Here is a 511452-nt window from a genome sequence, read left to right as displayed (position 1 = left end):
TTTGGGAGGCATATATGATTTGTTTTGATTAGTTGCTATTTATAGGGCAAAACCTTTCACCTGTAAGAGGATTCCTTAGAGATGAGCAACTAAGTAATATTTTCCAGTAGATTCTAGAAGGAGTTAGGAAGCATCAAATAATGTATAATGGGAAACGTAATGTTTTCAGATATTTGCAAAACAAAGGGTGCTTTGCAATGCTGTAAAGAGTCAAAGGGTGGGTTCCACAGTTGAGAAGTTGGAGCTGTGAAGAACCAAGAGGCCCATTCGATGTGGCAAGCTTGCGGGATCAGGGCAAAACATCTGCGTAATCTGGTCAGCCCACTGGTTGGCCCAGGGACGCTTCCGAGAAGGCTTGCTTGCAGGGTTTGATGAAGATGCCGAGAGCAGTTGGTCCCACTATTCTAATGGGTCAAAGCATCTTCGCAGACCTTCTAGTCCGATCAGATACAGAGGGGTCCAGCGAGATGACAGCGGGCTCAGAGTGCCAAACCTTCCAACGAGTTACCAGCGGTTCCTCGACTCGGCTTCTTAGTTTCAGGATACTTGGATCCTATCCTAGGTTCAGTGAGAACTCAAGAGATCGACCTGCTGTGGGTGTTTGGGGCCTTGTCTTATCCAGAATCCCCTTCGCGCCAAAATGAAGAGGACCCAATGGGAAATCTGCTCACATACAGGCCCACCAGATGTGGACCATTCACGGACCATGGTGGTCCCAGTCATTCCCAGCACACCAGTCTCTCTGGCACCCAGGATGTGTATTGGAACATGGGGAAGGTAAAGGGACAAGATGGCCAAAAGGCAGGACAAAGAACCTTGTGGCCTGGCCATTTTGGTGCCAGGCCACCTTCGTTTGCCAACCGCAGTAAATGCAGTTTGCATGGTAAGAAAGGGTTAAAAATATGCGAAAAGATAAGCTGCCACCAGCCCTGTCCAAGCGCATATGTACTTCTAACAATAAAATCCTTTGAGGGAGTCTAGGGCCTTTGGAAGCGAAAGGTACTGTAAGGTACTTTGTGCACTTGTAACATGTTGCAGAAAAGTTGCAACATAGGAAAGGAGTAATGGAAACAACGTCTCCCAGTACTGACTGTCTTTAAGGGCATGTCAGTTTCCCCATAACAAAGTGAGCGAGAACCCAGGGGAGTGCAGCAGAAGGCTGTGCTCCACTGCCAAAAGTCAGGCTATGCTTGTCAGGCAACAGCAGAAAGTTGGGGGGTACACAACTGAAGGGAAAATGACACATAAATGGGAAACTTTCCCAACACTGTGCACATTATCCCAGTATTACGGGGATATTACGGGCAGCGGAGACGCCGGTAAATTCCCATTCCATGGAATCCCATAGGACTCTGTGGGATGGAAGTGCTGGAATTTCTGGCACTGGCAGTACCGGTGCTGGTGATTCCACCATTTCTTTGCCAGTAGGGGCCTGATATACCGGTAATATCCAATTTCATCATTTCAAACTGATTGTATGGTACATCGGGCTGAATTAGGCCCGACCAATCGATCGATTAGAAACTATCAAATTGGGTAATCACCAGCAAACATGGGGGGCGGGGGTTTGTGATGGCCTTTGGCGGTCCCCTGTTTCCAGAGGTTTGGAGGTGGGGGACGGGAAAGAAAAGGAAGAAAAGCGGACCCTGCAGAATCGGATTCGACCCACATAGGAGGGACAGAACTGACACTGCATTGTCAGAAGAAAAGCAGACATCAAAAAGGTAAGTAGGGGGTGGGTGGAGAGGGTGTGGGGGGTTGCAGTTTTGCCAGAATTGGGCACTGTAAAATTGCCTTTGGGGCAAAATTGACCACGGTCAATTCGGCCGCAAAGAATTCTGCCACGGCCAAATCGTATACATCTGATATACCGGCCGGTCAGGTCAGGTCAATCCTAGTCCAATCCTAGTCAAGGGGAAGCTTCTGTGGTGAGGATATATGATCAGATGCAACAGTTCTATGGTAACAGAGCGAGCTAGTTTGCAGAGGATCTGACTTTCCCTGCCTCTATCTGTGAGAGTAAGTTAGTAGCATGTAGTGGAGAACTAGACCAGTGAAATATGAGGGGCGGCTGGGGGGTTAAGGGTTTTGCACTGGCGGCTGAAGCGGGGTCAGGAGAATAAGGAGAGCATTTTGGTAGGCCGCTGGACACCCAGATCTGACTGTTGTTGTAAATTCCTGTCATTAAGAGGTGGGTTCTGAGTTCTGTAGATCAGGACTAGCCCCTCCGTGATAAGATAAGGGTGGGAGGATCACCAAGGAGTTAGAACAGAAGGTCGATTGATAGCTGCAAAGTGACTACATATATAGGTGTGCATAGAGGGAGTAAAGCTGAGGACATGGCAGAATGCATGGGACTAATCCCCTAATCCCCTAATACCAAAATGGAGTTCTGCTTATTCGAAAGGAGCCACTGTGTCTGCTGTGCAGAAGAAGAGTTCAAGGATTAGACTGGGATGCAAGTGGGTCACTTGTGCCTCGGGCGCTGTGACCACTAGGCCATGCACCAAGCAATATCCAGTGGACTGCGCAAGAAGGGTCACTAAGTCCGGTGCATGGCCAAAAGCGATGCCAGGGTTACAGGACATGGTCAGGGAGAATCACTGTTCAGGAGGGATGGCAGAAGCAAATGCTGAGCATGTACACTTATTTTATTATTTAAAAAATTACTATAATTCACTAAAGACACTTGGTTAAATAAGAATAATGTTAAGCTTCTGTTATAAAAAAAAACTTTGAAATCTTATGAAAATTCTTTAGTTGGGGACAATATAGTTACAATGCAAAATCTAAACAAGAGTGAAATTCACTGATTAGGGTTCCCAAAGCACACATAAGGGACTGAACCCCCATGTCCTGCACAGCTCATGGCATCAGACATGACATTTTAGATGACATCACTAATGCTATCATCAATACTATAACTGATATGACAACATGAGTGCCCTGAGGGGAAAGGATAGTGACCCTGTGTTCAAGGTATTGCTTACACCGTTTCCCAGGCACAGCTGTTTGGCATGGCCGGCAGGGTGCTTCAGTTAGGCTCACTGTGCCTGCAGGAGGGCATGGCTGAGGGTAACGCCGTGTGTGACGTCACGAGCTGTACATGGCCTGGGCCATTTATGGTTACACTGCTAACCATAGCTGGCGAATTTCTGTTTTTTTTTTAAGTTTTGCATTGTAGCAACAGCATCCCTTCAGTTAAAGCTTTTCCCAGAATATACATACCAAAAGACGCATGTACATACACATACACGTATATACTCACTGAAAAAAAGCTGGTTAAGGTACTCACAGAAAAAAACCTTAGGTTGAAGAGAGATTAAGGTTACAATGAAAAACAGTCACACCCCACCATGCACTGCTGTTGACGTCAAAGATGAAGTCACAGACGACGGCATTAATTACATCACTGGTGAACTCACATATGACAACACAGATGACACCTATGTGGGAATGCCCACGGGTACAGAGTGCAACCATGCACCGCCCCCCCCCCCCCAGCCCCCCATAACAAATTGCATGAAATACGTCGAAGAAACTGCAACACTCATACCCCTGGGCAGGAATAGTTCCCATAGTGGATGGTTGCAGTCAATTACCTCAGGCGCAGCTCATTGAGAGCATGGTCGCAGGCCATTCCCTGGGCATGCTGTACCAGGGGACTTTGGGGCATGAATGCTGGGCACGCTCTAATGAGGTCATACCCACAAGAAAGACTTCAAAATTGTTGTTGCGGGCACATCTGCTTCATCATTAAGAAAATGTTTCATTCTATTACCTTTCTCCGATAAATGAGGGGAAACAATTGTACACTTTTCATTCAAAGCTCCGGCGATTAGCTCAGGGACAATGTGCTCGCTGTCGCAGAGCAACACAGGTTCGATCCCCGGTTCCGCGCTGAGAAATCTCTGGGTATTAAGTGTGTTATAAATAACCAATTGTAATTGCCAATAATGCGCGCATGCGCACTTGACAAAAGCAGGTGCAAGCACATTCACAAACAGAAAGTAATCAGTAATCCACGCAGAAGAACACAAAGGCTGACAGATATTTAGATGGATAACAGCGACGTGGAATTAAAACAAATAAGCTGTCCGGAAGCTGCTTTTTTCGGCGAAGGAGAAGAAGCGGAACTGCAGAAAAGGGAAGCAGGATGTTGCCTTGAATGTTATTAAAGTGAATGAGGAAATAAAACACTAGTCGATCCTGTTCGGCACAGTCTACGGTCACTGTAACAGGAACTGCGGGGTAAAGTTTCCAACGAACAGAGGAAGTGTACTTAAAATCGAAAGAGAAGAGAAGTATGGGAGTGGCGAGGAAGAAAGGAAGGCTGTGGAGACAAGTGGAAAATGTGCAGAACACAGAGACAAAGATATAGTAGAAAACAGCAACAATAACAAGGTAGACAAGTAAAGGCAACTAAAAAAGGAAAACAGTTGTAGCATGAAAAGCATGACTAAGAGAAAAGGCACAGAGGAGGAAAATAACAAATGATAACAACAGGGTAGACTCAAGGGACCACCTGGGGTGTGATCTTGGGCTGCGCGCTCGGTGTATATTCAAACTGTAGCCATTTTATGAAGGTGTTATAAAATATGTGGAGATATTCAGAAGTTCATAATGCAACCCCACTTGTAGGCGCGCAGCTTCATTGAGTTTACCGGGCTGAAGACCCTCCCCCCCAAATGTTAGCTATGGGGCGTGGCTTCCATGCCCTTTAACATTTGAAAGGACCAGGAACATGCTTCTGGGAGTATTTTGTTTCTTCGAGGCAAGTCTACTATCTGCTCGGCTCGGATAATTATAATGATAATGATGTGTTATTTATATAGCGCCTTAATCCAAAGCGCTTTACAGAGCACAAATGAAGCACTGCCCGTTTCCCCAGTCACAATCCCCCCTGAGACACACAGGCTGGGTCCCGCAGCCTGTGCCGTAATGCACATCATCAGCAGCAGAGCCTTTCTTATGCATGATGGTGAATTTCAACTGAAAGACCACCAGTCACCTTGCACATCTGTGACAGGTAAAGCGAGCAACACAATAAAGCACCCTTTGAACATGTGTTCATACCCATAAGGTCTAAAAGCTTGATATGCTAAAAAGTAAAGTTTGCTTTGATGTCCTTAGTTGAATGTTCTTAAAACCATATATAACAACACGCTGGAGGTTTGTGAAGAATCTCCAAACCTAAGTGAGTTTATGAGACATTCTATTGTGTGTCTTAAAGTGCTGAAAATAAAGTGGGTAAATAGATATTTTGTCTTTTGCATCTTATAGTTTTCCATTCAGGATGTGGAAAATAAAGGTACATTGATATTATTTTGGCCCAACATGCTGCTATAAGAATTTACATGTTGTCATGATGCTTTGCTATGCAATTTGTGTATTTTGCAAGTAAACTCTATAGGACAGTATTGTAGGTCTTGACACCCAAAACTTAAAGATTTGTTCGAAGTAAAGCGTGGAAGAAGGTGGCTGTGCCCAAATTGAATAGCGGGTTAAAATCGACGCTTTACTGTTTAGCGTAAGTGTCTGATCCCGGGCAAATAATGTAATCTCATCCTGAATTCAACTGCAAAAATTGTAGTGCTTAGAAGTGATTATGTTTAACCCTTACAATAGGATAATTTTAATAAGTGTAAGGACAAATTGGTGTACCATGGTGCTCCTCTGCTAGTGGCTCCAATAATGTCACATAGAATTGCCTTATCGCTGCACTGGCTCTCCCACAGTCTCGTAACACTTGATTTGACAGGCAGACATAGTCTCATCAGCCAGTCAGTGCACCAGAGATTCTAGTATAGCGGACTAACTGTGGTAGGACCAGCATTGCATTATCTCCCCTGTTGCTCCCAGCCACTGAAGGTGCCTGGGCCGCCCAGAGTACTGCCCTACACTCTGCAATGTCCTGTTATGCTATGATTTTGAGTCTTTCATTGCACACCATCTGCCATTTTCACCCTTTCTAGGACCTTCAGGATCTGCAAGAAGTAGGTGTTTTCAGACTTAAAGGATCGGATTAACTGATTGTAACATTGAAGCTGCACTAGAATGGTCTCATTACAATGCGTAAAGAAGTTCGATGCCCCTACACAAGTAAGTTTGCCACCCCTCCACCGTCTCTGAAGTTAGCGCCTGTCCCAACATTTAAAGGGTTAGCCCGGCCTACATTTTAGCCTATGTGCACACCTGGATGTGCACACTTACATTTTGTTAAGCAGAGAGTCCCCTCCCATCACCAGTTAGCCCCCCACCATCCCGAAATGTAGGTCTCGTTTTGCCCCTGCCCATTTGTACCTGCTGTTTAGCAGGATGGGAGCCAACGCGGCAAATAAGCATGCCCAGTTCTGAGAATGGACAGAGCCACTGGTAAACAAATTCATATTGCTCAGGGAAACGACGAGGATAGAAGGAGCTGGCCGGGCATTGCTTTACCTCTCCCCCACTCTCCAGGGTGCAATAGCCTGCCTGAAGCCAAGATGGGTCTGCCGGCGAAACCTATCCGCCAGCAAGTTCCTTGCACGTTCAGAGAGGTGTAAAGGGACTAGCAACTGTTTAACCACTGGATGAAGGAGGAGTGAGGCACTCTATATGGGTCTAGAATTGAGATTCTGCCATACAGGGTGCGGTCAACATTAACTTCCAATAAGCTTACCGTAACTGTTCCTGAAATGGCAGGTTCTCGGCCGCCCGTGGAGCTCAGGGCTCCCTATATCCGCGCAAAGCCGTCCAGCTATCGATGCTTAGGGTCGTGGAAACGTCCAGAAGCACATTACACAAATGAAGGGCATTTTAAAGAAATGGCATGAACTCCCTTAAATTCTCCCTATCCCTTGCACAAAGGTTTCGATAACTATACTCCAAAATCCGAACCCAGTCAAATGCGGGCAAGTTTAAGAAACACAATTAAAACTCTCTTTTTCTGGGTTACACCTAATTGATTAGTTTGCAGGGCATCAATATAAATGCTAAATTAGTATTAATATTATTATTATGATTATTATCAATGTGTTATGTTGACCATCAGATTTAATGGAATAACACCAGGGGTGTTGATAAATCTGGAAAAGATCCGGGGCTACGCTAATTTTGGGACTGGGGGCTAGCTACAGCCTTTTTGGTTGTAAACCCTGAGCTTCTATCCGGGGCTACAACCAAAAGACCCCGGGCTATAGCCCCCTCAGCGCCCCACGCCCCCTGGCAACAACGCCTCTAATGAAAAGAGATTTATAAAAAAAGATGTAATCCCTCGGCCCCGTAAATCCCTTGGACCACCGGTTCGATATAAGCTTGAATAACGTGACATGGTATTTGCCTTCCCTTATCGCCAATCATTATATTCTTTGAATGCCCTTATGCCAGTGAATAGGAGATTGGGATTTCTAATAAATCTCGGCTCCTTGCATCGGGTCTCCCCGAGTCGAGCGCGCAGGTGCTAGTGAGCACATCTAACCTGCATAGAATATGCACGTGATGCCTGGCGTGCATGGGGGCCTGCTTGCGTGTGGTGGATTGCTATGGCACAAACCTAGCGGGCACGTGAACGAGCACGGCACAGGGGGCAGCGAATCCTGTGGAAACGCTGTGGGGACATCACATGATCGCGGGAGCGTGTTCTCGCGAGATCTCGCGAGACGGGATCTCGCGAGCCCACGCTCCACGGGAAAACGTTACTGCTTCAGAGTTGGCGCTCGGCCAGCTGAAGCGGTCACAGAGGAGCACTGCTCCTGATTACAGGATAAGAGGCAGTGAGTGACAGAACTCACACCACAGCTTCTAGGGCGTAACACCACAGCCACAGGAGGCTTCATGGGGGCCCTAGAAGTCTACAGCATGCCACCGGTGAGCACAACCTTTCCACAGTGAATCAACTGGGAAAGCACAGGACTTGATCGCAATGAACTGTAAGTAAGCGCCCAGAATCACCAGGCCACCTTAGAGCCTTTCTCCCTGTTGTCAGTCAATAAAGACTGTTAGAAACCCTACAGCGTCCTGTCATCTATTTAGGCCACAACATAACTGGCGACGAGGATACCAGAAGTCCCACGGACCCACCATGCAAGGCGCCACACCACCCCCTGCGTTTCTCCCCTTGCCAGGGACACCAGCAATTCCTTGGATGCAATGGGAACCCCTTTTTTCCACATACTTGTAAGCAGTGGGCGGCACGCGATATGCCCCCATCAGGAAGAGGGCGATGCTGTTAAATGCGTTAGGGGTTGAAGGTCAGCGCATCTTTGCCGGCCTTAAAGAAATACCTGCGGCCGACGATGACGTCGAAGACGACGATGTTTACAAAGAAGCGACTCGTCGCATCATGAAGAGATTCACCAATAAGGAGAACATTGTACTGCACAGGCTGAGATTCTACACTCGCAAACAGGAAGGGAGCGAACCCATGGATGACTACATCACCAGGATGAGGGAACTCGCTTCTCTTTGCGCCTTTGGAGAAAATGCAGAACAGGTTATCTGCGACATGCTCGTTGTCCACACCAACTCTAGGAAAGTACAGGGCAAACTCATCCAAGAAAAGGAGGTCACCCTCGATAAAGCCATCCAGATTGCCAGGGCAGAGGAAGAAACCTCCAGCAGACGCAAGTAGGCGGGAAGTCACCTGCCTGTGCCCGAAATGGCGGCGCTGCAATGGAGAGGTCGCAGAGACAAGCATTCCCGCGACGGCCCCAAAGACAAAAGTCCCAGGAAAAAGGAGGCACCGAAATGTTACAGATGCGCCAGCTCCAAGCACATGGCGAACGACCGCGACTGCCCCGCCAGGAATAAGGAGTGCTCCAAGTGCGGACGCATTGGTCACGTGGCTCTGGCATGCATGTGGCGGGAGAAAACTGTTTCCCGTGTTGGCGGTGACTGCACCTCAACTGACGACGATGAACTACAGGACAGACCCATGGTTGTCATGGTCAATGCCCCCCATGCCAGAAGAGAAAAGCCCCACTGCACCATTAAAGTGGACGGAATGGAAACGCGCGTCATGGCTGATTCGGGATCCGACCTCACCATTCTGCCCATCAACACGTACAAGGAGATGATGGGACAAGAAAAAGTGGAGATTAGATCAACCAGGCAAAAACCGACCGTGTTTGGAGGGGCAACGGTCGACCTGTTGGGCTACATCAAGGCCCGGACCGATTTTAAAGGGAGGTCTACCACCACCAAAGTGTATTTTTCACCCAAAGGTCCAGCCGTGCTGGGGTGGGATGACCAACACAAACTCAGCATGAAGCTAGATCCCAGCACTCCGGACCAGGTGCTCATGATCTCATCAGGAGCAGCGCAAAACTACAAGGAGATCTTTCCAAACCTGTTTTCCGAGAATCTGGGAAAAGTCAAAAACTTTGTCCACAAGATTCGGCTGAAACCCAACGCCACCCCAGTCAAGCACAAAGTAAGGGCAGTACCTGCCACCGCAAGACCAGCTTTGGACGCCCACTTGAGGAAGATGGTCGAAGAAGGAACCATTGAAACCGTAGAATCCTCAGAGTGGCTGAGTCCGGTAGTATTAGTAAAGAAAAAGTCCAGCAACGACCTCAGGATCTGCATCGACCTGAGAAGCCTGAACTTGGAGGTGATCACGGATATCTTCCCACTCCCCAGCATCAATGAGATTGTCCTCATGATGAAGGAGGCGGCCATTTTCTCGAAGCTGGACATGCGTGATGCCTATCACCAGATTCCTCTACACAAGTCCTCCCACCCCCTGACGGCGTTCATCACTCCTTTTGGCACCTTCCAATACACCCGCATGCCTTTCGGGTTATCGTCCGCAGCATCCGCATTCCAGAGGATGATGAACTCCCTGCTTAAAGGCCTCACCAATGTCTCATTCTTCCAGGATGACATCCTGCTGTACGCCAAAGACAACGAGACCCATGACAAGGCACTCAAGTTAGTCCTGAGCAGACTTCAGGAGGAAGGCATTCACCTACGCCATGAAAAGTGTGTCTTCGGGGTGAACAAGGTAGAATATCTTGGGTACTGCATCTCGAGTGATGGGGTAAGCCCCAAGAAGAACCTCATGGAGGCCATTACAAAAGCACCGGCGCCGATGTCCAGAGAGGAACTACGCTCATTCTTGGGCCTAGCCGAGTACTATGCCAAATTCGTCCCCAGGTTCTCGGAGACCACGTCTCCCATTAGGGAGCTCCTGAAGAAGGGGGCAGCGTACTCTTGGGGCCCAGAACAGGATGAGGCTTTCGGCGAAATCAAGAAAAGGATTCTACATGCGCCGTGTCTTAAACCATACAACCCTGAATGGGACACCTACATCACCACTGACGCCAGCGCATACGGCCTAGGGGCCACCTTGACCCAGAAGAAGGGCGACACTGAGAACATTGTGGCGTTTGCATCCAAGGCACTATCCTCATCCGAGAAGAATTACTCTACGGTAGAGAAAGAGATGTTGGCATGCGCCTGGGCCGCCGACTATTTCAGATCATACGTATGGGGGACAAGATTCAAGTTGATCACCGATCACAAACCCCTAATTCACATGTTGAGCCCGGGCGGCACCAAGACGGCCACCCCCAGACTGGCCAGGATCGCCGCAAAGCTCCAAGAGTACACATATGAGATACAACACATTGCGGGCTGGAAAAATGCACAAGCGGACTGCATGTCCAGGCTCCTGAACCAAAGCGCCCCCGGCACCACATTCCTGGAAGACGAATATGTCGTTGCTTCCATCGGCGACTTGAGGAACGTCGAGTACATGGAAATGAGCGAGCGCCACTGGCAGGAAGAGTTCGAGCAGGACTACGCCCTAAGGCACGTAAGCACCTGGGTTCGAAATGGATGGCCCAACGAGAGAGCGATCCCCGAAGGCCTTCGTCCCTACTGGAAGGTGAACGAAGAAATCACTGCCATGAACGGTCTCATTCTCAGAGGTGATCAAGTCATCCCACCCAGCGGAATCCGCAAAGTCATACTGTGCAGAGCACACTCGGGCCATTTAGGGTGCAACATGACCAGACGAAGGATACGCGATGAATACTGGTGGCCAGGCATGGACCAGGACGTACGGCAGATGGTCGATAGGTGCCATGAATGCTCAAACAGCGACAAGCGCCTAGCCGTGAGGCAAGCCCCCATGCTGCCCACCGAAGTCCCGAAAGGGGTGTGGCGAAAACTGGGGCTGGATTTCATAGGGCCGCTGGATAACATGCCCCCAGAGCACAGGTACGGGATAGTCATGGTCGACTATTTTTCCAAATGGGTGGAAGCTGACTTCACCCCAGACATCACCACAGGAACAGTCATTGAAACACTCACCGCCATATTCCAGCGGGAGGGCCTGCCCGAAGAACTCGTCACGGACAACGGAGTCCAGCTAGTCTCCAGAGAAATGGAAACATTTCTCAAGCTCAACAACATCAAACAGCGAAAAGCAAGTCTATACCACCCACAGGCAAATGGCCTAGTCGAGCGGGCAAACCGCTTCATCAAGGGGGCGCTACAACTGGCTCACGCCTCGGGCCTGGACCCATACAAGACAGTCAAAGAAGCCGTAGCGGCCCACCGTCTCACCCCCAACGCCGTCAGAGGTGTTTCACCTTTCCATCTGCTGAGGGGGAGAAGGGCAGCATCCTCACTGGTACCACCATGGCTCCAGCAAGTGAGGGCCGACGAAGACGTTGACATGGATGACATAACGTGCCGCATGCAGCGCAACAAAGAAGCAATGAAAGCACAGGGGGATTTGCGCCGAGCCGCTCGACACACACAAGTCAACAAAGGGGATCTGGTGAAGATACGACTTCCCCACAAGGACACCTCCACTGGTTCCAGATACAGCAGTCCCATAGAAGTCACGGAGAGAGGGACAAACCACATCTGCACCAGCAATGGCAAGAGATGGAATCTAGAAAGGGTAGCCATGTACCGCAGGAAAGAAGACACTGTACACTCGCAAGGAGACACTGGAGGAGATCAAGTCTGCCAAGAGTCATACGAGAACCATCACCTCCCGAGTAGAGATACCATAGAGCCGCACCATCACAACGACTTCGCAAGCCCCATTCCCCCATCAACACCCAGGGAATCACAGCAAAGAGCTGGACAAAGAGAACCTGAATCACCAGCACCCTCCCAAAGACACTTCATCGATCCAGCTCCATACCCCGATCCTGGCAGGCCCCAGAGAGAGAGAAGGAAACCCAGGAAATATGCGGACTTCATCATGGAGTGACCACCCATCCTTTTTCCCAGCAAAGGAGGTGTGTGGGGACATCACATGATCGCGGGAGCGTGTTCTCGCGAGATCTCGCGAGACGGGATCTCGCGAGCCCACGCTCCGCGGGAAAACGTTCCCGCTTCAGAGTTGGCTCTCGGCCAGCTGAAGCGGTCACAGAGGAGCGCTGCTCCTGATTACAGGATAAGAGGCAGTGAGTGACAGAACTCACACCACAGCTTCTAGGGCGTAACACCACAGCCACAGGAGGCTTCATGGGGGCCCTAGAAGTCTACAGCGTGCCACCGGTGAGCACAACCTTTCCACAGTGAATCAACTGGGAAAGCACAGGACTTGATCGCAATGAACTGTAAGTAAGCGCCCAGAATCACCAGGCCACCTTAGAGCCTTTCTCCCTGTTGTCAGTCAATAAAGACTGTTAGAATCCCTACAGCGTCCTGTCATCTATTTAGGCCACAACAAACGCCCTCTGAAAAACAGATTTCTAACTTTTTTCTGATTAACAACGATCCCAAAAATATTGACCAGAGTAAGAAGGGTTAAAGGGCTGAAATGAACTTTAGGGAACGGTGGCGGGTAAAAAGCAGACTGGTGGTACGCAGGTCACGCGGATACGTGTCCTCCCAGTGGGCTAAAGAGGGAAACACCTAACAAAATGACAACAGATCATTTCGCATGAACCCATTTAGGGGTGGGGGGCAAAGTATTAGAAGGAGGGAAGGCAGAATCCGAGACTCAGCATCACGGCTCTCGAAAGAGCAGAGTTCCCCTCACTCCCGGAAGTGCCGGATAGTGGGCGCCAGTCTGACGTGCATTGATGAGTTATTCCAGAGTCTGGTGGCCTAGTCGGAGAAGGCCTCTCTTCTAGTTTTCTCCCTCTTGCATTTCCTCTTTTCGTCCCTGGTGATCTTGTGGCTTTTCACTCAGTATTGGTCTAGAGAGATGGAAACCTTTCGGCCAGGAAGGAGGGAGCATTCGCTGGCCCTGCTTAGCAGCTGCTTCAGGAAGTAGAGAGGTAACCAGCGCATTTCCTTCAGGGTGGGGTGATGTGGTTGAATTTCTTCTGGTGTGTAATGAAGCAGGCTGCGATTTGCTGCCCAGCTTCCTTATGTGGAGGCTGGGACACCTGCAGGGAGTGAGTAGCTACCATATACGTCAAAATACACACGCCAGCTATCACGAGTAATAACCAACCAAAATATCTATTGCATTTCTTTATTTATTTATTGTTTGCTTGTTAAGCGCTTATACAGGAAATACATTCTGTTTCACAGTGTAACCAAATCGTCAACAGGTGCTTAGTTATTAGGGACATCGTTCAAGGTTGCCTGCTACCCCGGCCGATAACCATGGTACCCCTGGCACTGCCCCTGCAATCCCTGCAAGACAGTGACAGTTGCTGCTGGCCCATTCACTCAGTGTCCAAAAGTGATATATTTCAGGCCAGCGTGTTTCAAACACATGTGGCCTGAAATAAACAGCTATGATTCTGATAGCTTCATAGTGTGTGTTTCTTCTATTCAAAGTTATGAATGCTTTAGCCACTAACTAGTGCTGATACAGAGCAGAAGTGTGAGCTGCGCTGACCTGCACTAGCGCCTAGCATGGCCTCTTCAGGATTATAATTCTTTAGGGAGATGCTTTAGTTTGTATAATATGTGTGTGGGGGGCGGGGGGCAGATTGCTTAACTGTCACTTTGCATATATATGCAAACTGTGCAAAGCACTTGCCATGGTGTGAATGAATACATTTGATAAATTACCCTCTTGGAAAGAAAATGGCTCAGTGAGTTCAGACCTTGCTGCTAGCCATTATTCAGCATGTTACCAGCCTCAGTTTGCATCCCAGCAGGTCTGACTCAGTCGCTCATCCGTCCGATGTTTAAACATGAAGTGCCATTCTTTTGAGAACTGTTATTTACAGCGTCACGAAATGGAAAACATATGCTGGGAAGTGCGCCATAGAAAAAGAAAGAATCTCGCTTCTATGCAGATGTATCTTATATTGTCAGGTTTATTGAGCCTGTGGTTTGGTGCTTTGCAAATCAGCCTTATAAATACAGATAACTGGCTCTGCTTTTGGCAAACTACCATTCTGAAGGAACCGCTGTATGTTGGTCTAAAACCAAATCTAGTATGGGAGGAACTGTGGAGTTCCGGCAACCTCTGAGACTTTGAAACAAGGGCTCTGGGGCTACAATTCCAGCTTCTTCACTTTATCAAATTGTGTGACCCTGGCCAAACCATTTTATCTCAAATTAGATCTTCAACAAGTGACTCCTTGTTGGCATGCACACAAAAAAAAAACAATCTGAACTATTTACACTTGAAATGCACCAGTGTCACCCCCAAAACCAAACAACATCCACCTATCTCAAATCCCACCCGATAACCTGCCCAGCTCCACCTTTGACATCAAATTGACACTAATGGTTTGCCCATTGGCACAAGGCGTTGCCTGGGCAAATAAGGCTACATTTGGCATATGATGGAAGCACCTGGGTATTTTAGGCTATGCCTTATATAGGATGATTCCTCCTGGCATATCAAGCTTTACCTGGCATAAAATGGCAGTAGTTGGGTCATTCAGGCTGCACACAGCAATTGCTACCAACACTTAGGTACTGAAGCAGTGCATTGCATATGATGACTGTAGCTGATTGTAATGAAGTACCAGCCTGGCTATGTGGATCGCTGGGAGAGTGGTTCATGGCGTTGGGTGATACGCCCCAGCTAGTTGAGGTTCGGCCTGAGGATAGAATGGGGAAGATACCTGGGTCACTCAACCTGGGTGCGCGTCACTTGGCAGGGGTCATTCAATGAGACACCATCAGTCCCCTCGTGCTAAGAGAGGGACCCCAAAAACCTCCTCTCATGCCCCTAATCTAATATATAAAGCTGAATGTATGTATGTGTGTATGTTTGTCCAGCTATACAAATCCACACTGTTGAACCCACATCTACCACATTTTGCAGGGATTCCTCTTTTGTCTGGGGCAAGACCGTAGTCTATGTTTGGATGCAAAAATCTTATATGCAAAAAAAAATGTGGATGTGTGTGTATGTTTGTCCGGCTATACAAAGCCTCACCGGTGAATCCACTGCTACCAAATTTTACATGGATTCCTCATTTGTCTGGGGCAAGATTATAGTCTATGTCTGGATGCAAAAAATGTACTCCGTAGACACCCTCATTTACTGATGCTCACCTCGATTCACTACAGTCAGTACTAGAAGGAGGCAAAATCTGGAAAAGTGTCTGAAACAAAATGTTTGTTGTGTTGGTTATTCCTTTGAAATGTATTACTACTGTGTACAGTGCGAAAGAGTTTATTAAAGCATTTTTAAAGGGAAGTAAAAAAAATGTACTTTTTTTATCATGCAACTCCAAATATGGGAAATGGCAAGTTTACAGTTTACTTAAATTCATTCACGAGAAGAGAGCACAATCAATCTTTCTTGGACATTTTCTCAAATGTGCTGAAGCCATTAAGTGTCTGAAACATAACGCACAAAAAACGAACATCGCTTGGAAAGCTCCATCTGATGCAAAGCGAAAATCTATATCAAGAGCTTCTGAAACACAACAAACAGCAGCACGACTTGCCGACCAGAGGACAAGAGCAACTTTCTCCAGGGCAAATGAGATGCCAAAGCAAACTGAAGCAAGATTACCGACAAGAGAACAAGAGCAACATCCTCCAGGGCACACAAAACACCACTCGATCAGGACACAGGCAACGCCGGGGACCCCAGCTAGTAACTTTATAAAGGCGATTTGTATGACCCACGACAGAGAGCACCACTTTTCATGGGGCCTGTCAGGATCATGGATCTACTGACTCATTCATTCCAATTGGTGGACCTGCCTAAAAAGTCAGTAAATCTGCAATCATGTGAATCGCGTGCAAACTAAACAAGGAACTAGGAAATAGCCTGGGAAACATCCTTAGACCTTTGAAAGTGTGTGTACGTGTCCCAAACGTTAACAGAGCCTCCCACGGGCACAGACAGTTCTACCTGAGTCAGCATACGTACATACCAATTCCAAAATGGCCACCAGGCTTCTTATAGATTTAGGCTGGCCTCTCAACCTCATTCTGACCAGAAGGGAGCCAGGGGACACAACCAATCACAGGCCCACCCTGGTTCAGGAGTACAGGTGCCGAGATTCAGCAAGAGTTACACACATGGGAGAAGAGATCTCCCAATACAAGCCAGGAAGCCCAGTCCAGCAGTGTGGGTTGCAGGAGCAAGAGGCTCAAACTAAGGTAAGGTTGGAGAATGGAAAGTAACTGAGACAGTCTTGGCTGGATTGACTTTGGCAGTGACTGGAGAGTGGATAGAGGGAGAGAAGAAGGGGACTGGAGAGGTGCGGAGTGCTGAAGAGGTGGCAGGAAGAGAGAGGAAGAGGTGGCTTCTACAGAAGAGTTGGAGGTGCTAAGGTTAGAATGGGAGTCTCTGGTGGTAGTGACAGGAGTTGAGGAAGTGGTAGCAGACAAGGAAAAGGTGGGTGCGGAGGTAGTGAGACCTCAGTGGTAGGGGCAATTGTGAGCAACGCATAGAGGGTGAGACGAGTGGAAGGAGGTGATAACATCAGAAATGAAGGAGGTGGTAGTGGGAACAGGAGTGGCAGAGGTTATGGGTGATAAGGAGAAGGTGATTAAGGAAGAGGTAATATCAGAAGGGTGGTGCGATCAAGAGAGAAGGGAGCAGTGACAGAAAAGGCTAAAGATGGTAGAGAGGAGGTGGTGGCGAACAGAGCAACTTAGGTAGTAGGGATGAGGGGTGAAATGGACAACAGACCAAGGCAGTACAGAGGTGCTAGTAGCAACAAGGACAGCTAAAAGCCATAGCGAGGAGTTGGTGGCAAGAAGATCAGTGCAAGATGGTAATGATGAGGTGTTCACAAGAATAGGATCAAAGCGTGGCGGAAGACAGGAGGATGTGGCGGCGATGAGATCATCACAAGGTGGATTAGAGTAGGTGGTTGCGATAAGAACAGGCAAGAAGATACAGACAAGGTGCGTGGCAGGAAAGACAGCTTCAAGTGCTAGAGGGCAGCCAGTAGTGAACGGAACAGGCCAAGGTGGCAGTGAGGAGAGGGACAAGTGGAAGGAGGTAGGAGTTAGGGAAGAAGTTGGAGGGGAGTCTTCTCCAGATGAGAAGTCCTGGAGTGAAGAGTATCAGAGCAAGAAGAACAAATATTACAGCTTGGCATTTGGGGATGGGGAGGAAGAAAACGAGGTAGAAGAGTTGAAGTATTGCGACGGGAGGTGGAGGAGAAAGCAGAGATCCTTCCAGTTGAGAGGATAGCATCAAGGGAAGGGGTGTGTGGAGGTCTGTGGCTGGTGTAGGAGTGCCTGTGAGAATGGTGGCTGGCTCAGACTATGTGTGGCCCTGTGTGACTGGAGCTGGTGATGTCATATATGGCTGGTGGTATGTTGAGTATAGGATGCCAGCATGGGTCAGTGAAGGTTCCTGGAATGACAGGTGAAAGATCAGCTCCCAGTGTATGGATGTGCCAGAGGAACTCTACCCATATACTTACCTGTCACCTATTCCACTACAATAAAGAGTGACTTGAACCCTACCTTGTGCCTCTGGTCTGGTCTATGGAGTCATTACCTTTCAGCAATTGCACTAAGGCTCCAGGAAGGCCCATGCTATAGGAGGAGGTTCCAGCCAAAGCTAAGATGCTTAATATTCGCTCAGAGGGGGACTGCGAGGGAACAAGAGGCTCTCTAGAAGCAATGGGGAGTGATCCTTCCCTCTCCAGGCTGATCCCTACACATCTTTGGAGAGACCTGGAAAGCCTAGCAAGACATAACAGGCTTCATTAGACACGGGGTACAGGGCCCCAGAAAGCCTGTGTCTAGGCCCAGTTGAGCAAAAACAAAGAGAATTCGTTCAGGAACCCTGTGAATCCGCAATGGCAGACGAGGGGGAGGCAGGACAAGCTCCCATGAATGCTAAAGACCTCGGCATTGGTTACAGGGGCACAAAGTCCACGTCGCCCAGACCAAGAGGAAGATTTATTTCAGAAGGGCATCCTATTCTGCTATTTCTTTGGGAAGATCCATAGTTATATATTTGAGTTAGTCCACCACTCTATACAACCTCTAATAATAGTACTGATTTTAGAGTGCATGGTCTTGGCAGCTTTGTTGACCCCATGGGTCCGCTATGTAACACCAGCATACAAGACTTAACATGTCATAAGGTGGGTACAGGAGGCTGCACTTATTATATTGTGGTGGTATATGATGCAGCATTTATGATATAATGACCATATCTAGCAAATAATGACAGAAACTGGCGTTAGAACGCATTAACTGGCTAGATGCGTGTCAACAGGCATGTAAAGGCAGTTCCCCAAGTCTATCACGTTTCTGCTTGGTGAGTCTTTGGCATATCATTACTATAACCATGGCATATCGAGGCAGGAGCCATGTTGCTATATGGCTGGCAACTAAAACAGCCTTTTAGCCTTTGTTAGTACTGTTTGACTAATTTTTGTATATTCCCCCTGGCACGTGACGTCACTGTCGGTGATACCTGTTATGTAATCTATTGAGGCACAGCGGTCATCTCTCTTACTGTGATGTGATTGGGGTCAACAGCCGCGTGGAATCACTTCTGGTATCCTTGGCGTTTCTGTGTATGGAAGACCCTGCAAAATATCAGTGCCATTGTTCACTTGGTGATCCAGAGAGGGTCGGCAGGAGAAGGGGGAGAACCACGGCAGCAAACTATGGCTTCAGGACACCCAGTCCATTCTTCAAGTCTACGAGCATCAGAGAGTGGCGGGCAAGCCATGTGTTAAATAGAGTGACAGTTCACGCGGTTGCACATTATCAGTGATAGTTGGTGTGCTTCTTTAAGATGCATAACATGCATATCTCCAATCACACTTATCACAGGGAGTGCTTGCGCACATACGTGCAGTCACAACAACCATTGATTGCTTTTCTAGTAATCACGTTTTTTTGCTTAGGGTTTTGTGGGAAGAAATCTCTTATTTTGTCGCCCTGAGCAGGTACCAAGATCAGACATTTCCACAGCAATCTATGCTGGGAGTTGGGGCTGCGAATGGTTGTGTTTCTTCCCGAACAACATTATGTCAGGGTGCCCCAACGGTATGCAAGAGGGTGCAGTTGATGCCAGAATGGTAGGACTTCTTAACATGGAACACGGCCGACAAGTTCTGGATTATCTCAGCCTAGACCTAACCCTACCAATTTACCCATGTAAAAAGCCTCCCTTCTGAACCTTTATACTAGTGACACCACTCTTAAACAATGAGGTGCCATTTGTGGTACACTGTATAGTACTCCGTCCTCCGTACACAGTCATTGTTTTCCAGAAAGAGAGACTATGGGCCTCATTACACGGTAGGCGGTAACCATGGCGCTATAAGCGCCATGGTTGCCACCGGTATTTTACCGTGTCCGCCTTGGTGGATGGCAGAATTACCGCCCTACTCCAAGGTGAGCGGGGGCGGTAATTCCCCATTCACCAAGGCACTTCCCCATTCCCATTTTTGCCCCCATAGGGCATAATGGGAATGGGGAAGGCGCTAATTATGGTATCGTAAATTGCGGTACCGTAATTAGCACCGAGGTCCCTTTGCGGCACCCTACTTTAACGGCTGGTAAAACCAGCCGTTAAGGTCGGGTCCCACAAAGGGTACTCGTAGTAAGGCGCTAAGGGTTTACCGGTACCGGTGCCCTTACCAGTACTGGTAAACCCTTACCGCCTAATGTGTAATGAGGCCCTATATAAATTGTGTGTCTGCAGGGAGTTGATTGGTAGGCTCACCGAACCTGCTCATTTTGCTCCAAGTCGACACCTTTTAGAAAAGAAGTGGTAGACATGAAATAAATCTTTCCTTCTCTTTTAGCTACACCCATCCCTCATTCTTGATAACAGCCGAGACCACTGTAAAAGATGTACCCAAACCAGGGCCCAAATATTTTCAAGCATGCTTGTGACACTGGGGGCGGGAAGTTCCCCTCCAATACTGCCACCACCCACAGCTGCTCCCCAGTGTCAACACATTTGCGGTTAAACTACAGCAAGCACCTCATTGGGGTTGATGGATGTTCTGGCTATCATTACTTCAATCAATCTGAGTCTGAGACAATAAGTGCTGGGCTCAAAAATAAGTGCCAGGGCTGTGCCCTGGCAAACACCCCCACAAATTAAGCACTAGTTCAAATGCCCCAAAAAAGGAAGAAACATTCCAAAGAATCAAACTATCCAGTTTATTCCTATCCACCTCCGGGGTATTGTGGTTTCTGCAACCATTTTGAGAACGCTGGATTATTGCAATTCCACGTCATTGGCTCAGCCAAAATTTCTGATCCAGCGTCTGCAAGTGCTGGAGAACTCTGCGGCACGTTTTGCAGCGGGTCTCCCCAAATTCGCTACACTGCCTACATTGGCTCCCTGTAGGGGCAGGGATTATATTTAGACTATGTGTATTGTTCACAGAGAATGCTACTGTTGGGATGATCTCCCGGGGGTCAGCAGGGCTGTCCGCGGACCTCTGGGGGTCGGGAGGCCCCAACTCCTCCCGCAGTCCCCAATGAGTATGAGACACACGCAAGAGCAAGGCGTTACTGCTGTTTATTAGAAACGGCAGGGACAGGTTCTGGGTTCCAAAGTCATCTGGGAACACATCTCACAAGAGTGGGCTCGCAGGCCCCTTTTCAGCATGTGTGACGCTTTATCGTGCGTCACCTGGGAAACTTCCCCCAAAACAGAATGCCACCTTGGGTTGGCTCCCCGTGTAATAGGGTTAGTATAGGAACATATAGGTAAGTTATTGGTTGGTGGAGAAGAGGTCAGGTGGTACGCTTGGGCCGTCCCTAGAAATGGTTACACCACAAATGCTACATGGAACAGGTTAGTGATTGGCTAGGTTGTAGTGCCGTCAGTGGTTAGCCCCCCGTTCCCTGATTGGTGTTATCTGCAAGCCCCCAAGCCTGGGACCGTCGTTGTTCCCAGCTCTCAGTGTACCTGATGTTAGAAACAATGTATGACTATGTGTCAGCGGAGGACAATGGTCAGGTCTGCCATTAGCTGCAGGAGTGCTTCTTCTCACCGCCATCAGTGTCCAATTTGTCACTTTATTGTTGCAGTATGTGTCCCAAACGTGAGACCCCAGAGTTTCCCTGGTCCTTGGTACTTGGCACTGCATCAGGTCGGCTTGGTCACGTGTGGTGAGGCCATGGCTGGAGCAGAATTATGAGCACTTGATTTGTATTTCGGCTCTGAGGGGCGGTTAGCCGCAGCAGGTGTAATATTGGCTCTAGGCGCGTGGCGTGTAAGTTGCAACTTCGTGGCCTTGGCTGTGAGGCCCTCGTCAGGGTTTGTTTTGCATGATCAGCACTTTGCAGCTCCGTCCGAGCTGCTCTTGGCCTGTGGCTTTTGGGTTTGCGGCCTACTCTGGGGCTGAGGACTACGTTGGCCTGATCCATGAGAGACGGCATATGGTTCACAACACGGGGGTCACGGTGAGCAGCAGGGGTCCTTATACATGAGTGCCTTATGTTGTTGTGGTTATAGTAGCGATGAAGCATTTGCAAGCATGTACACGAGCTTTTCTTGCTTCTTGCGTTTCTGCAGTGTTGTAACTTAGCCTATGTGAAAAATAACAACGATGCATCAGCGTGTGTAAACGGTCCGTTACGTCATGGTAGTGAGTATGTTCTTCGTGTGAGATTGGTGTGGGTCTGACCAGTTGTGCATGGTGGCACGTGTTACCGTCCGTCGGCTATGTCGTCATGGCATCTCTAACGATGGTGACTTTCATTGCTGCTGCGTTAATCGACTTGATCCATATGGTGTATGTCAGCTTGGCCAGAGGTCCCAGCGTGTGGCTTGACTGACGGGCAGTTTCCCTGGCCACGTGGGGCATGGCCATGGTAGATGTTGACGTCTGGGGCATCTGTGAGCAGGTCGAATTCCTCTCGTGGTGGGTGCTTAGGCCGTGACGATCTAGGCCATGGTCTGGCTGAGAATCGGCGGAAGGAGACGACCCATTTTCCCTCTTCAGTCCCCCCTCTGGTCGACTTGTCGACCACAAAATTATCCACTCTCTTTTCTCCTCTTACTCCCCATACCTTTGTTATTCCCGCGAAGTGTCCGTATCTGTCCACATGGTCTTCAAAAGACCAATACTTATAAACACATCCACTCCTAAAAGCAGCCATTCCTAAAATCACACATCCTGCTACTATTTTGAGGCCGTCTGATAACCAAGATGGCATCTAGGACCAGATGTATGAAAACCAGCTCCCGTCCTTCTTCACTCCTTTTGCTTCATCTTCCATCTTGGCGTGCATCTGGGCAAGCTGTGGTACTGCCTCTGATAATGTACTGTTATCTTCATCATTGGCATGGATAAATGTGCAGTACATATCTATTTTGTAGGGCCACCATTCGTATTGCTCTCAGTTCTTCTTTTATTGCATTGAATCCGTTCACTGTGGAGTTGATTGTCAGCATGAGCTCCCACCTTGTTATCTTCAACCATTTGGCATTGGCGTATGCCTGTACTCCGGGATGTATGATGGAGGAGAAGAACATTACTGCTCTGCTGAATAACCTGTGTGCTGGTGGAATGTCACTCAGGGCTGTCTCCGATTTTCCCCACAGGTAGTTTCCTGTCAGTGGTTCTCCTTGTCTCTTCACTCTGGAAAGGCGTACTGTGTTGTTCCCTTGTTTCCCTCCTACCATCTTCAGTGATCTTCTCCTTCTTTTATTTCCTTTGTCCATTTTCAGGAAACTTTCCAAGTTAACGTGCTTCTGTGGTACCACCAGTGATGGTACGTTGATGTGTACCATAGTGCATACTCCATCCCACATTGGCGGCAGGCTGTTATATGCTCTTGCTCCACAGGCCCAGTAGTGATTCATTAGTACAGCTGTTCTTGCACCCCCCTCAGGAATCTTCACTATTCTCTTGCATCCTTCATTTGTTCCAGCGTCTATATCTCCGTCATGCTGGTAACACAGTGTTGGTGCTGTCAGTGGGAGTATTGTTATTGGTTCCTCTTCTTTATCTAACCACATCACCAGTGCAGCACTCTTCGTCCATTCTTTATAGCACTTGTCATTTTCTTCTTGCACTTTCACCATGGGTGACTTTGCCAATGTCAGCATCTTGCTTCCCGCAACTCTGTCCACCCATCCATCCTTTGTGAGCACCTTCCCATATATCAGTATCAAGGGTCTTTCCCAGCATCCTGGTTCACCGGCAACCTCTTTTGCATACCACTCGCATGGTAGGTAATCCAGTGTTACGTCTTACGTTTCTCCTTTTTGTGGTCCTTCTGCTATATACTTGAGTCCTTTCGTCTGTTGCCAGGAATCATCGTACATGGGGAGTGTTTTAATGAAGTTGTTCTCATATGGGTATGTCGATCTTGATTTCCACCGGAGTGTCGCCTTTTGCCCTTGGAACTTTCCTCTCATTTGGAATAATTCTAAGTATAGCAAGCATTCAGCAGTTGTTGCAGGCACTTCTGTGGCCACAAATGTTCTGGAAGCACTCATGGCGTAGGGGATCAATGAACACACATAGCAGTTGTCCATTGTCGTATCCTTACCAATTCTCGACATGTGTTTATACCACATGTTGTTGGACACGTGTGCAGATTCTGTGAGATATGTGTTCACCCCATTTACATCATTAGACATGCTACGCTTGTTCCTCTTAATGTTTTGCACCATACTAGTTGTACCACCGGACTCAGTGCTCCTTGCGGGCATTTGGGGGGAAATATTAGTAGTGGGAACTGCAGCCACATAGAAAGCATAGTATGCCTGCCAGACAGTGGCAGTAATCTGGCCAGTGGTGAAAAATATTGTGAGCATTTTAATTACAGTTGCTAATACCACTGGCATTTCCACTCTTACCTTTTCTGCGATCCTCCAGCTACTGTAGATGATATAGGTGCCTGCCTGAAAATTTCTGAAGGTATGCGTCATTTTGTTAGTATTGTTTAGTTAAGCCCTGCGTATTAGGTAATCGTTCAATGCTCAGGCGAAAAGCTCTTCCCACGCTTTCCTTAACATCCTAACTCGTAGGGCTGGTAGTGCTTCGTGGAGGTGTGGAAATGATTGAGTAATAATTATAAGAAATGTGTTATAGTATACACAAATCCTTCTTCTTTTTAAGTATTTTGGTCTTTTTATAACATATACAAACTGATGTGATAGTGCTTCTGGGGTGTTGTCGTCTGCGAGCAGCATTTAGCCCGGGGCAGTGACTCTGTTTCTGTTTTATATATATGCTTTGCTTTTACTGCAACCACAATAACAATACGCAATTCCTGCATGTGCGAGACAAAAAGAAGAGAGCATGCACTTGTTTACACAGTGTGGTGTATATTACAGATACTTTTGTCAAAATCTTTTAATGGCTGGTGGGTAGGGAGTGTTTACTTAATGCTAAGTCGATTTGTTTTGTTGGGACCTTGTTATCATGGGATGGCCTATAGGGCGTTGATCATTAGTGTCTTTTGGGGCATTTTGATCTTGAGTTGTGGCTATTCCTGGTGTCGCTGCTGAAGCGTTGGCCCTTTAGCTGAGGATAGGGGGGGCAGTGCTTTGCAGGTCTTGATGTCGTGCAAGTGAGTCCAGGCCTCTTTGCCCCTGAGCTTCACTGCCCTGGGGGCTACTTTTTCAACCAGATAGGGGCCTGTGAACCACGTTCGCCGAAAGTTCTTTAATAAAACTGCATCTCCTTCTTTTACTGTCCACTGTGTTGTCTCTTCTTGTTCCTCGTTAGTGGCTTCTCCTTGTTGATCGTTCTTCAACCCTCCTTGTGTCCGTTTAAACTGTTGAGAGATAAAAGCAGCACTAGTAACCAAAGAAGAGACATATTCATGCATTTCATTACCAAACACATTACTAGTTGATTGGCAATGAGTTGTGGCCCTTGATGGTGGTGTGAGTGGGAGGTGCATTTGGTGTCCAGTCACCACCTCATGGGGTGTGAGGTGGTGATCTGATCCTGGTCTATTCCTCAGTTCAAACAAAGCCAAGGGGAGGCAGTACAGCCAACTCTTTTTGGTTGTTTGCTTAATTTTTGCTATTTCTTCTATTAGGAGGCTGTTGAGGCATTCGCATACGCCATTTGCTTAAGGGTGGTACGCACATGCAAACTTATGCTTGATCCCTAAGAGAGTGGTTATATGTTGGAACAGTTTGTTAGCGAAATGAGGGCCATTGTCTGACCGTAATACTTCGCACAACCCCGACCCTGGGAAAACCTCCCTCACCAGGAATTTTGCTGCTCTAAATGCATCAGCATGAGAGCATGGACCGGCCTCGATCCATCGTGAAAATGGGCACACCACTACAATCATGTATCTGTAGCCTTGACATACATTGATCATGTCAACGTAGTCAATGTGAAGGTGCAGGAAGGGTCCTTCAGGCTGGGGTATGGTACCTTTGATCACTTGCAGCGTGTGACCGGCTGTGAATTGCTGGCACGTAAGGCAATTACTGATGAAATTAGTGACATGTGAGTTTAACTCAGGACAGAACCAGTTTCCTTTATTCATGCTGCAATTACCTCTTTCCCTGTGTGTGTGGGATGGTGCAATTGTGTCAGAGCTATTTTTAACAGTGCTAGGGGCATCACTACTTTCCTGTGTTGTTCTGGCGCCATAGTGCATCTGTGGAAGCCATGGTACACCCTCTTTTCACCCACAGTTCCTTTTCTGCCATTGGTGCTGCTGCCTGCAGTTCCATGACCTGTGTTTCTGGGATGTGTGTATACCCATCCTTCATCAGCATTTGTCTTACCCCCCTTTTGTTTTTGTTTTTCTGGGAGTGTCCATATTTCACCAACGTATGCGGCATGCTTAGCATGTGCATCAGCTGCTTCGTTACCCCTTGATATTGGGTCGTCACCATTGGTGTGAGCATGACACTTCACGAGTGCTACCTCTTCTGGGTAATTCATTACTTCAATTCATTTGGCCAATAGTAGAGCATGTTGTACTGGTGTACCATCAGCTCTCCAAAATCTTCTCCTTTCCAATTTTATTAATCGTGAGTGTACTGTTGATGTTACATAAGCACTATCTGAGTAAATTGTTATTCTTTTGTCATTATCTTCTTCTAGGGCCAAGATAAGGTCTACCAGCTCTGCTGCTTGGGCTGAGTAGTGTTAGGGCAGTTTAACACATTTGACCGGAACGAATGTCCAATCGTCCCCGAGCCGTACTACGGCTGCACCTGTTCTTCTTATTCCATCACTCTGGTCAATAGTTGATGACCCATCTATATACATAACCTCACCCCCCCCCTTATACATTCTCGTCCATTTTCCTTGCTCTTGAGTAATTTTAAATAGCTTCCGAGCAATCATGTGAGTATTGTCCATTTACTGCTTCCTTTGCTATAAATCGTGCTGGGTTTACATTAGTGCATCTCACACTGTCAGTTCTGACCTAGACAGAATAATCTCATACCCTGATGCTCTTTGTGTTGTCAGTGTTGATTTTGGTTTTGTCAATATTGCAAAGAGGGCATGTTCTACATACAAAGTAGTTTGGCATCCCATTGTAATCGAAGATGATTTTTCCACTGCAAATGCTGCCGCTGCTAGGCTTTGTTCGCATGGGAAATGTAACATCATTACAGGGTCTAAATGGCCACTGTAAAAGGCCACTGGCTTGTGTCCCATGCTAGTCTTTTGAGTCAGTACTGCTTTCATTACTGCTGAGTCACAATGTGAAAAGATGTAAAAGAAAATTTGATAGTTGGGGGTGGCCAGTACTGGTGCAGTTGAAATAGCATTTTTCAATTCATTGAATGCATCTGTCATTTCTCATGTCCATTCCAATTTCCTTTGTCCCCTCTGTGCCTCTCTTGAGTGCCTCGAGTAGTGGTCCTATGTATGAACTGTAGTCAAAGACCCATGCCCTGCAGTAGATGCATAGACCAAGGAACGGCTGTAGTTCTCTCACTGTTTGCAGCTGTGGTGTGTTATGTATTGCTAGTGCTCTTTGTGGTGCAATGTTCCTTCCTTTTTGTGAAATGATCTGTCCAATGTAAAGTACTTGCTCTTGGCATTACTGCAGTTTCTCCTTATCTACCTTGTATCCTTTCTCAGCTAAGACTGTGAGCATTTTGACTGAGTCACTCCTACACTTTTCCTCAGTTGTGCTGCATATTATAATATCGTCAACATATTGCAGCACCGTGCTTTCCATCTCTACGTTGGCCAGATCCATTTGTATTACCCTGTTAAAGATTGATGGTGACTCACAGTACCCCTGTGGCAACCTAGTGTGTTTCCACTTTGTGTTGCAGTATGTGAAGCTGGTTAAGTCTTGCGAATGAGGGTGCAATGGGATGGAGAAGAAGGTGAACCGGGACGCCTCCGCTGGAATTCCACACAGTATAGTTGCTGGGTTGGCTGCAACAGGGTACTCTGCTTCCACAATGTGGTTGAGAGGCCATAAATCTTGGATGAAACGCCAGGAACCCCCTTTTGCCTCACATACTGGGTACACTGCCGTGTTGCATGGTGACTCCGATGGTACTAGTATTCCTCTTTCTATTAGGGCTGATATAGTCTCATATATCCCCTCATCAGCTTCTTTTGATAGTGGGTATTGTTTCTCCCTGGGCAGCATTGCACCTTTCTTTAGCTTTATTTGCACACCTCCAATGCTCTTTATGCAACCCACGTCATAGGGACTAGTTGTCCATAACGATGCGGGTACTGCAGCTAAGTCTTCCTCCTAAAATGGTACCTTGGTAGGGCAGGGCACCTCCAGTGCCATTGCCATTTTTTGAGCTACGTCTTTGAGTGTTACCCTCAGCCAAATATACACACTCATGTCAAGCACCATTTCCCCATCTCCTTTGTCATCAGAGAACAGTTCCTCATCTGATACCAGTGCAAGCCTGCATCCTTCTGCCAATGCTATCACTGCTCGCCATGCCTTCCCTTCCCCATCCTGGGCGTGTACTGCAATGTAGTCTTGCTTCGCAACAATACCCTCCACGTCCACTGATATTATTACCCCTTCCTTTTCGTCAGTGCGTCCTCTATTCCCGGTAGACACACTATTGCCATGTCTGTCCCGTATTGGAAGAGGTCCCCGTCCACTGGCTCGGCCCTTGTTACCTTCTTTTCACAATAAGCCTGTAGTATGCGTCGGGCTGTGAGCATATTTATGCCTGGTGTGGAGCACACTATTCCCTTGTCAGTAAAAGAGATAGTTATTATCAACCTGCTCATGATCTCTCTTCCAAGAATATTTACTGGTGATTGTTTTGATTATAATAATGGTAGAGATAAGTCGTGCTCCCCAACAGATAAGGAGATGTAATCAGTAAAAGGGACCAGCCCTTTAGCCCCAGAGAATCCTTGAGTGTGCATGGCATCGCCTGACAAATTAAACTTCCCTTTCCTTATGCAAGACATAGTTTCACCTGTGTCTACTAGAATGGAAAATGTTTTGTCACCTATCACCACCTTTATGTGTGGTTCCTCCACAGGGTTAGGTGTTACCGATAGGATGGGACACAGCAAGGGCGTCTGTGGGCTGTCCTATTGGGGGTACAGTGATTGTCTGTTCCCTGTTTATGGGTTGTGGCCCAGTATTGTTACCCTCCCCAGATGTGTTTGTTGTATTGGTTCCTCTGCGGGTTGTGGGGTACTGTCCTGTATCTGTGTTGGTTTTTGTGCAGTCTGAACGTGTTGTTGTTGTGTCATCGTCATCTGTTGTTGTGCGTGCTGCTTTGCCGGTTGATGTTGCTGTGTGTATTAAAGTTGTGGCGGCATTGGTTGTTGCTGTATTTGATTTTGTGCCATCTGTTGTTTCGGTGTCTGTTGGTAATACTGTTGTCCCCCATTGTATCCTTGTTGCCCCTGCTCTCCCCATCCGGCTTGTGCCGGTCTTGCCCTGCATGTGCGTGATACGTGCCCTACCACTCCGCAAGTCCAGCATGTTGAAGGCTCTCGTGCTCACCATGGGTATCCCCCAGTGCTGTGTGAGTACCCTTGATGTCCATGTGTGTTGTACCCTCGGAACCCTCCCCCCTAGTTGTTGTGCTGTTGGCCCGAATCCCCGCCCTCTTATTGCCCCACCTCTTCCTCTATAGTTGTTAATTTGGCCGTTTCCCATTTTTGTGTATCCACCCCCCACTTGAGGAGCATAGGAGTGTTGTGCTTTATATGGTGGTGGCAGTGGCATTTGTTGTGTAGTTACGTGTGCTGGTTGTATTTGTTGTGCTACTGAGTGCTGTTGTATCGCGTCTGCTGCTTGTACTGCTTGTATGGGTCCTGTTATTAGTGCACCCTCCATCTAATATTTGGACAGTTTCTTTTGTACCAACTTCGCCTCCTCTGCTTTCCTATCTTCTTCCTTTTGCTTCATCTTCTCCTGCCACAACCTATAGTGGTGCACTATTGTTAGCTGAATTTCTGGCCATGCCTTTGCTTCATTCCCACTAATTTCTTTAATTGTCTTTGTACCAGCTCTGGGAGGCCTTGTATAGTATGTGGTAAAAAATTGCTAGCGTTTTGTCCCACGGTTCCCGCGTTTCCAAGCGCCACTTCTCTTGAATTTCTTGGATGTAATTGACAGGGTCCTCATTCTCACGCATCTTACGTGATGTTATTGCTCCTATGTCTGACGTGTCTGGGTATTGTACCCTGAGGGCTTGCCATAATGCGTGTCTGTAGTTTGCAAATGGTGCCCCATCATGTGATGTGTCGTTAATGGTCACCCCTGGAAATCCTGCCCTTTTCCAGATGTCATCTGCTGCGTCACCCAATAAAGAAATGAACAACCCCTTTACATCGACCACTGCTAGCTTTAGTCCAGCAGTTTGTTTCTCCATTTCGTATATCCATTTCCCAGCCCCTCCACTCAATGATGGCAATCTACAATTAATGTTCTCTTTATCTGCGTGCTTCCATGGAACGTACTGTGGCCTTTCCCCCCCACTCTCTAGTAATGACATTTCCGTGTACTCTCTTACCTCCCCTGGTGTGCGTCTGCACAGTGTTATATGTATGTATTCGTTATCCTCCTCTGTGTCAGAAAGTTCCTTGATAAAGTCAGTAAGGTGTTGTGTAAGCCTACTCTCTCCTTCTGCCCCAAGCCCCTTCCGCTTACCTACCTTGTCCTTGTTATGTTGTGTTGTCAATTCCTCCATTCTTTGTCCTGGGAGGTCCCTAAGCCTATTCACATATGGCGTGGGTTGTGCCGGTGGTGTGAGTGGGCGCTGTGCCCTTTCTCCTTGTTGTCTCTTGCTCACCCTTTTTCCCTCGCCCCCATCCTGTGTCCTGCATTCCCATGACGACCCACAGTCCGTGCGTGTTATGTATAGTTTACTCGCCCTTCTCCACTTCCCTCGCTTTGTCCTTCGGAAAATCCTTCTTCTTCCTCACTGCAGAACCCATCTGAGAAGGCCAACCGTGAAGTTATGCTTTTCCCTCCTACTGTTACCGTGTCTAGATCTATGTCAGCGTACTCACCTGTCTTTTCCGTGTCCCCTTGTGTTTGTGCCATTGGCGCTTCCTCTGTGTTCTTCGCCTGCATCTTATTCCCGTGTGCCTTGTTTGATCCTCCTATTTCCGTGCTTCCCTCGTCCTTTGCCTCCGCTCTTGCCCTGCTAAGTTTGTTCATTATTGCGTTAGTTACCTACTTGAGTGCCTTGAAATCTCTATCCTTTTCATACCACACCCCACCCTCTTTTTCCAGTAAACTCTCTAATATCCTCTCTTCCTCATACTTACATGCGCTTTCTGCTATAATCATTCTCTTCCACAGCATCATCTCCCTGTCGTTCTCTTCTCATTCCTCTTCTTTCATCCTAAGTTCCCGCTGCTCCATGCGTGCTACCCTTTCCGCAATTCCCCTTAAGTGGTCCTCCTCCTTCTTCTTCGTTTCTATCTCCTGCTTGTTTAACTCTGCTCTACCACTCTTTCCTCCCGTGCTCTTCTTCTGTTTCTCACGTTCCTCCTGCTCCAGTTGCTTGATCAGTACACTCCGTGCCTCCCTCAATTCTGCTAGCTTTTCCTCCAGCATCACCTCCTCTGCACTTGTCATCTTCCTCTCTTCTGTGTTAACTACCGCGCACCTTCCATGTGCTCCTCCGTCCTCCTCCTTTTCTACCCTTATAATTGCCTCTTCCTCCTCTTCTGTTAGTTTCCCCCGTAGTTTCAGCAACACTTGGGCAGCTATCCATTCGTCTGGTCCTACATCAGCAATGTTTACATGCGTCTTCTGTGCACTTCCCGCGTTTACCTATGCGTGCGCGGCTGCGGTGTTCCCCACACCCCTCGCCTTTGGGTAGCTATCTGTTGGTGCGTATGGTGGCGGGCTAAATGTAGGGTTTGAATACCCTTCTGCAGCTGTCAACTGTGACCGCGCTGTCTCTCTAAATTCTGTTACTGGGTACAGCCCTTCCGTTTCCTTAGTTATGGGCGTCTCACCTTCCCCTTCCTTTTTAACCTCTGTTACTGGGTATGACCCTTCCGATTCTTCTTCACTTTCCTCCGCGTTGGCAGGTGCTGGGGGCGCGCTACACCTCCCCCCTTCCTCCCCTTCTCCCCCTTCACTCCCTGCACTATAAACATCCCCGTTACCCCAGGTATGCATCCCTGGAACAGCTTCCAGAGATTGAAAACTTCTAGGTGGTTCATTAGTGTGACAGCCCGGAGGGTGTACACGACCCACAATCACCCAGAAAAGGGGAAGGGGAGACCCCAGGGCCCGCAGAAACCGGGGAAAGGGTACTACACGAAGCACACATAGAGGGAGAATGGTGGGGCCAGCCTAACGAAAACTCAGTTCCCGCCATATATACAGAAAAGGAGCTGCCCGAACCGAGGTGGGGAAGGCCTGTGGAGAAGCCAGTCCCTGTGGTATCCAGGGAAGCAGGAGTACCCACGGGTAGAGAGCATAATGAAACCTAACAGCCGCTGCGCTGTCAGATAGCCATTCCGCGATTGTTCGATCGAACATGCAGATACAGAGTCCCCGGCAACAAGAATAGGACGGCAGGCAGCCTTCGGTCAACAACGGCCTGCAGAACGGACCCGGACCAACACGAAGGAAAGAGGAGGGATGAACCTCCATGCTACTACGGAGATGCAGTTCCGCAGCCGGACAACGTGCGTTTAGACTTGCAACCTGGCCGCGGGAATGCGGGAAGCGAACCGCTATGCGGTGGCGTGGCACACGTGTCAAACTACAACAAACAACGATTACCTAATCATCCCCAATTCCCCCAAGAACCCCAGAGACAAAACCAGACCCCCTTACCTCTCTTCACTTACCTGGGCAGCGTGGTTGCATCCAAGGAAACAGAGGCAGGAGGACCGGTGGGAGGACACCTGACGCCATGTCCTCAGGGAAAAGGGGGCAGGGCCTGGGGCGGTTCTTGTAGACTAGAGGAGGAAGCAGAACATGATTGGACAGTGGAAGGCTGCCTATATAAACAGCCAGAAGGGTTGAGGAAAGGTGTTCACCTTTGCTCTTATTGCAGAACCGACCAGACGTGGAGTCAGGAGCTACAGGGAGCACCTGGGAGTATGAAGACTAGGAGGAAAAGACTCGCCAGAGGTCCATACATTGTGTCCTACAAGCAAGCAGAGGAAAACATTGCTCAACAGGAAGGAAAGAAAGGAAGATCTCTGCAAGGAAAAACTTTGTGTTAGTTACAATCCTGTCAACCTTATTAAGTCTGAATAAAGACCAGCTTTATTTCATTTCAAAACCGCATGACAGTCTCATTGTCACAAATTATCTTCTTTCCTTTATATGTGTTATGAAGATATGCTAGGAGAGAGTATTGAGTGTACATATCAAAGCTGCCATTGGGCGGCCATGGTATCCGTATCTTATTATCTGTTACTTGTGTCCATTCAATACTATACTTTACTATTTTTTCTCTATGTGGAGGTAGCGTAGCGCATATGTGTTGGAGTGGTGTAGTTAGCGGGTTCCTGTACCCTGCCCCCATTCCATTGTGCACAGACATTCTTAAAACCTTTACTTTCTAAGTACCACCATTACCTGGCCAGGTAAACTGGGGTCTTCCGACTTTCCGCTGCAAAGAAAACAATGGTGTTACAATACTTTTGCACCGGGCGCCACCACCCTCTTTTATTTTGCTACAGTTTGCCTTCCTTATGCTCCTTTCCTTAGTGTTAGGGTCCCCTTTGACCTGTGGCGCGTGAAGCCCCCTTCGGCTTCGCGTCCAGCGCGGCATGCTGTTTTAATCCGCCTCGCCTTCCTTGCACCGCCGCTACCCTGCGTGCCTTCAGTCGTTACCTCAGCTCCTCCCCCTTTTCTCTTCTCTTTCCACCACCAACAGGTTCCCTGTTCTCCCGTTTTCCCTCCCGCTGTTTCTTTTCTACCACCTCCCGTAGCCGCCCCTGGATAAAGGTAGGCTGCCGTTCTATGTGTGCGGCCGCCTCCCCCTTTCACCCCACCTTTCACCGCGATTCAAAATCTCTGAGTAATCCTATGCAACTCTATGGGTGACGTCACCAGGCCTAGGACAGTTGGATACAGGTACGTACGAATACACACGAAAATAACATGCGTGCTGTTTTACAATGTTTCCCACAATCCCCACAGCTGTTATTATAGTAAACTGCACATGCTGTGTCGCCTCGCGTATGATATACTCCCGCACTGGGGAGCTTAACCAGTCCACTATCTTCTGTGCCGAAAAACAATCAAGCTATCTCGCAAGGAATACGTCATCTATTCACCGAGCTAAAACACTCGACCAACAGGAATCCTCATCTACTCATCGATCAAAAACACCAACTCGTAGGAATGCCACACCCCCCTCTTCACAGGTGCCCACGATCAAAGCCAATCAGTGCGATTCACCAGTCATATGTGGGAGCCTTAGGCCCCACCCTACGCACTCTGCAATGCTATACAAGGTGGCCCTTGTGCCTGCCCCGCAATACTTTTCATGTCAACCGCCGCTCAATCGTCAAAATCTTTCTGAACACCCTTTAAATCCACCCACCACCCTCGTTACAGTTCCTCCCGCCACCCGCACAATTTTGCATTGCTGGTTGCGCGTGTCATACTCACATCGGCTTTCGCCTGCCGGTGCCGCTCGGCTGCGGTGTACTCCTCCCAATCTACTCATCACCTCCCCTCGTCTGGACCACATCTGGACACTCGCCAACCACGGGCGGGATACTTCTCAAATCGGCTCCCGACAGCCACTCTCCGGATTGCGCTGTCCAGTCCTCTCGCAGTTCCGCAATGGTCCTGTAGTCCTCCAAAGGACCGCTGTGCCGGGCCACCTTGGCGCAGGCTGTGCTTCCCTCTTGCCTCACCCTCAGTATCTCAGAAGTGCTTCCAACTTGTCGGGGTGATCTCAATGGGGTCGGCAGGGCCATCCACGGACATCCGGGGGTAGGAAGGCCCCAAATCCTCCTGCAGTCCCCAACGAATATGAGACACACGCAAGAGCAAGGCATTACTGCTGTTTATTAGAAACGGCATGGACAGGTTCTGGGATCCTAGGGCATCCGTGAACACATCTCACAAGAGTGGGCTTGCAGGCCCCTTTTCAGCATGTGTGACGCTTCATTGTGCGTCACCTGGGAAACTACCCCCAAAAGCTAACGCCACCTCGGGTTGGCTCCCCGAGTAATAGGGTTAGTAAAGGAACATATAGGTAAGTTATTGGTTGGTGGAGAAGAGGTCAGGTGGTACGCTTGGGTCATCCCTAGAAATGGTTACACCACAAATGCTACATGGAACAGGTTAGTGATTGGCTAGGTTGTAGTGCCGTCAGTGGTTAGCCCCCCGTGCCCTGATTGGTTCATCCGCAAGCCCCCAAGCCAGGGACCATCGTTGTTCCCAGCTCGCAGTGTACCTGATGTCAGAAACAATGTGTGACTATGTGTCAGCGGAGGACAATGGTCAGGTCTGCCATTAGCTGCAGGAGCGCTTCTTCTCACCGCCATAAGTGTCCAATTTGTCACTTCATTGTTGCAGTATGTGTCCCAAACGTGAGACCCCAGAGTTTCCCTGTTCCATGGTACTCGGCACTGCATCAGGTCGGCTTGGTCACGTGTGGTGAGGCCGTGGCTGGAGCAGAATTATGAGCATATGATTTGTATTTCGGCTGTGAGGGGTGGTTAGCCGCAGCAGGTGTAACCTTGGCTCGGGGCGCGTGGCGTGTAAGTTGCAACTTCGTGGCCTTGGCTGTGAGGCCCTCGTCAGGGTTTGTTTTGCATGATCAGCCCTTTGCAGCTCCGTCTGAGCTGCTCTGGGCCTGTGGCTTTTGAGTTTGCTGCGTACTCTGGCGCTGAGGCCTACGTTGGCCTGATCCATGAGAGGCAGAATATGGTTCACAACAGGGGGGTCGCGGTGAGCGGCAGGGGTCCTTATACATGAGTGCCTTATGTTGTCCTGGTTTTAGTAGCGATGAAGCATTTGCAAGCATGTACACAAGCTCTTCTTGCGTCTTGCGTTTCTGCGGTGTTGTAGCTTAGCCTATGTGAAAAATACCAACGATGCATCAGTGTGTGTAAACGGTCCGTTACATCATGGTAGTGGGTATGTTCTTTGTGTGAAATTGGTGTGGGTCTGACCAGTTGTGCATGGTGGCACGTGTGTTACCGTCAGTCGGCTATGTCGTCATGGCATCTCTAACGATGGTGACTTTCATTGCTGCTGCGTTAGTCGAGTTGATCCATATGGTCTATGTCAGCTTCGCCAGAGGTCCCAGCATGTGGCTTGTCTGACGGGCAGTTTCCCTGGCCAGGTGGGGTGTGGCCACGGTAGATGTTGACGTCTCGGGCATCTGTGAGCGGGTCGAATTCCTCTCGTGGTGGGTGCTTAGGCCGTGACGATCTAGGCCATGGTCTGGCTGAGAATCGGGGGAAGGGGACGTCCCATTTTCCCTCTTCTCTACGGTACGGGAGCTTGTTACTTACATGAAAAACTGATAAAATATGGTCCGTCCAGGCAGCTTCCCTTGGCTAATGTTGCCCGGACCACTGTGGGTGGGAGAACCTTCTCTGTGCCCACTCCCACCAGGTGAAATTCTCTGCCATACTCCTTGTGCGCCACCACTGATCATCTAGCGTTCAGGAGAGCGCTGAAGATGTTTCTATTTCATTAACTGAGTGGTAATCTTTCCCTTTCGGTGAAACTAGCCTCTTATGGACTTGTTCTCTTCTATTCCTCACTGTCGGCTACCCCAGCGCCAAGATACCCTCGGGTCGAAGCTGCGCTCTACAAGTCCCAGATTCATTCATTCATTCATTCATTCATTCAATCAAAGACTAAGTAACCAGACACTGCCTAAACATGAAAAACTCTAACCACATAACATTGAGCACTCCATTCATTCTAGGCCAGACACACAGAAACCTATATGATCCTGTGCGCCAAACCCAAAACCTAAATCCGCCAAGACAAGTCCAATCTGCCTGGTTAAATTCAGACGGGACAAGATTTGAAGCAATGCCATCAAGTTACAAGGCCTCACCACTGGAATGTGTTGGACCACCACCAAGAGCCTTCCCTAGCCTCGCTGCCTCAAGAAGCACTTGAAAATGGCACTCCTCCATACCGCCTCTGTATGAGACCAGGCCTTAGGACATGAAAGATCCCTCCCATCATCCAATCATGTCAAGGAACAACATCAACGAGATCAACCCGACTGGCATAAATGTGATCAAGATTGACACAACAAATCAATGTATTCTATAACAGGGTAAACGTATTACATTAGACATACTCTATCCAGTGCCAAGAATCGAGCTCGTTGCTCTAACCCTGAGATTGTGTTTAGAAAAGAGATCCTGAGGAAGGCCAGTATCCCTGCTGTGGTGGGAGGCCCTGATGCGCAATAGTTGAAGGTTTCCTGCAACTTTAACTTCATTGTTCACAGAGAAAACCTCCTTATTCGGTTGCAATGGGGCTTATAGAACTTGTAGGTATTCATCCCATTATCCACCCTGACAAGAATAAAGTCATTTTGAAACATATCACTTGTCATGCGTTCTGAAGATAGACATATATGGTGGGTACATGAGATCAACCAAACCTGACCAAAAGATCCAACCCAAGCCATTCCGTTCCAAGAAGGGACGATTTGTCAGGAACTTGGATAGGGCTACCAACCCCACCAGAGCTGCCACTAAAGCAGATGGGTAGGATTTATGGAGTGCCGAGAAACGCACAATACCACCAAAGTGAGGAGTACTAAGACAGACCAGCTTAACAATCACTGACTCTTTGGGAACATATGGAAGAATGAATAGTCCAAAATCAGGTCTGGCAAGCAAACTGTCAATAGATGTAGTGCAGTCATCTTCAAACGTTTTCATGACAAGCCCTCCTTGAGAATACATTTGGAAATTGGGTCCCCTAATCATTAATGTTATTGGATGAGCGAAGGACACAGTTTTCAAGAGACCACCTCCAGCCACCCATTATCACATGGGGTATATGTGAGCAGGAAGCATACACAGTTACCAGGTATCCACACCCTCATAGATACCTCTCGACCGTGAGTCTCCAAGGAGAGTGAACAGTGGATGGTCTCATGAGTTCAATATCAGGCATTTGTTTTGGTAGTACAGTTAGTCCAACAAACATCTTCTGTCCTTGTGTATCCCTCAGTTTCTGTCTCTGTCTCCTGTTCTGTCCCTCCTTTCTGTTATGTGCATCCCACTTATTCCATCATATTGTGTCCCTTGCATTCTGTCTCCCCCACATAGTCTGTCTCTTCCTCCTAGTCTGTCTCTCCCGCCTTGTCTGTCCTATTCTATCTCTCACTCAGTCTGCCACTACTTCCTAGTCTACCCTATTTAGACTTTTCCTCATAGTCTTTCTCTCCCTCCTAGTCTGTGTCTCCCTCCTTGTATGTCCTATTCTGTCCTCCCATCCTGGTCTGTCTCTTCCTCCTAGTCTGTCTCTCCCTCCTAGTCTGCCTTATTCTGTCTCTCCATCCATGTCTGTCCTATTCTGTCGCTCCATCCTGTTTTGTGTCCCCCTTTTATCGTGTCCTAGTCTATACCTCACATTCTGTCTCACTCCCTATTATTTCTCTCACTCCTAGTCTAGCGCTCCCTCCTAGTCTGTCTCTCACTCCTAATCTGCTTCTTTAATTAATTATTTTTAAAATTTAATTTCAATTTAAATTTAAATTTAATTAATTATTTGTCAGCCTCACAATGTTGCAAAAGCAGTAAATAGGGACATTGGAGCAAGTCCACTTCTTTGGGACTTTTTGTAATTATTCAGCTTGATTTCATCCAAATAACCAAATGCTGTGTGTTTGAATATATATTCGTTTTTGTAGACATTTGATGAGGATGGGTACAATCTTACCACTGCAGGAAGGCAAATACAAAGACAGTGGTGATAACACTAATCAATGTCATTGTTCCAAGATTTGGAGTGCTGGTAACTATAAAAACCAATAAAGGGTTACACAATTTACAAGGCAAATTGTTAACATGGAAGTACTGCTTTACAGATTCAGCAAATGCTCAACTGCCCACACCATCCACAGTCAGTGGGGCAGTGGAACAACAAAATCGGACCCTGAAAAACAAACTGTATAAAAGATGTACTGAGAGAAACCTAAGATGTCTAGATGAGCTTCCATCAGCTCCTATGAGCATGCAAAGTATGTGTAACTAACCAGAAAACAGGTCTAAGCCCACATGAAATACTCATGGATCATCCAATGCACCTTCACCCGTCACCATCGCTAGCTTTAACGCGAACAATCACCTAGCTGATGATATAATCCTGAACTATTACCAGGTACTAGTGGCATGTGTCAGATCTATCCCTTCACATGTCACGGAAGCAATGCCAAAGGACCCAGAACTGTCATTCACTGGCACTCAGACAGTGGGCCTATGTAAAGGTACATCAGCGAAAGACTGCCGGAACACCAGGCAGGAAGGGCCGGGCCTGTGCCAGGTTCTGCTCACCATGAGCCTTGCTATTAAGTGCCAAGGACCACCAACCTGGATACATGAATCACACTGTAGGAGGACAGAGGGGCTAAGGGTGCTCAGCCTTCTACTGATCGCTAGTGCTACATTTGTATTTCTATTGTTTATTATTTAACCAGGTGCGATGTCTGAATGCGACAATGCAAGTGAATGTCTTAAACCATTTGAACAATGAGCAAAGACTCCTCTTAAAAGAAATTGCTGAAATGGCAATACAGCGGACGCGGCGACATCAACAGATATGCAAAGCTGTCTGCCATGAAAAGAAACTGTAGAGTTGTTGCTTAGCAAGTGGGACTACAGGTATGTTGCGACGTGGACTTGTGGAGCACATTACATACTAGGCTTTATTCCCACTGGAGGTCAGTGTGTGGTGGGGCAAGTTTCTCCGGAATGTTTCACCCTTCATAACTGGGTTTCCAAGGATGATTATCAAAACATGATTCCTAAACCTACTCCTAACCTGCCTGGATCTGTCCCACCTAAAGTCCCTACCATTACCACTTACTGTTTCTCACATCTCAATAGTATATGAAGATGGAATTAAGTGGCCTAGGCCTTCTCATGTGAATAACCTGATGATGTATTGTACCAACACTTTATATTTTGAAGACCAGGGAAAGAAGTACATTGGCTAATCCAAAGGCTCACCAATGGTAAGGTAGAAACAAGGATGTGTGTCATAATGACAAATGTACCTTTTCCGAAACTCATCATCTTGCCGCTCCCTCTCTGAAGGGGTAGATGTGATAGCAACCCCCAGCTACTGTGAAATGGATGATGAAGAAGGACGTTGCTCTAGATTTCACCAAATACAATTACCCCTACGGGGAAGTGACCGAATTTATTTGATTGAAAATGGTAGGTAATGTGGTATATGTATAGTGTATAATAACTGGGGTGTCGGGTAAGGGTATACATTAGGATAGGGAGGGATAAGAGGAGGTTCAGGGGATCTCCTGCGCATTATACAAAAAAAGTCAAAAAAGTAAAAAGTGATTCTCGTTTTAGGTTAAATAAATTTGGTCACTTCTCCATTAGGTAAAATATTTTCGGAAAAAATATTGAACATCGAAAGAGGGGCCCTATTATTTTTTGATAACTCACCTAATGCACAACAGCACTTCTACAGAAATGGTGTGTTACAACAAACTTAGAGTATCTTGCATTGAAATGCTGCCAGCTTCTAATGTGACTTGCACGCCGTTTCAATATTCACTTTCCCATTTGTTGAGTGCAACATATTTACAGACTCTTACTACCGTAGTGACCCAACAAATGTGGTATGCGTCACTAACCACAGAAGATGAGGTGCAGCAAAGATGGACCATACTGGGTGCTTCCCTAGGGATGGTCAAGATGTCCCTACCCGTGTCCGTGTTCCACATAGCATCGCAGCATCTCATTTTCCCAATTGTTCAAATGGTTCAGCTATTGTCCTAGACCAACAGAGCATGGGTTTCCACAAGAAGGAGGAGATATTTAGATGTGCATTTGTGTGATGATGCTAACACTGCTGCTACATCGCAGAATATTTGCAAATGGTTATTACAGGATGAAAAGTTAGGACAGTTAGAAAAAACAACAGGCTTTATAACAGGAGCATCATTGACTAGTATTGACACGGTTTTCGGTGAACTGCAAACTAACTATCTTTGATCTAAGTAGAAAGAGTAAATACCCGCTAATGAACTTGGTTGTGAATATCACATTCACAGGCGATCCATTAAAATTGGACCTGGCTTGCTCATAAGGGCAGGGCTTTCCAATTGACCAGCTGAAAACTATCCATCATGACATCGAGCACCAAGCCAGGTCAATGGCTCCCATGAAAGACCCTGGAGTATGGCATGATCTGTGGCCACGGCGATCCCTCTAAAGGTTCTCTTTATGGCATTGCAAGTGCTCACAGTGCTCATTCTAAACTCACAGACAAGTCCAGGGGAAAAGGGACCCCACTTACCCACTGCCACTGGCCACTGCCAGGCCCCTTGGGAGGATGCTGATGGGGTTGGTCGTTCGTTGTGACGTTTGCAAAATAACGATTCCTGGACCAAGATGGTCTTTCATAAGTGGTCAAGAAATAACATCTGGTTAAGAGTAGAAAACCTCTACCAGTAGTGGGAGATGGAAGCTCCACAGCTGCAATGTATGAATTAACTTAGCCCAGGTTAGATAGTAACGGTCAGTGATATGGTATGATGGGAAGGAACAGGCAGATGGGCCTCCTTAGATGAAAAGGAATTGTTTAGTGCAAGTGGTAGCGGCATAATGGTAAATGCAAATATTACATTGGATGTTAATTTGACACTGAACACCAGATTCAGAGAGCAGGCCATTTACTGGTGAGCTCACGAAGATCAATAAGTAAGTATAAGCTATGACATCCCATTTAATATGACCACACTGGGACCCAAGTGTTTCCAAAATGTGCTTGCTCTCCTACCACAAATAGAGAATATTTCAGACCTACTAAATCAGACACATGTGCTATAGACTACACATGACACAATTTCCAGACAGCATGCAGAATTATTTATTTTAATTTAATGTTATTGTTTTTTTGTAACGTGGCTAATACCGTTCCTGATTTTGGTTTATACGCGTGGATCCGGGATTCGAACCTCTGTTGCTCTGCCCACTCTATGTGCACCAAGTGATATCCTGTGTTTTGCTACCAAGGCGAATTGTCAGCCTCAACATTCCCTATGGGCCATTTGTTAATAGCAATATTATTGTTCTGTTTTGTGATGCATTGCTGTTGTTGCAATTGCTGCCATACACAGAATTTCATGCATAGTCATGGTAATGCAAATCCGCCAGAATATGTAGAAATGCAAAGATTCCATGATAATAAACAGAATTAACCAAGTATTGGAGATGGGGTAGAAGCACTGATTAATACTCCGTTTTACGATATTATTCGCAAAACTAGGTGTAGGCAGGGTCAGGAAATCAAAGGTCAGTCCATTTTCACCTGGCCAGGGACAGAGGAATAACTTTGTAAACACTGAGGGATAAAGGACATGAAAAGTGAGTTATGATTGTGGAAGCAGAAAGTTATATGAACATATGAACAGCCATTATATGAGTAGACATAGTTATTGGAACTGGGCAGGCCCATAAGGCATAAGAGTATGGGAGGATGTACAGCACCTGATCAAATGGAGCAAGGAAGAGATGTTTAGCTGCCCAGATAAGGAAATAATGGGTAAGGTCGGGAAAACAAAGAGATGTCTAGTTCCATAAATGATTCCACTGTTAGTCAAAGGCACTAAAAGTATAAAAGGGGGCTACTTTACTTGCTCAGGGTTTCATTTAGACAGTGGGACTGTCGGATTGTTTCTTTGCATTGCAATGAAAGTAAACTGACTCTGTCCCAATTGCAAAACTTTAAATTGCAGAGAGATTGTTGGCTGCTTTCGACTTCAGGAACCCACATGCAACCCATCAACAAAGACTAAAAACGGACAGGCGACCAACATGGAATCAAACAAATAATACCATAAACCTTTAATGAAAGGCCTTTCAATATGCAGGTGGCTCATACTACCTCATTCCTGCTGGGCACTCAGTCTACTTCTCTCCCCACCACTTTCACCTCATGTGTTCTACTCTTCTAACCAACTAGCCTACTCCCCTCTAAAATCAACCACCTCACACTGCACGTATAAATCACCTACAGAAGGCCGCCACATGCCATGCTGATTCTACTTAAACATTAATTGAGTGACAACTGGTCTGTCCTTCATAGTCCTATTTCAATCCCCACATTAAGAGGTAACACTACCCAGAACATGTTTCCTTTGATCTTAGGTTCTCCCATCCAGTTAAAATTTTCCGAAGAGTCACCTTCAAACCCAAAGCACCCATCAACACAACTGACTAATAACAGCCCTCCCTATTTTCTTGCAGAGCCATGCACAATGAGACCAACAACATGACAGACAGAAAGACACTAGAGAAGACAACTGTACTTTAACATGCCTTAACTTAACTTGCATTTGGTCACTAATGACCATGTATCTCCTATATAAATAACATATGGTCACTATGGGGCACTTTGCCATCTATTTGACTTGTTTTTGGTAGCTAGTGAGCCCCTATATCCTGTTTAAATTGCATATGATCACTAGCAGACCGATATCTACTACTTGAATTGCATTCGGTCTCTGGCAACCCATCCTTGCCATTTCAGACCCCTTGCCCTACTGCACACTCTGTTAGCCCTTCCCTTCATACTTGGTTCTCCCCCATTCATTTACTACATATTGCATCAGTCACACCCCATTCGGTTAATTAGCACTCTTCCAACCCTTCACTCACTACCTCTGGCTCCTCTCCCCCTTGACAATCCCCCATATGCACCCACTCTCCCAACTTTCCTATCGCGTCCCTCCTTTTCAACCCAGTAAAAGGCACCCAGGCTGATCAAACAATAACTTAGTTTTCAATTTCCTCGCTTTGGACTCTGACATCCATAACAAATACTTTTCATGGTAACAGCATCTTCTGATGAATGGTACCGGATTCGGTCTGCAGTTTCCCTCAATTAATTTCCCCTCTTGACAATGTTTCCACTGTGGGCTTGGGAGGCAGACCAAAATGGGGAAGGCCGTCTGAGAGACCCCAGGCAGAGCCACAGTTTTGGGACAGAGATTGACAGACGTGGTGAGGGTGCATTGTGTAGGTAGGCAGACTGGGTCCCCCCTCTGGCAATAACAGGCAGATTACACTGTAGAGTGCGAGCAACAACGATTCACTAACAACTTTGTTCAGGTAACAGATTTATTACGGCAGAGAAGTAAACGTATTACTAGCAAAGTGCATTAGGCACACCAGATAGAGAGGAGCGAGAGAAGAAAGAATGGGCAGCTGGGGTGCAACACAGATGCACAGGGAGCGAGAAAATAGCCGGTGGGAAGATAGTGGGAGAGGGGAGAAAAGGTGTTGGTAGAGACGGTGAGGGCTAATAGATGGGGGGAGCCCTGGGTCCAGGGAGGACAGACAACAGTCCCCAGGGGAAGGTGAAGAAAGAGAGAGAGAAAAAGAGAAACAGAAGACGAGAGAAAAGGAAAGAAAGAGAACGAGAAAGAAAGAGGAAGAAGAAAGAGAAACAGAGAGAAGGGGAAAGAGAGGGACAGGGTCAGAGACGGCCGGGAGGCTCACTTGTGTCAAAATAGAGCAGGTTGGGGGGAAAGGAGAACAAGGGGAGGGAAAGGGGAGAAGGGTAAGGCCAGACAGGGAGAACGGTACCTACTTAAGGGCCTCCACAGCTTCTCTGCCCCACCCATATGTCCAGCACACCACTGCCAGCAACCAAAAAGCAAGTCCCAGGTCCTCTCGCCACACGCTTATAAGGCTGTCACTCCCCGTGCAGAGCCCGCCCACATCCACTATGGACACCGCTGCTTCCAGGGTCCAAGGAGGCAGGGTGTCAGGAAGGGACGGGAAATCACAGGGTATAGGGCAGGCTGTTACAGGGGAGGGGAGGAAGTTCTCAGGAAGAGATGAAAGGGCCAGCCCTTGGCGCAGATTACCCTGGCTGTAAAGCTGACAGCTGTTGCATGGGCTGGGAACAAGTTTCGTTTTCAGTGAGGGTTAGCCGGGTTTAGTAGAGAATGGAGTCCCTTTGGGTAGGAGCATGGCTGGAGTTCCACAACCCCCACACATATTCATATTTATATGCAGTGCAGGGGACACAGAGTGGACTAAACACAATAGCAGGAACTCAAAACAGGTCACATATCAAGGCAGGGTCACACACACATGCACACAGAGACTAAAGACACAATGGGCCTCATTACAAGTTGGGCGATAATACTGCGGAAATTCCATCATATGGATTTACTGTTACAACGTGGTGGCCAATGGAATTACCATCGTATTACTACCTGTCAGAGGGAGGCGCACACATACCATTGACGGTAACAGTAAATCCGTCTGGTGGAATTGCCACTGAAACCGGTTCGCCAACGGTAATTCCGTCCATATGTGGTGTAATAACCGTACAGCAGGTCACTTGACACAAATTCTGCCGGCGGAATTAACGTAAGCGGAAATAACATTATTGCCGGAATGGGAAGCGTGTCGGCGGTCATCTTGAATCAATCCGATCTGAATCCACTACTTCCTCTAGCCATCCACAGCAACAGGATAGAGGAACCATTTCCCAGGACAGATCAAAAGGCAAGAAAGTCCAAATTCAGTAAGGGAGAGCTGCAGGTCCTCGCTGATGAAGTAGTGAGCCATTCAGATTAATTGTACGGCACCCACCACCGCAAAGCATCAGGGCAGTGAAGTCAGCCCTTTGGGCTTCCATCAGCCAGAAGGTGACAGCAGTGGGCATGGGCCACCGGGATGTGGAAGACTGTCGCAAGCAATGGAACGACCTTAGGGTCAGGGTGCACAGCCTCCTCTCACAACACTGACAGGAGTCACTGGCCACAGAAGGTGGCACCACAGAGTCCCTTGCCATGACCCCATGGAAGGAAAAGGCCAGCTCCATCCTCAACATGGAGGCAATCAAGGGAGTTGGTTCAGCGGAGGCTGGTGCCAGCAGCCAGGAACAAGCAGGTGAGTTTGAAACCCCCCCGACAATGCACAGGGCAAATGACCAACCAAGTTATGTGTCCCTTAGCTCAGATGGGCCCAATGGACAACGTAAGATGCTAGCCCATAGCCATAAACTAACAGCACCCAATGTGTATCCACACAGAGTCAGTTGCAGGCATGGGTGATCCAGCCAGTTGCCAGGGGCACTGTATCATCCACAGAGACAAGCCAGCGGCAAGGGGGTGCGCAGAATATCATTATTCCAGGTGCAATGCCAAAGCCAAGAGAGGCAACAGTTTCACCTCACTGATGATGCCCAACAAGGCTGAAACACGTGTATGGGGTTACTGATGGTACTCTTGTTCAGAGGAGAATTGCCTAGCATTTCGGTGCTGGACTGCCCCTGGGCAGGACAAAGACTGATATGAGGGGAAATTTCTTCTCTGTGAAAAGGACAGTGAGCTAAAGACTTGGTAGAGTCTCTCCCAGGGGTTATTCACCCAAGAACAGGTCATTGGGCTGTGTTCGTGCTGGTAGAGAGATTCCCAGACCCCCCTTTGTTTGCAATGCCAAAGCCAATGCTGTGACTGCATGCAGAGGTGGGCCTTACACTGTGCTCGAAATCATACACAACAGTATGAATTTGCATGTGCAGCAGCCATGTGTGCTGGGAAAGGTCAAGTGCCAAAGTGGACCCCCAGCCCAGCTGTATAGACAGGCCAGCTTGGCAGCAGAAGGGGCAAAGAGCACCTATGATGGAGTATGCACCCTCAGCAGCGACTATACCCACCATGCTGTGGTCATATGCATTGGCCCATGAACAGCCATAGCCCTCTGTCTACATGTGTGGGATGTCACTCCGCCAATTAGCAGGTGTGACTAGCAAGCCAATGTACAGGTATGCATGATGGCTGAAAGCATGTCAACGGTTCCCCTACAGCGTTGCAGCTGACTCAGGAGGAAGAGGAGGAGGAGGGGAAAGGCCCATCTTCATCCCATGGCCGGGCCTCCAGGGGGAAACCATCTACTACCACCCCTGATGGTAAGGGCAGGCGACAGAGACCCATGCAGGACCAGGGTCAAGCAGCACCAAACCTGCCAGTGCCAGCGCAGGCACTGCACCCATTGCCAGTGATGGGCACACAGCCACAGGGACTGCACCCCTGGAACCTCAAACTGCCCCCAAACGGCTGGTCGATGTGAACATGATGGGTGAGATAGCTACTGGCAGGCATGCAGGAAGGAGGCACTGTGGTTCTGGCCACCCAACAGGTCCTAGGAAGACCTCATGTCACCTGAGCAGGACAGCCAGCATCAATGGCGTCAGAGGCAGGTATAGGAGGGTGAATCAGACTTCAGGTCCTATAGGTCATGGTGCTTCTCCACCAGTCCTCCCCATAGCCCTCAATCCATTCTCTGTGCCACACTGGATGACACATTGTTGAGGAGGCTTGAGGCAATGAAACAACGCTAGGTGCAGCTGGAGGCTCTTGCTGACACGCAGGTCAACCACCTCCAGGCCATCCGGGACTGTATCCAGGGTGCCACACACAGGATTGTGTGGGCCATGGACTGTGACCAACGTCAGGTGGCTACATCATCTGCCGCCTGGACTGTCTATGGGCAGAGAGTACAGGAATTAACTGAAGGCATCTAGCCTTTGCTGAGGCCATGCAGGCAAACATGCAACACATACGGGGGAGAGGGTCTGAGAAAACCTGTTCCGTCACCCCCACAGAGGGTTCGTTGCTCAGCACTCGAGGAGCCACTCAGGATGCATTCGAGCCCCAAAGGTGCCTTGTACGCCAGTAAGGGGAAGAGGCCATGCAAAAGACTTGACATTTGGAGACAGGCATATGGGTGAGTTGGGGGTGGTGTTGGGGGGTGGGGAATGGGTGTCTTAAGGATGGCATGGTGCTATGGGGTGGGGATGTGTGTGTTTGGGATGGTGTTGTTGGGAAGGGGTGGGTGTGTTGGGGATGGTGTTGTGGGGCGAGGGTGGGTGTGTTGGGGATGGTGTTGTGGGGAGGGGGTGGGTGTGTTGAGGATGGTGTTGTGGGGTGGGGGTGGGTGTGGTGGGGATAATGTTGTGGGGAAGGGGTGGGTGTGTTCGGGATGGTGTTGTGGGGAAGGGGTGTTTGTGTTGGGATGGTGTTGTGGGGTGGGGGTGGGTTTGTTGGGGATCGTGTTGTGGGGAGGGGTCAGGTGTTTTTGGGGATGGTGTGTGTGTGGTGGGGATGGTGTTGTGAGGAGGAGGGTGGTTGTGTTGGGGATGGTGTTGTGGGAAGGAGAAGCGGGGTGTGTCTGCATATTTGCATATTAAACATGAGTTCACACGAAGCAGTGCAAGGGCATACATGTTTGTGTTCAGGTGATTTTATATTTGTGTGTCAGTATTTACATTGGTGCATAAAATGTGGTAAGTAAAGGTTTCAGAAAAAATTGTCCATTAGTTCCTGAGAGACCATTCATCTGTCACGGATCTCTCCCTGCACACCAATTGCCTGTGCTTTGCCCACAGGAAGTGTGTCCGCCTCATCAGGGGTGGTATGTCCACCTCAGGGGGTAGAGGAACATTCCTCCTGAGTCACACAGTGTGCAGCATGGCACAGGCAAGCACAATTTTCCCCACCTTCTCAGGCCCATACATAAGTGCATCTCCAGTCCAGATTGCGGAAACGGGTCTTCAAGAGGCCGAAGGGCTGCTCTATACAGAGCCTGGTCTGTGCGTGAGCCTCATTGTAGGCAACCTCCTGTGGCGTCTGGGGATTCTGCATAGGTGTCATGAGCCACAGTAGCTGGGGGTATCCAGAGTCACCTGCAACGACAAATGTCAAAGGTGCAAGTCACAGGGAATTGCGTATGTGTTGCCATTGACTACATTATGTAAATGGACATTATGTGCATGCATTCCAGCTTACATCGCACTACATGTCTCGCAATCACTGTACTTGTATGTGGCATCAATTACTATTTGCATTGTCGTGTCACCCCATGCACCCAGGTCACTTCAGCAGTAGACGTATTCTGGGTCTGTGATTGTAATGGCATCATGCCATATTGCCCGTTTTGGTCCTGTGTGTTGCTCTCATGCATGTGCCCTGACTGGAGTTTAGTTGTACCTCAGCATGATTATGTCTACTGCGTCTGTGGCATGATGGTGTCGCATTTCTGTGTACATGGCTTGACTACTGCCAGTGTTAAATATTGTTGATTATACTTGGGGTTTTGTTTCGGTAACAGCTATTTGACCCAGCTACCTATATTACACTCCTGTTGGTCTGGTGTCGCGCTAGTGTGTTGTTTTAGGGAAGGACCAATCCCCTCCTTCCCTTGGTTACAAGGTAAAAATGGTCGATACACACTTTGACTGCGCCACCTCCGTTGTTACTTGAAAGAAATGGTCATTCTCAAATTGGTAATGTTGGAGCAAGTTTATTAATGGTTGGCTCCCTTTGTCAATTAATTGTAGTTGACACGTGTTTCAGCCTCTCAAGGGCCTTTTTCAAAACAGAAAACTTATTTGAGGGCAAATTACTTGCTAAATCATGCTATCCATCGAAATTTCATCTCACAAAAAAGTCATGGGTTAATCCCTTTGTTGTCAGCGTTCTGCCAGTGTTCCTCGCATCGGTGTGTAACTGTTGGACCATTTCTTTCAAGTAACAACGGAGGTGGCGCAGTCAAAGTGTGTATCGACCATTTTTACTGCCAGTGTTACCTTTCATTGGTGCTGTGTTGCACTTTGTGGATCAATGTATAGGGATGCGCTATGTTGCATTGTGGTACCTGGAGTCATGTGTATGTTGGTAGGCTGTTTGAAAAAAGTGTGTTCACGTAATCATTGGTATCATGTCCTAGTCCTGTGGGTTGTAGGCTGTCATCCGTGCGGTGAGATGTCAGGTCATGCATGTACACAAGCTAGTTTGAACCCATCTACCTTGCACTGATTATTTAGATTGATTCATATCTACGCAAAGCTTATTTAAATCCAATGTGATTTTATTGGTGTTAGGCAAGTGGTCATACAACTTATGACCACTTGTCTAACACCAATAAAATCACATTGGGTTTAAATAAGCTTTTTGTAGATACCAATCAATCTAAATAATCAGCGCAAGGTACTCGGGTTCAAACTAGCTTACGATTCGAAAAAAGAGGTGTGGGCAGCGCCTCTACCCACCCGTGACCATACAGCTAGAACGTAACCTTTAACTAAAGCAAGTAAACAATGGATTGAAGCACAAGAGGAATTTTAGACCTAGTACCCAATTGTTCTACATGCATGTACACAACATGCATATTTCTGTAGTTGGTATGCACACCTCTTCACATTACTATTCTGTGATGCAGCAAAATTGCAATTGTGTGTCAGCACTTGTACTCACCCACAATCCACATCCATTGACCTCTGTGCCTCTCTCTGCCTCTCTCTGTATCTTGGCAGTGTACTATTGCGCATGACTAAGGTGCTATGGGTGGATCCCGGGAAGCGGGCAGAGCAGTGTGTAATGTGGAGGTCGGGATCGCAGTTGACCTGGATGTTAAGGGAGTGGAAGTGCTTCCTGTTTTGGTACAGCTCCTCATGTGCTCCGGGGGCCACCAATGCCACATGGGTACAGACTAGCACACCAATGACATTTGGCATGTGCGCCACAGCATAGAACTGTGCCTTCATGGCATGTACCTGTGCCGGGGTGCTGGGCAGGGAGATGTACCTGGACACATGGCGCAGGAGGGCATCCAGAACCTGTCCAAGCACAATGGAGAATGTGGGCTGTGCAATGCTGTGCAGCATGGCCACAGAGTGCTGGAAGGTGCCAGAACCCAGGAATTGCAGGATGGACACTAGCTTCAGCAGCAGGGGCACAGCTAATCTGATATTCATTCTGCTCTCTAGGTCCACCTGGATTAGGGTGAGCAGCTCACCTATGGTGTCCCAATTCAGCCAGCAAAGTGTTAACAGCTGGGTGCCTGAGCAGATGCATGTCCCATTCACCAATAGTGAGTGGCAGCATGGTGTTTGGAAGTGAGTCTGGGGAAGGTGTGTGCCTTATGTACCCTTCTTGGGTGGATTGGGCGCACCTGTGGCTTCATTTCTGACACCTGTCTGCATTTACCTTCAGGTGGCGATAACTGCGCTGTGTTTTGGGTGGTATTGCCGCCCGATTTCAACGGTATTACTGTTGTATCCCAACTCGTAATACAACAGTAATACCATTCTGGAATTTCAACGGTATTGCCGTGGATGGTAATACCGTCAATGGATTTTCAGCTGACTGTATTACTGTTGACGGTATTACCACCAACAGTATTACTGTTGACTTGTGATTTGGGGATAAGGTAAATGTGGTAGTAATTCTGTTACCGCAACTTTTACTGTATACTGCCCAATTTGAAATGAGGTCCAATGTCTGCTATCCATACAGTGCAGGAACACAGGGTAAAAACATGAATCGCACAATATCTCATCCCTGTAAAAGTTCTATACAGAAGGGTTGAAACAGATGGGAACAGCGCATACAAATCCCCTGAAGAAGTTCCAACAATCAGAGCGACTGACCCATTGGAATGAAACATGTTGGGTTGCATAAACAGCCCCAGTTAAGAGGATGCTTATTAAACTCACATTAGTCAAATGTGCGTTGTCTAAAACCTAGAAAATCAAAGAAAAAAAAGAAGACAACTATTACAGTTTGAAACATATTTTCCGCTGTTACAATACATTGTTTGAGAAACATTTCCAACTATTTTGTGATTAACAAAAACAAAATATGTTATGGTTTATTAAGCACAAGTCACTTTGGGGTGCACAGAACGCAGTCTTTTTAACAAATTATTGTCCTATGTTTATGTGATAATAAATTGACTCCGTTATTTACATTAAGCAGAGTACAAATTAAATTATTTTGACTCTGTCAGTACTTTATCAATCATTTATATGTTATACGTGTGTTCCTACTTATCATAATCAAGCCCCAACAAAGGACCCTCTAAGTGTGTTATAAATGTCCTGTTTGCCAGGAGCCAAGCAGCTACAGAGATCATAAAGTAACAGTACAAAACGCAGTGAGCAGGCAATGTTGGAACCAAGTACAGTGAAGCGGCAACGCTGTAACCAACTACAGAGTGTCCGGGCTTCTATCATGGTCAAACTACAAACACAGGAGTACACGGAAGCACTTGGCAGAAATAAACCACAAGCACAGGAAATGCAGTCAGGGCTTGTCATAAACAGCACAGAAACTGTAGTCAGGGGTGAGTGTGTAGATCCACAGGCATGGAAAAGGAAATATGTAGCCACATACAGTGCAAGATGAAATATACATTTGGGAAAATGAAAAGTCACGCAATACATTGGTAGAATACACAATACAGAAAGCCTACAGTAGACAACATGTGAGCTATATGTGAAACACAAGGTAAAGCTGTCAGGGGTCTGCACGTGGAAACTGCCATTTCCACACCACCATGGTACAAATCAACATGGACCAAGCTGAGGTCAGGCGTGCCCACTCTCTTGTTCACGTGTTCAGGATGCAGCTGAGTGGTCTGCCCTGGTGCATTTTCTCCCTGTCTGCCCGCTGGGTGCCTGATGTTTTTGGTATACCGCCACAGGGTCTAATAATGTTAGCAAGACTTTCAGCTGTTATGTTCTCTTCAGGATACCACCCAGGGGCACCATACCTTACAGGGTCACATTGACCAACTTAAAGTGCCTGAAGATGCCTTAAGGGGTGGGAGGTGTAAGTGTAGGCCACCCACGACAATGCCCTGCTTTAGTGCTGAGTTAGGTCTGGGTGGGACGCAGGCTCCACCATGTCCCTCGCCTTCGCGCAGCATTGTGGCGGGTGATAGAACTGGGCCCTGTGACCACTGCATCCCCCAATCAAGGCACAGGCAGTGACTGTCATTCCGTCTCACATTCCAACCTTGACACCTGTACTAGTCTGAGGTACTCACATCTCCCAAAGATGATAATATGCTGCAGTGCTTAGCTCCCCAACTCCATCTGGATTGCGCAAACAAATATATTCATTCCTGAACTTTTGTGATGGCCATGGACTGCCCCTAAATCGATCCAATACAAAGTCTATGATCTTTAGGCCACCTAGAAGTAAGGATGTGAAGTTAAAGATCCAGACTGAGGAAACCATCATTGATCAGGTCACATCTATTGACTACTTGGGTTTGACGCTTACGGACACAGGAAATTGGCTGTCGCAGGTTGAGAAAGCCAGCTTCACATTAGGCAGATATTGTTTGGCCATCATAAGGGCCCTGAGAGCACATGTATGGGGACCCTTAGAGGTATGAGCCCATGTTAGGACTAAAACATTAGAAAATGCTGAGAATTCCTTCCTAAAACCAAAAATCAGAAACTTCAGGGGATACATCATCGACCCATGAAGAAACAGGTATCGGGTACATTGGAAGGTTGGTGGCTTCCAGACCTCTGTTCCATTGGATCAGAATTTGGAGTTCTCCTTCTTTGGGCAAGTGTAGGAAGGTTATGCAGGATGTTTTGGGGCAGGAGGGGGAATGGGCCTTCCTTGGTGCGGGCATGTGGGAAATCTCTTAATGGAGCTAGGTTGTAAGCAGCTTTGGATAAACCCACACAAGATCACCTTAAGGGATATACATAGCCTAAGGCAAGCAATCCAACAGAAGACCCAGGATGATGCTATCACCCTGGCACAGAGTTCCCCTTTGCTAGGCCTATATTGGGATTGTAAATCATTCATTGGCTATAAGCAGTACCTGGATAATCCCGGATCTGGGCTAGCGAGGGCACTCATTGTCAGAACCAGATGCGGAAACTTACCCTTGGTTTCGCAAACTCACTATTGTGGTTTGACATCTGCAGATCAATGTCCCCACTACGTAGATGTTTGAGAAACTGAGTTGCATTTTTTCATAGTCTGCCCGAGAAATATTATTATAAGGCGACAATTACGAAGACCCTTCTCTATCGGAGCTAACATTCGTAGCGCTGCAGACGCCTTAGCGGCCTGAAAATAAACTGAAAATGAGGCTTTTAATTTAGCTGTGATAAATTATATATTTAGATCATGGTTAATTAATAAAAGGGGGATGTAACAGTATGCAACGTCAATACAGTATTCTCTAAAAGACTCATAATTCCCACCAGTATCCTGTGGTTTTGATGTTTGAACATTATTATTCTAATGCTCTTTTAGGAATTCCATGTTGGAACATTATTCTGGCAAAAAGCACTACTCACTTTACATATTTGATGGTTATTAATCCTAATACAGCTAATGTAAAACAATTTGTCAACTTTTTTTGGTTAACTGCCTAACTTCTTATGAAACCTGATATTTTAAAATGTACCTTACGCTTCTGAATATTTTGTAATTATCTCTCAATAGTTTAGATATACTTGAGCTTTCAAACGTATTGATTCAGTCATCCGGGCAAAATGTGCTTTCATTAATTGTTGGATCGTCTGACGTTTTTTACTGTATATGTATTTTGAGCCTTTGAAACTCGATTTTTTTCATTTGTACTTAATGGCTGATGCCGAATAAAGTGTATTGCTTGATTGATTGATAATACCCCAAAAGACTGCCACATACCGAAGGTCGTTGTATTGCAATGCTTAAATTGCATGGATGGGTTGTTTTATGCTTGCACATAGTTGCAAACAGGTCCCTGCCAAGCAATTTTAGTCATTTGAGCTACGAAATGCAGAAATAAGGTTTAGAGAGCAGGCAAAATTAGCTTATTTTTTTCCCTTCACAGTGCAAATTGAGTAAATGCTGCCTGCCATTTACGAGTGGCAGGCTACATTTACTATGGATTTCTATGGAATCATGTATACAGTAGGTCAAACCGTAAATATTTGTTTTACGAGGGGTCTGTGACATAATAATGGTAATACCACAGTTAAACAACAAAAGTGACAGACTTCCTCTTTCTCCTGGATTTCTATTGCTATTGACACTGCAATAACTGACGACAAAGTTGGCTCTGATGTCGATCCCCGCAACAACACACCAAACACCCAGAACAAATGTTTGTTACAATTTATACTTTTACAATTTATATTTTATAGGGGAAGCCCACCCGCGATGGGGTCTACCTCAAGGTGTTTAGGCCTTGAAACGCAGTGCGTCGACACAACAATAGTTGTCTTCAATCCTTGGACAAATAGGAAATGGGATCATGGAAAATAATCTCTCCTGCAGAGACTAAAGAGAGTAAAGGCATTAAACTGAAACACAGTATAGTGTGAGATAGAGTGACCAAAAAGTGAACTATCAAGTGAATGTCACATTGAATATGTATTGCTCGCTATCAGACCATTTAAAAACAAACGTATGATGTTGTTTGCCTCACTTTTCGCTGCTCTGTATATAGATGTTCAAAAAACAAGTGAATATCTGTCAAATAGTTCTGTTGGGTAACAACCGTACCTGTGGTAAAAAGGCTGAGTGAGCCACATCCTATGGTTTTCTTGTCCGTTGGTGACTAACCAAAATGAGCATGCTTTTCGCGCCTTGAAACACTTGTGTATAGGCGCGTTACAAATGCCATATCATATCATATATCATATGCTGAATGTATGCATAGATATGGAATGTATGAGACAGCACATGCCTCCTTTAACATGATCAGATTCTCCAAAGGAGAGGAATGTGGTGACGAAATAAAATAGTGATTTTGGAAAAAGGCGTAAATTGTAACAAACATTTGTTCTGGGACTCTGTGTGGTGTGTTGTTGTGGGGGTGGACATCAGAGCCGACTTTGTCCTCAGCTAGTGCGGTGTCATAGCATTAGAAATACAGGAGAAAGAGGAAGTCTGTGGGCCTCATTTCGAGTGCGGCGGTAAGGGGTTAATGGCGCCGGTAAGGGTGCCGGTGCCGTTATTTGCACCTGCATGAAAACGTCCTTCTGGCGTAAGTGCTTGCGCATTTCTATGGCAGAGAGGATAAGGGTGGGGAAAACAGCCGTTCCATTCCATTCTGCCTGTCTGTCACACAAATGTATGAAAATGTGGAGTAGATTAAAAATCATGTGTAAAATGTGTCTGCATGCCTTTGTAAGCAAGATTTTCACTCTACTCCAACAAGAACATGACCCCCGCTATATTTGTTCCAGTGGAACTAACATTAGGTTGCATCCTGGCATTCCCCTATATTTTGTGTTTCAAACGTCAACCCTGTTGTTTGCTAATGAGGCAGACACCCGGCAAACCTCCAGCAATTACTATATTCTAGCAATGTCCATCTTAGCTACTGCTAGAGCCAGGACTAAATACATCTTGCACTGTGTGCAGGTCAGGTAACCCCATATTCCACAAGTGCTAGTTTCAGGTTTAGGTCCATATGCCAACCCAGAACCCAAATAACCTCATCACAAATAGCTCTCCAATAGTCTTGGAGCATAGGACAGCACCAGATCACGTGAGGGAACAATCCTGTTGTTAATCCTAGATTTTGGAAGCAAGGCATTGTCCCTCCTGCACATCCTACTGAGTCTTTTGGGGAATCATAAAGCCTGTGTAGGATTTTGAATTGGATCAGTCTTAGCCTGGCATTTATCACAATTTCTTGTAGCGTACAAAACGCCTCTGTCCCACCCGTTTCGTTTAGTAGCCCCAGGTCCTCATCTCACCAGGCTTGATGCTTAGGGGGCCCATTATATCAGTGGCTAGGACCTTATACATTGTATACATTTGCTTGGTAAGAATTGCGGCATCCACTACATTCATGCCAAAACATCTAGGCCTCATGTTCACCAAATGCAGGACTTGAGAAGGTTACTGGTGGCCTCAAATGGACGAGGATGTGGAAAAAGCAGATGGTGAGTGCAATGAGTGCCACACCAATGACAAGATGCTGCACACCATGGAAGCACTATAACAGAACGTGGAATCCCTGAACTAACCATGCAATAAAGAAGGACTCCATTTTAGAGGCCCTCTGGATCAGATGGATCCTTGCAGCCGCTATTGTGTTGTTTTGGTGGATTATCTTTCCAAGTGGTTAGAACTTCACTTTGTCTATCATATAACCACCAGAAGGGGAATTGTAATCTAAAGAGCCCGTTTCAGAAGGGAGGATATTCCAAAAGAGTTAGCGACTGATAATGGAGTTTAGCTGATACCACACAAAATGACAGCCTTTTTAAGGACCATGCTAGTTAAGGCTGTCCTATATCATCATCAATCCAACCGGCAAGTGGAACGAGCCAACATGTAGCAGCAGCATTATAGAAAACCCCACACTGACCGCCATGGAAGCAGTGACAGTCCACAGATTGACACCCAACCCTGTTACAGGGGTCCCACCATTACAAGGAATGAGGTGGGAGGAAGACGCACTCCAGCTTGATTCTGTTCTGGTTGCCTGATATCAGAGAGAACACCAATGTCGCTGGAGAGTAAATATTGTGGTGGATAAAGGATATGCAAGTCATGCAAATACACCTTTATGATGAAAAACGTGCAATTAAAACCACTGACCTGTATCGTTTGGGCCAGAGCGATATTGAACCACAAGAGCAGAAAGGCCCTTTTGAGAAAAAGTCAACAGTTACAGGTGCTTAGAGTAGGAAGGAACTACTTCCTCACAAACAACAGAAGTCCAGGAAAATTGAAAGGCTAGCCCTCTACACAAGGAAGACCCCCACTGACCAAGCAGACATGAGGCAATACAATAAAAGCAAACCAGTACAAGGTCATGTTGATGGGAACATAAGAGACTCCATTGTGGAAGAGGCTACATAAAGTGAGGGTTGTGATCCCAGAATGTAAACCTCCTCATCAGAGATCAGAAGAGCCCTGGAGTGAGAGAGCTGAGCATTCCCATAGAGGAGTCAAAGAAGTAGAACTTTACCAACCCAATCCATCCATAAGAAATGCTACGACGCTCGAGACGAGAGAGAAGAATCCCATAGAGGCTCAAAGACTATGAATGTGACAATATTTTTCTGTTTTTTTGTGTGAAAGAGAGGTATGTAGGTTCAGACTTGTTCAGCTACTGCATCTGTGTCGCATTAGGAATGACACAGAGCCATGGGAAATAAGCAATGTGCATGCAAAGACTGGCATTCCGACACAGAGCAAAAGGGTGGCCGCTGCTAGTCTGTGCCCACATAAAACACCTTTAATCTTCATTGCAACAAACCTGTAGTAGCTCAAATAAAACACCTTGCTGGCACTACTTCTCCTCATGCTTCAATCTCCTGGTACCCACCTTTAAAGGCGGAGCGGAGTGGTTGGCGGGGCAGCCTGTACTTCTGCTGTTGTTCGGTGGGGAGGAGGAGCCCAGCTTATAAGCAGCATTAGCGGCTTTAAGTGCCTTCCTCAGCCAGTCAGTGGAGCAGAGCGATTGGGGGGGGGCAGGCTATTCGCCTGCCGTTGTTCGGTGGGGAGGAGGAGACTGAAGTGCCTTCCCCAGCCAGACTGTGGAGCGGAGATCTCTGGCGGGACAGTCTGTTCTCCTGCTGTTGTTCGGTGGGTAGGATGATCCCTGCTCGCAAGCAGCATCAGCTGCTTTAGGTGCCCTCCCCACCCACACTGCAGAGTGGTTGACAGTGCAGGCTGTTCTCCTGGTATTGTTTGGTGGGGAGGAAGAGCCTGGCTCGTCATCAGCATCAGCTGCTTTAAGTGCCTTCCCCAGCAAGACCGTGAAGCAGAGCAGCTGGCGGGAAAGGCTGTTTTCCTGCTGTTCCCCGGCTGTTGCAGAGATGGACTAACTCCCTGCCAAGTGGCTTTGTTCCCTGTTGCAATCAGATGCTGAGCAAAGTAACTTGGGGATGTGCAGCAGCAGCTTACTTGGCTGTCTAAGTGGATCTGCTCCGCACATTCCTGGTATACTCGGATAGACGTCTGTGTAGCACCAGAATCCAAGGGATTGGGGTTGTTTGATCGTTTGACCCGCCTCCAATTTTAGGGAAGCGGCCGATACCCCTGCACCCCTGAAATCACAAAATACCAAACATGAAGAGCGGGGGACACCCCCGCGACCCCTGCTTTCCCGGCTCGGTATTTTGCAAAGTATGTGGGCAAAGTGCCCCGCAGGCCAAATCACCCATGCCAAAAACAATCAAATGGGTCAGTAGATCAAACATTCTCAGTCAGATAGGCTAATTCCACTCCAAGCACCAGCTGCTTCAAGCACCTCCGCATACCGCATAGCTGGTTTCCTACTGTTCATCGGCCATTGGCTGGCTGGGTCAACTCTCTGCCAAGTGGCCTTTTCTCCTGATTACTGATGAGGCACAGAGCCAAATTAACTTTCGATCGCAGCTGCAGTTTGCCCACTTGTTAGCCTGGATGTACATCTGATACTTTTAACACCATTGGGCAGCTGTTCAGGTTTGTCAGCGTCTTTGTGCTTTCCAGTCACCCACCTGGGTAATTGTTCACCTTGTCTCCTTTAAAGTAATGCTTTCAATATATGGGTGTGGAAGGGGGGTGTGTTAGAGTATGGTCACCCCTAAAACATCAGGTGTTCCTTCCTACCCTTACTCTTATGGACGTTTATATTGGGACAACTGGTCAACTCCTAATATTTGATCATTTTAGGGTTTTCCATATCTGATGCTCATATTTTAAATAACTTTTTTAACTTTTATAATCGTTTTAATATTGGTTTTCTCGATTGCATTACCTGTTAGCAAATACATGCTATATATTCTACAATGTCCAAAAGAAAGACTGCAACTTCTCCTTCTCCTAGCAAGGCGGTCAAGCGCACTGCAGCCTTAATCAACTGTCTCGATGATGTTAACTACTTCACCAGTGAAAAAGAGGCATTATTTATTTATTTATTATTATTATTAATGTGATACAGTTTTATACAAATGTAGAAAACTTTACACATAATTACATCACACAGTTGAAATATAAAATTATTGAAAAAATTATTAACAAATTATTAAATTCACTGGGGGTCAGGGGAAGGAAGCCAGTCTCCCAGTTTGCGGTTTAAATGCAATGAACAGTTCTAATTGTGTCATCCATGATAATCCAGAGGTTAACCTTATCTCGGTTTGTGAGGAGGGTGACATGGATTAACTAAAAAATAACTCAGCATACGTGCGACCATTGGGTAGTTCTAGTCACCCGCCAAACGCTAATAATGGGGTCAAGGGTGAAGCTCCTAAGGCTAGTCCTTCAGACAGAAAAGAATATGTCAGCTATAATGGCCAATCTGCAGTTAATAGGTCTACTTGTAATAAAGAAAATAGAAAAGATCCCTTAGCTAAATCTAAGGTACCCAAGAATGATACGCCAGATGGTGGCCGCAACTATCTCATTCCAATAATTCACAATTTCACAAACGAACCAAACTCCCCTACTAACACAGGGGTTAGTGAGGGGAACCAATCAGGCCCATATGTGGCCAATCAATTATCCATGGAGATTAGTACCTGTAACATACCAGTTTCAAAGAGGTTTGAGGTCCTTGGCATCGATATGACAAACAAAGCTATTAGTGCAAAAAGTCTGCTCTCTGAACCTAATTTGCTTGCCACAAATCCCTCAATTAAAAGGGGTATTCCAGCTGATCAGCAGAATAAGATAAATACGAATCCTGTTCGAAATAATCTAGAAACCCCACCTTCTGTTGCAGTAGGCAAAGGCGTAGAGAACCTAATGTGCAAGTGTGTGGGGGTGGATATTGTAGAGGACCTCGCTCCCCCTCCCTGTAATTGTACTGAGTCTTTAACAGGGGAGCTGGGAATGCTTACAAATGTGGTTCTTGCACTACAGAGAGGAGTGACTGCTATAAGGCATGAATTATCTTTTATACACACCAATGTATTTATTGGTTATCATCCCAAAGATTCCAAAACAATTAGGCACTTTCCTGGTTTTTCATCCGATAAGCATGCCCCCGAAACATCTTGGGAGGTAAGGGCAAAGGGGATCTATCGTTCACCTAACAAATGCTTGATATCTGAGAAGGTTGCCACGGCTAAAGACGTACATACTGCGAATAAACCCCCACCTGTAAAGCAGTCAAATAAACCCAGGCACCAGCGTTCCTCCCCCATGCAATTTTATATACATGGTTAATGTGCCTAGACAAAGCAGCGGTTCATGTGAAAATGGGGATTCACTCAAGAATAAGTGCATCCATTGGTTGAGGGATAAAAGAGGGTGTCTATCCCATCTCGACCTGCGATAAACACCAGCCCACTTCTGCATCAAGATTTGACTACATTCGACTAGTCGTCATCAATGAACTGACAAGGGGGTAGGAGGCTTGTTCACAGGGTTCAGGACCTATCCTCCAAGTAGCAGCACAATTTAATTGAGAGCTCAGCCATTACAAAGGTGCAGTGGAACTAACTATAGCCAACTAGGGACACCTGATATTCAATCTTATAGTACCATTCCCTCCAGGATCGACACTGACTCTAGACCTAGTATTGATCTGAGCACCCCAAGTGTTGGCTTATCATGCAGTAGTGACCTTGATGACATTGATTGACTTCAAAGGGACTGGGTGGAGGGTGGCCCCAGCCTTGGTATGAGCATCAATGCCACCCATGCACAGCAAAAGATAGGCATTCTGTCCTGGAATATTGCTGGCCTCCAGAAGCATGTGATCGATTATTCATGGTGTGACTTCATCTGGGATCTCCAGATCGTCTATTTCCAGGAGACCTGGACCGTGAAGCTAGAGTGCATTCAGGGGTATGCATTGTATAGGACTTCAGCTACAAAGGGCAAGATAGGAAGACCTAGTGGGAGGTTAGCCACCTGGATAGATGCACCCCTCAATTCTGTGGTTCAGGTGAATGGCACACATTCTAATGACTTACAACAAATATGCATACACTTGAAGGGAAGTTTTGAGCTATTATTATCTAATCTGTATAATTTTTTTATTTTTTTTATTTGAAAGAATCTTCAGTTTGAACGCAAGATTCAAACTTTTGTTTCAAAAGAAAGAGACAACAAGAAAACAAAAAGGAAAGAAAACTCCACAAGCCCTCTAGAAAACCAGCACGAAAACTAATCAAAAGTATTAAGCATCTGCTTTCAAAGTCACGTCAAGATAATTCACAATTGCGCACACAACTTTTATATTATTTCCAGAGATGATCCTAGCCCACCACCCATCCACATCTTCATCCAAGGGAGCAAACTTTCCAAGGTGCAGGGAGCGTTGGCTGACTATCTGTTTGTACTCGATTATCAGATGTTTAGATGTTTCAGTAGCCAGTCCACAGAAGCGGCAAAGGTTATCTTTTATAGATTTATCATTTCTTTGCCAAAGAATTTCTCTGGTTTTTAGGATATTCGCCCGAAACCTAAGAAATTGCTCTCCATGATGACGAGATGAACAATGTAGTAAGTAGCGTGCTGGTTCATTTAGTTTCCTGTGATCGCCTCCAACGAGTTTTGTTGATTTCAGCTTTTGTCGTGATTCATTGTTGACTATCCAGGCCCAATTTTCGAATTTCTTTTTGGCAAGCTGCGGGCGATTTAGAAGATCTTGATTATTTATGTCTGCAGCCGTTAAGGATGCCAGTAACTTGCGAAACCATGTATTCAGTAAGTTTTGGTTGTTTGGAAAATATTAATTGGCAAAGATTTTATATGCCGGTGCCGGTGATTTTAGGGCCATTTTACGCATCGTGGCAATTGAATTCCACACCACTCTGGTGTGCAGTGAGTTTATGGCTAGTTCATGTCTCAGGATAGCCATCGATGTTGATTGTGGCAACCTCAGTACTTTTCGTCAGAAGCGACCTTCCAGTACATGCCATGTTTGCTCACTTATATTCCACCTGGCCTCAGCCCCGAAGGTTATTACTGGTACCACTTTTTGTAGGTAGAATTTAAGGACAGGTTCCAGAGAAAACTTTCCATAGTTCCTGTTGATTTTTGCTCCTTGCAGAGCGAGCTTCATCATTTTTGATGTTAATTCATCAACCCATTGCTGTTCACGGATGGAGTTGTTGAATTGGATCCCTACGTATCTTATGGAATCGACAGAAGAGATGTTGGATTCGGCGATTTTCCACCTAAACGCTTTCTATTTCTTGCTTTTTACATTTCCAATTGACACAATTTTTGTTTTTGAAGTGTTTATTGTCAATTCGTTTAGGACCATGTACTTTTGTAGACTCACTAGAAGGTGCTGAAGCCCAATTTGGGTTCTGTCCATCAGCACCAAATCATCCGCATAGATGATACATTTAATTGGGATTTGGTTTATCGTGGGTGAAAAGCAAGGAACCTGATCGAGATAGTTTGGGAGATAATCCAGAAATAGTTTGAATAGATCCGCAGCAAGCAGGCATCCTTGTTTGACACCTTTATGTGTCAAGATGGTGTTGGATAGCAGACCACTGTTGTTTAATCGGACTTTGATTGATGTATGGTCGTGAAGTGCAATGATCGGTTGAAGGATGGATGCCGGACAACACCATTTTGACAGTTTAGCCCATAGTAGGCTGCGGTTCACACCATCGAAAGCCTGTTTCATGTCAATAAATGCAAAGTGGATTTTTCCATTTTTCTTTAGAGTTTCTAGTTTTAAGATCGTCAAGATTAACAGGTTTACATCGACTCCAACACCCTTCGTGAAGCCTGTTTGCCATATGTCAGTAATCTGAGAAATGTCTGCCCACTTTACAAGTTTAACACGCAAACTAGACCCAAAGATTTTTCCAATCGTGTCCAAAAGGGCAATTGGGCGATAGTTATTCGGATCATCCCAACTGCCCCTTTTGTGAATTGGTACCACTATGGTGGTCTTCCACAATTCAGGCAATTTTTACGACAAGCAAATTTTCATGAACAAGTTTTCAATAAAATCTGCCCACTGACTTGGATGTTTTTTTAGATCTACATTTGAAATCAGATCTGGACCGGCTGCGCGCGAGATCTTTAAAGCATTAATAGCTCATATAATATCATCTTGCGCCATCTGAACGTCCCACTGAGTGTCAACGGCACTGATCGTTGACAGAGCCGTTGTTTCAGATTTCTGAAAAACCAAGGAAAAGTGCGTGTACCATACGTCTCCTGGAATGGTTTTTATAATATTCGGAGTACATTTAAAGAGGTCCATATTCAAAATCTTCCAAATATCACGTGTATTCCTTGTCATAAGTAGGCGTAACATATGTTCAGCACGATCTTGATCGATGATAATGGCATGAGACCTCGCCCAGTTTCGATAGGTTGCGTGTCTTGCTTTTATGTCTTCATGAACTTCCACTCTTGGGAGGTGTTTTCTTATTTCTCTCAGGTCTTTACGCAAGGCCTTTTTAGCTTCATATAACACCTTGCTGTATATGTGTCTGTGGGACCGCCCAAGGTGCCTTGAGGAATTTCCAACAGTGGTGAAGTCTGTCAACAGTGGGATATAATCAGTACCTTGAGAGGCTTGCGTATTCATTAGCTTCATCCCAAGGCCTTGGATCTGGTTTCCATTTAGTCAAAGATGATTTCCTCTACAGTTTGTTTCCAAAGCGACCTTAGTAGGGCTACTGGGCGGATTCATGACCGTCATGAAACAAAGTTGTAAAAGACTGTGATCGCTGTATTTCATTTTCTTTATTTGTAAGTCAACAATCTTTGTTTCAAGGTTACTAGATACCCATATGTAGTCAAGGATACTGGCCCTCATTACGACCCTTGCGGAAATCGGAAAACGATGGCGGAAATGCAATACCGCCATCGAATAGCGCTCGGTGCGACTATGACCCGTCACCGCAAAGTACGAAGCCATTAGCGACACCGTAGTGAACGCCAACGCTAACTGCACCAAGCACGCGCGCGCGCGCCATGCGAAACCGCAAACACCACCATGGCGCAAGGGTACGCCAATTCCGACCCTAGCGGACATGTACCTAACGCCATCAGGCATGGCGTAATGTACCATTCCGCCATGGTGAGAAGTACGGCATCGCGAATCAACCGTAAACGGCCCCACTGAGTGCCTGTACACCGCTCCCTGCCCACAAAGTACAACTCCCCGTAGGTGCAATGAAGTCACAATGCAACCAGTGAAATGTACAAGTCACCCATGCATGGCAACGAACAAAAGAAACACAAGAGGGGCCAATGGGAGCTGCAGGGCACAGATGGCACGAATACAGAAGCCATCCCAATGGACATGACCACAGTCCCCCACCAAGAAACGCACGCAAACACAGGCACCTGTGACCAGCAATATTCCGAGAATCACATCATTCCACCAGTCCACCTGGCTGACCGGCATCTGTTACACAAAACCCAATCCCCCGCCCCTGAGCATGACAACATTCAAACTGTCATATTGGCAGCCCCCATCCCTGACCTCACGGGCTTAGTAGGCAAACGCGCCCAGTACAGTACCACGCAACTAAACTCCGAAGCTGGAACCCAATGCAGATCTCCTCACAATACATCGCCCCCCAAATAGGCATATGCCACATCACTTGCAAAGAAAAACGCTACACGGGCCAAATCAGAATAGAAATTTAATGCACATCAAAGTCACCAAGCCCATACAGCCATCAGGCCATGAACTCCAAAACACTAAGCACCATTGTGGGCTGCATCCGCAAGAAATGACCAGCCACTACTTGTGTGTCGCCCTGTTCCCTCATGGTACACAGAGCCACATTCACGTACGAAAAGGCAACATGGAAGCGCACAGAACCGCAGGGCCGTCCCAATGGGGAGGCACTAGTCCAGCTGAAAGGCCGAAATGTTGCTCCGAGCCACCAGTACTGCGTAAGGGCATGTGGGCCATTGGCGATCGTCCCATAAGATCGTAATGCTGCTCCACTGATTAACACGAAGCAGCAGGTGTCGGGAGTAAAAGCCATCTGCAGGAGTGGCATACAGATGGCAGTGGCAAAAGGGGAGGAGATACCTGTCAACCAAAAGAAAAGAAAAAGAACAGAATGGCCATCAGAACCACATTCCAACAACTCACTTCAATGATCACACGAAATCCACAGCCATATGCATGCTAGCCCACTCCAAAGGATCATCACCACCCCAAAACCACTTGCGACTCATAACCATCTATATCGAGGTGCAAACACCATCACAAACGAGTGTACCTGTGCATGCGTCTGTCAAAACAGAATCCATCAGATGGGAATGTTAACATGCATGGACACAAGTGTCTGAGGGCGCGTCGAGACAGGGAGGGCTCAACAAGGCCAGATAGACGATGGTCCCACTATGGCAGCCCTGCATCACATAGCGTAGGGGAGGCGGATAGATCCCAAGAAGCCCTGTACATGGCAAACTCTGTATCAAATCACCTGCCCATGCATCCATTCATCATTCCCTCATCCCGGGATCAAAACGCCTGAATAATTACTCACATAACATTAGAAACATCCATTGAGTCTGTGCGTTATGCAGCCTGCAAAATCCACAGTGCCCCAGCCCGTAATTCCAGTGTAGTGAAGTAACATGTATTTGGGAACGTCCGGCCTCATCGCCCACGTAGCAATTGCGCATCCCAAACTATTCATATCAATCATTGCTTCCTCGCCATGGGCCCTGTCTCAAGGACATTGAACAATAGAACGTTATATTTGCAGTCAGACCTGTGGGCATCTCCTCGCCGCTAGCTGGAAACCGAAAGCGCCGCCCTTCGAATTCCTCATTTGCAACATCACGCCGAAAAGGCATCTGTGGCCGTTTGAAATCACTAATTATTCCATCGAGTGCGGCTGTGTGTGAAAATGGCAACTGCCTTCACCCACAAATGGGACGCCCCGCCCGTCGTTGCAACTCGGTACAGTGATGCATGAGGGCCCACCGTTACTCGAGTACTACGTTCCACTGACCCTTCACAAGTCTGTTCGCGACTGCACAGATAGTATGTGCAACAATGGGACCACAGCAGAATGAACATGTCAACCAATGTTACACGGCCATCGGGTACAAATACATGATTGCAATAGCAAGATGCCATTCCCCGATTTGCAGCGTTGTGCGCGGGACGTGCTCGGCCAAAGGGGAGAGCAGTTTGCACAGGTGGAATGAATCACCACAGGTGGAGGCCATACAGCCTGAAAACACATAAATTGCACAGCCAGTCTCCTCCCACAACCACACCGAAATGCTACCGGCAGGACTCGCGATGTTGGCCCTGGGGGACCTGATAGCACTGCAACTACTCCAACTCCAAGAAGAAGACGAACACCAACTACAACCGGCCGCACGGAGGAGACGCAGGAGGAGGAGGAGGCCAAGGCAGGGCCAGCAAGGGCCGCCAGCACAGCCACTACCACCACGCAGGCAGCCCGCAATCCCACGCCTCCGAGCACATCCGTTCGACCTCACTGCTGAGCAGATCCACACCCTCTACCGTTTGGACCGGGACACCATAGCCGCCATTGTGGACATGACACAGGCTGACCTTGTCAGCATGATAGATAGCCCAACCGCCATCCCACCCCTACTGAAGGTGGTGTCTGTACTCCACTTCCTGGCCACAGGCACCTACCAGCACACAGTCGGACAGTTGCATGGCATTTCTCAGCCACTGTTCTCACGGACACTATTTCAAGTGCTCGATGCCCTCCTGCAGCACGCAGACGACTACATCTCTCTACCACGCTCGGAGCAGGAAATTACCAACACAAAAGTGGGATTCCATGCACTTGCCGGCATACCGGGTTGCATTGGTGCCATCGACTGCACCCATGTGGAATTGGTCGTCCCACATGCCATGGAGGCCCAGTACCGCAACCGAAAACAATTTCATTCCCTGAATGTACAGATGGTGTGTGACTCCAACAGGATCATTACACATTGTTGTGCCCGATTCCCTGGATCAACCCATGATTCTATGGTCTTGAGGAACTCTACAATACCACGCTACATGGAGCAACACGCAGGGAACAGATCCTGGCTACTCGGTGAGTCTCATTACATGCATGATTATGTGGGGTATGTGATTTGGCAATGACCTGGCAGGAAGGGGCGGGGGTGTGCGTACGTAGCAATGGCATTCCACATCATACGTTTCTCGTCCACATACAGGTGATGCTGGATATCCACTGAAGAGATGGCTCCTCACACCAGTCCGGAACCCACGGGACCAGCATGAGGAGGACTACAACCATGCCCACTCACGTACCCGTGTAGTCATTGAACAGGCATTCGGCCTACTGAAGACTCGTTTCCGCTGCCTCAGCAGGTCTGGCGGGGCACTCCTGTACCGCCATGAGAAGGTTGCAAAGATGGTCATGGCATGTGTCATGCTCCACAACATGTGCGTACGTAGAAATGTGCCCATGCCCCCTGACGCAGAACTGCAAGCACCTGATGATGGTCATGATGAGGGTGGGGATGTGGCAGCACCTCATGGAGTATGCGAGGCACCGGAGGCCCGTGACATTCGTCAGCATCTCATTGATGTATGCTTCTAGCACTCACGCCTGGTGGCTGATACATGGACACGGGACTCGTGGCACTGTGTGTGTCTGGGACATGCACAATATGGACTGTACGCCTATGATGGCCTAGTACACAAAGATCAATGTCCACACATCTCATTGGTTGATCGTGCACTTTTTATGGCATATGTGATGTCATGTTGAACACCCTATCGACCCGCCACCCAAGTGAGCCCAACACACCCCCTCCACCCTCCTACCTCCCCCCCGAACACCAGTGTCCAAAGATGCTCATTGTCAGTGGGCTGTCGCTATTGCAAGCCCCCTCTGCGGGTATCAGGGGGACCCCTGCCTGTGGAGCGCAGGTTCCTTCCAGATCTACGTTGGGGGCTGCCCTGGACGGAACTTGCAACGGATGATGTGTCTGCCTGCTCACGTCCATGCATGTCCCTAAGGGTTTGCGAGAGCTCAGTGAGCACACGGCGCACTGCGGCAAGTTCGGCACATACGTCTTTGGACGTCGCATGCAGTTCCCCCCTCAGGCTCTCGGTGCTTCTCTCCATTTGGACTCTCAGGCTCTCGGTGCTACTCTCCATTTGGACTCTCAGGCTCTCGGTGCTACTCTCCATTTGGACTCTCAGGCTCTCGGTGCTACTCTCCATTTGTGCCCTTAGCGTCTCTGTACCTCTCTCCATTTCTGCCCTAAGTGTCTCAGTTGATGTTTCTATGTCTGCCTTAGTGCCCCCACATTCATCGGCATGGTCCTTGAGGAGTGTGGCCAGTTGCTGCTGTTGTACGATTACCTGGTCGAGGGACTGTTGCCTCTGCTGGGCCATGGCCATTTGCGGGGGTGTCACAGAGGGGCTGTTGTCCTCATGTTGCCTTGCCACAGGGCTTGTGGGGGATGGCCAGTCGTCGTCTTGTGGGTGCCCCTGCGTGGTATCCTCATGTTGTACGGGATGGGACAGACAGGGGGATTGGGACAGGTCATGGATGGATCTGACTTCGACATCCCCGTTTTCTGTGTCCGAGCATGCTGCCATCAATGGGGTGTCACCTATGGTGCTGCTGCCACCAGAGGCAGTGCCTTCTGTGGCATCCATTGGGGGGACCTGTGGTGGTGGTGTTGTGGGCAGGCTGGCTGCTGGGGTGCCTGTTGATGTTCCCTCCTCTGTGCTGCAACCTGATTTGTGCTGCTGCCGTGTCTTGATGCGTGCAGCTGAGGTGGAGGGTCTCTGGCCGTTGGTCTTGGCCCTCTTTGCAGGTGTGCTGGTAGGGGTGTCCTGTAGCTCGTCGTTTGGATCGGACCCTGTGGTGGAGTAAAGGAGGGCGAGGGTTATTGATGGGTCTGTGGGAATTGGAATGGCATTGTATCACATGCATTGGGGTGGTACCTGAGGGTGATTTGGGTCGGGTCCTTGGAGGTGCTTTGATTTGTGTGTGGAGTGAGGGTGCAGTTGTTTGGCAGCCTGCAGTTTGGGTGTGCCTGCTGCACGTGTAGTGCGTGTATTAGGGGTTTTTAATTATTTATGTATTTATTGTGGGTTTTAACGTGCGCTATCAGGCCGATGTGTGTGGACGTTCTCCTGGACATGTGTTTCTGTTGCACTATGTGGACGCATGGTACTTCACATGGATGGACTGTGTGGATTTGGCATTGTTTTATCTGGCCCACCTACCTGAATCTTCGGATGTCTGCACTCCTTTCTCCATCCCTCCGACTCCCTCTATGCTCTCCATTCCGATGGTGGCGGCACAGATTTCTTCCCAGGGGGTCAACTTGATGGGTGATTCAGGACCTCCCCCGGTGGCTGTGGCAATGTTGCGGTTGGCAGAGAGTATGCTGCGGACGCGTATCCGCAGGTCGTCCCATCGCTTGCGGCATTGCTGTGGGGTGCGGGGTGCGGTCCCCACCGCACTTACCCGCTGTGCCACCAGAGCCCATATGGTCTTCTTGTTTGCGAGTGCCGTTCTGGTCATTTGCGTGGAGAAGACGACGGCAGCATTCTCCTGGAGGGTCTCTGTTAGCACGGTGAGTTCCTCACGGGAGAAGTGGACCTGCCGCTTGCGGTCGCACGCTTTCTTCGCTACTTTTCCCATTTGTCTTGGTTTCGCTAGGGTGGGTGACGGGTTGGGGTGTGTTTCAGGGTAGTGATTTTAGTGGTTGTGTGGTTTTAGTGGTTTTATAGGTGTACGCCGGGATGTTTCCCGTTCCGGGCCCATGTTTTAACTTCCGTTTCCGTATATTTCCGGTCACCGTACTTTCCGGTAGGCGCACACTGCGGTGACCGCTAAGAGGGGTGGCGGTATTGCACCTAGGGCGCCGTACGGCGGCGGTGTGGGCCGTTTTGGGGTCATTTCCGCCATCGCGGACTTTGCACTTCCGCCGTGGCGTGGTGCTCGTGCCCGATGGGTCGGAATGGGCCGCACTTTGCTCCTTCGTGCAATGGCGGAAACGCTATTTACGCTGTGGCGCTCCGGTCAGTCACTTTCCGCAAGGGTCGTAATGAGGGCCACTATGTGTTATATCACGATGCCAAGTTGGCTTAGCGGGAACGTCTCCTTTTGTTGTACCGTTTAGCATGGATAAGTCACGCAAGCTCATGGCAGTCTGCCATCTTTGTCCTCTTTCTTCGATCACGTCATTCAGCAGTCGCTGATACGTTTGCAAGTAATGGTCAAACTGGAACCAGGTGCAATTCAGGTCTCCACAGCAAATAACTGGCAAGTTGTTATGAGCTAGCATGGCATCGTCTATTAGCTGTGTGATTGCAGTTATAAAGACATCTGTGCTGATCCTTGCTGGGTTCCAGTAGCCGTTTATGATCAGTAAGTGCTTCCTGGCTAATAGACTTTTTTCCATTGTGTGCATGAGGGTACCTTGCACATAAGGGTTAGGATTTACTAACACAGGAACAGACCATGTTTGTGTTATTCTCACCATTGTTATTAGGCCTGAGCTTGGACGACCTTTAGCATTTTTTTCCGCAGGATTTAATAGGATGGTAAAACCGTCACACGTAGGCGGTTTGACGAGCCATGTTTCCTGTAGACATATGATGAAAACACTTTTCAAGGGGATTTCAAAGACATTGAATAAGTGTTTAAAATCGCGTGTGTTCCATGATAAAAATAGAAGTGGATATTCAGTATTGGTCAGTCATGGCTAATGCTGATTCCGAAGCTGATTTTGATTAGATTTTCTGGCCGGTACGTTTTTTTGCAGAGTTTGTTCATATCTTGGGTTCTTGGTGACACTCATCGACTGCCTTAACGCGGCATAATCGACAGGTTTCGTATGTCGCTTGTTTCCTTCTTTTGGTTTTTCTGTTTGAGAAGGTTCATCCTGCTCAGGTTCAGACGAGATTTCAAAACCAAAGAACAACAGCTCATCGCTGGCCCTCAAGAGAGTGCTACGTACACTAGCTGAATTGATATGCAGGAGCACCTGATCCGAAGAATTTTCTGTAGCATATTCAACAATCCATATGTCGTCTGATTCAATTGTTCGTAGCGATGGCACACATTTGAATAATTTCATGATGTTCGCTCGGTTGAGATTTACTTCAGCGTCATCACTTTGGATGTTTTGTAAGCGTAGTTTGCGGTGACCAAGTACTCCTTTAATGAGTTTATTTTCATGCCCCCTCGTTTTGAAGTGAACGCGCTGATTTCGTTGATTTGCGGTAAGTTTCGGGCTCAACTGCGGTTCAACCTCAGACACTAGGTTTGCCTTTACAAAGTCTGCACTGGTGGTTTGGTGGTTCTCAGCCAAGGGTTTCATTGCATTTGCTGACCCGTTGTTTGGCTTCTGAGCATGGGCTTGAATAGGATCCAGAAAATTGCGACTTGACGCACTAGAGGTATCTTGATCGTCCTGGATCGAGTAAGTGGATAGATCGCGTAGGTTGATTGAAGTGGATGCAATTGTGGTGATACTTGTCTCAGAATCAGAGATTCTTCTTCTTCGTTTTCGGGTCGGTTTTTGTTTCTCTTGAATAGAGTGAACCTGGGTGGTCTTATTTGATGCAGGATCTGGCTGTTTCTTTTTATGGCCGTCATTGCGTTTAAATAAACTTAGTTTTGGCGGAGTGGATACATTTCTTATAAATGTCCTGGTCTTTGAGGGTCCAGCCAGTTTGGGTTTCTTTATCAATTTACCACTTGCATTTTTTCCAGATGTTTTAGTTGTATCCGTGTGTAAGGTAATTGAGGTTGATTTTGCCGTACCAGTGAAGATGCCGAAGGATGAAAACTGGATTCCGGGTACAGCAATTTTTGGTTGGGTATCATCCTGAGAGCTTTCAGTACTAACCATAGTGATTCCGTCATCATGAGAATGGTTTCTTGGGACAGCCCGGCATTTTTCCTTTTCGTTGGTGTGTTCCAGGTCCAGGGAGTTTTGCGATGGATTTGCTCCTGCTACTGTGGTGGTTTTTTTAGTTTTGTGTCAGGAGTCCATCATATCCACATTTGTCCAACTGGCAGTATCCATCAAGGAAAGAGTCTGATCCGACGAGGTCCGAGCAGTCTGCTTATTAGGAACTGTTGTGTCGATTTGCGCAGTGCATATGCCGTCGCAGCCACGGGAGACAGAACAGTGGCACTTTCTCATAAGCTTGAAAGCTTCTAGCAAGCCGACGACCAATTTATCGTATTGGCAACTGCTTCGAGTGGCCACGTCGCATTGCTTTAGTTGCCATGCTGCAGTGCGCTCGGCCTCTGTGAGTATTTTCTCTTTTAGGAACGTATTGGATCTTTCAGTTCGATCCATTTTCTGGGTTAAATTCAATAACATTGCACCTTGATCCTGAATCCGTTCACTTAGGGCTTCATAAAGTTTCACAAAAGGTATCATCGCCAAGGAAGAAGCCGCCAAAACATTTTTATGGATTTGCATGGCCGCAGCTAAGGAAAGACTGGCCTTAGAGGTTGGATGTCTGGTGTTTTCTGCACCATTTGCCGAGAGACTTGAAGAGTCATCGATTTGTGCGTGGGATTCAACTGTATGGCCGTTTTTCCTGCCGACACGAGTCCTTTAGCATTATTACTTTTCCTTGTGGGCGCCAGCGGCGTGCTTGTGTTTGACTTGGCGAGCTCGAGAATTTGGTGCGGCAGAGTAGTTTTTAAAGGATTCATTAATGCCGTATGCGTGTATTTAGGATTGCCTTTTTCTAGACATGGTGAAGCACATGAGCCCAGCACTTTCGGGGCAGTATGATGAAGTGAAGAGTTTTGATATTGTTCCTTAACTGGTGTAATCTGGGGTTTGTATGTAGAATCTCGGATTCGAAGATTACCATCAGCATGCAAGATGGAATTTGCCGATGACATCGATGTGGTGCTCGCAACTGGCAGCATGCCGCCACAGCTGTTTTTTCCATGTAGCGTATCAGCAAGTATGCTATGCATAATTGTTTCATCTGGTGGTAGTTCTGACATATTAAAGGTTTTTCTTGCAGATTTATCAAGACTGTTTCTGCTGGACGTGGCATGGTAGCGTATGACCTTATCCCCTTGAGTTGCCAAACCCTCATGAGTAGCGTGAAATTGAATCCGATGATATTTATTCGTGGGAGCACTTGGAGGCTCTTGTATACTTCTCATCTGATCAGATGTCACCTCAGAGTTACTTGGAGGAACGCTCAGCCCACCTATTTTCTGAGCGAATTCTAACTCCATTAAAGGACAGTCAACTTGGCGGGTGGCTGGAGGTTGGTCCTGTTCTGAATGCTCATGCATGATTGCCTGTGTACTATTTGGGCTTTTCAAGCTTGTCGATATGGTTTGATCGGGTTCATTAGAGGTGGATGCAACATTTGATGCTGCCATCAGATCTGCATCCGTAATCTCAAATGGAGAATAGAACAGCTCCGGAGTCACAGGACTGGGGATGTTCTTTCATAACTCGCAAATCGATTGTGAGACAGGTTCTAAGTTATTTAACGATAGCAATGGTTTTTGTAGTGGTACTATCGCAAATAGTAAGACAGGCTGTTCACTGTCGATCAGGGACCTGGGATCATTGCTGCATATTATGTAAGGTGGTGGGTTATTATTGGACTCGGCCTCAGTCAGTTCAGTGATGCCGCTGCTGCATTCAGTAGAGGGAGGCGGGTCAATGTTGTACACGGCCTCAGTCAATTCCGTCAGTTCAGCGAGACCGCTGCTGCATTCAATAGAGGGAGGCGGGTCAACATTGGTCGTGGCCTCAGATGGGTCTGCGAGGGGACTACAGGCCGGTCTGTCCACGGCCTCATTTGCCGCATCAGGCTCATCAGCCTCATTTGACATAACCGCCGTAGCCAGCAACTGGCCGGCAGGATTGTTCGTCGGCAAGACAACAATTAGTTTGCTTACCTTTCCATCAGTGGTTGCAGCCTTATTCAAGGCTGTCCAAGGATTCAGCATGCAGCGCTGTTGCAATGTTTTGTGGCGGGTCTGGGGGCCTGTTTTCTTGTTCCTGGTGTCCGCCATGAATCCGACCTGGATCGGACTGGGGCAGACTGGGAACTCAGTGCCGAACTCCGCCCTGCGCTCCGCGCCTACAGTCACTTTAAGTAGGCAACACAAACGCAGGACTTCAAAACAAACACGTTGTGCAGCTCCTCAGTGAAAACGCACAGTGAGACTGGGGCAGACTGGGAACTCTGTGCCGAACTCCTCTGGGGCAGACCAGGTGTTAGGAAAGATTTCCATTTTATGTGCAATTTTCACCTCCAGTTGTGAACCCCCCAACTTTTTTCTGATTCTGAACACCATAGTCTGACTTTTCCAGAGAAGCACAGCCTTCACCTGCACTCCTCTGGGCTTTCACTCACTTTTTATGGGGAAACTGACATGCTCTTAAGACAGTCAGTACTGGGAGACTTTGTTTCTCTTAGTTCTTGGCAATGTTGCAACTTTTCTGCAACATGTTAAAAGTGCACAACATACATTCCATTATAGTGCACATGGGACTTCCTGTCATTTCTAAAGGCCCTAGTAACTCTCGAAGGTTATTTTAGGAGACGTGCAGGTGTGCCTTGGACAGGGCTGGTGGCAGCTTATCTTTTCGTATATTTTTAACCCTTTCTTGCCAGGTAAACCGCGATTACCGTGTTTGGCACGGTTAGGTGGCCTGGCTCCAAAATGGCCACGCCACGAGGTTCTTTGTCCTGTGCTTTGGCCATCTTGCCCCTTCAACTTCCCCAGGTCGAGCTGACCTGGGTCAGTCCTTACTTGGTCATGCATTTTCCCACGAAGCACCAAGCTTTCACAGGCTTCTGCATGCCATTTTTGGGGACCCCCAGGATGCAGGCTGGAACGTCTCATTCCAATACACATCCTGGGTGTCAGAGAGTCTGGAGTGCTCTGAATGCCTGGATCCACAGTGGTCCATGATTGGTCCACGCATGGTGTGCTTGTATGTGAGCAGATCTCCCATTGGGTCCTCTTTGTTTTGGCGCGAAGGAGATTCTGGATAAGAGAAGGCTCCAAACACCAATGCCATGTCGATCTCTGGAGTTCTCACTGAAGGAAGGATAGGATCCATGTATCCTGAAACTTAGAAGCCAAGTCGAAGAACCGCTGGTGACCCGCTGGAATGTGTGTTACCTTGAGCCTGCTGTCATCCCGCTGGACCCCTCTGCATCTGATCATCCTAGAACGTCTGCGAAGACGCTTCGACCCATTGGAATAGTGGAATCAACTATTCTCGGCACCTTCATCTTAACCTGCAAGTAAGCCTTTTCGGATATGTCCCTGGGCCATCCAGTGGACTGACGAGCTTGCACAGATGTTTTGCCCTGAGACCGCTGCCGTTTGGAGGAGGCCCTTGAAACTTGGCATATTGCAAGGTGCTCTGTGTTCACAGCACTCTCACATTGAATTTCGTACACTTGGCGTTGCCAGGTCTGGAGTAAAGTGAGTGCGCCCAAACCGGAGCATACATGGCTGCTGTGTCGCCCAGCCGTGGTGACGAAATTTGCAAGTTCCAGCGAAACTGGCCTGATCCATCCACCAGGAGCAGAGAAATCATCACTGTCTCGTGGGGGAATCAATGCTGTATCTTCATCACTGAAAGCCGCAGAGGCGCGAAATTGCTGCAGTCGAACCTGCAACCAGAGTGGACTCGACAGCCGAAGTTTGGTCCGGAGTGTGTCAGACACTGGTGAGTAATAGCAACCCTTGCCGGTGGCCCCTAACGCATCCATCAATTTTTACGCACAAGTGGCCCCTGGGGGCCCCTCTCCTTTCCACTAGCAAACTATTCCCAACTCTTGGAATCGACTCTTCCCTTAAGTGGAGGCCCTCAGCGAATAGTGGGAACCTATTCTGCATCACCTCACCTATCTTTCTGAGCTGCTACAGCCCCTACAGAAGACCCTCCTTTGCCCATTTGAACTACCGTATGCGTAAACCTTGCAAGTACATTTGAGCATTAGGCTCCCCTCGTTTTAGGGATTGGACTGCCTTTCAGTTAGGACTGTGTTTGATGCAGAAGGGCCTAAAGACTATTTGCACTGCAGGTTTCCTTCCCTGTTTAGGTTGTGGACCTATTGGTGTATTCACCCTTTAGACCCTATTTGTCTTGTATATATAGGATTGTGTTGGTTTGATAGTATTGCTGTGATTTTTCTACGGTGTGTTGAATTGCAAAGGCCTTGGAATAAATGTATTTGTATTTTTGATATATATGTACACGCCTGTCTGGGAGTGATTTGTAAGTGTCCTTTACTCTGTGTGCTCATTGAGGTCTTTCAGTCACCCTCACCCCTCCTGAGACCTAGTCTTGACCGCCGCCATAGCTACCTTGATTGGGGTCAGAGTTCAGAAATCCATCTTAACAAATTGGTGTACAGCAGTGGGATAGGACTGAAGGTATCCAGTGTTGCACACTAGTAAAGGCATTTCAGATTACCCCAACCCAGACCACATAGTGAACTTTCTAGTGATAACTATAAAAGGCCATAAACCTATCTATCAAAATGGAAACAAGTACCTTGTTAACCTTCAATGCTTTCAAATCAGAAACACTGAGAAAGATGTGTACTGAGAGAGGTTTACCTGCTCAAGATACAAAAATGGAAATGATCCAGAAAATCATGGAGTGGCACGAGATGCAACTCTGTGCCATAGCTTCTGATTGAGGTGCAGAAGGAGGTGGGGCTGTTCCCACTGATAGAACTGACAGTTCTGTCCCTGCCCTCATTCATGGTGCCCATGAGGACTTAGATGAGTTTATGTCCAATGCTTCCTCTGCAAATTCTGATGCTGGGGCTATGTTGGAATTCAAGAAGCATGAGCTGCTGTTTAGGCAGAAGGAGCTTGAATTTAACATGGCTAAACTGAACGTAGAGCAGGCAGAAAAGCAGAAGGACAGGGATCCCCAGTTGGAGTTGACCAAGCTTCAAGTTTCAAATGGATCAAAGGGGACTGGACATAGGTCTGCGTCGTCCTCTCATCCAAGGTTTCCTAAAGATCTGCTCAGTGTGTATGATGAAAATAATGACATTATGGACTGGTTGAATGCATTTGGGTATGCATGTGAAGTGCAAGAGTTTGACTATGCTCATAGGATTGCATGGTTGCTCAGCAGACTACCCCATTCTGGCTGCAGTGCTATTATGGAAATGTCAAAAACTGAAAGAACAGATTTCGCAATGTTGAAGCCAACTCTCATCTTAAAGTTTGGGAAGACTCCTGCCCAATACTTAAAGAGGTTCAGAGAGTATGAAAAGAAAGAAGGAAGTACATGCGTGTCATATGTAACTGATTCCTTAAAGAACTTCACTGGCTGGGTTGAAGGCTATAAGGTCTCCACCTTTGAGGGTATATGTCTTGTCATGCTTGAACATATTTTTGCATCTTGTTCCCCTGAGCTTAAGCAGCACTTGGCAGATTCAAAGGAGTTAGATCCTAAGAAACTGGCCATAGCAGCAGATTTGTGGGTGTCACACAGAGTGTCCCCTAAGGACAAGACTCATCCTGGTAAGCAGGGGGGGGGCAAAGATAAGGAGGGTGGGGGATCTGATAAAATGTCCTCCCATAAGAGCCACAAAAATACATTTAAGGATAAGTCACAAGAGAACTCACAGGGTAGTGGAGGTTATCCTCCAAAACAGAACTCTAGTTACAGTAAGCATCCCTATGTCCCAAGACCCAGGGGATCTTGTGTGGCTTGTGGAGCCCGTGACCATGTGAAGGGAGACCCCAGTTGTAAGGTCAAAACCTTGGGGGTCCACTCTGCTAATCTGGCCTTCTCCTCCTATGAGGAAGAACAGATTACAGGGGCATCCTTCTCCTCAGACTCCTTCCCCAGTGGTATAGATTCTGAGGTCGTTTTAGTTTCCCTGGGTTCTTGGGAGCCTAAAGTCTCAGCGGCTTATGCTAGGATTCCAGACAATACCAAGCACTACTTTAAGGACAGTGTGCTGATTAATGGAGAAGATACTCCTGCCCTTAGGGATAGTGGGTGCAGCAGAACTGTAGTGGATTCTACCTTGGTAGACTGAAAGGAAGTTGCCAGAGCTCCACCGTTACCCACTAGGTTAGCTGATGGCCCACATCTCAAGTTCCCAGTTATACCTGTAAATCTTACTATAAGTGGTATAGCAGTCAAGATTCCAGTGAGCATTCAGAGAGGCGTCCCATGGAAGGTCTTGCTGGGAAATTATCTCAGAGCTTTAGGGCTTGTGGGAGATACAGCAGAGAGACCCTGCACAAAGTCACAAACCAGGGCTGCACTGGCCAAGACCACTGCTTTGCCCAAGCCAAAGGGGAAACCCAAGGCTAAAGGAATCAGGAAAGGCAGAAGAGGGAAAGAGAATATTCCCCCTGACTCACCTACCACTGAGGTGAAGGTAGTTGGTCAAACACCTGGACCTGACGGGGTAGAGGTGTGACCTGAAATATTTGATCCCAAAGACCATCCTGAACTAAAAGACTTGTTAGTAGAAGGTGGTCCTGACTGGGATGAATTCAGTAAGGGCCAACATGAATGCCCATCTCTGGAAGGCCTAAGGAGACAGGCCTGCTCCCAGATGGAGGGTGCACCTCCTGGGAAGCATAGGATTTATTGGGAAGGTGGGCGCCTCTATAGTGAGCCTACAGAGACTACAGAAGGAGACCATAGGAGGTTGGTGGTCCCCCTTGCTGTAAGGCCCTTCCTCCTGCAGCTGGCGCATGAAGTGCCCCTTGCTGGTCACCTTGGCATCAAGAGAACCAAGCAAAGTTTATCCATGCATTTTTACTGGCCCAAGATGGGGGTGCAAGTAGAAGGTCACTGCAGGAGTTGTACCACCTGCCAGTTATCTGGTAAGAGTGGTACAACAATCCAGGCTCCATTGGTACCAATCCTTGTTGTGGGGTACCATTTGAGAGGGTAGGGATCAACATTGTTGGTCCCCTTGACCCCCAAACATCCTCAGGCAATAGGTTTATCCTGGTGCTGGTCGACCATGCAACCAGGTATCCTGAGGCCATCCCATTGCAGACTGTGACTGCCAAGTCATTTGCAAAAGCTTTACTTGGCATATTTACTAGGGTTGGCTTCCATAACGAAGATGTGTCTGATAGGGGTAGCAACTTTATGTCAAAGTACATTTAGGCCATGTAGAAGGAATGTGGTGTCACCTATAGGTTTTCATCCGCATACCACCCACAAACCACTGGTCTAGTGGAAAGGTTTAATAGAATCTTAAAAAGCATGATGGGGCTCTGGAAGAGCCCCAAAGAAGGAAATGGGATCTTCTATTACCATGCTTACTGTTTGCCTACAGAGAGGTACCTCAGCAGGGTGTTGGCTTCAGCCCCTTCAAGCTTCTGTTTGGTCACCCTGTAAGGGGACCCTTGGCAATAGTCAAGGAAGGATGGGAGATGCCCACTCCCCCCCCCACACACTACCAATGTAGTAGACTATGTACTAGGGCTCAGAAAGAAAATGGTACTCCTGATGGGTCTGGCTAGTGAGAAACTGAAGGCAGGGCAAGTACTGGTGAAACATTGGTATGACCAGAAGGCTTCCCTCATCAATTTCACACTGGGTCAGCAAGTCCTGATCATGAATCCTATAAGGCCTAGAGCTTTGCAGGACAAATGGTCAGGCCCTTACACAGTGGTGGGGTCACTGGGAGAGGTCAACTAGTGGACCTTGGAAGGGCTGGACAAGCTCCAAAAGTCTTTCATGTAAATAGACTGAAGGCTTTCATCCCAAGAGTTGGAATAGCTGCACTGCTTTTGGCTTCAGATGTTGAGGAAGAGGAGTCAGAACCTCTCCCTCACCTGTTCCAGGACAGTCCTTCAGACCGCTCCATTGAGGGTGTCCAAATGGCCTCTCACCTGACTACTGATCAACAGGCAGAGGTGAAAGGTTTGCTGAGGCAATGATCCCCCTTTTTCTCACAGTCTCCTGGTTTGACACCTTGGTGCAAACATAACATTGACACAGGAGACAGTGTACCTACCAAAAGTAGGGGGTACAGGATGTCAGACAAAGTAAGGTCTTACATTAAGACAGAGGTCAACAAGATGTTGGATCTTTGGGTGATTGAGCCCTCCAGTAGTCCTTGGTCCAGCCCTGTGGTTTTGGTTCCAATGGCAGGTTCCTCTGAACTGAGGTTTTGTGTCGATTACAGGGCTCTGAATCCTGTCACCAAGACAGTTGCACACCCCTTGCCTAGAACAGATGAGCTGGTGGATACCTTGGGTGCCTCCAAGTACCTCAGCACATTTGACCACACTGCAGGCTATTGGCAAATAGCCCTTGCAGAACATGCCAAGGAGATGACAGCTTTCTCCACACCAGAGGGTCTTTACCAGTTCAGGGTAATGCCTTTTGGGTTGAAGAATGCCTCTTCCTCTTACCAGAGTCTTGTGAATCATGTCCTTAATGGGCTGGATGAATTCTGTCTTGCATATCTGGATGATATAGCAGTTTACAGTAGCAGCTGGGAGAATCATGTGAAACATCTCAAGATTGTGTTGCAGGCTCTTCAGAAGGCCCACTTGACCATAAAGGCCAGTAAGTGCCAGATTGGACAAGGATTAGTGGTCTACCTTGGACATGAAGTAGGTGGAGGGAGGATACAGCCTCTACCCAGTAAAGGACAAGCAGTACAAGACTGGCCTACCCCCACTATTCAGACCCAAGCGAGAGCCTTTTTAGTACTCACTGGGTATTACAGAAACTTCATGGCAGTCTATGGCACCACAGCTGCCCCTCTGACTGCTCTCACCACTCCTAAGAAACCCAAGAAGGTAACTTGGACTGAAGAGTGTGAGAAGTCCTTCAATGGCTTAAATGACTCCTTGTGCCAGGCCCCTGTTCTCAGGGCCCCTGATTACCAAAGACATTTTATTGTGCAGACAGATGCCTCTGACACTGGGATAGGAGCTGTACTATCACAAGTAGATGAGAAGGGTAAAGAACACCCTATTGGCTTCATTAGTCACCAGCTTAAGGACAGAGAGCTCAGATGGTCCACAATAGAGAAAGAATGTGTCTCTGTTGTGTGGGCCATAAGGAAGCTGAGGCCCTACCTCTATGGCACCCTCTTCACTGTGCTAACTGACCATAAGCCCTTAAAGTGGCTAATGAACATGAAGGGAGAGAATCCAAAGTTGCTCAGGTGGTCCATAAGCCTTCAAGGCTTTGACTTCACTATCGAGCATAGGCCAGGTGTCCAACATGGTAATGCTGATGGGTTGTACAGAATGTTAAATCGACTTGAACATGAGACTCATCCAGGGGTGGATTAATTCCCCCCGTCCTTGGTCTGGGAGGGGCGAGTGTTAGGAAGGATTTCCATTTTATGTGTAATTTTCCCTCTAGTTGTGAACCCCCAAACTTTTTGCTGATTCTGAACACCATAGTCTGACTTTGCCAGAGGAGCACAGCCTCCTTCTGCACTCCTCTGGGCTTTTCGCTCACTTGTTATGGGGAAACTGACATGCCCTTAAAACAGTCAGTACTGGGAGACTTTGTTTCCCCTAGTCCTTGTCAATGTTGCAACTGTTCTGCAACATGTTGCAAGTGTACATCATACCTTCCAGTATAGTGCATTTGGGTCTTCCTGTCATTTCTAAAGACTGTAGTAACTCTCAAAGGATTGTTTAGGAGAAGTGCAGGTGTGCCTTGGACAGGGCTGGTGGCAGCTTATTTTTTCGTATATTTTTAACCCTTTCTTGCCCGGTAAACCGTGATTACCGTGTTTGGCACGGTTAGGTGGCCTGGCTCTGAAATGGCCACACCACAAGGTTCTTTGTCCTGTCCTTTGGCCATCTTGCCCCTTCTCCTTCCCCAGGTCGAGTTCCAGTGAGGCGCCAAGCTTTCGCGGGCTTCTGCATGCCTTGTGTGCGCGCCCCCAGGGAGTAGGCTGGAACTTCTCGTTCCAATACACATCCTGGGTGCCAGAAAGTCTGGAGTGCTGTGAATGCCTGGGACCACTGTGGTCCATGATTAGTCCACATATGGTTTGCTTGTATGTGAGCAGATCTCCCATTGGGTCCTTTTCATTTTGGCGCAAAGGAGATTCTAGATAAGAGAAGTCTCCAAACACCCATGCCATGTCAATATCTGGAGTTCTCACTCAATGAAAGATAGGATCCAAGTATCCTGAAACTAAGAAGCCGAGTCGAGGAATTGCTGGTGAGCCGCTGGAAGGTTTGGCACCCTGAGCCCGCTGTCATCCCGCTGGACCCCTCTGCATCTGATCGTCCTAGAAGGTCTGCGAAGACACTTCAACCCATTGGAATAGTGGGATCAGCTATTCTCACCACCTTCATCTAAACCTGCAAGTAAGCCTTTTAGGAAGTGTCCTTGGGCCATCCAGTGGCCTGACCAGCTTGTGCAGACGTTTTGCCCTGAGACCGCCACTGTTTCGAGGAGGTCCTTGAAACTTGGCACATCGCAAGCTCTGTGTTCACGGCACTCTCACACTGGATTTCGGAAACTTGGCATTCCCAGGTCTGGCGTAAAGTGAGTGCGCCCGAACCAGAGTACACGTGGTTGCCATGTCGCCCAGCTGTGGTGACGAACTTTGCAAGCTCATTGTGGCTGTGGTCCTCTGTGCCCTGAAGCCTGCTGCAGTGGAACTGGCCTGATCCATCAACCAGGAGTGGAAAAATCACACCTGTCCCATTGGGGAATCAACCCTGTATCTTCGTCGCTGAAAGCAGCAGAGCCGTGAAATTGCTGCAGTCGAACCTGTGACCGAAGTGGACTTGTCAGCCGAAGTTTGGTCCGAAGTGCGCTGGCCACTGGTGAGTAATAGCAACCCTTGCCGGTGGCCCCTAGTGCATCTATCCATTTGTACGCACAAGTGGCCCCTGGGGTCCTCTCTCCTTTCCACTGCTAGTACGAACTAGCAAACTATTCCCAACTCTTGGAATCGACTCTCCCCTCAAGTGGAGGCCCTCCTCGAATAGTGGGAACCTACTCTGCATCACCTCACCTACAGCCCCTACAAAAGACCCTACTTTGCCCATTTGAACTACCGCGTGCGTAAACCTCTAAAGTACATCTGAGCATTAGTCTCCTCTCATTTTAGGGATTGGACTGCCTTTCCGTTAGGACTGTGTTTGATGCAGAAGGGCCTAAAGACTACTTGCACTGCCTGTTTCCTTTCCTTTTTAGGTTGTGGACCCACTGGTGCATTCACCCTTTAGACCCCATTGGTCTTGTGTATATGTGTATAGATAGGATTGTGTTGGTTTGATAGTATTGCTGTGATTTTTCTACTGTGTGTTGAATTGCAAAGGCCTTGGAATAAATGTATTTGTATTTGTGATATATATATACTCCTGTCAGGAGTGATTTGTAAGTGTCCTTTACTCTGTGTGCTCATTGAGGTCTTTTAGTCACCTTCACCCCTCCTGAGACCTAGTCTTGACCGCCGCCATAGCTACCTTGATTGGTCTGGCTTGTCCAGAAGGTTACCCTGTTCCAAAAATCTAGGCTGGCCTTCTGAACCTCCGCCCACCAGGTCAGAGTTCAGAAATCCATCTTAACACCAGCTATGGTGTACCAAACGGGAAGAACTCTAGTAATATCGACTACATCCTTGTTAGCCTTGATACCTGGGAGAGGGCACATGATTTTAATAAAGTACTACTTCGTATAGACAGTGATCATCAACCACTGAATCTTGTGCTATAAATATTTGAGTGCGGAAGTGCCAGAAATACAAACACTGGATCTGTACCAACATCTTTGGCTGGTCACTCGAGATGAATGGGATCGCAGTGATAAAGAGGAATCACTGCCAAGCCTATACTGGGAGATTTTACCCCTACTGGAAAAAGTTGTATATGATTGCAACCTTGGCAAGGGGAAAGTAATAAAGGCGTACAAGGATATAGTAGTTAAGCTTATCCCATTTATAAGCAAATCATGTTGTCTGACTGCCAGGAGGGTTACCCAAAAAAACATGTAGTTTGATGAGGAATGCACACTGGCAAAACAGCACCTCTTAAGTTGGATCAAGGATACTATTTGTTGTTGTACGAATGATGCATTATTTGCGAGAAGAAATTACAAACAAATCATTGTAGTAAAAAAGGAAAAGTATAAAACAAAGGCAAGTGGTATGATCTCATCAATGCTACTCTTACTGGTGATACGGTCAAATTTTGGAAGCTGGTAGCCTTTGGGGTATTCGGCGATTGCAAAATTCAGTTGGGAAACGGGAATGGTTTGATTACTATAAAGGACTATGTAGTGAAAGAAGGATATTTCCTGTCTTAAATAAAGGTATGCCCCACAACGGACTCCCAAACGAGCGCCTGGTGCTTAATTTTACGGACGTGACGGCAGCCGACTCAAAGTAGCAAATAAGCACCTAGTCCCGGCCGTATTCCTGATTTACCGAAGTCGTTTTTTTTTACTGATGGTATCTCCGCGAGTAATGTACCAGACTCCTGGAGAAAGGCAGAGATTATTCCGATCTATAAGAAGGGGGAGTGCAATGGCAGCCAATTTCCACCCAAAATCCCTATTGGACGCAACAGGGAAAATATTTGCCAGAGCATTATTAGAATACCTCAAAGAGCGGGTTGTTACAAACAACCAGAACAGCCATCTTCAAGCATGGTTCAAAGCTAGGGTCAGTACAATTGACCAAATATTTAGACTTTATTTATTGGTAGAAAAATATGTTGCGTTAGGCAAAAGGAAATTGTACATTGTATTTATTTATCTTCAAAAAGCGTTTGATGAAGTCATGCAGCAAAAACTTTGAGATGGATTGGCAAGTCAGCAGGTCTTAATGCCCTTACTTATTGCAATTGGATCGGTGTCCAGTCAAAGTTTCGAAATAATAGTTTTGAATGACAAAAGTTCCGAAACAAAAGTTTCGACAAAAAAAAATAGTTTTGAATGTATTTTTTTAATATTAAAGGGTTTATTTTAAGTTTGTATAGTAAAATAAGTGTTTTTTTAAAAAAAACAGGTTTGGGGAAAATACATTTCTTTTAAAAAATGTGAAACTTTTATTTTCGAAACTTTTGTGTCGGAACTTTTGTCATTCGAAACTGTGACTGTCGAAACAGTCACTATGAACCATTGGATCCCTGCATTGCAAAAATGAGGCAATAGTGAGATGGAGCTTAGGTGGGGCGGTTACGGCACCCTTTGGGGTACAAAAAGGATTACGCTTGGGCTGTGTCCTGGTGCCCACCTTTTTAATCTTTACATAAACGGTGCCATAGATACCCGATTGTCACATATGGGTGATGCGCATTCGCTAGCCGCAGACTCATATCCTGCATTGTTCTTCACTGATGATGCCGCCTTGACTTCCCTGACTCCATCTGGGCTGAGGAAGCAGCATGATTTATTCTCTGCTTTTTGTAAAACCCATGGCCTATTGATCAATTGTGCTAAAACTAAGTGCATGGTGTTGAAAACAGGAAGAAGCCAGCACTGTAACTTATCCTTATGCATTATTGGTTACCCCATAGATCAGGTTTGCTCGTTTGAGTATTTGGGCACTAGGTACACAGAAGCAAGTTTTTGGGTCCAGCAGCTTTTTGTAATCCAATCTAACATTAAGTAGATATAGTCTGACTACAGCAAGACCCATGAAGGAACATGGAAATGGTGCCTAAGGCCTGCCCTAAATAAATACAAACTCCACGCTCGCCATGCTGTGCTTTCCGATGATGAACTCTGGGAATAAAGCGCCACCAAATCGCTGGAAGTCAATTAGAAGACATTTTTGAAAAGTGTATTGAATTTACCAAGGAGCACTGCTAGTATCCGGCTTCATGAGGAAATGGGCCTTGCCTACATATGTCACGAAATAGCGATGAACCCCCTACTTTAGGGTAACAGTCTACACTACAGGGAAGCCATGCAGGGTGTGCTTTTACACAATGGAGGGAGCAGCTTGCCACTATTGAAGCATGCCAAAGAGCTATTATGTGACCTGGGCTTTTCCAGAATATGGTTGCAACCTTCTGAACTAGATCGACTAACTAAGACTGCCTTTCTCACAGAATACAGACAGGCGGATCTCGAAAGTGTTCTCTGCCAGAGTTCGAGTTCCCACTGGGATTGTACAGTGAGCCTCACCTAGATTGAGTTAAACCCCCTGATGGCACGTGGCCGTCTTGCATGTGCTGCCCATGCACAGCAATGGCGTGTGCACACTTCAGATAGTTGCCCGTTGTTTGCATGTGAGGGAGTTTGAGATTCATTTCTTATTGGTCCTTCCTATATATCCAAACTTGAGAAGGCTGCTGGCAAAGCCTAGATATATTGAAGCTAGGATTTGCAAAGCACTGGCTGCTATTGCGCCCTGTAAAAGAACCCAACATTTTGCTCGACTCGGCTGTATTATCATAGCCTCGTGCTTGGATCCTCAGGAAAAAATAATCGGATAATGCTATTTAATATCTTATTTCTGATTAAACCACTGAAACAGCATTCTATCATTTCTTTTAAAATCCTTAGAACTTAGTATTTGGTGACTTTATAGTGTTGTCAAAGTCTATGTATGTCGCATGCAGTTCATTTCTAACACATGTGCAATCGATGTGTTCCTCCAGCTTTGGTGACTGTGATGACCATCATGTCTACTGTATGAGTTTTGACTATGATGTGTTCATAATTATTGTTTTATAGTAAATCCCATTGTAAATATTGGTAGCCACCAATTGTTCTTATAAAGTTGATTATATTGTGGTGTGATTAACTTTCATGGCATGCGCCTTAGCAAAGTATCAATGATGAGGATGAAAGGGGGATACTCTATCGTCCTGGTTCTACCTTTATTTGTATTTTCTTGCTACTGTGGCAATTACGTTGCCTGGCTCTTATCCTCCTGCAGGTTTCTTTGCTCTGTGTGCCTGCCCCCTTCCATGCCAAACGACTGTATTTGCAGAGCACTGCAAACACCCTGTTAGTTTGTCAATCCGTTCTTCCCGATGTCACTTCCCTTCCTTGTGTTTTCCAGCCATTGACAGACACGCTTCGATTCTATGTTCTGATCCCAGGTCATTGCAGCACCCTCTTGATTCTCTGTTCTGATCCTGGGTCATTGCAGAACCCTCTCGATTCTCTGTTCTGATCCCGGGTCATTGCAGCACCCGCTCGCTTCTCTGTTCTGATCCCAGGTCATTGCAACACCCACTCGATTCTCTGATCCCAGGCCATTGCAGCACCCTCACGATTCTCTGTCCTGATTCCAGGTCATTGCAGCACCCTCTCGATTCTCTCGTCATTGCAGCACCGTCTCAATTCTCTTTTCTGATCCCAGGTCATTGCAGCACCCTCTCGATTCTCTGTTCTGATCCCGGGTCATTGGAGCACCCTCTCGCTTCTCTGTTCTGATCCCAGGCCATTGCTGCACCCTCTCGATTCTCTGTCCTGATTCCAGGTCATTGCAGCACCCTCTCAATTCTCTCGTCATTGCAGCACCCTCTCGATTCTCTGTTCTGATCCTGGTCATTGCAGCACCCTCTCGATTCTCTCTTCTGATCCCAGGTCATTGCAGCACCCACTCGATTCTCTGATCCCAGGTCATTGCAGCACCCTCTCGATTCTCTGTCCTGATCCCAGGTCATTGCAGCACCCACTCGATTCTCCGTTCAGATCCCAGGTCATTGCAGCACCCTCTCGATTCTCTGATCATTGCAGCACTCTCTCGATTCTCTGTCCTGATCCCGGGTCATTGCAGCACCCTCTCAATTCTCTGTTCTGATCCCAGGTCATTGCAGCACCCTCTCGATTCTCTGTTCTGATCCCAGGTCATTGCAGCACCCACTCGGTTCTCTGATCCCAAGCCATTGCAGCACCCTCTCGATTCTCTGTCCTGATTCCATGTTATTGTAGCACCCTCTCGATTCTCTGGTCATTGCAGCACCCTCTCGATTCTCTGTTCTGACCTCGGGTCATTGCAGCACCTTCTCGATTCTCTGTTCTGATACCAGGTCATTGCAGCAACATCTTGATTCTCTGTTCTGATCCCGGGTCATTGCAGCACCCTCTCGCTTCTCTGTTCTGATCCCAGGTCATTGCAGCACCCACTCGATTCTCTGATCCCAGGTCATTGCAGCACCATCTGGATTCTCTGTTCTGATCCCAGGTCATTGCAGCACCCACTTGATTCTCCGTTCAGATCTCCGGTCATTGCAGCACCCTCTCGATTCTGTGGTCATAGCAGCACCCTCTCGATTCTCTGTTCTGATCCTGGGTCTTTGCAGCACCCTCTCAATTCTCTGTTCTGATCCCGGGTCATTGCAGCACCCACTCGATTTTCTTACCCCAGGTCATTGCAGCACCCTCTTGATTCTCTGTTCTGATCGCAGGTCATTGCAGCAGCCTCTCGATACTCTGTTCTGATCCCGGATCATTGCAGCACCCTCTCGATTTTCTGTTCTGATCCCGGGTCATTGCAGCACCCTCTCAGTTTTCTGTTCTGATCCCAGGTCACTGCATTACCCTCTTGATTCTCTGTTCTGATCCCGGGTCATTGCAGCACCCTCTCGATTCTCTGTTATGATCCCGGGTCATTGCAGCACCCTCTTGCTTCTCTGTTCTGATCCCAGGTCATTGCAACACCCACTCGATTCTCTGATCCCAGGCCATTTCAGCACCCTCTCGATTCTCTGTTCTGATACCAGGTCATTGCAGCACCCTCATGATTCTCTGTTCTGATCCCGGGTCATTGCAGCACCCTCTCGATTCTCTGTTCTGATTCTGGGTCATTGCAGCCCCTCTCGCTTCTCTGTTCTGATCCCAGGGCATTGCAGCACCCACTCGATTCTCTGATCCCAGGTCATTGCAGCACCATCTCGATTCTCTGTCCTGATCCCAGGTCCTTGCAGCACCCTCTCAATTCTCTGTTCTGATCCCGGGTCATTGCAGCACCCTCTCGATTCTCTGTTCTGACCCCGTGTCATTGCAGCACCTTCTCGATTCTCTGTTCTGATACCAGGTCATTGCAGCACCCTCTTGATTCCCTGTTCTGACCCCGGGTCATTGCAGCACCCTCTCGATTCTCTGTTCTGATCCTGGGTCATTGCAGCAATCTCTCGATTCTCTCTTCTGATCCCAGGTCATTGCAGCACACACTCGATTCTCTGATCCCAGGTCATTGCAGCACCCTCTCGATTCTCTGTCCTGATCCCAGGTCATTGCAGCACCCACTCGATTCTCCGTTCAGATCCCAGGTCATTGCAGCACCCTCTCGATTCTTTGGTCATTGCAGCACTCTCTCGATTCTCTGTTCTGATCCCAGGTCATTGCAGCACCCCCTCGATTCTCTGTTCTGATCCGAGGTCATTGCAGCACCCACTCGGTTCTCTGATCCCAGGCCATTGCAGCACCCTCTCGATTCTCTGTCCTGATTCCATGTCATTGTAGCACCCTCTCGATTCTCTGGTCATTGCAGCACCCTCTCGATTCTCTGTTCTGACCTCAGGTCATTGCAGCACCTTCTCGATTCTCTGTTCTGATACCAGGTCATTGCAGCAACCTCTTGATTCTCTGTTCTGATCCCGGGTCATTGCAGCACCCTCTCGCTTCTCTGTTCTGATCCCAGGTCATTGCAGCACCCACTCGATTCTCTGATCCCAGGTCATTGCAGCACCATCTCGATTCTCTGTCCTGATCCCAGGTCATTGCAGCACCCACTTGATTCTCCGTTCAGATCTCCGGTCATTGCAGCACCCTCTTGATTCTCTGTTCTGATCGCAGGTCATTGCAGCAGCCTCTCGATACTCTGTTCTGATCCCGGATCATTGCAGCACCCTCTCGATTTTCTGTTCTGATCCCGGGTCATTGCAGCACCCTCTCAGTTTTCTGTTCTGATCCCAGGTCACTGCATTACCCTCTTGATTCTCTGTTCTGATCCCGGGTCATTGCAGCACCCTCTCGATTCTCTGTTATGATCCCGGGTCATTGCAGCACCCTCTTGCTTCTCTGTTCTGATCCCAGGTCATTGCAACACCCACTCGATTCTCTGATCCCAGGCCATTGCAGCACCCTCTCGATTCTCTGTCCTGATTCCAGGTCATTGCAGCACCCTCTCGATTCTCTCGTCATTGCAGCACCCTCTCGATTCTCTGTTCTGACCCCGTGTCATTGCAGCACCTTCTCGATTCTCTGTTCTGATACCAGGTCATTGCAGCACCCTCATGATTCTCTGTTCTGATCCCGGGTCATTGCAGCACCCTCTCGATTCTCTGTTCTGATTCTGGGTCATTGCAGCCCCTCTCGCTTCTCTGTTCTGATCCCAGGTCATTGCAGCACCCACTCGATTCTCTGATCCCAGGTCATTGCAGCACCATCTCGATTCTCTGTCCTGATCCCAGGTCCTTGCAGCACCCTCTCAATTCTCTGTTCTGATCCCGGGTCATTGCAGCACCCTCTCGATTCTCTGTTCTGATCCCAGGTTATTGCAGCAAACTCTCAATCCTCTGTTCTGATTCCGGGTCATTGCAGCACCCTCTCGATTTTCTGCTCTGATTCCGGGTCATTGCAGCACCCTCTCGATTCTCTGTTCTGACCCCGTGTCATTGCAGCACCTTCTCGATTCTCTGTTCTGATACCAGGTCATTGCAGCACCCTCTTGATTCTCTGTTCTGACCCCGGGTCATTGCAGCACCCTCTCGATTCTCTGTTCTGATCCTGGGTCATTGCAGCACCCTCTCGATTCTCTCTTCTGATCCCAGGTCATTGCAGCACACACTCGATTCTCTGATCCCAGGTCATTGCAGCACCCTCTCGATTCTCTGTCCTGATCCCAGGTCATTGCAGCACCCACTCGATTCTCCGTTCAGATCCCAGGTCATTGCAGCACCCTCTCGATTCTTTGGTCATTGCAGCACTCTCTCGATTCTCTGTTCTGATCCCGGGTCATTGCAGCACCCTCTCAATTCTCTGTTCTGATCCCAGGTCATTGCAGCACCCCCTCGATTCTCTGTTCTGATCCGAGGTCATTGCAGCACCCACTCGGTTCTCTGATCCCAGGCCATTGCAGCACCCTCTCGATTCTCTGTCCTGATTCCATGTCATTGTAGCACCCTCTCGATTCTCTGGTCATTGCAGCACCCTCTCGATTCTCTGTTCTGACCTCGGGTCATTGCAGCACCTTCTCGATTCTCTGTTCTGTTACCAGGTCATTGCAGCAACCTCTTGATTCTCTGTTCTGATCCCAGGTCATTGCAGCACCCACTCGATTCTCTGATCCCAGGTCATTGCAGCACCATCTCGATTCTCTGTCCTGATCCCAGGTCATTGCAGCACCCACTTGATTCTCCGTTCAGATCTCCGGTCATTGCAGCACCCTCTTGATTCTCTGTTCTGATCGCAGGTCATTGCAGCAGCCTCTCGATACTCTGTTCTGATCACGGATCATTGCAGCACCCTCTCGATTTTCTGTTCTGATCCCGGGTCATTGCAGCACCCTCTCAGTTTTCTGTTCTGATCCCAGGTCACTGCATTACCCTCTTGATTCTCTGTTCTGATCCCGGGTCATTGCAGCACCCTCTCGATTCTCTGTTATGATCCCGGGTCATTGCAGCACCCTCTTGCTTCTCTGTTCTGATCCCAGGTCATTGCAACACCCACTCGATTCTCTGATCCCAGGCCATTGCAGCACCCTCTCGATTCTCTCGTCATTGCAGCACCCTCTCGATTCTCTGTTCTGACCCCGTGTCATTGCAGCACCTTCTCGATTCTCTGTTCTGATACCAGGTCATTGCAGCACCCTCATGATTCTCTGTTCTGATCCCGGGTCATTGCAGCACCCTCTCGATTCTCTGTTCTGATTCTGGGTCATTGCAGCCCCTCTCGCTTCTCTGTTCTGATCCCAGGTCATTGCAGCACCCACTCGATTCTCTGATCCCAGGTCATTGCAGCACCATCTCGATTCTCTGTCCTGATCCCAGGTCCTTGCAGCACCCTCTCAATTCTCTGTTCTGATCCCGGGTCATTGCAGCACCCTCTCGATTCTCTGTTCTGATCCCAGGTTATTGCAGCAAACTCTCAATCCTCTGTTCTGATTCCGGGTCATTGCAGCACCCTCTCGATTTTCTGCTCTGATTCCGGGTCATTGCAGCACCCTCTCGATTCTCTGTTCTGACCCCGTGTCATTGCAGCACCTTCTCGATTCTCTGTTCTGATACCAGGTCATTGCAGCACCCTCTTGATTCTCTGTTCTGACCCCGGGTCATTGCAGCACCCTCTCGATTCTCTGTTCTGATCCTGGGTCATTGCAGCACCCTCTCGATTCTCTCTTCTGATCCAAGGTCATTGCAGCACACACTCGATTCTCTGATCCCAGGTCATTGCAGCACCCTCTCGATTCTCTGTCCTGATCCCAGGTCATTGCAGCACCCACTCGATTCTCCGTTCAGATCCCAGGTCATTGCAGCACCCTCTCGATTCTTTGGTCATTGCAGCACTCTCTCGATTCTCTGTTCTGATCCCGGGTCATTGCAGCACCCTCTCAATTCTCTGTTCTGATCCCAGGTCATTGCAGCACCCCCTCGATTCTCTGTTCTGATCCGAGGTCATTGCAGCACCCACTCGGTTCTCTGATCCCAGGCCATTGCAGCACCCTCTCGATTCTCTGTCCTGATTCCATGTCATTGTAGCACCCTCTCGATTCTCTGGTCATTGCAGCACCCTCTCGATTCTCTGTTCTGACCTCGGGTCATTGCAGCACCTTCTCGATTCTCTGTTCTGATACCAGGTCATTGCAGCAACCTCTTGATTCTCTGTTCTGATCCCGGGTCATTGCAGCACCCTCTCACTTCTCTGTTCTGATCCCAGGTCATTGCAGCACCCACTCGATTCTCTGATCCCAGGTCATTGCAGCACCATCTCGATTCTCTGTCCTGATCCCAGGTCATTGCAGCACCCACTTGATTCTCCGTTCAGATCTCCGGTCATTGCAGCACCCTCTCGATTCTGTGGTCATTGCAGCACCCTCTCGATTCTCTGTTCTGATCCCGGGTCTTTGCAGCACCCTCTCAATTCTCTGTTCTGATCCCGGGTCATTGCAGCACCCACTCGATTTTCTTATCCCAGGTCATTGCAGCACCCTCTTGATTCTCTGTTCTGATCCCAGGTTATTTCAGAAGCCTCTCGATTCTCTGTTCTGACCTCGGGTCATTGCAGCACCTTCTCGATTCTCTGTTCTGATACCAGGTCATTGCAGCAACCTCTTGATTCTCTGTTCTGATCCCGGGTCATTGCAGCACCCTCTCACTTCTCTGTTCTGATCCCAGGTCATTGCAGCACCCACTCGATTCTCTGATCCCAGGTCATTGCAGCACCATCTCGATTCTCTGTCCTGATCCCAGGTCATTGCAGCACCCACTTGATTCTCCGTTCAGATCTCCGGTCATTGCAGCACCCTCTCGATTCTGTGGTCATTGCAGCACCCTCTCGATTCTCTGTTCTGATCCCGGGTCTTTGCAGCACCCTCTCAATTCTCTGTTCTGATCCCGGGTCATTGCAGCACCCACTCGATTTTCTTATCCCAGGTCATTGCAGCACCCTCTTGATTCTCTGTTCTGATCCCAGGTTATTTCAGAAGCCTCTCGATACTCTGTTCTGATCCCGGATCATTGCAGCACCCTCTCGATTCTCCGTTCTGATCCCAGGTCATTGTAGCACCCTCTCGATTTTCTGTTCTGATCCCGGGTCATTGCAGCACCCTCTCAGTTTTCTGTTCTGATCCCAGGTCACTGCAGCACCCTCTTGATTCTCTGTTCTGATCCCGGGTCATTGCAGCACCCTCTCGATTCTCTGTTCTGATCCCGGGTCATTGCAGCACCCTCTCGCTTCTCTGTTCTAATCCCAGGTCATTGCAACACCCACTCGATTCTCTGATCCCAGGCCATTGCAGCACCCTCTCGATTCTCTGTCCTGATTCCAGGTCTTTGCAGCACCCTCTCAATTCTCTGTTCTGATCCCGGGTCATTGCAGCACCCACTCGATTTTCTTATCCCAGGTCATTGCAGCACCCTCTTGATTCTCTGTTCTGATCCCAGGTTATTTCAGAAGCCTCTCGATACTCTGTTCTGATCCCGGATCATTGCAGCACCCTCTCGATTCTCCGTTCTGATCCCAGGTCATTGTAGCACCCTCTCGATTTTCTGTTCTGATCCCGGGTCATTGCAGCACCCTCTCAGTTTTCTGTTCTGATCCCAGGTCACTGCAGCACCCTCTTGATTCTCTGTTCTGATCCCGGGTCATTGCAGCACCCTCTCGATTCTCTGTTCTGATCCCGGGTCATTGCAGCACCCTCTCGCTTCTCTGTTCTAATCCCAGGTCATTGCAACACCCACTCGATTCTCTGATCCCAGGCCATTGCAGCACCCTCTCGATTCTCTGTCCTGATTCCAGGTCATTGCAGCACCCTCTCGATTCTCTCGTCATTGCAGCACCCTCTCGATTCTCTGTTCTGATCCCGGGTCATTGCAGCACCCTCTCGCTTCTCTGTTCTGATCCCAGGCCATTGCAGCACACACTCGATTCTCTGATCCCAGGCCATTGCAGCACCCTCTCGATTCTCTGTCCTGATTCCAGGTCATTGCAGCACCCTCTCGATTCTCTCGTCATCGCAGCACCCTCTCGATTCTCTGTTCTGATCCCGGGTCATTGCAGCACCCTCTCGCTTCTCTGTTCTGATCCCAGGCCATTGCAGCACACACTCGATTCTCTGATCCCAGGTCATTGCAGCACCCTCTCGATTCTCTGTCCTGATCCCAGGTCATTGCAGCACCCACTCGATTCTCCGTTCAGATCCCAGGTCATTGCAGCACCCTCTCGATTCTTTGGTCATTGCAGCACTCTCTCGATTCTCTGTTCTGATCCCGGGTCATTGCAGCACCCTCTCAATTCTCTGTTCTGATCCCAGGTCATTGCAGCACCCCCTCGATTCTCTGTTCTGATCCGAGGTCATTGCAGCACCCACTCGGTTCTCTGATCCCAGGCCATTGCAGCACCCTCTCGATTCTCTGTCCTGATTCCATGTCATTGTAGCACCCTCTCGATTCTCTGGTCATTGCAGCACCCTCTCGATTCTCTGTTCTGACCTCGGGTCATTGCAGCACCTTCTCGATTCTCTGTTCTGATACCAGGTCATTGCAGCAACCTCTTGATTCTCTGTTCTGATCCCAGGTCATTGCAGCACCCTCTCGCTTCTCTGTTCTGATCCCAGGTCATTGCAGCACCCACTCGATTCTCTGATCCCAGGTCATTGCAGCACCATCTCGATTCTCTGTCCTGATCCCAGGTCATTGCAGCACCCACTTGATTCTCCGTTCAGATCTCCGGTCATTGCAGCACCCTCTCGATTCTGTGGTCATTGCAGCACCCTCTCGCTTCTCTGTTCTGATCCCAGGTCATTGCAGCACCCACTCGATTCTCTGATCCCAGGTCATTGCAGCACCATCTCGATTCTCTGTCCTGATCCCAGGTCATTGCAGCACCCACTTGATTCTCCGTTCAGATCTCCGGTCATTGCAGCACCCTCTCGATTCTTTGGTCATTGCAGCACTCTCTCGATTCTCTGTTCTGATCCCGGGTCATTGCAGCACCCTCTCAACTCTCTGTTCTGATCCCAGGTCATTGCAGCACCCCCTCGATTCTCTGTTCTGATCCGAGGTCATTGCAGCACCCACTCGGTTCTCTGATCCCAGGCCATTGCAGCACCCTCTCGATTCTCTGTCCTGATTCCATGTCATTGTAGCACCCTCTCGATTCTCTGGTCATTGCAGCACCCTCTCGATTCTCTGTTCTGACCTCGGGTCATTGCAGCACCTTCTCGATTCTCTGTTCTGATACCAGGTCATTGCAGCAACCTCTTGATTCTCTGTTCTGATCCCAGGTCATTGCAGCACCCACTCGATTCTCTGATCCCAGGTCATTGCAGCACCATCTCGATTCTCTGTCCTGATCCCAGGTCATTGCAGCACCCACTTGATTCTCCGTTCAGATCTCCGGTCATTGCAGCACCCTCTTGATTCTCTGTTCTGATCGCAGGTCATTGCAGCAGCCTCTCGATACTCTGTTCTGATCCCGGATCATTGCAGCACCCTCTCGATTTTCTGTTCTGATCCCGGGTCATTGCAGCACCCTCTCAGTTTTCTGTTCTGATCCCAGGTCACTGCATTACCCTCTTGATTCTCTGTTCTGATCCCGGGTCATTGCAGCACCCTCTCGATTCTCTGTTATGATCCCGGGTCATTGCAGCACCCTCTTGCTTCTCTGTTCTGATCCCAGGTCATTGCAACACCCACTCGAATCTCTGATCCCAGGCCATTGCAGCACCCTCTCGATTCTCTGTCCTGATTCCAGGTCATTGCAGCACCCTCTCGATTCTCTCGTCATTGCAGCACCCTCTCGATTCTCTGTTCTGACCCCGTGTCATTGCAGCACCTTCTCGATTCTCTGTTCTGATACCAGGTCATTGCAGCACCCTCATGATTCTCTGTTCTGATCCCGGGTCATTGCAGCACCCTCTCGATTCTCTGTTCTGATTCTGGGTCATTGCAGCCCCTCTCGCTTCTCTGTTCTGATCCCAGGTCATTGCAGCACCCACTCGATTCTCTGATCCCAGGTCATTGCAGCACCATCTCGATTCTCTGTCCTGATCCCAGGTCCTTGCAGCACCCTCTCAATTCTCTGTTCTGATCCCGGGTCATTGCAGCACCCTCTCGATTCTCTGTTCTGATCCCAGGTTATTGCAGCAAACTCTCAATCCTCTGTTCTGATTCCGGGTCATTGCAGCACCCTCTCGATTTTCTGCTCTGATTCCGGGTCATTGCAGCACCCTCTCGATTCTCTGTTCTGACCCCGTGTCATTGCAGCACCTTCTCGATTCTCTGTTCTGATACCAGGTCATTGCAGCACCCTCTTGATTCTCTGTTCTGACCCCGGGTCATTGCAGCACCCTCTCGATTCTCTGTTCTGATCCTGGGTCATTGCAGCACCCTCTCGATTCTCTCTTCTGATCCAAGGTCATTGCAGCACACACTCGATTCTCTGATCCCAGGTCATTGCAGCACCCTCTCGATTCTCTGTCCTGATCCCAGGTCATTGCAGCACCCACTCGATTCTCCGTTCAGATCCCAGGTCATTGCAGCACCCTCTCGATTCTTTGGTCATTGCAGCACTCTCTCGATTCTCTGTTCTGATCCCGGGTCATTGCAGCACCCTCTCAATTCTGTGTTCTGATCCCAGGTCATTGCAGCACCCCCTCGATTCTCTGTTCTGATCCGAGGTCATTGCAGCACCCACTCGGTTCTCTGATCCCAGGCCATTGCAGCACCCTCTCGATTCTCTGTCCTGATTCCATGTCATTGTAGCACCCTCTTGATTCTCTGGTCATTGCAGCACCCTCTCGATTCTCTGTTCTGACCTCGGGTCATTGCAGCACCTTCTCGATTCTCTGTTCTGATACCAGGTCATTGCAGCAACCTCTTGATTCTCTGTTCTGATCCCGGGTCATTGCAGCACCCTCTCACTTCTCTGTTCTGATCCCAGGTCATTGCAGCACCCACTCGATTCTCTGATCCCAGGTCATTGCAGCACCATCTCGATTCTCTGTCCTGATCCCAGGTCATTGCAGCACCCACTTGATTCTCCGTTCAGATCTCCGGTCATTGCAGCACCCTCTCGATTCTGTGGTCATTGCAGCACCCTCTCGATTCTCTGTTCTGATCCCGGGTCTTTGCAGCACCCTCTCAATTCTCTGTTCTGATCCCGGGTCATTGCAGCACCCACTCGATTTTCGTATCCCAGGTCATTGCAGCACCCTCTTGATTCTCTGTTCTGATCCCAGGTTATTTCAGCAGCCTCTCGATACTCTGTTCTGATCCCGGATCATTGCAGCACCCTCTCGATTCTCCGTTCTGATCCCAGGTCATTGTAGCACCCTCTCGATTTTCTGTTCTGATCCCGGGTCATTGCAGCACCCTCTCAGTTTTCTGTTCTGATCCCAGGTCACTGCAGCACCCTCTTGATTCTCTGTTCTGATCCCGGGTCATTGCAGCACCCTCTCGATTCTCTGTTCTGATCCCGGGTCATTGCAGCACCCTCTCGCTTCTCTGTTCTAATCCCAGGTCATTGCAACACCCACTCGATTCTCTGATCCCAGGCCATTGCAGCACCCTCTCGATTCTCTGTCCTGATTCCAGGTCATTGCAGCACCCTCTCGATTCTCTCGTCATTGCAGCACCCTCTCGATTCTCTGTTCTGATCCCGGGTCATTGCAGCACCCTCTCGCTTCTCTGTTCTGATCCCAGGCCATTGCAGCACACACTCGATTCTCTGATCCCAGGTCATTGCAGCACCCTCTCGATTCTCTGTCCTGATCCCAGGTCATTGCAGCACCCACTCGATTCTCCGTTCAGATCCCAGGTCATTGCAGCACCCTCTCGATTCTTTGATCATTGCAGCACTCTCTTGATTCTCTGTTCTGATCCCGGGTCATTGCAGCACCCTCTCAATTCTCTGTTCTGATCCCAGGTCATTGCAGCACCCCCTCGATTCTCTGTTCTGATCCGAGGTCATTGCAGCACCCACTCGGTTCTCTGATCCCAGGCCATTGCAGCACCCTCTCCATTCTCTGTCCTGATTCCATGTCATTGTAGCACCCTCTCGATTCTCTGGTCATTGCAGCACCCTCTCGATTCTCTGTTCTGACCCCGGGTCATTGCAGCACCTTCTCGATTCTCTGTTCTGATACCAGGTCATTGCAGCAACCTCTTGATTCTCTGTTCTGATCCCAGGTCATTGCAGCACCCTCTCGCTTCTCTGTTCTGATCCCAGGTCATTGCAGCACCCACTCGATTCTCTGATCCCAGGTCATTGCAGCACCATCTCGATTCTCTGTCCTGATCCCAGGTCATTGCAGCACCCACTTGATTCTCCGTTCAGATCTCCGGTCATTGCAGCACCCTCTCGATTCTGTGGTCATTGCAGCACCCTCTCGATTCCCTGTTCTGATCCCGGGTCTTTGCAGCACCCTCTCAATTCTCTGTTCTGATCCCAGGTCATTGCAGCACCCACTCGATTTTCTTATCCCAGGTCATTGCAGCACCCTCTTGATTCTCTGTTCTGATCCCAGGTTATTGCAGCAGCCTCTCGATACTCTGTTCTGATCCCGGATCATTGCAGCACCCTCTCGATTTTCCGTTCTGATCCCAGGTCATTGTAGCACCCTCTCGATTTTCTGTTCTGATCCCGGGTCATTGCAGCACCCTCTCAGTTTTCTGTTCTGATCCCAGGTAACTGCAGCACCCTCTTGATTCTCTGTTCTGATCCCGGGTCATTGCAGCAACCTCTTGATTCTCTGTTCTGATCCCAGGTCATTGCAGCACCCTCTCGCTTCTCTGTTCTAATCCCAGGTCATTGCAACACCCACTCGATTCTCTGATCCCAGGCCATTGCAGCACCCTCTCGATTCTCTGTCCTGATTCCAGGTCATTGCAGCACCCTCTCGATTCTCTCGTCATTGCAGCACCCTCTCGATTCTCTGTTCTGATCCCGGGTCATTGCAGCACCCTCTCGATTCTCTGTTCTGATCCCGAGTCATTGCAGCACCCTCTCGCTTCTCTGTTCTGATCCCAGGCCATTGTTGCACCCTCTCGATTCTCTGTCCTGATTCCAGGTCATTGCAACACCCACTCGATTCTCTGATCCCAGGCCATTGCAGCACCCTCTCGATTCTCTGTCCTGATTCCAGGTCATTGCAGCACCCTCTCGATTCTCTCGTCATTGCAGCACCCTCTCGATTCTCTGTTCTGATCCCGGGTCATTGCAGCACCCTCTCGATTCTCTCTTCTGATCCCAGGTCATTGCAGCACCCACTCGATTCTCTGATCCCAGGTCATTGCAGCACCCTCTCGATTCTCTGTCCTGATCCCAGGTCATTGCAGCACCCACTCAGTTCTCCGTTCAGTTCCCGGGTCATTGCAAGACCCTCTCGATTCTCTGGTCATTGCAGCACTCTCTCGATTCTCTGTTCTGATCCCGGGTCATTGCAGCACCCTCTCAATTCTCTGTTCTGATCCCAGGTCATTGCAGCACCCTCTCGATTCTCTGTTCTGATTCCATGTCATTGTAGCACCCTCTCGATTTTCTGTTCTGATCCCGGGTCATTGCAGCACCCTCTCAGTTTTCTGTTCTGATCCCAGGTCACTGCAGCACCCTCTTGATTCTCTGTTCTGATCCCGGGTCATTGCAGCACCCTCTCGATTCTCTGTTCTGATCCCGGGTCATTGCAGCACCCTCTCGCTTCTCTGTTCTAATCCCAGGTCATTGCAACACCCACTCGATTCTCTGATCCCAGGCCTTTGCAGCACCCTCTCGATTCTCTGTCCTGATTCCAGGTCATTGCAGCACCCTCTCGATTCTCTCGTCATTGCAGCACCCTCTCGATTCTCTATTCTGATCCCGGGTCATTGCAGCACCCTCTCGATTCTCTGTTCTGATCCCGGGTCATTGCAGCACCCTCTCGCTTCTCTGTTCTGATCCCAGGCCATTGCTGCACCCTCTCGATTCTCTGTCCTGATTCCAGGTCATTTCAACACCCACTCGATTCTCTGATCCCAGGCCATTGCAGCACCCTCTCGATTCTCTGTCCTGATTCCAGGTCATTGCAGCACCCTCTCGATTCTCTCGTCATTGCAGCACCCTCTCGATTCTCTGTTCTGATCCCGGGTCATTGCAGCACCCTCTCGATTCTCTCTTCTGATCCCAGGTCATTGCAGCACCCACTCGATTCTCTGATCCCAGGTCATTGCAGCACCCTCTCGATTCTCTGTCCTGATCCCAGGTCATTGCAGCACCCACTCAATTCTCCGTTCAGTTCCCGGGTCATTGCAAGACCCTCTCGATTCTCTGGTCATTGCAGCACTCTCTCGATTCTCTGTTCTGATCCCGGGTCATTGCAGCACCCTCTCAATTCTCTGTTCTGATCCCAGGTCATTGCAGCACCCTCTCGATTCTCTGTTCTGATTCCATGTCATTGTAGCACCCTCTCGATTCTCTGGTCATTGCAGCACCCTCTCGATTCTCTGTTCTGACCTCGGGTCATTGCAGCACCTTCTCGATTCTCTGTTCTGATACCGGGTCATTGCAGCAACCTCTTGATTCTCTGTTCTGATCCCGGGTCATTGCAGCACCCTCTCGCTTCTCTGTTCTGATCCCAGGTCATTGCAGCACCCACTCGATTCTCTGATCCCAGGTCATTGCAGCACCATCTCGATTCTCTGTTCTGATCCCGGGTCATTGCAGCACCCTCTCGCTTCTCTGTTCTAATCCCAGGTCATTGCAACACCCACTCGATTCTCTGATCCCAGGCCATTGCAGCACCCTCTCGATTCTCTGTCCTGATTCCAGGTCATTGCAGCACCCTCTCGATTCTCTCGTCATTGCAGCACCCTCTCGATTCTCTGTTCTGATCCCGGGTCATTGCAGCACCCTCTCGATTCTCTGTTCTGATCCCGGGTCATTGCAGCACCCTCTCGCTTCTCTGTTCTGATCCCAGGCCATTGCTGCACCCTCTCGATTCTCTGTCCTGATTCCAGGTCATTGCAACACCCACTCGATTCTCTGATCCCAGGCCATTGCAGCACCCTCTCGATTCTCTGTCCTGATTCCAGGTCATTGCAGCACCCTCTCGATTCTCTCGTCATTACAGCACCCTCTCGATTCTCTGTTCTGATCCCGGGTCATTGCAGCACCCTCTCGATTCTCTCTTCTGATCCCACGTCATTGCAGCACCCACTCGATTCTCTGATCCCAGGTCATTGCAGCACCCTCTCGATTCTCTGTCTTGATCCCAGGTCATTGCAGCACCCACTCAATTCTCCGTTCAGTTCCCGGGTCATTGCAAGACCCTCTCGATTCTCTGGTCATTGCAGCACTCTCTCGATTCTCTGTTCTGATCCCGGGTCATTGCAGCACCCTCTCAATTCTCTGTTCTGATCCCAGGTCATTGCAGCACCCTCTCGATTCCCTGTTCTGATTCCATGTCATTGTAGCACCCTCTCGATTCTCTGGTCATTGCAGCACCCTCTCGATTCTCTGTTCTGACCTCGGGTCATTGCAGCACCTTCTCGATTCTCTGTTCTGATACCGGGTCATTGCAGCAACCTCTTGATTCTCTGTTCTGATCCCGGGTCATTGCAGCACCCTCTCGCTTCTCTGTTCTGATCCCAGGTCATTGCAGCACCCACTCGATTCTCTGATCCCAGGTCATTGCAGCACCATCTCGATTCTCTGTCCTGATCCCAGGTCCTTGCAGCACCCACTTGATTCTCCGTTCAGATCTCCGGTCATTGCAGCACCCTCTCGATTCTGTGGTCATTGCAGCACCCTCTCGATTCTCTGTTCTGATCCCGGGTCTTTGCAGCACCCTCTCTATTCTCTGTTCTGATCCCGGGTCATTGCAGCACCCACTCGATTTTCTTACCCCAGGTCATTGCAGCACCCTCTTGATTCTCTTTTCTGATCCCAGGTCATTGCAGCACCCTCTCGATTCTCTGTTCGGATCCCAGGTCATTGTAGCACCCTCTCGATTTTCTGTTCTGATCCTGGGTCATTGCAGCACCCTCTCAGTTTTCTGTTCTGATCCCAGGTCACTGCAGTACCCTCTTGATCCTCTGTTCTGAACCCGGGTCATTGCAGCGCCCTCTCGATTCTCTGTTCTGATCCCGGGTCATTGCAGCACCCTCTCGCTTCTCTGTTCTGATCCCAGGTCATTGCAACACCCACTCGATTCTCTGATCCCAGGCCATTGCAGCACCCTCTCGATTCTCTGTCCTGATTCCAGGTCATTGCAGCACCCTCTCGATTCTCTCGTCATTGCAGCACCCTCTCGATTCTCTGTTCTGATCCCGGGTCATTGCAGCACCCTCTTGATTCTCTCTTCTGATCCCAGGTCATTGCAGCACCCACTCGATTCTCTGATCCCAGGTCATTGCAGCACCCTCTCGATTCTCTGTCCTGATCCCAGGTCATTGCAGCACCCACTCGATTCTCCGTTCAGATCCCATGTCATTGCAGCACCCTCTCAATTCTCTGGTCATTGCAGCACTCTCTCGATTCTCTGTTCTGATCCCGGGTCATTGCAGCACCCTCTCAATTCTCTGTTCTGATCCCAGGTCATTGCAGCACCCTCTAGATTCTCTGTTCTGATCCCAGGTCATTGCAGCACCCTCTCGCTTCTCTGTTCTGATCCCAGGTCATTGCAGCACCCACTCAATTCTCTTATCCCAGGTCATTGCAGCACCCTCTCAATTCTCTGTTCTGATCCCGGGTGATTGCAGCACCCTCTCGATTCTCTGTTCTGATCCCAGGTCATTGCAGCAGCCTCTCAATTCTCTGTTCTGATCCCGGGTGATTGCAGCACCATCTCGATTCTCTGTCCTGATCCCAGGTCATTGCAGCACCCACTTGATTCTCCTTTCAGATCCCAGGTCATTGCAGCACCCACTCGATTCTCTGATCCCAGGTCATTGCAGCACCATCTCGATTCTCTGTCCTGATCCCAGGTCCTTGCAGCACCCACTTGATTCTCCGTTCAGATCTCCGGTCATTGCAGCACCCTCTCGATTCTGTGGTCATTGCAGCACCCTCTCGATTCTCTGTTCTGATCCCGGGTCTTTGCAGCACCCTCTCTATTCTCTGTTCTGATCCCGGGTCATTGCAGCACCCACTCGATTTTCTTACCCCAGGTCATTGCAGCACCCTCTTGATTCTCTGTTCTGATCCCAGGTCATTGCAGCACCCTCTCGATTCTCGGTTCTGATCGCAGGTCATTGTAGCACCCTCTCGATTTTCTGTTCTGATCCTGGGTCATTGCAGCACCCTCTCAGTTTTCTGTTCTGATCCCAGGTCACTGCAGTACCCTCTTGAGTCTCTGTTCTGAACCCGGGTCATTGCAGCGCCCTCTCGATTCTCTGTTCTGATCCCGGGTCATTGCAGCACCCTCTCGCTTCTCTGTTCTGATCCCAGGTCATTGCAACACCCACTCGATTCTCTGATCCCAGGCCATTGCAGCACTCTCTCGATTCTCTGTTCTGATCCCGGGTCATTGCAGCACCCTCTTGATTCTCTCTTCTGATCCCAGGTCATTGCAGCACCCACTCGATTCTCTGATCCCAGGTCATTGCAGCACCCTCTCGATTCTCTGTCCTGATCCCAGGTCATTGCAGCACCCACTCGATTCTCCGTTCAGATCCCATGTCATTGCAGCACCCTCTCAATTCTCTGGTCATTGCAGCACTCTCTCGATTCTCTGTTCTGATCCCGGGTCATTGCAGCACCCTCTCAATTCTCTGTTCTGATCCCAGGTCATTGCAGCACCCTCTTGATTCTCTGTTCTGATCCCAGGTCATTGCAGCACCCTCTAGATTCTCTGTTCTGATCCCGTGTCATTGCAGCACCCTCTCGCTTCTCTGTTCTGATCCCATGTCATTGCAGCACCCACTCAATTCTCTTATCCCAGGTCATTGCAGCACCCTCTCAATTCTCTGTTCTGATCCCGGGTGATTGCAGCACCCTCTCGATTCTCTGTTCTGATCCCAGGTCATTGCAGCAGCCTCTCAATTCTCTGTTCTGATCCCGGGTGATTGCAGCACCATCTCGATTCTCTGTCCTGATCCCAGGTCATTGCAGCACCCACTTGATTCTCCTTTCAGATCCCAGGTCATTGCAGCACCCTCTCGATTCTGTGGTCATTGCAGCACCCGCTCAATTCTCTGTTCTGATCCCAGGTCTTTGCAGCACCCTCTCAATTTTCTGTTCTGATCCCGGGTCATTGCAGCACCCTCTAGATTCTCTGTTCTGATCCCGGGTCATTGCAGCACCCTCTCAATTCTCCGTTCAGATCCCAGGTCATTGCAGCACCCTCTCGATTTTCTGTTCTGATCCCGGGTCATTGCAGCACCCTCTCAATTTTCTGTTCTGATCCCAGGACATTGCAGCACCCTCTTGATTCTCTGTTCTGATCCCGGGTGATTGCAGCACCATCTCGATTCTCTGTCCTGATCCCAGGTCATTGCAGCACCCACTTGATTCTCCTTTCAGATCCCAGGTCATTGCAGCACCCACTCGATTCTCTGATCCCAGGTCATTGCAGCACCATCTCGATTCTCTGTCCTGATCCCAGGTCCTTGCAGCACCCGCTTGATTCTCCGTTCAGATCTCCGGTCATTGCAGCACCCTCTCGATTCTGTGGTCATTGCAGCACCCTCTCGATTCTCTGTTCTGATCCCGGGTCTTTGCAGCACCCTCTCTATTCTCTGTTCTGATCCCGGGTCATTGCAGCACCCACTCGATTTTCTTACCCCAGGTCATTGCAGCACCCTCTTGATTCTCTGTTCTGATCCCAGGTCATTGCAGCACCCTCTCGATTCTCCGTTCTGATCGCAGGTCATTGTAGCACCCTCTCGATTTTCTGTTCTGATCCTGGGTCATTGCAGCACCCTCTCAGTTTTCTGTTCTGATCCCAGGTCACTGCAGTACCCTCTTGATTCTCTGTTCTGAACCCGGGTCATTGCAGCGCCCTCTCGATTCTCTGTTCTGATCCCGGGTCATTGCAGCACCCTCTCGCTTCTCTGTTCTGATCCCAGGTCATTGCAACACCCACTCGATTCTCTGATCCCAGGCCATTGCAGCACCCTCTCGATTCTCTATTCTGATCCCGGGTCATTGCAGCACCCTCTTGATTCTCTCTTCTGATCCCAGGTCTTTGCAGCACCCTCTCAATTCTCTGTTCTGATCCCGGGTCATTGCAGCACCCTCTCGATTTTCTGCTCTGATTCCGGGTCATTACAGCACCCTCTAGATTCTCTGTTCTGATCCCGGGTCATTGCAGCACCCTCTCAATTCTCCGTTCAGATCCCAGGTCATTGCAGCACCCTCTCGATTTTCTGTTCTGATCCCGGGTCATTGCAGCACCCTCTCAATTTTCTGTTCTGATCCCAGGACATTGCAGCACCCTCTTGATTCTCTGTTCTGGTCCCGGGTCATTGCAGTACCCTCTCGATTCTCTGTTCTGATCCTAGGTCATTGCAGCACCCTCACGCTTCTCTGTTCTGATCCCAGGTCATTGCAGCACCCACTCGGTTCTCTGATCCCAGGCCATTGCAGCACCCTCTCGATTCTCTGTCCTGATTCCAGGTCATTGCAGCACCCTCTCGATTCTCTCGTCATTGCAGCACCCTCTCGATTCTCTGTTCTGATCCCGGGTCATTGCAGCACCCTCTCGATTCTCTCTTCTGATCCCAGGTCATTGCAGCACCCACTCGATTCTCTGATCCCAGGTCATTGCAGCACCCTCTCGATTCTCTGTCCTGATCCCAGGTCATTGCAGCACCCACTCAATTCTCCGTTCAGTTCCCGGGTCATTGCAAGACCCTCTCGATTCTCTGGTCATTGCAGCACTCTCTCGATTCTCTGTTCTGATCCCGGGTCATTGCAGCACCCTCTCAATTCTCTGTTCTGATCCCAGGTCATTGCAGCACCCTCTCGATTCTCTGTTCTGATTCCATGTCATTGTAGCACCCTCTCGATTCTCTGGTCATTGCAGCACCCTCTCGATTCTCTGTTCTGACCTCGGGTCATTGCAGCACCTTCTCGATTCTCTGTTCTGATACCGGGTCATTGCAGCAACCTCTTGATTCTCTGTTCTGATCCCGGGTCATTGCAGCACCCTCTCGCTTCTCTGTTCTGATCCCAGGTCATTGCAGCACCCACTCGATTCTCTGATCCCAGGTCATTGCAGCACCATCTCGATTCTCTGTTCTGATCCCGGGTCATCGCAGCACCCTCTCGCTTCTCTGTTCTAATCCCAGGTCATTGCAACACCCACTCGATTCTCTGATCCCAGGCCATTGCAGCACCCTCTCGATTCTCTGTCCTGATTCCAGGTCATTGCAGCACCCTCTCGATTCTCTCGTCATTGCAGCACCCTCTCGATTCTCTGTTCTGATCCCGGGTCATTGCAGCACCCTCTCGATTCTCTGTTCTGATCCCGGGTCATTGCAGCACCCTCTCGCTTCTCTGTTCTGATCCCAGGCCATTGCTGCACCCTCTCGATTCTCTGTCCTGATTCCAGGTCATTGCAACACCCACTCGATTCTCTGATCCCAGGCCATTGCAGCACCCTCTCGATTCTCTGTCCTGATTCCAGGTCATTGCAGCACCCTCTCGATTCTCTCGTCATTACAGCACCCTCTCGATTCTCTGTTCTGATCCCGGGTCATTGCAGCACCCTCTCGATTCTCTCTTCTGATCCCACGTCATTGCAGCACCCACTCGATTCTCTGATCCCAGGTCATTGCAGCACCCTCTCGATTCTCTGTCCTGATCCCAGGTCATTGCAGCACCCACTCAATTCTCCGTTCAGTTCCCGGGTCATTGCAAGACCCTCTCGATTCTCTGGTCATTGCAGCACTCTCTCGATTCTCTGTTCTGATCCCGGGTCATTGCAGCACCCTCTCAATTCTCTGTTCTGATCCCAGGTCATTGCAGCACCCTCTCGATTCTCTGTTCTGATTCCATGTCATTGTAGCACCCTCTCGATTCTCTGGTCATTGCAGCACCCTCTCGATTCTCTGTTCTGACCTCGGGTCATTGCAGCACCTTCTCGATTCTCTGTTCTGATACCGGGTCATTGCAGCAACCTCTTGATTCTCTGTTCTGATCCCGGGTCATTGCAGCACCCTCTCGCTTCTCTGTTCTGATCCCAGGTCATTGCAGCACCCACTCGATTCTCTGATCCCAGGTCATTGCAGCACCATCTCGATTCTCTGTCCTGATCCCAGGTCCTTGCAGCACCCACTTGATTCTCCGTTCAGATCTCCGGTCATTGCAGCACCCTCTCGATTCTGTGGTCATTGCAGCACCCTCTCGATTCTCTGTTCTGATCCCGGGTCTTTGCAGCACCCTCTCTATTCTCTGTTCTGATCCCGGGTCATTGCAGCACCCACTCGATTTTCTTACCCCAGGTCATTGCAGCACCCTCTTGATTCTCTTTTCTGATCCCAGGTCATTGCAGCACCCTCTCGATTCTCTGTTCGGATCCCAGGTCATTGTAGCACCCTCTCGATTTTCTGTTCTGATCCTGGGTCATTGCAGCACCCTCTCAGTTTTCTGTTCTGATCCCAGGTCACTGCAGTACCCTCTTGATCCTCTGTTCTGAACCCGGGTCATTGCAGCGCCCTCTCGATTCTCTGTTCTGATCCCGGGTCATTGCAGCACCCTCTCGCTTCTCTGTTCTGATCCCAGGTCATTGCAACACCCACTCGATTCTCTGATCCCAGGCCATTGCAGCACCCTCTCGATTCTCTGTCCTGATTCCAGGTCATTGCAGCACCCTCTCGATTCTCTCGTCATTGCAGCACCCTCTCGATTCTCTGTTCTGATCCCGGGTCATTGCAGCACCCTCTTGATTCTCTCTTCTGATCCCAGGTCATTGCAGCACCCACTCGATTCTCTGATCCCAGGTCATTGCAGCACCCTCTCGATTCTCTGTCCTGATCCCAGGTCATTGCAGCACCCACTCGATTCTCCGTTCAGATCCCATGTCATTGCAGCACCCTCTCAATTCTCTGGTCATTGCAGCACTCTCTCGATTCTCTGTTCTGATCCCGGGTCATTGCAGCACCCTCTCAATTCTCTGTTCTGATCCCAGGTCATTGCAGCACCCTCTAGATTCTCTGTTCTGATCCCAGGTCATTGCAGCACCCTCTCGCTTCTCTGTTCTGATCCCAGGTCATTGCAGCACCCACTCAATTCTCTTATCCCAGGTCATTGCAGCACCCTCTCAATTCTCTGTTCTGATCCCGGGTGATTGCAGCACCCTCTCGATTCTCTGTTCTGATCCCAGGTCATTGCAGCAGCCTCTCAATTCTCTGTTCTGATCCCGGGTGATTGCAGCACCATCTCGATTCTCTGTCCTGATCCCAGGTCATTGCAGCACCCACTTGATTCTCCTTTCAGATCCCAGGTCATTGCAGCACCCACTCGATTCTCTGATCCCAGGTCATTGCAGCACCATCTCTATTCTCTGTCCTGATCCCAGGTCCTTGCAGCACCCACTTGATTCTCCGTTCAGATCTCCGGTCATTGCAGCACCCTCTCGATTCTGTGGTCATTGCAGCACCCTCTCGATTCTCTGTTCTGATCCCGGGTCTTTGCAGCACCCTCTCTATTCTCTGTTCTGATCCCGGGTCATTGCAGCACCCACTCGATTTTCTTACCCCAGGTCATTGCAGCACCCTCTTGATTCTCTGTTCTGATCCCAGGTCATTGCAGCACCCTCTCGATTCTCGGTTCTGATCGCAGGTCATTGTAGCACCCTCTCGATTTTCTGTTCTGATCCTGGGTCATTGCAGCACCCTCTCAGTTTTCTGTTCTGATCCCAGGTCACTGCAGTACCCTCTTGAGTCTCTGTTCTGAACCCGGGTCATTGCAGCGCCCTCTCGATTCTCTGTTCTGATCCCGGGTCATTGCAGCACCCTCTCGCTTCTCTGTTCTGATCCCAGGTCATTGCAACACCCACTCGATTCTCTGATCCCAGGCCATTGCAGCACTCTCTCGATTCTCTGTTCTGATCCCGGGTCATTGCAGCACCCTCTTGATTCTCTCTTCTGATCCCAGGTCATTGCAGCACCCACTCGATTCTCTGATCCCAGGTCATTGCAGCACCCTCTCGATTCTCTGTCCTGATCCCAGGTCATTGCAGCACCCACTCGATTCTCCGTTCAGATCCCATGTCATTGCAGCACCCTCTCAATTCTCTGGTCATTGCAGCACTCTCTCGATTCTCTGTTCTGATCCCGGGTCATTGCAGCACCCTCTCAATTCTCTGTTCTGATCCCAGGTCATTGCAGCACCCTCTTGATTCTCTGTTCTGATCCCAGGTCATTGCAGCACCCTCTAGATTCTCTGTTCTGATCCCGGGTCATTGCAGCACCCTCTCGCTTCTCTGTTCTGATCCCATGTCATTGCAGCACCCACTCAATTCTCTTATCCCAGGTCATTGCAGCACCCTCTCAATTCTCTGTTCTGATCCCGGGTGATTGCAGCACCCTCTCGATTCTCTGTTCTGATCCCAGGTCATTGCAGCAGCCTCTCAATTCTCTGTTCTGATCCCGGGTGATTGCAGCACCATCTCGATTCTCTGTCCTGATCCCAGGTCATTGCAGCACCCACTTGATTCTCCTTTCAGATCCCAGGTCATTGCAGCACCCTCTCGATTCTGTGGTCATTGCAGCACCCGCTCAATTCTCTGTTCTGATCCCAGGTCTTTGCAGCACCCTCTCAATTTTCTGTTCTGATCCCGGGTCATTGCAGCACCCTCTAGATTCTCTGTTCTGATCCCGGGTCATTGCAGCACCCTCTCAATTCTCCGTTCAGATCCCAGGTCATTGCAGCACCCTCTCGATTTTCTGTTCTGATCCCGGGTCATTGCAGCACCCTCTCAATTTTCTGTTCTGATCCCAGGACATTGCAGCACCCTCTTGATTCTCTGTTCTGATCCCGGGTGATTGCAGCACCATCTCGATTCTCTGTCCTGATCCCAGGTCATTGCAGCACCCACTTGATTCTCCTTTCAGATCCCAGGTCATTGCAGCACCCACTCGATTCTCTGATCCCAGGTCATTGCAGCACCATCTCGATTCTCTGTCCTGATCCCAGGTCCTTGCAGCACCCACTTGATTCTCCGTTCAGATCTCCGGTCATTGCAGCACCCTCTCGATTCTGTGGTCATTGCAGCACCCTCTCGATTCTCTGTTCTGATCCCGGGTCTTTGCAGCACCCTCTCTATTCTCTGTTCTGATCCCGGGTCATTGCAGCACCCACTCGATTTTCTTACCCCAGGTCATTGCAGCACCCTCTTGATTCTCTGTTCTGATCCCAGGTCATTGCAGCACCCTCTCGATTCTCCGTTCTGATCGCAGGTCATTGTAGCACCCTCTCGATTTTCTGTTCTGATCCTGGGTCATTGCAGCACCCTCTCAGTTTTCTGTTCTGATCCCAGGTCACTGCAGTACCCTCTTGATTCTCTGTTCTGAACCCGGGTCATTGCAGCGCCCTCTCGATTCTCTGTTCTGATCCCGGGTCATTGCAGCACCCTCTCGCTTCTCTGTTCTGATCCCAGGTCATTGCAACACCCACTCGATTCTCTGATCCCAGGCCATTGCAGCACCCTCTCGATTCTCTATTCTGATCCCGGGTCATTGCAGCACCCTCTTGATTCTCTCTTCTGATCCCAGGTCTTTGCAGCACCCTCTCAATTCTCTGTTCTGATCCCGGGTCATTGCAGCACCCTCTCGATTTTCTGCTCTGATTCCGGGTCATTACAGCACCCTCTAGATTCTCTGTTCTGATCCCGGGTCATTGCAGCACCCTCTCAATTCTCCGTTCAGATCCCAGGTCATTGCAGCACCCTCTCGATTTTCTGTTCTGATCCCGGGTCATTGCAGCACCCTCTCAATTTTCTGTTCTGATCCCAGGACATTGCAGCACCCTCTTGATTCTCTGTTCTGGTCCCGGGTCATTGCAGTACCCTCTCGATTCTCTGTTCTGATCCTAGGTCATTGCAGCACCCTCACGCTTCTCTGTTCTGATCCCAGGTCATTGCAGCACCCACTCGGTTCTCTGATCCCAGGCCATTGCAGCACCCTCTCGATTCTCTGTCCTGATTCCATGTCATTGTAGCACTTTCTCGATTCTCTGGTCATTGCAGAACCCTCTCGATTCTCTGTTCTGACCTCGGGTCATTGCAGCACCTTCTCAATTCTCTGTTCTGATACCAGGTCATTGCAGCAACCTCTTGATTCTCTGTTCTGATCCCGGGTCATTGCAGCACCCTCTTGCTTCTCTGTTCTGATCCCAGGTCATTGCAGCACCCACTTGATTCTCTGATCCCAGGTCATTGCAGCACCATCTCGATTCTCTGTCCTGATCGCAGGTCATTGCAGCACCCATTTAATTCTCCGTTCAGATCTCCGGTCATTGCAGCACCCTCTCGATTCTGTGGTCATTGCAGCACCCTCTTGATTCTCTGTTCTGATCCCGGGTCTTTGCAGCACCCTCTCAATTCTCTGTTCTGATCCCGGGTCATTGCAGCACCCTCTCGATTCTCTGTTCTGATCCCAGGTCATTGCAGCAACCTCTCGATTCTCTGTTCTGATCCCGGGTCATTGCAGCACCCTCTCGATTTTCTGCTCTGATTCCGGCTCATTACAGCACCATCTAGATTCTCTGTTCTGATCCCAGGTCATTGCAGCACCCTCTAGATTCTCTGTTCTGATCCCAGGTCATTGCAGCAACCTCTCGATTTTCTGTTCTGATCCCAGGTCATTGCAGCACCAACTCGATTCTCTTATCCCAGGTCATTGCAGCACCCTCTCGATTCTCTATTCTGATCCCAGGTCATTGCAGCAGCCTCTCGATTTTCTATTCTGATCCCAGGTCATTGCAGCACCCTCTCGATTCTCTGGTCATTGCAGCACCCTCTCGATTCTCTGTTCTGATACCAGGTCATTGCAGCACCCTCTTGAATCTCTGTCCTGATCCCAGGTCATTGCTGCACCCTCTTGATTCTCTGTTCTGATCCCGGGTCTTTGCAGCACCCTCTCAATTCTCTGTTCTGATCCCCGGTCATTGCAGCACCCTCTCGATTCTCTGTTCTGACCCCATGTCATTGCAGCACCTTCTCGATTCTCTGTTCTGATACCAGGTCATTGCAGCACCCTCTTCATACTCTGTTCTGATCCCGGGTCATTGCAGCACCCTCTCGATTCTCTGTTCTGATGCTGGGTCATTGCAGCACCCTCTCGCTTCTCTGTTCTGATCCCAGGTCATTGCAGCACCCACTCGATTCTCTGATCCCAGGGCATTGCAGCACCATCTCGATTCTCTGTCCTGATCCCAGGTCCTTGCAGCACCCACTTGATTCTCCGTTCAGATCCCAGGTCATTGCAGCACCCTCTCGATTCTGTGGTGATTGCAGCACCCTCTCGATTCTCTGTTCTTATCCCAGGTCTTTGCAGCACCCTCTCAATTCTCTGTTCTGATCCCGGGTCATTGCAGCACCCTCTCGATTCTCTGTTCTGATCCCAGCTTATTGCAGCAAACTCTCGATTCTCTGTTCTGATCCCGGGTCATTGCAGCGCCCTCTCGATTTTCTGCTCTGATTCCGGGTCATTACAGCACCCTCTAGATTCTCTGTTCTGATCCCGGGTCATTCCAGCACACTCTCAATTCTCCGTTCAGATCCCAGGTCATTGCAGCACCCTCTCGATTTTCTGTTCTGATCCCGGGTCATTGCAGCACCGTCTCAATTTTCTGTTCTGATCCCAGGACATTGCAGCACCCTCTTGATTCTCTGTTCTGGTCCTGGGTCATTGCAGCACCCTCTCGATTCTCTGTTCTGATCCTGGGTCATTGCAGCACCCTCTCGCTTCTCTATTCTGATACCAGGTCATTGCAGAACCCTCTTGATTCTCTGGTCTGATCCCGGGTCATTGCAGCACCCTCTCGATTCTCTGTTCTGATCCCGGGTCATTGCAGCACCCTCTCGCTTCTCTGTTCTGATCCCAGGTCATTGCAGCACCCACTCGATTCTCTGATCCCGGTCATTGCAGCACCATCTCGATTCTCTGTCCTGATCCCAGGTCATTGCAGCACCCACTTGATTCTCCATTCAGATCCCAGGTCATTGCAGCACCCTCTCAATTCTGTGGTCATTGCAGCACCCTCTCGATTCTCTGTTCTGATCCCAGGTCTTTGCAGCACCCTCTCAATTCTCTGTTCTGATCCCGGGTCATTGCAGCACCCTCTCAATTCTCTGTTCTGATCCCAGGTCATTGTAGCAACCTCTCGATTCTCTGTTCTGATCCCTGGTCATTGCAGCACCCTCTCGATTTTCTGCTCTGATTCCGGGTCATTACAGCACCCTCTAGATTCTCTGTTCTGATCCCAGGTCATTGCAGCACCCTCTAGATTCTCTGTTCTGATCCCAGGTCATTGCAGCACCCTCTAGATTCTCTGTTCTGATCCCAAGTCATTGCAGCAACCTCTCGATTTTCTGTTCTGATCCCAGGTCATTGCAGCACCAACTCGATTCTCTTATCCCAGGTTATTGCAGCTACCTCTCGATTCTCTGTTCTGATCCCAGGTCTGTCATGATCCGTCGATCACGCCCTTTCTGGTCTTCCTGGTCCCTGGCACATCGGGGGTTACTCGCTGTAGTACACCCAACATGGCCGTATACACGGAAAGCGGTCTATCGACCTTTACGTCCTATGCAGCACGTTCTGTAAATTAGCCACTCCCCTGCGGTTTCGCACGTCTCAACGCTACCGATAGCTGGGCCTGACGTGCTCTATTGTTAGTTCTCCTGAACTGTGTTGCTTCCTGGTTCCCGGACCTTCCTCCTTCTCCTTTCCTTCTACCTTCCTTGATCCTGTTTCTTCTGCATTCCGCGCAGACCGCCTCCGTGTGCTGCCTCCATTCCTAGCTTCCTGGAGTTTCCATAGATCCCGGACAAAGAAGCTGAATGAATCCTGGAATCTGAGGACGGCCGAGCGGGCTTGTACAAGACCCGAACTGCTCGGAAGAAAACCCAGACAAAGGACTCTGCAATACAGAGAAAACAGGTGAGAAAAGGGGAAACCTGTGACAGATTGAGACGCCACCTGACCGATCTCGATACAGACATGGAAGCGGCCATCCAGGATCTTATGCGTGGCATGCAAGAGCTGACGACCGAAGTGCAAAACTTAAAGGCGGAAAACGCTGCATTAAAACAATTGGTGTTATCCCGTGATTCCGCCACGAAGGAGAGTGTAATTCTAGGCGGTGTCGTTGACAAGTACGACGGTTCAGCAAAGAGCCTTCATGGATTCCTAGATTCTTGCTTGGTCCACTTTACATTTAAGCCTTATTATTTTTTTACACCCAGGGCTAAAGTGGGCTTTATTATTTCGCATCTTTCCGGGAATGCCTTGACCTGGGCCACCCCATTGGTTAACTCTGGTGATGCTCTCCTGGATGACTACGACGGCTTTATAGAGGCCCTCAAGACCATGTTCGAACGCCCGGAACAAGTTTACAGTGTCCAGGAACGTTTACTCGACTTTCATCAGGGTACCCAGGATTTGCTCTCGTATGTCACACGCTTCAAACAGTTGGCTAAGGAAGCGGATTCGTCCTCTGAAGCTTGTCTTACTTTATTTCGACGAGGGCTAAACAAAGAATCAAGGACGAATTTGCCAGAGTGGCAAATTCCTTTCAAGCCCTAATATATCTCGCTCTACAGATTGACTTTCGCATTCAGGAGAGAAAGGCAGAAAAAAAGAAAACCCAGTTACCACTCCAGAAAAACCCCATTGGAACCCCTTCGAGCTCAGAAGGCATTTCTACTCCAAGCAATGAGCCTGGACCTATGCAATTAGGGGCCTTCTGTGGACCCATTACCCCCCAAGAGAGGATGCAAAGGATTCATACTGGATTATGTATGTATTGTGCTTCCGACAAACATTTAGTAAGAGAATGTCCGATTGCCCCCCCACGGCACTCGGGAAAAGCCAGCTCCCGATCCTAAACGGAGCGCCGGTTCGGGAGAGAGATGTCTGCTCCACCTCTATTCCATCCTTGAACTCTCCTGGACAAAATTCCTTGGTAATCTTACAGGCCTTCTTCACAACATCCAAGAAAGAAATATACCCCATCCTGGCACTGGTCAACCTTGGAGCTATGGGGGTATTCATAGATCATGAATGGGTCCTAAAACACCATATTCCTTACGAATCCCAGACTATCATGCAACCTGTAGAAGCAATTGATGGAAGACCCCTATCTTCTGGACCTATAACCCTGCAGACCAAGGAGATCGAGCTTGCTATAAATCAACATCAAGAAAGGATAAGATTTGACATCATCAAGTCAGCCCATTACCCCATGGTTTTGGGAATGCCCTGGCTTCAAAGACACAACCCCTATATCAATTGGGCAGCGGGATCCTTGTTCCTGGGTTCTGAGTTTTGTATGTCCCACTGCTTACATCCAGACCTTGATCCTACACCATCGAAAGGATTTCCTACAACTCATCAGAACACAATCTCAGTCTCAAACATCATCCGTGTTCCGGAGGCTTACCAGGAATATTCCGATGTTTTCGCCTCTGCCATTGTTCAGGCCTTACCTCCCCACAGACCTGAAGATTGTGCTATTGAAACGGAACCTTCCGCTGTGATTCCTTTTGGAAGGATGTTCATCCTATTAGAACCTGAAAAGAAAGCCCTTCATGAATACCTGGATACAAATCTTGCAAATGGCACCATACGACCATCTAAATCTCCAACAGGGGCCTCCCTGTTCTTCGTTCCTAAAAAAGACACTAAAGAACTCAGACCGTGTCTGGATTATCGAGGTCTAAATCAATGTACTCTCAAGGACCGCTATCCGTTGCCCTTGATCTCAGGCATCCTGGAGGCAGTAAGAGGCGCAGTTGTGTTCACCAAGCTGGACCTCAGGGGTGCCTATCACTTGAATCGTATCAGGGCAGTTGACGAGTGGTAAACAACCTTTAGAACACCCTTTGGCCATTTCTAATACTTAGTCATGCCCTTTGGACTTGCTAATGCCCCAACGGTGTTCCAACGTTTCATGGATCGAGTGTTCTCGGACATGCTGTTCCTTTTTGTGATTGTCTATCTGGACGATATTCTAATATTTTCGAAGGACCCTCTCAAGCACGAAAAACATGTGAAAGCAGTATTACAACGCTTACGCGAAAATAGACTCCTGGCGAAGCCCGAGAAATGCATCTTCCATACTTCTACTGTTCACTACCTAGGGTTTGTCCTTACTCCCGAGGGTATCGGTATGGATCAATCCAAGGTTAAGGCTATTTTATCCTGGCCTAGCCCCACCTCGGTGAAACAGATACAATCCTTCCTGGGCTTGGCTAATTTCTATAGGAAATTCATACCTTCCTTTTCCGAGATTGTCCAACCAATAATTGCCTTATTGAAAAAAGATGTTCCCTTCCATTGGACCATGGCCCAAGAGAAAGCCTTCCAACGGTTAAAGTCTGAATTTACACAAGCTCCCATTCTTGCTCAGCCTGATGTTAATCGACCATTCATAGTGGAGACAGACGCCTCCAATTACGCCATTGGAGCCGTCCTAAAACAGCAATTCGAGGATAGCTTGGAACATCCCATCGCCTACCTTTCTCGGACATTAACTCCTAGTGAAACCCATTACTCCGTCCTAAAAAAAGTGCTGCTAGCCATCCGTCAAGCCTTCACAGAATGGCGTCATTTACTTCTAGGAGCCAAATTTCCGGTCCATGTCCGCACGGATCATCGAAACCTACAAGTGTTGCAAGCCCTGGAATGTAGGAATAGTTGCCAAGCTCGGTGGGCCTTCTTTTTTGCCCAATATCAGTTTCAGATTCACCACAACCCTGGAACCCAAAATGTAATAGCTGATGCACTTTCTCCTCGTCCAGACTATGAACCTCCGGAAGATCGGACGTATCCCAAGATGTTTCCTCATACCATATTCGTAGCTCAAGCAAACAACCTCCTGGAAGAGATTTGTATGCAAACTCAGACTTCAGAACTTTTGAAAGGAATTTCAGAAAGGAATCAATGGAACTTGAGAGTCAAGGACGGATACTTGTTCAAAGATACCAATCTGGTCATTCCTACACAAAAATTACAACAAAGAATAATAAATCTCTGCCATGATACTCTTCATTCCGGTCATCGTGGTATTTCCAACACCCTCCATCTAATACAAAGACAATTTTGGTAGCCCAAGATGAAGACCGATGTACAACTGTATATTCAGTCTTGCTCCGTCTGTAATCAGAACAAACATGATAACCAGAAACCAGCAGGTCTCTTCTTACAGCCTACACCACCAGCCAGACCTTGGGAAATCATTGCTACAGACTTCATTGTGGAATTGCCGCCTTCTAGAGGTTATACCACTATCATGGTCACCATTGATCTATTCACTCATATGGCTCACTTTACTCCTCTGTATAAATTACCATCCTCCTCAGAACTTGCTGGTATTTTCCTGGAACACATCTTCCGACTGCATGGACTTCCTTCCAAGATCATATCGGACAGAGGACCCCAGTATATCTCTCAGTTCTGGAAACACCTCTGCAGGATGCTAGGGATTCAACGACCTCTCTCCTTGGGATATCATCCCCAAACCAACGGTGTCACAGAACGAGTAAATCAAACCCTTGAACAATATCTTCGTTGTTTCTCTACCAAAGTCCAGGATGATTGGTCACTTTTAATACCAGTAGCCGAATTCGCTTACAATAATTCGGACCATTCGGCTGTTAAGACCAGCCCTTTTTTCTGCAGCCAAGGATTTCACCCTTCGGTCTTACCTTCTGTTCTTCCACACCCTACACCCGTTCCTACTGTCGATTCCTGGATTGAAACACTCATAAATGTTCAGAGAGAAGCCAAGGAACATCTCGAAAGAGCGTGAATCCAAACCAAACACTATGCAGATTCAAGGAGAAGACCAGGGCCTTCATACTCCATTGGGGATAAAGTATGGCTATCCTCGAAACTTCAACCCCGACATCTCAGGCTGAATAAGTTGGCTCCCCGGTATTATGGACCCTTCTCTATAAAAGAGATCATCAATCCTGTGGCCTTTCGACCCCAACTCCCGGACTCCTGGAAGAAGATACATCCAGTCTTTCACAAATCCCTGTTGAAGCCTTTCATCCAAACTACCCGGACTACTCTTAGACCTAGTCCTGTTCTTGTCAATGACAAGCTGGAATATGAAGTTTCTCGTATTTGTGATTCCCGATATAGACGAGGCAAACTTCAATACCTGGTGGAATGGAAAGGTTATCCACTCAGCGAACGTACCTGGGAACCAGTCTCAAATTTGAATTCCCCCAGATTGCTCAGAAGGTTCCACCAAATACATCCAGATAAAACCGGTGGAACGGGTTTTAGAAGGGGGCATGCTGTCATGATACGTCAATCACGCCCTTTCTGGTCTTCCTGGATCCTGGCACATCGGGGGTTACTCACTGTAGTACACCCAACATGGCCGTATACACGGAACGCGGTCTATCGACCTTTACGTCCTATGCAGCACGTTCTATAAATTAGCCACTCCCCTGTGGTTCCGCGCATCTCAACGCTACCGATAGCTGTGGCCTGACGTGCTCCGTAGTTCGTTCTCCTAAACTGTGTCGCTTCCTGGTTCCCGGACCTTCCTCCTTCTCCTTTCCTTCTACCTTCCTTGATCCTGTTTCTTCTGCGTTCCGCGCAGACCGCCTCTGTGTGTTGCCTCCATTCCTAGCTTCCTGGAGTTTACATAGATCCCGGATGAAGAAGCTGAACGAAACCTGGAATCCGAAGACGGCCGAGCGGGCTTGTACAAGACCCGAACTGCTCGGAAGAAAACCCAGACAAAGGACTCCGCAAAACAGAGAAAACAGGTGAGAAAAGGGGAAACCTGTGACAAGGTCATTGCAGCAGCCTCTTGATTCTCTGTTCTAATCCTGGATCATTGCAGCACCCTCTCGATTCTCTGGTCATTGCAGCACCCTCTAGATTCTCTGTTCTGACCCCGGGTCATTGCAGCACACTCTCGATTCTCTGTTCTGATACCAGGTCATTGCAGCACCCTCTTGATTCTCTGTTCTGATCCCGGGTCATTGCAGCATCCTCTCGCTTCTCTGTTCTGATCCCAGGTCATTGCAGCACCCACTCGATTCTCTGATCCCAGGTCATTGCAGCACCATCTCGATTCTCTGTCCTGATCCCAGGTCATTGCAGCACCCACTTGATTCTCCGTTCAGATCCCAGGTCATTGCAGCACCCTCTCGATTCTGTGGTCATTGCAGCACCCTCTCGATTCTCTGTTCTGATCCCAGGTCATTGCAGCAACCTCTCGATTCTCTGTTCTGATCCCGGGTCATTGCAGCACCCTCTCGATTTTCTGCTCTGATTCCGGGTCATTACAGCACCCTCTAGATTCTCTATTCTGATCCCAGGTCATTATAGCACCCTCTAGATTCTCTGATCTGATCCCAGGTCATTGCAGCAACCTCTCGATTTTCTGTTCTGATCCCAGGTCATTGCAGCACCCACTCAATTCTCTTATCCCAGGTCATTGCAGCACCCTCTCTATTTTCTGTTCTGATCCCAGGTCATTGCAGCACCAACTCGATTCTCTTATCCCAGGTCATTGCAGCACCCTCTCGATTCTCTGTTCTGATCCCAGGTCTGTCATGATCCGTCGATCACGCCCTTTCTGGTCTTCCTGGTCCCTGGCACATCGGGGGTTACTCGCTGTAGTACACCCAACATGGCCGTATACACGGAACGCGGTCTATCGACCTTTACGTCCTATGCAGAACGTTCTATAAATTAGCCACTGCCCTGCGGTTCCGCGCATCTCAACGCTACCGATAGCTGTGGCCCGACGTGCTCCGTAGTTCGTTCTCCTGAACGGTGTTGCTTCCTGGTTCCCGGACCTTCCTCCTTCTCCTTTCCTTCTACCTTCCTTGATCCTGTTTCTTCTCCGTTCCGTGCAGACCGCCTCCGTGTGCTGCCTCCATTCCTAGCTTCCTGGAGTTTCCATAGATCCCGGAAAAAGAAACTGAACGAATCCTGGAATCCGAAGACGGCCGAGCGAGCTTGTACAAGACCCGAACTGCTCGGAAGAAAACCCAGACAAAGGACTCCGCAAAACAGAGAAAACAGGTGAGAAAAGGGGAAACCTGTGACAAGGTCATTGCAGCAGCCTCTCGATTCTCTGTTCTGATCCCGGATCATTGCAGCACCCTCTTGATTCTCTGGTCATTGCAGCACCCTCTGGCTTCTCTGTTCTGATCCCAGGTCATTGCAGCAACCATTCGATTCTCTGATCCCAGGTCATTGCAGCACCATCTCGATTCTCTGTCCTGATCCCAGGTCATTGCAGCACCCACTTGATTCTCCGTTCAGATCCCAGGTCATTGCAGCACTCTCTCGATTCTGTGGTCATTGCAGCACCCTCTCGATTCTCTGTTCTGATCCCGGGCCATTGCAGCACCCTCTCAATTCTCTGTTCTGATCCGGGTCATTGCATCACCCTCTCGATTCTCTGTTCTGATCCCAGATCATTGCAGCAACCTCTCGATTCTCTGTTCTGATCCCGGGTCATTGCAGCACCCTCTCGTTTTTCTGCTCTGATTCCGGGTCATTACAGCACCCTCTAGATTCTCTGTTCTGATCCCAGGTCATTGCAGCACCCTCTAGATTATCTGTTCTGATCCCAGGTCATTGCAGCAACCTCTTGATTTTCTATTCTGATCCAAGGTCATTGCAGCACCCACTCGATTCTCTTATCCCAGGTCATTGCAGCACCCTCTCGATTCTCTGTTCTGATCCCAGGTCAGTGCAGCAGCCTCTCGATTCTCTGTTCTGATCCCGGATCATTGCAGCACCCTCTCACTTCTCTGTTCTGATCCCAGGTCATTGCAGCACCCACTTGATTCTCTTATCCCAGGTCATTGCAACACCTTCTAAATTCTCTGTTCTGATCCCGGGTCATTGCAGCACCCTCTCGCTTCTCTGTTCTGATCCCAGGTCATTGCAGCACCCTTTCGATTCTCTGATCCCAGGTCATTGCAGCACCATCTCGATTCTCCGTTGAGATCCCAGGTCATTGCAGCACCCTCTCGATTCTGTGGTCATTGCAGCACCCTCTCGATTCTCTGTTCTGATCCCGGGCCATTGCAGCACCCTCTACATTCTCTGTTCTGATCCCAGGTCATTGCAGCACCCTCTCGAGTTCATGTTCTGATCGCAGGTCATTACAGCACCCTCTCGATTCTATGGTCATTGCAGCACCCTCTCGATTCTCTGTTCTGATCCTGGGTCATTGCAGCACCTCTAGATTCTCTGTTCTGAACCAGGGTCATTGCAGCATCCTCTCGATTCTCTGTTCTGATCCCGGGACATTGCAGCACCCTCTCGATTATCTGTTCTGAACCAGGGGCATTGCAGCACCCTATCGATTCTCTGTTCTGATCCCAGGTCATTGCAGCACCCTCTCGATTCTGTGTTCTGATTCTGGGACATTGCAGCTCCCACTCAATTTTCTGTTCTGATCCCGGGTCATTGCAGCACTCTCTAGATTCTCTGTTCTGATCCCAGGTCATTGCAGCACACTCTAGTTTCTCTGTTCTGATCCCAGGTCATTGCAGCACCCTCTCGATTCTCTGTTCTGATCCCAGTTCATTGCAGCAACCTCTCGATTTTCTGTTCTGATCCCAGGTCATTGCAGCACCCTCTCACTTCTCTGTTCTGATCCCAGGTCATTGCAGCACCCACTCGATTCTCTTATCCCAGGTCATTGCAGCACCCTCTAAATTCTCTGTTCTGATCTCGGGTCATTGCAGCACCCTCTCGCTTCTCTGTTCTGATCCCAGGTCATTGCAGCACCCACTCAATTCTCTGATCCCAGGTCATTGCAGCACCATCTCGATTCTCCGTTGAGATCCCAGGTCATTGCAGCACCCTCTCGATGCTCTGGTCATTGCAGCACCCTCTCGATTCTCTGTTCTGATCCCGGGTCATTGCAGCACCCTCTCAATTCTCTTTTCTGATCCCAGGTCATTGCAGCACCCTCTCGATTCTCTGTTCTGATCCCAGGTCATTGCAGCAACCTCTCGATTTTCTGTTCTGATCCCAGGTCATTGCAGCACCCTCTCAATTCGCTGTTCTGATCCCAGATATTTGCAGCACCCTCTCAATTCTCTGTTCTGGTCCCGGGTCATTGCAGCATCCTCTCGATTCTCTGTTCTGATCTCAGGTCATTGCAGCACCCTCTCGATTTTCTGTTATGATCCCAGGTCATTGCAGCACCCTCTCGATTTTCTGTTCTGATCCCGGGTTATTCCAGCACTCTCTCCATTCTCTGTTCAGATCCCAGGTCATTGCAGCACCCTCTCGATTCTCTGGTCATTGCAGCACCCTCTCTATTCTCTGTTCTGATCCCGGGTCACCGCAGCACTCTCTCGATTCTCTGTTCTGATCCCAGGTCATTGCAGCACCCTCTTGATTCTCTGTTCTGATCCCCGGTCATTGCAGCACCCTCTCGATTTTCTGTTCTGGTCCTGGGTCATTGCAGCACCCTCTAGATTCTCTGTTCTGATCCCAGGTCATTGCAGCACCCTCTTGGTTCTCTGTTCTGATCCCAGGTCATTGCATCACCCTCTCGAGTCTATGTTCTGATCCCAGGTCATTGCAGCACCCTCTCGGTTCTCTGTTCTGATCCCGGGTCATTGCAGCACCCTCTCGATTCTCTGTTTTGATCCCAGGTCATTGCAGCACCCTCTCAATTCTCTGTTCTGATCCCAGGTCATTGCAGCACCCTCTCGATTTTCTGTTCTGATCCTGGGTCATTGCAGCACCCTCTAGATTCTCTGTTCTGATCCCAGGTCATTGCAGCACCCTCTAGATTCTCTGTTCTGATCCCAGGTCATTGCAGCACCCTCTCAATTCTCTGTCTAATCCCACGTCATTGCAGCAACCTCTCGATTTTCTGTTCTGATCCCAGGTCATTGCAGCACCCACTGGATTCCCTTATCCCAGGTCATTGCAGCACCCTCTCGATTTTCTGTTCTGATCCCAGGTCATTGCAACAGCCTCTCGATTCTCTGTTCTGATCCTGGGTCATTGCAGCACCCTCTCGATTCTCCGTTCTGATCCCAGGTCATTGCAGCACCATCTCGATTTGTTGTTCTGATCCCGGGTCATTGCAGCACCCTCTCAATTTTCTGTTCAGATCCCAGGTCATTGCAGCACCCTCTCGATTTGCTGTTCTGATCCCAGTTCTTTGCAGCACCCTCTCGATTCTCTGTTCTGATCCCGGGTCGTTGCAGCATCCTCTCGATTCTATGTTCTGATCCTAGGTCATTGCAGCACCCTCTCGATTTTCTGTTCTGATCCCGGGTCATTGCAGCAGTCTCTCGATTCTCCGTTCAGATCCCAGGTCATTGCAGCACCCTCTTGATTCTCTGTTCTGATCCCGGGTCATTGCAGCACCCTCTCGATGTTCTGTTCTGATCCTGGGTCATTGCAGCACTCTCTAGATTCTCGGATCTGATCCCAGGTCATTGCAGCGCCCTCTTGATTCTCTGTTCTGATCACAGGTCATTGCAGCACCCTCTCGAGTCTATGTTCTGACCCCAGGTCATTGCAGCACCCTCTCGATTCTCTTGTCATTGCAGCATCCTCTCGATTCTCTGTTTTGATCCCAGGTCATTGCAGCACCCTCCGATTCTCCTTTCTGAACCTGGGTCATAGCAGCACCCTCTCGATTCTCTGTTCTGATCCCAGGTCATTGCAGCACCCTCTTGATTCTCTGTTACTGATCACAGGTCATTGCAGCACCCTCTCAAGCCTATGTTCTGAACCCAGGTCATTGCAGCACTCTCTAGATTCTCTGGTCATTGCAGCACCCTCCTGATTCTCTGTTCTGATCCCGGGTCATTGCAGCACCCTCTCGGTTCTCTGTTCTGATCCCAGGTCATTCCAGCACCCTCGCGATTCTGTTCTGATCCCAGGTCATTACAGCACCCTCTCGATTCCCTGTTCTAATTCTGGGTCATTGCAGCACCCTCTCGATTTTCTGTTCTGATCCCAGGTCATTGCAGCACTCTCTAGATTCTCTGTTCTGATCCCAGGTCATTGCAGCGCGCTCTCGAGTCTCTGTTCTGATCCCAGTTCATTGCAGCACCCTCTCGATTCTCTATTCTGATCCCAGGTCATTGCAGCACTCTCTTGATTCTCTGTTCTGATCCCGGGTCATTGCAGCACCCTCTCGATTTTCTGTTCTGATCCTGGGTCTTGCAGCACCCTCTCGATTCTCTTGTCATTGCAGCACCCTCTCAATTCTGTTTTGATCCCAGGTCATTGCAGCACCCTCTCGATTCTCTGTTCTGATCCCAGGTCATTGCAGCACCCTCTCGAGTCTATGTTCTGATCCCAGGTCATTGCAGCACCCTCTAGATTCTCTGAGCTGATCACAGGTCATTGCAGCACCCTCTTGATTCTCTGTTCTGATCACAGGTCATTGCAGCACCCTCTCGAGTCTATGTTCTGACCCCAGGTCTTGCAGCACCCTCTCGATTCTCTTGTCATTGCAGCACCCTCTCAATTCTGTTTTGATCCCAGGTCATTGCAGCACCCTCTCGATTCTCTGTTCTGATCCCAGGTCATTGCAGCACCCTCTCGAGACTATGTTCTGATCCCAGGTCATTGCAGCACCCTCTCGAGTCTATGTTCTGATCCCAGGTCATTGCAGCACCCTCTCGATTCTCTGTTCTGATCCCGGGTCATTGCAGCACCCTCTCGATTCTCTGTTCTGATCCCAGGTCATTGCAGCACCCTCTCGATTCTCTGTTCTGATTCTGGGTCATTGCAGCGCCCTCTCGATTTTCTGTTCTGATCCTGGGTCTTTGCAGCACTCTCTAGATTCTCTGTTCTGATCCCAGGTCATTGCAGCACCCTCTAGATTCTCTGTTTTGATCCCTGGTCATTGCAGCACCCTCTTGATTCTCTGTTCTGATCCCAGGTCATTGCAGCAACCTCTCGATTTTCTGTTTTGATCCCTGGTCATTGCAGCACCCTCTTGATTCTCTGTTCTGATCCCAGGTCATTGCAGCAACCTCTCGATTTTCTGTTCTGATGCCAGGTCATTGCAGCACCCTCTCGATTCTGTGTTCTGATTCTGGGTCATTGCAGCGCCCTCTCGATTTTCTGTTCTGATCGCGGGTCATTGCAGCACTCTCTAGAATCTCTGTTCTGATCCCAGGTCATTGCAGCACCCTCTTGATTCTCTGTTCTGATCCTGGGTCATTGCAGCACCCTCTCAATTTTCTGTTCTGATCCTGGGTCATTGCAGAACCCTCTAGATTCTCTGTTCTGATCCCAGCACCCTCTTGATTCTCTGTTCTGATCCCAGGTCATTGCAGCACCCTCTCGAGTCTATGTTCTGATCCCAGGTCATTACAGCACCCTCTCGATTCTCTGGTCATTGCAGCACCCTCTCGATTCTCTGTTCTGATCCCAGGTCATTGCAGCACCCTCTTGATTCTCTGTTCTGATCCCAGGTCATTGCAGCACCCTCTTGATTCTCTGTTCTGATCCCAGGTCATTGCAGCACCCTCTCGAGTCTATGTTCTGATCCCAGGTCATTACAGCACCCTCTCGATTCTCTGGTCATTGCAGCACCCTCTCGATTCTCTGTTCTGAACCAGGGTCATTGCAGCATCCTCTCGATTCTCTGTTCTGATCCCGGGTCATTGCAGCACCCTCTCGATTCTCTGTTCTGAACCAGGGTCATTGCAGCACCCTATCGATTCTCTGTTCTGATCCCAGGTCATTGCAGCACCCTCTCGATTCTGTGTTCTGATTCTAGTTCATTGTAGCTCTCTCTCAATTTTCTGTTCTGATCCCGGGTCATTGCAGCACTGTCTAGATTCTCTGTTCTGATCCCAGGTCATTGCATCACACTCTAGATTTTCTGTTCTGATCCCAGGTCATTGCAGCACCCTCTCGATTCTCTGTTCTGATCCCAGTTCATTGCAGCAACCTCTCGATTTTCTGTTCTGATCCCAGGTCATTGCAGCACCATCTCACTTCTCTGTTCTGATCCCAGGTCATTGCAGCACCCACTCCATTCTCTTATCCCAGGTCATTGCAGCACCCTCTCAATTCTCTGTTCTGATCCCGGGTCATTGCAGCACCCTCTCGCTTCTCTGTTCTGATCCCAGGTCATTGCAGCACCCACTCGATTCTCTGATCCCAGGTCATTGCAGCAACCTCTTGATTTTCTGTTCTTATCCCAGGTCATTGCAGCACCCTCTCGATTTTCTGTTCTGATCCCGGGTCATTGCAGCACCCTCTCGATTCGCTGTTCTGATCCCAGGTCTTTGCAGCACCCTCTCAATTCTCTGTTCTGGTCCCGGGTCATTGCAGCATCCTCTCGATTCTCTGTTCTGATCTCAGGTCATTGCAGCACCCTCTCGATTTTCTGTTATGATCCCAGGTCATTGCAGCACCCTCTCGATTTTCTGTTCTGATCCTGGGTTATTGCAGCACTCTCTCCATTCTCGGTTCAGATCCCAGGTCATTGCAGCACCCTCTCGATTCTCTGGTCATTGCAGCACCCTCTCTATTCTCTGTTCTGATCCCGGGTCATCGCAGCACTCTCTCGATTCTCTGTTCTGATCCCTGGTCATTTCAGCACCCTTGCGATTCTGTTCTGATCCCAGGTCATTGCAGCACCCTCTCGATTCTCTGTTCTGATCCCAGGTCATTGCAGCACCCTCTTGATTCTCTGTTCTGATCCCAGGTCATTGCAGCACCCTCTCGAGTCTATGTTCTGATCCCAGGTCATTACAGCACCCTCTCGATTCTCTGGTCATTGCAGCACCCTCTCGATTCTCTGTTCTGAACCAGGGTCATTGCAGCATCCTCTCGATTCTCTGTTCTGATCCCGGGTCATTGCAGCACCCTCTCGATTCTCTGTTCTGAACCAGGGTCATTGCAGCACCCTATCGATTCTCTGTTCTGATCCCAGGTCATTGCAGCACCCTCTCGATTCTGTGTTCTGATTCTAGTTCATTGTAGCTCTCTCTCAATTTTCTGTTCTGATCCCGGGTCATTGCAGCACTGTCTAGATTCTCTGTTCTGATCCCAGGTCATTGCATCACACTCTAGATTCTCTGTTCTGATCCCAGGTCATTGCAGCACCCTCTCGATTCTCTGTTCTGATCCCAGTTCATTGCAGCAACCTCTCGATTTTCTGTTCTGATCCCAGGTCATTGCAGCACCATCTCACTTCTCTGTTCTGATCCCAGGTCATTGCAGCACCCACTCCATTCTCTTATCCCAGGTCATTGCAGCACCCTCTCAATTCTCTGTTCTGATCCCGGGTCATTGCAGCACCCTCTCGCTTCTCTGTTCTGATCCCAGGTCATTGCAGCACCCACTCGATTCTCTGATCCCAGGTCATTGCAGCAACCTCTTGATTTTCTGTTCTTATCCCGGGTCATTGCAGCACCCTCTCGATTTTCTGTTCTGATCCCGGGTCATTGCAGCACCCTCTCGATTCGCTGTTCTGATCCCAGGTCTTTGCAGCACCCTCTCAATTCTCTGTTCTGGTCCCGGGTCATTGCAGCATCCTCTCGATTCTCTGTTCTGATCTCAGGTCATTGCAGCACCCTCTTGATTTTCTGTTATGATCGCAGGTCATTGCAGCACCCTCTCGATTTTCTGTTCTGATCCTGGGTTATTGCAGCACTCTCTCCATTCTCGGTTCAGATCCCAGGTCATTGCAGCACCCTCTCGATTCTCTGGTCATTGCAGCACCCTCTCTATTCTCTGTTCTGATCCCGGGTCATCGCAGCACTCTCTCGATTCTCTTTTCTGATCCCGGGTCATTTCAGCACCCTCGCGATTCTGTTCTGATCCCAGGTCATTGCAGCACCCTCTCGATTCTCTTTTCTGATTCTGGGTCATTGCAGCACCCTCTCGATTTTCTGTTCTGATCCCGGGTCATTGCAGCACTCTCTAGATTCTCTGTTCTGATTCCAGGTCCTTGCAGCACCCTCTCGAGTCTCTGTTCTGATCCCAGGTCATTGCAGCACCCTCTCGATTCTCTGTTCTGATCCCAGGTCATTGCAGCACCCTCTTGATTCTCTGTTCTGATCCCGGGTCATTGCAGCACCCTCTCAATTTTCTGTTCTGATCCTGGGTCATTGCAGCACCCTCTAGATTCTTTGTTCTGATCCCAGGTCATTGCAGCACCCTCTTGATTCTCTGTTCTGATCCCAGGTCATTGCATCACCCTCTCGAGTCTATGTTCTGATCCCAGGTCATTGCAGCACCCTCTCGATTCTCTGTTCTGATCCCAGGTCATTGCAGCACCCTCTTGATTCTCTGTTCTGATCCCGGGTCATTGCAGCACCCTCTCAATTTTCTGTTCTGATCCTGGGTCATTGCAGCACCCTCTAGATTCTTTGTTCTGATCCCAGGTCATTGCAGCACCCTCTTGATTCTCTGTTCTGATCCCAGGTCATTGCATCACCCTCTCGAGTCTATGTTCTGATCCCAGGTCATTGCAGCATCCTCTCGATTCTCTGTTTTGATCCCAGGTCATTGCAGCACCCTCCGATTCTCCTTTCTGAACCTGGGTCATAGCAGCACCCTCTCGATTCTCTGTTCTGATCCCAGGTCATTGCAGCACACTCTTGATTCTCTGTTACTGATCACAGGTCATTGCAGCACCCTCTCAAGCCTATGTTCTGAACCCAGGTCATTGCAGCACTCTCTAGATTCTCTGGTCATTGCAGCACCCTCCTGATTCTCTGTTCTGATCCCGGGTCATTGCAGCACCCTCTCGGTTCTCTGTTCTGATCCCAGGTCATTCCAGCACCCTCGCGATTATGTTCTGATCCCAGGTCATTACAGCACCCTCTCGATTCCCTGTTCTAATTCTGGGTCATTGCAGCACCCTCTCGATTTTCTGTTCTGATCCCAGGTCATTGCAGCACTCTCTAGATTCTCTGTTCTGATCCCAGGTCATTGCAGCGCGCTCTCGAGTCTCTGTTCTGATCCCAGTTCATTGCAGCACCCTCTCGATTCTCTATTCTGATCCCAGGTCATTGCAGCACTCTCTTGATTCTCTGTTCTGATCCCGGGTCATTGCAGCACCCTCTCGATTTTCTGTTCTGATCCTGGGTCTTGCAGCACCCTCTCGATTCTCTTGTCATTGCAGCACCCTCTCAATTCTGTTTTGATCCCAGGTCATTGCAGCACCCTCTCGATTCTCTGTTCTGATCCCAGGTCATTGCAGCACCCTCTCGAGTCTATGTTCTGATCCCAGGTCATTGCAGCACCCTCTAGATTCTCTGAGCTGATCACAGGTCATTGCAGCACCCTCTTGATTCTCTGTTCTGATCACAGGTCATTGCAGCACCCTCTCGAGTCTATGTTCTGACCCCAGGTCTTGCAGCACCCTCTCGATTCTCTTGTCATTGCAGCACCCTCTCAATTCTGTTTTGATCCCAGGTCATTGCAGCACCCTCTCGATTCTCTGTTCTGATCCCAGGTCATTGCAGCACCCTCTCGAGACTATGTTCTGATCCCAGGTCATTGCAGCACCCTCTCGAGTCTATGTTCTGATCCCAGGTCATTGCAGCACCCTCTCGATTCTCTGTTCTGATCCCGGGTCATTGCAGCACCCTCTCGATTCTCTGTTCTGATCCCAGGTCATTGCAGCACCCTCTCGATTCTCTGTTCTGATTCTGGGTCATTGCAGCGCCCTCTCGATTTTCTGTTCTGATCCTGGGTCTTTGCAGCACTCTCTAGATTCTCTGTTCTGATCCCAGGTCATTGCAGCACCCTCTAGATTCTCTGTTTTGATCCCTGGTCATTGCAGCACCCTCTTGATTCTCTGTTCTGATCCCAGGTCATTGCAGCAACCTCTCGATTTTCTGTTTTGATCCCTGGTCATTGCAGCACCCTCTTGATTCTCTGTTCTGATCCCAGGTCATTGCAGCAACCTCTCGATTTTCTGTTCTGATGCCAGGTCATTGCAGCACCCTCTCGATTCTGTGTTCTGATTCTGGGTCATTGCAGCGCCCTCTCGATTTTCTGTTCTGATCGCGGGTCATTGCAGCACTCTCTAGAATCTCTGTTCTGATCCCAGGTCATTGCAGCACCCTCTTGATTCTCTGTTCTGATCCTGGGTCATTGCAGCACCCTCTCAATTTTCTGTTCTGATCCTGGGTCATTGCAGAACCCTCTAGATTCTCTGTTCTGATCCCAGCACCCTCTTGATTCTCTGTTCTGATCCCAGGTCATTGCAGCACCCTCTCGAGTCTATGTTCTGATCCCAGGTCATTACAGCACCCTCTCGATTCTCTGGTCATTGCAGCACCCTCTCGATTCTCTGTTCTGATCCCAGGTCATTGCAGCACCCTCTTGATTCTCTGTTCTGATCCTGGGTCATTGCAGAACCCTCTAGATTCTCTGTTCTGATCCCAGGTCATTGCAGCACCCTCTTGATTCTCTGTTCTGATCCCAGGTCATTGCAGCACCCTCTCGAGTCTATGTTCTGATCCCAGGTCATTACAGCACCCTCTCGATTCTCTGGTCATTGCAGCACCCTCTCGATTCTCTGTTCTGAACCAGGGTCATTGCAGCATCCTCTCGATTCTCTGTTCTGATCCCGGGTCATTGCAGCACCCTCTCGATTCTCTGTTCTGAACCAGGGTCATTGCAGCACCCTATCGATTCTCTGTTCTGATCCCAGGTCATTGCAGCACCCTCTCGATTCTGTGTTCTGATTCTAGTTCATTGTAGCTCTCTCTCAATTTTCTGTTCTGATCCCGGGTCATTGCAGCACTGTCTAGATTCTCTGTTCTGATCCCAGGTCATTGCATCACACTCTAGATTTTCTGTTCTGATCCCAGGTCATTGCAGCACCCTCTCGATTCTCTGTTCTGATCCCAGGTCATTACAGCACCCTCTCGATTCTCTGGTCATTGCAGCACCCTCTCGATTCTCTGTTCTGATCCCAGGTCATTGCAGCACCCTCTTGATTCTCTGTTCTGATCCTGGGTCATTGCAGAACCCTCTAGATTCTCTGTTCTGATCCCAGGTCATTGCAGCACCCTCTTGATTCTCTGTTCTGATCCCAGGTCATTGCAGCACCCTCTCGAGTCTATGTTCTGATCCCAGGTCATTACAGCACCCTCTCGATTCTCTGGTCATTGCAGCACCCTCTCGATTCTCTGTTCTGAACCAGGGTCATTGCAGCATCCTCTCGATTCTCTGTTCTGATCCCGGGTCATTGCAGCACCCTCTCGATTCTCTGTTCTGAACCAGGGTCATTGCAGCACCCTATCGATTCTCTGTTCTGATCCCAGGTCATTGCAGCACCCTCTCGATTCTGTGTTCTGATTCTAGTTCATTGTAGCTCTCTCTCAATTTTCTGTTCTGATCCCGGGTCATTGCAGCACTGTCTAGATTCTCTGTTCTGATCCCAGGTCATTGCATCACACTCTAGATTTTCTGTTCTGATCCCAGGTCATTGCAGCACCCTCTCGATTCTCTGTTCTGATCCCAGTTCATTGCAGCAACCTCTCGATTTTCTGTTCTGATCCCAGGTCATTGCAGCACCATCTCACTTCTCTGTTCTGATCCCAGGTCATTGCAGCACCCACTCCATTCTCTTATCCAGGTCATTGCAGCACCCTCTCAATTCTCTGTTCTGATCCCGGGTCATTGCAGCACCCTCTCGCTTCTCTGTTCTGATCCCAGGTCATTGCAGCACCCACTCGATTCTCTGATCCCAGGTCATTGCAGCAACCTCTTGATTTTCTGTTCTTATCCCGGGTCATTGCAGCACCCTCTCGATTTTCTGTTCTGATCCCGGGTCATTGCAGCACCCTCTCGATTCGCTGTTCTGATCCCAGGTCTTTGCAGCACCCTCTCAATTCTCTGTTCTGGTCCCGGGTCATTGCAGCATCCTCTCGATTCTCTGTTCTGATCTCAGGTCATTGCAGCACCCTCTCGATTTTCTGTTATGATCCCAGGTCATTGCAGCACCCTCTCGATTTTCTGTTCTGATCCTGGGTTATTGCAGCACTCTCTCCATTCTCGGTTCAGATCCCAGGTCATTGCAGCACCCTCTCGATTCTCTGGTCATTGCAGCACCCTCTCTATTCTCTGTTCTGATCCCGGGTCATCGCAGCACTCTCTCGATTCTCTGTTCTGATCCCTGGTCATTTCAGCACCCTTGCGATTCTGTTCTGATCCCAGGTCATTGCAGCACCCTCTCGATTCTCTGTTCTGATCCCAGGTCATTGCAGCACCCTCTTGATTCTCTGTTCTGATCCCAGGTCATTGCAGCACCCTCTCGAGTCTATGTTCTGATCCCAGGTCATTACAGCACCCTCTCGATTCTCTGGTCATTGCAGCACCCTCTCGATTCTCTGTTCTGAACCAGGGTCATTGCAGCATCCTCTCGATTCTCTGTTCTGATCCCGGGTCATTGCAGCACCCTCTCGATTCTCTGTTCTGAACCAGGGTCATTGCAGCACCCTATCGATTCTCTGTTCTGATCCCAGGTCATTGCAGCACCCTCTCGATTCTGTGTTCTGATTCTAGTTCATTGTAGCTCTCTCTCAATTTTCTGTTCTGATCCCGGGTCATTGCAGCACTGTCTAGATTCTCTGTTCTGATCCCAGGTCATTGCATCACACTCTAGATTCTCTGTTCTGATCCCAGGTCATTGCAGCACCCTCTCGATTCTCTGTTCTGATCCCAGTTCATTGCAGCAACCTCTCGATTTTCTGTTCTGATCCCAGGTCATTGCAGCACCATCTCACTTCTCTGTTCTGATCCCAGGTCATTGCAGCACCCACTCCATTCTCTTATCCCAGGTCATTGCAGCACCCTCTCAATTCTCTGTTCTGATCCCGGGTCATTGCAGCACCCTCTCGCTTCTCTGTCCTGATCCCAGGTCATTGCAGCACCCACTCGATTCTCTGATCCCAGGTCATTGCAGCAACCTCTTGATTTTCTGTTCTTATCCCGGGTCATTGCAGCACCCTCTCGATTTTCTGTTCTGATCCCGGGTCATTGCAGCACCCTCTCGATTCGCTGTTCTGATCCCAGGTCTTTGCAGCACCCTCTCAATTCTCTGTTCTGGTCCCGGGTCATTGCAGCATCCTCTCGATTCTCTGTTCTGATCTCAGGTCATTGCAGCACCCTCTTGATTTTCTGTTATGATCGCAGGTCATTGCAGCACCCTCTCGATTTTCTGTTCTGATCCTGGGTTATTGCAGCACTCTCTCCATTCTCGGTTCAGATCCCAGGTCATTGCAGCACCCTCTCGATTCTCTGGTCATTGCAGCACCCTCTCTATTCTCTGTTCTGATCCCGGGTCATCGCAGCACTCTCTCGATTCTCTTTTCTGATCCCGGGTCATTTCAGCACCCTCGCGATTCTGTTCTGATCCCAGGTCATTGCAGCACCCTCTCGATTCTCTTTTCTGATTCTGGGTCATTGCAGCACCCTCTCGATTTTCTGTTCTGATCCCGGGTCATTGCAGCACTCTCTAGATTCTCTGTTCTGATTCCAGGTCATTGCAGCACCCTCTCGAGTCTCTGTTCTGATCCCAGGTCATTGCAGCACCCTCTCGATTCTCTGTTCTGATCCCAGGTCATTGCAGCACCCTCTTGATTCTCTGTTCTGATCCCGGGTCATTGCAGCACCCTCTCAATTTTCTGTTCTGATCCTGGGTCATTGCAGCACCCTCTAGATTCTTTGTTCTGATCCCAGGTCATTGCAGCACCCTCTTGATTCTCTGTTCTGATCCCAGGTCATTGCATCACCCTCTCGAGTCTATGTTCTGATCCCAGGTCATTGCAGCACCCTCTCGATTCTCTGTTCTGATCCCAGGTCATTGCAGCACCCTCTTGATTCTCTGTTCTGATCCCGGGTCATTGCAGCACCCTCTCAATTTTCTGTTCTGATCCTGGGTCATTGCAGCACCCTCTAGATTCTTTGTTCTGATCCCAGGTCATTGCAGCACCCTCTTGATTCTCTGTTCTGATCCCAGGTCATTGCATCACCCTCTCGAGTCTATGTTCTGATCCCAGGTCATTGCAGCATCCTCTCGATTCTCTGTTTTGATCCCAGGTCATTGCAGCACCCTCCGATTCTCCTTTCTGAACCTGGGTCATAGCAGCACCCTCTCGATTCTCTGTTCTGATCCCAGGTCATTGCAGCACCCTCTTGATTCTCTGTTACTGATCACAGGTCATTGCAGCACCCTCTCAAGCCTATGTTCTGAACCCAGGTCATTGCAGCACTCTCTAGATTCTCTGGTCATTGCAGCACCCTCCTGATTCTCTGTTCTGATCCCGGGTCATTGCAGCACCCTCTCGGTTCTCTGTTCTGATCCCAGGTCATTCCAGCACCCTCGCGATTCTGTTCTGATCCCAGGTCATTACAGCACCCTCTCGATTCCCTGTTCTAATTCTGGGTCATTGCAGCACCCTCTCGATTTTCTGTTCTGATCCCAGGTCATTGCAGCACTCTCTAGATTCTCTGTTCTGATCCCAGGTCATTGCAGCGCGCTCTCGAGTCTCTGTTCTGATCCCAGTTAATTGCAGCACCCTCTCGATTCTCTATTCTGATCCCAGGTCATTGCAGCACTCTCTTGATTCTCTGTTCTGATCCCGGGTCATTGCAGCACCCTCTCGATTTTCTGTTCTGATCCTGGGTCTTGCAGCACCCTCTCGATTCTCTTGTCATTGCAGCACCCTCTCAATTCTGTTTTGATCCCAGGTCATTGCAGCACCCTCTCGATTCTCTGTCCTGATCCCAGGTCATTGCAGCACCCTCTCGAGTCTATGTTCTGATCCCAGGTCATTGCAGCACCCTCTAGATTCTCTGAGCTGATCACAGGTCATTGCAGCACCCTCTTGATTCTCTGTTCTGATCACAGGTCATTGCAGCACCCTCTCGAGTCTATGTTCTGACCCCAGGTCTTGCAGCACCCTCTCGATTCTCTTGTCATTGCAGCACCCTCTCAATTCTGTTTTGATCCCAGGTCATTGCAGCACCCTCTCGATTCTCTGTTCTGATCCCAGGTCATTGCAGCACCCTCTCGAGACTATGTTCTGATCCCAGGTCATTGCAGCACCCTCTCGAGTCTATGTTCTGATCCCAGGTCATTGCAGCACCCTCTCGATTCTCTGTTCTGATCCCGGGTCATTGCAGCACCCTCTCGATTCTCTGTTCTGATCCCAGGTCATTGCAGCACCCTCTCGATTCTCTGTTCTGATTCTGGGTCATTGCAGCGCCCTCTCGATTTTCTGTTCTGATCCTGGGTCTTTGCAGCACTCTCTAGATTCTCTGTTCTGATCCCAGGTCATTGCAGCACCCTCTAGATTCTCTGTTTTGATCCCTGGTCATTGCAGCACCCTCTTGATTCTCTGTTCTGATCCCAGGTCATTGCAGCAACCTCTCGATTTTCTGTTTTGATCCCTGGTCATTGCAGCACCCTCTTGATTCTCTGTTCTGATCCCAGGTCATTGCAGCAACCTCTCGATTTTCTGTTCTGATGCCAGGTCATTGCAGCACCCTCTCGATTCTGTGTTCTGATTCTGGGTCATTGCAGCGCCCTCTCGATTTTCTGTTCTGATCGCGGGTCATTGCAGCACTCTCTAGAATCTCTGTTCTGATCCCAGGTCATTGCAGCACCCTCTTGATTCTCTGTTCTGATCCTGGGTCATTGCAGCACCCTCTCAATTTTCTGTTCTGATCCTGGGTCATTGCAGAACCCTCTAGATTCTATGTTCTGATCCCAGGTCATTACAGCACCCTCTCGATTCTCTGGTCATTGCAGCACCCTCTCGATTCTCTGTTCTGATCCCAGGTCATTGCAGCACCCTCTTGATTCTCTGTTCTGATCCTGGGTCATTGCAGAACCCTCTTGATTCTCTGTTCTGATCCCAGGTCATTGCAGCACCCTCTCGAGTCTATGTTCTGATCCCAGGTCATTACAGCACCCTCTCGATTCTCTGGTCATTGCAGCACCCTCTCGATTCTCTGTTCTGATCCCAGGTCATTGCAGCACCCTCTTGATTCTCTGTTCTGATCCTGGGTCATTGCAGAACCCTCTAGATTCTCTGTTCTGATCCCAGGTCATTGCAGCACCCTCTTGATTCTCTGTTCTGATCCCAGGTCATTGCAGCACCCTCTCGAGTCTATGTTCTGATCCCAGGTCATTACAGCACCCTCTCGATTCTCTGGTCATTGCAGCACCCTCTCGATTCTCTGTTCTGAACCAGGGTCATTGCAGCATCCTCTCGATTCTCTGTTCTGATCCCGGGTCATTGCAGCACCCTCTCGATTCTCTGTTCTGAACCAGGGTCATTGCAGCACCCTATCGATTCTCTGTTCTGATCCCAGGTCATTGCAGCACCCTCTCGATTCTGTGTTCTGATTCTAGTTCATTGTAGCTCTCTCTCAATTTTCTGTTCTGATCCCGGGTCATTGCAGCACTGTCTAGATTCTCTGTTCTGATCCCAGGTCATTGCATCACACTCTAGATTTTCTGTTCTGATCCCAGGTCATTGCAGCACCCTCTCGATTCTCTGTTCTGATCCCAGTTCATTGCAGCAACCTCTCGATTTTCTGTTCTGATCCCAGGTCATTGCAGCACCATCTCACTTCTCTGTTCTGATCCCAGGTCATTGCAGCACCCACTCCATTCTCTTATCCCAGGTCATTGCAGCACCCTCTCAATTCTCTGTTCTGATCCCGGGTCATTGCAGCACCCTCTCGCTTCTCTGTTCTGATCCCAGGTCATTGCAGCACCCACTCGATTCTCTGATCCCAGGTCATTGCAGCAACCTCTTGATTTTCTGTTCTTATCCCGGGTCATTGCAGCACCCTCTCGATTTTCTGTTCTGATCCTGGGTCATTGCAGCACCCTCTCGATTCGCTGTTCTGATCCCAGGTCTTTGCAGCACCCTCTCAATTCTCTGTTCTGGTCCCGGGTCATTGCAGCATCCTCTCGATTCTCTGTTCTGATCTCAGGTCATTGCAGCACCCTCTCGATTTTCTGTTATGATCCCAGGTCATTGCAGCACCCTCTCGATTTTCTGTTCTGATCCTGGGTTATTGCAGCACTCTCTCCATTCTCGGTTCAGATCCCAGGTCATTGCAGCACCCTCTCGATTCTCTGGTCATTGCAGCACCCTCTCTATTCTCTGTTCTGATCCCGGGTCATCGCAGCACTCTCTCGATTCTCTGTTCTGATCCCTGGTCATTTCAGCACCCTCGCGATTCTGTTCTGATCCCAGGTCATTGCAGCACCCTCTCGATTCTCTGTTCTGATCCCAGGTCATTGCAGCACCCTCTTGATTCTCTGTTCTGATCCCAGGTCATTGCAGCACCCTCTCGAGTCTATGTTCTGATCCCAGGTCATTACAGCACCCTCTCGATTCTCTGGTCATTGCAGCACCCTCTCGATTCTCTGTTCTGAACCAGGGTCATTGCAGCATCCTCTCGATTCTCTGTTCTGATCCCGGGTCATTGCAGCACCCTCTCGATTCTCTGTTCTGAACCAGGGTCATTGCAGCACCCTATCGATTCTCTGTTCTGATCCCAGGTCATTGCAGCACCCTCTCGATTCTGTGTTCTGATTCTAGTTCATTGTAGCTCTCTCTCAATTTTCTGTTCTGATCCCGGGTCATTGCAGCACTGTCTAGATTCTCTGTTCTGATCCCAGGTCATTGCATCACACTCTAGATTCTCTGTTCTGATCCCAGGTCATTGCAGCACCCTCTCGATTCTCTGTTCTGATCCCAGTTCATTGCAGCAACCTCTCGATTTTCTGTTCTGATCCCAGGTCATTGCAGCACCATCTCACTTCTCTGTTCTGATCCCAGGTCATTGCAGCACCCACTCCATTCTCTTATCCCAGGTCATTGCAGCACCCTCTCAATTCTCTGTTCTGATCCCGGGTCATTGCAGCACCCTCTCGCTTCTCTGTTCTGATCCCAGGTCATTGCAGCACCCACTCGATTCTCTGATCCCAGGTCATTGCAGCAACCTCTTGATTTTCTGTTCTTATCCCGGGTCATTGCAGCACCCTCTCGATTTTCTGTTCTGATCCCGGGTCATTGCAGCACCCTCTCGATTCGCTGTTCTGATCCCAGGTCTTTGCAGCACCCTCTCAATTCTCTGTTCTGGTCCCGGGTCATTGCAGCATCCTCTCGATTCTCTGTTCTGATCTCAGGTCATTGCAGCACCCTCTTGATTTTCTGTTATGATCGCAGGTCATTGCAGCACCCTCTCGATTTTCTGTTCTGATCCTGGGTTATTGCAGCACTCTCTCCATTCTCGGTTCAGATCCCAGGTCATTGCAGCACCCTCTCGATTCTCTGGTCATTGCAGCACCCTCTCTATTCTCTGTTCTGATCCCGGGTCATCGCAGCACTCTCTCGATTCTCTTTTCTGATCCCGGGTCATTTCAGCACCCTCGCGATTCTGTTCTGATCCCAGGTCATTGCAGCACCCTCTCGATTCTCTTTTCTGATTCTGGGTCATTGCAGCACCCTCTCGATTTTCTGTTCTGATCCCGGGTCATTGCAGCACTCTCTAGATTCTCTGTTCTGATTCCAGGTCATTGCAGCACCCTCTCGAGTCTCTGTTCTGATCCCAGGTCATTGCAGCACCCTCTCGATTCTCTGTTCTGATCCCAGGTCATTGCAGCACCCTCTTGATTCTCTGTTCTGATCCCGGGTCATTGCAGCACCCTCTCAATTTTCTGTTCTGATCCTGGGTCATTGCAGCACCCTCTAGATTCTTTGTTCTGATCCCAGGTCATTGCAGCACCCTCTTGATTCTCTGTTCTGATCCCAGGTCATTGCATCACCCTCTCGAGTCTATGTTCTGATCCCAGGTCATTGCAGCACCCTCTCGATTCTCTGTTCTGATCCCGGGTCATTGCAGCACCCTCTCGATTCTCTGTTCTGATCCCTGGTCATTGCAGAACCCTCTCGATTCTCTGTTCTGATTCTGGGTCATTGCAGCGCCCTCTCGATTTTTTGTTCTGATCCTGGGTCATTGCAGCACTCTCTAGATTCTCTGTTCTGATCCCAGGTCATTGCAGCACCCTCTAGATTCTCTGTTCTGATCCCAGGTCATTGCAGCACCCTCTCGATTCTCTTTTCTGATCCCAGGTCATTGCAGCAACCTCTCGATTTTCTGTTCTGATCCCCGGTCATTGCAGCACCCTCTTGCTTCTCTGTTCTGATCCCAGGTCATTGCAGCACCCACTGGATTCTCTTATCCAAGGTCATTGCAGCACCCTCTCGATTTTCTGTTCTGATCCCAGGTCATTGCAGCACCCTCTCGATTCTCTGTTCTGATCCCGGGTCATTGCAGCACCCTCTCGATTTTCCGTTCTGATCCCAGGTCATTGCAGCACCCTCTCTATTTTCTGCTCTGATCCCGGGTCATTTAGCACCCTCTCAATTTTCTGTTCAGATCCCAGGTCATTGCAGCACCCTCTCGATTTGCTGTTCTGATCCTAGTTCTTTGCAGCACCCTCTCGATTCTCTGTTCTGATCCTGGGTCATTGCAGCATCCTCTCGATTCTATGTTCTGATCCCAGGTCATTGCAGCACCCTCTCGATTTTTTGTTCTGATCCCAGGTCATTGCAGCACCCTCTCGATTTTCTGTTCTGATCCCGGGTCATTGCAGCAGTCTCTCGATTCTCCGTTCAGATCCCAGGTCATTGCAGCACCCTCGATTCTCTGTTCTGATCCCGGGTCACTGCAGCACCCTCTCGATTTTCTTTTCTGATCCTGGGTCATTGCAGCACTCTCTAGATTCTCGGATCTGATCCCAGGTCATTGCAGCGCCCTCTTGATTCTCTGTTCTGATCACAGGTCATTGAAGCACCCTCTCGAGTCTATGTTCTGACCCCAGGTCATTGCAGCACCCTCTCAATTCCCTTGTCATTGCAGCACCCTCTCGATTCTCTGTTTTGATCCCAGGTCATTGCAGCACCCTCTCGATTCTCCGTTCTGAACCTGGGTCATAGCAGCACCCTCTCGATTCTCTGTTCTGATCCTAGGTCATTGCAGCACCCTCTTGATTCTCTGTTCTGATCACAGGTCATTGCAGCTCCCTCTCAAGCCTATGTTCTGACCCCAGGTCATTGCAGCACTCTCTAGATTATCTGGTCATTGCAGCACCCTCTTGATTCTCTCTTCTGATCCCGGGTCATTGCAGCACCCTCTCGGTTCTCTGTTCTGATCCCAGGTCATTGCAGCACCCTCGCGATTCTGTTCTGATCACAGGTCATTGCAGCACCCTCTCGATTTTCTGTTCTGATCCAGGGTCATTGCAGCAGTCTCTCGATTCTCTGTTCAGATCCCAGGTCATTGCAGCACCCTCGATTCTCTGTTCTGATCCCGGGTCACTGCAGCACCCTCTCAATTTTCTTTTCTGATCCTGGGTCATTGCAGCACTCTCTAGATTCTCGGATCTGATCCCAGGTCATTGCAGCGCCCTCTTGATTCTCTGTTCTGATCACAGGTCATTGAAGCACCCTCTCGAGTCTATGTTCTGACCCCAGGTCATTGCAGCACCCTCTCAATTCCCTTGTCATTGCAGCACCCTCTCGATTCTCTGTTTTGATCCCAGGTCATTGCAGCACCCTCTCGATTCTCCGTTCTGAACCTGGGTCATAGCAGCACCCTCTTGATTCTCTGTTCTGATCCTAGGTCATTGCAGCACCCTCTTGATTCTCTGTTCTGATCACAGGTCATTGCAGCACCCTCTCAAGCCTATGTTCTGACCCCAGGTCATTGCAGCACTCTCTAGATTATCTGGTCATTGCAGCACCCTCTTGATTCTCTGTTCTGATCCCGGGTCATTGCAGCACCCTCTCGGTTCTCTGTTCTGATCCCAGGTCATTGCAGCACCCTCGCGATTCTGTTCTGATCCCAGGTCATTGCAGCACCCTCTCGATTCTCTGTTCTGATTCTGGGTCATTGCAGCACCCTCTCGATTTTCTGTTCTGATCCCAGGTCATTGCAGCACTCTCTAGATTCTCTGTTCTGATCCCAGGTCATTGCAGCGCGCTCTCGAGTCTCTGTTCTGATCCCAGTTCATTGCAGCACCCTCTCGATTCTCTATTCTGATCCCAGGTCATTGCAGCACTCTCTTGATTCTCTGTTCTGATCCCGGGTCATTGCAGCACCCTCTCGATTTTCTGTTCTGATCCTGGGTCATTGCAGCACCCTCTAGATTCTCGGAGCTGATCCCAGGTCATTGCAGCACCCTCTTGATTCTCTGTTCTGATCACAGGTCATTGCAGCAACCTCTCGAATCTATGTTCTGACCCAGGTCATTGCAGCACCCTCTCGATTCTCTTGTCATTGCAGCACCCTCTCAATTCTGTTTTGATCCCATGTCATTGCAGCACCCTCTCGATTCTCTGTTCTGAACCTGGGTCATAGCAGCACCGTCTCGATTCTCTGTTCTGATCCCAGGTCATTGCAGCACCCTCTTGATTCTCTGTTCTGATCACAGGTCATTGCAGCACCCTCTCGAGTCTATGTTCTGACCCCAGGTCATTGCAGCACCCGTCATTGCAGCACCCTCTCGATTCTCTGTTTTGATGCCAGGTCATTGCAGCACCCTCTCGATTCTCTGTTCTGAACCTGGGTCAGAGCAGCACCCTCTCGATTCTCTGTTCTGATCCCGAGTCATTGCAGCATCCTCTAGATTCTCTGTTCTGATCCCAAGTCATTGCAGCACCCTCTTGATTCTCTGTTCTGATCACAGGTCATTGCAGCACCCTCTCGAGTCTATGTTCTGACCCCAGGTCATTGCAGCACTCTCTAGATTCTCTGTTCTGATCCCAGGTCATTGCAGGGCCCTCTCGATTCTCTGATCCCAGGTCATTGCAGCACCCTCTGGATTATCTGTTCTGATCCCAGGTCATTGCGGCACCCTCTCGATTCTATGTTCTGACCCCAGGTCATTGCAGCACTCTCTAGATTCTCTGTTCTGATCCCAGTCATTGCAGGGCCCTCTCGATTCTCTGATCCCAGGTCATTGCAGCACCCTCTGGATTATCTGTTCTGATCCCAGGTCATTGCGGCACCCTCTCGATTCTATGTTCTGATCCCAGGTCATTACAGCACCCTCTTGATTCTCTGTTCTGATCCCAGGTCATTGCAGCACCCTCTTGGCGAGCCATGGATTTGCTTGTAGTCGTTTCTGATTAATTTCCTAGCAAGCATCCTTGTGCACCGATCTGCATTTACTTACCTTACTTTCTATTTTCTTACTTATTTGCCATTTCACAGCCCTCGTGTTTTTGTATCATTAGTATTATCACTACCATGGCACAATCTACCCATCTAACATTTATTTATTTTTCCTATTTCTTGGCCCAGCTGTTTGGCCACAATTCTTATCGGTATTATTTATATCCCCACCAAGATATATATCATCCTACTGCATTGAAATCTTCATTTCCCCTGCTAACTGTCCATTTCTCATGGCAAATGTTTGTCAATAAAAATGTTTTAATATGAATTATACGTATTATCGTCCTATCTATTCTGATCTTATTTACCACCATTTCCGCCCCGCCCCCTGCATTTCTCGTTTTCTTTCTAGGCCTGGCACCCATCACCCAGTTCCTGCTTTCTGTCTTTGCCACCATTTTAAGGGGGGACAGGGGTGTTTGTCCCCTCCCAACTTTCATAGCACACTATTTTGTCCCCATTCATTTGGCTGGGGCCCCTTTCCACCAGATGGCATGCCCCCCCCCCAACATTTTCAGCAAAGACAAAAGTTACTCCACTGACCACCGGCTCTTTACCTTTGCTTTATTTCCAAACTCTGTTCTTTTAATGTATCTGCCCACCTCACGTTAAGGACATTCCCTAACTTCCCATTAAGGCACCCCTTAGAAATAGTTTATACCAACACAATATAAAGAGATCTCAAGTGAACCCTAGCCGCGTTATTTCCGGGGCTGTCGGGTTTCTTGCCTCACTTTCCTCCAGTGCCTTGGCACTGCCACTCCGTCCCTGTCTCTGGACTTCCGTGTACTTCCCCTCCTCCTGCCTGCTTTTTCCTGCCCATCCCCCTCCTTCGCCATGTCCTTCCTCCACCCTCTTCCCGGTAGGCGCTCCCCCGCCTTCTTGCCCTCCATTTCCCGCTCCTCCTCCCACCCCCTCCCCTGCCTGCGTCCATTTCCCAGTTCCGGCCTCTGCCTGTGTAACCCGAGCCCTGGCTTCCTGGTGGCAGCGGCAGCAGCGGCAGCCCGGCCCCTTTAAAAGGCTGAGCCCAATGCTGGGAATCGGCGTCAGCCTGAGACTCTGCCTCGTCCATGGGCCAGGCCCACTGGTGCTGCCTGTGTCAGAGCTGCCTTTCAGTTTCTCTCTTCCAGGAAGGAAAACAAAAAAAACACACACACACACATTACCACACACGCAGACTGCGCAGTAGAGCTAACACCCGCGGCCCCCCCTCCTCCCTGTAGGGTGCGCGCTTCCTCTCCACCAAGGAGGGGGTGTCTGGTCGGCTGGGGGTCATGGATGCCACCAGGACAACTTCTGATGTCACTGACTGCATCCCCCTAACTTATGGAGCTTGAATGGAAGACAAAGTGGAGGAAACCCGGAGAACTTCCTGATTTCAACGGGAGACATGTCTGAGACTGCCGCGAGCCAGTTTTGCATTAAGGTAACATCTTCCCTCCTTGTACATCCAATTCATCTTCGTACAGAAAAGCGGTGCCAGCGTAGGGGGAAGTTTGCAGTTTGTGACCTGTGTGTGGCATCCCGTATTGGCTATGTTGGCTGTAGGAGGAGGGGGTTTGGGAGCTGCTGCTGGAAGCCTGAAAGGGGGGCGATTGGGGATGGGGTGGTGGGGGGGGGGAGCTTCAGCTTTCTCCTGTCCGAGTTTCCATGCCCCATGCAGCAGAAAACGTCATATTCTGTTTTAAGGGTCTCGTTAAAATAGGTGTATTCACTTATTCCCTTAAAAAAGAATGTGCACGCTATCTTAATTTTCTGGAGGGTGGGGGGAAACACTACTTACCAAAGTACGCCAACTTCTGAATTTTAAGTTGGTGACTTCAGTTTTATTAGGGTAGACTGAACTTTTCAACAAGTCACCCCTGACCAGCTTTCCTAATGGGCTGTGCACGCTCCCCCTTTCGTGTTTTCTTTAGATTCTCTCTAGAGGCGCACATTTTGCTAATGTTACGGAGGGGCGAGAGTGCGCGGTGTCGTGTGTATATGGAAATCTAATGCGAAGTTGTCTTTTAGGAATGTATTTTGAGTAGCAGGCTGCCAGGCCAGCACTACAGCCCGAAGAGTGGCACTTCCTCTACAGGAAGTGCGGTGGCCCTGGCAGAAGGGCTTTGTTTACCAACACTGGTGAGGGGGGGTGGGGGCGCTGTGCACAGGTCTAGACAAGGCTTGGCATCAGAATGCTGGCAGACCCGATCAATGCAATCGTATGTTTTACACCAACGCAACAGAAGTGTCCGCTTTTCCACCTGATAGCGCTGCATGCAGTCTCAAGCTTCTTCGGGCCACTCTGTCATGGAGGTGGGGCAGGCGACCATGTGTCATGCATGCCACCTTTAGACGGCTCCTTTTTTTTTTTTTTTTTTTTCTAGTACTAGACGCAAGAATCTTGGCGTTCAGGAGTTAGCCGACGTGATCTTCACGTTGTAATGATGGGTATTCAGTGTGTGATTTGGTGCACAGCCCATGCACATATATGACCTGCCACCCTAATATGACCTCTCAGCTGTACCAGCGCGCCACCAATGAGCACACACGCTCGGCCGCATTCTGGCAGTTCTGTGCGCGGACTCCGCCGACCCATGGATGCAGGTTCGTGCATCCATCAGCGTTCTGCAATATTCCCTCTGCTGCTTGGCGCGTGCATGCACTGCCGTGTCCAGAGGAAAATAATGTTGATAACTTTAAGAAGCTTCGAGTCCTCTGAGGATTTGAGGCTTCTTAAAGTTATCGCGATTATTTTCCACAGCACGCAGGCGAGGGTGTCTGGTCTGGAGGGCAACTTTGGGAACAGGAAACGAGTCTTGCGTGCCCAGCCTCCCGAACACTGTGTGATTCTGCACAAGGCACATTATCTCCCAGCCTACGGTGGTTGCCTTATGATTATTTGGCAGCTTCAAACAGGACGACCCCCGAGCAAGTGTTGTTTCTGTACAGCCTGGACGCGCATGTTGACGAGTCCGTTCGGGGAAAGGCGGAACTCGGCTGCCGGTGGAGCCCGATGTGTTCCGGGGGATGTAGCGCGGCCGCTCCCGTGCCCTCTCGCCAAGGCCCGGAGCTAATGGCTGGGGCGCACCTTCCTCAGGCGTGGGCCTGCTCGGATTCCGGACTTTCCAGACCACGTGCTCTCTCAGGAGGAAGTGGCGAGCTGCACACAGGAGTGGCTGGGAGTGAAAGTACACATGTACTTTGAACAATTGCCATAAGACGCGGAGGAGCATAATGCAATTGGCCCACACATGAAATTATTTCGCAGGGACAGTGGGCTTGATTTGCAGAATTTCTAGCCTGGCGCAAAGTGACTTTGTACTGATGCAACGCCACTTTGCACTGCCAACAAATCATTTACGGAACAGTGTATTTTTGCACTGCACAAATACACTTTGCACCGTTCTGTAAATCCCTTTGCACTATTTGCACTGCGCTAAATGGGCCCAATTCACGTGCAGAGTGATTTTTTTTTCAGTGCAAAGTGTTTGTTGGCAGTGCAAAACCACTTTGCACTATGCTAAACATTCTGTACATCAGTAACTTATGGAAAATAACAGGCCGTTACTTTACCACAGTGAATCATGGTTTCAGACTACCACTACCAGGTATGTGCTTTGGGCACATCTGGGCCAGGAAGAGGGATGCCGCCTTTTGACGCACTTTTCTCCTGAAAACATATTTTGTTCCCAGGTCCCTGTGAGTGGGACCTGTCACACTTATAGTCCCCGATTGGTGAAAATGGGAGCTGTCATCATTCTGTCTTGCGCCGTATATCATGTGTTGAGGACAGTCCTCTGCCTGACCCGTGCCACCACACCTGTGTGGGTCTACGGCCGCTCAGGTTCCCCCAAAAGTACTCCTAACTGCATCCAACGTTGCAACCGTTTTTTTCAGTTTCCTCCTGGCTATGTCTATTGCTTTGTTGGAGAGGGAGATTAAATATTAGGGCACCTGGCAAAACCCTGAAAAACCCAGGTAGGTATATTAGAGTAAACAAAAACAAATTTTCAGGGTGAGAGGTCACACCACTCCAGCATTCTGAACATATATCACAGTCACTGGAAATACATTTTTTTCACATCAATGTGTTTTTAATAACATCTGGATAAAACGGATAGGGATAGAGCACCCAGGAGTGTTTGAGAACACAATACAAATAAGTATGATCCAGTGGACAGAACTGGATCTCAGTGCAATAAACAGCAACAGCAAAATGTTACTCTTGTTCGATTATAACACTTGTGCGGTCACAGGAACGAACATAAACTCAATTTCATGAACATGTATACAGTAAATCACAAAGAAAAACAACAATGCTAGGATTGTGCACTGTTCGGGGGGTGTTTAACGTCGACACAACAGTGTTTCGGCCTAAAGGAGCTGTGAAATGCAGCTTGGTGGACACTATTATCAACTTTGAAAATATTCCTTACCGTTTGAGGTACGCACTTGTTTCCCTTACGGCGCATTCAATGCCGTCTAGACATCTATACTTATGATGGATTTTCTCGCTTACCCTTGCACTGGATAAGTCTTTGATAGAGATCCCGGGACTACCATTGGTTCCATCACACGTTCTGATGAAGGCCTGTCCACCAAGCTGCATTTCACAGCTCCTTTAGGCCGAAACACTGTTGTGTTGATGTTAAACACCACCTGAACAGTGCACAGTCCTAGCATTGTTGTTTTTCTTTGTGATTTACTGTATACATGTTCATGAAATTGAGTTTATGTTCGTTCCTGTGACCGCACAAGTGTTATAATCGAACAAGAGTAACATTTTGCTGTTGCTGTTTATTGCACTGAGATCCAGTTATGTCCACTGGATCATACTTATTTGTATTGTGTTCTCAAACACTCCTGGGTGCTCTGTCCCTATCAGTTTTATCCAGATGTTATTAAAACACATTGATGTGAAAAAAATGTATTTCCAGTGACTGTTATATATGTTCAGAATGCTGGAGTGGTGTGACCTCTCACCCTGAAAATTTGTTTTTGTTTACTTTGTTGGAGAGGGTCCCCTGCCATTGCCTTCGGGGTATTATCTCGGACATAAACATCTCTGTGCCTCTACAGCAGTGTAAAATGCCTTTTAGCGATGTGCAGATATCGCGAACCTTCTTTCTTCCCAGCTTAATCCAATCATTTCCCCCTAAGTGTATAACTAAGTATTCTGGGGAGTCCATCAAACCGGCATGCAGTGATTATATCGAATAGGAAATAACGAATGCAGTTTTTCCAGAAAAAATACTGAATGATAAGTAAATAGGGGGTGGGGGTAAGGGATTAAAAATGTGGGGGTTGGTCCGGGTTGGGGTTGGAAGCATGGGAAACAGGGAGTTTGGGGGTGGGACCTCCACCCCCAATACAATGTGGTATATATATTTTTTCCAGTAAAATTGCATTAGTTATTTCTCAATTCGTGATAATCACATGTAACCCCTGAAACCTAAATCAGCTAATTTATCCCCACCAGGCAGTGATTGTCTTTTTAAAATACAGCCCCCGTTGTGTGTCCTCAAGCCATCTTCCTGTTCGTGACACAAAAGAGTGCCCAGCCAACCAGGCGGCCCCAAAGGGCTGCCGCTGCCACCTGTGAAGAAAATATGCTGTATTTAGATCAGGTCTTGCCTTATGTATCTATTATGATATGATAGGTTATTTATAACGCGCTTAATACACAGAGGTTTCTAAGCGTGGACCCGGGGATCGAACCCGTGTTGCTCCGTTTCGTCTTGCTTCTAAGGCGAGCACGTTGCACCAGAGCTATCCTCCCGAGACATCCGGATGACCAGCCCCCACTTCTTTCAATTTCTTTGGACTAAATCCCCCCCCTCCATGCAGATGTTGCCGCCCCTATGCAGAAGGAATGGGTGCCATACTCTGATGTGGCCCACCTTGCAAGCGAGATGGACCGCTTCATTACAGACAGAAATTGAAACCGGCTCAGGGCTCTCCCATCTCTGTGGACCATGAGCTGTCTGCCCCCTAATGGGCAGACGCTGAGGAACTTCCTTGTGATGCAAACGGGGCAATTATTGTTATCATTTAAGCAACGATAATCCTACCTTTCCCCTGTTGGTCTGTTTTTGCTTCCCTAAGCCATGCAGACGTCCCCTATGGCTAAACCATCCTCAGCTGTTGTGCTGCTTCTGGCTAAAAGCACGCTAACTCTAAATGCCCCAAAGTAGGTCAACACAAAAGCTGCTTGGAATAGCTTTGTTTCATAAGTACCGTTGCATATCACTTATAATGTCCCTGGCAGAAACCTGAGATTTCTGAAATTCAAAGGGAGTCCTAAATCACCTTGACACCTTCAAACCTGGCCCACCCATTCAATGCGTCTTTCAGGAATGCACTGTGTGTTGGGTCCATGCCCCCCGTTAATTTCACAAAATAGGCTACTGCTGAAAGGTGCGATGCCGCCTAAGATTTCTTTTTTGATCTGCTTAAAGGCCCATTCCAAAAATGACATCCTTTTCCTTTATCTCTCTGGTGTTTTCCACCTTTGTTATTTCCTTGAATGGAATGATGCATGTACTGTATTGTGTTGCTGTTCTTGAAGCCAAGGCGTTGTTTGCCAGCTCCATTAATAGACTTCTGTGCACTTCAGGTTGTTTCTCCATAGGACCACCATGGGTGGTGGCGCTCAAACCTGATGTGTGTTCTGTTGGTCGGTGGTTCTTTCCTGTTTTGCCCTCGCCGTTGGCATGCTTACTAATCACTTGTCATTTGCCAAAATCCCCCAAGCCTCTTCTGGCACAGGTGTCATCTGCTGGTCTGCGTAGGCTCTGAGACACCTCCTACTGTAAACGAGACGGGGCATCAGCGATGTCATTGTCCTTGCCAGCAACATGCTTTGCTTTTACTTCACTATTGTACTTTAGTGCCCTTTTTGCCATTGCCCTCAGCACCTCCAAAACCATTCCACATGATGTGGATCTATTTATTACCCGAACCAGCACCATATTGTCTGACCACACTGCCAGCTCTTTGTTTTTTGGCCGATAGGCATATGGCAATCCAGACGGGAAAGATTTCCAGTGACGTGAAGTTCCTGGTCCAACCGTGGTGCTGCCAAGCCTGAGGCCAAGGACCCGCGTACGATTCTCAGCCCCAAAATTGACCCAAATCCTGTACGGCTACATCAGTAGACAATATTCCGTTGTCTTCTTGATTTAAAGGCGTATGTCCTATAACTGAACCATTGCCATGCCCTAAGAATTCTCCCCACACTGCCAGGCCTTTCTTAACATTCCCCCCCAGCCTTTTATGACAATGCTCCTTTGTCACCTCTCTTGTTTAAGTCGATGCTTCTTGAAAATGTGTTCCCTTGTGGTACGACCCTGGCTGCAAAATGTACCCTGCCTGCCAGCGACTGCCAACCTTTTACCGCTGCTCTCTCCTTTTTTGTTAATGTGGCGATTGTTGCCAGTAGGCCTTCTACCTTTTCTTCAGGGATGCAGCATTCGCCTTTTATTGAGTCCATTTCTATCCCTAGGTATGAAATTATGTGTGAAGGACCTGCTGGTTTCTCATGTGCCAGTGGAATCCCCCATTCTTCAGCTATGTCTTTAAATCCCTCCAGTGCTTTTTTGCATATGTCCAATCCCTCTGGGCCTGTGAGCAAGAAATCATCCAGGTAATGGAATGGACTGCCACTAGATTGGGCATGGGTTTTCGAAAGGCACATTGAGGAAAACGGCCCTGTTCAATTGATTCTAGTGGCAGTTTTTTTATTCCAGTAACATAAAATACTAATAATACCCCCGCACAGATGGCAGAGTTTTTTGAGGGGTATTGAAATTGGATGAAGTTATTTACTTGAAGTATCGAACGATGGTGGTTGAGCCGAGTGGGTTGGGTTGATGGTGAGTTTGGTTTTATGTGACCTTGGTTTACTTCTCACAGCCCAAGAATGATTGCTTTAGGTTATATCAGTATAATTGCATCTTTGGTTTTGATCCTAGCAGCACCATAGTTGGCATTTGGTACTGCATGAACAATGCTGGTGTTGCAGAAGAATTTCCTGCATTGTGTTTTGCAGAAGTATGTTTTGGTTAGATTATTTCATATTGTTAATTGCACATGGGGTGACCAGACATCCCCCCCCGGAAATGGGCCCTCAGCCCACCCTTGCCTCCACCCCCCCCCCCGATCCCTAGAGTTTTTTTTTTTAATTTTAAAACCCCATTCCAGTTTTGCATAGAGGGAGGTAGACAAGTGGCAGAATCCCAATTCTCGTTGCAGGGCGATGACTATTGGCATCGCCATGCACAATGCTTGTCTACCATAAGTTAAAAGCCAAACATTATGACGCAGTCATTTTACAAGAATTGGCTGTGCTACAGAGGCTGCTTGGCAAATGGTTTCATAGCTAGGCCTCCAATAGCAATCGGAGCAAAAGGTCCTTGTTTTTCAACATGCTTACGGTCACTGCTAAATCAGTTTTGATCCAGGGGAATATCTTGAACTCCACTCCATACTCCCATTTTCACACTATTGAAGCGTAGTCACAGTAGCCACTTTCAAATAGTAGTTTGCTTCTATGTTGGTTGCCTGCAGGGGTGTTGCTAGGTCTGGAAAATACCCACGGCTAGGCTAATGTCGGAACTGTCAGGACTGGGGGATAGCTAGCCTTTTGGTTGTAGCTCTCCTGAGATTTTATCCGGGCTACAACCAAAAGACCAGGGGCTATAGCCCCCTTAGCCCCCCCACCCCCAGCAACGCCTCTGGTTGCCTGTGCCAGTTTTTTATTTTGAAAACCTGCTTACTTGTGTATAGGCGCGTTATAAATGCCATGTCATATCATATCATAGCCTATTGCAGCAGGATAGCACGATTTGCAGTTACATGGATTCGGTTTGATATTGGAGAATAAACCCTCAGTGCAGGGTCCCCGAAAGAATGGGTTGGGCTGAATGTTGTAATAGAACTGCTTGGGTTAGTTCGTAGATTGGTTGGTGTAGCAGCTGGCAACACCCAACAAGGCCGAGATATTTCTGGGGTTCCTTGTGTTCCCATGCAAACTGGATGTGGCCTGCTCATCCTGCTCTGCTGCTTCTTCCGTTTGGTGTGGCGGTCATGACAATTTGCATACTGATGGCTCTGTGCGTAATGACAGGCGAGCTTCAAAGCAATGAAATTGAGTGTTTCCTGTGGTTAAGTAGCATTGACTGATTTCCATCGATTACATTTTCTGATCTGTAGTGGGCTGGAATCGCCTATATTGCGGTGAAAAAGGATGGTTGTGTTTTAAGTGGTAGAACACCAGGGGCTGGGTTTTCAAGATGGCGGCTTTGTGTCTGTGTTGTTGAGCCGGTGTTGCTGGTAGTTGCTCATGGTTTGGCTTCATTTTGACAGTTTCAAGTCATGGCTAAACGATACTGGTATTCTGTTTGGCTGCATTAAGGTTGCTTGCCTTGAACGTTTCATGAGTATGTTTTGTGGTTTGTTGATTTACACAGCTGCCCGAAATGTGGGTTCCTGCTTTGCACTGGGTATTATGCAGATGATCATTTATTCGCAGTTCATTGAGTGGTGGGATGTTATTTTGGGTCTACATGTTGGCATTGTTGTCCCGGGATAATCGGTATTGTGAAGATGTAAACCAATGGTGTTATGTTTGGGAGTGCTGGTTGTCAACTGGCTGTGCCATCAGTAACACTGTAATTTGGTGCGAGTCTTGTTGGTCTTTTGGCTGCATACTAAGCTTCGCAAAACTCATGTAACTGCTGCGCCCTGTTACCCCAGGGTATTCTGTCGCATTACAAATAATAAAACAAACAAACGTATGTGTCTGAACAGCTAGGAAACCGGAGGTAATGTCTGGGTGACATTACATTTGTTGATTTCAGGTAGTTGCCCCTCGCCCGGTTTCTATGAAGTGGATTTGGTGTCTGTAATGCCACTGGAACATTGTTTGAGGCTAGTGCTGTTTGAGAGTGACATATCCTGGTCTAAATGCCCCTTGGCACTATGTCGGTGTGATTAATGTGTGTTAAGTATTATTTTCTACAATGTTTAGTTGTGCACAGTATGTAGCAGATGGGCTGTTTTGGATGTAGTGCGGTTGAGGTGCATGTTGATCCCTGTGTGGTCTGTCATGGCATGCTTGCTCTAAAGGAGTCCAGTGTTTCAGGCAGGTGGCTATGCTACCTATATTTGTGCCTTGCTGAATTTTGAGTCTGTGAATATTGGCAAATATAATGCAACATGAAGTGTGGTGTGACCTCCACTACAATTTTTTTACACTTGGGGTTATCTGTCAGGATCACACCTTCCTTATACGCTGTCTGAGGATTTGGGTTAATTGTGTGTTTGAGGTTAGACCTGCTGGGTTAGGACCTAGTTGTTTCCTGCGTAGTGCTGTCTTCATGGGAGAGTTCTGTTGGTCAAGCGTTGGAGTTCAGTTTCTGCTGTCTTGTGTTGATAGTGTAATTTGTTTGTGCGTTAAATTATAATGCAAGGTTTGTACTAGTTAGCTCTTGCATGGGGGCATACTGTCACCAGTAACGTCATTAGGTTTGTATTGATTGCATGCAAAGTGATAGCTGTATTTTTAGTTTGGGCTATTAGGTGTTGCAAGCGACTATTGCATTAGAGTACAGATAAGGAGAAAGTGCATATGAGGAGGGGCCCATAGGATGTAGAATTTGTTTGGTTATTTGGCCACTCATTGACTGCCTGTGGCAAGGTGAATCTCTGGCCATTCTCACCCAGGTCCTGCCTCTCTCCTCATGGGAACTCTTTGAGCTCGCTTTATTCAAGCCTTACCATCAAACTTTGCACTTGAAGTGTCTGCCAGTGTTTTTCAAAGTGGTTTTCTCATAGTTAATGTCTTAATTGGGGTTGTAAACCCACTATTGGTGTAATAAAATGTCTTAACCAGGTCTGCCTTCAGCCACTCGATTTTATAAGCACTAAACGTGTACTTCACTGAAGTCCTGTTAAAAACAAGCATTGGCAAAGCCTACAGATTTGGCTTGTGTATATGTATTAGGCATTTGCCAGGCACTGCTTTTAGATGCTCAGGTAATTGCACCATTTTGCACCTGCTTCCATGAATGGCCAGTTAATACCACTACAGCTGTGCCTGGCAAGTACTTTCTCATGCCTACGCAAAAGCCCAAACGGTTGCCACTGCCAATGCTTGTTAGTGTGGCTAGTTGTTTCTGTTGTTTGAAGTGTATGTTATAAATGTTTTCAGGTTAGCTTCGCTTGCAAGGGTGTACTATTTTTACTATGCTATGTGGTTTGTTTGTGGTCGAATAGTCATTGGTAGTTTACTTAATGTTGCGTAGTTATGTTTCCTGTGTTGCATGTTTTCGATGCAGTTTGGAATGTTAAGTAGTACCGTGATGGATTTGTTGGAAATATATATTGATCATTTGCATTGCAAGCTTGTTGTTTCCTTCAGGTCTTCGTCGTATTGGATGAGTTTTTTGCAGAGACATTACATTGAACATGCAGGGGAATCCCCTGCAACCCATGATATATACATTTTTAACAAGGGGAGTAGGGGACATCACCGCAACCCGTCACCATATATGTCGCCAGCGACTTTCCCCGGCGACGTTCTGTATGGGGACATTATTACCTGATACCACTGTGTCTCGAGTGAGTTGAAGGAATGCATTTGGGCAGTTGCCGAGTGAGCTGCTAGAGTGATATCTCCATTGCATCTGTACAGTATATTGAGGAAAAAAGCCTGAGACGACAACAAGCAGCAGATCTCTTGAAAATACTGTTGTGGTTTGTGCACACAGCCGCGCCAGCTTGAGCAGAGCGTAGTTGTTGGGGGCTTGAAGGATGAGTTTCAGATGTCTGATATGCAGGAGCTTGAAAGTTGATCGCAGTGAAAGTGCTGCCATTGATGGTAGCCATCAAAAACCAAGGCTTCTGCCAGCCACATCAACACATATGTCTAAACCCTTGAAAAAACAGATGCATTCTGCTAAACACGTGCTGGCCTTATGGAGATGCATTCAGTGGGGCCAAATCATAAAGATCTGTGGGCATAGAGGTGCCATGGCACTTTGCCCTCACACATTTGAGTACACAGATCTCGCATAAGTCCTTGTTTCACGTAGTCGGTCTTGAGAGGGAAAGTGGCGGAGTCAGGCATAAGAGACCCTCTTCAACCATCTACATGGATATTTAGGTGCCTAGTGTGCTCCCAACCTTTAAATTTACTTTGGCTTACTGACCCCACAGAGGCGGGCGGGCGGGCAGGTGGCAGGCACAAACCTCACCTCTATCCATAAAGATCTGTGAGGTAATTTGCAGTGATGGACCCTAAAGTTCCTGTTGCTTCAGATGCATTTTTGAAAAATATTTTCACCTCCATGTAGGAGTTAGAAATACACCCCAAAAAATCAAAACACCCATGGAAAGTGTGAGCGTTTCTATTTTGAACGGATCGATGCTTCATGGTATCTTTCTTTTTTACTTGTATTTTAAGTGTACGTGGTTTTTACAAATTAAAATCTTTTACACTACAAAAAGAATGCATGGTACAATACATGATAAAATCACTTTCATAACATTTTACAGAAATAGAAGAAATGTTAAGTTAGTTAATTATTTAAACACTTCATTGCAATCTTCCAGATATAATAAGAAGCCGTTGTCATAATGAAAGATTTTGCCACAAAAATACTAGAACAAAATGTATTCGTTTGTATATATATATCCCGTCTTATACTGATTGGCTAGTGTAGGACAAGTCGTTAATATATGTCGAGGAGGTTCCATAGATCCATTACAGAGGTGACAAATTCTGGAGTCATGAGGTACACCTTTCCAAGCACCCGAATGGGAAAGAGTAGGAAGCGTATTAAAACGTAATTTCATGATTTACCTCCTAAATTCTACATCACTGATCTTACAAATATAATCACACGGGTTTAGGACATTAAAACCTTGGGTGTCGTATACATTATACTTCATTTGTGTACTCGACCTCTCCAAATTGGTCGCGGATCCCACTCTAGAGTTTTTGCTTTTAGCTTAATCATATATGTGCTAGCATTATCCAACAAATCTAAATTATAGCCAATTGCTCTGTGGGAGTCCTCACATGATACCTTAAATTCAAGATATGCCCAATTATTCTTTATTTATGTCAAAATCATGGCCTGTAAAGCCAAACAAAGAACCATCAACATTCTTAGCCTCAGTAATTTTCCTATACAGTTTTCAATGTGCACTGTGTCAACATAATTCCCAACATAAGGCTTCCATCAGGACTGATTTTAGGGCGGGTCAGTATAGGATGCCATAATCTACCCTCAACAGTGTTTAACCGCTACACATATATGTTGGGGATGTTCGAAGCTTATTTTTCATTTACTGGAAACACACTTTGTTTGTAGTCAATCGCAAACGCAAGTTTCACTGTGCATGCTTCACAGCATTGCACCAAATATGAAGTCTGCTTATGGCAACATGCACCATTGCACAAAAAGCACAGGTAAATATTTTGTCACCATTCCCCTTGGGGCAAGTGCATTTCTCTTGGGTCGAGTATGTAAACTAAAGAACTCGCTCTACAGTTATAGTGGGATTTTTTAACAATTTGCAAGGCCTGTACTTTTAGGCAGAGAAAGCTTCCTATGCATTGTCTAATTGTCACTGTGGTATCATCATACATTTGTGTTACAGAATCTAACAAAAGGGGGTCAAGAGCCCACCTCGTCAGCTTTAACAATAAACGGGAGTGCACAACACAATCAAAAGCACCAGCAAAGTCAACAAAACATAAATATAATTTGGTACCAGGTTGGCAATAAGTAGCAGAGATGATATAATGCAACATCCAGATGTTACACGTAGTGCCCATACCCAGTCGAAATCCTGCCTGCTGACCCTTAAGGAGATTATTCTTAATTGCCCAGTTGTTTATTTCTTTCAATAAAAGACTCAAAAATATCTTACACTAAGTATGAATCATGGCAAGTAAGTGATACCCTAACTCCTTTCTTAAACACAGGGATCAGGGTCGATTTCCTCCAACTATGAGGAATACAGCTCTCCTGGATGACTTTCACTTATAAGTTGCATAATAGAATTGCCCAAAATAAGGGGGCCCTTTTTATAACTGCATTAGCAATATCATCTGGACCTGGGGCACGCGAGGGATAAAAACGATTGATCATCTCCAGAACATATTCCACTGCAAAACCAAAACGGGTCCTATTCACCTCACTTGTATTCACTAGTTCAGAAGCATTCAATTAACTTTCAGTATGATAAATCGTGTTTATGTGCGCTACCCAAGTCGATTCCGAAACAGGATTGAGTTCACACTTTTCAGTCAAGTGCTTGTGATATAAGTACCATTTTGCTATTGTTAGCACGCAATGCACCAAATATCATCTGCCAACGTGCAATATGCATACTGTATTAATGCGCCTTGATCCAGTTTATATACTTCCCGCAAGCCTTAGAATTATGGTCTGCACACCACCTTCAGAAGGACCATGACCGCATTTAATTAGTTTAATTTTCACATTTAGCCACTTTTTCCCCCGGCTATTGCAGCATATTAGCAGAATGGTGTTTAGTGATTAAAAATAGTTTGCTTATCAGGAAGCATGGATGAAAATATATTTTCAAGTTCTCCCAAGATATTGGAAACATTACAAGAAAACACCAAGCTGCCATGTTCACCAGCTGTTAGTTAATTTAAAGTTTTCCAGTTTAATTTAATTCCATGTGAATCTGTTACCTTGCCTGTTAATCAAGGTGGTACCAGGCATTTTGTCACAGGAAGAGTTGTTATCTATACCCATGGTGAACTTCAAGCGGGCATGATCACTATGTCAGGTCAGAATTGTTTCAAAATGTATCGGTCATTTCATGATCTTTAAAGACATATACATATCATCAATCCCTAAACTAACTTTACCATCAGTCCATGTGTCAATAGTGGTTGTAGGTGGCATTTGTTTAGGGTTAAGATAAAATAAATAATATGCTGTCAGAAAAGCAATCCATCTACGACCATTGAGTGTCTGCTGTGGAACTAGACATCAATGACTATTGTACTTTTAGTTGCCAAAGCTTATAGTGCTTCACTTGTCCTCTCAAGTGGCAACTCACAAAATCATCCCATCCAAACCGAGACAATGAGCATTAAAATCACCTACTAATATATACTGAGATTAGGACTTAGTCCACTTCGCAAGAATGTCAGTCAATACATTTTGAAACAGCAATTGTAAAATGCCACCAACCCTCCCACCCCCGGCGATTCATATACCTCAATTATAAGAAAAATAGGAAGGGGTGATCTAATAGCATGCTTGCAGACTACATTATAGCCATCAATCATAAATGAGTCACATAGCCAAGTCTCCTGTAACATGAAAATGTCAAAAATTTGGCGTGATGGAATACCTTCAGGTTGGATAAAAAGGATTGATAGCCCCTGGTGTTCCAAGAAAGAAGGTTCCAATGAATGGAAACGTGATTGTGTCAATATTGTTTTCCCCCCAGGGCCGCAGACAACCCTGACCAGTCCTCTGGAAGATCACTATCGGAGACCCTGTTTTTTCAGTTCACTCTTTTTATAATATGTTCAAAAGCATTCTTTATCATCTTTAATTTACTGTTAGCTTTTCCTGATATATTAATCATTATTGCTCTGGTGATGAAAGGCTTTCCTGAATATAGTTATTTCAAAACTGATTTAAAGACGGCTTTTAAAAGAAAAGGAGCAATGTGTTCCACAGTAACTGGTGAGATAAATTGCACAATTGCCCAATTACTTGAGCTATGCAAAATCGGGTAACTCAACTGATTGAATGACGCTCGATCGAATGATACCAATTTGGGAAATAGTCTGCAGTAACTGTAGGACTCGCAAACTGTTCAATAAAGGACTATCCAATGCTGCAAATATCTCCAGGATTTTAATTGGTTTGCCACACGCTGCAGATGGTGTCAAGATTTCCGTCGTCCTTCTTATTTCTTTCCCATCAATGGCCTCTCTCATAGACGGAGCAACATTGACATCATTATCCTCCAAATCAGGGGATTTCCTTTCCCTATTAATGGGATTAGAGTCCCTATTATCTCGCTCTATATTAGTGGCCCCATTAGCTAGGTCAAGTTCCACATGTGATTGAAGATCACGATCAATGTCCTCCCAAGCAGGAGGAGTTAAACTCGTATTCTTCCTTGATCCAGCACATAGCCACGTATCCAAAGGGCCTTTGGAGTTCTTATTCAGTTGAGGGTTGGAATGTACTTTTCCCTTCAATCGACACTTGCTTTTTTGTGCGTGATTAGGTGTCACAGAAACGTGCAAATCATCTACGTTCCTCGGATGGACCAGCGCACCAGCATTCTTTCTGCGTTGTATCTGTACAACATTAGTACAAAGCCGCGTGTTGGATGAGTTATTCTTTATATTCCTGATTTTGTTACCTTTTCTCCATTCCCTTTTATGTCTGCCATGGGTTTCAGTTGTAAGGGAGTCATGCGTAGCTTCTGTCACAACCACTTCTATAAGTGAGGGGCTAGGATCAACAGAATCCGTTACCCCTCCCTGGGCTGGGGCAGATTGCATAGATTCATATATTACCATAGCTATGTACTCTGAAGCTCCTGAGATATCCAGCGGTTCAGTGTCGGCCAAATGTGACCGGTTCATAGTGTCTTCATAGATGCAATCATCAGTCATAATGAACAAATAGGAAGTTTCAACTGAACACTTGCCATATTATATCCACAATTATTGCAACAATAAAACCAAGTTCTTTTTGTTCTTTAGCAATAGATCTGCACAATACAAAAATAGCTTTAATAGTTGATGTCATGGGGTCCTCAGTCATTGCCATAACATTGGGTTCAGTGCTAGAATTGGACACATTGTATGAGTTATTAAGATCAGGAATTATTATCCATCAGTGGCAATTACATATTTTCTGTTTGCAAGGAGACTGATAAAATGCGCTCATTCAACATTTGTTTGGGATGTTTTTCTCAATAGCTGGCTGAGAAAACCTGGTGATTTTCCCTTGCGTCAGAGACTGGCTCACCGTTTTGGTTTTACTCGTCATCAATGGGCTCCTGGTAGACGCAGTTTCATGAATAGTACATGATTTATTCCCTCTGTTGGACAAGCACTGAGCCATACTACGCAAGTGATATCCTTTCTGTTTTGCCGGCTTGCCTTGACAATAAGAGGCAAAGAATCCATAACAGAAGTGTAAAGGTACCAATAGCAGAGTGGCAGGCGAAGAGAAAAGATCAAACGGGGTAAGCTTACCTGCCTTCCGCCCTCAGCCAGTCTGCACTTTGCTGCGCTCCGCGGCGATTCACAGCACGGCAGCGACTTTGTAGACTATCAGAAGCTCACGCCTCCCAAAGTCAGGTCGGAAGACGCAACAATGCTGAATGCTGCTCAATAGTAACCTAAATCAACAACGTGAAAGGTAAGACCACTTTCACAGAAGGGTTTTTAAAAAAAACAAAATGCAGCAGAACACTTCTCCTTTCTAGACCCCAGGCAGTATTTTGCTTCCATGGCTCCTGGCCTACTGCAGGAAATACTTGTCGCTAGGAAAAGAGGCTCCGATCTATTGCAAATCAACATGCATTCCATTGTGAATCATCAGCACCTTTTGGAATTTCTGGGGACCAATCAATACTTGGGGACCAGTCCCCATTTCCTGCATTGTCAGCGGCACCCATTCCCCTGGGTTCTCAGCTTCAACCCATCATCTGCCATATTTCCCCTGCTGCTGTCTCCTCCTCCCCTGTCTCTTTCCACCGGCTCGTGCATCGCCATTCTCGCTTCACCCTCTCTGCTTCAGTCACCTCACATTCCGGTTCTCTAACCCAGGTGGCTGCCTCACCACTCGGGCCAACCACTGGCTCTTCTTTGTTTCGACAGCCGTCTCTGTCTTCTCTCACATGTGGACCATCTTTGCAGATCTTTTTAAGGTGATGCCGTCCCCCAGACATTCCTCACCACCACTGTGGGTAGTAATGGCAATTTTGACTTGTGGGGGGGGGCAGGGGGGGCTGGCAGCACCATCTGCTAATGGTCCACCACCCCCGGTAACACCGATCCTTCATTCGGGCCATTACCTCAGGACGGCAGGTTGTTTCCATACAGTACACCACTTTATCAATAACATTTTAACCATAGCATGGATGCACTTTGATCTGTGACAGACTCGCTCCTGCTCATCGTCTTTGCTTGGCTTGATAAACAAATAGTTAATCTCCCTAAGTAGTGAATGCAGATGTTTCTCCACTTCTCTGTGCCTTAGGCACACAAGTATAGAAAACTGTTGTCAATCTGAATTTTTCCCCGCAATCTGATATTATATATTTTCCTAATATGGGTGTCTAAGCAGACATGGTTTGTCCCCATTATCGAGCATCAGGCACTCTGAGATAACAACAGACATTGTGTAGTAGTGGCTCGTGCTTCCGCAAGCCTTTGTAAAAGGTTCTAAACATAGAACGTTGAGGTGTTCCATGCTCGGGGTGGCAGTTGGGGTTTTGAAAGGAAGGAGCGGAGAGGAGATGGTGTTTACGGTGTTCGGGCTTGAATGAATAAAGTATCTTAACCTACCACAGGTTTCACGTTATTACACTGGCGACGAGGATCTTCAAGCCTGACCCACGCGCCTTGCCGTGCCGTATCATCGTCTGGTGTCTCAGCTGTTTTCCGGGCTGCGCTCCCGGACGTGGTCGAGCGCGGCCCCGACGTGATTGGCGTCAGCTGGGCCAGCGTTACCTTGCTTTCTACTGCCGGACGAGCCGCGCTCCCAGTTATTCCTCGGCAGGAAGCGCAGCCGTGTATGCGGCTGAGCGGCTGTTGTCCCAACGCAGAGGATCCTGCCGAGCCGCGCTCCCGGAGGAGGTCGAGCGCGGCGCACGGCAGGAAGTGCAGTCGTGCATGCGGCTGGGTGGCCGTTGTTCCTACGGAGAGGATCCTGCCGAGCCGCGCTCCCGGAGGAGGTCGAGCGCGGCTTGAGGGAGGGTGCGGCTAAGCCGTGCTGCTAGAAGGGAGTAAGGACTGGTGCAGGTGAGAGGTGGACCCTGGGAGGGAGCACAGCCTGCGATCCTTGTAGCCAGTAAGGTGCGGACAGTCCATTGGAGTCACGCCGTTCGGCTCCGCCCACGATTAAAGGAAGGGGGCCGGAGGTTTCCTATTCATTGGTGGGCGTGTCTGCACTGATTGACTTGCTAGGAGAAGAAGTTAACTCCTTGTGTGCAGCTGTTAGGGGAACTGCAAATTTCTGTGACCACAATTTTCAAGGAGGAGGGAGTGACTAGTACTTGCCTGTTGACCAAAGGGTGCAACTCATATTACGTATTTTCTGCCAAAAGGGGTTTGGTATGGAGTGATCGTCTTACTGGTCTGCCGTGTAGGACAAGGTACTTTATCGTATATTATCTGTCAGGGAAGTACATTTCGTTCCTTTGGCCTCCATCAGTGGCTATGTCGGTTCCAGTGACCATGCAGCACAGCAATGCTCGCCCTCCCCCAGCATTCCTTCCCAATCCGGGGGAGCCCCCCATTGCATGGGAGCTTTGGGTGGACTCCTTCAAGGTATACCTGAGAGCGTCAGGTGGTTCCAGAATGTCTGATGATGACAAAGAAGCGACTCTACTGAATTGCCTTGGTACGGAGGGTTTGAGGGTGTTCAGGCACCTTCCTGGCCAGGACGTTTTGGCTGTGTCTTCAGGCGAAGGAGATGGAGAAGGCGGGGAGGCAGTGATTTTGGCATTTGAGACGGCTCTTAAGAAGCTTGAGACACGCTTCGGAAAAAGAGCTAACATTGTGCTTGAGAGGTATCATTTCTTTTCAAGGGCGCAAGGTCCTGGCGAGAACATTGATTCGTATGTGACGGCACTGCGTACTCTCATCTCTACGTGTAAGTTCACGGGCATGGCAGAGGAATATATTCGTGACCAGATCATGATGAAGACTAGTGACTCAAAGGTTAGGGAGAGATTGTGGACAGAGAAAGATCCCCCGTTGGAGAAAGTGATAGAAATAGCTCGCGCACTGGAGGAGTCAAGGAAGAGTGTCAAGGAAGTGACGGAAAAGGCGGAAATTGTACACATGATTCAGCCTCGCAAGAATGAAGAAAATCGGGCCAGGGACAAGGATCAAAGAGTGACGCAGAATAGCAGAGATTTCTGCAAGAAATGTGGTTGGAGGGGTCATGTTGCTGGAGCTAGGGAATGTCCTGCTTCTGCCGTAGTGTGCAGAAAATGCAAGGGAAGAGGACATTTTGCCCGGATGTGTAAGGCTATTCCACAAAAGGAAGTGGTGCGGATGGTGGACTCTGCAGAAGATGATAGTAATGTTACGGTTGTAGGCTATGTTAGTCCCTCCGTTATGGCAGATGTGCTTCCAAAAGAAGGTGCGCTGTTGAGTGTGGGACCGTCGAGAAAAAGTGCGTGGGCCACCCTTATTGTGAATGGAGTTCCCCTCAGTGTGTTAGTTGACACAGGTTCTCCTTACACCATGATTTCGCCTGAGATGTACGAATCCAAGTTCCGCAGGAAGGTGTCAAGTTTGAATCCGTCTGATATTAATCCTTGTGCGTATGGCCGTGTTCCGATTGAAGTATTGGGATATGAGTGGGTTGATATTGAGTTCCATGGCCGGAAAACCAGAGGAAAGCTGTATATAGCTTGTAAGGGTGATCCAGTTATTGGGTGGGATGAGCAGGCTGCCCTGGAGATGGAGGTTCGCCCTGGCAAAGCTGTCCCTGTTTTGTGTGTGAGCAAGGGAAGAGGAGATGGTTCCAGTGAGGGGAGCGCATTGACGGCCGATACACTCCAAGAGAGGTTTCCAGCAGTTTTCTCTTCTGTCCTGGGCAAGTTGCGGGGTTTCTCACACAAGATCGTGCTCAAGAGGAGTGCTGTTCCTGTGGTGCACAGAGTTAGGCGTGTACCCATCATGGCGCGTGAAAGTCTCCAGATAGAACTTAAAAAATTGATGGAAGCTGGGGTAATAGAGGAGGTAGAATCTTCAGAGTGGTTAGCCCCGGTTGTATTGGCACGAAAATCCGATGGTGGTATGAGGATGTGCGTAGATCTAAGAGATTTAAATTCAAGCATCTGGATAGACAGGCATCCCTTACCTAATATACACGAAATGCTTTCACTTGTTGGGGGGCGTCTTGTTTCTCCACCTTAGATTTGTCCTCTGCTTATCACCAAGTGGATTTACACACCGAATCAAGACCTCTTACTTCGTTCATTACGCCGTTTGGAGCTTTTCGTTTCCGGCGTATGCCATTTGGGTTGGCATCTGCATCCGCTGTTTTCCAGCGAGTGATGCAAAAGTTGTTTTGTGGAGTGGAAGGTGTGGAGTATTTCCAGGACGATATCTTGGTGTGGGGCAGGTCACGTGAGGAACATAATGAGAGGATTCTACGAGTTTTGAGCATTTTGGAGAAGAGTGGCCTGACAGTGAAATTGAGTAAATGTAAGATAGGGGTGGAGAGTGTAACTTATTTAGGTCACACACTGGATGCTGAGGGGATACATCCCAAGGCTGAATTGGTGAAGGCGTTATGTGAGGTATCTCCACCCACCAGTAAAGATCAATTAAGGTCCTTTTTGGGATTGGCTGAATATTATAGTAGGTTTATTCCCACATACTCCGACAAGACAGTGGCCATGAGAGCGTTGCTCAAAAAAGGGGTACGTTTTGAGTGGTCAGTTGTGCCAACTTGAATTTGAAGGCTTGAAGGTTCAGGTGGACCAGGCTCCATCGTTAGCTTCCTTTTCTCCATCTAGGAAGACGGTTTTGACAGTGGATGCTAGCGAGTATGGGGTGGGGGCGGTTCTTGAACAGAATTTTGATGGAGCGTATCGCCCCATTGCATTCGCGTCTAGGGTTCTGAGTGAGGCAGAACGTAGGTATGCAGTCATAGAGAGAGAGGCCTTGGCTGCTATCTGGGCATCCAAACATTTTAGAACATTCTTGTGGGGAGTAGAATATACTATACGCACCGATCATAAACCCCTAGTGCATGTATTGACATCTAAGGGTTTGTTCCAGGCATCTTCTAGAGTGATGCGCTGGATGGCAATCATGAGTGAGTATAATTTCAAGGTGGAGTATTTACCTGGCACTAAAAATATGGTTGCAGATGGTCTCTCTCGTTTTCCCCGCCAAGATGCAAGTGCGGAAAACGAAACGCAGGCTATGACGAGTGATGAATATGTGTTGGTGGCCAAGGTGTGTCCAGCTGTCAATGAGCAGGAATGGGGTAGAGAGTGTGCAATGGACCCCATGTTGAACCGCATCAAGGTTGCTCTAGCTACCGGTGCTGGTATGGATGAATTGGACAAATCATTCGGACAAGTATGGACTGAGCTGTCTGTGGGTCCGTGGGGCGTAGCAAGGGGTACCAGGTTAATACCACCTGAATGTCTCAAAGCCAAGTTGGTGGAGTTAGCACATGAAGGGCACATCGGTAGATCTATGACGAAGAGAAGGCTAAGAGAGGGGTATTGGTGGCCCAAGATGGATGAGGAGGTTGAGAAGGTAGTTAAGGATTGTGTGGCTTGTTCTGTCAGTGATAAGAGTAAAACAACGTCGCCCCAACCCATACAGCCTGTGGAAGTGCCGCCAGAGGTGTGGTCAAAGGTGGCCGTAGACATTATGGGTCCCATGGACACCTTGGGTGGAGGTTTCAGATATTTTGTAGTGTTAGTTGATTATACATCTAGGTGGGTGGAGGCCACGGCTTTGTCCTCTGTCACCACTGAGAAGGTGATTGACTTTTTGTCGGCAGTGTTTGACAGGGAAGGGGTTCCTGCTGGAGTAGTCACCGATAATGGTCCCCAATTTGTGTCAGTCGCCATGCAAGAGTTTTTCTCCAAACTAGGAATTCGTCATAATAGGGTGGCTTTGTACAATCCAGAGGCCAATGGATTAGTTGAGCGGATGAACCGGTTTGTGAAAGGGGCGGTTCAGTTGGCCCTGGCAAACGGTTTGCCGTGGTGCAGTGTAGTGACTGAGGCCCTAAAGGCTTATAGAGTTACCCCTTCATCATTTAATGGCGTGTCTCCGTTTGAATTAATGAGGGGTAGGAAACCAGGATCTAAACTCCGTGTGGCCGCTCTTGGGGGTGGTGTACAAAGTTGCATCAACATGCAAGAAGTTCTTGACAAAGTGCGCATTAAACAATCCCGTTTTTGGGAATCTCAGCTTGCCAAAAAGAAACCCTTGCGTGTGCGAGTAGGTGATCTTGTAGTGGTGAAAAATCCAAGATTTGTTGCAAAGGGTTTATCCAAATATATGAAACCATCTGTTGTGACCAAAGTAGGTCATGGATATGTTAAACTGCAAGATGGTAGCAGATGGAGTTTGAGGAGGGTGGTCCTTGTTAAGGGAAAGCTGGCGGATACTGAGGACCAGTGTTGTGAGGGAGGCGGTGCTACGGTTGGAATTGGTACGTCTGAGCGGGTGGCTTCCCCACAGAGTGATAGGGCTGTGACAGTGCACGGGCAGGATACTTGGGTGGGGGATGCAAGTATGGAGGTGCCTGCCTTGAGCAGTTATGAAGTTGCGCCATTAAATGGAGCACTTGGTGCAAAAGGGGTGGATGAATCTTCTGCATGTGATTCTGATAAAAGCGTTCTTGGCCCGACTGATGTGGAAACAAGGGTTGTGGAGGAAGCAGAAGCTTCCAACAGGGTGAATGATCGCCCTGCCAGAATAAAGAAGATTCCTACAAAGTATAAGGATTATGTTTTAGAATTTGCAGATGACTAATATTGGACTTTAGATAATTAGCAATCGTATGTACATATTCTTACTGCCTATTATTGTTTCTTCCTTACTTCCCATATTCCTTATCTTATGTTATATTAATGAATCGTCAATTGTGAAGTTTACAGGGGGAGATGTGTAGTAGTGGCTCGTGCTTCCGCAAGCCTTTGTAAAAGGTTCTAAACATAGAACGTTGAGGTGTTCCATGCTCGGGGTGGCAGTTGGGGTTTTGAAAGGAAGGAGCGGAGAGGAGATGGTGTTTACGGTGTTCGGGCTTGAATGAATAAAGTATCTTAACCTACCACAGGTTTCACGTTATTACACATTGCACCATTAAAAAATGGGTAATCTCTTTAGTATTTGCCATATTGTATGCAAACTATGAAGCCATTGCGACTCTTGAGACAAATCGAGGTCACCTTGTATACTGCAACAGTTAAACCTTAAGAACATGTTTTGTGGTGTCACATTGTACATCAGCTAGTAAACCTAAGGAGCTGTATTGAAATTGGTATACAGACCTAATACTACAAAGAGGCTTCAAAATACACCTTTAGACACTGTGAGGAAAAGGCAAAACATACCCTGCTTTTCATTTATGTGTTTTAAAATCTTTCAATACATTTCTAAAAGAACATGACAAATTGTACGAAATTACTCTGGGCCACTTTAAGATTGCTTATGCCCAACGTTGATATCATATTACATTCACCAGTTAAGTGTGAATAAGGTTTATTTTCTCAAAATGTAATGCTCAGCTGCCTAGAAATATCAATTGCTTTCAGTCAAAACTGTGTGTGCTCCCTGCTTCCAGTTGTATGGTCCTTTTAGACAAGGCAGCCATCCCAGGCCTGCATTCCACACATACTATTCATTCACCCAGTGAAGTTAACACTGAGAATGCTCAACGTTTTCCCCTATGAAAATGAACTGCTGCTCTGTAAGAATACAGTGAGTAGTGGCTAAACCACCTACTCAGCCTCACACTATTACTAAAACAGTAGTAATGCCAAACGTAAAGGTAAAACAGACACAACCCAATGGGAATACCTCCTTCACCTTTGGTGGTACCATGGGCTGAGGGCAGGAGATACTCTTCAGGAGGGGTGTGAGGTGATAGAAGTGTCCACACAAAGAACTTACAAAAAATAGTCCAAAATAAAAAAATGCCCAATCGAGGTGCTATAAAAATATATATTTTAATTATACACTACAAATGCAAGTAACTAAAAACAATAGCAACAACTCACCCCTGTAAAGAGAACATAGAAAGTGCAGACTGGTTTGTATAGCACTTTGAGCAGGGTTATTCAGGCAAGATTGCAACAGTGTTACTGTTCAAAAGGGATATCCTTGAAGAACAGTGTAAAAGGCTGCTTAAAAGTCGCTAAGATTTCAGAAAGTGGACCAGGGCGACAGGGCCTCCTAACAGTACTTTGTTCGTGTCTTAGGATGCTCAACCACATTGAGCCATTTTTTTTGGTGCTTTAGCAGCCGTCAAGTCGGTGTTCGATTCACAGTCGAACACACTGGCAGTTGGCGTTGAGTCAGTTTGATGGTGCAGCCTTCTGCAGGGTTGAGTCAGCATTCAAGACAGCTAAACCATCTCTTCCAATGGTTCATGCAGCAGTTGAGTCCGTGGCTAAATGATGGCTTCTGCTAGGTCGAGGGGGTGTTAGCAAGGGCGAGTTCGATGGCTTCTAGGAGGTTGAGTCGGCACTCAAGTTGGTTGCTCCCATCGAGGTGAAGCCTGCTGATGGATTACTGAGGCGGTCCATCACAATGGATCGTGCTGTCATCTGGATGGTTTGAAATGCAGGGAGCAGTTTGAAGATACATGGAGTGCCAAAAGCAGCACAGTGGGTCCTGTTTCAGCTCGAAGGGCATCGAGCATGGTTGATATGGTGAAACAGGATTCCATGTGCCCTTGGACTTCTGGTTTGCTTTAAGTCACATTCCAGTGGCTCCAAGACAAGGTGCGTTTTCCTTGCTATGCATTCCAAGTGCAGGGAGTTTGGCAGGCACCTACAGGGGGGGGGTTCCTTCACCTCCAGTGCAGAGCCTGGTTCCAGTTCAGCTGGCAGAGTGGCAGGGCCTTGATCCACAGCAATTAATCCCCAATGTTTCCTAGCAATGGTTAGGGAGCAAAGTGTTCCTCTGCCTTGGATGCCTTCGGTCATCACCTCTATGGCAGAGGACACTGGGATGGACTGCTCTGCGAACAGAGGTCCAAATGTGTATTCTCTTTCCTGGTTTTCCTGGTGTCCAAAGATGATTCAAGGAAAGAGTGCAATGCCCCCTTTCTTTTTATAAGGCAAAATGTCACAGGGATTGATCCAGAGCAAGCCTACTACAAGTAGTTCGGTCTCTGTTGTTGTAACAATTGAGATTTGCATTTTGACATCATACCCAGAGTGCCTTGCCCTGCAGGAAATGAAGGGAACAGGAAGGAAGAGAGCCCAAATAGAAAACCAAGATGTCGGACCCCAGTTCAAACCGTCCTTCCCACTCTGGCTACGCTTAACTTCACCCCTTTCCCATGCCTGCTGACTTCAAAAGGAAATCTGGTGTGCAGCCCACTGCTGTGAGACTGGCTTGTTATGTCATTGCTGACTTTGAAGCACTGTTCCCAGGGGACCTCCTAGGGGGTGTTTATATCCCCTCGGGGAAGGTGTGCCCTTCCTGATGGAGAAACAAAGAAAGCAGCGTCCTGGTTATCATCTCAATTGGCAAAAGTGGAGGCAACCAGATGAGCCATGAATACACATTTCCATGAAATAGTTGGGTCTGGGCTCGGAGTTGATACTTTTCATGATATCCAATTGCAACCAACTGATACTTTTATTCATCAGTCCCACCTTAGATCGAAACTGGTTCAGGGCCAGTTTGGGTACTTTATGTAGCAAAATCAAGCGGCCTGAATGTAAGTGGGGTCTGGGTCATAAGGTATGATTTAAGAACTTCCCCGGAGTGTCATTTACACGATTACAACCATAATCGGTGTACGGGACTCTGAGATGTCTAACTGAGTCGTATCCCGGGTCACCAATAATGCCTGACGCGTAAGGGCTTAGGCTGCCCTGTTTTACTGGATTGTGGTGCATAAAAATAAATAGTTGTTGGAAGGTGTTTATATACCTTCTTGAGGGAGTATTAGACATTGGGGGTTGGATTGAGTGATGTTGTGCATTCTCAGAAGGATTGGGGTTGCTAGGACACACAGGTAAGTGTGTGGCGCAGGGGCAAGTTTGTCCCTGCATAATTTACTCTCAGTACAACCAAGGTATGATCCCAAACCTGATGGGTTAGTACTTGAAACCACCATTTTAACTTCTTTAAGCCCCACTTTCGAAAATACAACCACTGGTGGAGGGATCCTAAAATGTGTGCATCGCTTCAGGTTTCTTACCCCCTGAACATCAGCAATAAAATATTAAATACATTCCCACAGGCACCCAAGTTCTTCAGGTACAATACTACATTTTTAGTCACTAGGCCAGAGCCTCCTGAGATGGTGGTTGGTTGTTCCAAAGGGGGTTGCCCTTTGCTTTTCGGTGGGTGGTGGGCTGGGTTTCTTGTGAGATTAAGTGTACATGCTGGTGTTTGAGTTGGAGAAGCGCCATCTGCACACCCTGTCCCCTGTCTGGCAGAAGGAGGAGTAGATCAATTTGATGTTGGTGCAACATACTCCATAACTGTACCCACCACAGGTGACTCTGGTTGTTTTGTGCTTATAGCCAGAAGATTGGTTATTAATGGAGCCTTTGACGGTTACTGGAATACATTTAAAGAAGTGCCATCCCTCATTGGGTGGGTTTGCCACAATGGCAGTTGAAGTTAAATGAGAACTGCTGGAGCCATCGTCTTGGGGTATTTGCACTGTTGCTGGTATATTGTAGCATTCACCCCCCACCCCTTTTTGATTTATAGGCCTTGCTGTTTCAAATCCAGTGAGGGGGTCCTTGATAGCATTTAAATTATTTGTGGCTGATTCCACAGGGCCTGGTGAATCGTCCGGGCTACATGGGGCTGGTGCACTCTGGGACTTGTGGTCTGAGAAGATGGAGGGAGCTGGGAATTCGTAGCAATACACAAGACATTAATACTATAGTTACTTTGCAGGGTTACTTATTTTTATCATGGCACCATTGTTACTAAATCAGTCTGGAGAGTCATGGTCATTAATAGTGGTTACAACTTGTTTTATTTCATTGATTATTTATGCGATGATGCACTTCACTGATTCGTGACGGCATTGTAAGCTCCTCTAGGCAACATTCACAAGGAGAAGGTTCCCTTGATTATATTAGACTTGAGTTTAGGGAACTACGTGGCCCACAGGCTGTTGGGACTTGAATTAAGATCTTTACCACCACCAAACTGCATGTTGGAAATGAGAGCTTACCCCCGAGTAGCCGCACAGATAGATCCCTTGGCATGGATAGGTGTCAGTTTAACTCGCTGAGCCAAACCCAGCCTCTGTAGTAATGAGTACTGTGGAACAGCCAGTGAATGCCCACAATGTAGAAGATGTAGTAGGTACACTAGGTATTTCTTCCCAATCACCTTCATTATTCTTAGTCACGGAGAGTACGCCAACTTCACCACCCACTCCTGTTATAGTCGACTCGAACCTGCGTGATAGAGGTTTGGGATTGGATACATTCTTTTCATGGAACATAGCTGGCCTGGCAAATAATCTGTCCAATGGAGCATGGGTGGAGCATATTAGAAGACCTAATTTTATCTGTTTCCAGGAGACATGGGCGTTTAATGAGATTCTTTTACACGGTTATAAATCCTCTCACATCTAGGGGGACAGGGGAAAGGGATCCAGAGGTAGACCTTGGGGAGGCCTTACTTTAGAGGTACATTCTAAATATAATTGCGATATTACGTCCTTTGGCACAGGCTCTGACGATTTACAGGAAATTCATTTTTCTAACGGTCCTTCACAGTTGGTAAACCAGGTGATTACTTTGTTTAACATTTATAATCACCCTACCACAAATTGTTGACAAATGCTCCATCAATCATTTAGCAACGTGAGTTAGCTTAGCCAGAGAGAAATGCCATGTCAAACTTTGCATCTTCTTGGTGGGAGATTTCAACGTACAAGTTGAGCCCCTTAGGCCCTTGGAGCACTTGCTGAAGACAAATGTGCCATTTGGGATAACCCTACCCTGCAAGCAGACTACACCCGTTTTGTACAAAAGTTGGCACTCGGCACCAGCCAAGTGCTCATTAACTTGGAGTTGTGGGAATGCAATGGTAGAATGGTCGAGGATCAGCTGGCGAAATGTACATTTGTGAGTGGTTCGAAATCTTCTCGCATTGATTACTTTTTAGTAAGCACAAGAGACTGGTCAATGGTAAAAGACATGGTGGTCGATGTCAGATCCGATAGCGACCATAGGCCGCAATCTCTATACCTATCCTTAAATGAGAAAGTAGCAAGATCCACACCAACTTGCCACCCACATTCGCTCATTTCTATGTCCGGTAATGCCAGAAAGATGATAAAATGGCAGGATATTGTAGACAATAGACTTGAACAAGCTATATATAATGCGGTGCTACCCGAAATTGAGCTATTTGTTTTCTACTGGCACTTCTCGTGATTGCGTGATCTCTTTATTTGAAACTATGATGTTGTAGATATGTTATGTTACGTTAGATAGGTTCTTTGATAACTAAACCGTGAAAGCCTGTTAAGAAATCCACAATTCGGGAAAAAGATTGGTTTCGCGAAGAATGCAGTGAGGTGAAAATTGAGATCACTGAATTAGCAAAGAACAGGCCTGTGTGAGATAGTCACACGCTCCAATCATTCAGAGCACGCTTTAAGGCCGTTTTAAAGACCAAGAAAAGGGACCACAATAACCTCCTTTGGCAGGGACAGCTGGATGCAGCTGTCAAGAAGGATAATGCTGAGCTTTGGAGAAGGATGTCAGAGGCCAGACCCAATGCCAATAATCACCTGTAAGGATGCATCTCGGAACAAGCGTGGGTCCAGCATTTTACCAAGCTGTACTCTCTCCCTAATGAAACCAATTCGTTGGGTAATGAGGAACCCCAACCTTTACTGACGGGGACTTTCCTCTGCTGCTACTCTCCCGAGAAGAGATCAGGAAGGAAATTGAGCACCAGATAAGAGGCAAGGACCAGGCCCTGATCTGGTGCCGGTTGATCTTTTTTAAGAGTGCACCAGACATTTGGGCATCAGTTTTCTACCACCTATTTAATGCAGTACTGGAATCGGGCAAAACTACAATCTCTTGTACAAAGGCAACAATCATGCTGTTATATAAAAAAGATAGCCGGTAAACTCAGGGGTATTATAGGCCAATTTCCCTCTTGAATGCCTCGGGGAAAGTGTATGCAAGGGCTTTGCTTTTCCATCTGGACAGCTTGGTTCAAGAAAATAACACAATTAGTCACCTTCAGGCAGGATTTAATTCTGGTTCAGTACAAGTTGACCAATCCTTTAGGTTATATATACTAATCCTGAAGTATGTCTTTTTGAGAAAGTTACGTCTGTATGTCAGATTAATTGATTTAAAATGTACATTTTGATGCTGTTCCTATATCCAAGCTCTAGAAGGCCCTGTGTGATCTTAACATCCCCCCACAACTGTTGCATGGGTTACAGGGCCTGTATAATGACAATACTGCAAGGGTACGATGGTACCTTGAAGGTGACACAACGGCCCCAATGGCAATCAATCAAGGGGTAAGACTAGGATGCATTTTTGGCACCAAGCCTGTTTTTTTCTGTTCATGAACAAGATTATTACCAAACGTACTAGCCTGCATACTGATGCTCCCAAATTATGGGAGGACACCTTACCTGTACTTTCTTTTTTCCTCCCAAACCCCCTAGAGTTTCGGAACTCTACCTTTTGCAAGCACAGCAGCTGACCTGGCAAACCAGTAATACTGATGTATGTCCAATGTGTCTGAAACATAGAGAGGACATATTGCATTTTCGTTTCATGTGCCCCTTGTATAAGGAACCTAGGGTATGCCATCTCCAACACTTCTTCAGACGCATGCTCTCCGATACCTCAGGGATGCCTTGGAATTTTGCAAATCAACCTTAAGTGAGTCTGCAACCTTTGCCGTGTCAACTTGTATACATACAGCCTGAGTAAAAGGACAAGGTATCTTTCATCATTTGAGAGTGCAAAACCCAATAGACCTGGTGACCTTATTTACAGCTTTAATGGATGTCACCATTCCTCCATATATACATCACTCTATATTAGCAAGAATGCTTATGGTTATGTCATTATTGTGATGCTTTTCCCTCACACAGTCGAAATTTAGTCTGTGTTTCCAGCACCTATTAACTTAGGTGTTTATGTGGTATTTGAGTGATATTCATTGTGTTAATAATGCACCATTTATGCAAAATGTTAAGCTCTGTAAATCATTTTGTTTACTTGCAGAAGAATAACATTTTTAATGTTAGCGTCACCTGTATCTTAGCGATCGATGAGTAGAGAAAAGGTGGTTAATTCTATTAGTAATACAGTTGTTGCAGGGTACGTTTTGCTAAAACTTGTATTTTACATTTTGCACTGAATTGTTCATTGTGTATCTTACTTTTTATGGGTTTCAACACATTTTGTACATATAGGTGTTTGTTGTTTTAATCAATTCTGCTAATATTGGTATCGTCTAATGTATTTGGAAGGTATTTGTACCCTGGCTTTGATGGAAACATTCTGAAATAAAACAAGCAAGAAGAAGATATCGAATTGCGTCTCGCTTTCCTATCAGTCACCATACCACAACCATGCATGGCTTATATTTAGAGATTTCCCTACCACCAGACTCATTAAAGCAAGTATCATACTTTAGATCAGGGGTGCAGAAAGTAAAATGATATTTCTGCCTGTGGTGACATTTAGTGACGATCCGCTATCAAGGATGCACAGTTGCCCTTTGAACCTGCTCTGTGCCACAGCAGAGCTGGTGCTATCATTACAGTAAACTGGTTACTGCAAGCCACGTGTATTAGCTGTGTATTAAATATGGTACGCTTTGGAAGCCGGTTTTGACATAGGTTCTCTAAAACAGAAAACTGTGAACATGTCTTGGTTTAGAAATCCTGAGCTTGTAGCAACATGGGATGCCTATGTATGGATTCAGCTGCCCGCTTGTACTTGCAGAACAAGTTTAGAATGTTATATAGCCGAGGAACAGTTGCAAGAGAGTAAGTTGACGTCCTGGCCGGAGTTCAGATTTAGCCAGTGTCAAAGACCTTTTATTAAGACTACACAAACTGTAAAATGTATAAATGCTCTCCTTGTGAATGAGGGAGAGCAGACACAGAGATAATGAGAGGGCAGGTGGTTCACATGGCAGATTGTATGACCATGTGGAGTTGGCTGCAGCTATAATAAAAACCTGTGTCTCTGAGAACAAGACGAAATTATGTTCCGGTGTTTTATTTTGCCTTGTAGTTATTTTCTGAACATGGGTGAGAATATAAATAAGTATTTTCCCACACCTGTATATACTATCATGTTGGCATGGAGCACATTGAAAGGGGGGTCTTATTAGCAGACCTTCCTTTCAGAAACAGAATGTCCTCATATGTATTGATACCAATTAAATAAGCAGGGATTTTACACCTGCACCAGATGGCATTCTGTCACAGCCACTCACTGTATGCTATATAGCATCTAATGAAGAATTCTGAGGGACTTTAAAAGCCAATACATTGATCAATCCCTGCAAAATATTTCCAGTTAGTCCAAAAGGTGGTATACACGCCTGCATGCTGTGCGATTATTTTTTTTTTTTTTTAAAGCAACCAACATACTGCCACACATTTCTTTGCTCTGATCTCTTTTGAAAGATCTAAACAGTAATAGGCTTTGGAAACTTTCTTTTCGAATGCGTAAGGATTTCTGTGCAAAAATGAAGCATGGCTTCTAAACCTCTGTTCCATGTACATTTAATGTGTACCCTTTGTACACACACCTTTAGTGTTAGGAAACCGATGGGTAGGCAAATATCTATCTGGTGTAACAATCAGCCAGGATAAGATACTGTGGTATTTGTATTTCTTTAGGCATCTGGGCACATATATTAGGTTCCACATGAAGTCATAAATACGTAATCAAATATACAGGCACAGTAAGATTGACATCAGATATTTACAAGTATATCTATAGTACAATTTAAGATTAGTATGTAAAATATACAATTTTAAATGTAAAAATATTTACAGGCAGAGCAATTCCAAAGTGTGATGGTGTAGGTTTAGTAAGGAAGCAGAGATAAGTTGTGTACATCTTGATCCAATAGCCATGCTTTGGCTTTGCTCTTAAATCTGTCCTTGTTAGCCTCAGATGGGTGACTTTTCCAACAGGCTTCAGAATTTATTTTTTCTTTGCGCAAGGTCCTTGGGTGTGATGTGAACCACGAGTTGAGGTGCGCACGTGGTTTGGCCTTCCTAATTTTGGTAGGGGCTATTACATCCAGTGCTTTGAGGATGGTGCTGTTGTAAGTATCCACTAGGACAGTCGGGTCTGAACAGGATAATAGTGCGTTGTTAAGAGATGGTAGGATGTGAGGGAGAAGGCTGTCTCTAGTTATGTTTGTTTTGTTTCTAGTACAGGTAGGGGGTGCCATATTTGGAATGGGGCGTTGATAACTGGCTGAGATGTTGAAAGTAATGGTGTGGTGATCGGACGAGGGACAAGGTGAGTTTAATACTGAGGTGAGAGTGCAGTTTATATCAGCTAACCAATCAAGAGTTCTTCCCTTTTCGTGGGAAGGTTTGTGGATGCGGTGAGTGAAGCCTAGGTTGGTAAGGGAGTTGGCAATTTCTAGGGCGTTAGCATCGTTAGGGTCCAAGTTGAAATTGCGTAATAGAATAATTAGCGAGTTGGTCTTAGTTTTGTCAGCTATTAAAGATGTGATATTGTCTGCAAAGGTGGTGATGGGCTCTGGTGGCCTGTAAATGAGGTGCAAGGTGGCAGTTTGATTATGTGAAATAGGAAGTTTGACTGACAGTTCAGCTGTTGTTGTTTGGGTATCATTCTCATGTTTAAAGATTTTTTTATGGACGAAGGCTGCACCGCTGCTTTTAGATCTGTTAGAAGTGCGGTCACATCTAATGATGGTATAGTCGCTAGGGATGGCAAGTGAAAGAAGCGGTCCTGATGCGGCATGCAACCAGGTCTCCGTAATAGCGAGGTACTCTAGGTCTTGGGTAGATATGAGATCTGCAATATCAAGTGCATGGGCAGTAAGAGACCTGGCATTGATAAGGGCGCCCTTGATGACAAGGTCTTTGGGATCGTGATTAGTACTTTTGGAGGGGTGCTTGTGAGTAGTAATGTGTAGATCGGCAGAGATGATGTTGTGCTGAGGGGTCTTGTGGTGAGGGGTCCTGGAAGTGGACAGTTGTTTAGGTAAGGTGAGGTGGTTAGGAGTTTTCTGAGTGGAACGAACAGTTCTGTAGCCTAGCCTGGAGTTGCGAATGTGTAAGGTGCAAGGTCGATTAGGAGTGGGTTTGGCTGCATAGTGTTCAAGCCAGAGGGCGGGGTCGTTCAGGTAGGGATTGGTAGGCAGTGTGGTGAGTGAGGTTATGGTGTTAATGCTGTGCTGCGAGCCTGTGGACTGACAGTGGGAGGGCTGGGGTGCGAGCAGTGTGAGACTGGGGAGTCAGGTAGTGTCTGAACAGAGAACAAAAAGTGGTTGTTCCTAGAGATGTAGGAACTCCCGTCCCCTGCACACTATCTAGTATCTGTGGAGCAGATCAGTAATTCAGTGTTATTTATATATAATTTCACATTAACAATTTGATGCATTAAATGCAGTCCATAGTTCAGTTGGTGGGGCAGTAGGAGTAAATACCCAGCTCACAAGATTTCATGTAGAAAACAATTCATACTTTTATTTACACAGTGTTTTTAAGCCTAACGTGTTTCGAGTATAAACTCTTCTTCAGGGGCAGAATCATATTTCACAAAATTCTAGAAAAAGATAGAGAAAATTGCATCTTAGTATAGCTGCATATGTAGTGTGCATTACAATTTCATTTCGATCATTATTTATTCGATACACAATAACTTATTAAATGTCAGATGTATTCAACAAGTATGGTAAAGACTTTTTTTCTGAACTTGTTGTAAGTAGAGACTTTGCTTCTCTTCTCTCTCCTTAGCATTATTCCTCTCACTACTTGGGGTTTACACATGTTTTATTTCTTTAGCGTTGAGACGAATGATCATTCCAGAGCTTCCACTTTATGTTCCATTGGATACTTCTTTTCAACTATGTGACCACCATAGTTGGTAAGTTATATTGTTCAATCTTGTCTCCATTTTGTCAAATTGCTCTTTCTGCCTTCCTAGGACCACTCTTATTTACAGACTAGATTGGTTAGAGGCCATGTCTAAAATCCTCTTGGCAGGATTATCTAATCCTACTGCAGTTAGAAATAGCTGACTGTATCCTACTAGCTTTACCATACTTGTTGAATACATCTGACATTTAATAAGTTGTTGTTGCGTATCAAATAAATAATGATCCAAATGAAATTGTAATGCACACTACAAATGCAGCTGTACTAAGATGCAATTTTCTCTATCTTTTTCTAGAATTTTGTGAAATATGATTCTGCCCCTGAAGAAGAGTTTATACTCGAAACGCGTTGGGCCTAAAAACACTGTATAAATAAATGTATGAATTGTTTTCTACATGAAATCTTGTGAGCTGGGAATTTACTCCTACTGCCCCACCAACTGAACTATGGACTGCATTTAATGCATCAAATTGTTAATGTGAAATTATATATAAATAACACTGAATTACTGATCTGCTCCACAGATACTAGATAGTGTGCAGGGGACGGGAGTTCCTACATCTCTAGGAACAACCACTTTTTGATCTCTCATTTATCCAACCTAGTTGCCAAGGTTGAGTTTTGCTCCCCCGCACCTCAAACAAACCTTAATCTCTAAAAGGTTACCATAAACCCATCTTGTGAGTTGTTTTCCAAAACATAGGAGTGCCCTGGTGTTTGTGCTTATTTGAGTCAGGTAGTGTCTGCCATGGTCTGGTTAAGGTGCTTTGTGGAGAGGTGGTGAGATGATGGGGCGCTGGCAAGGTGTGTATGTGCCAGGATCAGGGAAACTATACGGTAGTGTAATGAGAGGTAGCAGCATGATTGTACAGGTGTGTGCATATTGTGTTGTATGATATCATTGATACTGCTGAGATGGTTCAGGAATAAAGGACTCAGAATAACACTTGAGACCTCACAAAGTAAATCATTGTGTATTGCATTGTATCAACATTAGTTCACAAAGTAGCGTGTTGGCTACAAGGCGCATATATCTTTGAGCTAAGAAATGGTTAAATTGACGTGCTAGTGAGAACGGTTTAGCAATCTGCTATAAGCAGTAGCATAAAATCAGCAACATTTGAGGTCCGTTATAGCTACAAGGTACATATTAGAGGTAGGTGTACAGCTGTTGGGGCAAGGCAGGGTGTGGAGCAGTGGGGGCCTATCCCCAAAGAGATCGTAATTTGGACTGGTAGGCGACAGTAGCATTAGAAGACAACTCGGTACAACGCTTGAGCGTGAGTGCAGGGTCGATATAAGTCATACAAAGCAAGAATACAGGAGCGTTATGCAACAAAACGTGCAACGAGCATTGGTCATGTACAGTTGTGATTAGAGGTGGTAGTGCTCAAGCAGGTCAGTTATGACTCAAGTTACTTGTGGTACCTGTGGGTAAGATACATCACAACAAACACAATATGGGTACGATACAACGTAGCAAATGCCGTACGCAACAAGTAGAGCAATACCAGGGCTGTTAGAAGTAAAAAAGCATGCAAAAAGTAACGGTTGCAAGTTACAAGTCTTACAGAGTGCCGTTACGCAATGGTGCGGGCTGTGGTAGAGCCAAATACCTTGGGTGTAGGTCGAAGGTACCGTCTGTTATTGGAGGAAAAAGTTAGTGTTGCCTACTAGTGGCTAGGCATAGTTGCATTATCATTGCACTTGTAAACCTTTAGTATTGTACAGCATGCTAGGATAATCGGCATGCTATGTTGGATCGTGAATGTTACTCCATCCTCCGCAAGGATCCCACAAAAGATCTTAATTTGGAAATATCACAAGTAATAAACTACGCATTAGAACAGGATTGGATTTCCTCCAAGGAAGCTGATTTTCTCACCACTCCAGGTGCAGAACTGTGTTTTTATGCCCTACTTAAGATTCACAAGGACCCAATTAACCCTCCAGGAAGACCAATAGTATCAGGATGCGGGTCGGTTTTGGAACCTTTGAGTAAGTTTGTGGATAAATTCTTGAAACCACTCAGTATTCAAACAAATACGTACTTGAGAGACACCGCACACACCATCAGTACATTTGAAGAATTACCCTTTGACCCAGATACCCAATTTCTGGTCACGGTGGACATAAAAGCGCTTTATTCCAACATCTCGCAAGAGGCCGCAATAGAATGTACTCGAGAGTGGCTCACCAGAAACCCCGCACAAGACCGGGTTCCAACAAATTTCATTATAGAATTAATGACGATAGCCCTCCAGAAGAATCTTTTCACTTTTGATAAACAGATGTACCTCCAAACCAAGGCACCCACGATGGGGGCAGCCTTCGCCCCCAGTTTGGCCATTTTATATATGGCCAAATACGAGGAGGAATACGTGTTTTCCCCACTCAACCACTGGTAAAAACAGATACACCATTGGTACAGGTACATCGATGTTGTTTTCATTTGGACAGGGGAACTGAATCAACTCTTAAAATTCTGGGAATGGTTGAATTCTTGTAATACAGATATACAGTTCACTATTGAACATAGTAAATCAAAGATCCCCTTTTTGGACTTCAATATTGAACACCTCAATGGCAAAATTGTTTGTGATCTTCATTGGAAAATTACAGATAGAAATACCCTTTTACACCATACGAGCAATCACCCGATGCACACAAAACAAAATTTGCCATATGGGCAATTTCTGCGGATACGCAGAAACTGCACACAGAAAGAAGATTTCCGTACACACTCCAAAATGCTGTCTAAAAGACTAGAAGAAAGAGGCTATCCTAAAAGACTCTTAAATCAATCAATGAAGAGAGCCATCAATACCAACAGGGAACAGCTCTTGTAACCCAAAGAAGCCTCACTCGAACAGAGAGCGGACCGCCTAATTTGTGCAGTGACACATGGCAAACACACAGCAGCAATTAAGAGAATCATTCAGAAACACTGGCATATTGCCAAATTGAATCTACCAGAGGACAAACCACCACGATTTGCATACAAGAGGGACAAAAATCTGAAAGAACATCTAGTACATTCCCTTTTCCAAGCTGAACCTTCCCAAACAGGACAAAGAATATTACGTCCGATAAAAGGACATCATCCATGCGGGAATTGTGTGGCATGCCAATTCACAAGCAAAATGAAAACCTTCAAGATTGGCCAGAGAGATTGGACATTGAAAGATTTCACCAACTGTAAGAGTGCTCAAGTCATCTACTGCATAGAATGTCCAGGCGGTTTGAGATACGTAGGACGGACAATGAGAGCAGTGCATTTAAGAATCTCGGAGCATAGATCGAAGATTAGGTGCAAAACATTGTCCGCACCTCTGGTTCCACACTTCGTGGAAGCTAGACACTCACCCAGTGACATCAAATGGTGGGTTTTAGAGAAAGTGAAGGGCGGAGCTGACCTGACAAATAGCTTACTGCACAAAGAATCCAGATGGATTCATCGTCTGGATTCGTACCACCAAGGGCTAAATGAAATTTTTCAACCGGTAACACATTGAAGGACTTCCACTTCACACAATAATGGGGATCCCCCATGGACATTTTCTAGCTCCCGTAACCGAGGGCCCTACAGACCAGAATGGGAGGGTGCCCAGCAAGAAGACATTTCTACAATTGCGCTTACACCCATACATTGGTATGCTCCAGCCCTAGACATTTATTTGCTTTCCAAACACTCACGTCAGCAAGAACAGAATTACATAAAACTTACAAAACGAACTGAGCTACATTTCTCTGCATCTCTCGGATGATATGGATGTCGAGCGAGGACGCAGGACTAGCGAAACCACTGGAAGCAGCCGCATAACCATGACAACCTAATACAACACTACGTGGAGACAACCCCAAGATGGAACCTCCGGGTTCGTGAGCACCAATCAGCAAGGGCGCTAGTCCGTCCCAACCAATGGCAGCAGACATATCACTTGGACTACAGACCACAACATCGAGAGTAGTCCTCACATAGTCGGGACTTCCAGGGTCACGTGCCCCAATCGGGTTGCAGGAATACGGGCTGCGAATCCATCACAACGAATACCGCAGAACATATAGCAACGCGGACTAAGACAGACACGGATGTTTTCGCCGACATCTGTTTATCAGCGGCACTCTACGGAAGGCTCACAAGTAAGTGAAACCGCGCAGCCCATGCTACTTTTACAACAAGATTTAGACATACACGAAGCTTATCGTTATGGCCACCAATAGCACGTACAACCTAGTCCGCCAATTCTTTGATTAATTCATTTTAAAATACTCACAAGGAGCAAGCTTCGGCTACACATGGATTTAACTGGTGCGGCATCCAATACTATTAATAATCCATTCCGCCCAGTTTCATTTACCGACTTCTACAACTACCAACACCAAAAGTATACATATATTACCTTGACAACGTTCATCGGCTTATGTGTTACAGGCCTCCATACCGCAGGCAACAAGCCCGGGACAATCTATGAACTCGGGGACCGCGTTATCTACACGCCATTTGCTGTGCAGGTACCACCATTATTTCCTAGCAAATCTGTTCACCCGTTCCATGAATTTCTTTGGGGACAGCAATTAACATACAGCCCCCTCTTGTTTCTTATTATTGTCATTATCCAGTTGTAAGTAGACGCTACCGGCAAAGTAGAAGCTGAAAATCATTTAGTCACCAAGATGCATACCTTTCCAGCTCCTTCGACATCTTCCAATTTTGAACACAAGCCTGGACATCTGACCAGGTAGAGCCCTCTACATGCCACAACAGGTTTTTTACATACCCTTAGAGAGGGACCAGCACATCAGGAGATTTCTAATTCGCATTCCCCTATCTCTTTTTGTTTACACTTACAGGAACAAAAGTTCACACCACAACTAGGGAAGGGACACCAGACACCACGGTTTATAAACCTCCGTTACAACATGGTACAGTAGCAGCCACGCAGAAGGGGAAGGGACGGCCTACCACCCCGGACCACACTTAACCCAAAACCTGGGATCAGTTTATCGGCAGGTAATGCCACAGCCGATATATCGAAGGTTATAATCCAATGATACAGAGTCAGAAATACACTGACCAGTTAAGAGAGGGAGAACTTCAATCTCTGTCTTTCCTTTTTTTTATATCCACACATGGTCTTTAAATAAGACGCCCTGATGAAGGCGGATGTATGCAAAAGCTGAATGACCGCTGAAACGTGAAGAGCTTGGTAGGGAACCAAGCACCACGTAGGCAAAGAATTCTTTTACTTTAAAAGACCCAGATATCGGGCAATAGTCGAGCCCTAAGAAAAGAACTTTTTGGAACTTTCACCAACTCCTGCTTTTTTCACTAAATAGAGCAAGTATTAGGAAAAATGTAAGGAGTCCCCTCAAGACACCTAGAATAGGGTGTTTTAATAAGGGAACTACATTTAAGCTTCCTTCTTTTATAACTCACCTTGAAGATCACATGTTGAAACCTTAATTTTTGTTTGTCATGATTGCTTAAATGTTTTGTTTTTGTCTTATGAATCATGAAGTCCAATGGTTTCTCTTTAATTTTGTTATGCTTATTGTAGAATGGAATACAGATTATAATGCGAATTTCAATTGTTTTGGTTCAAATCACTTTTTCCTTCTTAATTAAATTTTGCAATGTTGGCACTCGGAAGGAAAGAATCTATGTGCACATGGGTATTAATGTGACCCCTGTTGGAAGCAGGTCCTGCTGCGGTTGGGGAGTTTGGGATCTGATCCCATCCCGTTGTGGTCCATTTTGGGTGGGACTTGTGAAAGCCTCTATCTCTTAGATGTGTTGTAGCTTTTTTCAAGAAAGACCATATTTTGTTGTCATGGTAGAAACACAATTGTAAACCTAGTTCTAAATAAGGGTTAAAAATGTCAAGTTGCAAGCTACTGGTCAGCCATAAAAAGTCACTCGCCACCTCAACTCTACACATAGACAGAGCACCCCATTTCTTAGTCACCAAGAGTAATTATCACTAGCCAATGGCAAGTGCACATTTTGCACCAGATGGTTGCCTCACTTCTGGGCACGTTGTAAAAAGCGAGGTCGTTAAGTAACAGATATGGACGTGAAGCTGCCAGGGATCGAAATTGCAGCAAGGTATTTAGTGCCAACTTGTAGCTTCGAAGGGGCTGGTTTCTTGCCCCCAACTACTACCAGGAGGTACTTTTGACTCCCTAAGCCATCAGGTACGATACAAATAAACCTATGTGACATTAACCGCCGTACTGCTTCCTGCCCGTTGACCTTGGGAAGACTGTAATATTCCGGATTGGTCCTTGGGGACGCTAGATACTTTTTGCCATTCTCCTCTTGAATGCAGCTAAGGGTCAACAAACTGTTTCTTTAACTGCTGTTTTTGTAAGAAGCTTTAAAAGAAGTTTCTTTAGCCGTAGTTCCCTTTGAACTAGCCTAATGTGTTTGCTATTGCATCAGTAAAGGAGGAACTTCAACTGTACAAATAATACTGACACTGCATTTTTCTGATGTATGTGTTTCCAGTCTCTTTGCTTCTCATACCACTAGACTGTGCCTTTGCGTAATTTACCATAACAACCACCCTGAACTCTAAGCATGGATTGGGACCCATTTCGTTGACTTTGGGATTCTAGCAATCATTGGGGAAAATTCTAAAATGCACTGCATGCATATGAAATAAGCAGAATATAATATTTGTATTACTTTTATTCACAGTGCATTATACTTTTCTTTATTAACATGTAAGGGATTGGTCAGAAAACGTTTTCGTAGTTAATTTAGCACAAGATGTTTCCCACACAATATTTTTGTTTCATTGATTTTAGGTGTTAATTGTAAAATTAGTGACAGGTTTGTATTGGGGTGTGTGTGTGTGTGTGTGTGTGTGTGTGTGTGTGTGTGTGTGTGTGTGTGTGTGTGTGTGTGTGTGTGTGTGTGTGTGTGTGTGTGTGTGTGTGTGTGTGTGTGTGTGTGTGTGTGTGTGTGTGTGTGTGTGTGTGTGTGTGTGTCCATTTGAGACAAATCACACATTCTACAATGCCATCTAGTAGCCATCACTGGAAGTTCGCCTCCAGTTCTGAGCCACAACAGCAAGGCATTGTGGGTATGCAAATTAGCCCAAATGCAAAACCTTTTCTCCAGGAAATTGCCTTTGTCTAAGGGGGCAGTGATACTTTATACAGAGCTTAATCAATAGCAAAAAAGATAGCAGGCGCCCCTCTCTCGAAAGAACAAGGCATGATAACCTGTTCAGTGGTTATTAACCACATTGAGAGTTCGCAGCCATTGCTTTCTGCTCACTGTACCTTCACAGATGGGAAATATCCATTTGCATATCAGTCTTTGTCCCGCCCACAAGGGCAGTCCAGCACCGAAATGCTATGGCAATTCCTCTCTGAACAAGAGTACCATCAGCAACCCCATACACGTGTTTCAGCCTTGTTGGGCATCATCAGTGAGGTGAAGCTGAGCCTCTCTAAGCACAGTGAGCAGGGAGTCCACGTCTGGTTGCCCCCAGGCAACCTAGGGTGACCAACCCCAAGTTCCTTTCAAAAATACAAAAAAGGTAGCAGGCGCCCCTCTCTCGAAAGAACAAGGCATGATAACCTGTTCAGTGGTTATTAACCACATTGAGAGTTCGCAGCCATTGCTTTTTGCTCACTGTACCTTCACAGATGGGAAATATCCATTTGCTTATCAGTCTTTGTCCCGCCCACAATAAATTAACTTTGGGTTTCACCCAAAGTTAACAGGGCGATCCAGACGTCGACCCCTTGCTCACTGTTCTTAGAGAGGCAACAGTTTCACCTCACTGATGATGCCCAACAAGGCTGAAACATGTGTATGGGGTTACTGATGGTACTCTTGTTCAGAGGAGAATTGCCTAGCATTTTGGCGCTGGACTGCCCCTGGGCAGGACAAAGGCTGATATGAGGTGAAATTTCTTCTCTGTGAAAGGGACAGTGAGCTAAAGACTCGGTAGAGTCTCTCCCAGGGGTTATTCACCCAAGAACAGGTCATGGGGCTGTGTTCGTGCTGGTAGAGAGATTCCCAGACCCCCCTTTGTTCTTAATCAATAGCAATCAATCAAAATTAACCTTTATTCGGCGTAAGCCATATTGGTTAACATCACATCGAAAGAAAAACAGTTCGCAAAGCATCCCGACACTGCATATTTTTAGAACCATCCTCTAGTCATAAGCCCTAAAAACATTTACAAAAGTAGATAAACTGTTTTCCGTATGTCGCACTTTTGTCAACAAGTGGTCCCAGTCAATACCCCCCTATTGAAGACAAAAGTTGATATAGGGGTTAGTTCAATTCAAAACCTTCATGGGATACACCCCAGGACCTTGATCCTCTTTAACCAGGCTCTATGAATATATTTAGACACAAAATTAGCCATGGTCAGGTCCACAGAATCCTTGCATAGATGGACAGCTTCACTAACGGTTCGAACACCATGCAATCGGAACAAGGGTATCCAATTCAATACTGTAAGATCTTTCACTGTATCGCAAAATGATAAAAATTGCGCCGTTGTTTCCACCCCATCTTCGCACAGCAGACACACCAAATTTTCTGCCCCCCCCCCACACTTTTTAGATGCATCGCATAATGGCAGGGATCCCAAGCATAGCCTCATGTACAGGGCCCGAGCATATGCTAGTTTGAGGATATTCAATTAATTTTCAAACCCCTGGGACTCTTTTACAGCAAGGTACGCCGGGCCCGTGGCCAGGGCGGCAAGAGCGAGGGTCCTAGCTCTTAACTCCTATCTTTTGTAGGCACCCTTCACTTTATTTTTAGCATTGTGTTCCATCTGGCATGGAGTTTGCCAATAGACTGAGAGACCCAGGTGGGCCAGCCAATGTTTGACATGCACCAACCAAGGACTCTTCTGCCAACTCCTCAAGGATAACACATGCTCCACGGTCTGCTGGTATTCCTCAAGTTCCTGGCTACCCCAAATCCTAACCCAATTATAAACTGTTCTAATTGCTAATTCTTCATCAATTGGCGGGAGATTACATTCCATACGAGAGGTCCGAGTACTTTGGGGGGAGCAACAAAGTGGATTTCAGGAATTAATTTTCTGTTGTTCGCATGGCTGATGCATCCGCATAGCCCTAGACCTCTGCCCCATAAATAGCCCCTGTCTTGGCTTGCACCTGCTAGAGGCTCAAAGCCGGTCTCAGCGCCCCCTGTCGTGTCTTAATAAGCCTTGACCGCCCCACTGGCATTCTCTTGCACAGTGTTGGCCTTGATCACCTGGTTCGCCCACCACCCCCCCTTCGAGAACTGGATACCCAGGCAATCGTACCCTTCAACCTGCTCTAAAGTACTGCCATTTGTCCACAAGTTTAAAGACTTTGACCTTGCAGTTTTTACTGAGAAAACCATCACCTTAGTTTTAGGGGTGTTAATTTCTAGACCTAGTTTAGCACACTCGCTTTCAAATGTGCTTAAGTCACGCCGCAAGCCTGTCGGGGGAAGTCGACTAAAGGACGGTGTTGTCTGTGAAAAATAGGACCTAGATACGTTCCCTCCCCATTCCCGGGGTGGGGAGGTCCGTATTTACCTCCTGGAGTCTCACAATTATTGAATTTGTATAGGCAGAATATGATGGGTGCTAGAATGCATCCCTGGCGAGCCCTGCCCTTCCCGAGGGGCTAGCACCCTGTCATAGAATCCAGACACTGCAGAGGGTATACAGCAGCTGGCAAATGGCAGGATCACATGGCTCTAGAACAGAGGAAAGAATTGGTGGAATCCTGGACCCATACAACTGTATGCACATAGAAAACACCCTCTGCTCTTCTCATAAATCAAATGTGCATGTGTGACAGCTGCACCGGACATGCGACTCGATGGAAGGTTAGCTGGACAAAGCAGCAGCCTGGTGGGAACGGGGATTTCCCCCAGAGCGGCATACAACTGCTAAACCAATTTCTGGACCTACGTGGGAGCCTGCCAGGTGCACCAATGTGATGCCGGCAGCAAAGGGGAGCACAGAGGCGACGGTCATGACTTCTCCTGTGTCCCTACCCAAGTACAATTTGTAGGAAGGAAACAAATGCATGGGCCCGGCCTTAGACGAATTAAGTTCTTATCCTGGGGAAATAAAAGAAATAATAAACAAGACTATTCACCTTTGATTCGGGTGCATCAAATTGTTCCCAAGATTATTCTGTCAATTAATCTTATTGTCAGTCTGGGTAGTATTTTGCCACAGACCTGCATATATCATTCTAAAACCTAAAGGGGAAAATAGAAATACAAACAGTTAAATGATTAAACTATTACTTATAAAAAAATATGCATTAATATCCCCAAACACATCCCATCTTACTACAATTCCGTCAATTAAGTGTTTTGGATTCAGCAAAGTACTATGATTCTCTTAACTCCTCTTACCCTATCTCTGCTACCAGTTAATGAAGATCTCGCCATCTTGCAATGCACTCATAAGCTCTAATCCTATGCTAGTGTGAACCCCATATTCTCATGATACATTGTGCAGCACCATACTGTCGAGATATGGCTTGAGTTGTTCAGCATAAATCTGAGCAAGCTGTTATGGTGGCCGTGTTTGGGGGGCGATTAAAATGGACACAAATGCTAAGGCTCAGTATCAGGCAAGCTTAGTTAAGTCACATCCATCTACTATTACATTAAAGGAAGTCCATGCAACACAATCCTACACAACTACTCGCCTAAATTGTAGGTAAATATTCTTCACCCTGCAGGGGCATTGTTGTGTGAAACGGTGCTCTCTCACACTGCTAATCTCCTGTTTAAGGGGTGCAAGCATCATGGAACATGAACTGACTCTAAACAAAGTATTACAATCTAGCAGATCCTACTACTGGGTTCTTAGGGTAAGAATGTATTGGACCGAGGGAATGACACTAGAACTCGACATGGTCTCTTTGGTCAAATGTGTCCTTCGCAAGTCTGAACCAAGAGTGATCTGGCTCTGGCTCTATAGCAATCTGTTATATCCTTGGCCTTTACAGTTTCTGACTTCCATTTTAGTGAAGAGCCTCCCTCTTAAGTAATTGGTACGGTGCCAGATTTTATTCAATTGCAAAACCCCTGAATTGTGCCAAGTTCAACTGTATAATTGGAATATTATTGCTGCGTGCTACTGAAGTTTGAAGAAATGTTTTTCTTCTCTGGGAGGTTCTAGACATTTTCGCAAATCTCCCAGAATTCTTCTTAAGGGGCCATTAGGATAGCCTTGCCTCTATAGATCCCATGAGAACCAATAACTGAATAGCCACCATTTCTTCCAGAGAATGTTATTATAGCGGCACCTGCCTTTTTCAGGAAACAGAATATTATTTGGGGGGGTTTCAGGCAGAAAAGGTAAAGCATATCTCGAGGTAGCCGAACTGTCTGACATTGTTACGAGTAATCTCTGGCGCGCAGACATCTGGAAGATTGGAGACCGACTTGGATCATGGTCCTCTGCATAGACCTTAGAGCAGGGTTGTCCAACTTTAGACCTCGAGGGCCGGAAACCTTACAGGTTTTCAGGTTATCCCTCATATTGTATGGAAATGTATCTCATGAATATTAATGAGGTGTATCCAGAAAATACGACATGGATCCCACCCTCGACACCTGGAGTAGGACAGCCCTGCCTTAGAGCTTTCACAGCAAATGAATCAGAACCTCTGTGGGGCAATTTCCCTCCCAGAGCCTTTGGAGAGCCCAACCTAACCTGTGTTTGCACTTCACTCCCAAAAAATAGTTCAGCCTCAACTCCATCGAAACAAAAGGAAGGGGGGGAAGAGTCGTTACCCAGAGCCGAATAGGCCCTGAAGTTATTTCCAGAGCTCAATGAGGAAATACAAAGCTTATTTCTGAAGGGCAAATTAGAGAATCCACAGCAGGGGATCAGGCCAGTGTGGAATGTGGATATGGGATGCACATTATCTCGACATACAAGATCTAATCAATGAAAGCAGGTGGAATGAGACTTGGAATTGAATGAATAAGCTTAGACCCCGGAAAACACTTCACGGGGCAGCAGGTGAGAAACATCCGTCTTGGTAAATGTCCATAAGCTCCAACATCACTCTAAGATGTCTAGAAGTCTCCCCAACCCATCATTCTGCTGGGCCAGAGTGTACCAGGGACCATGCCACTGTTTGACACAGTACAAAGGTCAGTAAGATCAAGACTGCAAAGCATTTTTAAGGGACAAATTGGGTCTTGTTGGGTACCACAGACCACAATCTGTATTTTATTTCATTTATAGAGCACTTTCGTCAAGTGCTTTAACAATCTTTAAAAGTAACAACGCAACAAATAGCAGCATAAAAGTCACAAAAACAGAATCAAGTTTGGGATAATGACTGAAGCAGATGGGTTTTGAGCTGGGTCCAAAGGGCAGGGAGGGGGTGAATAGGGTGTGGAAGGAAGGTTCAATGTTTTTGAGCAAGGAGTGTGAATTAACGGAAGTGGGAGGAGGCGCAGGGTGGTTTAGGGACAGAAGGAAGAAAAAGAGACTGAGAGCAGAGAGACTGTGCAGAAACATATAAAGGGCCTCATCACGCTTGGGTGGTATCCCAGCGATAAATCCGCCGGCATACTGCACAACGCAATCAGCGTTACTGCAGCTTGCTCCGGCGGTATTAGCAGCAGATCACAAGTTGCAGTACTGCAGTAAATCCCCATTTTGTTTGTTGAGTCAAGGCATTTTCGGTGCAGTTACCGCAGCTGTAATTGCACCGCGGAAATTGCGCCGAAAATGGGCAGAAAGTCAGCGCATTCACCTCCAGCTGAATGCTCGAGAAAGATGCTCCAAGGTTTGCTCAAACTCGGGATTGGGCAGAGCAGTAATGCAGTGATAATAGCGGTACCACCGCATTTGTACTGCTCTGCCCAACTCATGCTGAGGTCCAAAGAGACCAAAGAACAGAGGTGGGAGGGAGTGCAAGACCATGAACAGATTAAAAAACAAAGCAGATAAAATGGAAGATAAGCTAGAGATCAAATGAAAGAAGAGAGGCCGAGATAATAGTAGCGGTGACATGGGAGCGTGGCCGGAAGTTAAAACAATAAATGGATAACAGAGTTAAAAACATAACACAAGGGAATACGGTTAGCAGAGGGAAGACCGAGAAGAAGTGCAGAACAGTAGTTAAGACAGGGAATAAAACTAGTGCATAAACTAGGATCTCTGTAGCCTGATAAGAGAGTAATGGCAGAGCTTGCCGAAGGTTAAAGAGATAACGAGCCGAAGGGTCAGTGGCCGAGATGTAAACAGAGTGAGGGGGTTAAAGATGACCCTAATATTCCAGCCAAGGAGTAGAGGGGAAGCAAAGTAACAGGAAAATAGATAACAGAGGACTTGGGGGGAAAGGGGAGGTAGGAGGATAGTAGAGGATCTCGATCATGTTTGGATTGAGGTGGAGGAAACAAGAGGCCACCAAGCCTTGCCACCAGATAGGCAGGAGCAAACAGTGTTTTGAAAGGAGGAAGAGAAGGAAGAGGAGAAGAAAATGTATGTGTCATCAGCGTAAAAGTGACATAAAAGTTGTTTAAAGCAGCTGACGAGCGCAGAAAGAGTAGTGTAGAGAGGGAAAAGAAGGGGGCCAAGGAGAGAAGTGCATGGGAAGAAGAGAGCTGCCCAGCCCAAGAGACCGAATAGGGGCGGTTAGAGGATAGTTAGAGAGATAAGACATAAACCACTTGAAGCCGGACCCGGAAATACCCAATGAATAGAGAGGAGAGAAGAGTCGGGTGATCGACAGTATCAAATGCCGCAGACAGGTTAAGGAGAATGGGAATGGAAGATAGTTTACTGTGCCTGACCGAAAGCAGTAAGTGAGAAACGTGTAGCGGAGCAGATTCCGTAGAGAGAGCAGGGCAAAAAGCAGATTGTAGAGGAGGAAGAAGAGAATGAACGGGGAGATAGGAGATCTGAAAATAAACAACCCTCTCGAGGTTTAGATAAGAAAGGAAGGAGGGAAATTGGGTGAGCAGTAGAATGTGGAGAAGCATCAAAGGTAGGTATTTTGACAATAGGGATGACAGCTGTTTAAAGGAGAAGGGCAAGGTAGAGGATATCCGGGATAGATTGATCAGAGCTGTCAGATGGGGCATCAAAGATGGATTGTTAGAAGAAATGAGAGAGGAAGGATTAGGGTGTAACAGAGATGCCGTGGGGTGCGTTTACACCAAGTAAGCAGAGATATCGGAGTCAGGAAGCGAGAATCTGTTACCTATTCCATCCGCTATCCAGGCATTGCATCGAATACATAGTTTTGAATGCAAAAGCATCGGAAAAAAATGCATTGAATTTTTATTTTTTTTGGTAAGTAAAGGATTTTTTTTTACTATGATGGATTTTAAGGGGTAAAAAAAACAGGGGTTGGGGGAACACCCCCCATTAAAAAAAGCTTTTTTTCGATGCATTTTTTCCCGATGGTTTTGCATTCTATTCTTTTGCATTCGATGCAATCACTAGGAACCATTCCATTCTACAATCTCTTTTCCTATTCCATTATTCTTTGCAAAATGTGGACCTAGAGCATGAGTGCTAGTTGGTTATTGCTGAACTTACTTGCCATCATTATCCTAAGACTCTGCTTGTTCGCAGGACCCTTCAGGTAAACAAGACGTAGTTTAAGACTGTGATCTCATGGTTACAGCAAAGCAGGTGTGTGCATGCAGCTCACAAGAGTTGTGGATGATCCGGCCGCATGCACTTGCATTCTACTCCTTACCCAAGTCTGGTGGGATTGTGACGTGTGTCCGCCAGCTCGCCAATGGCTCTTTATGACCTCACGAAAAAACGTGGTCCAGCCTAGTTTACCGAAACCAGGGATGAGTTGATGATTGGTTATCTGGCAAAGCTGTCAATCACCTGAGCACCAAAAGACACTGTTGGCTCTGTCGGGGTGCCCATGTCGTTGTCATCCCTGCAGCATACACCCAGTGTGTGGCAGGATCTGGGCCTACCATTACTTCAGCAATGCTGAGTACACTGCTAAAAATCCATGTGTTGCATTCCCTTCTTTTAGATGAAAAGCGTTGATGGCAGTTATCTTGTCAATGGAAAAATGACCTCTGTTTTTTGTTTTAGGCTTTGTCAGTTTTCCTATTGGTGTTGGTAAGGAGTGTGTTGTTGCCATCTTCCTCCATTTCATGCATGGCACCGTTTGTCAGTCCTGACTTTTCCGCCAACGGAAACTTTGATTTCTAGCATTTGCAATCTTATTGTTTTGCCATCACTTACGGGTCTATGTCCCAGCATGGAGAGTGCCATTCACTGAGCAAATCGGGGAATGTCTGAAGGTGTCTCACTTGTCAGCTGTGCTTCGCAATTTCTGATGATGCATGAAGGTTGGCTGTTACAGCACACAGAGATTGTTTACCTTGTGCATAGGTGTAAAGTTTAGTGTGTGGTGTTTATTAGCACCTTTAGGCTGACTTCTAATGCAATGGGGGAGAAAACGGGGAAGGATGAAGTGGTAGGGTATTGTTTTCTGGGATTTGTTTTAACCGTAGCTGTCAAGTGGCTTTGTGGCGACTTTGAATGTAGGTGTGTTCAGTGTTTGCATTGAAAGGCCTATTGGGATGCAGTGATGTGTGTGGAACGTGGGGCAACTGGAGGCTCTAAGGACGTCTCTTAGGGACTTAGAGCTCAGGAAGGAACCAGAGCGGATGCATAGACCCCGAGTGCTTACTTACTTTAAAGAGCAGTGATATTTGTTGCAGTGTGCAATTTTGGCGCTCCTATTAATGATGGGGGGAGAATGTCATGCATAGGATTTTAGGAAATGTATTCTTTCTATTTGGGGTGTTTATGTCTGTATTTGTGTCACTGACAGAGCGGTGCTTAATCACCACTGCCCTGCCATGTGCTTATTACATCCCCTAATAATTTGGTTATATAATGTTTTAAGGTGCATGATGAGTGCATGTTAAGCGTGCAGTGTTGCATTATTATATGTTGTGGCTCACATACTGGCCAGGTGTGTTGCCCACATTTGAATTAGGAGTTAGATTATGAGAAGCGGAAGTTTGAGACGCAGATTGAGAGAGTGCCCGTGATTATGTTGTGAAGACATGAGCCACATATGAGGAGAGCGTCCATGAGTTGTCATGAGATGCACATGTGTGAGAGCGCGCAGGAGTGGAGTATTATCCCGTGTTGGATTTAGGACATGTGACACATGGAGAGCAAGTGTCCATGATGAGGAATTTAGTTACTTTAGGCACAAAGGTCGAGTATGTCCTTGGGGTTAAGCTCAAAGACAGTGGTATATTAGGTGATAGACACATACATGTGTGAGTATGTTCCATATGAAGTTGGATTATTTGACATGTAGTCTGTAAGTTGTCCATATCCGTCTCTGGAGCATGTCAAGCAAAGGTTGCTGGAGTGTCCAAGATAAGGTAACATATTTTGTTGGAGTACTTTATCGGTGTTCTGTGGTGCCAGGTCATATAGTTTAGAGATTTAGGAGTGAAGTTTCAAGATTGGCACACAGTTTGCAAGCCAGTGTCTACTTGAGTATCCAGTTGAAGCATGAAATGGTGACAAGTGAAGATTTAAACTTGCCAGTTTGAAGACAATGGCAAGAGACATTTGAAATACAAACTTTTGGAGAAAAAAATGTTTTGCACATTTCTGAGATCTTTACGTCAGCACTTTAGTTTCTTTCTACTGTGTTTGAGTTGTGGCTGCACATTACACGTGTGAACTTCCCCACAGTGTTGTGTGTTTTATTTTACGCACCATGTCTTTTGCAGTTGCATGTTGTTTAGTGTGCTCTTTGTGTTGTATGTCTCTTTTCTATCAATCTTTCATTTCTTTTATGTGTTTTCTTGTGAGAGAAGGGAGTTTGGTACGTTGTCACTTGGATTTTGTGTTTTATTTGGAACGTTAGAAGGATGCCTTTGGATTTTGTTGTGGCCAGTTCAGTGTTGCCCCGGTTGGTGGCATGAGGTGTGTACTCGGGTTTGGCAGAACTGTGATCAAAGAGTGGTAACCATGGCAGAAGGAAGGAGGTTCAGTTCTTTTGGTGTTTGCGAGTGTTGGTATGTATTTTTGTCCATTTTGAGGCAAGGTTGTGCCCGGGAGAGGCAGTCCTGTGACCCTGATGTGGCAGGCCAGGGTAGGAGGATGAGTTGTTTGTTTTTTAGGTTTTTGTCCTGGCATGTTGAAGGTTGGCATTGTCAAGCCTTTGATTGTTAAGGAAGGGGTGTGTGTGTGTGTCTGTCTGTCTGTCTGTCTGTCTGTCTGTGTCAGACACCATGGGTACCTGGAGGTTCCAAGGAAGTTGGTTAGGGACTTAGAGCTGGGGAAGCACAGATTCTAATCTGTTAACTTAAACCAAGAATAAAGAAGCATTTTCCGTTTGCACCTACCTGGGTCAGACTGGTTTCTGCTCCTTGTCTTTTTACTTACATGGCCCAAGGTACATCAGGCTGCATGCGGTGTGAATCCTATCTACAGCCCTGTTCCTTTTTTTAAACAACACTTCTTGCGTGCTTGCACTGGTAGCTTAAGTCCAAGTGCAAAGCACTCTTGGCTAAAATTGACATTCGTAAGGCTGATTCTGTATTGCACTTTAGGAAGTTGTTGAAACTAGCCCTTTTTTCCAAGAAATTAATGATGTTTCCAATCAAACCTTTACTAGTTTTATTTTGAAGTATTTCAACACTTTCGTGTTTTTATTGGAATTGTATGTTTTACATTTATAATGTCTTTTATGTGTTTTTTTTATATGAACTGCTATCTTTATAGGAATTTTGTATTTGTGCTGAATAATCAGATATTATTATTACTTGCCAATAAAGTCCCAGATTCGACCTCAGAACATGTTGTGTGTGAAATTGTACTTTGAAACTTGTACACTGCTCCATATATCACTCGTGGATCAGGTCTGTGTTAGGCTAAGACGGATGTCATGGGACTATTTAACTGCCCTGTTTGCAATGCCAGGCAAATGGCAGTTTATAACGGGTTTACACTGATCACATATATGTATATTAAAAAAAAATGTATATCAGAATTTTTGTTCAGCGCTGGTCCTACCCAGGGGGTCTCGGAGGACTTTGCAAGGTTCAAAGGTGGGAGGTGAAACAGAATTTCCAAAATGTTTCAGGATAGAATAGAACGATTAGGATAGACAATTGATATGAGAGGAGAGGCAATACCTAGAGGCTTCAAGTTTAACCAGCATACCTTGCTGGCCGTTTCCCTGTCCCTCCAGGAGTTGCCAAAGCACTGCTATCCTCTAAAAAGCTTTATTATAAGCAATTTCTTTAACTCGTATTATACAAGCTCATGCCTGCCAAACAGTGGCCCACCCACTGACCCCTCAAATGTGAGCGACAATAATGGCAGACCTCAAATACTAAGCAGGAACCATGGCAGCTCATGAGGCCTGATGGTGCAAATGAAAATTGTTTATCAAAAATAAAATATTTGTTTTGCTGCTTGGACGTTATAAAAGCAGTACCTTTTGTTCGATTTAGCTCAATGATGAAGAAAAGCCCATGATACAAAGTCCAAGCCGACCATCATTTATGTATTGCTCAGCACCCCATCATCCTTTGGCAAACTTGGAGCTGTTAGGGCTTTTGCAAAGGTCACCGTCTTCTCCTTAGCCACCAACAGCCCCTCTTTAGTAGAACCAAAATGTTACTACATCTGCTTCCTACATTACTGTTCTTCAGCCGGCCCTTATCATGAGAAATGTGCATGGACAGCGGTCTTCCAATCTCATTAAGGAAATCGTTGGCAGTCTGGAGGGCTAGATTTGTTTGGCACCCAAACTCTTCTTACCCAACAGAGCCGTGGCCTCAGTTCACCCGGCAAACTGGGCCAAATAAACTTGCCCCAGCCCTTGTTGTTGGTGGGCCTGTGGCATCCTGGGAAGGCTCAATCCAGCAAACTTGTCATCAGAGGACACCAGCCCTCTGGGATATGTGGGTGAGATCCTTGAAAGAACCAGGGCTACATCAGATACCTCTAATTTAATTCCAGTGATTGTTGAAGTGTGCGATTCTGTAAGGGTCTTTGGGCACGGCTGCTTTTGTTGCATGTGATAGATCTCTTTTGGTCATATTACACAATATTTTACATCAAAAGGTTTGTTCTAATTCTGGGTTCTCTCACCCTCAACCTTTTAGCTGTGCCCTATCATGTTCAAACTGGTACCAAACTCTCGTATAGCCATATACCCTTCTTCTAGCTACCCCCCAACATATGTCAAAGCCTCCCCTTCGCTTTGGAAATTTTTGTTGGCATTTCACCTGCAAACAGAATCAACCTATGGAATCTCTGCCACTATACCTATCGGAACTTTGAACTTGCCTTTCCCTTAAATAATATTGTGAGTTTGGACTGACCTCCCCCACAACTGCCTCAAAAGAATCTATTCCTCACTGACTTTGTCACTGCTATCACAGCTTCATTGTCAACCTTAAAAATTGCCTTCCGGTGCATAACCTCCCTGACTTCTGGCACCTGTCACATCTAAGGAAAACCTTTCAAAGGGCAGTGCTTCGATTCACAACTGGCCATCTGGGCCGTTGCTCGGCACCTCATCATCTTTTGCAAGACATCCCTAAAAAGCCAACTTTGCTGAAGACCCTTCCATCACCTCCTCGGACAACTACAGTCTCCTGTTTGCAGCCAGGCCAACCAATTCATACATCAGCTTGATACATTACGGTTCTTCCATGTGCCTACTAATGAACAATCAAACCCCAAAAAGGGCTGCACAGTACATCTATCGAAACGACTAACCATCCCCAAAAAGCAACACAAATATTTTTGGTATGTGTTAACTCGATTCCTTTTCTCCTCGTTTTGATTATCAACTAATCCCTGCTGTTGTTCATAGAGCTTTCTCCACATACAAAACGTGCACTGGGGCTTATTCCCCTCACACGCGTAAACGCACATTTTTATCCTTGTTTCAAATCATTATATTATTTTACTGAATAAATTATACATTTAATATCTAAAATACATTGGAACAATTATTAACCGTTGACCGAAACATAGATTGCAAACCCATAACGATGGTCGAATCGCTTAATTTTTCCCCTCTTTTTGAATTGAAGCTTACACCAAACACTTTTTTGTTTTGTATTTACTTTCTTGACAACATGCGGTTCCAAAAGAACCACGCAGTAGACCGAATAGTCCTGCAGTCCGGTGTCTTCCAAAAGATTTTGATGTAGATGGTCTGCTCATAACCTGATGGTGGTGATGGTTGGAATAAAACATCAGCCATGGATATAAAAAAAGGGATATACAGAGATGGCTAAAGAGGGCTATTTTCGGATCCTTCAACTGGATTTATTTCTGCAGATATTTTTAATGTTGCCCTTGATTCTACAGTAGTAGTTTTTCAGTATAAGGCTAAGTGAATTGGGCTTTCATCGCACAGGGGCGATGGTGCAGAAAGACTTGCTTCCCACTCGCTGTTTTTTTTTGTAGCTTGGCAGGGGGTCTGTCTGTTTTTGGTTATCCATCTGAGTGGCTTGACGGAATTGTATGGTTTCGGGAGGAGTTCCAGGTATTTGGCTCCATTGGGTTGGAGGCTACTGTGTGTTAAGCACAGGGCTTTGCGATTGATTTTTGTTTTCTCTCGGTAGCTATTTGATGTCTTGGAGACACGTAATGATGTAATCATTGGGGTTGAGTCTAGTATCAGATGTGCTACCCGGTGCTGAATGAGAGTAAGGTGGGTTTATTGATTTGCCAGCAAGAAGAGATTGCAGTAGACTAGGTTACATAGCAGTATGGCTCTTCTTAGCTTAAAGTTGTGGTTCATGTCTGGTAACAGTAGAGTCCTTCTGATCATGTGTTGCTGAAAGTGGGATTTGCATGAGATTTCATTTATTTGTGGTGTGAAAGATTGTTGGCCTGTGTGATGCCCGTTTTCTTTACTTGGTGAGAAGCAATCAGGTGATTGCCCATGGAAGGACGCCAATTCAAAGGTCGTTTTTTCAATAATGGTAAGGGTCATCCAATCTTGGATGATGCTGAGGCAGATTGTAACGTGTTGGTGGTTGGTCTGGCTGATATCTATGTTGAAGGCAATTTGAATGTCATCTGCATATTGGAAGTTGTTGGTGAAGATGTTCAATAGGTCTGTGAGAGGCTTCATATATACTTTGAGCTTCCACAGCTGGGGGGGGGGCAGACCTCTGTCGTACTCCTATCTCGAGTGGTGTATCAGACGTAAAATTGTCTAGTTTCCTTGATAAAGGATAACTTCTATTTGACTGCATTTTTCTTATGCCCATAGTGGACCGTAGTAATTTAAGGAGCAGGTTGTTTTCACCATGTCCAAAGCTGCAGAGAGGAGAACACGGATAAGGGCCCCTTGTTTGATATTATCCTGTGCATGTAAGATATGCTGTTTCTTGAAAAAGAAGACCGTTTCAGTGCTTCTTTGAGATTTAAAGCTGGAGTGAGGATCTTGAAGGGGTTGTTCCCCTCCATGAATTTTGTGAATTAGGCAGCTCTTTCCAATTGTTTTGATCACGTAGGGGGTTGTTGGAATTGGGTCTGTAATGACTGGAACTGTTGAGTCTCTTTTTTTTTCTTCTTTTTTTTTAGTAGCTGGGTGATTTGTGGCTATTTTCAAGGTAATTGGTATTGTGTCTCTAAGCATTGCATATGCTACCAATGTAGAGGGGCCCAATGTTTATGGTCTTTTTGATTGGTATAGTTGGAGCTGGGTGCAGTTGTTCCCCTGACCCTTTGATAGAATTGGCTACTCTGAGTCCTTTGGCAATCTGGGGTTGTGTTTGGGGATCATTTTGTTTGCAGTGACTTCAGGAGTGAGGCTATTGGTGCCCTTCTTTTGAGCACTGGTAGTCATTTAGATGTCTTGTATTTTTAACAAGACTACATGATTAGGATCAATTTCGGATAGACAGTTAATCATATGTACCGTGATAAAAGCTGCCTAACTGCAACTTTTAGCAACCAAGTTGTATTAATTTGATACAAACTTCGCTCGGGGCCTTACCTATGGGCCCCGGGGCATTACCTGAGTCAGTAATGCCCCCGCCGCTCGGTTTCTATTGCTATTAGTACCCCGGCCACATTATTTGCGTGACCGGGGCACTAAATGCATTTTTTTCTGTCCCGAAACGCTGCAGCGTTTCGGGACAAAAAAAACGACCAAGAAAAAGGCCGCCGCCATGGAAAGCGAAAACTAAGTCAGTTTTCCCTTTCCATGGTGGCAATCGGGAGCGGATGCGCTGGGAACACAACTGTTCCCAGCGCGTCCGCTCCCGAAAAAGGATCAAAAAGAAGGTAAGTGGGGTTGGGAAGGTGGGGGTGGGACGGGGAAAGAGGGGGAAAAAAACGTACCTGCGTCCCCGGCGGGGGACGAGGGAAGCCCCCAGCTGTGTGGAGGCGCAGAGCGGGGATGGCCCCGCTCCGAGTCTCCACACAGCTGGAGGCTTCCCTCGTCCCCCGCCGTGGACGCTGGACCAACAAGGTAAGTTGCGGGGGCAGGTGGGAGAATTGGGAAGGGAATTAAAAAAAAAAAAAAAAACATACCCGAGTCCCCGGTGGGGGGCGAAGTCAGCCTCTCAGCCGCAGGGAGGCTCGGAGCAGGTATGGCCCCGCTTTGAGCCTCCTCATTGGCTGAGGGGTTGCCACGCCCTGTGCCAGGGACAAAGGCCGTGGAATCCCGACAGAGGGATTCCCGGCCTGGCGAGAGCCAATCAGAATTCTTGTTGCACTAATGAGGGTACTAATACTTGATATGTTTTTGATTTGTTTTTTAAAGCAAAAATGGTCTTAACTGCCTCTGTTTTCTTTGAAATATTGTCTTTGTGCTAAACGCACACAAATCAAAACATAACTGCCCACTTTTTGTACTATAATGCAATGGTAATGAGGGACTGTGACAACGAAAGGGAGTGCAGGGGTAATGAGAGTTTGACAAGGATGGGAGATGCTGGGGTAAGGGTAATGGGGGACTGTGAGGAGGAGGAGGAGGCCTACTGGGGTAAGGGTAATGGGGGAATATGATGAGGAGGAATGCTGGGGTAAGGGTAATGGGGGAATATGATGAGGAGGAGGAATGCTGGGGTAAGGGTAATGGGGGACTATGATGAGGAGGAGGGATGCTGGGGTAAGGGTAATGGGGGACTATGATGAGGAGGAGGGATGCTGGGGTAAGGGTAATGGGGGACTATGATGAGGAGGAGGGATGCTGGGGTAAGGGTAATGGGGGACTATGATGAGGAGGAGGGATGCTGGGGTAAGGGTAATGGGGGAATATGATGAGGAGGAGGAATGCTGGGGTAAGGGTAATGGGGGACTATGATGAGGGGGAGGGATGCTGGGGTAAGGGTAATGGGGGACTATGATGAGGAGGAGGGATGCCGGGGTAAGGGTAATGAGGGACTATGATGATGAGGAGGAATGCTGGGGGTAAGGGTTATGGGGGGACTATGATGAGGAGGAGCGATGATGGGGTAAGGGTAATGAGGGACTATGATGATGATGAGGAGGAGGAGGAATGCTGGGGTAAAGGGAATGAGGGAATATGATGAGGAGGAATGCTGGGGGTAAGGGTAATGGGGGACTAAGATGATGAGGAGGAATGCTGGGGGTAAGTGTTATGGGAGGACTATGATGAGGAGGAGCGATGATGGGGTAAGGGTAATGAGGGACTATGATGATGATGAGGAGGAGGAGGAATGCTGGGGTAAAGGGAATGAGGGACTATGATGAGGAGGAATGCTGGGCGTAAGGGTAATGGGGGACTAAGATGAGGGGGGATGCTGGGGTAAGGGTAATGAGGGACTATGATGATGAGGAGGAGGGATGCCGGGGTAAGGGTAATGAGGGACTATGATGAGGAGGAGGAATGCTGGGGGTAAGGGTAATGGGGGACTATGATTGGGAGGAGGGATGATGGGGTAAGGGTAATGAGGGACTGATGAGGAGGAATGCTGGGGGTAAGGGTAATGGGGACTATGATGGGGTAAAGAGAATTACACTTTTTGGTAACCTTTTGTATATTCATATGACATTAAACAATACACGTGTTTTGCTTATTCATATGCTTCTGGTTATTTGTTTGCCCAATTTATATTCGTAATATTATAGATTTCAAATTGTTGGTGTATTTGTACACTTGTTTCTGATCTTAATATTACACATTACGAATGCCCTGCTTGCTTGTGTGCTTATTCACTATTACAATATTAGTATTACTCATTACACTTTCACTACAAGAGTTAAATATGTTCTGCAGTAAGAAGCTATGTACAGTTTCTTTGCACAGACATGTCCTATTGTTGGGTATCTGTTGTATGTTTGTAAATCACATTCAACACAGGTGTTCTGACGATGTAATAAAGGACTGTGATGAGGATGCCGGGGTAAGGGTAATGAGGACCTTTGACGTGGATGAGGGAGTCATTATTAATGAGGGACTGTTATGAGGATGGGAGATGATGGGGTAAGGGTAATGAGAGACTGGCAAGTGTGAGGGATGCACTGGTAATGGGGGGCTGTGAGTGACCAGGGGTGGGATTTGGGAGTAATTAATGACTGTGATCAGGATGGGAGAACCCGTGATGAGGAAACGAGGCGCTGTGAAAAGGAGGAGGGATGCCAGAGTCTGCGTAATGAATCGTTTTTTGGGAACCTTTCTTTGGTCATCTATGCCATTAGACATGTTGAATGTTTTGTTCAGTTGCATGTTTCTGCTTGTTCTTAATAATACGCCTTACAAATGGTCTGCTTATTTATATACTTACACTTTAACGGTGATCTGTTTATTAATTTGCTTGTGGGAGTTTCTACACATTGCATATTCACTATCAAAGTTCTTCTCTTCTGAAGTAGGAAGCGTTGGGCTTTTTTCTGCACAGACACATTGCCCTATTTTTAGATATCCTGTTTATGCCGATATCAGAGCTCAAAATAGACACTCGCCAGTGGCTAGTGATATTTGACTCATGGTGAGTAAGAAAAGGAGTGCAGAGTCTATGTGTCGAATTGAAGCGGCAAGTGATTTCCTTTTTTTTTTAGGCCTGGCTAGTAGCTGCAACTTGAAATTTTGCCTCCTGTTCATATGACATTAAACATTACAAATGTGCTTTCGGGGGACTGTGATTAGGCTGACGGATATGGGGTATTGAGGAACACGGATGAGGATGAGGGATGCTGGGATAAAGGTGATGAGGGATGCTGAGTTAAGGGTAAGGAGGGAGTCTGAGGATGAGAAGGAGGGGGCAATGAGAAACTGTTACAAGAATGAGGGATGCAGTGTAACGAGGGTCTGTGACCCAGGATAAGGGATTCAGTGGTAAATACCATTTTTGGGAAAACTGTATGTCTGTATTTAACATTACAGACGACACTTTTTTTTACTTGTAAGTTTCTGCCTGTTCAGAATAATAAACATTACACATTTGCCTGGAGTTCTTATGTTCTTATTGCTGAATAATCTTTTCACCAAAGATTTTGGGCATGAAACTTTGCCAAATATGGCATGCGTGTTTGGATCCGGGCAGATCAGTTGCATACCAAGTTTGGGGAACTTTTATGGACAAAAACAAAAGCCATAGGAGAAAGTCATTTTGCATGTTCTTATTTAAAGTGTCATGTAGCAGTCACTATAGAATCACAACTGTGACTTTTAATCCTATATGCATAATTCCTGAAGGATGTCTCTGAGTTAGGGACTGGGCAAGTAAGGCCCAGCCTTCCTCTTCTAAAATCCTCCTGGTTTTTCCTATGGTTTGAAATTGTACAGGTTATTTTAATATGAATCCAAGTTGCATGGTAGAGTTTCAGCTTGATGACTTTCAACACATCTCTCCCCTTCTGGATTGGCCGGGTGTAATCCAGGAACAGCACTACTCTTGGATTGATCGATTGGCATTCAGCCTGGGCTCCCGTGGGAGGGTGTCTCAGGCCTTGTAGTTTAAGGCAGAAGCATTGATAGTTCACAGTGGTACAAGAGGAATTCTATTGCACAGCCATTCAACAAGTGCTCTGTCCGATTGCTTGCAGCAACCGCAGCATCTGTTCAGCACATAGTATTCCCTCTGCTGGCCCTCTTATGCTTGCTGCACCCTGCTTTTTCTGCCATTGCAGGTCTTGCACTTGGATCTCTAGTCTCGTAATTGCGTCAATTTTTCCCTTCGTCTCTCTGACCCTCACTCTTTTAGGTAGTTCATGTCTGATCAACCTAATCTCTGATCCACTTCATCTTATTGTGGCCTTGAGTGATTCTCTGTCGTCTGTTATAATTTAAGGATGCGAGTGGCCGATGCCTAATCTTGCAGATCTAATTTGTATAGACCACTGTCTCTGCCGGGCACCTTGGTCATCCATGATCTTTTCAATCTTTGATTGCTGGGTGACTTATAGTGTCCTTTCACATTTCAGCTCGTGCTCTAAGGATCTCGAGTATTAGATGGTGCTCCACCTGGCTGTGCCCACATAGACTGGGTGATTGCTAACTGCTTGAGTGCTCCAGCTTCCCTTACAAGTCTATCCAGTCAGTTCTATCAAAATGGCTATGTAGATCATATAAAGGGGTTCTCCGCTCTGCTCTGCCACTTCACTCCACCTATAAGACTGAAACAAAGATGGCATAAAGTTTAGATTCCAGCTTGTTCATTTTGCAGGCACGTACAAAGAAATTGCAACTTTACAATGTGTTTTGCTCCCACTATTGTCACCAAATTGCCTGGAACCTCTCCTAGCACTGTGTATAGTAGCTGGGCTCCTGTGGATGCATCATACTACAAGAGTATTTTACTATGTCATGCATTTGTGCACCCAAAAGAACACATAGTGACCCTGCTGACTACCCGCTATATAGTTAGTCACCCATGTGGCACAACTGCGGAAAGAATTTGAATAGCTTGGCCAACAAAGGCAACGCACTGGTATAGTACAAAATTGATAGTCCAGCCACTTGCAGTTGTGGCATTTGACCGGTTCATTTAAAAGCAAAGGATTGTTCTGCCATGTTGCAGGCCTCTACTTACCTGTGCTATTGTAATCCTAGTTAATTCATCAAGATGACCTTTGGATGCCACCATTGAAAAGCCTTACGTTTGGCTAATAATGTATGTCCTTCAACATGCAAAGGTTCCAATAGAGCATGTAAGAAATACTTGTAACGTGGGTTGCATTAGAAGTGTTTGAAACAAAACAAGATATTGTAACACTGGGAGGGAAAGCCAAAATGAAAAGCTGCTGCAAGGCTAAGGGGACAGGAGCAAGAATTGACTAGCGTGCTGATAAAGCCGGCTCTTTACTGTGGCGCTGGGTACAACTCAGTAACACTGCATATCATGGGGGGCAATTCTACAGATCAACGCAGAGCTGGCCCGCTAAATAGGTTGATGTCTTCCGGGGAGTATGAAATGATTCCAATGAGGGACCTACCAGAAGTGATTCCAGACCCAAAATCGGTTTCTTCATTGAAGACTTGCACCCTGCAGTAATGGATTCCGGGGGATCATCTGCTTACCTAAATTTACAAGCACCAATTATTTAATGAATTGCTGGCAAATTTGGGTTAAAACTTTGGCAACACGTATTTCCATTAACCGAAACGCTGAATTATGTATGCTTTGCTTGATGTTTATAAATGGGAAAGGCTCATGTTGAATTCTGTTTTGTCAGTGGTATTTATTAAGCAAGGTGTTGGCATATGTTAGAGTGACTCTTGCTATCTTGCTTCTCAACCTCGTGATTTGGTGATCTGGGCATCCTTTGTAGCACTGCTTTATGTACAAATCTGTGGCAGGGGAAGTAACTTCTAGCCAAACGTGTGGTTTATACAAGTGTACACTGAAGCTACAGGCACCTGAAAGCATAAAGGAGGAAGATGAAAGGGGAATAACACGTTGGCGCTGGTGACGGCAGAAGGGACCGGTCATTGGGGAAGTGGGATTGTGCATTTCCAATTCTGCTTCTCTCTCGCTTCCTATTTCCATCTTTGGCCCTTATGAGATCTCAACATCAAGAACAGTCAGCTGGCGCACACATCCTCTGAGGCGGGCAGACCCTGCGTCACAGGATGCAAAGGGGGGGGGTGAGCTAATGTATGGAAATTGAGACAGAAGTGAATGTCTTTGTATATTCGGGGCCATGATGGTGGGCCGGCAACTTCTAATTCCTAGACCACGCCAGGTTGAATCCCTGTGAGTTGCCTATAATCTCTTCTTTCTAAAATGAGTGGCCCAGAACTCAAAGCAGGCCTGATGTTGTGAAGCCACGCCAGTCCCTTCTCCCAAGTCAATCCTGTCTCTTTTCTCTCTTCGTAACTAGAATTTCTGGTGGCCTGGCCCTCTACATGAGTTGGCCCCCTTAGCGTCAATGCTGGTGCCTCTCTCCCATCCCAAGTGTATTTTGTAGGAGCTTAAACATTGTATTGGACAGGTTATACTCTACAGTGAATCCCTTCAGCTGGAACTATTTCCTTTTTCATCCCAGGTCAGTAGTACATTGAATACTAATCTGGTCACCTTTAATGAGATTTGATAACAGCCCGGTAGCAATGTGGCTAGTAAATGATATACAGAATTCTGACACTGCATGGAATTGTCCACCCAGATATGTATATAATTTGGTTCTAAATCCTGGCATGGTACAATCATCTATTTCTCCCTTGTGTTATTTGTCCACTCACTTCCCAGGGTAACGTGGCCCAATTTGTTGTGTTTAGTGTCTATTTGGGACCATAGGTGTCTTCGTACTTTTGTGTTAAATATTTGTCAGCGGTTGGTTCAAGATAACTGCAAAAGGGGTAGCTCGAGTAAGGGACATCTAGGAAAAGATCACAGGGACGTTCTATTTTTTTTCGTGTGAACTACTGTGGCTCAAATAAGCCAGAAACCTGGAGCAAAGGTGGCAGGGGAAAAAATGCAAGCAGCAGCGTAGACCTATACTATACTGGGCATGCGTGTTGCAGTGTTTATGGAGAGAATTGATCCACCTAGAAGTCGTGTTCAGGAACCTGCATCCTGCCCCTTTAAGGCAAGCCCTGCCCTATTAATGCAATTTTGCTACATTTGGTGGGTTTGCCCCCAGGAATACCATTTTGTCCTCCAAGCATGTTCAATGGACACCAAAAGTGGAAATGGCCCTTCCCTGCTAAAACCGTGAGCAGATCACTCTGGGAGGTTCTCTATATCAGGAGCGGGTTCTCGGACGCCGGCCTCAATAGAGCATGAGACAGAAGGAAGTTCCGGAGTTGGGGGGGCGTAAGAGCGAGTGAACAGGCTTTAAATGGACATCATGCATACTCTGCGTGTGGCGCATGTGGAATCGTTTCCGTGTTCGTGGAGGATTAGGGCGTGACTGTGTGTGTGCTGCCTGGCTGTGACATGGTGCACTAGTGCCTTGGGGAAAAATGTGTCCTCTGTCCAGTCCAGAAGAGGACACGTTGAGCTACCCGGATTGGGCTGGCTCGTTAACCTATATTTCTCAGTGACGCGGTGGCATTTCGGATGGCATATGTAGGGTGCTGAAAAAAACAAGGTTTATCCGGAAAACATTTCACATGCTGGCACTGCCTGCAGTCTAAATTCTATATTGTCTTCTGCAAGGAATAGTCTGATCTATGTAGAGTCAGTAACCACGAGAGTTGGGGTGCGGGTAGCTTACCATGCCGGCCTCATCCCCATTCGTTCTATTACAATCTACTTTAATTATGAGAGCGGTCCAGGGAGAAACGGGAGAAACGTATTCATTATCTTGCCCACACTTCAATTTTGAGTGTTTGCGTGATGGCCACCTATGTTCTAAACTTGACTAAAAATGATAGTTAAAATGCCCTATGGTTGTGAAAACACGAATGTGAGAGGAGCAGCGTAAGTGGTTTACAGGTTTGCGGATGTATTTTTCACCAAACCTTTAACTGACTTGTGTAAGCATAGTTTCCAGGCTAAACGACTTTTGGGCGCCCACTGTTGGGCCTAGTTCTGCCACTAATATACAGGCCTTCACCCGCAGGATGTTTAACGCTTTATCTACCGCCTGTGCTAGCAAACTGCGCGGGATTCGCCCTTCTTGAAAAGTGATGCCCTGATCACTTGGAAACACTTTATGAGAAAGAGGTACTTGATATAGCTGCCATTGGAGTCTTTTCATACCAGGAGAGCTGTGTAAGGGTATTTTAATTTGAACGAGTGTCGGAATGCAGGATAAAATGACATTTGTTAGCGCTCATTTTCCATTTCATTTTTAGGTGGCGTTGCACAACATTCTGCGTAGTTAAAGTTTAGGGGAAGTAGGCAAGTGACCTACATATGAACTCCAAATTTTGTCTACCTTCCCAAAAATGTTTATCCAGTTAACATCCCTTAGTTTTCAATGGCGGATGTGTATATCAGTCGAATTCCAATACACCTCCTTGCTTGTTTGTAGGCTCGTGGTTGAATGGGATGTCCGAGAAGCTGTAATCATTTGGGGCCTCATTACGGCTTTGGCGGTAGCCATGCCGCTATTGGCGACATGGCTGCCTCCAAAACCGGGTCTGGGTTCCCTGAATGGGGAATTACTTGGCCATTGCGAGTTTGGAAGGCCCGGTAATTCCTCCCTCACGGAACCCGGGCCTGGACCTTTCCCATTCGAGCCCCCATAGGGCTCAATGGGAATGGGTGCAAGGAGCTAACAACGGGCCGATTACGACCGGCCCGTTAGCGCCCTGGTCCCCTCGCGGGACCCGGTAACGACGCCTGGTTTTACCAGGCATCCTTACCGGGTCCCGCGTAATCTTGCAGAATGGGTTTAACGGGTCTGCCTCCATTAGTGGAGCCCGTTAACCCATTCCGCAAAGGTTATAATGAGGCCTTGATCTCCACGTAACTCTGTCTGGGTAAAGTAGCTGTAACTTGCATTATATTGATGCAGGGATTGAAATACTGATTTGATGATCAGTAGCTGAACGCTTCACTCAGAAAGCAGGCCCTGTCCCTGGGGAACAAGGATCGAGTACTTAGGGTGCCGCAAATCCGACTTGCGCATTGGATGCGAAGTATGACTTTCTTTCCATTACATATGACCCATCATGATTTAAATATTTTGTAGATGGGTCCTAATACACCTTTTATACACATGTGTAAACACAGGAAACTCCTTTCACATAGATAGGTTTGTATGGTGTCTGGTCTGGTGAGCTTAAAGTAGCTCCTTGGGGCTGTCTGTGTCTTATCTGTGATCTTCTAGGTAGCAAGCTAAACGGCTCTCAACAATGGCGAAAACTGTTGATGGGATAGAACAGATGCAGATATTTGCTATGTATTTATGTTCAGTTAATATGCTTATTGGATTTGTTTAGAGTTTTGGGAAACCATCAAATGAACTCCTTTCCTTGAAATTATGTAGAAATGTGTATTTCTCAGTTCCCCTTTTTATTTTCCTAGCTTTTTCCTAGACAAAAGCAAGCATGTAGAAAACATATTTCCAAAAACTGAACATTGACACCGCACTATAAGAATTACCATTCGGTGGTTAAATACATTCAACTGTTGTTAAATGCTTCGAGGACAATAACGCCAGATTGTTGGTTGCATATATTTTATTGGCATTTCTTGAAGACAAATTACATTTTTTTCATTCCAGTAGTTGCCATTTCGTTTTTAGAAATTGTCAAAAATTCACATTCAGGTTATAACTGTATGAACTCTTGTAGAAGTACATGTCACATTTACCTTGGCTATCATTTAATGTTCGAAAAGTGTGCAACTTTGGATGCAAACATTTATCAGCAACTGGAAACATACAAAGGGTGCTCTTAAACCTGAGAACTTTCCAAATGCATACACTGTTTGTTTGAATTATAACAAATAGCAATGTAAATGTATAACTAACATGTTTGCACAGATAAATGCCTTAAACTAAACTTTTGTGTAAAGGCCACAATCATGCCTGTAGTATTTTATATGCAAGCTTGAAATGTAATCGAAGTAGTTATGAAATGCTCCAGATGAGATTGGGAAGATGGCGTATTTTATTCCCTATTTTTTAAAGTTAAGAGTAAAATGATTTTTTTAGGGAGTAAAAATGTAAGTACAATTCCCAATGAGACTATTTTATAAGTGAGTGCAATTGTTTTCACTGAAAAACTGAATATTTGTTTGTGATATGTATTTCTTTGCCCCTTGTTATTCATACACATTAAAAGATACATGTTTACGTCTTCCATTTAGGCAGTTAAAGTAGTAGTTTCTTCCTGCGGTACTGTGTGCCTACTGGGAACAAACCTATCCATGGGGCTGTGAGGGTGAAAGCGGGAGTGCAAGATTCTACATGTCTTTTCCCATTTTTTTGTTGGAAGTATTTTTACTCCCTGTTTTTTTTATTTTTGGGGAGTGTTTGCTAATTTTTAGTGAGTAAAAGTGGCCGATACACACCTGATCTGTAGGGCTGCCCAATGCTATTGAACATGTACACCATTTTATCATCAAAGCCAACGTCGAGGAGGGTGAATTAATGGATATTTGGCTAGTCCTTTCTACGCATTTCAAGGGTGTTCGCCCTTGCAGTGTCTAATTGCAGTTATTGTTTGGTGTTCAAGGGCAAAGCAGCAATTCAGTGATGCCTTGAGTGCTCTACAAAGAAACACATACAAAACCTTCTTGGTCAAAAAGATGACAGGATGGATGTCAAACGTGTATATATATTTTTTTTAAAACACATTTTATTAGGTTGTAAAAAGAACAGATCTATACTTTGACTAAATTAACACATTTTAGATTTACCAGGAACGAAGGGAGAGGGAATAATGGGGCGACAGGTGCAGCAAAATATCAGGTTTAAGACGTGTCTGACATATCCAAGTTAATCATTCATACAGTTCATTCAATACATCTCACAACTCTGCAGTGTCTTCCATTGCAAATCGTCTTTGGTAGGAAACCTCTTCCTTAGCCTAGAGGATAACTTAACAATGTAACCAGTCATCAAAGGAGGGTTTAGCACCCCTTTTCCATAGATGTAATATTTAGTTCATTGCCATTATAAGAGCTCTGTAAATCCATTTTTGTTTTGTATCCGGCGGGTCTTTTATCTTCTAAACTAATATTTATTTATTTATTTGGGTTATTTGTAATGCGCCTATACAGCACAAGTTGTTTCAAGGCACATCTAGACAAGTAAGGGGACCATGGGATGAAGACAAACAAAACAAAACGTTCCTACTAGGTCTTGAGACATTTGTATTGTGCAAGTGCAATATAGAAATTAAGGAGTGAGGGGTGAGGTGGGGTGAGCAATGGGTGAGGAAAATCGAACAGAAGCGGTCCTACTAGGTCATGAGGCCCTTCAGAACGTGCAAGTGCAGTAACATGAAAGAGGGGGAGGGGTACCACGCCGTTAAGATACATGAATGGGTTGTCTGGGAAATGAAAAGTCTATAACTAAGTCAATTCAACCAAGAACCTCTTCCCAATAAACATCAACCTTACTACAATTTCAGAACATGTACATGGAGATTTTTAAAAATAAAAATTGTTTATAATTAAAAAAAACCTTCTTAAATGTGCAGTTGTGTCATTGTCAGTGTTTGTTTTAATTGAATACAACAATTTGCAAACGTCGAAAATGGACCCAGCACTGTGGTGGGGGAGTGGCCTTAACAGAGAAGTGCTACATAAAATGTAAATGGAAATCCGCAGGCTGTTCCAGCCTCTCTGACTGAAACACCTGGTTTTTCGGCCATGTGAAATGTTCAGGCTGCTCCAAGTGTCAGGAAATTCTACCTAATTTGCTTTCTTGTTATGTTGCATACTTTTCCCTCCGTAATTGCATTACTATGTGCATGAGATGAGGGAATATGTGCCTTGCCATTCCCGCTATGTCACAAGGGCAATCGTGTTGACGTTTTTTCCTATCTATATTGATGTGTGCCAAAAAGGCACTTCTGAGTTCCTCGATTGATAGCTGGCCAGATGTTTGTGTCCTGTAACTTCACATCGTTTCCCTCTCCTGTGCGGGCGAGTTTGTTCCCACTGCTTTTCCTCCTTTATTTTGCTTTGCCTATTCCCACTGCCTGTGCATCATTGTGCATTAAGGCCCAGTCCATAGCATACTAGTCACCTCTGCCAACACAATTGTTGTTTTTTTGCAGTTTAATGGAAAGCTATCATTTAATGTTCCGACTCCTGTGGCAAACCAGAAGAAGGATTTAGACGATTGGAGTTCATTCTCAAGAGGTTTTATTCAAAATAAAAAGGTAAACACACCTAACTAGCCCCATCGCTATGAGGGAGGTTCCATACCTAACAAAACAAAAGGTAAGGTGAGCTTTAAAGTCCGACAAAGTTCTTCAGTTCGAATCCTATACACTAACTGGCCCTATCACTTTGGAAAAAACATCTAACTAAAAGGGAATTGGAAGACTTTGTTGAATAGCCTCAACATGGCGTCGGCTTGGCCAAATTTAAATTTGATGTAGTCTGGACTCCTAAAGTTCTTTTTTCACAACACAGGATATTCTAGTCTATGTATCAAGTTAGTGTTTTACTTTCTCCTGTTAAAGAAGAAACTGTTTCTTGTAAAAATGTCTATCCTTCCGAGATTTATTGAAAACAACCGAAATAGAATTCTGTACTTTCTGTTACTTGCTTAGTCTTAGTTCAAAGTGTCCTTATCTTTATCAATCCTTCTTTCATAGGGCGTTTCAACAGACTGGTTTCTCAGGCTCCTGTAACCTTGATAGCGTTCCCAGCTTTTATTCACAAGGTTTGTATTTTTCTCGGCCCCCACATTAAGGTTTCTCAGATTGTATGTCCTTTAGCTACGGTCTGACATACGTGGAGCTCAGGGACTCTGGCTCCCTCCAAGGATCCGGTCTTGTCATCCGTTACCGGCCTCCGGGTCCACCACATTTAGCTTGTGGTCACGTCACCAGATGAGACTCCGGTATCTCTGTCTCGGTTCCTTCTCTAACCTCGGTTCTTAGGAGTGGAACACCAACTTTCAGGCATTCGGCTGGCACTTTGCTCACACTCCTTGATGCCACAGGCTCTGTGGCCTGACGTGACTCTGCCGCTCCAGGACATCAATGATGCAGAGGCTCGCCTCTGCGTAGCGGTTCCTCCTTCTCTGTAGGAGTTGCATCTCGTGTACATGTGACATGAACAAACCGAACATTGTCCTTCTTCACTGATTGTGGCATTCAGGGTGTGGTCAGCATTGCTTGTAGCCAATACGTACAAAGAAGGATCTTCAGGGAATAAAGTTGTTGGAGATAGTAAAGTCTTTTAGTTGTTGGAGATAGTAAAGTCTTTTCCACATCCATAAATGCGGACCAAGTAGTTTGGGTTGGGAGTTCCGCTCAGCATGGGAGTCCTTGTCCCCAAGAGGTGAGTCACTCCCAGTGAGGTCCCGCTTGCCTATACCCCTAGGAAGTTACTTGCGTAGCAGTCTCACCTCCCTAGCCTAACAGAGGGTGGCTCCCCTCTGTAGAGAAGAGACGAATTGTCCAGATTTGTCACCCTACTGTCTTACAAATTCGCTTTGAGGTAGATCAATGGCACTTGGGTGCTATATGCATGCGGCATAACATACCTCTGTGCCATTTTCTGATATGTGCGATGTGACCCACGTTGTACGACAATAGAAAAGTTGATGATAATTTTGTGAATCACATGTAACTTTTCTGACGCAATCTAAAAATGTTTTTGTGAATCAGCATCCTCCCCTCCCCGATCGGAACTTACAGCTATTACAACTTGGCTTTAGATCATTAATCACACTTTTGCAAAAAGAAAGAAGGTACTGTAAGGGTGTAGAAGTAGGAGACTGGGGCGCAGGTGGCATTCTTTTGGCTATAGACTTTTATTATGAAAAGTAAGGGAGAAAGCCCTACCTCACCTATTACTAAGAGGGGTTTCCCTGCCTCAGCTAAATACTAAGGATTCCATCAGGATGTCCGTCCAAAACGAGTACTCCAACGTTGTGTGTCAAAGCCTATTTCCTTCCCTTACACTCTAAACCAAACTAAGTAAAGTGTTGATCTTCTTGGTGGTGAAGAATGGCTCCCTTCTGGATGATAAAGCAAAGTTTGCTTTCGGTTGGTGAAAAGAAAAAGTTCTTCAAAAAGGTCAAAACCAACAAATCTCAAAAGCTTTCTGACTTGACGCTCCACAAACGCACATGGAAAATGAAAGTCTTGTATCTTCACAGGATTAGGAAGGTAACCTTTCTCCGGTGTCTTAATACTTTTCACAGCACCAGGGTGAACGACTTCTTTCTTCTGGCTTTTACCATACAGGTTTTCGAATTTAAACCTCCCTATCCTGTTGCTCATTCCTTATAGCGTACAAATGTAACATTCACAAATGGAGACTATACTTCTGATGCGGCTTTGTCAGGGGTGTTCCCTATGTTAGCTCCTCTTCTTTAGTTTGGGCTCTTGGGTGGCGCTTACGCCACCTATAAGCCAAAACATTTGCATTAGAGTACAGGCAGGAGAAGTGGCATATGAGGAGGAACACAAGGCTTGTAGGTGTTTGGTTATTTGCCCACCCATTGACTGCCCATGGCCATGCTATTGCCTATAGCCATTCCCACCCAGTTCCTGCCCCCACCCCGCCCAAAGCACCTACTCCCAGGAACTCTTTGAGCTCAATGTATATCGAGCCCTACCATTCAACTTTGCACTCGAAGTGCCTGTTAGTTTTTTTCAAAGCAGTCTTCTGAGAGTTAATGACTTAATTTGCACTCAAAACGATCTACTGGTGTAATACAAATGTCTTAACCAGACCTGCCTTCAGCTACACGATTTATAAGCACAATGTGTGTACTTCACTGAAGTACTGTTAAAAACAAGCACTGGCAAAGCCAATAGTTATGGCTTGTGTCTATAAGTAGTAGGCATTTGCCAGGCACTGCTATTAGATGCCTTGATACTCGCACCATGTTGCACCTGCTACTATCAATGGCCAGTTAATACCACTATGATACTGCCTGTCAAGTGCCTTTGCCATGCCTACACAAAAGCCCAAACTGTTGCCGTTGCCAATGCTTATTGTATATTGATTCTGTTTCTTCTGTATATTCCAATGGACTTTCCAAGCTGTTTAACAACTTTGACGTCTTCTAACCTAACCCAATATTCCTGCTTATGTTCTTCCGGTTTTAAACCTGTACCCTCATATACTCTTGTTGGGTATTTTGTGCAAGACTGTGCATTTAGCCGTATAGAAACCCAACAACCGGTTCCTAGATCCATGATCTATGTGGTTTCATTTTTTTCCATTTCATCTTGGTTGCAGTCTAATTTTCTCCCACTTCTCGCTGGCATAGTCTGTAGAACCGATCAATGCGATAAGTGATTAATTCGGCCTTACTAGAGTTTAGATCCAAACGGCAGGTCAAGATTTATTGCTTCAAAAAAAGACTTCTCTGAAGCTCTGATGTCAAACCACCCATTGTTTCAGACTTCCACAAACCCTACTCTGCACCCTTTTGCACGTCTAACGGTCCTTTTTTTGTTTTTGTTGCACCCTTCCCACTTCTCGTGAATCCTATGGCCCCCGGTAGGCCACCCATAGTGGGACAATGCCTTGGGCTCCCTTAAAATGATGTATTCACTTTGTTCAATAATCGGTTTTCTTGGCATATCCGTTGGCTCCACGTGCTCCAGAACTCGGCCGTGAGTGTACCTACTCATGCATCACGCTATTCCCACGTCTCACCGAGTCTACGTTGTCTTCACTGGCTCCCTGTGACCAAGCGGATATCTTTCAAATCTCTCTGCCTGGTTCACCGCGCCTTTTACGGCAGGGGTGTGGAATATCTGCAACAAAAGTTCTGTCATTACATTCCTCCCCAGGCCCTGCATTCAGTCCAGGCCTGCTTGGTGGTTATTCCTCGCGCCAAATATGTACGCATTGGCAGGCACGCGTTCTCCATCATCGTCACTAAATTGTGGAACTCTCTTCCTGTGTCTCTCCGCGCCATGAAGGATTAGCTTTCCTTCAGGCACTCTCTGAAAACGTATCTGTTTTGATTGTGAGTTGACTGTGATAGTCTCTTCCCGCTCGGCCTTGCGCCAAAATGCCTCTAGGCGAACGTTGCGCTCTGTAAGTACAATTATTTATACATACATACATACATACATGCATACATATTGGTAAATCGGGAATGTCTTCTCCTCTGTGCTTAATTATGATTGCACTCCCTTCCCATCCTTTGCATTAAATGTCCTATGGGCAGCCACACCCACACCTTGGATAAAAATGTGAAGTTGGAAGGTAATAGCCAGGCATAAAGTCACTCAGCCCCTCATTGCCCACATGCACACAGCGTTCTGTTTCTTACTAGCCAACAGTCCATTTCACTTGCCAATTGCTTTCGTATCCTGTCATACCCACCCATTCCATGTGCTTTTGAAACAGCTTTGTGATTTTGGCAAAGCACTAATAAAATAAAAACCTTGTTTTAATAGCTCCCCTCTGATGTCACACGTTCATTAAAGAGGCTCGTTTAGGACACTTCCAGTGTATCCTCACTTCTTTGCTCCATTTTCTCTGAATATTTTTATTTATTTTTTATTTATTTTGCATTTTTCAAGCGCTCCCACAGCCCGCGGGCATCAAGGTGCTGTTACAGGAATTGTTTGTTTTTTAGATGCGTAAATGTGGTTTTTTTTGTCTTAGTTGCGTATTTATAATGCTAAGCGCGGACCCGGGGATCGAACCTGTGTTGCTTCATGTTGTCTTGCTTCCAAGACAAGCACATTCTCGCTGAGCTATCCTCCCGGGACGAGATAGATGCCATGTATCAACACTCTCAAACAACGCGTAACCTTTTTTTACCAACATGGCTGCAATGACAAGATTTTCTACTCTATTGTCGACTTTGTGCAGGATTGAAGGCTTTACTGAAACGGACCACACCCATCATTATAACGATTCTTAATTAGAGGCACTTACACGTTCGAATATCACAAGGCCTAGTAGGACCACGATTGTATATTTGCTGTTTGACAATGTTATTTACTCGGCGTTCCCTCCCCACTTTCTCTTGTTGCACCTGGAAACACCATTCTGTTGTATAGACGCCCAACAGATGCTCAATAAATAAATAAATAAATTTGACTGAACTATGTTAGAACAGCAAATGTTTTGGGTCGAAAGTAAAATGGCTGACATTTTTATTACTGATGTTTTTTTGTTCTTTTTAACACAAAATGCAAACAGACGCCCATGTCCCATCCTCACCCTACCAACCCCTTCTATATACCTGATCCCTACCCACCATCTACTTATTTGCAGGGAAAAGAAAAATTAGCCAATTCACTTTTGACCAAAGTGGCAAATGACCCAGACTGCCATGATGATCACCTCATGAAGCCCCGCTTTTCTCGACCTCCGACACATGGATCAAACCTGTGATGCTGTGGTCTTCTAAGATTCAGCTAAAGGTCAACCTCTAGTGACTCCACAGCTCTATCACTAGCCCTTGCCACACCTTTACTCCAACCCGCACCCTGGCAACAGGCTCCAGCTTGCTGGCCACCAAACCCCTAACGCATACTGCACATGGATCGCATGCCCACTAGCAAGGATAAAACACGCCTGCTTCACACAACAAGTCAAATCGCTCCCACTAACCCACATAGACCTGCCATCTTTTTAGTTTAAGTACCCAATGTGCCAGGAGGCCATGCAAAAGGCAAAAACTGCCTATAGCAAGACCCAGTAATTTATCCTAAGGTCCCCCCTTGTAGAGTAAATCCTTTGCCGAAACAGATGAGGTCCATCTCTTTACTTGGATCTTAATTAGATTTGCTTGTCATGATGTTCTCCTCATGAAGGCACGCTCATGCAGCCCCACCAACACATGTGACCTACATAGTATTGTTGACCGGGCAACCACTCTTGGTTGGTCAATCATGCTGCTCTGGTAGGAGCAATAGCGTGCCCTCTGGTGCCCGGGAATGTCCTCTCACCAAGTCGGGCAACAAGGGAACACCCGTCAAACGGCCATCCCATCAAAAGAGATATCTGGAAAAAAGAAGGGCCTGGCAGTATCATGGAGCATGATTATATTTGATCAATATGATTTGGAAAGGGGTCTATTTGTTGTGTCTCATCAATTGTGTAAATGACTCCATCTCCTGATGGTGGCGGATGACGTGGGAATCCTCCTAGATCTTGCAATGTCCTCTTACGGACATTGAGTGAGAAGCCAGCACAGTAGCGCTGTAGGGACTTGCTGTAACCCTGCAATGCATTCGTGCAGTCATCCGCTACAGGGAAGGGTAGCAGAGTGCAGAGCACGCAGCACATGGAATGCCATGAGCAGGGGACCCGTGTTCCAAGCACTTCTCTCTGGAAATTGTGATAGCCACTCACCAGTTGTGGAGAGATTCTGGCACGGTTTTGGAGGCCACTTCTCTGAAGCTGCATAAACAAAGGGAGAAAAGGGGATCAGGGTGGGGGCTAGTGACCTCCTGCAGAATGTAAACTGTAGACCTAATCAAAAATAAAATAAAAGTAAACCCTGAAAGAGGTGAGAAGACCAGCAACAGAGGTTTAGCTGAAGGTGAGGACCTCCCTGACTGACCACCAGTGTCCGGAATCCTATCTCCCAGAGATTGCCATGACGACAATTTCTAGACCTATGTTATAACCCCATTGTCTGCTCTGTTGGACGAAGGAATTGGGAATGATGCATGCTTTGGGCGCATATTGGTTTATGTAAATCAGGGACTGTCTCTTAACTGTCATGATCTGCATGAAACCAGTCTCCTGTTCTTGACCAGACGGGATCAATCGCTGATGACGCAAGTGGAGAAAACCATATTTGAGCGTGTTGGTGCTCTAGGTTATTGGATCGAAACCCCAAAACAAAAAGCGTTGTTTTCATTACAGGTTGTACATGTTAGTTGGTGGGCTGCCTCATCCTTTATCATTGATATGATATGATAGTCTATTTATATAGCCCCTATACACCATATGTTTCAAAGCGCTTCACGGCAAGGGAGGGAACAAGGGAAAAATACAATGACATTCTTACTGGGCATGAACAACAAGAATGTGAAATTAACTATCGTGCTTGGCCTGACGACATTTCAGATAGTGCTGGAGGGGGCAAGTAATGGGAAGGGGGAGGAGACAAACATTTGCTGCTATCATACTAGGTCCAGGGACAAAGTGCATAGAAAATGTAAAGGAGGGTGGGAAGAGAGGGATAGGAGGAGAAAACGGAGAATAAAACAGTAAGAAAAAATATAGATATTCTTTTTGTTTTCCAAGTGCAGGGATGCAGTGATCAGGGAGCCATTTGGCTCCTATGTGCATGTTGGAAGAGCCTTGTTAGCAAAACGTAGACACATAACTGTAGCTACCTTTGACTCCGAGACAACTGGTGCCACCCAAACTATGCTCATGTCACATTGCACATGGGCTGTCTTTTTGGGATTCGCATGATTCTAGCTCTTAATGGCATTGCTAACTTATTTTGACTTTCACTTGGAACAATGTAAGATTATGCAATATGATTAACACATCACCTGGAGTGCTTTTTGTATCACGATGTCTCATAGTAAAGTGCACATCAAAGTGAACAGGTATCCGTCCTTTTTGTATTATCACACTTGGAGTACTCTAAAATGTCCTCAAAAACATGTGTTAATAACTTTGTTAATTCTATGCGATGGAAAAAGTAGCTTTGTTTGCATCTCGTGTCCAACTTCGATTTGCTGCACCTTTTACATAATATTTGTTCTTTATTCTCCAGAAGTAGCTCCTGGTTGCTGGCTGATGTCTTATCCCCAGGAGCTACTTTCAGTTTCCGCTTAGTCCTGTCCCCCGGAGCTACCTTCAGCTTCCGCTTAGTCCCGTCCCTGGGAGCTACCTTCAGCTTCCGCTCGGTCCTGTCCCCGGGAGCTACCTTCAGCTTCCGCTCAGTCCTGTCCCCGGGAGCTACCTTCAGCTTACGCTCGGTCCTGTCCCCGGGAGCTACCTTCAGCTTCCGCTCATCAACTCTTACTAGATCCCTGAGGTGGCAGGGTGATTTTGTTATTGCTTCTTGCCGCTTGTTCCTTTCTTGTTGCTCTTGTGGTTTTGCTTTAAACACCCTTGCTACGGCCTAGTCTCTACACATTTTTTGTTCTCGCAGCCTCAGAAAACAAATTTCGTTTCCAGGAGGCACCTGGCCATTAGCCGGTCAAGTGGCACAGCGCTCGCTTTGACATTGACATCCGTGCAGAGCTTGCTAACGCAGGTTCGAATCCCGGCAGGGCCAAACTCAGCCTTTCATCCTTCCGAGGTCGATAAATGAGCACCACACACCGTGGGTAATAATAAGCAGCGCTCAGATACCTGAGGGTTCGTAGCGCTATATAAATGCTAAATTATTATTATTATTATTATTATTATGATGGTTTGGCGTGCGAGACCTCAAAAATATCCTGTGCATGTCCCTTATTACACAGTTGTCATCTAAGAGCTTTTGTGCATAGTCTGTTCATAATGTGCAATATTGGAGTTAGCTGAGCAACAAGGATGCACATTATAAAGAACGAGTGAGGTTTGGTAGTAGCCTGTGAAAACAGATCTTGATAGTCAGGGTGACGGATACATGGAACGGACTGCACCCTGGCGAGCAAATAACACAGGCCATTGGATCCTAAATGTTGGACAGCACAAGTCACCTTATTTGACTTATGTGGCTTTCACTGATGGCTAGAAAGCATGTTTTGCGATAGGCAAGGCAAGCTGTAGCGGTAGCTTCCTAATCTGTGTTTGCTCACTCATTGCTGCGTTGGATCTTTCCTCCTGAAACCCCTTGCCGTGGGGCACTGGGAGAGCAGATTGTTTGCCTGGAGAGCAGTTTCCTTCCTCTGCTAGAAAACTTGGCGGGTTTAGTTGGCCCCCATCAAAAGCGAGGCTTTCAGGTTTTACAGCGTTAAAGATGTTCTTTGTATCCTTTTGGCCTTGGAGGGCCCAGTGTGTAGAAGGAGCGGTGGAGGGTGCAGTAGGAAGCATAGAATGGGTGGGGGAGAATGCAAGGAATCAAGTTGAGTTGTATAATTAATAGGTACTCGGCCCAAGGCCCACACAGCTTGCATGTACCACTAATGAGAAATGGCGCCCTGTGTAGCATGGAGAAGTGACTTTCATGCTAGGGAAAAGGTCGCTTTTATGCTTGACTCTTTGGGCCATGGTTGCCTGCATACAGACAGATGTCATAGAGGTGGCAGAGGACGAACTTGGGCAAAGTTATGAATGTGAGTGGATGCCATGTTTGAAAGGAACCGTGAGTATCGGGCGGCCCTAGATCAGGACGGAGACGCAGAGATGCTCCCGCACCCCACCTGGAGAGAATACGGAAAATTTTGCGCCTCACTTCCAGACAGCAATGCCAATTAACCAATCGACTAACAATTTCAACCCTCTACATACACCTCTCAAACTCTAACCAAACACAAGCACAAGCCTACAACCCAACAATCTGCACAAACTTCACTGCAACAACAAAACAAACCACACATAGACTCGCACAACAGCACACGACTACCGACCGTAAAACACCCCAAGCTCAGGCAACTGATTTACTGGGCTGAGGCCGCCAACAGCACATCACTGCTCTCTTGCACTTTTCTAGCTTACTCCCCCCACCCCTCCCTTTTTCAGAGCCGCCAGAACGCCAAGGGACCACTCCGTTGGTGATACTGCGCGGTACAAATATCCTTTAACATTAACATGGTTGGCATGTCATAGAATCGCATACATGCTGCCAAGTGTGGTCTCCTATGTGAATGCAATGCTAACTCAGGCCGTCTGGGAATCGTGAATGGAAACTAGATCTGCAGTGATGGAGAGAACTGGAGTTTGTAGTGTGGACTTGGGGATTTATTTAGTGCATCATGCCCTGAAGGGGTTTCGAAAGCGCTAACAGTCAAAAATAAATCCCAGGACGCGGCAGTCCGAATCATTAGCATAGCTAACTAGTTTGCCTTTTGTGCTAGCATGGGAAAGGCACTGCCACAATAGTACAACAACAGTACCATATGGTCATAAGAAACAGCAGTAACATGGTTCGAGTTCCTGTACATATGATATCAGTGCTTGGCGAATGCCTATCTAATACCTATACACAAACCAAAAATGTTGCCTTTGTCAATGCTTGTGTCTAACAATACTGGTTGAAGGCACACTTGGTTAAGACATGTTCATTGTTAACCAGTAAGGCATTTACTACTACAATTGGGCCATTATCTCCCAGAAGACTGCTTTGAAGAAACACTGGCAGGCACTTGCAGCACAGAGTTTGATGTTGTGGCTTGATAAAGCTAGCTCAAAGAGATTCTAGGATTTTTGTGGGGCGTAGAGAGGCCAGTAGTGGGTGGTAATGACCATAGGAATTAGCATGGCCGTGGCCATCAACGGGTGGCTAAATAATCAAACGACCACAAGTTGTGCTTCCTCCTCTCCATCCTCGCTGTAGTCCAACGCAATAGGTTTGGCTTATAATAGCCAAAACTAACAAGCCTTGGGACAATTCCTAAAGCACATGAATTATTTAATCTTACAAACTCTGGAAGGACATTCTGGAGAGAAGCAGCCTGAGTTATAAAAACACATCCCAAGGCTTTCTTCCGCTTGAAACTAGGTACCACCACTAACTTGAAGTCACAGGAGCATAAATGTATCCTGAGTTGATATCATTGAATTCTCTCCTTAAGCTAATCAGTAGTTGGGCCGTACAGTGCTTTATGCACTAATGTAAGTGCCCTCAAGGAAATTGTCCTTCAAAGGCAACCAATGTAGACCTATGTACGAGTATTGGTAACGCATTTGTAGCAATTGCTACTGCAATTCAATACATTGATAAATAAGTAGATCATGGGAGCTCCATTTTCTAAATGAGGTCTTTATTGGTGTTCTTTCACCATTGCTCAAGTGGCAATCTCCAGCCAATGCATTGCCGACTTTGCGTCCATTATCAGAGCTGATTCCGTCAACTGTAGAAACAGCTCTGGTGATCACACTTTCGTACCAAGCATAAAGGTGGTTACCATCACCACATCTTTATAGCATCTTGCACTTATGCCTTGAGTCCTGGACGCACAATAGAAGAACCCTGTTTGAACCATCATTATAATGGCATATGGTCAGCAGAGAGCAGTAGGAATTCATTTTTGGCTTCAATTAAGGCTGAGCCAGCTGTCTCACATTTCATACCTTAGTGATAGTATACAGTCTCTGGTTGAGATTTTCTACAGCAGTACCAATAAGGTGCAGCAGTAGCTTGAGTCTTCTATGCATAACTATGGAGCAACACTCCCCCAGAGATGGAAGATCATGAAGGGGTTTGATTTGTGCATTGAACAAGGTAGCAGGTGGGCAGGATTCCTGCAGAACAACACAATCTAGTGTGGAAGGGGATGCTTCAAAAGATTCCCATCTGACCAGCAAAATCCTAGCCTGAAGAAAGGACTTCATCCAGAAGCTGGACCTCTGGCCCATGCCTACAACTGACCCCAGTCTCTCCAGCAAAGTCCTATGATCTACAGTGCTGAAAGCAGTCGATGGATCAAGCAGCGTTAAAAAGCCAAAACCATTGGTTTTAATCATTAGATCAAGTCTTGTAGGTAGGGCCTCCCAATGGTTACCCCCAAGACACGAGCCATGTGTTCTGTAATAACTTTACTTTGTTTAGCACTCGCAGGCATATATCGTGTTCTCACCACTCTCACAGTTCCTCCCAGACTTCTATTCCTTTACCCTTTAGACATATGACTTGGGCCTCCCAGGTTCTATACACTGATTTCTGTTCTCTGCCCACTCCCACTCGTGTAATCAAAGACAAGTACACATATATATGTATATATATATATATATATATATATATCCTTTCTTCATATCTTACCAGGCTTCACTTTTGTATATCCACCCCCCTCCACACATATCCCACCTTGATTATAAAAGCATATGTTTGAAGTCGTTCAACTTCCCTAGCCTCTGGATACCATGTCTTCACTGCCTTAATCCCATCCGCTTGCTTAGGTCTTCCTCTGTTCTCTCTGTAATCTGGATCTTGCTGTCTGCACTGCACTGTGAGCAGTGCAGTATTTGGTGGTAGTGGACTGGTGACAATGTAATCAATACAGGGTCTTCTTGATGTGTTGCTGTGTTTTTAGATTCTCCAAAGACTCTTCACAATATGATTCCCTGCATGTAAACTAACTGTAACCAATTCGTGCTGCTGTAAATGCATAGCTTCATAAATGACTGTGCTTGTTCAACACCGGATCAGGTCATTTCCTTGATGTTTAGTGTAGTTCTTTGATGTCCACCCAATCACATGAGCATTAGTGTGGTTCCCAAGTGATGGAAACTGTGCACAACACATTCAGAAGATTTGTTGGGATGAATGTGCATTATCGTTACTTAGGTTTGTGACCAAAGTGTTCTATAATGTTCCTAGGGTTCCTGGATCCGGTTACACTTCAGAAGGAAGTCTTTTGGATGGTCATGCAATTTCTGATACTTCCCACTTCTTTGTGGTAATCTGGCAATGAAAGTCCATTATTTTCTTGTTGACAGTGAAGTGCCTCATATATGTAAGTGACTAGCCAACTTACCTTTGCACCTGCTGATGTTAATCGTTGGGTAAAAGAGTTCCGGCCAAATGTTCTTCGACACTGCCCTAGCCTGTCTTACAGAGTGGGATTTGGGGGTTTGGTTGGATCCCCAACTCTCACTTGATCATCAAAACAGTGGAGTGTCTGCATGTTTTATCATCGACGCACATTGAAGAGATTGGACTATTTCTCATTTCCAAACAAAATCCGGTTGGGGAATGCTTGCATAGGAAGCCGGCTGTTTTTTTGTAATGCGGCAAACCTGGTTTTACCCAAGTTTACCATTTGCAAGTTACAGATTGTACAGAAGGCCGCAGCTGTTTGGTTCTACATTTAAATCGTAGAGCTCCTATCACCTCTAGGTTCTAATCATTACACCGGCTCCCACTGGAGAAATTGATTACATTCAAAGCTTTTCTGTCTGGTGCATAGACCTTTTTATAGTCTGACTCCTCTTTTTTAGGGGACAATTTACACTATAAACCACAACATACTTTATGCTCTTCGTCCGCGGCCTTCTAGAGGTAACTTGACATTGGTTGGTCAGATGGGAAGGTTGTGCATTTTCTTTCCTAGCCAGAAAACCTTGGTACGCATTGGCCGCTGATCTCCATCTTTTGAGCAATCATCTCTAATTTAGAAAGAAATTAAAAACTTGGTTTCCACTATGTCGTTCTCGGAGAGAGCAAAGAGACTCGTGATTTGCTGGGTTGCGACAATTAAATACAATGGCATTTGTATAACAATGTTTGTGCTTGCCTGCTTCCTGAAGCTAGGGTTGTGCCCTAAATAAAGTAACGTGAAGCTCAAGTCTTTCAATTTTGCAATGCATCCAGAAATTGCATTAATACAAAGATTCAGCTCCTCAGAAGGGCAATAATGGCTCATCCCTTCATATTGGATTCAGACAAGAAGTATGTCATCAAGTAATGTTTCAGAGCAGAGCATGCCTAGGCAACTCTCCCCCGTTTTGTTTCTGCTCCATGAATGTCAACAAACAACCTTAAACTTGTGCCATGAATACCTTTATTAAAGAATGTGCCTTGACACCCAGTGACAACTACACAACAAGCTCCATGGCACGCCGTCTGAATCCTAATTGTTGTATTCTGCCAGGCTTTACTCTCTGTGCTTACTGCACTCCTGTTGTTCACAGGGGTTCACCCTTTGCTGAAGCCATGGCTGGGGATGGGGTGAGCAACAATTTTCTGTCTTCACCATTATTCAATCTAGCCAAAAGATCTCTAGCTTGGGCACAATTCTAAGGCTTAACAATTGCCCATCTATTCATAAGTTGATGGTAATACAAACCACTCCATTCCTGGCCATAATCTCAACCCTAAGGACCTTTTAAGGTCCTGACTGCTACCTATTGCACTACCTGTTAATCCCAGCCCCTGATGCATAGTACTTAAGTACTATTGCAGTTCCTTTCATTGCCTTGACACCGGCCTTTGTCGAGAACCAATCAAAGCAGGCAGTCTGTCTCCAATCCAAGGCAATCGTCTGGCTTCCTAATACTATAAACCAATACATTGGCACTCATTCCACCGACCCAGGCTCTGTCTTGGTACAGAGCAACTGCATTGAGCAAGGGCGAAATCCACGAAGAAAAGGAAAAAGAATCTGTTTCGTTGGTGGTTATTGTGCCTCTGGGCACAGACCCAGGACTTCAATGCGCCTTGAGTGTCCACAGCTTGCCAAGTCCCTGTGAGCCCTTCATTCTGTCTCTGTCTCCCTTTAATTTCACTCACGGTTTTACTTGTGGTGGACAGGTGCTGCTCCAGTGCTCTGCTTAATGGCAGGCAGAATGACTGCTGTGCATGTATGCCTAATTTGGGCATGTGATCCTCTCATTGCACCGGGGTCTTTCGGCTCTGTGGACATGGGGCACTGAGGTACACACCTGCGGATTTGGCAGGAAGCACAGACAACAGGAAGTATACTGGGTGGCTGTGTTACACATGTGGGTAGGTGATACAGCATATTGTGCTTTGACCATGTAATTCATTAAACACTAATGTACTATACTGAGGCAATAGCAAATTAATCAAGATGGCTTCCAATGCAGTCATGCCACACAGGTGTGCACTCAGGAGGCAAGGTAAGATGGCAGTAGATGGCTTCCATAGAAAATACTATGAAATCACATGACCCGTTTCATCCTTTAAAGGATGCGTTAAGTGGCCTCTTATCGACTTTCATTGTTTCCAATTTATTTAAGTCGTTGCATGTTCATATGTTGGATCTTTGAACTTCCCATCCATTTATCTTTTGCAGCTGTTTCTAAATGTTATACCTACATTCCTTCCTCTGAGCTGCCAACTTTGTAGAGTTTCCTTTTGCTGAAAGGGGAACTGTTCTGATTTTAGTTCTTTATATTTGTGTGGCTTGTTTGAAGTGGGCAGTCTGCACTCTTCTGATGAGTGCGCAATTGAGTACGGAGTGGCTTTGGAGGTAAAAGTGCCTTTCTTTTTACCAGAAAATGATTTAGTTTAGGTTCGGGCCGCTTTTGCACGTGGTTTAATGGATTTAATAAAGAAGGATATTGCACCTGTGGCGATTTATAGGAGAACATCATTTGCTGAATGAGTGCAAAAAGGTGCTGCACCGCCTTGTCTAATTGAGTTTTTGTACTCTGGGATACTCCTACATCCCGTCCCCTTTCCTCCATACTTGTGGGGTATTCCGTCCATCGGGACGAGCTTTTTGTAGCAACATACAAAACATTTTTCTGTCAATTTATTGTGTCGCAAGCCCCAGTGCATGCTTGGCTACAGGCTCCACCCCCCCAAGCCCTGCCTCCAAGACTCGCACTCCAGTCCTTTTCTCTGTGCGGTCCGGCCGGACACTTCAGCACCAGCAGGTTTTTCTTTTTCCTGCCTTTTCTGTCTTCTGTCAGGATTTCTTTCCCCTCGCCTCTGGCTTCGCGAGCCTTTTTTGCATCTGCTTATGCCAGGACTAAAAGGATTTGCTTCCTGCATGTCGCGTGAACGTAGCTTTTCGGCAGCAGATCCATACTGACTCTGTTTGGAGTGCCTACGCCCAGATCACAGGTGGGATGCGTGCTTCACCTGTGATGCACTTTTGGCTCGGACACTTGCCCAACCTCTTCAGCGCTGGGAAGAAGTCGTTCACCAGGTAGCGCCAAAGCACATTCAGGAATTTGTCACAACGAAGAAACATCGACCGGTAAGTGATTTCCTTTTCAGGACACCCAGGGCTGGGGGATCTTCCTCGGAGGTTCCCAGTCATGGGAGGGGCTGCTCACTCCCTAGCACTACCGTGATGTGTCTCAGGGCCCTTGTGGCTTACATGGATGCCAGAGCTCGCTCTGAGGTTCCCCTTTCAGGGGCTAAAACATGTACTGGTGCTGCCGAGGTTCCCCCGTTGGAGGCTAAAGTTACCCGGGTCTCCCCCGAGGTTCCCTCCATGAGGGCTAAAAGTTCTACCGACAAGGCTGATGTTCCCCCATCGGGGGCTAAAGCTACCGGGGGTCCTCCCAAGGTTCCCTCTAAGAGGGCGAAACCTATTTCCGGTGTCGTTGAGGCTCCATACTGAACTAAAAACACTGGGGCAATCTCAGAGGATCCCTCATTGAGGGCTAAATCTACTACCAGCTGTGCCGAGGCTCATTGTATAAGGAATGCACACAACAAGGTTCATGCCACGAAGAACCTTCCAGTGGTGTCGCGGTCCTCTTCAGAAGTTCTGCCCCCTGTGACTTCAACAGTGTCTTTGGTGCCCAAGGAGCAAAACAAGTCTACTCCTAGTGCGTCGTTGGGGCCAGACCCCTCCGTTTTTTTTTAGTGCATTTGGGGGGGGGGGCATTTGGGGGGGGCCTTTTGCCCCTAGGGATGGAGTGGTCCGCACCCAATACGGATGACTTTACCACCTATTTCGTCTTTGCTCATTACTTCAGCCTTACTTTATTACACAGATCCATGGATGTCTAGGCCAGCTTGGCAGCCAATTTTCACTGAGTCTTGGTCTAGACCTAATGCGCCTCAGAGACATAGACCTCAGCAAAGGTCTCATCAGTCTGAGGAGGCTTTCTTTCAGAATTTCCAAACGCTCACACATTCTGAGCCAATGAGGAAGTACTTCATGGGTATATTTAGGGAAAAAATACCTATTCCCTGGCACTGCCTAATCCGCCTCCTCCTCTGCTACCACCAGTCGAGACTCAGCCTAATCCACTGCTACCGCCTGATCCGCCAGCAGTCCCACCTAGTCAGGATCTGGTCCAGCCGTTAGTGCCAGACTCACAGGCACCAGCAGATCTTGACACAACTTATGAGGTGGAAGAGTTCCTGCGCTCCGCTTCAGCCTTTCATGACAGGCTGATGGACCTTGTGGGACTTCTGGGAATTCCGGTTCCTGACCCCCTCCTGTAGAGGAAGGAATTCTATGAAGAAGTCTGACAGGATGGCATTGTGTGTCAAAAAAACGTGTTCGCGCAGGCAAAGAGAATTTGGGTGGAAAACCGCATTCAGTGACCCCCATCAATAATTAATCTTTTGTTATAGGTAGGTTGGTGCAGTCAGAGGACGTTGCACTTTCTTCTTGCCCTCAGCTTCCTCGTCGGTGGTAGTAGCGGCCACCTTGTTTTATGAAGCCAGCAGCTTCGTCATCTTCTTCTGCCTTGCAGATATTGAGCAAGGGGGATTGCCCCCTAGAAGCTCTAGGGGGAAAAAAAAAGTCTTCATCCACTCAGCACTGTAGCCAAGGCAGGCTAACGCCACAGCGCTGCTTGCAGCCACTAATCGGAGGCTATGGAAAGATATAGTCGAATTTGAGAAGTTTATCCTAGCGGATCGCCTAGATGAGTTTAAGGGCGTCTTGGCAGATGATAAAATGGTCGCTCAGGACTCTCTTGAGGCAGTGGCGCACCAAGTAGATACGTCAGCAAGAGGTGTGACGAGTGGCACGGACACGTGCCAGCAGGAGTGGCTGCACGCAACAAACTTGACAAAGAACCTCCTGCTCGATGGGCTTGACATCTTGACAGATGATGAACTTGCCAAGAAGAATGGCAATAAGTTAATGGCTAAGTCGCTGCCTGTCTTGGCTAAACCGGCTTCTTTAAAGCAGGTGCCTTCCTTCAGGGCAGATGCACATGCCAGATCTTTCTCTGGGTTCAGGGTAGTCCAAGAGTGCAAGGCAATGTTACAGGATAGGTTGCCCAGCACCCCGAGGAAAAAGCAGCAGAAGACCACTACTAGAGGGTTTTTCTTCCACCAAGCTGCTTCAACTGTCTCCTCAGCCGCTTCTGCTGACAAAGCAGCCAAATTATGTGTTGGCTCGGTCGCACAGAACTACAGTGCGGGGGGATGTCTGTTCACTGGGGGCCTGGAGGAACATTTCTTCAGATTCATGGGTGCTCTCTGTGATCAGCAGGGCGTTCAGACTCTTCTCCCCCCCGCACCCCCCCTCTCCGTCCCATCCCCCTTTGAACCAGGTTGGCTCTCTCGCTCATGGCAGAAATCACCAAGCTTCTCGAGTTGAGGACTAGAGAGCCAGTTCCGACTCCAGAAATAGGACAGGGGTTCTATTCCCGTCTGTTTAGTGCCAAAGTACAAACAGGCAGGCCGTGCAGCATTCTGGGCCTGGCAGACTTACATTTTTTTCCTCCCTCTCCAGAAATTCAAGATGATCACTTATGCGCAAATCTGTTCAGCCCTTCAACAGGAGGATTGGATTTGCGCAGTGGATCTAAAGGATGTTTATTGCATATCCCTATATGGGCTCCATACCACAGATTTTTGAGATTTTTGGTGTGGGACTACCATTCTCAGTTTCGAGTCCTCCTGTTTGGTTTCCATGCAGCACCCAGGGCATTCATGAAAAAGATGGGCACAGTGGCCTCTTTCCTTCATCTCCAGGATATACATGTTTCTCCAGCATGGGGTCTGGCATGGATTCAGATGCTCATGAATATTCGCCGTCGTCAGGCTGGGAATCCTCGGTAAAGAAAAAATCAGTATCAGTTTCGTTTCTGATCTGTCTTTCCTAGTAGTAACCAATCACTGATCTCTGCGTCATACTGACCACAGCCAATGACTGCCCTCTACCTAAGCCCCGCCTCTGGCAGCCATCTTCAGATTTTTACCGCACGTTCAAGTGTTGGGAGTCCTCGTGCTTAGCTCTCGAGCTTTTACTGTGTGTTTCGCGCTTTTTCAGGTGAATTTTCACTTTTTCGGTTAATCGAGCCTCAAGCTCCACCGTTTCTACTCCCGTTAACGGCTACCCGTTGCGGGATTTTCCTACGCCCCTCAAGGGTGAAGATTTCGTCGAATCAACTTCTTGGAGGATTCCAGAAGATTCGCGGCCTACTTCGAGATGGCCCAGGATGCGAGTTCGTCGCCCGGACCCAAGCTGTTTCGCAGCTGCCCTGGATGCGGGCTGCAGAATGTGTTTAAGGAAGACGAACATTTGCGATGTCTTCATGGGGACAAGACTCCTGTAGAGAAGGACTGCCAGTTCTGCAAGAACTTGTCGGAGCGGACCATGAGGGACCGTCGATCCCGTCTCGCAAGCTGGTTGGAGAAGGGCTCGACGGGTGAGAAGAAGAAGAAAGGGTCCGAGCGGGCTTCTAAGTCCTGTGCGGGCGCCCCGGCGACGGGGGCCCAACACCAGGCCAAGCGCTGCGAGTCCGCTGGCTCCGGGAGCGCCGAAAGGTCGGGCTCTTTGGTCGCCAGGCTGGGCGCACCTTTCCTGGCACCGTCAACCACGAGCCAACGCTCCGGTTCGGGGAAGAGAAAGTCCGAGACCCCGGGTAAGCTTCGGGAGAAGCCCCGTCCGATCTCGGAAGAGGGGGAGCGAGGCGTCGCCCCTCCCCCGAAGGAGAAGGCCCGGGGCGCACCTAAGGTGGTGAAGGCCCCTACCCAGCAGGCGAAGGCCTCTATCGAGGCTATCGCGGCGACTCTTGCCAAGCCGGCAGCGACACCGCCAGCGGAGACTGCCTCCGGGACTAGAGTTTCCCTGCCGCTAAGGAGGGAATCCTCTTTTCAGCCCATCGTCGTGGCCGCCATGATGGAAGAAGCGAGGGGGGGCACGGTGCCCTCCTCGAGCTCGGAGTCAGCCTCGGAGGAGGAACTGACCGAGGCCGTGAGGAACCTCGAAGTCCAATTCGAGAAGGTTCGATCCCGTCAGGGAGATCCTTGGGAGATAACCGAGGAAGACGACGACGATGGTGAGGAAGAGCGGCCTTCCCTTCCGGCGCAGCCGGATCCTAGGCCTCAGGATGGCTCGGCGGCCATTTTGTCTGCCATCCAGTCCTTATGCTCTGAGATAAGGACGAGATTCCCACGGCCCAGGCCGGAGGACCCGCAACCTGGCCCGTCGGGAAGTCCTCAGAACAAACGACGGAGGACCCAACCCTCTCCTCCGCTCGCCCCCGTAAGGCCTACAGTTCCCTCCTCATCCTCCCACGAGTCGGGAGATGACGGTGCGTTGGGCTCGACGACGGGTTCTGAGGGCGACGGCGATGACGACGGAACGGGTCTCCCGTCTCCCGGGCCTCGCCGCCCGACGAGATTGGCTCATTCCACGCCATGATCGCCAGGGCGTCCGAATTGTTCCAGCTCTGCCCGGAGGAGCAGAAAAAGGAAGGTTTCCTCTATCAGCACCGGGAGGCCAAGAGGAAGACGGTCATCGCGGTGCCCCTAATCGATGACATCTGGGAGGAGGGCCTGTCGGTTCTCAAAAACCCCTCCACGGCACCAGCCAAACGGGACCGGTACGAGAAGAAGTACCGGGTCCCGGAAACCACTCCCCTGTGCCTCAGGGCCCAGCCAACGCCAGACTCGGTCGTCTTGGCGGCGGCGAAGAAGAAAGCGGCGGGGTCAGGAGCCTCGACGTCGAATTCCCCGCCGGACGGCGAGGGAAAGAAGTTGGACGCCATGGGGCGGCGGGTCATTTCGTCGGCGGCGACGATGATCAAAGCGGCCAATGCCCTGGCGATCGTGGCCCGTTACGACAGGGAGCTCTGGTTTAAGCTGGCCCCCATATTGGACTTCCTGCCGGACGACAAGAGGTCCGAGGCCCTGGAAATACTGCAAGAGGGCGAGGTGGCGTCGGACCACGCCATAACGGTGGCAACCGATATTGCCGATACCGGGTTCCGCCAGCTGGGCAACGGTGTTTGCCTACGACGACGAGGTTGGCTCCGAGTGACCGACTTCCGTCAGGACGTCCAGACCAGGGTGTTGGACATGCCGTTTGACGGCAGCAACTTGTTCGGGAAGGCGGTGGACGAGTCCCTCCAAGCCATAAAAATGGACACGGAGACGGCCCGCGCCCTAGGAGCCCTTCAGCAACGACGGCCCTTTCGGAGCTCCGGAGGCAGACAGGGTGCCTCCAAGGGATCCAGCGGCGGCTCGTTGTCCTACCGCCAGGCGGCACGCTCCTCGTCTCAGGAGGCCTACAGGGGTCGCGGCAAGCAGGGAGCGCCTCGCCGCCGTCGGCAAGGTGGCCAGGGCGGCAAGGCCACCACCTCCAAGCAGGACTGAACCGGCCGTGGTCTCGGGCCCCCACCGAAGCACCCCGGTGGGAGGCCGGCTGACGAATTTCATCGGCGTGTGGAAGTCCATCTCCACCGACCGTTGGGTGCTGGATACCCTGGCAAGAGGACACTCTATCGAATTCCTGAAGAAGTGCCCTCATGTTCCACCTGTGGCCAGGAAGGAAAATCACATCCCGCAACTGCTGTTGGAAGTACGGGCGATGCTCAGGAAAGGCGCCATCGAGCTTGTCCCGAAGAGGCTCCGGGGCTCCGGGGTGTACTCAAGGTACTTCCTCGTCAGGAAGAAGACGGGCGGCTGGCGCCCCATCCTGGACCTTTGTCGTTTGAACAAATACATCAGATCACAAAAGTTCAGGATGGTCACCCTCCAGCACGTACTGGGACAGCTGGAGGAAGGCGACTTTCTATCGTCGTTGGACCTGGAGGATGCATACTTCCACGTTCCCATCCTCAAAAGTCACCGAAAGTTCCTCAGGTTCGTCGTCCAGGGATGCCACTACCAATTCAGAGCACTGCCGTTCGGATTGAAGTCGGCCCCCAGGGTCTTTACCAAGTGCCTAGCACCAGTGGCGGCGCGGCTGCGCCTACAGGGGATTCACGTCTACCCCTACCTGGACGACTGGCTCATCCGCTCAAGGACGAGGGAACTCGCCGTCGAACACACTGCGAGGACCGTCCAGCTACTCATAAACCTGGGATTCGCCATAAACTACCCGAAGTCCCACCTGGTGCCGTCACAGGTGGCCCTGTTTCTGGGAGCGAAGCTGGATACAGTGAGGTGCCTGGCGGCCCCGTCGGAAGAACGGACAAAGACCATTCTAGGCAAAGTGCAGCGCCTGCTAGCCACGGACGTGCCCAGGGTGAGGTCCATCAAGTCCCTCCTGGGGATGATGTCCTCTTGCATCTACCTGGTGCGCCTCTGCAGACTACGGATGCGCCCTCTTCAAGAATTTCTCGACACCTGTTGGATACAGACGATGGGCACCTTCGAAGACAGGGTCCCCCTCAACGAGGTGTTCCGCCGGGCGATTCAGTGGTGGGGCGTTCGAGCGCACCTCACGGCGGGCAAGGACTTTCATACGCCGGCGTACCAGGAGACGGTGACGACGGACGCCTCCCTGGAAGGTTGGGGCGCCCACACCGGAGATCTCCACGCAAGAGGCCTCTGGCTCCTGGAGGAGAGGCTCCTGCACATCAACGTCCAGGAACTCCGAGCCGTGTTCTGGGCTCTCAAATCGTTCCTCCCGTCGCTCAAGGGCAAGGTGGTGCGGATCTTCACGGACAACACCACGACAATGTTTTACATACGGAAGCAGGGAGGCACCAGATCCCCAGCCCTATCCAAGGAGGCACAGGATCTGTGGCACTGGGCGGTCGCCCAGCGGATGTTCCTGGTTCCCTTCCACCTGGCAGGAGAAAGCAACACCATCGCTGACTCGCTCAGCAGGGAGCTGCGCGCGTGTCACGAGTGGGAACTGCGCCAGGATCAGGTGGATCAACTCTTCCGACGATGGGGCAAACCCCAAATCGACCTGTTCGCAACAGCGACGAACTCGAAGTGCAAGAGGTTCGCCAGCAGGTTTCCCCAGCCGAGAAGCATGGGCGATGCGTTCTCGTTCCCCTGGGACGGCCTATACCTGTATGCGTTCCCTCTGTTGCCGTTGCTGCTTCGACTCATCAGCCAGCTCAAGAGGTCCCGGTGCAGGATGATCCTCGTCGCACTGGCGTGGCCGAGGCAGATCTGGTTCCTGGACCTTCTGGACTTGTCAACGTCCCCTCCCATCAAGCTGTCGGCGGACGCGGACCTTCTCTCCAGAGAAGGAGGCGCCATCTTCCACCACGACCCGGCGTCGCTGAACCTGCAGGCTTGGCTCCTGCAGCGCTAGAGTTTGGAGGCTACGATATACCGGCCGATTGCAGAGAGGTTCTTGCAAAGGCCAGGGCGTCCTCGAGACTCAAATGCTACGGTCATAAGTGGAAGAGGTTCTCTATCTGGTGCCGAGCACAGAAGATCAACCCCCTACGGATTACGGCCCCTCAAGTGCTGCCGTACCTGCTATCGCTGGCAAAGGCTGGGATAGCCCATGCCTCCATTAAGATTCATCTGGCGGCGATCTCCAGATATACCAGAACCACAGGACGGACGTCCCTGTGGTCCCATCGACTGGTAAAAGAGTTTATGAAAGGACTGTTCCGGTCGTTCCCGCCGGTGAAGGCCCCGGCGTGGGAACTTAACGTGGTGCTGACCAGGCTCATGGGGCCCCCATTCGAGCCGATGCACTCCGCACCTATGAAGTTTGTGTTGTGGAAGACTGCGTTCCTGGTGGCCATTACCTCCGCACGACGAGTGGGAGAGATCCAGGCCCTATCCTGCAAAGCACCGTACTTGACTTTCCATGCCTCGAGGGTGGTGCTTAGGACGCACCCCTCCTTTATGCCCAAGGTGCCGTCGGACTTCCATCTTAACGAGCCTTTGGTGTTACCTGTTTTCTTCCCGTCTCCTTCGTCGCCGGCCGAGAGGACTTTGCACTCGCTGGATGTGGCTAGAGCGCTGAAGTTCTACGTGGACCGCACAAAGAGTTTCCGGAGGACATCACAGCTGTTCGTGAACTTCGGACCTGTGAATCAAGGGAAGGCTCTCTCGAAGTCTTCTATTTCCAGATGGCTCTCCGGCTGCATCATACACTGTCACTGGTTGGCTAACCGACCGCTGCCAGGCCGTCCGAGAGCCCATTCGACCAGAACGATCGCTGCTACTACGGCGTTCTTATCTGGTGTGCCCCTGCTGGACATCTGCAGGGCTGCTACGTGGAGGTCGACGCACACCTTCACGAGATTCTACTGCGTCGATCGGGATTCCAGGGAGGAGTCCAGGGTTGGCCAAGCAGTGCTGCGCAACCTGTTCGCTTAAGGTGAGCCTGGTGAGGAGGTAAGAGATGCTTAATGTTGAGTTTTTTGTATTGCTTAATGTTGAGCCTTTTTCCACCCCCGTGGTTCTGCATGTGTGTACTGCTATTTAATCTTATATTCATGAGCATGTGAATCCATGCCAGACCCCATGCTGGAGAAGGAACAAGTTACTTACCTGTAACTGTTGTTCTCCAGCATGGGTCTGGCATGGATTCACATGCGAACCCTCCCGCCTACCCCTCTGCGGCTCTTCACTTGGTCATACTGCCACTTCACGTGCTACCAAATCTGAAGATGGCTGCCAGAGGCGGGGCTTAGGTAGAGGGCAGTCATTGGCTGTGGTCAGTATGACGCAGAGATCAGTGATTGGTTACTACTAGGAAAGACAGATCAGAAACGAAACTGATACTGGTTTTTTCTTTACCGAGGATTCCCAGCCTGACGACGGGGAATATTCATGAGCATGTGAATCCATGCCAGACCCATGCTGGAGAACAACAGTTACAGGTAAGTAACTTGTTCCTTACCCTTACCTGGATGACTGGTTGGTAAGAGGTCGCTCCCCGGAGAAAGCGTGGGCTCAGTTAACATATCTACTTGATGACCTGCTTTATGATTTTGGGTTGTCGCCTGGTATTCATAGGCTTCCTTTGGGCAACCCAACAAGCTAAGGTCTTCCCGACAACCAAGAGGATTTTGGAAAAGTGAACGGTGGAAGCGGCTTCCATGGCAATGCACACTGCATTCGAAGCGGGTAGGTATGGCCGCATTCTGAGGCTTGCTCCGAGAGCCGGAGAGTGAGGTACGGGTGGATGGATAGATGGGGCAAGTGGTCCCTGCTCCCACAGAATGGCAGTAGAACCATGGCAGAGTTTGGGAGAGTAGGGTGTGGACTTTACAATAGTGCTCATGTGTATATGAAGACTCGGTTGTCATGACCAAATGAATTAATGCATTTTGTATTTGTGCAGGTGATTAAACAAGATCCCAAGTTGTGTCAACCGAGGAATGTTTTTTAAACAAGTTGTAGGGAGTTCAATTTAAAAGGCCTAGGGTTCAGGGGTGGACTGGGAACCTAAAGATGCCCTGGAAATAATGTTCAATGTCGCCCCGTATTACACATGTTCAGCAGGCGAAACGCTTTTCTATGAAAAACTTTGGAAATAAACTCACAAAATAGGCCCAGGGTTACAATAGCACTCTTTGGTAAAGTTGGAAAGTTGTATGTGGATGACATTTTGGTAAAAGCACACGTAGCAAGACTCCTAAAGGGCGAGCCTGCAATTTTGAGTTCCAATCATTGTAAACGTCTGCGGCTTTACAATGTATTTTCTCAGATTTTGCTCGTAGGTGTTGCTTTATAGAAGTGGGGGCGGCGGGGTCGGGGGTCAGGCAAAGCTCGGGCTGGCCTAAGCCATAGCACTGGCTCCATATTGCTCTAGTTTTGGGTCTGTACCGCCAAAACGTTGGCCCAAGACTAGAGCCCCACCAATAAAACGCTTAAAAAAATATTGCTTGCCCGACCAGCAGCATTCAAACCTGGGCCCTGCTGGGTGGACACTGTCTCCAACATACATTAGACTGGCTGAGTTGCTCAGTGTTTCAATGAGGTTATTATCAACACTCCACTCATGGTACATCGCTCTCAGTGGAGAGGGTGGCGGGAGGGCTAGGGGGGGGGGGGGGGACGCTGACAAAAAGTAAAACCTTTTTTTGAAGACTTTGAATGCGGGAAAACATGTAACTTGTTGTGGCACTGTACATTTCTTTGACAGAGGCTGGCAACTTGGTCCCTCGCAGGTTGTGAAACAATGACTAAACGGATCTACGTGATCCGTCCACGGCTGATTTTGCCACAGCCGGAAAGTTCGCCTGGGAAAGGTGCGAACTACCAAAAGTTTGCACTTTTCTCATGCGAACACATGTATATGCACACACCCATGACACAGCCCCCACCCCCACCCACACCCAACATAAACAAACCCCACTTACCTTCTTCACGCTGGGTCCCTGTGGCGCCAGTTCCCTTTCACTTCTGTGATCGGGAACCGGCGCTGCAGTGTCCTTTTTCTTTTCAATTTTTTATTTATTTATTTGTTTATTTATTTTTTACGGATGGCTGCAGGGGTTCCCCCCGCAACCCCCTCTCACTAGTCTATAAAGTATAGTGAGCGGGGCGATGGGGGGTGACACCCTCGCAGCCCCCGTTTCTTTTTCTTTTTTTTTTTACAATGCTACAACCAAAGGATCGAACTTTTGGTGTTCGAACCTTTGGTGGTAGCATTTTTAGATCTAATGGTTCATGCGAACCAACCACCATTAGATTCGGTAAAAAAGTACAAACCCGACTAAACACAGGCGACCTTCTCACACTGGCTCTTCTGGGCTCTTGTCTTAATATAGGTTGAAATTGAATAACGGATCGTGCCGTTTACAGCAGCAGCTGCAGTTTGTCCCAAATCAGGGGGTGAAATGATCATCCAGTCCTGGTTTTTAAGGGCGCTTCATATTGCTTTCTGGTACTTGTTCCACTTTTATAATGTAAACAAACTGCAAGTACTGGAAAATAATGTGAAATGACCTGCCAAAAAAGCCAGGACTTCAGCATATGGCATGTAACCTTTTCTGCTGGCTGTTTCATCACTTGAGAAAAGTGGGCAGGGTGTAGTGGCATTGGTAGCATTTGGTATTTATTACTCAGAGGTTATTTTATGCCACTTTACATGTACGCATATGGCGGTACATGGGGATTTGGGACATTAGTATAGGAGTGTACTTGATCAAAACACAAAGCTGATATTTGCAAAGAATAAGGGGCAATGTGTTACTATTTATATCCTCTTCAATGTTGTCCTCCAAGATCCCCCCAAAAGGAGCAGCTGCCTCTGCTTCTGTTGATCAGCCTGTTTACCACTAAAGTGATCTTACTTCTGTGATTCACAAAATATTCCAGTAAAGAGTTTCACAGCCATTCTTTTGCCAGCGTGGCTCGTGTTTGGGTCTTACAGCCAAGCCATACTCCCTGTCTTGGCTCTTGCTTTGCCTTACCCATGAATGCTCTGGCTCCCCCGCCTATATTGCATTAGCAACACATAGTGGGGTGCAAAAGTTACTGGTATAGATGGTGGCAGATGGCAAATGTGTATGATGATGTCATTGACCCCTCAATTTGTATGTTTGAAGCGCTGTGATTTGCTGAAGGGTGAACATTTTGTGCGTGCCTAATTTGTCGCTGCTGTTTAAATAGGGGTGGCAGATGCCTGAAGCTCGGCAAAGCAGTGTTTGCTTTGCTCTAATTGTCTATTTGATGTGTGTCCACATTCGGCAAAGTCATTTTAACGTGTATTACTTGTAATCCTGTGATTGATTATTGTGACATTGGATGCTGCACTTGAGATGACTGCCAATACCTATTGGCTTTTCCAATGCTTGTTTTACTCCTTTTATTTTTAGCTCTGATTTCCTCTGTCTCTTTGATTTCCTTTCCACAGCAGGAACGGATTTCGTACACGCCCCCAGAGAGCCCGGTACCCAGTTACGCATGCTCGCCTTCCCCGATCCATGTCCCAGGCCATCGAGGTTTCAGGATGGAGGAGGACTTCATCAGGATGCCTCCACACCTGCGTGAGTAGTCTATCATTGATTGGGGCTTGCGAAGGGAGATAGCCGGTCCATTGTGCTGCGGCTACTTCTGTAATCCACACCTCTGTGCGCTCACCTTTTACATGCAGTAAGCGACTTGCTTATTTGATGGTGTCTGCAGTGTTAAGGCTTCTTGCAAATCTTCACCTTTCTAAGTTGCACACAGTGCAGCTCTGTAGGGTTACATGTCTTTATATCGAGATATTATATAAAGAATCATCATGTATCAAAACTTTTATAACGAAAAATGTTATAGTGAATGCACTTTGAAAACCTGAGGATGGCTGCCAGAGGATGGGCTTGGGTAGAGGGCAGTCATTGGCTGGTGGCAGTATGACCCAGAGACCAGTGATTGGGTGTTAGTAGAAAGACAGTTCAGAAACGAAACTGATTTTTTTATTTTTTATTTTTTTTTAACAATATTGTTCAAGTGTTGGGAGTCCTCATGCTACAGCTCTCGAGCTTTTACCCCACAGCTAAATGCATTCTCTATAAAATGTTTTGATATAAAATTAACCATTTACCCCACAGCTAAATTCATTCTCTATAAAATGTTTTGATATAAAATATTCAATGTATGTTCTTTCAATATACATTTTTCGATATAAACACTGCATCCCACTGTGTAGTCTCTCTTAGCTACAACCACGTTAGTATCCCACCCTGATAAGAATGCAGCACTGCCCTTACAGGGTCTATTTTGCAAACTTTCGCCTCTATTCAGTACAGTGCATTCTAGTGAGTGGTGTGGATGTTCCGAAAGGTGCCCGCGTATGAGAGCATTTTAACCTTGGGAGCCACAGAGCCAGGGCAAGCTTCCCTCCTCTGGGGAATGAAGTGTTGCGGTGCAAGGGCACTACTTGGAGCACAGAGAATGTTCCTTGCTCTGGGAAATGGAGTCCCTTGGGGCCAGACAAAGCTTCCACATGCGTCAAAACTAAGCTTTCCGGATCCAGGCAAAAGAAGTCAAACATGCTTCTAATACTGAGGGGGTAGTTAGGAAATCCTTCTCATCTAGTCCCACACCTTTCTGCAGAGTCTGCTGGGTGGGCATTTAGTGCCTGTTGGTATTGGGGTTTCCAGCCCGGTGGGCATTGTGCAGAGACCTCACTTCAGTTTCCCAAACAAGATCTCAGGTGCTGGTCTCCATCTAGTCTAGTTGATTGTGATCTGGTGATCTCCTCTAATGCATGAGCCACCTGTTGAGGAATTCTGACTTTTGGAACAGCTGTGAAAGCTTGTGTGATGGATCGGAAGAGAGTACTTTTTTTAGCGACACCCTTGTATATCAGTGGTATTGTGGGTTTGTAACTTATATGTGCTATGTGAAGCTTGACTGGTAAAGCCCACCCATTGGAATGATCAGTGTAATGTACATCCATTCATGAAAAGGGGCTCCAGGCTGCAGCTTTTGTCTCATTCGTTTCCTGGAAGCCATGGGTAGCTGTGTAATTTATGGTGCCATTTTAGTAAGCCTTTGCTCTGAGGCAAACAAAACAATGGGTCACATGCATCTGTTTAGAATTGCACAGCTTGTGGAGCAAAGAAAGTTTGGTGTCCTGTTAACCCACTTTCAAAATCGCACAAAATGCAGGTTGTGCTGCCTTTTTATTGGACTGACTGGAAATTGTATGCAAAGATGAAACAATACTGTTGCTTTTGAAGTCCCATAAAAGTCATCATCGGAGGAAGCAGAGTGAAATCATTGTAAAAGAAACACCTGTCGGTTTATTCTCAAAGCGACAAAAAAAACATTTTCTGTTTAAACGCCATTGGGTGAAGAAAAGGTGTTCATGGAATGCATGTCTGGAAAGTCGGCCTTATCTAAAGGGCCTCAAAACTGCTGGAAGCTGAGAATAAGCTGATCCTTGCATTTTAAGAAATCAAACCATAGTCATATGTACATGTTGAATATGATATGTTCTCAAAGTTAGACACAAGAAGGCTTAAAATGGGCCAGAGTAATTTCCTAAAATAACTGACGTTCTTTTAGAATTGTACTGAAGTGAAGGATTTAAAAGCGGACAGTTAGAAAGCAGGCATGTTTTGCATTTTCCTCACACAGTCTATAAGTGTGTTTTAGCAGTCTCTATATAGGGTCAGGAAAGTGTAATCATTTCAATATAGCTGCTAAAGGTACTGGCTGGTATACAGTTAACACTACAAAATATGTTTTTAAGTTTAAACTGGTGCAGTCTCCAATGTTACCTCAGTATGTCCCAAACTTCACAATGACATCCAAGTTTGTATACAATGTGGCAAACGCAAAACACATTGCCCATTTTTGAATGGTGCAATGTGTGCGGTTATCTCAGTGTGCCTCGTGCATGAGAATGGGTGCCTACCATTTGAGATTAGACACTCAAGATCTCTGTTGTTGATGTCTTGTGTCCTCAGCCATTAGGGGTCATTCACAGTGTTGTTCAGCAGCCTTTGGTGGGAAGTGGTACTGCAGAGCTGTCTTCTGGCTTTGTTGATTTGATTGCCTTTCCAGCACGGTGGTGAATGTTGGCCATACTGTGTCATACATAGTCTATGTTCAGACCTCTGACTTTTAGATGAAGCTCCTCATTGGTCATCTCAGTTGTTTTATGTATTATGTAAATGCTCCTCACCTCTAGCCACTATGCCAAGCCTGAATACCCCTTGCTGGTCACCTCAGCGCTAGTATGTATTGCTAGAAATTCGTTGTCTACTCTGCCATGCTTGATTACTCCTCGTTGTCATTTTAGCATCTGTATGTATTTGCTAGGCAAGCTCTAATATTCGCATTGGTCATCCTAGCTGTACTATGCACTGCTCTACACCTTTAGGCACTATGCCAAGTCTGAATACTCCATGCTAGTTAACTCAGCACTAGCAGGTATTGCTAGAAATTCGTTGTCTACTCTGCCATGCTTGATTAGTCCTCGTTGTCATTTTAGCATCTGTATGTACTTGCCAGGCACTGCTAGTCTCTGTGTCACGCATGTCGCTGGACTTTAACCGTCACTACTAATCAGCAGTATCTGCATCTACTTTGCACCTCTGTTACCGCTTTTAGTAACCACCGGACACTAGTTGCCCCATATCATTATATGCCCAATACAGACCCCCATCCTGGATAGACTATCTTACCTTACCACGCTAAACTGCCAGACATTGACTGTGGCACCCTACATCCACCAGGTCTCCGCAGCACACTGTACTACACTATTATCAACTATGCATTGTACCGTGACTACTTACCTACAATGCCCATTACCAGACCTAATCACACTTAAGCCTGTCCACCTGCCTTCGCCACATCTCGCCCTCTACTTACTGCACATAATTTTGGCTTCAACCATACCGCAACTCAATCTCACTATAGCCACTCACCTTAAACTGGCCACCACAACTTATACTAGTCTACCGTGCTCACCTTCTTGCAACACGATAGCGCCTAACCCATATCTAAACGAGCCAGCCCTTTGGCTACAACACTTCACTACCAAACCTATCCCTAACCAACCATGCCATACGCATTTCAGGAATGCTAGGCTTGGCTCTTGCTCTTGCCTCCATTACCCCTTAAGCACACACACCACACCACACCACGGATCCGCATCACCTCTTACGGCTACACTATGTTCCAGCCAGACACTGGTAGGCCCAAACCCACCGCAGATAAAACATCATTGCCATGCCCACCTAGTTGTTTTTCCCCAAGTCTACGGAGCAACCCCTGTGTCACCTCAGCCCGTAACCAAAGATTAGCAACCATATGTCACCATTGGTCCTACCACCTGAACACAGACAGGGATAATTCGGCCAACGGCATTAAGAACAATACCTGCACCCCAGCTGCCTCCAACGATTGAGGCCCCACCAGCCAACATCCCCAACTACCAAGCTAAAGTCAAAAGGTGCGCTCATTAACGCCCGTTCTGTCCCTGCTCACACGCTAGACATCGCAGACTTCATTGTGACTGAAAACCTTGACTTTCTGGCAATCACAGAAACCTGGTTACATGCGGCGTCAGGTCCTGCCTTGACCCTCGCCATCCCCGACAGCTACTCCATCATTAGGTGTGACAGGGACACCCACCAAGCGAAGGGGAGTGGATTAGCATTCATATTCAAGAGTTCTCTTAATCTGAGAGCTGTCAACACCCAACAGTTGCCCTCCTCTCAATTAAAATCCCAACCTCACCTAATCATACCGCTTCAGTGCACCTTATCTACAGGCCACCTGGCCCCACATCTACATTCATCGAGGATATCTCATCCATCCTAGCATCCAGCACTAAGCCCAAATCCCAAATCATTATACTTGGAGACCTTAATTTAGGTTACCTGGACACCAACGATACCAAAGCCTGTGATTTAGCTAGTGTCCTATCTGACTTTGGTCTCACCCAACACGTCAATGAACCTACCCACATCAAGGGACGCACATTGGACTGGGTTTCTGACATGAACTATGCATTAAACATAATCTCAGTGTCACCATGAGCATGGTCCGACTATCATAAAATAACATTCTCCATTAACTCTTGCCCACCCATAGACAAACCTTGTACCGCGCCACCTACCTTTACTCTCAACAAGAAGGATATTACCACTGAGAAACTACTCCCACTCATCCTCCCGTTACTAAATTCGGTTTCCGCCATCTGTGATTTCCCTGCTGTCCTTGTGGACACCTACAACCGTGCTATGCTAAAAGCCCTTGACTCCATAGCCCCTATCAAACAGCGCAAAGAAAAACAGCGCAACCACCTTAACTCCTGGTTTACCCCACACCTACGTGAACTCCGCAAAGATAAACGAAAAACGGAGTCACTCTGTAGAAGCTCACCCACACCTGTAAATAAAATTAACCTCTTATCCATCACCCTTTCGTACAAGGAAGCCATACTTGCAGCCAAAAAAGAAGTCTACAACAACAGGATCATACAAGCACAATCCAACACTAAGGAACTCTTTAAAATCCTCAAGGAATTAGAGTCCCCAGTAGCCCCCCTTGACACATGTACCCCTGACTCCAATTGGTGTGCCAACATACAAAAAGCATTACTAAACAAAATCACCACACTACAAGCTAAAATCAACAAAAAAAAAACGTCTCCTGGACTCAGCAGGTAATACCCAATCCTACAACATACCATCCCCTAAACATTCCTTCAAACCCATCAGCTTCTCACCACTCACCATTAAGGAAGTGGAAAATATCATCATGAAGTTAAAACCATCCAATTGTCAAGGTGGCGCCTGCCCAGCAACAGTTGTAAAGGAAGCAGCACCTGACCTCGCTCCTTTCATCACCTCCTTTATCAATTCCTCCTTTAAATCGGGCATAGTATCAAACAACCTCAAGGATGCTTGGGTAATCCTCTTAATCAAAAAACCTAACTTAGACCCTAGCAACCCCACCAACTACAGGCCTATCACCAGGGTGCCTTGCCTCCTTAAAATCCTGGACCGTACTGCATATCTCCAAATTTAAGATTATCTCGACACCAACAACTTATTAGGACTCAGGGAATCTGGTTTCCGTCCGAGACACGGCACAGAGACAGCCCTGATGGATCTAAAAACGCAAATTGAGGATCTGAAAGACAAGGGCAAACAAGCGCTCCCACTTTTACTAGATCTTTCCGCGGCTTTCGATTTGGTTGACCACCAAATCCTTTGCTAGCACCTCAAAATTGCCGCCCACTTTTCTGACGCAGCTACCTCCTGGATCAGCTCATTCCTTGCAAACAGATCCATGAGGGTCTCTTCACCGCTTGCCGCCACTGACCCAGCTCACGTCCCCTGCGGAGTCCCACAAGGCTCGTGTGTATCACCAACGCTATATAACGTGTTTACTAAACCACTCTTTGATATTCTTGACCATCTGGGTGTCACCTACACAAATTATGCGGACAACACCCAGATTCTCATCCCTATCACAGGTGATTATGTAACTGACGTCAAAATCACTCAATGCAGTCTACTCCGTCATCCAAGCGTGGATGGCCCACCACGGGCTCTGCCTAAAGGAAGAGAAAACTGAGCTACTCATCCTAGGCTATCCGTCCAAACTTTCAAAACTCGACAAAAAATATGAGGCCTTCAACATTGATGGCAACATCATCAAGGTCACCAATGTCACTAAAACCCTCGGAATCTACCTAGACTCATCCCTCTCTCTCAACAGACAAACCAATTCAGTAGTCTCAGCTTCCGCGTATACATGCAAACTAATCACAGCTTGCCGTCCCTTCTTAACGGACAACTGCCTGATCCTCGCCAGAACCCTCATCTTATCAAAAATTGACTATTGCGACGCCCTTTACCTCGGAACGAGCCAAAGAAACATTGACAAACTTCAGGTAACACAGAATAACGCCATCCGGGCCGCTCTTAACATACCCAGGCGCGCCGACATCTCATCCGCCAGGCGCAACTTACACTGGCTTCCCATCTCACGGCGTATCGTCCTTAAAACACTTGTTCTAAGCCACAAAGCACAGAACGTGGCACCGGCCTACCTGTCAGCGCGCTTCACTCGACACACAGCATCCAGACCTATAAGATCTGCGCACACGCTCATCATTCCCAGCTTCAACCTTCAAACTGCTAGAGGTTCGTGCTTCCCAGTCCTGGCGGTGAAGCTTTGGAACTCCCTACCTAATGATTTTAGGAATGTCCCATCCCTCCAATCCTTCAAAAACAGAACTAAACATTGGCTCTATGAGCAAGACGATGTCCCGGACACCCCTCTGTAACTCTTGCTGCGCCTTCGATTACCTTGTATATACTGTATCCGACCGACACACCCTGTAAATATTTGATGTACTTTGTGTATATAATCTGCAATCTGTAACTGCCTTCTGTAACACTTTCCTGTAACTACCTTTCCAAACATGCACCCTGATGCCCTTGTGCAGGCTGCGCAATATAAATAAACAAAATACAAATACAATTACAAAGCCTCTTCAGACACCATGTTCTATGTGCCATATTCGAGAGGTCACCTTTTAAAACCATCACTGATAGATCCTACAATGCGTCCCCCATCCTGTGTGAAGCGTCGACCCACGTGTGTTTGCCCTGATCCTCCAAAAAGGCCTTCAATCGGATTCTGACAATCCTTTTCTAAACTCTTGGCCAGCCATGATGGACATTTGATGTGACGATAATTTGAATACACCTTTGGGTCTAATGTATTTCTCTTTAACAGAGTTCTAATATACAATCTCTTTAGTTACCTTGGGATACAACCTTGGGTTAGTGAAGCATTGACAATAGCTAGCACAGGGGCACTTAAGCCTTTTACATGTCTTCTAACTAAATATGCGGTGATGGGATCATAGTTGTGGTTGGTGGGTTTTAAGTTGGACAAAAGATTCCTGGCTAATTCCAGTTGTACAGATTTAAACTCAAACTTTGGGCAACTCAAATTAGTCTCAACCCTCGTGTTGGTGTTCGAATAGAGGTTAGATTCTAAGTTTCTAGATCTATATTAGCTCTAATTAAATCAGTCTTCTCTGTAAAAAAGATGTTGAAATTGTTGGCCACAGATAAAGGAGTAAAGTGTGAAATGGTGCATGGAGGGCAACTAAAGTTTTTTTTTTATGGCCTCAAATAACATTTGGTCTGTTTACGGTAGAATCTATTTGTTTTTGCAAACAGTTTGCTTTGGCTCCAGCAATGCCCTCTTTGTACCTCTTCTTTTTTTAAGAGCTACTTTAACCTCCAAAAGATCAGCAGAAGACCTGGTTTTTAGCCATAATTTATCCCTGCGCCAATGTTCCTTTTTATCATCCCCAAGGCCTCATTAAACCATTGATTATTCCTACAGCTAGATTTATTAACACAGGTAATATGGGCCAATTCATCACAATTTTATTGTAAACAGGACATAAGATTGGTGTAGCGTTCGACACACCCTACATTGGGCGAGCATGCCGAGAAACCTTGCAGTAGATCCAAACTCCTAATGGTGTCCATTTTCTTCTTGCTGCGTGAGTGCTGTGACTGATAACTTTTCCATGTTTTGACTCATTTGGTATCGAAAATTAAACCAAAAAGTGGTGTGACCATGATACTGGTCTGTTTTCATGATGATGAAGTAGTGTCTTGCCTCTAAACATAATTATGTCCAAGCAATGACCTCCTACATGGGATATAGCATTGGTCAGTAGTGAAAGCCCATGAGAAAAGAAAATATCCTTGAGCTGCAAATATTCGAGATTGTCCGAAACGTTAAAATCACCCAGGATAATTACATGGCGCTATAGGTCCTGCCAGTGTTGTTCCTAAGCAGACTTCCGAGAAGTAATGGCTTAATTGTCACTGTAAATACCAGCCTGATGTAATAATAAGTTCTTAACCCAGTGGGCCTTCAGGCACATGATTTATAATTATGTGTGGGTGCTTGCATCAGTTCCTCACACTAAGTTCTGTTAAATGCAAACATTGGCAAAGCCACCCTTTTGGCTTGTTTATAGTTATTACATAAGAATTTGCAAGGAATTGGAACTCATATCCATAGACACACACACCATGTTCCAGCTGTTGCCATTTTGTGGCCAGGTAGTTCCAATATGGCAGTTCCTGGCAAATGCCCAGGCCATGCCTACACAAGTAAGAACTGTTGGCTTTGGCAATGCTTGTTAATTTGCTCACTGCAGTCCAGTATGCCCTGCTCATGGTTGTGGATTTGGTACACTTGTATGTAGTTCTTCTGGTTGTGCCCTGGCTGGTTTCTCCAGGTGCCTTAGTGTTCTCTTCATTACTGTCCTCCAGCCAGTGCTCTAGAGATGTGAAATGGTGATGCCCTTTGCATCATGACCATCTTTCCAAGATGCGGCAGAAAAGGTAAGATGGATTTAACTTTGTTTGGTTCCACATAGTGTTCACTGCTGCAGAAGATGGCCTTCTGCTAGCTCAAGATATAGCTTTACATGTGTTCTTCGGGTGCAATGTAATTGATACGGCAGCTGGTACACTCATGAAACATGTTGTGTCTTGGAGTGCCGTAGTCTTCATGCATGCAGGAATGTAGACCTTGCAAGCAGTGGCTGTTGTGATATTATGGGTGCTATTTGGGATTGTGACGCCCACTGTCAGTTTCTTCAGTCCTCTTGAGCTGTTAAAGGTGACTGGCTCATTTATTTCATTTGTATTTTTTTCAATGGATCTCTTGCATGTTTTGACCCTCGTTATGGACAGAAGCTATAGGGAGGCGGTGTCAGGAGTGTTTGTTTGGGTAGGATTGGTAGATCTTCAGGGTGTTCTTGAACCTCAAATGGCTCCATAGGGAGGTTCAATATGGGGTCTCCCCAAAGTGAGGGGGCTTAAAGTTTAGGGATTGTGCACCAAATATTTTAGACTTTCGTTGACTGGTGACCATTGTTCCTAGGAGGATGACCAGAGGCATATCAATGGCGTGTAAGGTGGGGCATGCTGGCGAGAGTTTGGTGTGAGCCCATAATATCCTTTTTAGAGTCAGATAGTGGGTCTTGAAATTGACATTGTTTTGTTCACCTCAAAATCCCATCTTTGATGCATTTTATTGGACTAACTGAAGATAGTTTAGTTTAGTAGTTTAGTTGCAGATATGCAGAACTGCAGGAATGGTGCAATGAATGATCTTTGGACGTCTTATAGGCTTCTTTATCAGATGGTGGTCACAGAGTAAAGTGAGTTCTTCTTTGGACTTTAGGTTGGAAGGCAATGATGATGCTACAAGTAGGGGCAGTGGTGTAGTCAGAAAAGCATGACCAGTTGAGCTTGCCCCTCAGGCCACAACATGCATACACCACTTTGTGAGCAGCTCCTATCCAATCTGACCACTTCAGCACATAGATGAGGCGGGCAGCATGGCCTGGTGCACGCTGGAGTTTGCACAGTATTTTGGCCAGGAGGTCTCCGTAGATGTGCCGACTGCTAAGATCAGGACAACTATGCGAGGGGTCAGCAAGAGGGCCACTTGTCCTAGAAGACAGAAATCTCTCTTGGTTGGAGCCTTAGTTTGTTCCACTAATGATGGGTTATTATTTAATGTTGTGCCAAGGTAGCGAACCTCATGCTTTGAGGTACAGGATTGTCCAAGTGTGGACAACCAGGCGAAAGGGGGTGGACCAAGATCTTTGCATATAGCAAACTATTTACATTATTTAGCTATAGACCACCAGTATACACCTATTCATGTATTCCCGCCCCCCCCAGCCTTCCACTGCCATTCTTTTGAGATTTGAAAGCACCAGAGTATCTTTAGTATGCATGCAACATCTTACCTAGCAGATGATGGGGTTATGGTGCATTAGGGTAATGCAGCTGTTCAAGATGATCGGTCATAATATAGAAAATCACAGCACTTCTCATGTTAGTTGTGATAGGCAAGAAAGGAGTGCCATTGGAGAGGCCTCTTCAATGTAATCTATTTCAATGTGGGGTCTCATGTGCCCCTGAATTATTTTCAGGAGGTAAAGCAGTAAATTGTGGTTAAGTCGATGGTTGCAAAGACACCGAAACACCAAAGTACTTCCCATCAGGATGTTGTCTGACCCACAATGGGTGCAAAAGCTGTACTGGTAGCCACTCCTCTTCTAGATGGGAGGAGAGCGACATGTTGATGCTGGTTAAAGGGGTTTAGTTGTGCAAGGAAGACCAGAAATAGGTTTGGCGTAAGCAAGAATATCCCGGTCATCTTTACACTTCTGTGGTATGCTGCATGCTCTGATGGTTGTGCTGGGAGCTGTCACTGGAATGTGTGAGGTAATGCGGAATGCAAGTGGTCTGGGAGTTCTGGGGTGTGGCAGTTGGAAGGGGACTTCAGGCTAGGAGCAGATGGAAGTGTGTTAAAGCCTGCTCTCCTGTTTAACTTCTACCTTTTTGACCTGTAACAAATAAAGTACATTCCTGTTTTGTACTTACCTTGTCCCTGCCTGGGTTCCTGCAGCGTGGCTGTCCTTCCTGTGGTCCCACTTACTATATTTTGGCGACGAGGAGTACCTAAAGCGAGCCCAGTTGTGAGGAGGAGAGTGAGGAGATGATCAAGAGAGGCTGATGCCTGTATTCAATCCATGACAAAAGCAGAATTATTTTAGACTGAGCTGAGGCCAAAAGAAGAGACACCCAGAAGCGTCCATGCTGTTTGAAAGTCCATGAGCGGTCCAGGTTAGGTGTGGGCCCTGCAACCTGGAGATAAATATGGCTGGAACGTAGTGCATCCGTGCGGGTGCCAGAGAAAGGTGCACAGTCTGTGTATATTGAGCCATATCAGCTGCTGCATTGAGTGCTGTTGTGCCACAAGAAGGAAGTGAATTATGGGACTTGAAATCCAGTGTCCCGTCATATGGAAGCGTATCAAGTTGAGGGACAGCTTCAGGTTGGTGTCTAGAGTGTTTTGGGGCTGCAGGAAGAGTTCTGGGGGTTGTGGGTGGTGCCTGCTCAGCAGGCCCCCCTGCGGTCCAGCATTGCCGTTAAGCTGGAACGCAATGAAAGGCCTGGTGCCATTATCCCTCAGGCTGGGAGCCTACAAGATTAGCATTAGAGGAAAGGACCTTATTGCACGCATCCGTGTGATGATGCGCACATGCAGGAAGTTTCGTTCCGATAAGTGGAACACTGGGGATTACTTTTCAACCCTCTGGACGCGGTACAAAGGAGTGTTTTTGGAACATATATTCATGGAAAAGAGATGCATATAATAGGAAATGTAATGTATTCGACAGTTGTTAGGAAATGTAGATTACATGTACAGCATTTGGGGATTGCGATTTCTGCACAAAATCTTTCTTGAATTATATATTGTATAAATTATGTGGGGGTGTTCAGATGCTGGGCAGTTGGGGTGTGGTTAATACACCGTGAGGTGTGTTGTAGGTGTAGTTATGTACATCATTCATGTGTGGCAAGCATGGTTATGCAGTGTTGGGAACACATTTTTAGGTGGTTCATGCTGTTGGGCGTTAAGCTGCCCCGGAATGTGTGAGGCAATGTGGAATGCAACGGGTCTGGGGGTTCTGGGGTTTGGCAGGAGACCTCAGGATGGGAGCTGGGACATGGAAGTATGTTGAAGCCTGCTCTCCTGTTTAACTTCTACCTTTGACCTGTAACAACAAATAAAGTACATTTTACCGTGTCCCTGCCTGGTTCCTGCGTCCTGGTTGTCCTTCCTGTGGTCCCACTTACTACAGCTTCTTCAGCGGACGGTTGATGACTGCATGTTTCAGATTGATGGGGTCACTTTGCCAGCTGCTGGGGTTGTGGGGCATTTATTAGTTCAGTCAGGAGTGATGTGATTACAGAGGGGCCAAGGGAAGTCACTCTTGAATTGCAGATATCTGTAGTCGGAGCCATTGATGTAAAGGACTTGCGAGAAGACAGATATTGTAGAAAAGCAATGTGGTTGAGTGTTGTGTTGTAGGGTGTTAGATATGCATGTAAGGCTTGTTTTAAACTGATATCTGCTATGGTATATGCCTGTAAACCACATCTGCTGCCAGTATGAGCTGATGGGTAGACAGGGCGGTGGGAGGATTTGTTTCTGTCTCTGCTACCGTCTCTTGTAGCAAGAAGTATTCTTGTGCTGGCCGTAGCTTCGTGGAAACTATCAATGGCATATCAGTATATGGGCATTTATAAATAGATTACCCCCGGAGCGTTGATTGGAATCTTCAGTGGTATCTCTTGGGCTATCCCTCTACACATTGCATGTTTCCTGTCTTAAACCAACCCCTTTCTGGCCTTCAAAGGATTTCCTCTGATAATCCGTTCAAGGGACAGACGGTAACTTGGCTTGGAAGCAAGACAACACAGAGCACCACAGGTTCGATCACCGGGTCCGCGCTTAGAAACCTCTCGGTATTAAGCACGTATTAAATAACCCATCATATCATATAATTATGGGGAGCAATCCTTCAATAAAGGCTTGCCGGAGATTCACGTGTTGGGAGTCACCCACACCCAAACACAAGCTAGTACCTGTGTGGGGATGGCTGGGGATCGAGGTTTTGTTCCCAGCAGATTAGCTCAAAGCTGAACTGTCAGGTTCTGACCCGAGCACGTGTCACTCCTAGGTACTGGGGAGGACATCTTGCTGAGGAGTAAGTAGTGAGGGAGGGTGCTGGTATGTCATGTGAAGTTGGCAGGCGTTCCTGGCTTTTGGGTTGGCGCATTCTGTAGCCGCAGCAGATGCCCGTGGAACTGGTGTTGCAATGCCTATTATCTTTTTTTCAATGAGGAAGTGAACAACTGCTAGTTCTCGAAAACAAAATAATTATTGTTGTTCCGAGCAATCCAGAGCTTCAGATTCTGGTTGATGGGCATGTTATGGTGGTAGAACCGCCAAGACCCTTTTTGTGGGCCTGCAGTGCTGTGCAGTGCGCGTTAGAAATATGAGGCACTATGAATGCATTCTCGGTCGGTTTACACTCACGTGAAATGGGGACTAGTGATTGGGGTTTGGAGGAAGTCTGAAGTGGGATTTAGCATGGTGGTTCGTCCACTTGTGTAATTTAGTACCAACAACAAAGTATCAGAAGAACAATTAAAGCATCTTGGTGAACTGGGCAGATGGCGCTGTGTGCCGGGGCGGTGGGCACTGTGCGAAAGAGCTGGCTGCAGATTCACCGACAGCCCACATAGGCTCCCGGGTAGTGCATCTGCCAGGCACTGCACGGTGATGATGCTATAGTATAGCCGGTTCCTCTGAGTTTTCCCCTCTTCTAATGCGGTTGAATTTAGTCCCCCTTAGGAATATCCACAGCACCCAAGTATAAAGGAACGATCAACGTAAATTTGCGGATCCTTCAGAAACCACCCCCACGGTGAATTTAATTTGATAACAGAAGGTGAACAATTTGGAACATTCCCAGACTGTCTCCTGGGTATTCTATGCCCCTTGGAGCCTATAGGGTGTCGAGGGGGTAGAAGTGGAGCTGGGCATGGGTATGAGGAATGGTGTGCAGTATGAAGGATGCTGCTGAAGAAAATGACTGACGGATGGAACCCTTTCCTGGGGGGTGGCACTGCCAGACAAGTAGTGCCAATGTGGCAGCGTTGGAGGGGAAAACGAGCATGTGCTGCCAACGTACCAAACGTTTTTAAAGAAATTGAATTTTCACATGGACATTTCAGTTTCCTAGTTTCAAATAGTTTCTACAGGATCTACTTGCTGCACTGGGGGGGTTGACATTGGCTTCCTAAAGATTGAATGAAAACACCAAACGAAGGCTATCTACCCAATAAGACATAAACAGTACAGCAGAGGAAATCAATATCACAGGCCCTGAATCCTGTGGAAACCATTTGAAACTGGGTAGATGGAATTTCAACAAGGGTGAAAAAACTTTACTTGTATCCCTGTGGTTCAGATTAGTAATCCTGAGGTGTTGCATGATGTAGGGGGCGGGTGTGGCCTTGTCTGCTTACTATCCCATATCCACTGTCAATTTCTATGCACTTATCTACGACAAAGGTATTTGATATACCTGTGTGTTTCAAGTGCTGAATGAGATGTGATTAATTTGTGAAAAATATGCATGTACATTTTTAATGCAAAGGATGCAGTGCATTCTGACTACAGTTAGGATTTAATAGTTTGCTGTCTTGTCCTGCATTTATTTAATTTAAAAGCAAAATCAGAAGTGCCAGAATGTAGAGAACAACACAACAGGACTGTATCATCGGCCCACCAAAGAAGATCGACCATCTGGGAAAAAGTAAAGGGAACCACACAACCAACACCCAACAAATCTTAAATCTCACCACAGGCGTGCATTGTACCAACCATCAGATCACCACTCCACGACATAACGGGAAGCTCCCTCCTTTATTTGCAGTCTGACTCGTCATCAGCAACCCTGCTATAGAGGAAGAAAAACAGACCACACCGCCAGAAGCATATCCACCTAGAACACAGGAGCCAGGAGGATTACTACAGTCCCAAGAGAACCCACTGAAGCCTACTTGAGGATTAATCCAACTCTTCTCAGAATCCTTTCCCCACACATGGCGGCAAGAATACATGCAGGAAGACTAAAGTGGTTCATAGACCACACTTTGAAAGCTAGCAGAGAACCCAGCAACGCTCGCCACATGTCATACTCGCCTTGGATGTGCCAAGGAGATCCACAATCAAAATGAAGGCAACAAGTGACTAGCTGCCTCCTAATCCATACCTGTCTCATATCCACGCACATCACACACCTCCATTATCTTCTCTTGGAAGGCAATCTTTACCTCCACTTCACTATCAGGATCTAGCTGAAAGGCTATTCCACCACGGTTATGCACAGGACCATCCCACCCTCTTTAAACATTATTTTCATCAACCGGACATGCTACATGAGAAAAGGCATTACCCTCAAACAGAAGTGCCACAAAAAAGTAGCACCAACCACATCTATACCAGAATGTGAATCATTCCCAGTGAACTGCAGCATCACTCACACTTCTACCTTCTTTTTGATCTAATTACCACTGTCACAATCCATCCTTCATAGACCGATTTGCGGATACAGTGGCAAACCATTGTGGTTCATGGCTACCTCAACATCCTTGACGATTTAAACCAATGGCGGGAGAGAGAAAAACTAACAGTACGGCCAGAACACTCTTTGTAAAACTAGACGCAGTATACTTGAAGCAATTAGTGAGGGGACCCACCCACACAGCTGGATTTACACTGGATGGTATCTTCTGTAAAGAAAATGTTACAATGCTGCACCCCCACTTGCACTTCCATGGGTTGATGACCTTGGTTTACTTTCCACAATACTCATTCCCGCTTACACGATGCATAAGCACGTTAAGACCCGAGCTATGGCTAACATGGAATGGAAACTCATTAGCTTAGAGGATCTGAAGTCGCTGACAAGCTTGCCCCAAAGAAGCCTTCCAAACTCTGATAACAGGCACATTGCATGATCGCATACCAAGAACTGCAAGAACCTAAACAAAAATGATGAACCAAAATCGGAGGAAAAGTTATAGCACCATGGCAAAATAGGCGTAGTACTGACAACTCTGCATCTACCCGGTAGGAACCATGAAAGCAAGAAAGCCTACTATTCGGACCACATCACACCTGCACAAGGTTCACATAAGGAAATGTATCAAGAAGATTAGAAACCAGTTTGCCTGCATCAATCCATTCGCAGTAGTTCTGCAATGCAAAAATAGCCGACTTGACCAACTGTGATACACCTCAGCAATCAACTGAAGAATTAGCATAAAACGTCAAGAAGGAATCGGACGTCATTCCAATGCCAGTTCGCCCAATCACAGAACAGAAATGTCCAACACTAGCCACAAAGAATAGCCAAGTAGGTTCACCAGAGGATTGCCAACCATACAAATACCAAAGCCATCACACCACAAAATCTTGACAAACTCTTTCATACCTCTCCAGAAGCTTATCACTTAGACTCATCCATGACCAACAACTTACAGAAGCTAAACACAAGCAATATTGAAAACATGATCTCCCCGCCTAAATAACTGTCTGGATGTGATGGGAGGCAAGTCTCCATTCCCTGTTGCGGTCGAAGAACATCTTATGGGCCACTCTCTTACCTTGAAAGCATAAGTCAAAGCACTAGTCAGAAACCTATTTGCGGCCGAAGATATTTTGACGCATCATAACATACTTATCGTTCCCACAAACCCCCCACAGTCATTGCACCAGTACTTTCAGGGTTGGACTATGCCAACAGCTTCTGCATAGGCCTCCCAGACTACATTTTGAACCTACTCAAACCTTTTACCCAGGGCCCCATAGGTTCTACCACCTACAGAAGTGAATCTCGTATGTGCTGGTCACTTACTTTGCTCTGACCCAGCAAAGCAGCCCTGGTGAAAGTGGTCCTATGGCTTCATGTTGTACTTCCACTGGCCAGGTTTTCCTAAGCCCCCATTGTTGGCCCGGCTTTCATACTGCAACAATGTATCATGACTGGTTCCCCTAGCAGCACTTCGGGCAGCTGCCCCTCTGAGCTTTCCCCTCTAATGTGGGGGCACCACTAATTTCCGTTCTTCCGCTCCATAACCCCCTTCTTTTCTACTTGTGCAGGGGAGAGCCCAGCAACTTCCAGTCTCCCACATCCATATTCAGGACATGTTTGGTACCCAAATCCCCATCCCGCTCACCTGCCGCGACCCCACAACTTTCTTCTCCCAACCCACTGAAATCCGCTGACATACCTTCTCCCCTCCCTCCGTTCTAGGTTCTGGCGTATGTGCCAATCACGCGTCACTAATGACACTTCGGTAAAAGTGATCTGCCACTAAAACATTTCCAGCAAAATGGGGCTGAATGTGCCTAATACGACAAAGGCCATGATGGGCTCTCTTTTGCAGTTATGGACATTAACCTTTGGAATTCCATGCCACTGTGGCTTTGCATATTATATGACCCATCAAACATTTGGAAACTCCTGAACATATGGTGGTTTACCAGACCTCAAAAGAAAAATGCTGCTAGCACTGACTCCTTGCCCATACAAACTCGCAAAGAGCAGGCATTCCCTTAAGGATCACGGATAGTTGGACCAGTGAGTGTAAGGGCAACAACTGTCGGTCCAGGATACCATTACTCAACCCAGACAGCTCAGCAACAGGACATATGCCAAGACTGACCAAATGGCAACCAGGGCCTGGCAAGTGTCAAGAGGCAACAGACCTGGACTCCCATCACCTACCGTCCCCTCGCTAATCACTCACGCTTCATAATGTCCACCTTTTACACATGCAAACACACCCATGCGTACTAGTACGCCACACTCCCACTGCAGTGACCCACCTGCCTCTTCTACAGCCTCTAATTCTAACTGTGAGTAATCGCCATCTGGCAAGGTGCAAAGCCCTGGCTTTTTTAAATTTTTTTTAGAATTACCTGCATCATTGCATTGTTTCCCAGAAAGGGTGGCCTGCTGATCAGACCCCCCCACCTTTCATTAAACTGCACACCAAAAGCATAGTGCACACCTGTACCTTGCTGCCTCAGTCTCCTGATCTGCAACTCTGCTCTCCAGTGGCACAGAGCAGGGTCAGAAGTCACAGGAACCCTGTTAAACAGTTGCAAAGCAACTGAGTGCAGAGGTTACATTGAAATCTGCACCGCTATCCCAAAACCATGAATAAGTATGATGAACGGTTACATGTGATTTTAACGAATCCCAAAACAATGAATGCATGTTTAACTAACCAAAAATGTCTTAAACATTTTTGTTTCCGTTGTTTTTGGGGTTTCTCCCCCCTTTTTTGTATTCATACGTTTCCCCACCCCCAAAACTACTATTGCCATTCCCAAATATAAATATATATTTTATTTATTAAAATGCGTAATTCTTTTTATTTGGATCTTTTGGGTTCATTAAAAATTCAATTTGTTGTTTTGAATTTGTTAAAAACACTGCATACCATGATGAATGACCATCCTAGTGGCTGGTAGTTCACATAATTATTGATATCATACCAGTGTTAAGCCTGTGAGCTCAGACCAGCTCTGAGAGACGATGTAGATTCCAGGCACCAGACTGTCTGCATTCCAGTGAATGGACAAAAGGCAGGATGCTTGCCTCTGTTGGCATCTGGAAGGTGGGGCAACTCCTCCCTGCCAGGCACACTACCTCACAACAGGAGAGGACTCCTGTGAGCTTGGCTTCAAAGAGGAAATTCCATCTCAAAGGCCTGTCTCATAGTAGAGGGTTGCCCCCCAAAGGGCCTGTGAAATGTAGGGCAGAAAAAGGTGATGCATTTAGACATACAGGCAGACCAGTTCCTCCATCTTGTTTTCTGTGGCCCTCTCTTTCATTCATGTCTTCTGCACAAGCGAAGCACTGTTGGTGTGATGCCGAAAGGCACAATTCACTGGTTATCTTATCAAGGATTGGACCCCATGAAGAAGGCTTTCTTTTAACCAATTCCCCCATGCCTTGTTGCCTTCAGAGTGGGAGGTCTCGCACTCTTTCTTAGATTCATTCCTGGACTTCAAGAAGAATTCATCTTGTAGGAGAGCTGACCTTTCCAAAGCCCTCAGCCATGAGTTGAAGGAGTACTGCAAGGCAGAGGCAAGCTCTGCCCCCTACCCATCCCCAGAGAACATTGGGGATGAACTGCTGCTGGAGCAAGACATGCCTCTCTGACGGATACACTGGTAGCCAGGACCTCCCTGGAGGTTCAGGACTCCTGCAGGTGTTAGCCAGCCACCCACGGGTTGGACGAACAAGAACCCATCTTGTCCCTGAACCACTAGTTTGTGTTCACAGTATCCTGCGAGCTAAAGCAACCTTGACCCCTGTTTCATCATCCTGAACCCCATTCGAACCATGTTTTCCGCATCCAAACCAATGGACTCGCCAGTGCTTCCTTTGGCACTTAATCTAGAGCCCAATCAGTTTGCATCCATCCAACCAGCTCAACGCCAATTCACAGTGCAGATGGATTGGAACCGCTGTACCACTGAACCAAGCATCGAACTGCCAGGATTTTGCATTACAGCTCGACTTGAACCGCTTTATCACTGCGTCCCTCATCGACCCTAAGCAGCGATACTCGCCGTCTTGAACTACTCTCGATCAACGAACTGTTCCTGGAGGCTCATCGACTTGGATTGCTAGACACTGTCTACAAATTGCACATTGCACCTGCTCGAACCCGACTTGACACTGACTCGCTGCCTGGGATCCGAGCGACTCAGCGCTTTCAACCCCGTTTAGACCTGCAAGCGCGACAGGCTAAGCAGGTTCAAACCTTGTTGAACTACCAAACATTTGAATCGGGTACTTTCAAGCAACCCTGTACCACTGGTCCACTTTTCGGGGGTGTATTGACTTGTTTAGTCCCTTTTGCACAAGAAACATATCCTTTTGAACCTATCCTTCCGCTCACCCACCAAAACCAAAAATCTTTGTTTTCACCCACCCTAGCGACTTAAATATTCAAAAAGGTGCATCATTGTATTCATTGTGCTCTTTAAAGTCAGGCAATTCTGCCTTTCAAGTGGCAAGTTCACCGTGTAGTTCTCAAGGTTTCAAAGTTTGACTGGGCGCCCTCTGTTATTGCATGCAGGTCCAGTTTGAACTTGAAATTGAAAGACACAGGGCCGAAGGAATAGGGCCATGGCAGGAACATTGGCATTCTTTTAATAGTGCTAACTGTGAAATGCTGGTCGCCTTCCCCCCAAACCCCCCCCTTCCAAACGAAGGCCACCCGAGTGATGAACGATGCTTTGCGTGAAATGCAAAGTAACGCATAAAATAGACGCGACCCCGTTATACAACAGCAGCTCTCAGAGAAAGCGGGGATGTGGCGGCTCGAACATTCCAGCCTCGTCAAGTCAGGGGGTGTCTGCAGAGCTCGCAGGCGAACCCTCTGCTCCCTCCGCACTGCGTGGAGGTCGCGGCCCAGGCCGCGCAGGGAAATTTCCTTTTTGGGGAAGTTGCTGCTTGGGAATTTCCTGTGTGGGCAGACGCAGCTTCCTGGCTCGCAGGCTTCTTGGAAGGGAGCGAGCTCTTCATAATGAAATGACAAATTAAAGACACCCGCTTCTTGAAAACACTCCATTCAGAGCCGAAGCAACGTGCGCCATTCCTGTGCCCACGCACTGGGCGGAAGTTCAACTATGAAAGGAGGCTGCGTGCTCTGTCCTGTCCAGGCCCCCACCCTCTTGTCCTCGCCCAGCAGACAGGCTGTGCCTCGGGTCCTGTGTCACTGCGTAAAGATAACAAACCGAAATGCAAAGTTCTCCCCACTCCCCGATGCCTTCCCTCTTCCTCCTCCTATTTATCTGCTTATGTTTGTTCAGTAGGTTTTTCCTATTATTCTGCGGAAAGCTATGTATTTTTTTTGTTGTCTGCAGAAGCTAAGATGATGATTGCAACTGGTTTGGTACAACTGTCTCACCAATGTGATCAATGTTTTTTGTTTTAAATAAGTACCGTAATCGGTCACAAAATAATTATCCAACTTGCATGTGCACATAGTCAGAATTTGTGTGCGGCCCAATTCTGGATGGCAGATCCTCAAACCTCTTTGTGGCGCAAGTTATGAGATATGGCAACAAGAAGTTGCGCCTATACTCTCAAAGGTCCTCAGAATGTGCGCACCACGATGCGCACTTTCAAGTGCCCATTTTGATCCGCTGTGTCCAAGTACGGGGGCGTTTCTTCACGTTTCATTTAGCATCCCGAATTCAGAACCGGGATGGACTTTGAAATGGGCAGAAAAGAAAGACGCGTGCCAGTTTGGAACAAAGGGAGGCGAAATGCATGACCGGTTATTCCTGTCCTGCCATGCATTCTTTTTCAAGTGAAACAGCAGCAGAATTAACCACTACAGTTCGACCTTAATTTCTATCCAGCTGTATTGAAATGCGCTGGGACCGATTCATGGAAAAGTGTGCATTTGTCCCTCAAAGGCTGTGCACCGAGAGCAACACTACACGAATCTGCGCGCAGAATCAAAAACGCGCCTCATGTATTAATGGAGTTTCCTGCGCAAAGTAACCGTATATGCAAGTCATGTCCGGAAAACCCCTGCCACGCGCCAATGCAAAGGAAAAACAGCCAGAACAGCTACCTTGTGTGCCCCCCCGGGTCCGAATTCACGCACCCTTCAAACATTGCATGGGGTCCCGTGCAAGCGGACCTGAATCTCGGGGACCCAGCACGGTGTCCCTCGTAACTGTTACCAGCACCCCGACAGCATGCGTAGATTGTATTGTAATTTGGGTGAAACTCAGAAAATGTGCGTGTGAACCCCCGTAAACCGTTCCTGCACCACACTACACTGCGTACGCGAACCAGTATGTCTGATCAGGATCCCGGCTCTGTACACGCACCCCTAAATCCTACATGCAAACCCACCTCCGATTCCAACGCGTAAGTGTACTCCATATTTATCATCCCACCTTTGGTGCATTAGTAAACAAATAAAGGATTTAGGGCCTGATTCACAGAACGTTTTCCTATGGGATTGCACCTTTTATAAAACGCTTCTGTTAAGTGTCGTCATTTCTATAATTGAGGCACATGGGGGCCGGAGAGCTACTGCGGCAGCACTTTTTTAGTCGACGTTGAATCCATATGCCAAGAAAACTGCACCTGCCTGAGGTGTGGCACGACAAACGCGTCTACAGTCCAGAAGAAGGTGGTCGCTGTGAAAATCAGAGGCTGCCCTGCTGAAGGATAGAATGCTACCTGAATAGACTTGACTTTGTGTACAGGTTGCTTTTTGCAATCTTATTGACCAATACATTTTTAGAGGAGTTGTGATGTGTATTAGTGTTTGCAACAGAAATGCGCCTACTGACGTTAACAATCAGTCTCGTGGTGTCGCCAGAATGTATTCTTTGATACATTTTTCACAAACGGTGTGATCCCGGGCAAATCAACTTTTGGGCAGAATGAGTTCTTCAGCCATCTTTGTGTTTGCCCCAAAACATGTTGCCCCAAAACCTGTCTGTTTCATATGTTGAAATATGGCCCTCTGAATCACACTATATTTATCACTCACGTTCTTTCCACACATTTCTTCCTGAAGAAAACCTTCATTTAAATCCTCCCATTCCCAAATGACACTAAAGGCACCCTTGTTTGAGGCAGTTTAACACTAATTTCATGCTTGGTTGTAGAAAAAATGCTTTTTCTCAGAGCTGTGCAGTTCACTCCATTTCAATGAAGGGTTCAAGTTTTCGAATGACAGTGACGCCTCTTTGTAACTTAAAAAATATCAAATTCAGTGTGCCGACTCAAATCCCAAAGTCTTCAAGCAGACCTGGAAGAGGACCTGCTTTTGGTAATGGAGAGCGCACATTGTCCCAGATTCTCATCAATATGTGCAAATGAAAGGAGCGCAGAAAGTGGCCTTGTTTCATTTGCGCTCATTGCCGACATACTCAAGCCACCTTGTTCTCAAAGGGGACTGGAGCATTTCAGGACAGGCTGGACAATAGCAAAAAGCACGCTGTCCAGGCCCCTTGCGGCCGTATACCCAATACTAATGTATGACAGGCTCCCAGCAGCCATGCGCATTTCACCGAGACGGGCCATTAAAGGGCCCAGCTCTGTGAAATACCGGAGAAAATAAAAAAAAAAACATTTCCATCCATTTTGGAGGATGGAAATGCTAGTGTAGCAGTTGTGGGTTACATCACAGCTGTCACACTTCAGAAACAAGTCATGAAAGGGTGAGATATGACCATGGCATGATTTGCGCCTTCCCCTAGGCCTCTTCCCAACAGTCGGGAAGACCCTCCTTGCTGCACTTAAGTACATCCCATTTGTGAATTCGGGATGCACTTTTCAAAGCGCAGAAACATCCCCTTTGCAAACGGGAGGAAAAGGGCACCTGGGTGAGAGCATCTAAGACAGGCTTGTCCAACCTTTTTGAATGTGGGGCCGAAGCATTAACTTTTTGTCACCCAGTGGGCCAGCGAGCCAAAAGTCAACAACCTCACCCAAAGCAGTATATTAAAAAGCGATATTGTGTGACCTTTGACACAATAGCATCACAGGAAGTGATGCACCATGCAGTCCCAAAGAAAGCTTTTGGTGTCAGGGCAGTGAGTATGTAAGGGTGCCCCTCCATCAAATGATCCGAGGTCAGTTGCTTGTGATTTTTTTCAGTGTGTATGTGTTCATATTTTCTGGAAATAGTGGGGGCGACCGATCGTAGCAAGGGAGCCATAAGGATCTAGTGAGGGTTTGGGGGGAACCCCCTCCAAGAATCTTTTTTCAAATATGGGGTTGAAATGGTGCATTTTACCTGAAAAACTGACCAAAAAGCCATAAGTTTGTAACCAGTTCTAAAGGGGAACATGAACATTCCATGTCACCAACAGCAGACAAGAACATTTTACAACGCAACACGTTTTAATGATCAATGTGTCCACAGTGTAAAACAGCACGGTCACTGATGTAACACATTGTCATGCTGGTTGTGCCCAAAATATGCCTCTGTAGCAACATGTCTATTCTGGCTGTTCCCAATTTAGGCCAACATTGTCCTTTACAAAGCATGACTGATGCTGCCTGATCATATGCAGTGTGCCCAATACATATGCCAGCTTATCTCTGTAATACACATTCATTAGTTCTGTGTTAATGAGTGATGCTGTCTGTGTGGCGTAACCAATACATATGCCAGTTTACCTCTGTAATACGCATTCATTAGTTCTGTGTTAATGAGTGATGCTGTCTGTGTGGCGTACCCAATACATATGCCAACTTACCTCTGTAAAACACATTCATTACTTCTGTGTTAATGAAAGAAACATAATCCAATTGAACAGATAAAATGGGGAAAAGTGATCACCCAAAGGTGAACCTAATTGAAGAAACGCAAGGTGAGCACAATCATTAAGTATGAAGAACTAGACATGGCCGGGTGCCCTCCTCTCCTCGGACTCAGGGGTGGCCGGTGCGCCGGTAATCAGATCACTCTGAGCTGAGGGCTATGTTGTAGGAACCGGGGAGGGAATTGACCTCATGGTGTCTGCTGTAAAGCCCACAGTGTCTTGGATCTGGTGGGCTACGGTGTTATGCGCTCTGAAAGTTCACTCCGGCAGCTGGCCTTCCTCCGACCGGGGCAAGGACACCGCCCAAGGGCTGTTTTGCTTCGTCCAGGTTAGCACTTGTCAGTTACAAAAAACAAAAACTGTATAGAGCCCCAGGAATTTTACCTGCTGAGCTACTTTTCTGGTTGTGGATGGCGTGATTGTGTTGGCTAGCCATTTTAGCAAGGAATTAATTCCCACATGTGGTAAAATCATGTGGGAATTCATTTCTTTTGTGGCGCATTTTGAACAGGACCCAAGGGGGAGGTTTTTTCAAATTGTACCCTCCCTCCGGAGGCGTAATGTTCAAACATTAAGGCAGCCCATGCTGCTTTTGAGCCTTTGAGATACTGCTGACCAGATACTTGTGTTTCAGTGTATCTGGCCAGCAGTATCTCTGAGTCTCAAAAGCACTGCATGCCGCAAACATACGTCAGAAAATATTGCAGGCAGTACTTCCCACTGCTGGAGGCAAGGAGAAGTAGGCCTCGGTGTGTACCGCATGTAGCACTGTGAACCTGGTCTGGGCTGAGCTGCTGGCTCACGCAGGCTCTGCCCTGGGCTCAGCAATGCAGATGTGTGAAGGTGGCGCTGTGTGCCCATCACTCCACCCACACACATTGCGTGATTATGATTTCCATTGGCTGAGAAACAGTCAATGGAAATACTGTTTCCATGCAAGGCAGTTATTTATTTTATCTATTTCCACTACTACAACATGCTTTGCATGGTAACAGTATTTCCATTGGCGGTTTCTCTGCCAATTGAAATCGTAATGTGTGTGTGCACTACAATTCCTACTCTGAAACTGCAGCCACAACGCTTGCTGCGTATAAAATAAACACAAAATGTACAAAAGTAACCCTAATACTTTGGGCTCTTGGGCATCGAGGGCCACATAAAATTGCTTGGAGGGCTGCATGTTGTACAACCCTGATCTAAGATGTGCTCATTCAGATGCTCATTGACAATTGGTCTGCTCCTTTTTTTTTTTGGCGCTAGTTAGGGGATGCACTAGCACGTCTTCTCACATGCAGCCCAAAAATATTTTCCAACAGTTGCGCTACCCCTCATCTATCCCTTTCACCCCCAAATCCCCTTCCACTTATCCCTCTTTCATTTTTCTCGAACCCCCTTACCCATTTCCACAAATTCTGCCCTCTTTCTGTCCTCTCTTGCTTACTTTTCGGCAAACCGGGTCTTTAGGTGATGGGGTCTGTGGTCGCAGAGACGCAGAGAAGGGCCTGGAGATAGGCACTGCTAGGCCACAAGCAGTAGGGCGGGACGCTGTGCATGAGCATGGTAATGCTGCATAACCCGTTACTGAAATGGCGGAGGGAGCGGGTGGCTGGACATCCCTCGCATCTCTCCGCATGCAGAGATTTGCATGGTGCATTTTGGTGAGTATTATGCTCTATTGCCTGCACAGTGGAGCATTCTTCTTTGTGCTCCGGACTCCAGCAGCTCAGGGGTGGCTGGGTATTTAGGATATTTCCGTTTCCAGCTCAGTACCCATCAACATTGGGTTCACCTCCACTCTCAAGCAATTGAGATAAGAAATCAGAACCCTCCGCTTCCAGGAGCAACTTCTTCACAGCCCATAAGTTACACCACCTGGACCCCACCCAGCTCAGTATCTCTTCTGACGACCGCCTCCTTTTCTACTGCCACGCCCCCTTTCAGCACCATTTCATGTTCCTCGCTAATCTTAGTTTCCTATTCCCTGCTACTCTAAACAGTATGCCAGTAATGGATCTTGTGTTTTGAAGTTTAAGGCACTGTTCCCTGAGACCATCGACTGAGCCTCTAAACCCTACAGATGTACAGCACTCCATTGTCCCGGAGCTTTGTCACAGTCACTAAATATAGCACATAAATGAGACCGCCTATATCGTGCTTATTTAGGTAACTGGCCATTTAAGGCCCCCTGTCATGTGAAATGCTCCCCCAGTATCCATACTGAGAGAGGGGCCCTGTTCTGCAGATGTCAGCCGGGCACCCACATTCCCCCCTTGCAGTCCATGCTTGTTTCTGGTAAGCGCCCAACCCCACTAACAACCCGCCCTCTTTTCTTAAAGAGCAATGCACAACTAAAGAGGGGGCGCTGTCGCGCAACAAGATGGCCACCTAAGAGTGGAGCTCCTCTCCGGCGTATTATCCTTCTAAAATTATATCCTGTATCTGCCTTCATCCGCGCTACTGGACCAGCGGATTCGTCCAGTGTACATATCCTGCTCCCATCGGAAGAAACAACGGGCGAAATCGGACCCGGCATGCTCAGATACGGACGGGGTGGCAGGCGGGGGGCCTTGGGCCGGAACGGATTCCCTGTACCGGGACTGCCTCGAACGCCACCCGATAGGAAACAACATTCGCTCATCGAGGACGGTGTCCTATCTGGTTGGAGAAGAGCCTTGAGACCTAAGCTGCATGCGCCCTGCCCTGTCCTCCCGCTTGAATCACCCGTATTCTCCTACACGGCCCTGGGCGGTCCTGGTCAGGCGGAACCCCCACTGATCTCGAACACTGCCATAAAGAAGGGGGGAGGGACGACACGTAAAGTATACGAGCCGTCACAGACGCCAATCCAGTGGCCGGCCTGTGAGCGGGGCAGGTGGTACGGGCCTGCTGCGGACCGGGCCCGTGGGCAAACGTGGGAAGCAGAGAGGGACACTGAACAACCCTGCTTGGTATCTGTGCGTGGGCCCCCAAAGGCAAGCTCCTGTTGAAGCAGTCCGTCCCACGGCGGTCGTCCCACGCATGGTGCCTTCCTCGGGCCGACAGCGCCCTAGTATTATATCGCGGCTCCGAGACCAACTGCTACAGCAGGTCCACTCACAGTCCGAAGCGAACCATCCTCCAGTGGCCATCTACGACCCTCACTACAACGGATATTAATATTGGGACACCCGTGTGATGCCTGGAAAAAAACGCACTCACGGGCAGGAAGACCGGGCCGATGGATTCTTTCACGAACTCACAAGCAACCGCAGAGGCCTTGGGCCCTTCGACAACATCTGACCCCCCCGCCACGGAAGACTCCAAGTTCGACCATCTTTTGACGACGGTTCAGAACAGATTCCTGGCGATACATGTCAAGCTGGACGATATTGTCTCCACAATAGGCTCCCTTAAAGCCAGGGTAGACAAGGAAAGTGCCAGAATCACTGATGCCGAAAACAGAATAAGTGCAAACGAAGACTCAACCCATCAAAACACTCAAGACATAGCTGGCTTGAAAAGCGAAATGAATAAACTCTGTGATAAGTGTGATGATTTGGAGTCGAGGTTGAGAAGGAACAATATACGCATTGCCGGCTTAGCAGAATCCTTTTGCAAAGGCCCGATGGAGACCCAAATCGAAGCCCTTTTGAGGTCCCTCCTAGGTGCTGACTCCTTCTCTTCACAATTTTTGGTCGAACGAGCACATCGCACCCTGGCTCCACCGCCCAAACCAGGCCCCCTCCCCCCTGCACGATAGTGGCAAAGCTTTTAAATTACAGAGACAGAGACGCGGTTCTGAGGCTGGCAAGGGAGAAGGGCCCTTTGAGACACGGCAACGACAACATACACATATATCCGGATTTCTCTGCGGGAGTCCAAACCCAGCGACGTTCCTGTGAATCCATCAAATGACAGCTGAGGGTGAGACAGGTTCCATATGCGCTGTTGTTTCCAGCAAAGCTACGGATACAACATGGCGGACATGCGCACTTCTTTGACTCTCCGGCAGCTGCGTTGGCCTATGTGGAATCTGCTATTCCCCTACCTCCTGGTAGGAACAAACCTGATCAAAATCTCCTTCAGCAGCCGGTATAGTAATCTACACAGCATATTGTCCGACCGCAGCTATGAACCACCTTGCTACCTACAACGAATCGTCTACCTTCATTTCACCAAGGACAGGCATGATTGTTCTTTTATTTGTGCTTCTTATTACTCTTCAACATTCAAGGACAGTCAGATGAGACGCGCTCTGCTACGAAGGCGGTGTTGCAGCACTCGCCCACCCTCCACGAGTGAAACCACAGGGTTTTAAATAGGGTTCATCATCAAGTTGGGCCAGATGGTGTGGGAGGGGGTGGGAACCGGGAATTTGGGTCTGTTTAACCGGCCAGAGGTATGGCCGAAAGCCCCAGTTGGGCAAGTTGCGAAACAGTTTATTGTTGTGTTTAATGTTAAAAATGCAGTCACAAGTCATGCGCTGATTCCCCCAAATCGTCATCCTGCTCTCCCAAGATTGTCTTTACACCTATTGACATGGCACATAAACCCCACACTTCCAGCGGGTTGTCGCTTAAGCTGCTAACTTGGAACATCCGGGGTCTGAACAATAGAGCAAAATCCAGTAAGGTGGGGGCATACATCAACAGGCACCGTCCGCATGTGGTAATGCTTCAGGAGACCCATGCTCTCCGAGAGACTAACGAGAAGATCTTGAAACAATGGGGTAACAACAGGTATTACACTGAATACTCGTCACAGAGCAGCGGTGTCCTCACACTAATACATCCATCGCTGGGGTTTGTCCCCGAAAAAAGTAAATCCGACACGTTGGGTAGATATGTGGTGGTATGGGGTACTGTGGCTGGGGAAAGATGGGTGCTGGTCAACTCCTATGGTACAAACACGGACGACCCCGAATTTTATGCCCATCTCCTCACCAAAATCGACATGACAACTGACACATGGGTGCTGTGGGGTGGAGACTTTAATACTATCCTAGATGTGCTATTGGACAGGTCTTCCAGTCGACAAATGTCACTCACCAGATCCGCTAATACCATCCATCAGGCCCTACAGGACAGGGCGCTGACCGATGCCTGGAGAGGGGTACACCCCACAGACCATCAATACACTTTCTATTCGTCAGCCCATGATTCTGAATCCAGGATTGACTACTGGTTCATATCCGTTCTCCTGCTGAGCTCCGTGGTGGGCTGTGAAATCCTCCCCCGCACGTTTTCTGATCATTCCCCAGTTACGCTTGAGATATCGCTCCAGAATATTAAACGTCCATCCCCGCGCTGGAGAATGCCTCCAAACATCCTGAAGGACCCCAACGTGGTTGAATCGTTGCAAATTGAGATGGAGGAGTTCTTTCAGCTGAACACGGGGTCGGTGGAGGATTGGGCTACGGTGTGGGAAACGTTTAAGGTCTGGGTGAGGGGTAATCTTATGTCAAAAACCACTGGTCTCCTAAAAAGTGTCAGATCCAACCTTAGTAAGACTGAAACACACCTGAAAACTCTTGAAAACAACTATAGTGTAACACATGACAAGAACATATTGGCTGATATTAATGCACACCTCCTTAGATTTAATGAGCTTGCAACCCAAGAACTACAATACATGTCCACTCCGACCAGGGCCCGTAGATACGGTGAAGGAAATGGAGCAGGACACCACTTGGCACGTATATTACGAAACGAACACAATCATGCCCCCATCGCAAGTATAATGACAGACAATGGCGATCCCGTGCACAGAGAGGAAGAAATCAATGCCGAATTTGCTAAATATTACACCAACCTATACGCAAATCATGATACACGTAGTCTTGTAGACATTGCAACATACTTGAACGAGATAGATCTCCCTACCCTCTCACCTGAGGACAATGTTGTCCTTGAACAAGAAATAACCAAGGAGGAAATCACGGAGGCAATTAAAGCACTGGCAGCTGGAAAAACCCCAGGCCCCGATGGCCTAAACTCGGACCTCTATAAAACATACACAATACTATCCCCTATTCTAACTCATGTATGGGAGGAAGCCTTGAGTTCCGGCTCCCTCCCAGACTCCATAACCGACGCAGTCATAACGGTCCTATTGAAGCCTAGACGTCCGGCCCATGACCGATCGTCATATCGTCCACTCTCCCTGATAAATACAGACGCCAAGATATATTCGAAAGTGCTCGCAAATAGACTTCTCCCTAAAATGACTTCCCTAATACACCCTGATCAATGTGGCTTCATCCCAACGAGATCCACTGGCCTGAACCTGCGTAGACTGTTTGGAATTATGGCCCAGATCAAGCCTGATGCGCAGGCAGTGGCCGTCTCGTTGGACGCCGAGAAGGCATTTGACTCCGTCTCATGGGCATACATGTTCGAGGTCCTCAAAAAATTTGGCTTTGGCCCGTACTTCACACACTGCGTCAGGCTGCTCTACACCTCTCCCAAAGCTATGGTCCTAACAAACCGCACCCTCTCTACCCACTTTACCTTGCATCGGGGCACCAGACAGGGTTGCCCCTTCTCCCCATCCTGTTCGCACTCACTACCGAACCAACGGCGGCTGCAAGCAGAAGAGAACAAGAATTGAGGGGCATCAATTTGGCCGTCAGCTACCAATCTATCTTATTATATGCAGACGATGCTCTGTTGTATATACGTAAATCGGAAAACAATTTAGGACCCATATTGGCAAATACAGGACTTCACTCTTCATTCAGGGTACAAAATCAACACAGCCAAATCTGAAATCTTCCCATTGACACAGTCCACCCCTTGCCCTTCACGCACACACGGTCTGCGATGGTCCCCGGATTACATCCGATATCTGGGGATCCTTGTATATAGAGACAAACAGTCACTATATATAGATAATTACGAATCCACTTTACAGACGATCCACACCAAACTCCAGATCTGGACCAAGTTGCCCATATCACTGGCTGGTCGGATAGCAGTGCTCAAAATGGTGATCCTCCCCAAACTCCTATATATCTTTAATAACGTCCCGATATGGCCAGGCAGACCCTTTTATGAAAACCTGCGGTCCCTGTCAACCACCTTCATTTGGAATGGTGGGGCTAACGGGCTCAAATGGGAAAAACTGGTGGAATCCTACGACACGGGTGGCTTCGCTGCACCCAATTATGAGCTGTACTATCTTGTGTCTCAGGCTCATTATGCCAAATACTGGCAGAACCCTACAACAGAAGCACCTCATGTCCCCATTGAACGGCACTCGGTCCGCCCAACGGACTTGCAATCTATTATTTTTGCGACATCCTATAAAGACGACTGTAAATTTGACCCAGTAGCTTGCACGATCGCAGCCTGGGCTGCAATTGGCAAGCGCCTCCACATCGATATTCCCTATGACTCCCAAGCTCCATTGTGGAACTTTCCGGGCATTGCCCCCTCCTATGACCCTGGTATACAGAAAGCCTGGATCCCGATCTATGACATTACAATGAAGGCTATGTTCCCCAGTGGAAGCTTCGTCACCCCCGAAGACTTCGCTGGCACAGTAGGGAGGGGACAACTTGTCACGTTACAATATCATCGTATGAAAGCGGCGTTCAAGAAACGCTGGCCATCATTCACAGCTGAGCCGCCCGAGCACCCTTGTTACCAGGCACTTCACTCACAGCCTCATATAGGCGTCTCCATACTGGACCACGTAGTCCAAACACATACAAAGTCCTCCAATAATATAAAGTCCACCTGGGAAGAGGACATGGGCACAACAATAGAGGAAGGAACATGGTCCAGGTGCTGCCTCCTTACAAAGAAGGTCGCCCTCAATGCGGGGCTCAGACTCATGCAATTCAAAATGCTCAATAAACTTCACTATACCCCTGTTAAGATGGCTAAAATACACGAGCTGTCTCAAGTGCAATAACCCTCAAGCTGACTCATACCATATGTACTGGGCCTGCCCTTAAATAATGGGATTCTGGAAGACAGTAGCAAATATACTGGAAGACATTACGCAAATTCCCGCACAACTTGCCCCCAAAAAATATCTGTTTGGCGACATCGGAAAATTCCCAGAAAAAACTAGGAGGCTATTCAACGTCGCATGTGTGGTGGCTAAAAAATGTATTTTGCTAAAATGGAAGAGTCCCCACGCCCCCTGTGCAGAACAATTCTTAAAATCATTGGCATATGTGCACGAATGTGAAGAAACATACATAGGTCTGGTCGCCTCTCCGTGCAGACCTAAAGACATTTGGTCAGCGTTCAGGACTTACCTTCGCACCACCCCACCTAACTCGGAAGAGGATGATACCGACTGAAATGTGTGCCTTAACTCCGGCAACAAATGTTTAATATCATAAACTGTGACGTTAGTTTTATATAGGTATATGTATGGGAGAAAACAAAGTGTATAACATGTATATCCATTACCACAGAGTGGTTCATGCATGTGTATTGTGAATTGCAACTGAAAAATAAAGTTTAAAAAAAAAAAGAGCAATGCACAACTAGGCCAACAAACTTGGCAGAAGGTCACACTACAAGGTGACTTTACAAACCCTCTCACTTTCTTGGGGCTCTCCATACTGCCAATTAGGAAACACCTGACACCATTGCTACTCTAAGAAAAGGTTGACATCCGTTCCAAATCGAGAAAACTGTTACCCAATCCTGTGAAAACAATCCATTGCTCACTTTGGCAAACTCAGACCCAAAGAGCTCAGACTAGCTAAAGGCAACCAACTTCCCCAGTTAATCAAACACTACCTACAAATTCAAGGTGCTGTTTAAAAAATTGCTCATTTCAAAACCCCAGCGCGTCCCACAAAGATTGAGCGAAGGAAAACTGACATTGCATTCTGAGAGGCAAAGGCCTGAAGTGCTTACAAGAGACTTTATGCATTTGTCAAAGTGCCATCCTGATGAAATTTAGAGCATGTTCTTTAAAAACACAAAAAGAATAGTTTTTATTAGGAATGACACCAGTTTGTGAATTCCTTTAGCTTTTTTGCCAAAGGGAAATACTCTGGGCCTAGCAGTGGAAAGGCCTTAAACAATAAGGGGGTGGGGGTTGGGGGGGGGCACTATCGAGATTACAAGAGATCAGGGTAAGGAGGAAGAGTGTCTCTCAAAAGGTTTGGGGCAATCAGGAAACCAAGATTAATGCCTCATGGGGCAGAGATTACATGAGTGGGAGCACATGGGCCAAACGTGCAAGTGCTAGGGAGGATCTTGTGCCCTGTAGTACTTGGCTCACCCTCCAACCCCCAAAAAAGGATGCCCTGTAATAGTATGACATGTCCCATAATGACAACTGGAGTCATTGAGGGACAAGTAGGATAAAAGGGACTATGATGCTAAGAGGAGTCTGACTCCCAAACCGCCATCCAGGGAAGCCTGATTGCTCAGAACACATGGCATGCAGGAGACCACCTGTTGGAGACCTGCTGCAAAAAATGTGTGGCGTCTATGTCTGGCATGAAAAAATAACCTCATTTGGAGGGCAGAAGGGGGGTTACATTATGCCAAAATATCTACATTAGAGGATCCAGTAATAAATCACACACACAACTTTACTCGATTGACCGCAAAGATTTTCATGCCGCAAGGGAAGGTGAGCATTACGGAATGCTGGGATCTAGAAAATACTGCAGATATCAGAGACATCCCACCCAGATGGAGAGGAATGATTGACTTTCAAGGCAAACGTCTTCTGCAACTATTTGCAGGTCGATGGCTTTAAGCTCAGGATAGTCGGATGTACCACCTAAAACAGCACATGGATCCCGGGACCCGTTTTGCATCATGTACCCAAAGGAGTGAGAGATACACTTAGCGAGTCTACAAGGGTCTCTCAGCAAGACAAGCAAGGCACTCCTGGGGGTTAAATCCAGTGTTGTGATTTTTTTGGAAAGAGATATTAGTACCCGGCGAGGGAAAATCAGATTGTAACATAATGGAATCTGATTGGCCCTCACCAGGGCTTTACCTGACTGGGAATCCCTCTCCAGACAAGGGCGTGTCCGCCCCTCAGCCAATGAGGAGGCTCGGAACAGGGTAATCGCCATCTGAGCCACCACACAGCTGGAGGCTGCCATTCTTCCCCCCTCTGGGGAGCAAGGTAAGTGTTTTCCTTCCCCCTCTTTCTCCCCCCCCATCCAAACAATCCCCTCCCCTCCGTCCCAACCCCACTTACCATCTTTTTGGTCAATTTCGGGAGCGGACGTACTGGGAACACTTCTGTCCCCAGCACCTCTGCTCCCGAATCGCTTTGCTCGGGCCTATAGCTATGGGCCCCGGACATTACCTGCAAGGGGCTTATTGCTTAAGTATATGCCCCCACAAACATACGAGAAGGTGATGCATAACATAACAGGTTGTATTTGTAGAGCGCACGATAACCCTACGAGGGGTATCTTGGTGCTATTGACAGATAACATGTTTATTGTTACCCAATGCAATGGTATTCATTTTATCGACCTCAGAATGATAAAAGGCAGAGTGGACATGCCGGAATTCGAACTTGTTACTATAAGGTCCAAGGCAGGACCCAGTAGTGGATGCTTTAACTCGTTGAGCCACAGAGCCACAGACCCGGCGTCAGGGATTGTAGCAAAGGAAAGCGGGCGATGACAAAAGAGAGAATGCATTCAATGATCTGAAGGGCACAATACAAATAAGACGGGGGCCAGCCACCCTACACAAGGACAAGGTAGATGTGACCGTCCTGCAAGAGTCGCGCCTAGCAGGTGCAGAACATGTCAGGGGAAGGTACAACTCTGCAGTGTTTCCTGTAAGGCAAACATGTGTATGATCTTCATTGGAAAGCAAGCCCAATTTCACCTGGTGAAATAATCAAAAGATGTAGTAGATGACTGGCAATGGTGACTCCTAAATGAGGACGTGAACCCTGTGTCCTTTTATGGTCTCGTTATAGAGGACCCAAAGATGTTCCACGAGGAACTAGTAGCTTCTGTCACTGAACGGGAGTATATAATAGCAGGCGGAGAATACACTGAGGTCTTCGACCAATCATGTCTCAAGATATTGAAGTTCTGAAGCGGCCCTGGAAAATGTGTGGAGAAACCAGCACCATGTCACGTACGTGGCGCACTGTCTAAACTTGGATTTATCTGGGTCCCCAATGGGTGTTTAATTACCCTGCAGGAAAACCCATGGAAATAGGGTCTGTGCGTTGATCCTGAGAGTCATATTGACATAGAGGGCTCCAATCAAGTTATTTCAAGAACAACGTTGGCAATGGATGGATATGAAAGCAATATTGGGATCTGACACGTCAATTTGTAGAGAGTAGTGCGTTGTGCCCTGCGATAGAATTTAACAAAAACAGAAGGTAATCTTTAGAGAACCCTGTTAAAATGTTGGAAAGGGAAGTCAAAAAGAAAAAGTGGGCCCTAGCATTATGTGACTTATGTAGAAGCCAACGTTGTGCCAAAAAGGTCTCATCTCTGCACTGAACCCATAACCCTGCTTATTAACGTGTGCATAAGGGTGGGGGGATATTATAGTACATATGGTGAGACAAAGGGAAAGCTACGTCTGTTGGAATGCCAGAATCCCAAGCATCCAAGGCTGAACGATCAATCCCTGCTACATCCAGTGTGACGGAGGTCCGCATTACAATAAAAGCCAGAAAACTGAAAATCACACGGCACAGATGGGCCTGTACCAGAGTTATATAGAACATTCATGCCCACACCAATTCCTTACTTGCTCAGACTTTACAGTGAGATTTGTGCCTTGTGTTCTCTTTCTGCACCATAGCGCTGGTGGTATTAATGCTTGTTCCAAAACCACGCAAAGATGCTCTGCTATGTATCCAAAATCACTTTTGAAAAGCTGCTTAAAGATTCCAAAGAAGCTGATGGGTTATTTATTTTAATTAGTTTTGCATTTGTAGCGGCGCACTGGACCCTCGGGTATCTGGGTGCTAGTTACATCCGGTGATTGGGAAGTGGGTTATTGTTACTAAGTGATAGCTGAATCTATTTTGCACAGAGACCAGGTTGCTCAAAGCATTGTTTGTTGAAGTTGGATTGGACCTGTAGAAAAGGAACACAAGAGCAGTGCTATCTCTCAATAGAAGCAGATATGGCCTTCAACCAAGACAACTTACCTTGCCTAGTGGAGGGGCTCCCTTGCATGAAATTTCCAAGAGTTTTTTTTAGTTGGATAAAACTTTAAGATGCACCAAAAGCGGCAAATGACAAAAACGTAGCTTATTTTGGGGAAGGTTCTGTTAGTAGTAAGACTTGCCCTAACACTTGTCGTACTTTGGGGAACGCTCTGTTATGAGTAGAACTTGCCCTAGAGTCAATAGCAGTACCTTGATATGTGGGGAAATAATTACATTGGTAAGAAAGGGGAAGTGCTAAAAAACATCTAATTCTACTCAGCTAATAGTCTCTTCAGAATTCGACACCATGACAAGAGAAAGTGCTGAAAATTGTACAACTAAACCACTTCTTGGAGCAGAGTATAAATTAAACTGATGGAAAATGTAGCTACTAACCCAACATTGTTGGGTCTTGTATATGGAACCAATGGCGCTAGTACCACTACATCCCTGCTCAATGTTGTGCTGCCTGGGGATACTGATCACTTCAAGTCTCAGTAACCTGACAGCAAAATGCTTAGAACTGCTCCTCCAGAGGATGGAGACAAAATGTGCTGAAATGGAATTGGGGAAGATCAGTCGTCTAAAATGATCCACAGAATTCAAGTGAGAATCGTCTTTAGCTTGATTCCATTTTATGTTTCAGGGAACGCCTTCACAAAGCTGGACAAGCTTTGCAACCCTTCTCTCTAGGAGAGGAAGCAGCTCAGGGCATGCATGGGCCACCATCTGGACCTCGAGCCTTAGGAGGGCTTTCATCCTGGAGCACCTCCAGCCTACTCCCTGGCATTTACACCTGATCCAGTTATCAAAACATATGTGATGAAAGACTCCCATGAGTGGGCAAAGGAGATGAGTTACTTGCATTTTTCTCCACATGGATGATACAGAGATGGGTGGCAGCCTGACACTTTGTCGCTAAAGATGTGTGGCAAAGCAAAATAGCTTTGTGACACCTCTGATAGACAAAGAAATAAGGTGTCAACTCCTTGAAGAGGAAAAGTGGAACGGTAAGATAAACATGCCATCAGACTTTTATGATAGCTCCGCCAAGTATTTCAATGATGGTTTAAGAAGTAGCATTAGGGAGAGAATATTTTGGGGTATGTTTGAAATCGACTGAGAATTGAAGTGCTAGGAAATTGGTTGAAGGACTTTTAAACAGACCCAGGTAGGTACAGTTTCAGGATATGCCATTTTAGAAAGGGCAATACAATGCATTTTGTGAACCCAAAGGCAAAGACTACATTGTCAAAACACCAGTCTCACATGAGAAAATCCAAGTGAGGAGAAGCATTAATACTTTGGAAAACCTGGGTCATCGATCCAAACTTGGAAGATTTGACCCTTCATCTGAATCGCCACATACTAAAAAATAGCATAGGAGTGACCGAGGAATCATGCGTGTGTTAGAGGGATTGTGGCACAAATGATTCCTTTCTTCATATGAAATGGAAATGTGAGCTAACAAAAAATCTGTTGCTGAATTTTTACATTGGCTGAGGGAGGCTTTTCAATCAATTTAAGGTGAGGATTTGGGATTGTCATCTGGAGGGACCTTCATAAGAGCAGACGGCCTAAGTTTGACTGTGCCACTCAGTCTAAAATGACAGGGTTCCACATGGATTTACTCACACTGCGGGCACTGGTTGCTTTCCATGTAAGGCAACTGGCATGTAAAAGGGGGCAGGCAAGGGCATGTGCCACTCAATGTAAAAAGCTCCAGAATCGCTACCTTCTTCACCTTTTTACACTTGTTGATTCATTGCAGGTGAGATGGGCTGTGGCCGAGGGAATGTTTTTGTTATTTTCTTGTTCATAAAGCCACTCATAAAAGTAGGTTTCTATAGGTGCAAGCGGCTACATTTAGATGAATGCAATTGTATATTTGTGTTGATGAAATGTCATCACTATACACGATTTGATGTCGGAATACACAAGTAGTGTGGGCAGTCAATCCGTTGCTTCCTGGAGCTAGGTTTTCACTCAATGGGTACTTTAAATAAAATAAAAATGAATGACTGTGATCTTTAATGAAGGTCTTATTATTTCTTTAACCTCTTAATTGCTTTTATTTGGTGCTTCAGCAGTCTAATAAACAAATCTCAAAATATTTCGTATCACTCCATTCTGTTTTACCAAATCCTACACATAGCGCACATCTATGACAAGAACATGATAGCTAATGGATGGTAAGGAAGAGGTTAGTACAGGGTGGCAAAGGTGGGCATGGGAGCCATAGCCCAGCCTTTCGTTCCCCTGTTACACTTCAAATGATAGCCTTAATCATCATCATCAGTCCTTGAAACTCTGCCAAAATGAAGTTATCAGACTGCTCTGAAATGGTCTCCTTTCTTTTTTTTATCTCATTGGTGAGTTGTTCTACATTAGCCAAGTTTGTCATTCCACCCAGTCAGGTTGAGACCAAGGGCTCCCCTGTGCGTCTCCAGTTATGTAGAATTACTGTTTCCTTAGCATGAGCCCCGCTTATCAACAAGGCCCTTGCGTACCAGTAAATGAATTCTGGTCTCTGACATCATTGAACAAAATCATGTTGGTATTAAGGTTAATCACATTTTCCAGGATCGCTGAAGATGCGCTCTTCAGTTGCTTTCCAGAGTTTGATGGACGCCCATAGCATGTGAGTTAGATCTGCACCTGGCAGGTTAGAGGACCAGCAGTTATCATTTCCTTGCAAGCCTAGATTGAGAATCTTTCCTGGGCCCACTAGAGCCTTATTATCTTTTGCTGCAGTATATTGTCTTAAAATTCATGCCAGCAATCCAAATTCCATTCAGAGCCTTAGCCCCTTTTTTCTCATCAAAGGTTGTTGCCAGCTCTGATTCCAAGGCCAGTGTGACTTTGTCAAGGCATGAAGGCTTCCTTTCACAAATGTTTTTATGGAAAATTGATGCTAAGATTGTGACATGTTCATTTTTGGCTAAGAACAGTAGTCCGGTCCAGTGCTGCTTGTCTTGAGCCAACAGAAGTAGATACGGATGTAGAGCAGCTTTTATTTTGGCATATTATGTCATTTCCCCCGGTGGTAGTATATAGGTGGTGGGTAATTGGTTAAAGTGCATTATTTTATCCAGGTCTATGATCTAGTTTAACATTATCACCTGGTGTGTCCACGCCCCCCTCGCTCCCCATTGTTTATCCTGTTCGCTTGTTTGTTACAGGTGATTTTCAGAGATCGGTGAGCAGGGCATCAAGTTAGGGTGGTGGCCCATTTTCTCACAAATCTCCTGATAATGTTTCCTTGTGCACACTATTGTATGCCCTTCTTCAGAGCTTTTTTTCAAGCATTGCAGTGTCGGGAGCAGGTTTCCATATGTATCTGTGTTACGCTCATATGCCATCAACATCGGCTCATCTATAGTCGAGCATTTCAGACAAAACCTCAAATTTGAGAGTGAAGGGTTTTTGGTGCTTCTTGATTTGAGCAAATCTGAAACCTCCCTCTTTCTATAGGCAGTTTCATCTGGTATATCTATACCAGCCCCTTTGCTCTTTCCCACCCATATAAATCTCATGAATATCCTCTCCAGGTGACCATAGATTGACGTTTTCAACTTTATATACGGGGCACCAAAGGGGTACAACATCCTTGTTCCTGCTTTATCACTCTTCTAAAACTGTTCCATATTAAATGAGTTGTGAAATAATTGGGTTTGCCTGTCCCTCCCACAGGCGGAATGTACACCATCATTTGATCCTTCCGCTCTGTCCATAAGAAGGCAATGTTTGCCTTCGTGCAGTGTGTCACTGTCTCTTACCTCCAGAAAGTGCTAACTTTTCCCTCACAAAAATGTCAGCTTTAGAAAAAAAAAAATGAGATGCCAAAGATGAAGTCCAATGTAAAAGATTCAACTGCAATGCCTAACTTTGTCAACAATAGATCATTTTATAACAATTCTCTGGTAACGCTTGATATTGAATCTCTGTATACAAAGATCCTGCAACAAGAGACGCTACAAGTGGTACAACATGTCTTGCAGGAACGACACACAGTCTTGGATATTCTAAACTATTTAATCTTGGAGCTAGCTGAATTGGCGCTTAAAAATGTTTTTTGCCTTTGAAAATCAATTTTATGAACAGATATCAAGCACAGCCATTTGTGCCACATTTCACCCCTAGCTTAGCAAATCTTTTATGGTATGGAATATGAAAAAAACACATCTATTCATAAAATAACCCTTTCTACGAAAACATTCTAATATGGGCTTGTTACATCGATGATTTATTCGTATATTTCAAGCGCAAGAGCCCCGGATGTTAGAGTTTTGCACATGGCTTAATAGCAGGATAAGACCCTGAAATTCACTAACAACTTCAGCAAAAATCAGTGACAGTTTTTAGATCTGATGATAAAAGTGGAAAACTGACAACTTCACACTCCGTTTCTCAAAAATCTACAGATACAAAGAAATACATTGTTACCCTATACAAGTAATCATCCCCAACATCTTCGGGATTACCTTCCATTTGGACAGTATTTACGCCGCCATGGATGCAGTCAGTGCTGTGGAAAGGCACCTTGAAACTGTTCTAAGGACATGCGTGGTGTTAGTGAACATTGTAATTGACTACATATCGCTATTACATTACTTTTCCCAATGGGTGTGCTGTTTATTAGTACCCCGCCTTGGGTGTGTCATGCTGCGGTGGTTGTGGCCGGGGCCTAGAGTCTTGGATGCATGGCCGTAGGCCGAAGGCCATGCTTCCAGGACTGTAGGCCCTGGCCGCGGCGCTGCAGCATGACACACCTAAGGGATACACCTGTTGTATATTACTGCTTAACAATTAGATGGTTATGGGGAGTGTGTACAGTCTGGGGTGCATGGCCGAAGGCCATGCAACCGAGAACAAACTTGTCAACTCTAAAGTTACAAGCTAACATGGATCTCACATAGTGCAGTGGTTGTGGCCAGGACGTACAGTTTTGGGTGCATGGTTGCAGACTGTAGGCCACACAAGACTACATATCGCTATTACATTACTTTTCCCAATGGGTGTGCTGTTTATTAGTACCCCGCCTTGGGTGTGTCATGCTGCGGTGGTTGTGGCCAGGGCCTGGAGTCTTGGGTGCATGGCCGTAGGCCCGAAGGCCATGCTTCCGGGACTGTAGGCTGGCCACAGCCGCTGCAGCATGTCACACCCATGGATACACTTGTAGTATTGGTAACGGGTTAGATGGTTGTGGAGAGTGTGCACAGATTTGGGTGCATGGCGGAAGGCCATGCACCCAAGAACAAAGTTGTAAGCATGAGAGTAATAAACTACTGCACACCCATACATTGCAATCTCTATGGACATACAGGCGGGAGTCTATACTCTCGCCACATCCACTGCTGCATACACACGTATAGACACACCCGTACTTTTGTACATCACTCAGGTGGTTGTGGGGAGGCCCTGCATTCTTGGGTGCATGGCCAAAGGCCATGCACCCAACAAAAAAATTATAACCTCTTAACTTATCAGCCAACATGGGTTTTACATACTACGGTGGTTGTGGGCAGGACATAGACTTTTTGATGTATGGCTGCAGGCTGTATGTCTTACACCCAAGTATGTACACTCTACCCACAACCACTGCAGCATAATATATTCATACATGACACCCATACAATCGACTGTGTGTGTGGGAGGCTGTAGACTTTTGGGTGCATGAGTGTAGGCTGTTGACCGCAGGCCATGCTTCCAAAGCTTTAGGCCCTGCGCACAACCACTGCAGCATGTCACAGCAATGGGTACACCTGTACTATTCACTATCGCTCATATGGTGGTGGGGAGTGTGTAGAGTCTTGGCTGCCTGGCCAAAGGCCATGCACCCAAGAACAAAGTTGTAAACACTGGAGATAAAAGCCACATCATACCCACACAGTGAAATATGTATGGATATACACCTAAGACTTTAGGCCCTGGCCACAACCACTGCAGCATATCACAGGTATAGATGCATCCGTAGTATTGACCATCAGTCAGGTGGCTGTGGGGAGGGCCTGCAGTCATGGGTGCATGGCCAAAGTCCATGCACCCAACAGCACATTCATACGTAGTGTTGTTAAAAGCACAATGGGTATGCTACGGTGTGGTAGTTGTGGCCTAGATGTAGAGTCTTTGGTGCACGGCCGAAGGGCATGCAGCCAAGAACAAAGTTATAATCACTTGAGATCTAACCCACTATGGATTTTATATGCTGCATACCCATACATTGAGAAATCTATGGATTTACAGACAAGTCTGTAACCTGTGGCCACATCTACTGCAGCATATCACAGGTATGAAACATTACTCAGGTGGTTGTGGGGAGGGCGTATCGTTCGGCCATGCTCCCTAATGCAACTTTATACGTACTGAAATTATACGCCACAATGGTTGCGATATGCTTTGGTGGTTCTGGGCAGCACCCAGAGGCTTGGGTGCATGGCCAAAGGGCATGCACCCAACACTGAAGTCATAAGCAGTGAGGTTATAAGTGAACATGGGTGTGGTGTGGTGCGGTGGGTGTGTGCACGTTGTGGTGTCTTGGCTGTATGGCTGCAGAGCATGCACCGAAAAGTACACATAGAAGTAGTGAAAATAGAAGCAGCATGGCTTTAATATGGAGTGATGGTTCTGGGTAGGACCAATAGTCTTGCTTGATTGGCTGTAGGGTCTAGGTTGTTCATCAAAGATGCTAGGCCTGCCTGCAGGCTCTGCACCATATTATTGCCACAGAATAGCCGTGTACATTCGCATATGTAAGAAATGACTGTTATTATACTTACTCTTTAATTTGTTAAGAATCCATACATGTGTTACATGATTGCAGTACTTGTCGAAAGTAGCCTTTTTTAATTTCTGTTATAAAAGAAAAAAGCATTTTAGTATTTGCATTTTATAAAGATTTTTTACAAAGTATAATAGACAGTTCATTTTTTTTTTTTACCCTCATATTTAGTTCACAAACCAGTGTACTGTGCATTGTGCTCAGTTTCTGTGTTTGTTTTTCTAATCCTTGGGTCTGGGGGAAAAAAAATCCTTGTCGGATTAAAAAACCCCTTAATTTGCTATGCTACAAACTGTTTGTTTTCTTTGAGTATTTCCTTGTTCTTTCTGCTTAATGTTATGTTTGTTGCCTTGTTGCCGATTTCTAACAACAACTAGATACCTGTTGGCGTATTCTAACTGTGCATTTATTGTTACGGTTTTGCGGTATTCATTTATCTGTGTCCTTGTTATACAGTGTTGGGCAGTTACATACCTGATGGCGTATTCTAACTGTTTGTAGTGTTTCACTTCGTTTTTTGGTAATGTAGAAGTACTCATTAGTTATTAAACTTTGGCTTCAAGAAGAGTAAATACACATTTGTAAGATTAGCTGGTAATCTCTGCTTTAGAGTAATGGTGGTATTACATTCCACCCATCCACATTTCTTTTTAATGTATGCAGTGTAGTGACCTGCATTGGTTGTGGCTCCTGCGTGGTAGATTATACCTACTGTTGTAAAGGTTTTCTTTCCAAGTGACACTTGACCGTGTGTGAATCCAGTCAGCTTGCAGTTGTTTTTGATACCATCTGCTTTATAACGTAGCAGCATAAGTATTATGTACTTACTATGTGTTTGTATTACTAAGGTGGACCGATTGTCTGAATTACACATAGTATATAATCTGCCATGGTTTGCATTCTGTACAAGATGCTGAAATGGAATGGAATCACAATTAGGCATGGATACATACACAAATCGGTCATTTGGGATTTGTTCCTGTACCACATTGCTACAGAGAGTGCATGTATGTTTCCACATGTATGAAATCTGGAAGATTTCATTTATAGGTATGCTTTTGTTTTCCAATACTTGTAGTATGTACATTAGAAATTCTTGTGGATCTTCTTGTGAGTTTATAGTGAATTTCACTATTCCAGCACAGTAGTCCAATTCTTGTCTTATTCCGTGAACACTGTACGTGTTGTCAGGATTGTTTGTTGCGTTTCTATGAAGGACTAACATTTGTAAACACAATTGGTCTGTACTGTGTAATTAAATGTTAACAATTGGTGGCAATTGCAATAGAATATGTATTGCTACATTTGCATAGCAACTTACACCACTTAAATTTGCAAATTTGAATGGACCAGCTAGATCTGTATCTAAGTGCTTTTTTCTGAGTTTGTCTTCGTTCTTTGAAGAAGTACCTGGTTTACTTTCCCTAATAGGTTCTTCTTTCCTTGTGGTACTTGAGGAACCTTTACATTCTTTTGTTTTCTTTGAAGGATTTGCTGGAAGATTCTGTTGCATTTCTTTTTCAATTAGTTTTTTTTTGCCACGTTTTACTTTTTCTGGAACAGGATATTGTTTGAGATGGGGGCTGTACAGTGAACGTAGTCTATTGTATTCTAAAATGCAAGGAATATCAGCGTTCACTTTACTTGCATCAAAGTTGATTAGAAATAGACTGTCAAGTGTACTTAAACGTGATAGTGCTATGTAGCTCATGCCTTCTTTAAAGGCTGTGTTTCCTATATCTATCAATGCTTTGTCTGGGGTAATACCTTGGGATTTATGAATGGTGACTGCATATGCAAGAGTTAGAGAAAATTGTTCTCTACGTACATACATGTCTTTGAATAGCAGGAATCGAGCAGTTGAGCACCCTATCCTTTTCACTTCTGAAAGTTTGTCAAAGCGAATATTGACAAACTGAATGTTGGTGTCACGTGGGTATGACTGAAAGCCAACAACTGTACCCAGTGCTCCATTCACTAGCCCTCGCGCTACGTCAAGGTTACGTTTAAGCATTACTCTACAATTTAAGGATAATTTTAATATTGTTTCCAACCCAGCTGTGTTGGAGATTGAATTTTCTAAGCTATTTAGTCTTGTTGTGGCTTGCTCACACATGGGTAGTGTCATGCCATGTACATCGAGTTTGTCTGTGGCACAAATTTCCATTATTGGTTGCATTTCTTTATTTAACATTGTTTCATTGAATTTGAAACAGCTTAAAAGAGTTGGCATTAAGGCCATAACATCAGTAGCACATGCATTATTGCCATGGAACCTGTGAAATAAGTGGCTGGAACGGACGAAGTATGTAGGTGGTACGGGTGAAATATGTGGATGAAGTGCATAAAACAACTTGGAATTCACGGAAGAGTTTGGAGTAAATGGAACAGATTGGAGTGCATGGAGCGGATTGGAGCGGACCGGAGTGCGTGGGGCGGACTGGAGTGCATAGAATTGCGTGACATACATGGAATGGTTTGGAGTGCACGGAACGTTTGAAAGAGCATGTAACCCATCATATCACATCACCACGCTTACTCTCCTTTACACCACCATTCATCTAGAACACAGAGATACTATGACACCATTCGGTATAACTGTTCTCATACCAACATCTGCCGCATACCCCCCATTACTTTAAGTAAACACTGCTGGTTACACCCCCCCCAGCCAGGCGTTCTCCTCAGGCCTAACGCAGCCACATTCTGGATAAATCCTGCCAGAACGAGCACATACTCCTGATCTCTCAACCACCACACCTACCGTTAAGAAGCAGCTATTACACAAATGCCACACCAGCTGCACACATCTGGTGCTTGCACACACCTTTGACTCTCTCTACTCTCTCCACTGACTTGAACTGCGGTTCCCAAGGGCGTTCAACCTACCAGCGCCTTCAGACCATACCAATGGTACATAAAGCGCTATATAAATGCAATGTAACATAACATAACATGTAGATGTAACTGCTCCTGCCGGGAAGAATACAAGACACAAGCAAAACAGTTAACAAGACTAAGCTCACGTGGATACCCACAGAAATTGTTGGAACAGGCTTCTAAATGAGCTAAAAATATGCCAAGCAAAAATACGCTACAACATCAGAAAAGTATTGATTCACAGGACATGATCACAGCAGTATGAAGTTACTCACCTTTACTAGACAAGGTAAAGCGAAAAAAAAACTTTGGCCAATCTTGAACAGATCCGGGAGCTTATATTTGCCATAAAAAGAAGAAAAAAACCAAAGAAATGTTTTAGTACACTCGTATCAAAGCAACTACATGGACGCGGATGACCAGTCAAGACTTTGATCCCTCCTACGGCCCACAGGACATGGCCCTTGCTGCTCGTGCTCTGTCTGTGAACAAAAATGTTGAAGTCAAGCAATTGACATAGGGTTAACACCATGGATACAAAATAACCTTTACAAACTGCAATTCCAAATAATGTTATTTATCTAATAACTTGTCCATGCAGCCTCTGCTACATAGGTATGACCGATAGACCTGTAAAGAAGCACATTATTGGGCACTAGTCCTGTGTACGGACCAAAAAAGACTATGCACCCAAGATGGAACACTTTCTGAAAGAAAAATACTCGGAGAAACCTTAAATGGACAGGCTGGCAACAAATGAAAACACCTTATATACGAGGAGGTATCCATGCTAACTGACCAGGATGAGGCCGTGGCAACATTTGGCTGCATTATGAATAGCCTGTTTATTCACACTGCATTGCCAAATCTCACATATAGATTGGCCACCACCCCATGCATTAGATATGAGAATGTATAAACTTCTTTTCCTCAGTTTTTGTGAACACACTTTGTGAAGATCTATTGTCCTTTTTTGTAAAAAAAAGTAAAAGGACAGGACCATTTATAAGTGCTCTTTATTAATATGGACACAAAGCTGTTTGTGTATTGCACCACGAAAAGATGACAACCACTAAAATGGAGTCATGTGACTCGACGCAGTTACGCCATCACGTGGGGACAACCATCCTGAACCATCTCGGAAAGGATAAAACAGTTTACTGTTGCGTCTGCAGTGAAAATAATCAGCATTTTTCACCACAGCGTAAATGAGAACCTTTGATTGCCAATTTCAGTTAACAACATAAATGCTGAGTAAAACATTTCCTTCCTTCATGTCTACTAGGCGCCACATTTTTAATATCAACTTTTTCTTCCCCCTTGCGTTCTTCTCAGTACAGTGGCTGATGGATGTTACACAGTTGTGCCACAATGTCATACAGTAGAACCCACCTTAGGTGGGTAAGTATCTTACCCTCTTGCGTCTCTTGATTTAATAGCTAGACTTAGTCATTGAATTCTTTTGTCATGTATAAAAAAAAGCTGTTAAGAGAAAAACAGCCTTTTTGTCTCTCCTGTAGACACAAAGATGCCACACTTAGAGTGACTCCCGGAAATAATTATGCCATACCCGACCCCTTTGAGAACTATCTTGTTCCCAGAAAGATGGTAGTAGCATGTCCTGAAGAAAACGGCATAATATATTGTTGCCGCTGAAACCAGTCGACATATAAACACAGGATATCCGGAAATAGAATTGTGATACCCTTCGAGAAACTTACCATTGATGGACACAGCATAAGGACAAATTAAGGACCTGGTTTTTAACTTGCACGCATGGTGCCAAAAAAAGTAGATTAGTTCTCTCTTCTACCCACTTTGTAGACGGACGGCACGCCACTGCGCACTAGGGATACCCTGCTTTTGTGAGGGAAAGGTTAGCACTTTCTAGAGGGTAAATGTCGGTGGTACTTGGCACAATTTATTCTAAGGGATTCTTTCTATTGTGTTTTAAAAATTCGGATAGTTCGCGTTTTTGAAAGAATCGTAGCACCCGATTGGCCTTGCTATGTTGTGTTGTTAGTGCCTTCGTGCAGTAACAGGTTGAACCTAAAAGGGACGCTCTAAAGGTTTGTCCCAAACTGACTGGTCTAAAGGAACAGGGTTTTTTTTGCACCCTCTGTTCTTGACTGCGGAATACTACTCTCCCTGCACTCTGCTCCCTGGGATGTGGTGGGAGGGTTCTGGCCACATTTCTTTTGAACTATTAGCATCTTCAATCCATTCTTTCCTCTGTGTTGGTTCTGTTGCTGGTTGTCGTGGGGAGCTAGGAGATCCTTTTTTAGGTTCTCGTTCCCCATCTATATGTCCCACAATAATAGTGTGTGGAGGTCTTATTACAGTATTACTTCTTTAAAGTATCTAAGGTAGTGGACCAATGTATTTGTATCAGTATTATGACAAGAAAAGTAATTAAGTTGCGTAGTTTGGGGAAAAGTGCACACTGCTGACTTCTGTCTGTAGGCCACAGGAATTTGCGAATTCCAACCGAACTGGCTCAGATTTTGATAAAATGTATAGTTTTCAGTGAGTGCAGTTATAGTAACACCTCTTTTTTGCAATTCTCAGAAACCTTCAAACTTGCATTAGCAAGGGCTATTAAAATGTGTTCAACATATTCTAAGCAGAATAGCAACAGTGGGTTTACAGAGGACTACCTATCATCGAAACAAATGTGCGGTGTAGGTACTCCAACCAACCAGGAAAGTGAAAATGTGCATGCAACTCCTTGAGGGACCTTGGCATCACCGCGCGCGAGCTGCTGGTTCCCGCGGCAGCGCTTCATGTCAAACCAAGTCCCATCTGCTGGGGAAGATAATCGAGAGTTCTTTGGGGGAGGACTGGTGAAACTTACTTCAGCAATTTCATCAGCCACATTTCCAAAATGTGCGCACTCATGGAACATCACGTGGGTCATTGGCCATGCTTGAGCCTTGTAACTCTCAAAAGCATGTCGGCAGCATTGGGCTGCTGAGCAGCAACCCGATGTGAAGCGTGTCGGCCATAGTTGAATATTTTTAGGACTTGTCGGACTGTGGCTAGCCAGGGCATATGCACAGTACCATCACCTCTGATTATGGGGCTAACTTGAGTAATTGCTCGGATTTAGTGGGTGTCCCTCTGTACATAGTTCAAGAGCCACTTGTCCAGCTTAGCAAGCCTTCATTCTGTGGTTAAGCCTGGTAGGAAGCACTGCAGCAGCATGTAGATGATCGGGGGCGAGTGTGGCGATGCAATGGATGGTATATATATTTTTACTTTTTACCCAGTCATGGCCTTGTATTTGTAAGACATGCAAAACCCATCTATTAAATCATCAAAGCAGAAAACTGCGTCGTTTCTAGAAATTGTGAGGGCTGTTTTTTTACACAGAATTATTTTTTGATCTCATGCATGACCACAATACAGAATATCCACTCAGACAAGCCTCTTGACTGGGAGGCCACCACAGCGGTAAGGGCCGTAGTATAAATGCATTACATTACTCTGTGCTTTTTATTTCTTAGCAGGTGACACATATGTAACCTCCCCACCCACCACGTGTGAGCAATAGCATGTGGAGTAAAGATTGCTAGTGGGTGTAATTACTCCCTCTATGTTGCTGCGTGGAACCCACATAGACTGCTTTGCAGAGCTCGGGGCTGCGCATGGATGAAAGCGCTTTAAAATTGCAACACATCTTTATAGCTTTTTAATGTTGGTGACCACGGATTCAGCGGGAGGGGCAGGAGATTAAGGATAACAAGGATCCATCAAACATGGCAATACTATGCCTTTGCAACCAACCCATACATTACAGTCCAACCTAAAACTATGGACACAAATACTTCAAGTGCTCTCGACATGAACCACCTAGAAACAGATCTGTGCACAGTACCTGGTTACTTATGAACTGCTAGCCAAACGTAGCCCTCTTCTCTTTCTGATCCATCAGGGCGCCAAGAGGCCATGCAATGGGCAGCCGGGTCAGTATAAATCCCAACCATCGAACATTCACCCTGCATTCCTTTCTATGCACCCTTTTATTCTTCCTCCCCTTTCATTCATCCTCTCCCCTTCCTTCTTGCCCCTTCAACCTTCCCCTTCACCCTCTAGTTTATCACCCTCTCACTACTGTTGTAGAGACACATCGATATACAGTCATTTCCATATTTAGTGAATGAATGTTTGTATACCTGCCTTGATCTACAATAAAGGCCCACGAAGCAGCCACATACCCAACCCCATTTCCTATCCCGCTCTTGCTCAACTAACTACTCACAAACCCTTGCGCCCTCACAATTCGCTCATTCCCACCCGAGCCCCCTCTAGGTCTATTGTTCTAAACACATGCCTACCCTATTCTCCCTTTATCAACAATCCAAGCGATTGCTGCTTTTGCAACCAAGGGCTGCCACTACGGCTAACCTGCCCCAGTTCTACCTTTCTCCCAAGAACACAAGTTTCCTCATCAACGCCATAGGTTCGCCTCATCTGCCTAGCCTCGATCCCAATAACCACCCCCTTTTCTCTTAGACACGCGCAGCGAGGCCAACATTATTGGCAGAAGAGTGCTATGAAGGACCACTTGCCTTACCTTACCTTCCCTTTTGGTGCTGCAGTGAGATTTCCTGATCCCCTGGCCAGAGGCCGGGGTATCTGGATGGCAAAAGCAGTACACTGGTGCTTCCTCTGCCTATGTGTGGGTATGGCGCGTATCTGTGCGCGCACACTGAAAACCTGTCTGGGACAGAATTCCATCTGCAAGGGTGTACTCTTGATTTCTTTTGTTTGCGCCACAAAAGGGCTTTTCTCTAGAGCTAACTGTGCTCTGTTAATCAGACACACTTTCTTCTACATATGTTGTGTTGTTAAAATGTGTGCCCCTGGTTACTACTGGCCTGACTTTAGGGTCATCGAGTGCATGAAATAATCACTGGTGCCCATAAAGTGTAAACCTATATGTGAGTGAGAAGACATTGTGCATCAGTTTCTTATGTCCTGTCCTTTACAGAACCCGCTAGGGAGAGGAACTGATGCCCTACCGATGTCCATTGGAATCTCTGACGTCATCACTACTAAAAGATAGTGTTAGGGAAAGAATTCTGCCAATCAGTAAAGTCTGCTAGGGTTTAAATGTGCTTTTCCACAACAACGCGTTACTTGAATGTATGAGATGAACACTCATTGCTATATCTGGTTGCAGCGTCCTAGCACCCTATGCACTGGATGCCAGGTAAGATTACATATGTAGCATTATTCGGCAAAGAGGAATACTGTGGTAGAGCGGGACATCGCAATATGGCCGTTTCCGATTTTACTGAAGGAAGGTTGGTAAACATGTCTTGCACCCAGTGTTTCTCTATATGAAAGTAACGTCTGCTGGGGAAGCCTTTCTTTTCAGAACTCCTGGCACATCCTTTCAACTTGGCCTAGGCCGCCTTTTACTATTCTCAAGTAAAAATTCTGAACCGCGGGGGCATTTTTGGAGGATGACTTGGAAAAGGTGGGGTTGAGTTCATTAAAAGCTCCTTGGAGCCTGTGTATCAGGGGGTGACCTGGGAAAGGAAGTTCATTTCAGGCCGTTCGTTTTTAGGGAGGCAAGACAGAGGCCGTATTGAAGGTCTGGCACAGGGAACGTCATTTCCACCCTGTTGATTATCGCTACACACGTCACCCTGCCCCTCAGTGACGTCACTGGGAGCTGAGACCTCTGGGAATTGCTACAAAAGAGGGTGGTTGCTTCTCTAGCAAGATGCACCAGTTGGAGTCCTGCAGGAGGGCTGGGGGCCAGCAAGTCCATTCCGTCTCTATTGCACATGGTTGTAAAAGCACAATAGATTACAACAATGAATACAAATTAAAATGGATATACATCATAGTACCCTTCTAGGCTCAACGTTTAAATGTAGTGGGAGCACCATACCCTGATCACCTGTTGGAGCTGTAGACTGCTCAAAGATCTCTTCCATAAAGGTAAAGACAGCTGATATAAGGAGGGAGAGAGACCCTTCACTAAACATCGATGAGGGACATAAGGGGCACCATCTGGAAGGATTCTGGAGTTTGCGTGCACTGAGGACCGCGGACCTATAGACCCAAGTACCCAGTGGCAAGGCGGTGTGCCTGGAGGACCCTCGGCACACTTCCTCCAGTAGGGGAAGCGCAGAATACAGCCTCCAGCACTGTGTGGTACTTCAGTTGACCCCTCAACCCTCATTAAAGGGATAGTCCAGTAAAAAAATGCATTTAAAAAATAGATGGGCAACATTAAAAAAATACTAGCACTTTTTTTTTTTTAAACTTCCTATGTAAAATTTTGAGCTATTCAAGCTCAAAATTCGCAAAAGCAAGCACATGGGCGCATCCATTTTGGGAAATGGATGCCCGCCTGTGCTGGCTTTTGCTTTTGCAGCACTAATGAAGGAAAAGCCAGCCAGCTGTAGTAAACAAAAGCTACCGCTGGGTGGCTTTTCCTTCATTGGTGCTGTACACGGAGGACGGGGACCGGAGACCAAAGCAGGAAATCTGCAGCTGAATCTCGGTAAGTGCTATTTTTTTTTAAAAAAAATAAGCACTAGCTGGAGGAGCCCGGAAAACTTAGAAATAAAACCGCAGCTTTAAAAACATTTTATTTATGTTTGCGGTCGCTTAAATACAACGTTGTGTTTGAAAACGCTGCGGTTTTTCTTTCCAAGTTTCTCAGGCTCCTCCGGCTCGGAGGAGCCTGAGAAACTCGGAAAGAAAAACCGCAGCATTTTCAAACACAACCGCGTTTTGTTTCTGCCTGCTGTGGCTATCACTTTGGGTCTCCGGTGCTCCCCCAGGGGAGCACCGGAGACCCAAAGTGAAAGCCAAGGCAGGCAAAAACACAACACGGTTGTGTTTACATGCCGCAGTGTTTCTGCCGACAGCATCGCCGGCCAGTCCGAAGGCCATACTAAGGCCTGTTGTGTGCCCCAGGTCCCCCACTTCTAACATCCACCAAGAGGGGTGAGGGCAGGAGCCCCCCCAGCCCAGCAGAGGATCCAGTCGAGGACCCAAGCGTGCTATCGGAACAGGGCCTGCCTGACCCTGTCCACATAAAGTGCCTGACTTGCCCATGCCGGGCGCTTCGCGGCACGAAATCGAGGCTGAACCTCGATTTCACCAGGAAGAACCGCCGGCAGGCGGATTGCCGGCCAGTCCGAAGGCCATACTAAGGCCTGTTGTGTGCCTGTTAGGAGCCAGGGGCCATGAACTCTGCCCGTTCTGCTCCAGGTAAGCTAGTGCTGCCACATGCATAACACCATCTGTTGACCAGAAGCATCTAATTCATAGCGCATTACTTACGTTCCTGTCTATTTAACGTTGCCACCCCGCACGGCTGCACATGCCTATGCTGTCCTTGCCTATAACGTGCCACTCGGATACCTCGCATTTCATCTCCTGACTCAGACTGTAATGCCTGCCTAATGCTATCTTGTATCTAGATGACCTTATACTGCGCCTAGTAAATTGTGTTGCACTGCTGCTGGCTGCCTAATTGTGCCATTTCGCATCTAGATGTCCTTGTACTGCGCCTATCCTCCTGGTAAATTCGAATCTATGTACCCCTGAACCTATGCATTTAATTTGCGTCCCATTGCATTGTTAATGTATCGATTCATGCTTGCAGGATCTGATCTACACCCGTACCCACGATAACTACCTTAGCTGTGTACACTTACTTAGACCCTAGTTCTCTGGGTGCTACTTATACACAGGTGTTCATGGCTCACCTCAGTGTGTTGTGCCTTACGGTCGCTAACGGACCACTTTAACTGCGTTGTGCCTTACGGTCGCTAACGGACCACTTTAACTGTGTTGTGCCTTATGGTCGCTAACGGGCCACCTTGATTTGTAGTACCCTATCATCATTAACAGACCATGCACTCTAACCCATACTGTGTTTCGTGAATATCATGCCCTTTATCACCAGGCGCAGCCCCAGCTTCAACTAGCCACCTGCACTACACTTTGCGTCACCCTAGCCAGACATCTTAGCGAAACAAGGGAAGTAAATTCCATCAGCGGACCACACCAACTACCATGTGCAGAAACTTGACCTCCCTGACCCTCCTAGCTACAATCATGACCTTTGCTACCCTCAGCTCTCGCCCCCCCCCCACAGATAGAAACCTGAGACTCAGGGCAAGGCTACCCTGCATATACGAACCTAAAAGAAACAGTACTAACAATACTGCTAGATTCCCATCTATACAGACACACATGGATAAGCAAACTCTAGCTACGACACCTTTAACTCCAACTCCTACTCACCCCCACCAAAAGAAACGCCAGAGTCAAAATAAGCATACAGATACACTTGCAAGTCATCCTATTCCCAATAACACCCTAACTCTTACTGGATCCCTTATCAATGCCAGATCCATGGTAGCTCATGCAATTGAAATTGCTGACATACTAAACAACAGTAGCATTGACTTCCTTGCCGTAACTGAAACCTGGCTCCATGAGGCAGCAGGACCCTCACTGATGTTAGCCATACCTGACAACTACCATATCCACAGAGTAGACAGACCCAATGCTAAAGGCGGTGGCCTAGCAATCATCGCGAAAACCACCTTGCCTATCCAACTCACCACCTCACACCCCTGTGCTTCCTGCGAAGTACTCTCAGCAAAAATGCAACTCTCCAACAACCGCACGCTAGCCATTCACCTGATCTATAGGCCCCCAGGTCCCCTGGGAACCTTTGAAGATGACCTTACTACCCTCATAGCGAACAATACTCAAAAACACTCGCAAACGCTGCTGATGGGTGACTTCAACATCGGTTTCAATGAGCCAGGCAATAAAAATGCGTTCTCTATAACATCTATCCTAAATGACCAAGGCCTTACCCAAAAAGTTCTCTCCCCCACACATGCTAAAGGCAGAACCCTTGATTGGGTCTCAGAACTCAACTGTAACATAGTCATCACTGCCATCACCCCTCAACTATGGACTGACCACTTTCTAATAAATTCCACGGCCACACTTGACCTCCCCAGCCCCAAAACTATCAAAATGATACCACCACTCCCTACCAGAAGTAAAAAAGATATCACTACAGAAAAACTTATCCCCCTCCTCCTGCCCACTATCAACGGTTTGAAGGACAACACCGACCCAGACACACTAGTAGACACCTTCAACAAAGCTATGTCTCACGCACTAGACACCATTGCACCTGCAAAGCTAAGCAAGAAGCCCACCTCAATGCCTGGTTCACCCCCCAGCTTAAGGACCTTAGAAAGCAGAAACGAAAACTCCAAACCATCTGGCGTAATTCACCCACCAACGACAACAAAGCCAAGCTAACCCAAGCTACAAAACATTACAAGTCTGAAATTATCAACACTAAAAAAAAACGTATTCAATGACAGAATTACCAATGCCAAATCGAATACCAAGGAACTATTTGCCATCCTCCGGGAAATGGAATCCCCTATCCAACCATCTGACACGGTCCCAAAGGACAAGATATGGTGCACTAATATACAGAATGCCCTATCAAACAAAATCTCCACCCTCCAATTTAAAATAATGAATAAAAAAGACACCCTCTCTCTTACTGACCAACAAGTGCCTCCAGTAACTGAACCTATCACTATCCCCCCTTTTAGCTTTAAAACCATCTCCATCATTGACACTGAAAAGGCTATCCTCTCACTGAAGCCCTCTAACTGTAAGGGCGACAGCTGCCCAGCTCAAATAATAAAGGACGCTGCCAGAGACTTAGCCCCTTTCATCTCGAAGCTTATCAACTCATCCTTCAAATCCAACACAGTGCCAGCCAACTTAAAAGAATCCTGGGTCCTCCCTCTTCTCAAAAAACAAACCCTCGATCCATCTATCCCGACTAACTATAGGCCTATCACCACGGTACCCTTCCTACTAAAAATTATCGAAAGAGTAGCCTATCTCCAAATTCAAGAGTACCTAGAAGCTAATCATCTTCTAGGCTCGCGCCAATCGGGCTTCCGCCCCCTCCATGGCACGGAAACAGCCCTGCTAGATCTCAAAACCAAAATAGAGGAATTTAAGGATAATGGGAAAACAGCGCTGCTACTCTTACTGGACTTGTCAGCAGCTTTTGATCTGGTGGACCATGCAGTCTTATGCAACCACCTCAAGCTGGCTGCCAACTTCACAGGAGACGCTATAGCATGGGTCCAATCCTTTCTAGCCAACCGGACTATGAGAGTGTTCTCCTCTTCCACTTGTGCTGACCCTGTCCAAATCACATGTGGAGTCCCACAGGGTTCCTGTGTCTCACCCACTATGTACAATATCTTCACCAAGCCATTGTTCGACAAGTTGGACAGACTGGGCGTCACCTACAATAATTATGCAGATGACACCCAGATCCTCATACCCCTTTCGGGCAACTATGAAGTGGACTTGGCTCTGGTGAATAAAATTTACATCCTCATTCAAGCATGGATGGCCACACATGGCCTCTGCCTGAACGACGATAAAACTGAAATCCTGCTCCTCGGTTCAGACCTCAAATTATCCAAACTCACCCCGGACTATACCTCATTTAACATTGATAACAATACTATCAAGGTTACGCGCGAGGTCAAAACGTTGGGTTTTTACCTCGACTCAGCTCTCACCCTCAAAAAACAAATGAACTCCCTTGCCTCCTCAACCACCTACACGTGTAAACTCATCCGTGCCGCCAGACCCTTCCTGTCCAGTGCCAGCTGCCTCACCTTGGCCAATGCCCTTGTCATGTCCAGACTGGACTATTGCAACGCCTTATACTCAGGTGCCAACAAGTCGGTCACTGACAAACTCCAGAGATTACAAAATAACGCTCTTAGAGCAGCTCTGAACATACCACGCAGAGAACATATCTCCAAACACCGGACAGAAGCCCATTGGCTAAAAATAAAGGACAGAATCCTACTTAAAACTATTTCCCTCACTTCTAAATGCCTCAACAATCAAGCACCCCCCTACCTAGCGGAAAGAATCAACTGGAGACCCTCCAACCGACTGACGAGATCTGCCAACACCTTCCTACTGGAAGTCCCCAGATTCAAACTTACCACAGCGGGCGGTGCTAGCTTCCCAGTTACAGCTGCACAATCATGGAACACACTCCCATCCGACCTTAGATGCCCTTTACCCTACACAAGATTCAGATCCTATGCTCTCAAATGGCTGCACAACAACGACATGCAACGACCCTCACCCTAGCGGAAACGGTACAACCTGTTAAAATGTTACTCTTATGTGCTTAACCCTGTTATTTTATATGCATTGTATCACCCACTGTAAGTGACCACTGTTTTGCTGTGTTAGCCTGTGTCAGGCATTGTAACTAAGTTTCGAGTCCTCTTGTACTGCTGCGCCCAGATGCCCACGGGCTTGGAGCGCATTACCAAATAAATAAACAAACAAACAAACAAGCTGATTTCCCATTTGGGGCTCTCGGGCTCCCCACGGGGCGCCCGAGAGCCCCAAATGGGAAATGCTAAATGCAGCAGTGTTTCTGCCTAAATCTGCTTTCCCATTTGGGGCTCTCGAAAGCAGATTTAGGTAGAAACACAACCGCGTTGTGTTTCTGCCTGCCTTGGGTCTCGGTGCTCCCCTGGGGGAGCACCAGAGACCCAAAGTGATAGCCACAGCAGGCAGAAACACAACGCGGTTGTGTTTGAAAACGCTGTGGTTTTTCTTTCCGAGTTTCTGGGGCTCCTCCCAGCCGGAGGAGCCTGAGAAACTTGGAAAGAAAAACCGCAGCGTTTTCAAACACAACGTTGTGTTTGTTTGCGGTCGCTTCAAAAGCGACCGCAAACATAAATACAACGTTTTTAAAGCTGCAGTTTTATTTCTAAGTTTTAAATAAATAGCACTTACCGAGATTCAGCTGCAGCTTTCCTGCTCTGGTCTCCGGTCCCCGTCCTCCACGTACAGCACCAATGAAGGAAAAGCCACCCAGCTGTAGCTTTTGTTTACTACAGCTGGCTGGCTTTTCCTTCATTAGTGCCGCAAAAGCAAAAGCCAGCACAGGCGGGCATCCATTTCACAAAATGGATGTGCCCATGTGCTTGCTTTTGCGAATTTTGAGCTTGAATAGCTCAAAAATTTACATAGGAAGTTTTTTAAAAAAAAGTGCTAGTATTATTTTTTTAATGTTGCCTATCTATTTTTAAAATAAAATGTTTTACTGGACTATCCCTTTAAGGCCACAGTCCTTACCCCGGGTACTCGCTGTTGCTCAGCAAGCCTAATAGACTTGGAGCCTGTTTTGAGAAGACATCAAGCTGCCTTGGATTCCCAGTCTATGTACAAGATGCCTGCATTGAACCTCGAGCTACACCCAAGATTCACCTCGATGCTCAACTACTGTTGTAGAGTGTGCATCCGTCTCCCAATGCAAAGCGTCAACAGACTCCAGATGGTCCAGAATAGAGCCATAAGGCTTACCTAGGTGCTAAAAGGGGCAACATGTCATACATTATAGGAAATAACTAGGCTGGCTCCCATGCCCCAGATGATAAAGCTTGAGGCATTGGCCATCCTTTGGAAGGATCCTATGGCCATTGGTCTACTCTGGTTGATTTGAGCAAAGCCATACCGTATCATGCCCTCGTCTGACAACAGGCTAGTACATCCGAAGATTAGCACCCAAAAATGGGGAGGGAAATGTCTTCAAACCTGAAAAGTTAGAGAAGGAACTACCTCTGTTGGATAGAATATTTGTGTAACAGGTTAAAGTACCTTTATTTTAATCGGCTTAGAATTTGCTCAATTGTCCTCCTTCTGTTATGATGTTGAAATACTGTCTGGACTGTGGGGCCTGTGAGATGTGTGATGTATTAAGTATATTAGTTTGTGTTTGTTGGTTTTATCATACGGTCGGATGTTAAATTTATGTTGCTATTTGTGCACCTAATGGTGCGATGTGCCCAGAGTCAGCGTGCCGAATCTCTCGGTAACGGCCCGCTGCCCAAGTTAAGGGCCCGAGCGAAGCAGAACAGAATAAATGTAGTTTTTTTTTTTTTTTGTAACTGTTAACACTGCCTTAGGTGGTGGTGTGGTGAGGGAGCAGGGATGGAACAGGGCAAGGGGCGCACAGCTGTGTGGGAGCTCATATGCGGGTATATACCAAAGGATTCAACCCACGTTCCGAGCTCCCTGATTGGCTGGTTCCCCCGCCAAGGGTGCTAATAAAATTGCATTCATTCAAGCCTTTGCCCTGCCTTGTACCTTTACTGTCCAGAAGAGAATTTTGTCACAAGTACAGACTGAACAATTTTTTTATCATTTTTTTAATTTCCTCTGGAATGAGGATTGAGGTGTCCTGGATGAGACCATGTCTGAATTGCTATCTCAAATCATAGTCTACATTAAGTGAACCCCATTTTTTTAGAATAAGAACCCAGAGCCATAATCATTTAGGGGGGATTTATTTTATCAGAATCCATCTCAATATTTCCAGAGGCCTACCCCTGCTAATATGAGGAAACTCCCTAAGAGCAATATATAGCACTTTGTCTCAGTTCAGTCCAACGGGAAGCAGCAATGATGGCTTTCCGGTTAGACGTCCCATAAACTGGCTTATTATTCTCATTCTTCAGAGGTTGCCTTTGGTTTAACTTTATTTGTTAGTCATTGTCTGTTGCTGCTAGTGAAGGGTTATGTTTTGCATTTCCTTTAGCCCCGGTTGTCTTGCTAACTTGGACTCCTTGTATCTAACTCTATGACATAGACAGCCCAAAGCAAACCAAGAAGCTCTGACACCCCGTAGACTTAAGGGATTGGAGCAAAGCGATTATTGAAGAAATGCATTGGAGATGTTGTCTTTGACTGTGATCTTCCCTGCTTGAAGCGAGGGAGATGGGATGCGTGCTATACACCTCCATGTGCTTATTATCAGATCCCAGTAGTATTGCAGTGGTTGGATATCTCTACCAGGTCCGAATGTTGTCGTTTGGCATACGCGTGACTCCATGGTTATTCATGCGCGCATTGCCAGAGCCAATAGATTTAAAACTGTCCCATGTCGGGTGCAGCCTCAAATGCCCCAGATAAACTACACCATATAACTAAATAGCATCAGTAAAGCTCACACCGTTATTACATGTGATAAAATCATTGAAGGTCGTGTGGCCAAACAGACTGACTTCAGACAAAAAGATAGAGCTATACAAAACCTTGTTCTGTGAAGCCTGGTATATATGGGGCTGTTTCCATGAAATTGACAGTCGACTGTGGCACACACACAACGTCCAGCTTTCAACAAATCACAGTGCCGTAAACAACCATACAAAAAGAGGCAATAATGACACATCAGCAAAGTAGATGTGCACGTGTTCTCATTTGCCATCTCTCAAGATCCGTCATAATAGTTTATGCTCAAATAGCTGGGACCAAGGTGCCACACATGAGATGAAACCTAAAACGAGAATGGCAAAGGTCACAGTGCTTCTGAGTTGATTAGACAGATGTTTTTTCACATTTGGAAAATTGTCTTATGAAGATCACACCTCAGAAATAGGTTTACTACAACTTTCAGGCTGGAAGGTTTAAAATAAGGAACACGTGCTGGTTTCACAGGAGAGGATGCTCTCAGAAGTCTGTTTCGCTGAGCAAAACCTCTGCCTTGTCTGCACAGTAAGTCACTACTTTTCTGTGATGATTGGATTCCTCCCCACCCCATGTGGTGAGATTGCTTGATGCCATGGTGCCTTATTCGATTAGCTATGATTGGTATCTTCACCTTTGGGGCCATTTTATTTTATTGGCATTTGGTAAACATGTTTGTTAATGCTCCATATTGTAAAGCTCAGTCATAATACGCGAGTCAATCTATCCTCTATTCCCACAGTGCAGTTCACCAAGGGTGTACTGTACCCAATAGAAGGCCCCTGTTGACATGTTCATGGGTGTACTGAACCTGATAGAAGGCCCCTGCTGAGATGTACTGTACCTGATAGAAGTCCTCTGCTGAGATGTTCAAGGGTGTACGGTACTTGATCAAAGGCCTCTGCTGACATGTTTTTGTTTCAACCAAGCGTTTGGGTTGGTGTTCACACAATGCTTCTTTACACCTTGGCATTGGAGCACATGGCAGCCCCTTCTCTACTTGGAGTAGCCATGACAAAGTAGAATCCTGCGATCACGCGACCGAAGGGACTTCCAGCATATGGTACATCAAAGGCAGTGTCCAGAAATGTTCATCTTTGGGGTGTGTCCCAGGATGGTTTGCACACACCTCTACCAAGCCTCATTACAAACCCTTTTGTCAACTCGACTGCCGGCATACATAGGGCAAGGTTTCTTCTGAGTAGCTCTAACTCGAGCTTAACCTTTCCTTTCATGTCAATAGAAGACTAGCTTGACTGGATGGCATTTCTGTAGTTTACCAGCCAAGTCTATGTATGAGACACAGGGTTCAGTGTGCAATTGAGAGACTTTACCAACTAAGCAAGCATACTATCTATTCCATTACTTAGTTTACCCTTGAAATATTTGTATGTTCAGGAATAGAATCCCAGCACGTAGCAGAAGAGAGTAATCCACTGACTTTTGGGGTGACCAGATGAAACGATGGAATAGATTTCAAGGATTGCGTTTAACAACTGCATACACAACTTGTTGTATCACTGTGAACTCTTAATTCTATTCTCACAATTAAGGCAGGGCTCAGTTAAAATGTTCTTGGGCACGTTGGGCTTCAACTCCCAGTACACTGTAGATCTCACTGTCCTAAGCTTCTTAGTGCCTCTTTGGAATCCAGTCAAAGTCCCAATAAGCGAGGTGGCTCTGTTATCCATCTTTAAGGATGGCTTTATGACCTTGCACCACAAGTCCCAGCATGTGTACTTATTTGTATTTTCGTTTGTTGGAAGAACACGCTTGGGTTGTCCCCACAATAACACATTTCCAGATTACAGAAGCCTTCATAAGAAGGGTGCCTTTACAACAGCTCAAACATTAGAACCCATGGTGAGCCGCTTATGAGGGTCTAAAACAATGTGGGACATAGAACAGGAACAACACAAAAATAATAATCAGATGACTTACAAAGGTAACATTAAACTAGGGGGGCAAGTGCTTCAGACTAAAGAAGAGTGTTGTACAAATATAGACAATTACAATATAACATAGCACTGGAGGGAGTGGTGGGATTCGGTAGGGAGATGGGGAGGATGTGGTGGTAGCTCCCTCTTTGCCTTTGATTGAGATGGAGCGGGCGAGTCTGGAGAAAGAGCAGAAGCTAGAGCAAGCATGTAGGGGGGCATTGGACATTGAGAGTACTTGCAAAGGAGGAGTGCAGGGAACGAGACGATGAGTAATGAAAGATGCAGCCTACCAGGTACTGAGTAGCTAGACTATTGATGTTTTTGTTGTCTTGGATAATGACCTTAAAGAGGGAGCAGTGTTGAGCATTGATAGCCAACCAGGATGGTTTTGGTAAGTAGAAGTGTGAGAATAGATGGGTAGGTTGTAGAGTGCAGGTAGCAAAGTTGAGGAGTTTGTTTAGCGGGAGGAGTAGAGAGCTGAACACGAGGGTGGAGATTAGAGTTTTTGTTAAGTGGGGAGTAAGACAGGTTGTGAAGATTAATACAAACAGCAGAGGTGCAGGTAGTGATACATTGTTGCATTCAGAGGTCACTATGTAAGAGTTCCCCAAGGATGCGGGGCTTGAGTGAAGGAGCAAGGTTAGACGGGCAGGAAATAGGAGAGGGGGAATGGCATTGGAACCCGGGACAAAGCTGGCTTCCATTTTTAAGAGTTCAGCATAAGGCAGTGCAGAGTCAATCATCGATTGCATTGAGCCAGTTGGTTCTCCATGATGAGATGGCTGAGCTTGAAGGAGAGAAATAAAAAATGATTTGTGTGGATAAGTCTTGGTATAGAGGGTGGAGAGCAGAGGTCCAAGGACTTTTCCTGGGGGATGCTGACAGGGAGAGGGGTGGAGTGGAGGGTGTGGGGTCATAGGTTTGTGAGTTCAATGAGAGTTTGAAGTAGCAACCTTCCAGATAGGAGGCGATCTATGCTAGAGCAGATTAGCTAAACCCAAGGTCCTGGAGAGTGAGGAAGAGATAGGAGTGGTCAACAATGTCTAAAGCAGCAGAGGGGTTAAAAAGGATGAGTATAGAAGAACGTTTGGAGTTGCGAACATCGGAGGGAAAGCTGGAGACATGTACGAGGTCAGCCTTGTTGAAATATTTATTGTGGAAGCCAGATTAAAGTAGATCTCAATGGCCATTATCCTCAAGGTGCTTAGTGGTCTGGTTGAAGCCCCCCGTTTATTCCTTTAAATAATGAGGTAGGAGGGAAACTGGGTAATAGTTTGCCATGATGTTTGGGTCAGCCGCAGTTTTCTTTAAAAGGGGATAGGACAGTTGCAGATTTGAAGGAGGCAGGGAGGAGTCCAGCAGAAAGAATTTAAAAAGCTCAGAGTTTGGGGCAGGTGATTGGGACTGTTTGAGCCGCAAACGAGTTGATAGGAGCGCTAGTTGGATTGGCGCTGCTAAGGATAGGTGCTAATTCCATTGGAGAGGTAGGTGAGAAGTAGTCGAGAGTAGAAGGGGTAAGGGGCAGATGGGGTGAACAGAAGGAAGTGTGAGGGAGCGAGAGAGACTGGTGTGAGAGTGTCATGAAGTTTAGAAATTTTAGAGCAAAATTAGTGAGCACATTCATCAGCAGATAAGGGCTGAGGAAATGGGTTAAGAGGTGCGATCAAACCGGGTAGATGACAGTTTCCAGAGGTGATTGCGAAGGGAAGAGATTGGGTTTGTGGAGTAAGAGGATTTGGCAGTCCAGTGCAGAGAAGAGGGCAGCAACGGTCTTTTTGTTGGTTAGAAGTAGGGTGGGAGTCCAGGATTTGTGCCAGCGGCTTAGGTCATGGTGCATGTTTATCTTTAGAGTCTGGATCTGAGAGGTGATCCAGACCTGGGGGCAAGCAAGATGTGAATATGCATGCAAGATAGTGTTGTTCAAATGTAGTCATAAGTGTATAGTGAAAGGTAGAACAATGGAACCAACCTGAAAAGGAGAGCGGAGGAGGGACAGGAGAAAGGTCCTCACACCTGCTGGATAAGCTGAAGAGCCCTGCTTGAATTTCCTCTTGGTCAATGACGAGGAGAGAGGAGGACCAGAGTGTAGTGGGCAAGACGTTAAAGTGAACATCATGCAGTTCTTTCTGCACTTTTTCGTAAAGGCCCCAGGAATTTGGACCTCAAAATCCAGCAGGCAGCATTTCCTGTTACCTGCCGTTCCTCAGCTGCTCAATGGCCCTGGCCTCACGGTTCCATCTGGTATTCTTCTGGTAGTCTCACCCCCTTTGTCGAATTCCTCATAGAGGCTGGGTTTCAGCATCTCCTCCCTGTGCCTTTTCAGTGTTTCACCCTCTCTGGCCTGCTCGGCGCCCTGAGCCGCTCTCACTCTCAATGTTTCCGCTCACCTTGGTCTGTTGCGTGCGCTCCCCGCTTTCATGCAGGAACACATCTGATTATTTGGCAAGACTGGCAGCATCTGATATCCTGCTCCACCTCTAAACCTCTACCTCACTCTGTGATATCCCAGACTCTTCCCCCTGGCAGTTGTGCGTCACATCCTTGCTACTGCACAGAGATTCATGTCAGACATCTGTCTATCCTTCTCACAGCTACCTTTATTTTCCGTTCTAAAGCTTACTTTCCCCTTAGGAAAAGGGGTCTCATGCTGCCCTGTTGGGGGGGGGGGGCTCCTTTCCTAATTGCCCCTTCGGCTGGCCACCCGAAGAACTGGACACCCCGAAGGAAATAAAAAATAAGAGGGGCACATGTCATGATGTAGGGGATTGAATCTGCCTGCCAGTGCTGCTCCAGTGGCGTCTGGTGCGTGCAGGTTGAAGCAGAGGTCACGTGGAGTGAATCGCTGGTTTTCCTTGTGAACTCAGTTGTGGGCCGGATTCTCAAAACCTTTTGGGGCGTAAGCGAGGAGATGTGCAGCTCAGTTCTCAAAGGGCATCTGAATGAGCGCAACTTCTATGCCCTCATCCAGGCGCCCTTTTTTCCCCTTTGCACAAATAAGGGGGTGTTTCAGGACAGTTTCTAAATGCCCTGAAATGACAGTCGCCCCTCTGCGCCATTTGAAAGAAGCACAGGCCCATGCGACATTCATTGCAGAGTAGTTTCTGATTTGTTTTTGAAGTGTGACCGTTGCGGGTTAAATCGCGGCTGGCAAACTAGTATTTCCATCCCCCAAACGGAGATAGAAATGCATTTTTTTTCCTTCCCTTTCCAGGACAGGACCTTTGAGCCAGAATTGCAGTATTGCTTTTTACAGTTTACTTTTTTTTTTTATAAGGGATGTAGCTCCAACTCTATTCTACCACTGTCTGAGGCAGGACTTGATTGTTAGCAGGGCTGCCTTCAATTCTTAACGAATATCTCGACAGCAAACATGGCGATCAGAATTGAGAGGAATGCGTGTCTGACCACAGGAAATGTCCTGCTCAGGAAGAGATGTTTGAAACTTCCTGAGACAGCAGCACTGCGTGGGGTGGCAAGCACTGGCAGAGATCCCGCCAGCCACCATTCCACTGGCCAGGAACCAAGAGGGTTTCGACGCACACTCCCTGAAGACAATGTCAAAGCAGTGTATGTGGTTATTGCCCTGTCTGAAAATATGTTTGACGCATTAGTCGAAAATCCATTTTAGAAGTTGTTTGAAGTGTCTTGGGGTGACGGAGAACAGCATGCCCTTCTGCTGGGCCAGGGCGTTCTCTGTGGTTTGCAGAGAAGATCTACACATGAAAAGGAAGGGCCACTTATATTATGCTGCGCCGCACCCAGGAGTCAGAACAGCATTCCTTGGCACGATGGCACCTCTGAAATTTCTATACATTGGTATCTGTCTTGTCTGGTGATTGGATTCAACTTAGACTTCGATGGATAAATCTCATGTCGCCCCATTGCATGACTCCAAATAAGCTTTTTTGTTCTCATATAAGACACAATAAGGAACATCTAACTAAATGCCATTTTGAAAGGATAAAACCCCCACCTCCTGCTTCCATGGAGGGCTGTGTCTTGTTGAAAGAATGTGGTGTGCTTTGGAGGGAGAAGCGGGAAGTGGAAGGCCGCATTGGTAACACTGGGTTGTGAGCATGCTTGTCAATCATCCAGCGGAAAGAAGAAAAAAAGGTGCGTACATTGCGTCTCCGTAGGCCTCTTTCACGCCAACCTCACAATGGACACAAAGGATGAGATCTAACACTGGGGTTCTTTCCCTGAGCCCCATTACAACAGAGGATGCACTCCATGCAGCCTGGAAACAACACAAGTGCCACCATCAGCTACTGGGGGACTAGCTCAATAAACCACATGGCACTACTAACAGATGCCAGCCGAAGTTGATGTTTGGTAGGATGGTGAGAAACTGCATTCCCCATCTGCGGTGTGCTTGAGTCCTTAACAAGGATGCTAATCATCCAAGAGACACGTGGCATATGCTGTTCAGAGTCATAGGACAGGGGCAAGAAAGGTCACTCGATCTAGTTCGCCAACCCACAAAATTGGAAGGATCCATTCTGTGAATTAAGCCGGGCTAATGACCTGGAAAATACTTTCCTAGTAACATTTAAGAAAAGGAGTCTATGCAATGGAAGTGGTATAATGCAGGCAGTTGGTGCAAGAAGCTACCCAAGAGGCAGGTGGGCAAAATGTTTTCATCGTCGTAGCCAGAAAAAGCGAGTGGTACTTGTATCTGAAACATAAGTAGCAACATTTGAATGACCTCTTTTGAAAAATGCACAGGCAATGGAGCGGGGCACTACCGAATGGAATGAAAACAAACCAGTTTGGCATTAAACTTTTTTTCAGGGTGTGACTGCGAGTTCTTGATACACAAAGTGGTGAGGGAGGCTTCTGACGGGCCCTGTCTGTGGCCGCAAGAGACAAAGCAAGGTTTGAGGAATGCTGGGGAAAACCCAGCCTGGGGAGATTCAGCAGAAGTTGTGAAGGGTTGAAGGCGACAGTAAACGTGGAGAGCTGTGTAGCCCATTTCCCGGCCCTAACAGAAGCCAGGGAGCATCCATTCCTGTCATAGTTCAAAGGCAGTTCCCATGGTAACCCACCCCTCACCCCAGCCCGCTCGGCAGGAAGGGGCGCTGCACCTGCTAAAATAACATCACTTAACAAGAGATGGGCTACACCCCGAGTTCTTTAATTACTAAGGGACACAGGCACCAGAGTGAATTTTACAGGGATACCAACGGGGACCCCTCTTTATTTAATAAAACCACTCATACCTTTTCCCTAGGATTCCCCTGGCGTGAGCTCCATCTAAATGGGGACATGCTACGTCAGTTCATTCTTCCTTGGAGGGGTCTCAGGGACCCTTAGGGTGAGTCTGACGCAACCAAACCCCTATTTAAACTGTAGTACCACTCACACGAAGTGCGAGGCCATAGGGTGGCCTCTGTGGGTGGTTCCATCTCGCTAGACGCCCTCGGGCAGGTCAGCACACTATCCCACTACCTTACACCAGAGTACCTCCCCTCCACACCCATTTTTTCTATCTAAAATGATTACTTAGCCTAAGCATCCTACCCCTACTCAACCTTTAAAGCTACATAGCATTCCCATGTAACCCTTACTCCCTACTTAGCATTTTAACATACTTAACATTTAATTTATAATATCTACATATATAACGCATACATATATATATATTTACATACCACATATAACACACATAAAACATTGTCACAATGGGGTGACCACTGCAGTCAGTCATACTTCACAGTACCGTGACTTCTGTCTCTGGTGGCGTTGGCTCTTTGCTGGCTGGTGCAGGGCTGAAGTCAAGGCTGGATAGTGGCAAGCTGGTTCTTCTGAACCTGGTGGCAAGGCTGGAAGGTGGCTGGTGGGTACCTGTCCCCAAGGGTGATGGCTGGGGACTGGCCCCTCTTTATTTTTCAGGGTGGCCGCGTCCACCACGTGGGGCCACCCATACTCACTGCATTGCCCGTGCTCTATAAAATTGACCTGGCGGCCCCCTTCACAAGTGGAGGTCCGCCTGTTGTCACTGTCGCACTCACAGGACTTTGTCTTCAGGGTGGGCCCCGTTGGCTGTGGGGCCCACCCACGCTCACTGCTGCACCCTGTGGCATTATTTACATATCCTGGGTGGGCCCAGTTGGCTGTGGGGCCCACCCGACATCACCGGTGCCCCCGCAGCTATCTTGTGTTGTGCTTCTGGCCTACCCCGTCTGCAATGCGTTGCGAGATGCAGGGGGCTAGCTGCTGCCTTCACCCGGAATGCTTTGACAGGCACCCCCAGGCTTTCTTTGCCCGGGCCGCTCAACAGTGCAACCCAGGGCTTCCTCCACCCAGGACTTCCGTCTTCACTGCTCCACCAGCCTGAATCGATCAGGCTTTGCCGCTCCCTCGCTTCACCTTCCGTGCTGTGCCTAGCATATTCAGCTCAGGAGCACTTCAACGAAGGGCCCGCCTCAACGGCCACGAGACGGGCCATCAGGGGCAAGGCCGGGCAGCCTGGTCTGGGCCGCCCAACACACGTGGCCTGGGCTGGGCTGCTCTTCATTGGCCCAGGCAGCACCTGGCACGCTTTGAGAATGTTGTCTGTGCTTGGGAAGCGCACCAAAATCCTCACATAACTATTTATGAACAAGGCCAGTTTTACTGTGCCCATTGGCAACCGACTTCACATGGTAGTCCGCATTTCAAATCCTGGGCCACATTGGCTCACCGTCATCAACTACGCTCTGAATGAAAAGGGATTTGCCAAACAGCCCGATGAAAGGGCAGATAACTCTTCTAGTCATTTTATTATTAAAACAGTAAATTGGTATAACTGTTGTATACAGAATTATGTTGCCTGTGTTCAAGACTCTGGAGGCAGGACCCTTAACAGCAGCCTCCAGATAACATCTGGTCAGGATTGCAATCACTGGTCATCCAGCCATGTTCAATCTCTGATCTCGCTGCTACTTGCGGATCCTTCCTACGCTGATAGCATCAGTGATCCAAGAGTCCACATTCGATGTCCTGCTCACTTCTAAGCCACATTAAAAAAACATAAGAAACAACAATAACCCACAGGTCTCAACAGTTGAGGCTCAATTTCTAATCTGTTTGCATTGACACACGAAAAGTTTAATTAGAGAAACACGATTTCTTGGGGCATGCCAATCGTATTTCAGCTAGGGTTGTAGTGCCAGAATAACGGCAGCTGCTTAGAGCTGTTTGATACTGTGCATGCTAGAAAACGCATAAATGTCATTAAATCACACCTTGCAATGGACATTGCCCTTAAACAGTTCTCCTTGTTCCTTCATCAACCCAATAAGCTGGTAGAAACTGAAGCGTAAATATCACCTGTAGTAATTCAGATCAACCCCCCTCCTTATGTCCTTACACCGGCCTCCCTTCTTACCCTGCTACATGCTCATGTGTGCAGCCCTTTACATCTCCAAAGTGGCATGCACAGGCTTTGTTTTGCATGTCAGCCTTTTCTTTACAGCATTACTCCTGTGAACTATTCACATTGGCCAAACCAAATTGCTTCCCAAAGTCTCAAATTGTAAATATATGTAAATCAGTAACTGTACAGTGTGTTCTTGCACTGTTCAGATTTACAAATCTGTCACTTCCCAGCTTTTCTGTCCTCTTAACATACTGGTTTCTGTAATCTGGTCTCAGCTGGACACCAGACACCAAGATGTCCTCTACACAGTACCTCATGCCTGAGCTGCTCCTGGTGAAATAAATGTTCCCTGCAAAGGGCTCTGCTGTTCATTGGAGCACGTCTGCACTGTATTATATCGATACAATAATACTAAAAACATTATTTATTGGCGGCAAAGGGCACTTTTAATTTAAGGAGTAAATATTGTTTTTTTTGTAGAAAACTTAAGCAGCTTACCTTTTTATTGCACCCAAGAATTTGCAAGATTTTCTTGTTTAATTGGTTCCCGTCTACCATTAGTAAAATAAATATTTCCTCATATACATCAGATAATATTGTATGTGGTTTTTTTTTTGTGTGTTTTTTTTACTGATTTTGGAGTTGGAGCACATTTTTATATTTTGAAGATGAACGTATGCAAGCTCTCACTTCCTGGTAACTTCAGAGCAGAAATAACGTCCGTCTTCCGCTGGTTTCCATTTCTGCTGTTTTGTGCAGAGGAACTTGCTGTTGTTGGTTTGATAGTGGCACACCACCCCCAGGAAATTTCCTGTGATGGAAAGTCTGGGGAAACCTCCTGTCGGACAGCACACACTGTGAGAGGCAGATAAGCAACGACCCATGACAGAAGCACAAGCCACAACCGCAGAGCTGAATTGCTGCTGGGAGGGAGTGGGGCGAGATGTTCTGCGCTTTTAGCTCCTGCACTGGTGCGTCCCTTCTTTCCACCGGTCTTAGGGGAACCTCCAGTTGACGGTGTGCTGCCACAGTGAGATCTAAAGCCGCCTCAGGGACCCATGCAAATTTGTATAGAGTATCGGTCAACTGCACAGTGTCTACATTTTGCATTCCTATTGGCTCAAGTCGGGGCAATAACTACTATGGATGTTCATTTAGACTTCGAGAGGATCCTCAATGGTTGCACTCCAGTGGTAGAAGAAAACCAATGTCTGCTAAACATGCTATCAGACATATTTCACTCTAAAAATGGTGGATCCATTGACAGGCATAGACTATCAATAGGGAAAATATACATGACAGTATGAAACATTTCACCCTTTTCTAAGGTACAGCAATAACTGAATGGTTAACCAGGCAGACTGTATATCCAAAAAGCAGGTAACTGTAGTAGGTACTTTTACTGCATATTTTGAATCCTATACTTTTTTTAACAACATCTTCCCTTTGTTTTATTTTGTATGTCAATGTTTCCAGAGACTGGAGAAGTAGGCGTTCAAGGTGGAAACAGTTGTGCTCTCCTTCTCCCTGTCAAAGGGGATTAGGCGGTAATTGTATTAAGAATCATGCAGCGGGCTATGGCTTTCAAAGCTGCAATTTTATTTTCCTTCTAGTCAAGACGCAGCTGCTGACTGTAGTCTTACTTTGATAAATCTATTTTGTACGCTCAAACTGGCATTTTTCCTGAGGATGGTAATTACAGTACGCCTGTTTTCTTGCTTTTTCTTGTTGATACCTCATCAGATCTTGTGATGTGGGTTAAATTCCATAATCCATTACAGGTTCTGCTGGATTGATACATTCCAATGTTTCCATGGTAGTGGAGGTAGTTCCCTTGCTCGTAAAATGTAACTCTGTCCATTTAGAAAGGTAGTGAACTACTTCTATTCCATATGTATCTTCACCCAGCCTTTTTACTAATGGCCCTATGAAGCCCACTACGAGTTCGTACTAATCCTGATCACTGACTTCTATGCATGGAAGCTTCTCTATTGTGTAGTGTTTTGTTGCTTTGATTACAAGCTATCCAGTTTGCAACTGTTGATTCAGTCACCTTGCCAGCCCACTAGTAGATGTTGCAAATTGCTTTTTTAGTAAGTGTGGCACGTAAGTGGCATTGATGTGCTCTTACTTTTCACTTCTAAGGCTCATAGTTGGTACAAAAAACATTATTTCTCCTTATTAAGCTTTCTCCCCCTCCGAAGTCATCTGCTACTTTCCGGTGTGGTTCACTGTGTAGAGATACGTTTCTAGCCGAATGCCACCCCTCTGTTATTACTTTCCATAGTTTCATTGTGATCATCATGTCTCAGCCACTACCCTTCACTCACTACTTAACCATCTATCTTGCGTTTCTCATCATCAATGGTTGCTACAAAGCATTTGTCATTTAAGAAATCGCCTAGTTCCCTTCCTAAGGGAAGTCTTGATGAGCAATCTGCCTGTTTGTTGTTCCATCCAGGTAAGTATTCAACAGTGAAGTTAAAATCTTGTCATTTCACTGACAATCTGGTCACGCAGGGAGTTGGTTTTGGTACCCCCTTGACTGAGAATATTTATCAATGTTTTGTGTCGGTGCAGAGTCTAAAGCCTCTGCCCCATTTATATGATCAAACGTATGTTGTGGCCCCGGCACAGGCCAGCATTTCTTTTTCTGCGACCGAAGAGTTCATTTCCAATTGATTGAGCATCTTTGAAGCATAAGCCACCACTTGCTCTTCTGATTGCCTTGTTTGAGTCAGTATTGCTCCTATGCCATATGCATTGGTATCCACTGTAATATATGTGCTGATTTCCGTATGAAATGGTTTAAGAAACAGTGCATTTCGTCAGTCCATATACAATCTTAGCCTTTATTCATCAATCTTCTTAATGGGTCTGTTTTCAAAGAGAAGTCCAGAATGGATTTCACATTGGTTGTCCCGGGAGGATAGCTCAGTGACGACGTGCTCTCCTTGGAAGCAAGACGACACGAAGCAACACAGGTTCGATCCCCGGGTCTGCGCTTAGAAACCTCTGGGTATTTACGCGTGTTATAAATAAGACAACAAAAAAAAATTCTGTAACAGTGCCTCGATGCCCCCGGGTTGTGCGAGTGCTTTAAAAATGCAAATAAATAAAAATAATAATAATTGTATTCAGTTAGACCTAAAAAGCATCTGTTGTTTGGCTTGAGATCTTCTTAGATGGCAGACTCGAGGTCACGGTCTATTCCTGATATTATGTGCCCCAAATGACGTACCTGTGTTTTGATTTTTTTTTTCTTTTCTTTTTCATCTTGCAGTTTTAAGCCTGTGGAATTCATCCTTCTTAGTACTTTGTTTAATGTTTGGTCATGCTCTTGTGCTGTTTCTTCATAGATTAATACAGCGTCTTGAAGAGCTATTTCATATATAACATAAAGGTGCTGCATCATCCTTTGAAAAACAGATGCAGTCGTGAGTCCGAACGGCATCCTGTTAAGCTGGCATACCCCTACTGACGTCATGAATGCTGTAAGTGGTTTAGACTTTTCGGGTTTAAACTGAATTTGATCTGCATGTCTCCCACTTAACTCAGTGAAATGGTTCGCTTTTCCTAGCAATAGTACCCATTCTGATATTTTAGCCAAGGGATATCTGTGATCATCTATGTTGAGCATTTGCAGGTGAATGTAGAGCCTTAAATTGTCTGTTTCTTTCTTTTTGATAAGCACAATTGGGCTAAACCTCTTTGTAGCCTCTAGGGGTTCAATTGTGCCTTCCTTGACCCTTTGAGGCAACAGTATTTGCAGTTCGTTTCTTGCTTTAATGGGAACTGGTTTTACTCTGTGTTTTACCGAAATGGCATTAGGTGTAAGCATCCTTTTGACGCACCCTAATTCTTTGTTGAACACCGTTTCATGCCGTTGAAGTATTGTCAACCATGCTGGATTGTTTCTACATGGATCTAATGTAATATCAAATGCTCTTTGCTCATGCCATCCTAGGCACTGTTATATTCTGTAGCATGTACTCTTCAGTTTGAAGAGTGATTTTTGAACTAGAGCGTACATTTGGTATACCCCAGTAATGTCCTTTTTATAGCGCTGTGTAATCAATGACCCACATCTGATCCGTGCCATTTAGTGTCTGAACTGGAATATAGTTGGGGTTCAGCCTAAATCCACCAAGAGCTTTACTTCTTGATCATTAACTTCTACTTCACTGTATGGTTTAGATTTTGTTCTTCCCTTTCATTCAATGAACCGCCAGTACTTGGTGCTCACTATTCTGTTCAGAATCCTCACTCTGAGGATGTTTGAACTGTTCTTAGTGCTTTGCCTTGTTGCATTTTGCACAATTTGTTGCAATGTTCTCTTTTGGAACATGTCTTTTCTTTGGAAAAACAGGACAGTCCATTGGTTAGGTCAGAAGGAGCAAAACTTCTGAAACCCTTAGTTCTGTCTTTTGTAAAACATGCTTTGCTTCTGGTAGTTCTTGTCAGTTTCTTTTGTCAGACATCCGTTCTTTGTTTTTACTGGCCAAGGTGAGAATTTCAAAGGTTTATTTTCTATTTAAAGTACTTGGATATGCTCTTAACAACTGATCCCTAAGCATTTTGCGATAAATCCAGAAGCAGTGTGCGTATTGCCCAAATGAACCCAATGTTAAGGATTCCGTTTCTGGTAGATGATGTGGTGTGGCCGTATAATGGATCTTATTTTATGTTATTTTTTGTGATTTTATTTTGAATTTGAAAATTTGATGTTTGCTTATTTGATATTAAGGTATTTGAAACAAAAGTTTGAACCTTGTGTTCTAAACTGTAGTATGTTTTCAATAAAAAAAAGGTGTATTTTCTTCTGCTTTTCGTTTGATGTCTCTGTAGTTTGAGCAATGACCAACAACATCCTCCATTGTAGGGATTTTTGCAGACAGCATTTCATTTCTCATATTTGTAAGTGTTTGCAGTGTGCAAATAAAATATCCCTCAATTGCTTTTCTGTATTAGCGCCAAAATTGCAGCCTGCCGAAAATTTCTCTCAAACCTATTACCAAGTGATTCATGATTTCATTTGCAGCTTGAATGTGGTTGTAGAATTTGATTCTGTGGTTCATTATATTTTCTGTGATTCTGAAAAGCTTGTCTAACCTGTTGATGGCTATTGAGTAGTAGTCCTATTTATCGCCTGGAACAGCTAGCGTGCCATCTGATATACACACAGATACTCTGTGGCCTTCAGTACCTATGTTGTTTAGCAGCATGGCTTTCTTTTAGGATTAAAGCCAACCCCATCTAATGCTACAATGTAATTTTGAAACAGCTTGAGCCACTAATTCCATGGAATTACCTTTCTGGATATTGTATGTAAATCAGTTTATTCGGAAAATACAATTCCATTCAACTTAGAATTAAAAACGAACACATTCCCAAACAGACAATCAATCAAAATGCGATGGTGCAAGAAGCATTGTCGGCCCTTAAATTGACACTGAATAATTTATAGTTCCTTTTAAGAAAAAGGCTTGCGGCCTTTCTGGTGCCCTCACATGTCCAGCGACATCAGGAGTGAGGCATCTGCCTCCTCCTGCAACTCTTCATGGGACAGGAGGAATCTGATGCAGCGATACAAAGGTGTTTTAGCCTGGAGCTGCCGCTCCTAGAAGATGGGCGCCACCTTTGATGACCCGACCAGCGAGTCTGCTGCTAATGCAGCTTGCGGCCCTTCCCAGCGTTGAGGCCGCTTCTATGATCCGGTTGCGCTCCCTGTTTGGAGGGATCTCGTTTTTTCAATCATTGAGGCACCATTATGAAATATTGAATGGGACCTATTAGTAGGTTACACTTTACCGCCATGATATTGTGAAAATGGCAGTGGAGTGGTGGCGTTTGCATAATGAAGTTGATGTTAATGTGAAATTTGGAAATCCTGGTTCGTCACCAGAAATTAAGTTTGAACACTTGTCAATAATAAATCCTCTGGTTCAGGATAGGGCTTTATACACATACACAATTTAGCGAAAACAGCAGGTGCAGCTGCTTTCACAGCTTCCCGATCATAGAATACCCACGTATCCTTCTTTCCCTTTGCTTGTCCTGCTGCATGGTGACGTATGCCACATGGGGATGGACAGAGGGAGGAAAGATTAATCCCTCCAATAGTCTCCTTTTGTAAGGTGTTTGTGATTAATTTAAGGGCCTGATTTACAATGCCAATATTCTCTGTTGGGGTGGTAAGGGTGAGGGGGTAGGGGTCTCTTTCTCTGAGAGTTATTGTAGGGGTTGGCTTAAGACTATTGGTCCAACTTGAGATTCTTCTAATGCAACCTATGCTCAAAACATTGTGAAGGAATCATGGAAAAGGAGACCGACAATAGATTCAGAATTCAAAACACACACTTTTATTAACTTAAATGTCAGGATGGAAAAAGGCCTAACTTGCCCTATGCTAAGGTGGGATTTCCCTACCTAAATAAAACTAAGGAAAGTCTGAGTCAAAGAGTTCAACCGAAGAATCTCTCTATACTTGCCCTCACAACTAATCCATACACTGTGTAGGGATGTCAGCAACCAAAAGAAAGTGTCCAGCATAAAGTTCTGAGCCTCTTCCTTCTCACAGCTTCATTTCAGCTCCCTTCCCCAAGTATAAAAAAAACAGTTCTAGCAAAAGTATCAAAGTTACCTCTCATGAGTTCAGAATAATGTAGCTTTAACCAACGCTTGGGGTTCCCTTCCCAAGTTCCAAACAATACAAATCCAGGCACCAATGAATCTTGAGACTTCGCCCTCCAAGTCAATAAATGATTCAAGTCTTAGGGCTCCCTGCCCCAAGACTTATGTTCAACAGCACAAAAAGTAGAAATGGTTCCAGCCTCAGGGCTACCTTCCCCAAGACTTAGGTTCAGCAACACAAAAATGTTTTTTGTCTCTGTAAAGGTCTTTGCCGCTCGTGGGCCTTCTCTTTATGGTTGGTGATTCGTGTATAAATTGTAATTATGTTAAAAAGCAACTTCAAAGTCTTGATTAGTTTTACTTCAAATAATTCTCTGTATGCAGTTTTTGGCTTCACTTAGATTTTAAATTCATTTTAGCGTTCAACACTTAATAGTTTCACTTGATTTTAATATTCTGTTTTACTTCTGAACTTAATATGTAATATTAATCTATTTCTTTATTTGTTCAGATTTCTCCATTAGAAACAAAACATAAAATAGGATATATACATATTCCCTGCGTAGAGGACCCAAGGGGACTAGGAGTGAGAATACCCTCTGGTTTCACACAACATACCTTGGATTTCTGTTCCCCTGAGACTACATTAGCTAATTTGAATGTTCTAATCTTAGGAACTCTACTGTAGGCAGTGTAATAACAAAATGTGAAAAGTGACTGGCACCCGCCCCCCGCCGCCCCACTTATATCCCGGGAAACAGGAACATAATACGCCTCTAAAGTGTTTCTGGCAACTCCGGTCTGGCACTGCAGAGACTTGGTTTCCACGTCTGCTGAAACTGGAGATGTGCAAACCAATCATGCTTCCGTGCACCTCCAACATGCTGTCCCATTACGAGGGGAAACACTCCATCCACGTCCTCAGTCAATGAACTTGGCAGCCTGTCTCCTGAAGTCATAGGGCTCTATCACCGGCCAATGCTAATAGTGTTACTGCAACTTTGTCCGGTGCTATAAGTGCCGGATCACGAGTTGCAGGGGGGCGCTATTACCGCCGGAAGTAATGGCGCCGAAAATGGCCTTAAAGGCAGCGCATTTACCTCCATTTACCTTTATGAAGATATTCACCTCATCCTCTTTGCTAAGTAAGACCCTGGCTGAAAACACCAGCAACTGGAAACATGATTCCTGAAGACATGACACTCACTAGAGTGAAGTACCTATGAACGTATCAAAATGAAACAATGAACAACACTAAATACCTATACAAAAACGTAGTGGTCGTCTTCATGTCTGGATTGCAAGACGCCAGCGGTTCAGCGTTTTAGCTATCTAGCAACATCATGTGATGCATGGTGCGCTATCCCTCAATGCCGTGCCAGCAAGGTGTGGGAAATTGTGTCTTAGAATGAGCGCCATCTTGGAAGGGAGATTTGACAGGTCGTCCAAGCTACCCGGAGCTAAGCCGGAGATGTGAACAGACAGTACGTTTCCGACCTCTCTAGCAACCACCAGGGACTCGTCCGACAGCCGCTACATAACGGCAAGTCCACTGTGGTTGCCACAATCGTCCTGACAAGAGCAGAGCGTGTTGCAAGTTCCATACAGGGATCTAAACAATCAGGCACTGCTATCAATGGATTTGTCATCTCTCTCTTTCAGAGGAGATCCAGGGTTGCAGGTAGGAAGTCTCTCTCCTTAGCAAGCATGGATATGTCCTCGGCTTTTCACAGGATGGACAGAGGGAGATTATGGCAAAAGCTAGTTAATTGCGGAATTGCTGCATGCCTGCTGAACATTCTTATATTACTGCATACAAAAAATAGACTTTGGGTAAGACTTAATCTGGATGGTTTACTTTCAGGAGAAATATTGGTGTAAGGCAGGGCTGTGTCCTTGACCCCACACTGTTTAATTTGTCTCTATCCGATTTAGCATTTAGCCTTTCAACATGCTTCTTTTCCACCTAGAATTGAGGAGCTTGAAGTTGTATAGCTTGCCTATGCCAACGACTTAATTAGATGAGACACCACTTGGTCCAAAAAGAAGATTAGAGAGTGTGGAGGACTATGTTAATCAGAATAATCTGTTGCTTAACCCAGCATATTCTCAAATGCTGTGTTACAATCTTACAGGGGCTTCCAGGAAATGTAAATGGTATATCAATGGGGAAGATACTGAGGTGGTTGATTCTTTGGTGTATCTGGGGTACTTCTACTCCAGTAAGAAACATATTCAGTCTGTGAAAAAGAAATTGCATGTGAAAAGCGAGCCATTCATGCTTCAAATGAGGATGATACAGCGGAAATACTGCTATTATGCATTACGGCCAGCTTAGAATACTTACCTCCAGGCATTAGGAAGTGTCTTAATACCCTAGCGGGAAATAATTGGTGTATGGTTTTGAATCTTCCCCGCTCAGTGGCTATTGAGGCTATCCGTTAAGAATTGGGTCTTGATTCCTGGTGGTACCTTTATAAGTATAACAAACTAAGGTTTTTTCACAGGATTATGAATGAAGGTGAATTTAATCTCTCCAGTAAACTAGGAGACTCTTTCCGAGCATGGTCCGAGAAAAGTACTGTTGGATTTTATGGGAGAATGTAAATCTCTTTTAATGGAAGCATCTGTTGCGCAAGAATCTGATTGGTGCCTTATTAAGAAAAGATGAACATCTGGGACTACATTGAAAATCTGAAGAGGCTGAGTGGACTCAAATTATATAAGGAATATAGAAGGTTAGCAGCATGATCCACTTTGTCTCTCCTTATTTACCCTATTTGATGAATGCCCCCACCAGGGGTTTTTAGGGATATTTTATTATGTTTTTGCTTGAATTGTCTGCCTACTTTGGAGGTCATGGGACCACGTAGGGGTTTAGATTTAGAACAAAGACACTGTTGTTCATGTAAAACAGATAAGCTGGAAACTATCATCTGCTCCTGGAATGCGAGGCACTATTTTCAAAACACTTAATCTATTTTAGCAGCTTTATTTATTCTACTTCTATGGTGCTTACGCACTATCTGCGGAGGCGTCTGATCGCTGTTAACCAACATTCTCTATCAACTGCCTTGACATCCTTCTTGGATGAAATATGTGAGCAATTGGGAGATTTTTCTGCTCCGTCTAAGCTGGAACTAAACCTTTCTGATTCAGCGAGGAACATGATTTGCTCAGGTTCTTAATTCTTAGTGCTTTCTCTGAGCCTTTTATATTATGACTGTGCTTTTCTTACCTGATAATATTTTAATTGCATATTTTAATAAGGCTGTGACGAAATGTTTATTATATGCTTTAAGATTTGTTGTATATGTAGTATATGTAAAATGTGGAGTGTTATTTTGCGAAACGCAGTGGATTTTGATTTGTTAATTTGTGTAAGGTGTAATGTAAACCGTATCACAATAAATACATTCCAAAAGAAAGTACCTTTGATTATTTGTTGACAGTCGGTAGGTCTGGATCACCATGGCCATGTCTATGTGGGCAGTTGTGAGGCCTGGAGACGTAGCAAATCAGTGTTCTGGTTTTAGAGCTTTGCTCTGGTACAAAGCGGATTGGGTTCAGGTGGGTGACACAGCCATGGCTGCCAAGGCCCTCCTGAAGTAGAACACTTAGGAGCAGTGGTAAGATTACGCACAGGACAAAAACAGAACAAAATATTTGACGCAATTGGAAATAATTTCTTAAAATATGTGTTGGGGATAAGACAACAGGGCGTATTAGCAATTAAAACAGGAGACATGGGCTACAGTATGGATTAAATTAGGTTCCTTAAAAGAAGAGGATAATCGATGTTGAACCATCGTATTAGAACTCCTCTCGATCCATTATAGCCATATGATTAGCTGGTTCAAGTACATGAGGGTGTCCTTGGAATATTTAGGCTTTATAAACTAATTTAACAACCCTATATCGATACCAAATGTATTGTTAATTATTAAAGAGAAGGTTTGGGAAGACATTCCATGGGTAATTTGGATCACAATACTTGCCAAGCTCCATGAATTTAATGTACCAATGGGATGTTAACCAGAATGGCCTAGCACAATATTTGGATCTGATCTCTAAACCTGAAAATAGAATAACATGTTTCAGGTAAAATTTGTTATCTTTACTTGATGTTACTTCCCCATGCAAATCTAGAGGAAATAATACAAAGCGTTATAATGTTACATTTTTTTGTTCTCATTATAAAGCAATGAGAACTAGGTGATGTATGCCGATAATTCTGGCTGCTATGTATACCTTGTGTAAAGAAGTGATGTTCTATTAGCGTCTATTAGCGTCAAAGATCAGACAGCTTTACATAGACCAGCATTTTACTTGAAGACACTCGGATGTAAAGCAGCAAGTAACCTGTGATTCCCAAGGTAGTCCTGCTTTATATATAAACCTCACTGTGGAGGGGAAGGTGCAATGTAATCACAAATAGGAGGAGGGCTTATTGAACCCATTTTTATATGTGAATGGAATTTAAAGATTTAATATTATTTGTATTGCAGCACCATAAACACGGTTGGTACACTCCTAAGGTAGTGAGGATCTGAAAAATGTATTGTCGATTTGCTTATAGCAGTTAAATAATTTGTGTATTATGGCTGAGGTTATGATTGCTATACCAATAGCACAAGAATCCCTCCATGAAAGCTCAATGAACTTGCCCTTTAATTGTCTCTTAAATGTTTTCACGTGACAATTGTTTTTCTCTTTATATGTTACAACGTGCTATTGTGGGTAAATGGGAGGGAAAGGACCGAACGGAAATATGACCTTGTAATACAGTGAAAATAGAATCCCTGCTCCATTTTTTTGTTGTTGTTATTTTGCCCTTTACATGAGAAACTAAAGTGGTGTTATCTTTGCCTCCTGCTGATGGAAAGAGGTGTTTGCCAATACAGAGCTTCCTTTTTTTATACTTCAAGCCGTTATCTGATGTTTGTAAATGTTTGTCTCGCATACTTTTTCATTACTGGTTTATGTATCCAGAATAAAAAAGTAAGGCGTTTGTCTTGATGATGTGTATTCATTATTTCAATATTTTTATCTGTTTTATCTTGATTGCTAAATTTGTATTTATACATACATATATGTAGAGATATTATGTGATATTGTTATGAACTTTGATGGGTGTTTTTTACCAAAACAAAGTAAATTGAATTTAGTATCAAATGTAAATATTCCTCATCTGGGATATGCGCAAAATTCAAGCAGAGATTAAAAACCGGAGGAGAAAAGGATATGAAAGCACTGCATACTGAAATGTAATGCAAACATCAACGATACAGTACACATAACACAGAAAGACTACAAGGAAAAAACATATTTGGCCCTTCTGTAACATCCGTACTTGATGTCCTGTGTGTACCATCACAGATTCGGCGGGGCGGTTGACGCTGGAGGATACGCACACGGTCATCTAACAAGGTGTACCTCAAGGCAAAATGGTGGAGCACACAGGTAAATGGCTCAACTGCTAAAGGAACTGGATGTAAGATCATTCTTCTGAAATCAGTACAATGAATACAACTCAGTTGAATGATATAAACCTGTTTAGTAATCGTGCTACTTCGCCACCAAACTATAGTATAAAATCCTATAACTTATTTAAAGTTCTCTTAAAGTGCATCAGTCATAACAAGTTGCAGATTGTTTGCTGGACTTTGCATTGATTCAGCAATTACTCAGTCAGTGTGGTCAAAGCAATGTTCACAAAAAAACAAAGGCTGTTTCTGGGTAGATGACAAGACTGTAGAGTTACCCTCAGTACAAGAGCCGTTCTCAAGCAATTTGTTGCCACTGTTCAGTCATGTAGAGGGTATTGCTTGCATTAGTCTAGCTTCAAGGCACATGTATCACCAGATCATCCATCACCTGTTGGACAGTATCCAGACAACAGGGCTTTCTTCACTGCAAGGACTGCTTCCTATGCAGCTGGATTTTGCACATTTGTGCTTTAGGCAACAACAAGGATGAGAAAAGATCTGCACAGGCACTATAGAGAGACTCAAGGGCCCAAATAATGTGTTTGATAGGTAAAACCTAAAGTAGGGCTCTGCACACAGAAGGGCCGCCAATCCTGATCAGCTCCCAAAGGTCATTATTAAAAGCAGGTGCCAATTATCCAGGGCAAGTGAAGAGGTATCTCAGGACCAGGATGGGTCTTCCAGGGTGGATGACATTGATCGTATGAGGTACTGATTGTTTGCTCTCTGCAAGTATGCAGGCAGCATTATTTTCTCATAGTCTTGAATATCCCTGCCTTTATTTGCAGGATGCTTGTAGGAATGTTCCTCCACAGCTGTCTTACTGGGAAGAAATACATGGGATTTTCTACAGGAGGAAAATTCTCACTAGTTATTTTGTAACTTTTATTCATGCTGCTTTTGATATTTCCCGAATGACAGATATCATCACTGCTGTCTATGCAGAGGGACGTTTCTGAAACCTTGTTTCACCAGCTTCTCAAGGGCTGGGGTTTCTGCAAATACTCTATAATACCCGAGCCCCAGTTCTGTAGTCTCCCTGGGGTGAGGAGTGACATCCAAGTAAGGATGTGTTATGCCTTCTCAGCAACAGACTAGGATTTCTAGTCCCGACTGTCTTATTGTGAAGTTTCTCGTCACTTGGCCAGTTCGGGGAAAGTACAGCTGCCGACATACTTGCCAACTTGATTGCAAAACACAGACTTTAATGCAGGAAACACATGTTGTAATTTACATTGTTTGGATTTTCTAATTTATGAAGTCATTGCTGGTAGAAATGCAGTGATCTCACTATAAATGTATAAACATCGGTCACCAACACATTAAAAACATCTAACAGTGTATTCCTTTCCCATGAAAGCATAGAGTGCTCATACTAAGTACAACTACAGGACAATGCAAATACTGCAAGTCTGAATTTAGCATTTAGTCGAAGGTTTTCAGGTGGAAATTTGAATATAATAAAGTGAACATTGGATTTAATCTGATCATACAGGGTTAATGGTTGTTGATCTGTAGTATGGGTTGGTATGCAGCCCATTCTAAGAATCGATGCTCATTTTTTTTTTTGCATGAATAGACTTTCTAAAGTTGGTGCCTGTTGAGCAGATTTATTTCTATTTACAAGGTCTAAATTCAAAATGAAGACTGAAAAAGTCTCACCTAAAGTGCAAATGGGATGCATATAGTTATATTGTCTTCTTGTGCTTCTTTACTCTCTCTTACATACTATTCTAATGGAAACATGCAGAAATGCAAAATGTCCCATGCACTTTTTGGGAACAACTTGTGAATGACCAGATGAGAAGTTAGCATCTCTACCACAACAAAAGAGCTGCACCCTTTTTGTAACTGGAAATTGGGTCAGGGTGCAAAGTGCAAACACCCAATTTACTGTCTGTACAGCTTATGTAATACAGCTCTTAAACCTCAATCAGACCCTGCAATGAAAAAGTAGATTTGCCGAATTTACAATTTTACAATTCTAAAGATTCAAATTCATGGTTATGTGACTATCAGAAGCATTTTAGATGACCAGAACACCACTAAAAAATACATTTTCCAAGAATAAAACATCTAAACCTACTGACGGAAGGCTTAAAAGCCTGATGTTGGCATCCTCAAACATTTGCAACACTGTTGTTAAAAAGAACATACAAAATGACCTAAAATTCCTGATGCACACATTTCAACAGTGGTCTAAAAGAAACCATTGACGGATGTGGGGGAGGTGCAGAGGAAATTTGGAGCATGCACCAACATCCATGCAATGGATAATGATGACCCATTCTACTTTGTTTTCTTTAATAAAAAAAAGGGACTGTGCTATTTGGAGAACGATTCAAGATAGTTGTGGCCAAATGCAATAAAGGAGCTCTCGCCTGCATTGCCCAAGGTAGTGCGTAGTGGCTAAGCCTGTTTCATCTCTTGGTGGTGGCATGTAACGCTCAAAAGGTGCTAAATTGCATTCATTCTTGGACACAGTGCCATTAAAACCCTATCTGTTTGAGTGCTGAAGTGCCATATGCAGGCAATGGATGCAGGCATTGCTAACCACTGACCAGTCAATTAGTCTCTGGAACATCACGAAGAATGCTGTCTTAAAAAAGATCTTTAAAACTTCTGAAAATTAGTGGCAGAAGGCTTGGACAACCTTGGTGGGGCCTCTGAGGATGTTATCACCCCAGAAAAATTGACCAAACACTTCCCAACAATCTTTTTTAATCCAGGGACGGGCACCACTGAATCGGGGAAATTCTTCAAGGGATGTGAAATCGTTTTCTCCGAGGTGCAAGTTACACTTCCCACCAGACCGTTTCCGCTCCAATGATTATACATGGTCCTGACTGGTGGAGACCTCTACTTACCCACCTCTTTAATGCTATCTGTTTAGATGGAGTTACACCAACATCGTGGAGTGGAAGCCTTATTGTTCCAATTTTTGAGAGAGGCTCTACTGAGGACCCCAACTGTTATCACCCCTTCTCCCTGTTGGACCCGGCAAATAGCAAAATGTATACGCTTGAGGAATAGGCCGAGAACAGTAATATTGTAAATGCTACTCAAACTGGATTTAGAAAGGGTTTTTCCACACTTGATCATTGCCTTATTTTGAATCTCTTAATAGAAAAGTACTGTAACATTAGAGGGGGGAAATTGTATGTTGCTTTTCTATATTTGGAAAAGGTTTTCGACTCCATAGATGGGAATATCCTATGGAGGAGGAAGTTGGAAAATCTTAAGGGGCCTAAATGTGTTTTAAACCTAATACAAGCATGCTTCTTAGACACCTATGCACCTTTTTGCTGCCCGTCAAGGGGGATTATACACTGAACTGTTTAACTAATAAGGGTGTCAAACAAGGGTGCTTGTTGCCCCCTTTTCTATTCATTCTCTTTTTATCAGATTTTAGCCCCGAATTGAGTGGGTCTAGAACCCTCCCTCCTATTCTCTGCAATGTGTCTTATGGATCACTTCTGTTTGCTGATCATACCGCACAACTGGATTTCACACCGGGGGAGAGGTTGGGGGTGAGGGGGGCTCCAAAGGAGTCTGGAGTATGCAGAATGTTGCTTTCACAGAAAAGATTTAAACTTGAATATATATGCGTGGCACTTGATGGTTAAAGAAAATGGAGGTTGTGAGCTAATTTTGTAACTTGGGTTCACTTTTGGTAGGACTGGAAACTGGGCCTCTCATATTAGTTACCGCTGCAAAAGCGAAATCTAGGTTGGGAGGACTGTTGAGGTTCTATTATAAATGTGGAGCCGGCATGTTGAAGAAATGCCTAGAAGTATATAGGGCTAAAGTGGGGACAATGCTTCTCTGTGGGAGCGAAATTTGGGGCTATGCTAACTGTGATCAATTGATAGTGGCCCAATCGGGCCTTCCATTGGGAGCACCCAATAGTGCAATTAGGTTGGAATTGTTGGTGCCAAATATAGCTACCGTGGGCACATTCTTTTTGAAGACTCATGTTTTAGATCTAAAGAATTACAAAATGCTCTGGCAGAGACGCTCGGAATCAAAAAAGGAACTGCACATGGTACAAGGAGGGTTGCTTCCTTTTAGCCAGGGAGGGCTATCATGAAGTGAAGGATTTATCCCCACCAGAGTTTGCAAAAGTAGAGGGAGAAATATGCAAGATCAAATGACATGCTGGCAGGAAATGCATGTTGATGCTTAGACTCACTGTGCCGCCACTAAATGTCTGTGGTAATTGGAAAGTGGGGGGCGTTGTATCCCCATAATGTGATAGTGCAATGAGAGCCGATGAAGACCTAGGGCATTGCCTGCTAATCTGTAAGAATTATAGAGACCATTGGAAAAAGTAGCTCAAACCCAATTTTAAGAAGGCCAAAATTAGAACCTACCAAGATGCATTATTTTTTTTTATAATTAACTATAATGACGCGAGTTATATTTTTAATTTATGTATGCAAGGGAAGAGTTTATCAGGATATTTTAGCAAACAATCACACTTTGTAATTTTAGTCGTTTGACACTACAACTTTATCAATTATCTGTGTACTTGAATTTGCTGCCCCCTTCCATGCATAAAGATTGATGGTTTGGATTATAGTGTCGCTTTTATTACTATATTGTATTAATATTGTTTGTGTTTTAATGGAGAAAGCCTAACTAATAAAGAATTACTGCTACTACTGACCAGTAACTGGTATTTCTTTACCCTAAAGAAAGTGGAGGAAACTTCTTATCTGGTGAAGAGTGTGTAAACAAAAGCATTTTCTTTAACATCATGTGTGTATTGTGTTGCAGGTTTGCAGCCGGTGTACTGGAGCAGGGATGACGTAGCCCAGTGGTTGAAGTGGGCCGAAAAGGAGTTCTCTTTGCGGGCCATCGACAGCGACACCTTTGAGATGAACGGGAAAGCCTTGCTGCTGCTGACTAAGGAGGATTTCCGGTTCCGCTCTCCTCATGCTGGTAAGGCACGTATAACTGCAGATTACAGTGCACGCTGAGTTTGGCATGGCAGTGGCCACTTTCAAAGGAAAAGTGTGCGTGCACAAAGGCATAGCGATGCTCCCCTCCATTTCACTGAAGCTAAAATGGAATGTTAAAGTGCGCGTGCCCTCCAAGCCATGATCATGAAAGCAGAGGTTGGTTTGGCCTTTACAGTGAAGTTGATAATCTGTCACACTGGAAAACCGTTTTTAAAGCGAGAATAAAACCGTGTGGAACAAAAGAAAATCTCTCTCTCTCCCTCTTTGCTATTTTTGCTCCCTAACTCTATGCACTCTTCCCCTTTGTGCCTCTTTTCCCCAAAAGGCTTTTTTGCTGTTGCAGGTTTGTGTAGTTTCTTTAATTAAAATGTGCCTTCATACATTTGAAGGCCGATTCTAATTCACAGACTAATTCAGCTGCCTGTAGTAAGTACACTCTGCACTTAAATACCCATACGTTGAGGCAGGCCTTCAATGTTCTTGCTATTTTATTGAACTCCATCTGATGAGCTGCAGTGCAGTGCTCAAATAGATCTTCTGTGTCTCACACACGAGCGTGACTACGGAAGCCCAAGAAGTACATGTGAGCAGTATTACTCACATTGTGTGATGCTTGCTTAAGTACTGTCTAGCACCCCACTATTCCTGAAAAGTGTGTCGCTATTCAAACAAATGGTTCCACGTTTGCCATATCTGCCTGGCCCCGCATCGGAAAGTATTTCAACTCTCAGTTGCGGTTCTCAATGAAGTGATGATGTTGGGCCTGGAGTTTGACTTGTGATTCAGAGGGGGGTCTCCCTAGTTGTGAAACCGTCAGCATTACTTTGGTTATGACGTTTAATGTTGCTGTTGGCTTCCTGTCCCCTCAGGAAAGGGATTGCTTAACACAAGGCTCCAAAACGAAACTTTTCTTCTCACAAGAATTTCTATAGTAAACACATTAAGTGAATTACAGAGTTTGGATTAAAATATACGTGGTGCAGATAACCCTTATTCATATCGTGCAGAAGGTTATAAAAAGGAGTAGAAAGTCAAAACAGAATGTCACCAGTTACATCTATGCAATAGAGTTCATTTGATAACAAATTAATTAAGCCAGAACAGTAGCGCAAGGTGGTTTCTTATTTGAGGCGGTTCAAATGCAAGTCAATGATCTTTCCTCGTGCAGCTAAACATTTCACTAGGAAATGCTTTTGCTTACCAACACTTCTAACAGGTTATCTCGCCATGTGTCGTACTGCTTCTTTCGGGGGATGAACTGCTTTCATCAGTGTTCAGAGTTAGGCCCAATAAACAAACCAACCAAGTATGCCAGCAAAGGTATTCCAACGGCTCACCAGTAACAACTAGACTGGATGAATCAGTCCCCAAATGTAAGAGGCCCTGGAAATAGTTTTCAAAAGTGGCCCCATATTACACATTTCCAGCAAGCCCAACCCTTTTCCCATGGCAAAAATTGGAAAATACCACACAGAGAAGAAGCCCAGGTTGCAGAGGCCTACCGGGAAATCTCCAGAGTTCCCTATAGGCCAGTCCACCCCTGGGTGATGACCAGAAAAGGGGAATTTGGTTGAGAGTGGCGGAAGAGTTTGAATATGCCCAGAATGATGATAAACCTGGGTTTTACCGGGTGGTAAAGGCCCGGCACCCAAGTTGAAAATCACAAACGAAATAACCGGGTTCCCAATTATTGTGGACATTTGCACCATGTGGTTTCCTGCACGGGTGCAGATGGCGTTCAGTTTAAAAAAAAAAGAAAAGAAACGTACCTTGCGGTGCTGCGCAGCATCATCATTTCCGAGTCTGTTTTCTATGTTGATGACCGTCAAGTCCTCTGTGGTTATTTGCTTGCCGCTCAGAGGACAGCTGGCAAAACATATTTGCACCTTTCCTCTGCTTTACTATGAGTCTTCAGCACAGACTGCTTTAGTACGAATATTTTCCTTTTGCACAGGAACCTATACTTGATTACCGAAGTTGAAATTTATTATCAAATGGATCCATAATCTCGGCACTTGTTTTCCTGTATGCAAAGAATTCATGGTTCAAAACTCTGGAATCTAGCTATTGACGGGACACCACACAGCATCGGCTAACGTACACAACACACAATCCCTTTGCCACCGTATTTCAGCATCCTCAGCTTGAAGAAAACGGTCACACTCCTAGGGCCTCATTACACGGTAGGCGGTAAACCATGGCGCTATTAGCGCCATGGTTCATGCCGGTAATTTACCAGTACCGCCTTGGAGGAAAGGGGAATTACCGCCCCATTCCAAGGTTGGTGGGGCGGTAATTCCCCCTTCCACCATTGCCCTTCCCCATTCCCATTTTTGCCCCATAGGGCTCTATGGGAATGGGGAAGGCGCTAATTACGGTACCGCAAATTGCGGTACCATAATTAGCTCCACTGGTCCCGTTGCGGGTTGGTTTTTAACGCCTGCAAAAAGCAGGCGTTAAATTCCCCAACCCGCAAAGGGACCTCGTAGTAAGGCGGTAAGGATTTACCGGTACCGGTAAAATACCAGCACCGGTAAACCCTTACTGCCTACCGTGTAATGAGGCCCCTAGTGTTCTTGTCTCTTCTCTTGACAGACGCATGTGACATTCCTCTGATCACTCCCATCACCAGGCTTGCTCCCGCTGCTGCTGTGTGCACTGAATGTCTTCTGTTGTCCTCTTCCTCCCCAGGTGATGTTCTGTATGAACTGCTGCAGTATGTCCTGAAACAGAGGAAAACTCGAATGCTCTTTACGCCGTTCTACCATCCTGGGAACTCGCTCCATGCTACGCATTCTGATGTCATCTTACACCAGAACCACGATGAAGGTAAAACAGTTGCTGGGTTTCTTAACTGTTGCAAATCTCAAGAGTGAACCCTACCAAATAGCGGCAAAAAAAAGGTTGCTGTATGGGCAGTAGCGATGCAACTGTGCCCCTCACTTTAGCAGTTGGAACAATATCCCCCCTCGCCATAATCTGGTTTCCTCCTTTACAGGATCTGCCGCCTTTCCAATAGCATAACATGTTCTTTTTTTCGTTGCAACATTAGGAACCCCCCTAATTCAGTGAATAACACAATGTGCAATCTTTGCACTTTAAATGACCTCTTTGACAGGTGTCCTTGATTTCGTATGCGGCATGACCAGTTTTGCAAATGTTGAGAAGTTCTCTTTCTCTTTGTCTTTCTCACTGTCTCTCTTTCGTGGGTTGGCCACACAATGACGACTGATCTTTCAGCCCATCTGATCTTATCAGAGGCAAAGCATAGGCTCTGCTTGGGTATTGTCTCTAAGGACTTCAGAGAACAGTGAGGGCATCTTATGGGGGGGTTGGAGGGAAGTGAATCGGGGTGCAAGCAGGGTACAGTGGAAAAGCCTGTTCTGTAGGTAACTAGGAGGGCAAAGGGTTCCATAAATGTCTGGCATCACTTTCCCCCAGCATTCAACATCCGTCAAAGCATACAACAGACTGACATTTAACAGCATGTTCCTGTGCCAGTCCTGGCCAACCTTTCCTAGGTGGGCATTTTTCCTCCAGGTGCTGACAAGTTGCTGAACAGCTGCCAAACCACTTAGCTCAACATTTAAACTTATTTACAACTAATGATAGCCTTTGCAATATGTTTTAGAACTTCTTTTTAGTCTGTTTCAAGCAACCGTCGCCATAACAATATCTATACCCCAGTCCACGCTCTCTGATTTAGTGAGCCCTCCTTTTATCATCCCACCAACCATCATGGCCAACAATGACCATGTCCAAAGTAATGGTGTTCCCTCGCTCGTTCGCCTCCGGATAACCCTCTCTCCAAGCTTTTCCTCCCAACAGCCTTATCGAACCACCTCCTCCTTACGCCTTGCCCACAGCTGGGGCAAGCCCCTATTTCTGAAAGTATACTTCATTCAATAGCCCCAATCTGCTCATCGCTTTCACCCAACCGTCTAGGCCTAGGGCTTGACAATCTTTCCACATCTTGGTTAGGTTTCTTTTTTACCACCATAAATCCTGTGTAAAGCATCAATGTTGTGTTCCTAGAGTTATCTGCATAGTATCCAAATAGGATCATCTTCGGGGTCAGCCTTTACAGTCCAACACCCCCATGGCCCCCTCCCCGGGAGGGTTCCGTAAAGATATAGCTCCAGTCTTCTCATCTCATAGCATAGGTAATGGTCATCCTCCCATCCACCTATTGTAAAGTCTCATCAAGTGAGCAATACTCCCTATAAGTATATAAATTGTGTGAGGTGGAAACGGTGACTTGGGTTGTGAGAGGAGAAGCATTCCTGGCTTTGGTCTCCAACACATGCCTCATCTGGAGGTACCTAGATAAATCCTTTTGGGAGCAGTTCAAAGTCTCGCCAGAGGGCCCGGGGCTCTTCAAATGACTAGAACACTTAATCCCCTTTTCAGCCGCCTCTCTGAACCATTGCAGTTATTTTTAAGCTTTGAATTTCTTTTCCGGAGTCCTCCCGGCAAGGCAGAGGGAATGAACATGAACAGGTGTGGGAACTGCTTCTCTCATAATTTGTGTCTGTGTTACTCCACAGTTTATAGTGTCCCTGCAGGCAACGTCAATGGCCTAGAGATTAATGTCGTAAGGAGTTCACCAGACTGGTGTGCCTCTGCCTCCATACCATGCCAACCGTGGGCAGGTTTCAGCAAGATGAAGGCATCCTCAACTTCCGATAGGTAACATCAAAACAGGAGGCGGGCCTACAGCACCTGTTATTATGAAGAACCTGCGAAGGCCACCACTCTTGGTGTTTTAGCTATCTTCAAATCAAAATCATGGGAAGTGGAACCCGACCCACCCCCATATTGGATAAATGCCCACAGGCACTTTCTCTGTGGCACATCTGTTGTAGGAGCGCACTTCATTGGTCCGATCGGTGCCCATATGCAGGTCTAAAAGAGCTTTCCCTGCAGAGCAGCATGCAGCCTGTGGCGCTTGGTCTTCATCCTTTGCTGGTGTCTCCATGGTGGGCAAGGCAAGTTCTGCACCCGTGGTCATGCCCAAACTTTATTGTTTCCTGTAGAGTATAAAACAAGCATGAGATAATTTCAGTTGCAGCATTTATTGGCAGCTCAGAACATTTGTACAATAACTTTCTTTTGTACGACTTGACCAAGAAACATGATTTCTAAGACTGGATTAGCAAGGTAGTTTGGACATATTTGTGGGTAATTAACTCTGTTTTTGGGTTACATGTCGTGTTGCCACAATATTAATCAAAAGTAATTGTAATAAGGCTCATCATAAAGTTAGGCCTGGTAGGTGTGTGTGTGTTTATTTGTATGTGTATCTACAATGCACTGCACTGTTACACTGCAGCTGTGTTTCATATGAAACTGTACATTTGTAGATGAAGGAAAGCCATTTAGACAGGTTTGTTGCATAAGAAGTATGAAGAAAAATGAGGAACAAGAAAAAAACCCATCTGGGATGTTACAACTAAGGTTTTAAGCAGCCAATTTCACTTTTACAAACAAATGTCGCTCAAAAACATGACCAGGCCCTAAAGAGAGAAGGGGATGTTTGGTGTAGGCTATTGCACTGTAGGTGCATAGGGAAAATAACAAATTTCAGACCACACTGAAATTGTTCAAACTGTGCCTGGAGGCAGTATCGTGGTACCCAACTCTGATGACTACACAGGTCTCTATGTAGGACACTCTGACAAGACTCCACCAAAGACAATCGCCCTGCTTTGGCTACCTGGTAGAGTTTAGGGTTGTATAGGTATCATTGGAAAAGTGTAATATTCACACAGAGACAACACCTACTGAGTTATATAGCTAATCAAAGTGATGACACCAACCTTAAGTGAAGCTACGAAGGACCAACTGTAAACAGATACTGGTGACCGAACTGGTCGGAGCGGGAATGCAGAACCCCAATAGCCCACCAGCAAAGTGGCTTGGCAAGCTGCCACAAGGCTGGCATTATTCTTCTGGAAATAAGCACCTCTGAGAGCAGAAGTTGAAAAGATCAGCAGATGGGCAACTAGAAGTAAGGTTCCATCCTCAGTGTGTGAATGGAGAGCACAGCCTTAATCAGAGAGTGCGATATGGGTCAGAGTTACAACAGTTTGTCTAACAGGAACTGCAAGGCTGGTCTCAAGAGGGGTCCTCGATCTAACACTTTTTTACTGCTCCCTCCAAATCCGGCCAAAAACTGGAGAACCAGTAAAGAACCATGGCAGTCAACACAACTTTAAGACCCTCTTCATTATCCACAAGGCCTTCTGCGGCCTGGGCCCTCAACTCTCTCTTCGTACATGCCTTCCTATTCAAGCTTTTTGCTCCTCCAACTCCCTCAGGGTCAGTTGCTTCTCCAAGCAACAAGTTGGTGGTAGATCTTTCTTAGACTGGGGCCTCCCTCTGGAACAGCCTCCCTGCCTCTCTGAAACTTGAGGAGAACCATCTCCAGGAAGCACCTCAAGACCTTCCTCTTTGCTTCTGCCTTCTCTCTTCCTCTCCCCTGCTGATTTCCTGTCTGATACTGCACTGGTCACCTGGCTACCCTCTGATTTCGGGCCCAGGTCCCTACCCGCCCAGTTGCACACCCGCACTGCCTCCTGGCAACCTTTGCACTTGTGTTTGTATCTGTAATTCTACAGTCCCCGCTACCTGCACTTTTGGACACCTGCTGTCTGCACTTACCCTTGCACCAGCCACCTGCTGGGCGCACTTCTTGTTATTATTTTGATCCCATGTACAGCACTGCCCCCTCCCCTTTTCCGGGGCACTTTTCCCCTCCCTCTACCCTGCACTTGCGTGATCTCAATGTCACTTGGCCTAGTAAGATCGTTGTCTCTGTCCTCCCTCTGTTCCTCCTTCCTTGCCTCGTCGCGCCTTGAAACACTTATGTATAGGCGCATTACAAATGCCATATCATATCACGCAGGACACATAAACCTGTTATTAGTGACAATACCAGACAACGGACTGTGCAGCTTTTTTTTAGATTGCACATATTTGAGGCACAGGGAAATAGTGATTTCCTCTGAATCAAGCAATTTGAGAGAAATCCCAGAACTGGGATCAGAACCCAACCCTCCTCGTTTCTGGATCCATGACTTAACCACTAGTCCATATCTGCTCATCAACCACCTGTTACCATGATGCAACCAAGTATTGGTTCTTTCAGGCAACACATAATCTTTACAGCACTGCGCTATGCGGATTTCCTGTTACAACCTTAACCATATCATAGCTCTGTGTATGTGATAAGTGTTAAGTAATGATGACTCTGCACTTCAGCTTTCTGCCCACAATCTATTATTGATTAAGCCACAGACTTTACTCCACAAATGTATCCTTATTGTAGAACGTGTGGTCATCTATATCACTTTTCCGCGATTTACAAATCTCTGTACACTGTAAAGTTTTGCAGCACTATTTTCTACTATAAAGTGCTTCACGCTCTCACAAGCTATAGCTCATGCTATAATAGAAAACATGAAAAATTTAGCAAATATAAGTTGTACTATATTGTTATTAGTTTTTGCAATGCACTTAAAGTAAAACTATAGTGTAACTCTCCCTTTAGCTCCATCATCTTTGATTACTTTTTGCACAGCACCACAACTAGATTTAGCACCCGGCAATTTGCAGTATGGATAATTGGGCTCACAGTTTAAACTTCTTGTAGTAGCCACTGCTGTTGACTCATTTCACATGTCCATCCTAAAAGATGATCTGTGATAGGCATTGGATCAGAAACGAATGAAGACAGACTCCCTGTGCCTCACAGGAAAACGGTCCATCCTTCTCGGGAAAGTCTAGCCCTATAAAACAAACATAATAAACAAGTGACCTTAATGACTGTGACTGAAGGAGAGGAGAGAGTTGTACTTCCTACCCAAGCTGCTAAATTGACTGTCTGGCGACTCAGACACTTGGAACTAAACCCCACCTTCCTCCCCTTGCAAAAGTGCCGCACAGCCATCTTGACTCCGGAGCCCGGTTGTAGTAAAGATTAATTAAAGGGGAAAGCAGGCTGGCCCTAAATGTCACAAGCAGGTGAAGTCAGGGAGAAAAATGATCTTGGGATGTTGTTGGAGTAGGTCCTAGTAGGTTCCTGTTCACACATTCAGGTCCATTTCATGAGTGCTTTGCTCGGAAATGCATGCTTTTCTCATTCATCTATTCAGTAAATCATTTGGTTTCCATGGAGCTATTTGTGCATAGTTTTCTAGCACGTTCAGATGTGGGCATTGCAATCATTGATTTGGGCCAACAGCTGATCACTGAGATGGAGTTGTACTTGCACCAAAGAATTGTTACTCCCATGTCCTTTACTTCAGGAACATGGACGTTTGCTTTTCAAAAAGAAGGGTTTTAGTGGTCTGGGTATCATGAGTCAGATGGGTTATCTGTGCATGCTGGCATTGCAAGGAATGGGGCAGTACACCAGTAAGAGAGCCACTGACTTTGGTGTGCTTCTCACCAAGCGCCAATACTCTATGGGTCACACAGTTTCGTTTGTTTGTTTTAATATTTATAATGCGCGCCAGACTCAAGGGTATCGGGGCGCAAAAGCATAAAGAGGGTTGTTCAGCTTCGGTTACATTGCTGCAAAATATCATATATTATATACACATTGCTGTAAAATATCATACATAATATACACAGTATGGCAAGAGACATCAGGAAACAGTTATATATAATATATACATGCAGGGCAGGTGATGTAATCCGAGTGTAGTAGTGTGTCAGATGTCATGTTCCTTAATCCAATGGATGAGGTTAGATCTAAAGCGTAAATAGGGTAGGCCTTCCCTTAAGGTAGGTGGGAGCGAGTTCCAGTATTGTGCAGCTTTGACCAGGAAGCTGCTTCCACCAATCTTTATACGTTTAAATCTGGGCACTAGTAAGAGGTTGGTGTTAGCTGTTCTCGTAGGGCGGTTGGAAGATTGTCTCGAGAATCTGGCAGTGAGGTATTGTGGGGCGGCATGGTGTAGGCATTTATGTGTCAGGGAAGCTGTTTTAAGGAGAATTTTTGTCTTTTGTGGAGAGCCAGTTATTGGATCTTCTGAGGTCAGATATATGGGCTTTCTTGGGAATACTAAGGGCTGCTCTCGGGGCATTATTTTGTAGAATCTGAATCTTCTTGGGAATGTATTTGTTACTCCCTACATATAAGGCATTACAGTAATCCAGTTTGGATAAGACAAGGGCTCCTGCTAGGGTGATGCAGTTATTAGATGAGAGGAAGGGCTTGGCTGCTCTAATTAGCTTGCAGGTATAGGCAGTAGCTGAGGCCATAGAGTTGACTTGTTTTTTGAAGGTTAAGGTAGAGTCTAGATAGAATCCAAGGGCTTTGACTTCCTTGGCTACTGTGATATTATGTTATTTGATTTGGGGTTTTGTTCTGGGTGCAGCTTCTTATGCCATTGACCCCAATATACCATTTGTTGGTATGGTGCCGCGTTGGTGTATTGATTTATGGTAGGACCAGTGCCCTCCTTCCTTTGGTTTCAGTGCAAAACAATGTGGTTAACACCTAGACTGCGCCACCAGTTGTCCTGTTGTTTCCGAAAATAAATGTCTTGTAGTCACTGTCATTGAAGTAAGCAGAGAATTATTTATTATTTACTCCATTGCCACTTTGATTATATTATTTTGTTTGTTTACACGTGTTTCGGCCTCTCAAGGGCCTTTTTCAAAACAGAAACTTATTAATGGGCAAGTTAAATCATTTTCATACGAGATTCAGTTCTGGAAATACTGAGATGTTATTGTTGTCTATTCTGAAATTCTAGTAGAGGTGGCCTAGTTTGTTGAGGTTAGCAAGGGTGCCGAGAATGAGAGTTATGTTTTGTCATCATTCAGGCATAGTCCATGAGATGCCATCCATGCCTGGATGATGAGGTACACTCTGTTCACAAAGGTAAAATCCTTGTTGTAATCTCCCGTCAACGGGATGAGGATCTGTGTATCATCCGCATAGTTAGTGTAGGTGATACCCAAGCCATCTAGATCATCAAAAAGGGGCTTTGTAAAGATGTTGTACAGAGTAGGCGAGACACAGGAGCCCTGGGGCACACCGCAGGTGATAAGTATGGGGTCAGCAGCTGCTAAAGGTGAGAAAACCCGCATTGTTCTGTTGCCAAGGAAGGATTGAATCCAGCCTATGGCTTCTTGTGAGAAGTGAACGGCAGAGTCCAAGTGGTTACAAAGAATCTTATGGTCAACCAGGTCGAACGCCGCTGAGAGATCAAGTAGCAGTAATAGTGCTGTCTTACCATTGTCTCTCAGGGTGTCTATTTGTGCTTTAAGGTCGATAAGCGCGGTTTCCGCTCCGTGTTGTGGTCTGAAACCTGACTGATGTACTGCTATAAGGTGGTTACATTCCAGATATTGTTGTATTTGGAGGTATGCCATCTTATCTAGGATTTTAAGCAGGAAGGGAACTGTGGTGATGGGGCGATCATTGGTAGATATGGGTGGGTCAAGTGTTTGTTTTTCAAGAAGTGGGAGGACCCATGACTGTTTCAGGTTGTTGGGAATGATGCCAGTGGAGAAGGAGGCATTTATGAGCTTGGCAATGAAAGGGGAGAGGTCGCGTGTGGCATCTTTTATAATTTGTGCTGGGCAAGGATCGCTGTGGCAGTTGGACGGTTTGAGGGTTAGGATGACTTTTTCAACTTCTAGGATGGCTACTTTCTTGAAGTTGAAGAGGGGCGTGGGTGGAGTGGGGGGGAGTAGGAGGCAGGGTGGTCAGGGGCAAGGGGCCAAGCTTTTGTTAGGAGTAGGGGAAGGAGGAGAGTTTCTTTTTTATTGTTAACAAATCTCCAGACTACGATTATCTTGTTAGGGCACTCTGAATACTGGTGCACCAGTTTTTGTCCTTGAGGCAAGTGTTGGGGGCTTGGATGGGCGTTTCTATCTCTTTGAGGATAGTGAACAATTCTTTGGTATTAGAGTTGGCTTGGGTAATGCGCAGGTTATATAACTCTTGTTTGGCAGGGATGATTTCTTTTTTGTAGAGGGAGGCTAGTTTGCTGAGATTGTTTTTATTAGTGTCAGATGGCTCTAGCCTCCAAATCTGTTCACTTTTATGTTACTCTAGTCTGATTGCTTTCAGGTGAGGAGAGAACCATGTATTTACATGTTTTTTTGGTTTGCTCTTTCTGATTTTCGGTGGTGCTTTGGCATCTAAAGCAGATAGCATTACTTAGTTGTATTTTTCAACCAGGATAAATGGGCCTGTGTGAGCAGGTAGATAATTCAAAGTGGTAAGAATCAGAGGAGTGAGTTTATCAGCTGTAATTTATTTTATTTTTTTTACTCCTAGTGACAATGGCAGGAGCTATGCTATCAGCGAGAATGGGAGCTGCAACCTCTAGGGAGAAGGAAATCAAGTGATGGTCGGACCAGGGTAGCAGTGTTATGGAGGTGATGGATGTCTGGCAATTGTGTTCTGCTATCCAGTCGAGGGTCCTACCTTTGGTATGGGTCGCACCTGTTACCTTTTGGGTGAACCCTAATTCCTCAAGGGAATCGTTGATCTGTGTAGTGTTAGGATCTGAAGGGTCTTTGAATCCAAGGTTGAGGTCTCCTAAGAGAAGGCATAGTGAGGAGTTTTTAAGGTTATCAGAAAGGATATTGGTCAAATCTTCTACGAAGGCGCCTAGTGGGCCGGGGGGTATGTAAATGAGGTGAATGGATAAGGTCTGGGTGTCCAAAATGGTCAACTTGGCAGTAAGGGATTCACATGCGTCTACATTTAGTGGGGAGGTGAGTCTCAGTGCTAGACTAGTTTTTGCAATTATGGCAAGGCCTCCGCTTCAGGAGGTGGTGCGATCTATTCTTAAAGGGTGTAGTCGCTGGGCCAGCTGCTGAGTGAAGCCAGGATTCAGTGATAGCAAGGAAATCCATTTTTTCTGTTAAGAGTAGAATGGCTGCATCTATAGCATGGACCACCATAGAACGGGCATTTATCAGAGTTCCTTTTATGGCGGTCTGAGTGGACTCCATGGGTAGTGACCGGGTGTTGTGGTGGTGTCTTGGGTGGCTATTGCGGTCTCGGGTGAGTCGGCTATTGAGCTGGAGTGGATGCTGAATGTTAGTGGCTTTGTGAGAGGGGTTTTAGTGATAGGTTGAAGTCCTCTTAGGTATCTGGTGGTATTGTTAGACAGAGGATATAAGGTTTTGGCTGGGGGTTCATAGATTTTAGGAAGTTTAGCGTGAAGTGTAAGGTTTCTTTGGAGAAGACTGCAGGGTCTTGTGGTGGGGTCATTTTGACTGTGGGGTTTATTGGGGAGAGTCGCGTACGCTGATAAAGGCGGAGTGAGTGGCATGGTAGAGTCTAATGTACTAAATAGATATAAGATAGTCCTCCGTAGGACAGTGTAGATTGCAGGCATACATATGGTTTGTGCGTGGGGTGGCTAGCTAATGGTTAAAAAATTAGGCACAGCGGGCTAATACAGGGCAGCATAGGCAAGTTCAAAATTAGGCACAGTGGGCTACAACAGGGCAGCATAGGCAAGTTCAAAATTAGGCACAGTGGGCTACGACAGGGCAGGCTAGGGTAGTTCAAAATTAGGCACAGTGGGCAAAAATTAATGGAGGCTACAATGGACTAATACAGTAGGCATATTCAGTGGGCTAGTCGTAAATAGCATAGTTACCAGTGTAGGGGTAGGCTAGTCCCATAAAACAAGACCAGAAGGGCGCAGTAGGCTGATTTAGCAGGGCATGACATCAGTGCATGGTAGGATGGTCACATGGAGGCAATCGGGAACAGGAGTGCGAGTCCATGCATTAGAGTGCGATTTAGGATGGCAAATGCTGTGTGCTAGCGCTGGTTAACATTTGTAAGTTTGTAAGGACCATCCAGACAGTAGGGGCAGAGCAGTGGAGCTGTAAGAGGACGTGCTTACATGCATAGCAGACCTGCTCGAGGCGATCAGCTGAAGCGTGATGGCTCTCAATCGAAAAGCGAGCTAGTATGTTTTTTCTTATTGAGCACGTAGAGCAGTGCGCCGGGTGCGAACAGGGGCAAACAGCCTTATAGAGGCCTTGGATGTGGCTGCCGGCTCTTCCGCCTGCCGGCGGATCTTAGGGTAATTTAAACAAAGGCAAACAGACGTTGCCTAGCAACGCCTATGAAGCCCATCCTCGTTCTCAGGCCGCGTCGCGCCCGACATTTTGAATAGTGATTTTGTCAGCGTATTCGGTCCTGAGAGGGGCATGCAGGTGAAAGGGCTCAAATCTGTACTGGAGGTTGCAGACAGCAGGCAGGGCAGTGGTAGTACCTCGGCGCGATCCTCTCTCCACAGGTGGACTCAGTCGACAATGGGCGGCAGAGGTCTGTGGATCCTCTGGGTCCTCGTCTGCTGTGGGGGCTCCTGCCCTCTCCTCGTTGGAGCAGCCATGACTTCAAATGCCCTTTGGTTTATGTGGATTGCACCATTTTTGTCCCATGTCTGCTGCATCATTAGTTATGCTAACATTACTTTGGGTAATGAATGGACCTGCCATCAGGCCTTGTTTGTAGACCAGTAGCTTTGAAGACTGAGAAAGCATGATTCTGTGTTCCTGAGGAGAGGCGAGAATGTGCTGTTTAGTGCTTGAGTGGACAGGTTACAGAGTCCTGCTGTGTATTGCCAAGAGGATATTTACATTGCCTGCCCATGAAGCAGTTTGCAGACTTAGCACTTCTTATATGATGGATCTAAGGCATATACCTGGTTTAGCAGTACAGCTTGCCTTTCTGCCAGTTAAATACCAGCTTATTAATGGCATGCATGCTTGTTATTTCTGGGTTCTGTTGGCAATCTTCTTTTGCTTCGGCTGCGCCCTTTCCTACCTTAGTTGAGTCCTGGTGAGAAATATGATGTTGTAAGCAATGCACACGTTTGGGATCTGCTCCAACTAACTGCATGGACCACACCCCTTATACACCTGTTGAGCCTCGTACTTGCCCAGAAACTCAGACTACCTGCTGTTTACAGAACTCTGGGATCAGCATGTGGCCATCATTTCCAATTTTTGGGGCGCTCTGGCATTTTCTCATGCTTACACCATTGTAGATGTAGACACAAAACCTAGGGCAGTGGGTTGATTAGGATGCTACTGCAAGTCAAGGAAAGTGGTAGTGGCGAGAAGGACACAGTGGCAGGACACAGTGGCAGCAGGATTAAAGTCAATTATTGGTCATGGTGAGAAAGAGAGTGAGGAGATTGATAAAGAACACCATACAAAGAGCATAGTGGTTGTTGCAGTCCATTTGAATGGGTGTTAGTACGTGAGTGATACAATGGATAAGGGATAGCCAGTGGAATATGTACTTCGTATTGTTGAAAAAAGGCACACTGTTCACAGAGGTCAACCTTCTATGAAGTTGCAGAAATCTGGGCAGTTTTCCAGAGAGGAGCCATATAAACTCTTGGTGCAATCCTTGCCAATCCTCTTGCAAAGAGGCACGATGAAACCATCATCCCATGTACACAGATATCCCGGAGAGAGCAATCAAGTATCAGCCATTCATAATATTTCTAGCTTAAAAATGTGCTACTCACAAATGCCATGCAGCTGGAAGCACTCCTTTCATTGCCTTAAAATATTGATAAAGATGGTAAGTATGCCACTTGACTGCACATTAGAACCTAGAACCTCGGTCCTCAACTCCTTAGTGTTTGTTCAGATGTTCCACTTATTATTCTCTGATTTAAATGAGGGTTCTTTCTCACTCCCGATACCCCCAGTCATACGTTTGCATATCTTTCTTCTGGATCTCCTTTACTCTAAGCAAAACCGTCTCAAATGTCACATTGATACTGTGTGGGGAAGTCCCTAATTCCGGCAGCAGTGTGTATGGTCAACTTGACAGATGACATATGGAAACAGATGGTCGGAAAGAAGGACGTTGCAGAACAGGAGCCAAGGGATAACCATGGCATGGTTCAGGCTTTTAGCAATTTGTCTGCGTAGACCTATGCATTGCTCTTCAAATGTGTGCATGATAATGAACATACGTTTGGCTGAGTGTGGAGAAGGTAGTCCATAGTGATGAGTAAGTTGAGCGAACACAGGACTTGTAAAATAATCAAATTCTTTGGACGTTTAATGTGAGTAATTGATTGCAAAACTGTCATGTTTAAGTGGAGTTGTTAGAGTCTTCGAGGACCTTACTGCAAACCATCTGTAATGTTGCCTTTTCTTGAAAATGACGTTAGAATGCCAGTGGTGGATACGGGGATGTCATTTGCATGGAGATGCACAAAGCGAGACGCATCTCTAGCGAAGGAAAGAAGAAGTGTGAATCTTGTGCTTGGGGGATTGTGAATATGCTGTAAGAATAGAACAGTGAAACACACTGCTGAAAACTCATTGAAAATCTGACCAGGGTACAGTGGATCCGTTTTGTTGAAAGAATCGACAAAGTCAAAGGGTTTAAACACAATAATACAAGTCTTTGAATTTAGCAGCAGAATGGCTTTGGGGTCTTGAGTGATGAAAGTGCTAGGTAATTGAGAATATTGACCGTTACTTTGCGACATATTCTCCTTAAGACGAAGTGGTGTGGTATTCAAAATTAGGTGATCCTATTTGCCATTTTGGAGAGGACCATGAGTGAGTAATCCTGAAAGCCTAAGTAGCATATACCATAAAATAGGCTGTGTCCTATGGTTTATAGTTATGTTCTCCCCAACAGCGATGCTCCTGCTTGCGTTAGAATGACCATTGTAAATTCAGATGATCTCAGCAGGATGAAGTGGCTTTCATTAGAATTAGGTGTTTGATTTGCTTTTTTGTGGAAGACACGTTGACCCAAAGGCTGCATTTCTAAAGTGATCCTGGTAGAATGTTCTCTTGATAAACCATAGAATGGTATATTTGCACGCTCAGTTGGTACTACAGAATCAAACGATTACGGCCTAAAACATTGCACTAATCAATCATCTATTCACTCAACCAGCAGGCACATACTACCTCACTCCCAGAAGGCATCCAACATTGAACTTTCCCCCCACTACATGTACCCTGTGTGTCATCGCCCCTCAACTAACCAACTCTTCTGTACAATCTCTCACCACCTTGCACTACACATTCACATCCCCAACTGTGACAACTGCTACATGTCTGACTGATACCACATGAACATTGCACCCTCTAGCATAACCCCAAGTTTCTCTGACAAACCAGAATAGGACAAAATGACCGACCCCCAAAAGTCCGACCCCCATTTTTCTGCAGATATATATGTGGGGAGGTAAAGTTAATAAAAAATGTATGGGGGTAAGTTGGGGAGGGGCTGCGGGGGGTCTCCCCTCTCATATATATTTGCGGAAAAAAGGAAAGAAAATAAAAGTCAGACTTTTGGTAGTCGGACTTTTGCATTCAGTCATTTCACGCAGATATGACAAACCCATACAAGAATACTGGCACACAGGACCTGAGTGCATCCATCAAGACTGCAGGTTTCCACATCTGGCATTCCCACTCACAACCACCCTTTTCTTTCAGGCTAAGAACAAATCACAGAAAGGTGCTATACAGGACCATTTATTATTGTTATGCTTGTTGGAAGGGCCAACTAGGAAAGCAAAGAGGGTCCCAGGTTCTGGTGAGTAATATCTGGTAATGCAAAAAGTTAGCTAAAAAGCACTGATCCCATCATAATATGAAGTCACTCTGAGAAATGTGAGCAAGGCTACACCAATATGTGATAGGAAAATAGTTCACTGGTTATACAACATGCTCCCTACATCTCAGGAGCTAGTGTTGATGTGAACATATTTACTTCTTACTAATATATTTGTTTTTTTCCCCATTGATCTCTAGATGCATTTTCTCCAAGGCCTTCACGGCTGACAACTGATAAAAACCCTAACAATCCTCCAACCATCGAGCTGCTACACCGCTCCCGATCTCCCATAACAAACAATCATCGGCCTTCGCCAGATCCCGAGTCACAACCCCAGAGATCTCCCCTGGACAATACCATCCGACGCCTCTCGCCAGCCGAGAGGTTGTCGGGCTCCCGGCTCCACATCGAGAACAATCATCATCATTCACAAGAACCCTACCCACTCTCTGTCTCCCCCTTGGAGAACAACCATGGCCCGCCACCTTCGTCTGACCTCCATGGAAAGGAGCCAAGCCCCCGCCCGGAGAACCATCGGGTGATTCAGCTCATGCCCAGTCCCATCATGCACCCTCTTATCATGAACCCTCGACATCCGGTGGATTTCAAACACTCGCGGATATCTGAGGATGGCATTCTTAGGGAAGGGAAGCCCATCAACCTTTCTCATCGGGAAGAGCTGGCATACATGAACCACATCATGGTGTCTGTCTCGCCTCCAGAGGAACACTCCCTGCCCATAGGCAGGATAGCAGGTAATTGGAGCTTGTCAACATGTTACTGCATTGTTTTTCCCTTGGTTTTAAATGAATGAATGAACGACTGATCCAACTTGTTGAATGCTCAGGGTTGAGCAATATATATTCTGTAAATGTTTGATGCCCTCTGTATTTTCTCCCGATCGTTTATTTTCAAAGACACTGGGAAGGCAAGAGGAATAGCTCTATGAAACCCTTGTTCGTCACTTCTGGTTGTTGTGCCCAGCTCTATATCCCCTCCTACTTGGAATTGATACAGGATCCCAAGCACCAGTAGTGATCAATGGATATCCAGAAAGTGTTGCTCAATGCGAGTGACAATAGGGTTGTTTTGACTAGTTGAGTTATTTGGTTGTGTGGGTTCGTCATTATTGAGAATTGGACTCTGAGACTACACCCGGCTGCAGCTTTGGACCCTTCCAAACTGTTCTAGATGTGAAACTGACCCTTTGCCCTATGGAGCCACCCTCTCGTCCTTCACATCTAGGAATTTTATTGTGAAAGTTAAAGGCCGGGTTTGTCTTATGACTGGTTGTCCTAAAGAATCATCTAACACAAAATTAAAGTTCATATGTTTACTCGCAAACCATAAACTAAACTGTGTTCCAACTATGGGATGCTTTTTTTCTTGGTCCCATGTCTTGTTCTCGCTCTCTCTGCTTCTTGCTCTCTGTGCGTCTCGCTCTCTTGCTCGCTCTCTTTCTCTCACACAATCAGAGTCTAGTGTTTCAAGGGTTTTCTTTCTTTACTCTGCCTCTCAGGACGACGTAGAATCGTATTTTCACTCTCTCCCACTGGACTGTTTCACTGGACCAGGGTACATTGTCTCTGTTCTCCTTTTTGCTTTTGATACTTATGGATATGACTCTTGCTTTTTCCCACTGGACTTTTACAGTGGCTCCAAGTTCCCTTTCTTATAGATTCTAAGAGTCAATGGAATCTCTCTCTCCCACACTCCCATTCTGCCTCTCTCGCCCTCTCTCCAAATAGCACTTTCTGTTCTCTCTGTGCCTTTCCTTTCTCTGCACTCTTCATCCCAGCTTCCCATATCTCTCCGTTCGCTACTGCAAAGGTGATTATCAGAGCTGCTATGGACTCCCATCTCAACTTTGGCCTACACACTTGTGACTCTCCTGCATAGGGCTGTTCTCTTTACAGCAATGCCGTGCACTTCCCCTCGTGGAAAGGGAAGTGTTCACACCCTTAAACCCCTGCTAGCCAAAGTTGTCTCTATGTTGTGGATTTTGTTTGGGGAACTTCGCAATAATCCCTTTTACATGTGTCCTGAATCCTCATGTGATAGTTGTAAGAAAGAAAATTGTCTTTGGCAAGAAACCACTACATACCATCCTCAATCTGGTCTCTATACAGAACATATAAACCACGGGTGTTCAAATAATTTGAGTGTTCTATTAAACATAGTTGACAGCGACACCACTATATTTTAGTTATGATGGCCAAGTAGAGAAACCAACAACCTGGCACTCTGCTAAGCAAATTGTCCATGTGTACAATGTTTTTTTGAAGGTTTAGCTAGATCTAGATTATAATTTCAGTGAAAGCGCCCCTCTTATTTTAAGCATCACTAAACCATGCTTTAAGTGCCTAGATCATGGGTGCACAACATACGGCCCGCGGGCCAGTTGCGGCCCGCCATGGCATTTTGTCCGGCCCGCGAGGCACAAAGACTTTCGTAATGGAGTGCGGCCCGCAAGCAGCATCGGCCGCCCTCCATTAGGAAAGTCTTTGAAACTCTTCTCTTCCAGGCCGGACAAAACACTGGCCCTCATTGGCTCAGGGCACACGCACCACGTAGCTCCTACGAGCCACATAGTGCATGTGTGCTGCACCAATGGAGGGCCCGCACAACGGCTGTCGTGGCCAGTAAGACTTGATGCCGGAAGGCATTTCAGCCTTGCCACACCCACACCAGTCGTAGTACCGCTCCACTTACCTCGCCAGCGTTCCAGCTAGCCTGCCTTCCAGTATGTCCGGTAAGTGGTCTGTCTGTTTGTGTTTGTGTGTCGGGTCTGTTCTGCTGTATGTTTGTGTGTGTATGTTTGTGTTGTGTTGAGATGCGGGGGTGGGTGTCGGGGGTGCACGAATGTTTGTTTTTGTATGTTCGTGTTGTGTATGTTGAGATGCGGGGGTGGGGGGTGTCGGGTGTGCATGAATGTTTGTTTTTGTATGTTTGTGTTGTGTTTGTTGAGATGCGGGGCTGGGGGGGTTCAGGTGTGCATGAATGTTTGTTTTGGAGTGTAAATGCGGTGTATGTTGAGATGCAGGGTCTGTATGGGTGCATGCTTGAGAGTGTGTGTGCTGAGTTGGGGGGAGGGCGGGTTCAGGTCTGTATGGGTGCATGCTTGAGTGTTTTATGTGCTGAGTTGGGGGTGGGGGGTTTGGGTCTGTATGGGTGCATGCTTGAGAGTGTGTGTGCTGAGTTGGGGGGTGGAGGGTACGAGTCTGTATGGGTGCATGCTTGAGAGTGTGTGCTGAGTTGGGGTGGGGGGTTTGGGTCTGTATGGGTGCATGCTTGAGAGTGTGTGCTGGGGTGGGGGGTTTGGGTCTGTATGGGTGCATGTTTGAGTGTGTGTGCTGAGTTAGGGGTTGGGGGGTTTGGGTCTGTATGGGTGCATGCTTGAGAGTGTGCGCTGAATTGGGGGGTTTAGGTCTGTATGGGTGTATGCTTGAGTGTTTGTGTGCTGAGTTGGGAGGAGGGGGGGTTCAGGTCTGTATGGGTGCATGCTTGAGTGTTTGTGTGCTGAGTTGGGGGGTGGGGGGATTTGGGTCTGTATGGGTGCATGCTTGAGAGTGTGTGTGCTGAGTTGGGGGGGTGGGGGATTTGGGTCTGTATGGGTGAATGTTTGAGTGTGTGTGCTGAGTTGGGGGGGTTCGGGTCTGTATGGGTGCATGTTTGAGTGTGTGTGCTGAGTTGGGGGTGGGGGGTTCAGGTCTATATGGGTGTATGCTTGAGTGTGTGTGTTCTGAGTTGGGGGAGGGGTGGTTCAGGTCTGGATGGGTGCATGCTTGAGTGTTTGTGTGCTGGGGTGGGGGGTTTGGGTCTATATGGGTGCATGCTTGAGAGTTTGTGTGCTGAGATGGGGAGTGGGGGGGGGGTTCAGGTCTGTATGGGTGCATGTTTGAGAGTGTGTGCCGAGTTGGGGGTGGGGGTTTCGGGTCTGTATGGGTGCATGCTTGAGAGTGTGTGCTGAGTTGGGGGGTGGGGGGTTCAGGTCTGTATGGGTATTGGTTGGGGGTGGGAGCCATGGGGCATAGTGTTTGGTTGGGGGTGAGGGGGCCATGGGGCATAGTGTTTGGTTGGGGGTGAGGGGGCCATGGAGCATAGTGTTTGGTTGGGGGCGAGGGGGCCATGGAGCATAGTGTTTGGTTGGGGGTGAGGGGGCCATGGGGCATAGTGTTTGGTTGGGGGTGGGGGCCATGGGGCATAGTGTTTGCTTGAGGGGTGGGAGCCATGGGGCATAGTGTTTGGTTGAGGGTGAGTGGGGCATAGTGTTTGGTTGTGGGTGAGGGGGCCATGGGGCATAGTGTTTGCTTGAGGGGTGGGGGCCAGGGGGCATTGTTTGGTTGGGGGTGGGAGCAATGGGCATAGTGTTTGGTTGGGGGAGAGGGGGCCATGGGGCATAGTGTTTGCTTGAGGGGTGGGGGCCATGGGGCATAGTGTTTGGTTGGGGGTGAGGGGGCCATGGGGCATAGTGTTTGGTTGGAGGTGAGGGGGGCCATGGGGCATAGTGTTTGGTTGGGGTGAGGGAGCCATGGGGCATAGTGTTTGGTTGGGGGTCAGGGGGGCCATGGGGCATAGTGCTTGGTTGGGGGTGGGAGCCATGGGGTATATTGTTGCACTCCAAGAGTGAACCCAATAATAAAGCTAAAACAGGCACAGTTAGGAGATGAACATTCTTTGCTTTTTGAGGAAACCTGACTCAACGAAGGCCATACTCCTCTTGGGCAACCCAAACAGCAAACTATAACATTCAAAAATAACGGAATGTCCAATCAAGGGTCAATAAAATATATATAATTTAATTAAACAGACAATATACAATAACTAAATAGAAATAAATTATAACAATGGAAAATGTGTAGTACAAAATGTAAGTTTGAAATGCAAATAAAAATCGTTACCCCTCAAAAACATATTCTTTTTCCATGTGTTTAATACAAATTGGGGGTTGAAAAAGCCTCCTGCCACGCCCCGCCCACATTTACTTTTCAGCCCACTATAGCCACACCCTTCTGCTGACTTCCCTCCTTCTTAGGTGGGTCTGTCCAAGTTGCTATGGGCCTCCCCTCTCAAACTAACATCAGGTATGGGGGGGAAACTGCTTTGATAATGTGATTGGTACTTTCGGCCCTCTGTCAAAATCAGTTGTGCACCCCTGGCCTAGATGATCATAATCTTTGTCGGACACCCATTCCGATCCAACTAATTTCCCTGTTGCATACCCGCTATCTTTTGACTCTGAAGTCAACCTCCCAACGCCATATATGAGTTGGCATGTGCCCCTGAGCTATGGACACCATGGCTGAGGGTCTTCCACTAATGGCAGGTTCTCTGCCGGGCCATGACGCTCCACGATGGGCTGCTCATAAGGTGACCATGGCTGTCAGTACAATGATCCGCTAAGTGATGCAGGACGCCAGGGCTGTATGGGGAGGATCCCCTGGGGTCCACCCCACCACTCCCCAGGCGTGTGGTAGGAACCTGTCACTTGGCACCACCAGCGAATTCTGTCTTTTAAAGGTACCCCCACAAAAGATATACTGAATACTGAGCTGTCAGAAGACCTCTGCTTTGCTGCAGCAGAGCAGCAACACCAGGCTGAGGTTTAACAGTCTGGAATTTGCAAGTCCTGCATGCATGGAAATATACTTGCAAGTGAAGGGAGAAGAAAGAGCACATCACAGATCCACACGTCTGACAGCACACACGCTCAAACACCAACCCCAAGATAGCTGTGTCCCCAGACATTGACTTGACCCATTGTCCCGCATTGAAAGGGGTTAGAGCCAATAGCACAGTCAGAGGATGACTTGAAAGTTCAAACACACCAATCACATTATCTAAGCAGTTTCCCCCTGATGTTAGTCTGAGAGGGGAGGCCCATAGCAACTTGGACAGACCCACCTAAGAAGGAGGGAAGTCAGCAGAAGGGTGTGGGGTTCCAGAGGCGGCAGAGATGTGGAGAAAGAGTGTGGTGTCAAGACAGCAAGAGAGACATCAGGAGGAGGAGAAAGGATACCATGAGGAAGCAGTGAGACAGCAAAAAAGACATCAGGAAGAAGGAATGAGACAGCAGGACAGATAGCAAGAAAGAACTCAGGAGGAGGGACAACGGAAAGATATCAGGAGAAGGTGGCGAGACCCCAATGGCAGGAAGTGGTTAAACATCACAAGAAGGACTTAGCGAGTTGGCACGGAGGAAGCAGTGGGACAGGAGATGGCAGGAGCCAAAGAAGAGGAAAAAGTAGAATGCCCACAGCAGGACGGCGTGGTGACAGATGAGGAGGTGGTGGAGACATTGGTGGAACAGCAGGAGAAGAGCAATAGCCTGGGAAGACTGAGTAGTGACAAGGTAACAGAAGTTCAGAGTGAGGCTCAGTATAGTCACCTAGGGGATAGAGGCATAGAGAGGGGTCCCAAGGAAGAAGCACCTGGCCGAGGCATGAGGCTAGTAGCCAAAGCTATAACCAAGATCCCCTCCGTCCAGCCGTGCTAAACCACACCAACCTAGCGGAAGGCAGTGGCCCCTTATCTTGGTGATCCCAAACCTCTTACCAGTGGCCGCCTGAATGTGGACAGTGGCAACAGGTGACCCTGGGAACCAGAAGCTACGAAGGTGAAGGGGAATATGAGACATTTGGACATCAAGATGGAAGTTCAAGGGGGCCCTTAATCACCCCAGACTGAGTGACTGACACCTCCCAATGATTGCTGTGGGAAGCCTTGAATTTTGAGATTGTGGAAAGCCCAGGAACTTTCTTTTGCTTTGGTTATATGAGTTATTTTGGATATCCCCTTGTTTGGATTGTTGGGACAGAAGGCCTAGAGGAACCCATCCAGTACCCCTTTTTTTCCCCAGGCTTAGGGAAAAACCTCTCTCGAACTGTCCTCTGCAACTCAACCATCAGCACCAGAAATATGCAGGGAGGGCAAGGAGACAGGGTTCCTTGCTGATAAGTTGTATATGGTCTGTACTTTAAGTGAAGAATGTTCACCAGAGCCTTTCTAAACATCCGTGTGTGGTGATGCCACTCATTTTCGTGATGGTGCCCGCATTACATTTCAAATATAAAGATCTCTTGCCCAGTGTCACTGCTTTCACTGTCCTAGCTCACCAGGGCATTGAAATATTTCTTTTTTGTGAACACTTTGGGCCAGATTCTCAAAAATGAGAATGAAGAAAGCACAGAAGATGCGCCTTTTTCATCTGCACTCATTTTAGAAATGTGCAGCTCACCTTATTCTTAAACATGGCCTGCGCATTTCAGTGGGGCTGGAAAGCTGCACTCGCAAGCCCCCTCGCATACATTCCTGACACTAATGCATGACTGGCTCCCAGCAATCGCAGATGGTCACGTTAAAGGCCCTATTTTGGTGAAACGTGAGAGAAAAATCGCATTTCCGTCCCCGTTTGGTGGGTGGAAACGCAAGTGTGGCATCCATCATGGTTTAAACCGCAGCTGTCGCACTTCAAGAAAAATGCATGACCGGGTCAGAAATGACCCGGTCATGATCCACATCCCCCCTGCACCTGTTCCTGCAGGGGACTGTGCCTCATTTCTGCCCATTGAAAAGTACGCTCCTTTTATAGTTGGTGTGTGCTTTTAAATGTACAGAAACACCCTCTGGTTTGCGTACTTGCGCGAATGCGGGAAAACGGCATCTGAATGGGCGCATCGATTCACCTAGTCAGCTTCCCTTCGTGAATTAGGCTGCTCCTTTTTTGGTGTACGTGCTGAGAAGCGCTAGGGCATCTCATCACTCGCGCAAAAAATAATCTTTTGAGTATCTGGACCTTTATTTACAATGTTTTCTTGCTATTAGCATAATTGACCTTAAAACTTTTGACCTTAAACATTTTATCGAATTTTTTTTACCTTTTTTTTTTTTTTGGTCAAATTTAATTAAATATATATACATGGGCGTGGGTTAAGGGTATAGATTAGGTTGAGGGGAAGTGTGGGGGGAGGGGTTGTTGGTCTCCCCCCGTATCTTAGATCGAAAAAAAGGTCAAATAAATTTGATCAAATGTGATTACGTCAAATGTTTTAGGTCAAATAGACCCAAACCGTTTTCGTAAGGTCCTGTGCGGAACTGCTCTCCAGTATTGCGTCTTCATTCTTCTGAGACCCCCAGTCTCAGTGTCCCTGCCCATCACATTCCCACTGTACTCATGACTTTCTTGATCATCTTCATTTCCCTGTACGGCTCACCTATCCCTGTTCAGTCTCGTATACTTCCGACAAACTCTAGCTTTAACGTCTCTGCACCTCTCTGTGGCCTTTACTAATAGCTACCTACGTTCTGAATTATCCTTGAGGGGGAAAAGAGTCACAGGTGTGCGTGGAACAGGAAGCAGAAGGGGCCTTTGTTATGCATTGCAGTCACCTGAAACTGGAACTGGAAATACCAGTTGGGTTTGGAGACATTTCTCTTCCAGCCACGGTTGGGGCGTTGGCGGGTTCTGAAAGTGAATTGCTTTGCTGAGATAAGAGTGCAAACATTAGCTGTCATGGCTAGGCAGGAAAGACCTTTTTATATTTGAGCCAGGCATTGACATGGCTCCAACTCCTCTGCCAAGATCCTAATACTGTGAAGACCAGCTGGACATTCGTTTTTATCTTGTGTCATGCAGTTTATGTGGTTGCTATTGCCCTCGGCATGAGGGCATGTGTTGCATTATTGATATAGTGTTTGCACATGTGTAAATGGGGAATCATCCTTGTTGTTGGCCCAGACCCTATTATGGCTCAGGGCCCAGAATGGAGGTATACAAGACAATAACTTGAGCTGTTGCCACCAATTGCGGTCGCTAAAACTACTATCATCCTGAAGGCACTCCCCAAACTCCTACTCCATGTTCCATTTGTCTTCTTGAACCTGTCCTTCCTATGCATCCCGCCCGCATAGCACAGGTTCTTCATGCGGCCCTTCGTCACTGTATTCTTATACAACACGCCTCCCCACAGCCCTGCATAACTGACAGAACTCATTTATATGCTGTCCATACTCCGGTCTGTCTACAATACTATTGTCATTGTAAAACCAGATGCCCCAGCACCTGTTGGGCTGCGCTTGATTTTGGAGCTTTTTGGCATAGTATACCAGCGTATAGCCCACGACCAAGAATGGGGCTGGCAGATTAGGAGCAAGAAACCTCTTCCTCAGGTGAATGCAGGAGCCAGCAGGTTAGAAGGGCACAAGCAGTTGTCCTTTGCAGGTGCCTCTCTCACACTACACTAATTAGAGGACCTTCAAGTCATAGAATCCTAAGCTTGCAGACAAATAGAAGGTTTAGATGATGGGTCAACAACTGATGTTTGGTTGACGAGATCCAAAACACAATCAAAGATGCTAACCCAGCTTGCACATGCCATTGGCTCTGATAATGTCAGTGGGTAGCTGTTGACACAGTTGCCTGTTAAACCACGTGCAATCCTTTGCAATTAACTACGTGTCCTGTAACTCTTTTCGAAGGCAAAATGTTGGCAGGACAGGGATCATGTGCATGTAAGGTCAGCAAATTCCGCATGCTAGGCTTTACATTGATGAGGCCTCTTACGTCTGTATCTGATCATACATAATTCTAATGAATGTTTACTACACACTTCACTTTTCCATTGGTGCTTCTGATCAGCTTCCCAATGGTACCCACGTTCTCGACACTCGAAGAATCCTTTTGAGATTCAAAACTCTGGCTTTCAAGTTACATAGAAATGTCTGTATCAGAGCCTAGAGCTGTCAGAGAAAATGTGGACAGCATCGTCTTTTTTGTTGTTGTTTTTTTTGTTTTTTTGTGTTTTTTTTATTTTTCCTTCAACCAGAGCTTTGCTAGAAAAGGCAGGTTTTTAGAGCACCAATTGACATTTCTAAAAAGGCTGTGCATGTTGAAGCTCGGCAGTAATAATATTTCTGAGGCTTGTGGAATCTGCTTAGATCACATGCTGTGCATAGGCCGACATCTAGTGGAAGCTGCAGAGTATTGAAATAGGGCGTGCCAGTAATACAATCCCCCCTAGTGTGACGTCTCATGTAGCCATGATCCCTCACGCGTGTAGGACCCTCAGATTGTTTTTTTCCACCATACTAGTCGGATGCATGTTGCAGAGTTCCCTTGGTATTTGCCAATTATACCTAAATATTGTTAAAAACTTTCCCCATTATCTTCCATCCTACGCCGAAGATCGACGTCAGCGAAGATCGAGGGAACCAACCGTCGAAAACTACACGACGGACCTTGGGCCTTGGAAGGCCTCTGGCCTCGGCCCGGGCCTTGGAAGGCATCTGGCCTCGGCCCTGTACAAGTAGGGAGAGTGGTGGGTGGTCATAACTTTCCCACATTTATTTCCTACATATACACAGCCCGCTGCCATATTTACACATATGGAGAGTACTCCTTTCAAATTCTAAGTGTAACAGGAAGTTTCCCTGGGTAGATGAGCACAATACGTGCAATCTGTGTCTCCCATGAGACCATCCCAAGGCTACATGTCGAGCTTGTAAGCTCTTCAAGCCAAAGACACTTAAGGACCGCTCGATGAAGCGCTGGGCCCACTACGCCAGGCAGCTAGAGGCCATGGACATCAAAGGGTTGTTCAGCAATGACAGCAACGCCGCTGTATCGTATGGCGAGGGCAGAGGGGTGACTTCAGACACCCACGCGCAAGCCTCCAACCTCGGAGGACTGCCAGCGACCCAGTTATGGGGACAACACCTGGCGGCAGAAGCGCAACCCACACCACTTCCTCTAAACACATCAGCCCCAGCCGTAACTCAACACGCGTGGCGAGCGATCAGCAACGGAAGGCACCGAGAGAGCGGTCCAACAATTCTGTGTCCTCTGGGCGTTCCCGTTCGCGATCACCACATGACAAAGACCAACCGTCCGCGGTTGGAAAAGGTGCCGTACTCCCAATACTTCCAGATGCTCGATCGTCAGAAGATGATTCCGACCTCTATGATCCCAATTCAAAGCGTGTAGCGTCTACTCCCGAGATTCGGCACCCTCCTTCTACTACCTCCGAATCTCGACGCAAACCGTCAAAGACCACCTCCGAACCTCGACGCGATGCGTCGAAACCCTCGGAACCACCTAAAGGCTCCGGAAAACATTCCTCTAGTCACAGGAAGGGGGATAAACAACACAAGAAACCTTCAGAACACCATAAGGAAAAACAGAAGGCTCCTAAGGTGATAGAGAAACCCAAGGTCCCTGACAGAGTATGTCCATCCCACTCCTCATGATATGGACATGGATGAGGAACCAGAACAGGAGAGGTTTATTCCCAGTTCTGAGGAATGGAACTCAGCTGACATTGATAGGGCGATGAGAAGGATGTCTTTTTTTGCAGACTTCTATGAGAAAGACCTTAACTATTTCCATAACTATGCCAACACACCAGCTACCTCTGCCCCTTTGGGGTCGAGGACTCTCAACCCCCTACTAAGAAGCTACGCTCTGAGGCTCTGGTGCAGGGATTGGTTTCAGACCCTTTGCTAATTGAACCTTACCATCCAGAGTCATATGGAGAGGAGACAGAAACACATGGAAGACCAGACGGGTTTCTTATTATGGGGATGACGAGGAACAGGAACAAGAGGATGAGGCGGAAGCCTACAGTCTTGACTCCCCAATTCCTAGGGACCCCCCGGTGAATGACTCACCAATTGATAATCAGCCACTCCTCAATGAAGTGCTAGCTAAAGCAGCAGCTCATTTTCAAATAGACACACAGGGTGTCCAAGAAGATAAGGATTTCGCAGAAGAAATCCTAGGGTACAAGAGAGCCATTACCCAGGCTATCCCAATATCAAAATCAATCCAGCATAGAATGTATCCCTTGTTGGTAACCCCAAATCTTACTCGTGCAGTGAATCCACGAGTGGAAAAAGTATTTCGGGCCGCACCCTCCGATCCCATGTACATAAGGGGTCAATTAAAACCCGACTCCCTGGTAATAACAACCACCAGAAAAGGGGAAGTTACACCATTAGCTTCTTCAGAAGCTCCTCCCGATAAGGAGAGCAAAAGAATATATGCTCTGGGTAGGAAAGTTGCTTCCACGTCTGCCTATCAGGCACGTATTGCTAACAGTACCACTCTGTTAGCAAGCTATAATGGCCATCAGTGGGAACAAGTAGCTGCTCTAGTAGCCTCTGCACCTAAACCACTAAAAGACCAGTTGGCCCAAATTGCAGCAGACGGAAGGTCTGTATCTGAATGCATCCTCAACACAAATTTTGATGCAGCAGATAATGCTGGCAGATTGATAGCTGAAGGCACAGTACTAAAGCGCCACGCTTGGATAAGGCAGTCGGGGTTCAAACCCGAAACCCAAGCCACGCTTATAGACATGCCGGTAGAGCCGAACATTCTATTCGGCAGGGCAGTGAAAGAGGCACTAAAGACAGCTAAAGATGAGTATGAGACCCTAAAATCTCTCGGCCAACTCACAAATAAACCCCAAGGTCAGGGGGAAATAATAGTTTTTGTCGCTTTCATGGCCAAAGCTCCCAGAGGGGTTCCAGCTACTAACAAAATCAAGGAACCTCATGCGGCAACAATCAGTTCCAAACATCACAGGGATTCACCAGAGGCCAGCGCAGGGGCCGCACTATGGGTAGAGGCAGACCCGCCAGAGGTGGTACGCCACCTAGTAAACAGTGACGTTCCGCTTTGGGTCCCTTCCCATGCATCCCCAGTAGGGGGGGCGCATTTCCACCTTCACCCATGCATGGGAGGGGATCACTTTGGACAGATGGGTAGTGTCCACAGTGTCGGCGGGATACTGTATAGAACTATTAGCGCGCCCCCACGACCATCCTGCAAGACAGAAGGTACACTCGTTGGAGCACCAGAAAATCCTTCTCGAGGAGATCCCCACTCTACTTGCAAAGGACAGCATAGAACTAGTCCTGGGCAACCAGGTAAACGGGGGTATTGATTCAACCTACTTCCTTGTGCCAAAAAAAAATCTAACAATGCCCCCAGTATTAGATTTACACCCTGCAAACAAGTATTTCAAGCCAAACAAATTCTGCATGACTACACTCAAAGAGGTAATCCCCCTACTAAAAAAGGGGGGATTACATGGCAAAATTGGATATGAAAGATGCCTATTTTCATATTTCAATGTTCCCAGCTCACAGAAGATTCTTGTTTCAAAATAGACAACCAGCACTACCAGTTAAAGGTGCTGCCCTTCGGTATAGCCTCGGCTGCAAGGGTATTCACCAAGGTACTGGCGGTGTGGCGGCGCACCTACTCAGGGAGGCAATCCCAGTGTACCCTTACCTGGACAACTGGCTCATCACAGGGGAAACCCCTGTAATTTGCAGACTAAACATTCAAAGAACAATCTACCTCCTCTTCCAATTGGGCTTCTCAATCAACGAGAAAAAATCAAGCCTAGTGCCAAGCACCTCAAAACAGTTCCTAGGAGCTGTCCTAAAAACCCAAGAGGGGTTGGCCTTTCCATCAGAGGAAAGAATTCGGAATCTGTTGCTGCAAATTCCTCAATATCAGGCTGGTCGCCAAATAAGGGTGCGCAAAGCGATGTGTTTGCTAGGCATGATGGCATCTTGGATTTACCTGGTTCCCCAAACACGCCTGCGCATGCGATCCATGCAGAAATGGTTGGCGAAACAGTAGTCTCAAGCAAGTGGTCAGTGGGACGATCTAGTGGCAGTTTCGCCAACACTAGTACAAAGTCTTCGCTGGTGGACAAGAGAGAATCTTACGAAAGGGAAACCCTTCTACGATCCAGAGATGCAGTCCATCACAACAGACTCTTCCCTGGCAGGGTGGGGAGCTCACTACCTTCACCACACAGCTCAGGGTCTCTGGTCCCACACAGTGGCTCAGAACCACATCATTCTGCTAGAAATTCTGGCAGTCTTCAGAGCGATTCTGGCATTCAAACCCCTCCTATTCAACCTGTCAGTGCAGATCCTAACAGACAGCACAACGGCGATGTTTTACTTAAACAAGGGGGCACTCGTTTGCCAAATCTGTCCAAGCTTGCCCAGAGAAATTGGAAATGGGCACTCAAACGGAAGATTTACCTGTCATCCCAACATGTTCCAGGGGATCTCAACTCGCTAGCAAATGCTTTGAGCAGGGATCCCCTTCAAGAAGAACATGAGTAAACACTACACGAAGAAGTCGTAGGAGGCCTCTTCTCTCATTGGGGTTTCCCCACTATAGACCTATTCGCCACAAGCAAAAACAGGCAATGCCCATACTTCGCATCCAGGTTCCCCCAGCCAGGCTCCAAGAGGAACGCCCTATGGATGAATTGGTCAGGGATATTTGCCTACACTTTTCCACCAACCCCTCTGATGAGAAAGGTGGTGAACAAGATCCACAGGGAACCGATGACGCTCATCCTAGTTGCTCCTATGTGGGTGAGACAACCATGGTATCTACACCTATGCATACTAGCGTTGTGCGACCCCCATCAAACTCCCGTGCCGGTACAACCTACTCTCCCAGCACGAGGGCCTAACAGTGCATCCTCAGTCCAACTCAATGAACTTGGCAGCATGGCTCCTGAAGTCATAGAGTTCGGACATCTCAATTTACCCCAGAGATGTATGATATCTTGAAAGAGTCAAGAAAGCCCAACACAAGGCACTGTTACTACGACAAATGGAAACAATTTGTTATTTGGTGCCAGAATAAGCAAATCAACCCGGCTGATTGTACTCCTTCTAATGTTGTCATCTATATGCTCCACCTATTGGATGCAGGGTTAGTGTTTAACTCACTTAAAGTGCACCTGGCAGCTTTATCAGCCTACACCACTTCCTATAACAAGGTGTTGTGGTGGAAAGTGCAAGTTGTCAAAGCATTTATGGAAGGGGTAAAGAGACTCCACCCTCCAATTTCTAACCCACCGCCAGGTTAGGACCTTAATGTGGTACTTGCTAAGCTCATGGGACCCCCCTTTGAGCCCATGCGCAAATCTAGTGTCAAACACTTGACTTATAAAAATGCCTCCATCACATCCATAAGAAGGGTCAGTGAAATTCAAGCTCTCTCATGCAAGATCCTTTCTTTACTGTTCATAAGGATGAACTGGTTTTACGCACTCACCCAAGGTTTTCACCAAAGTTAATTTCCAAATTCCATGTTAACCAGTCCATTGAGCTACCGGCCTTCTTCCAAGAGCCCAAAAGCTCTGCTCAGGTGAAACTCCACACACTAGATGTGAGGAGAGCGGTCCTCTACTATGTGGACAAGATCAGACTGCTAAGAAAGGCAGATCAACTGTCTCCATAGCTCTAGGCAGAGAAGGAGATCGTGTCTCAAAGAATGGCATCTCTAGATGGATAGTCAGATGTATCCAACTGTGCTATTCACTCTCAGATAAAACACTGCCTTTTACGCCAAGGGCCCACTCTACAAGAGGTACTGGAGCCACTCTCGCTTTCATTGCAAATGTACCCCTTGACAGCATTTGCAAAGCAGCTACATGGAGCTCTATTCACACCTTTACTCAGCACTATTGCATTGACACTCATTCCAAGACAGATACTCAAGTGGGACAAGCGGTTCTGAGACATTTATTTGCTCATGACCCTTCTCACATACCACCTCCTTCTTCTAACACTGCTCGCTAATCTATGCACAGCATGCGATCTAAGCAGATTCCACAAGCCTCAGAAGGGATACATTACTCACCGTAATCGTATTTCTAATGCTTGTATCTGCTTAGATTCACATGCGCCCGCCCTTCATCCCCTCTGAGAGAAGGCTGCTTGTAGTCTTATCTATCTTATCTGCCTGGATACTCTGTACCCATGCTACTCCTCATGCTACCTCATGTCAGAAAATACAATCTGAGAGTCCTACACGCGTGAGGGATCATGGGTACATGGGATGTCACACTAGGGTTAGTATTACTGGCACGCCCTAGTTTGACGCCCCTTTTCGAATTTCGAAGAAAGAAAACTAATAATCCGCAGCTTCCACTAGATGTCGACCTATGCACAGCATGTGAATCTAAGGAGATACAAGCATCAGAAATACGATTACGGTGAGTAATGTATCCCATACAAAGATATACTCTGTTAAAACTGGAGTTCTCTTTAGTACGGGCACTGACTTAGAAACTAAATATATCCGTGGTGTCCTTTTTCAGTTTTTTTGTTATATCAGTAGCAGGGATTTGGAGAAGTGATGCTGTCGTTTTGTCATGTAGTCTGATTTCAAGATTAAAAATGGCCTATGCCGTCCCAGTGACACGAAAATTTGTGTCTGTCAGCATTGTGGACTTATTTTGTTTGGAGCTGGCTGCTTCTTGAGACTGGCCGGGGTGTGGGCCTTGTGGCTCCGCCATGCTTTATCATATTTAGAAAATGCTTCTGTATCTCTCTGGTATGTGGAAATATGGAATATAGATCTAATGGAAGCCAGTGGTATGTGTGAGCTCAGATGCCTAACAGAAAACAGAATAAGATGGTAATGGGCCCTTAACAGCATCTCCTCACACATTGGCAGCAGGGGTTAGGCGAGACATCTGCATTCAAGCTATCCTACAAGCCACCTTCCCCCAGCTTCTGTCCAATCAATCTTTGCTGCACCACACTTGTATACTGCTGTTGTTGTAGGATCAGCCTACGGTGTCTGCGGCAGCAAGAGGAGACACACATCTTCTAGCAGTCGGAGGAAGCTCAAAAATGAAACAGTCTGACCTTCTGTACTGCTGCTCACAGTGCCAGTTCAGTCAGCCATCTGAAGAGCCCCAGTGCATGATCTGAAGCGACTTCAGAGACAGGCCATGAGAGTGATTCACCTCAGAGTTGCCAGCCTCAAATTCAGATCAGCAGGTGGGGTACTTTCGGGAAACGTTGCCGTATCTGCAGAGCAATGCATTGCCTGTTGGTGGCAGATGTAGATTTGCATCTCTTCTAGAGATTGCGTATGTCCATCAAATAAGCCATCACTTTCCACCGCAATTATTTCCAACAGCATCTCAACCATGTCAAAATATGTTTCCAGCAAACTTGATTGCTCTTTCCTGAGTTCTGTGATGGCTGCACTTGCGGCAAAAATCTTTAACGGCACGTCCTCAAGTGCACTTGAATCAGGGAGAGTACTAGTGGGGACTTTCCATTTGAGGCTTATTGGTTCGGCTAGTAGCTGCTGTGTTCTGATACCCTGTTAAATTGCTCCCGAAGGAAAAATGAGGAGACTCTGCTGCTTTTAACCACTGTACTAAGAGAATGAGTTCCAACCACACTGCTGTGTTGCAAGTATGTTCCTACAACACTGAAGAAAATCTTTGGCATGACACTAGATGAGGTGTAAATTGACTAACAGACTACATTTCTTTGGCTTTGTTGTTAAGGGGAGGCAGAGGGAGGCCAAAACAATGATTTGACTAGGTCTTGTCATTCAGATCGTGCAAGTGCGATTGCGCAAAGTGCAGGGGGGAGATAGAAGGGGCAAGTGCGGGGGAGAGGGAAAGGGGAAGTGCAATCAGGGCAGCACGGCTCTGAGTAAGTGCAATGAGGCAGGGGACTGTAGGGTTACAGTTACAGCTCCTAAGTGCATGTTGGGCACGGAGGCAGTGCAGGGGCGACTGGTCGTGGAGGAGCCTGGTACCCAGTGAGACACTGAGAGTAGCCATGCCAACAGTCAGAGCAGCGGACAGGTAGGTCAGCAGAGGAGAGAGGGAGAGAAAGCAGAGGCCAAAGGGAAGGTCTTGAGCTGCTTCCGGAACTTCAGGTGGCCCGACTTAAGTTTGGGAGGGGCAGGGAGGCCATTCCAGAGGGAGGTACCTGCAGAGGCGAGAGATCTACCCCGCACTCGCTGCATGGAGCAGCGTCTGGCCCTCCCAGCGTTAGAAGTGGCTCAGTGAAGGGCTCGAGAAGGAAGGTGTTTAGGAGAGTTGGATGTAGTGTGGGCTCTGGTCCCAGAAAGCCTTGTGGATGATGCAGAGGGTCTTGAACTTGATCCTTGCAGCCACCGGGAGCCATTAGAGCGATTTCAGGGCTGGAGGGATAAGGTCCCTGGGCTTGAGGCCAAGGACAAGATTTGATCATCATAATCCTTTATTTGACTGTAAAGTTATCAGGACAGTTTACATACAACATAATACAATTCATGACTCCATTAATCCAATGTACAATAGAAAAGTAAAAAATCATCATTGTCTTTGTCTCCATAACAATCGAATATGTACTATGTATAATTGAAAATCATTAAAATCATTCGGCACTTGCCATGCTACAATCGAAGCAATATAGGGTTAAAACGTCATTTGGTGAAGAAAAGGAAGATGGTCAAAATCACTGTAACACAATTAACTCTAAAATGCTGCCAAGAGGCGTTTTCGCATTCAAGCTCGATGCATGTACTTAGCCACATAATGGACTAAATTTTTAACAAATTGGTTGGCCTCTCTCAAAGTGTGAACATCGTGCAGTAGAAACAACAGTTTAAGATATGTTTAGCCTGTCACAGATGCATAAAATGCTTACTATCTGATCTCATGGCATCGCATAGTAAACAATTGCTGCTGGACACGTTTTTCCACTTGCCCGTGTATGCCTGTACCCTCAAATATCCAGTTCTAAACTCAATATAAAGGGCTCAGTCATAATTCGGAGCAATCATATCCAGGTAAGATGTGTATCCAAATGTTTGTTTAAAGAGCACAGAGCCCATGCTCCGGGATAGGGCAAGACACGCAGCTTGCATGTTATTGGCCCTCAAATGTACCCACGCCTTTTTCATCTCCGGTAACGTAGATTTGGTAAGGAAGACTTGGGGTCAGCCAATAACAAGAGATCGAATACTACAAAACATTTCTTTACATGAGCAACCCACAGAAGTGTCCGCCCTCCTTTCATGTTTATTACCTGAAATTGGAGCTTCCCAAAATGTACTGAGTACAGGGTTCCCCTATAATCTGAACCAATAGAGGGCAGGTCTCATAGCAGACTCCTCATCTATTGGACAGAGTTTGCATTCCTTGAGAACAATCGCAGTCCGTATTCGCAATCTTACTCCTAGTCGGTTCCCAAATTTCTGCTCCATATAATACAGCTGACTTTGCTTGCGCTTTGCAGACTTCAAAAACTGGGCGCACTACTCCTCCACCATGGGTGAAGAAAAACATTTTCAGGGGTCCACAATTTTTACCCAAACCCCACAGTGACCTTGTCTACTTGGAAAGCCCACTCACCATTGGAGGCACAGCGAATACCAGGGTAGTCGTACCAGGGGATCTGCTCTAACTTGACCCCTCCCACTTCTACGGACAGAGGATAATTTGATTAATTCTTGGGAGAGTAAATCATGGACTTTGTCTTTCCAACGTTCAGTTCAAGGCCTAGATTGACGCTTTTTTCTTTTGGAAGCATGACAAAGATGATTTCAAACCAGATGGCGTGGTAGACAGAAGAATGGCATCATCTGTGAAAAACAATGCTGTGAACCTATCTTTCCCCAGCTGTGGAAAATCTAAATTGTCGAGGCATAGTTCATCTATTATTATTCTTATTATTATTATCTATAATGGTGCTAAGGTAGATGTAGAATAGAAGTGGGCCTGGAGGACACCGCTGGCGAACACCTCTTATCTTGTATCACCAGCTAGACTCCATCGCACTTTCGCCAAGTGGCCAGAGTATAGCAACCGCATTGGCGTTGGTGCCTCTGGACTATTCTTACCCACTAGTATGTCCCAGGGTGACTTCCTCAGAACACTGTCAAACGCAGTTCTTAAATCGATGAACACTGCATACAGTTTTGTTCTAGACAAAAGCAGGTGCTTCTGGACAGTCTGATTGAGCTGAAACCACTGGTCCACGGTACTCGGCCGGATCTGAAGCTTGCTTGTAAATAACTAAGCAGGGCTTCCCTATCCACCCATTCCTGTAGGTTTTTTAAGAGGGCCTTTGCAAACATCTTCCCTGTGATGTCTAAAAGGGAGATTGGAGCGAAGTTCAGGGGACTCTCGCTGCCCCCCTTTTTCTAAATAGGGACGATGTTGGCCGTCCTCCATGAATCTGGTGCCTCCCTCAGTGCACGGATGTTAATTAGGACCGCTACCCATATAGTTAGCTCTTCCTTGAACCGGTCAACTGGGATCTTATCTGGTCCAACTGCTTTCCCCCACTCTTTGGGACTTCAGCACATCCTCCACATCCTTCTAAAGAAGCTGTAAACGTGCCACCTTTGCACTGCTTGAGCCCTCAAAACTCCAATCTAAGATTTGTTCGTCAAAATCAGGCTGGTCCAAATTCATGTACAAGAATGAAAAATGCTACCTCCGCATAGCAAGCCTGGAGTGAAGTATCTCCTCCTAGCTACCTATCGGAAATGAGGCTCTCAAATCCCAGAGAGTCTCAGGTTCGAGCCATCTCCAACAGGGCCTCCCACTTGTTAGACAGGAAGTCTTTCTTCTTTAACTTCATTAAAGACCTATAAGATGCTCTGAGAGATTTCAAATGCAGTCAATCGATTATAGAGTGAGAGTTAAGAGACTGGACTAAAGCCTGTTTGGCCTCTCTAGAATTCACTGTCAGATCAAACCCCTTTTTTTTTTTCTTTGCACGTTTTTTGATTTCTGATTTGGCACTAGTAGAAAAAGGTAGGATTATGGTCAGTATTTTTTCAAATTTAGTAATTACCTCTTGGTCAAGACCAACCTGGGAGCATATACCCACCAACTGTTCCAATATTGATTCATATAGACTAGGGATCATGTAATTATCTAAAACATTTGCCCATCTAATAACTTGCCATGCATGACCAGTCACCATTAGGTCCGAAGCGGGAGCTTGGCTTAGATGGTCAAAAAGATTAGCACCCCCCACTGACATTACAGATGGCTTGTGGTCGCTTTCATGCCAGTTCATTACCAGGAAATCCCTAATCTGGGACCAATCTGAGACCAGGATAAATATATAATCAATTCTAGTCCTACCATTAGGGCCATAGTATGTATCCATTACTGGTTGGTCTGATAAAAACCGGCCATAGCATGGACGCAACCCCAAATGAGTTTGAATAGTATCAAGGGCACTACCTGGCATTCTTTTTAAAGGTAGCGCATCAAGCGCTCCTACTCTCCATGCCTCATCCTCATCTTCCCATAATCCTTCTAATTCTCTTATTGGTTCCAACTGTAGGTTAAAATATCCCAATACGATCAGCCCAGAAGTTCAACTCTTTGTATTTTCCCAAATTGCAACACGTTCCGGGAGAGTTAAAATAGTACTTGAAACCCTTCTAGCATCCAGACGATTATATACATTAAATTAGAGCCAAGGCTTGCGTCCCTAAATTTTAATTAAAAGTTGTTGCATGTCCACACAGCCTGTATCAACATTCTCAATCTCTCAATTGAGACTAGTCTCAGCCAACATCGGCAGCCACCTTCATCCTACCTCTCCTGCTACTGCAGACTCCACCTTTGCTCTCAGCAAACCTCCATCTCGCCATCACTCACACTCTCGACATTCTTGCCCCAGTCATGAGGATCCACCTGAAACATGCCACCAAACGTAACACTTGGTACAACTCTGATCTAGCAGCCGTGAAGCGCAAATACAGAGCTATGGAAGAGGCAGACCTCAAGCTCATCTTCTGACAAACTGGCCTGTCACCTTCTCCAAATGCAGTATTATATCGCCATTCGTTCCAAGAAGAGGGCCCACATCCAGGCGTGCGCCCTGGAGCATCCAACAACATGGCTGAACTCTTCAAAATCTGCAAGGAACCAGCCAATCCTTCTTCATTCTCCACCTCGCCTCTTCCCTCTCAGGCCCTCTGCACTGCATTGGCCACCCACTTCACTGCAAAACCTCAGGACATCCTGAGCACTCTTTCTCTCTCCCCTTCCCCTCCTCCAATCCTACCGCCACTCCTGGCCTCGCATCTTCCCTCAGCCTCTCCTATCAAAATGGACGAGGTCACTAGGATTGTCTGCTCTATGAAGGTCGCTCCAAACGGGTCTCCCCCTGTTCATCCAGAACTATTTAGGACAATATTGTCTCCCTTGCCCCTGCACTGGCTGATTTCTGCATTTCTCTTGCTACTGGGTCTTCCCCCTCTTCCCTCAAGCACTTTCTTGTGCGCCCCCTCCTACAAAATCCTTCTGCCGACCCCTGTTGTCCGACCAACTAATGCCCCATCTCTATCAATCCCTTCCTTTGGAAACTCCTGGAGAAACTGGTCTTCCCCAAACTAACCCAGCATTCTGAGCTCATTGGTTGCCTACACGGCCATCAGTCTGGATTCCGAGCATCCTCTCACTACTTCCTCCACCATTCCTGACTGCCTACCCGCTATCCAGTCCTGGTGTGCCTCTAATGATCTCTGCCTCAATGCCAGCAAGACTGAGATCCTTCCTATTGGGAATCCTTCTCCTTCTCTCCTGCCTTCACTCTGGCCACCCTCTGTGCTCTCCCCTTCTCCTGCATTTGAAGCCAGAAAACTTGGAGTCATCTTTGACTCCTCTCTCTTTCCTCCCTCACATCCTGGACCTTGCCAAGAAGGCCAATTTTCAACTCAACCTCCTCACAGGTATCCTTCCTTTCCTGACTTTCCCCCAGAAGCTCAATCTCTCTAGATCTCTCGTACTCTCTAGGCTGGACTACTGCAACAGCCTCTTCCTCAGTCTGCACTCTTCCTCTCTCCGCCCCCTCCAGCTTTTCTAGAATAGGGGTGAAGGACTTATCCTTGGCCTCAATCCCAGGGACTATATCTCTCCAGCCCTAAAATCTCTCCACTGTCTCCCAGTTGCTGCAAGCATCAAATTCCTCTGCATCATCCATAAGGCTGTCTGGTGCGAGGACCACGCTATCTACAACTTGCTCTCACCAAATACTCTGTCCAGATCTTTACACTCATCCGACTCCAACTCCCACAGTCGCTGAGATTGGTGGCCTGGACCCTTATGTGTCCTTCTGGGTACTGGCCTTCTGCCCAATCACCTTCAGCCTTCCGTCCTCGCCCAGCACATGCCTTTGGGCACCCACTGGCCTATGTTGTCTCAAAGGCCTGCACTTATTGTATTGGCAGGTGATCACTCCTTGCCTAGTGATCTCTGCCAGGCACATAAATGTTGCTCGCAACTGACTCCATGGCACTTGCTTTTGTGGAACTCCTAGCACTTTTGACCCTTTCCTAGTCTCTTCTCTCTCTCTCTCTCTGCAAGTGCACACAAGGCCTAGTAGGACTGCCTCTTTCCTGTTCATCCGTTTTATTCCATTTGCCTTTTGTTCCCTTGCTCCCTCCCCATTTGCCCTGTGGGCGCTTTGAAACACAATTTATTGATGTATAAGCACCTTTCAAATATGCAAGGACGACTTGGTGGCAAATTTAAAGGACCTACTCCCCCTGGGGTGGAGTCTCCTCCACGATGCAGAGGCCTCCCCGGAACTGCAGAGCTAAACAGACAGCAGACTTTACTCTGTAGGGATCATCGCAGCAAGGGCAGCGTGGTGGCCAATTTAAAACACCTACCCCTCTTGGGCAGGGTTCTCCAACAAGCACAGGGATCTCTGTGACTGCAGCGCCATATAAAAAGACTTTACTCCGCAGGGCTCATTGCTACAAGGGCGGCTTGGTTGCAAATTTAAAGGACCTACCCCTCCTAGGGAGGGGTCTCCTACAAGACGCAAAGTACTCTACGGGACTGCAGTGCCAAAACAGACAGCAGACTTTACTCTGCAGGGTTTATCCCATCCGCCCATTTAGTTTTTATTGGTCCGTGTCCCCTCACGTAACCGGTACAGCTGCATTTCAAAGGCCCTCCCAGGTCAGCCTTGCCTGGGCATCCAACAAAGGGCCCAAGGCAAAGAACAGCTTCCACTGCTGTTTGCCCCTCTTCGCCCATGGATGACCGACAAAGCACCTTACAGCAACAACTAAGTTAAAGTGGCACATGCAGTGAACGCAGCCGTTACTGTGCTCAATTAGAACCCTGCCACTTCTTCATAATCACCATCATATTTTAACCTTGTGTAAATTATCTGCGGCACTCCTAGATAGCCCATTAGGTGTACTGGAAGTTATCTGTTTGTTGCACATATATGGAATTCTGGGGGAGGTTTTGTGTTACTTAGCTGTATCTTTGGGGATAGGAAATATGTCACACTTAGATGGATTTCTGGAGGTATGAAACCGGTTGCACTAAGATGGATCTTTGGGGGGGGGTGATGTGTCGCACTTGGCTGTCATTTTGGGGGTAGGAAATTGTTGCACTCGGATGGATTTCTGGCGGTGGACAATGTGTTGCACTCTTACATTAGCCTGGCCATTATGCGCAGGAGATTTGTGATGATATCCTGACCACAGCACTCACTGACTGGAAGATTCTTGATGTTAGCCTGCTTCACAGAATTTGTAAGAATAGCCTAGGGCTTGCACAAAGAGACGCGGGTAGCCTGATACTGCGCTTCGAAGACTAGCACATGTAGGTTAGCATGAAGTTACCCATTGTCTTGAACCTTGCTGCACCTTAGAGTTATCCATTGTGTTGAACCTTGCTGGGTGCTGCGCTTTCCAGTTAACCATTGTGTTGAGCCTTACTGTGCTTCCTAATTAACAATTGTGTTGAACCCTGCTGCGCTTTCCAGTTATCCATTGTATTGAACCATGCAGCCCAATTAAAACCTGCCACTTCTACATAACCACCATCATATTCTAACACTGTGCAGATTACCTGTGTCACCCCCTAGATAGCCTGATACATTTATTGGGAGTCATCTGTGTGCTGCACTTGCTGTATTTTTGGGTTAGGAAATGTGTCGCACTTGGATGGATTTTTGTGGGTAGGAAATGTGTTGCAATTAGCTGTATTCTGGGAGTAGGAAACATGCGGCACCTAGATCGATTGTTGGGGGGTAGGAAAAGTGTCAGCCTTAGCTGTATTTGGGGGTAGGAAATGTGTCGCATTTAGATGGATTGCTGTGGATATGAAAAGTGTTGCACTTAACTGTATTTTGGGGGTAGGAAATGTGTTTTGTGCCTAACTAACTGTATTAAAAACTCAATATTCTGCATACTCACCCCCAAACTCTAGACTAAACACAACCCTACCTCTAATGAACTACAAACCGCACACACTTCACAACACCTAAGATGAAACCAAACACAAGTACACACAAAGCACCCATGCACAGTCATACCTGAACACCACGTGATGGCTACCAACCATAAACGCACCAACGCTCAGTGGCCGGTTTTTCTCCTAACTGAAGCTGCCAGCAGCACATCAAAGCTCTCTTTCTCTTCTCCCTCTCAATCCACTTACAGACCCCCTTCCTTCCATTGCAGATAGGCCAGAGCGCCAAGAGACCATGCAAGCAGCTGCAGTGTGCTGTACAAAACCACATAACATATAGCCATATCAAATTTCCAAGTCCATGGAACCCATACAGCTACTAAAATCAGAAGAAAGCCACTCCAATATACATTTACAGACATGCTTCGAACGTAGATTGGGCATTAAAACTATTTTTATTATAAAGCAGTATGATAACAAATAGCCTAACAAGTCAAAGGAGGGATTCGATGATGCTGGGCCCGTCGCTTGACAGATTGTTTGGCAGGTCAGATCTTGGAAACGCACAGAAATATAGTTTCAATGGGAGCGCAGCTGTGAATCCAATACATTTGTCAAAGCATCTCCTGACTTAGCACACTAACCAAAATGCTATCCCTGCATCCCTCTGGCTATATCTTTCCATCGGCGCCCTTTAATTTTCCATTTATCTTGTTGTGTCTATCCTTTTATTTTGTATCAGATCAGGTTTCTTTCTAAACTGGGCTAGATCGGTGAACGAGAGGGAGAAGAAAAGAAAATCCAGCAGAAACCTATTACACCAGCAAGCTCTTACAGCTCCCCGCCTCCATCGCTGCACGTTCCGCAATCACTTTTCTAGCTGGTCGTCAACACTCTGGACTGTAACCGCTCAATAAGCCACCCAAGCCTCCTCCAGCTCTTCCTGACCAGTCTCCACAGGGACTTTCTTTAGAAACTCTGAGGTTTTGGAGAAATTGCACTTGATGCCCACACGTACCGTCTTCAATGTTGCTGGGATCGCACAGAGGCCCCTCGTGAGCCAGTGGATTCTATTGCTGCACTTTTACTCTTTCAAGGGATGCTTTGAACCTCATGGCAGAGGGTTGTACTATCCCAACCACATCTCAGTTTCTAAAGGAGCTACACAGACTTGGGATGATGAAGGTGGCTGTAATTGTACCAGAGTTGCATTTCACTGCAGGGAGCTAGAGCATGCGATGGTGCAGTTGGGGGGTTTTGGGGGGAGGGGGAGTCACAGCTTATCTCTGTCCTTCATCTCCATCTGCCAGAAACAAAACAAAAAGCAACGCTCTAGGCATTCGGCCCAGCTTTCCTGCTGGCAAATTCCCTAAAGTTCTGCTGAGTAAACCAGATTTGTTAGTACAATTGAAAAAGGGTTAATTGTGAAATTCTATTCCAAACATGTGTAGTCACTGCCTTTAAAAAAGTGTTCATATCCTGGTTCATTGGGCCGGAGGGATAGTTCAGGGCCAACGCGTCTGTCTTGGAAGCCACACAAAGCAGATCACCACAGGTTTGAATCCCAGTCCCTTTCTTGGAGACTGGTCTCCTATCTTAAGGGTGTTAAGCGCGTCATAAAAAAGATGAATTAATTAATAATCTTGGGAACAAAGTCTTTTGCTATTTGGAATTCACATTCAGTTTTTATCTACTCTTGCATATCTTCTCCAAAATTTGGTCTAATCCAGTTGAAGGCAGAGCAGAAGCTCTGATTGGTTTGGCCACCTTCAGTTGTGTTTTTATTGGTTGCCTTGAGATTGCATCCAAAGATGCTGGCTGCCCTTCCAGTTTACGACCTCAGAGGTATGCTTAGGATTCATCGCTGTGCCTCAATCGGAGCCAAAGTTTGGAATTGGTCTCTGCGTTGCATCTTTGCAAGGGCCAACAAGCAATTCAAGGTGTGTGTTCAGAAGAATAGCAGCTTGGTGTCTTTTTTTTTCACTGTGTTGCATAATCCATGCACCCTTTTGCTTCAGGACAACAGAGGACTCAAGACACTGAACTGATTTGGCTTGGTGGTCCTCTGGCACAATGTCAGCATTGTTTTAGGAGACGTGGATGCACATGTGTGCCGGCATTGGGCAAGACTCTTGGAACGCTTCTCTGTAAATTCGAAATTAATTTCTTCTTTTGTTGTTCGCGGACTCTGTGGGAGCTTTAAGACAGTCCTGGCAGAGTCCTGAAGCTCCAGGCTTAACGGAAACCGTGAAGTAGCTCCAGTTTAACAAGGCATTCCACAATGCAGGCTATGCCTCCCAGTCCTGCTGTTAAGTGAACAACCAGACTGTATTTTAATAGAAATTAAGGTTTCTTTGTTGCATTGTTTTCTTAAAACTACCTTCTTGCTTTGCATCTATACGTCTTAGACTGTCATAGTTTTTGTTGATATTCCTTGTCTTTTTTCCAATCAATGTTCACCTTTATTGGGTCAGTTAAAGGCAGATTTAGGTCCATGATGTTATGCTAAAATGTAAAGCCAAGCATTTGGAACGCATACTTTTTAGGAGTAACACAGAATTGAATAATTTGGTCTGACTCCTGGACAACTGTAGAGAAATCACTTGGTGGTCCAATCAATTTCTATCCTTAACCCCGTAAGTGCCAGGCTATTATGCAAGTCTATGCAAAAAGGACGAGCATACTTGTCCTTGGCACTTATTAATGTATATAACCGGGTGGCAAATAAAACCAGGAACCATGCAATGGGAGTGGCAAGGAATGTATTGGAAATGAGAGAGTCGTATGAGGGGTTGGAATATCGAACTATATTGATCGGTGATTTGAACCTGCAAATCGAGCACCACCCAGATTTGGATGGGGCTTGGAACGACCATGATGAGGCCTTGAATATACCCTCCCGGTGCTCACCAATACCAGGGAAGGTACACCCGCAGGCTCTTGCTTGTGCTGCTACTCTCCTTGGTATGGGCCGAAGCGATTGTAACGGGTGCTTCGGAAAGGACAGCCAGCAAAACTCACCTATCAGGAAAATGATACTGCCACCCACATAGATTACATTCTCCCGTCAATGGAATTGTGGGCTAATGCAAAGGACTTTGAGGTCCTTTAAAAACAGGGAAGCAATCACAAGCCGCTGTCTCTAAGGCTGATTAATTTGGGAAAATACGAGTGTAATTACAAAAGTAATCCTAGTTACCCTATCCAAATCCAAGGACAAACTAAACCGAGAATTAAATGGCTCAATTTGGACTTAGATTCATTAAAAACAGACATCTATGAGCCGATCCTTCCTGAATTTGACCGGCTCCTATGAATGGATTGAAGCAAAGGAGATGTGCACTATGCATATGATAATTTCATCCGATTAATATAACCGTATGTGACCAAGCCCAGCAAGAAGATAACAAAGCGCATGATAAATTGCAAGACCTGGTTTGATGTGGATTGCAAGATAGCTAAACTTGACATCTAGAACTGCTTAAAAAAGCATCAGGCCCCCCAGATAGAATACAATTGAGGCATTTGAGGGCAAAATATAAGTTCTTAATAAAGACTAAAAAAGAAAATCATGTCCGCCGAGAATGGGATAAAATGCAGGAAGCTTCACAGTCCGGGGATATTTCCACATTTTGGAAAACAGTCAGTGGGATTAAAGACGGGTGTGGTAACGATATAGCTGTCAATATAAGCCATAGTACATGGAGACAATATTTCCAGAATCATTATGATCAGGAAATGCGATCAGATACCTAGAGTATTGTAACACAGGGCCATGATAGAACACATTCCACAGTTGCAACCCAACTTGAACTACAGGAGGTTTATAATGCTATATGCTCCGAGAAGTGGGGAAAAGCCCCCAGACTGGACCTTGTACAGATGGATTTAGTGAAGGACGAACCAACCATATGGCCGCCAGTGTTATGGCACCACTTTAGCACAATTCTTGAATCTAATTAAGTAACCCCATCCTGTCAAAATTTGATAATAGTTCCAATTCGAGGAACTTTAGGCTGATATCCCTACTGGATGGGGTGGGGAAAGTATTTGCCAGAGTCATCTATGAGCGCCTTCAAGAGTAGGTGATTAAGGAAATTGTGGTAGACCACCTTCAGGCAGGATTTTGCCCTAAAATAAGTACCACGGATTAGGCGTTCTGCCTACACATGGTCACGAAGAAATACCCGGCCCTGAGAAACATGAAGGTATATTCTGTGTTAATTGATCTCAGGACTGCTTTTGATTCTGTGTCACAAGAGTTGTTGTAGTTAATTCTGATAGAGGGGGCTACCAGTGGACCTTCTACGAATCATTGCAGAACTCTATTCTAATAGTGCATTGGTGCGATGGGGGCGAGTGGGTGAGCTAACAGAACCTTTTGAGGTGACTAAGAGGGTGAGACAAGGATGTGTCCTCACCCCCTATTGTTCCTAGTGTACATTGATGAAATAATATGCCATGTAAGATTGAAATGCTTGGACCAGCCGTAATTAGGGCAGGAAGCCATACCAATGCTGCTTTTTGCAGGTGATGCTGTCCTTTTATCTACATCAGCAAAGTGGATCGCGACCACTCTTGGAGCCTTTGTGGAGAAATGCTCGGAGTTGCATCTTGAGATTAACATAGGGAAAACAAAAGAACTTGTTTTTTGCCTAAAATTCAAAACATTTATGAAATTCAATTTGAACATCAAAGGTTCTCCCCTTGAACAAGTGCAATGTTACGATTACCTGGGCATAAGGATTAATGACCAGGGCAGTTGGTCATCGCAGGTGCTCAAATCAAGTGCAACGTTAGAAAAATATGGGGCAGTGATGAGTTTTTTAAAATGTATTTTTTGTTTTTTGCTCATGGTCAGGGTGCTATCTCTCCAGCCCTCACAATGTATGTTGCCCAGGCCAAATCTGCTTCCCTGTATGGGGCCATTCCACCAGTGAAAAATTGGGGTTGGTTGAAAGAGCATTTTTGAAAAGGCATGTGTGGGCAGCCTAGTATTTTTAGAACTAGGTTTAAGGCAAATTCAGAGTGATGCCACCCTCAGGCTGGTACTCTTCTGGTTTAGACTATGGTCAACCCTGAACTTGCAACATATGCACCACACTGATACATATGATGAATATTGCGGGTGGTAGATCCTTACGTTGGCTGACGCATGTTAAAAAAAACTTTGTTGAGAATTAATTTGGAAGACCTGTGGCACAACCCACAAGAAATAACCTTGGGATACATGGATAAAGTCAAGAGAATTTTACGGTTAACATCGGAGGTTGAACTAGTTAATGCTTGTAACGGGCTGGCCATGGGACCTATATACCTGGCCGGTAAGTCGGCTTTGGGGTTTGAAGAATACTTGGATCTGGTTAAACCCCCCCCTTGCACGCTCTCTGTACCTAAGATACAGGTTCACCCAATTGAATTTGGCGTATCGTACCAAAAAGTGGGAGACCACTGGCAGTGACTCAAGCTTGGTATGTGGCTCAGCTAAAGAATCTATAAATCACTTCCTGTTCTTTTGTCAGAGCTACCATGTGCCCAGGTTCAGGTATTTCAAAACGCTATGCAGCATACATGGTATATGACAAGCAAGCAATGCCATTAGGCTTTTCATGTGCAGCAATGATATAAATGTAGTGTCCTTTTTAGCAAGTTCTAGCCACCAAGCATGGCGCATAAGAGCAAGAACACTAAAAACTGGAGAATTTTAGATCTAGAACCCTACTATTGTAAATTGTGCTTAAATAGGAAAAAAGTGACTTTGTCCGTTGTACTATGTGTCCAACACACAGGTGCTTGGGGTGCACCTTTTCTTGCAATGAGTGCACATTTTGTAGAAGGGTTGAAATTATGGTTTATTATGCACTATGATGTAAGGTTTTATTTGGTTTTCGGGTTTCTCGTATCTTATTTACTCGCTGCATAAAATGATGGTATTTTAAGCAGCTAACACGATGTATGAATTGCTGTTTTATGAATTGTATCACCTTTTTAATATTATGACATAATGTGTTCCTTTTTTTGGTAAATGACATAATTGTCGAATAAAAGCCATATGATGGTGAGTTATCACAAAATAGTGCCCAATAGGAGGCACCCCATTCATGAAAATGATGATTTAACGGAACAGGTTAAATAGCCCTGTATACAAGATGCATTGTCCATCATGGACACACTGTGCAGGTTTCTGCAGTGCTTCACCTTGGAATTTCTCCACTTAATCAATCGGCGTGTGGGCAAATTATGATATGGCTATATGTTATGTGGTTTTGTACCGCACACTGCAGCTGCTTGCATGGTCTCTTGGCGCTCTGGCCTATCTGCAATGGAAGGAAGGGGGTCTGTAAGTGGATTGAGAGGGAGAAGAGAAAGTTAGGAAACTTGGCCGAGCCCAGGTTAGAGTTGGCTTTCAAGCTGAGCGGAGAATCTGCTGATGCACAAGAGGTCCGGAGGAGAGAGTTTACCATACACAATCCTATTCAAAATGCACGCCAAAGTGAGAGCCCAGGCAAGGGATTTGGCTTGAACAGACTAAGGGCCTGCAGGGCAAGAGAGTGAAAATATATGGATCACTACTACAGAACTGGAACCCAAGTAAAGCAGGAGTGAGGCAGCAAAGTAGGAGAGGATAGTACAGGCAGGTGAAATCAGAGGTGTAGACAGGGTAGGGCCTAAGTGGGCAAGGCCCACCCAAAATCTGTAAATACCCAATCATCAGCACTGTGCGGTCATTTACAGATGTTAATGTCACTGTGCTGAGCCCAACTACTTTAGCTTCAGGCCCCATAGGTTAGGCAATCCTGGCTACGCCTCTGGTGGAAATAGAAAATGTGGAGTAAAGAATGAATAAGAGTCAGAGCACCAAAACCACCATTGAGTAAATGATATTCTGCAACATGAGTCTTTTTTTAAATCTTATTGTTAATTTGTAATGCGCCTATACACGTGTGTGTCTCAAGGCGCAACAAGGAAAGGGGGTGGGAGAAAGGGAGAACGATCCGACTAGGCCTTGTACGTTCGGATTGTGCAAGTGCAGGTATTTATAACACGCTTAATAACAAAGGTCGATTTTAAGGACGGATCCGGGATTCAAACCAGTGTTGCTCAGCGTGGTCTTGCTTCCAAGACCTGCGCTTTGCCACTGAGCTATACTCCCTTTACAAGAGATGAGAAGTCGGTGCATTTGCCCAGAGTTGTCAAGCCTCTATATGGGAATAGCGGGAAGAAGTGTGTTTGTTTTGATACAGAACCACTAAATCCAGACTAACTGGTAACCTCGTATTGGACTCAAACTCACACAAGAGAATGCATGCAGGAACACCATAGAAGCATAGAAAAGCGGGCAAGTGCAAAGGCAGGCACAGAACATACGAGAGCAGGCTGTCCATACCAACCTGAGACAGCAGGTCCAGCTCACACAAAGGAGCAGAAGCTGGAAACTGATCAGCTAGGAGGACTAGAACAGGTACTGGAACGAACTGGCATTTGATAGCTAGGCAAACTATCCTGAATTCTGGGAAGTTTACCATTCACAAAAAGGATGAACCTGTTGCACGTTGAAAATGCAGGAAGCAGATTCCAAGATGGCCGCGTAGGGAGGTGGACATCGCGCCCCGAGCTCCCAATCTCCCAACAGTAATTCTCCTGCCCGCCCCACTTACGGCCCTCCCCGGCGTTTTTTGGTTGACAAAGTGGGCTCACAGCAGTGGCGAAATGACACTTACCCCGAGGAAGCCGCCCCGGTGACAGGACAGCATGGTTGCGGGCGGCACTCCGGTGGCAGCAGTCGAGTCCTCGCCCGGCGGCTGGTTGACCTCCCCCGTCCCCTGGAACGCCTGAGAGCACCACAAAGGGGTGACCACGGGGGGTGGGAGAAGCCCCCCCTCTGGAAGGGCCTTGGTTAAAGCAGCGGCGGTAGTGCTGGGGCTGCGGATTTGCCTGCATCAGCTCTGGCAGAGGCTTGAGTGGCCCCAGACAGCGGCGCTGGCCCCTGGAGGCTGGGGGTGCCAAGAGGAGGAAAAAGGATACGTAGTCCCCTGGGGAGGGACCCCGGAGGACTGCACTGGACTCGGGCTGGGGCATTGGACTCTGGCACCGGGATCATCCACAAGATCGGGCCTTAGCTGGAGCCGAGGTCCGCGCTGCTCCATGCATCCAGGCCTGTGCTGCAGCGGTACCCCCCCCCCTCAGAGAAGCACCGGAGGAGGATCAGAGACCAGGAGCACTGACCACACCTGAAGCCTGGGTGGCCCGGCTGGTCCCTGGGATAGGGCCCTGGTGTCCCAAACCTCTGTTAGATATCTCTGGCCCGAATTGTGATGTCCAGAAATAAGGGGAAAGAGAACCCACCCCAGGGAAAAGGCCCCAGGAAACCAACAGAGGGCCCCTCACGAAATTCTGGCTAAAAGATCCGGAGATGACATCCGCCCAGGAAACAGCCAAAACCACAGAGGATAATCTGTCTCTGGTTCCCCACGAGGACCGAGACAGACCGATCTCTCAGGCTATGCTATCGCAATTCATGGCAGACTTGGTGGAGAAGATCACAGCGGCGGGCCAGCTACAGATGGACAAGCTCCGTGAAGACCTGGCAGAAGGCCTTGGGAAAAAAGAGACATTCATAAAGTCGAAGTGAGGGTGGAAATTAATGAGCGCGCCATCCAAGAGCTGACCGAGGATGCGAGGAAAGTGGACAATCTCCTAGAAAATCTGGCGACAGCCACTCAGAACCTAGAGTTACAAGCTGAGGATCTGGCGAACAGGTCTAGGAGGGCGAATATTAGGGTCAAATCCCTCCCAGAGAACATCACAGACCAGGAGTTATCCCCAACTTTGAAGGAGATTTTTGGCGACCGGCTAGACTCTGGCTTAGATACAGACATGCAATTCGACAGAGTCCATCGGGTGGGTCCACGCAATCCGGAGCCGGGCTCTCGCCTACGAGATGTGCTAGTGGCGTTCCATAATTATGCGTTAAAGGAGAAGATTTTAGAAAAGGCGATAAGGGCCACGCGCATCACCCACAATGGTCATGAAATCGCACTGTACCAAGACATGGTGCGGATTACGCTAGTTAAAAGAAGACAGATGGGCCCGGTCCTGTCCTTTCTATGCTCGCAGCAAATTCGGTACAGATAGGCCCACCCGTTTGGTCTGTCCTTCACCTGGCAAGGATCCCACCATAAAATGACGACCTGTGACCAGGGTCTGGCCTTGCTTGGTCTAGAGGAGCGATTGCTGCCCCCCTCGGAGCCGCCAGAAGCACATCCTGCCGGGCGCAGACCTTGGGAATGGTCCACCACTAAACCCAAGAGAGGAAAGAAAAAAGCCTCGGGCCTGGACCCCAGGAGGGACATGAACATTGATTCAGCGAAAGGTCCTTCGAGTGAGGCGGGCCCCCCCCCCCACTGGCACATAGGCCCCTGAAAAGCTATGCGGCCACCAATTTTGAGTTCGGGGAGGGCGTCAGTCTAAGCTCTTCTGTAACAGTTGGCGGGCAGCATACTTGAGTTGTTATGGGCAGCAGGTGGGAGAGAGGAGGAGCAGGCCCTTGGAATGGGATTGGGTTATCCTGCGTGGGAAGTTCCTGGGTTTGTTATTGAGTCCGGCTTTCGTGGAGTGGTCACAAGGGGGGCTTGGTGCCAGCCGGACTTGCCTGGTTTGGGGGGGGGGGGGGCGAAGGGGGTGGATCCAGAGGTCGGATGTTGGCAGCCCGTCTCGCGCCCTATGGTGGAAGAGCTGTTTCAAGTGGTAGACAGCGGGGAGCTCTGCGGCCCCGAGCAGGGCATCATGATCTCTACAAACTTGCGATATGGCTAGCGCCGAGTCTTTGAAGTGCCTTTCACTAAATGTGAATGGCCTCAATTACCAGGTTAAGAGGATGAAGGTGGAGAGGTTCCTTAGACGCGAGCAACCGTGAAAAATCATGTCATCAGCAAAGGCTGCGATCTTATGACTCTGTCCTCCAAACGGGATTCCCTCTGTCTGCAGCCGATCTCACCGTTTCCAGAAATGGTTCCAGGTGGAGAGCATAGAGGAGCAGAGACAACGGGCAGCCCTGCTAAATCCCCCTTTCTATGTGTACCGGCAGCTAAATTTGGCCATTTATTGCTAAGCGTATCACTGGATTACGGTAATTTGCCTTTACCCGCGCCAAAAAGCCCGGGCCGAATCCCATTTTACCCATAGCCTCGAACAGGAAACCCCCACTCCACGCGATCAAAAGCCTTCTCAGCATCGATCGCCAAAAGAAGGGCCGGGACATTCTTTTCTGAGGCTTTTCCACTAAATGAGCGAAACGTCTAACATTATCTGAAGTTTGCCTGCCCCTTATAAAACCCGCCTGGTCCCAGTGAATTAGTTTGCTGATGACATGATTTTCACACTGACCCACCTGATCACCTCCTTGTTAGAAGTAACGAGAGAACTGGATAGGTTCGGCCAGGTAGCAGGTCTAAAAATCAATACCCATAAATCTGAGGCTTTCCCTCTCACCCTGTTGCCCAGTGCGGTCCAAGACCTTAAGAAAGCGTACAGCTTTAGATGGGTGTACAACTTGCTAAAGTACCTTGGCATCCATCTGACCAAGACCCTCGGGGACTTGTACTCCGCAAATTATCCTCCGCTCCTTCAGAAGGTGAAATCGAAACTGGTAGGTTGGGGCCCCCTAGAGATCTCGTGGTTGGGCAGAATCAACGCTCTGAAGATGGCGATCCTCCCTCTCTTGTTGTACCATTTCTCTGCCCTCCCTTCCGTACCCCGACGTCCTTTTTTAGAGCCCTACAAAAGATAACCAGCCGCTTCATTTGGAAGCGAGGGTGGCAGAACCACTTATGAAAGCGCTGGCGTCCCGTGGGGGTGTTGGGGAACCGGACTTTAGGGTATACTACCTGGCGGCTCAGCTCAGGGTCATAAGAGACTGGCAGAGGGATGATAGAGGGAAGCTGTGGAGGTCCATGGATAGGGCGGTGGTGGGAGGAGATTTGGAAGGAGTTCTGTGGATGCCAAGGCAGGACAGACCGCCCAGAATGTACTGCAGCAATATCACGTCCACCATAGGGGATGCCTGGGACAAAGCTATTAAAAGGGCGCATATTACTACTTTCCCCTCCCCGTATACGCCTATACATACCAATCCGCAATTTACTCCAGCGGTTGCAGGAGACCCGTCATTTGACACCTGGTTTCAGGGGGGTTGCTGCATGATCCGGGATATGTTGGCGGATGGGGAGGTGAAACAATTCGAGCAGTGCAAGAAGGACTTTGGTTTGGGGGAGTTTCAGAGGTATTCGTATCTCCAGATTAGGCACTGGATCTCCCATCTGTCGATTACTCAAGCTGGCACAAGACCCCTCACTCAGTTTGAAAAATATCTAGACACAGACACAGGAGATAAAGGGGTGGTGTTGTCCATATATAAACTCATAAAGCGGGACGAACCCCTGAAGTCCAGGACATACATGCTCAAATGGGCACGGGATGTAGGAGGGACATAGAGGAACAGGAGTGGATTCAGTTGTGGTCGCAGATCCCAAAGCTTACAAGATCTCTTCAGCTTTGTGAGATCTGGCTGAAACTGATGTTGAGGTGGCACCTGACCCCACTCCGACTAAATAAAATGTCCCCTGATGTATCCGGGTTCTGCTGGAGGGAATGTGGGGCAACAGGCTCCTGGGCTCATATGTGGTTGGAGTGCCCAAAAATGTATCCCTTTTGGTCGCACGTTCAGCTGGCCGTCACCCAGGTGCTGGACTTAGAGCTCGGGTCTAATAGAGGAAGGGACTTATTGGGTCTTAATGGCATGCTCTCTTCTCTATCTACTAGAGCGGACTGCAAACTCTATGTGTTAATGATGCTGGCGGCGGCTTTGGTTCTAGCCCAGAAGTGGAAATCGAAAGACCCTCCACAGGAATACAAATGGGTGGCGAAGCTTTGGTCGCTGCTGGCTTTGGAATGGCTCACCTATACGATTTAGGGGCTCCACATGCAGTTTGTGTCAGACTGGTCTAACTTGTCATATCTAAAGGAGGGAGCCCGCCGGGCCTGGTGTCCCAAGGCCATGGAACTACTGGGAATAATCCGCCCTCAGGACGAATTGGACCTGTAATGCCTTGAGAGGGCCAGCGCTTTAACTCATTGGCAAACCATCTGTCATAAAGGTTTGATGTCTTGCCTGACCAACCGGAGTGAACGATTATACATTTTCATTTCATTCCAATGTTAAAGATGGGCTTCCACTCGAACTCTTGGATCAGGTTGGGGGAAAGAGGGTCTTTGTGTTTCTTCATGTGTTTGTTACATTAGAAACTATTAATACAAATTTATTGGAAAAAAAAAACATCCAGGAAGCAAATGTGGTCAAAAATGGGAACACAGGGAACCATGAAAAGCAGCACAACACAAGAACAAGTTGCCGGCTGCGATGTGCACATGAACTATTCACAAACAGGAGCAGGGTGGTAGTCTACAGATCTGCTGCACACAAGCAGAAACAAGGCTGAAGCACAATAACAAAGCAGGAATCTGTTTGGGGATCCTTGTTCCAGGCAACGTAGGTTCCACAGGAAACTGTGAGAGTACTTGCTTTCATGCACATCAGATTAAAATAGGCAGCTCCCACGAGGTACACATGTGGATTCAATGACCTACGTGGTGTTCACTAGGACTCGGTCACCGAGGCAAAGTCTAGTCATGATCTTCGTGAGTAAAAGTCTAAATGTACAATGATGCATTGAGAGTGCAATGTGAAAGCCTAAAACGGATTGGAGCAGGTTGTGAAAAAAGTGAGAGGTTTGCAGGCCAGCATCAGGTTTCAGGCGCTGTTTATAGGTTACATTAATAGCAGCTCACAAAGCCGTCGGGCATATAGGTGGTAGTTGCAGACAAGATAAGGCTGTACACAGATATAGCATGTAAGTTAATGCCACGGGTTAGTTGAACAGGTGTGTTTTTAGATTTTTTTGGAATAGCTGGTCAGAGGTTTTAGAATGTAGGTGAAGTGGCAAATTGTTCAAGAGGTTGGCCACCACTACTGGGAAGCTGGAGCCCCCAGCTCGTTTCCGTCTGAATCTTGGGGTAAGGAAGAGGTGACTGTGGCAAGATCTGTGTGCGGGCGGGGGGTGGAGGGGTGGAGGAAATAATACTGAATGCCGAAAGGATTTCGGACACAAATTCTCAAAGGAGATGTCAAGGTTTGAGTGTCAAGGTTTCCACACAAAGCCTTAAAATTAAATGTGAATTGAAAGGTACCACATCTTGAAATGCGACTATCAGTCAAAGGCTGACACCTCATAAAGATATTCAAAGGCCACATGTTGCCCCGTTTGGCACACATCAGTAACATTCTTGAATGAATATTGCTCAAAATGATATGTATTCACCAAAATGTAGGGCCTGTTTTGGAAAAGATGATCTTTTCTATCGGGTTTGGGAATAGTTGGCAAGGCCTCATTGGTAGATGGACTAATTATGACATACAAACCGGCTCTGTTACATAGAAGGGTCACCTGATTTCGAATCCATCTTTCCTTCCACAGTACTGGATCAGAATGTCACATAGGAGCATCAATTGTGCATTGCTATGACGTGTGGGTCATGCTCTTCCCCTGGCACTGAAACTGCATTTTGTCAGGCAGGTGAAGTTCTGGTTCAGGGTGAGGGCTTTCAGCAATCCCAAGCGATAGCTCCTGGCTTGAAGACTGTAGCTGGCACAGCGTCTTAGCACCCGGGGAAGGGCGCTCAGTCAATCAGGTGGCTGGAACAGTGGGCGAGAATACACCATCCCCACTCGCTGTCCCAGCTACCCGAGGCCATTCCCCGGCTGGTGCTTTTTTTTTCTTTTTTTTTATTGTGGGGAGGCAACAGGGAGCCTCTCCCTGTTGCCTCCGCACCCCATCCACTTTCCTTTTGGAACCGGAGCATTGTGCTCCGGTCGCGGAGCACCTCCTGTCTGGCCGGCACCATAAACATGAAAAAATGACTTAGTCCATGGAAAAGGGACTTAGTCCCTTCTACAAATGACGGCGGCCATCTTTTTTCTTCTATTTTTCATTGGAAGATCGGCTGCGCTAACAGCGTGGATCTCCCAAACAAAGATTGTGACAGCCATTCGCACCCCGGACAAACCCTGGGGTGCGAATAGCTTTCATGCCCTGCCAGGAGGGCGGACATGGCCTTGAACAGCCCACAGCCTGTGCTGTAGCACTCGCTTCGCTCAGACCTGCCTTAGCTCAGAGTGGTGGATTGTTAAAAGCCATATCCGCTCTCATGGCAGGGCATGCAAGCCATATTATTCCACCCTCCATAATCTACAACATTCATTGCAGGTTTCAAGTTTAGCTTTGGCATGGCTTCGCTCCCTCATCGTTTTTCAGTATCCAGAACCAAAGCTTACGAGATTGTTTGTTTGTTGGCTCATGAAAGATCCTTTGCTCTTCCCACTGTTCTATGATGGGCATTGGTATCTCCTGACAAGAATATAGCTGTGACTGGGGGAATAGCCGGGCCATCATGCAGTAAAGTTCATAGTGTAGACCAGGCCAATACCTGCATGCCCGTCAGTATACTGCCCCAGAATGGCACTACAGCAGAGAATCGCCACGTTGACCTTTTTCTCAGTTTGGGTTGACTTTACCTTGGATGGTGGCACTGTCTGGGGCCCTGGCCGCAGCACGCACCAACCGAAGCTTTGGGGTTACTGTTAAATTCCAACTAATTCTTTTTCATCCCCTTGGTGGATGCATTGGAAAGTAATGCTGTCTTTTAATTTAGGAAGGCCGGGAAAGAGCTAATTACTCAGTTTTCAGAATCTGGACGACCTGCCTAGAGCCACCACTTCTGGATATTCAGGAACAGAGTAATGTTAAACTTCATCTTGTCTAAAAAATATTCTGCCTACTTGAGCCAAAAGGGCCTCATCATACCACCCCCTTATGGAGGGCTTTACACTGGATCACACTTTCCAGAACAGTCACCTTCCAGGTCTTGTGCACTATGAAAGGCCTGCTTGCTTGCAGACATGGGCTAAGCATCAGTGACCAGCATGTCCTCAGATGACCAACTTTGAAGCGCTGCCCTTTCCAGCCAAAACACAAAAATGTTCTACGAGTAGGTTATTGATCCCCTATGCCGCAGTGCACTGGATTGTCACGCCACCAGAACCATTATGATGGTGTCTCGTGAGTTTTCAAATCGAAACAAATATTGATAGCTTGAGTGTTTTATGATTTCTCTTTGCCTCTGGTTGTTCTGTGTCATTATCCAATTGCTTATTTTGTGTACCCCGAAGCAAGTATTTTGGAGACCTGTAGAGCTGTATAAATGTTATAAAATAAATACTTGAAAATTCAGACTGCACATGTTCCGAATTCGTTTATATTCCATCAAAAACATGTTGAGGAATAAAGAATTCAAAGTTGCTTAGGAGTGAGCGCTCAGTAAGAATGGAAGAGATTTCTCATATAAGGTTGTTTCAGTAAGGATAACCCATTGATGATGCTAGAGGATTGCTACTAGACCTAGTAACGGAAGCTCCAGCGCTTGGATGTGAATGCGATTGTGGGATGCAGCTACCGTTTTAGTCTCACGTGAGGTTAGTTCATGGAAACCTGATGTATTTATTTTGGTTATATTTCATTCTGCGATTTGGTTATCTGTTGATTGCCGTGGGGACAAGAGTGCAACATTACTGACCCCTCTGTTCATTTCGCTCGTGAGACCCATTACGCCTATTGAGTGGAATGATCAATAGTGCATGTATTTCTAAGTAAGTCCCAGTGCATCAAGAATGGTTGGATTATAATTTAAAGTTGTCTTGGATAGTATTGCACTGATCCCAAAGGTGCAACCTTTGGAGCGGTTGAGCTAACATTGGGGAAGTTAAGCCTGGAGGTATAATGGCAGAACTGTAAGTAGTGTCATCATGTCTGAGTCCAACAATGCAATCCCTGAAATGTCTTTGCTATCCTGGTTAGAAACCGATTCCTCCCACCGCCTGCCCCGAATGGCTCTGCTGATTCACCCATGCTTCAGCCGGTCTCTTTCCGCCCAGAGGCAAGGCTTGCTCTTCCGTTGCTACCCTTGGCTGTAGTTATCTCCAGTTGTCTCAAGCCTGCTTCTTACGCTGGTGAAGAATGCAGGGCTGCACTGCACTGTACATCTTCCCGATGATTTGGGGGTTGAGGTACCCCTGAGTAAAATGGCGAGCGAGAGCAGTTTGGTGACAGAAAAGCAGCCGGGTGCTTATGCCATGTATGAAAGTCTTAAGTCAAACTATTCAAGAGCCTATCTCAAGCCTGCTAAACCACAAATCACTTCCTCCTTGCCATTGAGAGGCAATGGCAAGGAGGAAGTGATTTCTGCTGGCATCTGTAAAAATAAATGCAGGTTATGTATTCAATATCACAAAATACGAGCCACCAGGATTCCAAAAAAGGCACTACTGAGTTATGATTTTTGTATTGACTTCAAATAAGCCAAGTAAAAAATAACCAGCTTGGAGGCATGAAACTGGGCGAAGCTCTTGGTGTTCAGGTTCGGTCAAAGTGGAGGTTTTTGAGCGGTATCTCTGGTCTCTTCTTTCCAGACTGCAGGCTGCTTTGGGACTATGTGTACCAGCTGCTCTCCGACAGCCGCTACGAAAACTTTATCCGGTGGGAAGACAAGGAATCCAAAATATTCCGCATTGTGGATCCCAACGGGCTGGCGCGACTCTGGGGAAACCACAAGGTGAGTGTCTGAGCGTGTGCAGTGTGTGCGAGGGGCTTTTTTTGTGCACCTGGAGGTGTACATTGTTTGCCAAGGACTGTTGGCATCAATGCCGAGCGGTACGTGCCAGTGGCACCATGGGCAAGAAAATGAGTGTGTGTAGGGACATTGCTCTTCTCCCTACTGCTTTGTTCGTGTGCCGTGCGATCCTATGGCCATGCATCCTGAATGGCTGTGCCCAGTAGCTCTTTGCCCTCTGCCTCTCAGTCGCACCCATCTCTTGTCCTTTTCATGCCATTCTTCACCTTGCTCTCGTCTAATTCCCAGAGACCTTTGTCGCATCTCTCATGGTTTACTTTTTTACACTCCACTTGCCCTCTTGTCCCTCTTCGTGGTCTCGCCTGTCATCATTCTCTCATCTTTCCTCCTTATGTCTTTTTTTCGTTTTTCATTGCCTTATTTCTTTCCTGTGTTTCATGTCTTTATCCGCTTTGTGAATTGTTGCCTCCCTTTCTCCCCCACCGTCCTTTCTCCCTTCATGCCCCTTGCTTTGCTTGGCATTTCTCTTGCTCACTCCATTTTCTTCTCACTTGCTGCTTTTCCCTGTTTCCATTCCCTCTTGCAATCCTCCTTCAGCTGTTTTCCTCCTACCATTCCAAAGCTCTTTTAAAAAAAAATCATTCCCAGTGTGCCTCTAACTCCAAGTCTGGACTTCTCTTTCCTCCTGGTGCCCTGCACTGTACATGGATTACTTGCTTGTAGTTTGCTCAGTTTGATGCAGGAATCATGAGACGTGTGGATTTGTTCTTTGTGGATTTGTCTTTTGGCCTGTGGCGTGCAGACCCAGTACAAACATAGTGGAGGCCCGTGGGTTAATATTTGGAGAGGGAGTGTGACAGAATCACTGCTACCATGCAGGAGCACGGGGTTGAGTAGTGGCCAAAGCGCTTACTCAGCTACACACTACGTTTGTCTCAGGAAGATAGCTCAGGGGCAACGTGCTTGCCGTGGAAGCAAGACGATGCAGAGCAATGCAGGTTCGATCCCCGGGTCCACGCTTAAAAGCCTCTGGGTATTAAGCATGTTATAAATAACCCATCGTATCATACTACGAAACTAGCGGTGAACCCAATTATAAAGGTGAAACGGCCACAGCCCAACAGGTATACCTCCTTCACCTCTTTTTGGTAACATGAGTAGGCTATACTCTTCAGGGGGTGTGTGAGCTGGTACAGATGCAGCACAAACAGCAATATGGTGGTATAATAATACGCTGAAGGCTTTGAATGGGCTGGTCAGTTCGGCGACACTGGTCCTAATTAGCTTCAAATCAAGAGTGTCTTTCATACTTAGAAGATGTCACTAGTTGCTGTCGCGTCTTTTCTGAGTGGTGTGGAGAAAAAAGCCTACTATTTCACGCAGACTCAGACATAGGACATGCGCCAAATGGTTTGAGTCAGATTGAGATTTTTAATCTGGTCATATTAATAGCCCCTGTTGATGACACGAGTTTCGTCTTTAAAGCGCCTTTCTCAAATCAGGGCTCATAATTTCTTTTCTATATATATAGATACACAAATTATAAAGTAAAATAAGAAAATTATAAGTTCACAACATATGTGAAAACCATGACTAGCAAAACACAATATGGTGGTACCAAAATAAAAGAATGGCCTGCCAGGGTCCTCTGAAAATAGGTTCTTTAATTTATCAAAAATTCACACAACTAATAGAAACACAATGGGACCACCCATATGAGGAAAGGCCACAGAGAGAAAAAAAATTTAAATAAAGGGGCACTCTGGGTTTGTAGGCTGGGAACCTCAGGCAAATATTGCAGGATCAAAATGTCAAGTTCATTCAGATGTCTTTAAAAGGTAGAGAAGGGGGGCATAAAAGGCACAGTGGTCCTTTAAGGTGGTCCAGTGGGACAGGGCCTTTGAAATACATTTAGTTCTTGCCTGGCAGAGCTCGAGTGTTTTGCGCCAGGCTTGTTGGCGTCAAATTGGCAGCCTGTCTACTTTCAGCACAGCATTGGTGTCGCATAGGAGAGGGTTGTCGCCCAGTTCCAATGTTGCAGTGCTGTTCAGACGCGGCCATGTCTTGGAGGTCGAAGGTGCTAGGGATGTCAAGCAATATTGGGTCGGCAGCACTGGAAGAAAATAGTGCCTCTTCAGAATAGCAGAGAATGGCCTCGAGCCATGAGCAGGCTCGGATGGCCCAAAATAACGTCTTGGTACTGAAATGGCTTGGAGCTCAAAGAAGCTGGTCACCAGGTGGCAGTGTCAAGTTGGAGATGCTAGAAGGCTCACCAGGTATCAGATGTAAAAGCTGCAGAGCGTCTGCATCGATTGAAACTCTGAGATGCAGAGCAGTAGAGGATGACTCTGATAGTTCCCTTGCAGCAGCTTGGACAGCGTGAGAGGTACCCAAACCGGCATCAAGGTGGTTCAGAGATGCAACAAGAGCCCACGGTTGCTCCTTGGTTTTGTGGTTGCTGGGAGACCCAGTCGAAGGTCTTGAGGGCAAAGTGAGCCCTTTTTTCTGCCCTTCCCAGACGGGAATTATGTAAAGGGCACTTGCAGGGGTTTTGTCACTTGAAATGGCAGGGTCCTGGGTACCAGTACCACAGTTGCAGTAGTCTATCTCCACACAACAGTTTCAGCCCAAATGTGCCCTGCGGATTGGTAGGAAGAATGCGTTCTTCTTCCTTGGAGCCCTCTATCTTCAACTCTATGGCACAGTACTTTGGAATAGACTCTATCCCCAACAGAGGTACAGGTGAGTCCTTCTTTTCTTGAAGTCCAAAGATGAATCAAACAAGGGGAGGGCTTGCCACTTTTATAGTCAAAATGCTACAGCGGATTGAGCCACACAAAGCCTGCTGTTAAAAGTGCAATCCCATCCTGCTGGCGTAACAAGCGTCCTTTCCGCTGTTGATGTTATACCCATAGTGCATTGTCTGCAGGAAGCGCGGAGGCAGGCAGGTAGTTTGAGCACCCCTAGGACAATCCAGGATGCAGGAAACCCTATCTGGGCGAAGCCTCTTCTCTGTGCTACTCTAACTGCACCCCCTTACTCTGTCTACTTACTTCAAAGCGACTTCAGTATTCTGCACTCTGGTGTGAGAGGTAATTTGTCATGTCAGCACTCGTTGAAGTAATGGTTTACAGGGGAACTTCCAGGGCGAGTTTTTGGCTCCTGGCAGAAGGTGGCATCACGCCTCAGGGAAATCAAAGAGAATCTTCCTGAGCATGGTCCCACGTAGTTGTTGTAGATACACCCAGGCCAAACAGCTAATACACACTGATCCCCATCATGAAGGAGTCCCCTCACCAAGTTGATAATATGGCATATAAATGCTTGTGACTTTATAACTGTGTGAACGAAGTAGCCACCATGACGAACCAGACGGACGTGCCCTATTTTTTAATTATTCTTCCACTAACAACAGCCTGACTAGGGGCACACAATTATTACACTTTGAATCAGAGGTTCTTGCAGTAATAAGCCACTTCTGCTGGCTGGAACTTGGGTTTCAGCAACTGAGTTCAGGAATGCACATGTGACCTTTGAACATGCCTGGTGCTGTAGGGCAGCTGCTGTGTGATGTCAGTAGGTACACTTTGATTTTCGGCATGGTGCATTTATTATTTCGATTAGCAAAGTTTGCTTTCAGAGACCGAATTCTCGGCATGTTTTTTGTAAATATAAGAAAAAGCAAACACTTTTACACCCTCGCAGATGGCATTCCCTCCCATGAAGCCACCAAGGCACATCAACCTTTACCACACCCCTGCCATTTAGGGTTCCACAGGTTTTCTCGAGACCTTGTCCTCCTTTTCCTCCTGCCGTTAGAAGTGAGGGACAGTTTAACCTGGTTCTGAACATCACAGGTAGCCGACAGTGTTTGGACCTAATGCAGCTGAAGACATGGTACACTGGACACTTAAGAGGTTGTCTATAAGTGGCTGTACTCTTTTTGTTCTGTTTTTATATTTTGTCATCTTTGTACATTTCCTTAAATCGTGATGTCTGTCTCCTTATGCCCTACCCATTCTTTTATGCCCGAGTCCCCCCCTTGTTGCATTGTGCTGAATCTCATACCTTCCTGCAACCTCCTTTTCATCTTTTGTTCATCCTGAATCTCGATTCCCGCCCATTTTCTATTTTCTCGCTCTTCCTCTATCTCATAGTCTTACGGTTCCATATTCATTTCTTCTGTTTGGTTTGCATGGTTCCTTAATGTTCTGTTCCTATATTTTACCTTTATCGCCAGTCTTCTTTCCTTCCTTGTCTCTGCCCTTCTCGCCCCTCCCTTCACTCTTGTATGTTTTTCTTCCCCTCTGCCCTCAATCTTGCTTTCTCTTCCCATCTTGTCTCCCAATCTTTCTTTCATATACCCCTCCGTTGTTCCCATGTATATGGGCCTCATTATGACCCTGCCTGTCCGGAAACAAGGGTGCCGGTAAGCTCACCAGGACTGTTTTTCCGGACCGGCATATTACAGGTCTGCCTTCCGGAGCCACTGTGCCTGACAGGTCTGACCCTTCCTGGCATATTGGCCATGGTAGGCAGACCGGTCACGGAAGCACCGCACCCTTAGCAACGGTGCCGGTGCTTCCGTGTCCCCATTCCTATAGAGTCCTACGGGAATGGGGACCTACATTTTACCGGCACCTCACCTTTGGGGCCGCCAGAGTTGTAATCTCCCGGTGGCAAGTAAGGCGCACCGGCAGGGTTACCGCCGGACCCGTAATGAGGCCCTATATCTTCCCTCAACCCCATAAAGTCTGACTTGCTATTTCCGTATTGGACCCCTTCACTACTTCTTCCCATCCACCTGCCATTCACCCCTGTCTTCCCATCTATCTATCTCACCACATTTTTCTCTTCTCTTTTACCCATTCATTCTTTCTTTGTTGGTAATCTGTTTTCTTCCTTTATTTGTCCTTGACAATGTGTTTTTGTCTCAAGCTTTATGCATCCTTTTCTTTAATATATCAGAACAGAACAAATATGACTTATGAGAAGATGTCCAGAGCATTGCGTCACTACTACAAACTTAATATTATCCGAAAAGAACCAGGACAAAGACTTTTGTTCAGGTAAGACACTGTCGGCGTTGATGCTCTTACTGCACTTTTTGCCAAAGACTATCCCATGGAAAGGGGTGAATTTAAAGGTTCCCAGTAATCTTACCCCTTGTGTCCCGACAATGTCACTTGATGCTGGCTGGTTGTTCATATGTGTTGTTTCTTGCTCTAAGTGTTCCCTGGTACTATTGACATGTAATTTGGTGTGTGCATGGGGTAGAGGGTGTTGATGGTTTTTGTGGCTAGGAAAGCTAATGACTGGTAGAAAGGCTTGCTGGCCGCCTGGCCATACTTTGCTCCACAAACTCTCATTTCCTCGGGAATTTCGTTTACTCCAGTTTCTGAGGGCTGGCGTTTCCCACCATTTTCCAGCGGCCGTCATGGCCTCGGCACCCATGCTGTGTCTTTGAGGTGTGTAGGGGGGAAAAACCTGATGCCCACCACAGGCTGTTTGTTCTCTGTTCCTATCCATCCCAACTTCTGTGTAGCTGCCCCGCAGTAGTGTGCCTGTCTCTGCAAGCAGAACTACTTGTTTTGATGTTTCCTTTGGGACTGAGCCATTTCGAATGGCTCCAAGCGGGCCACTGAGCACCGATTTACCCTTGCATGCCAAAGGTACTGAAGGAGACTTCCTCTGGCTGAAGAGTCTTAGGCAAAAGCGAGTTCTTCTTTGACAGGTAAGCAGTGAGGATGTGGGCAGCAGGGCGCATTAGTCAAGGGAAAGAGACCCACGACAAACGTAAAAAACATAAACAAAATTAGTCTTATTAAAATTAGTCGATGTTCTGGCACTTTGTGTAGCAAATAAAGCGTTAAAGCAGATTCATCTCATGTAGAATCAGTTTGCTGCGGAAAAACTACATTTCTGTTGTGGACTCGCACACTTTTCAACCATTTCCCCGAGCGGCACTTTGCAGGCGGGAAACAGTCAGATGCCACAGAAGGCTTGCTGGTAACGGTAACTGATGGGGCCCCCGAGATGTCAAACTCCTGTAAAGGGGCGATTTGCGCCGCCGATGCGCTTGGTATCCTGGCAGCCCGCAGAGTTTCCTCTTCCTCCCCCATGATCACGTGCTGTGGTGGTGTCTCGGTGTATGTAGGGCCAGGGCCAACTGGAGAAGGAAGCACTAGCGTAGCAGTCTGCTGTGGGGTCAGGGCGCACAAGCACTCCCCTCCTGAGCTGCAATCCTGCCCACAGTTGGCCTCCTGGGCGGCGGCTGAGTGCACAGGCTCTCCCCTGAGGAGCCGCAACGCACAATGTCTGTGGCAGTTCGGGGCACTCAACTAGTGGCAGCACGTGGCGTTGGAAAGGGTGTGGGGGCAGGATTGCCCTGTCTGTCCTTCTGTCCTGGATGCTGGTGGCACTTGGTCCCCAATGGGGGGGGGGGGGTCACTGAAGAAGAAGAATGATGAGCAGAGAATAGAGAGAGGGAATGTATGTATACATGTTTTTTTATTGTCCCCGCTCCGTGGACCGAAGCGGGGTTAGGCACCCCTCCCCCTCTGCACACAGGCACGCCCGGCGTGTGTTACAGGCTGTGGGGCAAGGCAGGGGGTGTGTGGGAGGGGCTGCAACCTCGCGGGGTTAACCGGCAGAAATACGAATCCTTGTTGCCAATTTTGTGGATGGGGCCCGGAGCGTTAACAGAGCGGCACGGACACAGGTCGGATGTATCCTCGGGTGTTTATTGGCGTGTGACTGCACTCGCAGTCTACTTAAAGGGACATTACAGTAACCAGGGCCTTTTTCGCAGGATCGGTGTCAGTCATTGAGTAGCCGCAGATCCACAAAAGACAGTAGATACCCACTGGCCACCGCCCTCAGCCTTGGCTCAGTCGCCATTGGCACACGCACACACACAGCGCATTCCTTCAAAAGCCACTCGCCCAACATTCTCTGAGCTAGCATCCACTCTGCAGACACCGGCAGTCCATCTCACATTCATAGCGGCCAGCAGGACAGCAAACGCACTCAACAACCTGTGAAATAAAATGAGAAATGTTTGCTAAAGGCACGTTATGCTTGCAATGTAAAAAATAACAAAAACCCAGTCATTTGCCTACTATTGTAAGCTAAGCATCCATAATTCACGCCCTCATGCATTGCTCATACCGACATACATGGATCCATAGATTGGTAATGTTGCATGTACTGTCATTTATGATGCCTTTTGGGATTTCATCTGCGGTATGAGCTTTGCATGTTGGAGGCGCCAGTTATGGTTGCATGGATTACCATAACCAGCTATGGTTTTTTAATGCCTCCGGTACCAAAAAGCCACCCACATTATAGCCTCTGTGCCTGGCTTGCAGCCAGGCCCAGGGGCCTCTAGAACTAGACCGAAATTGTGGTCCAAATGTTTGCAAACATTCTAGTAAAATCGACCATTTCTGCCAATTTAGGGGTATATAGACCCCTTTCGGTCCCACCTAATCCAAGGAGGCGAGTGATATCGCCGAACAATGGCAAAAAAAGGCGTGATTGTTTTGTAGACCCAGAAAAGATCCACAAACTATGTTGGTTGCTTTCGGAAACTTGCATTTCCCCAATCCCATTGCATATTTCCTGAAGTCTGCAAACGCGGACACTAGAGAATAAGTTCTTTAACAAAACCGGGATATCACTATTTTTCATACCTACTTTTTGGCCATTTTCAAACAGACCACTGGACGAATTTGCAACAGATTTGCAAAAAGCACGCTTTTGGGACCAGGCTTCTGGTCGTCGCACAAATTTGAGAAAACCTATCCAGCGGTTGGGGCTGCAGGTGCAACAGACTTTTTTGTTCAGTGCAAGTCAATTAGGATTGGGGCATCTGTATAAGGTTGCCCCTTCATCCCCCTCCCCTGAGGAAACCGCATGCAGCTTTCCAAAAAGATTCATTGGAAGTCTATATTTCTTTTGGAAAGCCTTGTGCTAATTTGTGAAATGGCCCCAAAGTTTAAGCACCCCAAAAAGTGCTCTTCCTGTGGAGCAACTTAACCATAAGTGAATTTTCCATTATAAATGTTTTTAACATAGAGAGGTCTATCCCACTGTTCGTAGGTTGCCATACATGGTAAGAAAGTGCAGCCCAATAGTACTTTTCAAAGACTTGTAGAACCCCCAGCCTCCGATCTCGAGTGAGCTCTGGAATTTAGACATAGCTGCCCTTGGTTGTATGGAACGCAATATTAATCTTGAAATGCAGGAAGCAATTTCTTTGCTATAGTTTGGAGGAACATATATTGGAGGTGCCCATAAAAGGACCAAGGATATAGGGCACATCACTATTTCTATTGGGTTGCACCGTCCTACGAATGTCGGATTCTGCATATTCGCCTGTGCATATTCGACGCCTCTGGCTCTGTAGGTTACCATTGCTCTCAGTGTTTGGTGCTCCTGTCTCTTCGTGGCCAGTCCACCCAGAGACAGCAGAGGAGGGATTCCTCTGAGCAGGGGATCCTTGCGTTCCTGCTCCTCTGCAGCGTCTGCCGGCCAGAGGAAAGGGTTCGCCGTTACCATCGTTCACTCTGGTTGGCAGAAGTCTGGTGTTTGCAGAAACCATGTAGAGCTCCACCATCAGAATGGCCCTTGAGAGCGCATGGATCAACAGAGCTTCCGCACAATTCCTCTCTGAATGGGCATCATCTTCTCTACCTCCTGTTCAGCAATCCCAGGTTCAACAAGGTAACCGTGCAGATCTTTGGGTTACATTGGAAATTGGTGGTAGAGTGGGAAGCTCTGCTCCCAAAGACAGGATTGCAATTATTCAAAATCGTGGCAGCCACCCAATTACATTCTACTACTTTGGCCATCTTTCCAGGCTTTATCGTGGGGGGTCAAGACATCATTCATAAAATGTCATATCTGGCAACTGTTGCCCTCATTCTCCCAAGCAGGCAGTCGTCATGACCGTATCGCGGGATGATAGCTCAGGGGCAACGTGCTTGCCTTGGAAGCAAGAGGACGCGGAGCACCACGGGTTCGATCCCCGGGTCCGCGCTTAAAAGCCTCTGGGTATTAAGCGCGTTATAAATGACCTATCATGTCCTGTTATGTCATGTCATGTCATATATGGCAGCAACCCTATCCAATGGTACTCTCGTAGGAACAATGTCATGCTGATGGTCTTGCTAATGAATGTACATGAGGCTTCCTCATAGAAACCCTCAGGCTGCACCACAGTGTGATAAAACAAATCCATTGCAGCTTACGAAGCCCTCTGTACGGCTCTACGGGCACAGGGGAACAGAGTGCCTTGGGGGTCCTTGATACTGCAGGAATTCTGGTCTATCTGCGATTGATATAGGTATCCAGGTCAGTAACAAAGCCTCAGGTGAAAACGTATCAAGGTAAAATTGGTTCAACCAGTTAGTGAGCATCAAAATGACTGTGGGCCTGGCACCCTAGTTATACAACAGAACGTTACCTGTAAGAATGAGATTGTGTGTTTGCCTTACCAGGATAGAGACTGGGTTTGTTGCATGCTTCCCTTGACAGGTTATGGAATAGGCTTGAGTTTCGCTGGTGAGGTAGGAAACTGATTCTTTTTTGTGCTTCCACTAACAGGTTCATGAAGACACCTGACGAGATCATGAGTGGCCGAACCGACCGGCTGGAGCACCTGGAGTCACAGGAGCTGGACGAACAGCTATATCAGGAAGATGAGTGCTGAGCATTTAGTTTGGACTTGCCCTGCACTGGATGGTGAGGGGAGGAACTTTCAGCTCTGCTGCTGAGCGAGTGAGGCGAGAGGGACGACCTGCTGATTCTAAAGCACCTTAACCAATAGCAGGAGAAGAAGCACCCTCATCCTGTACGCCTGCATCGGCCGTTCAGCTCCCCGCGTGGGCTGTCTTGTCTCTCCATCTGAATCACATTTTTGTACCTTTGCAGAACAGCTTTTCAATCACATGACTTGTTCCTCAATTTAAGCTTTGCGTATTTGGAAGGTCTGGTGGATTTAAAGTGAAGCTTGGTTGTCACCAATGGGACATTGAGAAGTGACGTCCCATCCTTCCCTTTCCCTACCTGTCTTCCAGAACTCTTCCCATGATTTGTTTTCTGAACTACTTCTGCACGAGGGCTTCACTTGTATATGATGCTTGACACCCAGCACACAAAGAAGATCCCCCCCGGCCCCCAATAAACAGGTTTGAGTTGTTTTTTTAGCTACTGTCAAGGAGGCGAGGCAATATTTGCTACTAAATTAACTCCTCCATTTCAGTAAAAACATGTATTCTGCATGTTGGTCTGAAATCATTGAAAGCCGTACCAGAGACACAGGTTATCTTTTAATTTTTTTATTTTTTATTAACTTAAGCAGTGACATTCGTTTCACTTAGGACCTTGGACAAGCTTCAACTTATATGTGACCTCTCCCAAGTCCAGCTCCTAATCATCCTCGCCTCTTCGCTTATGACAACACTTCCTGCCTTAGATGTCACTTCCTGCCTGTGACGACATTGTCTGACCTGTGCACAGGCATGCACGATCTAGCATGTCTTTGCTACCTGCTGGAGTGCGATTCAACAACCATCTGGGACACTTGTAATATAGTGACATAAATGTTTTCCACATGCGGTCGGTCACCTGCTTGCTGTCAAGTTACCCCTCACTGGTCGCTTTAAAATATGGCTTGCACCTTTTCCTGGTTACAGTTTGATCACCACCTTTAACACCATTTCCTGGTTGAACCCCACCTCTGACATTCATTTTGAAGGGTTTGTTATAATATGGCGCTCTGCAAGGCCTCCAGCCGACGTCATGTTGCCTGTTCATGAGATCTGTTCCATCTGTTTCCCTCCTGTAATGCAGTTCTTCGCCTGCGTCATTTCTTGCGTGTCAATCTTCCCCTGTGGTGGTGGCGGCGGCATCATGATCATCATCGTCATCTCCTCCAAGGTTGATATCCGTCTGCAGCTGTCACCTTGTGTTTGAACACTTCTCAATCTGAATCTTAACTTCACCATCATCCCGCAATTGTGATATGCAGGTCTCTCATTTCCTGGCCCGCCGACGCTGACATGGAGGATAGTCTTCGAGTCTGCCGTCTAGGCATGACGTCCGGCAGGAATGTGCCTAAGGGATGGACAGGAGCGGTCTTGTTATTGGTGATCATCCCGCTTCTTTTGACGGTGAAGTACTTCCACCTGCCTTTCATGGTCTACCACCAGCTTCACAGCACTTTGGTTATTATACCAGTTGAAGGCAGTCCATGTTCAATCGATGTGATTGGGATTATAGCCGTGAAGCGATGTGCCTTGTGGACCGCCCTCAACATCTAAGATGAGTGAAGTCCACTGTCCTGTTTTTTTAAATTTCTTTTATATGATGGAGTCCTTGGAAGGAATGCAAAAATTGTGATGCTTTTGAAGAAGTTGTCTAAATTCTGAGCTTGAATCATTTGTGCGTTCTGTTATACAGTAAATTCAATTGCAAAGGGCAGGTGACAATTCGTATTTAACAGTTAAAAGGCAATTTGTGTATTCTGTTCAATAGCACTAAATTATGACTGGTCCATAGTGGGTGGGATGGAGGTCATCCTATTAGCGGGGTCTGTGTGATCCAGTGGGTTTGGCTTGTGGATTGCTGATATAGGAAGGCAAGATATAGTCTGGTGAAGGCACTTGGTCGGACAGGTGAAATCCATACTATCTTCCAGACATGAACTCTGATCATAAAGTGACACTGAAATTGAGTTAGGGGCACTTTGTCTGCCAGATAGTGACCAGGCAAAGCATGAGTTCCTGATGATGTGGCTCTTTGCATATGGCCACTTTACGGCATCCTTTGAAAATGTTGAATCCTCCGATAACTTGGATGAAAGTGAGCACCCGTTTGTACCAAACGGACAACATTACTTGAAATAAGTATTGACAAAGCCAATAGTGTGTGCCCCTAGCTGGGAAAAGTTTTCCACTGTACAAAACTCAAAGGGTAAAGCGTGCAGCGGGAAGGAACACTGGGAGGGGCACAGGGAAGTTTCTAGAGTGTGAAGCATGGACACAGAAGAAATACTGACTCAGACACCACGGCCTCCTATGGCAATGGTCTGTTGCCACATACCTAGGTGACGCAGCAGAGTCCTTTAAATGGCGTCTCCCTGCCATGTACTATCATCATGTGACCAGTTATGGCACCAAGGCAACACACTGGTTCGGGGTGCAGCCTTGCATGTACTGTCCAATGAGGCCTCATGCCCAGATACAGCCATCACAAGGTCACGAATGGCCTTGTCTGGACATGCGCTGCACTGCCCCTTAAAGGCTGGATTTCACATTCAATAAATAGAATGTGAGTTGGTGATTCTCATTGCTGGGGGAATGATGAAGCTCTTAGGAACCTGTGTACCTGGCTGGCTCCTCCAGAGGGGGCGGACGGAGGAAGGGAGAAGAGCCAGGCAAGAAAGCAGGGCAGTGGAGGCAGGCCGACATGGAGGAGTTTGGCACGGAGGGGGAGCTTGGGGCCGATGCAGGGATGCTAGGGAAGGTAAGCAAAGGGGAGGCAGCAGAGAGTCGCTGTGTGCGGACAAGAGGTCATAGGACGTAGGACGTAGAAAGGCTGGAGATCATTGGTGGGCGACAAGACGGGGTGCAGGAGAGAGTCCGTGGGAGACAGATAGTAGGGCAATGGGCTCAGTGAGGGTGCAGGTGAGAGACCGCAGGGAGCAAAGGGCGACATGAAAGACTGGGGAGGAAACCGAGTCAATGGGAGACAGCAGAGTCCATCCAAGGGACACAATCTGGTGGTGGAAAGGAAGAGCTAGGCAGCCATGCTACAGAGTTGCGTGTTCTGCTTCTCGAACCTTCACCAGTTTCTGCCCCTTCGTGTGTGAGGTGGCGAGTGAAATGTCCCCTGGACAGTGGGTGTAGACTTCTCTCTCAAAGCCATTTGATCACATAGTCACAGAGGGACCTACACCCAACCCCCCTTAATACACTCATTGGGGGGTCTCTTCCCGACACCCATGGGCATTTGTTAATTGATGTGGGCAGTGAATTGAGAATGGCTGCCCAACGGCATTAATTGATGTGGACAATAATGAATTGGTTTGGGAAGTTGGTTGCTCCCTGCCATATGGGGTCATTAATGAATTGAGGCAAGTATGGGGTCCAGCCAATCCCAACCCTTCCCTTGTTCATGATTCCACGATCCTGTGGTGCCACTGGCAAACCAACAGATTAATAAGAGAAACATCAGTCTGTTGGGGGAGGATTCTAGTGCTCTTTTTTGAGGGGTAGGACATCAGCGGACATGAAAGTCCAAAGCCCAAATTCCCGGCCACCTGTGACAAATAGTCCCCACGTGTACACACATGCACACCTCCTTTTGAAAGTGGTGTTTCCTTTATTAGAGCAAACTGCATTTGTGTCCGTTGCTTTAACTTGGAGTGTTTACCCTTCTCCCCAGGACTACCACCTGAACCAATCCTGTGATGATTGGGGCTGTCACTTTGCACCAGGGCTCAAGTCGAGGGTACACGCGGGTGAACGCAGTCCACTTCTTTCAGAGGGTGGACTCAGTCCACCCCACCCCCTAGCTAAAATAAGAAACATTGAATGTCCTCTTTGAATTTATGAATTAATGCTAACTTCGGGGATCAAACCACAGTCGTCAGGTTTGCGGCCAGACACTTCACCACTGCATTATATAACCGGATGAAAAATAACAAACAACTAAAGGTGAAATGTCGCATTTCAGTACTGCAAGTTCCAGGGAAAAACGTGTATTGGTTCTTGGAGTTTAAAACATGAACACCTGTAAACGTTTTCAAAAACACTATTAGAAGAAAATATCCTCTCTTGGCTTTGGGTGTGGATTTTATGAAGGGGAAATGCCATTGGTCCTGTGCCATTCGGGTAGTTATGCAAAGCCAATTTAATGAAATGTGCATTTTTCATCTTGATATGCTAATTTCTGGCAATGTCGCATCCCATTGCGTTTGTTGATGAGTCCCCCCACTTTAATTTTTAGGACTTGCCCCCTGCTTTGCACTGAATCTTCTCCCTATCGCTCCTGTCTAACGCTAAAGGACCACAGAACGCAAACACTATTTTGGGCTCCAGGAACGAAATGCTGTCAGCAGTGAACCCCAATTCTTTATGCACGCTGACCTCCTTATCACTTAAAAAGGTTGTTCTTCTAGACTGCAGGCCAGGACGCCGGACACAGTCACTCGTCTTCTTTTCCTTTTAAGGCGTCATTTGTTTTAAGGTGTGGGCTAAGGGGATTGTACTGAGTGAATGTAACATAAGCATACACGCAAAAATGCCTAATCTCAGGGCCAAGAGTTGCAAATAATTTTTAAAAGAACTGTAATTACATCATCTCAATAACGAAAATTAAAAAAAAAAACACTTTTGTAAAATGGAGTCGTATGTTTCTTATTTGTTGTTAGGCCATGAAGAGGATGGAGGTGGATATAAGGTGAGTTATCAGGCAGTGAACCTGATGATATGTAAAGGCAGTGATAGGTTTCTTTTGTATTCCCATCACTCTGTGATGGCCAAGTGATGGTGAGCTTTCCTTCAGGGCCATGTTGTGCTAACAGACCAAGAAAGGAGGTTTCCCTGCTTACAGAATGCCCCCACTGTTTAGTTCATCATCGAGCCTGCCCTTTAAACTGCTGCCATTTTGTAGTGCTTTGTGAATTTTGAAAAAGTGCTTTGTGTGCATAATGCAAAATCCCCAAATGTATAGTCTCTTGCAATATTTGCAGCGTTTGATTATTTTTTTTTTTAACTTCAACTTCTGTTGGTTTTTGGAGCATAATGCAATTAGAAAATAATCAAAACAACACAACTCCTCAAATCATTAGAGCATAGCAAGTGCCTATTGCATCCATGAATCAGTCCATTATATATCCATTGTGAATGGAAGATAGCACAGGGGCTAGGTGCTGGTCTTTCAAGCAGGACCGGAAGATAGCACAGGGGCTAGGGGCTAGGTGCTGGTCTTTCAAGCAGGACCACGCAGAGCAACATAGGTTCGAATCCCGGATCTGTGCTTAGAAACCAAACTCGGGTTAAGTGTTTTATTAAAAAAAAGGAAATATTTCCGGCTGCCCAAAAGGACTACATGGGAATTTTCTAGTTTCTTTAACTCTTTCTCAGTTCATCGAGCTTGGTCCAAGGCGGCCATCATGGTTGTCTGTATCAATGAATCAACCGGTTTAGATTTTGAAATAATCCCACTTTGGAGACTGCTCTCACTCTGCCCCATTTCCCCTTCCTCCAGCATAGAGAGGATTTTGCTATTTTACTAGGATTTAAACACTAGTGTTATGCAAAAACACGTTTAGCCTGTCCGTGCCCACGATAATGTTTATTTCATGTAAGCAAAGGTTCCCTGATCCTACACTGTAAGAACAGAACATTCTGGCAGCCAGTTTCTTCATTTGGGATTCATAATAATGTGTTTGTTATCTTGTGCTTTTGTTGTTGTTTTCTGCCCCTTGCACGAGCTGATAGCCACCATCCATGTCCTCGTTGCTCTTGGACCGGCCAGATATACTTGGATCAGCATCACTGAAGCCTCTCCCAACCCCCGATGACATTTGACACTGCTTATGCACCATAGGGACTTTCACAATATTACCTCACAACATGTAACCATCCACAGGGCCGTATCAAGAGCCCAGCAGTCAACAGACAAGACGGACAACGTCTACCCACCAGGACCCCATAGGGGGGGGGCTCTCTTTTCTGATACAATTAGGTAAGCGTACACCGCTATTTTCCATTCTCAACTTTCTGACATAGTGGACCTCCAACTCCAATTGCAATTCTTCTTTCTCTCCTTCCTCCTCCCTCATACCATAATGAATTATGCAACGATTGACGCAATAAATCATATGTATGCGTAATTACAATTTGACTTGTCACTCAACTGTTTAAACGATGCTACGCATTCACAACTGCACCTGCCACCAACACATCCACATATGTTACTACTGTCACCATCACTACTGCATTCACAGATGCGATAAACCATAATTTCTCCAGCATGGGGTCTGGCATGGATTCACATGCTCATGATTATTCCCCGTCGTCAGGCCGGGAATCCTCGGTACAGAAAAAAATCAGTATCAGTTTCGTTTCTGATCTGTCTTTCCTAGTAGTAACCAATCACTGATCTCTGGGTCATAATGCCTACAGCCAATGACTGCCCTCTCCCTAAGCCCCGCCTCCGGCAGCCATCCTCAGATTTTTACCGCACGTTGAAGTGTTGGGAGTCCTCGTGTTAGCTCTTGAGCTTTTACTGCGTGTTTCGCGTTTTTTTCAGGAGATTTTTCTCTTTTTCGGTTAATCGAGCCTCAAGCTCCACCGTTCCTACTTCCGATAACGGGGACACATTTCGGAATTCTTCTACGCCCCTCAAGGGTGAAGTTTTCGTCGAGTACTCTTCCTGGAGGCTTCCAGAAGACTCGCGGCCTATATGGACATGGCCCAGGACAAGGCCGCGTCGTCCGGACCCAAGCTCTTCAGGATCTGCCCTGGATGTGGGTTACAGAAGTTTTCAAGGAAGACGAACATTCGAGATGCCTCTACTGTCTCCACGAGGATAAGACTCACGTGGAGAAGGACTGCGCGTTCTGCAAGAACCTCTCGGAACGGACCATGAAGGACCGTCGGTCCCGCCTCGCCAGCTGGTTGGAGAAGGGCACAGCGGGTGAGAAGAAGAAAAAGTCTGAGCGGGCTTCTAAGTCCTGTGAGGGCGCCCCGGCTATGGGGGCCCAACAGAAGGCAAAGCACTGCGAGTCCGCGGGCTCCGGGAGCGACGAAAGGTCGGGCTCTACGGTTGCCAGGCAGGGCGCACCTTCCCCGGTACCATCAACCACGAGCCAACGCTCTGGTTCGGGGAAGAGGAAGTCTGAGAACCCGGGTAAACTTCGGGAGAAGCCCCCGTCGATCTCGGCGGTGGAGGAGCGAGGTGCTGACCCTCCCCCCCAAGGTGAAGGCCCAGGACGTACCTGTGGTGGTCAAAGCCGTGCTTCACCCGGCGAAGGCCTCTATTGAGGGAATCACAGCAGCCCTGGCACAGCCAGCTGAGGCTCCACCTGTGGAGGCGACCTCTGGGCCCAGAATCTCCCTGCCGCCACGGAGGGAGGCTTCTTTCCAGCCCATCGACAAGACCCCCGTGAAGGCCCCGGTGGAAAAAAGGGGGGGGGGCACGATGGCCGCCACGAGCTCGGAATCAGCCTCTGAGGAGGAACTGGTAGAAACCTTCAGCGACCTCAACGAGAAGTTCCAGAAAGTTCGAACCTACGGGGTGGCCCCCCAGGAGGTAATCGAAGAAGACGACGAGGACGACGGCGAACAGCCCGTTCTACCGTCGCAGCCAGTGCCCGAGCCCCAGGATAGCTTGGCAGCCATTTTGTTGGGGATCCAGGACTTATGTACAGAGATAAGGACGAGATTGCCACGGACCCCGACGGAAGATCCAGAACCCGACCCGTCGGGAAGCCCCCTGAACACGCAGAGGAAGACCCACCCCGCCCCGCCCTTTGTGCCCCAAAGGCCTGCGGAGCCCTCTTCCCCCTCGCCGGTCCCTGGAGACGATACGACGACGGGGATGAACGACGACGGGGGCGATGACGGAACAGACCTACCGTCGCCCACCCCAAGAGCTTCTCCCCCCGACGAAATTGGCTCCTTCCATGCCATGATCGCCAGGGCATCCAAGCTGTTTCAGCTCTGCCCGGAGGAAGAGAAGAAGGAAGGCTTCCTCTACCAACGTCGGGAAGCAAAGAGGAAAACGGTCCTCACGGTACCGTTAATTGATGACATTTGGGACGAGGGACTTGCCGTCCTGAAGAATCCTTTCACGACGCCCGCAAAAATGGACCGGTACAAGAAGAAGTACTGGGTCCCCGACACCGCCCCCTTGTGCTTTAGGGCCCAGCCGACGCCAGAATCGGTGGTCTCGGCAGCGGCCAAGAAGAAGGCGGCGGGAGGAGCTGCAGCTTCAACATCCTCTTCCCCGCCGGACGGCGAGGGAAAGAAATTAGACACCATGGGACGACGGGTCATTTTGTCGCGGGCAACGACGATTAAGGCGGCCAACGCCTTGGCTATTGTGGCCTGTTACGACCGGGAACTTTGGTTCAAACTGGGCCCACTACTGGACTTCCTACCAGATGACAAGAGGGCGGAGGCCCTAGAGATTCTGCAGGAGGGCGAGGTGGCGTCAGACCACCCCATTACGGTGGCAACGGACATTGCCGATACCGGATTTCGCCAAATGGGCAACAGGGTTTGCCTGCAACGACGCGGATGGCTTAGAGCGACTGACCTCCGTCAGGACGTTCAGACCAGGGTGATGGACATGCCGTTCGACGGCAACAACCTATTTGGGAAGACAGTGGATGAGTCTCTTCAGGCCATCAAGACGGACACGGAAACGGCCCGAGCACTGGGAGCTCTGCAGCAGCGTCGGCCCTTTCGGAGCTCCGGAGGCAGACAGGCCTCCAAGGGATCCAGCGGTGGCTCCTCGACCTACCGCCAGGCGGCCCGCTCCTCTTCCCAAGAGGCCTACAGAGGTCGCGGCAAGCAAGGAGGCTCCCACCGCCGTCATCAAGGAGGCCAAGGCAGCAAGGCCACTACCAAACAAGATTGAACCGGCCGTAGCGTCGGGCCCCCACCGAAGCACCCCAGTGGGAGGCCGGCTGGCGAAGTTCGTCGGCGTGTGGGAGTCCATCTCCACCGACCGTTGGGTGCTGGATACCCTGGCCCGAGGACACTCTCGAATTCCAAAAGAAGTGCCCTCATTTTCCACCCGTGACCAGGAAGGAAAACCACGTTCCCCAGCTGCTGCTGGAGGTAAGGGCAATGCTCAGAAAGGGCGCCATCGAGCTCGTCCCAAAGAGGCTTTGGGGCTCTGGAGTTTACTCAAGGTACTTCCTCGTCAGGAAAAAGACGGGCGGCTGGCGTCCCATACTAGACCTTCGTCGTCTAAACAAATATATCAGGTCACGGAAGTTCAGGATGGTCACCCTCCAACACGTGCTGGAACAGCTGGAAGAAGGCGACCTCCTGTCGTCGTTGGACCTGGAGGATGCTTATTTCCACATCCCCGTCCTGAAAGGACACCGAAAGTTCCTCAGATTTGTAGTCCAGGGACGGCACTACCAATTCAGAGCGCTACCATTCGGATTGAAGTCGGCGCCCAGGGTCTTTACCAAGTGCCTGGCACCAGTAGCGGCGCGGCTGCGCCTGGAGGGGATACACGTCTAACCCTACCTGGATGACTGGCTCATCCGCGCAAGGACAAGAGAACTCGCCTTCCAGCACACGGCGAGGACCGTAGGTCTACTCACGGAACTGGGATTCGCCATCAACTACCCCAAGTCCCACCTGGTCCCCTCGCAGGTGGCACTGTTTCCGGGAGCGAAGCTCGATACAGTGAAGCAGCTGGCGGCTCTGTCGGAGGAAAGGACGAAGGCCATCTTGGGGAAGGTGCAGCGCCTGCTAGCCACGGACCTGGCCAGGGTGAGGTCCATCAAGTCCCTCCTAGGGATGATGTCCTCGTGCATCTACCTGGTGCGCCTTTGCAGACTATGGATGCGTCCGCTTCAGGAATTCCTCGACGCCCGCTGGATCCAAGCGACGGGCAACTTCGAGTACAGGATCTCCCTCAGTGCAGAGTTCCGTCGTGCTATTCAGTGGTAGGGCTCCAGGGCTCACCGCACGACAGGCATTGACTTCCAGACTTCCGCTTACCAGGTGACGGTGACGACGGACGCCTCCCTGGAAGGATGGGGAGCCCACTCCGGAGATCTCCAGGCAAGAGGTCTTTGGCTTCCGGAGGAGAAATCGCTCCACATCAACATCCTGGAGCTCCGGGCAGTGTTCTGGGCTCTCAAGTCGTTCCTCCCGTCCCTCAAGGGCAAGGTGGTGAGGATCTTCACGGACAACACTACCACCATGTTCTACATCCGAAAACAGGGAGGCACCAGATCCCCAGCCCTATCCAAGGAGGCCCAGGATCTGTGGCACTGGGCCGTCGCCCAGGGGATGTTCCTGGTTCCCTTCCACTTGGCAGGAACAGAAAACCCCATCGCCGACTCACTCAGCAGGGAGCTGCGCTCGTGCCACGATTGGGAACTGTGCCAGGATCAAGTGGATCGGCTCTTCTGACGATGGGGCAAACCCCAGATCGACCTGTTCGCAACAGCGGCGAACTCAAAGTGCCAGAGGTTCGCCAGCAGGTTTCCCCAGCCGAGAAGCATGGGCGATGCGTTTTCGTTCCCCTGGGACGGACTATTCCTGTATGCGTTCCCTCCGTTGCCGTTGCTGCTCCGACTCATCAACCAGCTCAAGAGGTCCCGGTGCAGGATGATCCTCGTTGCACCGGCGTGGCCGAGACAGATCTGGTTCCCGGACCTTCTGGACTTGTCAACGTCCCCATCCATCAAGTTGTCAGCGGACGCGGATCTTCTCTCCAGAGAAGAAGGCGCCATCCTTCACCACAACCCTATGTCGCTGAACTTGCAGGCCTGGCTCCTGCAGCGCTAGAGTTTGGAGGGTACGATATGCCGGCCGACTGCAGAGAGGTTCTTGCAAAGGCCAGGGCGTCCTCAACTCTCAAGTGCTATGGACACAAGTGGAAGAGGTTCTCTGTCTGGTGCCGAGCACAGAATATCAACCCTCTACGGATTACGGCCCCTCAAGTGCTGCCGTACCTGCTATCGCTGGCAAAGGCTGGACTGGCTCACGCCTCCATTAAGATTCATCTGGCGGCGATTTCCCGATGCACCAGAACCGCAGGACGGACGTCCCTGTGGTCCCATCGACTGGTGAAGGAATTTATGAAAGGACTGTTCCGGTCGTTCCCGCCGGTGAAGGCCCCTGCCCCGGCGTGGGAACTTAACGTGGTGCTGACCAGGCTCATGGGGCCCCCATTCGAGCCGATGCATTCCGCACCCCTGAAGTTTGTGTCGTGGAAAACGGCATTCCTGTGGCCATTACCTCCGCACGTCGAGTGGGAGAGATCCAGTCCCTATCCTGTAAAGCACCATATTTGACTTTCCATGACACAAGGGTAGTGCTGAGGACGCACCCCTCCTTTATGCCCAAGGTGCCGTCGGACTTCCACCTTAACGAGCCCTTGGTGTTACCAGTGTTCTTCCCGTCGCCTTCGTCGCCGGCTGAGAGGACTTTGCACTCGCTAGATGTGGCTAGAGCGCTGAAGTTCTACGTGGATCGCACGAAGAGTTTCAGGAAGACATCACAACTGTTTGTGAATTTTGGAACTGTGAACCAGGGGAAGGCTCTCTCGAAGGCTTCCATTTCCAGATGGCTCTCCGGCTGCATCATGCACTGTCACCGGTTGGCAAACCGACCGTTGCCCGGCCGAGAGCCCATTCGACCAGAGCAATCGCTGCTACCACGGTGTTCCTGTCTGGTGTGCCCCTGCTGGACATCTGCAGGGCGGCTACGTGGAGGTCAACGCACACCTTCACGAGATTCTACTGCGTCGATCGGGACTCCAGGGAGGAGTCCAGGGTCAGCCAAGCAGTGCTGCGCAACCTGTTCGCCTGAAGGTGGGCCTGGTGAGGAGGTAAGAGTTGCTTAATGTTGAGTTTATGTAATGCTTAATGTTGAGCCTTTTGCCACCTCCCGTGGTTGTGCATGTGTGTACTGCTATGTATTCTTATATTCATGAGCATGTGAATCCGTGCCAGACCCCATGCTGGAGAAGGAACAAGTTACTTACCTGTAACTGTTGTTCTCCAGCATGGGTCTGGCATGGATTCACATGCGAACCCTCCCGCCTACCCCTCTGCGGCTCTTCACTTGGTCATACTGCCACTTTACGTGCTACCAAATCTGAGGATGGCTGCCGGAGGCGGGGCTTAGGGAGAGGGCAGTCATTGGCTGTGGCCATTATGACCCAGAGATCAGTGATTGGTTACTACTAGGAAAGACAGATCAGAAACGAAACTGATACTGATTTTTTTCTGTACCGAGGATTCCCGGCCTGACGACGGGGAATATTCATGAGCATGTGAATCCATGCCAGACCCCATGCTGGAGAAATGATGGTTTATCGCATCCGTGAATGCAGTAGTGATGGCGACAGTAGTAACATATGTGGATGTGTTGGTGGCAGGTGCAGTTGTGAATGCGTAGCATGGTTTAAACAGTTGAGTGACAAGTCAAATTGTAATTACGCATACATATGATTTATTGCGTCAATCGTTGCATAATTCATTATGGTATGAGGGAGGAGGAAGGAGAGAAAGAAGAATTGCAATTGGAGTTGGAGGTCCACTATGTCAGAAAGTTGAGAATGGAAAATAGCGGTGTATGCTTACCTAGTTGTATCAGAAAAGAGAGCCCCCACTATGGGGTCCTGGTGGGTAGACGTTGTCCGTCTTGTCTGTTGACTGCTGCGCTCTTGATACGGCCCTGTGGATGGTTACATGTTGTGTTTTTTTTCTGTACCGAGGATTCCCGGTCTGACGACGGGGAATATTCATGAGCATGTGAATCCATGCCAGACCCATGCTGGAGAACAACAGTTACAGGTAAGTAACTTGTTCCTTCCACAGGTATCAGCTTTGATAAAGACCCACGGGTCGGAACACATGTCGGCTTACCATAACTGGGACCATAAGCCCATGTACAACCAATTTATATTAAAGAACAAAAATTCTATGTGCACTTTTCACTAAACAAATGGTGTGGAAAAATCCAATTATTGCGAAGATTAATAAAACCGCGAGGTATCCAGGATATCCTTTGATGTTATCATTTGTAGTTTGGGACTAAAATGGTCACTCGCATGTTCATTCTGAGTGGAGAAGCAGAGATTTTCCAGACAAATGACTTTTCATCAGAGATATCTGCTTCCGTACTTCACAGTGCAGAGGGGCCACCACCTGTATGCAGACACAAACATGGAGATTTTCGAGTCCTGCTAACTCAAATCATTTTGGGGTCTTCAACCTCTGGCTCTCCAGGTGTTTTAAACTACAACTCCCATGATCCGTTCCCATTGACTTTGCTGGTTACTGCTGATGGCAGTTGTAGCGCAAAACATCTGGAGAGCAAAAGGTTACAAACCCCTGATCTGGAGGTTCCGCACCCTTGCAGTGGCTCCCCGATCGGCAAGTGCAGTAATGCATTGGCATGGCAGGAAAGAGCCTGGATGTGACAAAGGCCAGGCTAAATCCGCTGCCCCAGGAATGAACCTGTCCAAAGTTTGATACTATTCTGAAGAGTGGGCGAGTCTTGCCCCCACATGATTGCAACTGCTGAGGCCCATTTTGAAGGGCAATTTGTACCTGATCGGTAACAGAATGGATATGCTAAAGTTGATATACTTTTTGCAAGAAATTGAATTTTAGAGACGGAATAAGTAACAACAGCGTCTCATTGGCAAAGCGTGCAGTGACCTTCAACCCCTGACATGTTCCCGGTCTGATGTAGATTTCAAGGGAGTCTGCAACCCATTGTCTTGTGCAAGTTGTTCAAATACTGGTGGATTAACAGTTACTTCTGCATGGTCAGGGCTTCAGGTAAGTAGAGTACCTGCCTACTTTACACACTATAATCAAGCCAACACGCTTAGGAAACATAGATTGGGTATAAAAGGTACATATGTGCCTGACCCTTCATGCTACTTGCACTATTCTTTGTTGTGCTTAGATCAGTGACATGAGCTGCACCTTCCACAAAGATGACCTCTGCTTTAGTTCTGCCTGATGTGAGGACAGCTTATGTCATAACAATGGTTCTCTTCATTAAACAGCAACTGCAAGCTACAAATAATTTTTGGGTTACAAAACATTTTTTTTTAAAATTAAAATATATTTTAGGCACCTAAAATGTCACTATTCGGAAACGAGTCATGTCGTTATTCACCTAATATCATTTTACTCCTGGTTTCCCAAAAAGGGAATTAAATATTCTTAGTTCTTTTCTGGAGCTTTGAGTGCACAATTTAATCTCCCCACCCAATCCCCCACTGCGTTGGAGCGGTGTATATTTTGTTTTTGTTTAGTGTCTTGATGGAATTATGGGCAAGCCACATTTATATTTGCGATCATCTCCATTATTTTTATACCATATCTATAACTTTTCTTTCGAATGCTCCCAGCTTGTTCTTTACTGGCTGTTGTGGACCCCATCACCACCTCAATTAGGTTGTCTAGCCTGATGGCTTAGTGGACAGAAATTAAGAACAGACAGGTTAGAGGGTTTTGGTGATGGCAACGTGGTTGGATGGTTTCATGAATGACATGTGAAGATTAATCCGTAATTTTGGTTGTTTTGGTGCTAGCAAATACTGCGTTACATCCTCTTCAACCCACTTTGAGACTCCACAGGGACTATGGTGGTCTCCAAGCCATATATGCCCCGAGAGCACCCACTAAATACCCTATCCTATGGGTTGGCCACTGGGGTTTAGTATTTTTAGACCTGTTTTCAGTATGTTCTATTTGAAAGCAATAAAATGCAATTCTAAGATCATTTTTCAAAATTATGCTATTGAGCCAACCTTGTTGAGTCATCTCCTAATTTCGCTGCAGGTCGATATCTGGTCACTGCAAGCTTCTTCAGAATCTGCTCGAGGTCCACTGAAGTCCGGCGTGATCCATCTGGCAAATTGCTTCCATCCACCTCAGTTTCCTGTGCAACTTGAAATTGTATTGCATCTTTTTGGATCAGATTTTCTTTGGTTCAAAACTGTATTTTTGAGTGCATTGGTCTGGGCTAGGTATTTGCGGGGTGGGGGGAGGGAGGACAAGGAGGACATTGTTCCACCCAATGCTGTCTAGGTCTAGATTTGTCCTTTTCCATAGAAGCATAAGGGAAGAACACACCCTGGGTCTAGAGGTTTATCCCTAAACCTTGAAGGGTGGATTTTGTGGGTCCAGAGGCATCTCTAGCTGATGACCTGAGTTCAGTCCATTGTTATAAATGGTATGTGAAATGTGTGTTTTTCCTTATATAAGATACTAGCGCCAAAACATTGTTTTACGCTGTTGTTGACCTTCAGCCATCAGCAGTGGATCCATGGCACTAGGCCTCAGCCTCCAACCATGAATAATGGCCCTGGCCCTACTGGTCGTGTTGTTCAAACCCATCTGACACGTGCAGCCTGATTCATGGAATTATCTGGCCGTAAAACACAGAATTGCGTGCCATTTTGCCCGAAAATCTCTGTTTGAGGTATTGGGATTTTCAGGCAGAATGGCGTGCAAATCTTTGTTTTACGCGCAAATAATTCCATGAATCAGGGTTTTAATATGTCTGCAGTCTTCAAGCGGCAAGCCTTGGCTTGCTTTGAAAGAGACAATGTGTCTCCCATTCATTTCATTAAGAAGTTTGGGCTAAGCCAACAGAAGTTGGCGATGAGGTGGACTTTGACCTAAAAAGCCTTCAAGTACCACAGCCTGATCCCTCTATTGAGAACCTTGATATTGGGTTACAAGGTGCCATTGAACTTAAAAATCGCCCCAGAATAGGACTGCCCAGACTACTATACAGTGCGACAAATGCACTTAACTTGTTTATTGCAGCAGCGACTGGAATGCATTGAACCCTAGAGTTGTCTGCACCCAAAAAAGTCAACAGGTTGACTGACATACTAGAGTCTAATGTAAAATCCTAGTGTGTGATCCCTTCCAGAACCTCTTTGCAGGAGAAGCCAGAATCCACATGTCCTCTATGTTAAAACAAAAGTACCAAAAAAAGCATAAGCCAATACTTGGGGAGCCCAGATTTCCCCAGCATGGGGTCAGGCATGGAGTCACATGCTCATGAATATTTCCTGTTGTTAGGCTGGGAATCCTCGGTAAAAGAAAATGTTTCACTCTCACTTACAAACTGTATGTCTCCTTTAAACCAATCCCTGTCCTCTAGGTCATACTGGCCCCATCCAATGACAGTCCTCTCCTTAAGCCCCTCCTTTGGCCACCATCTTCAGATTTTGACTGCATGCTTCAGTGTTGGGAGTCCTCGTGTTTGCTCTCCGAGCTATTGTATGTTTTTTCGTGGTTTTAGATGGAAAAAGTTCTATTTTTGTTTCAAAGGAGCCTGTGTGCTCTTTTCTCTATCTGCCGACAGTGGGGATCCGTTGTCTGTGAATTTCGGCGCCCTTCAAGGGCGAAGATAGTCAAAGATTCTAGAAGACCATCGGGCCTACTTCGCGCCCTCTGACCATGATGGAGGAGAAGGAGGGAGGGTGCCTCTTCAAAGCCTGCACCAAATGCGAGCTAGGGAATGTGTTCGTGGAGGACAAGCACCTGCAATGCCTCTACTGTTAGGTGGAGTACAAAATTTGCCTCATGTTCTCCAAGAAGACAGCGAGAGACAGGCAGAGTAGACTGGCGGCATGGCTCAATGCCAAGGCCTCTGACCCGTGCTCCCAACAGGGTCATGCCTCACCCAGGACAGGCCGGTCCGAAGATCGGTCTTCTAAGTCCTTTTAGGGCGCCTCATCCGTTGGGCCCAAAATGAGGCCAAGAACCACAAGTCCTAGTCCACCGGGTTTGCCGTGGAAGAAGATCCCAAGGTGAATAGGACACGATCGACATCAGTGTCTGCCTCCATTGCCAGCCGGCAATCAAGCCCTTCCTCGATAAGGAAGTTCTCTACCCAGGCTAAACTTCGTGAGAAGTCTGAGAAGCCATGGACAGAGGAGAAAGCTGAACACCCAAGCAGGCCCAATCGGACCAGGCTAAGACCTCGCCAGCAACGGAGTTGGCGGCTGCTACTGCCACGACAGCTAAGGGCGCTGACCCTGCAAATGTAGCCCCCACAGCTCAGAAGGTGTCCCTACCCACCAGAAGTGAGGAAACCGGGTCAGGCCCCGGTTCAAGACCCTCGGGAGAACAGAAGGGGGGCGATGAGGCCCCAAAACAGCCCTCTCAGGCGGTGCCTAAGCCATGGAGGTCTCATCCATGGACGACGAAGACCTGGAGTCCTTGCGCATGGTCCACGAGGACATGGAAGAGGAGGACTATTGCTCAGGGCCTAGGTTGCCTTCCCAGCCGAGGGACATTTTCTTGGATATTCTGCCGACCCTGCACACCTTGGGGTCAGAGATCCAGATGAGGATGCCTCCGGAACTTGGGTTACCCCAGGTCCCAGATCAGCCTCCGGCAAAGGAGAGGAAGCGTCATCCGATGCCCCCATTTCAACCTCTGCCACCACATCGGGGCCCTTCTCCCCAGCAGACCCCGACATGGTTAAGGGGACAGATACCGGCACAGCGACGGTGGACAATGATAAGGATATCGTTGCAGCGGACGGCGAATCTCTGCATTTGGATGCTCCATATAGGATGTCTCCACCGTATGAGGTGGGATCGTTCCAGAGCCTCCGAGCTATTCCAGCTAGTACCCGAGGAAACCAAGAAGGAGGTCTTCTTGTACCAGAGGCGCAAGGCGAAGATAAAGACGGTAATGGCGGTGCCCGTTCTAGACAACGTTTGGGAAGAGGGCCTGGCTCTCATGAAGAATGCTTGCACAACTCCAGCAAAGCAAGACCAGCTGGAGAAGAAATATCGGGTACCAGACTCCGCACCCAAGTACCTGAAGTCGCAGCCATCACCGGATTCGGTGGTATTGGTGGCTGCGAGGAAACTGTTGGCCAACCCGTCTTCATTGGCCTCTGTCCCTCCAGACTGCGCGGTGAAAAGGATGGACGCCATAGGAAAAAAGGTGATTTACACTGCAGCGTCCACTGTCAAGGCGGCCAACGCACTGGCAATACTAGCAAGGTACGACAGGGAGTTGTGGTACAAGCTGAGGCCTATTGTGGAGTTCCTCCTCAATGATAAGAAGGAGGCACTTGCTCTCTTCCAGGAAGGGGAGGTGGTGTCTGATCACGTCATTACAGTGGCATTGGACGTCGCCACCACGGGGTTCTGGCAAATGGGGAGCAGTGCTTCCTTCCTTGCCAAGGCTGGATGAAGGCCACAAATTTCCACCAGGAGTTCCAAGCAAATGTTCAGGACATGCCCTTCAATGGAGAGAACCTGTTTGGGAAAGTTGTCAATTAGTCCCTTTAGGCCATCAAAGTGGATACATAGACGGTCTGTTCCCTGGGCATCCACCAGCAGCACTGTTCTTCTTTTCGCTCCTCTAGGGAAAAGTCAAGCAGGTTTTGAAAAGGCTTCTCTGCATCGTCCCGTCAGCCTTCCAGGTCCACAACTCAGGAAGCCTACAGAGGCTGTTCCCAGGCCTAGGGTAGTGGAGGACAGTGATGCTGTCGCCAGAAGGGCAGGACGCCGGCGCGGAAGCAAGCCTGAACCTGCCGGGACACTGGGCCCCCACTCGTGCACCCCGGTGGGAGGCCGGCTGACGAGGTTCGTCAGAGTGGAGAAAGATCACCAACGAAAGATGGGTGCTGGATGATCTCGCCCAATGACACACCCTGGAGTTTCAACGCAGGTGTCCGCGGATCCCTCCGGTTGCCCATCAGGAGCAGCACAGCCCTCAGCTCCTGGAAGAGGTACGGGTGATGCTGCGGAAAGGGCTGGTGGAGCTAGTTACCCGGCGACTCTGGTGCTCCAGAGTCTATTCCAGATACTTTCTGGTCAGAAATAATACGGGGGGGGGGGGAGCTGGAAGCCGATCCTAGAGCTACGACATCTGAACAAATACCTCAAGTCCCAAAAATTCAGGATGGTCATATTGCAATATGTGCTTGGCCAACTGGAAAGAAGAGACTTTTTGACGTCATTGGACCTGGAGGACGCCTAATTCCATGTCCCCATTCACAAAAACCATTGACAGTTTCTTTGTTTTGTGTTGCAGGGACAGCACTACCAGTTCAAGGCCCTACCTTTCGGCTTGAAGTCAGCCCCCAAAGTGTTCACGAAATGCCTGGCACCAGTGGCAGCCCATCTACGCCTACAGGGCATACACGTATACCCGTACCTGGACGAATTGTCTGATATGCGCCCGCTCGCGGGAGCTGGCCGAAGGACACACAGAGGTGACCGTCCGGCTACTAATGGATCTGGTATTCTCTGTCAACTATCCAAAGTCCTGCTTAATACCATAACAGACCGCGCTGTTTCTGGGCGCCAGACTCCAGTGTCTTGCCTGGCATCACCCTCGGATGAGAGGAAAGCAGCCATTCTGGGGAAGGTTCAGCGGCTGTCGACACCGAAGATGGCCATGGTGCGGGCCATCAAGTCATTGCTGGGCATGATGTCGTCCTGCATCTCCCTCGTCTGGCTCTGCAGGTTGCAAATGCGACCCCTTCAGGAATTCCTGGACACCCACTGGATACAGCTGTCTGGAAGCTATCTCCCAACGACGAATTCCATTGGGCGATAGTATGGTGGGGTGTTCACTCCAACATCACCCAAGGCACAGGATTTCAGGGCCCGCCATACCAGGACACGGTCACCACAGACGCCTCCCTACAGGGATGGTGAGCGCACACCAGACGTCTGCACACCAGAGGCCTGTGGTTGCTGGAATAGAAGGATCTTCATATCAACATCCTGAAACTATGGACCGTGTTCTGGGCCCTCAAGTTGTTCCTCCCATCTCTGAAGGGCAAGGGGGTGAGGATCTTCACGAACAACACCATCACCATGTTTTACATCAGGAAGCAGGGTGGCACTCGATGGCACTTTGTGGCACTCGATCCCCAGCGCTCTCCAAGGAAGCGCAGGATCTGTGGCGCTGGGCCGTCAGATGGGATGTTCCTCGTCCCCCTCAAGAACACCATTGCAGACTCCCTCAGCAGCGAACTGCGCTCCTGCCACGAGTGGGAGTTTCATCAAGATCAGGTGGCCTGCCTGTTCGTCAAGTGGGGCAGGCCCCAGATAGATCTGTTTGAGACGGCAGTGAACTCCAGTGCCAGAAGTTTGCCAGCAGGTTCCACCAGCCGAGGAGCCTGGAGGATGCATTCTCCTTCCCGTGGGAAGTGCTGTTCCTGCATGCGTTCCCTCCATTCCCTCGGCTGCTACGGGTCATCAACACACTCAGACAATGTCCATGCAAGATGATACTCATCGCCCCGGCATGGCCGAGGCAGATTTGGTATCTGGACCTTCTCTGTCTGTCATCGTCGCTTCCGGTCAAGCTGCTAGTGGTTCTGGATCTTCCCACCAGATAAGGAGGCGTGATCCTTCATCGCGACCAAGGATCGCTGAACATGAGGGCTTGGCTCCTGCAGCCCTAGAGTTTGGAGGATATGAGTTTCCTGCGGACTACAGGGAGGTCCTTGCCAAGGCAAGGGTGTCATCGACTTTGAAGTGCTAAGGTCACAAGTGGAAGCGTTTCACTATGTGGTGCCAGTCTCAGAAGATTACCCCTCTGAGGGTCATGGCCCTGCAGGTTCTTCCACACTTGCTATCCTTGGCCAAGCCCGGACTGGCGCATGCCTCTATTAAGGTACATCTGGCGGCTATCTCCCACTATGCTAGGTCTCCAGGAAGATCTTCACTTTGGACTCATCAACTTATCAAGTAGTTCCTCAAAGGACTTTTTTGATTTTTCCTGCCGGTGAAGGCTCCTGCCCCGGCGTGGGAACTCTAAGTGGTTCTGTTGAGGCTCATGGGTGCTGCCTTCGAGCCTATGCATCAGGGCCCTCAAGTTCCTCTCGTAGAAAACGTCTTTCCTTGTGGCCATCACCTCTGCCAGGAGGGTTGGGGAGATCCAGGCCCTATCCTGCAAGCAACCAGACTTTCCACGAATCAAATCGAGAGTGGTGCTGCTGACACACTCTTCTTTCATGCCAAAGGAACCGTCTGAATTCCACCTCAACGAGCCTTTGGTGTTACCTGTTTTTTTCCCGAAGCCTTTGTCACCGGCTGAAAGGGCCTTGCACTCGCTGGACTTTGCTCGTGCCCTGAAGTTCTACGTGACATGCACAAAGATTTTTCCCCGAAGACCTCACAACTTTTCGTGAACTTTGGTCCTGTGAACCATGGGAAGGCCTTGTCCAAGGCTTCCATTTCAAGGTGGCTCTCCGGCTGCATCACGCAGTGTCATCGGTTGGCGAACCGACCCAGCCCGGCCGTCCAAGAGCCCACTCCACCAGAGCGATTGCTGCAACAACTGCGTTCCACTCTGGTGTGCCCCTGCTAGACATCTACAGGGCTGCTATGTGGAGATCCATGCACACCTTCACGTAGTTCTACTGCGTCGACAGGGATTCCAGGGAAGGGTACAGAGTCAGCCAAACAGTGCTACGCAACCTGTTTGCTTGAGGTGAGTCTGTTCCAGAAATAAGAGTTAATTGCTTCTGTTGAGCCTTGCACATTCCGTGGTTGTGCCATGTTATGCTGCTATGTATTTGTTATTCATGAGCATGTGAATCTATGCCAGACCCCATGCTGGAGAAGGTTTAAATTACTTCCCTGTAAATATTTTTCTCCAGCATGGGTCCGGCATGCCTTCAAATGCAAACCTTCCGCTCGGTCCCTCTGTGGCTCTAACTGGTCATACTGCCACTTTACATGCTTACAAAATCTGAAGATGGCTGCCAAAGGGGCTTACGGAGAGGACTGTCATTGGATGGGGGCAGCATGACCCAGGGGACAGTGATTGGTTTAAAGGAGAAATACAGTTTGTAAGTGAAAGTGAAACTCTTTTTTTCTTTTGCTGAGAATTCCCAGCCTGACGACAGGGAATATTCATGAGCATGTGAATCCATACCAGACCCATGCGGGAGAACAATAGTTACAGGTCAGTAATTTAAACCTTTTTTGACTCATTTAACCTGTGATGGTCTGATGGTTCAGGCAAACGTACCCATTTCAAGGCTAAAGCTTTCCCAAAAATGTATGAATTCATACGGGCCCATATCATTGAAGTGGCATGCCTTTCACAGCAGTCTTACTCAAAGGCAGCCTCGAGAATATTGTAAAGAAGGGCCACCGCAAACATCCTATGACTATCTACAACTGGCCTACAAATCTCACTGATTCAATGGGCAGTCCTAGCAACAGAGAAGCTGACGGCAGCAGGGCATTGGCTCCTATAGGGTATTTGGTTCACACGAGCCTATGTTCAAACATCAGCCTTGCCAACAGAACCAGCCAACCCAAAGTATCCTTAAAGAAGACAGGCTTCAACACTTCATGTGTACAGAGCAGTGAGCAGATTACTGTAGCTCAATAATTCCGAAAACTATTTTCAAATGGTTACTGTCAACTGTGCTTGGGGATGGCCCCTCATGAACTCTCTGCCTCCTACTCATCCATGCCCTTTCCACTGGACAACATCCTAATTCAGAAGGTTTGAGGACGACTCCCGAAAGGTGACAAAAAATAGGTTGCATTTAGTGAACTCGAGAAGGGCTGTCAGCAGTGGTGGACTGGCCTACACTGAACTCTGGAGATTTCATGGAGGACCTCTGTAACATGGGCAACTGTTGGGTGAGTACCCTGGTTTTCTCCCCCTCTTATTCTCCCCCATCCACACTGCCCCATTTCTTTCATCTCTCCTCCCCACCCACAACCATCTGAAATAAACAATTTGTTATACAGCTGCCAGTGTGTTATTGCTCACTCTTAACAAAGCTTAAATATCAGTTTTTTGTTACGTTTAACTACTTCTTAATCTTTGTTTAGAGGCAAAGGTGCTTTGCTTTCTTTTCAAAATTGTGACCTATTTTTTTTAAAGTTGGTTAGAGGGAAGAATCCCCACAAAACCTATTTAGAGGGTCATGGTTGCAACATTTACTCGCACACTGTAATATGAGACCACTTTGCAAAACATTTCAAGGGCCCCTTTGTCTCCCCAATCCAGCCCTGGCTTAAGTTTAAACAGTGTAGCAGTCTGAAGTCATTTTTAGACGTTCACTTATTAAAACATTTTCTCTGGAAAGAAAATGTGCAGTAGCACTTTTTGGGCGTGTCTATGCGCAAAATGGGATTACCATAGTAAATGGTCTTGGACCCAAATGACCGGACAGACTCAAAGAATATGGCAAAGTACTACTTTATTATCAGTTCAATAAAGTAGGGCAATCTAGCGAACAACGAATTGCGGTACACACACTCAGAATGCAGATTGGTTACACAAAGTTTATATACCTCAATATGCGTCAGCTATGATGTCATCCTACATGGCAAATAATAAAACATAGTGGGGGGCGCTGTTGCGCTTGGGAAAGATGGCCGCCTGAGTTCCAGCTCCGTCCCGTGAGGCATACGATCTCCTGAATTCTCCGGTTGCCTCCGACATCACATACTGCGGACCCGCTGCTCGGACGGCTGGCGGGACCGGGCGCCTGTGGGCCGAGTGCCGCCTTCTGGGCCGCCCCAGCGGCCAAGTTACATCCCGCTGAGAGTGAGGCGGGAGCGGGTGCCAGTCCGACCCGGCTCCAGGCGATCTTGCCTGAGCCCCGCGGCTCGTGGCCTACTGTGGGGGAGGGGCGTCCTGCCCTGCAGGCGCGGCGGCATTCGCCTGCGCCGTGTTGGAGACCCTGCCCGTATTACTCCTGCTCACTCCTCCTTGTCATCACAGGAGCCCGGGATCCTAGAGCGGACTGCTCCGCTGCCCCGTCCTGGGCGGTGTGCTGTTCGCGCCGACCCGACGCCGCGCGGTGAGCTTCTTGGAACCGCCTCACCCCGGCGGACTCTGGGGGGGGTCGGCCCTGGCCCCCAGTCTCCTTTTCCTCCGCTACAAGGGACTCCAGAGTGACCTGCTCCGCTGCCCCGTCCTGGGCGGTGTGCTGACCACTCTCTAGTGGATACCTACCCGGCCCCGGATGGCGGGCGGCCCTGGCTCAGTTACCCTCTGCGCCGCCCTCTTCCTGCGCCACGGGGGCCGGGATCGGCGCTGGACCCCGGAGCGCCAGGCTCCGCTGCCCCATCCTGGGCGGTGTGCTGACCACATGGAGGGAAGCATCGCCCGACTCCCGCGTGGTGAGTGATCCTGACCCCGACCACATTCACGTCCGCCCCTCGGTGGCGGACCCTGCCCATCAACTACCGGACTCCTCCACCCTTATGAGAGATTGGCTTTAGGACACACGGTGGAGCCTGGGGGTGCTCCGCTCTCTGCATTAATCCTCTGCCCCCCTGGATGGCTGGGGGCACCGCGTGTGGATCTATCGGGTCCTGGTAATCCTGCTGCCCCTCCATTGGGGACGGCTGACACTGGGCTCTCTTCTCAGGCCGTGGCGCCCACCATCTATACTTTGAGCTCAACAGGGAACCCTACCTAGATCCTACGATCAGCTCCTTCCTGGACATAACTGCGGAGAGCGATACAGCGACCCTACTACCCTGATGACGAGCATGGGGGCAACCTAAACTGTCTACTCCTTCTGGACCACCCGTATTCCTGATCCTTGGCCGGTCTTGCTCCGGGGCTTCGCTTCCCTCCACCTCCTCCAACGTCCCCCGCCTTTCGGATCAAGTGTTTCTCACTTCACTCCCGATATTGGGTTGCCCCCCCTTAATAGGGAGTCTTGGGACCGATTACTGCTCACTGGTCCCTGCATACATTGCCTGGCCGGCGTCGCCCCTCTCTGGGCCCTCCCGCTTGGAACGGAGTCGTCGTGTGCTCTTCTGGCGCACGGCTCGATCTTCGCCTGCGAGCCTCGGTGGATCCTGGTGCCTTCCCTTCTGACTTCACCCAATTCCTTGGTGGATCCGTTGATCTTAAGTTCACCCTTCCATCGACATCATGTCGACACGCACTGGCAAGAAACAATCCTCCATCAATATCTTCACCAAGCCCTCAGGAAGCAATGGACCGGAGACGTCCACGCAGGAGCCTTCTGCCCCAGTGGCGCTGGAACCGTTCGACCCTCAGAAAATGATGGAGTTCATCCGGGATGGATTCACCACAATTCATTGTAAATTGGACGACATGAATGGCACGATATCCTCCATCAAGGCGCATATGGAGAGAACGGATGGCCGTGTGGCTGAGATTGAGAAGCGTGTGAGCACCACTGAGGACGGCCTGAGCTCCCTCCGGGCGGAGGTCTCTACACTATCCGCCCGCGTCACTGAGGTGGAGAAGAAAAACGAGGACCTTGAGTCTCGCTCGAGGCGGAATAATCTCCGCATTATTGGGGAACCGGAGGATGGGATACACGAGCCTATGGAGGAATACGTCGAGGGCCTACTGAACCAAATCCTGGATTCCCCTAAACTCTCACCTCAGTTCGCGATTGAAAGGGCCCACCGTGCGCTCTCGGCGAAGCCCAAACCCGGGGCACCCCCACGTCCCATTATAGCAAGGGTCTTAAATTTTCGCGACCGAGATGCCCTCCTCAGGGCGGCGAGACTCAAGGGGGACCTTCTCCTGGGCGCAGCTAGGATCCACCTATATCCGGACTTCTCGGTGGCGGTACAACGGGATCGCAAGACCTTTCTGGCGGTCAAGAGAAGACTACGTGACCATCAGGTCAAATATGCCATGCTATACCCCGCCAAACTTCGGATTGAACATGCAAACCGAGTCTACTTTTTCACGCTGCCTGAGGAGGCCTCCAGGTTCATAGATGAACACTTTCCCAGCTGAACTGTACCTTCATCAGGCACCGCTGTGGGCTCCCCCCGCCGGCGCGTCGGAGCAGGTGATGTGTCACTGGCTAGCCAAGGCATTGACAGTTCATTGAAATGGATACCGTTGTGTCCCATTGTGATCTCCCGGCGCTGGAGGGGGCCCCCTTTTATTGAAGGCGACCAGGCCACACTGATGACAGATTGTGTGATTGTCCCTATCGTCCCTCATGATTGCTATGTTCGGGGACCCACTGATATGGCAGGAATTGAATGGGTCTTTGGGCAGGCTACGCTGTGGTCTGCTCCCCACCATTGCACCCCAGAGGCTTGCCACACATATGCTTTGCTTTCTTGGTCACCCGGGAGTCCTGGGATAACCCCCTGGACTCCACCACGACATGTTGGTATTGGACAGCACTACTCTGCATGCTAACTGTCCTCCATTGTTGGTTTGTTCAAGACATGGGCCTGCATGCGATCATTCTTGTCTGGGTGATCCTTCTGGTCAGCTAGACCCCGTTAACCGATTGAACACTATTGTTGCCCCTTCGGGCGTCTATGATGTACACTTTTCAGACTCCTGTTGGGTGGTTGGGTCACGCTTCCTCCTTCTCGCGCCCTCTTGGGCTCACGTCCCGGTTCCCCCCCGTCACTGTGACACCCCCAGGGCATCAGTGGCCGGGTGCGTACACCACCCCGGTCCGGTTGATCGGGAATTCACATCTTTGCAGCCCTCGTTCATTGGTTCATTATCTACTGACCATGCCCGCCTTTTCCCTTCCCCTCCACGGGTCCTCCCCTGGACGGGAAACGACATTAATGTCGGGCATCATGTTTATCCTAAAATTGCCTCACGGTTCGGAGCATTGCCGCCGGGCCAACTCGCAGACCCCCCAGGCGTCGATGCCACTGTTCTGGTTCTGGTTGTTTGGTTATAGGGTCTTCATCCCTCTGGTTGGGGGAGGGATGTGGGAGGGGGAGGGGGGAAAGGGGTTAAATGTTAAAAAAGGCTTGGAGACGGCAGGAGGGGTAGAGTTCGGAACACTATGGCCCCAGGGGCATCGTGGACCTGACCATATTGGTCAACATCCATGGGGAGCACACTTCCATCCACCCGTATTCCTCTATGGCCAACTCTGAAGTACGGGGTGAGGAGGCATTGACATTCATGAGTTGGAATGTGCGAGGTCTGGGTAATCACAAAAAAATGAGACTGTTACAGCTTCAGGCCGAGAGACATGGGACTAAAATCCTATTTCTTCAGGAGACACATGGATGTTCCGAGTATTGTGAAAAATGTGCGAAATCATGGGGCCCTCAAAGGTACTTCACCACCTACTCCACCCAGAGCCGCAGAGTTATGACCCTGATCCACAGAACCCTCAAATTCAACCCCATCGCTACGTTAATTGATCCCCTGGGCAGATATGTTCTACTTCATGGCGTCCTGCAGAATAGGGAGGTGGTCCTCCTAAACATTTATGGCCCCAACATCGATGACCCCGAATTCTATCTACAACTGGTGACCATCTTGGAGGGCTTCCCGCTGATACCGATTCTCTGGGGAGGCGATTTTAATACGATATTCGACGTGAACCTAGATAGATCTGGATCCAGACCCCGTCAGCTCTCCAGAGCGGCATATGCTGCACTGTCCTCCCTTCCTCGATTAGCCGTATATGACGCATGGAGGTTTCTTTACCCTGACTCCCGATCTTACTCCTTCTATTCCTCGGTTCACGATTCCTTCTCTCGAATAGACAGGTGGCTGGTATCTGGTGTGCTGATGAGGAGCGTGTCTGAAAGGCTGAAACATGTCTGGGGATGCTTGTGGTCTCGTGCAGAAGGGATGTGACCTAGCAGTTCGGGCTGGACTGCCCCTTTTGGGGTAGGACCAAGCCTGATTTGCATATGGTTTTTCCCCTTCTGTAATGGCTTGGCAGGCTGAAAAACGATGGTCTGGAGGGTTGCCCAGAGCTTTGCCCGTGGTTATGATTAATTCAAAACCTTCCAGCCATCACCTTTCTGTTTTGCTAAAGTCACCCCGAGTGGGACGGGTATGCCCAGACGTGGGTCCCGAGTCTGCCGGGCCTAGAGACCCAAGCTACTCCTCACTGATGACGCCCAAAAAGGCTGAAACATGTCTGGGGATGCTTGTGGTCTCGTGCAGAAGGGATGTGACCTAGCAGTTCGGGCTGGACTGCCCCTTTTGGGGTAGGACCAAGCCTGATTTGCATATGGTTTTTCCCCTTCTGTAATGGCTTGGCAGGCTGAAAAACGATGGTCTGGAGGGTTGCCCAGAGCTTTGCCCGTGGTTATGATTAATTCAAAACCTTCCAGCCATCACCTTTCTGTTTTGCTAAAGTCACCCCGAGTGGGACGGGTATGCCCAGACGTGGGTCCCGAGTCTGCCGGGCCTAGAGACCCAAGCTACTCCTCACTGATGACGCCCAAAAAGGCTGAAACATGTCTGGGGATGCTTGTGGTCTCGTGCAGAAGGGATGTGACCTAGCAGTTCGGGCTGGACTGCCCCTTTTGGGGTAGGACCAAGCCTGATTTGCATATGGTTTTTCCCCTTCTGTAATGGCTTGGCAGGCTGAAAAACGATGGTCTGGAGGGTTGCCCAGAGCTTTGCCCGTGGTTATGAATCATTCAAAACCTTCCAGCCATCACCTTTCTGTTTTGCTGCGTGTCTGGACTGACCATCCTCCCCAGGACCCTTTCCGATCATTCCCCGGTGACAGTCACCCTACTCTGGGGCCCGGACGGCGGCCGAACCAGGCACTGGAGGATGAAACCACTCTCTCTCCTCGACCAGGTCTTCAGCTCGGAGTTGGAGTCGGCCATCGAGGAGTTCTTTGAAATTAACACCAACTCCGTTTCCTCCCAAGCCACCCTCTGGGAGTCCTTTAAGGCCTACATCAGAGGCATCGCCCTCTCCAAGGAAAATGGTATCCTTAAAACTATTCAGAGGGAGATTGCAGCGAGCGAAGCCAAATTATCGGCGTTGGAGACCCAATACACGTTAGACCAAACCCCAGAAACCCTTGCGTTAATTGGCTCGGAGCTGGATACATTCCGCTCGCTCGCGGACCGTGAGCTGAAGTTTCTGGATAACCCTGGACATGCGAGGAGATATGGGGAGGGTGAACGCCCAGGCCGCCTGCTGGCTAGACTTCTCCGCTGTGAGTTTGGTGCCCCACCCATTCCTGGAATCGAGAGACCTGATGGCTCCCTGGCCACTTCGCCTGGAGATGTCAATTCTGAATTCCTCTCCTTCTATCAATCTCTATATACACAATCAGATAAAGCCACTGAGGCAGAAATCGATGCCTATCTCGATAATCTTCCCCTCTCGGCTCTCTCTCCTGAGACCGCCGGATCTCTTGAGAACCCATTCACCCCTGAAGAGTTCTCGGAGGCTATAGACTCCCTCTCTTCAGGCAAATCCCGGGATCAGACGGTATACCTGTGGAGTTCTATAAACACTTCAAATCACTCCTACTCCCTCGTCTAATTGCGCTATGGGACGAATCGGTGGAACTAGGCCAATTTCCCCCTTCGTTGCGCGAAGCCACCATAACAGTCCTACTAAAACCCAATAAACCTCCTACTCAATGCGGTTCGTACCGTCCACTCTCTCTGATCAATTGCGATGCCAAGATCTACGCCAAAACACTTGCTCTTCGACCCTTTCATGCCACATATTATTCACCCAGACCAAGCTGGGTTCATCCCAGGCCGCTCCACATCCTTGAATTTGAGACGTCTATTCAACATTATAAGTAGGGTGAGCCCGAGTGTACATGCAGTGGCCGCAACACTTGACATGCAAAAGGCATTTGATTCGGTGTCGTGGAGATATCTCTGGCGGGTACTTGACAAATGTAAATTCGGTCCCACCTTTGCCTCCTGGGTCAGACTACTTTATTCTAACCCTGTTGCCAGAGTCCGCACAGAGGACCGTTGCTCCCCTCTTTTCCATATAGCCAGGGGCACTAGACAGGGATGCCCCTTCTCTCCCTTAATATTTGCTGTAGCAATGGAGCCATTTGCGGACATGCTTCGTCAAAACCATACGCATAGGGGTCTACGTACTTCCGGTATCTCGGACATAGTCTCCCTGTACGCTGATGATGCTCTTCTTTTCATCCGTTCCCCCGAGACCAACCTGGCCCCAATACTGAAGGATATTGCCTTCTTCGGGCACATCTCCGGTCTCACGGTAAACTGCTCTAAATCAACCCTCTTCCCGCTTACTCCCAGCACACTTCCCCCCCCCTGATACCATGGGGTTCGCTTGGGCCCAATTTAAAATTACTTACTTAGGTATAGTGGTGGCTCGTCACACCGAACGGGTACGCGAGGAGAATTATCAGACATACCTTACAAACCTCATCACAAAACTACAGGGCTGGGCCAAGTTGCCGATTTCGCTGGCGGGCAGGATAGGGGTACTGAAGATGGTGGTACTTCCCCCAACTCCTGTATAGATTTGCAAATGTCCCGCTATGGCCGGGAACCGAATTCTTTCAATCATTGACACGTATCCTCAACTCCTTCCTGTGGCACTCAGGTGCGGTCCGTCTAAAGCTCAAGACCCTTGCCACCCCCATGGAGGCTGGAGGATTTGGAGCTCCGGACTTCCTTAATTATTGGCTGGCGGCACAACTCCAACACACTGCACACTGGTTCAATGTATCGGATCCCCCCCTCACGTCAGATTGGAAAGGTTATCGGTCAGTGACCGTGATATCCGATCTCTAGTGGTCACGCCCATGCCGGTGGTGTCGGACTCGCTGGATCCTACGGCTTGCACATCCCTAGCCTTACATAAATCTTGGCAAATACTGGGTACCATTCATCCCTTTCACGGCAACTTTCCGATTTGGAACTTCCTCCCGGAAGTCCCACATGTCCCTCCCTCGGTGGTCCGCACATGGGCTGAGGCGGGATACGAACTACTACGCGACATATTCAAACAGGGAAACTTTATAGAATGGCCCGACCTCCCGGCCTCCCTTAGGCGGAGACCCTCCGTTTGGCTCCAATACTCATCTCTCCGGGGGGTACTCAAGCGCAAATACATAAGTTTTCCGGCACTGCCACCAGATGAACCTGCAATTACCGAACTATCCTCGCCTTCTCCTATGAGGGGAAAAACCTCCAGGCTATACACCCTGCTTCAAACCAGATCACCCCCCGCATTCTCCAAACTGAGGCACGCCTGGGAGTCAGATCTCGGCTCCGAAATATCTGACGAGCTGTGGACCCATATGTGTGCACGCACCCAGTTGATCTCCTTTAACTCCCGATTCAAATTAATTCAATTTAAGGTGCTCCACAGATATCATTATACCCCGGCTAGGTTACACCGTATGTCAAGTGACTCCTCCCCTAGGTGCCCTAGATGTGGCGGTGAAGAAGCGGGGTATATACACATGATCTGGTCTTGCCCCCGACTCACCCAATGTTGGACCTCAGTATGCTCCACTATCTCATCTATTCTCGAGTGCCCCATCTCCCCATCCCCAATGCAGTGTCTATTTCATGATTTCCCTGAACTTCACCGTGATTCCAGGAAACTGGCTAGCCTCTGTATGCTACTAGCTGTGCGTACAATCCTACTCGGCTGGCTTTGGCCGAACGCCCCTACTCACGCACAGTGGCTCAGGGCAGCCACGTGGGCCTCTGACACCGAGGAGTCCTGGACGATGCAACAGTCCGCCCACTCCAGACCTAGGAATATATGGCAAAAATTCCGCTCATACATGTCCTCCACCGTCACCGACTCTGACCCTGCATCCCCGGACCCTTCTCTTGCCTCAGCTCCAGATGACTCTTGATTCTCTCCCAACTGTCTTTGTTCTGTCCTCGCATGTGCCCCCCATGGGTGTACGTTGTTCCCTGTATTGCCTTATGTGATTTCTTCAATTGTACCATATTGATCTGTGATGAACACGATCCCCTTTGCATTTCTGTTGATTTTACATGCTTTACTGTAACTTGCCTGTGCCTGTTGTACGAAGCTGAATAAACAAAAGTTTAAAAAAAAAAATAATAAAACATAGTGAGTTTAGGGATTGGTTAGGGGAGCATATCTATTTATAGAGTCTATAAGTGTTAATAACTTTATTGGCTACTCCTTCCCTGGTAGGCAAGCCTCGAACTTCCCTCTAACTATGTATAATACAGATTATAGCAGTATAACAGTAGCAGATTGGCTCATGCAACATTATATGCTCATCGTTGCATAGGCTCTCATGATAGGTTGGCATCCTCTCCCAACCTTGGACACTCAGCTCACAAGCAGCCCGTAAGCAAAATGAAACTCAGATGCAGAGAACAACGTCAGACTACTGCCCACTTGCTCAATTAGTCTACCATCTCTCATCAGCCAATGCCTCTCCTTTGTACTTGACCTTGCTGGATGGTCTCTTCTCTGGAACTTTAAAGAGAGTTGGGGTGCATCGCTATCTTCGGCCAGGGCTTATGAATAGGCCTTGTTTTCTGGTCTTGCACCACGTGTGATGAGACCACGATTTTGTCCATTTCACCTTTTATTTAGAGCTATTTGATTCAATTATCGCTGGTTTTATAACCCTTTTCAGTCGCTAGAGACTTGGTTGTTCTGTCTGACGTATGGTTTTCTGCATCTTTTATTGTCAATACTTGGTACTCGTAAATGTTCGCTCATTTACTTAATCTGTGAGAAATATGTCTTCCGTATGTTGCTTATTCTCATTACCTCCCCTTGTACCCTTCAGTAGCTTCCCACTGTTGCATCCTTGATCTTGCCAGCAGCTAGTCTTTGTTCATGCATGAGTTTGTATTTCCAGCCTCTGTCAGCTCTGCAGCTCTTGTCTCTCTCCTTCAAGCTCTTCGATTACTATCATTGAGAGCCAGTGTCCATCTTTTCAACATGGCTGCTTCAGCCTTGTTATGTTTTCTACTGCAGCAAGCTTCTATATGGCTGTGATGCTTGAGCTAAAACATGCCGTTGATGCGCAGTGCATTCTGGGGGCACTCAGAGCCATAATGGATATTTATTCCATTGCCTCAGTGGAAAGCTGCACTTGCTTTGCTTAAAAACATGTTTTCAATGTTATTCGTTGCTGAGCCTGGTATGCAGGCCTCAGCCAAGGACACAGCGCTGGGAAAGCGAGAATCTACAGGTGCAGGCTGGCACCAGATATAAAAAGGTGTTATGTCTTGGTATACTTGTGCCAAGGTCTATGGAATTGTTTTCCGTGGTGCTTTAGAAGAGGGAAGCTTTGCTCCTTGGGGTTACTGTCGGTTGACCCGGCCGGCAACCAATAGTCACTCAGCAATGCACAAGTGCTAATGCCAGAAGGTTCAAGAAATTGCCACCCCTTTTTGAAGAGGACATATATGCGGAGCTCTGGAAAGGTCGGGTGGAAAAACCGGTATCAGGTGATATAATCGCGGCAAAAATGTCACGGTAAAAAAATATCGCAGCAAAACTGCCGCCGTTTGACCCGGTAAAAGTGTGCCCCATTATACCATTTAAGGGGAGCGGGGGTTGCGGGGGTGTCCCCCGCATGTTTTACATGGACTGCGGTGCAAAAACGGCAGCATTTTTGCAGCGATATTTTGTTACAACAGCAATTTTTACCGCCATTATATCACATGGAACCGAAAAAACACAAAGACCTCAGTCGGAGGGGGGACACCTTGTTCCGACCTTCCTGTGGGCTGTTGTGCTCTCTGCCTGGCTGTTACCGGGGTCTTCCAGCCGCTTCTGGCGAGATGAGGGATTCAGTTACTCCCATGGTGATGTATTTTCTCTTTAATTCTCCATCTTTTCTGTGATTTATTTCTGTTTTATCACTTGTTGCTTCTTAGCTATGAATAAATAGCCGTATAAGTGCTCATTATTTTGCTAACTGCGTGTCTGGTAATGAGTTATTGCTCTGTCTACCTGCGTTCAAAGTATTTGCTCTGCTCTGCAAATGTACTTGTGATAAATAACTGTCCGTGCACTCTTGGCGAGTAATACACTTTGGCGACGAGGATGGGATATTTGTGATGAGTTGCTCCAAATATTAAAGAATCTGTTTGAACGCAGATAGGCTTTGCTTACATTGCAAGCGAAAGTTTGTTTTCATTTGGCAGTGAGCGTTGGACTGTGTTAATCTGTTTTTTTATTTTGTGTGTGCGCGCGTGCCTGCGCGAGTGACTGCAGTGTGGAAAGGAAAAAAAAAGAGGTTTTGCAAATTACTGTAATGATGAATAGTTTGTTCAGGAAATAGCTTTGATGCAGGAAATTCAGGTGCAACTTTTTAAAGACAAGGCTGATAAATATCAGGCTGTGGCAGAGCGGGCCGCGGTTAGGGTAGATCGCTATAAGTATAAAAGGCCAGGGGGGGTCAACCAAAGGAAAGTGGCAACTGTAATCGCTACTGCAGGTGTGGATTGGGACCCTGATAAGTGGGATGGAGACATTTTTGACTCAACAAGCCCAGAGAGTAGCTCAGCAAATGAGTCAGATTCTAATGCAGAACTGAAGCAAAAGACAGTGGCAGTGAAGCCGTTTAGGAGACGGCATGCAGAATCCTGCAAGGGGGGTTGTGGATTTAACCACGCTGGAAGATTACACCCAGCAGGAGGTTGGGGAAATCATTACTCTTTTGAGGCAAAAGTCAGGGGAACCTTTACTGATATGGATGGTGAGATTGCTAGATGGGGGCGCCGCAGGGTTGTTGGTAGATTCCACAGATTCACTGCGCTTTTTGCCTTTGTCAACTGACCCCAATGTACAGGAGGTCTTAAGGACAGGGCCGCCCCCTGATAACAATGGCAAGATTCACAGGTGTCTTTGTTTCACCTAGCAGCCCAGGCTTGTAACCGTAAGTATCCCATTACCACAGATTGGCCCAGCGGAGAAAAGAAGTGGTACACTTTGAAAGAGGCGATTCAAAAGGTCAGAGAGCATGCTATGAAGGAGGCAATTCATGTAGATGCTCCAGGACACATGGGGGCTGTGCCGTTCGCAGTTTCAACCAGGAATATGGTGATCACAACTGCACCGCCCGCATACAAAAGTGTCATTATGACTTTGCTCGTAGGTATGACGGGCAAACCCACTGATGAAGTAGTGGATGCCATGCGGCAATTGGCACACTTAGGGGAGTGGGACAAGAGTGATGACAAGCCGCGAGAGAGAGAGGGGCGTAGTGAGAGAAGAACTGAAGGCAGGAGGCAAGATAGTAGAGACTCCCGAGTGTCCAGAAAAGACATGGCTTTGTTAAAAGATGGTGTGCCACGAGAAGAAATTGATGGCATTGAAACCAGGGTAATGTATGAACTATACAAAAAGAGAGGGCTTGAAGCCAAAGAGCGCTATAAACAGTTTAAGAAACAGGTGGTGACTAAGCCACAGAGGGACACCTCACCTTCCGCCCCTCCTGAGGAAGAACAGGAAGAAGGGTCTATGGGGACACCTTCCCCGTACCAGCCAACATATGCTGATTTGAGAAAGGTGGTGAGTGCAATGTTAGAGGCAGAGTCAGGTTTCACTCATTCAAAATTTGACTAGTCTTACGGCCAAGCTCCGGCAGCGTCCGCTCGCATAAAAGTTGATAGGCGGCCCCATGTTAATGTTAAGATTTTTTTTTTTTTTTTTATTTATTTGTTTTGGTTTATTCAAACCTTTACAAAGAGAAATATATACAAAAAACAACAGATTTCAATAAACACAGATATCACAATGTACAGAAAACAGATTTCATTAAAGAAAAAAAATTCACAATACATTATTTATACATTTCAATTTCATTAAAATACAACATACAGAAATAACCTACTCCAATCCAAAATATATAACCACCTTGCAAGCTCATTGACCTTTTTAAACTATAACACATTCTGCATCATCCATTTAGGCACCAAAGGTTTATGTCAACATACAAATGTTTTTAAAAAATTCGTTGACTTTTATTTTCAAGGCGATAGAAGAACCATGAAGCATTTCACACCACAGTTTATTTCTATCCACCCCGGCTGTATTATAGACAAAATGTGCAAAGCTTTCCAATCTCTTCTCACGAAGATTTGGACATTCCAGTAGTAAATGTTAAGACTTTTTGGGGGCCGGGAAATACACAAGGGGTGTGGGCATTGATAGACACCAGGGCGGAGGCCTCTCTGATTCATGATTCCAATCCAACACGATTCAAAGGCAGACACTTTACCATTACCGGGCTAGGGGGGGGGGAAGGAGGCCCCCGCAGTACAAACAGAAGTGGATATGAAAATAGGCAATTTGACTAGGCAGAAATACCAAGTGTTGATTGTCCCGATACCCGAGTACATAATTGGCTTTGACATTCTAGAAGGATTGACTTTGGGACTAGGAGGTAAAACGTATCAGTTTGGGGTGAGTGCATTGACCTGCACACCCATTACCGTAGGCAAATTGAAGATGCCCCCAGTGCAGGTGCCGCTGGCGAACAAGCGGGTAGCGATGAAGCAATACCGCATTCCCAGGGGGCACAAGGAAATTTCAGACACCATCAAAGAGTATGTAGAGGCGTGTGTGTTACGCCCTATTACTACCGCGTGGAACAACCCACTCTGGCCTGTCAAAAAAGGGGACGGGTCTTGGAGGATGGCGTTGGATTACCGCGAGTTAAATAAACACACTCCTCCCTTGGTGCCTGCAGTCCCAGATGCCATTACCTTGATTGAGAATGTCCAAAAGTTTGAGGGGACCTGGTATGCAGTGGTAGATTTAGCCAATGCATTTTTCTCTGTGCCAATTGCTGAAGAGTACCACAAGCAGTTTGCATTCTCTTGGAGCGGGCGTCCGTACACCTTCACGAGGTTACCTATGGGGTACATACATAGCCCAACTATCTGTCACAGGCTGGTGGCAGAGCACTTAGACAAGATACCGTGTAAACCTGACAAACAGATCTCTCACTACATTGATGATATTTTGATTCCGGGCAGGATGAGCGCAGTGTGGAAAACCATTTAGAAGTCATTATGGAAGGATTGAAAAAGGAAGGATGGGAGATTAACCCAAACAAAATTCAAGGGCCAGCTGAGACAGTGATATTCCTAGGGATTCAGTGGCATAATGGGCATCGCGAGATGGTGCCGAAGGCCCGACAGAAAATTCTTGAGTTCACCACTCCATCGAACAAAAAGCAAGCTCTGTAGTTCATAGGGATGTTTGGGTTTTGGAGACAGCACATTCCCCATTTAGGGCCGATACTGACTCCCCTCTACAAAGTGACCCGAAAGAAATATGATTTTCAGTGGGGGGAAGAGCAGCAAAAAGGATTTGATTTGGCGAAAGACACTGTGCAGCAGGTGCTTGATTTATGGCCATTGAAGGAAGGCGAAGTGGAATTTAATGTGTCTGTGCAAGACAATTACGCTAACTGGAGTGTGTGGCAGAAACAGGACAGGAAATTGTAAGTTGCCCGATGCTGGTAACTCTTACACTCCGTTCGAGAAGCAGTTGCTGGCATGTTGTTGGGCCCTGGTCGATACTGAGCAAATGACAGTGGGGCATGATGTGTTGATGAGGCCTGAAATCCCGATTATGCAATGGGTGCTGAGCTCTCCTAAAACACGCAGAATAAGACCCACTCAAGAAGCCAGCATAATCAAATGGAAATGGTACATTCAAGACAGAGCTAAATCAGGGAAGGGTGGGGTTGCCAAATTACATGAGCAAGTGGCCAACATACCACCCTCAGATTACATACCAGCAGAAGTGTCTGAAAAACGTGAGTCTCCTGTGAAATGGGGAGTACCTTATGGCATTCTGACCGTAGAGCAGACAGAACATGCCTGGTTTACAGATGGCTCGGCCCGATATGTGGGAACCGAGCGATACTGGAAAGCAGTGTCTTACAATCCCAAGACTAAATACATTTTGACAACGTCAGGGAAAGGGAAGAGCAGTCACTTTGCAGAACTTTACGCAGTTTACCAAGCATTGAAACAAGAGACCCCTGGTCGATGTCATTTGTACACAGATTCATGGTCGGTGGCGAATGGATTGGCGGTGTGTCTGCCAACCTGGCAAAAGAATGGGTGGATGATTCATTCAAAAGAGTTGTGGGGAAAAGAACTGTGGCAAGATATTGCTGAAATGTTATCACAAAGTGAAGTCACTCTATATCATGTGGATGCGCATTGTGCTGCGGATTCATTAGAACGTTGGTTTAATTCTGTTGCAGATGAACACACCAAGATTTCATCTGTGGATGCGGAGGCTCAGGAAGACGATTTGGAGGGTTTGGACAAGTGGGCTCACCAGAAATGTGGGCTCCTTGGAGAAAAAGCTACTACCAGGTGGGCACAAGTTCGAGGAATCAGTATTCCTTTAGAGGTAGTGAAAACAATCATTTTGCAATGTCCAGTGTGCCAACACCAACAGCACAGGCCTATCCCTCAGATTGTCCAGGGTACGTTGCAAAGTAGAAAATTACCAGGTCAAATTTGGCAGATTGATTACATCGGTCCCCTGCCAATCAGTAAAGGCTGTCAGTATTCATGCACTATTGTGGATACAAACACTGGATATATGATGGTTTTGCCGTGCAAACGTTCCACACAACTGAACACCATTAAGTTGTTGGATCGGATCACGTTGCATTGCGGGGTGCCTTTGCAGATTCAAAGTGAGAATGGGTCACTTCAAAGGCAAATTAATTCAGGAATATTGTCAGGAAAAGAGTATTGAATGGCTCTACCATGTGCCCTATTAGCCTGCAGCTTCAGGATTAATTGAATGGATCAATGGTTTGTAGAAAGAACAGCTGCGCAAATCTGGAGATGGCAGTTTAGCAGGCTGGCGTGATGGTATATTTGATGCGGTGGCAAGTGTTAAACAATAGGCCTGTGAATAATCATGAAACTGCTTTGATGCGGCTAATGACTCCTGCTTTACAGATTCAGCCCAACTCAGTTAGAGAGACTCTATTGTACTGGGAAATTATCCCGGGTTCTTTAGCTTTCAATCGGGCGACTCCAGAGTCAGCAGGGGTAGACTTTCATTCTCAAGAGGAAATCAGATTAGACCCGAGAGGGATTGTTGTGATTGGAACAGGGATTGGGGTACAAATTCCTCCAGAGCATATGGGATGGATTGCCCCTAGATCTGGCCTACCATTGAAGGGAGTTCAAGTGCTGGGAGGGGTCATTGACACTGATTACCAAGGCGAGATCAAAGTCATCTTGATGAATAGTGGGGACCAAGTGTTACCGATCCATAAGGGCGAGCGGGTGGCCCAGTTGATTAATGTTCCTGTTAACTTGTCCATGATTAAAATGGGGGAGCCTCCCACAGTGTTAACTACCCGTGGGGATCATGGTTTTGGCTCTTCAGATAGTATGCTACTGGGTGAAAAGGTGTGGGTTGAAAGACCAAGTGGCCCACCAGTGCCCGCAGATGTTATTGCATCAGGCAACGACCAGGTAGTTTTAGTAATGTAGCCTGATAGAAACAAATGGCAGTATGTGCCCTCAGACAAATGTTACCTAAGAGAGTGATTTTCAACACTGATATCTCTTTTCTATGTTTGCCTTGTGAATCCTGTGTCTGGCTGGTGTAATTGTGGGACTAAATGGACTCCGTTTGGCAGAGTCAAACGGCTTGCTGCTGTCCGTGAGGGATGTCACATCTGTGCCAGCGACTCATGGGAAACCGATAATGATGATCAATGATGCCCGAAAGCAGCCTTATGCCGATGCTGAAAAGCCAGCCAGACCGAAGAAATGGATTTGTGGAATGCGAAAAACACGTCTGGTGCAAACGCAAACAATGTTGATGACAGCTATACAACAGATGTCTTTAGGGCGGCAAAAATATTTCACAGTAATTAGCCAGACAGAGAATAAGTGGACATATTTGGCACAACAGGTACTCAACATTACGCACTTTTGCCTTAATGATGTGCATCATGCAGAAGCATTGCTGACTACTTGTTTAGTAGCGGTGCCGACACCAGTTCCGGTTCTAAAGCACATTTTTGGCGTCATGCACAATGATTTTGCAGTTCAAGATTCCGATATCAGACAATCCTTTTCAATCTATGAGTACTGCAGGTTTTGCCAGGAAACAGATCGCAAGTGGAGAAACTTGACACATATTACAACATACAATATAATTCAAGGCGATGTGTGTTACTTTATGACCTGCAATGTAATAGAAATTGGCAAATGCCAACAGCTGAATTTAACCAAACAGAAAAATCAAACTGCGTTTGAGAAAAGGTTGTGTTCACGAGTTCCAAACACATGACCAGTGTGAATAATACTGTCTTGCAATCATACAGTGATAGCTGCGAGTCATCTCAATCACGTGAAACTTCCAACAGGATGTCTCTTCTCATTTGGCAACATCACATACACTTACATTCCAGCTAACATTTCCGGAGGTCCATGTGCCTTAACTCGATTGGGGCTATTGATTTTCCCTTTACACCCAGCAATGTCTCGAAGCAAAAGGTAAACTTTTGAACCTGTGGGTTTATCCCCAGATTGTGATTCGTATGTGCATTTGTTATCAGAGGTTGAGGTTCTAGCGTTAGCCCTTTCATTAGTGGGAGTTTGGGGTTTAGCTGCTGGGGGTTACAAATCATTAATTAAACTAGCATGTTTAGTGGTAAAAGGACTTAATCATACTTCTCAAGCATTAGAAGAGTTGCTCCTTGATAGCAAAGTTATTAGAAAAGCAACTTTGCAAAACAGGGCGGCCATTGATTATCTCTTGCTGAAACATAATTTGGGCTGTAACGCAGTTGAAGGTATGTGTTGTTTCAATCTAAGTGACCATTCACGATCCATTGAAAGTCATATTAGAGGTTTAAGGGACCTCATTTCCCAAGTGTCCCAAGATCATACTGGGAATTGGTGGGATTGGTTATTTTCATGGATTCCTGACATTGGGGTACACTGCGTTACGCCTTTGCTTGCATTTGTGTTATTTTGGCTGTTATAATAATTGGTTGTTGTTGTATTCAATGTATTCCCAACTTAGTTCTGATGTTTCGTCGGTTTCAGAGACTGGCTCCTCTACCACTGGGCTATAGAAGGTAAATATCCAAGGGTACATTGTGATGCTTGAGCTAAAACATGGCGCTGATGCGCTGTGCATTCTGGGGGCACTCAGAGCCATGATGGATATTATTCCATTGCCTCAGTGAAAAGCTGCACCTGCTTTGCTTAAAAACATGCTTTCAATGTTATTCGTTGCTGAGCCTGGTGTCTTGATATTGGGCAAAATCTTCCTCGGGGCCAGCCCTTTGAGAGCAAAAATACCCAATTCAGCCCAAAATACAGGTTCTATTGTGCTGAGCAGTGATCTCATGCTAGTGACAAATGACACCCTCAAAGCTTTAGCATATTTATTCTAAGCAGTGAATTTCATATACATTTGGGATTCAAGTTAGAGAATATTACAAAGCATAAAACAAAGAGCAATGCAAAATATAGTGAAACATGGAACTTAGATAAACATAGAGAAACATAGAGAAATATAGAGAAACATAGAGAAACACAGTCTTACGTCCCTTTAATCAGCACTGGGGAGACCTTGGGCCCTCATAAGCTAGCTGTAAACAAGCCCCGCTCAGAGGACAATGCTGAAGGACACCGTATGAGCCAATGCCGGGCACCTGTTTCTGCACGAATCAAGTCCACAGGCGATCTCCCCCTGATCCCATGTGTGCATGGATGTTTTATAATCTCTTGCTGTCAGTCACCATGACGCATAGTTCCAGAACTTTCTCTGTGAGGCTGGTTCATGGAAAAAACCCAGCTCTCTCTGAGATGCTCCCTGCTCGCTCCTACCCCCTCCCTTGGTTCCCATCTGCGCTGGCTGAGGAATGTCTTATCAGTACCTTCCCAGAGAAAAGGAAGATTAGCTTGGAGCCAGGCCTACCGTTAGTGAGGCTGAATATTCTAAGGGAAGCAGGGATGTATTAACCCCATCTGCAAGCTCTAAAAGGCATGCACTCATAGCTTAGTGTTTATAGCGCTTAAGACTGGCTATCTAAGCGCTATATAGGTGCCATGATGTTCCAAACACTCCAAAAACCTATTAGCTACATAGCTAGGGGCCCTCCCTGCCTGTCTATCAACAATGCTTAATTTGACCTATTTCATACTAGGCCTGCATATCCCTTGTAGCTCACTACTGCATAATGGAAGTGCTACCACAGACTACTGTCAGCATTTTTAGCACATACTTTGAATACACTATTGGCTTTCAGCGGCTAATGCTGTCATCCAAAGCCCTGATTGGCAAGGTTGCAATTTCGTGTATCACTACATTCCACCCCTATTCAACGTTTGTGCGACAAATGCTGACTAATACCTATCAATATAGTATTTAGTGCAGTGATAAAGACCTTGGGGCTTTGCAAGAGGTTTAAGCAAACTATCTTATAGCGGTTAGTTAGCGTGGCATGCAAGGTAAAACACTACCTAAACAAAAATGTACACAAAGTGAACAGTGACATATACCCTTGCCAAAACCTGGCCTACACAAAAAATACCTACACCAAGTGAACATGGACATTTACTCTAGCCAAAACATGGCCTACACAAAAATACCTAAATCAATTTTGTATAACTGATTGTCAGTTAAAAAGCAGCATGCAGTTAAAATGTCAAGGCAATCCAGTGTAGTCTAATCTACAATGCACTATTGCATTTATGTATGGTTACCAATTCTAAAACCTGGCAGCCTTTCTCCCTATGGGCCTACCCTCCCCCTGATCCCAGGGCATTCAAGCGTGACTATGGGCTGTGTGACTAGACACTTCCCCCAGGTAGGCGGAACCCAACCAGAAACCATCTAATTTCGTGAACAAGGTGAACCCATGGGCACCAGGTTGTCTAAATAAAAACAATTCTACTAATTTACATCAAAGCATGGCATGTGTTATTCATGCAATCAAAAAGCAAGCAATTCAATCCATATGTATGCTGGTAACTGTAGCTCTGCGTGCCAGTGTGTGGAGGATGGTTGCCCCCACCCAGTAAAAAGCCAACACCTGCTGATTTAACAATGTTTGCCATACAATGCATTGTGTGTATTTAGCAGTCTTGTTGACCTGCCCTATGGCAGACAAAAATGTCTTCATGTCTAAAATCCTGCCATCTTCAGTTGGCTGTCAATACTTGTAGCAGTGCTGGGCATATCAATGGGCCCCACTAGGCCAGAAGTTCTATAGCAGAGCTGGCATCAGAACCCATAGTGGCTAGCTTATTGTGCACAGTTTCTATGTCACAAGCATATAAAGCTCCTGCAATTAATGAATCTAGCTCCCTAGCTACGCGCACTCTAGTGATGGGCCATAGAAATGGACTCCATTTGTAGCAGCTTGGTAGTACTAAGGAAACATTGCCTCATGATAAATCTATGTCTAAGTGTAGCACTGTAATAATGAAGGTGTGCATTACCAGTCTACAATTTACATGTTGTCTTACCACTGGAAAATCTAACAGGTTCACAGTGTCTACCTTCTGTGACTTGGAGAATACCCTTCTTCAAGTGGGATATCTACCATATACAATATTAACTTTAGCCACAAACACCATACTACTATCCGGCAGTGGCTGTTTCATCACACCATGGAAAAAATTCATTTAGTCAAGTTATAGTTCATTAAATCTTGGCGAGAACACTCGCTGCAGTTCTTGGTCAGAAAAACATCACATTAGACAAATTAAACAAATGGTATCCATTCAGTGACAAAAGATGCCTGACAATGTGCCAGGCCAGTACTCTAGCAATTCCATGTGGATACTCATTTGCAGCGCTTTTCCAAAGAATTATTCCAAATGTTTACAATCAAAAGGTGACTCTTTGCATTAGTGTGCTGGAGACAGCTGTCCCCACAAAAACATGAAACTGGTTGGTTTAACAAAAAACCGTGTCACACTCTGTGTCATAAAATCAAACATCAAGTCAGTCATGGTTTCATTTACCTGCCTTAAGCTGGCTGTAAAAGTATCCAGTGTTTCAAAGATTACCATTTCAAATTATAGCTCATACACTTGGCAGCATTACTTCAATTAAGAATCTTAACCTACGCACAGGTGACTTTGATGTGCGCACTCATCTTATCTCAAAATAAATTACACTCCTGCTTGCATAATTCTGCTGCCCCAACAGTTCATAAATCATTCTCCTGCCTACGTGCAATGTAGAATATTTTTTTTTTCAAAAAACAAAACATCTCTGGTTAAAGCCATTCAGTTGGAAGAGTAAAACCATTTGGTTTTTTCAGATTCATCTCAACAGTGCATTTAAAAACCATTTTTCAATGTGTTAGCATTCAATTGCTGTGTCACACAGCTGTATGTGGTGCCTGATGTTACAGTCCACAATTCATTGTCCATAGTCCTTTAAACAAGAAAGGGCAAAACATGTCATTTAAATGTGTAGCATCAAATACTTGATAATTAGCCAAGTCTGCACCGTGCCAGTTCAGCAAAAGTTATTACTCTGTTGGACACTATTCGCAGGTTACAGCATTGAGTGCGGTGCAGGGCACGTTAAAGTTGAAATAGCATGTCGCAGTGGCTCGCTTTCTCTGAGAATGCGTCTGACCCTTCTTTGATCAGTGTCACCCACAAACTGCATATTAATTTCTGATATTATGAAATGTCTTGTCGTGCTTTGCCTAGGCAAAATACAAACAGAAATGTTAGGATGTCATCAAAACTTCAATATCAGCGTTATCCACCCCTTCCCATAATACCACCCCCATCTTCAAAAAGTCTCATCAGGTAACTACACACTTTGTCATTGCTACTGCAATTATTTATCACCTTTCTGCATGTTTCTGGGGGCTTATTTACACTCAACCATACGGGGTGTAACTGCCTAATCACAAACTCATTTGTGCAATGCAATCATAGCTGGTCAATGGTACCTCAGACTGATCTGTGCTTTTACAAAGCCATATAGTAAGTACCCAGGTCGCACAATGCTTTTCTTTTTTCACCAAAGCGATCACCAATGCCAGGCGCCAACTTGCTTCCAGTGTCTCATGATCTTGGTTTAGGTTGCCCTGCTGGCATCACTCCATTTTTCAAAGGTAAAGTCTTTCAGTCCAATACCGCTTACAGTTGTACAAGCAGCTTTGTTTATTTATCTTTCTTTTCTTAGCAGTGTCTTTTCAAGCCTCTGGTTTTTTCACTTGTCATTTTTTCAAAGGGCGTTTGCTGTTTTTGAACCACCCCTTTGAGTGCGATAGTCTAAGCCAGTTTCTTTTGTTGCTTCAACAAATCATTCATTCTTGCACTAAGCCGTGTGGCTTCTGGATCATGGCTAATGTGCAGTGTTCATGTTGTACTTCAAAGCCCCGCTCTGCATGTTGTCTCTTGCAAACCGGCTAAGCACTTTTTGTCAGTTTTGCTTCCATCTGGAAGGCCATAATGTCTTTGTCAGTTACTCCATCCCTGGCAATGTAGCTTGCAGTTTGCCAGATGTGTATTTTCTCTTCTCAAAGCGCCTAGAGGTTTCTTCTCCAGTGCACAGCGCTTTACTTCAGTTCACATCACATGGAGCATTGGAATGCAGCTTGCACAGCAATAGCGCTTTACTTCACTTCACATCACATCACATGGGAATGCGGTTTGCACAGTAATGTCTGTTGGAATGGGCAGCTGTCTTTTCTTGGCCCATTCACAGATGCATAGGTAAATGTTCAGATGTGATGTGCCCGTCTGCCATCCTGCATGAAGCCTTTGCTCCGTACCACAGTTTACTGGGCAAATTCTTTACTTTTTGAACAGCTCTCTGTTTTTGCTCCCCCTTCCTCAGGAATGCAGGCATGTTTATCTTTCGTGTGCACCTGGCAGCGCCATTAGCACGCAGCTTATCTCTTTTGCCTATAACTCTTATACTGTGGCGGCTTCACTCGTTTCAGACAGTTCATCCAAATTAACTCTTTCTTGTACTGTTTCTGCTTTTGTTTGCCTTCACGCACCTCGCCCAAGACAGCTTCAAGGCACAAGCTCTGCACACACAGCAAGACTCTTGTTTTTCAAAAGCGGCACTTTTCTTGTCATTTTTCTACTCCATGTAATTTTGCAAAATGTCAAAGCGTCTTTTTTTTCTTGTAATGTGCGATCTTTCAAGAGAACTCACAACCCATTAAATCTTTGTGCTATCTTATCACACACAGATGTCAATTCTGTTGTACCATTGCCAAACTATAACCACTCATTTCAGTGCATTTAAAAAATAAAAATGCCATATTTAGTGCAGCTCCCTGCACGTTTTTTTTTCTGCAAGAACAACCCACACTCTATTGCTTGTGGGCTGTTTAATGTGTCAACAACATTTTTCCCCATGTATCACAGTCAACAGGTCACTATTTCCAAAGCATACATCACTTATAAGGCAACAGCACAAATCCATGGCATAGCATGGGGACAGTCAAAAATACTCCAGGGGCAATTTAGAAAAATATAAATTGTTTTTCCCCCCAACCATTGCAAACTGGTTCTGCAATTTCAAATCAGTACACAAAAATCGAAAATCCAAATAACATTCACTCACTTTCCTTTTAAGTGAGTCTCTCACCCAATATAAGCATGGCACAGCCTAAAATGCAATATAACCATTTTAGTGTGTTTCCTTTAAACAGAATTTGCCACCATTAGCACATGGAATTTTACAGTTGCCAAAAGAAAGAAAAAAACTCTTTAGGCTCTCAGCACAGATGTTACTCATTCTCCTAAGCATGGCTCATTCCCCTTCCTCATTATTCAGGAATGCCAACCCTTCAAAAGCATATATCAAAAAAGACGAACCTTCGCCTCCGAACATTACAGCCCCCACTCGCTAGCACACTGGGGCTGAGTCAATGGTTAAATCACTATTCACAATTTGCATGTCAAATCCCTGCAATTATTTTTTTTTTCCTGCCCTCATGACAGAATAGAGATGAGAACTCCGTCTCATTATGCATTCCAAATTACAACTTTAAACTGGGAAACCACATGATAAAATTCTTTTTCTAATTGAGCATACATCTTTCTTAACCATTCATCGGAGTGCTTTAAACAAAGCCATTTCCCGCTCGTTTATTGCCTTGTACTCCCTGGCACCAATCCCATGCAATAAGTCAGTCACGACTGATTTACTGAAGGGAGTCTTAACCACACAAGCTATCGGCCACGGCAAGCCGACACAACATTGCTGCCTTTTGAAGTCTCAGAGCTGCAGTGAGACCATCAAGGAAATGCGACAGCCTGCTCCCCACTCTACACTGTGTTCTCTCACACCATTTGTCATGTCAGCATGGCATTGCTCTTCACAAATCCCACAAAGCTGCCACCAAATGTCTTGATATTGGGCAAAATCTTCCTCGGGGCCAGCCCTTTGAGAGCAAAAATACCCAATTCAGCCCAAAATACAGGTTCTATTGTGCTGAGCAGTGATCTCATGCTAGTGACAAATGACACCCTCAAAGCTTTAGCATATTTATTCTAAGCAGTGAATTTCATATACATTTGGGATTCAAGTTAGAGAATATTACAAAGCATAAAACAAAGAGCAATGCAAAATATAGTGAAACATGGAACTTAGATAAACATAGAGAAACATAGAGAAATATAGAGAAACATAGAGAAACACAGTCTTACGTCCCTTTAATCAGCACTGGGGAGACCTTGGGCCCTCATAAGCTAGCTGTAAACAAGCCCCGCTCAGAGGACAATGCTGAAGGACACCGTATGAGCCAATGCCGGGCACCTGTTTCTGCACGAATCAAGTCCACAGGCGATCTCCCCCTGATCCCATGTGTGCATGGATGTTTTATAATCTCTTGCTGTCAGTCACCATGACGCATAGTTCCAGAACTTTCTCTGTGAGGCTGGTTCATGGAAAAAACCCAGCTCTCTCTGAGATGCTCCCTGCTCGCTCCTACCCCCTCCCTTGGTTCCCATCTGCGCTGGCTGAGGAATGTCTTATCAGTACCTTCCCAGAGAAAAGGAAGATTAGCTTGGAGCCAGGCCTACCGTTAGTGAGGCTGAATATTCTAAGGCAAGCAGGGATGTATTAACCCCATCTGCAAGCTCTAAAAGGCATGCACTCATAGCTTAGTGTTTATAGCGCTTAAGACTGGCTATCTAAGCGCTATATAGGTGCCATGATGTTCCAAACACTCCAAAAACCTATTAGCTACATAGCTAGGGGCCCTCCCTGCCTGTCTATCAACAATGCTTAATTTGACCTATTTCATACTAGGCCTGCATATCCCTTGTAGCTCACTACTGCATAATGGAAGTGCTACCAGAGACTACTGTCAGCATTTTTAGCACATACTTTGAATACACTATTGGCTTTCAGCGGCTAATGCTGTCATCCAAAGCCCTGATTGGCAAGGTTGCAATTTCGTGTATCACTACACCTGGTATGCAGGCCTCAGCCAAGGACACAGCGCTGGGAAAGCGAGAATGTACAGGTGCAGGCTGTCACCAGATATAAAAAGGTTTTGTTATGTCTTGCTATACTTGTGCCAAGGTCTATGGAATTGTTTTCCGTGGTGCTTTAGAAGAGGGAAGCTTTGCTCCTTGGGGTTACTGTCGGTTGACCCGGCCGGCAACCAACGTTCACTCAGCAATGCGCAAGCGCTAATGCCAGAAGGTTCAAGAAATTGCCACCCCTTTTTGAGGAGGGCATATATGCGGAGGTCTGGAAAGGTCAGGTGGAAAAAACACAAAGACCTCATTTGGAGGGGGGACGCCTTGTTCTGACCTTCCTGTGGGCTGTTGTGCTCTCTGCCTGGCTGTGCTCTCTGCCTGGCTGTTACCGGGGTCTTCCAATCGCTTCTGGCGAGATGAGGGATTCAGTTAGGCCCATGGTGATGTATTTTCTCTTTAATTCTCTATCTTTTCTGTGATTTATTTCTGTTTTATCACTTGTTGCTTCTTAGCTATGAATAAATAGCTGTATATGTGCTCATTATTTTGCAAACTGCGTGTCTGGTTGTGAGTTATTGCTCCGTCTACCTGCATTCAAAGTATTTGCTCTGCTCTGCAAATCTACTTGTGATAAATAACTGTCCGTGCACTCTTGGCGAGCAATACAATGGCTCATCTACCTTGCCTTTCTGCGTATATACATTCACTACTCATCTGGTTACTTATCTCCTTTGTATATATGGTTTCTTCTTACTTATATGCATGTTTACTCTTGTTTCTTCGGTTACATCTTCATTCTTTAAGTATTCTAATATCGTTTCAGTGCATCATTGTATCGTCTCCTTATGACATCACTTTGCATCTGTCATATTGTCTTTACAACTCCTCAATATTCAATGGTGTCTGCAAATCTCCTGCTACCACCTCAGTATGAGGGTACATTCGATATGGTTCTCTGAGTGCATAACGTCTCATATACACTGGATGCAGTATTGGGATGATGCCTGGTGTCATGCACAGTGTCTTCCTGTTATTCATCCAGTATGACAGAGGTGAGGGGGCGGAGTCTATCAGTAACATACACGTCTGCTCCTCTACAAAAACTTCACCAAGGTCCCTTTGGCACAGGCACTTTTAGATGGGAACTGGTTGGGTCCTTGGAACTCCAGCATGTATATTGGCATGTACCCATTCTTACTAGCAAGAAGTTTTTGTTTTTTTTGTGGATTCATTGATTTAAAAAAACCTGCAGTGGAAACGATTCAGTAATAAAATACCTACGGGAATGAGTCAATCTGCTAAAAATACATGCAAACAATGTATTTGTGTAATAAATTCTCCCATTTAAATATCAATATGCAGCTAGAAGACAGCCAATTACATAGAATAAAAATCATCCAAGCCATTGTGACCTTCTCCACTGTGCAGAAAGAGCCGGGATTTGGGAGGCCTGATGCAGCCCCAGCTCTTGTGGAACTACCCACTTTCCTTGCAGGCCAGTTTGCTCAAAGCCCATTTGCTTGCACGTTTTTTACCACAAAATGTAGATGGGGATTGGGTTTAGGTATTTAGAAAGGAGGTGGGAGGAGGTCTGCCCACCCATTTTTTGCAGTAAAATGTGGTAAACAAATTCGCGCAAATAGCTGCGAGGTAATCACACAGAGCCATCCCTTCTCCATTCAGCTCACACTGCCGTCTACAGTATCTCCTGAGTGTGCACCATGGTCTCTACTCATGGTGGAGGCAGGTGTGGCAGTCAGAAGCAGAAGACCAGTACCAGACCTGGGCAGCCCACTGCCAGAAAGGATGCCTAATAAGGGGGCCTTTACAAATAAATATGCTCTATCAAAAGCAATGTTTACTTTAATGCAAACGGCATCAGAGTTTCACAACAGTTAAACAAGCTACTGCAGACCTGCCAGGAACTATGGCACTAGAAATGAATCAAACTTTTAGAAAATGCATACTTAAATTAATCCTGGTTTATCAGGTTGGTTTCATCCACAGTAGTTTATGGTTCACTTAATTAGGGCAGCAGGTGTTTCCGCTCACTCAGCAGAAAGGATGTGGAGCTACACCTTAAAGGGATGGTGCGCTCCTACAAGCACAGGGGCTCCCGAAGCCTCTCCAAAGACCATGGAAACTCCAAGATCAAGTCCTATCGGATATAGCCATCAACACAGAACGCGCAGAAACGCTCACAAACTACTTTAAGGAGAACTCTATCCAAAGCACTCCCAGGGCGACTGTCTTGGATGCAATGAAGTGAGTCGTTCGAGGGGTGGTCATTGATGCTACAGCAAGATTTCGCCGGCTAAACCAGCTGCACCAAACCAACCTGGAGAAGAGGGTCGCAGAGCAGTTTCAAAAAGCACCCAGCCAAAGCCATCGGTCGAGACCTCAAAAGAGCGAAGGCAGAGGTGGAGATGCACCAGGCAGACCGGGCAGCCAGAGCTCTGACATATACCAAACAATTCTACTACCTTAACAGCAATAACGCAAACTGCCTCCTTGCGCATAAGCTGAAGAAACTGCAATCGAGGAACCACATCCAATGTCTGGCAGACCACGCCGGAACCCTGCACCACATAGAGGCCGAGAAGCTCGACCTAATGACTCAGCACCACGAAAATATCATGTCCGGGCCTCCGATAGTCACCCCGGTCTTGACTCAATTCCTGGCTACCACACCAAAGCCGCCCCCACACCTGTCGCTGGAAGCACTGGAGCAACTAATCACAGTGGAGGAAGTAACCAACACGATCCGCTCCTTGAAGAACACAACCCCAGGACCAGACGGCTTCTCAACGAAGTTTTATAAGAAGTTCTCACACATTTTGGCGCTACAACTGGCTGACCTGTTCAACTCATTCCTGGTGATGGGTTCCACCACGGCATCCATGGAGGAGTCCACCACAGTCCCCATCCCGAAGCCAGGCAAGGACCGGACACAATGCTTGTCTTACAGACCCATCACGCTGCTGAATAATGACGCCAAGTTATTTGCAAAATTCCTGGCTAACAGACTGGCCCCCATCCTCCCAGTAATCATCCACCCGGATCAGACGGGTTTCATCCCGGGCTGCAACACCCAGGACAACATCCAAAGAACCATTAACATTATTGAGACCGCAAACAGGATGGGCTCTGCCCTGGTGGTCCTTTCGTTGGATGCACACAAAGCGTTCGATATGTTGGACTGGGGCTGTATAAGGGAAACGCTTCTTCACTACGGATTCGGCCCGAATTTTATAAAATGGACAGTAGCCAATTACCAGCACCTGTCTACTCACCGGAGACTGAGTGGAGCCTGCTCAAAGAAAACCATCATCACCAGAGGCACCAGACAAGGATGCCCTTTCACTCCGCTCATATTTGCACTCTCCATGGAGCCTCTTGCCAGCAGAATTCGGTGTAACCTGGCGATCCAGGGTCTGGAATTCAAGGGAGAATCATATAAGACGGCCCTATATGCGGACGATATATTGCTTTCGCTCGCCCATGCAGAGGGATCCATGCAGGCCCTATGGCAGGAGTTGGAGGAGTTCAGAGAGGCCTATGGGTTCACAATAAATATTGCAAAGTCCACAGCCATGGTCATTAACGTGCCGGAGAGCCTCCAGGAGCGACTGCAAGCCACATTCCCGATCCCATGGGCTAAATCGCAGATAGGCTACCTGGGGGTGCAGATCCCAAGTAATTCTAAGAACATCTATAAAGCAAACTTACCCCAGCTGATCATGGAACTCAGAGATGATCTGTGACGTTGGCAAAAGCGGGAAATCTCATGGTTCGGCTGCATCACGGCACTGAAGATGAACCTTCTACCGAGGCTGCTCTACCTCTGCCTGGCTCTCCCTACAACATTTCGTAAGAAAGCTCTCCAAAAGCTGCAAAGCGACATCCTGAAATATGTCTGGGAGGGCAAGAAACCGCGAATTCCGAGGCACATCATGCTCCGAGGACGAGCGTTGGGGGGCGTAGGTGTCCCAGTTGTGGTTAGGTACTGCCTTGTGGTCCAGCTTCCGTATACCTTCTCCTAGAAAACTACCACCAACCGGGCCAGGTGGCTGAAATTGGAAGAGGAGTGGAGCATCACCCCGATCGAGGCGCTGCCCCACATGAAAGATTGAAGCAATATCCGGAGTTCTGGCCCACTACCGGCGATGTGGAACACTGTATCAAGTTGGAAGAAGGCCGCTCGCCTCTAGGAATGCAGGAGCACGACAGGTCGGCTCATCCCAATCTGTGACAACCCAGACTTCTCCCCTGGAATTGCTCCGCATAATTTCAACAGATGGCTGGAGGGTGGACTGAGGACCATGATGGACTTCTTTGAGAGTGGGAACCCGCTGAATTTCGAGGCATGCAAAGCCAAGTTCCAGGTCCCCGAGACAGAGAGATTCCGATATACCCAGCTCAGGCATTGGCTATCCAGCAGAGCGGCCAAGGAGCTCGGCGGCAGGGATCTAACCGCTCTTGAGCAAACACTCACGTCGAACCCCCCCCGCCCCCCAGGGGAAAATATCGACATTATACAAATTACTGGACAGAACGGTCCCGAACAAAAATGAACCCTATATGCTCAAAGGGAAAAAAGACATTGGCAGAACCATTGAGCCTGAGGAATGGAACCAGATCTGGCCCTGCGGCCAACAAGAGCTCTAAATGCACCACAAATAGAGAGAGCACCTACAAAGTGTGCTACAGATGGTACCGCACCCCAGAGGCTATGAACAAATTCAACCCGGCCATACCACCGCAATGCTGGAGGGGCTGTCCCGACCTGGGCACATTGTTTCATCTACTCTGGTCCTGCCCGAAATCCACTCAGTTCTGGAGATCGGTCCTAGAGCAAATCAAAGAGATAACGGTCCTCACAATCCCCTGGGACCCAGGCATCATTCGTCTAGGAGTTACGGGTGAGGATCAATTCCTGCTAACGGGCCGCTTCTGAGACTTATGCACCCAGCTCCTAACGGCTGCAAAGATTTCCCTCGCCAGGCTCTGGAAAAATCCTGAGGGCCCAACCATTCAAATGTGGTGGTTTAACTGTTGGGAAACGGTAGCGGCCGAAAAAGTCACAGCCATCAGATTCTCAACACATCCAAATTCGAGCAGATCGGGTCCTCCTTCCTGGACTACACACGGAAATACACAAGCATGGCAAGGCAACCTCCCAGTTTGCGTTGGATGGAGAATCAGGTCTGAAAAACACAAACCGAGGAGTGTGGGACAGGTCGGTCCCTCGCAACCAGCGCAAAGCCTCGGGCTAATGATAGCGGACGGCCTTCTCCCCCGTCCCAGGACTCACTAGGGACGTGCCCTCGATGGAGAGCCGCACCCGGATGACTGCGACGACTCGCCCCTTGAGCTGTGACTGCACGGAAAACAGCTGTCCCCCTGCTCTGCCACTTGTCTTGACCCCCCCATTCACCCCCAGAGACTTTTCCTGTTGTTGGGCTATTATGTCTTCTTTATTTCATGTTTTCTTTTTCTTCTTTTGTCTATCCTTTGACCGCATGCCTGCTCCGTGAAATGCCGCTTTGAAGCAGTTTCGTTAAGCTTGTATGTACAAATACCAATAAAAACATATTTGAAAAAAAAATGTTTTTGGGCCTCATTACGACCCTGGCGGTACGGAGTGAACGGCGCCGTAAAAGGTGCCGGCGCCGTTCACTCCGTACCGCCACATTACGAGTTCCCCTCGCGGGACACGGTAAACACGCCTGGGAAAACCAGGCGTGCTTACCGGGTCCCGCGAGGGGAAGAGGGAGTAAACAACGGGCCATCTCGTAATGGCCCGTTGTTTGCTCCCTCTCCCATTCCCATTCAGCCCTATGGGGGCTGAAATGGGAATGGGGAAGGACCGTGTCCGGATCATTGGAGGGAGGAATTACCGGGCCTTCCGAACTCAGAATGGCCTGGTAAGTCCTCATTCCAAGGACCCGGACCCCGATGCGATTTCTGCGGCAGCCATGCCGCCAATAGCGGCATGGTTACCGCCGAACTCGTAATGAGGGCCATTGTCTCAAAAGATGGGCAATAATCAAAAATATATGTAAAACATATTTTTAAAGAAAGTTCCTGTGTAAAATTTTGAGCAAATGAGGCTCAAAGTGTTTACATGGGGGAATGCTTTTTGTGATTTCAAGCAGCCTCCTATGTGCATGTTAAGCTCTGCTCTGGCGGCACTAATTAAGCACAGCTTAACATGGAGAGGAGACTGCCTTCACTTTCTTTTTACGTTTTATGTGCTCCCCAAGCCCAGGGAAGCGAAGAAAACGTAAAATGAAAGGCAGAGCAATTATAAATACTTCGCCTGCTGCCCGCTGAGTTTTCATAATTGCTGCTACTTTCTTTTCTAGTTTCCAGTGCGTGGGAAACTAGAAAAGAAAGTCGCAGCAATTATGAATACTCTGTAGGATGCCGGCGAAGTATTCATAATTGCCAGGACTTGCCTACAAGAAAAGGTGCAGTAATTAGAAGTACAACAATGTTGTATTTATGATTGCTGTGGTTAGAAAACCACGCAATATCATAAATACAACAATGTTGCGCTTTGAGTCTCCTGGGCTCGCGTGGTTTTCTTTTTAAGTTTCCCGGCCCGGAGGAGTCTGGGAAACTTAAAAAGAAAACCACAGCATTTATAAATACAACAACATTGTATTTAAAATTGCCATTGTTTTCTTTCTAAGTTTGCCGGTTGAAGCACGGGAAATTTAGAAAGAATACCACGGCAATCATAAATACAACACGGTTGTATTTATAAATGCTGTGGTTTTCTTTTTAAGTTTCCCGGGCTCCCCCGGGCTGGTGGAGCCCGGGAAACTTAAAAAGAAAACCACAGCATTTATAAATACAACAACGTTGTATCAAGATATCCAGAATCCTTATCTTGTGGTGGCACCATTGCACCATATAGTTACTCTGTAAATATGATAATATCGTGCCCAGTTTTGTTTGAATGCTATTTGGGCACCTTGAAGCGTATATGTTGCCCATTCCAATGAGATGAAAGTCCATACTTTCCGGAGCCACGCCTGACTTGTCGGGGCTGACGATGTTTCCATTGTTGTGCGATTGCCAGCCATGCTGCTATTACAAGGTCCATAAAGCCTCTTATCTGAGTCTTTGTACGTTTTTTCTGAGAAGGGTCTCACAAACCAAACATCCACATACCTTTGCCAAGCATTTCCTACCCCTGAACCATTTTCCCCATCTGTAATTTCAATTTTCCCCAAAAAGGTTGCAGAATGGGACATTCCCACCATATATATGCCCCGTCTCCTACTGCCACACCTGGGGTGACACAGAAGGATACGTTGCATGTCATTTTTCAGGAGTGTAGTGCCATTGAAATATGACTTTGTACCACATCTACCTCAGTTGGATAGACCTGGTTAGTTTTGGAACCAAGCCCCACAAACCCACCCAATGAGCTGCCGAGATAGCGTGGCCCAGTGTCTTCTCCCATTTCTTCATGTATCTCCACTGGACCTGGGGAGTATTATCATTAAGAAATCCATATAGTATGGATACTAACCTTTTCATTCCTGTATGAGTTACTATATATTGTTCAAAGGGTGTCAATTGTCAAGTGTCTGCTGCTTTAATGGTCAGGTTGGTTATCGAGTGTTTTAGTTGGTTATATTTAAATCTATCTCTTTCGCGCACCCCCAGTTCCCAATTACATTCCTCCAACGTACGTAAATCCTGGCCATGAAACATATCCCGTAACTTAAGGCACCCCACTTCCTTCCATTCTTTGAAAGCACCTTTCTCCATACCTAGCGGGAAATCCTAATTCCCAAATAGTGGTAGGAATGGTGCTGGGTGCACCGAGAGGGCCCCTCGTTGTACTGCCTCATCCCAGGCCTCCACACCTGCCCCAATTATTTCACTAACCCGAGTGTTAGGGTCTCTATGTATTTTCTTAAGCCACAACAATTCTGAAAGAGATGTCCCCAGTACTGCTTTATCCTGCCTGGCCCATATTGTCTGTTGATTATCTGTAAACTATTCCCTCAATACCTGTAATTGTGCTGCTTCATAATACCTGCAAAAGTGAGATAATGCCATGCCCCCCTTTTCCTTGGTGCCGTCATAGTTGCCATTGCCAGCCTTAGGGGTTTATTATGCCATATATATAACTAAATCATCTTTATAAGAGAGCTAAAAAAAAGTCTTAGGGACCGGTATTGGTAGGGCTTGAAAATAATATAAAAGCCTGGGCAGTACCCCCATTTTTATTGTCGTCACCCTCCCAACCCAAGAGATTGCCAGGGGGGGTCCATTTCTGTAAATCTGTTTTAATTTTTGCGAGTAACGGAACATAATTCGCTCCATATAGCTGCCCTATCGTATTTGTGAGGGTCATTCCTAGGTGCTGGATACTTTTTCTGCACTTTTCAAGCCTGTTTGAGAGCTTACTTTAGCAACCGTATCGGAATGAGTTGATAAATTCAAAATCTCAGATTTCTGCCTATTAAACTTCAATCCAGAGATTAACCCAAACCCCTCCAATTCTTCCAGCAGTGAGGTAACTGGGTCAGATAACGCTGTCAACATATCATCAGCAAATGCTATTGTCTTCTGTTCCTTGTCCGCCATTTCAATCCCCTTAATTTGGTCCGCACCACAGATCTTGGCCAATAGTGGTTCTAGATAGATGGCATATAATAACAGCAATAGAGGGCATCCTTGCTTTGTGCCCATCTCGAGTTTTATAATTTTAAAAAGGGTTCCATTTACTGCTATCCTTATTGTGGGGGATGTGTAACTGGCCCGCACCATCTGGAGAAAGTCAACGCCCAGCCCCATACGCTCCATTGTGTTAAATAAGAAAGGCAATTCCAATCGATCTAATGCTTTCTTAGCATCATGGAATACATCAACGCTGGCTACAGTTTTGTAGTTGTCTTTTCTTCTAAGTGGCATATTCAATGTGTGTTATCGTGGGTCTGCCTCGTTGGTATTAACTCAGATTGGTCCTGGTGTACTCATTTTGGCAGCAACAGTGACAGCCTACCTGCCAATATTTATTATGCATATAATTTAGCGCCTAGATTAATCAATGCTATAGGCCGGTACGAGCCAGGCAATGTGGGATCTTTACCCTGCTTTAAGAAAACTACAATTTTTGCCTCATTCATTGATGGGGTGCCAGAGCCCTTCATTTTGAATGTATTGAATAGTTTCACAAGTCTGGGAGCTAGGGTATCTATGTATTGTCTGTAAAAGCTCGCCGGGTACCCATCCGGGCCTGGGGCCTTATTTTTTGGGATCGATTTTATTGCTCATTTGACTACTTCCACCTGTATATCCTCCCCCAGTAGTTCCTTTTCAGCCTCTGAGATTTGTGGTAACGAGACCTTCGCTAGAAACTCTTCCTGTTGCAGGCTCCAGGGGTTATCTGTGGAGTACAGAGACTGATAGAATTTCTGAAAGATAGTCCCAATATCGTCATTTGTTATCTGCAACTGCCCTCTACTATTTTGGAGTGTCATGATCGTTTATGAACGCACCTTCTGCCTAAATTGCCTTGCCAGTAACCTGTCAGCTTTATTGACCTTTATATAATAACATTGTTTCTTATACACTAATGCTTTTTCAGACCGTTTCGTGCATAACACTTCTAACTGGCCTTGCATACGGTTCTGCGCCTGCTGCAGTTTCTTATTTTGGGTCTTAGCAAGGTCCCTTTGGATATCTTTTAATTTCCCCTCTAATTCCTCTTCCCACGCTCCACTTTGCTTATTTTTGGCTGCTTTCGTAGCTATCAACTGACCCCTCAATACAGCCTTGAATGCATCCCAAACCATTTTTGGTGCTGTATCGGAAGATTGTTTTTTCCATAAAATATTGTTCTATCTTCTCTCTAATAAACTCCACCATGACCTGGTCGCTTAGTACTTCAATAGGAAACCTCCATTTCCAGGTACCCCCTCTAATGTTCCCCAATGAAAATGGCATTAACAGTGAGGCGTGATCCGGTAGAGAAATGGGCACCATTTCAATATTGTTTATTTTCCCTACCAATCACGTGGCAATCGAAATATAATCTATCCTAGAGAAGGATGCATGTACTTGGGAGTAGTACGTATATCCTTGGGTTTGTCACTTTAGTGCCTGCCATGCATTATGCAGAGCTAACATAGTCATTTTTGTTTTCACAGCCTTGATGGGGTTTTGATTTGTTGTAGTGCCGGGAGCTCCTGTCCATTTGAGGAACCCATGCCAAATTGAAATCCCCTATCATGACTATATCCCCTTTCGCATAATTTTCCAATCTCGACAGCACCCCGCCTCAAGAACCCATCCTGCCATGTGTTTGGTGCATATACCGTTACCCATGTATAATTACACATGCTTATACTGACTGACAGAACCCCCCCCTTGGGTCTTGATACGATTCTAGAACCTGTCCCCCCACCCTTTCGTGCAGTGCAATTAGGACCCCGCTGTTTTGTCAATTGCATTAGCCTGGTATAGGTGTGAGAAACCCTTGATTATAATGTTACCCTTATCTTATGTGAGTTTCCTGGTACATAATGATATCTGGCTTCTCTACCTTCAAAAGCCCCTCCAACTTCTTTTGCTTAGTACGAGTATTCAGCCCCCTCACATTAAACAACAGTAATTTATAAGCCATCACCACAGTTAGAGATCCGAAATATTCCCACCATCTCCTGATTCTTTATGTCCCTGATATTTTCTTCTGGCGGTACCCCCTTGTCCCTATCCTCCCACCCGCTCAACCTTTCCCAACTGCCCCTACTTTTAAGAACTCTAAACTATTCCCCACCCATCACTCCCCCCTCCCCCCACACCCTCTTTCCCCTGACGAGAGCATAGGTGCCTATGGCTGCGCAGGCATATTGCCACAGCGCCTAGCCCTCATATAGTCCCAGAGAGATACTGTGGGGATTACTAAACCCCACTCTCGGATCCCACCTTAACCTCCCCTTCAACCATTTCCTCACCGCCACCATCTCCGTCTACGTGTATAGGTTTTATCCCTGGATAGTGATGGTCCCCCTAGCAGGATATCCTTTTATAACCACTTCCTCCCCCTATGTGCGCTTCATATGACAATGTCTTCCCTCTTACTTGTTGCACCATTTTTCTTCATGTCCTGACAGAGCTCTTGCCTTTTCTCAGTACTGTCTTCCACGCCTTCTTTTTAGCCTCTCCTCCCCTCTCACTGGCATCACAACCCTCCACCGCTACTTCTTGCAAGTTCAGAATCTGTTCCCCCTTCCTCACAGGTCGTGATCCTATGTTGTCATCCCTCCCATGAAAACAGGAGGCCAAATGGAAAAGTCAATTCATATCAAACTTGTTTCTGTGCCAAAAACCTCACCACCAGACCCATTTGCCTTCTTTTCTGTAATGTAGATTGAGCAACATCCTGGGACAACTCCACCTCTACTCGGTTTACCATCGCGGGCCCTGAGACCTTGCCTCCTTCAGAATCTGTCCTTTCAGGGTGTACAATCTATTTGCCGCCAATACATCTCCTGGTCGGGAGCCCGGTTCCCCCTCCCACCCCCCTCCTCTGTGAATGTGATCCATCTGTACCAGTTCTTCTGAGTCCGTTGCCAGGATCTCACCAAACAGTTGTTGTACTGTAGCCTTTAGGTCTGCATCTGTGATCGACTCAGGGAGGTTTTTTATCCAGATGTTAGATCTCCGGGACTGAATCTCCAGATCTTCACACTGGAGTTCCAGATTGTGTGAGAGGCACAAGAGATACTCCAGAGCTTCATCCAATTTCTGCGTATCTTCTTCTATGCTCTAAAGCGCCCTCTCCATAATGTCTGTCCTTTCCTCCAATTGTGCCACCTCCACTTTAATATCCTGTAGCGATTGTTTCATCTCCTCTTTTAGGCGTTTCAAATTGTGATTGGAATGTCGTCATAAACTGGCCCTGGAACTCCTTGAACCAGCTCTGCATATCTTCCTTGCGCATTGCCATTATACCTTCGTCCCAGGTTTTCTGCGGTGGGAGATCCTGATTGCTTTTGCTACCCCCACTTGCCGTTTGTGGAGGGGTCACCACCCTCCACAACTGCTTTCAGCTTGTTTCCTGATTTACCTGGGAGGGCTTTGGATTGATTTTCACAGCTTCCCCCCTGGTCTTTCATATGAGAGCAGGAGGGAGTGTTTGCTCTACAGGTACTGTCTCTGTCCTGGACCCTTCAGGGCTTCCCAAAAGTCAAACTCAGCCAAAAAAAAAATCCTCAGCCTGCCTTATGCCTCTTAATTTACCCACACTTCTGCCAGTAAACCTGTAGGAACCCTGCCGGATTTAGTCTTACAGTGTCTCCATTTGCTTCCTATAGATCCCCACAACCTTGGGGGGGGGGGAACTCCACCTCTGCTGGAGCCCTTGTGGCTTTCAGGTGTACCCCTCTGCTTCTTGATTGGCTTTTATTTGTGGTGTTATAAGTATTTCCGGGGTTTTATGGCCTCTGGGTCCGTGCACTGGCTCTCTGGTGCTGGTATGCCTCCTCCCCACTGCATTGCCAACGCCCGGAGCCCCTTACCGCTCCGTCATGTGATGTTCTTTGATCTGATTTATGGGAGGCAGTCGGCTCTGCACTGATCGAAAGGTGCTATCAGCTGCTCCGGCTCTCGGGTCCGGAACTGGACTTTATCTTGCTGTTTCCGATCCTTGCGGCCGCGGCTGCTCATCCTGCCAGCTGCTTTTCTCCTCAGCTGCACTCCGCCACCTTTTACTATACATCGGGGGCCTTCCTCGCTCCCGAAATTGCACCATTACTCTTGTGGGATGGATCACTGGAAGTGGCGCTTAGTCATTTTACACGTTGCTTTATTTTTTATCAACCAATGCAGCCAGGTCGGGTATGGAGACGTTTACACACGTTCGCCTCTGCCGGCCGCCATCTTGGAATCCTCTTTTCTAATTTAAGAACGTTTTCTTAAACTTTTATTAAATTAGAAAAGTGGTGCTGCAGTCTAAGAAATGCATTGTTTATAAAGGTAAGAAGTGTGCAGTGGAGTTTAATGGCACCTCATAGGTACTGTATAACCAGTGCTGCTGGAAGGAGAATCCGCTCCATGTGGCTGCAGTCCTGATGGTTACTAGGGCTGTTGTCAAGCCAGAAATCGGGCACGTGCAACAGCTGAAGCTTTCATGACCCTATTCCGCATTCTTTCTTCATCAGAATGGGCCTCATTACGAGTTTGGAGGCAGCCATGCCCTTAATAAGGGCATGGCTGCCTCCAAACTCGGGTCCGTGGTCCTTGAATGGGGAAATACCAGGCCATTCTGACTTTGGAGGCCCCGGAATTTCCCCATTCAGGGAACCCGGACCATCCCCATTCCCATTTGAGCCCCCATAGGGCTCAATGGGAATGGGGAGGATGCTAACAACGGGCCCGTTAATGACGGGCCCGTTGTTAGCATGCTGGTCCCCTGGCGGACCCACAAAGGACGTCTGGTCTGACCAGAGGTCCAGAGCGTCTCTCGCAAGGGGACCTCGTAATGAGGTGGTAAGGGGTTAATGGCGCCGGCACCTTTACCAGCGCCGTTAACCCCTTACCGCCTCACTTGTAATGAGGCCCAATATGGTGTTTGTAAGTAAAACACTTTCTTACATTTGCACACACCTCAGAATCGCCCCCTCAGTCTTGCTAATCACAGCACCAAAAGGAGGGGGTGCGGCAGAGGAGCAAATCGGAGCTAGAAAGTTGCAGGATACCAATTACGAAACAGAAAGTGGGTGAAGGCGCTACAAAGCAAGAAGGTTGGAGAAGAAAGTGCCGGCCCAGCGCCTTTCTGCGCTCACTTCATCGCAGCTGATCCCATGTGGGAATTAGACAAACGCGTCCCAAAAGACAAGGGGGGGCCAATATGAAATCAACCACGCCGCTTGTGACATTGCAGCACCTCCTGTGCAGGGATTTGATGAATGCATCGTGGGAGACTACCACGGGAAAAATGGACGTGAAATTCTCACTTCCTGCATAGACAACCAGTAGACGGCATCCCTGTGGAAGGCGGAAAAGTGCACCACAAAGTGGAAAAAAAAGGAATTCCAGCCACCCCTAGTTTTCACAGATCTCTCAATGGTGCAGCCATCTGTTGTGTAACGGTAAATCTCTTGCCCTGGTGGCCAACATTAAGTGGAACGGGGCTCAAGTCAGCATTCGTGACAGACGTCCTTGAAACAGCACCATTTATTTTGCTTAAACACCTGCACAATCACATTCCTCACCTCGGGGGATCGTAATACAACCATCACCATGCCCAGCCCCCTCCTCAGAGTTCAAGCCCCTAGTCCCGTCCATACTCTGTGACTGCTCCACCTTGGTGACCCTCCCAGCCGCTTCTTTCTCATTGTTTTCTGGAGAATGCACCTCCTTCTCGCTATTGCTGTTCTTTCGGGTCATAGCTGTCTGAAAAGCTGTGAGCGACTTCATCAATGCTTGCTGTCCCTTCCTGAACACCACCCCTTCTCCTCTGCCAGCTGGTCTGCATGGCCCTTCTTGGCAGGTGCACCTCCTTGCTCTACTGGTCCGACTTGTTGCCGAATTTCTAAAGCGAATGTTGCTTTGTTAGATTTGAAAGTAATGGTAGCTATTATCACCTATAATTCTGCACACAAATAAACAGGCATGCCTCAAAAGCTGTGGGTGCCCAGCCCAAGCACTGTGTTAATGCCATCAAGCTGATGTTTCACTGGCACTTTCATCCTGTGACCTCCATGCAGGGCCGCCCTTAGCGGCCGCAGCGCCCTGGGCGGCAAAACAAACATTTGGCACGCACCCCTCTCTCAAGTGCGCCCCTGGTCATGAGGGGGGGGGTCACATTTTTCAATAGGCGCCGATGCCTTGCATCAGCTCCCTATTGTTATTTAACATGCTCCGCTCTCGAGAGTGGAGCACATTTAAGTTCAGTAGGACGCCTGTCACGCATTCTCCCACCACGCCAGCTCAGGGGAGACCTTGAAAGACTCCGCCAACTGGGGGGCTAATGGCAGAGCTCCCCTGGTGGCCTACCCCGAAGGCCAGCCCTGCCTCCATGTGAGGTAAGCAACGCTGCAGCCAGGGAGAAAAACCACATATCCCAGCTGGTGTCCTGTCAATTGGTCGACTGCAATTTGGTCGACTGCAATTTGGTCGACACCATTTGGTCGAATGCCAAATGGTCGAATTTTTTTTTTTTTATTTATATATTTGTTTTGTGGGTTTTCGTGTGGGGAAAGAAAAAAAAAAGAAAAAAAAGGGGGTTGGGGGGGGGGACCACTCCAAAAAAAACCAAAAAAGGGGTAAAAAAAAAAAAAAAAAAAATTCGACCATTTGGCATTCGACCAAATGGTGTCGACCAATTGTCCTGTCGACCAAATGTTTTCGACCAATTGACTGGTAACCATCCCAGCTACCAAAACGCACCACTTTACTCCTAAAACTCCTCCACTTGGACACCTGTGATACTGAGTAAACCAGTATCACAGGAGTATAGGCACGTTATAAATGCCATATCATATCATATCATGTGGGTCCATAGTAGGGGTCGGCAAGGTTTCAACGGGCAGAACAGAAATTGAGAATTTATTGCATATTTTCCCTCTGCAGCTTCTGTGGAAAAATTCAACTTCTGCACAGTTCACGCTGCTGCAGCTTTCAGTGATCTTTGTGTGCCTTTTTGCCAACACATCGCCAAATTCCCAGCACAAATGTGTTACCGCAGACTTTGCGAGTCCCAATGCCAATACAGATACAGTTATTGCATAGCATGACTGTGAACCCACAAATGGGCCCTTTTAAATCAGTAACACGTCATATGAGGATGGGGATGCCGAATAACTCTTACACCAAATAATAAGACCGACGCAGGAAGTTTGGCAAAATGTCTCCTCCGACTGTTTTATTTTCAATTGTCTAAAACAGGGAGGTACAACAGACATCAACAGATGATCAATCGTGCTCTCAATCATTATGCATAAAAAAACGCAGTTAAGTACTTAATATTTATCATAAGTGACATCATACTATGTGACAAACTAAGAAAACCTACGTGGCAAGGTGATGGGTTCAGAGGGAACATCTAAATGTACTTTCTATAAGGGGCTGGGTTGTGATTGGGTCTTTACAGTCAGGTGAACAATTTATGCCCACCCCTAGTGCAAGTCATCTTCATCAGTTACTAGATACACAGTACACCATTGGCTCTCAAACTATAAGGCCCTTCGTTATATGGCCTTCTACAATTAGCTGGCACGCTTGTGCCCTTCTGGAACATTCGACTCACTAGCAGCACGTAAACTGCTACCCCAGGTGCTGGTGGGTGGACTTGACTGTGTCTCCCCACCCAATTAGCCCATCATCTCTCAACACCCATGCCGTTTGCCATTCAGATTGTCTTTGAACTTGGCCTTGTAAAGTATCATTGCTCCTGAGAATAAAAGGGAGTATAGGCACATCCTTATTGTAGCTCAGGTCTGCATATCCACTCCTATTTCCATCCTCGACCATGCGATAGGAGACCGTATTTCGGCCTGGTTTGCAGCCATTAATTGTCTTGAATTAATAAACTTGATACTCATGGTGTTCTTTCCTCGCACCTTAACAAGGGCTGATTCAGCTTCTCACGTCCACTGTTCTCCAAGGACAGATAACCCGGTTCTTGGCTGCTCCATCCCTTGACACCAGGCCAGACAGCTATTCCAGTTTTCCTCGATCTCCAGCTGTTTCCTTAATGCGATACAACGCCCTCTGATCCTTCTTTCTTCCCGGTCTGAGCTTACTAAATGTGTGACACCGATGTCCAGAATTCTATATAATGGTGGGACCGCCTGCAGTCTATTTACTACGTATAGCAAGCCTTTATTATCACTTAATCTACTTGCGCTACAGCATCTGTACAGTTATAAAACGGCTTGCATGTTCTGCAGTGCTCTTTACACGTGCAATCTTCATTCCGCATATGAAAGTCTTCTCGATTCTTTACTTCGTCATCAGATTCTATAAGGTCTATGCATCTTCTTCTTCGACCATTCTTCTCAGTGCATCACACGTATTTCTTGTGACATCACCAGCTTCTTTTCTTCTCATCTTCATATTCCTTCGGGGACCTCCTTCAAGAGATCGTCATCTCTGCGAGGGTACATCACATAGGGTCTTCTCAATGGATACCTTGCCTCAAAGGCTCTTCGTGGAATATGTTGCAATTTCCAGCTTCCAACGTATAGGCAAGATGGGGGCGGGACTTCCTGTAGAGGTATTCAGCCGCTCCTCTACAAACTGAATACACTCAATCATTGCTTCACGCAAGCATTTGTAGACATTTGCACATAAGTCAAGGGCTGTTATGTGCTTTGCTAGACCATTAAGACTCAGAGCCTTGCCACATTGTCAATCACAGCACCCTGTGACTGGAGCCCAGTCACTGTAGATTTGCACCTCAGGGTCCTCAAAATCAATGTGGAGCTAAGACTGGCTACTTCACAGTGAATCACTTCTGCAACACAAAAGTGCAAGATTTATAGTGCAGGGCTCACCTAGGAATACTTCCAGGCTCTGTATGGCTGCCTCTGGTAGTCAAACTTTTCTTTAAATAGATTCCTGAGCAAATGTGGGCCCAGGGCTTTTTTGTGCCCACTTTTATATATAAAAAGGTTCCAAATTAGAACATCTGCTTCAATCGGCATGCCTTTGGCATGCAGGGATTAGATTAACACATTGGGGAAGATGAGGGATGCACGCTGCTTGTGTCATCGCATTCAAATTTCTTGTATTTGGGGTTTGGAAGAACGCATCATAGGGAGCCAGAGATGAAAGCAACCGCGTTGTTTGCGTCATCCCAGCTCCCACACAAGGATTTGCCAAACACATTGCAGGAGACTTAAAAGGGGAAAAATGCCAGTGAAAATTCTGCTTTCCTTTTGAAAAATAAACAAGTGTCTACCAGCGAGTTGTATCCTTGCAAAAGGCAGACAAGTGTACCACACTGCAGAAAAATTCCAAGGAAGTGGAAAAAAGAATACCACCCACCCCTACTTCTAATTCGGTGCCATGACTGCATACCCCTCTTCCAATACCTGCTCACTTTGTGTCCAACAGGCCCTGAAAGGGCCATGAAACTGAGTTCCCACACATAAGGAGAAATCGTACTGCGGCAGATCTCTGCTTCACCGCTGCTGGGGCATGCAGGAGTGAGGGCGAGCAAGCACGCCTGCTTTCACAAAGTTCTGACACGTTGGGCCTGATTCATAGAAAGTTTTGCATGCCGCAAAGGCACTTTATGCCGAAAAGTGCACTTTGCGGCATGCAAAATCCATGTTACTGGTTCATGGATTGGATTTTGCGTGGGTCTGCACTCACTTTGTGTGGGTCCTTCACTACTTTGTTTGGTGCTGAGCGCTTTGTGTGATACACTGTGCAAAGTGTGGGAAGGGCCGGCGCAAAGAAACAAACAGGGGGTGAAACATGCATATTCCCCATTCCTTGCATAAAAGGAGGAAGACCAAGGATTAACGTAGGTGATTTGAGGGATGCGCCATATAAAAAACAAACATGCCCAGTCAAGCGGAAACATAGCCCAATTCATGGATTACTACCCGCAACTTCTCGGAGTGAAAAGGCATGCGCGAACCTCATGATCTCACCGCCACAAGATGCGTGACGCAAAGTACAAAGCCCAAAGCTTATGTATATAAGCATGCAATCCACACCATTTCAAAGTTGCACTTCCAGGATGAATTGCACTGTAGAGGCAGCGATCAGGATTTTCCATCCTTGCACAACACTTTTTGGGATGCCAGATGACGGGGTGTATGCAGATACAGATTCCCTCATCATGTCCCCTTAGACCTGGCTAGAGGGTGGGAGGGAGGATCTTTCATCACCCACCATCTGCTCTCATGCACTCACCCCATAGGGAAGGTGCTGACAGCCCTACATTTTTTGGCTATGGGCTCATTCCAGCACACCTCTGCTGCCATTGTTGGGGGGCATATCGCAGGCCATGCAATCCCGGTGCCTACACCAGGTATAGGCACATGTACATGCCACACACAATGCAGGCAAGGCAGCAAGTGTGCCAGGAGTTTTGTGTCATAGCACACTTCCCACAGGTACTGGGAGCCATTGATTACATGCATGTTGTGCTACATTCCCCCCCTCCCCCCCGAACAACCGAGCACATTTGCCGCAACCCAGAGCATTGTCATTCAATCAATGCAAAGGTCATCTGTGATGCAAAGGGAATGATCATGCATGTGAATGCACATTTTCCTAGAAGCACACATGATAGCTTTGTTTATTGCTGTTCACCACTATACCTGGACCTGGCATTGAGAACCTTTGACACCTGGCTCATCTGTGAGGATCAACTATCACGCACATGCAAGCAGTCACATGGCACAAAGAATAACAGCCCATGACAATCAATGCTAACAACCATTTCCACATTTGCAGGGGACAGTTCCTGTCCGCTCACACCATTCCTGCTCACGTCATTCAGGAATTCTGCCACCCGAGCCGAGGTAAGGTATAATGCAGCACACATAGCCACTAAGGTCATAGTAAAGCGCACATTCAGGGTGCTCAAGTCACGCTTCTGCTCTCTTGACCACTTTGGCGGTGTATTGCTATATGCCCCACCAGTAGTATGCAAGATCATTGTGGCATCTTCTGTCCTGCACGAACCTGCCACATGGCGTGGCATACCAGTATAGTTGCAGGAGGGACATCACCCTCAGCTACAGGCACTACCCATCCCTTGGCAGGCCAAAGGGCACAGTGACAGTATGCATGCAATCAGGTTGTGCAAACCTACATCACCTAAATAGCAACCCCTGTGGAGCACACACAGTGAAGCCACATTCCTGGTGTGCTTCAGTGATGAATCAGGGCTTATCCACCTTGCCCATAACAACACCCTGAGACTGTGTGTCTTGGAGAGGCACCTGTGTGTGTCCACAGCCATCAAATCAAGTGCACAAACCACTGACACAGTCCTAGCAAGTGGAAACAACAGTTTCCTTGTCGCTCACACGAAATCACACAACACAATCAATGAAATCTTTAATTGCTTTCACATGCTCACCACCAATTGTGCCCTCAGGCACCCAACAACACACAGGAGAACACAAGTAGAAAGGCACAGCATATAATGTAAGCAGGAACAAACACTTGTGAGGACTTCTCTGTCCACCTTAGATGTGTCTCATCCCAATATACAGGTGGAGTGGCTAATCCCTTCCCTGTCAACAATACAGCTCTTAAAACGCATCTGCATATGAATAGTCATACAGACTGAGAAAAATGCTAGTTCAGTTCAGAAAAGATGCCCATCTCACCTCAGCTATTATCCTTTGAAAGTCTGCTCCTGCTGTCCTTAGTCATGTAGCAGTGCACTTCTATGTAGGTGAATGTAGCCCAGACTGCTGAGGTGTGGCATGCAGGTATTCCACAGCCCTGGGTCCTTGCATAGCAGCAACCATCTCCCCAAGCAGAATGCCTCAGAAGAAAGGAAAACACAAGGTCAGAGAAGGTAACGCATCCCAGCATCCAATGGCACTGAATCCTGTGCACCCCTGAGTGGCATGCAACAATTGCAAGCAATGATTTGTCAGCCTCCCGTCTCCATGTCTCCTTCTGCACCGATGCAGCTCAACCTGCTCACCTCAGGCAAGAGCATTGAAAAACACCCTGCACAGTAACAGCATCCCTGCCCATAACACCACCACTGTGTGCCCACCTAAGTCGCATGCAACAACTGCAAGCAATGACTCACCAGCCTCCCATCTCCATGTCTCCTCCCGCACCCATGGAGCTGGATCTGCTCAGCTCAGGACAATGCCTATAAATACACCCAACACAGTGACACATCCCTGCCACCAATATCACCATACCCTGTGCTCCCCTGAGTGTCACGAAACAAACTGCACAAAGTGCACACCTGGCTCCCATCCACAGCATTTCACCCTAAATTACTTTCTCAACTTGCATAGAACTGCAGTGCATGAACGTAGCCTTCAGGTGTCCCATGTGGAACAAGTTAACTTGACAGACATGGTCTACCCAGTGGCACCAAGGGGTGGGGTAGCACCCTGTCCATCCCCAGACCTGCCCTCAGTGCCTTTGAGCTTTGCCCCCCACAGTGGGCTCGGTCCTCTGTGAGGAACTCTGCAGAGTAACGTTGCTGGCACAGTGCATCAGAGGGAGGCACGCAATGGCTGGTTTAGCACCCCTGCATGGCCAGGACTCTGTCTGAGACATGCCATCTTGAGAGGCCTGGCTATGGCTTGTCAAACCTCCTTGCCTGCTCGCTTAGGCATGCATTGCGGAATAAAATACGGCAGTGTCGAATACAGCCGTCGCGGCTCAGTTACATCTGATTCATAGACGCAATGGGAATACGATGCAATGTATATATAATGCGTTCATTATTGTGACCACGACAATTTGGTGTGTAATGCAGAGATAGTGGCGTGTTTTCATGAGGCCAAGAACCTGCATAATGAGAGCTTAAGAAAGTCTGATCGCTGACCTAACATATAATAGGATAACTATATAAGCAGACCTGAGGTGGCGGCATTTTGGAATGAACCTAACAATAGGTTAGAACTTAGTCCAAATGCAACATACCATGTTGCCTCGCCTTGAATTGGTTTAGTTTAGGGTTTTGAATACAGTTCTTTTGCAATTTTAACTTCACTACTAACATGACTCATCACTACATACTTTGTGATTTTTCTACCTCTGCATTGAAAGTGAGCAGAATAAAATGCAATGTTAACTAAGATTTTGTCCCCGGGAGGATAGCTCAGCCGCAACGTGCTCGCCTTGGAAGCAAGACGACACGAAGCAACAAGGGTTAGATCCTCAGGTCCACGCTTAGAAACCTCTGGGTATTAAGCGTGTTATAAATAACCCATCATATAATATCACCTGTGCTCCTGTTTGTGGGTAGACTTGTTTTTTCAGGTTTTGACATATTAGCAGCACAGTAGCAGCCAGGTATAAGTGACTTTATCGTGATTAGGTATGGTTCTAGCAGCACTTCAGCCCCATTGTTTTGCAAGCAGAATAAAACAAGGGCTTAGTCAATCAATCCTGCATGGAACTGTGAAACTTGACAACCATGGTTTACCGAGCCGGGCCCTCTGTGTGCCTGGGGTGTACCCCTGGCCCTGCAAAGCTCCAAGGCGATTAGCAGCTGTCTGCCCTGCCAAGGTACCCACAGCCATCCCACTGCACTATAAAACCACTGGGGTGCTCACTCCTGGGGCCACGCAGAAGAGGTTGTTCTGTACCAGAGGCCAGGGGCTATGCCTGCTCTTCGGGCTCATTGGAAGAACTATCTTGTGCCCTGGCCTGGGCTCCATGATGGCTGGGGGCACCAGCCTGAGCGTAGCAATGGGTGTGCCTTGCACCCGCCTTGGGCTGATCTGTAGGCCCTCAGGGAGCATGCAAAGCCCCAACACTTGCGGGTGGACAGGTCAACTACATGTGCACCGGCAGGCCAACCTGCACTGGGGTTGGTTGTGGAAGGGGAGAGACTGACCCCAGGCATAACTGAGAATGGGAGGGGTCACGCTACCACCAGTGTGTTGACAGGAGTAGCTGGAACCCCACGGAATGAGCGTTTTGAACTGCTGCACATACGTGCTCATTGGTGAAGGCTGAACAGCATGGCCAAGATGGTCCGGAATGGGGCAAACAGCCAACCCCAGCAACTCTGAACTGGCTGCCAGTGAGCTTCCAGGGTGCACAGCTTCTGTGCTGCCTGTAGGAGGAAGACACCCAAGTAAGGGGGACCACCCGAGGGCGCATACCCATGACACAGTCCCAAGGCAGATGGAATACATTTGCTAAAACTGCAGCCATGAATGTGGGAGGCAAACCAGAATTGGGAAGGCTGTGTGGGTGCCCCCAAGCAGAGCCACAGTTTAGAACCAGGGATCAACCAGCATGATGACGGTGTGTTGCACTCACAGAGAGACTGGGTCCCCCCTCTAGCAACAACAGGAAGGTCACATCAGAGTGTGAGCACCAGTGAATACACCAAAATCATAAATCAAGAACAGAGAAATCACTGTCAGTGAAGTAAACACATTGGCACTAGAGTACATTATGCACTCTGGACACAGGGGTTAGTCTGCCCTGGGATGTGGGCACAAGGCGGGGCATTGATGGCCAGCATACAAGTAGGGCACAGTCACTGTCAGGTATACCGGATTCTTGTGGGGTACCCTTGGATGCAAGGGAGGGAAAGGGACACCAAGGGAGGAGTGGAAGGGCTGAGGAGTGAAAGTACAAGTGGGGGAGCTGATGGGAAGGATGAAAGAGGGCAAGAGGAACTGGGGAGAGAGGAGACATTTGGAAGAATGGGTAGCTGGGGAGTGGAGAGCATGGATGAGTTTTGCTGGTGGGTAAATGAAGGGAGAGACGGGCTGTTCGAGTGGGTGAGGGCTGAGATAAGGGGGAAAGATAGGAAGACGGACACAGAAGGAGGGGAAACGAGGGAAGCAGGGGCAAAGAGGCCAGGAGGCACACTGATGGAAAAATAGTGCAGGTTGGGGGTGAAGGAGGACAGTAGGGGGAAAGGGTGAAGGGCAGACTGTGAAAGAAAGGCCACCTGCTAAAGGGGACTCCTCAGCTTCTCATCCCCCAACCCACATGAGCAACACACCACGGAAGGTACCACAGAAAGAAAAAAGAGACCCAGGCCCTCAATACCCATGCATATAAGGCCGTGGCACCCCACTCGAGACTCAGCCCCACCCACCTACCACCGTGTTGGACACAATAGTTCATGGACAGGTCATCAGCCCCAGCCATTGCTTCCACCTCGATCACACACCCAGGATGAGCTTCTCCCTGGAAGGATGCAGGAATCATAAGGTGTAGTGCAAACACTTGCAGAGACAACAGGTGAACAGAAGCTGTGGGGAGGGGATAATGTTTCACATGCATGCACCCACAACATACAGTGCAGTCACTCACTGTGCAAGATTCAAACAACAATTTTGAAAAGAAAAGTCATGCAGTACATTGAAGATGACAAAACATGCAGAAAACCAACAGTAAATAACACGTGACTTGTATGTGTAACACAGGTAAGGCTGTTGGGGGTCCACATCCACAATGGCCAAGCAGCACAATTCTAGATGGTCCAAGTGTGCTGAATCGGTCTTCTTAATTGCAGGGAGACATACGGGCAGGCTGCCCTGGCATCTGTGTGCAAGTCAGCTGAGCCTTACCTTGAGGCGCTTCTGCCCATCAGTCATCGCTCCTTCTGTTCTGCGGGCATCTTCGGCGGTGTCATTCCCATCCCGGCACGCCGCTTCCTAAGGAAAAGGGAAAAGAACAGAAAAAAGGCATTAGTAAGCATTCTGAAAATCTTCGCTTATTTTTAAATACTGTACGAGCTTCAAACGCTTACCTGAATCCCAGCTGCTCTAGGGGAACTCTGTCTCCGGAACTTCTCATCCATCTGCAGGAGGGAAAAGACATTCCAGGTTAGCGTGGAAACATCTAGAGGTGCCGCATACCGCACTTACCCAACGCATTTGTTCTTCATAACCGGCATCCACTCTGAAAACGTCGCAGCACCTAAAAGACACAGAAAAAGAACTCAGTTCAATGCAAATACGAAAGGGGTTCATCGCTCTCTCACTCGCCTTCAGCGCTACTCATCTCAGCAGCACGCCGCCACCCCCGGACGCCGGCCATCATCTAAGGAAGGAAAGGAACGAAGTTAGTGAACTGTTCAAAAGACTCATTATACTTATCTGTCGGACTCTTGCCATTGAAGTAACTAGGCAGCAACGAACCCGCATCAATCAACGCGCCCCTGCGCTGAAGGCAGGACGGAGAGCACACTATCCAAGAAAACAAGGTGAGCTGTGGATCAAAGGGAAGGGTTGGACCCCGGGGAAGAAAGGGTTCAAGCACACAGAGACAATAGGGAGTTAAACTCTACCAATCCTGTGTTTCAGGCCCAGTCTCCAGTCGAATAGCCTCCAGGGAAGGGTTTGAGGTCGTAAGAGGTCAGAACAGGCTGAGTGACATCCCCATGGATACCAGGTGAGCGTCAAAATGTGCATTACAATGCATGCAAAAGCAAAATGGCCGGCGACACATACATCACACATTGTGACTGAGCACACTGTGACCTGTGCGGCACAGATGAATGGCATTCGGTGACCTGTGCAATCATGGCTGGCCATACCATGCCGTGCAACATGACATGGTTTGTGGGATCAAGAGTACATACATACACACACACGGACATGATTGAGAGTGATTGTCATCAGTGGAAGGATGGAGGTCTGGGAATCATCAGTGAGACCCTACTCTATTACAACCTTTTCTCACTGCAACATATGGAAGTGTGACCTGTACAACTGCTGACCCAAAGTTTCATGCAGGCATATACATTGCCATGATCTCCACAACCACCATTGCAACATTACCCCCGCAAGATACGTGGTTGGTCCCAATCACATGCATCACAACCATGTGTGAGGAGACTTCGGGATGGAACTGACCAAGGCACAATTGCGGGGCCACTGCACTATTGACACTCTGTATGTGGAATGTACTACACTGAATCATCTGTTGCCCATTCACATCTCGTCACATTTGGGAAATGGCCTCATGCATCTTTGCACAGACGTTGTTGCTCATCCATGTCCACCGGCAGCCTGGGTCCGGGAATGGATGACATCATGCACACATTGCTGTGATTCTATGTGAGTCCTGATTAGCATTTCCAATAGACGATATGCATGCATGACATTGTGAATGTTTACAATTAGATGTCTGTTGCATGCCATTGGCACACATACGTGTACTGGCTCAGCAGTGAAACCCAGCCGACAGTGATGTGTACCGTGACACCAACATGTACCATGCACAGAAACCACACAACCACCTCTCTATATGCAGGTCAGGTGATGGAAGTGTACATGGTAGCATTCATGCAGTACCCATGGTTGGCTGCCAACTGCAGCCAACTGTACTCCAACACATAAATGTGCATGTCATGCAATATTATCAGCACATGCACAATGCCGCTCATCAGATGTGTCGACATAGGCGACCATGCCTCCCACACCAATCACCTGCTCACTGCTGATCATTCCACTTGTGACCTCTTGGAAAGGAGTCAGCTCCTCCTCCTCTGGTGGCCCCTCTCCAGTGGCCTGGGCAACCACCATTGCAACATTACCCCCGCAAGATACGTGGTTGGTCCCAATCACATGCATCACAACCATGTGTGAGGAGACTTCGGGATGGAACTGACCAAGGCACAATTGCGGGGCCACTGCACTATTGACACTCTGTATGTGGAATGTACTACACTGAATCATCTGTTGCCCATTCACATCTCGTCACATTTGGGAAATGGCCTCATGCATCTTTGCACAGACGTTGTTGCTCATCCATGTCCACCGGCAGCCTGGGTCCGGGAATGGATGACATCATGCACACATTGCTGTGATTCTATGTGAGTCCTGATTAGCATTTCCAATAGACGATATGCATGCATGACATTGTGAATGTTTACAATTAGATGTCTGTTGCATGCCATTGGCACACATACGTGTACTGGCTCAGCAGTGAAACCCAGCAGACAGTGATGTGTACCGTGACACCAACATGTACCATGCACAGAAACCACACAACCACCTCTCTATATGCAGGTCAGGTGATGGAAGTGTACATGGTAGCATTCATGCAGTACCCATGGTTGGCTGCCAACTGCAGCCAACTGTACTCCAACACATAAATGTGCATGTCATGCAATATTATCAGCACATGCGATGCGCACAAATGCCGCTCATCAGATGTGTCGACATAGGCGACCATGCCTCCCACACCAATCACCTGCTCACTGCTGATCATTCCACTTGTGACCTCTTGGAAAGGAGTCAGCTCCTCCTCCTCTGGTGGCCCCTCTCCAGTGGCCTGGGCAGAGGCCAGCTTGCCACTGGGCTTCTCCTTTGTCTTAAGAATGAGGTCATCCATCCACTTGCGTAACTGTTTAGAAGTGCGGCTCTCCACATCACACATCTTAATGAGGTCTGTGACCTGCCACATCCTAATTTGCTGACTAGGAGTATGACTGCTGCCAGCTGAGGGGCAGAGGCCCCCAGGGTGTTTCTGCGGATAGTCTGTGTGGATTTCTAGCTCCTCATTGGTGAAGCACTTCTTCCTCGGTGGCCCCCTCTCCTTCAACTGCACCTGATCTTGAGGTGGTGCCTCTTCCTGCTCCTTGACTAGCAAGCACGTCTGGTGTGTACTGCTGTACAGTGTATATGTGATGTGAATGGGTATGCATGATTGCAGGATCTCCCTTCTGTACAGAGTATGTGTGTTGCACTGATCTACACCAGCTTGCAGCCTTCTGCCAATGCTGGGCGTATGTGATGGCAGACATCTGTGAAGAGGACACACATAGGCATGTACACCGTCAGTTCTTGGTGAGTTTGTGCACTTGTGTGCATGTAATGTGAGTTGGTGACAAGCGCTCTGGCAGGTACAGATGGCAGATTACCATGCTGGGGGCATGTGAGGGACATGCATGCACGACACTTCTATGGGATTCACATTTGCAAGTGAAGATTGCATCATCCACACCCAGCAGCTGAGACTAACAAATGTGTATGGATGTCTGTGAATGTCATGATGGTGCATTGACCACTCAGGGACAGGACTGTGATCTGTCAGCTCACTGCATGCGGAGCCAGAGATGGCGAGTGATCATGCAATTTATTTGTGCTGGGTGCAACAACATGGGTGCATGTACCTCAGAAATGTGCGCTTGTACGTGTTGCATGCTTATAGGTCAAACGGTCAGGGATGCCTGTTACATGTAATTGGGTGTAGAAGTGCCCAAGCAGGTATCATGTGACTGCTCCACCGTCTCACATGGCCATGCTCAGCATAACCAAATCATGTCATGCTTGTGTTTTCCTTCATAGAACAGGGTGGCTTGACAGCTATGGTGTACCCAGCAGTGCACCATGGATGCCCAGGGGGTCCCCCAGACCAGCTATGCTCCCATGCATTCAGTGTTGGCCCACCCTACAAAGGGACCCACTGCCCACCACTTTACCCCTGTGTTATGCCTCCTGTGGCCATTCAGTATGGAGGTGTGGCCATTGCCAAGAGGCCAGGGCCATGGGCCACATGTGCCCATCGTGATCCTTTGGACTGCCCGTTCATCTGATGTGGTACCTTGGGAATTAATTTTCGTTCCAGAAGGCTGGCCAGTTCCCGACATCCGGATGGACCACGATCTGGAATGTACTCCTGTTGTGTCCATGAGGAGGCATGACACCTTTGGCCAGTCCTCTGCCTCTGTCGTCACCTAGGGTACACAGTTTTACAAGTAAGCATAGTTGCCTCCCTCTAGCCCACTGTTGACAGTGTGTAAGGGTCTTTCCATTTGGAACTCGCTGACACGCCCATGTTATGCACATCCCAAGGGCAGACAAGGGCCATGCACCATGCAATGTGCCCACAGAGCTTCGCATGCTGGGGGCACTCTTCTGAGTGGGCAAGTACTTTTGCATCCCGACAGAGTGCCTGGCCATCAAATGACCCTCAATGACTTGCACCACAATAGCAGGGCAGGCTGCCCATCTGGCTCCCTGTATTCCACAGGTTAATCTTGCACAGTTGGTTCATCTCGGGTTGGACTGCTTGTACGGCCATGACCATTGCGACAGCTATGTACATGCCTCCTGCATAGGGATGGGGTTATCTCAAGGGCATGCCCCCTCCGGGAGTGACCCCTTACATGGGTGTCTCTCCCCTCCATGCAGTGCAGAGGCAGAGCAGCCCAGCAGTTCCCCAGTGCTCATGTGTGAGTACATGGATGGTGAGCTGACCACAGGGCCTGGGCAACACACACTGAGTGTGCGCCCATGTGAGCCTTGCTCATGCACTTCTCTCCCCAGCTCGGTTTCCGACTGCAGTCCAGGGTGACAACAGCCCACCTTCCCCCACAGCAGTGGTGAGTGCATGGGCAACAACTGCACCCTTCTTGTAAGGTTGTTGCCTGGGCCCAGGCTCTTCCTACACCCATCAAGCTGGGCCATTGGTGCATGCGTGCCCAACATGGCCCACCACCCTGCAGCATTGGCCCATCCACTGACCCTGAGGTCACATAGACAGGCACGAGGGTGTGATGCTCATCCCAGCCTACACACCTAGGATCCTGTCACCTAGCTATGTACCCATATCAGAGGTCGAGACTGCTACATTAGGGCATGTTACTTGAGTGTGTCATTGTTATATGTCTAGGAGTCCCTCAGTCACATGGAGTGATGTGGGAATTCGATAGTGAACAGTGCAATTTCGTCATCAGACAACAGACACAGGCCATGTGATGTAATGTGGCTATCTTACCTGCACTGCTCAAGGGTCACAAGTCATTTTGATGTGCCTCAACCCACAGATGGTGTTATGCCACTAGCAGACCCCAGCATAGTGTTGGTGGCTGACAGCCACACCTATGGCTAGCACTGCCTCATGGCCACACGTCCATCAGTTCCTTTGGCCAGTACCTTCGGCCAGGCCCAACTGCCCATGTGGCAGAGCCAGGCCCTCCAAATGGGCTGAGTCACACCTGGCCCAGCTGTTTCCTACACTTGTCTGCATCCGTGCTCCATGAACATCACTTTGCGCATGCATTGTAGTCTGTGGTTGTAGTGTAGGCTCCTCCAGCCTCCATGCCACATGTCCGTCACACAGAGAGATACCATGTGCACTTCTCATGGCCCTGGCTGCAGGTTACACTTGGGTCACTTTGGCATTGGCATTGTGTCATGTCATGATTACTTGCAATGTGTTTGTGGCAACAAGTCAATGTTTTGGTTTGACATATCCGTGTGTCATGACTGTAAGTCATTGTTGTCCCTACACTTGTGTGTCAGTATTCATGCTGATTGCATGGCTGTGTGTGTGTGTGTGTGGGGTGGTGGGGGGGCAGTTGCTGGTTGACACGTGATGACTTAATGGTACTGTTAATGTTGTCTATGTCACGCATGCATTGTTACTGTTGACTGATATCAATGTTCTTTGTCCACTTTTTGACATTTGCTACAGCTGGCGTAACGGGAGGAAGCCATGCCGGGGAGCGGAGAAGCAGGGACACGTCCTCCAGCCCCAGGTGCAAACCCCAGCCAGTCACTGATGACACCTCCTCCCCTGAGAGCGATGTGGCTGGGGGAGTGCCAGAACCATCAGGCAATGCTGCTGAGGGTAAGTCCCAGGAGGGGATTGTGGTGGGGGACACCTCAGCAGCTGTTGGAAAGGGGTACGATTTTCATTCATCCCCCGTTTTTTTTCTGCTGCACTTTTTGTAGATATGGGAGGGCATATAAGAGGTAGGGTGGGGTGGTGTATAGGGATATATTATAGGGGAGGGGGATTGGGGGAACACCACTCCCCCCAAATAAAAAAAATGCAATGATTTACTACAGAAAAGGTTTTTCGTCAAAAAGTGCAGCGAAAAAAGAACAGGCAAAGAATTAACATAGAACTGGAAAGGGTGCTGACACAGAGAGGCTATTGAGGACGGAAGACTCTCTGGAGTCATCAGGGTTGGTGGAGGAGGAGGCCATTACAGGCCAGCCCACTGGGTCAGCTGAGGGCATTGAGGAGGGTTTTCAGGCTGCACCCTTTGCCCAGAGGCATGAGGATGTACAGTCTACCAGGGAGAGTCCTACACAACCTCCTACCCCTAGGCCATCTGCTTCGGCAGTGACTACCTTCTTGGTTGCCTCTACCCAGACCAAGGCCCTGCTGGACAACGAGCTGGCCTTCTGGGATGTGGTGCAGCCCCTGCTGGCTAGTATTGTGAGGCAGACCACATCTAATCGTGATGCTGTTTCAGCTTCTCGCAAGGAGCTGGTTCAACATCACAAGCAGATGAGCCGCTTCCTGGGCCAGCTGGCAACTGCACTGCACTCGGGTGGTCCCTGTGCGCCGGCGCATGCAATTGCCCCCTCCTCCACTTCCTCCTCTGTGCCCCAGTCATCCTACAGGGAGTCTTCTGTGCCATATACCATAACAGTCCCCTGTGCTCCAGTCTCACAAACACCGCCACGTCTGGTCATGCCTAGGTCCCTGCCTGAGGTGGAAGTCACAAGAATGCCACATGGGTTGGTCACTGTGCCTGCTCAGGCACCTACACAGGAACAGGCAGTGGTGGGACAGCTGGCACTTCAGGACAGTGCAGGTACTGTGCTCCCCACCCCATGAAAAAATTATCATCCAGGTAATCCAGGTCGGAGGGGGTACCTACACAGTTTACACTCTGCCAAGCAGCAGCAGATGAGGAGTGAGGTGTCAGTTAATTCAGGGCCATTCCACCCCAAGGTGACAAATGGAGAACATCTGGGAGGAGGAACAGAGGTGGTTTACGGTTGATGGTGTGCACCCAAGCACAATATGAGAGGCAGCTGATGCTGCAGAATCAGTGGGCTAGGGAGGCAACCATTGCCAGGACCAGGGCCAAAGTGACAGAGAGGCAGGCAGCCATACTAGAGGGTGCTTGCATGGATGCGGAGGAGGTGGAGAGACGATGGTGCAGAGCCTGCAAACCCTTCAGGCAGGAACAGAGGCACGCCTGCAGGCAGAGGATAAGGAGATTGACACAGCATTGCAAAACATTTGAGAGGAGTAACCATGCTGCCAGTGTATTTAGTTATATGGTGTTGGGTTTCGTTCTGGACTTTTATTTTATATTCATCCCTGGACATTTTTAGCCTTACTCATATTTTACTTCTTGCAGTCTCTTGGTCCATGTGCAAAATCCCTTGTTCCATTTGATCAAATGCATTTCTTCTATGACTGTCACGTGGGTTGGGGCCTCACTGTGGAGGTGTGGGCTACGCTCATCACTTGTGCACTCGATATTCGGTAGCTATTTCCCTCACAAAGCATGGCCAACACCCGCACACATCTCCAATCACCCACTGCCTGCTATCATATCGTGCTGCACACCTGGCACACACATGCTGCATATTCATATGATTGATTAATCTGTCTGGCTGTACACATTGTCCATATCCTTGACTCGCACACTCTCTGACAGCCTTCACATCACTCAACCACAAGCCTGTTCTACTTGTGCCACTTGCAAGGATTTTGCCACCCCTGCCTACCTACCTACCTTCCTTCCTTCCTTTCTCCAGGCTACAATGCACAAGGCGCATTCCAAATGACTTACAACAATCTCTGATATCTCGGACTTAGGTCCTCCAAGGGCATTTACCTACAGCGCTTTGAGGCCATTGCAATGGCACATGGGCACAATAATACGCAAGATTGCATTGCATTACATTACTATGTCACAAGTACATTGAGTGGTCAAAGTGTAGCTGGTGCTACATTATGCTGTCCTGTTGATGTGCGATGTACCAGGGAGCCCTGTAAGGAGTTATGGAGATGGATTCAACAGCAGTGCTCCCAGTTGTCCATGTTGGAAGGCGGATATGTGTCAGGTGTAGTTCATGTTGGAGGCAGACCAGAGGAGTTGAGGTAAGTTGTTCAACATTGGACTGGTAGGGGTACAAACTAGCAAGGGAAGCCTGGGGTAGTGGGCAGTGTTGCGTGGGGGTGGTGGGAAGAGGGCAGACTACCAGGGGGCTGCCTGGGGTAGTGTGCTGAGGTGAATGGGGGTGGCGGGAGGTGTGAGGACTTAAGGGGGCGGTAGTGGGCCGAGGTGAGTGGGAGTGGTAGGTGGTTTGAGGACTTGAGGGGGCAGCCTGGGGTAGTGGGCTGAGGTGAGGGGGGGTGGGATGTATGAAGACTTGAGGGGGCAGCCTGGGGTAATGGGCAGAGGTGAGTCGAGGTGGTGGGAGGAGGGGATATTAGCAGGGGGCTGCCTGGGGTAGTGGGCCGAGGTGAGTGGGGGTGGTGGCTGGAGGGCAGACTAGCAGGGGGCTGCCTAGGATAGTGTCCCAAAGTGAGTGGGGGCGGTGGGAGGTGTGAGGACATGAGGGGGCTGCCTCGGGTAGTGGGCGAGGTGAGTGGAGAATGGTGGGAGGTGTGAGGACTTGAGGAGGCAGTCTGGGTTATTGGGCTGAGGTGAGTGGGGGTGGTGGGAAGAGGACGGACTAGCAGGGGGCTGGCTGGGGTAGTGGGCTGAGGTGAGTGGGGTGGTGGCAGATGTGTGGACTTGAGGGGGCAGCCAGGGTAGTAGGCCGAGGTGAGTGGGGCTGGTGAGAGGTATAAGGACTTGAGGGGGCTGCCTCAGGTAGTGGTCCGAGGAGAGAGGTGCTGGTGAGAGGTATGAGGACTTGGGGGGGGGGGGCTGCCTCGGGTAGTGGTCTGAAGTGAGTGGGGGTGGTGGGATGTGTGAGGACATGAGGGGGCTGCCTCCGGTAGTGGGCGAGGTGAGTGGAGAATGGTGGGAGGTGTGAGGACTTGAGGGGGCAGTCTGGGTTATTGGGCTGAGGTGAGTGGGGTGGTGGCAGGTGTGAGGACTTGAGGGGGCAGCCAGGGTAGTAGGCCGAGGTGAGTGGGGCTGGTGAGAGGTATAAGGACTTGAGGGGGCTGCCTTAGGTAGTGGTCTGAGGAGAGCGGTGCTGGTGAGAGGTATGAGGACTTGAGGGGGCTGCCTCGGGTGGTGGTCTGAAGTGAGTGGGGGTGGTGTGATGTGTGAGGACTTGAGGGGGAAGCCTGGGGTAGTGGGCCAAGGTGAGTGGGGTGGTGCGAGGAGGGTGGACTAGCATGGGGCTGCCTGGGGTAGTGGGCTGAGGTGAGTTGGGGTGGTGGGAGGGCTTGAGGGAGCTGCTATGACTTAGGGATGTGGGCCTGCAGTTTAGGTGCCTTGAACTTAGGGATGATGGTCTGCAGTTTCTAGGGTGTGCTGGCTTGCGTTGCGTGGGATGGTTCGTTGTTTCAGCAGGGTGCTGGCTTGTGTTGCAGGCAATGGTTCAGCGTTTCACAGGGGGGCACGCTTGCATTGCGGGAGACAGTACGCAGTTTTGCTGTGGTGCTGGATGATGGTGCAAAGGCAGACACAAAGGATGTTTGTTGGTGCTAGTATTTGTTTGCGTGGGGGAGTGTTGAGGACAGTCCGCGCGCTACTCATTGTTGTTTGCGCTGCAGGTTACTTTGTGCTTTGAAATCCATGATACTGCGGACAGCGCTAAACATTTCGCATACGCAAGTAGGCGCAGTGTTGTTTATGGCACAAAGTAGTTTTCGGGGACTTTTTTGATGAATTTGGCCAATTCTGTCTTAGGTTAGTAGCCTCTGGCAGAGCTTGGTTCGTAGGATAGGACCTAAACGTGGAGCCCGGCTTTGGAGCCCATGAAGAGATTCACAATCCTAAAATGAATAGGACCCAATCCCCTTCTAAGATTTTCTTGGTAATTCAACATAGTTCTAAAATCCTATATATACTTAATTTTCAAAAAGTGTTTGCATACTTTCTTGCACTGTCCCAACAGTGTTTGTGTATATTTATTCACAAAATGGAATTACTCTTTTTTAAGTGTGTGTGCCATGTCAACGTTTAGGTTTCAGATCTTAAAAATCAGAACTGAGTCGATGCGTGTTTTGCGCTTAGAATGATTCAGAAACATGTTTTAATGACGCCCTTTGCTACTTTTGAGATACAGGTGTGAATCTTAACTAAAACACAGAAGGAAGAAATACTTACACATGATTGTCTCCTTGTCATTTATCAGATGTCATGGAGACTAATAATAAATCCATCAAACAGACTAAATGTATGTATGCAATGTAAAGGCATCATGAAGCAAAATAGACAACAGATTCAAAGTTCAAAGAAAAAGTATTGATTAACTCAAATGTCACAATGGTGTAAGTCCTAACTTGCCCTGTACTAAGGTGGGATTTCCCTACCTAAATAAACTAAGAATAGTCTGAGTCAGTAAATTCAAATTAATTCTCTCTATGTCCAAAACCTATACTCACAACTAAAGCTAAACAATGTATAGGGATGCCAGCAAAAACCGTAACAGTGTTCAAACTGAAGTTCTAAGCTTCTTCCTGCTCCATGCTTGTCCTCAGTTCCTTTATCCAAGTTCAAACAGTTCCAACAAAATGGCCTTGGGGTTCACTTCCCCAAGTTCAACCCAGTTCCACAAGATGGTCTTGGGGTTCCCTTCCACATGCTCAACACAGTTCCAGAAGATGGTCTCGGGGTTCCCATCCCTAAGTTCATCACAGTTCCACAAGATGGTCTTGGATTTCCCCAAGTTCAGCACAGAACTACAAGATGGTCTTGGGGTTCCCATCCCCAAGTTCAACACAGTTCCACAAGATGGTCTTGGGGTTCCCTTCCCCAAGTTCAACCCAGTTCCAGAAGATGGTCTCGGGGTTCCCATGCCCAAGTTCATCACAGTTCCACAAAATGGTCTTGGATTTCCCCAAGTTCAGCACAGTTCTACAAGATGGTCTTGGGGTTCCCATCCCCAAGTTCAACACAGTTCCACAAGATGGTCTTGGGGTTCCCTTCCCCAAGTTGCACAAAGTTCCACAAGATATTTAATTCACAGTTAAATCCACTTGTTTGGTGTGTCTTTTATTTCCATCACTTGCACAACTCCTAGGCTGCGCAGCCTCAGTCTCTTGACTCCTCTTGGTTCACTCCAAGGAAGGGTTCCCTGGTTTATGTGCAGTTGTCTGACCTAACGGTCCATCCATCACAGGTCACGCAACCGATAACCCTTGGCACTTCACAACAGTTCATACTTTCTCATAGGAATTCCTTGACAACACAGGTTTCCTTTCTGCATCTGTGTTATAAGTCTACTTATTCTTATGATGCACTTTAATGGCTTCTTGCCTTTATCAACATGTGACTCACACACTTTCCTTCATGGTATTTCGTCTGGTTACCACTTTTCTTTCACTCTATCCAATAATGTTTTACATGTACACTTTTGACTTGACTTGCAAATGTGGTTTCATTAACTTTGATTTGTTCGCAAATGCTGTTCACGCTCTGTTTCATTCATCCGATATTCTTAGATCTTTTCTACATTTCAGAATTCAGACATATTCATGCTTGTCACCTTTTTTGGTATTCAAAAGTTCATCTCTGGTCTTACGACCCATTCATTATTATTTAAACTCACTTTGTGCTTGGAAAATTGTTTGGTATTCAATAGTTCCCTTTTCTGGTTGCCAGACCCATTTAGCTTGCATTCCGGTTTGTTTGACCTTTGTTGGTACCACACAATGCCCCTGGAGCGCCCCAGCCTTATTGAACCTTCCCCATCACTCACAGGCGTGTGGCCGCTCCTCTGGGTACATTGGTCTTGTTCGTGGGCTCTCTCTCGCTCCTCCTTTTCTCAGTGGGGCTTCTGCGAGCAGCACTCTCTCCCTCCAGTATCTCCTGCAGCGGTTGGCGGCTTCTCAGTGTTCCCCACTCCCAACAGGGAACACACAGCAATGGACTTAGCTCAGCTCCAGACCCTCTCGTGACCCACAGTGGCCTCAGTGCCTTCCTGGCTTTCCTTTCTCTACGTCCTTTTCACCGGCCCATATGTTGCCTGCTCTGCCTTGGATGGCCACTCTCTCAGCCCAGCTGCTCTCCCCTTCTGCTGTCTCTGCTTCCCTTTATACACCTGCAACCATTTAACAGGTTGAAGGTGTAAACACTCAGTTTCACTTGCCTGATCATAGTTATTGGGACATGCCTGGCCCTCACAATACTTCTCAGGCCTCTTCCTCATCCCAGTACTAGAGTAGTGAAATGAGCTGTTAGTGTTCACTACTCTTAATCGCCTCTTCCTCGTTCCAGTACTAGCATGGTTTAAATGAGGAGGAATGAGGGGAGATGATTCACAACAACTTATAAAGGCACGGGGAGGGTAAATGTGCTTCTCACTAGAAAAGGGGGGATACCATGTCTTGCCTGTGGATATCATTTCCTCAATCCTCAAGGGCCCTCAACCCAGGTGAAACTACCTCGCATCTCCACCCCCAAGGTCAGGATCTAAAAGCGATGGCCTGTCCCTGGCCACCTGAGCAGAGGATCCAAGGTGAGTAGGTGTGAGGATACCCTCAGGTTTCTCACATACCCTTCCCATATGCTGGGTGGACCGGGGTGCTTCACATGGAAACCGGGAGAAGAAGTCTGTTACCTTGCACTTGCTCTTCCGGAGTTCCACTGTGAAGCTGTAAGATTGAAGGTTCAAGAACCACTGCATAACCCTAAAATTGAATTCTTTCCTCTGACTTATCAATACCAAAGGAGAATGGTCTGTTATCAGTCAAAACCTATGACCCAGGAGGTAGTATTTAAGATGTATTACTGCCCATTTGATTGCCAGTGCTTCTACCTCGACGACTGAGTAGTTTTTCTCTCTGGGAAACAGCTTCTGACTGATGTATAATATCAGGTGTTCCAACCCATCATGATTTTGGGATAAGACTGCTCCCAGTCGTATTAAGGAAGCATCAGTTTGAAGTATGAACTCTTTAGTAAAGTCTACTACTTTCAGAATGGGGCTCTGGCATACGGTTTGCTTCAAGGTTGTGTAACAGATCTCGTCTTCCTCATCGTATCTGATCTTTTGGGGCTCTGCATTTTTCAATTAATCAGTTAATCTAGAGGTTTCATTGGAGAAATTTGAGACGAACAGGCCCTACTAACCAATTAGCCTCAAAAAGGCGTGCATATCTTTCTTGGCTTTTGGTGCGGGGGTATCGAGAATAGCTCTAACTTTCTCCACCTGTGGTTGGTCCGTACCATTAAACACAAACATTCCTAAATGCCTAACTGCAGATTGGGCTAGTTTACACTTTCTGGGGTTAGCGGTCAGCCCAGCTTTTCTTAGCACTCTCATGACTGTGTAAAGGTGGTACAAGTGGTCTTCCTATGTTTTGCTATATATCACAATGTCATCTATATAGGCTCTGCAGAATTCTGAGAATGGTTGCAAGATTGTATCCATAATTCTCTGGACTGTATAGGAGTACCATGTAGACGAAATGGCAGAACCCTAAACTAAAACAATCCTATAGGATTAGCAAAGGCAGTTGTTTCATTATCGGGTCCATATAACGGAACTTGCCAATACCCTTCAGTAAGATCTATTGTTGAAAGGTAGACTGCATTACCCAGACGGTCAATAAGGTTGTTAATGCATGGCATTGGATAAGCGTCAAAGGCAGAGATGGCATTCACCTTCCCAAAGTCAATACAGAGCCTCCAACTTCCATCAGGTTTAGCCACCAACATGATGGGGGAGGACCAGGGTGTCATGACCCACATAACGCGCCCCTTTTGGACTTCATGGTCCTTATCACAACGGGGCTTGCACTCCTTGGTACTTCCAACATGGCCGTCTAACCTGAAACGCCTTCCTCGGTCTTCACGTCGGATGTAGCGTAATCTACAAATACACTGCGGCCCCGCGCGTCTCAATGCTATTGCAAGTAGCGACTAGACGTGTGCTCTGTAGTTCGCTGAACTGTTATCCTGGTTCCTGGACCTTCTAATTCTATTCCCTTACCCATCTTCCTTCTTCCTTGCTTCCTGGACCCGTGTGCCGTGCTTGCGCACCTTCTTCATTTCCTGGATCCCCGGAGTATCTGAATCCTGGAACTCTGAACGCACGCTGGAGCCAGAAGAGGCTCGCGTGGGCTTATACAAGACCAGGTCCATGCATAAGAAGACACCGCCCAAGAAATCCTGCAAGGATCGCTCTCAGGTGAGAAAGGGGGAATTCCGTGACACAGGGACTATTAGAAGGTTTGATGATGTTGGCGTCTAACATTTTCTTAACTTCCTGGATGATGGTCTCTTTTTTGGACTCGGTAATCAGTAAGGTTTTAAATGTACCACTTTGCCTTCATGAGTGCGGATATGATGATAAATATCCTTCACTCTTCTGGGAACTTTCTAAACACATTGGTAAATTATCTTATAAGGTCATACAGGTCTTGTTTCTGGTTATTACTAAGATCAGGGGAGATCAAGGCATTATTATCCATATATTCTGATAACAGACAGGATAATATGATGTCCTGGGACTCTGAAGGATTCCTTCAACATATTTATGTGGTAGACTTGGGTTCTAAGACAACGGTCTAGCTGTGAGATTTCATAATTACACGGACCCATTTGTTCCAGAACCTCATACGGTCCATGCCACTTGGATATACGTTTATTTTCAGAAGTGGGTAATAAAACAATCACTTTTTGACCTATGGAAAATTATTGCAATGCCACCTTTTTAATCATAGGAGGTCTTTTGTTGTTCCTGTGCTTTAGCCCTGTGAGTCTGTACCAAGGATCTAACAGCTATCATATGTTTTTAAGCCTGGTTGCATTTTGGGAGAGTGGAATTGGGGCTTCATCTTCACTTTCCTCCAAAGTTTCCATCAACATAACCAGGACATCCCGGGGTTCCCTTACATAAACTAGTTCAAAGGGATAAAATCCAATGGAAACCACAGGGGTTTTTCTGATTGCAAATAAAGCCTAGGGAATAATTTGATCCCAATTCCTATCATCCTGTTGCACTAACCTCTGTAGTATGGTCTTTAGGGTTTTATTAATTGTTTCCACTGGGCCATCTGTCTGGGGATGATACACTAACGTTTGTAGGGTGGTGATATGGAACAGTTGTTTAACTTCCCCCATGAGTTTTCTCATGAAAGTAGTGCCCTGGTCAGTAAATATTTCCTTTGGAAACCCTACCTGAGAAAAGAAAGGGAGAAGGTGCTTCAGAATTTGTTGTGTGGTGTTACCTTTTAGGGGAAAAGACTCTGGGTATCTTGTCGCATACTGCACAATAACAAGAATGTATTTATTTCCCAGTTTGGAAGTTTCTAGCAGTCCTACAATGTCCATACAAATCCAGGAGGATGCCATCTCAATGATCAGTAATGGATGCAAGGAAACAGGAGGTGGTATGAGTGCTAGTCTTCTGGCAGATTTCACAAGCTTGAATAAAGTTTTCAATATCAGTGTGAATTCCTGGCCAGTAAAACATATTTGTTATTTGGGCCTGCGTTTTGGACTCTCTCAGATGACTCCCGTTAGGTGTGAATGGGCTATCTATAGGACCATCTGCTTATGACTTTTAGGGACAACCAACTGTGTTTTCACCAAGCCCTCTGAAGTGATGTCTCCCGTATATAGAAGTCCATGCTCCAAAAAGGAAAAGGGTCCCCCTTTCTCACAATGTTCTGGCTCAGATAAGACTTTTAAACATGTTTCAGCCAATAAGGGATCATTCCTTTGGGTAAAGGCCAGGTCTGGAAGGGCTTAAGGTTCTTCCTCTATACCTTTTCTGGGTTCAAGATTGGGAGTGGCATCAGGTGTCTCATCTGCCGAGTACCTCTATCTGCTTTCTTCTCTGCAGACTCCTCCTTAACCCTAAGGAACATTGATTTCTCCAACACCCCTTGAGCAATTTTACCCCCTTGATGGATTTGGAATGGGTCTTTCCCGTGATTTTGTAAAAACACCCTAACTTCACCTCTTACATCTGGGTCTATGACTCCAGACAATACATCAATTGCAAACCTCCATGCCAGCCCAGATGTGGGTGCTAATCTGATGTAGGTTTAAAGGGGTGGAATTAGAATCAAATCAGTAGGTATCAGTCTTGTTTCACTGGGGGGAATAATTTCATTGCTACTACTACAAATGTCAAACCCAATAGAGCCCTTGGTGGATACTGAAGGGTCTGATGCTCTGGTACTTAGCTTCTCAAATTTTAGGGTCCCCCAACTTGTATCGGTTGAGCCGCATCCACCGCTACCACCATTTGCAAAGGCATCATGAAGCAAGACACAGACAACAGATTCAAAGTTCAAACAAAATGTCTTTATTAACTCCAATGTCAGGGGGGTATAAGGTCAAACTTGCCCTCTACCTAGGAGGGATTTCCCTACCTAAATAAACCAAGGATAGTCTGAGTCAGTAAGTTCAATTTAAAAGTCTGTTTGTGTCCAAAACCTACACTTGCCCTCACAACTAAAGCTAAACAATGTGTGGGGATGTCAGCAACCAACATAACGGTGTTCAAGATTGTTCCTGCTCCAGCCTTGTTCTCAGTTCCCTTCTCCAAGTTCAAACAGTTCCAACAAAATGGCCTTGGTGTTCCCTTTCCCAAGTTCAACCCAGTTCCACAAGATGGTCTCAGGGTTCCCTTCTGCAAGTTCCACACAGTTGCACAAAACATTACATTCACAGTTAAATCCACTTGTTTTGTGTGTCTTTTATTTCCATCACTTGCACAACGCCTAGACTGCCCAGCCTCAGTCTCTTGACTCCTCTGGGTTCACTCCAAGGAAGGGTTCCTTGGTCTAGGCGCAGTGGTCGGACCACACAGTCCACCCATCATAGGCCGAACAACTGATAGCCTTTGGCACTTTAAAACAGTTCACACTTTCTTGTAAAAATTACTTGGCAGCACAGGTTTCCTTTCTGCATCTATGTTATAAGTCTACTTATTCTTATGATGCACTTTAATGGCTTCTTGCCTTTATCAACATGTGACTCTCACACACTTTCCTTCATGGTATTTCATATGGTTACCACTTTGCGTTCACACTATCCAATAGTGTTTTACTTTGTACACTTTCCACTTGATTTGCAAATTCGGTTTCTTTAACTTCGATTCGTTCACAAATGCTCTTCACATTCTGTTTCATTCAATCGATATTCTTATATCTTTTCTATAATTCCGCATTCAAAACTATTCATGCTTGTCACTTGTTTGGTATTCAACAGTTCATCTTTGGACTTCCGACCATTCATTATTATTTAAACTTACTATGTGCTTGGCAAATTGTTTGGTATTCAATAGTTCACTTTTCCGTTCTACAGACTTTCTCAGATATAGAAGGGATAGGAGCCTTTGTTGAAAGATATCCACTTGTGAGGTAAATTTAGCAATATTGCTGCAATTCCTAGATATACGTAAGAACATCTCAAATGGAAGATTATGTACCAGAAATCTAGGATGATGACTCGTAAAGTGCAGTGGAATATTCTGTTTGGTTGCCTTACGAAATAAATCTGTATTATGCCACCATTACATCTTTGCCCTAGATCAGCAGTGGGTATTAAAAATAATAGTGGCTCCAATCAGACAGTTCATCTAATTAGTTTCATTAAAAATTTGCTATTATCATTTTCTCTTTTGTTATGTAGTTATTACCCTGAAGAAGACGTTTGCAAACTGTTTTATGTCAGAACTGGTAAGTCTTGTGTCATGGCCAGCAGTTGGAAGCATTAAGTGAAAAGCATTGTTCTCTCATGCTGAGCCATTTCGTAAATCATTTAAAATCTTGTTTCTATGTCAATGATTACACTATTTATTAGTGTGGGTGTGATTTTCAATTGGTTTAGGTTATGATTCCTTTCACTGTGGAATCTTGCAAGAGTTCACAGTGGTAGTGACTTACACTGGGATCCGGGAGTATATCTTAACTATTAGGTCATTTCTGAATATGTATGTACTGTCTTTTTGTATATAAGTATCATTGTTTGGTATCAAAAAATTCAGCTTGAATTAATTTTTGTAGGTTAAATAAATTAAATATTTGTCCATTTTGATACATACCTCTAAAGCTTTTTTCTGCATATTATTATATTTCATTCAGGTCTTGGGGGGTTTATGAGAAACCTACCTTTCCGTTTTTTCAGTCATTTTAATGCTGCCGTAAATAGCACATTAGGATGCAAGCCATGAATACAATCATAGAGTTTGAAGTATGAGGTCACAGTAAGTGGCGGAGCAAAGGCACTTAACCATTCCAATTTAGACTGCAATACACAACTAGATTTGATGTCAGTAATTTTTTTGTTTTAGTGTTTAGTACTACAGTGGTTAGTCCTGTAGTTTTAAAGTATATTTTATTATTATTGCATGCCGAATTTTGATCTGTATTGTATATTTACTGTGCAGTGCTCCTTACACCCTGGTATATGGTCCGCATTATATCAAATACTTGTAATAAAGAATTCCCAGCGTAGTGGACACGGGAGCTAAAGTACTAAATCGTGATACAATTATCTAGTTGGCTTTGTTAGTAAACTAGAAGCACAAATTAATTATAAATCCTGGAATATAGCCACTTTCAACACTCAATGCAAAGAAAGTATGTTATAAAGTCTAGCAATCTCAGGTTGTCCCATATTCGTAGCTCACAAAGTCCTGATTTTTTCTATTTATAATATAGCTCTTGCATCCACTATAGAAAAGCTAAACAAACGTGCAAGAACAAGACTGCAAAGAAAATGGCAATAGATCCGTCATTCACAGCTGTCGTGGGACAAGCAAAGCTCTCTGTACAGAAAAAGTGGGATCTTTTATCTCAATGCAGAGTTTGGCATTAGTGTGACTGGGGAACAGCTGTTCTCTGCATAGAAAATGTCAGCAGACATGTAAACTTAGGTAGGATAAAATGTGAGGACTTGAAAGACATTGACAGGGAGAGGAATTGAGTCAACGGCTGTGACCAAAATACAAGGCGAGAAATGGCAGGTAAGTGGTCAGAGATTGGGGGAAGTTGATTGAAGCAGAAGCAGACAGTGGAGAGATCAGGGTGGCTGAGGGAGAGCGAGAGAGAGAGGTGATGGTCGAGCGAATAGAGATGTGGATGGCTTGAGCACCACAAGGAGAGATGCACTAGATTGGTCCTACAAGTAGCAATGGCCTGCCTCCGAGAAGAGGGGACATCAAAATGCCACTAGGCTTTGCCTAGGGTGCCAAGAGTTGCTAGAGAATTAGCAAAGATGTTGGGGCATGGGAGAAGGGTAGCAGGGGCTGTCATGTTAGGGTCTCACTGCGGTCAGTGGTGTTTTTATTTCTATCTCTTTCAGTAGCAATATGTCTCCAGGTTAATGTATTAAGCTTTTCAAATATATATATATTGGTGAAAATCCGTCCAGTAGTTTTTTTTAAATGACCAAAAAGTAGGGCAAAAAAATGTGTGATATCTATGTCCGGTCCGCGGACACACTTCCCTGTTCAGTCCGCGGACAGTGTCCTGATTGGCTAATCGGCTTGCGTCATGTCCGCGGACATGCGATGTATTCGCTGATTGGATGGTGAGGAGCTTGAAGTGCGTCAGATTTTTGGAAACGCCCACCATCTTGGATTCGTGGACAGCGGCCGATGTCCGCGGACATCGCGGCAAAAACATATGAAAAAACACAGCATTCCACTTGTCAAACCTATCAAATAATACCTGGGGAGGTGAGGGGTGATGAGGATAGGATGGGATATGGCTGCAAGAAGCAAAAAAAAATGGGTGTTTTTTGCCGCGAAAGTCTGCAAACAGTCCTTATGTTCGCGAACAGTCCTGTGAAAGTTCGCGAATACCTTGGCATTAAGGGGTTGGTGAAATGCAGTTCTTGGATGGCTTATATCTTTGGCACCACTTAGTGGAACTGCATGAAGTTTTGCATGTATATTCCTGGGCTGATTCTGAGTGAGTATGCAAAGTTTGGTGGGATTCTGTCATGAGGGAGGTCCCAAAATAATGTAAAGGCTTATAAATGAGGTACCATTTGACAAATCCTCACTTAATTTGGGAAACTGATAATACATTTAGATATGAATGTTTTTCCGAAGTTTGGTAGGATTTTGTGAAGAGGGGGCAAAATTAGAGGGAGGTCCCAAAATAATGTAAAGGCTTATAAATGAGGTGCCATTTGACGAATCCTCACTTAATTTGGGAAACTGATAATACTTTTAGATATGAATGTTTTTCAGAAGTTTGGTAGGATTTTGGTAGGATTTTGTGAAGAGGGGGCAAAATTAGAGGGGGTTCCCAAAATAATATAAAGGCTTATAAATGAAGTGCCATTTGACGAATCTACACTTCATTTGGCAAACTTATAATAGATCAAGATATAAATGTTTTTGCAAAGTTTGGTGGGATTCTGTCAAGAGGGAGCAAAATTGGGGGTCCCAAAATATTGTAAAGGCTTATAAATGTGGTGCCATTTGACAAATCTAGACAAAGGTTTGCAAAAAGATTATAAGTCTAGATTTAGATGTTTTCGTAAAGTCTAAATTGATTTTGTCAAGTGGGGGCTAGGTTATATGACGATTGTATGTGCATAAATTTGACACTTTTGAAAAAATAAAACATGGGTGGATTTCCAGCAAACTTGTGTAAGGAGCATTGGCAAGGACCTACAAGCATGGCTTTGCAAATGTGCCAATGTTTTATTATTTGACAAGTGTCATAATGTAGCTACAAAAAATAGCGGTATACCTTTAGTGACTGAGGGGTAGCCTGTGGCCATGGGCAGTGGCCAGATTGTCCGGGTCATGGAATAAGGTCATGATCCGGACAATCTGGCTACTGGCCATGACCACAAGGGACAAAACATAGGATTAAAGTGGCCATGGCCACCTGGGACTGGCTTTGTGGTAAAGTTATTCGAAAGTTGGATAGATTTGAAAGGGAAGAAAAATGTGCTCGTGGTAATATGGTCATAGGGTTCTCTTTTTGCCTTCTGCAGGCTGTTATGGAAAGCGAAGAGGGGCCCTGTATGGAACCCTCACCTTATTTTCCATGGTGGCCATCCTGGAAAAGGATTTTCCTTCCTACACCGGGTCGCCGCAGGCGTCCCGATGTTGGAAGAAAAATCCTATTTTTTAGCACCCCGGGTTCCCGCTTTGGGAACCTAGGGTGCTAATGACCTTCATCCCCCATTTCAGGGGCTGGAATGGGGGGATAATGGTCCAGAGACCTCGTTATCCACCCTTGCTTCGCTTGGGCTGATAACTTGGGCTGCTGGGCCGTGTAAGGATATTTGGCGTGTTACAGCACAGAGTACAACACTACTACACAGATAGCAAACAGCATAGAGTACAGCACTACTGCACAAGTAGCACATTTTTTTTTTTTTTGCAGCACCACCACAAGGGTGCGGTGCATTGCTATATGGGTTACCAGATTAACAAGGAAAGACAGGCCATTCAGTCAAAAACGATTTTAACATATAAGATGCAAATCTATTTTTACAGTTAAAAGCACACGTGCCAATTTAAAAATGCACACTATTTTTCACCTGAAATGCCTATGGTGCGAGAGACACATTTGAAAATTAACAGCTAACCTATTAACCATTAACCTGACTAATAAAACCTATTTAACATAACCCACTAATAAAATGTGTTCTCCACTGCAGAATTAGGCATACTCTGAAAGCCATTTAAATGTGTGTGCAGATTTTTTTTTCTTCTCTTCTCTGCCTGCTTCTCCGTGTTTTTGTGCACAGTAACTGCAGGAAGAAGGAAGTCAGATTTGCAACAATTGCAAATGTATAAACGAAGCTATTGTTGAGAGTAGGAGGATGAGAGATGATGGATTTCATTGGGACACGTCATACAGAGGGCTGAGATGAAAGTTTTAGTGGGCAGTATCGGGGAAAAAGACAGGAGACATTTTTCTGCACTACTGGGGAGAAGACCTGGCTGTGGGACTCCTGACTGAATGCAGATTCCTGCGTCCTGCTACAGTCCAGATTTGGCAGAGCTGGGAGGAAGACCTTTTCCTGGTTGGAGGCATTCCTATCTGCAAAAGCTAAGAATTCCAGGCAATGACCCCGGTTTGAAAAGGAAAGGCGATCCTTTTACTGGGGTTAATCTTCAAGGGAACCACATTCCGAAGGAGAACAGCTGAAGAAAACTTTGAACAGATAAGGTAATTACATAAGCGTGGGAGCCGTGTGTGCACGAAAATATGCAGTCAGTGTAGGAAAGGGGATTCCTGTGCGTGTCTTAATCAAATACCAATGTTGCAATTTGAGTTCTGTTCTCCGCCACTCTCTTTGCAGTGTGTCATAGACAATGCTTTTACTGTACCATTTTATTTATTTCTGTAAAGAATGAGATCGTGTTTAAATGCAACTTTTATAATACAGAAAAATATTTGAAAACAGATGGGTGGTGTATTTACTATTTACCATTACAATGCCGATGATGTGGGGAGATTTTTAAACAGTGCAATGGTCATTTTAAGACAGATGTGTGCATGTCAGAATCAGTATGAATAATTGTGAGTGACTGTAGCATAGCTTGTTGGAGGTACGTTAACTAACGGGAAGAGAGACTCTCTGAACATAGCTCCCTACCGTATATAAGGTAGTGGAAATTACCACAAGACTACCATATATAGCTCTCTGTCGTAAATAAGTCAGTGAGTTCGCCCATGGTGGCACACCAACACTATCACTGAAAATGTGGTATTCCTAAAATGTAGGTCTGAGGTCTCTCTAGTGATCACACGAAAAATCTAAGCAAAGATAAGGGATTCTGGACATTGGGGCCACAAATAAAACAAGGGAATTATGCTCACCAAAATACCACCAACCACGTATACCAAATATGCAGGTCTGGGTGCTGAAATAATGCATGTCCATTGTATTATTGTTGCACATGGCCAAATCTGAATACAAAGAGTGATTATTGCTAAGTTATTTTTCGGCGGTAATAAAATACCGTCAGGCCCCAAATCTCCACAAAATACCCTACATATTTATGGTGCGTTGCAGGCCGGGAAAGTGATCATAGAGTACCTACTGGGCGTGGCAAGTGTGTCTCACACTGCCATTTGCACATTAAAGGGAACCCATTTTATAATAGCAGTGTGCCACTAAAAACGAATTTCAGAATGTAACAAAGGGAAACCACATTCTCAGATCTAGTGCAATATTTAGAGGCAAAGTTATTTGCACATGGGAATTGGTCTTCGAATAGCACGTTAGAATGGAGTAACCGCATTCAGGGTGAGGTGCAGAAAGAAAAACTAGACAATATTTTTGCAGAAGGCAGCATAATTCAGGTCTGCCTTACAAGATTATTGAATGCAGCCGATAAAAGTGCAGAGAAAGACTGTTTAATACGGCTATGCGGCAAAATATGGTTTATTTTAAACAAGTCCCTGCGAATGCAAGAGAATGATACTCAGCTAATTAACAGGTTAAAGACTGAATTAGAGGGGGCAAGTAAAAATCATGAAATGTTGAGAGCAGAATTGGATGTATGCCAAAAAGACATGCAATTAAAATGCAGAGACTTTGATACTCAGTTATCCAAAAGCAAGAAACAATTTGAAGATAGTGAGCAAGAATTGGCACACTTAAAAGCCTTAGTGGATCACATTAGGCAGGATAAAGATGAGGTTGTTTCAGAAATGCAGATTTTACAAAAAGAACATTGCGAAAAAGAAGGTGATCTCCAGAGTGCAGAACAAGAAATGATTAAAATGATTCAAGAAAGAGACAAGAGAAATAAAGAGTTCAATGAATGCCAAATGCAAATGTGCGATATGCAGGAGGTGATTAATAAAATGAATGATGAAAATAATTATTTGCAAAATGAAGCAACCAGACTCCTTAAAAAGTGTAAGGACTTAGAACAGCAAATGTGCATTCCCAGGTCCCAGGAGAGGCGGCAGGGTACCACATTCAATGGAGTGGAGGTGAATTTTAGCTCTGCCCAAAGAGCTAGTGCCCCAGTGACTGGGCCGGTGACTGAACTTGGTTGCAGCGCCCTTGGGGGATTCAATACTCCCATTGGGGGCAGCCACCAATCTCATACACCTGAAAACAGGATTGAGTCACAAAATAGTGCAATTCCATGCATTGCAACAAGTATCCCCATAAAAATAATGAAATCCGTTAAAGCCCTGATCAAACCATTTAAAAAGGGAGGTGAATGCTGCATTGAGGATCACTTAGAAGCGGTACATGACATTTTTAAAGCACTCCAGATACCTAAGGAACAGTACAGACAATATTTTCATTTAACTTTAGATGCCCCGACGGCCAGCATCATAAGGGGATTAAATGAACAGCAGAATATGACATGGCTGGAGTTTGAAAAAGAAATTAGGCGTCATTTTTCTCCTTTTCAGTCATTGCAGGAGGCAAAGAAAGTCGCGTACACAATTACTGCTGGACCTAATACATCCCCTCGCCAATTTTCACAAGACTTAAAAAGAGCATTCTCTCGCTTTGATGTATCTTTTGACTCAAATTCCAATGAGTTTAAAACCGCATACTTCTATGGGCTACAGAAAGACATCATATCCCAATTGGTCCGTGAATTTGACCGTGACAAGTCCCTTGAATGGATTGTACATCAAAGCACAAAGCTATATGAGGTACTCTATTGTCAGGGTAGAGAAAGTGATAAAATGAAAGATACCAGGCCTAAATCTAAAGAACCCTCAGCCACAGTAATGGAAATCAGGTCAGCCAAAATGTCCCTTGAGTCTGCTCAAAGCCAAGGTAAAAATAATGTGACACCTGAACAAAGGGGTAATCAACAAAGATCGCCATTTCCTGTACCAATGTTCCAAACACATGATCCTAGTAATAGAGAGAGCTACATCAGCCCTAGATATTTAGGGGATAGACCCCGGGTAGGATATCGGCCTGATATGGCAGGTATGAACAATAACCAGAGACAAAATCAAGATCAAAGAAATGATGGTCCCTACCAGTCATTGGGGACACAGAGCAGATTTGATCCCAGCACCATGATATATGGTAATCAGGATAGGCCCCGATATGTGGATCGATTTACTGATAATGGAAATCAACATAGGGGCCAGTACCCACAATCTGAGAGACAGGACATGAGGCAAAACGTGGACTACAATCCACGCCAGTACAATGATTCCCCACCAGGGGACTATAATCAAAGGATGGGTGCAACCCGCTCCCCTCCACAAATGAATCAAGAGTTCAGAAACCATCCCAACCGACATCAATCACCTGAGAGGTATCAGAATAGATCCAATCAGGGGGAAAACAACCAATATCGACCTAGGCCACAGAAAGAGGATCCTAGAGAGATGGAAAGGTTCCAGTGCCTTGAGGCCCAAGTGAAAATGTTAGCTGAGCAAATAGGAAAGCTCTATACAGCGCAAAAACAACCTTCCAAAGAGGGGGCTGATGGCCATAGCAATGACTGGGGGGCTTCCGAAAAGTGACTAAGTACTCATGATAATCGCAGTGCCAAAATGACAGATTGCTCTGATATAATTTTGCATAACGACTCTGAGATGCCTAATGGATTAAAAATGAAAGTACCAGTAAATGAAATTGTGATAGAAAGTGCAAATATTTCTAAAAAAGAGGTACGGTTTAACTTAGAGCTAAATAAAACAGTAAAGATTTGCACAAATGAAAAAGAAACATTAGGAATTCCAAAAGAACAAAGGGACAGATTTAAGAAAAATGACTCATGCATGGGGAATACCAGTGAACAGGGAGTAAGTGGGGATGCCATAGCTCCTTCCCTGGGCAAGCAAAACAATGACCAAACACAGACAGAAAAAGGAAATACTCACAAGGAGGGTACAAGTCAATCACCTGAAGAATTCTTTGAGCCACATATTTTTGAAGAGGCTGAAAGGGCTGGTATTACACTAAATGATCACAAATGCACAGAATTAAAAAATGACAAATTGCTGAATGATGTTGTTACACATGTTCAGTTGGAAGGTTGTAATGTGGTCTCTGATGTTACCCAGATGGATGGGCGAACAGTGGCCACACTCCAAAAAACCTCTGAACATGGAGAAATGAATAAAATATCTCGCACAGAAATGGGTAAAAAGGAGGGAAAAATGTCTTTTCATTTACCAATGTGCTTAGCCAAAAGTGAAAAAGATCTGAGAAAGGTGAGCCCTGAAATCAGTAAGAATTCACATTTCTTATGTGTATTAGAGGAAGTTGAGGACAGATATTATGCACCCATCACTGTAGAAGAAAAATGCCACACCTTCGCTATGATTGACACTGGCGCACAGGCCACAATTATGTCCAAGGAGCTGGTAAAGAGTATCAATGAAGGGAGGCCTCCACAGAGTCAGATCACAGTGAAGGCAAATCAAGGCCCAGTGCATAACTTTAATGGGGAGGAGGTGCCCATCATAGGTGTAACTGAGGTTGACATAAAAATAGGAAAGCACAGAATGAAACAAGAGGTATTGATCACATCTATTTGTGAAATTCCATTTCTGATGGGGACAGATTGCCTGAAAAGATTGTCTCCTCTCATAGATGGGGTGAATGGAGTGCTGTGGTCCTTAACCAAAAAACCATTGAGGCCTAAGAAACTAAAATCACAAAACAGCAATATAAATGAATGTCACACCGTTGCCAAAACAAATGATGCTGTGGAGGTATATCTCCAGAATAGCTGCATACCTAGTGTCACTGTTATATTAATGTGTCAAGACAAAATGCAGAGCGGCAATGAAAAACTACCTGTACAAATATACTTGGACCCAAGGAAAGATTGGCAGACTGCCATAGATGAGCACACATTACGTTTCTATTTAAAAGAGAAAACATGCAAACAGAATATTGCTCCTAAAACAGATTCAGAAAAACACATTACCACTCTGGCAGAAATACACATGGAAGATGAGCAACCATGGGTTCATGTTGGTATAAATTATTATCTTAAAACAATAAAAGCCACTTTAGCACTTGAACATGAAAGGAGTTTCATTAATGAGAAATTGTTGCAAAAAATTATGGAGAGGGAAGAAATCCCGAAATTTAGGATTAAAAACCAATATGTTTCTGGGTTGGACAGTCCAGACTTTGAAAACCGAATTGCAGGCAGATGCATGCTTAAAATTAGCATTGGGCAGAAAACAATTTACCATAATGTATGGATAGTGAGTGGAGCACAAAATGAATTTTACATGGGCAATGACATCATGCACAGAATGTGTATGGTGTTAGATTTCCTTAATCAAAAAATATGGTCACGCCTAGGTGGTCCGGCACCTGAATTTGAAGACAAAAGAAGGGCTTATCATTGTGCACAACTGGTTCCTTATGCAGTCGAATTACAAATGAGGAAAAATACTATTATTCCTGCATTTACAAAACAGTTTGCAATAACACTGAAATGCAAAAATGGGCAGCAGATGAAAGGCTCTGATGCATTTGTATGCCTGAATGAGTCCATAAAACAGCAAGGCCTGGATTATGAATACATTCCATTGGTAGACATTGATGAGGGATCTGTAAAAATCATGGTAAATAATAAAGGTTGTCAGGATATTCATTTAGAGGAAAACTCCCCATTAGGAATGGCCATACAAAAATCACATTATACGGCAGATTTAAATAACATGGTGATTGGGAATATTCCTGAAAAATATGTAGATGCCAAGGGCGAGTTGCCAGAACACCTGGACTCTCAGCCCAAAGGAATATTTAAAATTCATTCTGTGTATCCTTATGATTCAAATGAGACTGTGTGCTGCCATCAAGAGGATTGCATAATATTTAATTTAAATGAAAATGAAACAGGAAATCAGCCCATTGAAGTGGAAGCTGATATGCCAAAATATTTAAAAGTGGCAGCTCTACAAAAAGACACAGCCACACAGTTAGAGGAAAGCGCTGAGATTCCTTTACCAGAAGAGTTTCCAGAATTTTCCAGAATGGTAGAAGAGCAGATCTCCTTAGCGGATGCATGTGACAGCGATAAGGATAGAGACGACCTGAGGGAAATATTTATGGAGTTTAAGGATGTATTTGCAAAAGATGCTTATGATTGTGGTTTAACTGATTTACATGTGGCCACACTACCAGAAGGTTGTAGCAGAAATCCAGTGTTTGTACGCCAGTATAGACTACCGCTGGCATGTTTAGAATCATTGGCAGAGATTATTAAAAATTTGGAATCACGGGGAATAATCAGGCCCATTCATAGCACATCCAATACGCCTATTTTAGGTGTGTTAAAGCCAAATGGTCAATGGCGGCTGTGTGCAGACTTAAGAGAGTTAAATAAAAGAGTACCAGTATCTAGATGGCCACTACCATTCATTGATCAGGGCCTAGCTCAGATACATGGTTCAAATGTATTTACCACGTTAGATCTCACATCTGGATATTGGTGTGTGCCATTGGCAGAGGAGATACAACACTTATTTTCCTTTACATTTGACAGGACTCAATATGCCTGGCTTAGAGCTCCGTTCGGGTACATCAATAGTGGGAGTGAATTTGGCATATTTTTGAGAAAGGCCATGCCGGATGCAGCGGAAAGAGGAACAATAGTTTATGTGGATGATGTCCTGATAAAAAATGAAAGCCTGAAAAGCCATTTTGATGAAATAAAGTATCGTTGCAAAAAGCACAATGGTGCAAGAAAAAAGTGAACTTTCTAGGGCATGAAGTGACTGAATGTGGGCTAAATCCACAAAGGAAGAAAATAGAGGCCATACAAAGATTAAAAGATCCTAAAGATGTGAAAGGAGTAAAAAGTTTATTAGGGATGACAGGCTATAACAGAAAGTTCATTGAGAATTATGCAGAAATCACTCAACCATTGAATAAACTGCTTAAACTAAATACTCCCTGGAGATGGGAAAGAGAGCAGTCTGATGCAGTGGCTAGATTGAAGGAATGTCTTGTAAAGGCACCATGTTTAGCATACCCCATAAAGGACAGGGATTTCTTTATAGAAATAGGTTTTTCTGAACATTGTATGTCAGCAGTATTATCACAAAAACACGATTTGAATCACAAAACCAAAACCATTGCATATGCAAGTAAGGCATTTTCCCAAGTTGAAATGAAATTTAATTAATGTGAAAAGGCCCTATTAACCACTGTGTGGGCGCTACAACATTTCCGCCCCATTGTTCAGGGAGAAAAGGTGATTATTGAAACAAATCATCAACCTTTGCAATTTTTAGAGAGTAAAAGAATTAGATCAGGCAATCTAGCGCAATCCAGAATCACTTCATGGACGCTGGCATTACAAGGTTTTCCCGTGGAAGTGAGATATGGACAAAATAAAAAGAGCCCAATTGCTCAAGGGTTAGCTGATTTACATGATTGTGCAGCTGAACAAATACCAAATGAAATGGAAGTGGAAACTAGTTTGCAGGAATTTGAACAATCATCACACAAAGCTTTTGATGAAAAAACATGCAAGGATTTGCCAACTGTATATGTGGATGGTTGTGCTTTTCACATTGAAAATGACAGTAATAAACAATTAGTGGCAGGAATAGGAAATGTCTGGTTGAAATGTGAAGGCGTCCCCAGTATAGGGATGAGGATTGGGGATAGGAGCAGTCAGGTGGCGGAATTGGCAGCCATCTATAAAGCAATTGCAACTGCAGTTGATAAAAGGTTCAGTGAAATTGTCCTGGTGACTGATTCTGACTATGCACGGAATAGCTTTGTGGAGTATTTGCCTGGTTGGAAAGCAAGAGGCATGGTTACATACAACAAAAAGCCACTTAAACATGGAAAAATGATACAAGCCATAGACAAATTGGTGTCAGAAAATAATTTAACAATATACTGGAGAAAAATTCGTGGGCATTTAAAAACACCAGGAGAGGATAAGGAGGGAAATGATAAGGCAGACCACCTGGCTAAGATTGGGGCTGTGATGGGAGAATTGCTACCTATTGATTATTTAATGGGTGAAATACAAATTGATGCAGTCACACGTTCTAAAGCACCAAAGGAGGTAGATCAACCGGTGGTGCAGTGGAGTCATGACACGCCAGACCAAGATTTGATTGAGGCACAAAAGAATGATCAAATTTTGGGAATCTATTATAATCATTTGATAGATCCTGAACAAAATCCTTTAACAGAAAATTATTGTATGGGAAAAGAAGAGTTGAGGGTGTTATTAAAGAACAAAACACGAATCAGATTACAGGATGGACTCATGATTAGAGAGTCCATAACAGGACAAATACAGTGGGTAGTACCCCTTTCATTCAGAGGACTGATGCTACACCATGCACATGATGCCATAACTGCAGGCCATAGAGGTTCACAAAAAACATTAGAAATATTAAAAGATTATGCTTACTGGCCACATATGTCCCAAGATGTGGAATTATATACTAGAGGATGTCTAGTATGCGCCCAATTTAAACCTGCTTCACCAATGCATAGAGCACCATTGATGAAAAGAGGCCTAACTCTCCCATGGTCAGATTTGCAAATAGACTATGTAGGTCCTTTAAAAAGGTCGAGCAGGGGACACCGTTATATTTTGAGTGTGGTATGTTTGATGTCAAAGTGGATTGAATGCATTCCTGCACCAGATTGTAGTGCGCAAACAGCAGCCACATTGCTGGTGAACCATGTGTTCTCAAGGTTTGGGTTGCCACAAAGAATTGAGTCAGACAGAGGAAGTCATTTCACAAGTACTCTAATGAGTAAAGTATGGCAAATACTAGGTGTGAAAAGGAAACTACATATCGCATATCGGGCGGCGTCTTCAGGTACAGTTGAAAGAAGCAATAGGTCTGTTGTGGATATTTTAAAGAAATTTGTGGCAGAAGCAGGTTCCAGCTGGGATTTACGTTTACCGTTGGTTCTGATGGCAATCAGGTCGACTCCTGCCAAAGCAACAGGTGTTAGCCCCCATGAGGTCTTAACAGGTAGGAAAATGGTGTTACCACAACACCTACTATACAGAACACATGAGCAAACTCTAGTGAGTGCATCCACAGTTCATGAATATATTGATGAACTGAGGAGGCATTTGCAACACGCATTTGCTTTTGTGCAGAGAAATCTGGAAAGAGCTGCTGACAGTGCAAAGTCATATTATGATAAAAAGACATCAGCAAAGGAATACAGTGTAGGGGATCAGGTGTACAAGTTTCATTTTGGAAAAAGTAAACAGAAAAATTCTAAATTTCTAGCAGCCTGGCAGGGGCCATTTCGGATTATAGATAAGATCTCTCCTGTAGTGTATAAAATTTTGAAAAATGAAGGTGAAACAGCAATAGAGCAGTTTGTCCATGTAAATCAAATCAAACCATGCCATCCCAGACATGAGATCAGGCGGCTTGAGCATGTAGAAACAGATAAAATCCCTTGAACACAAAAAGAGAAAATAAATGGGTACAATCAGGAGGCAGTGACAAAGAAGTTAAAAAAAAGTTGATTGTTATGATGGTACATAAACACTGTAATATATGTAAAAATATATAATATAAATAAATAAATAAATAAATAAATAAATAAATGCACATATAATGGAAGCTCATGGTTGGTGTGCAGAGAGAAAGTGTGTTAAATATTGAATATCTGCTTGTTTTCTTTTAACTTGTGTTTAATTTCAGAAAAAAAAAAAAAATGAAATATTTTTACCAAGCATGTTTTATTTTTGGCAAAAGGATGAAGTTAGTATTATGCTATGTACTTAATTTGTTTATTTTCTATTTTGATTTAGACAATTAACATTATTTGGTCGGAGGTTCCAAGATCAGAGCCCACGGGAGAGACGATGGAGTCCTGGAGTCCCCTGGATGAAGACCAAAAGATGCCTGCCTCCAGGTGGAGGTGAAGACAAAATAACCGGAATGCCAAAAGAGATGACTACTGTGGATTCAAGATTGCCAAGATGAAAGAGTACTCGAATGAACCGAATAACATCGCTGGTCGGGACATACCAAAAGAGACAAAAAGTTCCACGTATTTATTATTTTAATTATTTATTTTAATTTGTTATATTAATTATTTGTTTTAGTTAGTTGTTTTATTTCGTTGTTTTTAATTGACTTGGAAAATTTAAACTTAAAGTAATGCCACTTCCACTGAGAAGGCAAATGTGGAACATATTATGAACTGATGGACTCAGATGAAATGTTGATTGCAAATTTTCATTGATGCACATGAATATTCATTTTGTTGGATTGCTATATTGTAAAAAAAAAAGAACAAGTTGTTTTTAGGAATTGGCTTGGATTATAGCCAAGTTCTAAAAACAAAAGGAGGGTATGTAAGGATATTTGGCGTGTTACAGCACAGAGTACAACACTACTACACAGATAGCAAACAGCATAGAGTACAGCACTACTGCACAAGTAGCACATTTTTTTTTTTTTGCAGCACCACCACAAGGGTGCGGTGCATTGCTATATGGGTTACCAGATTAACAAGGAAAGACAGGCCATTCAGTCAAAAACGATTTTAACATATAAGATGCAAATCTATTTTTACAGTTAAAAGCACACGTGCCCATTTAAAAATGCACACTATTTTTCACCTGAAATGCCTATGGTGCGAGAGACACATTTGAAAATTAACAGCTAACCTATTAACCATTAACCTGACTAATAAAACCTATTTAACATAACCCACTAATAAAATGTGTTCTCCACTGCAGAATTAGGCATACTCTGAAAGCCATTTAAATGTGTGTGCAGATTTTTTTTTCTTCTCTTCTCTGCCTGCTTCTCCGTGTTTTTGTGCACAGTAACTGCAGGAAGAAGGAAGTCAGATTTGCAACAATTGCAAATGTATAAACGAAGCTATTGTTGAGAGTAGGAGGATGAGAGATGATGGATTTCATTGGGACACGTCATACAGAGGGCTGAGATGAAAGTTTTAGTGGGCAGTATAGGGGAAAAAGACAGGAGACATTTTTCTGCACTACTGGGGAGAAGACCTGGCTGTGGGACTCCTGACTGAATGCAGATTCCTGCGTCCTGCTACAGTCCAGATTTGGCAGAGCTGGGAGGAAGACCTTTTCCTGGTTGGAGGCATTCCTATCTGCAAAAGCTAAGAATTCCAGGCAATGACCCCGGTTTGAAAAGGAAAGGCGATCCTTTTACTGGGGTTAATCTTCAAGGGAACCACATTCCGAAGGAGAACAGCTGAAGAAAACTTTGAACAGATAAGGTAATTACATAAGCGTGGGAGCCGTGTGTGCACGAAAATATGCAGTCAGTGTAGGAAAGGGGATTCCTGTGCGTGTCTTAATCAAATACCAATGTTGCAATTTGAGTTCTGTTCTCCGCCACTCTCTTTGCAGTGTGTCATAGACAATGCTTTTACTGTACCATTTTATTTATTTCTGTAAAGAATGAGATCGTGTTTAAATGCAACTTTTATAATACAGAAAAATATTTGAAAACAGACGGGTGGTGTATTTACTATTTACCATTACAATGCCGATGATGTGGGGAGATTTTTAAACAGTGCAATGGTCATTTTAAGACAGATGTGTGCATGTCAGAATCAGTATGAATAATTGTGAGTGACTGTAGCATAGCTTGTTGGAGGTACGTTAACTAACGGGAAGAGAGACTCTCTGAACATAGCTCCCTACCGTATATAAGGTAGTGGAAATTACCACAAGACTACCATATATAGCTCTCTGTCGTAAATAAGTCAGTGAGTTCGCCCATGGTGGCACACCAACACTATCACTGAAAATGTGGTATTCCTAAAATGTAGGTCTGAGGTCTCTCTAGTGATCACACGAAAAATCTAAGCAAAGATAAGGGATTCTGGACATTGGGGCCACAAATAAAACAAGGGAATTATGCTCACCAAAATACCACCAACCACGTATACCAAATATGCAGGTCTGGGTGCTGAAATAATGCATGTCCATTGTATTATTGTTGCACATGGCCAAATCTGAATACAAAGAGTGATTATTGCTAAGTTATTTTTCGGCGGTAATAAAATACCGTCAGGCCCCAAATCTCCACAAAATACCCTACAGCCGGTATCCACCGTTCCAGTCCCTGGAACAGAGGATGAACGCCACAATATTCCCATTAGCATAACACAAAATGCAAATGGAAATGTTGGAAAATCTTATTTAGTCTATGTACTTTACTGAGAAATATAAAGTAGATGGAGACTATACTTTTTTTTTTGTAGTTCTATTTTTTAACTGTGAAAGGTGGTTCATAAAGGAATATGTTGTTTGTTGTTTTTGGATGTATTTTATTTTGGCAGGAGAGCTGAGAACGAAAGGTGGGGAGGGAAATGAGGGAAGAGCAACCAAACACTAATATGGAGGGGTAGGTGAACAAGGGAAAATGTTGCGCGAGTGTTATTTCTAAGTTAGGGGGCACTGTTTCTCATGCTCCTTCATTACAGCAGTAGTGGTGGCTCTTGGGGAGGAGGGATGGCATTAGCTGATGCCATTTTAAGATAAATAGCAGTTCTGCTAAAAGTATGTACTGTGTACTAGATTGTTAATGGATAATGAGTAGGAATAGGTGTTGGAGTTGTGCAAGGGAAATTTTGAAGTTGGAAGTTCCTAGATCAGTAGAAAATGCAGTTCCGAACTGTCCGCCAAGCAGAGATCTTATCGTGAAGTGCGAACGGGTTATCAGACACGTCATCATGCCACGCGCCAGCGTATGGTCATGTGGCATTGTCCGGAAGGTCCGCTATGAAGTCAGATGTTCGTAGATGTCTACGGATGCAAAACTAGTTGAAATAGTTGCAAGAAGTGTAAAGAAGTGTTAAAAATTATTCCAGATGGTGGGAAATGGGAGTTTTAAGGTGAAACTTTGGAAACTGGACGCAAATATTGCTATATTGGGTAAGTATGATATTAGTAAGTTGTAGGAAAATAACATGCACTGGTAAAAACCTATGAAATTCAGTGAAAAAACTTTGTTAAGGGGATGTTATGGTTAAGTTGCACTAATAAAAACCTATGAAATTCAATGAAAAAACTTTGTTTAAGGGACGTTATGGTTACGTTGCGCTACTAAAAACCTATGAAATTCAGTGAAAAACTTTGTTAAAGGGACGTTATGGTTCCAAGTAAAACCGAAAAACCCCTGAAATTCACCAGTTATGGTAAACTAAGCAACCATAACTTGCGCCACCAGCGTGCACTGCTAAGACTAACACCCAGGACATCGAAGATGACATCACAAATGTCATTGATGACATCACTGATGACATCACATGTCTGGCTCACTCTTTTTTCCTTTACTGATATATCTAGGTCAGTAACAGTCAGGAACTAAAAAATAACTATACTATAGTACAAAGTACTATATTTGTAGACTTATACTTCAGATATGTTCTTACAGCAATTCACTTAGGGTCCACTCAAAGCATATGAAACATATACAACGGGGAAAACACAGACATGGAAGACAGCAATTCTTTCTATGTATGAAGATGATTAGTAAGGTTATCAACACTGTCTTATAGTTCAGTTGTTTTTTTATTACTGTACTTTCACTGGATATGCTCATATTTGTACACATTGCACTTACACGACTTTCCTTAGGGTCTAGTCACAATATGTGATAGTTATACATAGGGAAGTAGTAGCTTTGAAGCAGAGCAATCATTTCTGTGCATGAAGATAATCAGTTAGGTTATGAAGATTGTCGGGTAATACTGCTGTTTTTTTGTTTACTTCACTTTCCCTGTATATACTCTATTTGTATGTGATGTCTGTTTGTGTTTTGTATGCAGTAATGCAATGATGTAGTAAGTGGGTTTGATTAGGTACTTATTAAATGTTTCACAGTATGCAAGACTCTAATAAGAAAGCATTTATAATTTTAGTATTTAACATGGCAAGATTATTAATATTGCATCTCTATCATGTCTGCTGCACACTATGCCTATGTTACTACATGTGCACCTTAGTATATTGGAAAAAAACCTCCTGATACAAAGCTATTTGGATTAGTGCATTACTTAATGCACTATGTACCTCATGATATTTATTCCAATGATCCTTGACACTTTTTTTATTAACATTACAATAAGAATCCCTTGTACAGACTTTTCATGAAGGGTAAATGCACATGTGATGTCATCAGTGATGTCATCAATGACATTTGTGATGTCATCTTTGATTTCCTGGGTGTTAGCCTTAGCAGTGTACGGTGGTGGCGCGAGTTGTGGTTGCTTAGCTTACCATAACTGGCGAATTTCAGGGGTTTTTCGGTTTTACTTAGAACCATAACGTCCCTTTAACAAAGTGTTTTCACTGAATTTCATAGGTTTTTAGTAGCGCAACTTAACCATAACGTCCCTTTAACAAAGTTTTTTCATTGAATATATATATAAATAGAAACAGAAATGGGGGAGGGAGGGCGCATGAAAAAGGGAGAAGATGGTACAGAAAGGAGGAGAGGTGGGTTGCGGGAAGACAGCGGCTATGGTGAAGTGAGGGGTGAATCGAGGAGGGAGAGCATGCCAGTGGCAAAAGACTGAGAAATGAAACCGATGGAGACAGATAATGACAGTGGAGATGTATTCATATATTCCTCGGTGGAAAATCCTGATGACCAGGAACACCTGCTTTCTACAGGATCCAGTTGCTGGCATATGGGCATTCAGGCATTATTATTGACCAGTAACACCTGCTTTCTACGGGATCCAGTTGCTGGCATATGGGCATTCAGACATTATTATTGACCTGTAACACTTGCTTTCTACGGGATCCAGTTGCTGGCATATGGACATTCAGATATTATTATTGACCTGTAACACCTGCTGTCTACGGGATCCAGTTGCTGGCATATGGGCGTTTAGACATTATAATTGACCAGTATGGGATATAGTTGCTGGCATATGGGCATTCAGACATAATTATTGACCTGTAACACCTGCTTTCTACGGGATCCAGTTGCTGGCAGATGGGCATTTAGGCATTATTATTGACCAGTAACACCTGCTTTCTACGGGATCCAGTTGCTGGCATATGGGCATTCAGACATTATTATCGACCTGTAACACCTGCTTTCTACGGATCCAGTTGCTGGCATATGGGCCTTCAGACATTATTATTGACCTGTAACACCTGCTGTCTACGGGATCCAGTTGCTGGCATATGGGCATTCAGACATTATTATTGACCTGTAACACCTGCTGTCTACGGGATCCAGTTGCTGGCATATGGGCATTTAGACATTATTATTGACCTGTAACACCTGCTTACTATGGGATCCTGTTGCTGGCATATGGGCATTCAGGCATTATTATTGAGCGGTAACACCTGCTTTTTATGGGATATAGTTGCTGGCATATGGGCATTCAGACCACACATAATTATTGACCAGTAACACCTGCTTTCTACGGGATCCAGTTGCTGGCATATGGGCATTCAGACATTATTATTGACCTGTAACACCTGCTGTCTACGGGATCCAGTTGCTGGCATATGGGAATTCAGACATTATTATTGACCAGTAACACCTGCTTTCTACGGGATCTAGTTGCTTGCATATGGGCATTCAGGCATTACTATTGACCGGTAACACCTGCTTTCTACGGGATCCAGTTGCTGGCAGATGGGCATTCAGGCATTATTATTGACCGGTAACACCTGCTTTCTACGGGATCCAGTTGCTGGCAGATGGGCATTCAGGCATTATTATCGACCAGTAACACCTGCTTTCTACGGGATCTAGTTGCTGGCATATGGGCATTCAGGCATTATTATTGACCGGTAACACCTGCTTTCTACGGGATCCAGTTGCTGGCAGATGGGCATTCAGGCATTATTATTGACCGGTAACACCTGCTTTCTACGGGATCCAGTTGCTGGCAGATGGGCATTCAGGCATTATTAACGACCAGTAACACCTGCTTTCTACGGGATCCAGTTGCTGGCATATGGGCATTCAGGCATTATTATTGACCGGTAACACCTGCTGAACCTGGGTCAGAACAGCAGAGCACAGTACAGCAGGATTAGGATAACATTAACAGGCAATAGTGTTCAGGGGCAGGTATGGTCTTTCTTAATGTAACTTATTGAATGGTGCTTCTTTTCCTCCGGCTGTGCAGGTGCAATTCACTGCAAATACTGACTTTGGGTATTCTTTGCCTGGCCCACTCACACCGCAGGGAATCAGTTGAATTTGGGACTAGACAGGGATGTCCTTGTTATGGGCAAAACACTCGCCGTCTGTTCTGAACCGACCATTCTCGGACTAATGTTTCCCAGCCTTTGCTGCTTGGTACTCAAAACACCTCTTGTCCAGACGTCCTGGTCAAGGATTTTTAAATCTTTGAGACTTCTTCTAATTTTCATAAGACTTATATCACTCACAAGGTTGCCAATCATCCTGAAATCAGGGTGGGCGCACAGTCGTCTTCTTTGCGTTCCGGAATTACCCAGACCCTGGACGTGATTTGTCCTTTGATGTTGCAGGAGCAGAAATCTGCATCAAAGCACACTCAACATTGGCACACCCAACTCTTACCCACCTTGAAATAAGAAGGAGATGCCTGTAGCGTGACTAGAGATCGCCCCTTTGGCACTCTGATAAGGTTACGTGCAGGGCCCGTAATAAAGTCTATATGGTGCCTATTGTAAATGCTCAAAAGGCTTCTCGTGAAGAGCTCAATGTCTGCACATAATTCCAACATATACCTCTTTAGACTATGCATTCAGTTGACTTTCAACACTGCATTTGCATATTTACACGTGAATCCCCATCAGTTCGGTTCACAACTTTGCTGGTTTTTTCATCATCAATTCAGCGATTAGACACAATATTAGTGTGGGGCTCATGTTTACTCCAGCCAGGTTTCCAGCAGGACCCCCACACCCCCCCCCGCCCCTTCCTCCATCCAAAGCACCTTCAGCAACCACATTCCTAAACTTGTTTTCTCTTATTTTCAACTTTTAGAGTCCACCAATCTCTGTAAGTGTCTACTAGGTTTAGCTAACTGTTCATATTTGGTAGAGCTGTAGGTCTTCAAGACAAGCATGCCACCCTTCTTACCAGACGTAGACAACATGAATACATCTCTAGACCACTGCATCTTTCCCAGTCCTTGCAAAAATGAAATTATCACATCTTTATTACAAACAATGCCTTGCCTGACTATTCACAACCAGACCACTACCTCCCTATTTCCCAGTTATCTGTGGTGGGCTATATTTTGATAAAGAGAAGACCATATTGAAGCTTTTTCTCGATCTGCATTCAGGGTTTCGGGTCAAAGGTGGAGGAATGAGGCCACCCTGCACATTCCAGAATATCTTCTTAAGCAAGGGGACAAAGGCAAGCAGGCACCACTGACCTTGCTAGATTCGTCTGCGGAATTTGATACCATAGACCATACCATAGACCATTAGAGTCTCCTGGATTGCCAGATTTGTTTGGTTTGTTGTGCTTAGCATTGTGCTGGATCAGGTCTTTATGACAGAGAGCAGCAGGCCAGGGTTGGAAAGCACTTATCAGACGAGACTGGTGACCTGTATGGTTCCCCAAGGCTCGGCCCACTCCACACTGTTCTTCAGTGCCTGTATGCGTCCCCTGGCAGGGCCAAACAAGAGTTTGGATCTGGGTTTTCAAATATATATGCAGATGGCATCCAGTTGCTTAACAATCTTAATCCGACTACAGGGGATCCTGCTAGGTTGGGAGGTTGTCTCGTTGTGCTTCAGGCTTGGATAGTGCCAACTAGCTCTGCCTAAATACAGGCAAGACTGGTGTCCACCCTATGGACTTTGAGGACATGCCATCCACTCTGCCCTGCCCCTGCCCTAATGAACATGGTCCTGCACCTGTCCTGGTCAAGGGGATTTTCAATCTGGATATACAATTTGATCATTGTGCTCGGGAGGATAGCTCAGGGGCAACGTGCTCGCCTTGGAAGCAAGACAACACGGAGCACCACAGGTTCGATCCCCGGGTCCGCGCTTAGAAACCTCTGCTTATTAAGCGTGTTATAAATAACCTATCATATCATGGACTTTCATTCAAACACCAGGCCAGTGCTGCTGCAAAGGTTGCTCATTTACAGCCTAGTCTCATTAATAAGTTATGCCCCTTGTTCAGCTCTGCCCATCAAGCACCACATGTCCGGGCTCTGGCTTTTACTGTAATAGTGTTTACTGGGGAATCACCAATAAGCTAAAGGATAAATTACAGCTGGTTCAAGATGGCACCATTAGAATCATCTTCTGCATTCTGAGATGCGACCATGTGTCTTCCTGGAGATCCAACTTGGTTGAATATCCATTTGTCAACAGGTCAAACTTAAAGTAGCTACTCTCTTATGGCAGGGCATTCTGTTTCCAGAGCCCACCTATTGGTCAGGCTTAACTGTACTTAGCCCCGCCCTGTCGCTTTACTTCCGCCAGAAGGTCTGTGCCAGTGCTGGTCGAGAGAAAATCATGTGGAGGAAAATGACTTCGAGCCAGAGGAGTCCCTGGATAGACGCTCTGTCTTCTATCCACACAGGCCAGGGAAGTCACTGTACGGATGCTCTGCCTTCTATCCACGCAAGCCGGGGAGTCACTGTGTGGACACTCTGCCTTCTATCCAGGCAAGCTGAGGGAGTCACTGTGTGGACGCTCTGCCTTCTATCCAGGCAAGCCGGGGGAGTCACTGTATAGACGCTCTGTCTTCTATCCACGCAGGCCAGGGAAGTCACTGTGCGGACGCTCTGCCTTCTATCCACGCAAGCCGGGGGAGCCACTGTATGGACGCTCTGCCTTCTATCCACGCAAGCCAGGGGAGCCACCTTATGGACGCTCTGCCTTCTATCCACACAGGTCAGGGGAGTCACTGTGTGGACTCTCTACCTTCTATCCATGCAAGCCGGGGAGTCACTGTATGGACGCTCTGCCTTCTGTCCACGCAAGCCGGGGGAGCCACCGTATGGACGCTCTGCGTTCTATCCACCCAAGCCAGGGAGTCAGTGTATGGACGCTCTGCCTTCTATCCACGCAAGCCAGGGGAGTCACTGTGTGACGCTCTGCCTTCTATCCACGCAAGCCAGGGGAGTCACTATATGGATGCTCTGCCTTCTATCCACGCAAGCCGGGGAAGTCACCGTATGGACGCTCTGCCTTCTATCCACGCAAGCCAGGGGAGTCACTGTGTGACTCTCTGCCTTCTATCCACGCAAGCCGGTGGAGTCACTATATGGACTCTCTGCCTTCTATCCACGCAAGCCGGGGAAGTCACCGTATGGACGCTCTGCCTTCTATCCACGGAAGCCAGGGGAGTCACTGTGTGACGCTCTGCCTTCTATCCACGCAAGCCGGTGGAGTCACTATATGGACTCTCTGCCTTCTCTCCACGCAAGCCAGGGGAGTCACTATATGGATGCTCTGCCTTCTATCCACGCAAGCCGGGGAGCCACCTTATGGACGCTCTGCCTTCTATCCACGCAAGCGGGGGAGTCACTTTATGGACTCTGCCTTCTATCCACGCAAGCCGAGGAAGTCACTGTATGGACACTCTGCCTTCTATCCACGCAAGCCGGGGAGTCACTGTATGGACGCTCTGCCTTCTATCCACGCAAGCCGCGGCAATCATTTAGTTATTAACGTGATCAGAGTTAAGAGTACTTGTTTCTATCCTGTTATCTGGGCCTTGAATATTGTTTGTAGTGTTATTGATTTGTTTTTGTCTGTTATTTGTAATGTGCCTCGAAGCGGGTTGCTTATTGTGTGCTTAATACATTTTTTCTAAAAGTAAATGACTATACAGGCACCGCTAGTCTGGCATAGCTGCATGGGGGCATAAGAGCGTGCTGAGGGGTAGCCTGTGGCCATGGGCAGCGGCCAGATTGTCCGTGTCATGGAATAAGGTCATGATCCAGAAAATCTGGCTACTGGCCATGACCACAAGGGACAAAACATAGGATTAAAGTGGCCATGGCCACCTGGGACTGGCTTTGTGGTAAAGTTATTCGAAAGTTGGATAGATTTGAAAGGGAAGAAAAATGTGCTCGTGGTAATATGGTCATAGGGTTCTCTTTTTGCCTTCTGCAGGCTGTTATGGAAAGCGAAGAGGGGCCCTGTATGGAACCCTCACCTTCCCTTTCCATGGTGGCCATCCTGGAAAAGGATTTTCCTTCCTACACCGGGTCGCCGCAGGCGTCCCGGTGTTGGAAGAAAAATCCTATTTTTTAGCACCCCGGGTTCCCGCTTTGGGAACCTAGGGTGCTAATGACCTTCATCCCCCATTTCAGGGGCTGGAATGGGGGGATAATGGTCCAGAGACCTCGTTATCCACCCTTGCTTCGCTTGGGCTGATAACTTGGGCTGCTGGGCCGGTATCCACCATTCCAGTCCCTGGAACAGAGGATGAACGCCACAATATTCCCATTAGCATAACACAAAATGCAAATGGCAATGTTGGAAAATCTTATTTAGTCTATGTACTTTACTGAGAAATATAAAGTAGATGGAGACTATACTTTTTTTTTTTAGTTCTATTTTTTAACTGTGAAAGGTGGTTCATAAAGGAATATGTTGTTTGTTGTTTTTGGATGTATTTTATTTTGGCAGGAGAGCTGAGAACGAAAGGTGGGGAGGGAAATGAGGGAAGAGCAACCAAACACTAATATGGAGGGGTAGGTGAACAAGGGAAGATGTTGCGCGTGTGTTATTTCTAAGTTAGGGGGGACTGTTTCTCATGCTCCTTCATTACAGCAGTAGTTGTGGCTCTTGGGGAGGAGGGATGGCATTAGCTGATGCCATTTTAAGATAAATAGCAGTTCTGCTAAAAGTATGTACTGTGTACTAGATTGTTAATGGATAATGAGTAGGAATAGGTGTTGGAGTTGTGCAAGGGAAATTTTGAAGTTGGAAGTTCCTAGATCAGTAGAAAATGCAGTTCCGAACTGTCCGCCAAGCAGAGATCTTATCGTGAAGTGCGAACGGGTTATCAGACACGTCATCATGCCACGCGCCAGCGTATGGTCATGTGGCATTGTCCGGAAGGTCCGCTATGAAGTCAGATGTTCGTAGATGTCTACGGATGCAAAACTAGTTGAAATAGTTGTAAGAAGTGTAAAGAAGTGTTAAAAATTATTCCAGATGGTGGGAAATGGGAGTTTTAAGGTGAAACTTTGGAAACTGGACGCAAATATTGCTATATTGGGTAAGTATGATATTAGTAAGTTGTAGGAAAATAACATGCACTGGTAAAAACCTATGAAATTCAATGAAAAAACATTGTTAAGGGGATGTTATGGTTAAGTTGCACTAATAAAAACCTATGAAATTCAATGAAAAAACTTTGTTTAAGGGACGTTATGGTTACGTTGCGCTACTAAAAACCTATGAAATTCAGTGAAAAACTTTGTTAAAGGGACGTTATGGTTCCAAGTAAAACCGAAAAACCCCTGAAATTCACCAGTTATGGTAAACTAAGCAACCATAACTTGCGCCACCAGCGTGCACTGCTAAGACTAACACCCAGGACATCGAAGATGACATCACAAATGTCATTGATGACATCACTGATGACATCACATGTCTGGCTCACTCTTTTTTCCTTTACTGATATATCTAGGTCAGTAACAGTCAGGAACTAATAATTCACTATACTATAGTACAAAGTACTATATTTGTAGACTTATACTTCAGATATGTTCTTACAGCAATTCACTTAGGGTCCACACAAAGCATATGAAACATATACAACGGGGAAAACACAGACTTGGAAGACAGAAATTCTTTCTATGTATGAAGATGATTAGTAAGGTTATCAACACTGTCTTATAGTTCAGTTGTTTTTTTATTACTGTACTTTCCCTGGGTATGCTCATATTTGTACACATTG

General features: G+C 46.8%; 1 protein-coding gene across 2 annotated transcripts; it reads left to right on the top strand.

Annotated features, from left to right (window-relative positions):
* Window positions 1-144571: 144571 nt before the first annotated feature.
* Window positions 144572-399622, top strand: ETV6 (ETS variant transcription factor 6). Of its 2 annotated transcripts, none has more exons than XM_069628721.1 (8): window positions 144572-144988; window positions 240168-240297; window positions 326657-326821; window positions 329533-329670; window positions 343642-344199; window positions 385052-385194; window positions 390181-390281; window positions 394822-399622. In XM_069628721.1, the coding sequence occupies exons 1-8, from the start codon at window positions 144953-144955 to the stop codon at window positions 394925-394927; spliced, it is 1377 nt and encodes a 458-aa protein (XP_069484822.1). In that variant the 5' UTR covers window positions 144572-144952; the 3' UTR covers window positions 394928-399622. The 2 variants fall into 2 exon arrangements, with proteins under 2 accessions (XP_069484822.1, XP_069484821.1); XM_069628720.1 differs by having other exon boundaries at window positions 240165-240297.
* The last annotated feature ends 111830 nt before the right edge of the window (window positions 399623-511452 follow it).

The sequence above is a fragment of the Ambystoma mexicanum genome, chromosome 12 (genome assembly GCF_040938575.1).
Source record: "Ambystoma mexicanum isolate Mex_15411 chromosome 12, UKY_AmexF1_1, whole genome shotgun sequence".
NCBI lineage: Eukaryota > Metazoa > Chordata > Amphibia > Caudata > Ambystomatidae > Ambystoma > Ambystoma mexicanum.
Note: the sequence above shows the minus strand (reverse complement) of the source record. Positions and strands in the feature narration are given on the sequence as shown.

What these genes read in the sequence shown, in the direction of transcription:
- ETV6 (XM_069628720.1), top strand. Translation starts at nt 144,953, where the DNA reads ATGTCTGAGACTGCCGCGAGCCAGTTTTGCATTAAG. An exon ending in CGAGCCAGTTTTGCATTAAG is followed by an intron (nt 144,989 to 240,164) that starts GTAACATCTTCC and finishes TCCTTTCCACAG; the next exon opens with CAGGAACGGATTTCGTACAC. An exon ending in CAGGATGCCTCCACACCTGC is followed by an intron (nt 240,298 to 326,656) that starts GTGAGTAGTCTA and finishes ATTGTGTTGCAG; the next exon opens with GTTTGCAGCCGGTGTACTGG.